Genomic DNA, 576,716 nt, shown 5'->3' on the forward strand with positions numbered 1-576,716 from the left:
GTTTCCCCGCTTAGCCAAATTATGAGATCCTAGGCAATTGGTTAATTTCACTTTCCCTCCTCTTTCATCATGACTAAATACCAGATAACCTTGAAATACAGGGCTTTAGGATGTGCTGTGCAAAACTTTTTCCATTGTTGGATATAGAAAAACGATTATGTTGTTTATGTTTAATAGGAACACAGGCCATTCAAAGAGTGCACTTCACAACTGATTTATCTCTTATTTCACTGTTGGCAATGTTGTCTGAGGGGGGTGGAGAGAGTTGAACAATGAATGTTACCAAATTCATTTCAGAACACTATGGGGGTCATTCCGACCCCGGCGGTCAAGGACCGCCGGGGTCGGCGGGAGCACCGCCAACAGGCTGGCGGTGCCCCGCAGGGCATTCTGACCGCGGCGGTTCGGCCGCGGTCAGAAGAGGAAAACCGGCGGTGTCCCGCCAGTTTTCCGCTGCCCTGGGAATCCACCATGGCGGCGCAGCTTGCTGCACCGCCATGGGGGATTCCGACCCACTCACCGCCATCCTGTTCCTGGCGGTTCCGACCGCCAGGAACAGGATGGCGGTGAGGGGTGTCGTGGGGCCCCTGGGGGCCCCTGCAGTGCAGCCAGTGGCATGGGCACTGCAGGGGCCCCCGTAAGAGGGCCCCACTTTGTATTTCAGTGTCTGCTTTGCAGACACTGAAATACGCGACGGGTGCCACTGCACCCGTCGCACATCCTCCACTCCGCCGGCTCTATTCGGAGCCGGCATCCTCATGGAGGGGTGTTTGCCACTGGGCTGGCGGGCGGCCTTTTGGCGGTCGCCCGCCAGCCCAGTGGGAAACCCAGAATACCTGCGGCGGTCTTTTGACCGCGCAGCGGTTTTCTGGCGGTTCCCTCTAGGCGGGCGGCTCCCGCCGCCCGCCGTGGTCAGAATGACCCCCTATCTCTTTTAAAAACTCCTCTGTAATGCACCAATATAATCTGATGCACTAAGGTGAAACAGTCTTGCATGTTAATGAATTTCCCTGTTAGAATATTGAAGATACGTTTTCATACTTTTGCACATATGCTGCAAGCTGTCTTTACAACTGCAGGTATTTCTAGCATTAGGCAATGCAGAACACCCGCTTACTTCTATTATTTAACCTAAATTTACCTTCAGGTACAAATGTCACATCTTTTCAGTGTCAATGTTGTGTGGAGTTAACAGCAGACCATTGCTGCTGTTGACCAGGGTGGTTACATATAAAGGTCAAGAGGGCCGCTTGTGGTCCCTGTGCCATATTTTGACTCTCACTGGCCTATACCTATGACATATACATGTAAAATGATTACCATCTTCCACTGTATTAAAATATGGATATGTATGGCACATTACAGCTGCTGTCAGGGCCTCCTTTGTGACCCAGACAATATCATCCAGGGATTTGGGAAACATCCTGGCTACAGCAGTCAGACCCACTACCATCAGTCAGTCAGGTAAGTGTGCCATACAGGCCCTCATTATGACATTGGTGGTAAAAACCGCCTACTGCCGCGGCGATGGGCGCCAAAAGACCGTAGCCGTGGCTACCAGCCATCCTCCGTATTAGAACATTGGAATGCTGGAGGCTCCATTGAAAACAATGGAGTGCTGCTGGCTTTTACTGGCCGGTAAAAGCCCGCAGTGCCAACATTCCAATGTTCGCTTTGTTCACAGCAACAGCTGTGAACAAAGCCTCACGGAGCCCGAGGGGATTTAAATCCCCTCGGGCTCCGTGAATTTTTTTTTTTTTTAATAGAACATTCTGCCCTGTGTGGCAGGGGAGCGGGCCTTTAATAGCCGGTAGAGCCCGCTACGGCGGGTTCTAAGGCTATATTATGACCACAGCTGGATTTCCGCCAGAAGGATGGCAGAAATCCGGCTGTGGCCATGCCGGTTGATGGCGGTAAGGTGGTGCTTCTGCCACCAGTAGCGCCACGCCAGTAGACCGCTGCCAGCTGTATTATGACCCATAATACTGCATGGCGGTGTTCTGCTGGCGGACGCTGCTGCGGGCAGCAGATTCCCGTCCCGTGTCCTGCCGGAGGGCCCCCTAAACACAGGTAAATGGGTGCTCCGGCAGGGGAGGGGGGTGTTGTGTGTGTGTGGAGGTGTGTGTTAATGTTTGTGCATGCATTTATGCGGGTGTGTTGCGTGTTGAATGTGTGTGCATGTATGTTGTATTCTGTGAATGCATATCTACATGTATGTATGAAAGTGTGTGCAGATGTGTGTGTGAATGGATGTATACATGCGTGGATGAATGTAGGATTCGGTTTGTGTATGCGTGTGTGCATGCATGAATGGGGGCGTAAATGTAGGGGGGGTTTGGAGAGGATTCCCTGTCACTGATAGTTCCTACCGCCATGGTTTTCATGACGGTAAGGGAGCCACAGAATCCATTATGGCAGGCGGGGGTCATAATCCCGCAGGCGGTACAGTGACGGCTGCTGGGCTGGAGACTGATATCTCCAGCCCGGCGGCCATTACCGCTGTGGCGATCGGTGTGGTACATTGGCAGTTTGGCTTCAACCAAACCGCCAATGTCACAGTATGGTGGAAAGTACTGCCAGCCTGTTGGCAGTACTTTCCACCATATTACCGCAGACCGCTAGGGTCATAATGAGGGCCATAGTGTTGTAAACTATTGATTCTCAAACTGTAGCCATAAACAAACTACTTTTGAAAGGATACTAGCACATTTTGCCACTTATTTATTATATCTGAAATTGGTGTGTAATATGTTATCAGCATAACCAGTAATGTCTGTTTTATTCTTGCATGTCCACATATCAATCATGCTGAACATTCATTTTGGTGTCACATCTTTCGGAAGCTGCTGGATTGAGGATCACATCTTCTGCAACACACTTAAGGATCCAGGTTCAGCAGCTGACATCACAGGTGATCATAATACCATAGAGAGCTGTGGCTGGAGCTGGTGAGTTTGATTTTATATTGCACATCTGCATTGAACATCTCAGTGCTACAGTATGAGCTGTCACATGTAGGTTACACAGGCAAGGTGGAACCTCAGATTGTTTGACCACGCCCTTGTATTGTAACACATGATATACTAAGGCACGTATGTATCCTGTTTCAAACTCTGTATTTCAGGTCCTGGGGATGATGAGTTGCTTAAGGAAGCTGAACCATCCACCAGTGTGGGAGGGGATTTAGGGAGGGTAATCCAAGCAGAGAACTCAATCCTCCTCCAAGTAGTTACTTCTCATAAGATGATCTGGTGCAAGTCGAGGAGGAGTCTTATGAGTGCATTTCTGACCCACAGGGCAAAACACCAAAGCCAACACCAGGTCTGGCTAGTATCGCACCTCCCACTTTGGATTGCCCATTCCCAGCAGTCAGCCAACCCCCAGCCACATCATTCACCTAATCCAACACAACCATCACTTCCTCACAACCTGCACATTCAAGCTAGACATGTTGGTTCTCCTATACACTCCTCCCATGACACTGCCTCCCTGATCTTCTCTCAAGCATCTGAGGGACCTGACGCCCCTGGTGAGGAGCAAGTATCCAATAGACACCAATCTCCTCCACACAGCCTCCCATGTTCCTCCCTCGCTGTGCTGGTAGACCTGACGGTCCGAACAGACTTCGTTCTATGCAGACGGGGCCGGCAGATGGTTTCGGTGGCCAGTGGGAGGATGAGTTTTCCCACAGCAGGCTGATGTGAGGCAGGAAGTACATGCCATAGGGGGTACTCCGTCTGGCATGAGAGACTCACTGCAGGAAATATGCCAAATCCCTCAGATGATTGACAGATAGACCTTTTTCTTGGACAGCCTTGAGAAACTTGCCATGGCAAAGAGCAAAATAACATCTTAGCAATCTATAGGGAAAAGAGTGTCAGATACCATGCCTTTACCATGAAAATGATGGAGGGTATGTTGAAATTGTTCCAAAATCATCCTTTGCTGTCAAGGCCTAGAGGGGACCCAACATACCTATCTGCACCAAACTCTGGCCACCGACCCACCAGTCCCATAACCAGCACATGCACCGCCAGAGTTCACAGGCAAACCTCCTGCACAGGCCCCTGCCCAGTCATATCCCCTAACCGTAAAGGCACCCCTACCCCCAGTACAGGCACCTCCACCACCTCTACAGGCACACTGACCACTGAACAAGCACATTTACCATGTGTACAGGCACCCTCACCCGCTGTAGAGGCACCTACACCACCTGTACAGGCAGATGCATCACACTAACCCTTCTATGTACAAGGGGTTAAAAAAAAAGTCTCCAGGTAAAACAATGTCTAGTCACTGCCCATCCTCACTGTCCTCCTTGACAATAATGATCAAATCCTCTGCTCCTGTGGACAGCTCCTGGTTGGGCTGTCCGATGCAGGACCAGACACCCAACAGGAGTGGGCAACATGATGGGTAGGAGGGGTAGCAGGGGAAACAAAGAGGGAAGATTAACTAGGAGACACGACTGCAGTGATTTTGGGGTCAATGGGCCCAATTAGATTGTATGACTGCACCCAAGGAAGTGATGGAGGCACTGAGGTGAGCGAATATATCCTGATTGTGCCTCTCGGAACCTCACAGAGTTCATCTTGGATCTCCTGTAAGAACTGAAAGGATACATTTCCTTCAGCACCACTTCCTGGGATGCAGCTACAAGAATAATAGTACGTGGAGGGTACTTGGGTAGAACAAGAGGGATGTGAGGTGTTGGAGCAGATGCCTCCCTCGGCTCTTCTGGGCAGGCACATGGAGGGGGATTAGTGACAGGGAGTGCAGCTGGAGACCCGCACGAATAGGGGCCTTAAGAGTTAGGGAGGGGTTGGTGGGAGGCACATAAGTAGATGGGGCCTGCTCTGGTCACACCACTTCAAATTCCACTTATTCTGGGCTGGGGGAGAACCACATTTCCCCTCCCCCTTGGCTGATGGTGTTCCTCTCAAGGTCCTCCATTCAATATCTGCAGTCTCCACCTGGGCTGAGGGTGTTAGTGGTGTAGGTTTGGTCTGGTTGGGCACACTACCCCTGCCATGGCCTTGCTCTCCCTACTCCTCCTCCTCACTGGTGGAATCGAGAGTACATCCCCGTCGATGAGCTGAGGTTCCACTATCCTGCCCCTGGTCCTAGGTGGATGTCCCTTGGCCAGCCGGGTCTACTGAAATAGAAGGCAAACAATTATGTAGTTGATGTACAATTCATAAACAAGTTCACAACAACATTACGCAAGTGCTGTCTTTGTACTCCTTTGATCTCACTAGGCAATTTTATGTTCTGTACTGTACTGCCTGCAGGATTATGACCCCACCTACCACGATGGATTTAGTGGCTCCCTTACTACCATGAAAACCATGGCGGTAGGCACTATCAGTGACAGTGGATACCTTCCTTGTCACTGATAGAGGTCTTTCTCACCCCTACCCCTCTCCCCAAATTCCCCCACCCCGTCAGGAATAAGGCAAGGCGCAGTCCAGGTCTCGCCCGAAATTCCGCTGCGCAACTCTGTGGTGCTTTATGCGCACCACTTGTCATCCCCGCTTTTTCCAAGAATGGCCATCAGCGTCGTCTGCCCTGTGGCAAAGCTCACATAGCTGCAGGTTCAGGGCATTGGTGGACAAGATGCACTTATCAGTGCTATCCTATGAAGGGAATACAGTTCCCATGTTTTTAGAGGCGGCAGCCATCTTGGGGTGTGACAGGCCTATAAAGCCCAGCCACACCCAAGCACGTTGCTCACTATTTTGAAGACTTCGATGCAGCCAGACCTTGTGGAGGTTTCTCTGGAGAATTCCAGAGTTTCTGAATGGCAGAGTATCGTCTAACCAAAGTCCAGGGTGCATTCTAAAACGAGTGGGTCGTACTCGTAGTGGTGATGCCTTGCTGAATCCAAGTTTGGAGAAAGTTATTACTTCCAAAAACGCGCTTTAATGCACAGTAATTCGAGGTGTTTCCGTTCACAGATGTAAAGCGCTCTTTTGGCTCAGTAATTCAAAGTGTTTCAGTTCACAGAGATAACGCGCTTTGTGCACAAGTAATTCAAGGTGTTTTCGTTCACAGGTGTAAAAAGCTCTTTTGGCTCAATAATTCAAAGCATTTCAGTTCACAGAGGTAACGTGCTTTTGTGCAAAGTAATTTAAAGTGTTTTCGTTCACAGATATAAGTGCTCTTTTGGCACAGTAACTCAAAGTGTTTCAGTTCACAGAGGTAACGCGCTTTTGTGCACAGTAATTCAAGGTGTTTCCGTTCACAAATGTAAAGCGCTCTTTTGGCACAGTAATTCAAAGCGCTCCAGTTCTCAGATGTAAAGCGATCTTGGCATGATAATTCAGGTGCTTCTGTTCTCAGATGCAAATCGCTCTTGGCATGATAACTCAGGCGCTCCAGTTCTTAGATGTAAATCACTCTTGGCATGATTATTCAGGCGCTTCCGTTCCCAGATATAAAGCACTTCAATTCACAGGAGGGAAAGGTTATTGGCACAATAATCTAAGTGATTTAGACTACTTGAGTAAAAGCGTTTCCTGGTGTTATTAAGTAAGGGGCTTTAGGTTTAATGAGTAAAACCTTTTTGGCATTATTAATATGAATGTGAAAGTATTGGAGATAAACAAATCAAAGTTTTCATTGTTCTTTGAATAACTTAAGATATGAAAAGTATATTTAAGTCTTTGAGATTTTCCAAGTCATGATCAAAGGTTAATGTTGTGAAAAACGTAAATGTTACAGGATTGATATTCTGTGCATAATCATAGTTCAACGTTCTTGCCATCTCTTAAATCTGAGGTTGTGTTTTACAAGGGGCTTCGCCCTCATTTCAGAAGAGGTCTCCACCTGATATCTCAGAGACACATTTAGTCAGGAGTCCATAAATGATTTACGTTTCTATGAATGAGTAAATGCATATTGTTCTAACCTTTCCTTTTCAGATCTCTTTCCCTGCTGTTCCCTTCCGCCGACTGGCTTCACCATAACTCTGTGCTATAATAGCTTTCTGAGTTGGTGACGCCGGGAGGTGGGCCTTTTGTCCAGCGTCGTGCAGATCCCGAGGAAAGGACCCCGTGACACCCCCTTCCTCTCCAGACACCTCCTCCCACATTCACCCCCCACACACACACACATACACATACCAACTCCCACATTAATTTACGCATGCATATATCCATTCACACACTTCCATACATACACACAGACATGCATTCACAGAACACGACATACACGCACTCACACCTCCATACATGCACACACATTCAACAGGCAACACACACCCGCATACACGCATGCACAAACATTAACACACACCCCCACACACACACACACAACCCACCACCCCTGTCGGATCATCCACTAACCTGTGTTTAGGGGGTCCTCTGGCAGGAGACGGGACAGGGCGCTGTTGTCAGCAGCAGCATCCACCAACAGAACACCGGCAGGCTGTATTATTGGTCATAATACAGTTGGTGGTGGTTTACTGGTGTGGCGCTGCTGGTGGTAGCAGCGCCACCTTACTGCCATCCGCCAGCATGGCCACAGGCACATTTCCGCCATCCTTCTGGCGGAAATCCAACTGTGGTCATAATACAGTGGATGGCTGGTAGACGCAGCGACGGTCTTTTGGCAGCCATCGCCGCGGCGCTAGGCGGTTTTTACTGGCAATGACATAATGAGGGCCACAGTCTGCATGAATATATCCACAGCTAAAAGTGTAGCCAGCAGTATGCTGTAATGTCCAGTCGCAACAGTCTCACACTTACTATTAAATGTCATCTGTTGTGCAGCATACTGAAACACTACTTATCTGGATAGTAGGGTGTAAATTTACAAACAAGGCCTTGGATATGATCTTGGCAAAGATGTGATTCTAAATATTGTAATATTCCTTGAGAACATCAGACAGTCTACATGGCAAGTGGCTCATATAACATGTCAAGACAGCTTCGTCCATGCTGTATACTGGTAATCACATGTTCATAGTTTGGACTGCTACCTAGATATTAAAAATTACATATGTGCCACTGCAGAGAAGATGTGTGTATGTCATCCCTCTTTGCTATGTTCGTATCATTTTGAATGAGACAAGTGTCAGAAGGTCAGTCATTATTCAATTATCAAAAATATAATATTCAGCCTAGAAACAAATACACACGTAAAGTATGCATGATACAGCATCCATCACCCATACCCCTAACATACCAACACCATACATTGTGCAAGCCATTCCTTAATCATTGTATACAACAAGTATAAGGTCCTTAGTTGACTAGTCATGATAATCTAAGTACATTTATTCATTAAAAGTAACAGTAATGGAAATGTATCCCAGTTGTGTTTACTGCACTACAAGTCCCATAATGCCCTCATCAAATATCATTCCATTTGCTCCAAGGAGGCTTAAACCTTATAAGTACTGTAACCATTATGCAGATAAGGTGAAAGCTGATAAAAAATGGTGTGACATCTCTCTCACCACTCACATCATACTACCAGACATATAAAGCAGTTCATGCGCTCACAAGGTCTCTGCTGCTCATACTCCTCCAGCTGAGCATGGAGGGTTGCCCAGGCTGTTCCCAGGACCCTTGTGGCAGGGAGGACAGGACCATTAGGTCCTGGGCCTTTATACAGTCCGAGAGTTGCAGGTCCTCCCAGCGCTTGTGGCACATTCCGACCCATTGATGGCAAACGCCCTCTGCACTACAGTGCGCTGTGATGTCTGGCCAGACTCTGTTGCGCACTGCAGTACTCAGCTGTTCCTTTGGGTCCCCATAAAGCTGAGGGTACATATCATGCACCCTCTTAGCTAAGATGCTCAATTCTGTTTCACTGAAAGGGGATGCCTTGTTATCAAGTCCCTCAGGAAGGTGCCTCTTCCTGCACAAATACAATCGTGCATGAAATGCAGGCACCCTTGCACCATATAGCAAGGGTGTCTCCATTGGCACTAGACACCCCATTGTGTACCATCACAGGGGGAAAGGGCATGAATGCCTTAGATATAATGCATTCATGCCATTTACTAATGACACAGTTTAGCACAACAAGGTAACGCTAGGGTTGGCATTTACTTGTACAATTTAATGTTTCACATATACCTATAGGTATCCTTCTTGTACACAGTACCAAACGTCAATGACTCTATGCATAGGCATCAATCCTTGTGACACTTGGTGAGGGCTAAGCTTCAGATGTCTATTGTCTAGGAAGATCACACAAATGCATCGGCATGTACCCTCCTTAGGCAATGGAGTCATTTGCGACACTAAACACTGACATGGGCATAAAATCTGTAGCAGGGACTTTTTTAAACATCTGCTGTTAACAAACTATATCTATGGCTTACACAGCAGTCTCAGGATGGTATCTATGGATAGAGTGTTAAATGTTGATTGTCATCATTGACAACAGACATTTGCAACCACATAAAGTCTATAGCACAACTAATGGCTCAAGAGAAAAAAGTGTCAACCAGCTGGTCACGCACCTGCAGACACTGCCCTCTGTTGGGTACATGGGCCCAGTTCCCTGGATTCAGACCTACGTGAGGGTTCAGAGGTATGTGTAAGTCCTGACATACTGCAATGTTATGTAAGACACAACAGGCTACTATCATCTTGCTCACAACTTCTGGGGAGTACAGCAGCATGTTTCCTGCACCCTGTACTGTGTAGACATCTGAATAGCAACTTTAAGGTTCCAAAAGTACTCTCTATGATGGTTCATGTCTGTATGTGTGCCCTGTTGTACTTCCACTGAGGTACAGTGATTGCATGTCTGTGTGGCGTTAGGAGATGAGGGGAGAATGCATATGCAGCATCACCTGAGGAAGAAAAAGTACTGATTTTGGTGCATGCCCATGATGAATATATTAATTTACTAAGAAATGAAATGGTACATGCAGTCGGATTTTGAAGGTTTTTTAAGTGGCTGAATTCATGTAAACTGGTAGTGTAGAGTGGGAGGAAGAGGGAACTAAGGTGTGGGGAAAAATTGAAATAGGTGGAAAAGTTGATGTGAACAAGAGGAAATTACGATTTATTTAGGAGAAGGAGCACTGCACTTTTGGTCAGAATGCATTTTCCTAGCCTGACCATTGTTTTTTTAAGGTCAGCCGATTAGCACATTTTACTGCAAAGTTTTTAAACATCTTTTTAAAATTGTATTGAATCTGTAATGAAGTTCGGTTTTTAAGGGGCAGCCATATTTACTACACTGTAGAGGCCCACGGAGGTCCGCCATCTTGGGGGGTTGGCGGTCTAGTTGACCGCCTCCCAGCTTTAATAAAACTGGTCCCGAAGTCCGCGCAGCGGACGTGTGCAGCGGGCTCGCCGTCTGCGCGCCAAAGGCAAGCCTGTCCGCGCCAGGACGGGGTTAGGGGCCACCCCCCTGTATCTATTAAGGATGGTAAGTCCTGATACCTTTACCTATTCGTCAGGTGCACTGAAGGACCTTAGGAAAAAAGTAGGAGAGGGCTGCTACATTTGTCCCAGCGATGCGAGGGAGACATGGTCCTGCCCTAGATGTGATTGGACTCTGGAAAAGCCTATGGGTCCTGACTCAGATCAGGCAGAACCCTCCAAATATAATGTGAGGATTCAGCTAATAAATTGCCGCTCTCTGCCAGCACACAAACTAGACATAAATCTCTTGCTGAGCGAGGGGGCACCAGATGCCCTCTTTTTGACAGAAACGTGGCTCCATGAGGGTTCAGGGCCGGATTTAGCTCTTGCTTTACCCAAAGGGTATGTGATAGCAAGAACCGATAGAGATAAAGGTAAAGGAGGGGGAATAGCAATTATTTTTAAAAAAGATTTTCTTTTTAACTATAGTCCCCTTGACCTCGCAGGGTGTGAGGGAATGTTTTTTTCCATTACCTTCAATCCTACATTTACATTTACAGGAGTACTACTTTACCGCCCCCAGGGACGTATGATGAATTCCTGAACCTATTACCAGAGCGGATGGCAAGTCTCATTTGCAATAGGCCGAATTTTACTTTATTAGGAGATTTTAATATCCAAGTTGATAATTTAGAACTGATGGCAACTAAGCGGTTAGTGAATGATCTGGAAGCGCTGGGATTACACCAATTGATCAGCGGCCCCACACAGGAGAAAGGGCATACTTTAGACCTGGTGTTTAGTAATCTTTCATCGTTGGTCGCACTACCCCCTACCCCTGTTGCATGGTCCGATCATTTTTTAATCACCTTAAAGGCTAATATAACTAATAGGTTTGGACACCACCATCACTCCAACAGTAAGATTAGGAAGTGGAACAAACTAAAGACAATGGAATGGGTCAATTCACTGAATAGAAATAAAAATATTTTATGAGGGACCGTCAGATAGACCCTACTTCTTTTAATGAGTGGATCTCGGATAGTCTGGACAGAGTGCTGCCCTATACACCCCTCTCTGGGCAAAAGAAGGGAGGGAAGGCTCCGTGGTTCAATAACCACTTAATGACATTAAAGAGGAACTGTAGGAAGATTGAAAGGAAATGGAGGAAATCACTAAAGGAGGAGGACAGAGAAGAGTACAGAGGTTCAATTAGGTTGTACCAGAAGGAGATCAGATTAGCCCAAGCGACCTTTTATGGAGATAAAATTGAAAAGGCGGCAGGATCTCCAAAAGAAATTTTTGGTGTGCTCAAGGAGCTATTGTATATTCCTGCATGCCCGGAAGCAATGGAAGCTTCAGAAGAACATAGTAACAATTTTGCCTCCTTCTTCTTAAAGAAGATTGAGGACATCTATGAAAACTTCTCAGGGGAAGTAGGGGGAGTCGCAGGGCATGCGATGGAGAAGAAGGAAGGTGACAATGTTTTACAGAGTTTTCTTCCCATCTCTGAGGAAGTAGCTTTGGGGCTCCTCAGCAAATTAAAATCAGGCTCTCCACTTGATCCCGCACCTCCCCATATTATTATGCAGGGTAGAGTAGCGCTAAATCCGATAATTACCGAGCTGTTAAACAGCTCACTACAAAGTGGGATGGTGCCGGACTCCTGGAAACATGCAGTGGTCAAGCCCCTTCTAAAGAAGCCTAATCTAAATGGAGCGGTCTTTAAAAACTACAGGCCTATCTCGCTCCTTCCCATGATGGCAAAACTTATTGATAAGCACGTAAATATACAACTATCGGGCTTTTTGGAGGAACATAAGATTTTGCATATAACTCAAATGGGCTTTAGACCGGGCCACAGCACTGAATCTGCCATGATTGCGGTTACGGAAGAAGCGAGGAAACAAATGGACCAAGGTCAGGCAACTGTAATAATAATGCTAGATTTGAGCGCGGCATTTGATACGGTCAATCATGATCTACTCATTCAAAGAATGGAAAATAGTGGGATTAAAGGAAGGGCGCTTAAATGGTTAAGCTCGTTCTTACAAAATAGAACCTTTCAAGTCTTGGATCGCTCTTTTTTCTCAGCCCAGTTGAAACTTTTATGCGGAGTTCCGCAGGGCTCATCTTTGAGTCCCACTCTGTTCAACATTTACATGTCCCCCCTAGCAGAAGTCATAGAACCCTTTGGGGTATCCCTGGTGTCATATGCGGACGACACACAGCTGGTGGTTTCCTTCTCCCCCAATAAGGAGGCGGACAACTTGGCCTTGCCTGCCTGTCTCCAAGCGATTGCTGCCTGGATGACAGAAAGCAGGCTGCAACTCAATGAAGAAAATACAGAAATCATGTTTTTAGGAAAACTGGCCAACCCTGCTAAAAATATAGGACCAGTAATACATTTCGATTACTTAACCCCCCCGCCCCCCAAAGCTCAGATTAAAGCTTTGGGAGTTTGGTTGGATCCCAAACTCTAATGGAACATCAAGCCAAGAGAACGTCAGCCACCTGTTTTGGGATTCGTAAGCTACAAAGGAAGATTATTGGTCTGCTTCCGCCATTGGCCAAAAGATTGGCCATACAAGCCCTGATTTTATCCAGATTAGATTATGGAAACAGCCTCTTTTTGGGATCTCCAGGTTATGTGGTTAACAAACTACAGGTGGTACAAAATGCTGCAGCACGTTTGCTCTTTAATCTGCCTAGGACCACATCAGCTAAAAAAGCTCTGATTGAACTGCACTGGCTTCCAATGGCAAAAAGGATAAAGTTTAAGGCTCTTTGCTTCTTCCACAGAGCTTTATATAAAAAGGATCCTCATTATCTAAAATCTTTAATTTCACTATACACACCCACAAGAGTTTTGAGATTGGCCTCTAAAGCCCTGGTAGTGGTACCCAAAGTGAAGAGAACATCATGGGGAGGAAGATCCCTGAAGTACCAGGGAGCCAGACTATGGAACTCTCTAACCACGAATATTCGCATGATGAATCAGGAGACTGAATTTAGGAAGGCCATTAAAACCTGGCTATTCTAAATTCTTCTAAGTTCCCCCTCTCCAGTGAAGTTTGAGATTTCTCCAGTATGTTCTAAACTTTTCAAACTGATCAGCGATACGAAGCCTCCGGGTAGCTGGCGCTATATAAGTAGCAATAACAACATAACATGTATGTTTCACAAGAAAGATTAAATTATGATGCATGTGTATTAAAACAACGTTATACATATGCAAACTTGTCTGTAGTTTGAGTACTTACCCAGAAGCCACATGTTTCCAAATTCTCCCACTGCCAACCTTCACGAAAGTGTTGACCTGCAGAATATGTAGCTGTCATGTGTACTACCTAGGAACACTGCATGCACATTCGTAAAGCAGCCACTGGCATCACACACACCCTGCACATTGTTGGAGTGCCAGAGGTGTCTATTGGGGAAGATGTAGGAAGTACCACATGAGTGTAATCCACTGAACCAACCACATGTGGAAAGTGGGATAAGATGTAAAGATCCCTGGCAACCCTTTGCCTTACTGCCAATGGATGGGGCATACGTATGTACTGATGCACTCTCCTATTTATGCAGCTCAGAACCTGATGCAAGCATCGGGACAGGCTTGCCTGAGATATGGCCACAGTGCCACTGAACACCCTCTGGAATGAGCCAGTGTCAAAGAAATTGAGAACTGCTAAAATCTTGACATAGACTGGGATACCATTGAAGTGGCAGATTGAAGATCCTGCTCCCATTTTAGAAATCATCTCCAAGATAACATCAGGGGGAAAAAGAAATCTGGACCTGCCATCTTGACTGGACATCCCAGAGAAGTTAATCCTTTGTCTGAAGATCTTCTCTGCCCTCTTCCTCCTTCTCCTCAAATCATTCTGTTGTATGACGAAGGGCAACCCAACAAACACATTCAGCAACATGTTGGAATCTCTAAAGGACTTTGTGTGTGGCAGCTCTGGATTTATGTCGGCAGCCAGCCTATGATTGGCTAACCACTTCCAGCTACAGCTGGGTGTTGGGGCGGTAAGCACAGATACAGGTGTGTGTGTACTGTGGTTGGAAGAAACTTAGGAATCTGATGTTTGTTCATAGATTTAGATTGGTATATTACATTCACAATTTTATTGTTTGTGGAAGACTTTACATGACCCATTATAGTAGGTTAAAAGTTAAACTGTAGAAAATATGTTTTATTTAATTTGTGGTGTTTTTCAACATTCTCGTAGTGGTATGTGTTTTTGACAGAGTATTTACCACTGCAATATATACCCTACATATCCACATATGTAACTGCCTAGTGCCTACATGTAGCAATTCTATATTTTCAGTGATGTATTTTATGCTATTTTTGTTGTACATCTTGAGTTTTTTGTGTTTCTGTCTAACTGCATAGATTCCACTCTGAGTGCAGAAAATCCATTCAAAGTTTGGAGATTTCACCCTGAGTGTGGAAATTCTGCCCTGAATGTGGACATAAACATGTCACTCATTACTTACCTTTGTGAATACAGAAAGCCATAACAGACTTTAGGTCCAAGTTTACCTTTGTGAATCAGGCCATTTGTTTCTAGTCCAAGAACCAGCTGCGCAGTTCCAGCAATCCAGGAAGCTATCTGGTCCAGCCAAGTATCCAACACTAAAATGCTCTGATCAATATTTCCTGTTGTTACATTAGTTTCTTATTAAGATCCATTAAGCACAACTCACCCTTATTTAAATGAGTCACTAGGCTTCCTCCTTCTCATGTGAATTTTCAGCGGGCAGCCTGGAAGTATTTTTTCTCTAGGACAAAATAATTCCTTCTTGTCTCTGGATGTTTTGTGTCTTTGCTCTTTTGGTGGCTTGGTCACTGTAAGAATTGCAGTCTCTAGTTGTCAGAGGTATACACCCTTGTCCAAGTAGGGACCACAATCCTAATCAGGGTAAGTCTCACACAATCCAAATTATCCTGTGCCCACCCTTGGGTAACTTGGCACTGAGCAGTCAGGCTTAACTTAGAAGGCAATGTGTAAAGTATTTGTGCAATAAACCATGCAATAACACAGTGAAAACACCACAAAAATACACCACATGGATTTAGAAAAATATAAGATACTTATGTGATTAAATTAAGGCAAAGAACGATCAAGATTTGATAAGCAGAAGTTGAAATTTCACTTTTGCAAAGTTAAGAAGAGTCTTATGTCTTTAAAAATCAACAATTGTCTCTTGTGTGCACAAAGTACCTGGTTTTGCTTCAAAATTACACGCATGGAGACCGCAGAGGAGGAGATGTGTGAAAAAAGGAAGGTGTGCGTCGGACTCCCCGATGTGGCACAGATGATGTGTCATTTCTTCCCATGCTGCAAGGGCTTTGCGTAGATTTCCAGCATGCAGTCTTAGATCCTCACTGCAATGCGGGGTCATTTGACGCCCAGGGACAATGCGTGGAAATCCTGGGCATGCAGGATGAAGCCACAGGGGCTGCATCAAACCAGTGGGTGATGCGTCGGAGTTTCTGTTGTATGGCAGACGCTGCATCGATTCTTCACTCAGGAAGTCGGGCTGCATTGTTCCGGCTCAGCTGTGTGTTGATCCGGTATGGCTGTGCGTCGAAGTTCCGGTCGCAACGCAGGCGCTGCATCAATCTCCGCTCGGGGAGCCAGGCCATGTCATTCCGGTCCAGCGATGCAGTGATTTTCTCATCACTGGGCAGTCTGTGTGTCATTCCCCGCAGGCGGTGCAGTGATTTGTGCTGCACAAGGAGTATACTTGAAGAGAGGAAGTCTTTTTGGCCCTGAGCTCAATCCAATCCCTTGGAGAGCACTTCTCAGCAAAGCCAGAGGCCATCAAGGCAGCAGGGCAACAGCAAGGCAGCAGTCCTTCACAACAAAGCAGTCCAGGTGAGTCTTTTGGGCAGCCAGGCAGCTCATCTTGACAGATTGCAGGATCTGGTCCAGAAGTGTCTGATTTGGTGCAGACAGGGACCACGTTTATATACCCCGAAATACCGTGGAAGTGAGGGAGACTTGAAAGAGTGGTTTTGAAGTGCACAAGGTCCCCTTTCAGTACAGGTCTGTCTGCCAGGGTCCCAGTAGGGGGTTTGGCAGTCCATTGTGAGAGGGCAGGTCACTATCCTTTGAAATGTAAGTGTCGGGCCCCTCTACCATTCCGCCCAAGAAGACCCATTCACTATGTAGATGAGTGCAGGTGTGACTGAGTATCTTGTGGTTGTCTGGGTGAAATGCACAAGGGAGCTGTGAACCAGCCCAACTCAGACATGTATTGGAGACAGGCTGTAAGGCACATATGGATTTTAAGTGCAGAGAAATGCTCACTTTCTAAAAGTGGCATTTCTAAAATGGTAATATAAAATCCAACCTCACCAATAGGCAGGATTTTCTGTTACTATTTTGGCCATACTAAACATGACTTATTTACCCCTTTCTGATCAGAATCTACCACTGTAACAGTATAGGAGGGTAGCCCTAATGTTAGCCTATGAAAGGAGCAGGCCTCACAGCAGTGGAAAATTAATTTAGAAGTTTTCCACTACCAGGCCATATAAACCACACAAGTATATGTCCTGCCTTTTGCCTACATCGCACCCTGCCCTATGGGTTACCTAGGGTCTATCTTAGGGGTGACATATGTAGAAAAAGGGGAGTTTTAAGGCTTGGCAAGTACTTTGTAAGTCGAAGTGGCAGTGAAACTGCACACACAGGTCTTGCAATGGAAGGCCTGAGACATGGTTAAGGTGCTACCTATGTGGGTGGCACAACCAGTGCTGCAGTCCCATTAGTAGTATTCAATCTACAGGCCCAGGGAACATGTAGTGCATTTTACTAGGGACTTACAAGTAGATCAAATATGACAATTGGGTATGAAACAATGTTACCATGTTTAAGGGAGAGAGCATATGCACTTTAGCATTGATTAGAAGTGGTAAAGTGGTCAGAGTCCTAAAACCAGCAAAAACTGTGTCAGAAAAGTGAAGGGAAGTGGGCAGAAAGGTGGGGGATAACCACCCTAAGGCTGTCAGGTCTAACTGTCACTAGTTTGGGCTGGGGTTCATGCGGTCTCCCTATAATCCTGTAGGTGTACGAAGGGTAATCAGTGCTATTTTACTCCCATAGAATGCATGAAAGAATTAAATAGGGTTTATTAAGTGTTACCTGTAAGACACCCTAGCGAAAACTGTACTTAGCCAAATACATAAGGCAGAGAATCTCTTAGCTAAGGACTTTGGAATATCCAATTTTGGAGTTGCTTTCGGAAACGAGTATAATTTTGAATTTGCCAAATCTATTTGGGAACATAAGCCCACATTTGAGCAGAGCGATAAGAGAAAGATCTGCCTCCTAGTCTCTAATGACTGATATTAATTGTGACTTGAAGATGTTGTGTTATAGAGCGCCAAATTCAGAAAGATTTTGTATAATACTTTATTACTGAGAAAAACTGGATCCAAATTGTTAAATGACTTATGAGTGAAACATAAGGACGTGAAACGGGTCCTTTTGAGCACTGGATACTCATGTAAATTCTTCAAGTAAGTTGTGACAGAATCATGAATAGGTGTGCTCGGAACAAGTTGAGCTGTTCATTTTAGACTACCTCTAGACTCTGAGTAAAATATGGCAGGACCCTCAAACAAAGGGAATTACCACAGTCAGTTTTAGAGGAGATAAGCAACTGGGGCCCAATTAACAGAGGTAAACTTAGACCAAAAGTCTATTACTAGTAGTAAAGTTAGACTTTTGGTCCAAGTTTAAACTTAGACCAAAAGTCTAACTTTACTACAAGTGGAAGAAGAGAGAATATTTCAAAAATAATTTGAAGCATAAGAAAGCGGGTTGCTGCTAGCCAATTAATATGCATACAAAAAAGAAAGCTGGGCATCAAAATGAATACAGAGAATTCTGTAAGCACTGATGTGTAGTGGCAGAGAATGTTTATCAAAGGGAAAAAAAACTCTCTCTGTTATCTGGCATAGATATTAACAATATAGGGCTAAACATGATCCTTGCAGTATGCCACAATACATAGTGCACCTGCAAAACTCAGCCAGGAAACCATCTTCCCCCAGAGCCTTGTTATAGGGTAAGTTCAAGATGGCCTACGTGATCTCCTCTTTGATGAATGCACCCCTGAGCAGTTCCCTTCCCTTGTCTCTAAGGCTGGGTAAGCTGATGTTGTCTAGAAAGGTGACAACCTGTTTCACCTCTGGGGTTATTTCAAGGGATTAAAGGACCCTATAGTAGGAGGCAAACACATCCACAATTTCCTGAGGTTTGGTGACCAGGACTAGTCAGTGGTAATGGTGGGTATAGACATTCCTGCTTCCTGCTGCCTTAGCTGCACTGCCAGAAGCTTGTCTGCCTTTTCCCCGCGTTTGCAATGCATGTACAGCATTTTCCGGGGCATATATTTGGCTATGGAGGTGAAGAGGGTGTTGTGATCCATATGCACCCTTTCAAGCTGCGCATAGCGATATCAGAGGGGCAGGCCATATAGGCGCTTGTGAGATGAGCTACGTTCCCTTAAAGTACGTTCTGCCACTCCTCTCTCTGCCTATTTGATAGGTCTGCATCCCTCATCAGGTGGCCACTAATGGTCGCTTTTGCCGCCTCCCACAAGATCAGGGCCAAGGCTACTGAGCCCTTATTGTGCTCACGGTAGGTGCAGACATGGAATTTGAGCAATTTCCTACTCAATGGGTGGTTATAGTGGGACAATTTAAGGTGCCAGGGTTTCTGGATCAGTCGTGTGAGACCCAGATTGACCCGCATGCCGGTTGGGGAGTGGTCCGAGAGCACACCTTCTAGGACGGAAGCTCACATATAAGGAGGAGCAATGGATAAGCCACCTGGAAGGAGTCTCACTGCAATTTCGTGCCATGGATCGGGGAGAGGTAAGTGTACTCCTGTCCATTGGGTGCAAGAGGTACCCTACGTCCTGGAGGCCATGGTCGACTCTAATTTCTCCCAGGAGAGCCCATTCCGCATTATGGATCATGCCAAAAGGGTGATTGAGGATCAAGATCGCATCCCAGGTAGGTTTCAGTCACCCCTACCATAAGATTTGCTGTGTCTATTTCCGTCAGAACATGGGTGTGCTGAAGAAAATAGAGGTGCTTTGGCCTGTCGGAGAATATACGGCACTCTCCCACCAACCTTAAGTTTAACAAACACTTAACGTCTCTCAAGGTCGATCCATGTTTTGAGCAACACGTAAGGCAGGGACCTGCTAATCAGGATTGCCACTCCGTGTTTCTGGGAGGCTGATGAGCCATCTGCCACTCATGGAGGACAGCAACTATGGATCTCAATGCCCACCCTGTCCTGTCCGAGCTTCTCTGCCTCATGCGTCTCCTCAAGTAGGGCAATCTGAGCATGCTTGGAATTGAGATACAGTAGCATGTTTTTGCTCCTAACATTTGCTCCTAACGTAGTGCGTGAGGCCATTGACATTCCAAGAGATGATATTGAGAGCAGATGGCAAGGGCATCGTGGCCTGCAGAACTCAGAGGGGGGTACAAGAGCCTGCGGGGAAGGTGGAGAGGTCAGAATGAGCTGTTAGGCACTACAGACCAACCTATTGGAAGTGAGGCAAGGGAGACTGAGGAAGGTGGTCCCACAAGTTCCTAAAAGGAGAGAGGGACTGTTAGACCTGACAGCCTTCCCTCCACTTTTTGGACACTGTTTTTGCTGGTTTTAGGACTCTGCACACTTTACCACTGTTAACCAGTGCTAAAGTCTTTCTCTCTTAAAACATGGTGACATTGGTTCATACCCAATTGGCTTATTTAATCTACTTATAAAGTAAACCAGGTACTTTGTGCTTGCAAGAGGCATTTTTGTTTTAAGAACTAAAGACTATGGGCAAGATGTACCAAAAAATGGGTTTGCGACTCGCAATTTGCGAGTCGCAGACCCATATGCAGTATGGTGTCCCTGACACCATCTGCGAATCGCAAGGGGGTCGCAAAGACCCACCTCATTAATATTAATGAGGGGGGTCACAATTTGCGATCCCCTTGCGATTCGCTGCACTCACAGGGATGGTGGCCTGCTGGAGGCAGCAGACCACCATGTCTGTGACTGCTTTTTAATAAAGCATTTTTTTTTGTATTGCAGCCCGTTTTCCTTAAAGGAAAACATGTTGCAATACACTCAAGAAAATGAAACGTTTTTGTTTCATTTTTTCCAAGCAGGCAGGACCACTGCCTGCTCTGAAAAAATGTTTTCAGAGCCATTCCCCTTCCCTTTTGCGGGTGGGTTAGCACCCATTTGAAAAGGGTGCTAACTGCAAATTGCTTTGCGACCGAGTTCGCGGTCACAAAGCAATTCTACATCGCGATGTGAACACCCCTTCCTATTTGCGAGTTGCATTCCCATTTTGCGAGTCAGTAACCACGTTAGTGACTCGCAAAATGGGAATGAGCATTGCGATGCGCGTTTTGCATGGCGCAAACAGCGAAATTCGCTGTTTGCATCATGCAAAACGCTTTGTACATCTGGCCCTATATCATTTTCTAAGTGATATTTTAACGTGTACTTATTGAATCTTGATCGTTTTGACCTGCATTTAGCCAGATAACTATTCTATATTTTTCTGAACACTGTGTGGTGTATTTTTGTGGTGTTATACTGTGTTATTGCATGATTTATTGCACAAATACTTTACACATTGCCTTTTAAGTTAAGCCTGACTGCTCAGTGCCAAGCTACCAGAGGGTGGGCACAGAATAATTTGGATTGTGTGTGACTTACCCTTACTAGAGAGAGGGTCCTTGCTTGGATAGGGGATAACCTGACTGACAACCAAAGACCCCATTTCTAACATTGGTGGCAGCGGTGGGATAGGTCTTGTATTTGTGCAGTGACATACAATTGCTAATTGTACACTACCTACCCACAGTTGAAGGTCAACCTGATTTTTATCTTTTTCTGCAATTTTATTCTCTGCCTGATTTTCAACTAAATCCTAATTCAACATGTCTCTGGCTAGGTCTCAAGCAGGAGATGAAGATTTTGACCTAGCCTAGCTGGAGGCATACACTGTCAAACAGCTGAAGGGGTACTGAAAGGGGTTGGGAGTACCCACCCTGGGTGCCTCCAAGAAGGAGGAGTACCAAAAGGCGTTGAGGGCCTGGGCAGAAGCCCTTTCAGAGGAGGAAGTTGAGGAGGAGGAGCAAGAGGATGGTCCCTCAGAGGATTTCTTGCCAGTAGTGGGGGATGTTACCCCTGGAATTGTGCCCCCTAGTAAACCAGGGAGCAGTGTATCTAGCCATGGCCAGACCGCAGAGGAAAGGAGGGAAGAGAGAGAGTTTCAACTACAAATGGCAAAGTAAAAAATTGAAGGTCAACAGGAGGACAAGAGAGCAGAAAGGGAAGCCAGACAGGCAGAAGCTGAGGACAATCAGGGATGAGGGCAGGTGAGGTTGGGGAGGTACCTAAGCGAAACAAAAGAAAGGAAGGACCACAAGAGGAAGAAGAGGAAAAACAGAGAAAGGATGAGAGAAAACAATGCCCTAGTAAACACAACAATCAAGACTAGTTCAAATAAACTTGCAAAATTCTAAGGCAACATGCCCTAAAACTGTAATCAGTGGGTCTAAACCTAAGGAGCTGCAAGGTCTGGGAGGCCCAAGGGCAAAGAGGGCAGGTGAGAGAGAGAGGGAGAGGAGTGAGCCATGAGGGAAATAGAGGATGCTAGGGAAGGTGATAGGGGTGATTGAGGAAAATTGAGAAAGCAAGGGAGGCCTGGCCACCGAAGGGAGAGGGGACTTCCCTTGGTGGGGAAGTGAGGTGGAGGGGGGGGCAAGTCCAGCCCCAAGTTCAAGGTGTAGCCAGGCAATAGGGGACCTGTAGGGCCTGCCTCCGGCCTACCATCAACAAGTCTGTGGTAGAACAATGTCACAATAGAATGGGAGGGTGAGGAATCAGGCAGGAGAGGGTGTAAGGAGGGGGACAGGAGGGGCCTCAGAGGCACACATGGAAAAGGATTAGTGGGGCATGCAGCAGGGAGGATGGGGGCTGGAGATGACCTTACTGCAGATGGGTAAGCCCCATCAACAAACATACAGGCCACACTTAGCCTTCAGGCTGGAAGATACTGAGAGCCCAATGCATAGCAGCTGGTACAGTGTCTATCAGTCAGCAGACAGCTCTGACTTTGTTGGCAAGGAGGATTTATCATACCCTCTGTCATGCGTTTGCTTTATCAGTGCTTTCAGCGCCTTCTCTCTGCCACTCAGCATACAGTGCACCGGTCCTGGAGTGGGGCCTTCGGGGCTCTGCGTCCAGGTTCACCAGTGTGGGTTGATCTGCCACTACAGCTAAGAGGTCTAGGGTCCAGAGATGCACAGGATCATGTCTATGGTCCCATCTCGTAGTCGAGCCAGATAGGCCTGCTGCACCTATGAGTCGTAGAAGTCCTTGGATTTGCCATCCACAGTGATCCACATACCTGGCAGCTCAAAGAGGCCAAATGTAATGTCCCACATGTGAAGTTGTGACCAGATGGAGAGCAAAGCCCTTCACTGGTTGTTAATCTCTCTGGAGAAGTTGCTGCTAGTTTAATCTTATGGCCTTCGAAGGCGTAGGGTCCATAGGCACGCTCCACTGTCAGGCTCTACCACTTCTGCTCATGCCGGAGGAAGCATGCTATGATGGACTTGAAACCCAGCAAGTGCTGCATCCTGGGCACCCTCTGCATTTTCAGTGAGAGTGAGAATGTGATCCCAATGAGGGTGGGCAGAAAATCATGAGTAAGCTCTCAAACATCAGTGTCCTCAGTCTTCTCCGGAATGCCAAAGTAACACATGTTGCTGAGGCAGCTCTGGTCTTCAAGGTCTACGATCCTATCACACAAGGCGAGAAGCTCCTGATCCCTGTCGGGAAGAAGCTTGAATCTGGATTCCAGGGAGGCTAGATGGTGGTCCAGAGCCTATATATTGTTATGGAAACACGAGATTTCAGCCCAGATCGATATTGCCTCCGCCGTCCGATTGGTCATCTTCACATCATGGCCTTCAGCCAGTGCCCCACTGCCGTTATCTCCTTGAGGATCAGGTCATTGTGGCCAATGAAGGGGTGCCCTGGTCTATTTTTTCCATTTCTGTACACTTTCATGTTGGTTTTAGTTCGTAAAGTGTAATTGAGCATAGCCATCAGATCATTTGATCATTTCTTACTAATTTCTGCTAAGCACAGAGGGTACTCTGGACCTGATGGACTGCTTCTTAAGGGTATTTCACTCCCTGCAGGCTGTGAACAAGATACTATAGGGGATGGCAAGCAGCACACTGGAGCTGCTCCGGACCGACACTGGTGTTTGACGGCATAATCAACACTTTCTTTATTGAGAAGTCTATGTGCCCAATGCTCATATCACACTTGAAGAAATACTGCCAGCAAGACACACACAAATTCATTTCATTCTGTAGGAGCATTGCAGCTTCTGTGGTTCAGTCTCTTTAACAAGAAGCATCTTTGTTCCTAAAAAAGGCTGCAGATCATGTGTCTTATAACCTTTGCTTGCCAGGTTGCTGGCCTCTTAATACAAAATAATCAGTTTCGCTATTCTTTAGCAGTCTTTTACAGGTGAATAGTACATTGTTTCTTCTTTTCGAATGATTTGCTGTCTCACTCTCTGATTTCCATAAAAAGTACTGCGCAGGCACCGTGGCCATTGAAACATGGGCCTTCTCCCTTGGTGGTTTTCCATTGAATGCCTCGCAAAACTATTTCATAATTCTTTCAAGTCCTGAAATCGTCCATTTGTTGACTACAGTATGCGACCACCACAGTTGATTGACACTGCTTCAAGACACCAAGGCCGATATTTATACTTGTTTTGCGCTGCATTTGTGTCATTTTTGTACGCAAATGGAGCCCAAACTTAACTCTATATATTTATATTTTGACGTTAGACATGTCTAACGTCACAACATTGGAGTTTGCACCATTTTTTAGATGCGTGAACCTACTTTGTATCAATGAGATGCAAGGTAGGCGTTCCCTTCTAAAAAATGGTGCAATCCCAATAGCCCCATATTTATCTCCCCTTGATAAAATGAAGCATGGGTGGGAGGAGGGGCTAAATAATGGTGCAAAGCTTGCTTTACGCCATAATTTAACACCTGGGTCAGCCCCAGCTTTAGGGGACTTGTGGACCCATTTCCATGGAATGGTCAGAGACCATGGAATGGGTCCACAGGTTCCTTCCCCAAGCCCCTGGAACACCCCCACCAGAGGGACACTGGAGGATGGGGGACCCTATCCCAGGTAAGTAGGTTAAGTAGCAGTAAGTATTTTTAAAACTTTATTGAAGTGCCATTGGGGGCCCTGAAATTGCCCCCCCTACATGGAACTGGGTGCAATGGCCATGCTCAGGGGACCCTTGTCCCCTGTGCTGGCCTGTTGGGGTGGTGGGCATAACTCCTTTCTTTTATGAGAAAGGAGTCTTGTGGCATGGATGGTTTTGCATCAGAAAATGACGCTAGGCTGGTTAAAGGCATTTTTTTTACTGTAACCAGCCGAGCTTAATTTTTCGGTGCAAAACCCCCTTCTCCCATACCGCCACCCTCAACCGGCTAATGTCATTATTTTTTACGCTAGCCACCCTTTGTGCCGGCTTGCAAGGTTCCATAAATTTGGGACCCAGCTGGTGCCCTGGAATGACGTAAGTTGGTGCTATACTTTTTGATACAAAACTGAGTTCGCGCAGTTTTGCATCAAAAAGTATAAATATGTGCCCAAATGCCAATGTCCTATTCAAGACACCAAGGCCCAGATTTACTAAGCTCTTATGTTGCCCTTGTGTCACACACTGCAACACAAGGCAAAACGAGGGATTAAGTGAGAATTATCAAGCGACACAGCCCTCCTGTGCCACGTTTTGGGGCTTGTGTGGTGCAAGTGCTGTGGCTGCATGACATAGTAATTGAGGTATGCTAGTTGGGTATTGCCACACAAATCCCAGCGCAGCACTAACGCAGTAGGAGTTACTAACACTTTGCTGCATGACACATTATCATGCAATATAACACAATGATGGAAATGGGTTATATTACTACACATAGTCAACGCAGGCACAAGCAAGGCCGCCAATATAATAAGACATTCTACCTAATACACTTTGGAAAGCTCATCCAAGCCATGGAGAAAGGTTTTTGCAACTGGGACAACAGTGACAGGAAGGAGAAAGGAGCAGATATTCAAACAATAGATCACCCTCATTGATCTCATGGAGGAGGAGGTGACTCAGCTATATAGACTCAAGAAGGAGAGCATCCTGGAGTTGTTAGAGAGGATAGCGTCCATTCTACAATCAGCAACTAAGTGGTCCAAATCCATCACATAACGTCAAACTGGTGGCAGTCTTACACATGTTGGTCTCTAAAGCATTCCAGAAAACTTCTGCTATGTTGGCTAGTCTCTCACAGGGTGCTTTTTCTGCTTTCGTAGCATCTGCGCTAGATGCTATCATCAAGCTCATTCCACAGTTCATGCATTTTACAGAAACCGGTCAACAAAAATTCAACAACAAGCAAGGATTTTATAACATTAAGGGGTTTCCTCATGTATTTGAAACAATTTATTGCATCCATGTCCAATTGGCGCCACCTGCATCCACTGCAAATATTTTCTACAGTCTGAAACACAACTATTCCACCAATGTGCAGGCATTTGTGAATCATAATGGAAGCTTCACCAATATGATAGACAAATATCCTGGAAGTGCCCATGAATCCTTTATATTTCAACACTGCACCACAAATGGGTGTTCTCAGAATGAAACATATGGAAATGGGTTACTGATTGGTAAGTGCAGCTACACAGTTTATTATTTGTATGTGGTTGTGAAATACAGTTGATAAAATACAAATATAGGCTCCACAAAGAGTTCCAATTACACATAGTGGGTGTAATGGATCCAAACAGACTAATTGGGTACCATTACTAATTTCACATGCAAAACAGATATGAACCATTTATAGTCTCTCCTTTCACTGGGGCACTGTGTGCAGCCTACCAACGACACAGGCACCCTTGCACCATAGCGAAAGGGTGTCTGTGTTGTGGGCTAGAAACTTTTTGACAAGGAAGGGATAACTTCCTGCTCTAAAATAATCCTTAAAGACATTTCCCTCTTTTCAAATCTGCTGCAGAATGCTGAAAGAGGAATCGAAAGGGAGTACAAAAGATGATTCATATTGGTACTCCTGCGCCAGGAAACCTCACTGTTTTCACGGATTCCCATAGTTAGTGGCTGCATGCAATTTGCCAATATTGAAAAATACTTTCGTTGATGAATGGGAATGGCCTAGATCCACCCACGGAACACCTTCCTGATTAAAATGATATGTAAGCCAAGGTGCTGGCTTGCGTAACTTTTATGTACAAAGCCACTCAAAGCTATGCAAAAGTGGCCTTGCTTGTTATTCTAAACAACACTGAAGTCTTTGTGTACACCTGTGTTTACCTTGAAAGATACAAGGACAGTGCAAAGGCCTTTTTTGTACATAGTAGACCCTCACAGTTATGGCTTTAAAATATTAACTCACGTAGCCGAATACCAATATAACATTTCCTGTGTGTCATGGCAAACCATGTTCCAACTCATGTGAAAAATGTCTGCTCACAGACATATAATGAGGGACATATTTACAAGTCCCTAGCGCCACCGGAGTGTCCGGTGGCACTGTGCACTGAGCCTTATTTACAATGCAGCGTTAACTTCTTAGCTGCTGGACCACCCCCCCCCCCAGCGCTGAGCCCTTTTTTGGCTATTTGGGGTAGTTCGTGCTTAGGCCTTCATAACTTTTTGTCCACATAAGCTATCCACAACACATTTGCGTCCTTTTTTTCCAACATCCTAGGGATTCTAAAGGTACCTAGAGTTTGTGGGTTCCCGTAGAGGAGACCAAGAAATTAGCCAAAATACAGCTAAAATTTTGTTTTTTTCAACAAAATGGGAAAAAAGGGCTGCAGAAGAAGGCTTTTGTTTTTTTCCCTGAAAATGGCATCAACAAAAGGTTTGCGGTGCTAAAATCACCATCTTCCCAGCCTTCAGGAACAGGCAGACTTGAATCAGAAAACCACACTTTTCAACACAATTTTGGCATTTTACTGAGACATACCCCATTTTTACTGTTTTTGGTGCTTTTAGTCTCCTTCCAGTTAGTGACAGGAATGGGTGTGAAAACAATACTGGATCCCAGAGAGCTAAGCATTTCTGAAAAGTAGACAAAATTCGGAATTCAGCAAGGGGTCATTTGTGTAGATCCTACAAGGTTTTCCTACAGAAAATAACAGCTGAAATAAAAAAAATATTGAAATTGAGCTGAAAAAAACAGCCATTTTTCTCCACGTTTTACTATGTAACTTTTTTCTGCAATGTCAGATTTTTTAAAATCAACATACCGTTACATTTTCTGGACTCTTGTGGTCACAGGGATATATAGGGCTTGTAGGTTCATCAAGATCCCTAGGTACCCAGAGCCAATAAATGAGCTGCACCTTGCAATGGGTTTTCATTCTATACTGGGTATACAGCAATTCATTTGGTGAAATATAAAGTGTGAAAAATAGGTATCAAGAAAACCTTTGTATTTCCAAAATGGGCATAAGATAAGGTGTTGAGAAGCAGTGGTTATTTGCACATCTCTGAATTCCGTGGTGCCCATACTAGCATGTGAATTACAGGCCATTTCTCAAATAGATGCCTTTTTTTCCACACTGTCTTACATTTGGAAGGAAAAAATGTAGAGAAAGACAAAGGGCAATAACACTTGTTGTGCTATTCTGTGTTCCCCCAAGTCTCCCGATAAAAATGGTACCTCACTTGCTCGGGTAGGCCTAATGCTCACGACAGGAAAGGCAACATGGACACATCACATTTTTACATTGAAATCTAACGTGTTTTTTGCAAAGTGGCTAGCTGTAGATTTTGGCCTCTAGCTCAGCCGGCACCTAAGTAACCTACCAAACCTGCGTGTTTTTGAAAACTAGACACCTAGGGGAATCTAGGATGGGTTGACTTGAGGCTCTCACCAGGTTCTGTTACCCAGAATCCTTTGCAAACCTCAAAATTTGACCAAAAAAACACTTTTTCCTCATATTTTGGTGACAGAAAGTTCTGGAATCTGAGAGGACCCACAAATTTCCTTTCACCCAGCGTTCCCCCAAGTCTTCCAATAAAAATGGTACCTCACTTGTGTGGGTAGGCCTAGCGCCTGCGACAGGAAATGCCACAAAACACAATGTGGACACATCAAATTTTCCTAAAGAAAACAGAGCTGTTTTTTGCAAAGTACCTAGCTGTGGATTTTGGCCTCTAGCTCAGCCGGCACCTAGGGAAACCTACCAAAACTGTGCATTTTTTAAAACTAGACACCTAGGGGAATCCATGATGGGCAGACTTGTGGGCTTTCACCAGGTTCTGTTACCCAGAATCCTTTGCAAACCTCAAAATTTGGCCCAAAAACACTTTTTCCTCACATTTCGGTGACAGAAAGTTCTGGAATCTGAGAGGAGCCACACATTTCCTTCCACTCAGCATTCCCCCAAGTCTCCCGATAAAAATGGTACCTCACTTGTGTGGGTAGGCCTACCGCCTGCTACAGGAAATGCCACAAAACACAATGTGGACACATCACATTTTCCCAAAAAACAGAGCTGTTTTTTGCAAAGTGCCTAGCTGCGGATTTTGGCCTCTAGCTCAGCCGGCACCTAGGGAAACCTACCAAAACTGTACATTTTTTAAAACTAGACACCTAGGGGAATCCATGATGGGCAGACTTGTGGGCTCTCACCAGGTTCTGTTACCCAGAATCCTTTGCAAACCTCAAAATTTGGCCAAAAAACACTTTTTCCTCACATTTCGGTGACAGAAAGTTCTGGAATCTGAGAGGAGCCACAAATTTCCTTCCACTCAGCGTTCCCCTAAGTCTCCCAATAAAAATGGTACCTCACTTGTGTGGGTAGGCCTACCACCTGCTACAGGAAATGCCACAAAACACAATGTGGACACATCACATTTTCACAAAAAACAGAGCTGTTTTTTGCAAAGTGCCTAGCTGCGGATTTTGGCCTCTAGCTCAGCCGGCACCTAGGGAAACCTACCAAACCTGTGCATTTTTTTTAAACTAGACACTTAGGGGAATCCAAGAGGGGGTGACTTGTGAGGCTCTCACCAGGTTCTGTTACCGAGAATCCTTTGCAAACCTCAATATTAGGAAACAAAAAACACACTTTTTCCTCACATTTCGGTGATAGAAAGTTCTGGAATCTGAGAGGAGCTGCAAATGTCCTTCCACCCAGCATTCCCTCAAGTCTCCCAATAAAAATGGTACCTCACTTGTGTGGGTAGGCCTAGTGCCCACGACAGGAATAGATCACACAACGGTCAATGATAGTCCTTACATGAAGCAACTGTTGACCATGGGGTGATCCATTCCTGACGCAGGCATTAGGTACAGGCACTCAAGTGGAGTAGTGTTTTTATCGGGACAGCTGTGGAATCACTGGGTGGTAGGAATTTTGTGGATCCCAGCATATTCCTGTAGTTTGTGTGACAGAAATGCAAGAAAAATAGAGTTTTTATTCAACATTTCAGCTTTGCAGGGTATTCTGGGTAAGAAAACTTTGGTGAATCCACACAAGTCACACCTCTGTGGACTTCCCCGGATGTCTAGTTTCCAGAAATGTTTGGGTTTAGTATGTTTCCCTATATGGCCGCCGAACCCAGGACCAAAAACACAGTGCCTGCCTTACAAAACCAGTTTGTTTTGTGATAGATAATTTTGATGTCTCCACAATACAATTTGGGCGGTGGAATTTTGGGCTGAACTAAATTGGGGAGCTCCCAAGAGAGCACTCTCTTTCTGTGCTTGCCGCCACATTCACCTGCTCTCTGGGTTGGGCTAACCCACTTTTTCCCCGTTGCACAGACTGTGCTTGCGAAGGGACAGCAGGACTGTCCTCATCACCTCCCTCATAATTACTGGAAGAGGAGTTATTGAATGGGACTCCTCTGACTGAAAAATTACTCCCAGAGTCTGCACCATTGTCCTATCTCTCAGATGCTGTCTCAGTATCTGCTGTCTCAGTCTCTGATCCTATGTCAGAGCTGTCCTCTATAAAACCGAGTGACTGTGTCAGCAGCAGTCATCCATCAAGATGCCATCTCTGCTACTGGCCAAACTGTTGCTCTAAATCACTAGCCTATGTAGACAGTCACAAAATTGCTGGTGTGTGTGTGATATGTGCAACAGTAGAGATCACCTTACCTGCGCTTCTTCCCTCAATCAGCACATTCTTTCAAGACACTCAAAAAACACCTTGTCACATACCATTTGTCACAGTCTTTAGCACTTCCTGCGCCCAGTCCAACAATTATTATTGGTGCTCCCACTCCCATGTCCTCCTCCTCAGATTCCCTCATTACCACCCAGCAAAAGTGCCCTTCATCTATCCATAGCTGCCCCCACCCCACACATATATTTCATTTGTATTATAGCACAGTTAATAGCTGACTTTACTAATATACTCAGCTATTTACATAAAATACAGATTTGCTCTTTGCAGTAGGCATATAAACCTTCTGCGCTTCTTTATGGCACTAAAACTGCCACTAGACAAAATTCTGATCCTTTTGTAGCAGAAGCATAATCACAAGACCTAATTGACTTTTTTATTGCTGCCTAAAAGCTACAGTTGAAATGCGTCAGTTGAAGTATGTGTATTGCTTTGAAGACGCAAGCTGCAACTGCAAGACAACTGGTGGCAAATATATCTATATATATATATACATATATATATATATATATATATGTGATTTTCCTGGGGGCCGATTGCAGCCCCCAGGGAAACCACACATGCATTGACAAAAGTGATCGATATATCTATATATAGATCTATATATATAGAAATATATATATATATATATATATATATATATATATATATATATATATATATACATATAAATCTATCAATAGATATATCTATGTAGATAGATAAATCTAGCTACACAGATAGATACATCTCTCTCTCTCTCTCTCTCTCTATATATATATATATATATATGTATATTTATATATATATAGGTCTATATATATATAGATCTATATTTTTTTTAGTAGTTGTATGGTTTCCCACGGGAGACCCCCTGTCAATTTCTTCATTTAAAAAAAAAATATGAGCCCCTGGGGATGTGCGATTGAGAGCGATCGCGCCCCCCGGGGACACCTACGTTTATGTTAAAAAATATGGCCGCCCCCCCCCCCCCCCCACGTGAAATCCCTGGTGTCTAGTGGTGTCTCCTGGCTCTCAATTGCTGCACAGCTGCGATCGAGGGCCAGGAAACACGTTCAGGAAGGAGTCTGTCCCCTTTCACACAAGGCCTTCCCGAACATCGGAGAGGCTGTTTGTGGCCGTTTTCCCCTTATGGTCGCTTCCTGCTCCAGTGGGGAAAACAACACTGTGACGTCAGCGCGCCTCACGGTGTGCTGATGTCACAAAGGGGTGGTAGGGTGGGCGTTTGGCACACGGAAGATGCACCCGAGGATTTTTTCACCCCCTCCCTGGTGTCGCCCACTGGTCGTGGCCCGCACCAGGGAGGTGGTGTGGGCATTGGGGTTAATCCACTTTTGTGGCTTAACACCACCTTGTAAATACGGCCCATTCACACGCAGCACTTTGCATGGAAGGGGTGAGCGATGGGTTTTGCTTTGAGTGTTCCACATTGGCCCATATTTAAGAAAAGTTAGCTCTGCCTTTGCGCCATTATTTTTGATGCAAAAGCGGAGCCAGCCTAGCACCATATTTATATTTTGTCACTGGACAAGTCTAGCGACAAAAATCTAGCCTTTTTTTCATTTTATGCAAGCATCACCTAACCTTGCGTCATTTAACTACAATGATATGCAAGGTAGGCGTTCCCTCCTAAAAAATTATGCTAGGTCGCTAGTGCCATATTTATGAGCCAGGCAATAAATTACGAGTGCCGAGGAAAAATGACACTAACACTGGCTTCTGTCAAAAATGTAACACCTGGTCAGACCAGGTATTAAAGTGATGTTAGGCACAGTTACATAGGGAAACACATTACAAACTCCTTGGAGTCCACCATGGTGTCACTATTTTGGGTCCCGAGAGGCCCACCCCAACCCTCAGCACCACCACCAACCACACAGGGACACTGCAAGTGGAAGGAGCCCATCCTCCATAAGTATGCATCCTTAACAGTTTTGTGTCACTGGGGGCCTCTTACATGAGGCCCCCTGGCTGGCACTAGTGCTGTTGGGGTTGGCCTGGGGACACTGGTCTCCTATGTTGGACATTGTGGTTGTTGTACTGCTGTTTCCTGTCAATTCCTGGACAGGCATCATTTTTTGGCTGCTTGTGCCGCAGGAAAGTGACGCTTGGCTGACTACAGTCATTTTTTACCCACAAGCGGCATTTTTTGTATCGCAGTCCATCACCAGCTAGCATAATTTTTTATGATGCTAGTCTTTTCTCAGCGCTATTGTGTGCCATTCAATAAATATAGCACAGGCATGCCGCTGAGAAACGTTGTTATGTGGCGGTCATTAGCTAGCGCAGTTGTCCATCATTTTTCATAAATGTGCCATTTCATTTCGACACCTCCCCAGATTTACAAGAATTCAGAAATCTGTGGCAGTGCCAAAATCTAACTACACCCCAGGAGTGGTGTTAGTATGATGCAATGAGGAGAAATGTTTTTTTTTCTCTTCGTTTTTGTCTCTTTCTATGTGTGCTGCATTCTGCAGCACACATGGAGCTAATCAAAATTGAAGATTGTTTTTGTGCTGGAAGGTATCCCTTCTGCACAAGAACAATCTCCTCCACAATGGTACCATGGTGCAATGGTGGCTACGTTGGCACTAGGCAGCTAATTTAGCACCGGGATAAACATAGGGATGCACCCTAATTTTGTAAATAAGGCGCACCCCTGCATTTCAGAACTGACGCAGCGAAGTGCTGCCAATTTTGACGCTGCGCCAGTTCTTTGTAAATAAGCCCTAAATTTCTTGGGCAAATGTCTGAACATGACTACAAGTTATTCAACCATCTAACATTTAGTTTAAAGTATGTTCTACATTGGTTTACTCATTTTGTCTACACAGTGGGGGTCATTCTGACCTCGGCGGTAAAAGGCGCCTACCGCCGGTCAGAAATCCTCCATAATCCCGCCGCGGTCGCGGAAACCCGCCACGGTCATTCTGACCCGCAGAAGGCAAACCTCCGAAAATCCGACCGCCACAACAGACCGCCAGACCAGCGGTCGGCGGAAAGGTGGAGGTGACAAAACCTCCACCGTCACGCCAACAGAAATACGCCCATGCCATTACGACCCACGAATCCACGCGGCGGTCATTCAAACGCGGTATTCCATTGGCGGGACACACCGCCGCGGTCAGAATACACACAAACGAACAAAACTCAGCCACATTGGACGATTTGAATCCCACACACCTGATACACATACACACACCACTCCCACACACACAATACAATATAAAACACACACCCACATCACCCACAAACCCCTACGCTAAAAAATTCGTAAAGAAGGCAAGAGCGAGACACCAGCATCCAAAAAATAACAGCCACAGCCATTCAACACCATCACCCACACACTATCCACACACAAAACAACACACACCACCACACTCAACTCACTTAAATACACATACTCCACCCCACACATCATACACACCACCCCATGGCACCCCAAAGACAACCCCGCTTCACAGACGAAGAACTCAGGGTTATGGTGGAGGAAATCGTTCGAGTAGAGCCCCAGCTGTTCGGCACACAGATACAATACACCAGCATTGCCCGGAGGACGGAGCTATGGCAGAGGATTGTCGACAGGGTGAACGCAGTGGGACAGCACCCCAGAAATCGGGAAGACATCAGGAAGCGATGGAACGACCTACGGGGGAAGGTGCGTTCCATGGTATCCAGGCACAACATTGCCGTGCAGAAGACTGGCGGAGGACCCCCACCTCAACCCCCACAATTCACATCATGGGAGGAGGAAGTCTTGAACATCCTGCATCCTGACGGCCTCGCAGGAGTCGGCGGAGGAATGGATACTGGTAAGTTGAAGCTTCAATACTGCTTCCCCCCCACCTGCATGCCAAATCAGACCCCAACCCTCACCCCCATCCTCGAACCCCACCCTCACCCCCACCCCCATCCTCACCCCCACCCTCACCCCCACCCTCACCCCACCACCATCCTCACCCCCACCACCATCCTCACCCCCACCCCCAGCACACCTATTCCCCGCCAATGTCTCACCATCACAACCCACACATCCCAAAACCTAGGCCTGCATGCGTCCACTAAGCATGGACACCCATCACCAAAGCATGCCCAATGCATATACACATCCCCCCCACAAGCCACCCTCACCAAAGTCCCCACACACGAATGCCAGCACTTGGGGACACGAGAACCCACAGATACACCCATATGCCACTCATTGAAACTATAACCATACCTCTATACCCCTGCAGGACCCGACCGTCAACACACCGCGGCGGAGGGGCCAGAATTCTCCACACCCCCCACCCAAGAGGCCGTCAGCGATGACAGCAGCTCTGTCGACCTGGACACCGATGACCAGCCCGGACCATCGGGGACCTCTGGACAGTCGGTTCCCCTCACACAGGCCCAGGCCACTACAGACCCTAACCCCTCTGGGAACACCAGCACAGCTCCCACCCAGCGGGCCCATGCCTCTGTCTCCAGGGCGCGTCAATCTGCGGTGTGTCTACCACTACAGGGCACCCAGGATAACCCACCACCCCAACAACAACAGGGACCTGGGGGCAGTGGTAGTGGGCACACCGGCCAGGGGGCAGAGGCCCAGGGAAACAGGGGAACTCGGAGGGCAGCTGTGCGACAGGGGGGGGAGGAGAGGCCCAGGGAACCCACTCTCCACGAGGTCCTCACCACCATCATGGGAGCATACAACCGCTCCCAGGAGACGATGGCGACGGTACTGGCCCGGTTCCAGGAGATCCAGGCACTGCAGGAGGAACACTATCGGGGGTACAGGGAGGACATCAGAGCCATCAACACCACCCTGGTTACGATGGTAGGGCTGCTGCAGGACCTCGTAAACACCAGGGCGGACACTGAACAACACCCAAGGGCCCCTGCCACTAGCCTGGACCAAGAACAGCCAACCCCCTCCGCCGGCGCTAGTGGACAGGAGGCCCCCGCACAGCAGCAGCCCACCAGACCCCCACCTCCTGCAGGAGAAGAACCACCCCGCAAGAGGGCCCTGAGATCTCGCAAGAAGACAGAGTAGGATGTCAAGACCCCCGCCAGCAATGGATACCACCTGATGTCATCCCACTGTCCCACATTGTCACCCTGTCCATCCTTGAACTGCCCATGCTCCATCTCTCCACAGGCCTCTGGACAATGCACCTGTGTGACTGTTACTCTGGACTCTGCCATGGACATTCCTTCACCATAGCCCCCACCCACTTGAAACCACCCATCCCATTTTGAGCACTTCAATAAACACCTATTTTGCACCAAAATATCTGGAGTCTGGCTGTGATTTCAATAGATTGTAATTGACATGACAGTGCAAATATGTCCTTGTACATGGTGAAGTCAACAAACAGCTGCCACAAAGCTGTAGTCCATGGGGAAACGAAGCACAGGACTCGTAGTGGGGACCCCAGATCTGAAATAGGGAGGGAAAAGCCAAAACTCAGTCATCATACACTGGGGCAAATAGACAGGCAGCAGAGATGCTGGAGAGTAGTTAACATTTACTAAATTATCTTTGAAATGTTACCTGTGTCCTATTGGAAGTACTGTTCAATGATTCTGTCCCTGTTGTCTGTTTCAGCCCCGTCGTCTTCCTCCTCGTCACTCTCCTCAGGTTCCACCGCTGCCACAACACCACCGTCTCGACCATCCTCCTGCAGGAAAGGCACCTGGCGGCGCAAAGCCAGGTTGTGAAGCATGCAGCAGGCCACGATGATGTGACACACCTTCTTAGGTGAGTACATTAGGGATCCACCTGTCATATGCAGGCACCTAAACCTGGCCTTTAGGAGGCCAAAGGTGCGTTCGATCACCCTCCTAGTACGCCCATGGGCCTCATTGTACCGTTCCTCTGCCCTGGTCCGGGGATTCCTTACTGGGGTCAGTAGCCACGACAGGTTGGGGTACCCAGAGTCCCCCACTAGCCATACACGGTGTCTCTGTAGCTGTTCCATCACGTAAGGGATGCTGCTATTCCTTAGGATGTAGGCGTCATGCACTGACCCTGGGAATTTGGCATTTACATGCGTGATGTACTGGTCAGCCAAACACAGCACCTGGATGTTCATTGAATGGTAATTTTTTCTGTTCCTGTACACCTGCTCCCTGTCTCTTGGGGGAACCAAAGCCACATGGGTCCCATCAATGGCACCAATTACGTTGGGAATATGTCCAAGGGTGTAGAAATCACCCTTCACTGTAGCCAATTCGCCCACCTCAGGGAAAATGATGTAGCTCCTCACGGATTTCATCAGGGCAGACAACACTCTGGATAACACCTTCGAAAACATGGGCTGAGACATCCCAGAAGCAATTCCCACGGTTGTCTGAAATGACCCACTTGCCAAGAAATGGAGTACTGACATGACCTGCACCAGAGGGGGAATCCCTGTGGGTTGGCGGATGGGGGACATCAGGTCGGGCTCCAGCTGGGCACACAGTTCATGGATAGTGGCACGGTTAAGACGGTAGGTCAGGATAATGTGGCGTTCTTCCATTGTCGACAGGTCCACCAGCGGTCGGTACACGGGAGGATTCATCCGTCTCCTCGCCCAACCCAGCGGACGGTGCCTAGGAAGGACAACATGGAGCACACAGTCAAGCAACCCACAGGTACGTACTCACAGCTAGCACAGTATACGATTCTCTATGCAGTGAATGGCGTGTCTGAGTGGCTATGCAAGGCCTAGGCCTGTGTGACGCAGTTGAGCCATGTGGGCCCTGGAAATGGCGGCTGCCTGACCTGTGAAGTGTGACAATGGGATGTGAGGTCAATGCGCTGGCGTGGCACACCGCGGCGGGCGGCGGGCGAAGACCGCGGCGCAAAGCCGCATTGGTTAACATTGAAGCCTATGGGTTTCAGGAGCCAATGGCGAAGGGCGCCGGCGGTGGCGGGACGCACCGCCGCGGTACGCACCGCCGCGGACGTGACCGCCATTTTCTATCTACTTATCCACTTGCGACTTGAACTTTCACAGGAGAGGACCTATACTGCAAGTGTTGCTGTGACCTCGGTCTGGAAGGGACAATGGCTGCTGCACCTGGGGAAAGGGCCCCTGCCTTCACTGGAGAGGAGTTGGAGAAACTCGTGGATGGGGTCCTCCCCCAGTATGCGCTACTCTACGGTCCTCCAGACCAACAAGTGAGTTTAATTCAATCTGGATTTGGGGCCACTGGCTGGCTTGGGGGCCTGGCGGGGGGCCTGGCGGGGATGGGGGGCATGTTGGGCCTGGCGGGGGGCCTGGCGGGGATGGGGGGCATGTTGGGCCTGGCGGGGGGCATTGCGGGGGGCCTGGCGGGGATGGGGGGCATGTTGGGCCTGGCGGGGGGCATGGCGGGGGGCCTGGCGGGGATGGGGGGCATGTTGGGCCTGGCGGGGGGCCTGGCGGGGATGGGGGGCATGTTGGGCCTGGCGGGGGGCATGGCGGGGGGCCTGGCGGGGATGGGGGGCATGTTGGGCCTGGCGGGGGGCATGGCGGGGGGCCTGGCGGGGATGGGGGGCATGTTGGGCCTGGCGGGGGGCATGGCGGGGGGCCTGGCGGGGATGGGGGGCGTTGGGCCACTGGAAAGGAAAATGCTGACAAACTTGAACGTGGTATTTCTCCCTCCCTGTACGTGTCACATAGGTCCGCGCCCATGAGAAGATCGGGATTTGGTGTGCCATCGCCAAGGAAGTCCGGACCCTGGGGGTCCACCATCGACGGGGCACCCACTGCCGCAAGAGGTGGGAGGACATCCGCCGCGGGACCAAGAAGACCGCCGAGTCTCTGCTGGGGATGGCCTCCCAACGTAGGCGGGGTGCCTGCCGTCAACTGAGCCCCCTGATGTTCCGGATCCTGGCGGTGGCCTACCCTGAATTGGATGGGCGCGTGAGGGCAGCACAGCAGACACAAGGGGGTGAGTACAAGCATTATCTACTCTGTTGTCGCGCAGTGGAGGTGTCTGGTTGGGGGAGGAGGGCTGGGGGTCCCCCTAGGCCAGGGCGATATCTGTAGGCTGGGCACCCCCGTAAGCCCCTGTGTCCCCAGCCACCACCCTCAGTAGTTTGTCAGTACAGCCATCCCTGGGCCGTGTCATCCATGGGTGCAGTTGTCAACTCTAGGCGTGTAGGGCATGTTCCACGGAATGCGTAGCGGACCCCAAGTGCGCAACTTAGTGCAGGGGGCATCTGTGTCTGTCATGTCCGCTAACTGTACCGGAGATCCATGTACTCAATATCCCTTTATTTCTCTCTCCCCCCCCCTTTTTGTTTGTCTTTCTGTGCTTGTGTGCATCAGCATCATCAGGCGGAGGAGAAGTGGCATCGGGGCAGGAGGGAGCTGCATCTCACATGGCCCAGGAGGGCCATGCCACAGAGTCAGACTGGACCAGTGAGACGGAGGGCGAGGGGAGCTCCACGACGGGGATGACTGGAGCCTGCAGCGACACGGACACGTCCTCGGAAGGGGGCTCCCTTGCGGGGGTGGCACCATCCGTGCCCCCCGCCATTACAGGTACAGCCACCACCCAGCGCACCATCTCCGCCCTCCCAGCAGCCCCTCAGCGTTCGCCCCGTGCCCGCTCTGCCAGGAAGCCGGGCATCTCCTTCGCCCCAGGCACCTCAGGCCCTGCCCCTGTTACCCCCGCTGCCCTCAGTGAGGAGGTCATTGACCTCCTCCGAACGCTCATTGTTGGGCAGACTACCCTTTTGAATGCCATCCAGGGGGTGGAGAGGGAGGTTCATCGCAGCAATGCGTACCTGGAGGGCATTCATTCGGGTCAGGCTGCCCATCAGCGATCGTTCCAGGCTCTGGCCTCAGCACTGACGGCAGCCATTGTCCCTGTCTCCTGCCTGCCTCTACTAACTCCCTCCTCCCAGTCTCCTGTTCCTCTGCCTGTCCCACCCACACCATCAGACCAGCCTGCACACACCTCAACACCCAAGAGAAGCTCATCCAAACATAAGCACCACAGATCACGCAGACATTCACACACGCAACATTCCGATGCAGACATGCCAACAGTCACTACCACCTCTGTGACCCCCACCTCCTCGTCTCCCTCCTCCCTCCCTGTGACGTCTACACTCACACCTCCATTCACCTCACCATCAGCCAGTGTTTCCATCACCAGCACACCCTCCACTCCAGTCCGCACACGTGCAGTCACCACCCCCACTGCCATTTACACGTCCCCTGTGTCCTCTCCCACTGTGTCTGTCACCCCCTCTTCCACACCACACAAACGCAGCCACCCACCCACCCAACAGCCATCCACCTCACGACAGCCTATCCCTCCTGCACCTGCACCCAAAGACAGCAAACGTGACTCACCTACAACCACATCCTCTCCCTCCGCTCCCATTCCCACTGTACCTACCACTCTCCATTGTCCCAAGAAGCTCTTCCTCGCCACTACTAACTTCTTTCCTGACCTGAGCCCCCCCCTCCTTCTCGTCGGGGTAAGAAGAGCACCTCAGCCACCACCAGCCCTGCAGCCCCCTTGACAAGGGCGCAGGGGTATTGGAGCCCGCCAGCCCGCATGTCTGGATCTTCGCCCAGCAGCAAGGGGACAGCCAGCCCACCCCCTGGGAAGAGGAGCAGAAGGCGGAAGGGGCGCCGCAGGAGCCCGCCTTCTACATCCCCCCCGGACACCACCCAGAGACAGTCACCAGCCACAGCTCCAAAGGGAGGAAAGGGCCACAGGCCCACGACTAAGGAGGGCAAGGGCAGCAAGTCGGAGAGGTCAGGCAGCAGGCCTGCTGCCCAGGAGGAGCCCACAACCCCCATAGCCGCTGCCCCGGGAGGAACCGGCACAGCTGCCCCGGGAGAGCCCACCACCCCCATAGACGCTGCCCAGGGAGGACCCAGCCCAGCTGGCCAGGAGGGCCCCACCACCCACAGCCCAGGTGGGCAGTGAAGGAGCACCATCCCCGCTGCCCAGGAGGGCACCACCAGGCAATTAGCAGTTGGCCATAGACCGTCCGCCGTCTCAAGAACCGCTGAACTGGGCCCTTCAAGGCAAGGAGCGCTGAACTGGGCCCCGCCGTCTCAAGCACCGCTGAACTGGGCCCTTCAAGGCAAGGAGCACTGAACTGGGCCCCGCCGTCTCAAGAACCGCTGAACTGGGCCCTTCAGGGCAAGGACCGCTGAACTGGGCCCCGCCGTCTCAAGCACCGCTGAACTGGTCCCTTCAAGGCAAGGACCGCTGAACTGGGCCCCGCCGTCTCAAGCACCGCTCCGCTGGGCCCCGCCGTCTCAAGAACCGCTCCGCTGGGCCCCGCCGTCTCAAGGACCGCTGAACTGGGCCCCGCCGTCTCAAGCACCGCTCCGCTGGGCCCCGCCGTCTCAAGCACCGCTGAACTGGGCCCTTCAAGGCAAGGAGCGCTGAACTGGGCCCCGCCGTCTCAAGAACCGCTGAACTGGGCCCTTCAGGGCAAGGACCGCTGAGCTGGGCCCCGCCGTCTCAAGCACCGCTCCGCTGGGCCCCGCCGTCTCAAGAACCGCTCCGCTGGGCCCCGCCGTCTCAAGAACCGCTTAACTGGGCCCTTCAGGGCAAGGACCGCTGAACTGGGCCCCGCCGTCTCAGGAACCGCTGAACTGGGCCCTTCAAGGCAAGAACCGCTGGCCCTTTGGCAGACGTGGCAGTGCAGGATCTATCTCGGGCAGGGCTGCAGGATGTCCTCTGGCCAACTTGCCTCCTCCAGTGGCAGTGGGGTCTGTTATGGACTGTATGGACTGTGGCTTTGCTCTCCCCAGGATGGCCCAGTGGGCAGGCCACCCACTGTATGGACTGTTTGGACTGTGGCTTTGCTCTCCCCAGGATGGCCCAGTGGGCAGGCCACCCACTGTATGGACTGTTTGGACTGTGGCTTTGCTCTCCCCAGGATGGCCCAGTGGGCAGGCCACCCACTGTATGGACTGTTTGGACTGTGGCTTTGCTCTCCCCAGGATGGCCCAGTGGGCAGGCCACCCACTGTATGGACTGTATGGACTGTGGCTTTGCTCTCCCCAGGATGGCCCAGTGGGCAGGCCACCCACTGTATGGACTGTATGGACTGTGGCTTTGCTCTCCCCAGGATGGCCCAGTGGGCAGGCCACCCACTGTATGGACTGTTTGGACTGTGGCTTTGCTCTCCCCAGGATGGCCCAGTGGGCAGGCCACCCACTGTATGGACTGTTTGGACTGTGGCTTTGCTCTCCCCAGGATGGCCCAGTGGGCAGGCCACCCACTGTATGGACTGTATGGACTGTGGCTTTGCTCTCCCCAGGATGGCCCAGTGGGCAGGCCACCCACTGTATGGACTGTTTGGACTGTGGCTTTGCTCTCCCCAGGATGGCCCAGTGGTCATGGAGTCCCCTCGTGGATCTGGCGTCGTGTACTCAAGTGGCTGAGGTGCCCCCCCTTCCCTTCCCCCTGAGGTGCCTGTCCTATTTTCTTTCTGATGCCCCTGCAGTGTTCTCTCCGTGGAGTTCTTGTCGTGGGACTGGGCCTTGCCCCTTTGCACAGGACCCCTGTGATCCACGGACAGTGGTTGGACTACATTTAGTAGCTGTATATATTTTGTACATAGTTTATTTATTTATTGGGATTACTGGTGTCCATATTTCAATATATCTGCCCGTTTATGATCTCTTCTTTTGGTCTTTGCATTATTTCGGAGGGGGGTGGTTTGTGGGTTGTGACAGTGATCTGTGGGAATGCATTGATGTGTGTGTTGTAGTGGGTGTGGGTGGGTGGGTGTGTGCCGGTAATCTTTTCCCTCCCCTGTGTCGTAGGTGCAGTACTCACCGATGTCTTCCGCGCCGCCGGGCGTGCTCCTGGTATATGAGCAGGAATAGGAGTGCGGGGATGACCTGCAACTCTGGTTCCATGCTGCCGGAATCTCGCGTGGAGTGCGTAGAGGTGAGCGTTTTCCCGTTCGTAGTCTGTTTCCGCCGTGTTCTTATCGGCGGTGCTCCCGCCCCGGAAAAGGTGGCAGATTGGTGGGTCGTAATAGGGTGGGCGGTACATTGTCTGCCGCCTGGCTGTTGGCGGGAACCGCCGCGCTGTTTGTTTGTACCGCTGTGGCGGGCGGAGTGTTAAGTTGGCGGGCTGTGTTGGCGGTTCCCGCCAGGGTCAGAATTGCATATTTTAGACCGCCGGCCTGTTGGCGGCTTGGCCGCCGCTTTATCACCGACCGCCAGGGTCAGAATGAGGGCCAGTATGTGTTACTTTACAAATATATCAGACATAGCAGTAGTGCTGTTGTATGAAGAAAGATAATAAAAGGAATATGCTGCAGGGATAATAATGGTCCATGTTTGAAACATGAAAATGAAGTGTGTTCACCTACGCCTCTATTGCTGGTGCCAAAAGACAGTGGGCCAGATTCACAAAGGTAAACGTAGGCCAAAAGTCCAAGGCCCCAATTTAAGAAAAATTCTGCGGCAAAAACAATATATTGTGCATCAAACAAAATACCGCTGCCTAACGACATTCCCTTGCGCCATCCATGTGCCATATTTAGAAAATGACGCACCATGGTGCAAACGAAAGGCTTGCATAAACAAAACGATGCTAACCATTGCAACACGCTGTAAAGAAAAATGGCGCTAATGCTGCAAAAGTTGCGTTAGAACGATTAGCGGCATTTTCTTTACACTAATCGTGTTTGCAACATTTGTTGCAGCATTAGCATAAAAAAAGTCTGTGAGATAGCTAAACAAGCCACAAGGACCCAAGATGGACAATGCAGGGCAGGAGAGACCCCAGAGGGACCCCATCAACAGAGTACAAGCCAGGATGGACAAACAATATCACAGGAGAAGGGGAAAAGGAAGAGGAAGTGTTGTGTCAGTGAGGAAAAAAATAACATCTTGGTCAGAGAGGTGATGGAGCACCAACACCAGCTCTTTGTCACCTCCAAATTGCCAATAGTTAGGACGGAGGCTATATGGCAGGCAATAGTAGATAAAGTCAACAGTGTGACAGAGGTGAAGAGGACTGTCACTGATTGTAAGAAGCGCTGGCATGATTGCAAGCACAGAACTAAAGAGAAACTGGACAGGAAATGGAAGGCAGCTCTGCAGACCGGAGGTGGAAGTCCAGCATCCCAGGAGGACCCGGATGACCTGGAGGAGAAGGTGGCAGCAGTCATCCAGGAGGAGCTAGTCACTGGAATCTCAGGACAGGACAGCACAGACTTCCAAAACCTACCACAAATGCACAGTAAGTTGCAGTGGGGGACAATCTGGAAACTAACAAATGGCAGAAGGGGGAGGCACATATGAAACACTGAATATATGCAAAAGGGTTGCATGGGGTCACATAATGGCCAAACAGTTCTAATGCGCCCACACCTTCCCGCTACATGCACCAACCATTTCTTAACCAGCACAGGAATCCCTTCACTGTTGTCACTGATTGACCTGCCCATGTGTACCACTCAGTGGGCAACATGTACTACGCTTGTTGCACAGGGTGGTCCAGCAAGAACTGCTGCACACCTCCATGCACTATTGGGAATGGGCACAAAGTGAACATATGCCACATATGGGACATTTCTGTGATCACCTACTGTACTGCTGTACAAGTAGCTTCCATTTCACCATGTAGCAAGGTTGCCTGTGTAGTTGGAATGGTTTGTGTCATGCACCAAAGGACATATTCATGCATAAAAACAGCTACAAGTGGGCTCACTGTTGCACTAGGGGTCCAATTTTACAAGCCTGTAATGCAACATTAGCATCATACCAATTGATGCCAATGTGGATTCAAGCTTCCCATTCCCCTTGTGCTACATTAACAAAGTCACACAATGTATGCATTGATCCACTTTGTACCTCCTTCCACCACAATATGCCTGTGCCAGATATGACATACGCAATTAAATATCCCTTACACAGGGAGAGAAGAACTAATGGGCTGACAATCCTTAAAGGTTGCACTGTGCTCTCTGATAATCCTGGCACTGAGGAAAGGGAGCTACTCAAGTCTACTTTTAAAATTTATAGAGCGGCCCGTTTTAAGGCAAAGTCGGCCTTTTATACGGTTAAGGTCCAGGAGGCTTTGAATGTCCCGAGAGAGCTATTTAAGGTGATCAAGGAATTATCCACCCCTTCTAAGCCACCTGATTTAGTAAATACACAAACGTACTGTGACAAGGTAGCAAAGCATTTTTAAAACAAGATCCTTTGCTCTTATGCTAACTTTGCCCCTCTTGATGTCAGTGGGGAGTTAATTCCCTGTATTTCTCCCGACTCGTTAGCTAGTGAAGTAACCCTGTCTGACTTTCCTTGCCCGTCTCTTGACGATCTTAGCAAACTAATTTTGAATATGAAGTCCGCCTCTCCTTTAGATCCATGTCCTCCTTCAGTGATTCATATGATCCCGGACTATATAGCTCGGATTCTCATTCCGAGTTTTCAGGAAATTTTTTAATCTGGATGTTTTCCTTCTAGATGGAAGGAGACCATAGTAGTCCCTGTAAAGAAGAAACCACTTGGAGATGTGCAGGACCTTGATAATTTACAGCCAATTGCGCTCCTTCCTTTCTTTGCCAAGATCTTAGAGAAAATCATGAATAAGGCACTAGTGGATTTTCTGGGGGAAGTGGAAGTTTTAGATCCTTCGCAGCATGGCTTCAGGAAAGCTCATAGTACGGAAACGGCCCTTATCTCCTCCACTGATTCTATTCGTAAACTTGTGGATGAGGGACAGGGTGCCATCCTAGTCCTGTTAGATTTATCTGCAGCCTTTGATACTATTTCTTCCCAGATTCTAACAGCCCGTCTCTATCAAGCAGGTGTTAGAGATAGGGCCTTGAAATTACTAGAATCTTTTCTAACTAACAGATGGATTACGGTCAGATGTGGTAACTTCGATTCCACACCTTACCTTCTTCCTTGTGGGACTCCACAGGGTTCCTCATTAAGCCCTACTTTGTTTAATATTTATGTTGCCCCGCTAGCCAACCTGGTTCGTTCTTTTGGTTTTATCCCCTCCTCATATGGAAACGATACACAGCTTATTATCCCCTTTAATAAAAACTGGGAGGAGGTGACAGACCGTTTTAACCTCTGTATGAAGGAAGTTAGCAACTGGATGGGATCTAATTGGCTGAAATTGAATGCTTCGAAGACTGAAATTCTCTGTTTTGGATCTGGTGTTAAATATTGGAATCCACGCTGGTGGCCATCAGACTGTGGTTCTCTTCCTACCCCTTCTAACGTTAGCAAAAATTTGGGTGTTATGTTTGACAATCAACTATCCTTCAAATATCAGGTCAATCACATGGTTAAAATTGGTCTATGGCTGATTAAAATGTTAAGGAAAGTCTTTCCGCCACTCTAGCCTTGGTAATATCTAAAATGGATTACTGCAATGCTTTGTTTCTCAATTTAGACAAAGGACTTCTTAATAGGCTACAGCTGATTCAGAATTCAGCTGCCAGAGCAGTTCCTAATCTTTCACGTTGGACCTCTGTGAGAAGTAGTCTCAGACAACTGCACTGGCTTCCAGTGGCTCAGCGGATTATTTTTAAATCCCTTTGCTTGTCTTTTAAAGCCGTGCATGGCCAAGGCTCTAAATATCTGTCTGCTAAATTAGGCTGGTAAAAACCAAAGAGGCATCTTAGATCATTATCAGCCTGCTATATTCATGTTCCCCGCACTTATAGAGCGAAGTGGGGTGATAAAGCTTTTACTGTGGCTGCTGCAAAATGCTGGAATTCCCTCCCTCTCAATATCAGGGCTGAAACATGTTATTTCCGGTTTAGGAAGTTGATTAAAACTTGGCTCTTTCCTAACTAATTTTTTTCTTTTTGTTTTTCTATGGGTTGGGTTTTCTTTATGAGTGTAGTGAGGTTTTTTACCTATGTTAGCGCTTCAATGCTCTTTGTGAGCCGGAATGCGCTTTATAAATATATCTACATACATACATCCATACATAACCTCGTGTGTGAGGCCTGCCAAAGGCAGATTTCAAAGTGACGCAAGTATTGTAACCAATGGACATCCCTGTGCTTTACTGCACTAGTGCCATCATTGTTTGTGCCAATACAGTAATGTAAACAATGTGCTTCCAGGGTGTCAGTGGCAGGGGCAAGGGGCCTTCACGGAAAACACCAAATACCTTGAAAGTTTGTCCTATGTGTGATGCACAATGCAACACACAACAAACAACTACAATCTGTAGAAATACAAACTTGTCACACAACCACTTGCCACTCCCACACCATCCTGAGTTCTTGGACTACACTTCCAAAACCAAATCCAGATGTGCAGATCTTTACAAAGGCATCAAAAGCTGGGTGGGCCACACGTGTTGCATGGGAAGATCACAAATATACACATAATATGCCTACTAAATGAAGTGTCAGGTTTGAAAGGGGCCCGTGAAAAATATGCCAAGATACGGTATGCAAAGTGCCTCACTTTGGCAATGTAAGGATGACTTATCACATTCACCACTGGAGTAGAAGTTAAAAAAAAAGAATATGCTTAGGTAAAGCACTATGATGTCTGTGTCTGGATATACTGGCACATATTTACCCATTTATGAAGAAACATGCACTGCAACAGCTCAGCTCGCTCTGCTGTGCAGCATCAATTCAAATGTGCAGGGATGTATACTTGTCACAGAGAGTCAATGCATCCCTCTACTAACCATGGTAATGCTTAAAGAGATGGACAGTACCAACTTTGCCACACAATTAGCATGGTGTATGGGTGACCCTCTTGCTGGCCCAAATGGACATCTGCAGGAAGGAACACATTGTGCTAACTCTTCTAACAGGAATGCTGTCTGCCACTTACAATGATTGATGATGATTGCAACACACATTGAAAGTAGTCCACAATAGTATGACAACAATGTCAGTCCTTAGTACCACAACTACACTGCCATCCCTGATGTGGTGTCCAAACTGAATACATCCACACATCAACATGCCTCAAAATGTATCAGCTCCGTATCCCACCCCACATGTGTGATGGAAGTGGGTGGGCTTTCCACATGCATCCCCCTAGCCACTCTGAGTCATGTGTTCTGCATCCTGCACCACACAACAGAACAATGAACCACCTTATGTGTATGTGGGCAAACAAGAAGGTCTACGTTCCAACAAAATATCACTCAGTCCAGCAATGCAGCTATCCTTGCAGTTATGCAACAAGTAAACCTGAGCTGCACGGATGAGTGTTGAGCTTCAGGATGGGAGAAAATCCTGTTTGTACATTTACACACAAGGTTGTTGAATCTCACAATGGGTGGTGCAGGTTGATGGGCACACCACTCAAAGTGGCCAGGAGGATGCATGTGGACAGCTCACTCCCTTCCATTACTCCAACAACACACATAGGGTGGCAGATGAGTCAGTTACTTAATCTCATATCTGTAAAACCAAATTCCAGGTTTTCCTGTAAATCTCCACAAATCCATAACAATTGCCATGCATGCATATGTAACACAGTCATGTCAATGGAAGGGGTACATATGTAGTAGACCATGATTAAACAATCAAGATGGGTGTAGCACACTGGGAACTGTCGATTGGCAGATAGTGCCAATGGTGACTCCACAGAAATGATGCTCAGTTGGCACAGTGTTCCATAGGGTCTATAAATATGTGCTTTGATGTGGGGGTCAGTACCATGTCACTGAGCCACCAGTAGCAAGTAAATGATGACCCATGCCAACAGCCACTACAGTCAAAGATTGACCTTTCACTATCCCATTTCAGAGGATGATGCCTTACCACCTACAGACCTGCCTGTCCTGGATTTTACAGATGACATGGATGACTAGCTGCCGACCATCAATGCTGACACTCTCCAGGATGTCCTGGGTTCCTTCCAGACACCATCGCCAGTCACAGGGAAGGCACACAGCATTGTGGGGTCTCCACATGATCCACCCAACTACCAACACACAGAAGCGACCAGTCCTGACACAGCCCTGGACTCTGAGGACCCAGAAATTACCTTTCAGAAGACAGCGATTGGAGTCCAGCTGGAGTTTGCACAGCAGGTATGGGTGGGGATGGAGAGCATGGTGGACAGCCTAGAGGGAGAGCAGAGGTGCCTCCATCCAATTAAGGACAACTCTGCTGCCATCAGAGGCACCCACTCTCCACTTCGTGGACTCCAGCACTCCCTGGCCAACATAGCTGCTGTCCTGAGGCAGGGGCTTGAACAAATGCCTTCCCAAAGTGGCAGCAGCATGACTGATAACAGGCTAGGGGCTATACAAAATGTCCTGGAGTCCATGCAGCGGGATCTGGCCTCCTTCGGTGAAAACATGGCTGCCTACCACCGTGATGGAGCTCCTGTGTTGCAAAACCAGCAGTTCCTCCTTGCTACAGTGATGCCATTGCATTCCCACAAATGGTAGCTGCTGGAACCTTTGATTCCACATCTCTATCCCCTGATGTGTGTGTGTGCCCCCCTCAACTTCAACAACAGCACCACTCATGGCACAGAAGGCACCACACACATCAGAGGATGAAGGAACATCTTTCACACGAAAAGCCACCCAGTAGCTACCGTCTGTGGCTCATGGACAGTACATCTTTAGTTCTGTGCTTAAGATCATGCCAGTTTTGTGACAGCTGGCAACGTGCCCTCTTCACTCCACCACTGTTGACTTATCATGCATGGACTGTTATTGTCGCAATCCCTTCCATTTGTCAATTTGGACACCTCCTGACTTCTGCCCACCTCTCCTACAAATGTCCCATGATATGTCCATCACCCTTGGACTCTGAATGGACATTCAATGGCTTGGGATCTCTCATGGGGTCAGTGAACTGTGCATTGTACTGTACATTGTACATCAATGGAAACATATCTTGCACTTGTAAATAAATCACCATAACCACATGTTCTGCTTTCGTTCAGTGATCCATCAACTGTTACAAATGTATGCATTTTGTGAAGCTGCGTCAATGACTACAGAACCAAGGGTCATGTGTGGCTCTCTGTCAGACACAAAGGCACACACTAGGACTCAAACATGATGAAGGGGACTGATAGCATTGTGAACTACAAACAACTTTAGAGTCTTCAAAGCATGTATTAAACAGGTATCCATGCAAGTTGACATATGGCATGTGTGGTTCAGAGCACAATTGTCTGGAAATTCCCTGATGATTGTACCAGTACAACACTGATGTGACCAACAAAAAGGGCATATGTAAGAATGTGTGGGGCAGCCATTAGTGTGGCAGTGTTCATTCACCAAATGAGCTGGAGTGCAATGTGCTAATCTTTTCAAGAATTATTGTTACAGACCTTAACACTAACAATTGAAGTTGAATGATTACATGTCTAAGAATGTGTATTTATACACTATCCAAGTGTAAGGAACTGCGCTGAAAAGTGTATTGAGTAGCTGATGTCATACTGCTGCCAATCAGACAGGTCCTTGTTTACAGGGCATACACATAGGCCCTCATTACAACATTGGCGGTAAATCCCGCTTACCGCCGTGCAGAAGACCGCCAACACACCGCCGCGGAAATCAACTTCAGCTATTACATCCCACAGATCAGAATCCGCCAAAATCCAGACACCCACACAAGTCCGCCACAACAAAGGTCAGTGATAAACTGGCGATAACAAAACCTCCACCGTCACGCCAACAGGAATACGCCCACACTATCACGACCCACGAATCCACGCGGCGGTCTTTCAACCGCGGTATTCCATTAGCGGTACACACCGCTGCTCTCAAAATACACACACATTTACAAAACACTACCACATTGGACTATTCAAAATACACACACCTGATACACATACACACACCACTCCCACACACCCAATACAATATAAAACACACACCCACAGTACCCACAAACCCTTACAACGAACAATTTGGCAGAAGCAGAGAGACAGCAAAGCAAAGATCACACCAGCATACAGAGGCACACAACACCATCACACATACACATCCACGCACAAAACACCACACACCCCTAAACATCACTCCACACAACACACACCACCTCACACATCACCCACACCACCCCATGGTACCGCAAAGACACCCCAGGTTTTCTGAGGTGGAGCTCAGGGTCATGGTGGAGGAAATCATCCTGGTAGAGCCACAGCTATTCGGATCACAGGTACAGCACACCACCATAGCTAGGAAGATGGAGCTATGGCGCAGAATCGTGGACAGGGTCAACGCAGTGGGACAGCACCCAAGAACACGGGATGACATCAGGAAGAGGTGGTACGACCTACGGAGGAAGGTGCGTTCTGTGGTTTCAAGACACCACATTACAGTTCAGAGAACTCGCGGCGGACCCCCACCTCCTCCCCCACAACTAACAACATGGGAGGAGCAGGTCTTGGCTATACTGCATCCTGAGTGCCTCGCAGGAGTAGCTGGAGGAATGGACTCTGGTAAGTCAAATCTTAACTACTTCATCCCCCACCCTACCTGCATGCTATCACATACCCCCACCCTCACCCTCATCTCCATCACTCCAACTCCTCACATATGTCCCACTATCACAAACCACACATCCCAACACCAAGCCGTGCATGCAACAACAAAGCATGGACACCCATCACCAATGCATGTCCAATACAGATACCCACACAGACCCCTAAACAATTATCACACAAGGTCCTACACAAGAATGTAAGCACTGGGGTACAGGGTCACCCACCCATTGCACACCATGGCACACACAGATGCAATAATCATGCCTTTACACCCCTGCAGGACCCCTACCCAACGTCACCAGACAGGAGGTTCCAGACATGTCCACTCCACCCACAGAAGAGGTCCACAGTGTTGACAGCAGCTCTGTCCAACTGGATCTAGATGACCAGCCCAGCCCATCTGGGACCTCGGGACAGTCGGTTCCCCTGACACAGTCACAGCCTCCCCCTCAGAAAACACCAGCACAGCACCCACCCAGCGGGCCCATGCCTCTGTCCCCAGGACACGTCAAGCAGCAGTGTGTCCACCACTACAGGGAACCTAGGCAAACCCACCACCCCAAGAACAACAGGGACCTGTGGGCAGTGGCAGTGGGCACACCGTTCAGGGGACAGAGGCCCAGGAAAAACGGGGAACTGGGAGGTCTGCTGTGCGACAGAGGGAGGACAGGCCCAGGGAACCCACTCTCCACAAGGCCCTCTCCAACATCATGGGAGCGTACCATCATTCCCAGGAGATGATGGCAACAGTACTGGCCAAGTTTCAGAAGACCCAGCGGCTGCAGGAGGAACAGTATTTGGGGTTCAGGGAGGAACTCAAATTCATCAATACCACCATGGGCACCATTGTAGGGGTGCTGAAGGACCTTGTGAATACCAGGAGGGACACTGTGGCACAACAAGGGGCCCCTGACACTAGCCTGGATGATGAACTGCCCACCACCTCCTCCGGCGCTAGTGGACAGGAGGCACTGCCACAGGACCACGACACCAGCATCCCACCCCCTGCAGATGGAGAACCACCCCGCAAGCGGTCCCTGAGATCCAGGACAAAGACAGAGAACAATGCCAAGACCCCCGCCAAGAAATGAGACCACCCTGAATGTCATCCTTCTGTCCCACTTTGTCGCCCCCCTGTCCATCCTTAAAGTGCCCTAGCTCCACTTCCTATGCCCCTTTGGACAATGCACCTGTGAAACAAATAGACTGGACTCTGCCATGGACATTCCTCCACCATCACCCCTGACCATTTTACAACCCCCTCCACTATTTATCACTTAAATAAACACCCTTGAACCACAAAACAATCTGGAGTCAGTCTGTGCTTTCACAAATGTGTATTTGCAATAACTGCGGGAAATAGCAATGTCCATTCTATTGTCAACATACCAATGTCAAACAGCTCTAGTCCATGAGGTAACATAGCAGAGGTCACACAGTGGGACCCACATCTGTGAAATCGAAAGGGAAAGTGACAAATTAGGGTCCATACACTGGGTGAAAGTGACAGACAGATGAGAGGTCGAACAATTTTATCAGATGTAGGAGGCAGTGATGTCTTCTTACCTGTGTCTCACTGGAAGTACTGTTGGATCACGGTGTTTCTGTTGTCTATGTCCTCTTCTTCTGCCTCCTCTTCTTCACTGTCCACAGGCTCCACATCTGTCACAACACCTCCTTCAGGACCATCCTCCTGCAGAAAAGGCACCTGTCGTCGCAAAGTCAAGTTGTGCAGCATACAGCAGGCCACGATGATCTGGCACACCTTCTTTGGTGAGTAGTAAAGGGAACCACCTGTCATATGGAGGCACCGGAACCTGGCCTTCAGGAGGACGAAGGTCCGCTCGATCACCCTTCTAGTTCGCCCATGGGCCTCATTGTAGCGTTCCTCTGCCCTTGTCCTGGGATTCCTCACTGGGGTCAGTAGCCATGACAGGTTGGGGTAACCAGAGTCACCTGCAAATGTTGAGGGACAACTGTTAGACACACACTAACCCTTAGGGACAACCCCAGACCCAGACAACTATACACACGTTATAGGGTCCTTGTCCTCACCTAATAGCCACACACGGTGCATCTGGAGTTGCCCCATCACATAAGAGATGCTGTTATTCCTCAGAATGTAAGCATCATGCACCGAGCCAGGAAACTTGGTGTTCACATGGGAGATGTAGTGGTCAGCCAAACACACCATCTGCACATTCATAGAATGGTAGCTCTTCCGCTTTCTGTACACCTGTTCACTCCTGCGGGGGAGTACCAAGGCCACATGTGTCCCATCAATGGCACCTATGATGTTGGGGATATGTCCCAGGGCATAGAAGTCACCTTTCACTGTAGGCAAATCCTCCACCTGAGGGAAAGCGATGTAGCTGCGCATGTGTTTCAGCAGGGCAGACAACACTCTGGACAACACGTTTGAGAACATAGGCTGGGACTTCCCTGATACTATGGCCACTGTAGTTTGAAAAGACCCACTTGCCAGGAAATGGAGTAGTGACAGGATCTGCACTAGAGGGGGGATTCCTGTGGGATGGCGGATAGCTGACATCAGGTCTGGCTCCAACTGGGCACACAGTTCTTGGATTGTGGCACAATCAAGTCTGTAGGTGACTATTACATTTCGCTCTTCCATTGTCGACAGGTCCACCAGCGGTCTGTACACCGGAGGATACCGCCATCTCCTCACCTGCCACAGCGGACGTGCTCTATGGATGAGAACAGCGATCAGAGGGTCAGCCAACACTGAGGTACAAAAAAAACAACTTTCTTGCACACAATTGTCAATCTGCTCTGTGCCTGTCTTAGTGTGTATGCAAGGCCTAGATATGTGTGACGCATTTAAAATTAATGCCATGTGGCCCCCTGAAATGGCAGCTGCCTGACCTGTAATGTGGGGCAAAGGGATATGAGGTAATGACGATGTACGCCGGCGGTGACGGTACCACCGCCGTGGACGTGACCGCCATTTTCTCTCTGTTCACTCACTTGATACCTGATCTTTGACAGGAGAAGACCTACACTGCAAGTGCTGCTGTGACCTCAGTCTGGAAGAGACAATGGCTCAAGTGTCTGGGGAAAGGCCCCCTGCTTTCACATCGGAGGAGTTGGAGAAACTAGTGGATGGGGTCCTCTCCCAGTACATGCTACTCTATGGTCCTCCAGACAAACAGGTGAGTACACTGTGAGCATGCTGTATGGGCAATGCCTGTTTGGAGTGGTGTGGATGGGAGATGGGGGGGGGGGATGAGGCGTCCACGATACGACGGTGAGTGTATGTGCGTCAGGGCAAGGGTGGGAACGTGGGCCAATGACTGTGACGGTCCAGACGGTTAATGTTTTTCCCTTTCCCCTGTACTATTCCTGTAGGTCAGCGCCCACCAGAAGAAGGATATTTGGTGTGCCATCGCCAAGGACATCCGTGCTCTGGGGGTTCACCACAGACTGAGCACCCACAGCTGTAAAAGATGGGAGGACCTTCGCCGCTGGAACAAGAAGACGGCCGAGGCCCAGCTGGGGATGGCCTCCCAACGTGGGAGGGGTGCCCATCGCACCATGACGCCCCTGATGTTCCGGATCCTGGCGGTGGTGTATCCGGAGTTGGATGGGCGCTTGAGGGCATCACAGCAGCCACAAGGGGGTGAGTACAGTCACATCCATCTGATTCTGTGCACATTAGGAGGTGTCTGGGTGGGGGAGGTGGTCTGTGGGTTCCCCTAGGCTAGGGCGAGCCTTGTAGGCAAGGACCCTTTGTGAGGCAGGCTAAGTGGCACCCCAACCCCACCAGTAGTAAGAGCCATCTACACCTAGTCAGGCTCCTGTGACTTCCATGTGTGCAGCAATCGGGCATAGGCCATGTACCCCATGTCCCTGTGATCAATTAGGGAACTCTAAGTGCATGGCATAGTGCAGAGGGCTGCTGTGTCTGTAGTGTCCGCCAACGGTAGCGGTATTGCATGCACTGAACATGTCTTTCTACTTTCTTTCCCCCACCCTTTTTGTGCTCTCCCTGTTCTTGTGTGCATTAGCATAATCACGCGGAGGAGCTGTGCCACCGGAGCAGGAGGGAGCTGCATCCCACATGACCCTGGAGGGTGAGACTATGGAGTCAGAATTCACCAGTGGGACGGAGGGCGAGGGGAGCTCCACGGCGGGGACTGGTGCAGAGACCAGTGACACAGACTTCTCCTCTGATGGGAGCTCCCTTGCGGTGGCGGGCCCCTCTGTGCCCCCCACATCTACAGGTATAGCCGCCACCCCCCTACAAGCACCGCCCTCCCAGTAGCCCCTCAGCGTGTGCCCCGTGGCCGCTCACCCAGGAGGGTGGGCATCTCCTTCGCCCCAGGCACCTCAGGCCCTGCCCCAGTCAGCCCTGCTGCCCTCAGTGAGGAGGCCATTGACCTCCTCAGATCCCTCACTGATGGGCAGTCTACCATTCTGAATGCCATCCAGGGTGTAGAGAGGCAGTTGCAACAGACAAATGCATACCTGGAGGGCATTCATTCTGGCCAGGCAGCCCAACAGTGAGCATTTCAGACTCTGGCCTCAGCACTAATGGCAGCCATTGTCCCTGTGTCCAACCTCCCCCCTCCAACTTCCTCCACCCAGACCCAATCCCCAGTACCTCAGCCTATCCCAAGCACACCATCAGACCAGCATGCACACACCTCAGCAAACAAGGGTAGCTCTGGCAAACATAAGCACCACACATCCCACAGGCACTCACACAAGCATCATACCCATGAACACATACCAACATCCACTGCCTCCACTGTGTCCCCCTCCTCCACGTCTCCCTCCTCCCTCCCTGTCACGTCTCCACTCACACCTGCATGCACTACATCTTCAGCCACTACCTCCATCACCAGCACGCCCATCACCACACACCACTCACGTGCAATCACCACCCCCACTACCATTCACACATCCCCTATGTCCTCTACCAGTGTGTCTGTGAGCCCTCCTCCCAAAGTACACAAACGCAGTCACACACCCACCCAACAGCCATCCACCTCACGACAGCCTCCAGCCCATGCACCTTCACCCAAAGTCAGCAAACGGACACCTCCTACAACCACTACCTCTTCCTCCACTCCCAAACCCCCTCCATCTACCCGTCCCAGTGTGTCTAAAAAACTTTTCCTGTCAAACCTTGACCTCCTCCCTTCACCTCCCCCACCCCTTACGTCCCCTAAGGCCCGCCTTTCCAGGTCCCAACCCAGCACCTCAGCCACCACATCACCGGGCACAGTGGTGCCAGCAGTAACCGGCTTTTGGAGTGCGCCAAGCAGCAGGGCTGCCAGTGTCTCAAGGACAGAGGCCAAGGACATTCCCCCACCTCCAAAACAGAAGAAGTTGCCCACATCCCAGAGGGAGAAGGCCAAAACACCTGCCACCGAGGGCTCAGCTAAGACAACAGTTGGGAGTGGCAAGACAGCTGCGCCACCATCGAAGGTGGGGAAGGGCCTGAAAAAGAAAGGCAAGTCGCCGCCAACCTGCACGGCTGACAAGACCGCCACCAGCACCGCCACATGCACCGCCGCCACCGCCGCCAGCTCCCAAGACACTGAGCCCTTCACCAGCACCACAGACACTGCCCTTCAGCAGCACCAAGGTCAGTGAGCCCGCCACCAGCACCGCCGTTCATGACACCGCCGCCAGCACCGAGGTCAGTGAGCCCACCACCAGCACCGCCGCTCATTACATCGCCGCCAACACCGAGGTCAGTGAGCCCGTCACCAGCACCACTGCCCAATGACCGCCACAAGCACCGCCGCTACTGAGCCCGCCGCCAGCACCACCAGCGGCCACACCACTTCATGAGCCAGTGGCACCACCGCAGACATGGCTGCCATCCCCTGTGGCCATTCGTACGTGGCTGGTGGTCAGTTCCAGGGGCCTGGGCAGCTTCCATGTTGCCCCACCGTCAGTGGAGGGTCACATCCACCACCTCAGTCCTTGGCAGGATGAAGCACTCTGGGCACAAAGCCCCCTCCAGAACCAGTGGAGAGATACATCCACTACCTCTGTCATTAGCAGGATGAAGCACTCTGGGCACAAAGCCCCCTCCAGAACCAGTGGAGACTGTTATCCACTTCAGAGACTGTGGCTTTGCACTACCCAGGATAAAGCAGTGAGCAAACCATCCACTGGAGAGACTTGAGAGACTGTGGCTTTGCACTACCCAGGATAAAGCAGTGGGAAAACCGCCCACTTGAGAGACATGAGAGACTGTGGCTTTGCACTCCCCAGGATAATGCAGTGGGAAACCCACCCACTGGAGAGACTTGAGAGACTGTGGCTTTCCACTCCCCAGGATGCAGCAGTGAGCAAACCACCCACTGGAGAGACTTGAGAGACTGTGGCTTTGCACTCCCCAGGATGCAGCAGTGGGCAAACCATCCACTATAGAGACTTGAGAGACTGTGGCTTTGCACTCCCCAGGATGCAGCAGTGAGCAAACCACCCACTGGAGAGACTTGAGAGACTGTGGCTTTGCACTACCCGGGATAAAGCAGTGGGCAAACCACCCACTTGAGAGACTTGAGAGACTGTGGCTTTGCACTCCCCAGGATAATGCAGTGGGAAACCCACCCACTGGAAAGACTTGAGAGACTGTGGCTTTCCACTCCCCAGGATGCAGCAGTGAGCAAACCACCCACTGGAGAGACTTGAGAGACTGTGGCTTTCCACTCCCCAGGATGCAGCAGTGAGCAAACCACCCACTGGAGAGACTTGAGAGACTGTGGCCTTGCACTCCCCAGGATGCAGCAGTGGGCAAACCATCCACTAAAGAGACTTGAGAGACTGTGGCTTTGCACTCCCAGGATGCAGCAGTGAGCAAACCACCCACTGGAGAGACTTGAGAGACTGTGGCTTTGCACTACCCAGGATAAAGCAGTGGGCAAACCACCCACTTGAGAGACTAGAGAGACTGTGGCTTTGCACTCCCCAGGATAATGCAGTGGGAAACCCACCCAATGGAGAGACTTGAGAGACTGTGGCTTTCCACTCCCCAGGATGCAGCAGTGAGCAAACCACCCACTGGAGAGACTGTGGCTTTGCACTCCCCAGGATGCAGCAGTGGGCAAACCACCCACTGGAGAGACTTGAGATACTGTGGCTTTGCACTCCCCAGGATGCAGCAGTGGGCAAACCACCCACTGGAGAGACTTGAGAGACTGTGGCTTTGCACTCCCCAGGATAAAGCAGTGGGCAACCCACCCAATGGAGAGACTTGAGAGACTGTGGCTTTTCACTCCCCAGGATACATCAATGGGCTGGAGCCCCCTCATGGAGCTGGTGTCGTGCACTCATCCGGCTGAGGAGCCCCTCTTTCTTCCCCCTGAGGTGCCTGTTTTATTTAGATCTGATGCCCCTGCAGTGTTCTCTCCATTTGGATCGGGTATCTTGTGTGGGCCTCGCCCATGCATTTTGGGCCCAGTGGTCTACGGACTATATAGGTGCAGTACCTGGACTTGAATTCTTGGTGTACATATTTGTTAATAGTGTATATACATTTTTGAGTAATGGATTTTTCTTGATTACATTCGTTCAAATCATTTCCTTTTGTCCTTGCGTTCCTCCCGGGGGGGGGGAACGTAACGTTTCAGGATGTATTTGTGTTGTTGTGGGTGAGGGTGGGGGTGGGGGTGTTCCATCTTGCGTGTGTGTGTCAATCTCTTTCCCTCTCCCCTCCCCTGTGTTGTAGGTGCAGTACTCACCGTGGTCGTCGCCGCCGTCGGTAGTGCTCCTGGTAGAGGAGCAGGAAGACAATCGAAGGGAGTATTTGGAGTTCCGGCTCCATGGCGTCCTGGTTCCTCGTGGGGTGTGTAGAGGTGAGAGTTTTTCCTTCCAAGACCTGTTTCCACCGTGTTTTTATTCGCGTTCAATCCACCCCGGAAAAGGTGGCGGATTGGCCTGTCATAATAGTGTGGGCGGTACATTGTCTTCCGCCTGTCTGTTGGAGGTGACCGCCAGGCTGTTTGTTTCTACATCCGTGGCGGTCGGAGTGTTAAAGTGGCTGTCTATGTTGGCGGTTTCTGCCACGGTCGTGATTCCATTTTTTTTTCCGCCAGCCTGTTGGCAGTCTTCCCGCCGCTTTACCACCGACCGCCAGGGTTGTAATGAGGGCCATAGTCATACACGTAAATCAATACTGAACGCATACCCAAAGACTTTTGTCTAATGTGGCCAGTGCAAACATGATAACACCCAGACAGTCAATCATCATGGACACCATATTGCAGAAAACTAACATGATTTATTAATACTAAAAACACTACCTATTATAAACCTAAACTGCACACTAAACTACATTAAGCTAACCTATACTAACTTATCCAAACTTATTCCTACAGCTATCTATCCTAATCTTAACTTATCTTATGCATGTAATGCCACACAATAAATATTGTCCCCCACCCATCTTAAGAGAAAATAGACGAGTAGAAAAACATGAACTAAAGTCACACATAGACCAACTAAGCCTATTGCCTAAACAAATATATATTTTTTTGCTATTTTTATATCTTTTCTTTTTATTTTATTAAAACATATAGGCCCTCATTACAACATTGGCGATAAAAGCCGCTTACCACCGTGCAGAAGACCGCCAACACACAGCCGCGGCCGTGGAAAACCGCCATAACTATTATGACCCAAAGCACGGAATCCGCCAAAATTCAGACACCCACACAAGTCCGCCACACCAAAGGTCAGTGATAAACTGGCGAAAACAAAACCTCCACTGTCACGCCAACAGAAATACGGCCACACTAGCACGAAACACGAATCCACGCGGCTGTCTTTCAACCGCGGTATTCCATTGGCGGTACACACCGCCGCGCTCAAAATACACACACACATACAAAACACATCCACATTGGACAATTCGAAATACACACACCTGATACACATACACACACCACTCCCACACACCCATTACAATATAAAACACACACCCACATCACCCACAAACCCCCACGACAAAACATTCAGAAAGAAGTCCAGAGAGAGACACCACCAGCAAGAGCAACAGCATCCACAGGCACACAACACCATCACCCACACAACTTCCACGCACCTCACACAACACACCACTACATATCAGCACACTTATCACCACACAATCGATCCCACACATCACTTACACCACTCCATGGCACGGCAAAGACACCCCAGGTTCTCGGAGGAGGAGCTCAGGGTCATGGTGGAGGAAATCGTCCGGGTAGAGCCACAGCTATTCGGATCATAGGTGCAGCACACCTCACTAGCAAGGAAGATGGAGCTATGGCGAAGAATAGTGGACAGGATCAACGCAGTGGGACAGCACCCAAGAAATCGGGAGGACATCAGGAAGAGGTGTAACGACCTACGGGGGAAGGTGCGTTCCGTGGTCTCAAGACACCACCAGGGGGTTCAGCGGACTGGCAGCGGACCCCCACTTCCTCACCCACAACTAACAACATGGGAGGAGCAGGTCTTGGCGATTCAGCATTCTGAGGGCCTCACAGGAGTAGGTGGAGGAATGGACTCTGGTAACTCAAATCTTAACTATTACATCCCCCACCCTACCTGCATGCTATCACATACCCCCACCCTCACCCCCAGCAACCCAGCTCCTCACATATGTCCCAATATCACAAACCACACATCCCAACACCAAGCCCTGCATGCAACTACAAAGCATGGACACCCATCACTAAAGCATGCCCACTGCACATACCCATACAACCCCCTAAACCACCATCACCCAAGCTCCCACACAGGAATGCAAGCACTGGGATACACAGTCACCCACCCATTGCACACCATGGCACATACAGATGTAATAACCATCCTTTTATACCCCTGCAGGTCCCCTACCCAACGTCACCGGACAGGAGGGTCCACACATGTCCACACCACCAACAGAAGAGGCCCACAGTGATGACAGCACCTCTGTCCAACTGGATCTAGATGACCAGCCCGGCCCATCGGGGACCTTGGTACAGTCAGTTCCCCTCACACTGGCACCCACCCAGCGGGCCCATACCTCCGTCCCCAGGACACGTCAATCAGCAGTGTGTCCACCACTAAAAGGAACCCAGGATAACCCCCCACCCCAACAACAACAGGGACCTGGGGGCAGTGGTAGTCGGCACACGGTCAAGGGGACGGAGGCCCAGGAACACAGGGGAACTAGGAGGGCTGCTGTGCGACAGGGGGCGGACAGGCCAAGGGAACCCACTCTCCACGAGGCCCTCTCCTCCATCATGAGAGCCTACCACCACACCCAGGAGACAATGGCACCAGTACTGGCCAAGATTCAGGAGGCCCAGCGCCCGCAGGAGGAACAGTATATGGGCTTCAGGGAGGAACTCAGAACCATCAGCTCCACCCTGGGCACCATCGTAGGGGTGCTGAAGGAACTACTCAACACCAGGAGGGACACTGTGGCACTACAAGGGGCCCCTGACACTAGCATGGATGATGAACTGCCCACCACCTCCACAGGCGCTAGTGGACAGGACGCCCGGCCACAGGACCACCACACCAGCACCCCACCCCCTGCAGAGGGAGAACCACCCCTCAAACGGTTCCTGAGATCCAGGACAAAGACAGAGCACGATGCCAAGACACCGCAAAGAAATGAGACCACCCTGATTGTCATCCTACTGTCCCACTTTGTCACCCTGTCCATACTTAAACTGCCCCAGCTCCACATGCTATGCCCATTTGGGCAGTGCACCTGTGAGACTAATAGACTGGAATCTGCCATGGACATTCCTCTGCCATCACCCCTCACCATTTCACTACCCCCTCCAATATTGAGCACTTAAATAAACACACTTAAAACAGAAAACAATCTGGAGTCTGTCTGTGATTTCGAAATAGTGTATTAGCAATTACAGTGACAAAATGCTCTTTCAATTGTAATGTCAACATACCTATGTCACACAGCTCAAGTCCATGAGGAATCAAAGCATATGTCACACAGTGGGACCCACATCTGTGAAATCGTAAGGGAAAGTGACAACTCAGTGACCATATACTGGGTGAAAACGACAGACAGTAGAGAGGTGGTAGTGTTTAAGTACATGTAGTAGGCAGGTCTGTACTCTTACCTGTGTCTCACTGAAAATATTGCTGGATCACTGAGTCCCTGTTGTTCATGTCTTCTTCCTCTGCTTCCTCGTCTTCACTGTCCACAGGCTCCACAGCTGCAACAACACGCCATCTGGACCATCCTCCTGCAGAAAAGGCACCTGTCGTCGCAATGCCAAGTTATGAAGCATACAGCATGCCACGATGATCTGGCACACCTTCTTGGGTGAGTAGAATAGGGATCCATCTGTCATATGGAGGCACCAGAACCTGGCCTTCAGGAGGCCGAAGGTCCGCTCAATCACCCTTCTAGTTCGCCCATGGGCCTCATTGTAGCGTTCCTCTGCCCTTGTCCTGGGATTCCTCACTGGGGTCAGTAGCCATGACAGGTTGGGGTAACCAGAGTCATCTGCAAATGGCGAGGGACAAGTATTAGACACACACTAACCTGTAGGGTAACCCCAGACCCAGACAACCATTCCCACTGACTTGCCTCCAGGTGCTCACCTAATAGCCACACACGGTGCCTCTGGAGTTGACCCATCACATAAGGGATGCTGCTATTCCGCAGGATGTAGGCGTCATGCACTGAGCCAGGGAACTTGGCATTCACATGGGAGATGTACTGGTCGGCCAAACATACCATCTGTACATTCATAGAATGATAACTCTTCCGGTTTCTGTACACCTGTTCACTCCTGTGGGGGGGGGCAAAGCCACACGGGTCCCATCAATGGCACCTATGATGTTGGGGATATGTCCCAGGGCATAGAAATCACCTTTCACTGTAGGCAAATACTCCACCTGAGGGAAAACGATTTAGCTCTGCATGTGTTTCAGAAGGGCAGACAACACTCTGGACAATACGTTGGAAAACATAGGCTGGGACATCCCTGATGGTATGGCCACTGTTGTTTGAAAAGACCCACTTGCAAGGAAATGGAGCACTGACAGTACCTGCACTTGAAGGGGGATTCCTGTGGGATGGCGGATTGCTGACATCAGGTCTGGCTCCAACTGGGTACACAGTTCCTGGATTGTGGCACGGTCAAGCCTGTATGTGATTATGACATGTCGCTCCTCCATTGTCGACAGGTCCACCAACGGTCGGTACACCGGAGGATGCCGCCATCTCCTCACATGTCCCAGCGGACGGTGCCTATGAAGGACAACAGCGAGCACAGAGTCAAACAAGTCAGAGGTACGTACCCACAATTTACCCAGAACACCAATCATACACAAAAGGTGGCCTGTATGTGTGTTGAGTCTAGGCCTAGGCATGTGTGACGCAGTTGGATATGAAGCCATGTGGGCCCCTGAAATGGCGGCTGCCTGACCTCTAAAGTGGGACAATGGGATGTGAGGTAACTGCGCTGGCGTTGTACACCGTCGCGGTAGGTGGTCGATGACCGCGGCGCAATGCTGCATTGGTTAACATTGGACCCTATGGGTGCCAGGAGCCAATGGCGATGTGCGCCGGCGGTGACGGTACGCACCGCAGCGGACGTGCCGCCATTATCTATCTGTTCAATCACTCGATACCTGATCTTCGACAGGAGAGGACCTACACTGCAAGTGCTGCTGTGACCTCGGTCTGGAAGAGACAATGGCTCGAGTGTCTGGGGAAAGGGCCCATGCCTTCACATCGGAGGAGTTGGAGAAACTCGTGGATGGGGTCCTCCCCCAGTACACGCTACTCTACGGTCCTCCAGACAAACAGGTATGTACACAGGGAGCATGTTGTATGGGCTATGCCTGTGTGGAGAGGGCTGGATGTAAGAAGGAAGGGGGGAGAGTGCTGCGTGCATGAAAGACGGTGAATGTATGTGCCACATGGCAAGGGTAGGGATGGGGGCCAATCACTTTGACGGTGCAGTTGGTAATAACTTCTCTTTTTTCCCTGTTCATTTCATGTATGTCAGCGCCCACCAGAAAAAATATATTTGGCATGCCATCGCCAAGGACGTCCGGACCCTGGGGGTCTAACACAGACGTAGCACCCACTGCCGTAAAAGATGGGAGGACATTCGCCGCTGGAGCAAGAAGACGGCGGAGGCTCAGCTGGGGATGGCCTCCCAATGTGGGACGGGTGCCCGTCGCACCATGACGCCCCTGATGTTCCGGATCCTGGCGGTGGCCTACCCAAAGTTGGATGGGCGCTTGAGGGCATCACAGCAGACACAAGGGGGTGAGTACACTCTCATTCTGCTGACTTTGCGCGCAGTGGAGGTGTCTGGGTGGGGGAGATGGGCTGTGGGTTTCCCTAGGCCAGGGCGAGTTCCGTAGGCAAGGCCCCTCCGTAAGGCAGGCCATGTGGCACCCCAGCCCACCTCTGTAGAGTGCCAAGTACACCTAGTAATGCCCACGTGTCATCTATGTGTGCAGATGTCGTCCATAACCTTGTAGGCCTTTTCCCAGGAATTGAACAGTGGAGCCCAAGAGCGCGGCGTAGTGCAGGGGGCTTCTGTGTCTGTCGTGTCCGCCAACGGTAGCGGTAATGCATGCACTCAACATGTCTCTCTTCTGTCTTTCCCCCCCTTTTTGTGGTCTCCCTGTTCTTGTGTGCATTAGAATCATCAGGCGGAGGAGCAGTGGCACCGGAGCACGATGGAGCTGCATCCCACATGGCCCTGGAGGGTGACACTACGGAGTCAGAATTCACCAGTGGGACGGAGGGCGAGGGGAGCTCCACGGCGGGGACAAGAGCTGAGACCAGCGACACAGACTCGTCCTCTGATGGGAGCTCCCTTGTGGTGGCGGCAACATCTGTGCCCCCCGCGTCTACAGGTACAGCCGCCACCCCCCCTACCAGCACCGCCCTCCCAGCAGCCTGTCAGTCTCTGCCCCGTGCCCGCTCACCCAGGAGGGTTGGCATTACCTTCGCCCCGGGCACCTTAGGCCCTGCCCCAATCACCCCTGCTGCCCTCAGTAAGGAGGCCATTGACCTCCTCAGGTCCCTCACTGTTGGGCAGTCTACCATTTTGAATGCCATCCAGGGTGTAGAGAGGCAGTTGCAACAAACTAATGCATTCCTGGAGGGCATTCATTCTGGTCAGGCGGACCTTCACCGAGCTTTTCAGACTCTGGCCTCACAACTGATGGCAGCCATTTTCCCCGTCTCTAGCCTCCCCCCTCCAACTTCCTCCACCCAGACCCAATCCCCTGTACCTCAGCCTATCCCAAGCACACCTACAGACCAACATGCACACACGTCAACACCCAAGGGTAGCTCAGGCAAAAATAAGCACCACACATCCCACAGGCACTCACGCAAGCATCACACACATGCAGACACACCAACATCCACTGCCTCCACTGTGTCCCCCTCCTCCTCGTCTCCCTCCTCCCTCCCAGTCTCGTCTACACTCACACCTGCATGCACTACATCTACAGCCACAACGTCCCTCTCCAGCACACCCACCACCACACCACGCTCACGTGCAGTCACCACCCCCACTATCATTCACACATCCCCTGTGTCCTCTCCCAGTGTGTCTATGACGCCCCCTCCCAAGATACACAAACGCAGGCACACACCCACCCAACAGCCATCCACCTCACGACAGCCTCCAGCGCATGCACCTTCACCCAAAGTCACCAAACATACACCTCCTCCACTCCCAAACCCCCTCCAGCTACCCGTCCCAGTGTATCCCAAAAACTTTTCCTGTCCACCCTTGACCTCTTTCCCACACCTCCCCCACCCTGTCCATCTCATAGGTCACCGGAATCTAGAGTGCACCGGCCACCAGGGCAGCCAGTGTGGCACGGAGCCAGAGCACAGACAGTCCCCCACCTGTGAAGCATCAGAAGTTGGCCAGTGCCCGGCGGGAGAGGGGGAAGACTCCAGCCACCAAAGCCGCTCCCAAGGGTACAGGTGGGAGTGTGGAGTCAGCTGTGACACCTTCCAAGGTGGGGAAGGGCCACAAGAAACCCGGCAAGTCTGGGAAGAGCAGCACGGCGGAGAAGACCGCCATAATCCCCGCTGCCCAGGAGGCCACCAACAGCACCAGCCCTGCTGCCCAGGAGGCCACCGCCAGCACCAGCCCAGCTGCCCAGGAGGCCACCGCCAGCACCAGCCCAGCTGCCCAGGAGGCCACCGCCAGCACCAGTCCAGCTGCCCAGGAGGCCACCGCCAGCACCAGCCCAGCTGCCCAGGAGGCCACCGCCAGCACCAGCCCCGTTGGGCCATGAGGGACCGCCAGCATCAGCCCTGTTGGGCCATGAAGGACCGCCAGCAATAGCCCCGTTGGGCCATGAAGGACCGCCAGCAAAAGCCCCATTGGGCCATGAAGGACCGCCAGAAAAAGCCCCGTTGGGACATGAAGGACCGCCAGCAAAAGCCCCGTTGGGCCATGAAGGCCCGCCAGCAAAAGCCCCGTTGGGCCATGAAGGACCACCAGCAGCTGAGACCCTGCAATGGAGACCGCTATCTCAAGCACCGCTGAACAGGGCACCGCCATCTCAAGCACCGCTGAGCAGGGCACTGCCATCTCAAGCACTGCTGAACAGGGCACCGCCATCTCAAGCACCGCTGAACAGGGCACCGCCATCTCAAGCACCGCTGGCCCATGAGCGGCAAGGGCACTGACGCAACTGAGTCCGTCACGGGGTGAATGATGCACTCTGGGCACCAAGCCCCCTCCAGAACCAGTGGAGAGATACATCCACTACCTCTGTCCTTAGCAGGATGAAGCACTCTGGGCACAAAGCCCCCTCCAGAACCAGTGGAGAGATACATCCACTACCTCTGTCATTAGCAGGATGAAGCACTCTGGGCACAAAGCCCGCTCCAGAACCAGTGGAGTAAGGCATCCACTACCTCTGTCCTTAGCAGGAAGAAGCACTCTGGGCACAAAGCCCCTTCCAGAACCAGTGGAGAGATACATCCACTACCTCTGTCCTTAGCAGGATGAAGCACTCTGGGCACAAAGCCCCCTCCAGAACCAGTGGAGTAAGGCACCTACTTGTGAGTCTGTGGCTTTGCACTACCCAGGATAAAGCAGTGAGCAAACCACCCAATGGAGAGACTTGAGAGACTGTGGCTTTGCACTACCCAGGATAAAGCAGTGGGAAAACCGCCCACTTGAGAGACTTGAGAGACTGTGGCTTTGCACTCCCCAGCATAATGCAGTGGGAAACCCACCCACTGGAGAGACTTGAGAGATTGTGGCTTTCCACTCCCCAGGATGCAGCAGTGAGCAAACCACCCACTGGAGAGACTTGAGAGACTGTGGCTTTGCACTCCCCAGGATGCAGCAGTGGGCAAACCATCCACTATAGAGACTTGAGAGACTGTGGCTTTGCACTCCCCAGGATGCAGCAGTGAGCAAACCACCCACTGGAGAGACTTGAGAGACTGTGGCTTTGCACTACCCAGGAAAAAGCAGTGGGCAAACCACCCACTTGAGAGACTAGAGAGACTGTGGCTTTGCACTCCCCAGGATAATGCAGTGGGAAACCCACCCACTGGAGAGACTGTGGCTTTCCACTCCCCAGGAGGCAGCAGTGAGCAAACCACCCACTGGAGAGACTTGAGAGACTGTGGCTTTCCACTCCCCAGGATGCAGCAGTGAGCAAACCACCCACTGGAGAGACTTGAGAGACTGTGGCCTTGCACTCCCCAGGATGCAGCAGTGGGCAAACCATCCACTAGAGAGACTTGAGAGACTGTGGCTTTGCACTCCCCAGGATGCAGCAGTGAGCAAACCACCCACTGGAGAGACTTGAGAGACTGTGGCTTTGCACTACCCAGGATAAAGCAGTGGGCAAACCCCCCACTTGAGAGACTAGAGAGACTGTGGCTTTGCACTCCCGAGGATAATGCAGTGGGAAACCACCCAATGGAGAGACTTGAGAGACTGTGGCTTTCCACTCCCCAGGATGCAGCAGTGAGCAAACCACCCACTGGAGAGACTTGAGAGACTGTGGCTTTGCACTCCCAGGATGCAGCAGTGGGCAAACCACCCACTGGAGAGACTTGAGAGACTGTGGCTTTGCACTCCCCAGGATAAAGCAGTGGGCAAACCACCCACTGGAGAGACTTGAGAGACTGTGGCTTTGCACTCCCCAGGATAAAGCAGTGGGCAACCCACCCAATGGAGAGACTTGAGAGACAGTGGCTTTTCACTCCCCAGGATACATCAATGGGCTGGAGCCCCCTCATGGAGCTGGTGTCGTGCACTCATCCGGCTGAGGAGCCCCCCTTTCTTCCCCCTGAGGTGCCTGTTTTATTTAGATCTGATGCCCCTGCAGTGTTCTCTCCATTTGGATCGGGTATCTTGTGTGGGCCTCGCCCATGCATTTTGGGCCCAGTGGTCTACGGACTATACAGGTGCAGTACCTGGACTTGAATTCTTGGTGTACATATTTGTTAATAGTGTATATAAATTTTTGAGTAATGGATTTTTCTTGATTACATTCGTTCAAATAATTTCCTTTTGTCCTTGCGTTCCTCCCGGGGGGGGGGGGAGGAACGTAACGTTTCAGCATGTATTTATGTTGTTGTGGGTGATGGTGGGGGTGGGGGTGTTGCATCTTGCGTGTGTGTGTCAATCTCTTTCCCTCCCCCCTCCCCTGTGTTGTAGGTGCAGTACTCACTGTGGTCGTCGCCGCCGTCGGTAGTGCTCCTGGTAGAGGAGCAGGAAGACAATCAAAGGGAGTATTTGGAGTTCCGGCTCCATGGCGTCCTGGTTCCTCGTGGGGTGTGTAGAGGTGAGAGTTTTTCCTTCCAAGTCCTGTTTCCACCGTGTTTTTATTTGCGTTGAATCCACCCCGGAAAAGGTGGCGGATTGGCCTGTCATAATAGTGTGGGCGGTACATTGTCTTCCGCCTGTCTGTTGGAGGTGACCGCCAGGCTGTTTGTTTCTACATCCGTGGCGGTCGGAGTGTTAAAGTGGCTGTCTATGTTGGCGGTTTCTGCCACGGTCGTGATTCCATATTTTTTTCCGTCAGCCTGTTGGCAGTCTTCCCGCCGCTTTACCACCGACCGCCAGGGTTGTAATGAGGGCCATAGTCATACACGTAAATCAATACTGAACGCATACCCAAAGGCTTTTGTCTAATGTGGCCAGTGCAAACATGATAACACCCAGACAGTCAATCATCATGGACACCATATTGCAGAAAACTAACATTATTTATTAATACTAAAAACACTACCTATTAAAAACCTAAACTGCACACTAAACTACATTAAGCTTACCTATACTAACTTATCCAAACTTATTCCTACAGCTATCTATCCTAATCTTAACTTATATTATGCATGTAATGCCACACAATAAATATTGTCCCCCACCCCTCTTTAGAGAAAATAGACGAGTAGAAAAACATGAACTAAAGTCACACATAGACCAACTAAGCCTATTGCCTAAACAAATATATATTTTTTTGGTATTTTTATATCTTTTCTTTTTATTTTATTAAAACATATAGGCCCTCATTACAACATTGGCGGTAAAAGCTGCTTACCACCGTGCAGAAGACCGCCAACACACCGCCGCGGCTGTGGATAACCGCCACAACTATTATGACCCAAAGCACGGAATCCGCCAAAATTCAGACACCCACACAAGTCCGCCACACCAAAGGTCAGTGATCAACTGGCGAAAACAAAACCTCCACTGTCACGCCAACAGAAATACGGCCACACTATCACGAAACACGAATCCACGCGGCTGTCTTTCAACCGCGGTATTCCATTGGCGGTACACACCGCCACGCTCAAAATACACACACACATACAAAACACATCCACATTGGACAATTCGAAATACACACACCTGATACACATACACACACCACTCCCACACACCCATTACAATATAAAACACACACCCACATCACCCACAAACCCCCACGACAAAACATTCAGAAAGAAGGCCAGAGAGAGACACCAATAGCAAGAGCAACAGCATCCACAGGCACACAACACCATCACCCACACAACTTCCACGCACCTCACACAACACACCACTACATATCAGCACACTTATCACCACACAATCCACCCCACACATCACTTACACCACTCCATGGCACGGCAAAGACACCCCAGGTTCTCGGAGGAGGAGCTCAGGGTCATGGTGGAGGAAATCGTCCGGGTAGAGCCACAGCTATTCGGATCACAGGTGCAGCACACCTCACTAGCAAGGAAGATGGAGCTATGGCGAAGAATAGTGGACAGGATCAACGCAGTGGGACAGCACCCAAGAAATCGGGAGGACATCAGGAAGAGGTGTAACGACCTACGGGGGAAGGTGCGTTCCGTGGTCTCAAGACACCACCAGGGGGTTCAGCGGACTGGCAGCGGACCTCCACTTCCTCACCCACAACTAACAACATGGGAGGAGCAGGTCTTGGCGATTCAGCATTCTGAGGGCCTCACAGGAGTAGGTGGAGGAATGGACTCTGGTAACTCAAATCTTAACTATTACATCCCCCACCCTACCTGCATGCTATCACATACCCCCACCCTCACCCCCAGCACCCCAGCTCCTCACATATGTCCCAATATCACAAACCACACATCCCAACACCAAGCCCTGCATGCAACTACAAAGCATGGACACCCATCACTAAAGCATGCCCACTGCACATACCCATATAACCCCCTAAACCACCATCACCCAAGCTCCCACACAGGAATGCAAGCACTGGGGTACACGGTCACCCACCCATTGCACACCATGGCACATACAGATGTAATAACCATCCTTTTATACCCCTGCAGGACCCCTACCCAACGTCACCGGACAGGAGGGTCCACACATGTCCACACCACCAACAGAAGAGGCCCACAGTGATGACAGCACCTCTGTCCAACTGGATCTAGATGACCAGCCTGGCCCATCGGTGACCTTGGGACAGTCAGTTCCCCTCACACTGGCACCCACCCAGCGGGCCCATACCTCCATCCCCAGGAGACGTCAATCAGCAGTGTGTCCACCACTAAAAGGAACCCAGGATAACCCACCACCCCAACAACAACAGGGACCTGGGGGCAGTGGTAGTCAGCACACGGTCCAGGGGACGGAGGCCCAGGAACACAGGGGAACTGGGAGGGCTGCTGTGCGACAGGGGGCGGACAGGCCAAGGGAACCCACTCTCCACGAGGCCCTCTCCTCCATCATGAGAGCCTACCACCACACCCAGGAGACAATGGCAACAGTACTGGCCAAGTTTCAGGAGACCCAGCGCCCGCAGGAGGAACAGTATATGGGCTTCAGGGAGGAACTCAGAACCATCAGCTCTACCCTGGGCACCATAGTAGGGGTGCTGAAGGAACTACTCAACACCAGGAGGGACACTGTGGCACTACAAGGGGCCCCTGACACTAGCATGGATGATGAACTGCCCACCACCTCCACAGGCGCTAGTGGACAGGACGCCCCGCCACAGGACCACCACACCAGCACCCCACCCCCTGCGGAGGGAGAACCACCCCTCAAACGGTTCCTGAGATCCAGGACAAAGACAGAGCACGATGCCAAGACCCCCGCCAACAAATGAGACCACCCTGATTGCCATCCTACTGTCCCACTTTGTCACCCTGTCCATACTTAAACTGCCCCAGCTCCACATGCTATGCCCATTTGGGCAGTGCACCTGTGAGACTAATAGACTGGAATCTTCCATGGACATTCCTCTGTCATCACCCCTCACCATTTCACTACCCCCTCCAATATTGAGCACTTAAATAAACACACTTAAAACAGAAAACAATCTGGAGTCTGTCTGTGATTTCGAAATAGTGTATTAGCAATTACAGTGACAAAATGCTCTTTCAATTGTAATGTCAACATACCTATGTCACACAGCTCAAGTCCATGAGGAATCAAAGCATATGTCACACAGTGGGACCCACATCTGTGAAATCGTAAGGGAAAGTAACAACTCAGTGACCATGTGGGTGAAAACGACAGACAGTAGAGAGGTGGTAGTGTTTAAGTACATGTAGTAGGCAGGTCTGTACTCTTACCTGTGTCTCACTGAAAATATTGCTGGATCACTGAGTCCCTGTTGTTCATGTCTTCTTCCTCTGCTTCCTCGTCTTCACTGTCCACAGGCTCCACAGCTGCAACAACACCGCCATCTGGACCATCCTCCTGCAGAAAAGGCACCTGTCGTCGCAATGCCAAGTTATGAAGCATACAGCATGCCACGATGTTCTGGCACACCTTCTTGGGTGAGTAGAATAGGGATCCATCTGTCATATGGAGGCACCAGAACCTGGCCTTCAGGAGGCCGAAGGTCCGCTCGATCACCCTTCTAGTTCGCCCATGGGCCTCATTGTAGCTTTCCTCTGCCCTTGTCCTGGGATTCCTCACTGGGGTCAGTAGCCATGACAGGTTGGGGTAACCAGAGTCATCTGCAAATGGCGAGGGACAAGTATTAGACACACACTAACCTGTAGGGTAACCCCAGACCCAGACAACCATTCCCACTGACTTGCCTGCAGTGCTCACCTAATAGCCACACACGGTGCCTCTGGAGTTGACCCATCACATAAGGGATGCTGCTATTCCGCAGGATGTAGGCGTCATGCACTGAGCCAGGGAACTTGGCATTCACATGGGAGATGTACTGGTCGGCCAAACATACCATCTGTACATTCATAGAATGATAACTCTTCCGGTTTCTGTACACCTGTTCACTCCTGTGGGGGGGGGGGGGCAAAGCCACACGGGTCCCATCAATGGCACCTATGATGTTGGGGATATGTCCCAGGGCATAGAAATCACCTTTCACTGTAGGCAAATACTCCACCTGAGGGAAAACGATTTAGCTCTGCATGTGTTTCAGAAGGGCAGACAACACTCTGGACAATACGTTGGAAAACATAGGCTGGGACATCCCTGATGGTATGGCCACTGTTGTTTGAAAAGACCCACTTGCAAGGAAATGGAGCACTGACAGTACCTGCACTTGAAGGGGGATTCCTGTGGGATGGCGGATTGCTGACATCAGGTCTGGCTCCAACTGGGTACACAGTTCCTGGATTGTGGCACGGTCAAGCCTGTATGTGATTATGACATGTCGCTCCTCCATTGTCGACAGGTCCACCAACGGTCGGTACACCGGAGGATGCCGCCATCTCCTCACATGTCCCAGCGGACGGTGCCTATGAAGGACAACAGCGAGCACAGAGTCAAACAAGTCAGAGGTACGTACCCACAGTTTACCCAGAACACCAATCATACTCAAAAGGTGGCCTGTATGTGTGTTGAGTCTAGGCCTAGGCATGTGTGACGCAGTTGGATATGAAGCCATGTGGGCCCCTGAAATGGCGGCTGCCTGACCTCTAAAGTGGGACAATGGGATGTGAGGTAACTGCGCTGGCGTTGTACACCGTCGCGGTAGGTGGTCGATGACCGCGGCGCAATGCTGCATTGGTTAACATTGGACCCTATGGGTGCCAGGAGCCAATGACGATGTGCGCCGGCGGTGACGGTACGCACCGCAGCGGACGTGACCGCCATTTTCTATCTGTTCAATCACTCGATACCTGATCTTCGACAGGAGAGGACCTACACTGCAAGTGCTGCTGTGACCTCGGTCTGGAAGAGACAATGGCTCGAGTGTCTGGGGAAAGGGCCCCTGCCTTCACATCGGAGGAGTTGGAGAAACTCGTGGATGGGGTCCTCCCCCAGTACACGCTACTCTACGGTCCTCCAGACAAACAGGTATGTACACAGGGAGCATGTTGTATGGGCTATGCCTGTGTGGAAAGGGCTGGATGTAAGAAGGAAGGGGGGAGAGTGCTGCGTGCATGAAAGACGGTGAATGTATGTGCCACATGGCAAGGATAGGGATGGGGGCCAATCACTTTGACGGTGCAGTTGGTAATAACTTCTCTTTTTTCCCTGTTCATTTCATGTATGTCAGCGCCCACCAGAAAAAAGATATTTGGCATGCCATCGCCAAGGACGTCCGGACCCTGGGGGTCTACCACAGACGGAGCACCCACTGCCGTAAAAGATGGGAGGACATTCGCCGCTGGAGCAAGAAGACGGCGGAGGCTCAGCTGGGGATGGCCTCCCAATGTGGGAGGGGTGCCCGTCGCACCATGACGCCCCTGATGTTCCGGATCCTGGCTGTGGCCTACCCAAAGTTGGATGGGCGCTTGAGGGCATCACAGCAGACACAAGGGGGTGAGTACACTCTCATTCTGCTGACTTTGCACGCAGTGGAGGTGTCTGGGTGGGGGAGATGGGCTGTGGGTTTCCCTAGGCCAGGGCGAGTTCCGTAGGCAAGGCCCCTCCGTAAGGCAGGCCATGTGGCACCCCAGCCCACCTCTGTAGAGTGCCAAGTACACCTAGTAATGCCCACGTGTCATCTGTGTGTGCAGATGTCGTCCATAACCTTGTAGGCCATTTCCCAGGAATTGAACAGTGGAGCCCAAGAGCGCGGCATAGTGCAGGGGGCTTCTGTGTCTGTCGTGTCCGCCAACGGTAGCGGTAATGCATGCACTCAACATGTCTCTCTTCTGTCTTTCCCCCCCTTTTTGTGGTCTCCCTGTTCTTGTGTGCATTAGCATCATCAGGCGGAGGAGCAGTGGCACCGGAGCACGAGGGAGCTGCATCCCACATGGCCCTGGAGGGCGACACTACGGAGTCAGAATTCACCAGTGGGACGGAGGGCGAGGGGAGCTCCACGGCGGGGAAAGGAGCTGAGACCAGCGACACAGACTCGTCCTCTGATGGGAGCTCCCTTGTGGTGGCGGCAACATCTGTGCCCCCCGCGTCTACAGGTGCAGCCGCCATCCCCCCTCCCAGCAGCCTGTCAGTCTCTGCCCCGTGCCCGCTCACCCAGGAGGGTGGGCATTACCTTCGCCCCAGGCACCTTAGGCCCTGCCCCAATCACCCCTGCTGCCCTCAGTAAGGAGGCCATTGACCTCCTCAGGTCCCTCACTGTTGGGCAGTCTACCATTTTGAATGCCATCCAGGGTGTAGAGAGGCAGTTGCAACAAACTAATGCATTCCTGGAGGGCATTCATTCTGGTCAGGCGGACCTTCACCGAGCTTTTCAGACTCTGGCCTCAGCACTGATGGCAGCCATTGTCCCCGTCTCTAGCCTCCCCCTCCAACTTCCTCCACCCAGACCCAATCCCCTGTACCTCAGCCTATCCCAAGCACACCTACAGACCAACATGCACACACGTCAACACCCAAGGGTAGCTCAGGCAAAAATAAGCACCACACATCCCACAGGCACTCACGCAAGCATCACACACATGCAGACACACCAACATCCACTGCCTCCACTGTGTCCCCCTCCTCCTCGTCTCCCTCCTCCCTCCCAGTCTCGTCTACACTCACACCTGCATGCACTACATCTACAGCCACAACGTCCCTCTCCAGGACACCCACCACCACACCCCGCTCACGTGCAGTCACCACCCCCACTATCATTCACACATTCCCCTGTGTCCTCTCCCAGTGTGTCTATGACGCCCCCTCCCAAGATACACAAACGCAGGCACACACCCACCCAACAGCCATCCACCTCACGACAGCCTCCAGCGCATGCACCTTCACCCAAAGTCACCAAACATACACCTCCTCCACTCCCAAACCCCCTCCAGCTACCAGTCCCAGTGTATCCCAAAAACTTTTCCTGTCCACCCTGACCTCTTTCCCACACCTCCCCCACCCCGTCCATCTCATAGGTCACCGGAATCTAGAGTGCACCGGCCACCAGGGCAGCCAGTGTGGCACGGAGCCAGAGCACAGACAGTCCCCCACCTGTGAAGCATCAGAAGATGGCCAGTGCCCGGCGGGAGAGGGGGAAGACTCCAGCCACCAAAGCTGCTCCCAAGGGTACAGGTGGGAGTGTGGAGTCAGCTGTAACACCTTCCAAGGTGGGGAAGGGCCACAACAAACCCGGCAAGTCTGGGAAGAGCAGCACGGCGGAGAAGACCACCATAATCCCCGCTGCCCAGGAGGCCACCGCCAGCACCAGCCCTGCTGCCCAGGAGGCCACCGCCAGCACCAGCCCAGCTGCCCAGGAGGCCACCGCCAGCACCAGCCCAGCTGCCCAGGAGGCCACCGCCAGCACCAGTCCAGCTGCCAAGGAGGCCACCGCCAGCACCAGCCCAGCAGCCCAGGAGGCCACCGCCAGCACCAGCCCCGTTGGGCCATGAAGGACCGCCAGCACCAGCCCTGTTGGGCAATGAAGGACCGCCAGCAATTGCCCCGTTGGGCCATGAAGGACTGCCAGCAAAAGCCCCATTGGGCCATGAAGGACCGCCAGCAAAAGCCCCGTTGGGACATGAAGGACCGCCAGCAAAAGCCCCGTTGGGCCATGAAGGCCAGCCAGCAAAAGCCCCGTTGGGCCATGAAGGACCACCAGCAGCTGAGACCCTGCAATGGAGACCGCTATCTCAAGCACCGCTGAACAGGGCACCGCCATCTCAAGCACCGCTGAGCAGGGCACTGCCATCTCAAGCACTGCAGAACAGGGCACCGCCATCTCAAGCACCGCTGAACAGGGCACCGCCATCTCAAGCACCGCTGGCCCATGAGCGGCAAGGGCACTGACGCAACTGAGTCCGTCACGGGGTGAATGATGCACTCTGGGCACCAAGCCCCCTCCAGAACCAGTGGAGAGATACATCCACTACCTCTGTCCTTAGCAGGATGAAGCACTCTGGGCACAAAGCCCCCTGCAGAACCAGTGGAGTAAGGCATCCACTACCTCTGTCCTTAGCAGGATGAAGCACTCTGGGCACAAAGCCCCCTCCAGAACCAGTGGAGAGATATATCCACTACATCTGTCCTTAGCAGGATGAAGCACTCTGGGCACAAAGCCCGCTCCAGAGCCAGTGGAGTAAGGCATCCACTACCTCTGTCCTTAGCAGGATGAAGCACTCTGGGCACAAAGCCCCCTCCAGAACCAGTGGAGAGATCTATCCACTACCTCTGTCCTTAGCAGGATGAAGCACTCTGGACACAAAGCCCCCTCCAGAACCAGTGGAGTAAGGCATCCACTTGTGAGTCTGTGGCTTTGCACTACCCAGGATAAAGCAGTGAGCAAACCACCCACTGGAGAGACTTGAGAGACTGTGGCTTTGCACTACCCAGGATAAAGCAGTGGGAAAACCGCCCACTTGAGAGACTTGAGAGACTGTGGCTTTGCAATCCCCAGGATAATGCAGTGGGAAACCCACCCACTGGAGAGACTTGAGAGACTGTGGCTTTCCACTCCCCAGGATGCAGCAGTGAGCAAACCACCCACTGGAGAGACTTGAGAGACTGTGGCTTTGCACTCCCCAGGATGCAGCAGTGGGCAAACCATCCACTATAGAGACTTGAGAGACTGTGGCTTTGCACTCCCCAGGATGCAGCAGTGAGCAAACCACCCACTGGAGAGACTTGAGAGACTGTGGCTTTGCACTACCCAGGATAAAGCAGTGGGCAAACCACCCACTTGAGAGACTTGAGAGACTGTGGCTTTGCACTCCCCAGGATAATGCAGTGGGAAACCCACCCACTGGAGAGACTTGAGAGACTGTGGCTTTGCACTCCCCAGGATGCAGCAGTGAGCAAACCACCCACTGGAGAGACTTGAGAGACTGTGGCTTTGCACTACCCAGGATAAAGCAGTGGGCAAACCACCCACTTGAGAGACTTGAGAGACTGTGGCTTTGCACTCCCCAGGATAATGCAGTGGGAAACCCACCCACTGGAGAGACTTGAGAGACTGTGGCTTTCCACTCCCCAGGATGCAGCAGTGAGCAAACCACCCACTGGAGAGACTTGAGAGACTGTGGCTTTGCACTCCCCAGGATGCAGCAGTGGGCAAACCATCCACTATAGAGACTTGAGAGACTGTGGCTTTGCACTCCCAGGATGCAGCAGTGAGCAAACCACCCACTGGAGAGACTTGAGAGACTGTGGCTTTGCACTACCCAGGATAAAGCAGTGGGCAAACCACCCACTTGAGAGACTTGAGAGACTGTGACTTTGCACTCCCCAGGATAATGCAGTGGGAAACCCACCCACTGGAGAGACTTGAGAGACTGTGGCTTTCCACTCCCCAGGATGCAGCAGTGAGCAAACCACCCACTGGAGAGACTTGAGAGACTGTGGCTTTCCACTCCCCAGGATGCAGCAGTGAGCAAACCACCCACTGGAGAGACTTGAGAGACTGTGGCATTGCACTCCCCAGGATGCAGCAGTGGGCAAACCATCCACTAGAGAGACTTGAGAGACTGTGGCTTTGCACTCCCCAGGATGCAGCAGTGAGCAAACCACCCACAGGAGAGACTTGAGAGACTGTGGCTTTGCACTACCCAGGATAAAGCAGTGGGCAAACCACCCACTTGAGAGACTAGAGATACTGTGGCTTTGCACTCCCCAGGATGCAGCAGTGAGCAAACCACCCACTGGAGAGACTTGAGAGACTGTGGCTTTGCACTCCCCAGGATGCAGCAGTGGGCAAACCACCCACTGGAGAGACTTGAGAGACTGTGGCTTTGCACTCCCCAGGATGCAGCAGTGGGCAAACCACCCACTGAAGAGACTTGAGAGACTGTGGCTTTGCACTCCCCAGGATAAAGCAGTGGGCAAACCACCCACTGGAGAGACTGTGGCTTTGCACTCCCCAGGATAAAGCAGTGGGCAACCCACCCAATGGAGAGACTTAAGAGACTGTGGCTTTTCACTCCCCAGGATACATCAATGGGCTGGAGCCCCCTCATGGAGCTGGTGTCGTGCACTCATCCGGCTGAGGAGCCCCCCTTTCTTCCCCCTGAGGTGCCTGTTTTATTTAGATCTGATGCCCCTGCAGTGTTCTCTCCATTTGGATCGGGTATCTTGTGTGGGCCTCGCCCATGCATTTTGGGCCCAGTGGTCTACGGACTATATAGGTGCAGTACCTGGACTTGAATTCTTGGTGTACATATTTGTTAATAGTGTATATACATTTTTGAGAAATGGATTTTTCTTGATTACATTCGTTCAAATCATTTCCTTTTGTCCTTGCGTTCCTCCCGGGGGGGGGGGGGAACGTAACGTTTCAGCATGTATTTGTGTTGTTGTGGGTGAGGGTGGGGGTGGGAGTGTTGCATCTTGCGTGTGTGTGTCAATCTCTTTCCCTCCCCCCTCCCCTGTGTTGTAGGTGCAGTACTCACCGTGGTCGTCGCCGCCGTCGGTAGTGCTCCTGGTAGAGGAGCAGGAAGACAATCGAAGGGAGTATTTGGAGTTCCGGCACCATGGCGTCCTGGTTCCTCGTGGGGTGTGTAGAGGTGAGAGTTTTTCCTTCCAAGTCCTGTTTCCACCGTGTTTTTATTCGCGTTGAATCCACCCCGGAAAAGGTGGCGGATTGGCCTGTCATAATAGTGTGGGCGGTACATTGTCTTCCGCCTGTCTGTTGGAGGTGACCGCCAGGCTGTTTGTTTCTACATCCGTGGCGGTCGGAGTGTTAAAGTGGCTGTCTATGTTGGCGATTTCTGCCACGGTCGTGATTCCATTTTTTTTTCCGCCAGCCTGTTGGCAGTCTTCCCGCCGCTTTACCACCGACCGCCAGGGTTGTAATGAGGGCCATAGTCATACACGTAAATCAATACTGAACGCATACCCAAAGGCTTTTGTCTAATGTGGCCAGTGCAAACATGATAACACCCAGACAGTCAATCATCATGGACACCATATTGCAGAAAACTAACATGATTTATTAATACTAAAAACACTACCTATTAAAAACCTAAACTGCACACTAAACTACATTAAGCTAACCTATACTAACTTATCCAAACTTATTCCTACAGCTATCTATCCTAATCTTAACTTATCTTATGCATGTAATGCCACACAATAAATATTGTCCCCCACCCCTCTTAAGAGAAAATAGACGAGTAGAAAAACATGAACTAAAGTCACACATAGACCAACTAAGCCTATTGCCTAAACAAATATATATTTTTTGGGTATTTTTATATCTTTTCTTTTTATTTTATTAAAACATATAGGCCCTCATTACAACATTGGCGGTAAAAGCCGCTTACCACCGTGCAGAAGACCGCCAACACACCGCCGCGGCCGTGGAAAACCGCCACAACTATTATGACCCAAAGCACGGAATCCGCCAAAATTCAGACATCCACACAAGTCCGCCACACCAAAGGTCAGTGATAAACTGGCGAAAACAAAACCTCCACTGTCACGCCAACAGAAATACGGCCACACTATCACGAAACACGAATCCACGCGGCTGTCTTTCAACCGCGGTATTCCATTGGCGGTACACACCGCCAAGCTCAAAATACACACACACATACAAAACACATCCACATTGGACAATTCGAAATACACACACCTGATACACATACACACACCACTCCCACACACCCATTACAATATAAAACACACACCCACATCACCCACAAACCCCCACGACAAAACATTCAGAAAGAAGGCCAGAGAGAGACACCAATAGCAAGAGCAACAGCATCCACAGGCACACAACACCATCACCCACACAACTTCCACGCACCTCACACAACACACCACTACATATCAGCACACTTGTCACCACACAATCCACCCCACACATCACTTACACCACTCCATGGCACGGCAAAGACACCCCAGGTTCTCGGAGGAGGAGCTCAGGGTCATGGTGGAGGAAATCGTCCGGGTAGAGCCACAGCTATTCGGATCACAGGTGCAGCACACCTCACTAGCAAGGAAGATGGAGCTATGGCGAAGAATAGTGGACAGGATCAACGCAGTGGGACAGCACCCAAGAAATCGGGAGGACATCAGGAAGAGGTGTAACGACCTATGGGGGAAGGTGCGTTCCGTGGTCTCAAGACACCACCAGGGGGTTCAGCGGACTGGCAGCGGACCCCCACTTCCTCACCCACAACTAACAACATGGGAGGAGCAGGTCTTGGCGATTCAGCATTCTGAGGGCCTCACAGGAGTAGGTGGAGGAATGGACTCTGGTAAGTCAAATCTTAACTATTACATCCCCCACCCTACCTGCATGCTATCACATACTCCCACCCTCACCCCCAGCACCCCAGCTCCTCACATATGTCCCAATATCACAAACCACACATCCCAACACCAAGCCTTGCATGCAACTACAAAGCATGGACACCCATCACTAAAGCATGCCCACTGCACATACCCATACAACCCCCTAAACCACCATCACCCAAGCTCCCACACAGGAATGCAAGCACTGGGGTACACGGTCACCCACCCATTGCACACCATGGCACATACAGATGTAATAACCATCCTTTTATACCCCTGCAGGACCCCTACCCAACGTCACCGGACAAGAGGGTCCACACATGTCCACACCACCAACAGAAGAGGCCCACAGTGATGACAGCACCTCTGTCCAACTGGATCTAGATGACCAGCCCGGCCCATCGGGGACCTTGGGACAGTCAGTTCCCCTCACACTGGCACCCACCCAGCGGGCCCATACCTCCGTCCCCAGGACACGTCAATCAGCAGTGTGTCCACCACTAAAAGGAACCCAGGATAACCCACCACCCCAACAACAACAGGGACCTGGGGGCAGTGGTAGTCAGCACACGGTCCAGGGGACGGAGGCCCAGGAACACAGGGGTACTGGGAGGGCTGCTGTGCGACAGGGGGCGGACAGGCCAAGGGAACCCACTCTCCACGAGGCCCTCTCCTCCATCATGAGAGCCTACCACCACACCCAGAAGACAATGGCAACAGTACTGGCCAAGTTTCAGGAGACCCAGCGCCCGCAGGAGGAACAGTATATGGGCTTCAGGGAGGAACTCAGAACCATCAGCTCCACCCTGGGCACCATCGTAGGGGTGCTGAAGGAACTACTCAACACCAGGAGGGACACTGTGGCACTACAAGGGGCCCCTGACACTAGCATGGATGATGAACTGCCCACCACCTCCACAGGCGCTAGTGGACAGGACGCCCCGCCACAGGACCACCACACCAGCACCCCACCCCCTGCAGAGGGAGAACCACCCCTCAAACGGTTCCTGAGATCCAGGACAAAGACAGAGCACGATGCCAAGACCCCCGCCAAGAAATGAGACCACCCTGATTGCCATCCTACTGTCCCACTTTATCACCCTGTCCATACTTAAACTGCCCCAGCTCCACATGCTATGCCCATTTGGGCAGTGCACCTGTGAGACTAATAGACTGGAATCTGCCATGGACATTCCTCTGCCATCACCCCTCACCATTTCACTACCCCCTCCAATATTGAGCACTTACATAAACACACTTAAAACAGAAAACAATCTGGAGTCTGTCTGTGATTTCGAAATAGTGTATTAGCAATTACAGTGACAAAATGCTCTTTCAATTGTAATGTCAACATACCTATGTCACACAGCTCAAGTCCATGAGGAATCAAAGCATATGTCACACAGTGGGACCCACATCTGTGAAATCGTAAGGGAAAGTAACAACTCAGTGACCATATACTGGGTGAAAACGACAGACAGTAGAGAGGTGGTAGTGTTTAAGTACATGTAGTAGGCAGGTCTGTACTCTTACCTGTGTCTCACTGAAAATATTGCTGGATCACTGAGTCCCTGTTGTTCATGTCTTCTTCCTCTGCTTCCTCGTCTTCACTGTCCACAGGCTCCACAGCTGCAACAACACCGCCATCTGGACCATCCTCCTGCAGAAAAGGCACCTGTCGTCGCAATGCCAAGTTATGAAGCATACAGCATGCCACGATGTTCTGGCACACCTTCTTGGGTGAGTAGAATAGGGATCCATCTGTCATATGGAGGCACCAGAACCTGGCCTTCAGGAGGCTGAAGGTCCGCTCGATCACCCTTCTAGTTCGCCCATGGGCCTCATTGTAGCATTCCTCTGCCCTTGTCCTGGGATTCCTCACTGGGGTCAGTAGCCATGACAGGTTGGGGTAACCAGAGTCATCTGCAAATGGCGAGGGACAAGTATTAGACACACACTAACCTGTAGGGTAACCCCAGACCCAGACAACCATTCCCACTGACTTGCCTGCAGTGCTCACCTAATAGCCACACACGGTGCCTCTGGAGTTGACCCATCACATAAGGGATGCTGCTATTCCGGAGGATGTAGGCGTCATGCACTGAGCCAGGGAACTTGGCATTCACATGGGAGATGTACTGGTCGGCCAAACATACCATCTGTACATTCATAGAATGATAACTCTTCCGGTTTCTGTACACCTGTTCACTCCTGTGGGGGGAGGGGCAAAGCCACACGGGTCCCATCAATGGCACCTATGATGTTGGGGATATGTCCCAGGGCATAGAAATCACCTTTCACTGTAGGCAAATACTCCACCTGAGGGAAAACGATTTAGCTCTGCATGTGTTTCAGAAGGGCAGACAACACTCTGGACAATACGTTGGAAAACATAGGCTGGGACATCCCTGATGGTATGGCCACTGTTGTTTGAAAAGACCCACTTGCAAGGAAATGGAGCACTGACAGTACCTGCACTTGAAGGGGGATTCCTGTGGGATGGCGGATTGCTGACATCAGGTCTGGCTCCAACTGGGTACACAGTTCCTGGATTGTGGCACGGTCAAGCCTGTATGTGATTATGACATGTCGCTCCTCCATTGTCGACAGGTCCACCAACGGTCGGTACACCGGAGGATGCCGCCATCTCCTCACATGTCCCAGCGGACGGTGCCTATGAAGGACAACAGCGAGCACAGAGTCAAACAAGTCAGAGGTACGTACCCACAGTTTACCCAGAACAACAATCATACACAAAAGGTGGCTTGTATGTGTGTTGAGTCTGGGCCTAGGCATGTGTGACGCAGTTGGATATGAAGCCATGTGGGCCCCTGAAATGGCGGCTGCCTGACCTCTAAAGTGGGACAATGGGATGTGAGGTAACTGCGCTGGCGTTGTACACCGTCGCGGTAGGTGGTCGATGACCGCGGCGCAATGCTGCATTGGTTAACATTGGACCCTATGGGTGCCAGGAGCCAATGACGATGTGCGCCGGCGGTGACGGTACGCACCGCAACGGACGTGACCGCCATTTTCTATCTGTTCAATCACTCGATACCTGATCTTCGACAGGAGAGGACCTACACTGCAAGTGCTGCTGTGACCTCGGTCTGGAAGAGACAATGGCTCGAGTGTCTGGGGAAAGGGCCCCTGCCTTCACATCGGAGGAGTTGGAGAAACTCGTGGATGGGGTCCTCCCCCAGTACACGCTACTCTACGGTCCTCCAGACAAACAGGTATGTACACAGGGAGCATGTTGCATGGGCTATGCCTGTGTGGAGAGGGCTGGATGTAAGAAGGAAGGGGGGAGAGTGCTGCGTGCATGAAAGACGGTGAATGTATGTGCCACATGGCAAGGATAGGGATGGGGGCCAATCACTTTGACGGTGCAGTTGGTAATAACTTCTCTTTTTTCCCTGTTCATTTCATGTATGTCAGCGCCCACCAGAAAAAAGATATTTGGCATGCCATCGCCAAGGACGTCCGGACCCTGGGGGTCTACCACAGACGGAGCACCCACTGCCGTAAAAGATGGGAGGACATTCGCCGCTGGAGCAAGAAGACGGCGGAGGCTCAGCTGGGGATGGCCTCCCAATGTGGAAGGGGTGCCCGTCGCACCATGACGCCCCTGATGTTCCGGATCCTGGCGGTGGCCTACCCAAAGTTGGATGGGCGCTTGAGGGCATCACAGCAGACACAAGGGGGTGAGTACACTCTCATTCTGCTGACTTTGCGCGCAGTGGAGGTGTCTGGGTGGGGGAGATGGGCTGTGGGTTTCCCTAGGCCAGAGCGAGTTCCGTAGGCAAGGCCCCTCCGTAAGGCAGGCCATGTGGCACCCCAGCCCACCTCTGTAGAGTGCCAAGTACACCTAGTAATGCCCACGTGTCATCTATGTGTGCAGATGTCGTCCATAACCTTGTAGGTTATTTCCCAGGAATTGAACAGTGGAGCCCAAGAGCGCGGCATAGTGCAGGGGGCTTCTGTTTCTGTCGTGTCCGCCAACGGTAGCGGTAATGCATGCACTCAACATGTCTCTCTTCTGTCTTTCCCCCCCTTTTTGTGGTCTCCCTGTTCTTGTGTGCATTAGCATCATCAGGCGGAGGAGCAGTGGCACCGGAGCACGAGGGAGCTGCATCCCACATGGCCCTGGAGGGCGACACTACAGAGTCAGAATTCACCAGTGGGACGGAGGGCGAGGGGAGCTCCACGGCGGGGACAGGAGCTGAGACCAGCGACACAGACTCGTCCTCTGATGGGAGCTCCCTTGTGGTGGCGGCAACATCTGTGCCCCCCGCGTCTACAGGTACAGCCGCCACCCCCCCTCCCAGCAGCCTGTCAGTCTCTGCCCCGTGCCCGCTCACCCAGGAGGGTGGGCATTACCTTCGCCCCAGGCACCTTAGGCCCTGCCCCAATCACCCCTGCTGCCCTCAGTAAGGAGGCCATTGACCTCCTCAGGTCCCTCACTGTTGGGCAGTCTACCATTTTGAATGCCATCCAGGGTGTAGAGAGGCAGTTGCAACAAACTAATGCATTCCTGGAGGGCATTCATTCTGGTCAGGCGGACCTTCACCGAGCTTTTCAGACTCTGGCCTCAGCACTGATGGCAGCCATTGTCCCCGTCTCTAGCCTCCCCCCTCCAACTTCCTCCACCCAGACCCAATCCCCTGTACCTCAGCCTATCCCAAGCACACCTACAGACCAACATGCACACACGTCAACACCCAAGGGTAGCTCAGGCAAAAATAAGCACCACACATCCCACAGGCACTCACGCAAGCATCACACACATGCAGACACACCAACATCCACTGCCTCCACTGTGTCCCCCTCCTCCTCGTCTCCCTCCCAGTCTCGTCTACACTCACACCTGCATGCACTACATCTACAGCCACAACGTCCCTCTCCAGCACACCCACCACCACACCCCGCTCACGTGCAGTCACCACCCCCACTATCATTCACACATTCCCCTGTGTCCTCTCCCAGTGTGTCTATGACGCCCCCTCCCAAGATACACAAACGCAGGCACACACCCACCCAACAGCCATCCACCTCACGACAGCCTCCAGCGCATGCACCTTCACCCAAAGTCACCAAACATACACCTCCTCCACTCCCAATCCCCCTCCAGCTACCCGTCCCAGTGTATCCAAAATCCTTTTCCTGTCCACCCTGACCTCTTTCCCACACCTCCCCCACCCCATCCATCTCATAGGTCACCGGAATCTAGAGTGCACCGGCCACCAGGGCTGCCAGTGTGGCACGGAGCCAGAGCACAGACAGTCCCCCACCTGTGAAGCATCAGAAGTTGGCCAGTGCCCGGCGGGAGAGGGGGAAGACTCCAGCCACCAAAGCCGCTCCCAAGGGTACAGGTGGGAGTGTGGAGTCAGCTGTAACACCTTCCAAGGTGGGGAAGGGCCACAAGAAACCCGGCAAGTCTGGGAAGAGCAGCACGGCGGAGAAGACCACCATAATCCCCGCTGCCCAGGAGGCCACCGCCAGCACCAGCCCTGCTGCCCAGGAGGCCACCGCCAGCACCAGCCCTGCTGCCCAGGAGGCCACCGCCAGCACCAGCCCAGCTGCCCAGGAGGCCACCGCCAGCACCAGTCCAGCTGCCAAGGAGGCCACCGCCAGCACCAGCCCAGCTGCCCAGGAGGCCACCGCCAGCACCAGCCCCGTTGGGCCATGAAGGACCGCCAGCACCAGCCCTGTTGGGCCATGAAGCACCGCCGGCAATAGCCCCGTTGGGCCATGAAGGACCGCCAGCAAAAGCCCCATTGGGCCATGAAGGACCGCCAGCAAAAGCCCCGTTGGGACATGAAGGACCGCCAGCAAAAGCCCCGTTGGGCCATGAAGGCCCGCCAGCAAAAGCCCCGTTGGGCCATGAAGGACCACCAGCAGCTGAGACCCTGCAATGGAGACCGCTATCTCAAGCACCGCTGAACAGGGCACCGCCATCTCAAGCACCGCTGAGCAGGGCACTGCCATCTCAAGCACTGCTGAACAGGGCACCGCCATCTCAAGCACCGCTGAACAGGGCACCGCCATCTCAAGCACCGCTGGCCCATGAGCGGCAAGGGCACTGACGCAACTGAGTCCGTCACGGGGTGAATGATGCACTCTGGGCACCAAGCCCCCTCCAGAACCAGTGGAGAGATACATCCACTACCTCTGTCCTTAGCAGGATGAAGCACTCTGGGCACAAAGCCCCCTGCAGAACCAGTGGAGTAAGGCATCCACTACCTCTGTCCTTAGCAGGATGAAGCACTCTGGGCACAAAGCCCCCTCCAGAACCAGTGGAGAGATACATCCACTACCTCTGTCCTTAGCAGGATGAAGCACTCTGGGCACAAAGCCCGCTCCAGAACCAGTGGAATAAGGCATCCACTACCTCTGTCCTTAGCAGGATGAAGCACTCTGGGCACAAAGCCCCCTCCAGAACCAGTGGAGAGATACATCCACTACCTCTGTCCTTAGCAGGATGAAGCACTCTGGGCACAAAGCCCCCTCCAGAACCAGTGGAGTAAGGCATCCACTTGTGAGTCTGTGGCTTTGCACTACCCAGGATAAAGCAGTGAGCAAACCACCCACTGGAGAGACTTGAGAGACTGTGGCTTTGCACTACCCAGGATAAAGCAGTGGGAAAACGGCCCACTTGAGAGACTTGAGAGACTGTGGCTTTGCACTCCCCAGGATAATGCAGTGGGAAACCCACCCACTGGAGAGACTTGAGAGACTGTGGCTTTCCACTCCCCAGGATGCAGCAGTGAGCAAACCACCCACTGGAGAGACTTGAGAGACTGTGGCTTTGCACTCCCCAGGATGCAGCAGTGGGCAAACCATCCACTATAGAGACTTGAGAGACTGTGGCTTTGCACTCCCCAGGATGCAGCAGTGAGCAAACCACCCACTGGAGAGACTTAAGAGACTGTGGCTTTGCACTTCCCAGGATAAAGCAGTGGGCAAACCACCCACTTGAGAGACTTGAGAGACTGTGACTTTGCACTCCCCAGGATAATGCAGTTGGAAACCCACCCACTGGAGAGTCTTGAGAGACTGTGGCTTTCCACTCCCCAGGATGCAGCAGTGAGCAAACCACCCACTGGAGAGACTTGAGAGACTGTGGCTTTCCACTCCCCAGGATGCAGCAGTGAGCAAACCACCCACTGGAGAGACTTGAGAGACTGTGGCCTTGCACTCCCCAGGATGCAGCAGTGGGCAAACCATCCACTAGAGAGACTTGAGAGACTGTGGCCCTGCACTCCCCAGGATGCAGCAGTGAGCAAACCACCCACTGGAGAGACTTGAGAGACTGTGGCTTTGCACTACCCAGGATAAAGCAGTGGGCAAACCACCCACTTGAGAGACTAGAGAGACTGTGGCTTTGCACTCCCCAGGATAATGCAGTGGGAAACCCACCCAATGGAGAGACTTGAGAGACTGTGGCTTTCCACTCCCCAGGATGCAGCAGTGAGCAAACCACCCACTGGAGAGACTTGAGAGACTGTGGCTTTGCACTCCCCAGGATGCAGCAGTGGGCAAACCACCCACTGGAGAGACTTGAGAGACTGTGGCTTTGCACTCCCCAGGATGCAGCAGTGGGCAAACCACCCACTGGAGAGACTTGAGAGACTGTGGCTTTGCACTCCCAGGATAAAGCAGTGGGCAAACCACCCACTGGAGAGACTTGAGAGACTGTGGCTTTGCACTCCCCAGGATAAAGCAGTGGGCAACCCACCCAATGGAGAGACTTGAGAGACTGTGGCTTTTCACTCCCCAGGATACATCAATGGGCTGGAGCCCCCTCATGGAGCTGGTGTTGTGCACTCATCCGGCTGAGGAGCCCCCCTTTCTTCCCCCTGAGGTGCCTGTTTTATTTAGATCTGATGCCCCTGCAGTGTTCTCTCCATTTGGATCGGGTATCTTGTGTGGGCCTCGCCCATGCATTTTGGGCCCAGTGGTCTACGGACTATATAGGTGCAGTACCTGGACTTGAATTCTTGGTGTACATATTTGTTAATAGTCTATATACATTTTTGAGAAATGGATTTTTCTTGATTACATTCGTTCAAATCATTTCCTTTTGTCCTTGCGTTCCTCCCGGGGGGGAGGGGAACGTAACGTTTCAGCATGTATTTGTGTTGTTGTGGGTGAGGGTGGGGGTGGGGGTGTTGCATCTTGCGTGTGTGTGTCAATCTCTTTCCCTCCCCCCTCCCCTGTGTTGTAGGTGCAGTACTCACCGTGGTCGTCGCCGCCGTCGGTAGTGCTCCTGGTAGAGGAGCAGGAAGACAATGAAAGGGAGTATTTGGAGTTCCGGCTCCATGGCGTCCTGGTTCCTCGTGGGGTGTGTAGAGGTGAGAGTTTTTCCTTCCAAGTCCTGTTTCCACCGTGTTTTTATTCACGTTTAATCCACCCCGGAAAAGGTGGCGGATTGGCCTGTCATAATAGTGTGGGCGGTACATTGTCTTCCGCCTGTCTGTTGGAGGTGACCGCCAGGCTGTTTGTTTCTACATCCGTGGCGGTCGGAGTGTTAAAGTGGCTGTCTATGTTGGCGGTTTCTGCCACGGTCGTGATTCCATTTTTTTTTCCGCCAGCCTGTTGGCAGTCTTCCCGCCGCTTTACCACCGACCGCCAGGGTTGTAATGAGGGCCATAGTCATACACGTAAATCAATACTGAACGCATACCCAAAGGCTTTTGTCTAATGTGGCCAGTGCAAACATGATAACACGCAGACAGTCAATCATCATGGACACCATATTGCAGAAAACTAACATGATTTATTAATACTAAAAACACTACCTATTAAAAACCTAAACTGCACACTAAACTACATTAAGCTAACCTATACTAACTTATCCAAACTTATTCCTACAGCTATCTATCCTAATCGTAACTTATCTTATGCATGTAATGCCACACAATAAATATTGTCCCCCACCCCTCTTAAGAGAAAATAGACGAGTAGAAAAACATGAACTAAAGTCACACATAGACCAACTAAGCCTATTGCCTAAACAAATATATATTTTTTTGGTATTTTTATATCTTTTCTTTTTATTTTATTAAAACATATAGGGCCAGATGTAGCAAAGTATTTGCACGTCGCAAACGGCGAAAATCGCCGTTTGCGAGGTGCAAATGCCTCTTTGCTATGCAGAAATGCATATTGCGAGTTGGTACCGACTCGCAATATGCATTTCAGAATCGCAAATAGGAAGGGGTGTTCCCTTCCTATTTGCGATTCGGAATGGAATGCAATACCATTTGCGACCGCATATGCGGTCGCAAAGGGTATCGCAGTTACCATCCACTTCAAGTGGATGGTAAGCCACTCGCAAATTGGAAGAGGTCCCCACGGGACCCCTTCCAGTTTGTGAATGGACCCAAAACATTTTTTTCAGGGCAGGTAGTGGTCCAAGGGACCACTGCCTGACCTGAAAAAAAACGAAACTAAAGGTTTCGTTTTTTTTTTTAAGTGTAGCTCGTTTTCCTTTAAGAAAAACGGGCTACACTTAAAAAAAAAAAAACTGCTTTATTTAAAAGCAGTCACGAACATGGAGGTCTGCTGACGACATAGCGACCCCATAGCGAGTCGCAGTCGGTGTCTGAGACACCGTACTGCATACCAAATTGCTAGTTGCAATTTGCGAGTCGGATGGACTCACAAATTGCAACTCGCAAATTGGTTTGTTGCTGCATCTGGCCCATAGGCCCTCATTACAACATTGGCGGTAAAAGCCGCTTACCACCGTGCAGAAGACCGCCAACACATCGCCGCGGCCGTGGAAAACCGCCACAACTATTATGACCCAAAGCACGGAATCCGCCAAAATTCAGACACCCACACAAGTCCGCCACACCAAAGTTCAGTGATAAACTGGCGAAAACAAAACCTCCACTGTCACGCCAACAGAAATACGGCCACACTATCACGAAACACGAATCCACGCGGCTGTCTTTCAACCGCTGTATTCCATTGGCGGTACACACCGCCGCGCTCAAAATACACACACACATACAAAACACATCCACATTGGACAGTTCGAAATGCACACACCTGATACACATACACACACCACTCCCACACACCCATTACAATATAAAACACACACCCACATCACCCACAAACCCCCACGACAAAACATTCAGAAAGAAGGCCAGAGAGAGACACCACCAGCAAGAGCAACAGCATCCACAGGCACACAACACCATCACCCACACAACTTCCACGCACCTCACACAACACACCACTACATATCAGCACACTTATCACCACACAATCCATCCCACACATCACTTACACCACTCCATGGCACGGCAAAGACACCCCAGGTTCTCGGAGGAGGAGCTCAGGGTCATGGTGGAGGAAATCGTCCGGGTAGAGCCACAGCTATTCGGATCACAGGTGCAGCACACCTCGCTAGCAAGGAAGATGGAGCTATGGCGAAGAATAGTGGACAGGATCAACGCAGTGGGACAGCACCCAAGAAATCGGGAGGACATCAGGAAGAGGTGTAACAACCTACGGGGGAAGGTGCGTTCCGTGGTCTCAAGACACCACCAGGGGGTTCAGCGGACTGGCAGCGGACCCCCACTTCCTCACCCACAACTAACAACATGGGAGGAGCAGGTCTTGGCGATTAAGCATTCTGAGGGCCTCACAGGAGTAGGTGGAGGAATGGACTCTGGTAAGTCAAATCTTAACTATTACATCCCCACCCTACCTGCATGCTATCACATACCCCCACCCTCACCCCCAGCACCCCAGCTCCTCACATATGTCCCAGTATCACAAACCACACATCCCAACACCAAGCCCTGCATGCAACTACAAAGCATGGACACCCATCACTAAAGCATGCCCACTGCACATACCCATACAACCCCCTAAACCACCATCACCCAAGCTCCCACACAGGAATGCAAGCACTGGGGTACACAGTCACCCACCCATTGTACACCATGGCACATACAGATGTAATAACCATCCTTTTATACCCCTGCAGGACCCCTACACAACGTCACCGGACAGGAGGGTCCACACATGTCCACACCACCAACAGAAGAGGCCCACAGTGATGACAGCACCTCTGTCCAACTGGATCTAGATGACCAGCCCGGCCCATCGGGGACCTTGGGACAGTCAGTTCCCCTCACACTGGCACCCACCCAGCGGGCCCATACCTCCGTCCCCAGGACACGTCAATCAGCAGTGTGTCCACCACTAAAAGGAACCCAGGATAACCCACCACCCCAACAACAACAGGGACCTGGGGGCAGTGGTAGTCGGCACACGGTCCAGGGGACGGAGGCCCTGGAACACAGGGGAACTGGGAGGGCTGCTGTGCGACAGGGGGCGGACAGGCCAAGGGAACCCACTCTCCACGAGGCCCTCTCCTCCATCATGAGAGCCTACCACCACACCCAGGAGACAATGGCAACAGTACTGGCCAAGTTTCAGGAGACCCAGCGCCCGCAGGAGGAACAGTATATGGGCTTCAGGGAGGAACTCAGAACCATCAGCTCCACCCTGGGCACCATCGTAGGGGTGCTGAAGGAACTACTCAACACCAGGAGGGACACTGTGGCACTACAAGGGGCCCCTGACACTAGCATGGATGATGAACTGCCCACCACCTCCACAGGCGCTAGTGGACAGGACGCCCCGCCACAGGACCACCACACCAGCACCCTACCCCCTGCAGAGGGAGAACCACCCCTCAAACGGTTCCTGAGATCCAGGACAAAGACAGAGCACGATGCCAAGACCCCCGCCAAGAAATGAGACCACCCTGATTGCCATCCTACTGTCCCACTTTGTCACCCTGTCCATACTTAAACTGCCCCAGCTCCACATGCTATGCCCATTTGGGCAGTGCACCTGTGAGACTAATAGACTGGAATCTGCCATGGACATTCCTCTGCCATCACCCCTCACCATTTCACTACCCCCTCCAATATTGAGCACTTAAATAAACACACTTAAAACAGAAAACAATCTGGAGTCTGTCTGTGATTTCGAAATAGTGTATTAGCAATTACAGTGACAAAATGCTCTTTCAATTGTAATGTCAACATACCTATGTCACACAGCTCAAGTCCATGAGGAATCAAAGCATATGTCACACAGTGGGACCCACATCTGTGAAATCGTAAGGGAAAGTGACAACTCAGTGACCATATACTGGGTGAAAACGACAGACAGTAGAGAGGTGGTAGTGTTTAAGTACATGTAGTAGGCAGGTCTGTACTCTTACCTGTGTCTCACTGAAAATATTGCTGGATCACTGAGTCCCTGTTGTTCATGTCTTCTTCCTCTGCTTCCTCGTCTTCACTGTCCACAGGCTCCACAGCTGCAACAACACCGCCATCTGGACCATCCTCCTGCAGAAAAGGCACCTGTCGTCGCAATGCCAAGTTATGAAGCATACAGCATGCCACGATGATCTGGCACACCTTCTTGGGTGAGTAGAATAGGGATCCATCTGTCATATGGAGGCACCAGAACCTGGCCTTCAGGAGGCCGAAGGTCCACTCGATCACCCTTCTAGATCGCCCATGGGCCTCATTGTAGCGTTCCTCTGCCCTTGTCCTGGGATTCCTCACTGGGGTCAGTAGCCATGACAGGTTGGGGTAACCAGAGTCATCTGCAAATGGCGAGGGACAAGTATTAGACACACACTAACCTGTAGGGTAACCCCAGACAACCATTCCCACTGACTTGCCTCCAGGTGCTCACCTAATAGCCACACACGGTGCCTCTGGAGTTGACCCATCACATAAGGGATGCTGCTATTCCGCAGGATGTAGGCGTCATGCACTGAGCCAGGGAACTTGGCATTCACATGGGAGATGTGCTGGTCGGCCAAACATACCATCTGTACATTCATAGAATGATAACTCTTCCGGTTTCTGTACACCTGTTCACTCCTGTGGGGGGGGGCAAAGCCACACGGGTCCCATCAATGGCACCTATGATGTTGGGGATATGTCCCAGGGCATAGAAATCACCTTTCACTGTAGGCAAATACTCCACCTGAGGGAAAACGATTTAGCTCTGCATGTGTTTCAGAAGGGCAGACAACACTCTGGACAATACGTTGGAAAACATAGGCTGGGACATCCCTGATGGTATGGCCACTGTTGTTTGAAAAGACCCACTTGCAAGGAAATGGAGCACTGACAGTACCTGCACTTGAAGGGGGATTCCTGTGGGATGGCGGATTGCTGACATCAGGTCTGGCTCCAACTGGGTACACAGTTCCTGGATTGTGGCACGGTCCAGCCTGTATGTGATTATGACATGTCGCTCCTCCATTGTCGACAGGTCCACCAACGGTCGGTACACCGGAGGATGCCGCCATCTCCTCACATGTCCCAGTGGACGGTGCCTATGAAGGACAACAGCGAGCACAGAGTCAAACAAGTCAGAGGTACGTACCCACAGTTTACCCAGAACACCAATCATACACAAAAGGTGGCCTGTATGTGTGTTGAGTCTAGGCCTAGGCATGTGTGACGCAGTTGGATATGAAGCCATGTGGGCCCCTGAAATGGCGGCTGCCTGACCTCTAAAGTGGGACAATGGGATGTGAGGTAACTGCGCTGGCGTTGTACACCGTCGCGGTAGGTGGTCGATGACCGCGGGGCAATGCTGCATTGGTTAACATTGGACCCTATGGGTGCCAGGAGCCAATGACGATGTGCGCCGGCGGTGACGGTACGCACCGCAGCGGACGTGACCGCCGTTTTCTATCTGTTCAATCACTCGATACCTGATCTTCGACAGGAGAGGACCTACACTGCAAGTGCTGCTGTGACCTCGGTCTGGAAGAGACAATGGCTGGAGTGTCTGGGTAAAGGGCCCCTGCCTTCACATCGGAGGAGTTGGAGAAACTTGTGGATGGGGTCCTCCCCCAGTACACGCTACTCTACGGTCCTCCAGACAAACAGGTATGTACACAGGGAGCATGTTGTATGGGCTATGCCTGTGTGGAGAGGGCTGGATGTAAGAAGGAAGGGGGGGAGAGTGCTGCGTGCATGAAAGACGGTGAATGTATGTGCCACATGGCAAGGGTAGGGATGGGGGCCAATCACTTTGACGGTGCAGTTGGTAATAACTTCTCTTTTTTCCCTGTTCATTTCATGTATGTCAGCGCCCACCAGAAAAAAGATATTTGGCATGCCATCGCCAAGGACGTCCGGACCCTGGGGGTCTACCACAGACGGAGCACCCACTGCTGTAAAAGATGGGAGGACATTCGCCGCTGGAGCAAGAAGACGGCGGAGGCTCAGCTGGGGATGGCCTCCCAATGTGGGAGGGGTGCCCGTCGCACCATGACGCCCCTGATGTTCCGGATCCTGGCGGTGGCCTACCCAAAGTTGGATGGGCGCTTGAGGGCATCACAGCAGACACAAGGGGGTGAGTACACTCTCATTCTGCTGACTTTGCGCGCAGTGGAGGTGTCTGGGTGGGGGAGATGGGCTGTGGGTTTCCCTAGGCCAGGGCGAGTTCCGTAGGCAAGGCCCCTCCGTAAGGCAGGCCATGTGGCACCCCAGCCCACCTCTGTAGAGTGCCAAGTACACCTAGTAATGCCCACGTGTCATCTATATGTGCAGATGTCGTCCATAACCTTGTAGGCCATTTCCCAGGAATTGAACAGTGGAGCCCAAGAGCGCGGCGTAGTGCAGGGGGCTTCTGTGTCTGTCGTGTCCGCCAACGGTAGCGGTAATGCATGCACTCAACATGTCTCTCTTCTGTCTTTCCCCCCCTTTTTGTGGTCTCCCTGTTCTTGTGTGCATTAGCATCATCAGGCGGAGGAGCAGTGGCACCGGAGCACAAGGGAGCTGCATCCCACATGGCCCTGGAGGGCGACACTACGGAGTCAGAATTCACCAGTGGGACGGAGGACGAGGGGAGCTCCACGGCGGGGACAGGAGCTGAGACCAGCGACACAGACTCGTCCTCTGATGGGAGCTCCCTTGTGGTGGCGGCAACATCTGTGCCCCCCGCGTCTACAGGTACAGCCGCTACCCTCCCTACCAGCACCGCCCTCCCCGCAGCCTGTCAGTCTCTGCCCCGTGCCCGCTCACCCAGGAGGGTGGGCATTACCTTCGCCCCAGGCACCTTAGGCCCTGCCCCAATCACCCTGCTGCCCTCAGTAAGGAGGCCATTGACCTCCTCAGGTCCCTCACTGTTGGGCAGTCTACCATTTTGAATGCCATCCAGGGTGTAGAGAGGCAGTTGCAACAAACTAATGCATTCCTGGAGGGCATTCATTCTGGTCAGGCGGACCTTCACCGAGCTTTTCAGACTCTGGCCTCAGCACTGATGGCAGCCATTGTCCCCGTCTCTAGCCTCCCCCCTCCAACTTCCTCCACCCAGACCCAATCCCCTGTACCTCAGCCTATCCCAAGCACACCTACAGACTAACATGCACACACGTCAACACCCAAGGGTAGCTCAGGCAAAAATAAGCACCACACATCCCACAGGCACTCACGCAAGCATCACACACATGCAGACACACCAACATCCACTGCCTCCACTGTGTCCCCCTCCTCCTCGTCTCCCTCCTCCCTTCCAGTCTCGTCTACACTCACACCTGCATGCACTACATCTACAGCCACAACGTCCCTCTCCAGCACACCCACCACCACACCCCGCTCACGTGCAGTCACCACCCCCACTATCATTCACACATCCCCTGTGTCCTCTCCCAGTGTGTCTATGACGCCCCCTCCCAAGATACACAAACGCAGGCACACACCCACCCAACAGCCATTCACCTCACAACAGCCTCCAGCGCATGCACCTTCACCCAAAGTCACCAAACATACACCTCCTCCACTCCCAAACCCCCTCCAGCAACCCGTCCCAGTGTATCCCAAAAACTTTTCCTGTCCACCCTTGACCTCTTTCCCACACCTCCCCCACCCCGTCCATCTCATAGGTCACCGGAATCTAGAGTGCACCGGCCACCAGGGCAGCCAGTGTGGCACGGAGCCAGAGCACAGACAGTCCCCCACCTGTGAGGCATCAGAAGTTGGCCAGTGCCCGGCGGGAGAGGGGGAAGACTCCAGCCACCAAAGCCGCTCCCAAGGGTACAGGTGGGAGTGTGGAGTCAACTGTGACACCTTCCAAGGTGGGGAAGGGCCACAAGAAACCCGGCAAGTCTGGGAAGAGCAGCACGGCGGAGAAGACCGCCATAATCCCCGCTGCCCAGGAGGCCACCGCCAGTACCAGCCCTGCTGCCCAGGAGGCCACCGCCAGCACCAGCCCAGCTGCCCAGGAGGCCACCGCCAGCACCAGCCCAGCTGCCCAGGAGGCCACCGCCAGCACCAGTCCAGCTGCCCAGGAGGCCACCGCCAGCACCAGCCCAGCTGCCCAGGAGGCCACCGCCAGCACCAGCCCCGTTGGGCCTTGAAGGACCGCCAGCACCAGCCCTGTTGGGCCATGAAGGACCGCCAGCACCAGCCCTGTTGGGCCATGAAGGACCGCCAGCACCAGCCCTGTTGGGCCATGAAGGACCGCCAGCAAAAGCCCCATTGGGCCATGAAGGACCGCCAGCAAAAGCCCCGTTGGGACATGAAGGACCGCCAGCAAAAGCCCCGTTGGGCCATGAAGGCCCGCCAGCAAAAGCCCCGTTGGGCCATGAAGGACCACCAGCAGCTGAGACCCTGCAATGGAGACCGCTATCTCAAGCACCGCTGAACAGGGCACCGCCATCTCAAGCACCGCTGAGCAGGGCACTGCCATCTCAAGCACTGCTGAACAGGGCACCGCCATCTCAAGCACCGATGAACAGGGCACCGCCATCTCAAGCACCGCTGGCCCATGAGCGGCAAGGGCACTGACGCAACTGAGTCCGTCACGGGGTGAATGATGCACTCTGGGCACCAAGCCCCCTCCAGAACCAGTGGAGAGATACATCCACTACCTCTGTCCTTAGCAGGATGAAGCACTCTGGGCACAAAGCCCCCTGCAGAACCAGTGGAGTAAGGCATCCACTACCTCTGTCCTTAGCAGGATGAAGCACTCTGGGCACAAAGCCCCCTTCAGAACCAGTGGAGAGATACATCCACTACCTCTGTCCTTAGCAGGATGAAGCACTCTGGGCACAAAGCCCGCTCCAGAACCAGTGGAGTAAGGCATCCACTACCTCTGTCCTTAGCAGGATGAAGCACTCTGGGCACAAAGCCCCCTCCAGAACCAGTGGAGAGATACATCCACTACCTCTGTCCTTAGCAGGATGAAGCACTCCGGGCACAAAGCCCCCTCCAGAACCAGTGGAGTAAGGCATCCACATGTGAGTCTGTGGCTTTGCACTTCCCAGGATTGAACAGTGGCAAGCCACCCACTGTAGAAACTTGAGAGACTGTGGCTTTGCACCCCCCAGGATTGAACAGTGGGCAAGCCACCCACTGTAGAGACTTGAGAGACTGTGGCTTTGCACTCCCCAGGATTGAACAGTGGGCAACCCACCCAATGTAGATACTTGTGAGACTGTGGCTTTGCACTCTCCAGGATTGAACATTTGGCAAGCCACCCACTGTAGAGACTTGAGAGACTGTGGCTTTGCACTCCCCAGGATTGAACAGTGGGCAACCCACCCACTGTAGAGACTTATAAGACTGTGGCTTTGCACTCCCCAGGATGGAACAGTGGGCATGTGGCCCCCTCGTGGATTTGGCGTCGTGCACTCAAGCGGCTGACGTTCCCCCCTTTCCCTCCCTCTGAAGTGCTGGTTTAGTTGTTCTCTGATGCCCCTGCAGTGTTCTCTCCGTCATGGTCGGGGATCTTGTGTGGGCCTCGCCCATACCGTGTGGTCCCAGTGTTCCACGGACTTTCTTAGAACACTACCTGGACTACTATGCTTGGTATATATTATGTACATGGTGTATATATATATTTCTGCCTACTTGCTTTTAATATATTACAATAGTTACACTCATTTTCTATTGTCTATGCATTCTTCCGGGGGGAGTTGGGGGTGTAATTATAATGTATAGATATGTATTAGTGTGTGTGTTGTAGTGGGTGAGGGTGGGGGGGGTGTTGCGTGTGTGTGTCCCTGTTTTTTGCCTCCCCTGTGTCATAGGTGCAGTACTCACAGTGGTCTTCGCCGCCGGCGTTCGTGCTTCTGGTAGAGGAGCAGGAAGACTATTGCAGGTAGAATTTGGAGTTCCGGGTCCATGGCGTCCTCGTTCCTCGTGGGGTGTGTAGAGGTGAGCGTTTTCCCTTCGTGATACCTGCTTCTGCCGTGTTTTTATCTGCGGTGAATCCGCCCCGGAAAAGGTGGCGGATTGGCCTGTCATAATAGTGTGGGCGGTACATTGTCTCCTGCCTGTCTGTTGGCGGTGACCGCCAAGCTGTTTGTTTGTACCGCCGTGGCGGTCGGAGTGTTAAAGTGGCTGTCTTTGTTGGCGGTTTCCACCACGTCGTGATTCCAATTTTTTTACCGCCACTTTAACACCGACCGCCAGGGTTGTAATGACCACCATAGCCCTATACATAACACCCTAACCCCCAAAACAAAACATTTTACTACATCTGACCCTCCCAACCATACTAACTATGTCCTACAACTAACCTACTCTATGCTACCTAATCTTTGCTTACACACCTAAAACCCACTAAAAGTATTTACAATGGAAAATATGGGAAGCGAATGTACTGGAAAGCGGTCAGTGTCCACACTCACGTTTTTTCAAGCTCCTTCCTAATGTATTTTAAAAGTTTGTAGTTATGGTCATTGTCCTCCTCCAGTTTGGCCAACCTTGTTTGACCTCCGCCACGTCTTTTCGCATATCTGCCTCAAAGGTAGAGCCAGTGGCAGCTGGTGGTGGCTGTTGCTGGGCTGCTGATGTTGTCTGGGCTGTGGATGTGAAGGGGGCGGGGCAGGACTTGCTAAGGCACCCCTAACCCTCGATGTTGAGGTCACACCTTTCTTGGTGCTGGTTGCAAGCGGTTTTGCTGGTACCCCATGTGGGAACACGTGTCATGACCCCAAAGCCTTCTCCCTTCGATACCTTTTGGCCAACCTGCGATAACCTATCTGAACTTTGCACATGTGCCGGAATCGTTTGGCACTCTTATCAAAGGCATGTTTCTTTGCTGGAGTCATTGTTGCTGCTAAAACATGAGGAGAACATCTAATAAAAAACTGCGATGGGTAGATGAAGAAGAAGCATGCAATGGAAACAGCATCTTTAGATGACACATGTTGAACACCAGACATACTACAACAATGTCAAGACCCAAGTCTACAAAAATCTGCCTACCAAGTACCTACGGTATTTTGTTCATGTCACAGGGATAACGGCTATCCAACGTTGCACACTAGGGAGCACTGATAATATTTGCAAATGTGCATGTGTATGAAGACTCTTTTCCACATGTGAACTGAGTGTACATATGTAATGGTACTCATATTGTGGGTCTTCAACACTGTCAAGTCCGAATTCTGACTGTACATTTCACAACACAGCATAAGATAGGATGTGTCATGTACAATACATGTTCATGCATATGATACCCTTGACTAATCTTTAGCAAAGGATGCTGTTGACTAAGATTGGGTTAAGATTCAGTACGCCATGACAATGTGAGTGCAAATATGTCTGCAGTCCGGAGTGTTGTAAGGGCCAGACTTCATGATGCAAAGCAACACGTGTAACGTATAGTTCCCCATGCATGCAAAATGTTGGAGATGGTGTGCTGACATGTGTCATTGTAGGTATGAATGTGAGATGTTTGTGTGTGAAAAGATGTGTTTCATGTAGGTCATTTTCTCACAGCTGTGTACTCATATCCGGGTTAACTATGTTTCCCAATGTGGGAACATTTGTACTGTTCATATAAGTTTGTAAATAATCATGTGACACATACACATTTTCATATGCAAATTGTTACCTTTTGTCCATAGGCAAATAGACGGCTCCAAGCCTAGTCCCCGAAGGTGGGACATGTGAGCCAAGATTTTGATTTTAAGTGTAAACAGCATATACTTGGAATGTACGACTCTAACTTTGGTTTTATTGCCAGATTTCCATATTTGCATACAATCTGTATGACAGGGCTGCTCTGAGGCAGTGATGGCACCTTAGTCATCAGTGATCCAGTGTCACTTTGGATGCCCACACTGGCCCACTTTTGCATGTATTGACACAGGTTAACTGTGGTCACCATAGCTCAGTTCACTGTGCACAAACAGCAGGCCCCTGACTGCTTCAAGAGTCAATGTAGCATCCTCTGGGGATTGGGGGAATTGGGTGGGGATCTGCCATCCTTGTGATCGATCATCAGCAGTGCGATGCACAGTCACCTGCAGACATACGACATACACCTGCACATTTGTGTTCCCATGGCCAAGTCTGTTTTGTTACCTTTTGGGGTTCTTGATGTCAGGCTTGTCCTATCATAAACTGGGGAGTGGCAGCTTGTTTGTGTAGGACAGGTCTCATACTTTGTCATGGTTTCAAAAGACTTGGTATACATAGGTGAGATTATTCCCAGAATGCTTGGTTAGGTAATTGATAGATTGTGGCACTGGGTCATGTCTTTAAACACAGGGTACAGATACTGTCATTTGTCTCTAGCTCCTGTCACGCTTGTTTGTGCTAGCTAAGACCATAATTGTAGTCTTTGCTAATGTGACTGTAATATGTACTGACTTACACATTCTCTGTGAATATGTGTCTGGTGTTACATGGAAACATTGTTGTGTTGTCAGTGAGTATTAGTCTGGGTGTGTTCCTTCACACACATTGATGGCATACAATGTCATGTATGGTTCTAGTTCAACATTGCTGGCATAAGTTCTGCTGATTGGTCTTAGTACCCATCTTCGTCATCAACATTGTCCCTTCATTCATGCACACCATACTAAGTCAGACTTGTGTAAGTTGTAGATGGGCACAGCTTCCTCTCTAGGCTAAGTAATAGTATTTCTCCCATTTCCTGTCTTTGCTAGATCACATGACTCTTCCCCACACACCACAGAACACCAGCCACAGCACTTGTGTAGTGTTTGAGTGACCTCCACATGCTGGATCTCAAAGTGACATGAGGGAGTCACTCAGCTGTCCTTCTACATAATTTATTCTACATGGGCCTGCACTCACAACCTATGTCACATTTACCATGAGTGTATTTTGTAAGTATGAGTACTCATTTTAGCTATGAGTAGAGAAGATGCCTCATTCAACCTTTCTGTCTCATTCATCACACATACAAATTAGCAAAGGGTATGTGACTTGCTTGGACATTGCTTGATTTACATGCACATTCCAAACTGGACAAGGTGTGAGACACCTAGACATTTATGTGTTTTGGTCCCTGTGTGTCGCTCTCTCTTGGCCAAACATCTGAGTGCCACTGAGAAGTATGTTTTCAGTTATTATGTGTGATTTTGTCATTTAGACTTTGCTTGGTTACCTAGCAGACACAAACCTGCCATTTTAGGAAATTGCTACCCTGTTCCTACCTAGCCCATACATCTGTACAGCAGTCTTCACGTGTATTTCCAGGATTGCTGCAGGCATATGTCAAGCCAACACACTTGTGTGATGTGTTGTGTGTGACAAGCTAAATTGTAATTGCTACAGACTATGCCTACATTCTATCCACACATCCATGTGCTAGTGCATTCTTTTAAATTGTTATTTGTTCCTGGCTCTGGGGTAGATTAAAGAAAAGTGAGCTGTCACCCTGTGCAGTGCCACTTTTCTTGCGGCCCTTAGCACCCCCCATGTGTGTGCCATATTTAAAATACAGCGCACCAATGCACAGGGTATGGGGCAATTGTGTAAAGATATTTTACGCTATTGATGTACTGCTCAGGCTTAGCGTCAAACTATTGGCCAAAACCCAGAACAGTACATATGGGCTCATTGATACCAATGGTGTGCCTCCTTGTAACGCCTGCTCTGAGCAGATGTTAAACATAGCCACAAAATATGACAGAGTTGAATCTCTTAGATTGGCACCCTCCCACAACGGGTGTACTCCCCCTTGCATTCATAATGCCTGGTGCAGGGATAATGTGGTGCAAGGTGCTACAAAGTGGAGCAATGCACCACTTTGTATTTCTGGTGCGTAGATTTTGGCCTTGTTGGGCCACATTAGCTAAACTTAGGCAAATAGTGTAACTTTGCTACAAATAAAGTAACACTTTTGGTCTAAGTTTACCTTGCAACGAGTAAAGTTACACTTTTGGTCTAAGTATAGAGTTTTTGTCTAAACTTAAACCAAAAGTGTAAATGAAGATCAAAAGTCTAACTTTACTATGAGTAAAGTTATACTTTAGGTCTAAACTTAGACTTTTGGTATAAACTTAGGGCCTGATTCACAAAGGTAAACTTAGATCATAAATCTAAGTTTACACCATAACTCTAAGTTTAGACCTAAAGACTAACTTTAATTGTAGCAAAGTTAGACTTTTGGTCTAAGTTCAGACTTTTGGTGTAAGTTTAAACCAAACGTCTAAACTTAAAACAGAAGTCTGACTTTACTACGAGTAAAGTTAGACTTTAGGTCTAAACTTAGACTTTTGGTGTAAATTTAGACTTTTGGTCTAAGTTTACTTTTGTGAACCGGGCCCTTAGACTTTTGATCTAAGTTTACCTTTGTGAATCGGGCCCGATAGTACAACATGTTATGTGCGTCAAATATAAATGACAGTACACTAAGCAAATATGTGTAAAACACAGGGTGATGATGTCCTCAATCTGTAGAGAAGCTCAACATAATTTAGGCCCATATTGGCATACAACTGTGGTAGTTCAACATAAGCAGAGTGTACATTGTAAAACAGCATTCTGTGCAGTCATAGGTGGCGAGCTTCTCTTATTCCCAACTATAATATACTACTATAACAAACACTAAAAGATAGTCTAATGGTTGGTGTACAATAGTATGCTTGGGGTTGGAGGGACAGTCAGCCAAGGCTATGGAGCCATGAATCGCTGTGTCCACTGGGAGTGTGTCAGGAAACACTTGCTCTCAGGCACAAGGGTGGACCGCCACAAGGGTGGACCGCACGATCCACTAACTTCATCACAGATGGGCGGATGTAGTAGCACGTGAAGCAGATCTGCTAGACCTACTGGGGCTGGAGCTAGCTGGCCCTGTTAGTATGAATTGTCTTTCTGACATTAGCACTTTTTGAAGTTCATACAATAGTTATTTTTTATATGACTTTTATGTGCACATCCATTAAACACGAAATGATAACTATTGCTCATCAGTGATTTACCAAGGCATTGCACTTTGCTGGTGATACAAATCCATTTAAGGACATTGTTATTATCTTGAAATCAATAGAGACCAGCTGATTTGATAGTCAGTTTATTAGCAGACTCCTTGCATAGCACCTTCACTTCTCACTGCATCTGACAACCAGTACTTTTCTTCATCAACATTCTAAGGTGCACTCCAGGATGTACCATTAGTCAACATTCCAAAGGAAGGAATGGAGTGCACCATTTTACTACTGAGACCACTACAATTTGAATTATATGGTAATGGGAAAAATGGTTTAGGAGAATAATAACAGTAGTATATATAATTAGGACAACATACTATAATACTGATGTTTGAGTTACTCCAACAATAATATTACAACACTTCCCCTTCCCCACCAATGCATAATGGAGAAAGAACATGACATAATCACATGTTACAGTAGGACGTTTTCTTTATCATATATCCAGGAAGTCCTCCACCTGCACGATGAACTTGCTACCTATTAGGATCCTTGTCGCTCCTATCCAGACCATTGTTCTGACCTACTGGGGTCGTCCTGGGTGGCAGATATACGGTCCATACTCCATACACGACCATCTTCCAAGGTTACCACATTCTTATGTACCTTAGTAATTCTTAACGGCTTGGAGAACCGGCTTCCCTCCTTCCGAGTAGATCCTGGTAGTTTTATTCTGATCCATTGGCCCACCCTCCATTGTTTACTCGTAGTGCCCATTTTGATGTTATACCAATCCTGGTATTTCCTCTGATTTTCTCTTACCTTTGCCAATACCTCTTTACGATGAACACTAACGGGCTCCCCTCCTCCCAACCAATTCGGATTTAACTTGGTGCCTGGTTGTCTACCTTTAAGGGATATAAAAGGGGATACTCCCGTGACCAAATTGGGCGTGGTGTGATATGACCATAGCATACTTTCAATTGCGCTTTCTCCTGATACTCGAGATACACTGGCTAACTGCAAACACTCCTTGATCATCCTGTTGACTCTCTCTACCAGACCGTTTGCCTTTGGGTTGTATAACGCTGTCCGGTAATGTTTGATCCCACTGACTGTCAAGAACTCAACCATGGCACTTGAAGTGAACTGTACCCCATTGTCTGTCACAATAGTGCTTGGAATACCTTCACAGGTAAAGGTTTCTTTAAGGAATTGTATTACATCATGTGTGGTTACGTTATGTACAGCCTTGGTCATCACCCAATGTGTGTGATAATCCACTAATACAAAGATGAACCTGGCTCTCGATCCTGGGCACGTGAGAGGTCCTAGTATGTCTAACCCAAGTTTGTCCCAAGGTTTGCTGAGGACCTCAACTGGTGATAAAGGAGCCTTGCGCAAACTTCTGGTTTTATCACTCAATGAGCAATGGGTACAATCACGTACAGTATCCTCAACTAACCTGTCCATTGTGGGGAGCCAGTAGGAGGCTCGCAGTCTGTTTTTAGTCAAAGTTCTTCCTAGATGTCCCTCATGCGCTAATCCTATTAGTTTTTCCCAGAGTGCTTTGGGGGGAACAATTCTCTCACCTCCCATTACTAGGTCTTTGGTTAAGTGAAGTTCAGAACGTACCTCCCAATACCCCTTTATTTCCTCATCAAGCTGTCGACAACTATCAGGCCAACCCCTCAAAATCATATCTTTCAAAGTTCGCATGATCCTATCCAATGTTGTAGCTGCGACCCATTCTTCTTTGGTAATACCTGACAGCTCTACATGAAGCACTGGATCAAGGCTCTCGTTGGTTTCCTCCTTCCCTCCCTTCCTGGGTAGTCTCGAGAGACAGTCAGCTACTATATTTCTTTTGCCAGGGACATATTGCATGTCGAAATTGAAGCCTTCCAACCCCATAATCCACTTTGCAATACGAGGGGTAGCTTGGTCTTTACCTTTAACAGTAAATAATGTAATAAGGGGTTTGTGGTCTGTTCTAACCACAAACGGCAATCCCCATAAGAAGAATTTGAAATGATTGATGGCCCAAAAACAGGCTAAAGCCTCCCTCTCTATCGTGGAATAATTTAGTTCTGCTTCCTTTAATGATTTGGATGCAAACGCTATGATCCTCTCCTGCCCATTTATACATTGGGATAAGGTGGCACCTAACCCTTTTCCACTCGCAGCTGTGGTGAGCCATGTCTTCCTTGTGGTGTCAAAGTTTCCTAACATAGGGCAATGGACAATAGCTTCTTTGACCTCTTCAAACGCACTCTGACTCTCTTCATTGCACACAAAGGGTATGTCTTTCTTTAATAATGCTTTCATAGGAGCAGTGACTGCTGCAAAATTGTGAACAAACTTTGACATAAACTCTGCTAAACCAAAAAATGATCTCAACTCATCTTTATTGGTAGGAGCTGGAGCTTCCTTCACAGCCACTACTAGATCACATTTGGGTTCAACCCCATTTTACTTATTTTGTATCCTAAGTATTCCACAGATTCGACCCCCAGTTGACACTTTTCCTTCCTGATGGTCATGCCAGCCTTATCTAAGGCTTGGAATACTTCTCTTAAGGTTGCATTGTGTTCATCTTCCGTACTTCCATAGACTAGTATGTCATCCTGAAAGCACATAACTTGCTTGATTTCCTGCAAGATCTTCTACATGATTCTTTGGAATACCGCAGCAGCTGATGCGAGGACAAATGGCATCCTGCGATATCTAAATGCCCCAAATGGAGTTATAAAGGACGTGAGCGAGCGTGATGTAGGGTGTAACTCCACCTGGTGGTATGCGGAAGATAGGTCGATTACACTGAAATGTTTCGCAGACCCCAACATGCTTACCATTTCATTTATTTTGGGTAAGGGAAATCTATCTACCCATATATTCGTGTTCAAATCCCTCAAGTCCACACACAGACGAATACCTCTACCATTGGGTTTCTTTGTGACCACAATTGGCGCCAACCATAAGGAACTTTCAATAGGTTCTATAACTCCTAATTTGACCAATTTGTCTAATTCTTCCTTCAGAGGTTCCCTCATTAGATACGGGACAGATCTCACTTTATGTACTACAGGTGTAGCGCCCTCCTTAAGTTTAATTTTGTGTTGGAAGTTTTTCAACAACCCTAATCTATCTTCAAACAGCCTTGGACATTCCTCACAAACTCTTTCACAAAATCTCTGTAAATTTACTAGTAACACTTGTTCATCACCATTGGGATCCAGTTTGATGCCAAGCTCCCTCTGGTGCCTCCATCCCAGTAAATTGGATCCCTTCTCAGTAATGTACACCTCTCCTTTCGTGTGTCTGCCCTTGAACATAATGTCTAGTTCTAGCATCCCCTTAAGAGGTATTGGGTCGTTGTTGTACCCACCCGGTTTAATGTTGGCTGAGTGCAATTTGTAACCACGCATTTGGAACTTGTCAACAAAAGTTTGATAATTCAAGAATGGATAAGGTGAACAAGAATCGGCATAGACCTTCACCACAACATCATCAAGTTTGATGTTACACACAGGATAAGTGTTGCTGGGGTCTTCCATCCCCTGCTTACCCTTGACTTGCAGAATAAACTTAGTACCTAAATCAGTAAATTCTTCTACCCTATTTATTTTTTTCTTGGTGTTCTTATCATTTTTGCACACCCTCGCATAGTGCCCTTTTGCACCACACTTCCTACACATACAACCACGTGCCGGGCACAAAGGACTATTGGCTAGATGTTTGGGGTTCCCACATCTGAAACATCTCCCTTTAGTTATGTCCTCATTAAGATTCCTCCTTACCGTGGTGGCCAACACTACTGACTCTTCATCCTTATTGTCCACCCCATCATCCTTTGTATTGCTACCTTTTATTTCTTTCACGCTATCTACCTCAGGTGTGCTTTTAATCTCTCTCATACATTCTACTGTATGCTCAATACTCCTTGCCATATCCACAGCTTCTTTCAGAGTAGGGTTGTGAGTAAGGAGTTTCTCTTGCACCCTTGGGCTATTCGTACACCTAACTAATTGATCACGGATTAACAAGTCTTCTAGGTCCCCAAAAACACATGTTTGGGCAAGCCCTCGAAAAGAAGCTATGTAGGTTCCTACCTTTTCATCTTTGGCCTGTACTCTACTGAAAAATCTATGTCGTTCTAATACAACATTAACTTTGTGCCCAAAATGACTCTCCAACTTGTACAACGTTTGTTGGAAAACATCAACATTTTCTCCATCCTCCTCTCCTTCTTCTTCATTGACTGTCAGACTCTCATATACTTTTCTACCATGTATTCCTATGTTGTGTAATAGTATATGTTGCTTCCTTAATGCTGTAAACTTTTCTCCCCCTATAGCAATTAAGTAAGACTCAAACAATTTAGACCATTCCTTCCAAGGTAATAATGGTTCACCTATTTCGTTTAAGAATGGGGGGGGTTGAGACATAACCACAGCAGCCATGTCGTTCTCTATTATTTATAGTAAAATAGGTAATAACGTTACTAAATGGTATTGTATTGAGTGATTTCTGCTTCTTCCCCAGTCCCTTTTTCCTCAGTACACTCTCTTGGCAACTGTTGTACAATGTACAGAATAAGTTAGCATTAATATTATACAACACATTCTATAATATAACACTTGCAATGTATTCACAGTCTTAATAAAGTCTGCACTCGTGTATAATATGAATTCCACACCCTACACTCTTATTTTGAAGTAGCCTAAACTCAAGAAAGGCTTTTATTTTGTAGAGCGTTCATCTGCAGGGAAGCTTGCTTCAGCCTGGAGGATTACCTCACTTCACCAGTCCGATTCCCCAAGGTTGGGGACTTCTAGAGCTTTGCCGGTAAGCTCCTGATGCCTCTCTCCTTCCTCTTCCTTCGTTCGCGTTTTATAGTGAGGGCTTTTAGTGCTGAAATCCCCTCAGTGCTTCATATATTGGCGCCGTGCTCCTCTCTAGTTAGCGCCGTACAGGAACGGCCACACGCCACGCTTCCGCGCCGCACTGCGACACCCTGGGCTTACTCAGAACGCTCGTGCACCGTGCTTCAGAGCCGTTCTGAGACGCCTGCGCTACTCGGAACCTTCCCCCACCTCAACTTGGTGTCGATCTAAGACGCCGCTTCAATGCGCCGATACCAAATTCAGGACGTGTAGTTTTAATCAGCCAGCGTGAGGCCGTGTATTCTCACACGGCCAGCGCGATTAACATGCACTGTGTTAACTGAGGTTATACTGAGCGCTTACACATCAGCACTATGATGCCATAATCTTCATCCAGCTCTGGCACCAGTTCTAGGTAAAGTTCTCTTCAGCTCTACACCTCTATGGCATTCAGTCAGGTTAAAATGTTAATTCTTCGTAGCATTAACCATATAACACTCAAGATCTAGCCACTTAACTCTTCGTACGGCATATTCCCATATAGCATGCTGAATTGCTAGACAGCCATCACCAGCGGTTGACACTTGAGAAGATCGCGTCCTCAGATGCTCTCTGCCCGCTTAAGACACACAGGCGCCACTTGACTGTACCTTCTTGGTTCCAAAACAGGAATCGTAATATTCACTGTGGTGCCGAACAAATCAGGGACAAGGAGTCTGTACCGCCCCTGCGCAGTATCCTATCCTCGTCGCCAAAAAGTTCTTCTGTTATAATCTTGAAATCAATAGAGACCAGCTGATTTGATAGTCAGTTTATTAGCAGACTCCTTGCATAGCACCTTCACTTCTCACTGCATCTGACAACCAGTACTTTTCTTCATCAACATTCTAAGGTGCACTCCAGGATGTACCATTAGTCAACATTCCAAAGGAAGGAATGGAGTGCACCATTTTACTACTGAGACCACTACAATTTGAATTATATGGTAATGGGAAAAATGGTTTAGGAGAATAATAACAGTAGTATATATAATTAGGACAACATACTATAATACTTATGTTTGAGTTACTCCAACAATAATATTACAACAGACATGTGTAAAGTGAACTATAAAAATTCAACATGAGTCACACACCAATGCTAAAATGCTTGTGCTCTCTCCTAAAATATGGTACAATTCGCTTACATCTGATTAGCACACTTAATTTACTTTTAAGACCCTAGTGAAATGGTATTGTGTGTCCCCAGGGCCTGTAAATTAAATGCTACTAGGAGACCTGCAGCAGCCATTATACAATCCACCACAGTTGTCCTTTGATATCTATTTGAGGCCTGTCACTGCAGCCTGTAGTGCAGTTTTAAACTACCATATCGACCTGGCAAAATAAACCTTGTTGCCAGGACTTAAACTTCCTTTTTAATTCATATAAGTCACACCTAATGTAGGCCCTAAAGGACCCTACGGCAGAGCTCATTGTATTTAAAAAGTAGGACAAGTGGATTTAAGTTTTACATGCCCTGGTAGTGAAAACCTCCTAGACCAAATGTACGAAGGTCAGCGTTTGCAACTCGTAAATTGCGCTTTTAACTGACTTGCAATTTGCAAACCGCAAAAGCTGATGTACAACAGTATCTTAGACACTGTTTGCAATTCACAAATGGATCACAAGGGACCTGCCTCATTATTATTCATGAGGCAGGTCGCAAGTTGCGACCCATTTGGGAATGGCCAGCACTCACTGGGATGGTGGCCTGCTGGGGTCAGCAGACCACCATATCAGTGGTTATTTTTTAAATAAAGCTTTTTTTTTTTAATGCAGCCTGTTTTCCTTAAAGGAAACCAGGATGCATTGCAAAAAAAAATGAAAAGTTTCTTTTTAATTTTTTCAGAGTAGGCAGTGGTCACTTTTGCGACTTGCAAATTTTGTTTTTAGCGACTTGCAGTTTGCAAGTCGCAAAAGCTGATGTACAACAGTGTCTCAAATGTTGTTTGTGATTCGCAAATGGGTCGCAAGGGACCTGCCTCATTAATAATCATGAAGCAAGTCGCAATTTGTGACCCATTTGGGAATGGCCAGCACTCCCAAGGATGGTGGCCTGCTGGGGTCAGCAAACCATCATGTCTGTGACTGCTTTGAAAGGAAAACGGGATGCATTACTAAAACAAAGTTTCCTTTTCATTTTTTCAGAGTAGGCAGTGGTCCCTGGGACTACTGCCTGCTCTGAAAAAATGTTGCCCCCCCATTCACATTTGCGAATGAGGTACCATCAGTTTAAAATTGGTGGTAATGGCGATTGTTTTGCAACCGCATTCCTGGTTGCAAAACAATCAAACATCCCCCTGCGACTTGCTATTAGGAAGGGGTGTCCTTGGCACACTTCTACCTAATAGCAAGTCGTAAACCCTATTTTGAAAGTCAGTAATAGGTTGGCACATAGTAGAAGGCTGTTTAGAGGTCAAAAACGGCAAATTTTGCCATTTGCGACCACTAATCAGCTTTGTACATCTGGCCCCTAAAGTTGTGTTTCCGCATTGCAAGGCCCAACTCTCCAATAGGATAACATTGGGTCACCTCATTACACTTAAACGATAGCTTAAGTTTGGGAGCAAATGGGAAAATGATGTTTACACACAAATGAATCCTCTTTAATGGTAAAGTCAGATTTTAAGTCACAATTCTGAAAATGACACTTTTGGAACATTGGCATTTGTTTGTCCTAACCATTTGCTGCCTGAGTCCTGGGTCACATGACTAGGTGTAGTTGACAGTTGGCCTTTCTGTTTTCCTCTCTGACAGTGACACAAAGGTAGACTAGGTGTTGGCAATATAGGCCATCCTGTCAAGATTGTCAGCGCTGTTCCCTGCATCTTTTACATTTCAAAGGGGTGCCCCAGCACACACACAAAGAGAATTTACACCAGCCTATTGTGATCCCAGACAACTCAGAGCCTGGAAGGGGAGGGAGGATGTTTCCAGAACAGATGTGGGGATGGTATAGAACCAGATACTCATCAGATCTCTTCTGGACCTGCTCTGCTGCCCTATTGGTGTAAAGACTGACCTGCTGCCCTACTGCAAGAATGACGCACCTGCTGCCCTGCTGCCTGAGGAAGGAAGTTTGGGACTGGCCCTTGACCACATCACCAACAGAGTGACCCCAAGGGCTAGCTGACCGGCCCCCTTCTCTGAGCTACAGAGACATAACAAGCTCCAGAGACTTGTCCTGATTCTGTCCTGACTCACCTGAACCTGCCTATGCCCTGCAGCTGGCCTCTGCTGGAGTGAATCATGAAACCCAAGAAGTCCAGGGTCTAGACTCTTAGCTGACAGAGTGTACTCCTCCTTTCCCAACTGATGGTTCCCTCAGAACCAATGCAGTGTGATGCACCTCAACGCAGCACAATGCTGGACCTCGCATTGCAGCACCTCACAGTTCCTGATTGGCAGCCTCATTTGAACACACGCAGTGTAACGCATCTCGATGCAGGACCTCTCATCGTAGAACCTCACAGTTTCTCATCTGCAGCCTCATCAAAACCAACACAGTATGGCACAAATCAACAAAGAACCTTGCAGGTTCTGATCAGCAGCCTCATCGGAACTGATGCAACTTGATATGGTGCAACGCAGGGCCTCACATCTCAGTCAAAGTACAATCAGGTACATGGTCCAGCAGGAAGAACTCGGTCCTGTATCCCGCCCATGCTCCGTCACAGTTGATTTGAACTTCTGACTTTGTCAAGGGTCCAGCAGGACCAGATAACCCCAGTCTGCTTTTTGTGCTTTTTGTCGCTATTTTCACTTAAGACTTTGAAATTGCATATTTCCAGTTCTACTAATTGCATACTTGTCATTCTGATATCATTTTATTTATTAAAATATACTAAATTTTTCTAGATTGGTGAGGGATTTTAATTGTGTTGTGTTTTCACTTTATTACTGTTGGAGTGCTGCATAAATACTTTACACATTGCCTTGAAGTTAAGCCTGACTGTTTTGGTGCCATGGTACCAGACGGGTAAGCACATTTAAATTTTTGACTTTTTGTGGTTTCCCCTGAAGAGGTTTGTGACTGTTCTTTGTGAAGGGTTTCCCCCCTCAACGGAATACCCAATTTTTCACAGTCCCACTGTGGCATATTAAAGGTAGAGGGAGGAAACCTTTCAATAAGCATGTAACAAATGGAGACTTAAAAAAAGGATCACAGAATGCGTCAATGCCATCACCCCCGCCAAGACAGCCATGTTCAAATAACAAAGAAAAAGAGCAAACTCGTTCACCGAGAAATTGCACTCCACTAAATACAACTGCTGACAAATTGAAAGTTGTGGATCAGAAAAAAACAGAATATTACACCGGCTTCGCCTACAGGACCGTTCTCAACCAGTACCATTGACTCCTGAAAGAAACCATGAAGAACGCTCTAGCAGACCACATCAATGCCAGCACAAACCACAGCAAAGAATTCTTCCCCATCATGAAGGAGTTCACCAATCCCACAGCCACAGAGAATGACATTACTCCCTGCGAGGAACTGTGCGACAACCTGGCAGACTTCTTCCATGACAAGATCTTGGACATCTACGAAAACTTCGAATGCCAACCCTCAGCCACAGACAGCATCAAACAACTCACATGCACAAACACAAATAACGAACACCTTCTCACCCACTAGAAACTCCTCACCACACAAGACACTATTTCGATCATGAACTTAGTACATTCGGGAGCACTCATGGACCCTTTCCCCCACCACATCTTCAACCTCAGAAGCAAGACAATCGGCAATAAGCTCAGGAGGGTCCTCAATACCTCATTCACCCTGGCCTCCTTACTGGATATCTGGAAAGACACTGAAGTGAGGCCCTCCTGAAAATAACATCCTCTGACCCAGTGAAATCGAAGAACTACTAGCCCATCACGCTGCTCCCCTATCCAGCAAAAACCCTTGAGAAAGCAATCAACCAGCAACTCACCTAGCACCTAGAAGACCACAACCTCCTGGACCCCTCCCAATCCACATTCTATGCTAACCACAGCACTGAGACAGCACTGATTGCAGCCACAGATGACATCAGAGTCCTCCTGAACCGTGGGGAAACAGCAGCTCTCATCCTCCTGGACCTATCCGCAGAATTTGTCACTGTCTCCCACCACATCCTGATCAACAGACTTCACCACATTGGGATTCAAGGAAATGCCCTCAAATTGATTGCCTCATCCCTCACAGCAGAACCCAAAGTATTAATCTCCCACGGTTTACCTCAGACCCCACTAAGATCATCAGTGGAGTCCCTCAAGAATCTTCCCTCAGCCCAAGCCTCTTCAACACCTACATGACTCCCCCCGGCCATCACTGTCAGATCACATGGACTCAACATCATCTCCTATGCCAATGACACACAGCTCATCCTCTCACTGTCTGAACATCCCTCCACCACAAAGCCATCTTCCACATATGCATGATCAACGTAGCGGACTGGGTGAAGGACAACTGTCTCAAACTCAACATTAAAAAAATGAGAGTCCTCATCTTTGGGAACAACACCTCCCCGTGGACTGACACATGGTGGCCCACAGAGCTGGGCACATCCCCCAACCCAATAGACCACACCTGCAACCTCATCATCATCCTGGATAGCAACCTATACATGAAGAAACAAGTTGACAGAGTCTCATTTGCCTGCTTACACACCATTCGCATTTTCAACAAGATCTTCAGGTGGCTCCCAGAAAACACCAGAAGGACTGTCACGCAGGCCTTCATCACCAGCAGACTGGACTATGGAAACACGCTCTATGTAGGAATCACAGCACTCCTCCTGAAGAGACTCCAGACAATTCAGAACTCAGTGGCAAGACTGGTACTCTGCCTCCCTAGAAGGACCCACAGCAAACCCCATCTCAAGAAACTACACTGGCTCCTGATTCAAAGAGATGCCAGTTCAAGAAGATGACCCACACCTACAAGGACCTGCAAAACTAAGGCCCAGCAGATATGAACAAAAGCCTGACCTTCCATCAAATGACCATGCACCTCGAATCAGCTTCCCTCTCCCTCAGTGACACTCCACGGAACCATCAAGGCAACAGCGGTGAATGCTCCTTCTCGCACCTGCCAGCCAAGTCAAACACAAACCTCCCCCCACACCTCAGGATTGCACAAACACTCCAGCGATACAGAAGAGAATTAAAGACCTGGATGTTCGAATGATAATACCACCAAGTAGCAGCATACAGCACCATTGCCTGGAGACCATCACGGGTGATTTGCAGTGCTCGATACATTTTTTATTGGTTTGAAAGAGTCAAAAGGTGCCTTTTAACTACGCCCAGAGCAAAACTTTGCTGGGATAGGGACAAAACAAATAACAATACATCAGATAACTTTGTCTGGGGGGGTCAATCTGCCGAGCACTGCACCAAGCCACAAATTTGTCCCAGCGACAGGTGTATACCATTTTTTTCAATGGCAGGGATTGTGAAGGCTGGGGTGCTGAACCCTGCCCTGCTGCTGTGACAGCAGATCCTTCTGGAGGGGCAGGCTGATCAAAGGACAGATGCTCAAATGCAGGAGTTCTGGATACTATATCATCCATGCCCAAACCAGGGCTAGTAGGATGACTTGGACCTAGTCAATCCTGTTCTTCTTGAGTACTCAGGGCAGGAGTGGTTTCGACAGTAAAAAAAGAAATAGAGCCCTGAATTTCACTTGAGGTGGAATGAGTCTACAAGTGAGAAATGACTAGGGAAATGTAATGCACAGAAGTGCTAACATTGTGCATTCTCGGCAGTGGGAAACAAATCAAGCCAGGTTGCAGAAGAGACCGTGCACCACTTCTGGGTGTTAATGTCACTTATGATCCACTAGGCACCAATGACTGAGCTCGCCTCCTCTGGCATTCAATGATCCTACTAGGTTGTTCAGCACCAGGAAAATTCCTTGGTGGTCCAGACATTTCCAGAGATGCATGGCCTCCTGCTGTGAGGGTCCATGAGCCACCCAACGCTGCTCTTTGCAGTACCACATTGTGGTAATGTTGTCTGTGAGCAGCTATACCAACCCCCCTTTGATGGATGGAAGACAGAATGGCTTTCAAAGGTAAGCTGATGGCACTCAGCTCCAGAGGTTGACATGGTGTCGGGAAACCACCATAGGACTCTGAGCTCAACGTCTCCAAGATTGTCACTATAACACAGATAGTCACCACTGTCAGCAATGAATGAGAAAGGGAGATAGGTCTCCTGCTTACCCAATCACAATCCGGTAACCATCAATGCAGATATTTTGCAGTCTCCTATGAAATCTGAACATGGTTGGAGATAGGTAGCCCTTAATGTTGGGCCTACTGAGTTTTCTAGTCCCACTGAAGAGCTTGCATATGATACCTGGTGTACTCAATCAGCAGGCTGCAGGAGGCCATTCGTTCATACAGTCTCAAAGTCGCTATCACTGAAATCCAGGACTAAGGCCGAGGGATCAGATCTTGGCCAGAATGTCCTATGCTTTCTTTCTAGAGAGAAAGGCACCAAACAGAAGAGAATGACTCTGATGAAGGGGAACATCTGAAAAGGAGTCAGACATGTATTTGGCACATTGCTACTGAACCTCAAAGATGACATGAGGGTCACCATAGTCTGGAGGTGGTTGACAACTTCCTAGGGTGAGCCTGCTTTTAACAGTCATCAAGATAGAGGAAGACTCTGAACCCTGATCTCCAAAGATGCACTACTACCACGACAATCACTTTTGTGAACATAGAGGTGTACTAGGGAAAACAAAAGGGACTACAGCAAACTGAAAGCGCTCATGTCCCACCACAAACCACAGATAGTGAAAATGAGCTGGCCGGACAGGTATAAGGAAGTGGGTGTCCTGCAGGTCCAAAGCCACCATCCAGTGTCCAGAGTCAAGGGCAGACAAGACCTGGGGCAGTGTGAGCATTTTGTATTTTTCATGCTGTATTGAGGCAGTATTGAGAGGGCACAGGTCTTAAAACAAATGAAGTTGTCTGTACTTCTTGAGCACCAGAAAGAAGAGGGTATAAAAGCCATGTCCTACTTGTAGTCTAGGCACTCCCTCAAAACCCCTCTGTCCTATAGAGCTTGCACTTCCTGACACAAACAGAATAGATGGTCCTCCCTCAGTTGCTGGGGAGAAAGTGAAAGGTGCAGTAGTTGGAAAAGGACAGGTAGGGTTTGGCCTTTCTGAACAATTAGCAGGATGCACTTGTCTGATATTATGGCCTGCCAAATGAGAAAGAGTTGTTGGATTCTGCCTCCTACCGGGATCGCTTGCTCTACTTACTGCACGCTTAAGGTTTTTTTGGGGGGCTGTGGACTGGGCAGCTGGTTGACCTTGACTGTGGGGGAGGTGGGCACCACAGCCTCGACTGCAAAACTGCAGGGCACCATGAGGGGATTGGATGAGGTAGCGTATGAGTTAGCTATGCCAATGTGGCAAAAGGAGCATAGGGCTCATGTGTTGGTGAGTGGGGCAGATAAACAAAGAGAGAGTACTGTTGTCCTGCTCTCCTTGAACCTCTCGAGAGCTAAATCTGCCTTGTCCCTACATAGGTGAGTCCCATCAAAGGGCATGACTATGAGGGATTGCAGCTTAGAGCAGAAGTGAATGGCAACACTGGTGCCAGTGGCCCATTCTCTGGGATTGGTAGTGTTCAAGCCACAACAAATTGTGAACTTAGCAACATCATGACGGTCCTGAACATCTTGGGCAAGAGCTGGTTGGAGATCATCAGGTAGACATGAGCTACTGAATCCCAAAGTGCATGAGAATAGCACCCCACCAGGCAGCTGGTGTTTGTTGAGCTAAGTGCCAAAATGGTGGAGGATAAACCTCTCTTCCAGAATGACTCCACCCATTTGGACTTCCTATTGGGGGAAGTAGTTAGGAATGTGTTGGTGATAGTTTTGCTTGCAGACAGCTGTGCTACCAAGCTTTCAGGTGAGGGATGCAGAGACAAAAAACTGCAGGCATGACCGGTGAAGGGCAGTGGCATCATGCAATTTGGCAGTTGTCTGGGAAGCCGTACTTGGAGGCCGGAGAATGGTTTGGCCTATGCCCCAGAAAGATATCTGTACATGCCTCTTTAAATGGTAAGAGGTGCTCAATAGATATTTACCCTAGCAGAGGAATTCCCATGAGTACATTGGGCTTGACCTCCAAGATGGAGAGGTGGAGGTCAGGGACTTTGTCACCCAATGCATAACTAACGCAAAGGGTGTTTGCCCACCCGCAGGTCTTTACACTGCCAGCTTTTATTAGAATTGCCATTTTGACCTTATGACCGATATGGCATACCTTTGTCGTGCAAGTTTCTTGACCACCTACTTCTATTTATTTTGTTCCTTCTGAGGACAATTTTCTCTCGCTATCTCCTCTATTGTTTTATACCCCTGTGCCCCTTTCTGATGCTGCGTGGTTTCCCTTACAGGATTTGATTGAATGTTTATGAATGGGCCAATAACCAATAGCCATGAGGTTATATAAATCTGTCACTGTTTAATCTTTGATTTTTTCCATTTCCAGGTACATGTGTTTTGTTTGTAAGTAAGACTTGGATTAATTATGATGGGCCAGTGAAAGAAGTATGGCACAAATATAATTATACATAATTTTGAATAATGATGGAATTCTTTTTTCATATTTTATGATTTTATAATGCCCATATTAAACAAGTAGAACCTTGGCACTTTACCTGCATTATGAATGATGCTGCATGCACCATTTCTATACCTACATGTATAAGGGATGTTTTTATGACGTATGTTTTATAGATTTTTTATTAGCAGATAAAATGTGGCTCTGATGATGATCAATATTGCACGGTTATGTTTGGGCCAACTACTGGAAAAATAAGTAATGTTTGGGCCAACTACTGGAAAAATAAGCTGTAGCAGTGGGGCAACACAGGACTTCAGTGTGTGATGTGACTGCTAGGATATGCTCTTACACTGGCCTCTGCCCTGATGCAGTACCACCTCTTGGATTATCACAAATGTATCCAGCTTTTTTGCCTTCAAACCCAGCCAGCAACAATAATGGGTGATATCGTTTAGACCATACTCACTAGCTGAACTTCACTCTTGTTGTGTAATTGCTGTATAGCTGTGGACACTTTAAATAACTTTTTGTCAATGACAGCTACCTCTTTGGAAAGAAAGTTGGGTTCCTCTCAGTTTTATCCTCAGGATTATTTTTCTGAATGTAGATCGGATGGCACAGGTGCAAGAGGAAAGAATGCTCGGGCAATTAGTGTAATTTCTACTGCACTACAATTCCATTACACAACAGAAGTGGGGCATCTGAAAAATAAGCAGAGGTTCTACCTGTAGAACAGAAACTCTGTGTATTGCCCATTGAAAGTTGAAATTTATGTTGCTAGATTTCATAAAGTGTGTGATTAAGGATTATACTCTTCAAAGCGGTGTATCGCTGTAACTTTTTTGCAGAGCAATTAGAAATGTAAAGTGATGCATTTTGAAAATGTGTAACTGGCATTGCCTTTCTAGCGTGGCATGTGCACAGGAAGAAACATCACTGGTTTTCCCATCATCTATCTGCAAAGAAAGTGACATCACTGGATTTTCTATCATCCATCAGCACAGGAGGTGACATCACAGGATTTTGCATCATCAATCCGCACAATAAGTGACATCACTTTACGCCCCCACACCAGGAGCTACTTAATGGTGGCCACAGTGTGGTTTTGCCCTCACTGTGACCCTCTGCACCTTTAACCCTGGCCATCGCTCCACAGGCTGCTGCCTCTCCGCACCACACAACTCCAAGGCAGTGTTCTCCTGCACTTCCTGCATGTTTTCAACACTCACTGCACCCACAACAGCATTCAACACCTCACTCTCACACAGTCCTGCACCCACCCATATAAAGCTCCACACTCACATAAATGCTCTTCACCACCAGTTGACTCACCAAATAAGCCACAGAGATCTGTGACCTGCTGCACAACAATGCAACAGACTAGTTTTTCTCATGAAAACCTGGCTCAACCCAGCATCAGCACCTGATATCGATACAGCCATCCCCTCCAGGTTACAAGATCACCAGGCAAGACAGACTTCACAAGCCTAGATGCTATATCTCCATTAACCACAGGTGCATCACAAACACCTCATCCTCCAACATGGAACACTTGTCATTCAAGCTCCACTTCACAGCCAACTTCACCCTTAGCATAACTATCATTTACAGATCACCAGCTGGGACTGCGCACCAATGTCATTGACACAATCACAGACTTTGTTGCACTACTCGCCTTTGACACTGACAACTGCATCCTACTCAAAGATTTGAAATTTCACCTGGGAGATCACATTGACTCCAATTCAAAAGAAATTATTGAAGACCCTTTGGATCCCATTTTCACTGCATTCAACAAAATCTGAGTCAACAAGGTCACACCAGCCTACTGGAAAAACCATGCCCTTCTCTAGTTCAGCATTCTTGGTTTGATCCAACATACACGTACCACCTCTCAACCAGCCTGCAAAAACTGAAACAGCATCACTGACAAGGGCTGGAACAATGCTCTTAACACTCATCGACCCAAACATAGCAGCAGCATCCTCAAACCCATCAAGAATTTCAACAATTGGATCACCCCTAGTGCTGACTTCCTAGCATCTCTCACAAGCACAGCTATACATCAAGATCAAGATCCCAGGCCAAGTGATATATAGAGAAACTCAGAATGATGAAACACATCTGCAAACAATTGGAACACAAATGGAGAATGAGCCAGGACAAGGCAGACAGGAGCACATTCAGGTCTGCCTGAAACACTACCATCAAGTAATCCGAACCACCAAAAGTGACATTGTAGCAGACCGTATTGATGCCAGCACCAACAGAAGTAAACAAATATTCACCACTGTAAGGATTTTACCTCGCCAGCAGCAACCTCCAACTCGATCACACCTTTGTAGGACCTGTGCAACAATCTCTCTCTCTATTCTTCAAAAACAAAATCACCAGCACTTACAGCAACTTTCACCCACAACTGGCACAACTCTCCAAAGCCCCCCCATTCTCACCCAAACAACCATTTGTAACCACATGACCCTATTTCACCCTGGAAGAAACTGTCAGCACCATGAAGTCCATCCACTCAGTGGCACCTTTGGAACCCTACCACCACCAGGCCAATTCCAGAGGACTACAACCAATCAGTCCCATGCTCACACTCCTTTTGAATGCCACTCCCTCTTCTGCGACCTTGCCAAATGCTTGAAAACATGCAACTGTCCTCCCAGTGCTGAAGAAACCCTCTGTGTTCATTCAATGATGACCAACTACAAACCTATCTCCCTGCTACAAATTATGGCAAAGGTCTTAGAGAAAATCATCAACTGATGCCTCTCCATGTACCTCATCAACCATCACCTCCTGAACACCACTGCATGGTAACTGGCATCATTGCCACAGATGATATCTGCATGACTCTGGATGGAGGAGACACAGCGGCCCTTATCCTCCTCGACTTCACCACAGTGTTTGTCATGGTCTTCCATCCCATCATTCAACGCCTACATAACATTGAAACCATGGACACAAACTCTAATGGATCTGCTCCTTACTGACTGGAAGGCCTAGTCAGTCAGCCTAGCACCGTACACCTCAAACGCCTGTGACCTCATCTAAGGACTAGAACAAGGAAGCTCCCTGAATCCAACCCTTTTCAAAACATTTGTGATAGCATTAATGTGCTCTCTTACGCCAATGACATAAAACGTACTCTCTCCTTCATAGACAAGACGTCAGGTTATCTGGATCAAATTCAATGTCAATGTCTGCATGACTGAAATCACCCACTGGATGAAGACAAGTCAGCTGAACACTGACAAGAATAAAATTGTGGTAATCAGGAAGAGCATTTAATGGTGGGACTTCACCTGAGAGTCAACAGTACAGAACCTTGGGGATCATCATCAACAGCAAACTTGAGGGATATTTTCAAATGGCTCCCAATTAGCACCCAGATAAAAGTCATGCATGCTCTTGTCGGATGAAACCTGGACTACAGATACACTTTCTTTGCCGAGATCAACAAAAAACTCACCTGAAGGCTGCAGACCATTCAGAACCAGGTGGCCGGAATCACTCTCAATGTCTGTGAGAAATTCGGTTGTTGGTTGAGTGGGGTGGTAACCCTACTCATGCAACAGTCACAATCCCTGTCAGGGTGAACAACAAAATACACTCATTTAACCTGTGCTTGACCCTTGGTAGTTTGGCACAAAAGCAGTCATGCTGAACTTAGAGGAAATCTGTACAGTATTTATGCAGCACACAAACAGTAATAAAGAGGAAACACAACACAAGAAAAATCCCCCACCAATCTAGAAAAATCGAGTACCTCGTAATAAATAAAATGGATGTTATGTTTCACAGCAGTCCCCTCTAAGTGTATGAAGACACCAGGGTCCCGCTTTAAAGCATCAGACACAACTTCGGGAGGAACAAGAACCATGACTGAGATATTTTCTAAAACCACCAGTGCAAAGATGAGGTCAAAATCTGTTGGGGTGAACCAATAGGATTTTAAGACATTCCTTACTGTGGTCCATGCTTGAGAAACACTAATGAAAACCTTGCTAGATTCCCTTACCACCAGATCAGCACTTGTAGAAAGCCTGAAAACTAGTTGTTTAGACCTGTTGATGTCCAAAGTAAGCCCCATATACATTTGTCACCTGCATAAAGTAAATGCAGTACCACACCAACCCTTATTCTTGCCCACACTAGCACCACGGATGTTCAACTCTTGCCACAGGTCCCCGCTAGTGGCTTTAATACTACGTCCGTGACCCACAATTCTACTCCAATTTTATTACCTTCAGTACAAACTAATAATAAGTAGATTGCAAGCAGAATAGATGGGCCACCAAGTGTTCTTGATTTGCCCCCAAAGCCACACCTTATGTTGTAATCCTGGCTAAAGTACAGCTACAGAGCTACAGAGTGCTGGGAACCTCTGAGAAATAAATTTTTTAATTGGGTTGGTAACAAAAAAGCCCTAAATGGGCCCTCTTTGATGACATCAGAATGGTCAGAAGCGTAATCTGGGTTGTCAGGAGCTCCAAAATGTTACCTGGAGACTGTGCAGATCTGAGTTTTAAGTCACCCAGATTAGTTGACACTATTTTACATTGAACTAGTGCCCCATCCGTCTCTCCACACCAAATTCCTGTTGTATTCCTTGGTTATTTTGACCTTTTCTTGTTTATCGCTAATCATCCACGTTTGCCTTCAAGACATACACCACGCACAAACACAGGATTTACATTTCCCATTGCAGTTCATAATCATTTTACTCCTTTAGCGAACTTAGATGGGGTAGCTTGACTCAATAGCAGGCCTGCAGCTACTGTCCTTTTTGGCCCTGGGCCAGTCCCTCTGAGTGAGGGTGCCCCACACAGCTTAGAAGTAATTTCTCCCATAACTGCATCTACAACCAGCCTGGTCAATTGCCTTATCCCCAGCCAAGGTTCTGTAGCTTCTTTTGATCAATCGATGTGTAGAGTCCTTTCCTAGAATGTGGCAGGTCTACGTGCTAAGGCAGCCAGTCCAGAATGGCTAGACTTTGTAACCAATTTTTATACTTTATGTTTTCAGGAGACTTGAGTAGTTGAGCCTGTTCACATTAGCAGCTATAGCACCCACCACTTACCTGTGACATCCATGTGATGCTGGTAGAGCAAAAGGTGTTTTGTGTATTTATGTGCCATTCCCCAACATAACAACTCAGTCCTCTACTATGTATTATCATATTATTGTTACAGAAATACTACTTCAATTTAACCTGATGTTGGTTCATTTTAAAAACAATTCAATTCCCAGTGACGTATTGACTTTCCTTGGTCAGTTGGATAATGATCTTGAGTTCACATGTTTGGGAGATAAGAAGGAGTCTACTATACTATGGGGAGGTAATTTTAATATTTACCTATGCCCTTTGCAGCTATGGTGACAAATTGAATAAGTCCCTATTTAAGTATGATCTGGACCTTTTCAATGAACTTTGTACCCTCTGATTCCTTTAACTGCACATTTAATGGTAAGGGCAACAATACTGTTTATGACTATATATTTAGTCATCATCCAGATCAAATTCTTTTTTAGCCAATTTTACCACACATCCCATCCCCTTCAGGGAGCACTATCCACAGAGTCTTGGGGCCTGATTTAGACCTTGGTGTAATCGGTCCCGCCACCGGTTTTCCGTCAGATAATCCATCCAAAGAATAGGTTCTCTGCCTGCTCTATATAGATGCTGGCAGGCCCGCAGACGAAAGTCCATCCATGAATCACCATCACTGCCAGGATTTCCCACCCGCGTCATTGGCGCCATAGCAAAAAAGAAGCTGGCGGCAGAATCTCTGCCAGTTTTTCTGCTAGGCCAATCAAGATGTGCCTTCCCACTGACGTAAATGTGGCCACTAAACCTCCGCACATTGAGTTGGCAGATTGGAAGGGATAAAAGCACAAAACTTCCTTTTTCCCCCTCTTTTCTCTTCCCTTGCTGCCATTGACCCGATCACACAAGTCCTGCCTTTGCTGCTGATATTGGAACATGATGCAAATCAACCCAGTTGTCGCCGGAACAAAAGTTAAGTGAATTAGCTCTGAGCAGATATGTGATTAAAAATACTTGTAAGCAACAATACAACGATGTGCAGTGTATATGTGTAATGTGGTATTTAAAAAACTTAAAGAAATACATCTCTATATTGACTCACTAATTCAGTTCTAAGTGCCTTCATGCCAGTGGACACCTACACAAAAAATTACATTAATTCCTCATTTGAAATGTGTCAATACAGGTGTGTGTGTAATCATTTTTCCTAAACTACCATATCAGATACATAAACAGTACAAATCATTGTAACTACATAACGTCAATATAATGTAGTATTTGCACTACACAATGCAACAAGTAAGTTTACACAAAATATACATCCAATGTCATCTCTAAACTTTAATCATGTCAGAGATATATCAAGGTCACATTTCCCCTTGCCTTGGGCAATTTCTGTTAACCATTAGATTTAATTGAACTCAAAAGTGTTAGGGCCAGATTTAAAAAGCCCTATCGCCACCGGAGCATCACATTTTGGCGCAATCCCTTGCTCTGTATTTACAAGGTGGCCTTAAGCTGCTTTTTGTGGTTTAAGGCCACCTTGTAAATACTGCCCCTTCACATGCAACACTTTGCGTCGAAGGGGCGTGCAATGGGTGTTGCTGTGGGCATGCCATTTTGACACTGCACACATAGAAAGATCAAATTGCCACTCAAGATTGTTTTTGTGCAGGAAGGTCTTCCTTCCGGCATAAAAACAATCTCCCCCTCAACACAGCCGTCTGTGGCAGTGGGTATAGCGATAGGGAGCAATGAGACACTCAGGTGGGTGATTGAATATAAGTGGTTTTATTGTAAATTACTGAAGCCTTTGTAACAGCCACTGTCTTTTCTTGTTATGTTTGGTGATCTCCTTTGTTCTCTTCTTTCTCAAGGTTCCCGGTAGCTGATGGTGGTTCCCCAGCGGTGGTGTCATCAGGTAGACCGGAAAAAAAGGAACGAAAGGTAGGTAAGTGGTATGTCTGGGTGACTGGTTTGTATGAGTTAGTGTGAGGAGAGGGTGTAGAGAGCGAGAGAGAGAGATAGATAGAGAGAGAGATGGGTGGAGTGAGTGGCGGTGAATTGGTGTAAGACTCTAATCCAAGGGAAAGGAAAAGAAAAATAGAAAAGGATGGGTATGAGTTATAGGGTCCTGTTCCTTCACCTCTGTGGATTCCAAAACCCTCTTTCCAACAATAGAACCACTCTTGCTCTGTGTTAATTGGTTAGTGCTTCCCCTCGTCCTGGTACTTTTTCCCTTCCCAAACTCCCCTCCCAACCTCCCTCTACTCGCCTCCTCCACCCTCCTCCCTTCCCACTATAGACCTTATTCTATCCCTTAGGCAGGACCGTACCTGCTGTAGCCACGCCCCTCCAGGGACGTGGTGGAGTTCCTGCCTTCTGGGACCTTCTTGTCCCTCCATGGGGTTGTCTCTGGAGGTCAACGGACCTCGGTTAGCAGGTTCTCCTTCTTCGATGTCTGTGCTGCTCTCTTTCACGTCCTCCTCGTTTTCGCTTTCCTCTGGTCTCTCGGCGTCTTTCCTTTCCGCGTCTTCCCTTGTCTGTGCGCGCCGCGCGCGTTGTCCGTCTTTTCTTTTCAGGCTTTTGGGAACCCGGATATCCAGGTTCCCGGCTTCCGCAGCATCTTACTCTGTGGGACCCCCGGGGCACTTCTCGGTCCGTGAATCGGCACAGTATGTAGCCAGGATTTCCGGCACCCGGCTACATCTCCCTTCCCAAGAACGGGACTGCTGGAGTTCCCGTGGTCCAAGGATAACGGGATAGATAGTCTGCAGTATACTGGAGATTCCCTGGGATGTGACAAACCTGAAAGGAAAAGGGTTGCAGTTCCATAAACCACCTGAGGATGCACAAGTTCGTATTCTTGTGGGAGGCCAACCAGGTGAGAGGAGCATGTTCGGTATACAGAATAAAGGGATGACCTAGAAGGTAGTACTGTAGATTCTCAATGGTCCACTTAATGGCTAGACACTCCCTCTCGATTATTGGATAATGCCGTTCCCTAGGCATCAGTTTTCTACTAATGAACACTATAGGGTGATTATGTCTGTTTTCGTCTGCTTGGGACAATACTGTTCCTAACCCCACGTCCGAGGCATCGGTTTGTAGGTAAAAGGGTTTAGTAAAGTCAGGACATCTCAAGACCGGTTCAGTCATGAGGCGGGATTTTAAATGTTGAAAACTTGATAGTTGATCTGCCGTCAAGACTGATAGTTTGGATGGTTGGCTTTTCTGTAACAGGTCGGTAAGGGGTGCTGCTAATGTAGAATAATTGGGTATGAACCGTCTGTAATAGCCTATTAACCTCAAAAAGGAACGGAGTTCTTTTTTTGTTGTTGGAACTGGGACCTGTTGGATGGCCTCCACTTTGTTTTTCTGAGGCTGCAGTTGTCCCTTCCCTATAAAGTACCCGAGGTATGCGATATGGTCATGGGCTAAGTGACACTTCTTTGGGTTAGCTGTAAGGCCTGTCGCACTGAGGACATGGAAAACACGGTTTAGATGGTCGAGATGGGCTTCCCAAGATTCGCTAAAGACTACTATATCATCTAAATAGGCGGCTGCACAATGTTGGAGGGGTCTTAGAAGGTGGTCCATTAACCTCTTGAAGGTAGCAGGAGCACCATGCAGGCCAAACGGAAGTACTGTGAACTGGTAAAGCCCTGAGGGTGTCGAGAAAGCCGTCTTTTCCCGGTCCGCTTGAGCCAGAGGTATTTGCCAATACCCCTTGGTTAGATTGAGGGTTGACATATATCGGGCCTTGCCTAATTTTTCCAGTAGATCGTCGACTCGGGGAATGGGGTATGTATCGAATTGGGATATGGCATTTAACCGGTGAAAGTCGATACAGAAACGGATCGAGCCGTCCGGTTTCGGGACTAATACGACCGGTTAACACCAGGGGCTGACAGATGGTTCTATAACTTTCATTTGTAGCACGGTTTTTATTTCCTGCTCAATTAGATGCCGTCGGGCCTCTGGGATACGGTAGGGTCAGAGACGTACGGTTTGACCCTCTGGGGTTTTGATATGATGTTGTATTAAGGTTGTCTTACTGGGCTTTCCTGAAAAGAAGCTGGTATGCTGAGCCTAGCAGGCAATTCAGCTGTCTTTGTTGGGGTTTTGGTATATCAGGATTGATCTGGGGACGTTCCGAGGATGTATCTGGGTTTGTGGGGCATAACTCAATATCTAAGGCTTTCTCTGGTGTTACCATAAAACCCGTAGTTACAGGGGGTAAGGGAATAGTGGGATCCTCCCACTTCTTCAGCAAGTTGATATGATAAATCTGTACTCTTTTTGGGTTCTGAGATAATTCTAGGAGGTATGTAACAGGGGAGACCGGTTTTACAACTGTATAGGGGCCTTGCCATTTGGCTAATAGCTTGTTGTCGGAACTGGGACGTAATATGAGGACTTTATCGTTGGGCCGGAGTTGTCTTGCTTTCGTTCCCTGATCATAAGAACTCTTTTGTTTGCTCTGGGCCCTTTTCATATGGTTGCGAACGTCTTCCCATACCGTTTGTAGTTGGGACTTGAGTTCTTGGACGTAATCTAATAAGGGTTTTTCACCTTCTTCTTCTTCTTCCCATGTCTCGGCCGCCATATCTAATAAACTACGGGGTTGTCGCCCAAAGACCAGCTCGAAAGGACTATGTCCCGCAGAGGCTTGTTCGTGGGACCTTATGGCGTAGAGGACCAGTGGGAGCTTCCTATCCCAGTCTCGCACTGATTCTGATACGGTTTTCTTCAAAAATGATTTTATGGTATGGTTATACCTTTCGACAAGGCCATCGGTTTGTGGATGATATACCGATGTTTTAAGTTGTTTGACTCCCAATGTTTTACAGATGTGTGCCATTAAGGCTGACATGAATGGGATACCTTGATCAGTTAGGATTGCGCTAGGGAACCCGACTCTGGAAAAGAAGCCAATCATGGCCTGGGCTACATTCCTGGTCGTCATACTAGTGAGAGGTATGGCCTCTGGATATCTGGTGGCGTAATCGACGAGGACTAAAATGTAGGTATGCCCTTTGGTGGATGGGAGGAGGGGGCCTATCAAGTCCATTCCAACTCTGGAAAAGGGAATGTCTATTATCGGTAAGGGTTGTAAGGGTACTTTTCTCTGGGATCATGGGTCTACTAGTTGGCATTTGGGATATTGGGTACAAAACCATCGGATATGAGCATAAACTCCCAGCCAATAAAACCGACATAACAAGTATTCCTCAGTTTTCTCTCTACCATAATGTCCCGTCCCCCCGGTTGATTGTGAGCAAGGTAGAGTACCTGTGTTCGGTAGGGCTTGGGTGCTACTAATTGTCTTTTTTCACGATTGTCATGTTTGACGATTCGGTACAGGAGGTTTTTGCATATTAAGGAAATATGGACCCACCTCGCCTGTACTTTCTGTTTTGCCTCCTTTCCAGGCATGTTGAAGGGATGGGTCTTACCGCTGACTGCAACGGAAGGAGGGTAAGGGCGTCGGGATAGTGCCCAAAACCTTCCTTAAGTTCTCATCCTTCTCCTGTGACCAATATAGCTGTTTCTCTCGCCTCTTTTCCCGTTTAGTAGGTCTGTAACGGAGAGGTTCACTCTCTATTGGGATGTCCGAAAAGGGAACCTCTGCCCACCAAGAGTCTAACTGGTTTCTTGTTTTTACCCTCTGTAATAGTTCAGGAAAATGTATGTAATCCATCCCTAAAATACACTCTTCGACCAGGCGGTCCATAATCCCCATTGGGACCTCATCCTGTTTCCCTTCCCACTCGAGAAGAACTGAGGTCAGGGGGTATTCCCTCTTATCTCCGTGTATACAGCATATGGAAACCCATTGTTGTGGCTGATGTTCTGGTAGTTCAACCAAACCGGCTCTAAGGACGGACTGACTACATCCCGAGTCTACTAGGGCTTTAATGGTTTTGCCATTGACTCTTATCTCCTGCATGTATCTAGGGTTGCCTTTCCATGTGCAAAGGACTCTTCCCCGTGTTATCCAGATCTCCATAGGTTCTGTCTTGTCCTCCTTGCGAGGGCATGCCTGTGCTATGTGTCCCCATTCGCCACAACTGTAGCATTGGGGTTGCTGCATAGGAGGTTTTTCACCTGCTCTGGGCAAAGGAGTGTCTTTGACAGTCTTTCGGAAAAAGGACCGAGTAGGTACTGTTTGAGGTCGGGTCGAAGTGCTTGTCATTTTGGAGGGTCCACTCTTAAACTCAGTCGACCGGTGGTAGGCGCAGGCCAGGTCAATTGCCATAGTGGTATCGACTTTAGGGTGCTGTCGATCCAACTATGTGTGAGCGGGGGAAGGGATTCCAAATACTGCTCCAGAAGGACTGCTTTTATGACGTCTTCTCTTTCCGTTCCTATGGGGCCTAGCCATTTCAGTCCTAGGTCCTTTACCCTATAATACAATGTCCTAGGGTCCACGGTAGGGGCCCATTTTATTTTACGGAATCTTAGGCGGTAGTACTCCGCGTCGTGTCCCACACGTTCCAGAATACTCTTCTTGATTTCGTTGTATGGGGTTGTTCCATCCGGATTGGCTGCCTGATATGCGGTTTGTAAGATGCCCGTTAATAAGGGAGCCACATACTGACCCCATCGCTCTTTGGGCCATTGGGCAGAGCAAGCCACCCTTTCAAAGTTTGTAAAGAACGCATCGGGTCCTCCCCCTCTTGAAACTTTTGGAGGACCAAACTTGGTACATTGGGGTGGACCTTACTGGCAGCAATGGTGTCCGTTAACTTTTGTAGGGCTGTCTCGTGCACCAACTGATTATTTGCCATAATAGTGGCCTGGCTTTTTAGTGCATTCTGGAGGGCCTCTCTATCTTCCGTGACTTCCCTTTGTTGGGCCTCCCATACCATTTGAAGATGACGTTGGCCTTCGGCAAGTTGTTGTATCATATCCTCTATGGTGGGCTTCACTTCCATGATGTTCTTGGTGGGCTGCCCTCTATCACTACTTCAGATCCCACTTCTGACACCACTGTGGCAGTGGGTATTGCGATAGGGAGCAATGAGACACTCAGGTGGGGGATTGAATATAAGTGGTTTTATTGTAAATTACTGAAGCCTTTGTAACAGTCACTGTCTTTTCTTGTTATGTTTGGTGATCTCCTTTGTTCTCTTCTTTCTCAGGGTTCCGGGTAGCTGATGGTGGTTCCCCGGCGGTGGTGTCGTCAGGTAGACCAGAAAATAGGAACAAAAGGTAGGTAAGTGGTATGTCTGGGTGACTGGTTTGTATGAGTTAGTGTGAGGAGAGGGTGTAGAGAGCGAGAGAGAGAAAGATAGATAGAGAGAGATGGGTGGAGTGAGTGGCATGATTTGGTGTAAGACTCCAATACAAGGGAAAGGAAAAGAAAAATAGAAAAGGATGGGTATGAGTTATAGGGTCCCGTTCCTTCACCTCTGTGGATTCCAAAACCCTCTTTCCAACAATAGAACCACTCTTGCTTTGTGTTAAGTGGTTAGTGCTTCCCCTCGTGCTGGTACTTTTTCCCTTCCCAAAGTCCCCTCCCAACCTCCCTCTACTCGCCTCCTCCACCCTCCTCTCTTCCCACTATAGACCTTATTCTATCCTTTAGGCAGGACCGTACCTGCTGTAGCCACGCGCCTCCAGGGACATGCGGAGTTCCTGCCTTCTGGGACCTTCTTGTCCCTCCATGGGGTTGTCTCTGGAGGTCAACGGACCTCGGTTAGCTGGTTCTCCTTTCTCGATGTCTGTGTTGCTCTCGTTCACGTCCTCCTCATTTTCACTTTCCTCTGGTCTCTTGGCATCTTTCCTTTCCGCGTCTTCCCTTGTCTGTGCGCGCCGCGCGCATTGTCCGTCTTTTCTTTTCAGGCTTTCGGGAACCCGGATATCTGGGTTCCCGGCTTCCGCAGAGTCTTTCTCTGTGGGACACCTGGGGCACTTCTCGGTCCGTGAATTGGCACAGTATGTAGCCGGGATTTCCGGCACCCGGCTACACCATCCTTGCACTATGGCGCAAGGGTGGCTGTATTGGCGCACAGGAGCAAATTTAGTGCCGGTGCAGGGAGAAACACAGGGGTGCGCCACATTCTAATAAATACGGTGCATCTCTGTGTTATGAAAATGGCGGTATGCGACGCTGCCAAATTTGTTGCTGCGCACCGTCATTTTCTATGAAATCTAGTCCTTAATTTCCATGTGTAATTCATATGTGTTTATGATTATTACATATCATTTTCAAATAAAAACACCTGCATTCACAAGTTACAAAAATTTTTAAATGTTTACTTTTGGTGCACTTGTCCAGTATCATGATGACTGTTTGCAGCAAAATTAACATGCCCATCACACATACCCAACACTAACGTATGCACTTTATAAACATGTAAAAAATTGATCCTTTGTTTGTCAATGTCAAAAATGAAAATAAGTTAATGTCACACATATTTGCATTAATAACATTGTCATCAGTCACTTACTAATTATTAAAAATTAATGCCAGGACGAAGTTAGTGAAAATTAATGAAAATATGTTCAAATAATGAGATACGTCTCTCTTCATGAAATTAAAAAAATAAATACAGTAATTTTCCATTGAGCCTAGGAATGAGCACGTGGGCTTCAGGTCCAGAACTTGCCTCCTAATTATACTGCCAAGTACAACCTCCTCAGTAAGGGACATCTAGTGGGCACAGCAGGCACCCCAATGATCTTTCTTGTGAGGGGTGGGTTTAGAGGTAGCGGGAGCTGGAGAGGGTGCTGTATGTCTGTTGTAGAGTTGGATGTGGGTCTGGTGTATGTGGTGAATGTTTGTGTCTGTGTCTTGGAAGGTGTGTGGTGTACAGGTATGCCTTTGCATTTGGTGGGTGTCTTTCTGTGAGTGTGTGTGTTTGGATGTGTGTGATTTTGTAGGTGCACTGTATTCCAGTGATCGTGAGTGTGTGTCTGATGTGTGTTGTCTTGCCTGTAGATGTGTGTGTGACTGTGTGTGTTTGGATGAGTGAGATTTAAAGGTGGATGTTGTGGCTTTGGTGATTGTGGGTGTGCTGGTGGTTGTGCGTTTGGTGGTGGTTAGGGGTGTTGTGGTAGATGTGGGAGTGCATGTGTCTGTGCTGGTGGGTGTTGTGATTGTGGGTGTGGTGGTTGTGTCTGTGGTGGTGAGTGTTGTGTTTATGGGAGTGGTGGCTGTGTCTGTGGTATTTGGTGTTTTGGTTGCGGTGGTTGTGCCTGTGCTGGTGGGTGTTGTGGTGCCTGTGGGTGGAGTGTCAATAGTGTGTGTCTGTTGGATGGGAGTATATTTCTGTGTCTTGCTGTGTTTTTGTGTATGTGTGGGTGTGCCACTTTTGACTGTTGGAGTGTGCATGCAAGCAAGTGATTGTGCTTGGAAGAGATTTGGGATGAGGAAGAGACAGGAATAGGGGCAGAAACTGGATCTGGTTGCAGGGCTGTAGTCAGCGCAGAGGCCATCTTTGCAAGTGATTTCTACATGCCAGATATCAAACTATAAATGGCATCCAGGAATACAACCATCTGCTGCATTTGACAACTAATTCCCTGGATGCCACTCAGAATCATGGTCTGGCTTACAGAGATGCTGCGTAAGTGGTTAATAGTTTCTTCACTGAGTGCTGCTGGGGGGACAAGGACATGGGGGAAGTGCATGCAACAAAGGAGACCCCAGCCCTTTTAAGGGTGTGGGATTGGCCAACTGGGAGGGGGAGCAAGAGATGGATATGGGAATCTGGGTTGTGGAAAACAATGCAGATGAAAGCAGGTCCTGTCAGGTCACCAACCACTAGGGACTGGTTTTTCATAATGGTTAGTTCAGGAAATTCCAGGGCAACAATGTTTGTTGTTAAAAGTTTTGACACATTGACTGCTGTGTTCATTGATATTGATTATCTCTGAATGTTCTAAGGGGATATGTTCTCATAACATGACATTTTAGTTTATTTAGTCATGTAAAACACATGTATTGTTCTTGTTTTTTAAGATCCTTCACCATTTCATCTTTATTTGGACATTTCAAAGTTGTGACATTTGCATTTATATGCTGAGGTACAAGGAACCATGGGTTGATCCCGAGGAAGATACACTATTTGGATGTACATATCCTGCACAAAGACATCTTGCACAGTGAACTTGTACAGTGATTGAACTGATGTTCTTAAGATTGCATAAGGCCTGTTTTCTATTGAATGTTGCCTCCAAGGTGAGATGTTTTGCTGAACATGCTCTAACCATAAGTGTTAGTGGACCCAAAGAATACTAATCTCCCTTCACATTGACAAAATTCTTATTTTGGGTTTAGTGTATGAAGCTGTTGATGTTACTCATCATGGTCAGCAAACGACTTAAATGTATTTGTGACATTCTACCAGATACTGCCACAGTGTATGATCATGTGGCCACAAATAATAGTAGTACCATGAGTTTTACTATTGGCGTTATTGATGTGGGTTTCCTACTGTGAGGCAGGATGTCTGGGTCCAGCTGATGACATGAATCAATAACAGGTTGCCTATTGAATCTGTTTATTAGGATTATATCCTCTTCTTCCATGGTGTCAGGGTTTGAAACAGTTAAAGTACAACTGACAAAGGCTATCTCTGTTATGAATATTTTCAGATTTTTTTCACAATTATTTCTTACAGATGCATGTAATCAATACATTGAGAGTTGCGTTTGTTTTATTTTCCTTTTTTTTTCTAAATGGGATACACATTGCATAATTGTTACATTTATTAAATTATTTTTATTTATTGATTGCTTTGCTTACATAATGATGGAAGGAAGAATTAAAGAAAGAAAATACCACAAGAAATACAGCACTAATATTTGATCTTGTGTTATGTGAATTTATTAACCAAACAGAAATAAACTTAAACATGTTGGCACCAAAGGAAAAATGAAAAAACAAAACAGTTAATCATGGTGGATTAAACTATTTTTGTACAAGCTAAATTGTTTGAAGTCCAATGCACAAAATACAACTGTCCTCAAAACAGCTAAATGTCTCCAGAAAATAGTCCACATAGTGAATGGCAGTCACACATTGGAGGAACTTATGTTCTGTGTCACTTGCTTATGGTGGCGGAGGTCTTGCCATCCTCTCTTGGTGGTCCAGCGTCTACGTATGGGGGGATTCCACAGTTGTAGGTACTGGGGTGAGTGGATCTGTTTCCTGTTGTGGCAGGGCCTCACTGTCTGTGGATGAGACTGATGTATTTTGTCCAGAGGTTGAAGGACCACTGATGGGGAAAGAAGGTACAGACAAAGCCCTGCAAATATAGTAATAAATGTAAAACATCACCCCACTCAGGGAGAACACATTGGAGTTGTGATTCTGCACCCCTAAATTGTGCTCCCTCTGCACCTGCTTAATGTCCCAGAGATCTGTTAGGACCTGGCCCATCATATCTTGGGACTGACATAGAGCTCCTAAGACTTGGTCAGTGGTGGTTTGGGTGACAGTGTACCCGGTCTCCTCACTTTGCTGTCCCACACATTCCCTCCTATGACCCCTACTCCCCCTACCCTGTTACCCTGAGGCAGTGTGCCCCATACCACTGGGTCAGGGCTGACCTAGAAGTGGTCATGGTGTTGGCTCAACAGCAGCCAGGTCTGGGGGGGGGGGGGTAAAAGATTGGTGTTGTATTCCTTTGAACACAGGAAGGGAGGTATCCTGAGGCTGATGTGTTTCTGCAGCTGGGATAGGAGATGTAGGTGTGGCTGATATGGCTCACTGGAGCTGTCTGCCTAGATAGACCAGATGGACCAGTCTGCTCCATAGCATCTGGACATGCAGGAGTGATGTCCTCACTGAAGGTTCAATCCTGGTCTGGAGTGGAGGGTCCTCAGTGCCAGACGGTGGTTTACTGGCTCAGAATGTGGGAGCTAATATGGATTACAAAGAATCAGAAATTAAAAGCCTGGATTGTACATCAAATGTCTGTTCAGCTATAATGAAGCAATCTTACAGTTCAAAAATGATCAATGGAATGATTAGACCTTTCTGTGTTTACACATACGGGTTAATTTACACACATGCAAACTTCAGAATTACTGGTGAAGAGATGTCCTGAAAAGAAAACGGTTATTTGGTATGTGTACAATACATATACCAAACATCCAACGCAACACAGTAAAGAAGAAAATTGAGAACTAAACCATCCCAAGGCCTAGCAGTCTACAAATCAGACTATCATATAACTTTGGAGAACTAATAGTCATTATATCAACATTACAAAGTAAATTGTTTATCGATACTACTTGTATTCAGCATACAACAGGACATTATAGACATTTTTTAAGTCAACATACTATGATTTCTGAAACCAATTACATCAATTCAATCAAATGACAAGAAGGCAACAACATATTGGATATACTTAAAAAATTGAATTTTCATTGATAGCATAAAAAGGTGAGTGTCAAACGCATGACACTTTAACATATGTGCGTACATGAAAGAAAAAAGAGAATGACCAACATTACATTGCAATAACATTTTCCAAGGACAAAAACAGGGCATCATGGTAGTTGTAGTCATTTCTATTCACTATTAAAACTTGTAAAAATGTGAGTTAAACATACCTAGTAAAACATCTGCAGTGAAAATGAACCTACATTTACAATATGTAGACACATATGTGAATGGTGTAAATTGGTGGAAAGGACACTTAGATGCACTATTCCTTCTTGTGGAAATAAATGGAGTTTGGAACCTGTTTTCTTCAGTACACCACCATACATTGAAACAACCCATAAACTAGGCAAATGCAAGGGGTGATCCCTGGAGAACAACACATTTATGACAACACATATTGCTTATTATTAAAAAGAAAAATGCAATCATCATAATGCTACTACTTTGTTGTTATCAATACATTTAGATACTTTAAGATTCTATCTATAAGTTTGAATGAGGGTTTGAAACATTATCAGCAGCTAACTTATGGCAAAGGCTACATTTCTGATTACTGAGATATTCAAAAGTGTAACTTCCCAGTCTTCACTCCACCAGGGGTTCCTGTCAAACCTTCAGGATGTAGGATCTGAAGACCTTCTCCTCCCATGGAAAAAGTTATAATGGGGAACAGGAGAACCATCACCAGTCTTCTGGCCTCTAGATGATGCTTGGAGGTCAGGGAATACACTCTTCCCCGCAGGTCGTGCCACTTCTTCCTGATTTCCTCCGGTGTGCACAGGTGGTGACTGCCTACTGTTGTGACCTGCTGTGTACTCCCCAAGACTGCTTTGCTGCAACTGGAAGGACTTCTTTGCTGCCTGGTGCCTGCCATGAACCCTCCGATGCCTGCCCTGCTTCTTGAGCCCTGTTCCACTTCTTGAACCCAGGACTACCAGAGTGACTCCAAGGGCTAGTTGGTTGGCTTCCTGATCTGAGAATGAAGGACAGTAAAGTTCCAAACATTTTGAACCTGCACCTGGATCCAGCATGAGTGAGTCCTGATTCCCCCAGTGGTGCCCCTCCAGTCGTAGACCCTTGGTGGTGGTACTAAACGTGCCCAGATAGCCACAATCCAAACCTTAGGTCTTAAAAAAGTTTGGATTAAAACTGCACTGAGAACCCAGAGGAGACAGGGGCCAATCTTCTCGATTATTCTGCCCAATATACATCGCCAATCGGCCTGATTTTGTGGCAGCTTCTGCAATGTTCTTTTCTACAGCAGCAAATCCTATTCAGTGGTCCTTTGTTAAAGGGTATCCGGCCTTGTGGGACTTTTCATCCACTGCAACCTCCAGCTTTGTCCCATAGCAATTTTTGACATAAAAAAAGAAACCAGGTCTGTATGTTGACATCTTCATCGCGACTTCATCCTGTGGCTCCCCGATGACGACGCCCCCTCCTTAGACATTGCTTGCAGCCTTGGCCTGCTGACCTTCTACCTTTTCTGATAATTTCGGTAGAAAATTCTTCTATGTCCAAAGGTAAGAGCCAACTGCACCCAATCTACTCTTTGTATCAGACTCATGCTTCATCGACTTTAACCCAGTTTTGCGTGACTAAATGTCCACAGTTGGCACTTTGATCTTTTAGACAATAAGGCCCATATTTATACTTTTTTAGTGCCGCATTTGCGCAGCTTTTTAACGCAAAAGCGGCTCAAACTTACAAAATCCAACTGAATTTTGTAAGTATGTGCCACTTTTGCATTAAAAAGCGGCGCAAATGCGGCGCTAAAAAGTATAAATATGGGCCTAATTTTTATCTTAAACTTTAAAAATTCATGACTTCAGTTCTGCTGATTAGATTTTTGTCATTCTGGCGTCGAGTAACTTATTAAAATGTACTCAAATCAAATCAGCTTTATTCAATTTCATGTTAAAAGTCATAAAAGCATACTAACATAAAATATTATTGCAAATTGTAATTAAGAAACAAGTTTGCGTATACAGGTTGAAAAGAAGATAGACAGCTAGCCAGACATATATTGAAACGTCATAAAAGTGCAAGTGTCAATAGAAGAGAAAATTCGGGTCAGAATAGCAAGGGCCTTTTGGGTGACCAACGTTTTCCTTCTCTGTAACATGAACACAAGTAGCTAGCAATGGAACAGCTAACTGGAAGAGACGGTAACGATTGCAGAAACAAGTAAGTGGGGCAACATTGCTTAAGTTTTAAATCACATAAAATAGACAACGTAAAACGCTTCCTCAGGTCTTTATAAAAGATGCAAAAGAGCAGGATGTGCAAAGTGCTTTGAACAGATAAGTTATCACATGGCCATTTAGGTAAGTCTTCAGACCAGTAATTTGCTATGGGAAATGTTACCAGACCATGACAAATATAAAATCTGAAATGAGTTAGAATGAACTTGTGACGACTGTTGTGAACAGACTTAAAATAAGGTTGTAGATCAAAAGTGACCAGAATCAATTGGTTCTTAACAACACTGAGTTTTATCAGTTCTGTGACCACCCTCAGTTCCTCATACGATTAAATGCACATCTTTTCTAATTCCTTCCTGATAAATGACTGTAATGTATCAGGGTGTTCAAAATGCTCGTAATGCCCCAAGTCCAAGCAAATCTTTTTCACATACTTTAACCATGGAATTCGAAAGGGTGGAAACAGTTTGAGGCAGTAGTCGATCACCTTATGATTTAAAAGGGTGTTTTCACAAGACCAAACCTTATGCCATAAAATAATTCGGTGGGTTTGGGTTATGTCAGCTATAAATGGAACCCCAAGTTCGGAACAGAAAGATAGGATTCATGAATCGAGTGCTGATATCAGGAATCCTGTGATAAAAACAACTGTTGTTCAGTATTTTTTTTATTGTAAGAGTAAGTTCCTGTGGGACAGCCCCCAGGTGGGCCAGGGGATCAGTGTAAGTTAACCTTGCCTCTCCTTTTTATATTTCCCAACAAGGTCCTCAGCTACCATGCTAGGTAATGGCAGACACAACAGCATTTTTTTTTATTGCCAGCTAATCAAGGTGTATCCGAATTGCAAATCATCAGATGGATTTGCAAATTAAAAAGGCACGACAGGAGGAAACCCTTCCTCAGCCAGTGAACCTTTTAATTTTACTTGGATTTACAAATCCTCTATGGAATTGTGCATCCGCGGTGGATCCTTCAATTATCAGTCCGGATATCACAACTGCAAATGCAACCTCCTCATGCTGACAACAGTTCAATTTTTAAGTGCTTGCTTTTCTAAAACTATTAAACTGATTTTCACCAAACCAAGTAAAGGCACTTTCATGAGTAAAGTTCTGCTTACATGACACATTTGACATAATTCCATTCATCCATTTTCTATGTATTGAGGAGCAAGGAATCATATGGGTGTAAAGATTTAAAATGCTACTTTTTGTATCTCCTGCCCCTATGTTTAAGCCCCCACTTGAAGAATCAGCACAAAACGTGCTATGAAAAACTTAATGTGAACATATATTTTTATAAGTTTCATGCAGATAAATCAACCAGCACCAAAATCATTAAGAAAATAATAAATTCCTTTTTGAGAGAAACTTTGGCGTAACCATAACTATAGAGGAGAAGCTATCACAGCCTGTGGACTTACATATGTATAATTTTTTTAAAAAGCATTTATGTTTTTCTCATATATCCCGGGGCCATAGCGGTTTCCCTGCCCACACTGGCACATGCAGGGAAACCTGTGTTTGCTCTCGCTTGGCAGGAGCATTTTTGAATTTTATGACATCACTGATGGCATCTCAAATGACATCACTAATGACATCACATGTGACATCTTGTAATGCATGTGGTAGTTTGCTTTATAGTTTACATAGTGGTGGATAAGTACCATAGTACTTTACAACCTAATTTTGTGCAGCCTGGGTCCATCTAATGGGTGTAAATGTTTACAAAACATATATGCTCCTAATGCATCATATAGGTGTCAAGGTACTGAACATAGTATGCATCTTTGCATTGAAAAGTAACCCTATGCGTAGATGACAGTTGATGATTTATGTTTATGATGGTCCACACAAGTGTTTTTAGTATGTCAGAAAAGGTTTCCAGCAGGTAAAATATTCTACTTGCTACTTTTTGTGGAATTTATGTGTTTTTTTAGTTCAAAACATTAACGTTGCCATTTAGGTAAGTCTTCAGACCAGTAATTTGCTATGGGAAATGTTACCAGATCATGACAAATATAAAATCTGAAATGAGTTAGAATGAACTTGTGACGACTGTTGTGAACAGACTTAAAATAAGGTTGTAGATCAAAAGTGACCAGAATCAATTGGTTCTTAACAACACTGAGTTTTATCAGTTCTGTGACCACCCTCAGTTCCTCATACGATTAAATGCACATCTTTTCTAATTCCTTCCTGATAAATGACTGTAATGTATCAGGGTGTTCAAAATGCTCGTAATGCCCCAAGTCCAAGCAAATCTTTTTCACATACTTTAACCATGGAATTCGAAAGGGTGGAAACAGTTTGAGGCAGTAGTCGATCACCTTATGATTTAAGAGGGTGTTTTCACAAGACCAAACCTTATGCCATAAAATAATTCGGTGGGTTTGGGTTATGTCAGCTATAAATGGAACCCCAAGTTCGGAACAGAAAGATAGGATTCATGAATCGAGTGCTGATATCAGGAATCCTGTGATAAAAACAACTGTTGTTCAGTATTTTTTTTATTGTAAGAGTAAGTTCCTGTGGGACAGCCCCCAGGTGGGCCAGGGGATCAGTGTAAGTTAACCTTGCCTCTCCTTTTTATATTTCCCAACAAGGTCCTCAGCTACCATGCTAGGTAATGGCAGACACAACAGCATTTTTTTTTTATTGCCAGCTAATCAAGGTGTAGCCGAATTGCAAATCATCAGATGGATTTGCAAATTAAAAAGGCACAACAGGAGGAAACCCTTCCTCAGCCAGTGAACCTTTTAATTTTACTTGGATTTACAAATCCTCTATGGAATTGTGCATCCGCGGTGGATCCTTCAATTATCAGTCCGGATATCACAACTGCAAATGCAACCTCCTCATGCTGACAACAGTTCAATTTTTAAGTGCTTGCTTTTCTAAAACTATTAAACTGATTTTCACCAAACCAAGTAAAGGCACTTTCATGAGTAAAGTTCTGCTTACATGACACATTTGACATAATTCCATTCATCCATTTTCTATGTATTGAGGAGCAAGGAATCATATGGGTGTAAAGATTTAAAATGCTACTTTTTGTATCTCCTGCCCCTATGTTTAAGCCCCCACTTGAAGAATCAGCACAAAACGTGCTATGAAAAACTTAATGTGAACATATATTTTTATAAGTTTCATGCAGATAAATCAACCAGCACCAAAATCATTAAGAAAATAATAAATTCCTTTTTGAGAGAAACTTTGGCGTAACCATAACTATAGAGGAGAAGCTATCACAGCCTGTGGACTTACATATGTATAATTTTTTTAAAAAGCATTTATGTTTTTCTCATATATCCCGGGGCCATAGCGGTTTCCCTGCCCACACTGGCACATGCAGGGAAACCTGTGTTTGCTCTCGCTTGGCAGGAGCATTTTTGAATTTTATGACATCACTGATGGCATCTCAAATGACATCACTAATGACATCACATGTGACATCTTGTAATGCATGTGGTAGTTTGCTTTATAGTTTACATAGTGGTGGATAAGTACCATAGTACTTTACAACCTAATTTTGTGCAGCCTGGGTCCATCTAATGGGTGTAAATGTTTACAAAACATATATGCTCCTAATGCATCATATAGGTGTCAAGGTACTGAACATAGTATGCATCTTTGCATTGAAAAGTAACCCTATGCGTAGATGACAGTTGATGATTTATGTTTATGATGGTGCACACAAGTGTTTTTAGTATGTCAGAAAAGGTTTCCAGCAGGTAAAATATTCTACTTACTACTTTTTGTGGAATTTATGTGTTTTTTTAGTTCAAAACATTAACGTTGCCAATGACAAATTTACCAATTCACTTAACTATAATGTTACTTTAACCTTTGTTTTTTTTAGCGAAAGAAACTGTGTGCAAATATATATATGTATGTACATATATTTCCTTTTATTTCAATTAAAAAAAGGTTACAGGGACGTTATAGTTAGGCTCACATATTTAATCTACAAAAAAATATATTTATCCTACGCAGTCACAATAGAATAGGCCACAGAAGAGCAGTTAATACAAAATACAACACCTCAATTAAATTGCAACCAAATAAAGACCATCGTGCACTCATACAGTATTAAAAATATACCAAGCAAGTACTACAATTAAATAAAAATAATTTTTCTGATTTGATTCATCCCCAAATACAAGAGGCAACACTAAAACATAAAACAGAGTCCTCCAAGGCACTCAGACAATTTAAGGCAACATTGTAATCCCTGAGGTTGAGCACGACAAAGATCGGTTTGACAACATATTTCCTTAAACCATTGTTGAATCAAAATAATAGTGTAAAGTTCTTGGTGCTCTCTTTCGGGGTACCGTCATAAGGGCACACTACAAAGTCCCTGTGTCACTGGTTCATAGTGGGGAAGGCAACAAGATAATATACTATACCCAACCGCAGCCTTGTTAACCGCTTCTGTGCCACAGAGGTAATGGTTACGTCCTGCGGCACAGTGCTCCTGTGCTGAGGATGTAACCATTACGTCCTCGGCCTGGAGCCTGGAGGGAGCACTAGCACACCCTCTGTGGGGTTCCCTCCCACCCCCCCAAGGCAGGGATGGAAGGGGAAGCCCTTCCCCTTCCTCCCCGACCCCTATGACCCCCCCCGTCCAGTGACGTCTGATGACGTCAGCGTGCCAATGCGCGCTGACCTCATCAGAGGCCACTTCCCCATTGCGCTGCGATCGGAAGAGAAATGCAAAGCATTTCTCTTCCGATCATGTGATGGGGGACAGAGAGGCTTCAAAATGAAGGAAAGGAATTTCCTTCCCTTTGAAGTCTCTCGGAGCATTTCAAAAGCCAGATTGTAAAGCAATCTGGCTTTTGAAATGCCCACTAGACACCAGCGATTTATTTTTCAAGGGAAACTGGCATTAGGGGAGCGACCCCTTGGGCAAGGGTTGCTCCCCAGGGGGGGCAATATTTTTCAAGGCCCTTTCTGCCCCCCCCCCCGGGAGCAGATCGGCCTATTGTTAGGCCGATGAATCCACTAGTCGCTAGGGATCATTTTTTTATTTTTTTTAGTTGGGGAGCTACCCCTTAGGCAAGGGTCGCTCCCTAGGGGGAAATTATATTTAGGCCATTTCTGCCCCCCCTTGGGTGCCGATTGGCCTATTTTTATGAGGCCAGTGAAACCTCTAGACACCAGGGAGGTTTTTTTTTACGCCAAATTCACGGAAGGGGAGCAACCCCTTAGGCAAGGGTCGCTCCCTGGGGGGGCAAATTTACTTTAGGCCATTAGACGCCAGGGCTATTATTTTTGTTTGTTTTTTTAGAGATGGGGAGCGACCCTTTAAGCAAGGGTCGCTCCCCTGGAGGACAAATTGTATTTAGACCATATCTGCCCCCCTAGGGGGCAGATCGGCCGATTTTTGTTAGGTCAATCTGCCCCCAAGGGGGGCAGAAACCACTAGGCACTGGGGATCTTTTTTTTGCGCCAATGTCACGCAAGGGGAGCGACCCCTTAGGCAAGGGTCGCTCCCCAGACGGGTGGGGGGTCATATTTATTTTATGACATTTCTGCCCCCCTGGGGGCAGATCGGCCTATTGTTACTAGGCCGATCTGCCCCCGGGGGCAGAAGCCTCTAGGCGCCAGGGATACATTTTTTGTTCTTTTTTTTTTAGAGGTGGGGAGCGACCCCTTAGCCAAGGGTTGCTCCCCAGAGGGGGGTGGAGGGACAAATTTATTTTAGGCCATTTCTGCCCCCCCGAGGGCAGACTGGTCTATTGTTATTAGGCAGATCTGCCCCCAGGTGTGGCAGAAGCCTCTAGGCGCCAGGGATAAAAAGTTTTTTTGTTTTTTTTGTTTTGTTTTTCAGAGGTGGGGAGCGACCCCTTAGTCAAGGGTTGCTCCCCTGGGGGGCAAATTGTATTTAGACCATTTCTGCCCCCCTTGGGGGCAGATCGGCCGATTTTTGTTAGGCCAATCTGCCCCCATGGGGGCAGAAGCCACTTAGGCACCAGGGATTGGTGTGTGTGTATGCATGTGTTTTCTTTAGGGGGGCAGCCCCTTGGGTAAGGGTCGCTCCCCATGGGTGCACATTACTGTTGGCCATATCTGCCCCCAAAGGGGGGCAGAAAGCCCACCAGAGGCCAGGGAAGTTTTTTTTTTTCAAAAATAAGAGGGTGGGGGTATGGCCATACCCTCACCCCAAATAAATGGGGCCAAAGTTGTTCTGCCCACCAGTAGGCAGATGGGGCAATTACCCCTGATCCACACCCCGGGGGGGCAGAAAGTCTACTAGATGCCAGGGAATTAAAAAAATATATATATATATTGGGGTGGTGGCTACCAATCAGTATAGGCCTGGTTACGCCCCCACCTCAACTGAAGGGGGTAAAAGTCTTTCAGCTCTCCCCCGCACTCTAAAACATCTTATCCCACAGCAAGCAAGAAGACCTTTGATTATTTTGGGTTTTAGTTTTACATTTGGGCCATGAGAGCTTGGCTTACTCTCAAAATCGTCCCACTTGGAATGGTGAGAGCTGCACTTTATGGACTTTGGGACGCTGTCATGTAGAAAAATCCACAAGACCTAGACACATCTGAAAACTAAACATCTGGGTGATTCCAGGGTGGTGTGTTTCACATGCCCCCGCACCATTTTTGTACCCACAATCCCCTGCAAACCTCCAACTTTGCTGGAAATCACACATTTTTCCCACGTTTTTGTGATGGAACCTTCCGGAATCTGCAGGAATCCACAAAATTCTTACCACCCAGCATTGTCTCATCTATATCGATAAAAATTCTGCTGCACTTGTCAGCCTAAAAATGTTTTTTTGCAAACTGCCCTTTTGGACCGCCTTTGGTTCCCCCTCAATATCGACATGTTTTTGGCTCTTCCCTTTCACAAGCACTTGGACCACCTACACAAATGAGGTATCATTTTTCCCGGGAGACTGAGGGGAATATTGGGTGGTATGAAATGTGTCCCAGTGCGGTAATCCCACACAGAAATCTGGGAAAAATCAGATTTTTTAGCTAAATTTGAGGTTTGCTGAGGATTCTGGGTAAGAAAACATTGGGGGATCCACGCAAGTCACACCTCACTGGACTCCCTCGGGTGTCTAGTTTTCAGAAATGTCTGGGTTTGGTAGGTTTCCCTAGAAGGCTGCTGAGCCCAGGACCAAAAACGCAGGTGCCTCCGCAAAAACAGGTAGTTTTGTATTTGATAATTTTGATGTGTCAAGATAGTGTTTTGGGGCATTTCCTTTCGCGGACAGTAGGCCCACCCACAAAAGTGAGGTACCATTTTTATCGGGAGACTTGGGGGAATGCTGGGTGGAAGGAAATATTTGGCTCCTCTCTGATTACAGAACTTTCTGTCACCGTAATGAGAGGTAAAAGTGTTTTTTTGGCCAAATTTTGAGGTTTGCAAAGGATTCTGGGTAACAGAAGCTGGTCAGAGCCCCACAAGTCACCACATCTTGGATTCCCCTAGGTGTCTAGTTTTCAAAAGTGCACAGGTTTGCTAGGTTTCCCTAGGTGCCGGCTGAGCTACCGGCCAAAATCCACAGCTAGGAGCTTTGCAAAAAACAGCTCTGTTTTCTTTGTAAAAATTTGATGTGTCCACATTGTGTTTTGGGTCTTTTCCTGTCGCGGGCGCTAGGCCTAACCCCACAAGTGAGGTACCATTTTTATCGGGAGACATGGGGGAACGATGGGTGGAAGGAAATTTGTGGCTCTTCTCTGATTCCAGAACTTTCTGTCACCGAAATGAGAGAAAAAAGTGTTTTTGGGCCAAATTTTAAAGGTTTGCATAGGATTCTGGGTAATGGAAGCTAGTCAGAGCCCCACAAGTCACCCCATCTTGGATTCCCCTAGGTGTCTAGTTTTCAAAACTGCGCAGGTTTGCTAGGTTTCCCTAGGTGCCAGCTGAGCTAGAGGCCAAAATCCACAGCTAGGCACTTTGCAAAAAACAGCTCTGTTTTCTTTATGAAAATGTTATGTGTCCACATTGTGTTTTGGAACTTTTCCTGTCGCGGGCGCTAGGCCTACCCCCACAAGTAAGGTACCATTTTTATCGGGAGACATGGGGGAACACTGAGTGGAAGGAAATTTGTGGCTCTTGTCTGATTCCGAAATAAGAGGAAAAAGGTTTTTTTTCGGCTAAATTTTGAGGTTTGCAAAGGATTCTGGGTAACAGAACCTGGTCAGGACCCCACAAGTCACCCCATCTTGGATTCCTCTAGGTGTCTAGTTTTTAAAACTGCGCAGGTTTGGTAGGTTTCCCTAGGTACAGGCTTGGCTAGAGGCTAAAATCCACAGCCAGCCACTTTGCAAAAAACAGCTCTGTTTTCTTTGTGAAAATGTGATGTGTTCATGTTGTGTTTTGGGGCAGGTCCTGTCGCGGGCGCTAGGCCTACCCAAGCAAGTGGGGTACCATTTGTATCGGCAGACAAGGGGGAACACAGAATAGCAAAACAAGTGTTATTGCCCCTTGTCTTTCTCTACATTTTTGTCCTTCAAATGTAAGACTGTGTAAAAAAGACATCTATTTGAGAAATGCCCTGTAATTCACGTGCTAGTATGGGCACCCCGGAATTCAGAGATGTGCAAATAACCACTGCTTCTCAACACCTTATCTTGTGGCAATTTCGGAAATACTAAGGTTTTCTTGATACCTATTTTTCATTTTTTATATTTCAGCAAATTAATTGCTGTATACCCGGTATAGAATGAAAACCCATTACAAGGTGCAGCTCATTTGTTGGCTCTGGGTACCTAGGGTTCTTGATGAACCTACAAGCCCTATATATCCCCGCAACCAGAAGAGTCCAGCTGATGTAACGGTATATTGCTTTAAAAAATCTAACATCACAGGAAAAAGTTACAGAGTAGAACGTGGAGAAAAATGGCTGGTTTTTTACTTCAATTTCAATATTCTTTTATTTCAGCTGTTATTTTCTGTAGGAAACACTTTTCAAGAATGCTTAGTTTTCTGGGATCCAGCATTGGTTTCTTACCCATTTCTGTCACTAACTGGAAGGAGGCTGAAAGCACAAAAAATAGTAAAAATGGTGTATGTCCCAGTAAAATGTCAAAATTATGTTAAAAACTTGGGTTTTCTAATTCAAGCCTGCCTGTTCCTGAAAGCTGGGAAGAAGGTGATTTTACAACCGCAACCCCTTTGTTGATGCCATTCTCAGGGGAAAAACCACAAGCCTTCCCCTGCAGCCCTTTATTCCATTTTTTTTTTTTTAAACTAAATTTGAGCTGTATTTTGGCTAATTTCTTGGTCTCCTTCAGGAGAACCCACAAAGTCTGGGTACCTCTAGAATCCCTAGGATGTTGGAAAAAAAGGATGTAAATTTGGCATGGGTAGCTTATGTGGAGAAAAAGTTATGAGGGCCTAAGCGTGAACTGCCCCAAATAGCCAAAAAAAGGCTCGGCACAGGAGGGGAAAAGAACTGGCAGCAAAGGGGTTAAAAAAGTGATGTTGGGTATTGTCACCACAAACAGATACGTTTAGAAGCCCTCCAGGAAGGCATTGAACAAACAGGCAACAACAGTATGTTTCTTGGCCTCAATATGGGCTCTGTATTCAAATTTACCACATTAAGGGCCAGATGTATCATTTTTTACAATAGCGATTACATAATTGTGATTTTTTGCGAATCGCAATTAAGTAATCGCTAATGGAGTGTATGAAACACCAGGCGATTCGCAAGGGCTCGCAAATGGACCTACCTCATCAATATTCATGAGGTAGGTCACAATTTTCCAGCCATTGAATGGCTACAATCACAGGGATGGTGGCCTTCTGGGCTCAGCAGACCACCATGTCTGTGTTTGTTTTTCAATAAAGCAATCTTTTTTTTTTTAAATGCACCCCGTTTTCCTTAAAGGAAAACGGGATGCATTTAAAAATAAAAAGTTTCCTTTTCATTTTTTATGAATAGGCAGTGGTACTTGGGACCACTGCCTGCTCTTAAAAAATGTTTAAGCATGCATTCACAAAGGGGATGGGGTCCTTTAGGGACCCCATCCCCTTTGCAAATGGGTTACCACCTACTTAAAGCATTCACGTTCACAAAACAATCATACATACCTCTGGAATTCGGTATTGGGAAGGGATGCCCTTGACATGTCCTTTCCTAATACCGAATCAGTTTGTATTAGCAAATCCAATTTGTGATTCGGTAACAAGTTACTGAATCGTAAAGTGGACTTGTTACACATCAAAATGCCTTTGCCGTTTGCGATCGCAAAAATGTTTGATACATTTGGCCCTAAAAGAGGCTTTGAACTCACTCTAATGAAAAGCAAGGATTCTAAAAGGATCTTGACGCAACGGGGAACCAAACAATGATTTAGTTATATCATTAATACAGGAAAGCCACAGGATATTATAGTCATGGTCAAACGCTAAACAATCTGAAATGATGGCTTTCATTAAGGCTATTTTGTTTTCAACCCAGAATGAATGACAAAGTAAAATTGGCTTATGAACAATTGCAGATTGTGTTGACGTGGGGATCCGCAAGAGACATATAAGAAAGGCCTTTTCCTTCACCTGAAGAGGATGGCAAGACATATGACCCTACAGGCCTCCACCATACATAGCAGCTGACAGTGCACTAGCCTTATATATATTAATCAGTTCCCTAATGGGGTGGCTGCCAAGTTTACGGGAGAACCTGAAAGCTCCCTTGCACACACTGCTCATTTTAGATTGATTGTCATGTATACGTTGGGATCATGAACCCATTCACCATTCTTGGTTCACAGAGGGTTATAGCTTCGTCAGCAAGATTGGGGGAAGGGTAATCTTCAAGCAGGGGATCATGAACCATGATTAGAAAAAAGGACGCCCAAATATCAAAATTAATTGACTTTCACAATAGGAGTGCCCTGGATGACAAATGTCCTACAGGTCTGGATTTGTTTCCCATAAGACATTGTGAATGTTTTGGCTTTATTAATCTTTCCTTTTCTGACCTCCATAAATTCAGCAGAGTTGCACATTCATCTCTGCAGGGGCAGTGGAATGGGAGTGAAATGCGGATTGGTAGGAGTACTAAGAAAGAAAACACAATACTTTGTAAAATAACCACTATTTTTGAGGACTTTTCAAAGCAGAAAGTGAGTGAGTGTGTGTTTTTGTCTATTTGAATGTAAAATTCCCCACAGAAATCCAACTGACATCTCACAATACCCGATTGAAAACACCTATACCCAACTATTTATCAGAAAATCCATTTATTAGGGGGGTGTAACACCCCAAACACCCCACTGAAGCTACACCCCTGGGTTCACAAATTGCCTTAAACATGTAAATACTCAGTTGCCACTTTAAATTATGATTAACATGAAGTTCCATATTAGCGATATTAGAAAAACGCGGAGAGAAGCTGAGCTGGCCTAGTAGATTTTTAAAACAGGCACGCTGTACTCATTGATTAAAGTGTTTTGAAGCAACATGCTTCAATCTTGCTTTACTGTTTCACAATATTAATATTATTATAGTTAGATTGGGGAATTACTGCCGTACAAAAAGAGAAAGTAAAGCTTTAATTCTACATAACAATTGTAAATCTATGTAAACAAATCTTTTACAAGACATGAGTGCATTCAGACTTACTTTGATTCCTTGCTCCTAGCTTTTCCCACACATTATAATATATGGATTAAAACTGGTAAAATGATATAAGAAGTGAGCTTTAACAATATGTCTGTCCCCGCTGGACAAATTAAATGTGAGACCAATTTTAAAACACAAGTACATCCCTTTATCTCCTCAGTGATATCTTACATCTGGGTTTAGTCCTGTTTTTTAAGCAAACTTTTGAAAATTAGACTTTGTGAGGCAGTCACGCTCAGGACTCCAACATTATGTGTAAAATTAGAACAGGATTGACTAAACATTGTAACATGTAATGAAGCAACATTTATGAAAACATTAAACACATTAAACCTATTCCTTCATTGTCCAGCCCATCATTCTCTCACCATAATGCTTCACACAATCTTTGCATCTTACCCCCAATAACTTCCCTCCATCCTATAGGTCTTCATCACTTCATTTTGCAAACATCGTACAAACACAAGGGAGTATGGCAACGAGTAGGTGGCTGTGGTATAGGGGTCATCACACTTCCCAGCAGTACCATGCAATCAAAGGAAACTGATCTCAACTGATAGTAACACTAAACCAACCAGCAGTGTCAAAACATAGAGGGAAATCCCCACATACACATACAACAATACAATCTATCAGGAGCAAGAACACACAAGTCCTTGAGAGTAGTCTATCGTCATGCCCTACAATAAAAATATATCCAAGTCTGGTAAGGTACCAGTTGATACAATATTCTTTATTCCAGATGCAGTAGAAGCAGTCAACACATGTTTCATTTAGGACAACTTTTTCAAGGCTGCAAGGTTAACATCATCAAGCCAAAATAAATGAACATTGTATTATGTATGCCTATATTAACTAACAAACCACTAAGGAGTAAACCAAGGTGCACAAGCATTGCAAAACACCCAAGATCAGTGACCATTGAAAAATCTAAGAGACTAGGCAACATCCCCTGTAGAGGTGAAAAACAGGCCCTGTGACCACGAGCAAGAAAAGAAAAACCAAAAGAAATTCTAAAGGTCACAACCATGTGTAGCTACAGTTCGGAAATTGCAACAACCATGTCAAATGTGAGAAAGCTGGAAACTGTAGGAAAAAGGATGTGGTAAATGCAACAACCATGTTTAGTGTGAGGAGACTGAAAAAGCTAGGATGAAGAATTCACTAAGCGATATTCACCTGTGCGTATGAGTAAAGGAGTTAATCATAGGATCAGTAATGTTTGACAAACAAATTCAGTATCAGTCCTCAAAGAAGACTGAACTTCTGGCACAAATGAAAAAATGTAATCATGAAAAGTTAAGAAAAATGTTGATGAAGGCAGGGGTCATATAAAATTGTATGACTCATGGTTGGGAATATACGAGTAAATACCTGTTTGTGGAAGAAGAAGCTCTCGAAAGCAGAGAAGTCGTAATCTGAGAGCTGGGCTGTAGCAAATTCGTAGTACAATTAGAAGGTATCAGAAGGGTGCAGAAGAGGCCATGATCTGATATGCCCTCTGACATCTGTAAGTGAACAGGAACACACGTTTAATCAATATAAGTCAAAAAGACCAGTAAAATAGTCAAAGTCAACAGGTACAGGGAAGCTTACCCCACATATATGATGAAGCAAGTGGAGTAGGTGACAGTGCTCTCGTCCTCACCATGCTGGAATTTTAAGAGATAGAGGGTCAAAAAAATGGAAATAGGACTGAAGCAGCGATCAGTGGTGTAGTCCCACAAAAAATGGTGGGCACCATGTTGGAGGTGGGTAACACAACCTCAGCTTATGTGAACACAGGGCAAAGAATAAAACCTCAAAAGAGAGAATGGTGGATAAGGGTAGTTAGAAAGAAAACCAAGAAAAACATGTACTCAGAACAGTGCATGAAAAAGAGCTGAAAAAGATAACAAAATGCTCCAGTGATAATGTGCATGTCCTCAAAGCTCACACATATGTAGAGAAGTAGAAGTGCCAAGAATTAGTCTTGCATACCAAGAATATAGGCATAAGGCATGCAGCAACCAAGAAAGAAACCTGAAAAATGAATCAAGGAATTTAATGAACGAATTATATCTAGTTTTTAAAATAAATATGTGAGAAAACAGTAATGGCAGGGGAGGAGACAATGAACACAGGTATTAAAACATAAGTATTCCTAGAAGTATCTTCAGTATCTATACAGAAATGATTCAGAAATTGGTAATAAGACATTGCACAGTTCAGTGGAAGACAAGTATACGATTATACAACCCAATAACAATAGTCATAATAAAAAATCCTAGTACGAGCAGGAAGTCTTGCAAACATTTGTGAATAAACAGGAGAAGCTGTACATTCAAGGGGAAATGTGGTACATAGTAGTATAGAAACCCTTTGTTGATGTTATAATGTAAAGAGAACCCTAAGTCAAAGGAAAGGTTCAACTAACAGGCATGAATCATCAGGAGAAAGCAATAATTCAAAATTCAGAACAGATACTAATCAGAGGCCTATGATGACTTAATCAAAAAGTGACACTAAAAAGAAGCCTAACAAAAAATGGTAAAAGCCGGCAAGTTCAAATGAATGTGGCTTTCCGTTACAACCATTAATGAAAAAAGTGGCCTCCGTGGGGCTAAAGAGTCTCACAGGTATTTATGAGTTTTCATGTAATTCCCGGTCCAAATTGAGGCCATGGTCCACAGCTCTAAGTTTTGTGATCCAACCCGTTTCCAATTTCCTGAGCACCTGGACTCTGCTGCCTCCTCTAGGATGGTCAGGAATCCCACCAATGGTGGGAAACCTTAGATGTAAAAGTTTGCCAATTCTGTGTGGAGCGCCAAAGTGTAGAAAAAGGGGAAAGCTCTTGTTTCCCATCCGGATAGCACAGATATGTTCTTGTATCCTCTCCTTAAGAGGTCTGATTGTGCTCCCTATGTAGATATAATGACAGACACATAATATACATTAGACCAAAAATTCAGTATTGCGATTGAAAAAGGACTTGATCTTGTGTGTGGTAGTGGTATTTTAACAGAAACATTTCAGTCTGTCTAGGGCAAAAGGACAAATGTTACAGTGTCCACACTTATAGAAGCCCTGAGGTAATGTATTGAGCCACTTAGTAGGAGTATGTTTGCTGTCTTTAGCCAGGAAGCTAGGGCACTGTGTGTTGTGTAAGGGTTTGCCCCTACTGTAGGTGATCAACTGGTGCCTTACCAGATGTAGATATATTTTTCTTGTACAATATCATGATGGACTACTCTCAAGGACTTGTGTGTTCTTACTCCTGATAGATTCTGTTGTTGTATCCTATAAACACAACCTCTCTCTCCTGCTTTGGGCATCTTACCAAAACATCTTACGTCACCTGTACTCCTTAATTACTCCCCCAAGGGGTGAATCTGCGTGCATCTAACTCTTCACACCCCCAACTACCGCCACACATTCAAACCCTGGAGGGTGTTTTACTGCCCCCCGATCCCCATTTTACCCCTTGACTACTGCAACACAGTCACTCACGAACACTCTTACCAGACCATACCCATTCATTCCGCAAAACCCCCAGCATGTCCCTGAGTTCCAACATATAGCAAGCATAACCCAGATTGCAAAGGTATACTCCATCAGAAGAGAAAAGTCCTCGGTCCTCTTCTTTTATGTCCTCATGTGCCACCACTTTGATGTCTTTCTGCACACAAAAACCTCTCACCGCTCTGTTGAGTTTTCTCCTGGCATTGTCAAAGGCTGCATTTTGATTGCTTTCCTCCATTTCCTACAAGGCACAAATTCTGTCCATACAAGCAAGTCCCAGACAGTTTTTGTTTAAAAGCCTCTAAATCCCTCTGCAAGTGTTGCAGTAGTGTTAGACCAGACAATTGCACCAAACCGCCCCCCCCCCCCCAAGTGTAGCACCAACATGTCTGGAAAACCCCATTTTGGCACTGTGGTGGCCAGAAATGACAGTAGACTGCCCCATCTCATCCCACTCTTCCCCACCATAGCACCTCATGCATGCTGCTACATACTGTTTCTGTCACAACATGCAATGCACTGTACATTTTGGAAATGTTGAATACTGACAAGATTCTCATTGTGTTGCCCCCTAGATTGCAACCGCTGCAGATGAATAGGAGATGGAGATATTCCCTGTGTACAGGCCCCTGGTGGACTTGGCAACAATGGAGGACAGGCACATTATCCTCACCTACAGACTTGACAGGGCCACAATCCAAGAGCTGTGTGCCCAATTGGAGCCAGACCTGATCTCTGCTATCCGTCATGCCACTGGGATCCCCCCTCTTGTGCAAATGCTATCTGTGCTCCATTTCTTGGCAACTGGTTCTTTCCAAGTGACAGTGGGCTTGGCAGCAGGAATGTCACAGCCAATGTTCTCAATAGTGCTATCAAGAGTGTTGTCGGCCCTGATGAAACACATGCACAGCTACATTGTTTTCCCCCACGTGGAGGTTTTGGCCACAGTGAAAGCTGACTTCTATACAATGGGACATATCCCCAACATCACTGGGGCAATTGATGGTACACATTTTGCCTTTGTCCCTGAGAAATGAACAGGTGTTCAGAAATCAAAAGAGCTTTCACTCTCTGAAGGTGCCCATGTCAATGCAAAGTATCCTGGCTCTGTGCATGATGCCTTTATCCTGAGGAATAGCAGCATCCCATATGTGATGGTTCTACTCCAGAGGCACCGGGTGTGGCTAATAGGTGAGCCCATGGTTCCCACCCAGTACATGTTGGTGTATGGGTATGGGGTTGGCCTTAAGGGTTAGTGTTTGGCTAACAGGTATCCCTTGATATTTGCAGGTGACTCTGGTTACCCCAACCTCTCATGGCTACTGACCCAAGTGAGGAATCCCAGGACAAGCGCAGAGGAATGTTACAATGAGCTACATGGGTGAATAAGAAGAATTATAGAGCGAACATTTGGCCTCCTGAAGGCCAGATTTTGGTGCCTCCATCTAACAGGTGGATCCCTGTGCTACTCACCCAAGAAGGTGTGCCAGATAATCATGGCATATGCATGTTGCACAACCTTGCCTTACGTCACCAGGTGCCTTTTCTGCAGGAGGATGAGGCTGGAGATGGGCGTGTGGCAGCGGTGAAGCCTGTGGACAGTGAGAAAGAGGAGGCAGAGAATGAGGATGTGGACAATGGAACATCAATCATACGACAATACTTCCAGTAACACACAGGTAAGACACTGTAACTTCGCCTTCCTTTGACAGTTTTGTATTGGATATTGTCACTGGCAGACTGATATTCCCACTACTATGGCCTCTTACTGTACTCTTTGGCATGTCTATTTACAGATATCTGTGCCCCACTCTGGCTCCTGGTGTATTGACTGCAGCAAACTACAGGTCATACCTATGTCTACATTAATGTACAGTTGAATTGCAATGTTTATAGATTGTTAAACGAATACATAGTTTGATCAATTGACAGACTCAATACTTGTATTTTTTACAAGGGTGTTTACTTATGTACTAATAATTGGATGGGGTATTGCTTTAGGCTGGGTTGGTGGTGGAGGAGAGTCCAGGGAAAAGTTCCAGTCTATTTGTATCACAGGTGCACTGTCCAAGGGGGCATAGGAAGTGGAGCAAGGCAGTTCAAGGTGGACAGGGTGACATAGCAGGACACAAGGTTGACACTCAGGAGAGTCTTATTTCCTGGCGGGGGTCTTGGCAATGTTCTCTGGCATCTGCCTAGATCACAGGGGCTGTTTGCTGGGTGTTTCTCCTTCTGCAGGGGGAGGGGTGCTGATGGCCTGTTGTTCCTGTCGCGGGGCCTCCTGTTCACTAGCATCAGCGGAGGTGGAGGGCTGTTTATAGGTGTGGCTAGTGTCAGGGTCCCGGTGGTGTGCCACTGCCTCCCTCATGGTGTTGGCCATGTCTGCCAGCACCCCTGCAATGGTGACCAGGGTGGTGTGGATGTTGCTCCGGTCCTCCCTGATCCCCAGGTACTCTCACTCCTGCAGCCTCTGGGTCTCCTGCAACTTGGCCAGTATCTGGCCCATCGTCTCCTGGGAATGTCGGTATGCTCCCAGGATTTTGGTGAGTGCCTCATGGAGAGTAGGTTCCCTGGGCCTGTCCTCCCCCTATTGCATAGCACTCCTCACAGCTTCCCTGTTGTCCTGTGCCTCTGTCCCCTGAACCGTGGGCCCACTGCCACTGACCCCAGGTCCCTGATCGTCCTGTGTTTGTGGGGTTGCCTGGGGTCCCCGTAGTGGTGGACACACTGCTGATTGACGTGTCCTGGGGACAGAGGTATGGGCCCGCTGGTTGGTGCTGTGGTGGTGTTTCCTGAGGGGGGAGGCTCTGTGGTGGTATGGGACTGTGCCTGGGTAACCAACTGTCTGGAGGTCCCTGATGGGCCAGGTTGGTCATCCTGATCCAGGCTTGCAGAGCTGCTGTCATCACTGTGGGCCTCTTCTGGAGGGGACTGGATGTTGCTGCACCTCTCTCCGGTGATGTTGTGTGGGGGACCTGTGGGGATGTAAATGCAGTGTTATTGTTTCTGCGTGTGACATCTTGTGCATGGGTGTGTTGCCCTGTATGGTTGTGATTGCCCTGGCAGCTTTGTGTGAGTGGTGATTTGGTTGGATAGGTGATTGTCTGAGGTGTGCATGCTTTGGTGATGGGTGTCCATGCAGGTCTGTGATGGGTGTCCAGGCATTGGTGTTGCATGCAGGGCTTGGTAGTGGGAGGGGTGGGTTGTGATGATGGGGTGTATGTGAGGTGGTGGAGTAATGGGAGTGAGGGTAGGGGTGGGGGTTTGTGATGGCATGCAGGTAGGGGGGGTGATAGTAATAGAGATTTGACTTACCAGAGTCCAGTCTTCCTGCTACTCCTTCCAGGCCCTCAGGTTGCAGTATTGTCAAGACTTGCTCCTCCCATGTTGTTAGTTGTGGGGGAGGAGGTGGGGTTCACCGCCAGTCCTCTGTACTGCTATCTGGTGTCTTGCTACCACGGAACATACCTTCCCCCGTAGGTCCTTCCACCTCTTCCTGATGTCATCCCTTGTTCTGGGGTGCTGTCCCACGACATTGACCCTGTCCATGATCCTCCGCCATAGCTCCATCTTCCTGGCAATGCGTGTGTGCTGCACCTGTGATCCAAATAGCTGTGGCTCTACCCAGATGATTTCCTCCACCATGGCCCTTAGCTCCTCCTCTGAGAACCTGGGGTGTCTTTGTGGTGCCATGGGTGTAGTGTGAGTGGTGTGTGTGAGGGTGTGTGGGGTGATGTCTGTGTGTGCTGTGAGGTGCGAGGATGGTGTAAAGGGGATGGTGTTCTCTGGATCTGGTTCTGTGGGTGCTCTTGGTGTGTCTCTCCTTCAGTTATCAAATTTCTTGAGTTGTAAATGGTTGTGGGTAATGTGTGTGTGTGTTTTATAATGGTGTGGGTGTGTGGGTGGGGTGTGTGTATGGGTGTCAGGTGTGTGTTATTCAAAATGTCCAATGTGGTGTTGTTTTGTTGGGTTGTGTCTATTTTGAGTGCGGCGGTATGTACTGCCAATGGTTTACCGCGGTTGAATGTCTGCCGCGGTGATTCGTGGGTCATAATGCTGTGGACGTAGTTATGTTGGCGTAACGGTGTGGGTTTTGCTACCGCCATTTTATCACTGACCTTTGGGCTGGCGGACATGTGTGTGTGTCTGTATAGTGACGGATTGCTATGTGTGTGTCATAATATTGGTAGCTGGAAACGCCGCTGCAGCGGTATGTTGGCGGCAGTCGGCAGTCGGCAGTCGGCATGGCGGTAAGCGGGACTCACTGCCAATGTCATAATGAGGGCCTAAGTCAGGCAAAGGGCAACAATCCTGCATTCCTTAACCTTCTTCTGTAATTTAGCTGTCACCACCTCTGGTATTCCCTTGGTTGACCACAAATTGTTAGGCCACCTACGACTACTTGGAGCCTGATAACCTACCCCAAAATGCTCCTGAAAATCCCATTTCAACCTCAGTGCCACCTCTGTATCCGAGTATTGTGCCAGCCAAGCAGCAAGGCTTCCAACTAAATTGGAATAGGAGCCTTTTGGACCAACAAGGTCCTGTTGTCCTCTGCCACTTCCTGCTTTCCACTGTTCAAGTGGGCTGACCAATGTGAAACATTGTGTAATGGAATTCCGGCCCCTGCATTTGGAGTACTCATGTTTAAATTTGCATGGGTTTCTGGTGCAAAATCCCCTGTTAAAGTTCCAGCATGCCCCTGAACTACCCCATGTAGCAAAATTCTTAGACACGTTACCCACTCTTCGTGAGCAGGACATGGCTGAAAGGAAAGTAATGGGCAGGCCACTTGCCACATTTCACCAGCCTCCCACTCCTCACTCTCATCCTCATAATCCAACTCTAACTCATCTATAGCGCCACTCACTTCAGGCATAGCGTGTTCTGCCATGCTACCCTCGTGAGAATTAAGCAAGGCCTCTTTGGGGGCTGAACGTGCCTTCTGCTGAGGATTGTGTGGGTGATCCTATGTTGTAGGGAGGGCAGCTGATGACCCAGGGTGCACAGAGCTAGCAGACAGCGTACCCCCACCAACATCAGAACCCCCCCTCTCTCTGCCCCCCCACTGCACCTGGCCCTACCTCTGGAACCAGCCTAGGCTTAAAACTGCTGCCCTAGTCTGCTTTCTTTTGCATCCAAAGCCAGAAGTCGGTACTCCAGCTCCTCCTGTGCCTGCGCTGTTTTAACTGAAAGGTCCAAAGGTGCCTCATCAATTGGGGCCACATGTGTCACCATGACCCCAGCACCAGGATAGAACCAGACCTGGCTTGTTCACTCATGGGCCCCACCCCACGTACCTCAGAAACCTGTAGCAGGCTCCTGCCTGAAGCTTCCCTTATTATGTTGGCAGACAGACTCTTCCTCTTCTCTGCTGCCTTAGCATGACAAGCCCTGTGTAATGGGCTTCTGCCCCTCCACGCCCTTGTCCTTTCAGTGTAGAACAAGCAACAACCGCAGCTGCTATACCACTTGATGCAGCGCGTGTGGGCTGTACCATTCCCACCCAGGCATGTTCCAGCACCCCAGGCTTGAGCAGGTCGGCACACCCAGCCTCACCTAATGTCCGCAGGGCTGCCCTCACTGTCTCTGCATCCTCACAGCCCGCAATCTCTGCATTGCAAACACAGAACATTAACACCCCTCTGACACTCTCTCAGCATAAAAAACACCTCCCTGTAGGGCCCCCTTAAAAGAGTCAGAAGAGGCCATCACTTCCTCTCCCAGCTCTCTATGTAGGTCACGATCCCACACCGCGCCACTGCCCACCACCCCACCAATCGTGTCCTCACTTTTCCTGCTTACAAAGAATCCTGGGGGTAGACCATTCTGCGACTACCTTCCGCCAGGTCCCTCCATCATCAACCAACATACTTGACTCAAGAGGAAATAAAAATTCCAAGAGAGTTCGAGCAAGCTATGTTACCTAGGCGCTGAGCCCCTAACGCATATTCTCAGAGTCTGTCCTGGGCTGCCTTTGCTGAGTCTAATATTTTGTACAATTTCTTTATAGATTTTAAGATATACAGCTATAAATGAATATGTTATTTGTATTTAACTAGAACCGCTCACAGGGTCAAGTAGTTTATGAATGCTTCAGTAAAATTATTCACACAAAATGCAACTTAGTACTAAAGTGCTATAAATAGGTTTCTAGGACATACCTATAAACATATTTGTTCTGCTGCAGTAATTAACAAGTTTTAAGATCATGGTTGAGGGACCACTGCTCAACTGTCACAAATGCATTGTTTTATATGATTAAATATTTTTTTACATATATGAAACATTTTTATCTGATGTGTTTTATGATGTGTTATATTAAACATAAGTCCATTGTTAACCTAAATGCTGAACACAATTTATTAATTCATTTTGGTCTTTATAGTTCCCTTTTTCTGTTACACATTGCCCTTCTCTCCCACTCTCCTTTCAATTCTCTTTCGCTGTTTCCTTTTTCTATGTTTCCCTCTTTCTATAATTCTATCTTTCTTATGTCTGGTAAGAAGATTTTGTGAATCCAGCCTGGCACACTTTTTCATTTTATTGGGATTGTTTTTAAGATTATGGGGGTCATTACAACCCTGGCGGTCTTTGACCGCCAGGGCTGTTTTTGAGGAGCACCGCAAACAGGCTGGCGGTGCTTCCAGGGGCATTACGACCACAGCAGGTTTCCACCCGCCGGCCCAGTGGGGATCTGATAATAGACCCCGCGTGAGTGCAGCTGCATTGGCGGCGGCCCGGCGGTTCAACCTTGGTGGGCGGCGATTGCCGCCCGCCAAGGTTATAATGAGGGCCTATATGTCACAAAATCTGTGGGGGCCTTAGTCAAATTTTATCAGATGAGTGGCGGGTTGTTTCTACTGAGATGCTGTTTAAGGGCCTGTTAGAGCCTCTTTTAGTTCAGTGGCAGCCATTTTGGATGCACCCCTCTACATAAACATGCAGCGCTCTAGTTGTTAGGGCACATGACCTCTGTCAGACCAGTAAAGCAAGCTGATGGGTGAGCGCCGACCTAGTAATGAGGTTTTGTGAACCCAGCCTGGCACACTTTTTCATTTTATTGGTAGTGTTTTTAAAGTTTTATTTCATGAAATCTGTGGGGGCCTTAGTCACATTTTATCGGTTGTGTGGTCGGTTGTTTGTACTGAGACACTGTTTAAAGGCCTGTTAGACTTTATTTCAGTGGGGGGCATTTTGGACATGCCACTCTACATAGACAGGCAGCGCTCTAATTGTTAGGTAACATGACCTCTGCCAGAACATTAAAGCATGCCGATGTGCAGATGTGCAGAAGGCATGCCTAAGGCAAGCCCCTCTGCGCCCCTCTGCGCCCGTCCATGCCTGGATGGTGCCAGGGGGCAGGGAAATGCTGCTTGATTGGCCTCAGGTAAAGCTCTTTTGGAGTACTTTAGGCAGGTTCTTCTCAAGCTGAGACTGAAATCTAATAGGGAAGGCTGCAAGTGACGGATCCAATGATGACCGGCAGAATGTGCTGCTCAATCTGTAACTGGCTAAATAGGAGAGAAAAACTCTGTCAGGAGTCTAGACCTGAAATCAAGGTTGAAGATGACAAGGTGGAGGAATGCACTGAGAAGCACAGACTCAAATGCGCTTTGATTAATGCTCATTCTATGCCTGAGCACAGCATGGAAATTAATGATTTTATTACTTACAATCAGCTAGATTGTCTCTTTATTACAGAGACTTGGGCAAGAGAAGATTCAGATCTCCACTTGTGATGGCTGCTACTTTGGGATATGCAATTTCAAGTGTTGATAGGGGTGAATGTAAGGGGGGGGGGAGTTTCACTGTCATTTTTAGATAAGAGTTGAATTGTACTCCAGAAGTTAAATGTTCCATGGACAGGGAGGGATGTTAGGTGGGATATTTTAGAATACATGAGAAGGGCACTCAGATTTTGACAGGACTTCTAGTATATCACCCTCCTTGTTCAAAAGCCCAATTCTTAAGGAACTGAAACCAGATATTAGACCTTTTTTGTTGTCTGCAGTAACTTCGTCATTTTGGGGGACTTTAATTTGCACCTCAAAGTGGATGGTGACAAAGATGTTAAGGTCTTCAATATCTTTGGATTCTAGCAAAGGGTTAATATGGCCACACATCAACCTGGACGTACGCTGGATGGAGTTTTTACTAATTGTGATACCCCACTAGTAGATGGGTGCACACCTCTTAGTCCCCTCATTATGCGGTCAAATTCAAGATAATTGGAGATACTGCAGAAAAGCCCACTCAAGATAATGTTATCAGGGTCAGGAATTGGAGCAGCATTTCACAAAGAGATCTGTCGAAAACCCTGACTAAATCACGAATGGGAGATGTGTGTATTCAGGCCTCTGCAGTGAATTTTTATATGTGAGTTCAATCAGTGATGGATGAGGTAGCCCCGATTAGAGAGACGAAAGGGGGAAGGAGGAAAAGTTCTGCCTGTTTTCTGAGAACCTGAAAAAGCTACAGTATCAATTGCTTCTCAGTTTCTTCTTGTTTCAACTTCATTTGTATTTTCACCCATTTTACGTACCCTCACCTTCCTCACAATCTGCGCTCACCCTTGTTTTTCACCTGCCCCTTTTTCTTTTAACCTATTTTCTTACACATGTACTATCACACGCTTGTTTTCTCTCTCATCCTCTCTATCTATCACCTACATCCTCTCTTTTTCCTACCTCCTACTTCCCTCATCACCACAAGTGCAAGTGTAAGGATTTTTGCCACCTAAGGAGAAGACACATTTTTCTGTAACACTCCCTCTAACAATGGTGCCACTTTTGCTGTCAATTCTATTAATAGTATATCCTCTGTTAATGGCAGCCCCATTCCTACCCTTTTCTTACTTTCTCACTTCCCTAACATGCCCTTCTCTTTCACTCTCCTACTGGAGGCTCTTCATTTGTATCCTTAACCTTTCTCTAACTATACTAAGATCAAGATGTTCCTGTCTGTCCCAATCACTGCTCTTACCATCCCACTCACAAACATGCTCACATATTCCTCTCTCCAAAAGGCTCCAATCACACACACACACACATAGTCTTACTATCAAATCCTCCTTTCCATCACAAAACCATCTTCTTTGCCACCTTTACACACTCTATCCTCTCCTATACACTGCTGACTCTCAATAATTTCCCTCTTGTGTGCACCTTCTGTTTCTACAGTCATTCTCACTTTAGCCTTTTCTCATTTTTACGGATGCACACACTCCCTATAAGCAGTCCATAAGTTGAATGATAATTTTTCCAAATTTACACTGGATGCACAATTTAGCAAGGTCATCTTAGAGGCTTTGCTGATGAGGTCTGAAGAGGAAATCTTATATGGGATTGTAAACTTAAATCAAGATGATCTGAAGATGATCTGAAGATGACATTTGGACAATTATTTTTGAAAATAAAACACAGTTAAGGCTTGAGGCCAACTACAAACTGCTGGACTGTGTATTCATTCTTTGGTTTTTCACATTTTAAGGGGCAGCTGTCACCAATTACATCGGTAATAGTTGCAGAAAATGAGACACCTTCTAATTAACTATGCTCAAGCCTAGAACACATCTGTCAAATTCTTTTAGAAGGTTTTGACTGTGCCTTCACTGGTTGCTGTGCAATCACAGCCTAGGTGGTCACCTATTCAAAACGTTGTGTGGCCCACCACGTCAAGTCCCCGAACATTGGCTTTGAAGGTGTGGTATGTGCAGTTGTACCAGGCAGATTTTGCAGGAATTGTTTTTTAGTTATTTGAAACGTCTTGTTATTGTATTTTACCTTATCTTCACAGTGCATTTCAAATAAGATTTTGCAACAAAGTCTGGAGTTTTGTGGATTGCTTTTTTACGTCTGGTACAGAAACAACTATAGTAGCCTTGCCAACCTCATGTAAAACAAATTATAAACAAATATACATAAACCTGTTTTAGGTCAGTCCTCTGCATGTTTTCGCCTGTTCACCTGTCATCCCCATTTTACTTCCACCAGCCATAGCATACAGCATTGGGCAATGGTCAGCCCAATTGGCCAGGGATTCTCTGGCACTCTGAGTGTAAGCATTTAGGCCCAGATTTATACTTTTTGATGCAAACCTACTCTAGCGCAGGTTTGCATCAAAAAGTTTACCGCCGGCTACTGCCATTCCTAGACGCCAGCCGGGCATCATATTTAAGGAATGATGCTAGCCAGCCCTAAGGCCCGGTCAGCATCAAAATAAATGACGCTAACTGGGCAGGGGAGGCGTAGGGAAGACTGGGGGTTGTGCGTCAAAGAATGTTGCTAGTCAGGTTAGTGTAAAAAATATTGACTCTAACCTAACTAGCGTAATTTTCTGATGCACAACCCCCATGGACATGACTCCTGTCCCAGCAAAGACTTCTGTCCCCTGGGCATGGCCATTGGGCACAGTGCCATGTAGGGGGGCTCAAGGTAGGCCCCCATATGGCACTTAGAAAAAAAAAATAGAAAACCTTACCTGCACCTACCTTGGATGGGTCCCCACATACTTGGGTGTCCTCCAAGGGTGGGTGGGGGTGGCAGGGGGTGTCCCTGGGTGCAGGGAAGGGCACATTCGGACTGCTTCCATGGTCTCTGACCATGGAAATGAGCCCACAGGTCGCCTAACGCCTGCCCTGACCCAGGCGTTAAATAATGGTGCTAAACAGGCTGAGCGGCAATATTTAAGGCCCTCGTGCAAAAATGACGCGCGGGAGGATAAATAAGGTGCAAATGCCTTAGAGTCATTTTTTGCCCTGGAACGCCTAGCTTGCTTCTCATTGATGCAAGGTAGGTTTCCACAGTAAAAAAATGACGCTAACACCTATATTTTGACGCTAGACGGGTCTAGCTTCAAAGTATAAATGTGGAGTTAAGTTTGCGCCAGATTTGGGTGAAAAAAATGATGCAAATCCGGTGCAAACAGAGTATAAATATGCCCCTTAATTTGATCACACATATGCATCCACCTACAAAGAAGTGCACTTCAATGCCAGTGCTTGTGGGTCTATACTTTGCTATCGCAATACATTTTTTCTCCCTTTTTTATTTTTTTACTCACCCTTATGTCTTTACAGAATGTTTTCAGTTTACACTATTTTAAAGTCAACAGCACATGCTCTTGGTGGCAATATAAATAATATGGTCCTGTGATGTACAGTAAAACTGTTCTAAGCATTCCTGCTAGACAGCTTGAGTACTGTTATCCTAAATTTATATGTGACAATTAGTTTATTTTGTGAATAGCATATTTTTATTACAAGCACATGGCAACAACATTTATGCGGAAGTATGTGTTTTTATGTTTCTTTTTGTGGATAAGGATTGCAATATAAAGACATAACCACAGCATCAGCTTGCTAAAGTCAGAGTTCTTGCTTTTACCATTGATTATTTAGCCTGCGATCCGTAGGGTCAATCTTCGCTCACAGGAGTTATTACAGGATTAAGGATTTTCTTTTTCGCTTTTAGGGACTTTAATATTTGGATATTGTTTTGGGGGGGTTAGCCATTTGTGTTGTCAGAAAATGCACTACAATCGAGTGTACACCCAGAATCATTTGGATATTTAAAAACATTTACATTAATGTCATGGCCAATTGAGTATACCACATAGCCCATTTGGCTTAATAAACATAAATAATTACAAACATACTCCCTTAGGTTCATACCTATGCTTGGAGTACTGCTGAAATCTTACTGTGAGTTCCATTTTTTCATAGAAATGTATATGAAGGCGATGGAGTACTTTTGTGTGACGTTCCTACAAAGTAATTATCCCTAAAGGCAAAGAGGCTCCATCTGCACCAAATTTGCCGGAGCTATTATTTTAATATATCCTCAAGTAATTTGGCAAGTTAAATCATTCCTGATACAGGGAAAACCGCCCTCCTTAGTATGTAGTGTGCTAATCATGATTGCTGGGAAATATTCTATTTCTCATATTTTTATTTTCATTCATTGTACAGTGCCACGACGTAGCCTAGGGCAACCAAGCACTGCATGATCAAAACAAGTACAGAGTAATTATAAGACTTTAATTCTTCATATTTTCCTGGCATGTTTTGTAGGTGGGGGTGCACATTGCTAATAGTAAAACTTGTAAGACGTCTGGGCAGCAGCAGCCTAAGTTTAATGATTTTACAGAACTACATGAAGCATAGCAAAAACTACAATCCTGCATCCTGATGGTTCTGTCCTGATCCAGTGGGTCACTAGGTGGATTATCCTGGAGCATGAAATGATAAATTGATCTATTGCACCCTCCCACTATCATCACTAGTTTCTGTCAAGGGTAGCAGGTTGGGACAGTGTAGGGTGAGGTTATGCAGGGTGTGGTAGGTCGAGGGTGCTCTATCTTTACAGCTTGTCAGAGGAAAGGTGAAGCACAGATAACCAGGCCAGCGCTGGAGCAGGGGCACATGGCCGAGGGAGGAAGGAACAGCTGCTGAGCAGTGCAGAACCACCTGTTGCCCTGAGTGGGGTCTAATGCTGAAACGGTCTCTCACTGGACAGTGTACCTTAGTTTAAAATATGCAGACTTGGCAGACTTGCAGACTTCTAACCACACAACTCTGCACACTCCTACTATTGACATACTGCGTTTTTTTCACTTCAATTAGTAGGGGTAGCAAACCAATTTGCCTTATTATTTTCCATATGCAGGTAAATCTTTCCATGTAGTCATGTATTCTATATATTTGTTACTCTACTCCTACTGTAGAATAAATACATGAAATAAATAAAATAAATAAAATGTAAACCCTTCAACTCTCCCTAATTACATACTCTGTGTCTCATGCATACCTCTTTCATTAAATCCTCTACCTCCACTCTCTGAGCTATCCTAAACCCCATGGTACTACTAAGATCTCCCTAATAACCCTTCTAGACTCTTCCCTCCTCTATCTTTCCTTTGACTCATCTGATCCAAGTTCTCATTGAACCACGATACAATCATCTCCCTAATAACCCTCTCTAGACTTTTTACTCCTCTATCCACTCTTTGACTCACCCCAAACCTCATTTTACTACTATGATCTCCAAATTAACACTTGCTAGTCTTTTTCTTCCTCTATCATTCCTTTGACTCATTTGAAACCTCAGCCCACATTTATGCTTTTTGCTGCAAAACTGTGCTAACGCAGTTTTGCTGCAAAAAGTTTAGCGCCGGCTTGCGTCATTCCACAATGCCAGCCGGGCGCCGTATTTATGAAATGGCACAAGCCGCTGCTAAGCTTGGGCTAGCATCTTCAAGAAAGACGCTAGCAGGGTGAGGGTGGCGGTAGGGAAGGAGGGGGCTGTGCGTCCGAAAATGACACGTACTTGGTTAGAGGCAAAATAACATGCCTCTAACCAGACTAGTGCCATTTCCTGGCGCACACCCACCAAAAACATGACTCCTATCTTAGGAAAGAAAGGAGTCATGCCAACCACCCCATGGGACAATTGTCCCCTGGGCATGGCTATTGTACCCTGTGCCATGTAGGGGATCCAAAGTAAGGGACCCCGATAGCACTTAAAAAAAAAAAAAAAAAGAATTACTTACCAATACTTACCCTACTTACCTGAGATAGGGTCCCCTATCCTCTGGTGTTCCTCTGGTGTGGGTGAGGGTGTTCCTAGAGCTTGGGGAGGGCACCTTTGGACCCATTCCATGGTGTTTAACCATGGAAATTGGTTCACAGGTCTCCTAACGCCTGGTCTGACCCAGGCGTTAAATAATGGTGCAAAGCAAGATTTGCACCATTATTTAGCCCCTCCTCCCAACTGTGCATTATTTTAGCATGGGGGATAAATATGGGGCTATCGGGATAGCACCATTTTTTAGATGGGAATGCCTACCTTGCATCCCATTGACACAAGGTAGGTTCACACATCCAACAAATGGTGCCCACTCCAATATTTTGACGCTGGACGTGTCCAATGTCAAAATATAAATATGGAGTTAAGTTTCCGCTGAATTTTCGTTCAAAAAAATGCTGCACATTCAGTTCAGCATATAAATATGCCCCCTCATTTAGTAGTATGATCTCCTAAATAACCTTTTATGAACTCTTTCCTCCTTTGACTCATCCCAAACCTCTTTTTTCTACTGTGATCTCCCAAATAACCCTTCGAGACTCTTCCTTCCTCTATCCATCCTTTATCTTATTCAAGACAACAGACTCACTTGCCCACCAAGCAAACTAACAACTTAGATTTCCCTGTATTAACATTTAGCAGTCCAGTTTGGGTGCCGGGGCAGGATGCTAGTTGCTAAAAGGTCCCTCACTACCTTGGCAGGGGTAGTCAGAACTAGATAAATATAATTACATGACTCACTTAAGCTTAGGGGAACCTCAATTCTGTTTGTGGGACTAAAGGCGCAGCATTAAAAAACGCTTTTTGACTTCCATTGTACTCCGTGAAAAACTGCTAAGTAGGGGGGAAATGTAGGTACTCCTTGCCAGCATTGCCTAAAGCACAAAGCTGATTTAGTCATTACGTTTAGTGTTTGTCAAGCGCTGAATTTGTTTAAACAACAGTTATCTAGGTTTTTGAAGATGGTCTTCCATCTCAATGTGACGTAATTTATGTGTTTTTTTTCTTCCATGATGTATTTAATTATGCTCCTCTTGAGGAAAAAAATGGCAATAAAACTATTTAAACTATTTAAAAAATAAATCCAATTAACAATTACAATATTAATTAGGCAGATCACAGTTTGAGACCTCATGTAACTGGCTGAGAATGCAGGGATGGAGACTGTCAAATGAAAGGAAACCTCAATCCCTACATTTTCATTTTCATTTTTTTAGGCAGGCCCCTCCATTAAAGGGACTAGTGTTGCTTTTAATTTGTTTCCTGTTTGGGAAGACACTGAGAGGAGCAGGCAGTGATCCTATGAACCAGTGCCAGCATTCCCTTAGGCCACCCACACAATTCCAAAATGAGAAGCCATTTGACTGGGGCCAGTTGGCTTTTCGCATATCAGATATCACTCCCCTTAATTGTCCACATCTGATCAACGTTTGCGAGCGCAATCGCAGTCACAAACCGTTGATGAATTTCCATTTAGAATCGCAAATAGTAGACGGGTTGCCATTATCATGCTCCCTCCTATTTGCAATTTGGAAAGGGATAGGAAAGCTCTTATACAAGTTGGAAATACTTTTTCAACTCATAAAAGAGATTTTGTAAATCGTACAAAAGGTATTTTATACTCTCGAACGAACAGCCGCATATCGGGCCATAAACTGTCTTTGTAAATCAGGCCCACAGTTCCTACACAGAACTGTCCAGTTCCTCATCTGTGTACTGTTTGTTAAATTGAATTAAAATGGACGAGTGGACATAATAAAAACCCTCCATCTGGTATGCAAACCCTCTACCGTTGACCTTCTACCTTACTTTGCAACATTGTAGGCTTCTGCATAACTCTTAAATCGCTGTTTCTGGGTCACATATTCCTCTTTTAATCCATTCCCGTGTTGCCAAGTGTGGTACTACATACAGTGCAAGTCCTTAGCCAAACACAAACATTGTGTCACTGTGATGTGCACATAAGTACGCTGTGCCCTCCTTACTGTTGTATGTGCTGCCGGCGTACTGCATGTTACCACATTAACACCCATGTCTAGTATGAAATGTGGAGATGGAGAGGGTGGTAATCAATTAACCCGTATCAGACAGAATGTGAATTCTGTGTCTACACCATTACATACACTGGGTGACACCAAAAGAGAATAATGAAGAAAGAATGTTGTTGTCATTCTTAATGTTCATTGCTGATAAATGGAAGAAATATGAGAAGCAAATTGGGCACAATGGATCTCTGTGTAAGTATCTTGGAATCCAGCATCGGGCACATGCTACATTAATGGAATGTATGATGGAACAACGAATGCGAAAACCACGCATGCCTGAACAACGCGGTCGGAACAACGACTGTGTCATTACCACAAATGCCTTTACCACGCAAACCTTTACAAAGATTTTTGGTTGCAAAAGCATGCCTAGTAAAGAGTGTGGGAATGGATTGCGAGGATGTAGCATGCCACCCCCCACCTGCCCTAAAGCACAGAAATACCCCACCCCAAATACTAAAACTACCCCGACCCACAACCCCCCGCCCCTAAAAGCAAAAGTAACCCAACACCAACCCACCCTGAGCCCTAAAACCTTCCCTAACCTCCCACCTGAGTTAAAAACAACCAACACCCCATCCCACCCCTAAAAACAGAACTACCCCGACCCCCACTCTAAAAACAAAACTACCCTGACCCTGCCCTTAAAAAACAAACTGCCCCGATCCCCCCACCCCTGCTCCTAAAAACCAAACTACCCCAGTTCCCCACACCCCCACTAAAAACCAAACTACTGCGACCCCTCCACCCCACCCCTAAATACAAAACTTCCCCAGCTGCTAAAAACAAAACTACCCTGACCCCCATATCCCAAATTAAAAGTACCCCGCCCCCCCACCCCTAAAAGCAAAAGTACTCCGACCCCCAACACCACCTTTAAAAACAGAACTACTCCAACCACTCACCCCTAAAAAAAGCTACCCCAACCTCCCACCCTGAGCCCCCTCACCCTTAAAATCAAAACTACCCCAATCCTCTCCACCCCTAAAAACAAATCTACCTCGCCCTCACTCCCAAAAACAAAATTACCCTGCTCCCATCCCCAAAAACAAAACTACCACATCCCTAAAACCAAAATTACCCGACTTCCCCACCCTGCCCCTAAAAGCCAAACTGCCCCGATCCCCTCACCCCACCCCTAAAAACCAAATTGCCCTGATCCCACACCCCACCCCTAAAAACCAAACTACCCCGATCTCCGCACCCCCCACTAAAAACAAACTACCCGACCCACTGCCCCTAAAAACAAAACTACCCCACCCCTAAAAACAAATCTACCCTGAACCCCCCAACCCTGCCCCTAAAAACAAAACTTCCCTGACCCACCCACCCCAAAAACAAAAATACCCCAACCCTCCCACCCCTAAAAACAAAAGTACCCCAACCTCCCCACCCTTAAAATTAAAACTACCCCAACCCCTCACCCCTAAAAACTAAGCTACCCCAACCCCCCTCATCCCTAAAATCATAACTATCCTGACGCCCCACCTCTCCCCCTAAAAGCAAAACTACCCCAATCATCCCCCCCCTAAAAACAAAACTACCTCTCCTCCACTCTCAAAAACAAAACTACCCCGCCCCACCCCCAAAAATAAAACTACCCCTCACCACCCCTAAAAACAAAATTACCCTTACTCCCCCATCCCACCCCTAAAAACGAAACTACCCCGATCCCCCACCCCACCTCTAAAAACAAAACTATCTGACCCCCCAGCCCTTAAAATCCAAACTACCCCAACTCCCCCACCCTGCCCCTAAAAACCAAACAACTCCGATCCCCCCACCCTGCCCCTAAAAACAAAACTACCCGGACCCCCCACCCTGCCCCAAGCCCTTAATCCACCTCTACCCCTAAAAACTAACCCCAACCCAACTTACCTGACCCCCTCCTCTCCCAATCCACTATGCCTTAACCACACATATGCGTTGTTCAGCACATGCACGGTTAAGGCAGAGAAACAGGCACTCGTAGTTCTGGCAAGCGTGGTTATGCTTGCATTGTTCACGGCATTGTTCTTTCTGAGTTGTTGTTGAGGACGTTTCCCACATTAACGCAATACTATAGTGAACCAAAAGTTTGGCCATAATTCTTATTGCAAATCTGCATTTCAGAAGCATTATCCTAACATTCCAGTGAAACAATACGTGGTAAAAAAATAGCAAAAAATTAACCAAAAAACACATTTGACTGAAATTCCTATAGGTGTTTGTTCTGACTAGAAAGGTGGATATGAAGTGGCTGCTTAATTCTTCACTGTTTGTGCATTCATTTGACAAAAAAGTTGAGGCACATTTATTAACATGGAAAGATAGGTTCACCTTGACCTTGTTTTATTATCAAAGCAGACTGAACAACTGTTGGGGAGTCGCCCAGTGTTAAATCTGCACTTCGGCCCTTATTCATTTGTTGTCTGCTGGTTCATTCGGAAGCCTTTATAGAGAACAAGTGAAATAAAATTTGGTTATCCACTGCTGTGATGTCACAACACTGGTTAAACTCAGTGGTTAGCTACCATTGTGATGTCACTTAGGGAAGCGGTCACTATCCCTTTGTACTGCTACCGCACTGTGGGGCATACTTATCATGATATAAAGCAGCACTGCACAGCCCGTCATCCTGCTACACTGTGTGATAGGGAAAGGGCAGGAATGTGCTGTACTTAACATTTTATTGTGCATTCCTGGCTTTTCCCAGTGCTGGTGCACAAAGTGGTGCCTAGAACCAACGCAGGCACCTTTCACCATGGTGCAAGGGTGCCTGTAATGTAACTAGGATTGTTTTGTGCAGGAAGGGGTCACCTTTCCAGGGCAGAGTAATGCAACACAGTGATTTGCGCTGCATTGCGTTACTCTAGATTTATCAAGCCAAGCAAGGCCATGGAAAGTGGCTTTGCCCGGCTTGATAAATCTGCCCTAAGTGGTGTGTCACTCTTGCACCTCGTTGCATGGTGCAAGAGTGACACAAATCTTTGATAATTATGGCCCTAGGTCTCAATCAATTTTATTTCATGATTTGAAACTCCAAAGAGGTCCGCATGTACATTCATCTACAATGCATAAGATAAAAAAAAAAAAATCATACCAAATATATACTGACTAACTTAAAAACTATATATAAAAACAAGGAGCAGAGGAAAATGAGGTTGTCTTTACATTACAATATAAGCAGGTCGCCACCCGTCACTTGTTACTTAAGAAATCATGACATATTTCCATAGAAAGCGGCGACCATCGGTGAAGCCTATTGTTTGATCACTTTCGTTTGCTTCCCCCTCTACCTGATTGCACATATAAAGTTCAAAGCCCAGCATTATGATACAGGACCCAGCATTAAAAGGAATGGATACAAGTCCACAAAAAGGTTTAGTACATACAACAAAACAGATAGGTCCTAGAAGAGCCCAAAACAATTTGTCCTGCAATGTAAAATCTCTTAGAGCTTTAGGATTGTAGCAACCTCAATCTCAATATGTCCAATGTGTCTCCAGAGGAGAGATAAGTTCAATAAAGATTTAAAAAAGACTGAATTTTTTTTTAAATCCTAAAACAAAATATTTCGTTCGGAGGATTATACATAAATTTCAGTATCTCATCTGGTGAACATATACTGAGATTAGCACATAACGGTCTCAACCATTTTTTCCTTAGCTCAACTAAGTATGGACAAAAAAATAAAACATGCCTAAAATGTTGTATCCCCCGCTGGCAGAAATCACAAATGTTTGAGGATCCATCCCACTTAGCAGTTACGTCTTTGAGAGGTAATCTATTGAATCTCAACAGTATGAAAAAATGTCTTACTCCATGAGGTAAATTCCACCGTAAGTAGGGTTGCGGATAATTAAAAATTGCCGAGCTAGTTAAAGTGCTTAGTCTCCATCTTTTTTGTCAAAACTCCATGTCCAAAGAGAAGCTTTTGCCCTTAGTCGCCTCTTTTAAGTTTGTTTTAAAGGACAAGGGGAGTTGAGGTAGAAATGAGTGACCATTACCGCAGTTACGCCTGTGTATAAATATTCTTGATGCCAAATTCTAGCCTTAAGGCTGACACCGAAACCGAATAATTACAGGAGACCAGTCTTCTTAAAATTCATCCTTCTATCTTGTTCAAACACTCCCATTTTGTAATTGCTATTCCTTCTATGGCATACAGAATGGTGGACGGAATTTTCGCTTGATAAACAGAGAGTAAGTAGGAAAAATGCCACCGACCCACAGCATTATAAAAGGCTAATATCCCACAGGACTGCGACAGAGCCTTGCTGATGTTATTATCTATATGGTGTTGATCAGTAAGGGAACAGGATACAATTTTTCCCAGAATCAATAGGATTTCACCCGCTCCAAGCTCTGCCGACCCACAGACCATGTAAACTTATTTTTTTCCGGGATGTACTCCCCAAGAAGCATACCACTTGAGATTTTAACACATTTAGGCCCATATTTATACTTTTTTAGCGCCGCATTTGCGCCATTTTTTGATGCAGAAACGGCCCAAACTTGCAAAATGTAATTGTATTTTGTATGGTTGTGCCGTTTTTGCATCAAAAAGTGGCGCAAAAGTGGCGCTAAAAAAGTATAAATATGGGCCTTATTTTTTAAGTGATGCTGTTTCGAGAAATCATGTAAGGTAGCCAGTCGCCTGTGAAGTCCTTTCGGAGTGAGATCCAACACCACAATGTCATCCGCATAGAGGAGGCTCGAGATTGAAACGCCTCCAATCATAGGCGGAAAACCTTGGGTGTTCCTTAATACCGAGGGAAGGTCATGAATGTATAAAGAAAAGAGCAGGGGTGCCAACAGGCAACCCTGTTTTAAACCATTCTTTGTCGTGAATTCTGAGGACAAACCCTGCTCTCCACCTAGCAGTACTTTACACCAGGTTGAAGAGTGCAGGGCAATAATTAAGGGTAGCATATTTGTAGGAACCCCCAATTTTGATAATTTCATCCATAATATTTTAGGGTCTACCCTGACAAACACTGTAGAAAAATCAATAAAAGCAGCATATACTACCCCACCTCTAACCAGGACATACTTTTAATTTATCGTTTGCATTAAAAGGATATTATCTAGGGTATTGTGCTGCTTCCTCAAGCCTGCTTGTTCAATAGGGAGAATCTCATTTTCTTCAACCCAGGTTGTTAAATGCACTAGTTTGCTTTTAGCAAAGATCTTACCAATGGCGTCCAATAGGGCGATTTGCCGATAATTTATAGGTAAAGATTTATCACCCTTTTTATACAGGGGGACTATAATACCCCCCTTCCGAGACCCCACATTTATACCATTCGAGTAACAGGAGTCAAATACTGGGTTAAGAATCTTTGCCCAGAGGAAGGGCTCTTTTATGATTACGGCCATTGGGACCCCTTCATGGCCCATTGCTCCCGAGGCCCTCATCAGCCTTATAAACCCCTCTATCTCAGAAATTGAAGGGGCACCAAAAGCTTCAAACTCCAACCAACTGCCACTCTTAAGGTCCAGTTCAACTAGCTCAACTTCCTCATTTTCCGCATACAGGGAGACAATGTAATTCCTCCATTCTGACTCGGCTATCGGAGGGGCTGAGGAGGTTTTAAGTGACCCACAGCCTTTAGAGATGAGTGACCAAAATTTATGAACATTTTTAGCCCTGGCTGCTTCCCTCAGGTCTCTCCAATGCTGATTTGCCTCCTCCTTCCTTATTCCCTCCTTCACCCATGCTCTTCTCCTCTTAAGAAAGGAAATTCTTCTACTCCTCTCTGCAGATTCCCATCTGTGCTGCAACCTAACCAATCTATTAATTTCCTTATTCAAAAGAAGAAGAGGGAGCCTACTTTCTTCTTTGGGGGTTTAGTGTAATTTGACTGGACTCTCTGAATGCAATTTCCCATAAATTCAGAAAAATATTTTAACGGATCTTCATGCCAGTCATAAAATGTTCTCAAAACCCTTTCAAGTGATTCTTTCACAGATAAATTTTTCAAAAGAGACCAATAGATTATACGTATTTTCCCATTAAGATTGACATTGAGGCCCTTAAAATTCCAAGTCTCAAGAGGCGGCATTTGGAGTTTTAGCATAAGGCTCAAAATCTTATGGTCACTAAATGAAGAATCAATAATAGTCATATCCTCCACTACTTGTGCTAAGGGGTAGGAGGCCAAGAGATAATCAATGATGGAGTTACTCAGGCAAGATTTATGAGTAAAGGCTGCAGGGGAATCCAACTGGAAACGACCATTCAGAATAATACAGTTAAGTTCCCTCATGCCATGTAATAAAATATGCCCCCTTTTGTCAATCCTAATTCTTGTAGGAAATAGGATTGGAGAAATATTGAGGAAAAATTCCCTCTCAGTATCACTAAAAGTGGAAAGGGATAGGTTAGAAATTTTACAGTTTAAATCCCTCAAGATCAATACTTCAAATGCAGTTTCATGAGAACTTAAAAAGAAAGAAATACAATTCAGTACATGCAATAACATCCTATCATACTCCTTCTCAGGGGGAATATAAGCATTTACCAGTAACAATGGCATTTATTTCCTGCCATCCTCCAATGTAGGAACAATTCTAATTATCTGATACGAATATTGTGAAACCGGAATAATTTTGATCTCCTATTTATACTTATCTTTTAAAAGTACAGCGGTACCGCCTTTTGCATGCCCCATCATGGACGGCTGTGCCTGTAGACAAAGTGCTGTGTACCCCGGGTAAGAGAAATTAGTTGCACTCCAGGTCTCTTGGATGCAACTATATCTGCTTGGAGAGAGCAGATATGATCTAATTTACCTGTGTGTTTCTCTAGTCCAGCAGCATTCCAAGAGACCACATGGAGATTATGGTTAAATGCCCTGTTGTAGTAGTTTTCCCATTCGCCCTGGTATTATTTAGAGCCCCTGCCAGCCAGCTCCAGTTATCCTTGGAGGAAGACCAGGAAGAGGACAGGACACCTTTAACGAGCTTCATCACTCTTCCTCCCTGGAAAAAAGAGACCTTAACATTTTCCCAGGAGGGAACGGGGATTCTCTCCCACACAAAAGATTACTTTTATTCATACAAGGAGCAGTAGAGAATTGCATTCTACACAGATGGGAATCTTTACTCCTGACGAAGACCACATCAATGCCTCTACGTTGCAGTTGTTCACAATTTACTAAAAATAAATTTGCAATGGTTTTTGGAATAAAACCAATCTCTTGTCTTTACAGAGTCGAGACCCTGCATCAGGAGTAAACGAGAGATGTCATAGCTTTCGATTAATTTTAACTCTGCTATATCTCTAAAACAAGATATTAAAAGAGAATGGTTTAAAAGTAAATTGGAAAAAAATAAAGCGCAAAACTCAAGGCATGATGTCATCTCAGAGAGACTGAAAGGATTCTCCATCCCGCAATTGACTTCTCCACTAGCCAAATTGTCAGGAATGAAATGCAAAGTTATTAAATTTGTTTGCGAATTACAAAATGAATCAGCGTGTGGGTTAAGAGAAGATGTAACCTTCTTTACAGTTGATAGTTCATCTGATTCATCCAAAGGTGTAGAGTGTTGTTTCAATTCTTCCAGCCTGTTATGTCATGGGGGTATTTGCAACTTAGGACGATGGGCCTATCCTTATTTGCATCTTATACAGTTTGGGGAAAGATCTGCATACGAATGACGGCCAAAGCCCTACCGTTTATGTATACTGCAGCATCAGCTACGGATCTGTGCTGCTTTAGTTTTTCTCTTTTTTCCGTTTTTTTCCACTCTGTCACTATGTTCGTAGAGAGGGAGGAGAATAGTGAATGACTACAGCTCCTGTGAACTATTTTAGTTTGTTTAAGAATGATTTTCAGATTTTAACCTGTAAACTGCAAACAAAAAATTAAACATGCAGCACTGTGGCATGAACAATAGATACATTTTACCTTGTATCTCATTAAACGCAGTTTGATAATTCTAAAAAACAAAACAGCACCAAATGAGAGAAAGGCTATGCTGAAGTATCATTTAGCGGGTTTCGCTTTGGTGGAATTCATGTCAAAACTCAAAGTGAGGAGCATTGTTTCTTTCTTAGACTTTTCGAATAATTTAATCACCCTGCTCTAAATTCGACATGCTTTCAGCTTCCAACATGAACGCCATTCCCTCCAATTTGGTGCAAATAGGTCGAGGAGAACCTACGACCTGCTTTCATGTACGTGTTTAGACCCCAAGGGAGGTCATATTGCTTAAATATGATGAAAAGGAGTAAGTGAATGTAAACGCCTGGGATAAATGCTCACCGATTTGTATCATTTTTGACTGAAAGGTGACCATAAGTTTACATTTAGATACTTTTCATAGTCTCTAAACTTTTTAACATTGCAAAGTGCTACCTCAAGTTGCTAAACTTAATACAGTAGAAGTGAGGGGCATTTGTGAATTTCCAGACACAAAAAACAAGACTATAATTTTTAAATTGAAAATGTGGAAACATGGAAGTTTATATCTAACAGTTTTGCATTTAGGACAGGCTAAAGGTTAGGTTGTTGAATGCTGTGTTAAGGGGAATTACTATGATGTGATTTTTCAAGATGTTGAGAGTGGTTACATGTTATGGAGCTGCTAATTTAAGGAGGCCACGGTTAATTCAGTATTCCAGTAGTCTACTTTCTTTAAAAATGGTAATGTATGGATTAGTCGAAGAACCGCAAACTCATGTTTGCAACCAGTAAGGCATTTGTGTTTTGCAATAGTTTTTTAAATACAAAACTACTTACCATGTTAATTGTGCCCAAGAGGGGTGGCGTTAGTTCCTATTGCACCCATGCCAGACCGGAAGTGGTAAGTGAGAACAAAGTGATGAAACACGGCTGTGCAAGCGGTGAATCTGCATATTGTGCTCTTATGTTCACTTTGGTTTTCATGACATCACATTAGGTGCATCTATTTCCCAACTGTATGTTTTTGTTTGTTCATTAGTGAATCTTTTAACACACTGATGTGACTGTACACCATGCTTAAGACTGCATTCGGTATTTAGCATATCATTTCCAGAGCTTCTGCTGCAAAACAAATCTCCAGCTGTGAAGAAAGATAGGCTGCCTACAACTTTCATATAGTAAACATAACATATTAGCACAGAGGGACCGTTTAGACAAAGCTTTTTGGTCACCTATGTTGAATTTACAAGTGGCAAAGGTTTGTGCAACGTGCAAGAACGCATTTTCTATGAATTTCGATTTGTAGTCAATTTACAGATAATTTGCATGAGCAAATTGGAACCAAGGACAGTTAATGAGTGTTTTGGACTGGAATTATTTAGAAAGGTGGTGAGTACAGGTAAACCTTTAGGTTTCTGGGAATTTCCAACCTATTGTAAGACACATGCCACTCCAGATAGGTTCAGATATTTACTTTTCCCAGGAGTGTATTACCAAATCCATATCAGTAAATCCATATCCAGTACGAGAAAAGGGAGGAGACAACTCCAAGACTGTGGGGTTTTAGGTGGATGGGTTTCTCTGTGGGCAAAGTAAACTCCCTGTTAAGAAAAATACTTTTTCAAATAAACCATGACTTGTGAGTTACACATACACAAGCGCGAATGTACAGCATACACATTTACACATGCTCACATGGTAATATGGAAATCACAAAAGAATTCCATAGCTACGTATGTCAATCTGCGACTGTTGCACATACGATGAAGTGTTGTGCAAACCTTTGTGAATTCACTGGTAGTTTCAGTTTTACACCACATGTAGGAGTAAACCGACAGGAGTAAATCTAAAACTCCTCTTTGTTAGGTGGGCCCTGAATGTGTAGAAAGCGGTCCGTTTGAGGGTCAAGGAACATTTCCAATATAATATTTGGTTAAAGTATAAACCTGGAGCACTCTGCCATGTTAGGTAAACTTTTTATTGCATGTAATATTGTCTACCAAAAGAGTAAAGTGCACATTTAAAACTGCCAATGGGAGCGGTCCGGGGCTCAGAGCTGTACTCATTTAATTGATTTGGTCCGTTCATTTTATACTTGAATATTTGCACGAGCTCGATAAGCCCTTTGCACATTCCAGTGTGCATCATGCCCAATGAAGTAAACTGCAAATGGACTTTTTCTCTCTATCTTTAAATTTGCACAAGGATTTGTTTGAGCTCCTGACCGTGTAATGTGTATAGAGAAGCAGGCCATGTAGTAAGATTGTAAATGGTTCTTTTGATAAATCTAGCCGTGCGAGAAAGTTGGAAAGTCTGTTTGTCAGAGTACCAATAACAAAAAATGTGTGGCCTAAATAATGCTTACAAAATTATTGCTAAATGGAGTGTAGATTGTCCATTATTAAATCCAGCAGGGTGATGTTATTGTCAGACAATATTTAGGCCACAATATTCCGGTACCATTCTTGTGCAGCAGGCTTCTGCTCATCCTCCTACTTGACTCATTTTCTGAGGATGGATATAACATGCTGGTCCGTATGTCATCACTATAATACAACAAGGAAATTAGCAATAAGTGGACCACGTGTGTCATGACTGATCCACATCCAATTTGATTAGCTTTGGTACACAATACACATGCAAGAATTTTTAAATCTTCAGGTAATTGGGATTCCATTTGTAGTGATAATCAGGTGCTTGCCAACAGGTGTTTGGACAAAATATTGACATTTATATATCAAATTACAGAAATATAAGGGAAAAAATATCCTGATACAGAAATATTGTGATGCACAAATATTGTTGTCAAGGACATTGTTTTTTCAGGTAAGTAATATTGTTAGCAAGAATTTTATTTTCAACAATATCGTTGCAAAGAATATAGTTTTTGAAATATTTCAATGTGTTTTAGTTCATAAAATAATTCTGTTATTATTGTTTGTATAATTGTTTTTAAACTTTTTAAATATAGTTTGTAATTTAGAGTTTTTAATTTAATTGTTTACAGTAATTTATAGTGTGGTAGTGGGTTCTTGGGTTTTTAGGTCGATAAAGTAGGAAGTTAATTAGGTAATAATTAATTATTAATGAATAATTTTAGGTTAGAATGTAAATGATAATAATTATGTATATTATTTAATACTGACTTAATTATATTTTATTTTATGTGTGGGTTGCTATGTTTGTAAGGTTATAGGGTGGGAAGGAAATTGGTTAATAACTAATTACAGTTATTTTTTAAAATGTATTATTAATTATTAACTTGATTATTCATTATGCAATAATCATTTATTTTAGTTACATTTTAGGTGTGGGATGCTAGGGGTATAGGTTGGGAAGTTATTATGTAATAATCAACAATTCATTTTCAATTATTTTATCAATTATTTAGTTTATTATTAATTATTATACATTATGCAATGATCATTTATTTTAGTTACATTTTAGGTGTGGGTTGTTGGGTTTGTAGGGGTATAGGTGGGATGTTATTTAAGTAATTATTAATTAATAATACATTATTAATTTATTATTGAATATTGGAGTGATTATTATTTACATTATGTAACACTGAATTATTTTAGATCAAATTAGTCATGGGCTGTTGTGTTTGTACTGGTATATGGTGGGAAGTTAATTAAGTCATATTTAATGAATAATCATGAATATTGTATAATTAAATATGTAATTGATTAATGAGTATTTCAATCGTATAGTATGAATATATATTGATTATGTTTTAGGTATGGGCTGCTCGGTTTATAGGGTTGTTGGTAATTATTTAAGTAATTATAAATTAATGATTAATTAACTATTTTAATTAGTTATTTAATTGTTTATCAATTATGTAAATTGTGGGGAACGCCGAACAATGGACTCAACACACCTATTCCCCATGGCAGCAGCCTTGCCACTGGACGTTGCTTCCCCGACCCCTCCCTTAGAGCACCCCAGACTGTTCCCTGAGCTGTCAGCAAGGAGATCAGCCCAGCAGCCTACCTGTGTTCTCTGCCTGGACGTATCAGGTGGCCCTTCGAGCTCCTGGGCTGTCAGCTGCTGCTGCCTGATCTGCCAGCTATTTGCATGGGGTGCAAGGGCAGGAGCAGCCCTCGTGCTGGATCTTACTGATGTTTGCTGTGGCCTCGCTGTCGCTGCCTGTGTGTGTGGACCTGGTTCGCGCACTCGCGGCACCGCATCTCTGTTGGATTGTGCGTACTCTGCGATTCTATAAGAAAATGATCTGATAGTGTGTTATACAATCACACACTTAATATTAATCGTTTTGTAGTCGATTGCGTTTGGGATACGAAATACATTAACTACTAGGATTTGGACTCGGAACAAAAGGAGTTCGGTCTACAAAATGCTTACGAGACTATTTCAATGAATAATCTAGATGACTTAAAAAGATAGTTAATCCTACTAGTCGGGAGCCCTGAAGAAGTCGTTCGGGATTTGAACAAGAATTTCCCATGACGAAACACGTGTTGGCTTGTGTTATACTTTCTTGAAGATGTTTTGGAATATTTGAAGAAAAAATTCTTCGATCTGTGAATTGAACTGGATGTTTCAACACACGTAATAAAAAATAATGGACATTTTGATTTTCTCTAGACTACTCATGTAGTTCTTTGATACAATCAATGTTGTTGTTAGGTGTGCCGCACATTGTATTCATGTATGTTTGGTTTTGTTTAAACCTGTAAGGGATGGGTGTGCTCCCTTGTGCGGGCACCCTTTTCTTTTTTCTTATTGTATTTCTCTTTTGATATTTGAATTATTTTTGCCATTTATGATCCTGAGCGCCTGCATAACCCTACCTTCTCACCCAATTAGTTTATTCCTGAGTGTGTGGACTATGCTGCCTTGGGACCCAATTAATTGCTGTGTTCGCTGTAGTTGTTGCTCCGCATGGCGGCCAGAGAAGGCTGGGTGAAGTGCTGCTGACTCGTGCTGGGCCCCCTTGGCAGGGGGCCACTTGGAGTGTACCGGTCACCGCTGGGAGCCCACCTGACGTCCCCCCACCTAAATGTGCTGGACAAGACAAATGGAGGCTGGGCCTGCACGATTCTCGATGGAGTGGTGATTGTCGCTCTTCCATTTCTTATGTTTTCCCAAGTCTTACCTGATGCAAACCGTTCACCACACCTGATATCTATCATGGACACTTACAGGCAACTTGGGCCTAGAACTGCCTCCTTCTGCTCACACCTGTGGGGCCCATCCCACCGTCTCCAAGTGGTATCTTGGGTCTACCTTGAGGACAAACACAACCTCAGGGCCCCAAAATCACTCTAATGCATCTGGTCACCTCTCCTTACATGGGAGGTTACCCAGGGCATCAAGCATGCTCATACCCCCTGAGGCTGGTGACTTTTCGGGGAGTGGATGGGCTCAGGTGACAGTACCGGATTGCTGCACACACTACCTACTCTATGCTCTACACTGCCAGATTTACATCAATGAGGCCCTGCTCTGAACCATCTAAGCTCTCTGCCCCAACTAATTTCTGGCAGGAAACTGTTTAAAAATCAAAAACCAATTTAAATAGGAAATATTTTGATCTTTAATATGGTGCCAAAACAAATAAAATTGGATAAGTGGAACCGGAGATATTAATTTTTAAACTATTAATGTTTTTTAGCGCTTAGAAACTGAAAGTGCCACTTGAGATATCTTGTTGCACTTTGACCAAGGCAAAGTCAAAGTTTAAGGCTGACCGTGATGGAGCCCTACTCGGCTACAGCAAGAGGGAGGTCTCGGTCAAAAGTTTACCTTCGGACTTAGGCCCTTATTACAAACCTGGCGGTCTTATGACCATTGCAGCGGTCCGAGCGCCATCTTACAACCTTGGCAATCATGTCGCGGTCGGACCGCCAGCACCATCATGATTAGTTGTCCCAGCGGTTTGGCGGTCTGGTGGACATGGCGGTCCTAATCTGCCAGAGCCGTGCTGCAAGCAGTGCTGCACTGTGGATTATGACTTTGTTCTCCACCAGCGATTTCATGGCAGGAGCACTGCCATGAAAAGACTGGCGGAGAATGGGTGCAGGGGGCCCCCTGGCCAGCACCATTGCAATGTTCACAGTGAACATTGCGACGGCTGCTGGTGCACCCTATGCACAACAGCATTGCTGCCGGCTCTATTATGAGCTGGAGACAATGCTGTAGGCTGTTTCCCACCAGGCCATCAGGTGGAAACTGAGGTTTCCACTCGCTGACCCAGTGGAAAACTCGTAATGGGTTTGGCAGGAAGGCAGCCACAATGGCTGCAATCCCCCTGTCGGAATTTCGGCAGACGGGCTTTTTCTTGAAGATTTCCTTCAGTGGGACAAAATCACCAATCCAATCTGACCTCCCTGTAGCCCTCTTCGGAAACGCTTCGCAGGAAACCTCGGTGAAGAGTTCTACCTTCGGACTTAGATGATTTTTCAGGAAGAAAGTCTTTGTCCCGGACAAAGCTGAATCTTGGTCTAATGTCCCTGGAGCCCTCCTCGGACACGCTGTGCAGGATGTCCCAGTCAACTTTTTACGTTTGGACTTTGGCACTATTTTGGAGCTTTTTCTCTCAAAAACATCCGACGACCCTTCACAGCAAGCCCCGGTAAAATCCTGGAAGTCTGGGGCTCCAAGGTTTTTTAGTGGGACGAACCTGCAAGGCATGCCGGGTCAACGTCGACATAAGCTGGCTTGACTCACGACGGCTGGTCTGTGCCTTTATGGAGTTTTTTACCAAACGTTCTCCAATCTTCCCCAAACTTCTGGATCTTTTTCCAGAAGCTCTTTGAAGGTTCTTTAGGAGTCCATAGCTCACCCCAAGGTTCCAGAAGCTCTGAGTTGCTCTTTGAGGGCTAGTACTCCAACGCCTAAAGTGCACCTGGCTCAAACTCCAAAATGACCACTGGACAGTGGTCAGCTGGTGAGTTTCTTCAGGATTTGATCCAGGGGCTCTGGTTAGCTATTTTTCACCTGTAGCAAGTAGGGAGCACCTTCTTAAACTAGTTAAAGCCAGGCAAGGTCTTTCTTGTGGTAAAGCCCAAGTGTGCAGCTGGTGCAGTCCTTCAGAGTGCAGTGTCCAGGTGCAAGTCAGGGGTCCAGCAGGGCAGTCCTTCTTCTTCTGATGTTGTTCCTTGTAGGGGTCTGAGGTGAGGGTGCAGCTCTGCCAAATGTATCCTTGCTCCTGGGGTGAAAAGCAACAGGGCCAATTGTCCAATCACAGGCAGGCCACTTCTCCCTTGGATGACCACTTCCTGGGAAGTGTGACAAAAATCAATCCCAGAGACCAACATTCTTTACAAATCTAAAACGTCTGAAACTGACTTTTGGCGGTTAGGTCTGGCTGAGCCCACCCTCTGGTGTGGCTAAAAATCCTTAACAAACCCCTCTCCTGCCCTCTCCTAATCTAATCAAGAGGGCACCTGGTTGTCTGGGTTTGCCAGAAATAGGGGAGGTCCTGAGCTGCTCCAAATGTTCTTCTCTCCTTTGAAGTCCAGTTTGTCTGCTCTCCCCCTCATCCTATTTTCTCCATCTGCTGAGGCAGATCTTCTCTCCCAGGCACATTCTTTGTCTTCAGCCTAGGCCATTGCACACTCATCAGAGAAGGGTACTACAGAGCTGAAATTGGCAACTTTCAGGTAGAGTTCTAAAACCCTTTCCCTGAACTAGTTATATTAAATCCAACAATGGCACATTGTGGGATTTATTGTAACAATCAGTTTGATAGCAAACTTGAAATATCTGGCTCCTATTGGGGCTCTATCAATTAAAATAAAGTCTCCCCAGTTTATCCTATAGAGTCCATTTACCTCAGTGAGGGAAAACTAATTTGGCTATGTTACCTCACCAGGGTTTATAAAACAATTTTTACAAGGTCCCTGCTTATAGTTACATAGCACCCTGCCCTTGGGGTATTTAGGGCACACCTCAGGGGTGACTTTTATGTAAAAATAAGGTAGTTTAATACTTTGGAAGAACTTTTAATTCCAAAGTTGAATTTGCATATATCTTTAATTTAAAAGCAGCAAGCAGGGCAGACCTGGCTTTAAAATAACACAGGGCACCTCAGCAGTGCACCTATGGGTGCACTACCTATGCTGGGGTCCCTAAACCTACATGGCATACCATCATACTAGGGACTTATAGGTAGGTTGACACTGCCAATTATAGTTAGCCTAATTTGCGTATCCATTTTACAAAGAGCACTGGCCCTGGGACTGGTGAGCAGTACCCAGGGCACAGCCAAGAGTCAGTAACCACCAGTATCTGTCCAAAAAGTCTGGGGTGATCAGGGCAAAAAGGAGGGCTTTCCTACAGTGCATCGCTCACCTTACATAGCCCGAACCACCAAAAGATGAGGCACCCAACGATTCTGGAGATGACATCTAAATAGATGTAGACCACAAGGCACTCCTGATAGAGGTGAAGCCAAGCCTCAAAACTGTAGATGTAAAGCTAGACATCCTCATTTCTTGCAGGACCATATGAAACAACGCATTGACAAGCATGAGGACAGACTGGCCCATTTAGAAATTCATGCCTCGAATGTTGACAATGCTCAGGCGGACTCCAAGGAACACCTGCAGCGAATGGATAATGTCCTGATATAATAAAAGCCAAAAATGAAGATTTGGAGGTGTGATTAGGACGGAACAGCCTCCAGAATCCACAGCCATCAACAAAATGGAGGATTATGTGGAGGCCCTGCTCCATGAACTCTTTCGTGAGGTCCTGTCTCTGGTCTTCCAGGTAGAGTGGGCACACTGCTCGCTGAGATCGCACTCCTGTCCTGGGGCCCCAGAGCACCCCATTGTGGTGCAACTATTAAACTACACAGAATGCGCCACTATTCTGTACCTTGCAGGGGAACAAGCTCTCCTTCTACCCGGACTTCACTCAGTCAGTGCAGACGCCTGCCTCCCAGCCAAACAGATACTCCAAAAAGTGTATGTGCCATATGCCCTTGTGTACCCGGCTAAACTCCACATTACATTTTAGAGGGAGACCCACTTTTTCAGCAACACCAAATCTGCAATAAAATTTGCTAAGCACGTCATCACAAATAGACAAAAAGAGCAGCAGATATGTGCTCCTTACTGGCACGCTCCATCGACAACTAGTAATATTCCCTGTCATCTACGGTCCCAACACTGATGACCTTTTTTGCTGAGGTATGGCCACTCATCTCAGACCCTGGACTCGGGGCTATACTATGAGGGGTGATGTCAATGTCACACTAGACGATCGGCTAGACTGATCGGGAACATCTAGACATCCGCATCCCTATGCAGCACCGACACTTAACACCATTTTACACGACAACTGCTTGCAGGATATCTAGTATCACACGCATGCCACACAGACATAAGGCACCTGCATTACTGCTTATCATTCTGTGAAGAAATCCACAAAGAGATATTGGAGTACTTCAAAGACAATGAGGGTTTCCTAGAATCCCCTTGCATACTCTGTAAAGACTTCATGGTGGTCATTCGTGGTGTGTGTACTGCGAAACAATCGGGGGCCCTCAAGGCCATATGGGGGAGACTCGCCCTGCTTGAGCGAGAAATCCAGTACCTTGAACAATACTATTTCAGTTCTCATGATTCGACCACGATGGCTGGAGGCCAAGATAATTTTTTTTCTCATGTTTATTTTATTTGTTTTTAATCTTAACAGACAAAAGCAGTTTTACTTCTCCCCCCTGCCCCACCCATTGAGAAGGAGCTAGACATATGAATTCTTGTCTCTAAGTTATTTGTTTAACTTCAAAATACATATTCATCACATTACATTATCTTTTTGAACACCAGAGGTTATTCATCCTCAGCCCCATCCAATTGTATCTCCACCTCCATCCCTACTTCATACTATAAACGTATCTTCGTCCTAGCTCAGGTCATCCTTCCTCCCTGTCCTGCATCAGAGGTAGTTAATCCGCCTCACGTCACATTCGGCATGCATTAATTTCCTTAATTCATGCAGCCACTGTTTAGGTGTTGGTAGGTGAGGTGTTATCCATCTTACCGCTATACATTTCTTCGCCACCACCAGACCAAGTTCTAGTATTTTTTCTACATGTTTAGTGTGTTTGCCCCTCTTCACTAAGCCTAGTAGGCATAGTTGGATAGTTGACCTCAGCGGGAGATCATTTAGTTCCTTGAGTGTCTGCACTGCATCCTCCCAAAATCCCCTTACCCCTGGGCATGACCACCACATATGTCCTCACATAAGGACCTGCTGGACACCATGACTGCTTTCTATATCCAGTTGTACAGCGCTACTTCGGTTTGCTCGGAGAGCGAGCTGAGAGCGTACTTCAGTGCAATACAGCTCATTTGGTTGGATCAAGCTCATAAAGAATATTTTGATTCATCTATTACAGTAGAAGAACTCATGCAGGTTATCTGTAGTCTCCCGTGCGAGAAGGCGCCTGGCCTGGGCGGTCTGGCAGCCACCTTTCTTAAAGAATTTGCATGGACCCTCATGCCACATAGGCTGCCAATGTTTGAGGATTCTATAGCGAAGGGCATTGTGCCCCCATTCCTCTGAGAGGCAGTCACAGTGACAATCCTTAAGCCAGACAAACCAGCACAGCACTGTGATTCCAATCAACCGTTATCCATGATAAATGTGGACAGTAAGATTTTTGTTAGAATTTTAGCCTACCGCCTCCTCCCCTTGCTACCTAAGATCATCAGGGCGGACCACTCCGGTTTAATCCCGGGCTGTTTCACCTCCCACAATCTATGTACCATTTTTGCAATCATGCACCACTTCGACCCCCAGGTCCCGGCAGTTGCTGCCTTACTCGACTCCACTAAAACCTTTGACTCCCTCAAGTAGCCTTATCTTTTCTCCTTGTTGGGGTGCATGGGCCTTAGCTCCCAATTTATTTGTTAGATCCAGCTTCTATTTAGTCAACCTACCGCCTGTGTGCGACTAAATGGTATGCTGTCTGAACCATTACGGATTACCCGTGGAACATGGCACGGGTGTCGACTCTCACCTATTCTTTTTGCTATGGCAATGGAGGCCCTGGCGGCTCAGCTTAGGTAGCACCATGCCGATTGCGGCATCAGTTTCACCACTGGAGGCTGGTGGTTTTGATGTGCACTGATGACATTACCTTTATTATCCACAAACCACAGGAGAACTTGGCACCATTAACCTGTGAGATTTGGTCAAAGTCCACCCTGTTTCCTGTCACGGACAGTACTCAGCCCTTCCCTATGGAATACTCCATGAAATGGTCATTTGAGCCAGTGCATTACCTGGGAATATGGCTTAGCCACGATCCTGATGAACTCTGAAGGGCAAACTATGGCTGAGCCATGTGCTGGCTTGAAGACAGGATCCCAGTTTGGTCTTGCCTGCCACTGTCTGTCATTTTTCTGAGAGCACTAGCAAAAATGGTTGTCCTGCCAAAGTTCCTCTATCATTTCTTTGACCTACCTCTTTCCCTCATGATTCAATTTTTGCATTGGTTGCACTCAAACATGGTAGAACTAACCTGGGTGAGTAAACAACCCTGCATTTCATTGGAGACTGTGACTTTGTCGTTCACACAGGGCGGCCTGGGTGCACTATCATGTCACTATACGCCTTCTGCCCCCAGGCACAACATCTACACTATTGGTTTCATCAAATGCCATTCCAGCAAATGTAGCTATTGAAGCAGACTGAGCTAGGCCATAGCCCCTCATCACTGCTCTTTATCAACCCACTAAACCACCAAGCTCAATACTAGTTAATGCGTGTAATCGGCGTGGGGCGGTCTATGGAGATGAGACAAACTTCCCTACCTTTAAGCCCCATCTGTTCTGCTCAGGCAGAATCCCGAGCTCCCACCTCTGCTTGATGCATATGCCAGAACACATGCCCATGGATGGGATCTTGTGACTTTCTCTGACCTGTACCTGGGAGACCAGTGTTTGCAACCATTCTAAGCTTCTGCCACTTCCCACCCCATGGTCCTAGAACTACTTTCATGCCATCAAATCAGGGCTGCCTGCCGTGCATTACATAAAACATTTCCAGTCGTCCCCCTGCCACATCCACCGTTAGAGCACATCCTCACAAACTCATCACCACGTAAACTGGTTACCCGATTATACTCCATCATGAAAGCCTCTGCCCTGGTCTCTATGCCTACTACTTGCACCGCGTGGGCACCAGATATTGACCCTCCTTTCACTGATGGCCAATGGTCTTACTGCTATGGACATACAGCACTCCTCTCACCCAACTACAGGCTGAGACTGTTACATTTCAAGTTCCTACACCAATTGTTTTGCACCCCCACACAAATTTTTGTCATGGGGCTCACAGCAGATGCAAATTGCCAAAGGTGTGCTTTTCCACAGGCCACCTTCATACATTTAGCATGGTGATGCCTAAGGGTGGCAAGATTCTGGGAGGAAGTTTTCTCTGCCATGCACAATATCACTAGCTACCTCTTACTTTGCACTCCAATTGTGGCACTCCTGGGCTATGTCAAAGATGCCCCGGTGAATCACCGTTCACTTATTGCAATTCTCCTCCTTCTCGCTAAGTGCAGAGTGGCCATACACTGGGATTGGTGACCCGTCCCCACTGTACCAGCTTGGCTGCAAGACACAGCCTATTGTCAGGAGCAGTAAGCTGACGCCATTACGATCATACCCCAAGGACATATGGGAACCATTTCTCACCTTCTTGCACAATAGAGGCTCCGCCGCCCCCTTGCCACTGATGTCTGACCACAGGGATAGTACCTTATCTCCCTCCCCACTTCTGCCCTTCCCCTGCAAGCTGTGAGTGACTCCGATACTTTACTATAGCAGATGCACTGGGGTCAACTGAACATCTTGTCTCTGCAATTGGTGTGTTTTCTTGGGACCTGTCTATGTGATGCAAATGGACTAGGGCATGTCTCATTAATGCTCCTTACTTGAATGAGGCCACATGTGGAAAAAAGGCCTATCTTTTGTCACTACTATTCTGATTTGTACTGTGGTGATACAGTGCTTCACTCTCCCCTACCTTCACTTCCTTTTCTTTCCCCTATCCCTCCCCACCCACCGCCCTTTCTGCACCTTCCAGCAGTGACATTTGTTTTGTATTTCTCAACTTAAATGCCAATAAATAAAAGGCAAAAAAATATGTAAATTGCAATATACTTATTTCTTTCAGGGGTTGCTAGGCTTGTACAGTTAAGGGTGGAGAAGTTAATTAAGTAATAACCATTATTTTTAGATAGAAATTTAATTATTACATTGCTTATTATGTTTGTTAATTGTTTTTTATGTTTCATTATATATATATATGTGTGTATATATATATATATATATATATTTATAGAGAGAGATTTTATGTCAAGCAATAATGTTTATATTAAGAGTTTTATATTTTTTTAAAATGGTTATGCAAACATGCATGAAGTGAAGCAGTTTACCTACTGTTGCTTAGATTGGAGTGGGAATCGTAAATCTTACCCCTCCGAAGTCAAACACTTTCCCTACTGTTACTTTGACTGGAGTGGAAATAGTAGATTTAACTCTTCCAAAGTCTAACACTTTCCCTATTTTTACCTAAACTGGATTGTGAATAGTGTATATGTAATACCCAGACTTAAATACATTTTCTAATATTGTTTAAATACATGTATTATTAATGATTGTTTACAATTTTATATTATTAATTTGTTTATTCTTGAATTTTTTCCCGAATTTTTTTCATATATATATATATATATATATATATATATATATATATATATATATATATATGTATATCTATTCACTGAACAAAGCAAAGGTTACAGGGACGTTAGAGTTAGGTCCTGAATTTACTCATGCAAAACCACAGAAATTCAGCAGTTATAGTTATAGTTCTTTTATGTAACTATAAGTTACGCCCTAAGGTGAGTGTGTAAGTCTGTGAATGGGTGTGTGAGTGGCTGTGTGGGCCTGTGAGTGAGTGTGGTATTGGTTTTGTGGGTCTGTGAGTGGGTGTGGCACCCCTTTTGTGGGTCTGTGAGAAGGTGTGTGAGTGTGTGAATGGGATTGAGAGTGGGTGTGTTAGTGGCTGTGTGTGTCTGTGAGTGGGTGCTGTAGTGGTTTTCTGGGTCTTTGAGTGGGTGCATGAGTGCATCAATTGGTGTGTGATTGGGTATGTCCTGGGTTCATTTTAGTTCCTGGCTTGGGAACACATATTTTAGCCTAGCTTAGGCTTGCGGCCTGTGCCCTTTTACCCAGATATAGGTTTTGATTTCATTTATTCATTTTATTAATTTGGTTCAGCTGGCTTATTAGCAGGAATGTTTTATTTTTCTAATCAGCTGTGATTCTGGAAAAGCGTTGTTATTATTTTTGTGCACAACACTTCATCATGTACTTCTGCCCAAGGCTGATAATCTATTTAGTATTGCCACCACAAAAGTGCGCAAACAGTATGACACTTAGGCATATGCTCATGTCAGGCCTGTCTCCCAGAAGATAAATATGCTTTCTTATAAAACATCATATAGGCCAGGAAAAATGGAGGGAGGTCACTCCGACTAGCATACCCATCCACGCTCTATGCCATTTTACTGCTGACCTCAGCCCTGTGTCTGCAACCAACCATGGAGAGGGCAGGCAGACCCCTGACCTGAGGTAATGGGGATGAGTGCTCCTATCTTGGACTAAGGCCCTCATTACAACCCTGGCAGTAAATCCCGCTGACCGCCGTGCCGACAGCCGCCAGCATACCGTGTCCATGGCAGAAATCCGCTACAGGTATTATGACCCACACTGAGAAATCCTCCACATTACAGACACCCACACAAGTCCGCCACGCCACAGGTCAGTGATAAACTGGCGATAGCAAAACCCACACCAACAGGAATACGCCCACACTATCATGACCCACGAATCAACGCGGCGGTCTTTCAACCATGGTAAACCATTGGTGGTACACACCGCAGCGCTCAAAATACACACACAGTTTCAAAACACAACCACATTGGACAATTCTAAATACACACACCTGACACACATACACCCACCACTCCCACACACTCACAACACTATTAAACACCCACCCACATTACCCACAACCCCTTACAATGAATAATTTTGAAGAAGCAGAGAGAGAGAAAAGCAAAGACCACACCAGCATCCAGAGGCACACAACACCATCACTCATACACCATCCACGCACAAAACACCACACACCCCAACACATCACACCACACATCACATCTAACATCACCTCACACATCACTCACACCACATCATGGCACCTCAAGGACACCCCAGGTTTTCTAAGGAGGAGGTGAGGGTCATGGTGGAGGAAATCATCTGGATAGAGCCACAGCTATTCGGATCACAGGTGCAGCAGACGTCCATTGCAAGGAAGATGGAACTATGGCAGAGAATAGTGGACAGGGTCAACGCTGTGGGATAGCATCCAAGAACACGGGATAACATCAGGAAGGGGTCAAACGACCTATGGGGGAAGGAGCGTTCCGTGGTATCCAGACACCAGGTAGCCGTACAGAGGACTGGCGGTGGACCCCCACCTCCTCCCCCACAACTAACAACATGGGAGGAGCAAGTCTTGGCAATTATGCATCCTGAGGGCCTCACAGGATTAGCAGGAGGACTGGACTCTGGTAAGTCAAATCTTTACTAATATATCCCCCACCCTACCTGCATGCCATCACTAACTCCTACCCCTACCCTCACCCCATCACTCCACCACCTCACATTTACCCCACTATCACAGCCCACCCATCCCAATAGCAAGCCCTGCATGCAACACCAATGCATGGACACCACTCATAGACATGCATGGACACCCATCACCAAAGCATGTCCAAGAGAGAGACTCACCTAGGGCAGACAATCTCCACTCACACAAGGGCCAAGGCGATATTGCAAGCACAGTAATAGAGGGAAACACACCCATTGCACAAGATGGCACACACAGATAAAATAACAATGCATTTACACCCGAACAGGACCCCTACTCAATGTCACCGGACACAAGGTGCCAGCCATATCCAGTCCCCCCACAGAAGAGGCCCTCAGTGATGACAGCAGCTCTGCACGCCTAAATCAAGATGACCAGCCCGGCCCGTCGGTTCCCCTGCCACAGTCCCAACCCACCACAGAACCTCCCACCTCAGGAAACACTACCACAGCACCCACCCAGCGGGCCCATTGCACTGTCCCCAGGACACGTCAATCAGCAGTGTGTCCACCACTACAGGGACCCCAGGCAAACCCACCAGCCCAAGAAAATCAGGGACCTAGGGTCAGTGGCAGTAGGCACACGGTTCAGGGGACGGAGGCACAGGACAACAGGGAAGCTGGAAGGACTGCTGTGTGACGGGGAGGACAAGCCAAGGGAAACCACTCTCCACGAGGCACTCTCAAACATCATGGGTGCCTACCTCCATTCCCAGGAGACTATGGGCACGGGTCTGGCCAAGTTTCAGTAGCCCAGCGGCTGCAGGAGGGACAGTACCTGGGGATCAGGGAGGACTCGAAGTCCATTAACACCACCCTGGTAACCATTGCAGGGGTGCTGGCAGACATGGCCAACACCATGAGGGAGACAGTGGCATACCACCGGGCCCCTGACACCAGCCCAACCGATGAACAGCCTCCCACCTCTGCCGGCGCTAGTGGACAGGAGGCCCCGCCACAGGAACAACAGGCCACCAGCACCCCACCCGCTGCAGAAGGAGAACCACCCTGCAAACGGTCCCTGCAATCCAGGCAGAAGCCAGAGAACATTGCCAAGACCCCCTCCAGGAAATAAGACTCTCCTGAATATCACCCTCGTGTCCCACTCTGTCACCCTGTCCACCTTGAACTGACATTGCTCCCCTTCCTATGCCCCCTTGGACAATGCACCTGTGATACCAAGAGACTGGACTCTACTATGGACCTTCCTCCACCATCACCCCAGCCCCTTCCACATACCCCTATACACATTAGCCCATAAATAAACACCCTTGAATTACAAACCAATCTGGAGTCAGTCTGTTCTTTCACAAATGTATAATTACAACATCATCCACAAATATCAATGTAAATGTTCATTTGCTCATACCAATATATGACAGTTGTTGGGCAGCAGGAATATAGCAGAAGGCAGAATGAGGTGCCCAGATCTGTGAAATGGAAAGCCAAAGTGAACTGTCCGTGTCCATAGACAGAGGGTAAGAGGTTGACTTATACAATGTCCTACAGTAGTCAGATATGAGAGGAGCAGTGCCAGTCTCTTACCTGTGTATCACTGGAAGTACTGCATGATGATGCTTGTTCAGTTGTAGATATCTTCTTCTCTGCCTCCTCTTCCTCACTGTCCCCAGGCTCCACCACTGCCACAAGACCATCATCAGGCCCATCCTCCTGCAGAAAAGGCACCTGGCGTCACAATGCCAGGTCGTGCAACATGCAGCATGCCACGATTATCTGGCACACCTTCTTCAGTGAGTAGTATATGGAGCCACCTGTTAGATGGAGGCACCGGAATCTGGCCATCAGGAGGCCGAACTTCCTCTCAATAATACGCCTAGTTCGCCCATGTGCCTCATTGTAGCATTCCTCTGCCCTTGTCATGGCATTCCTCACTGGGGTCAGTAGCCATGAGAGGTTGGGGTAACCAGATTCACCTGCAAATGTCGAAGGATATCTGTTAGACACACACTAACCCTTAGGGACGACCCCATACCCAGACACCTATTCATACTATGTGGGGACCTTGGGCTCACCTATTAGCCACACCCGGTGCCTCTGGAGTTGGCCCATCACATAAGGGATACTGCTATTCCTCAAAATGTAAGCGTCATGCACATAGCCAGGATACTTGGCATTCACATGAGAGATGTACTGGTCCGCCAAACACACCATCTGCACATTCATAGAATGGTAGCTTTTTCGATTTCTGTACACTTGTTCATTTCTGCGGTGGGACAAATGCCACATGTGTACTATCAATGGCACGAATGATGTTGGGGATATGTCCCAGGGCATAAAAGTCAGCTATCACTGTGGGCAAATCCTCCACCTGGGGGAAAACGATGTAGCTGCGCATGTGTTTCAGCAGGGCTGACAACACTCTGGTCAACACGTTGGAAAACATTGGCTGAGACATCCCTGATACCATGGCCATTGTAGTTTGAAAGGAGCCACTTGCCAGGAAATGGATCACTGACAGGACCTGCACTAGAGGGGGTATTCCTGTGGGATGGCGGATAACTGACATCAGGTCTGGCTCCAATTGGGCACACGGGTCTTGGATTGTGGAACGATCAAGTCTGTAGGTGATAATGATGTGTCTGTCTTCCATTGTCTTTTTTTTTATATTTCTTTTTATTGAATTTTTATCAGGATCCACCAAACTAGCAAAAACTTTACAATTCCATACTTTATCTTAAATAACTTTCCCAATGATTTCCAGAAAGAAAGCTCTAAATGAATCAAATCAGACTAGGCAGCTACGCAAATTCATTAGGTGGTTTACCTAAAACAGATTTACCCATGATTTTCTAAAAAGAATTCGCCCCAAATCCGGGAGAACTTTTTACCACTTCCCACTCTCCTAGCATATCTAATTTCCTGATTTCTGACTTGCACCATTTTACTCTTGCGGGGAGGGGGATAAATCAGATTGCCAGTTTCTTAACAGGAGAGATCTGGCAACCACAGTGGCAATAAAAATGAGTTTTTCCCACCTGGGTGGGAGCCTTGCCTCGGGGTCGAAGCCCAGACAGATCAACCAAATACTGGGAGTTACAATAACCTGAGCAATAGTTGTTAGTATCTTGAATATTCCATTCCAGTATTCCTGTATAAATCGGCATTTCCCAATGACATGTATACAACCAGCCACCCCTATTGCTTTACAGCAAAAGCAGAAATCAGGACAGCTAGGCACCACATGGGATAAGGCTGGCGGGGTTTGATATAATAGCCATTTACTAAAAAATATCATCCAATGCCAATTCGCACCTCTCAGTACTGTGAAGTTTCAATGATTAATCCTCTCCCAGCACTCCCTTGCCAGTTCGAGGCCCTCCTGGCGAACACATTTTCTTGCCGGCTTTGCCCTGAGATCGACCTTATCCTGCTCTAGGAGTAACCTTCTCCATGCACCCGCACGCCTTATCCGAGGAAGGTCGACCAATTCGGCAACTAACGCCTGAGTATTAATAATTAAATCAATATCCAAATCCTTTAAACGTCGAAGCATAGTAAAATAGGATCCCACCAAAAGAAAATCATTTTAAACAACCATCTGAATGTTTAAGAGAGTTTCCCAGTTGTCATCGATGCGAAAATCCCCAATTTTACTAAATCCTGCATGCTCCCATCTCCTTACTAAGTCTGAATTGAGCTGGGAGCCAGAGCAAAGTGTGAACTGTGTGAGAGGAGTAAAACACTTCTGAAAAAATCTGATTTTCTTTTAAAGAACCATTTAAGAATCTTGTAGTGAACTTTTTGGGGAGATTTCACCAATAGAGCTGGATTCAGAATATCGTGCTCCCTGCATATTAATTCACAAAAGTCTTGAGTAAATAAGCAGCTTATAGGTTGATTTGTTTTAAAATTAATGAAACAATGTGTGAAAAAGGCAAAGTAATAATCTTCAAAATTGAGTAGTGCTAAATCCCCCTTTTCTCTAGCAGCATATAATATACATAGGGGCATATTTATACTCTGCGCCGAATGTGTGTCCAAAATATTGACGTACATTCGGCGCAAACACTGCCCCATTTTTAAACTTTGACGCCCGACCCCGCGGACATCAAAATTCCACCATGTGCGTCATTTTTTGGAAGCAAGGAACTGCCTTGCGGTTAATGGCATGCAAGGTAGGCGTTCCCTTAAAGAAAAAGACTTTAAGGCCTGTGCGCCTTATTTATACCCCAGAGTCATTTTGACGCACAGAAGGGGGTTGGCCTTAAAAAACGTCGCACAGCCTGTTGTGCGGCTTTTTTAATGCCTGGGTCAGGGCAGGTGTTAAGGGATCTGTGGGCTTAGAAGGAGTCCAGAGGTGCCCTCCCCTGCCCCCAGGGACACCCCCTGCCACCCTCGCCCACCCCTGGAGGACACCCATGGATGGGGGACCCATCCCAGGGAAGTAAACGTAAGTTCAGGTAAGTATTTTTTATTGGTTTTTTTAAGTGGCATAGGGGGGCCTAATTTGCCCCCCCCTACATGTCACTATGCCCAATGACCATGCCCAGGGGACAGAAGTATCCTGGGCATGGCCACTGGGCAAGGGGGCATGACTCCTGTCTTTGCTAAGATAGGAGTCATGTCAATGGGGATTGTGCGTCAAAATAAGTGGCGCAAGTCCGGTTTGAGGCCTGATTTTTGCCTCAGACCTGGCTTGCACCATTTTTTGACGCACAACCCCCATTTACCCCTACGCCGGCGCTGCCTGGTGTGAGTCATTTTTTTTACTCAGACCAGTCCGCAGCGCCGGCTAACGTCATTCCATAAATAAGGCGCCCGCATGGCGCGTTGGAATGGCGTTAGCCAGCGGTAAAAGTTTTGACGCACAACTGCGTTGGCGCAGTTGTGCGTCAAAACGTATAAACATGGCCCTTAATGCGGCCCGTGCCTTCTGATTTTGCCAGATAAATGGGCGAAACATAGACTCCAGTTTCTTACAAAAATAGATGTTAATACACAAGGGATGGCCGAAAACAGAAAATTGAATAATGGTAATACTGACATTTTGATCAATGCGATTCGGCCTAGTATAGAGAGGGGGAGAGACCCCCATCGTGCAATCAGGGCCTCAGTTTTCAAAAGCAAAGGAACATAATTAAGATCATAGAGGTCTCCTATGTCGGCTGAAAAGTTAATCCCAAGGTATCTCTTTGTCCTAGTGTTCACACAATGCTTTAATTCGGGGAGCAGTCTAGTAGGAGAAGTACCACACAGAATAATATCGGTCTTACTCATATTGACCTTGTAGCCACCAATTTGCTCAAATTCGGCAAACACCTTAAAAGTCGCTTCCTGGGAGGATCGCTCTTCATCTAAAAACAAAATGATATCATCAGCATACAGTTTGATCTTCCCCATTGACTTCAATGGGGAAGGAATCCGACTATTTTGTCTGATTTTAATTGCTAAAGGCTCAGTGAAGAGAACAAAGAGAATGGGGGATAGAGGGCACCCCTGCCGAGTCCCAGGTTGTACTTGAAGTTGACCAACACAAGCGGAATTAATTATGATATTAGCTTCAGAGTTTAAATACAGTCTTTGAATTAATGCAGAGACCTGTAGGGGCACCTTATAGCTAGACAATATTGCAAACAGTGTGTCCCACACAACAAAATCGAATGCTTTTTCTGCATCTAATAAAAGAATGATGGCAGAAATTTTATTAGAAACAAAATAAACAAGAGCCTCGGCTAAATAGTGCGTATTGGTTGCAAGTTGGCGACCAGAAATAAACCCGTTCTGATCGGGGTGCACTAGTTTATTGACAACCCCATTAAGCCTGTTAGCCAGAAGTTTTGTGATAATTTTATAATATGTATTTAGCAAAGGAATTGGACGATATGCATTAGGGTCTTCTCTGTCCTTATCTTTTTTGGGAAAGCTAACCATATTCCCTGAGTGCCAAGAATTAGGAATCTGCTCGCCCTCAAGCAAGCCATTGATTAAAGACAAAAAGTCGTCGATAAGTACCTTGATGAAACCTTTATAAAATTCAGCCGGAAAGCCATCAGGTCCACAAGCCTTCCCCATGAGAAGGTTCTTGACAACCTCAAGGAGTTCTAGCTTCATGAATGGCCGTATAAGAGCGTCGCTGTCTTCTTCTGTAAGACTAGGAATATCCAGTTTCCCCAGGAAATCCTTGATGGTCCTGAGGTCATTATCCGGAGCATGGCTGTAAAATTCACCTACAATGTTCTAGCATGATTTCCTCCACAACTCCTGGGTCATTATGCCTAACCCCGGTGACAGGGCATCTTAATGCATGTATCATATTGCCCGCAATTCGATCTCAAGCTTGCCATGTCAAATATTTGCCTGTAAAATTACTCTCTTCATATATGGGTCTGATATCCTATGTCAACCTTCTTACAGAGATTGTTGGCCATAGCCTTTTTAGCTAGTTCAAAAGACTGTCTATTGCTTTCCGTGGGTGCGTGAAGTTAAATAGTTAAACACCTTTGCACTGCTTCATCCAGAGCCCTGGCTTGTTGTCTCTGAGAAGATTTATCTGCTGCCTCCTTAGCGATCACCAAGCTCCTGAAAAAAGCCTTAAATGCTCCCCAGACTATAGCTGGAGTTGAGGATCCCTGATGGCGTTTGAAAAATTCACTTATTTTGACTTTTGAGATCTGAACCCATCCCTCGTCTTGAAGGAGCTGCTAGTTAAACACCCACCTTCTAGGTTGAGGCTTGGAGAATTCTAATAAAAGACACTTCCAGCACCAGCGAGGCATGGTCAGATAAGCCAGAGTGCCTCAACGACTGGTTCTTAAAACTCAATGTTTTGGATATCAGAAAAAAATCAATGCGGGAGGCGCTTTTAAACTGGGTTGAGATGCACGTATACTCTCCCTCATTTGGAGCACTCATTCTCCAACGGTCACAAAGCATCAGCACTTTGGCATAGTCTCTAAAGATTTTGGCAACTCTAGGTTTGTGTTGTTTCTTACCCCTAACAGTGGTGTCTAAAACTGGATCCTGAAGAAAGTTAAAATCCCCACCAATAATAATTTTACCTGACAGTTGTAAAAGGGATTGAAACTGTCCCACATAAGGGGCTGGGTCATCTAGTAAGGGTACATAAAAACTAACAAAAATAAATCTTTCTTTGGCAATTAAACAGTGCACCCAACACCATCGTCCTTCGGGATCGCAAAGAAAATCAAGTGCCCGAGCATCGAGGCTTCTGGCTAAAAAGACCGCCATGCCTCTATAAGCTGCTGGGGCTGTGGCAACCACCTTGAAATCGACAAATTTTTTAAACATGTGGAAGCCCGTAACTTTTTTAGCTGGGATATGAGTTTCTTGCAATAAAATGACCGAGGGATTTAGAGCAGTTACCCTCTCTTCAATTACAGACCTTTTCCTTCGATTATTTAGCCCATTGACATTCCAGGAAATTATTCTTAATGAGGAATTCAACCTTGCCATTGGGTTCTTAAAAGAGATCGCCAAAGAAGTAAGTGATCTGAACCCACCAGAGAATTTGAGCATTGGCCTGGTCCAACTAATATCACCCATTTTACAACCTTAATCATTCTGAATTGCGCAGAGCTGCTTTTTAGTAAGGAAAACAAGGATCCTGTACCCCTTGCCACCCCTCCCCACACCCCCCCAGAATCCTCATCCCAACCCTTAGGTATGTGACACCTGGAGCCCTCCCATCTTGGCAAACCGGGGCCAGCCCCCACCCCCTGACCCCATCTTTCCCTAATCGGGTGCCTTGGCATGGCCCCCTATGCCATAGACTCCAAAGGGACTGGAATATAGTGCCATAATGACGCGTTAGGTTTACACTCTGTGAAATCCACCCTTCTCAAGCAACTTTCCCCCTCTTAGTACATAATCTATCCTCCTCTCCCCCTCTCTTATTCATATTTCCCCCCCTCTACCCACCCCCCTTTGACCTGACTGCTTTTGAATTGAATGCATCAAAGTCTTAGCAGCATCAACTGCATGAACTAAATTAGAGTGTCCCTGAAAAAACAATTTAAGTTTGGATTGCTGTACAAGTCCTGCCGGAGCACCGGCTTTTTGAAATGCCGGAATCATCCCTTTCAGTTCTCTCCTCCGATGTGCAGCTGCCACCGACATATCTGAGAAAATTTTGAAGGCAGAATCACCAGGGACCTGATGTGTTTTACTCCTAATCGCTTGTTGAAGGATAGGTTCCTTGACACGAAAGTCACCAAAATTTACAAGAATAGTTTGAGGATACTTTGGGTGGGGTGGCTGTACTGCGGGAACCCGATGGGCCCGCATGATGGTAAGATCCAAATGTTTATCCGCTGGTTCTTGAAGAACATGATGCAGGATGAGATCAGTGATTACATTTGTGACAGTCTGGCCATTTTCACGCCCTTCAGGAATTCCTGTAAATCTCAAATTAGATCTGCGTGAGAGATTCTCCGCATCATCTAACCGAATCTGTAAATCTAACAAATCTGCTTCACATTTTGCCACTGATGGTTCCAAAGTGATGTGGACATCCTCCAGATCAGATACTCGCTGTTCAACCTCCGTGATACATGAGTTAAGTTGCTGTATGTTACTAGAAATTAAATTAAATTGCGATTCCGTTCTCTGGTTTGCCTCATTTTGCGAAATTTTCAGAGTTTTTAACTCAGTTAAGATCTGAAGGAGCAAGTTTTCTGAGAGGATATCAATGCTTTCCTTGTCTCTAGGTGCATGAGAAAAAAGGCCCGCTTGTAAGTTCAACTGATCTTGGGCCAGTTCAGAGGGTCCATTGACAGAGGAGTTCAGGGGGTCCCGGCTGCAGTACTTATCACTGATGCAGAAGTTGGCTCGTGGGATACATCGAGAAGGGAGCTGTTTGCCTGAGGACCAGAGATAGAGTCAGTAGTCAGTGGGGGAGCGACATCCTTTTGACCCTTTACCAATCCACCAAACAAAGGTTACAACAGCTTGGGAGCTGCACCCATCTCCAGAACCTGGCTGTGATTAGCTTCCGAATTACAACTGCAGGTTGATTGGTTCAGAGGTGGACTAACTTTATTAACTGAATGCAAACTTAAGTCCAAGTCTGGGTCCGGGTTTCTAGCGTCTTCAAGCAGAGAGTCAGATCCAGGATTTTGACCCACCGAACCAGTCATAGAGGGCGGTAAGCTGTGAGGAGGAATAGTACTAAGAGCTAAATCAGTGGTTGGCGGAAGGGTGACAATCAAAGATTGATCCATATTCAGGTGATTGTCGGATGTGGCTGGGCACTTTATTTTAACCGCACGTGGTGCTTTCGGAGCCCTAGAGCCAGGGCATCCTTTTCCCTGAAGATAATGCAGTGATTGGGGCATTATATAGCACTGTTCCATGCCCTTGCCCTTACAAGCGACATGCAGCCCCCTTCCTCTCCCCCTCCCGTGCAGCTGGCTCTGGGTTTCTTTTCTTTTTTTTAATGAGGAATACTGGCCTCGTGCCAGGTTTGCACTAAAGTTATGCAGGGGATGGTGTCTTTTTAACCAGCAATTTTCCAGAACTCACACTGTGCTCACAATGCACTGCACCACGCTAACCAGTCCCCACAGCAGTATAACTGGTTGGAAAAGAAAAAAGACGAAACTTTCTCTACTGACAGAAATTACCATTGTATTCCATGGCCCCCACCTCACCCCTCTTTCCTTTAAGGAGACCTGTCTTCCTCTTCACCAGGGAGGATTCAAGTGAAGCACATGCCGCGCCTCTTCAGCCTCAAGCACAAGAGGCGATTTCAAGGCTGATTCCACTGGCAACAGAAGTCAAATAACGAAGAGGCAGCGTTCCAAATCCACTCTGAATGAGAAAAAGAGGGGGGGGAGCAGGAGCCTCCTTAGGTAGCTTGGTGGATTCCAAACTCTTTTTCGAGTTCAAAGACGCAGCGCGGCCATTAATGCTTCCGATCACTGAAGCGCGTCCTTCCCTCTGAGCCTGTGGCTAGCCGCAGAGCATGAGGGGAGCTCCTACGCGGCTCGTCGTATCTGTTCTCCACCTCCCTCCCAGTCTTGTCTCCACTCACACCTGCATGCACTACATCCTCAGCCACTACTTCCATCACCAGCTCGCCCATCACAGCACATCGCTCACTTGCAATCACCACCCCCACTACCATTCGCACATCCCCTGTGTCCTCTCCCAGTATGTCTGTAAGTCCTCCTCCCAAAGTACACAAACGCAGACACACACCCACTCAACAGCCATGCACCTCACAACAGCCTCCAACCCATGTACCTTCACGCAAACTCAGCAGACGTACACCTCCTACAACCACTAACTCTTCCTCCACTCCCAAACCCACTCCATCTTCCCATCCCAGTGTGTCAAAAAAACATTTCCTAGCTAACTTTGACCTCTTCCCTACACCCCTCCGTCCTTTCCCTAGGGCCAGGATGTCTAGATCCCATCCCAGCACCTCAGCCACCAAATCTGCATCCGCTGTGGTCCCTGCTACTCCAGTGTGGTCTAAGGGGGCACCCGTCAGAGCTGCCAGTGTGCCACCAACAGAAAAGAAGGACCAGCCTATTCCACCACCTGCAAAGGGCAAAAAGGGGCTGGCTTCCAGCAGGGGACAGTCACACCACCCACCCAGCAAGGCCTCGCCCAAACCCTGATTGGACAGTGCCAAGGTCCCTGCAGCGATTGTCAAGAATGGGAATGGCCACACTCTGGGCACAATGTTTCCTGGTGAGGGGCTGGTGACCACCAAATCATCAGGGATGGCAGCCACATGCACCACAGACACCACCGCCGCTCCGACCGCCACCTGCACCGCCACCTGCACAGCCGATGCCACAAAGTCAGTCTGCAGCATCCTCCCCAAGGATCAGCCATCTGAGGCTGCAGGAGACGGTATGCTGTCTCCATCCACCGCAACAGTCACTTGCACCACGGCCAGCACTGGCAGCATCTCCGCGGCAGCCACCGCTACCGCACCACCATCAGCACTGCCACGTGCACAGCCGATGGCACTCTGTCGGACGTCAGCCCCATCCCCAGTGTGCAGCCGTCAGAGTCTGCAGGTGACGTCCTGGACCCTGGACATGCCACTTGAGACACCACCTCCAGCACTGACACGAACCAGCAATTGGCAGCCTAAGTCGCCGCAGGATGGAGTGTGGGTCTGCCTCCATGGAGTATCATGCTACCTGTTCCAGGTACATCGTGTGGCTGAGACACCCAGGTGAGACGAAGTCAACTGCCACACCCCAGGTGCAGCATCACTGGGCACAAAGCCCCCTCCAGAACCAGTGGAGAAAAGCAATATACTAACCCAGTCCTTGGCAGAATGAAGCACTCTGGGCACAAAGCCCCCTCCAGAACCAGTGGAGAAAAGCATCGACTAACCCAGTCCTTGGTAGGATGAAGCACTCTGGACACAAACCCCCCTCCAGAACCAGTGGAGAAAAGCATCCACTAACCCAGTCCTTGGCAGGATGAAGCACTCTGGGCACAAAGTCCCCTCCAAAACCAGTGGAGAAGGCATCCACTAGAGAGACTGTGGCCTTGCGCTCCCCAGGACCAAGCAGTGGGCAACCCACCCACTTGAGAGACATGAGAGACTGTGGCTTTGCACTCCCCAGGACCGAGCAGTTGGCAAATCACCCACTAGAGAGACTGTGGCCTTGCACTCCCCAGGACTAACCAGTGGGCAAACAGCCCACTTGAGAGACTTGAGATACTGTGGCTTTTCACTCCTCAGGACCAAGCAGTGGGCAAACCACCCACCTGAGAGACTTGAGAGACTGTGGCTTTGCACTCCCCAGGACCAAGCAGTGGGCATGGAGCCCCCTTGAGGAACAGTGGTGTCGTACCATCATCTGGCTGAGGTGCCCCCCCTCCTCTTCACCCTGAGGTGCCTGTTTTTTTCAACCTGATGCCCCTGCAGTGTTCTCTCTGTTTTGAGGCAGGTGTCATGTGTGGGCTTCGCCTATGCTTTTTGGGACCACTGATCCACGGGCATTTAATGGGACAGTGTACAGACTTGTGTACTTGCTGTAAATATTTGTGTATACTGATTATTTGCAGTTCTCATGGGCTATCTGATTGTTCGAATATTACACTAGTTAAACTCATTTCATTTTGTCCTTGCGTTCTTCCAGGGGGTGATGGGGTGTATCTGTGATGTTATTGGATATGTGTGTGTGTTGTTGTGGGTGGGGGGTTGGGAGTGTTGCGTGTCGCGTGTGTGTGTCACTCTCTTTTCCCTCCTCCCCTTTCCTGTGTGCTAGGTGCACTACTCACCGTCATCGTCGCCTCCGCCACCTTCTTTCCACTTTGTGGTGTATTAATAGATACAGCAACATGGGTAGGATCTGCAATTCGGTCTCCATGGCATCCTAGTTCTTCATTGAGTGTTGAGAGGCAAGTGGTTTCCCTTCTGTGTACTGTTTCCGACGTGCTTTTGATGGCGTTGCTACCGCCCCGGAAAATCTGGTGGATTGGTGCCTTGTAATACTGTGGGTGGTATATTGTCTTCCACCTGTCTGTTGGCGGTTACCGCCGCGGTGTTTGTTGCTAACGCCGTGGCGGTCGGAGTGTTAAAGTGGCTATCTGTGTTGGCGGTTTCCTCCATGGTCGTGATTCTATTTTTTTAACCGTCGATCTGTTAGCGGTATTACCGCCACCTTAAAACCGACCGCCAGGGTTGTAATGAGGGCCTAAGTATGGACAGATTGGGCTATCACCATTCTGCTCTCACTAGAAGTTAGGGATTAACTAGGATTCCAATGTACATGTTATTCCAATATGCTTAGGTTGTTTCTTTTCTTTTCACTGATCGCAACAATTTTAATCTTGCTATGTCTCATTGACCTAATAATTGCAACTCATATTTTATCATAGATTGCAATTTTCTTAATAAATGTACTGAAAACCATCCTGCATCTTTTTTGGCATGCATGTGTGCGTGAGACCTTTGCTAATGAGAGAAAGGGGTTAGATTTATCGACCATGACTTCCATGAGAGGTCACCGAGTGTCATGCACTAGGCTGCCACAAATCGTCTCTGCTTACTATGTTTGGGTGAGGTGCTGCTAGCTAGCTGATAAGGTTGGGCTGACAGCTGCCAAGACAGTGTGAGACTGACTCTCACCCACAAGCAGTGGGGCTGCCACCCCGAATCGAGCAGTCTTGTTCCAATAATGACAGTCCTATGACAGGTGTGTGAGTGTGTGAATAGGTGTGTGAGTGAAAGTGTGAGTGGCTGTGTGGGTCTGTGAATGGGTGTAGTAGTGGTTTGGTGAGTCTGTGAGTGTGTGAATGTGTGTGTGTGTGATTGGGATTGCATGTGTGAGTGTCTTTGTGGGACTGTCAGTGGATGCTGTAGTAGTTTTGTGGGTCTGTAAGTGGGTGTGTGAAAGCAGGTGTGTAAGTCGTTTTGAGGGTTAGTGAGTGGGTGCCTGATTGTGTGAATGGATGTGTGAGTGGCTGTGTGGGTCTGTGAGCCTGTGTGATAATGGTTTTGTGGATCCATGGGTGGATTTCTGAATATGTGAATGTGTGTGTGAGTGGCTGTGTGGGTCTGTCAGTGGTGTGGTACTGGTTTTGTGGGTCTATGAGGGTGTGTGTGATTGTGTGAATGGGTGTGTGTGTGGGTGTATGAGTGTGAGAATGGGTGTGCTAGTGGGTAAGTGAGTATGTGAATGATTCTCACAGGGGTCACACTGAGCACTGCAGAGGGGCTGTGTATCCTCATGCACTCAAAAAAATGTTCTTCCACAATTTCTTCCCTCCATCAGTATCCTTTATCAGTTCCATGGAGTCAGGGTACCCCTACCATGAAAATTTCTATCAGTTTTAAGTTTTATTTTTCACCCCCACTGAACCGAATACTTATACCCAAAATGTCAACCGCAACTTTTCTCTCAGATTCTGGCCAGCCAATCATAGCATTGCTGTTGGTGTGAGGATCCGCCGGGGTGGATCCGAGTCTCTAGATATACATAAACATGTTTTCTTTAATAACTCCAAAACTAATTTACAGATTTCTACCAAATTACAAAAAGCACTCTTTTTAGTCCACGATCTAGCTTTCTGTCAAATTTGGTATAATTCCCTTTAGAGGTTCAGGCTGTAGTCATGTCTAAAAGCCCTATGGGACATTGGATAGGGAAAACGTGTTTTGCCCCCCCCCCCCCCTTACCTAGCCCCTGCTTGACAAATCAACCCAACACTTTCCAAACAGCAGCTGAAGTGACTGGAACACTATTTGAAAATGTTGTGAAGATTTGTGAAGGACATTTTTGAAGCTAGACTGGTCAACTATCTTTTGCTTATTGGTATATTCTGGTGTTAAACTGGTACAAATGAGGTGTAACCAATGCCCAGTCATTATTAACCAGGTTAAAATGATTTAATAACGAAGTAATACTATTACAAAATGTACCCCATTGGGCCACATAATGGGGGTTATTCTAACTTTGGAGGAGGTGTTAATCCGTCCCAAAAGTGACAGAAAAGTGACGGTTTTACCACCAGCCGTATTACGAGTCCATTATATCCTATGGAACTCGTAATACGGCTGGTGGTATATCCGTCACTTTACCGTCACTTTTGGGACGGATTAACACTCCTCCAAAGTTAGAATAACCCCCAATATGCCTTATCTTGCTACATAATTTACTTAACCCTGCCTCATAATTTGGCCCTCTCCTGCTGCATAATTCCAGTGGCCCTGCTTATAGTTACTTCAAAATAACTAAAACAACTGAATTTCTGAGGTTTTGTATGTTTAAAATGCAACCCTAACTATAATGTCCCAGTGAACTTCAATATTTTTTCTGAACTATAACTTCCCCGTAACCCCTGTTCTTTTCAGTGAATTACTAGGTTTTTTAATGTAAAGTCATTTTAAATTCTATACGTTAATTCAACCACTGCAGTGCAAGGCCTTTGGCCATGCACCATGGGGGTTGACTGCAAAGCCTGGCCTGTGGCCCGGCACTGCAGCCAACCACCCAACCGCATGCCACACACAGCGAAAGGTCATGCATGGTGGGGGTTGGCTGCAGGGCCTGCAGCAAACCTCCTATAACCACACCAACCACGTGTCACACACGGCCAAAGGCTATCAATGATGGGGGATGGCCGCAGGATCTGACCGCAGCTAACTCCCATAACCATCCAACCTTCTATGTTTTGTACATTTTTAAATGTAAGCCCAACTAAAACATCCCTGTAACCTTTGTTTTTTTTAAGTGAATTTCAATGTTTTGCTTAATTGTGTTCAGATTTATAACGTCCTTGTAACCTTTGTTTTTTTCCATGAATTTCTAGTTTTTTTAATGTAAAGAAATGTTACTTACTATGGGGGTGATTCTGACTATGGCGGACGGCGGAGGCCGTCCGCCATAGTACCGCCACCAAATGACCCCACCGCGGTCAAAAGACCGCGGCGGCCATTCAGACATTTCCTCTGGGCCGGCGGGCGCTCTCCAAAAGAGCGCCCGCCGGCCCAGAGGAAATGCCCCTGCAACGAGGACGCCGGCTCAGAATTGAGCCGGCGTAGTTGCAGGGGAGCGACGGGTGCAGTTGCACCCGTCGCGTATTTCAGTGTCTGCAAGGCAGACACTGAAATACTTTGCGGGGCCCCCAGGGGCCCCGCGGCACCCCCTACCGCCATCCTGTTCATGGCGGGTTTCCCGCCATGAACAGTATGGCGGTAGGGGCTGTCAGAATCCTCATGGCGGCGGAGCGCGCTCCGCCGCCATGAAGGATTCCCCCGAGCAGCGGTAAGTCGGCGGGAGCCCGCCGACTTGCCGCTTCTGACCGCGGCTGAACCGCCGCAGTCAGAATGCTCGTGGGAGCACCGCCAGCCTGTTGGCGGTGCTCCCGTGGTCGGTGGCCCTGGCGGCCACCGGCCGCCAGGGTCAGAATGACCCCCTTTATGTTAATCAAACCACTGCAGCACATGGCCTTTGGCCGAGCACGACGGGGGTTGGCCACAAGGCAAATAGCAGCACACAAGAGCAATAATATAATCTCTTTCCCTGCCTGCATGTCTGGTTGCAGGGAAATAGATTAAGGCCCTCATTATGACATTGGCGGTAAATGCTGCTTACTGCTACACTGACTGCCGCCAACATACCACTGCGGTGGCGGATATCCGTTTACCATTCATGGCACACACACCAATCCGACAGAATACAGCCACATGCACTAATTTGCCAGCCATAGGTCAGTGATAAAGTGGTGGTCCCAAATCCCATACCATTACGCCAACCAAAAAAACGCCCATCACATTATGACCCACGAATCACCACGGTGGACAATCAACGGCGGTAAACCATTGGCAGTACATACTGCAGCGCACAGAATGGACACCCACATAGAAAACAACACAACATTGGCCAATACAAAATACACACACCTGACACCCATACACACACCACAGCCACACACCCACACCACTATAAAACACACACCCACATTACCCACAACCCCTTACGAACAATAATTGCCACCAGGAGACCGAGAAGAAGAGCAGAGACAACCAGACACACACACCACTTACACCCATACACCTCTCACACACTCCATATCACACACCCTACCACATTACCGAATACACCCACACCAACACATATCACACAACACCCATGGCACCACAAAGGCACCCCCGTTTCACTTCACTGAGGAGGAGTTAAGGGTCATGGTGAAGGTAATTGTCAGGGTAGAGCCACAGCTCTTTGGAGCACAGGTACAGCAGATATCCATTGCAAGGAAGATGGAGCTATGGCAAAGAATTGTGGACAGGGTCAACACCTTGGGACAGCACCCAGGAACAAGGGATGACATCAGAAAGAGGTGGAACGACCTGCGGGGAAGGTACGTTCAATAGCAGCAAGGCACCAGCTTGCCATACAGAGTACTGATGGTGGATCCCCATCCCCCCCCGCAGCTCACAGCATGGGAGGAGCAGGTACTGGCAATATTGCATCCTGAGGGACTCGCTGGAGTAGCCGGAGGAGTGGACACTGGTAAGTCAAGATTTACTACATATCACCCCCCAAATACCTGCATGCCATCTCACACCTACACCCTCACTCCCATCACTCTACTACATCCCACACACTGCACCTACACATCTCACTAACCCAAATGTCAAGCCCTGCATGCCAAACCAATGCATGGACACCTCTACCAGCCCTGCATGGACATCCAACACAAGCATGCACAGCATAGTGAAACTAACATACCCTCAGTGCATCACCATACACAAGCAAAAGCTGGCAGGGCAACACCAACGATAGAGGGGAAGCTACAGAAGTACAAATGTGAAGCATAATACATTGCTTACATCCCCACAGGTACCCCAGGCAATGTCAGTGGAGAGGAGGTGCCACCACTAACCAGTCCCCCAACAGAAGAAGCCCCACTGTGATGACAGAACTCTGGTCTTCTGGATCTGAAGGACCTACCTGACCCATCAGGGACCACTGGACAGCCGGTCACCCAAGCCCACTCATAGACCACCACAGAGCCTCCCCCGTCAGGATCCAACACCACAGTACCTACCCAGTGTACCCAAACTTGTGTCCCCAGGGCACGTCAATCAGCAGTGTGCCCACCTGTGCAGGGACCCCAGGCCATACCTTGCCCCCAAGACAATCAGGGACGTGGGGTCAGTGGCAGTGGGCACACCATTCAGGGGACAGGGGCACAGGCCAACATTGAAACTGGTAGGACTGCTGTGCACCAGGGGGAGGACAGGACCAGGGAACTGACTCTCCAGGAGGCACTTTCTGAGATCCTGGGAGCCTACCAACATTCCCAGGACATGATGGGCCAGATCCTAGACAACGTGCAGTAGAACAGGCAGCTGCAGGAGGGACGGTATCAGGGGACCAGGGAGGACTTGCAGGCCATTAACAACACTCTGACCTCTATAGCAGAGGTGCTGGCAGACATGGCCAACATCATGAGGGAGGCAACAGCACACCAGCGGGCCCCTACCACTAGCCAGTCCATCGACCAGCCTTCCACTTCTGCTGCTGCTAGTGGGCAGGAGGCCCTGCCACCGGACCCACAGGCCACCAACAGCCCTCCCCCTGCAGAAGGTGAACCAGCCCGTAAACATGCCCTGCGGCCCAGACAGAAGCCAGAAACACTTGCTAAGACCACCACCAGGAAATTAGACTCTCCTGATTCTCCCCCTTGTGTCCCACTCAGTCACCTTGTACACCTTGAATTGCCATTGCTCCCTTTCCTATGGCCCCTTGGACACTGCACCTGTGCTACAAACAGACTGGAACAATACCCTGGACTTTCCTCCATCATCAACCCATTCCATTGAACTTTCCCCTCTATTTCTCAGCACTACAATAAGCACCCTTGGAAAAAACTCAACTACTAGTAGTACATATATTGAAAATTTGTATTGATGGTAATACCTACATCCATTACAAATGAACTGTACATAGTGAGAGCATAGAAAGAATGAACTATAGCTGGCTTTAGTGATCACATCAGGACATTGTTGTCATATCACCAACATCTGTAAAATGATAATGTATAGGTGACAGTAAGTAGTGGTAACAAGTGGATAATGCCTGCATGCCACTGCCACACATAATACACCAATAGTCATAGAAATGTGAAGTTGGACTGTCTCACCTGTGTGTCATTGGAAATACTGACTGTTAGAAATGGGGTTTTTGGTTGGCAGTCAGGTTACCCTCTGTCCAAGCAAAAGCCCTCACTCTAGTCAGGGTAAGTCACACACTATCCAAGATTATCCTGTGCCCACCCTCTGGTAGCTTGGCACGAGCAGTCAGGCTTAACTTAGAAGGCAATGTGTAAAGTATTTGTGCAATAAATCATACAATACCACCATATAGCACCACAAAAATACACCACACAGTGTTTAGAAAAATATATAATATTTATCAGGATAATTGTAGGTCAAAAAGGATAAAGTTGCAATGGAAAATTGTAGAAATATCACAGGGAAGTGATATAAAGTGTCTTAAGTCTTTAGAATGTAACAAAAGTCTCTTTCAAGCACAAGTACCTGGTTAGGAGTGGAAAAATCTCCTCAGAGGGCCACAAGAGAAGAGGTGCGTGGAAAAAGGGTGTGTGCGTCGATTTCTCCCCAGCACACACGGACTTGCGTCGTTATTTTCCACGCGGGGAAGTCGGGCGTCGTTTTCCGGCGCGTGGACAGTCTCTTTCTGTGGATCGCGGGGATTACCAGATGTCCCGGGTCTGTGCGTGGATTCTCCTGCTTGTTCTTCGGCTGTGCGTCGATCTGCGGGGCTGCGCGTCGAATTTACGAACTCACGGCAGGCGTCGCGTCGATTTCTCCTCTAGACTTCGATCTGCGGGGCTGCGCGTTGAAATTACGATCTCACGGCAGGCGTCGCGTCGATTTCTCCTCTAGAGGTCGGGCGGCGTTGTCCTTGCGAGGCCGTGCGTCGGATCTTCGATCGTCCCAAGAGCGTCGCGTCGATCAGCGTCGGTGTGCGGCGTTTTTCTCGCCGCGAAACAAGCTGTGCGTCGAAATTTTCGGCGCACGGAGCGTCCAAGTAAAAGAGAGAAGTCTTTTTGGTCCTGAGACTTCAGGGAACAGGAGGCAAGCTCTATCCAAGCCCTTGGAGAGCACTTTCACAGCCAGACAAGAGTTCAGCAAGGCAGCAGGGCAACAGCAAGGCAGCAGTCCTTTGTAGAAAGCAGACAGGTGAGTCCTTTGAGCAGCCAGGCAGTTCTTCTTGGCAGGATGTAGTTTCTGGTTCAGGGTTCTTCTCCAGCAAGTGTCTGATGGGGTAGGGCAGAGGCCCTGTTTTATACCCAAATGTGCCTTTGAAGTGGGGGAGACTTCAGAGAGTGGCTAAGAAGTGCACCAGGTCCCCTTTCAGTTTATTCCTGTCTGCCAGGGTCCCAGTAGGGGGTGTGGCAGTCCTTTGTGTGAGAGCAGGCCCTCCACCCTCCCAGCCCAGGAAGACCCATTCAAAATGCAGATGTATGCAAGTGAGGCTGAGTACCCTGTGTTTGGGGTGTGTCTGAGTGAATGCACAAGGAGCTGTCAACCAAGCCCAGCCAGACGTGGATTGTAAGGCACAGAAGGATTTAAGTGCAAAGAAATGCTCACTTTCTAAAAGTGGCATTTCTAGAATAGTAATATTAAATCCGACTTCACCAGTCAGTAGGACTTTGTATTACCATGCTGGCCATACTAAATATGACCTCCCTGCTCCTTTCAGATCAGCAGCTGCCACTTCAACAGTGTATGAGGGCAGCCCTAATGTTAGCCTATGAAGGGAGCAGGCCTCTATGTAGTGTGAAAACGAATTTAGGAGTTTTACACTACCAGGACATATAACTACACACGTACATGTCCTGCCTTTTACCTACACAGCACCCTGCCCTAGGGGTTACCTAGGGCACACCTTAAGGGTGACTTATATGTAGAAAAAGGGGAGTTCTAGGCTTGGCAAGTACTTTTCAATGCCAAGTCGAGGTGGCAGTGAAACTGCACACACAGGCCTTGCAATGGCAGGCCTGAGACAAGGAAAAAGGGGCTACTTAAGTGGGTGGCACAACCAGTGCTGCAGGCCCACTAGTAGCATTTAATTTACCAGCCCTATGCACATAAAGTGCACCTTACTAGGGACTTATAAGTAAATTAATAGTCCAATCAGGTATGATTCCAGGTTACCATGTTTTAAGGGAGAGAGCATATGCACTTTAGCACTGGTTAGCAGTGGTAATGTGCGCAGAGTCTATAAACCAGCAAAAACAGTGTCCAAAAAAATGGAGGGAGGCAGGCAAAAAGTTAGGGGTGACTACCCTAAGGCTGTCAGGTCTAACACTGACGGATAACTGATGTTCTGTTGTCCACATCCTCATCCTCTGCCACCTCATAATCACTGTCCTCAGGGTCCACTGTTGCCACAGGAGCATCTCCAGTTAACTCCTCCTTCAGAAAAGGTACATGGTGTCTGAGGGCCAGGTTGTGCAACATGCAGCAAATGACTACTATCTGATAGACCTTCTCGGGTGAGAAGCACAGGGATCCAACTGTCAGATGGAGACACCTGAACCTCGGCTTCGGGAGGCCGAAGGTCCTCTCAATGATCATTCTGATTCAGCCATGTGCCTCATTATGATGTTCTTCAGCCCTTGTCCTGGAATTCCTCACAGGGGTCAGCAGCCACAATAGGTTTGGGTAGCCAGAGTCACCTGCAGGCATTGAGGGACAACATTTAGCCACACACTATCCTATTAGGTTAACATCAGAGGCATACACTAACATACACCGAGTTGGGACCAAGGCTCACCTATAAGCCACACCCTGTGCCTCTGTAGTTGGCCCATCACATTTGGGATGCTACTATTCCTCAGGACAAAGGAATCATGCACCAACCCAGGATATTCAGCATTGACGTGGGAGATGTAATGGTCCGCCAGGCACACCATCTGCCCATTCATGGAGTGGAAACTCTTACGATTCATGAACAGCTGTTCATTTTGCTGGGGGGGGGACACATGCAATATGTGCTCCATCAATCACTCCAATAATATTGAGGATATGTCCCATTGCATAGAATCCGGCCTTCATTGTGGCCAAATCGTCCACCTGGGGGAAAGCAATGTAGCTGCACATGTGTTTTACCAGGGCAGACAAGACTCTTGCCAGCACGACTGAGAACATTGGCTGTTAAATTCCTGCTTCCAAGCCCACTGTCACTTGGAAATAACCAGTTGCCAAGAAATGGAGCACTGATAGCACTTGCACAAGAGGGGAGATCCCAGTGGGATAACGGATAGCTGATATCACGTCAGGCTCCAACTGGTTACACAGCTCTGTGATTGTGGCCCTGTCCAGTCTATAAGTGAGTATAATGTGCCTGTCCTCCAGTGCAGCTAAGTCCACCAGAGGTCTGTACACGGGGATATGTTTCCATCTCCTATTCATCCGTAGCGGTGGGTATCTGAGGGACACAAGGTGAGTAGGCTGTCACAATTTGAACTAAACCACAGCAGCAGTCCACATCGTGCAATTAGGTATTGGGACAGAGTAAATTTCAAAGTATGTGTCTATTTATCCTGTGACGCAGCAATTATCGATATGCCTGTTCACCCCCCCCCGAAATGGCGACTGCCTGTCCTGTGTGGAGGGACAGGTGGAAGTGAGGTAATTCCGCTGACGCTGGGCGTCGAGGCGGTAGGAGGTCGTGAACCGCTGTGCAGTTCCTTATTGGATAATATTTGGCCTTATGGAGTACAGTGGCCAATGGGGATGTACGCCAACGGTGACGTGTACACCGCCGAGGACATGACCACCATTTTCTAAATCATTCCTCACTTGTTTCCTGACCTTCAACAGGAGAAGACCTACACTGCATGTGCTGCTGTGATCTGTGTCTGGAACCTACCATGGCCAGTATGACCGGGAAAAGGGCCCCAGCCTTCACTTCGGCGGAGTTGGAGCGACTGGTGGATAGGATCCTACCCCACTATGAGCTGGTATATGGGCCGCCAGACCAACAGGTGAGTACACTGTGGGCACAGTGCATGTGGCATGGATGCATGGAGATGTGTGTGAAGGCATTGTGTAAGGGGGGATTATCTGTTGGTGGTGAACATGTCGTGCCGTTGGCAATGTGTCTGCCAATGGTAATGGAAACGGGTATGGTGGACCATGTGTGTGACAGCCTGGACTGTTAGTTTAATGGTGATCGTCTGTCTTTATTGCCTCTGCAGGTCAGCGCCCATCAAAAGAAGGGAATATGGTGTGCCATCACCAAGGAGGTGCGGACCCTGGGGGTCTATGGGAGGCGGAGCACCCACTGTCGGAAACGGTGGGTGGACTCGAGACGCTGGGCACCGAAGGGCGCAGAGGCCCCGCTGAGGATGGCCTCCCAACAAGGAAGGGGTGCCTGTTGGACCCTGACCCCCCTGATGGCCCACATACTGGTGTTGGCGTACCCTGAGCTGCATGGGCGCTTGAGGGAATCACAGCGGTGACAAGTGGGTGAGTACAGTGTGTATCATTACAAATTTTGGCTGGTGCGGTGGTATCCGGTTGGTGGTTGTGTGTTCGTGGGTGCTCCTAGGGCCAGGCCAGACATTGCAGCGTGGGTCCTCTGAAGGGTAATGGTTGCATGGCAAATACAGGTAACCTAGCTTTTTAGTAGTCACTTTCAGGCAGGGCATCGTGGGTCTCAGGTGTGCTGCAGTTGGCGGTGTGTGCTCCTCATCATGCCTTGGTGACTAGCCATATCACTGGTAGAGCAATGCATATTGCGTAGGCCTGTTCCCTGTGTGTGAAGGTGCTGTGTATGCCACTGGTGGTATTGGTATAGTCACTGACCCAGTGTATCCTTTGTCTCTCTCCTCCCCTTTCTTGTTTTGTCATCCTGTCCTTGTGTGCATTAGCATCATCTGGCGGAGAAGCAGGGGCACCGGCAACAGAGGGAGCTGCATCCCACATGACCCTGGAGGCAGAGTCCACAAACTCCGAGGGAACCAGTGGGACAGAGGGTGACGGGAGCACAACAGTGGAGACTGGAGGGGACAACACAGACTCTGATACCTCCTCCGATGGGATCTCCCTGGTGGTTGCGGCCACCTCTTTGACCACCCCAGCTGCAGGTACAGCTGCCACTCCCGTACCAGCACCGCTCTACCAGTAGCCCCTCAGCGAGTTGCTTGTGACCGCTCACCCAGGAGGGTGGGCATCTCCTTCGCCACAGGCACCTCAGGCCCTGCCCCAGTGAGCCCTGCTGCCCTCAGTGAGGAGGCCATTGACCTCCTGAGATCCATCTCTGTAGGGCAGTCAACCATTGCAAATGCCATCCAGGGGCTGGCATCCCAGATGCAGCAATACAATGCATTCCTGGAGGGCTTTCACAGTGGCATTCACAGTGGATTGGCGGCCCAACAGAGATCGATTCATGCTCTGGCCTCTTCTCTGATGGCAGCCATTGTCCCTGTTTCTACTGTCCCCCCTCCAACTTCCACTTCCCAGTCTCACTCCCCTCAACTCCAACTCATCCCAGGCACACATACAGACGAGCATGCACACAAGGAAACACACAGGCAAACACAAGCACCATAGTTCATCCCTCAGGCACTCACACAAACACCAGACAGCTGCAGACACAACCACATCCACTGCCTCCACTGTCTCCCCCTCTTCCTCCACCTCCCTCCCAGTCACATCCACACTCACACCAGCATCACCACACCACGCAGAACACACACCTCACCGGCAGACACCTCCAGAACAACCATGCACGCGTCCCCTGTGTCCTCTCCCACCGTGTCTGTCCCCCCTCCTAAGGGACACAGAAGCAAGCACTCACACACCCAACAGCCATCCACCTCACATCAGCATACAGCCCATGCACCTGCACCCAAATTCAGCAGACATACACCTCCGAAAACCACTCCCTCATCCCTCCTCCTGCCCCAACATCCCTAAAGAGCTTTTTCTTTCCCAAATTGACCTCTTCCCTAACCCTCCCCCCATCCTGCACGTATGGACAGGGTACCAAGGACACAGCCCAGCACCTCAGCCAAACAGTCCACGGGGACAGTGGTAGCACCACCTACTCGTGGTGGTAAGGATACCAGACCTACAACACAGAAGGGAAAGGAGCCAGCACCATCAGGGAAGAAGGGGAAGGGGCCTGCACCACCAGGGAAGAGTGTGAAGAGTCCTGCACCACCAGGGAAGAGTGTGAAGGGGCCTGCACCAGCTGTGAAGAAGGCGAAGGAACCTGCACCACCAGGCAGAGAGGGGACGAGCCCATCCACCTGTGCCAGGAAGGGTAAGGGATTCACGACCCATGGACAGGAGGAGATGAGGCACTCTACTGCAGCGGAAGCTGTCGGGCTAACACTGCCACCGCCACCACCACCAGCTGTCACGGGCCCCCACCGCCAGCTGTGGAAGTGCAGCCATCAGGGAGTGCAGGGTCTGCCCAGGAGGCTCCTCCAACCATCACTACAGTGCAGCCATCAGGGAGTGCAGGGTCTGCCCAGGAGGCTCTTCCAACCACCACCATAAGGCAGACATCAGGGAGTGCAGGGGCTGTCAGGAGGCTCCACCAACCACCACCACAGTGCAGCCATCACCCCCAAAGGACACCATGTAGGCCACCCTCCAGGGGCTGCTGTCCAGGCTGCCCCCTCCAGAACCAGTGGACAAGTCACCCACTTGAGAGACTGTGGCCTTGCCCTCCACAGGACAATGCAATGGGCATGTTGCCCCCTTCAGAACCAGTAAGGATGTTCCCGTATTCGGCTGAGGTGCCCCCTATCCTCCTGAGGTGCCTTCCCACTTGCAAAATAATGCCCCCGCAGTGTTCTCTCCGTCTGTGTCAGGAAACAGGTTGGGCCTTGGACTGTGCCCTGTGGCCTTGTGTGCTCTCATGATTTTGAACTGGGCATTGGCCCTTCATGGACATTTTTATATATTTGGTTTGTGTGGTGGATTTTGCTATTCTAAAATATTGTCGTTACTCCAGCATTATGGTCTGTGTTTTATTATGCCGTGTGTCGTGTGCCATTGGTTTACATGTGCAGCTGGTTGTGTGTACGGCATGTGTGTGTCGGGCGTGTGTTGTGCATGTGTGTGTCACTCTTGTTTTCCTCCTTCCCTCCCCTTTGTGCTAGGCGGCTGTACTCACCATCATCGTCTTCGTCTGCATTGGTGCTCCAGTTGGAGCATGACGTAGAAGATCATCGGGAAGACTTGCAGTTCGGGTTCCATGGCGCTGTGGTTCTTCCCTGTGTCTCCGATGGTGAGTCCTTTCACTTCTGAGCTCTATTTCTGCCAGGCTTTTGATGGGGTTGGTACTGCCCCAGTAAAGGTGGCGGTTTCCTGTGTTATAATATGGTGTGCGATACTTTGTCTCCCGCCTGGCTGTTGTTGGCTACTGCCGTGGTGACTGTTGTTTCCGCCGTGGCAGTTGGTGTGGTACATTGACTATCTATGGGAGTTATCGCCGCCGTGGTCATAATTTGGGGTAACTTACCGCCAGCCTGTTGGCGGTATTACCATCACTTCATCACTCACTGCCAGGGTCATAATGAGGGCCATAATCTCTGCTTCCAGCAAGCGGGCACATTTTTTAAAGCTCCTGCTTGCTGGAAGTGGAGTGTTTGCTTTTGCTTGGCGGGAGCTGTCATAGCTCCTGACAAGCAAAAGCAAACAGCTACCTCCCGAGGGTGGGCATCTTAGGAGACAGCAGGAGACAGCCCTAGGACGTGGTGGGCCCTATGGCCACATATGGCCAAGGAGGGGGACCGCATGGCCCCACTCTTATATTGAAAATGAACTTATTGGCCACAGGGAGGTGCTGGCCCCTGGTGCCTGACGGGTCAATGTGGTGCCCGCATCTTATTTTATATTGCAGCTCCAGGGAGGTGGTAGTCCCCGGGGCCTGGGAGTTCCACGCAGCCCTCCTGCTTTATTTTGCTATTGTGGCTGGAGAGGTGGTGATATCTAGGACCCCGGGGACGATGTGGCCTCCCTGGAATAATTTGCTTTATCCCTGGGGAGGTGGTGGTCCCCAGGGCCCGAGTGGACCACACAGTCCCTCAGTATGTGTTATGTTGCTGCCCCGGGAAGGATGTGGTCCCCTGGGGCAGAGGGGGTCCACACAGGCCATGCATATGACAAAATTTAGCCATGGGGAAGTGGTGGGGCTGGGGCCTCAATAAGCCCTAGGAGCAGGGCCCGACGCGCCCCCTCCATATCATAACAAATAAACAAAATGCTCTCAGGACCTGGCCTACCTGGTGACTAATTAAACAATAAGCACAGGGCAGGCACTCTTCTTTTTTTTAACTTTTTGGGAGAGCCGTGGCTCCAGCCACAGATTTCACTAAGAATTTAAAAAAAATGCTTTTTAGCTTGTTGGGGTCCCGTGGGGACCTGTGGACCAAGGCTAGGGTGTAAGGTTATACATGCCCTTCCGCTTATTCTTTTTATTTATTTTTATTTATTGTTTCTTTTACTCAGCTGAAGTCCCAAAATGGCTGCCAACACGTCTTGTTTGAAGTGTTGGCAGCCAATCAAATCTCAGCAGCAGATCTCCCTCGATCCTTGGCCGTAGATATACAAATTCATTTGCGTTTAAGATCTCAAAAACTATTAAACAGAAATAAAAATAGCGTGATCTGCGGGCCAATAGCTATCTTTTTGCTAAATTTGGTGTAATGCTGTCAAGCGATTCGGGCTGCAGGCGTGTCTAAAGAGTCTATTGGAGTTAACATGGGAAGCGCACTTTTATTTTACTTCCCCCTTTTTCTCAGCCCCCACTTGATGGGTCATCCCGAAACTTCCCTTGCACAACAAGACCCAAGAGGGCAAGTGTTCTGGAAGATTTCACCATGGATTGTCAAACGGTGACAAAGATATAGTCAATTCAAACAACACTTTTTCTATGGAAATGAAATCTTAACTATAACTACCACAAATTTCAAATGTCAACTAAGAATGCTCACTCAGACTCCAGGTAAAGAGACATATACTCTGTAAATGACATGTTTGGGCTGACCTTGCAGCCTTGATCACATGATTGAATACACCCATACAAAGAGTGAAATACCAGTGATGAACATAAAGAAAAGTCAAAGTCCAGCGTGTATGTAAGGGCACCATCTTATAATGAAGGAAAATAAACATACATTTCAAATAACAACCTCATAATATATGTGCATCTCCAATCCATGAGATAAGTGAGGTGAGATTGTTCATAGCATAATAGCTCAGGTAACATAAGAAGCATTGCAACGACTGTAGCATTCCTAAAGATAATTCAATGTACATAGTATGAAATACATTCAAAATGTTTAATTGTCACATACACGACAGCTAAAATGACTTTGCATATCAAAGTTTGTGTAAAACTCCCACTCACATGATGGAGACAATGCATTGCCTTCAACAGAATAAAATGTACTGTGGCAAATCCATGTGTAAACTTGGTTTGCCAGAGTGTGTGCTCTCACATATATGATAATATACAAAACTTTGTGTATCTGAGTATATTGATATCACACCATTGTGATGGAGACTGAACAATGCTTACATAGGAACACAATGTATAATAACAAATCCACATACAACATGGAAAAGAAATTGAGGAAATTAAGCACAAATGGGCTGTTTGTTCTACAGACATACATTTAAGCCCAAGTGGGCTAACACCTTTCACGAGGAAAAAGGCAGCTCAAATGCATAACCCTGTTATGTGTGTGTTCTCAGCGCGTTCCTGCGAACGCAAGCGTCTAAACATTCGGGAGTTGGCAGTTGAACCTTGTCTCTCCGGAGTGGCTGGACGCTAGGTCGCGCTGGTAATAAAGCTGTGTTTCAAGCTTGTTTATGCCGTGGACTTCATAGCCTTTATTCACCACAGTTTGGCGACGAGAGTTTTGCGCGACCTAGGTCAGCCCTGGATTCTATTTCTGACGTTCTTTTTGTTCCGGTTGTTGGTAGCGGCTGGTCGTGAGGATCCGGTTTTGCCCGGCAGCGGCTTTCAGCAGCGGTGTCTCAACGAAGCAACTTGAAGTTGTGAGAACACGGATTTGGGGCCATTCTGGCCATACTTTCGACTATTTCTGGTTGCTGGCAACTGTGGAGTGGGCTGGTTACTGCGCTCCTACTGCATTTCTTATTTATCGGCCGGCAAGTGTGTCAGCGTCTCCTAGGCAAACAGGAGCGCTTCGCACATCGGCCGGCAGCCTGTCAGAGTGTTTGTGTCTCCGTGGCAAATTTAGACGCTCTGCATATTGGCCGGTGATGTGACAGCATTCTAGCGACGAGAAATCTTAGACGCTCTTTACTTTGTTGAGCCTTAGCGTCTACTTGCCAACAAAAAGGGAAATCCTTTAATTTATTCAGGAACACAGGTTGGAGGAAAGGAGCTTGCACTACAGAGGAAGTGACTTAATATACTGTGCATTTGGAGGGCTCTATTGTAACTATTTGGTGTTAATTTTTTTTTTTTTACAGGACCCATGGCTACCCAGGCTAATATTTCTCCGCCACCATTATTTCTTCCACTTCCAGGTGTTCCAACTCTTCCTTGGGAAGATTGGATAGAAATGTTGGAGAATTATATTGTAACGTTGGATGGACAAGGTTTTTCTTCTCTAAGGAAGAAAGCTATTCTTTTAAGTACTTTGGGGTGTGAGGGTCAAAGGATTTTTAAATATCTTCCTCCTTCCATGGGACCAAATGGACAGCCTATGGATGACGTTTTTAAAGAAGCCATTAAACGCTTGGAGAATAGGTTTGCTAAGGAAACCAATTTGGTACTAGCTAGGTATAAATGTTATACGCAACCCCAGGATTTTCATGAGTCTATTGACGATTTTGTGTCCAGGCTGAGGGAATTATCAGTCAAATGTAGGTTTGGTACTATGACAGATGAACTGATACGTGATCAACTTATCGTTCAGTGCCGTGATAAAAAAAATTCAGGAGAGGTTGTGGGCGGCAAAGGATCCTACCTTGCAAGAAGCAATTGACCTTGCGAAAGTTATTGAAGAATCGAGGCGTTGTATAAAAGAAATAGAAAGGAAAGAGAAAACTGGAGAAGTTATGGTTTTATCAAGGGAGTCTACTGGATCTCAACAGGAACTTGGAACTGTACCAAAGAAAGGGGGGGGTACTAAAAGCAAAGGAAATTAGTGTTTTCGGTGTGGCAGTACTTTACACTTGGGGGATTCCAAGAAATGTTTTGCTATCAATAAGGAATGTCGCAAATGTGGTCGCAGGGGGCATTATGCTCGTGTGTGCAGGGAAGGTAACCGATTTGTTAAGGAGTTGAAACCGAGCATAAATATTGTGGAAGACTGCTGTGAATCAACTTGTGGGGACAGGATATTAGCAATTGAGGATGGAAGGATTCCGAGTGTGTGTGTGAGTGACCGTAGATGCTCTAAACCAATGGCTCAATTCTATATTGGGGATGTCCAAGTGTATCTCATGGTGGATTCTGGTTCTTTGTACACCATAATCCCTGAGAGTCTCTTTAAACGTTGGTGGGCGAAGGAAGAATTGTTGCCAAAAGATATATCCCCTGGTGGGTATCAAGGTGTGGAAATTCAACTGCTGGGATTATGTTAAAAGAAATTCAATTCAAAGATAGAAAGGTTATTGGGAAAATCTATGTGGCAGTTGAAGGTCCACCCATCCTAGGTTGGATGCATCAATTTGATCTCAACATAGTTATCAGTCCCAGGACATCCAATCAGGTTTTGTTGATAGATAACATACAGTTGGATGATATTTTAAAGGGGGCTGGTAATGTTTTTAAGAAAGAGTTGGGATGTTTAAAAGGTTATGTACATAAGATTATGTTGAAGGATGATGCTTACCCGACTCAACACAAGGTTCGTAAAATACCATTTGTTGTCAGGGATGAAGTCAAGAAAGTAATAAGCAACATGTTGGAAGAGGGTATCATCGAACCAGTGGAGGGTTCTCCATGGGTTTCTCCAGTTGTCATTACACGGAAGTCAGATGGCAAAGTGAGGTTGTGTATGGACTTGAGGTCTGTCAACCAGAATATTGTGGTGGATGTCTATCCTTTGCCAAATATTAATGAGCTGTTAACCTCGGTTAAGGATGGTAGGTTTTTCTCAAAATTAGATTTGAGAAGTGCCTATCATCAGATTAGGCTTCATTATGAATCCAAACATATTACGGCGTTTATCACTCCAGAAGGTACTTTTCAATTTATCCGCATGCCTTTTGGTTTGGCATCTGCGGCAAGTGTGTTTCAACGAATGATGGCTAAATTGTTTGGGGATGTTAAAGGAGTATTATTTTTCCAGGATGATGTGCTAGTGATGGGGGAAACAGTTGGTGAACACAACATTACACTCCGAAAAGTTCTCAAGATTATTGATGAGGCTGGTCTGAGCTTGAATAAAGAGAAGTGCAACTTTCTGGTAGAAGAAATTGACTACCTAGGGTACTCGATTTCGAATGGGAGTATCAAGCCAAAGAAAAGCTTATTAGAAGCTATTAAGTTGACACCAGCTCCGACTGATAAGGAACAGTTGAGGTCCTTTTTGGGTCTTGTGGAATATTACTCTAAATTTGTGGATAAGTTTGCAAGCAAAACTGAGGATCTTCGGAAATTGTTGAGGAAGGGAAGTAAGTTTTGTTGGTCTGATGAGCAGGCGTTGTGTTTTAATGGGATCAAAGAAGAAATTTGTGGAGCTGGTATCCTAACAGCTTTTGATATTAATATGCGCTCTATTTTGACTGTGGATGCCAGTAGCACAGGGTTGGGAGCGGTGTTGTCACAAATGCATGGTAAGTGTGAAAAGACTGTGGCGTTTTCGTCTCGAACTTTGACCCTGACAGAACGTAACTATTCTGTTATTGAACGTGAGGCCTTGGCGGCTGTCTGGGGAACGGAGTACTTTAGAACATATTTGTGGGGATTGGAGTTTACTCTAAGAAGTGATCACAAACCACTGTTAAGGATACTGTCTGCCGGTGGTGTGGGAAAGGGGTCAGCGAGGTTGGCCAGACTTTCTGCTAGGTTACAAGAATATTTGTATCGTGTGGAGTATGTCCAAGGTTGGAAAAATGTTCTAGGTTGTCTATTGATTGGGAGAGAGTTGATTCTCAATCGATAAGGTGTTGTGATACTGATGATGCTGTGGCCTCCATTGGTGATGTGGTAGAGTGGGGTTTAGGTACATTCACATTGGAAGAATGGAAGCATGAGATGGCTGTGGATGATTGTCTGAAATGTGTTTTTAAGTTAGTTTCTTTAGGGGTTCTTTAGGGGTTAGAAGAGGGAGTTCTCTTCCACTGTCTGTGAGGCCATTTTTGGATGTGTTGGACGAATTGTCGTGTTGTGGGGAGAGTGTGTTGATGCGGGGTGAGCGTTTTATTCCACCAATTGGGTTGAGGTTTAAATTATTTTCTCTGGCTCATGAGGGTCACTTGGGTCAGGGAATGACAAGTAGGAGGTTGAAGGAGTTTTTTTGGTGGCCAGGCTTAGATGGTCAGGTTAAATGTTGGGTGGAGCAGTGTAGGCTGTGTAAGGAGAGTGAAAAAAGGTTGAAAGTTGGTGTGGGCAGGGTGGAAGGGCATATTGATGATCCAGGGAAACCTTGGCACACAATTTGTTTGGATTTTATTGGTCCACTATTGGAACTTCCGCTTCAAATGCGTTTCGCAGTGGTGGTGATAGATGTGCACTCAAGATGGTTCGTGGTTAGATTTGTACGTGATATCACCACGACCACAACCATAAAGGTTTTGGAGGATATTTTTATGGAGGAAGGTATTCCCACGGTTCTTATCACAGACAATGGCACTCAATTGACTTCAAATGAGATGTGTTTATTTTTGAAGAATTGTGGAGTGCGTCATACCAGGACGTCCCTATATTATCCACAGGGTAATGGAATAGTTGAAAGAATCAACAGGTTAATCAAGGGTACTATACAACTAGCTCTGGCTAATCATTGTTGTGTGCGGAAAATGATAATTGATGTTGTACGAGCTTATCGTTCCACGATTAATAATGCTACTGGTAGCTCTCCTTTTCGAGTGATGAGGGGACGATCGGTGGGGACTAAATTGATTCCTTCTTGGCTTCAAGAGTGGGTTGCATCTGGTGGATGCAAGACTTGTGTACCCTCTCAGCACAAGCATGGATTGAGGGTTGGAGATTGGGTCAAAGTCAAGTCTGGTAGACTGAAGGGGGGTGTTTCTAAATTTAGGGGCCCGTTTTGTGTGAGGAAGGTGGGACAATTTCCTGTTGAGATCGAAGGAGGAGAGAAGTGGAATGTGAGGAATGTGGCCTTGTATCAGAGGGGTGGAGAGTGTGATTTAAGTCGGGTGGAGGAGGAATGTTCTAGCTCTTTCTTCTGGGGAGGAGAGGGAGTGTCTACTTCTGGTGTAAGGCATGGTTCTGGTCATGAAGCTGAGGGGTGTGAGTCACAAGGTACCAGTGCAAATCAAGAGAGGGAGAATCAAACAAATGTTGCTGTTTGTGAACAACCGATGAGGACTCGGAAGTGTCCTAATTATTTGAAGGACTATATAATGATGTAACAACTGGTTTGCCTTAGATGTTCTCTGTTTTTCTTATGTGTTCTCTTTTTATAATTACAATATAAGTATTCTTAGCATCCTTTATTAGTTATTTAATGTGAAGGGAAGAGGATAATGTTATGTGTGTGTTCTCAGCGCGTTCCTGCGAACGCAAGCGTCTAAACATTCAGGAGTTGGCAGTTGAACCTTGTCTCTCCGGAGTGGCTGGACGCTAGGTCGCGCTGGTAATAAAGCTGTGTTTCAAGCTTGTTTATGCCGTGGACTTCATAGCCTTTATTCACCACAGTACCCCAACAAAGAAAACAGTAATATTAAACCATCAGCCCAATGCTAAATAAATCACCTGCAAAAATTGAACTCCTGCAAAAAGATGACACCCCAAACAAAATGCAAAATCCACCACAAAAACAAAATCCAGTTGCAAAGCATTTTCAAGAGAAATACAACAAAGACTGCACCAAATTATCACTCTTTGCGGTGGAACAAATTAAACCCAACCCGAAGGGTGGTAAGCGAGCCCTGAGTTTGAGACAAAAAGAGACTTAATTATTATAGAACTTGAGACTTTGAATCCAGGAGTTCTCAATTTGGATCAGGAATTAAGTGTACATCTGCAAGGATAAACCTGCAGATGGCATTATACGTTTTGATGATAATTTATTAGATGAATCGATCTGTAATTACCATTTTGCTGTCTGCCATATATATAGGTGTTATGTTTGAAGTTGTGTACTCTGCTCTTTTTATGCTAATATTTGTAATTTTGCCATGTCGTATTTTGTTTTCCTTTTCACAGGAGGAGAAGCAAGAGGTTCCTCATTTGTTTGGACATTTTGATGGGTCCCCTACCCTTTCTTCCCCTACACGGGGTCCAGCATTCCATTCAGATAAGAACTGATTTTGATTTTGTGATGGATTTTGCATTTTGTTGGGATGTTGTCTTTTCACAGGAGTCTCAATTTTTGGAGGTTATTTATTAAGTGTTGGGTTGATGGCTAAATATTACTGTTTTCATTGTTGGGGTTATGCATTTGAGCTTCCTTTTTCATCATGAAAGGCATAAGCCCACTCAGCTTAATCGCATGTCTATACAGCAAGCAGCCTACTGGTGCTTGATTTCCCCTTTTTTTCTTTTTCCGTGTCATATGCAGATTTGTTATTATACATTGTGTTCCTCTGTAAGCATTGTTCTGTCCCCATCACGAAGGTGTGATTTCAATATACTCAGATACACAAAGTTTTGTATATTATTATCTATGTGACAGCCACACACTCTGGCACACCCAGATAACACGTGGGTTTGCCACAATGCATTTGATTCTGTTTAAGGCAATGCATTGTTTCCATCATCTGAGTGGGAGTTTTACACAAACTTTGATATCTAAAGTCATTTTAGCCGTTGTGTATGTGACAATTAAACACTTTGAAAGTATTTCATGCTGTTTACATTGGGTTATCTTTAGGAATGCTACAGTCGATGCAATGCTTCTTATGTTACCTGAGTTATTATGTTGTGAACAATCGCATCTTATTTACCTTATGAGTTGAAGATGCACATATAAAACGAGGTTATTTGTAATGTATATTTATTTTCCTCTACTATCAGATGGCTCCCTTCCATGCACGTTGCACTTTGTCTTTTCTTTAAGTCCATCGATGCTATTTCACTAGGTGTATGGTTGTACTCAATCATGTGATCAAGGCCGCGGGGTTGACCAAAACACACCATTTCCAAAGTAAATGTCTCTTCACCTGCAGCCTGAGAAAGCGTCCTTATTTAACATTTGAAATTTGTGTTGAATATTGTGCATGTGTGCTCCTCCGGCTTTACGCTCTACTCCTCACAGGTATCAGGCCTGCTTTTGGAGCATCAAGGTAGTATATATATATATATATGTATACATATGTATATATATACATATCCACCCTTCATATATCGCTAAATTTCAGCCTCTTTAATAGCGGCGAGTTGACAGCAGGGTAGTGAACCCTTTCATATCCCAACAACGTCAAATAAACACATGAGGAACCTCGGTGTTACAAAAACAACATACCGTGACTCTTCTGCACCAGCGTGTTTATTAAACTTCCAACAGAGAAAAAATACAGACGCGTTTCGGAGCCTCCGCTCCTTGTTCACAGGTCACAAGTGTACCATGCACATTCAGTGATTAAATGTCCACACGTTGCTACATTCTCGGCATAGACATGGACAACGGACTAGTACAGAGCCTTAATCTTCTATGTGAACATGTCGGCCATCTTTTAATATATTAGATTCCAATTGTTATTTACTCAGCATTAGGCATGAAACAGCGTAATTATCGTTTTATAAACTCATCACTGAAAAATTCTAATCAGAAATTGCAGAAATAAAAACCTTTTTAAATTTAAATCATGAAATTATATACTATACTGATATGACTCAATATTCCTGCTGAGGATCACGTAAACATCATGAGGTTCCTAAATGTAATGTATACTTCGACTTATATCATCTTAAATTGTATACATGAACTTTCACTTGAAGATTATTTTCAAAATCACTATATACTGCACTGACCAGTCCTTCGATATAATAGCTCTTGTGCCTTTGGCAAAATCGTCGGAATCGGACGGCGATGCTTAACTAGAAGAGGAGTTCTCTGTTCCTCGTGTGTTTATTTGACAACGCGTTGTTGGGATATGACAGGGTTCGCTACCCTGCCGGCGACTCGCTGCTATTAAAGAGGCTGGAATTTAGCGATATATGAAGATAAATTTATTTTCATAGTTCCGTCCCGCCCGCTCATTATGAGTTCTTAGGATGATATTCCTTCGGAATCGGACGGCGACGCTTAACAGGAAGAGGAGTTCTCTGTTGGTAACGGAGATGATTCTCGGAAAAAAATGCATGGGAGTTGCGGTCGCTTGTGCTCTCTTGGTGAATGTACTGCTATTATAGTTTGATCACGAATGCTGCCGATTTTAAGTACCAATGGGTTTCCTTATAAAGTATTGAATGAGATTGCAGTGCGAGGTGAGCGGAGTGGGCTCTGTGGAGAGTTTGCAGATTTAATTTGTCTTTTTTGCACAACGTGCTAGTAAAACTTTCAAAGCAGACATTTGTCATTAATAGTACAATGGCAGCGTCGAGAGAGCAAAGAAGAAAAGAAGCAGATGATAAATTGTTCATACCCTCTTGCAGGCAAACTAAGGGGGTTATTCTAACTTTGGAGGAGGTGTTAATCCGTCCCAAAAGTGACGGAAAAGTGACGGATTTACCACCAGCCGTATTATGAGTCCATTATATCCTATGGAACTCGTAATACGGCTGGTGGTATATCCGTCACTTTACCATCACTTTTGGGACGGATTAACACTCCTCCAAAGTTAGAATAACCCCCTAAGTTTCTCTGAAGTGATAAGTGGACAAAATGATGAAGTAATAAAAAAACAACTGTGTGACAATTTATGGAAATTCTCCAAACAAGCTAAATTGTGGGAGGCTACTATGTTACAAAAATATGTTGATGTTAAACGGGTTAAGGATTTTCATTTTACCAACTATATTTAATCCTGACCCGGAACTGATTGAAGAATGGGCTATGAATAACCATAACTGTTCCATAGGGATGTTAAAAATACTTATAAAATATGCTAAAAAAGATGTGGAAAAAGCAGCAGTTGAAATAGAGAAATGCATTTCAGCATTGAAAGAAAAATGCAGTGCAGAGGAGTAGAAGGAGTAAAATCTCAAATTTTAAAGGAATTCAACCTGATGGCACAAGGAAGAATAAAGGCTCAATGAGGCAGAGGTGCCCAAGGATTCAGAGGTCGTGGAAAAGGAGGAAGAGGAGGAGTCAAAGAAAGTGGACCTCGACAACGAGATATTGAAAGCTCATGGGTAGATACGTCCAAGGGGACAAACAATTCTGAACCCATGAACAGAACAGTGGTAAATTTATCTAATATTACTCTGTCTAAAGCACAAGAAAAAGTTCTATCTCTCGGACTTTCCTTTTGTGCAACAGCACTCTTTGACTATACTATGAGTAGAATTGACCTTTTTCACTTCATCAGAAAACTGAAGTTAAAATACTTGCATGCTACAAAAGTATCCAATGTTCAGAATACAAGATCTGGCAGTAGAAGTCCATCCATTCTCCAGATAGGTGATATAGAAGTACTTCAAACCATGGGGCATCTAATTGAAGACAGTGGTTGGGTGACCAACCCTATCGCAAATCTGGAAGGGGAAGGAGTAGAAACAAATTTGGACTGTGGGACAGCAAGTGTGTTTAAACCTAGATTTACGTTTTGTCCCCAAGGAATGACTGAATCGATTGATAAATTTGAAAAATGTATCATCAAGAATTTTCAAAGGATAGAAAGAAAGAAGAAATGTTGATATCAAAATGTTAATAAGATGCAATTTGAAGCTATAACAGAGTTGAAAAATAATGCAGATATAGTCATTAAACAATCTGATAAGGGTGGCAATGTTTTGATTTGGCCATTGGATAAATACCTGGAGGAAGGTTTGAGACAACTTGGAGATACAAAGCAATATGAAATAACTACCAGACAAAAATATCTTACATCCAATAAGGAGTATTTGGAGAAATTACAAAATCGGTTTGACAAAAAAATAATTGAAAAAGATGAATATTTGTTTTTGAAATGTGACTACCCTAAGCTCCTAGTATTATATCTGATGCCCAAATTACATAAAAATTCTGTTAACCCACCAAGTAGACCTATTGTTTCCTCTAGGGGTAGTATGCTTGAGAAAACGTCAAAATATGTTGATTATTTTCTTCAACCTTTTGTTGAAGCTCTACCTTCTCATATCAAAGATACCAATGATTGTTTAAGAAGAATTAATGTTGCTCCATGGGATGATCATTTTTTATTACTTAGCTTAGATGTGGAAAGCTTGTATACCCCATGATTTAGGTATGAAAGCTTGCAAACATTTCTTCAGAGCATTGAATAGTTTTATCAGCTTGCATTTTGAATTTTGAATTTTGATATGTTTTTTGAGAAAATTAGTTCCTTTGAAACTACATTTCTTAATATATTAGTGGTGTTAGTCATGCTATATATTTGATAGGGTTTACAATGTATATTAATTTTGAAGTCTGTAGTGCACATTTTGGTTATTTATGATTTTTCTTTTGTTTATTAGGATGACATTGTGGCAATGGAAGGCACAAGAGCTATTATATTGAAGGACTGATCAGTCCAATATATAGTGATTTTGAAAATAATCTTCAAGTACAAGTTAATGTATACAATTGAAGATGATATAAGTCGAAGTATGCACTACATTTAGGAGCCTCATGATGTTTTCATGATCCTCAGCAGGAATATTGAGTCATATCAGTATAGTATATTATTTCATGTTTTAAAATTAAATAGTTTAATATTTATGCAATTTATGAGCAGATAAAGTGCTCATGTATGGTCAAAAGTGCCTGTGTTTCTAAATAAGGTGCTATAGGAAGTCCCCATTAAATCTGTTCTTCATTTCATATTTTTTATTTTTCATATGGATCTTGTTTCATGACCCTTTCAAAGAAGTGCGTTATTAAATATTACCTCTATATTCATTAACATTCTCTGCAATTTGACTCCTAATATGGAAGGAGAGATTTGTGTATTGGATAACTTCATTTTTGTACTTAATACCGGCAGCAAATCAAGATCTGGTAAAGTCATAAGTGACAAGGAAAGTACTTACATAAGCTTATAGCACATCAAGCTAATGCACTTTTACGTAAACAAGTAGCTAATGTGCTCATAACCTTTGCTGATCATGGCAGCTTTTTAGGAGCAAAACGATAAATATTCAGATAAAGTGCAAAAATTGATTATTCTCATTAAAAGTAAATCTTCCCAAGAAAAGAAAAAAAATCATTTTCTTATATATCATATTTTTTATGTTTCATATGTCTTATTATTTTTCACTTTCTGAGAAATATGATGTCATTTACATCTCTTATATTCCTCAACACTCTCCATTACCTGACTCCTAATATACAAGTGCAAAACTGTTTATTTGGTTATTACATTCTTTGGCTAAATCCCCTTGACAAAGCTGAAAGTTAATCAAAGCGCAGAGTGCTAAAGAGCCAGCTTATTGCACACATGACTACTGCACTCTTACGTAGACAAGCTACTAAAGTGCTCATTATTCCTGAAAATCATAGCAGTTTCTTAGAGGTAAAGTTCTAAGGGTCTAACTTAAGAAATGAGACATTGCAAACAGTACAGCACCACTTTTCTTGCACCCCTTAGTGCCCCCCTAACGCCACCATATGTCCGGCGTATCTAAGATGCAGCACACCATGACGGTAGTTAGGGGAACTAGCGTCAAAATTCTTGATGCTAGTTCAGAGCTTTCCAGGATTATCATCAAACAAAAATTACACTAATCCTGCAGAGTGCATTGAGGTCCATTATAAATAATGATGTGCCTCCTCTGAGCAGGCATTAAAAGTGCCGAAAATAATTATGCAATTAAACCTTTTAGATTTCTTTGTGCCACTTTTTCAGCCCCCCTAACAGGGGAACACCCACTTTCCAAACATTATGCTTTGTACTGGCAAAATGGAACACAAAGGGTTACTAAGAGCACTTTATAAATTTGACGTGGTGATTTTGGCCTCGTTGAGCCACAATATCGTTAAAAAAAAAATCGCACTAATGTGGCGAAACGAGGCAGTAGGGGCTCATGAATCAGCCCCTAAGTGTTCAAATAAAGTACTAAAGTAAATAATTTTCTTTAAAAATAATCTTTATAATGAAATAGGGGGGAATTATGGGGAACCACTCAATGTTCACATTACTCTATACTCTTATCAAAATTATTTGGCAACTGAACAGACTTGCGTGTTAGTTTTAATAAATTTGTGAAGATTTGTCAAACGGCGCCACTATTATTGGCAAACCAAAAAACACTTTTCCCATGGAAACTAGGAAACTAGATCCAAACTACAACTACATACTGGTGACCAGTGGTAGGTAATATTGGTATATATATACATATATACGTTACCTAGTGGAGGTCACAATTAGGTAGTTATAGTTAGGACCTAGGGGCAGATTTAAGAATGTCGCCACTTTTCTTGCACCCCTTAGCACCCCCCTACTGCCACCATGTGAGCGCCTTATTTAAAATAGAGTGCACCATGGTGCAGGGTAGGTGGTGATAGCGTCAACATTTTTGCTGCTTTTGATGTACTGTACAGGGTTAGCAACAAACCTTTTTGCGCCAAAATGTTGGTGCTAACCCTGAACAGGACATAAGGGCCCATTACAAATAATGTTGTGCCCCCTTTTAACACCTGCTCTGAGCAGGCATTAAAAATCTAGAAGATTTCTTTATGCCAATTTTTAGCCCCCCCTAATGAAGGAATGCCCCCTTGCATACATGTTGCTGGCATTGGCACATTTTGGCACAAGGGGTTAAAAAGTTGTACAATGCATGCGTTCCGCTACTTTGTAAATTTGGTGCAGTGATTTTGGCCTCATTTGGCCACATTAGCATAAAAAAATTACGCTAATGTGGCGTCTAGTTTCTATAGAAAAAGCAGTTTTTTACTTGCCTTTATCTTTGGCGCCGCTTGCCGATTCTTCACACACTTTTCCAAAACAATATGACAGTCATGTCAGCTGGTGTCTGGAAAGGTTTGGGGTGATCCATCAAGTGGGGGCTGAAAAATGGGGGGCATAAAATAGGAGCATTTCCCATGTTAATTCCCATAGGGATTTTGAACAGTGATATCATCCGTACCACTGGATGGAAATAAACCAAATTTGGCAGAAAGGTAGCTCTTGGACCAGAAATCGCTCGTTTTGTTATTTGGTGTAAATCTGTTCAGTAGCTTTTGAGAAATTAAAGAAAATCCAAATGTATTTATGCAGGGACATGAAGGCTTTGCAAACCCTCCCGATCTCGTGCTGAGATCTGATTGGCTGCCAACACTTCAATAAGGACATGTTGGCAGCCATGTTGGGACTCAGCTTCAGGCAAGTCCCAGAAAAAAGTGTAAAAGGTAACAAAAGGGGCCAGGGTAGAGCCACCTAGGGTGGAGTTGCCCAGAGCTAAAAAGCATGTTTTTAAAATGTTTGTTGCAATTCAGGGGGGAACTGGTGAAAATAAAAAAAATAAAAACAAGCGCTGCTCACATGCTTGTTTTGTAATAAGTCCCCCAGGTGGGCCAAGTCCTGAGGGAATTCCCATTTTAATGCGGGGTCTACCAGCCCCCCAATAACGCTGGGAACTGTCACCTCCCGAGAGCAAATAAAATTATATGTGCTGAGGGCCACCTGGCCCTCGTAGCCAGGGGACCGTGACCTCCCCGGGGCTTTAAAATTAAATTATGTGTTGGGCCATGCGGACACCTTCCAGGGGTGCTAAAGAATTATGATGGGGTGGCCACCTGGCCCCCACACAGCCGCAGGAACCTCCCCGGGGCTTTAAAGTAATATGTACGGGTGCACAGCCCCCCTTGCAGCCCTAGAGACCTTCACCTCCCTGCGGCTATCAATTTATACAGTGCGGGGGACTGTGCAGGCCCCCCACAGCCCAGGGGGCACTGCTCATTCACTTGGCATGGGCAATGCAAGGGTCCTTGTGGCCAGCCCCGTCACGCTGTTCACTGTCTGCTTTGCAGACAGTGAACATCGCAATGGGTGCTTGTGCATCCTGCACACTACAGCATTGCTGCCGGCTCTATTATGAGCCGGAGAAAATGCTCTAGGCCTCTTCCCACTGGGCCAGTGGGAAACTCTTAATGGGGCCCAGGGGAAGGCAGCTGCACTGGTGGCAACCTGCCTGTCAGGTCTTCGGCGGACGGGCTTTTCCATCCACCAAAGTCATAAGGACCCCCTTAATGTCAACTACAGGCCTATCAAAATATTTTGGATTGGCATCACAATATCTTAATAATGAACAAGATTATACATTTGAAACAAGTAATATATTCAATAACACACTTTCCATAAATATTCTGGTACAATGTTTCTTTGAAAATATTCAAAATATGCATATTTATCCAAGGTTTTACAACATGATGGAACTCATGTTCTATCTGCTGTTATAATTGAATTCTGAACCAATTGTGTACTTTCTGGTATTTTCTCCACTATAGCTTTATTATGCTAACGTAAATATACACAATCAAAATGTCCTATAACACCATATGTAGTGGCTGTATTTATTCACACTTTATAACATGGTTTATATAATCTTACACGAGATCCCTTTGGGTCGAATCAACCTGATTGCGTACGTGAAACAGCATCCACTTTTGTAACAGCCTGGTCTATCACTTTTGTGCCATAACCTCTTTCAAGGAACCTTTGTTTCATCACAGTTTTCTCACACTCATATGCCTCCAACGTACTACAATTGCGTTTGACCCAGAGTAACTCTTCATATAAAATATTGAAAATAAGATTGGTAGATTGAGAGCTTGATGCACCTAATAAATTGTTCCCAGCAGTGGGTTTCCGGTAAAGCCGCGTGGCCCCCCTCCCCAAAAAATAATAATATATGAAGGCTGGGCCCTGGGAGATGGGGTCCCTGGGGCCAAATTCTGCTGGGGGAGGAGGGCTCATGGATCCCCTCCACCAAAAAAAAAATATTTAGAAGGCCGGGCCTTGGGACATGGGGTCACTGGGGCCATAATCGGCTGGTGGGGCATGGATCCCCTCCCCCCAAAAATACATGCATTAATGCTGGGCCCTGGGGAATGGGATCCCCGGGGCTAAAATCTGCCAGAGGAATATATCTTAGAACAGGGTCCCTGTGGCCAAAATTGGGCAGGAAAGAAGGACCCCATGGCCCCTCATGGAAATGTAATGGGCCCCAGTGAATCAGGTCCCTGGATCCAAAATCAGCTGGGGGGGCACGTAGACCTGTGGCCAGCTACACATCTGTGAGCAGGGTAAGGTTGGGTGGTTATAGGGGGTTGGCTGCAGGGCCTGGGCACAGGCTGTGATTGGATTAACATATAGTAATGACAATTACTTTACATTAAAAAAACCATAGAAATTCACTGAAAAAAACAAGGTTACAGGGACGTCATAGTTAGGAAATAGAATTACAAAACATAGAAATTCACTTAAAAAACCAGGCCCAGATTTAAGAGGTCCTAGCACCCCCTTGCGCCACATTAGAGTCATTTTTCTAATGCTAATGTGGCACAACAAGGCCAATATTGCTGCACCAGATCTACAAAGTGTTGCAATACATGCATGGTGCCACTTTGTAACCCCTTGCTCCACATTATGCCTGCACCAGATTATGCCTGCATTTCCCCGTTAGGGGTGCTTTCTCCTGTTAGGGGGGCTGAACAAATGGTGCAAATAAATCTAAAAGATTTCTTTGTGCCATTTTTTGCAGCATTTTTAACGCCTGTACAGAGCAGGTGTTAAAAGGAGGCACACCATTATTTATTATGAGCCTCAATGTGCTTTGCAGGATTAGCATCAACATTTTTAGGCTAATCCTGCAAAGCATCAAACTAGTGTCAACATTTTTGATGCTAGTTTTCTAACTACCGCCATGGTGCGTTGTATCCTAAATAGAGCGCACACATAGTGGCGTCAGGGAGGTGGAGGGGGCGCAAGAAATGTGCTGCTGCATTGGATGCAGCGCCACTTTTCATAAATCAGGTCCCAAAAATTAAAAATTATAGTTATAGTTTACATTTACAAAACCATAGAAATTCATCTGTTATAGTTAGAGTTATCTCAACTAACTATAACATGTGTCCTAAGGTAACTATAACCCACACCCTCGCCATGCACTGCTAATTACCCCACAAATTACGACATTCATGACATCCTTAATAACATCATTGAAAATATCAATGTAATATCTGCAGTAAAAAATGTTGACGACAAAATTTTGCATAGGGGGGCTCAACTGTTCTATGGCCCTGAGATGTTCTAAAACTCTTTTCTTCACAGCAAAGATAGTACTCCCAACATAGCATAAAGGACATGGATACTCAAGAATATATACCACATGATGTGTGCTGCATGTTAGAAATTGGCAAATAGGTCTGATGTTTCAATTGAAGGTAGTGTATTCCTTTCTGATGTGGCTATGTTTGCAAGCTTTCCATTGTCCGCATGGAAAAAAGCCTTGTAAATTGTGTTCCTTAATGCCCTTGGTGAGGGTTATGTCACTGCAGACAAATGTGTCCCTGAAAGATTTTGTTCTGCCATAGGTAATGCTGAGATTAAGGCCAACTTCATGACCAGTTATGAGGTCAGATCTTAAAATGCCCTAATTCTTGGTCAGGTGTTATTGTAAGTGAGTATGACCCTCGATGTGGATTTGTCAAATTTGCCTGCCTACAGCTCCGTTCACTTCCAGTGGTGTTGCTACCAACTGAAGTGTCTGTTTCACTGTCTGTGAAGTTGTCAGTATCTTCTGTAGATGTTGTTTTATCTTTTTGTGAGGCTGTACTAGTTAGTTTTCCCATCTCCTCACCATATTTGTAGTTGTAAGTTAGGATCCTGACACTCTCATAATCCTCATAGTCGGGTTGTAGTTTGGTCTGTTTGCATAGATTGATATCTTCCTCATACTTCACTAAACGCGTTTTCATCTCTGTGAGAAATTTCGATATGGCTACTTTTTCCTGTCTCCCATCCAGTTCTGCTTCGAGGACTGCTATTTCTTTAAGAAGAACCTCTCTGTCCAACTAAGCATATTCGATCACAATTTCCTGCATTCTTTTGGAGCTGGCTGCCAAATTCTCTGCCCATTTTTCTAGCATCTGTGGGTTTGGTGATTCATATGTTGGAGCCATATATATCCATAGGTCTTGTGCTAGCATACCTTTGTCCACATAATTTTGTAGTGAGATAGCCTCTCACCATTTCGAGGTCTCTGCTCAACTTAATTTCTCTAGCTTCCTGAGTTTGATCTGCAATTCACACACTAAGTTAGTATCTTTGGAGGGGCCGCCTCTCCTTGGGTGCACACTGGCAAAGAGAGCAAGTGCTGCTGCCCTCATCTCTGCGTCCATATTCTCAATCATGATGTGTATGTACTGTTGGCAAAAAGCTTCTAAAACCGATCAACAAGTTGCACAAATGTTCACGTCCTCCACCTGTCCCTACTGGGTAGGTTATCCTTGCTGCTTGCTAACTGAGATACTGGTATAGACTAGTGGCAAATCCGAAGATACAGTTGTTCCGGAATGCAGCAATTATGCAGAGAGTTCACTGCCGTCGAAATGTACCTGTGGACCGTCAGAGCTATGGAAATGGAAAGGGTGCCCGAGCGGAGAGGACAGAGCCTACCCAGTGTGTTTTACAACCCGCAAGGGACTTCCCCCCCAAGTCACGCCCGTCCGCTCCACTCACCTCTGAGACGCTTGCAGTCTTCGCTTATCAGTTGCTCCATGAGGATGGATCCAAATGTACACCAAAACGTATTGTGTCCGGCAAGATGGTCATGTTGCAAAGTAAATTCACAGTTCCTAGCTCGATAAAGAAGCAAGACGAGCAGCCCATTAGGAGTGAAGTGCAAAGGAGCTGGACGAATGTGAACATGTACATGTGAACAAGGCCAACACAATGCCCTTGTTCACATGTGTGAGTCAAGGAAATCATCCGGAGTAAATACAAACCAAAAGTGAAAAAAATAAACAAAAGGCTAAAAATAACCATGTAACCCTGTGGCAATCAAGACGTCATTTTAGAATGAGCAGTTCATCATCAGAATACTTTATTCAGTATTTTTTCAACCATAAAAGCACATGACATAAAACCCAATATGTGTGCAATAAATAACGTTCAAATGCAATAAAAAACATATTTTTAAATTACAACCTTCCCTTTACAAATTCGGCGCTATAATCAAATGTATAAAAATATAAATAGAAATAACTAATGTTATGACTAAGCTAGAAAAATGGTAATTCTAAATAAAGGGCTTCATGTATATAAGTGAAAATCTAATAAAAATCAGAGCTTCAGTCAGAGAAACTGTATAAAAACCCAAACAATCGCTTTATCTCTGATACACCAGCTTCAATAAAGAAATATGAGACTGCACAAAAAATCACCTGTTTAGATTCCATACGCAACAGCCGTATGACATCCTGATGTTGTCTACAGCCCAGTTGCTTACATACAGGAATGATCCAGGATGTTCTAGAGCATAGGTAAAAGGAACGGAAAAAAATAAAATATGCCACGGATTCCTCAGACTGCTGACAGTTTGGACAGATAGGCCCATATTTATACTTTTTTAGCGCAGCATTTGCGTAATTTTTTGACTCAAAAGCAGCGAAAACTTACAAAATACAACTATGGCCCATATTTATACTTTTTTTAGTGCTGCATTTGCGGCGCTGTTTGACGCAAAAGCCGTGCAAACTTACATAATACAATTGTATTTTGTAAGTTTGCGCCGCTTTTGCGTAAAAAACAGCGCAAATGCAGCGCTAAAAAAAGTATAAATATGGGCCTATATTTTGTAAGTTTGCGCCGCCTTTGCGTCAAACAGCAAAGGCCATAGTTCTCAAGAGAGGGCCGAGGTTTCATTTCGCTTGTAGCGACAATAAATGTAAGGTGCCATATCGAAATTTTAGATAAATGCTCCTAGCAGCTGACATGACAATATAATCTACACAAAAGTTCAAAACCCATCTCAATGTTGAAATCTAATAAATTATCAACAAGAGACCCCTCTCAGACATTCCTGATTTCATCAACATGCATGTGCTCCCATTAGGCTTTCTTGAGAGAGGCCCTAGATAATTGGTTTGTAGCAGAGCATGAAGACCACAATTCACCTATGCCAAGTCTGGATACAAGATTTTTAATGTAAGATAGTCATTTAATGTATCCAAAAGTGTCATAAGCAACTGCATCCTGAAAGGAACTATAACAGTCCACAAAGCCGGGTGAATATTTAAGCCTTTGCCAATATAAAAGTGTTCTAACTTGGACCTTGTGAGTCAAACGTCTAAGCCCAAATCTCGTCTAAGAGGGATTAATGGGATGTTTTTTTGGTAAAGTAGTAAAGGCTCTTATAAAAAGTATTCCCAGCCACCCCCAGCGTGTTCAAGTCAGAATTACCCCATAATTTGGCTCTGTACAAAGTGCTGCTCCTGCCTTCAGAGTGCTGCATAAGACTCAGACTGCTTCTCTCAACCTAAGAAGTCCAAGACATTGACTTAGTTAACATGATCACCAAATAAATGAGCTTGGATACTCTATCTAGCGGGCTACCTTCAAAAGTTATCGAACCCCTAAAAGACTTATGTGGGCTTATAGTCATTAATTTTGTCTTCGAGTGGTTAATAAGCAACCCTTGCTCACTACAGAAGTCAACAAACCTGTCCACTAGAACCTGAAGGCCACTCGGGTCTTAGATATCGGGAGGGTATCATCAGTTACTAGTAAAACAGGGATTTTATGGCCAGCTAGGTGTGGGGCCTCACTTTGGACAGCTTCTAAAGAGTGCACAACATCATTTAAATATAGAGAAAATAGGGTTGGGGCAAGGACAAATACCTGGCTTACTCCATTTTGAATAGGTATACGTTCAGTGAGTTCCCCATCCCTTCTCCATGGGGATATGTGTTCTCAAGCAGAGTATCCAATAGGTTGTGTGGGACCCCGTTGTCCTTAAAGACTTTCCACAGCTTGCCTCATGGGACAAGGTCGAATTCAGACTTTTGGTCTACAAAGACCAAGCATAGTTGTGCTTTTTGGAGAAAAACTGTCTCCCAGTATATCAATAAAAACCGGGTCTATTGTGCTAATTCCTTTTCAAAAACTCACCTGCGGAAGTGATAGGGCTTGATGGTTCTCGATCCAACCTTCCGAATCTCCAAAATTTTCCTTACAAAAACTTTCTGGGCAACATCGATCAAACTGATCGGACAGTAATTTAAGGGTGAGTCCTGCACTCCCTTTTTGTGTATTGGGACAATTTTGGCTGTCTTTCAACTGTGAAGAATAGAAGCCCCTTGGAGAGCACAATTAAATCATGTATTAAAATAGGATGCCTAGCCGTCAAGGTCTGCTAGTAAAAGGTCACCTGGGATGCTGTCGGGGCTGGGCACCTTAACCCTTGCTATGGCTTTTTTTGCTGAGGCACTCTCAGTGAGCTCCAGCTGAAAGAGCCAGAGGGAGCTAGTCACAATGTGGGCCCTGTTTGTAAAGATTCAGGCAGTGGGAGAACCATATCTCTGGAGTGATAGAATCAGCCATACGTTTAGCTGTTCTTTAGTTGCCATTAGCATCAGCTTCCAAAATTTCCTGCTGTCATTAAGAACAGCAGCTTCATGTAGATTCTCCCAAATACAGGTCTCCCACTCCCTATCTGCTCTCAGTTGGACCACATTACATTCCTTCCTCTTAGCACATATCATACCAGCATCCCCATAGACCCGGGCTAGGTGTCACTCATCTTACAAGCTTTATTATACCAGATGCGCGTGGTCTTCAAAAAAGGCCGGCCAGAACCATTATGGTACACAGAGCACTTCCCTAGCAGCGTAAAAAGGTCTGCATTAATTCTTACAATAGTAGACTGCCATTCTTCGTCCTTAAAGTGCACTGAGCCTAGGTTCTCCAGATCCAGAACACCAGAACAGCATCCCCTAGGACTTCAGTCATGTGATCTCTAGTACCTCTATTCCCTTCTTCTTTGTCCTGTTTGATTCTCCTCTTATTATAAGAGGGAGCCATACTTAGCTCCGAAACCGGAATATTTACCATAGTGTCCAACAAATCTTATAAAGAGCAGTGGAGGGTATTGTGATCACTGTCTTCCCTGCTCAACATCTTCAAGCCTACTAAATTGCCCCACAGATGCAAAGAAAATAAGTGAAAATCAATCCTACTTGTATGACCCAGTCAGTTAAAGGTATGGGTGGCATGCATGTCCGAGGGTGTACAGCCATTGCATTCCCTCACACCATGAGATGGAGTGAATGACATAAACTAATAGGTGGCACTTGACCAGCGTTTCATTAGGTCAACATTAAGTGTCGGAATTCTCCATGCTTCATCTTCCTCTCTGATAGGAGAGCCACAGCTTGGGGCCATAGGTTTGTGTGTCATGTTAAAGTTGCCACAGATAATAAGAGAATCATGTGGGTCAAGTGTTGCCTTGTGTAAAGATAAATTGCATAATGTCTGGATCTCTAACCCACCTCCACCCACCCAATTATAAACATTTCATATGGAAAAATTGCATGCAACAGCCTAATAATAGTTGAACTCAAAATGTTTTGTGAAATGTACATCAATACAAAAGATTTAACATCTAAGATCAATTTAACCCAAATGACGGGACCACCAGATGGGCAGCGACTCTGTGCTGGAATACCCGGTATATGATATGTTATATAGCAAAGTCTGTCCAAAGGTTCACATGACCAAGTTTGCTGCAGGAGACAAAGATCAAATTTGTCAATAAAATACCCCAGGACGGGTCACCCAGCTTAGACTTGATACCTGCTATATTCTAGGACAAAATGCCCATGAATGGGCTGATGTTAGTTGGTGGGGTGACATTTGTGGCCAAAAATGTGGCATCACGAGTATAGCAGAGGGGCAGGGATGTAATAACACTACTATGAACTGATCTCACCCCATTCAGTAATAGATCCTTAGCACTGCTAGAAAGTTACAAAGATACAGGCCCTTATTACGACCCTGGCGGTCAGTGATAAAGTGGTGGCAATTCCACCAACAGGCTGGCGGTAACTACCGCCAAATTATGACCATGGCGGAAAGATCTCCGAAAGACAGCCAATGTACCACACCGACCGCCAGGGCGGAAACAACAGGCACCGCAGCAGTAGCCGCCTACAGCAAGGCAAAAGTCAAAGTTCCGCCCACCATATTCCAACAACACAATCTGCCACCTTTTCCGGGGCGGTACCAACAACATCAAAAGCCTGGCTGAAACAGACCTCAGAAGTGAAAGGACTCACCTTTTGAGACACAGGGAAGGACCACGCCTCCATGGAACCTGAACTGCATGTTTTTTTGATGATATTCTACGTTCTGCTCCACCACGAACACCAACGCTGCGAAGACGACGACAGAGAGTACAGCCACCTAGCACACAAGGGGGGGAATGACAGTGACACACACACCATACACACAACCAGCTGCGCAAGAAAACAAGTTAATCCCCCTAAATCGGCTGAATAATGCAAAGACAAAAATAATTTCCCAAAGTGAATGTAATAAGATCAACACAGTATAAATAATAATTTAGGCAATGTAACAGATATATACAAATGTACAGAACAAGGGACACAGCCCAGTCCTCATTTTGAGTGGGCCACATGGCCACAGGCCAAAGCCCATGGCCCCACTTGTCACCTGCATCAACAGGGAGAGAACACAGCAGGGGCATCAGTTGGTAAATAGGGTGGCACCTCAGGTGGACAGAGAGGGACACCTCAACCCGGGAGCTGAAACAGGACCACTGGTTCTGGAGGGGGCAACATGCCCGTGCTTGATCCTGGGGAGTGCAAGACCACAGTCTCCGGAGTGGGTGTGTCTTGCCCACTGGTTCTGGAGGGGGCAACATGCCCTGTGCTTGGTCCTGGGAAGTGCAAGGCCACAGTCTCTGGAGTGGGTGTCTTATTCACTGGTTCAGGAGGGGGCAACATGCCCTGTGCTTTGTCCTGGGGAGTGCAAGGCCACAGTCTCTCAAGTGGGTGTCTCCCACACTGGTTCTGGAGGGGGCAACATGCCCTGTGGTTGGTCCTGGGGAGTGCAAGGCCACAGTAACTGGAGTGGGTGTCTTGCCCACTGGTTCTGGAGGGGGCAACATTCCCTGTGCTTGGTCCTGGGGAGTGCAAGGCCACAGTCTCCCAAGTGGGTGTCTTGCCCATGGGTTCTGGAGGGGGCAACATGGCCTGTGCTTGGTCCTGGGGAGTGCAAGGCCACAGTCTCTCAAGACAGTGTCTTGCCCACTGTTTCAGGAGTGGACACGCAGCACAGCAGCCCACGGATGCAGGATTACGTTTTGTCCGCCGGCGGTAACGGCTGCCCTGTGTTGGTTGTGGTTGGAGGCTCTGGCACATCCCCTGTATCCTTGGATGGATGCACTGTGGTGGTGCTGCTGGTGGGGGGAGGCTACTTCACATCCCCTGCACCCTCGGATGGATGCACTGTGCTGGTGCTGCAGGTGGGGGGAGGCTCCTGCACATCCTCTGCACCCTCGGATAGATGCACAACCATGCTTGGTGGTGGGAGCTCCGTCACGGCTGCTGACCCAGGCTCCTTTCCCTTCTTGCCTGCTGGTGCAGGCTCCTTGGCCTTCCTGCCTGGATGTTGTTGTGTCTGCAACTGGATGGTGTTTGTGTGAGTGCCTGTGGGATGAAGTGTGGTGCTTGTGTTTGCCTGTGACACTCTTGGATGTTGTCTTGTGTGCATGCTCGTCTGAATGTGTGCCTGAGATGGGTTGGGGTTGAGGAGAATGGGACTAGGCAGTGGAAGTTGGAGGGGGGACGGTAGAAACAGGGACAATGGCTGTCATCAGAGAGGAGGCCAGAGCTTGAATCAATCTCTGTTGGGCCGTCAATCCAGTGTGAATGCCCTCCAGGAATACATTAGTTTGTTGCATCTGGGCTACCAGCCCCTGGATGGCATTCACAATGGCTGACTGCCCTACAGAGATGGATCTCAGGAGGTCAATAGCCTCCTCACTCAGGGCAGCAGGGCTTACTGGGGCAGGGTCTGAGGTGCCTGGGACGAAGGAGATGCCCACCCTCCTGGGTGAGCCGGCACGGGCAACTCAATGAGGGGCTGCTGGGAGGGCGGTGCTGGTACAGAGGTGGCAGCTGTACCTGTAGCTGGGGTGGTCACAGAAGTGTCCCCCACCACCAGGGAGCTTCCATCTGGGGAGGTATCTGTGTCTGTAGTGTCCCCTCCAGGCTCCACCGTGGTGCTCCCCTCACCCTCTGTCCTACTGGTGCCCTCAGTGTCGGTGGACTTTGCCTCCTGGGTCCTATGGGATGCAGCTCCCTCCGTCACCGGTGCCTCTGCTCCTCTGTCAGATGATGCTAATGCACATAAGTACAGGATGACAAAACAAGAAAGGGGGGAGAGAGACAATGGATACACTGGGTCAGTGGCTGCACCAACACCACAGTTGGCATTCACAGCACCTTCACGCAAAGGGAACAGGCCTACGCACTATGCATTGCAGTGATTGATATTGCTAGCCACCAAGTCATGGGGAGGGGCACACACCAGCAAATGCAGCACACCGGGACCCATGCAGGCCTCACCAGTAGTGGATGCCTATGAGCTAGGTAGCAGGATTATCCCTTCAGAACCCTAGCCACCAGGGGACCTATGCTGCAATATCAGGCCTGGCCTAGGGGGACCCAATGACACACATCCACCACCCAAATACTAGCTTCCCATGCATAAGTTGTAATGATGGGCACTGTACTCAACCCCTTGTGGCTGCTGTGATGCCCTCAAGCGCCCATCCAGCTCTGGATAGGTCACCACCAGTATACAGGCCGTCAGTGGGGTCAGGGTTCCACGGGCACCCCTTCCTCATTGGGAGGCCATCCCTAGCTGGGTCTCCGCCGTCTTCCATGCCCAGCGTCTCAGGTCCTCCCACTGTTTGCAACAGTGGGTACTTCACCAGCCATAGACCCCCCCAGGGTCCGCACCTCCTTGGCGATGGCACGCCATATACCCTTCTTTTGAAGGGCTCTGATCTGCAGAGGCAATACACACAGGGAAATACCACTAGACATCCAGCCTGTTACACATATAGCCCACCATACCCATTTCCATCACCATTGACACACACATAGCCCAGCACACAACCTGTACACCGCCAAGAGGACATGCCCCTCCTTACACGAGGCCTTCACACACACCTCTCCATACATCCTTCCCACATGCATCGTGCCCACAGTGTACTCACCTGTTGGTCTGGAGGCCCATACAGCAGTCCGTACTAGGGTAGGACCCCATCCACCAGTCTCTCCAACTCCTCTGAAGTGAAGATGGGGCCCTTTCCCCGGTCACATGGGCCATGGTAGGTTCCAGACACAGGTCACAGCAGCACATGCAGTGTAGGTCCTCTCCTATGGAAGGTCAGTTAGCAAGTGAGCAATATGATAGAAAATGGTGGTCACATCCACGGCGGTGCATACCGTCACCGCCGGCATAGATCACCTTTGGCCACTATACCGCATAGGGCCCAATGTTAACCAATGAGAAGTAGCACGGCGGTTCCCGACCACCTCCCGCAACGGCGCACAACGTCAGTGGAATTACCTCACTTCCACCTGTCCCTCCACACAGGACAGGCGGACTCCATTTCAGGGGGTGGCAGGCCTCTGGAATAATGCTGTGTCACAAGAGATATTGGCACATACTGGACAAATCACACTGACCTATTACATGTGTACAGAATGCAAACTACTGTTGTAGCTCCACTGTTCAGGTTGTGACCGGCTCCTCACTCTTTTGTCCATTATATTCCTATAGCGTACAGACCCCTGGTGGACATGGCAACACTAGAGGACAGGCACATTATCCTCACCTATAGACCTGACAGGGCCACAATCACAGAGCTGTGTGCCCAATTGGAGCCTGACCTGATATTTGCTATCTGTCACCCCACTGGGATCCCCTCTCTTGGGCAAGTGCTATCAGTACTCCATTTCCTGGCAACTGGTTCTTTTCAAGTGACAACGGGCTTGGCAGCAGGAATGTCACAGCCAATGTTCTCAAACGTGCTGACAAGAGTGTTGTCTGCCCTGATAAAAAACATGTGCAGCTACATTGTTTTCCCCCAGGTTGAGAATTTGGCCACAGTGACGGCCAAGTTTTATGCAATGGTACATATCCCCAACATTATTTGGGCGACTGATGGAACACATATTGCATTTGTCCCCCCCTGGCAGGATGAACAAGTGTTCAGTAATCGTAAGAGTTTCCAGTCCATGAATGTTCAGATGGTGTGCTTGGCGGACCAGTATATCTCCCACATCAAATGCTAAGTATCCAGGGTCAGTGCATGATGCCTTTGTCCTGAGGAATAGCAGCATCCCAAATGTGAAGGGCCAACTACTGAGGCACAGGGTGTGGCTAATAGGTGAGCCCTGGTTCCCACCCAGTATATGTTGGTGTATGGGTATGGTGTGGGCCATATGGTACAGTGTGTGGTTAAATGTTGTCCCTCAATATTTGCAGGTGACTCTGGTTACCCAAACATATCATGGCTGCTGACCCCTGTGAGGAATGCGAGGACAAGGACAGATGAACTTTATAATGAGGCACAGAGGCGAACCAGAAGGATCATTGAAAGGACCTTTGGCCTCCTGAAGGCAAGGTTCCAGTGCCCCCATCTAACAGGTGGATCCCTGTGCTACTCACCCAAGAAGGTCTGCCAGATAGTAGTGGCATGCTGCATGTTGCATAACCTGGCCTTCGGACGCCATGTCCCTTTTCTACAGGAGGGGGAGACTGGAGGTGCCTGTCTGCCAGCAGGAGACCCTGTGGACAATAAGGATGAGGAGGCAGAGGATGAGGATGAAGACAACAGAACATCTGTGATCCATCAGTACTTCCAAAGACACACAGGTAGGACAGTGTAACTTTACATTTCAATGACTTTGGTTGGAATCTGTATGGCAATGTCATGCTGATATTTCCCACTTCTATGTCCAATTACTGTTCCCTCTGGCAATTCGTTTTGCAGATGTTGGTGACCTGACATATACTCCTGGTGTGATCACTACAGCCAGCTACAGGTCATTAATCTATGCTCATTCTATGTTCATTTGCAATGTTTGTACCTGTTTCATTGAATACATATTTGATATACATGACATATGCAAAATGGATTTTTTTCAAAGGGTGTTTATTGAAGTGCTAACATATAGGGGGAAAGTGCAATGGGATAGGGTGATGATGAAGGAAAGTCCAGGGTATTGTTCCAGTCTGTTTGTAGCACAGGTGCAGTGTCCATGGGGACAGAGGAAGGGGAGCAATGGCAGTTCAAGGTGGACAGGGTGACTGAGTTGGACACAAGGGTGACAATCAGGAGAGTCTCATTTCCTGGTGGGGGTCTTGGCAATTGTCTCTGGCTTCTGTCTGGATTGCAGGGAATGTTTGCGGGGTGGTTCACCTTCTGCAGGGGGAGGGGTGCTGGTGGCCTGTGAGTCCTATGGCGGGGTCTCCTGCCCACTAGTGAGGGTGGAAGGATGTTCAGATGTCTGGCTAGTGGCAGGGGCCCGCTGGTGTGAGACTGCCTCCCTCATAATGTTGGCCATGTCTGCCAGCACCCCTGCTATGGAGATTAGGGTATTGTTGATGGCCTACAAGTCCTCCCTGATCCACTGGTACTGTCCCTCCTGCAGCCGCCTGTTCTCCTGCACGTTGTCCAGAATCTAGCCCATCGTGTCCTGGGAATGTTGGTAGGCTCCCAGGACCTCGGAGAGTGCCCCCTGGAGAGTCGGTTCCCTGGGCCTGACCTTCCCTGGTGCAGCGGCAGTCCCCCTAGTGTCCCTGTTGGGCTCTGTCGCTGTCCCCTGAACCATGTGCCCACTGCCACTGACTCCAGGTCCCTGTTTGTCTTGGGGGCGAGGTGTGGCCTGGGGTCCTTGTAGAGGTGGACACACTGCTGAATGACTTGTCCTGGTGGTGTGTGACTGGGTCTGGGTAACCGGCTGTCAAGTGGTCCCTGATGGGGCAGGTAGGTCATCCAGATCCTGAAGACCAGAGTTGCTGTCATCAGTGTGGGCCTCTTCAGTTGGGGGACTGGATAGTGCTGGCACTTCCTTTCAGCTGACATTGGCTGGGGTACCTGGGGGGATGTAAATGATGTGTTTTGGTTTTTGTGTCTAACATATTGTACATCCGTGGCTTCCCCTCTATGGTTGGATTTGTACTGCCAGCTTTCACTTGTGTATGTTAGTGTATGGTGGGATTGTTAGTTCTCTATGGTGTGCATGCTTTCGTGAGGAGTGTCCATGCAAGGCTGTGAGTGATATTCATGCATTGGTAAAGCATACAGGACTTGGCATTGGGATGAGGGAGATGTGATGGGGTGGTGTGGGATGTAGTGGAGTGATGGGGGTGAGGGTGAGGGTATGTAATGGCATGCAGGTAGGGGGTGATAATAGTAGAGAGTTGACTTACCAGAGTCCATTCCTCCTCCGACTCTGGCCAGGCCCTCAGGATGCAGTATTGCCAGACTTGCTGTGAGTTGTGGGGGAGGAGGTGGGGGTCCACCGTCAGTCCTCTGGATAGCGAGCTGTGTCTTGCTGCTATGGAATGTACCTTCTCCCGTGGGTTGTTCCACCTCTTCCTGATGTTATCCCTAGTTCTGGGGTGCTGTCTTACGGCATTGACCCTGTCCACGATTCTCCACCATAGCTCCATCTTCCTGGCTATGGATATCTGCTGCACCTGTGCTCCAAATAGCTGTGGCTCTACCCTCCTCTGTGAAACCGGGGTGTCTTTCTGGTGCCATGGGTGTTCTGTGAGGTGTGTTGGTGAGGGTGTGTGGGTAATGTTTTGGGGTGTGTGATGTGGAGTGCGTGAGTGGTGTTTAGGTGTGAGTAGTGTGTGGTTCTAGTTGTGTTAGTTGTCTTGGTGTCTCTCTGGTAGCAATGGTTTGCAGTCGTAAACGGTTGTGGGTAATGTGGTAATGTGGGTGTGTGTTTTATAGTGGTGTGGGTGTAGTGTGTGTATGGGTGTCAGGTGTGTCCGCCATGGTGATTCGTGGGTCATAATGTGGTGGGCGTTGTTCTGTTGACGTAACGGTGTGGGTTTTGATACTGCCACTTTATCACTGACCTTTGGGTTGGTGGATTTGTGTGTGTGGCTGTATTCTGTCGGATTGGTGTGTGTGTGTCATAATATGGTGAACGGATTTCCGCCACCGTGGTGGTAAGTTGGCGGGCGTCAGTGTGGCAGTGTGGCAGTAAGTGGGATTTACCACCAATGTCATAACGAGGGCCACAGTGTCCAGTCAGTCAACCATAGATGTACCCAGGTCATCTAGGTGGTTGTAGGATGTGACCTTTGATTCAGCTGTTGGCTCACTGATCAGGAGAAGTGCCTCCTCATGGCCAATTAGGAGGTCAGAAGGGTAAAGGGGGGTAGGGTCAATTTAAATCGAATCAATAAGTTGGGTGGGAGATCTCTGCGCATACCTAAATTAAGTAAACCATCCTCAGGAGTTTTTGCCTTAAGCTTTAATCTAACCTGGCAGCAGGAATGTCACAGCCAATGTTCTCAAACGTGCTGACAAGAGTGTTGTCTGCCCTGATAAAAAACATGTGCAGCTACATTGTTTTCCCCCAGGTTGAGGATTTGGCCACAGTGACGGCCAAGTTTTATGGTTACCCAAACATATCATGGCTGCTGACCCCTGTGAGGAATGCCAGGACAAGGACAGATGAATGTAATAATGAGGCACATGGGCAAACCAGAAGGATCATTGAAAGGACCTTTGGCCTTTTGAAGGCAAGGTTCCAGTGCCCCCATCTAACAGGTGGATCCCTGTGCTACTCACCCAAGAAGGTCTGCCAGATAGTAGTGGCATGCTGCATGTTGCATAACCTGGCCTTCAGACGCCATGTCCCTTTTCTGCAGGAGGAGGAGACTGGAGATGTCTGTCTGCCAGCAGGAGACCCTGTGGACAGTGAGGATGAGGAGGCAGAGGATGAGGATGAAGACAGCAGAACATCTGTGATCCGTCAGTACTTCCAAAGACACACAGGCAGGACAGTGTAACTTTATATTTCAATGACTTTGGTTGGAATCTGTATGGCAATGTCATGCTGATATTTCCCACTTCTATGCTCACTTACTGTTCCCTCTGGCAATTCGTTTTGCAGATGTTGGTGATCTGACATATACTCCTGGTGTGATCACTACAGCCAGTTACAGGTCATTAATCTATGCTCATTCTATGCACAGTTCATTTGCAATGTTTGTACCTGTTTCATTGAATACATAGTTGATATACATGACATATGCAAAATGGATTTTTTTCAAAGGGTGTTTATTGAAGTGCTAACATATAGGGGGAAAGTGCAATGGGATAGGGTGATGATGAAGGAAAGTGCAGGGTATTGTTCCAGTCTGTTTGTAGCACAGGTGCAGTGTCCATGGGGACAGAGGAAGGGGAGCAATGGCAGTTCAAGGTAGACAGGGTGACTGAGTGGGACACAAGGGTGACAATCAGGAGAGTCTCATTTCCTGGTGGGGGTCTTGGCAATTGTCTCTGGCTTCTGTCTGGATCGCAGGGAATGTTTGCGGGGTGGTTCACCTTCTGCAGGGGGAGGGGTGCTGGTGGCCTGTGAGTCCTGTGGCAGGGCCTCCTGCCCACTAGTGTGGGTGGAAGGATGTTCAGATGTCTGGCTAGTGGCAGGGGCCCGCTGGTGTGAGACTGCCTCCCTCATAATGTTGGCCATGTCTGCCAGCACCCCTGCTATGGAGATCAGGGTATTGTTGATGGCCTACAAGTCCTCCCTGATCCCCCGGTACTGTCCCTCTTGCAGCCGCCTGTTCTCCTGCATGTTGTCCAGGATCTGGCCCATCGTGTCCTGGGAATGTTGGTAGGCTCCCAGGATCTCAGAGAGTGCCCCCTGGAGAGTCGGTTCCCTGGGCCTGACCTTCCCTGGTGCAGCAGCAGTCCCCCTAGTATCCCTGTTGGCCTGTGCCTCTGTCCCCTGAACCGTGTGCCCACTGCCACTGACTCCAGGTCCCTGTTTGTCTCTGGGGTGAGGTGCAGCCTGGGGTCCTTGTAGAGGTGGACACACTGCTGAATGACTTGTCCTGGGGACAGAGGTTTGGGTACGCTGGGTGGGTGCTGTGGTGGTGTTTCCTGATGGGGGAAGCTCTGTGGTGGTGTGTGACTGCGTCTGGGTAACCAGCTGTCAAGTGGTCCCTGATGGGGCAGGTAGGTCATCCAGATCATGAAGACCAGAGTTGCTGTCATCAGTGTGGGCCTCTTCAGTTGGGGGACTAGATAGTGCTGGCACCTCCTTTCAGCTGACATTGGCTGGGGTATCTGTGGGGATGTAAATGATGTGTTATGGTTTTTGTGTCTAACATATTGTACATCCGTGGCTTCCCCTCTATGGTTGGATTTGCACTGCCAGCTTTCCCTTGTGTATGTTAGTGTATGGTGGGATTGTTAGTTCTCTATGGTGTGCATGCTTTCGTGAGGAGTGTCCATGCAAGGCTGTGAGTGATATCCATGCATTGGTAAAGCATACAGGGCTTGGCATTGGGATGAGTGAGATGTGATGGTGGGGTGTGTGGGATGTAGTGGAGTGATGGGGGTGAGGGTATGTAATGGCATGCAGGTAGGGGGTGATAATAGTAGAGAGTTGACTTACCAGAGTCCATTCCTCCTCTGACTCTGGCCAGGCCCTCAGAATGCAGTATTGCCAAGACTTGATGTGAGTTGTGGTGGAGGAGGTGCGGGTCCACCGTCAGTCCTCTGGATAGTGAGCTGTGTCTTGCTGCTATGGAATGCACCTTCTCCCGTGGGTTGTTCCACCTCTTCCTGATGTTATCCCTAGTTCTGGGATGCTGTCTTACGGCGTTGACCCTGTCCACGATTCTCCACCATAGCTCCATCTTCCTGGCTATGGATATCTGCTGCACCTGTGCTCCAAATAGCTGTGGCTCTACCCTGACAATTTTCTCCTCCATGACCCTTAGCTCCTCCTCTGTGAAACAGGGGTGTCTTTCTGGTGCCATGGGTGGTCTGTGAGGTGTGTTGGTGAGGGTGTGTGGGTAATGTGTTGGGGTATGTGATGTGGAGTGCGTGAGTGGTGTTTAGGTGTGAGGAGTGTGTGGTTCTAGTTGTGTTAGTTGTCTTGGTGTCTCTCTGGTAGCAATGGTTTGCAGTCGTAAACGGTTGTGGGTAATGTGGTAATGTGGGTGTGTGTTTTATAGTGGTGTGGGTGTAGTGTGTGTATGGGTGTCAGGTGTGTGTTGTTTAAATTGTCCAATGTATTGTTGTTTTGTTTGTGGGTGTCCATTCTGAGCATGGCGTTATGTGCCATCAATGGTTTACCGCAGTTGAATGTCTGCCATGTTGATTCGTGGGTCATAATGTGGTGGGCGTTGTTCTGTTGACGTAACGGTGTGGGTTTTGATACTGCCACTTTATCACTGACCTTTGGGCTGGTGGATTTGTGTGTGTGGCTGTATTCTGTCGGATTGGTGTGTGTGTGTCATAATATGGTGAACGGATTTCCGCCACCGTGGTGGTAAGTTGGCGGACGTCAGTGTGGCAGTAAGTGGGATTTACCACCAATGTCATAATGAGGGCCACAGTGTCCAGTCATTCAACCATAGATGTACCCAGGTCATCTAGGTGGCTGTAGGATGTGACCTTTGATTCAGCTGTTGGCTCACTAATCAGGAGAAGTGCCTCCTCATGGCCAATTAGGAGGTCAGAAGGGTAAAGAGGGGTAGGGTCAATTTAAATCGAATCAATAAGTTGGGTGGGAGATCTCTGCGCATACCTAAATTAAGTAAACCATCCTCAGGAGTTTTTGCCTTAAGCTTTAATCTAACGTAACCAAAGCATCCTGATGGCTCTGGGGATACAGAACATTCTGCCTGAAGAATATCAGACTGAACAACAGGACAACATTTGTACACTGACCGTATATAATATATGTATTTATTTATCAATGACTCTTTGTTTACAAAGAATCTCCTTGGAAGTGCAGGGACTTTCATCATGTATATAAATAGAGATTTATCTAGCAGCTGAGGCATTACTGGTTTAAAGGTGAACATTTCTCGACCGCCCTGGTGATCTCTAATACACTGGGTTCTTCAAACCCTCCTATGCCATGTAGGGGATGATAAGTGTAATGTTGTATTGGAGGTCGGGCACAAAGGCCCCAAAGTAGGCATGTCTTTAGCAGGGGAGTAGAGGGATTGATAGGGTGAGCTTCACATCATTTCATAAAATTGATATTTTTTCATCATTCTTTTAATTGAATAGTGAATTATAGAGACACCTATTGACCCCTTGATCAATGCCAATCACACAGGGTGGCTTAATAGGGGTTCTAAGTTCTCCAATTTCTGTGATCAGCAGGGAAATCTTAGATCTCAAATCAACCACGTCAACCTGTACATTTTTCAAAATGTGAGCTAAATCAGAAGAGCCCAATCCCCTCCCAGCTTTATTTTCCAGAGCGACTGAGTTTGGGGAAAAATGCATGGAGGGCAGATAAAGAAATGACCTCTGTTGAATTTCTGGGAGCCTCTGGGCGAACCTGGGTCCGATTAGGTCTTTCAAGGAAAGTGAATCTGTTTACACATATCAACAAGGGGGAAAGGGGCACTGAGTGTGCTGTATTGTCAATGGGAACAGTTTATTGCAAGATGGTAATTAAGTCATACTGGCCCATTTACGAATTATGTAGCTGTATCCGAAGCAAAATTAGAACTTGCTTCAATCCAAGCAGTTGTTTGTTTAAAAAAATGAACTGTACTTTCTTTGGTAATTGCCTCGCTTGTGTATCGTTGGAGTCGCCACCTCCCAAGAAGTTTTCAGCTTCCTCCATTAAGTTGCCTATGTCCTTGGGAGTAAATTGTCAGTTGGATTATCAGACCCAGGGTCATAGCAAATCTATACTTTTTAACCCTTACTCCCTGGAGAGACTCAGTTGCTTTGCGCTTCCCCATAAAGACCCAAAGTAGACGCTCAGCTAAGTACAGATATCATGCGAAGATCACAAAAGCACTAAAAAAGATTCAAAGTTAAGTCATCAAGGGCCTCAGGGGCATGTAGGGAAGAAGTTTGCTCACAAAACATCACCCCTCCAGTGTCAATGTATAGGCTCAGGATCACACAAACAAAGATAATAACAAGTGTTAGTCCAGAGTATATAAGACAGGTAACCATTGAGATTTGCTGCAGACAGTCAAGAAAGCATCACAGGAAAAATCCAAGGGGTGCAGCCCTGTCTCCCCCTGGCACTGATGTCTGTGGGGCTGCAGCACACCTTTTATTGTAGTAAAATCAGGCACAAGTGTGTTGGAAAGGGGGATTGTGGGACTTGCAGCCCCCAACAGTGGCGGTGGCATCTCCAGCAGCTCAACCTTGTTTGTGCCGGTGTCTTGGTGGTATCAGGGCAGTACGGGTTACCTCAGCATGTCAACAATGCAGGCCAAAAGGTTCCAGCCCCAATAGTAGTGTCCACAGCAGTCAGAAACAGCCCCCAGTATAATGCACTGCAGTGAGCCTTTTATTACAGTAAAATCAGGCACAGGTGTGTTGGAAAGGGGGATTGTGGAATATGCAGTCCCCAGTGGCGGCGGTGACATCTGCAGCGGCTTACCACTGCTCATGCGGGTGTCCTTGCTGGTAGCAGGGCAGTATGGGTCACCTCAGGATGTCAATAATCCAGGCCAAAAGGTCCTAGTCCCAACAGCAGTGCACACAGCAGTCATAAACAGCCATCTTAGAATGAGCAGTTATAAGCCTCTGACTTGTACATGTGAACAAGGCCATTGTGTTGGCGAAAACATCTTGTTGAAAGTAAAAGTTGCTTCACGTCCATTTGAGTGAGTGTAGCCAGTAGGTATTTCTAGTTAGGATCAAGTTTCTATAGGAATAAAGTTTTTGTTTTGGCAATAACTTTGATGATCCTTCACAACATTTTCAAAACTAATATGACAGTCAGTTCAGCTGCTGTATTGAAAGTTTCGGGGTGATTAATCTAGCAGGGGTCTAGAAAAAGGTGGGTCCCAAAATGTGTTTCTCCATGCATTTTCCCATGGGGAATTTGAACATAACTTTGGCCTGAACAGCTAGAGTGAATTTCACCAAATATAGCAGAAAGCTAGTTCTTGGTCCGGAAAGTGTACTTTTTGTGATTTGGTGTAAATCCGTTCAGTAGTTGTAGAGATATTAAAGGAAAAAGAAGTATAGCTATCTAGAGATGTAGATCCTCCGCGAATCCAACTGTCCCATGCTGATATCAGATTGACTACCAACACTTCAACAAGGAAGTGTTGGCAGCCGTTTTCAGACTCACCTTCAGCCGAGTCCTACAAAAAACAATTAAAAAAAGAAAAGGGCCAGGGTAGGGACACTCTGCGACCAACCCCTGCCACGCACAGCTAAAGGCCGTGCATGGTTGGAGCTTGAGTGGTTATAGGGGGTTGGCCGCAGGGCTTGGCCACAAGCCAGACCCTGTGGCCAACACCCATTGTGAACGGCCAAAGGCCATGTATTGCGCTGGGTTAGGTAGTTATAGGAGGTTAACCAACCCCTGTAGGCACGTGACCTCCTAAATTAGGCTTAGATGACACGTAAATAGGGTAGTAGCATCTACTACCCTCAGAGGTGGACTCAAATCTTTTGACTCAGACATGAGTAGGAAGATCATCAAATTAAACAATATGAACCAATAGCAATAACCAATAGAGATAAGCAACAACAATAGATAATAAAGAGTCAGTAATTTACACTCACCATAACCTATGTTTTCATAAACCACTACACTAATTTAGTAAAGTTTAAACACTTACTGCCCTCATATTAACCATGCTAAAGTCACATAAATAATATGCAGAACCAGATGATAGAAATACAGAAACAATTCAGGCTGTCCAAAACGTCTGAAGAATCTTAGTCTGACAAGAGCAATCACCATTAAACACTCCAAAAGAATTATACAGAATAACAACAAAATTATTTGAGAAATAGCAACAGATTCCATTAGTTGTGCAGTTGAATCAGTCGTAATCAATTAATAAACACTTAATTCAACTATTAGGTCAGATATCCCTACTTTTACTTCTAATTCAAAAAAGATGTGTGGGGTTGGGCTTTTGGCACATGCAAAAAATTAAAATAAGGCAAAAGTTAATCAATAAAAATCTAAACTATGGTGCTAGCAAAAATGCAGTTGGATTTCTAACGAAAACCTGCAAAGAAAACAAATGAACATTGATTATACAACTCCTAAAGAGACAGCAGTTAGCAGAGACTTTGTCACCGGAAATGCAGGTTTTCAGCGATCGCATCAGGAAAATGAAAAGGCCAACAGGTCAGTAGAGTCGGGTAAAACGTATCTGAATTGTTAGAATCATAAACATATAAGTGTGAAAATAACTGAAATATAACTGGATTTAAAACAGAACTTAACTGCACTACATAACTCTCACTTAACTGCACTACATCACTTGGAACTTTGCTTAATTAAATGTCCTAAAACTTTCTAGCTAGACTCCTATTGGATAAGACTGTGGCCCTACAACTGCCACACCCGCTGTAATAGTCAGGACTGCCATCGATGGGGCGGTACCACTGCCACATAACAACCCTGGCAGTCCAACCACCAGGGAATCACCAGCACCACCAGGATCTTGGATCCAGGAGGTCTGGAAGCGGCGGAGATCCTTATCTGCCAGGGTAGCGCTGCAAGCAGCGCTGCCCTACGGATTATGACCTCATGCTTTGCCTTTTTTTACACTGCCATGAAAAGGCTGGCAGAGAACAAGGTGCAGGGGGCCACAGGGGGCCCTGCACTGCCCATGCATTTGGCATGGGCAGTGCAGGGCCTCCCTGCCCAGCACTGTCACAATGTTTGCTGTCTGGCAGACAGTGAATATTGCAAGGGTGCTGGTGCACCCTGCTCGCTACAGCATTGCCCCCGGCTTGATTACGAGCCAGAGACAATGCTGCAGCCTGTTTCCCACTGGGCGAGCGAGCAAAAACGTATCTTTTCACCCGCCAACCTAGCGGGAAACTGTTAATGACTCCGGTGGGGAGATAACCACATAGTCAGTGGCCACCCTGTTGGGAGTTTGGCGGATGGAGTTTTCCATCCGCCACACTCTCAATGAGGCCCTATGAGTTGTGACAATTGAGCAACCAATTGAATTACATTCTTTCTTCAATTTCAACTTTCTCCACATTTCCTCAAGGTAGGCTCATGTTGATATTCTTCTCTGGATGGCAGTTTCCGCAGGATATTAACATTGTAGAAAACAGCACAGAACATGGTATTTTTACTAACATTATTTCCTACCAGAAACTAAGACCTATTGTTAAAACTTTCAATAATTATCACACGGAAATACAAAATAAACACAGTGAAAAGGGTAGTAGGTTTCCACTGAGAGCGTTCAATGAGATAACTAATAGACAAAGGGGCATATTTATATTCTGTTTGCCCTGGATTTGCGTCATTTTTTTGACGCAAATCCGGCTCAAACATAACTCCATATTTATATTTTGAAACTAGACATGTCTAGTGCCATAATATTGGAGTTAAAGTTATTATTTGCCTGCGGAAAACTACTTTGCGTCAATGAGATGCAAGGTAGGCGTACCTGGGCAAAAAATGAGTCAAAAGCCCTAGCGTCTTATTTATCCTCCCGAGCAAAGATCATGCACGGGAGGAGGAGGGCCTTAAATAATGGCACTAAGCCAATATTTAACGTCTGGGTCAGGGCAGGGGCCAGGTGCCTTTCCCTGCTCCCAGGGACAACTCACCCACCCGCACCCACACCTGGAGGACACCTAAAGATGGTGGGACCCATCCCAGGTAAGTCCAGGTAAGTATTTTTATTTTTTTTGCAAAGTGCCAAAGGGGGGGCCTAACTTGGGCCCCCCTACATGGCACTGTGCCCAGTGGCCATCCCAGGGGACCCCAGGGGGCATGACTTCTGTCTTTACTTAGACAGGAGTCATGTCCTTGGGGGTTGTGCGTGGAAATAATGACGCTAATCAACCTCCAGTTTCCTCTACGCCTCCCCCACTCGGTTAGCATCAATAATTTTGACGCTAACTGGACCTTACCACCGGCTAGCATCATAGCTTAAATATGACGCCCGGCTGGCACCCAGGAATAGGTCTAGCCGGCTGTATAATTTATGACGCAAACCTGCACTAATGCAGGTTTGCGTCAAAGAGTATAAATCAGGGCTAAAGTTTGCAAAAGAATTTCAATGAAGTCAGCATAACATTGAAACGCTGTACTGTTGAAAAATATTAAAGCTTAGGCCTTTTGACTAATGCTAATACATGAAGAATAAAATAATTTCAATAATTTAACCGTATAAGTCTTATATTCAGTTTTCACTACTCTTAATTAATATGATCTCTTTCAAAACATATTTTGCACATTAAATAATCAGTCAACAATAATTTCAAATCATTAGTTTTATTCATCAATACTAAATATTTTTTGTCAGTACATATCATTAAAGTTTCATTAAAATATATTTACAAAGTTATTTATTATTTCTTGGGAACTCAGGGTGGTGGATACCAACATGTCAGCCACTTTTCAAACATGGATGCATGGTTTTCATTCCTAGCATGATTTTCTCTTATTAGGCCGTTTAGTACACATCATTCATGCAATTTGTTTACTCATATTTTACTAATAATGCTTGCTTTCTAACAATCCCTCCTCTGACAGCAATATGTACCATCATAAAAGTGCACTTCATTACTGAGACAATTTAAAGTTTAGTTTGTTTAATATAACTACACTTAGGTTTTTGCTATTCTTCAAAATGTTTCAAATCATGAAAGTATCTGCTTCTTATCTTTTCCATTTCTATTTCTTCCTTCCTCTGTCTAATTTTCATCTTTTGTATTTGTATAAATCTGTACAGTTTGTAAAATCCAATTATACAATTGAGACACACAGCCACCCTTAATAATGGTTTCAGTATCATTCCCACAAAACCCTGACAAAGTTTTCCAACCAATTTCCCATTTTTGTAAAATGTTTACCTATATTTTCCCACACACCTGGTTGTTTCAGATACTTTAAGTCAGAATTCAAATATGTCAATTTTTTAATGTAGCTTTTAATTTCTTTACTGTTACCTGGGATAAAAGTGCAACAATGTTGCACCTAAAGCTTCCGACAGACTCTGCCCTCTTTTGCTAAAAGGATGTCTAATGCAAGACAGTTCTGAAGAACCATCAAACAGACTGCAACCATTTCTGTATCCATGAGAAGCATTGCTCCAGAATAATCTGTTAACATTCTGTCTACGAGGGTTTACAATTTTCATATTTTCAGGTCATTCAGTACAACTCCTACAGAAGGACTAATTGCTCCAAATATATCTCCAATTATCTCTGAAAAGCTTGTCCTTTTAGCTCCTTGTCTTGGTTTGTCATGGGTAACATTTATGTTGTCAATCTGGCACATTGTGGGAAAACCCCTCCCACATAACAAGTCCCATACTGTCGCGTAGGTTCTCAAGATTCTAAAGAGACTACTGGATGTGGGTAGCAGAATCACTTGTATCGCGGGAGACTGAGCCTGAACCTACACCAGGTGACTCCTGTTGGCCTAATCCAGGTTTTGTTCCGGCTAACTGGCAGTGCCTCATCTCCACCCGTGAGCAGGGATGACTGGGCAACCGAGCGCATGACACAAATGACTCCTCAGGGAAATCGTGGTCACTCAGATCTCGGTTTCTCTCAGTCACATTAGTCTCACGTATGCAAGGACAATCAGAGGCATTGTGAGGTTCAATAAGTTTTTATTGAAGCAATTGCATCTTAGATAATAAAGCATGTATTGCATTAACTATGACGATGAAGCATGACAGGATTAAAGTTGTGACAAGAAGAGTGACACCTAAAAATAATGCTACCATATTGTCACTAAGATCGTTAAGAATAGCTCCTACCTAGGCTATGTTAGAGCACAGCATGTTAAGCTCTAATTCTGCCCTTCAGGTTCCCCTGGGAAGACATAATCCCTCATAGCCTGCAGTCTACATAAGCAGCTGCAGCAAAGCATTCAGCAATCAGCATATTGTCGTGGTCATCTGGCTGAAATCTCCCTCTAATGTACAAGGGTCAAAGTAGTGTTTTTATAATAAAACAGCTGATGTTCCCAGAAAGGATCCACACTTAAGAGTGTGTATGCTTCTGTGAACTTTAGAGACAAACCGTACCACTTTTGCCGGCAACCTATCTTACTGCATCCTTGAGAAAATCACAGAGTGAAAGAAATGTCTTGTTTAAGAAAGCAGTGCTAGCCTAGGCAAAGAACAGCTAGATAGAGAAAATAAAACAAGACCACAAATGTGGCTATTGTTAAAATAATAAAAGACAAGCTGAATAAAATAAGTCTAGGTTAAAGTGAACAGCGGCAGGGCTAGTTTGCTAAAATAACGTGTATAAAACTATAGCTAAAATGGCTATACATCCCCCAGGGAGATGATAATAGGCATTTTACCACAGATAAAATACACACCAGGAATAGCAGCATCTTTCCATTTAGCATAAAGTCCCATACATTCCTAAATAAAAATAGATGTCTACATTCACTCATTCCCACAAACTTGGGGGCATATTTAAGAAAAGTGGCACTGCACTGTGTGCAGCACCACTTTTCTTGCACCCTTTACCTCCCCCTATGGCCACCATGTGTGCACCGTATTTAAAATATGGTGCACCGTGGTACAGGGTAGGGGGCAATGGCATCATTTTTCATGACGCTATTGATGTACTCTGCAGGAGTAGTGCCAATATATTGGCGCTACTCCAGCAGAGTACACAAGGGCCCATTAGAAATAAAGGTAGCCCCCTTTTAACACCTACTCTGAGCAGGTGATAAAAGTGCTGTAACAAATGACGCAAGAAAATCTGTTAGATTTCCTTGCACCATTTTTTCGTTCCCCTTAACAGGGGAACGCACCCTTTGCATACATTATGCATGGCGCAGGCATAATGTAGAGCAAAGGGTTACAAAGTAGCGCAATGCATGCATTGCACCACTTTGTAAATGTGGCACGAGGATCTTAGCCTCGTTGAGCCACAATAGTGTAAAATATTTACGTTAATGTTGTGCACGGTGGCACTAGGGGCTCTCAAATATGCCCCTTAGTATCAGTTCTGGATTGAGGCCTGTATATACAAAGCTTCCCTATATGTTGCTAGTCTAAAGAAAGCTTTCCTTGCATGTTAGTTTTGCTAAATGCATGATCTTTTTTATAATTGTGCTTCATTTAGCCCTTTTCTATTTTCTCTTTAATTGCTTTTCTTCTGTTATCAGCCTGATTCAGGAAACTTTTCTCAATTGGTAAAAGTATGCATGTCAAATTATTTCTGTGAGCATAGGCCATACCGAATGTCAGTGTAGGCTCAAAGAAACCCCCTCCAATGTCTATATTTCTTGCTTTAGCAATATTACTCAGATGTTGGTTAACTGGAACAAAAGAAAAGATCAGGTCGAAATTTGAGTAAAAATACTGTATGCATTCTTGATTATAGAGCCTTGTTAATAACAGACTACAACTGACCCCATAAGTTAGTGGTAAGCTATGATGTATAATTCCTTCTTGAACCAAGGAAGGGAATTGTGTACGCACATAACATCCTCTTACATCCATATTGTTAACAAATTCATACACCAAACAATAGTCAACATTAGAAGAAAGCTCTCCTTGCAAGTTGTCTAAGTGTAAGTAACTTTCATTTTTATAGAATTTGTTTAATTCAGAAAGTGTAGTAATTTCTTGTATTAGAGAAGGTGTGTTAGTAGTTTCTGCTTCATCAGCAATACTTATGCTTACAATCAGCAAGAAACTTAACAACACACATACAACTACCAATCCAACACATACATACTTGCACCCACTGTTTCTATTGTGGTTGATATTCATGGCCTGTAAAGAATGATAAGTGTTAGAAAGAAAAATATAGCCTTAACTATGCAGCCACAACAAAAATCAAAAATAATCTTCAGTTTTCTCTGCGATTAAATGTAGCAACTTTCAGGCTCTCCAGAACTCCTCAAAAATCGGTTTAGCAGCTTTGTCAAAATCGGTTTCAAATGTCTTTTTTAGTAAATTACAATCTGATGATCAATGACCATTATTTCCAATGTATAATGTCTTTCTTGGTCAATAGATAATATAATTTCAAAACTCAGTTCAAGTACGATTTCAAGTTCTAAGCTGCTGAATTGGATTCTCGCTGTCAAAACAAAAGGACATAAACTTGTTTTCCCATTCATCGGCTGCAAGGTACGCCCATTCAGGACTTTAGTATCTTTGACTTGTAACTCTTTTCCTTTTTGACTTTCGACTTGTACTTATTTCTACGTCACTCAGATCTATTCATTCTGCTGTTTTCTCTTCCTCATTTAAGCTTGAAAACACATCACAAACCTTTTCAGCTGCAGGCAAGGAAGGACATTTATTTCTTTTCACAGTTTTTCTAGACTGTATTGATATAACTGGACACACGATTCTTCTTGGTTTAGCAGGGCCCTGACAAATCCTTCTTTGACTTCTTTCACCTGCACCACTAACTACTACAGCAGGAGTTAAATCTGTATGATTTTGATTCAACTCAACTCCACTTTCAGCAATCGTCTGTTTCTGGGAGAGTCCTCTGGCTCAGATTTGACTCTCTTGTTACATCCAATTCTGTTTCTGTTGATAGAGGAGTATCAGGATTGTCCTCAGTTTCAGCTGTCAGAGGATCTTCAACACTTTGCACTGTCTTTACCTCTGCAGTCTCTTGCTCTGTTTTTGTTACTTGCTTATCTCTTGCGATCATACAGTTTCTGCTGGTGTTCTCAGGAACACTGGATCTTCATCAGTCAAAGGATTTGGTACTGTGGCACTTTACGAGTATGGCTTGCATGAATCCAATTTGAAATTCCAGCATGCTTCACAGCAGTCGTCATCACCAGTATGGCCTGTAATGGACCTTTACACATGGGCTCCAAGCAAGTCTTCCTAACGTGCTTCTTAATCACCACCCAATCACCAGCACATAGACTGTGACACTGGTGTTGGAATGGTGGCATGGCTGTTGCTTCCACCTGGTGAGGCAAAGAGCAAACCACATCACCTAGACCCTTACAGTAATCCAGCACCAAATCATCTGTTATGCTTACAATCCCATTTGTAGGAATAGCTGGTAATCTCATGGCTCTACCCATCAGTATTTCATGATTCTAAAGAGGCTGGGGACCTAAACCTTGTGACCAGCTCCCTAAGTAACAGTTTTGACACCATGAGGCTATCATTTCTACATGTAGGAGAGGCTTTGATTCAATGACTAAATATACAATCACCAACACGTACCTCAAACCACCACCTACAGGCATCTCAATGAAAAACATCTGCATTCTATGAAATGGACCACCTGGTCTTCCAATGTGACTCAAATTGACAACAGTTCTTTTCCCCACATTCATTTACTAACATGGAATGCATCTTACAAATTGTTCCTGCAACCTGTCTGAATTTTGGATTGAACCAGGATTGCTCAAATGTTAAAAATATTGCATCTCCGCCAATGTGAGTTTGACCATGATAGTATCTAGCCATTTGTGTCAATAGACAATTTGGCAAGACTACCTGCCCTTCATTTGAAACCTAGATCTCATCAATTTCTCTTTGGTTGCAACCCAATTTTGTTCAGTTTCTTCTTTCATATTCTGGAACCTCATTTTGCAATCTTTTAATTTCTTCCCAAGTGTCAACCACTGTCAACAGAAAACTTTGACTCATCTCATTTGTGCCTGTTACATTTTTCCACTTTTCATTGAAAGTGGCACAATGAAGTACACATTATCTAGCAATTTGATCAGCATATGCATTACCCATAAAGATAAAATCATTTGCTTTGCGATGCTAGTACACTTTACAATTGCAACTTTCTCAGGTAATTGCAAAGCTTTCAGCAATTCATGAATCCTATCACCACTTCTGATTGGTGAGCCAGAAGAAGTCATGAAACCGCTTTGGGATCACAAATGCCTGAAGTCATGTATAATACCAAACCCATAATGGCTGCCTGTAAAAATCGAAATTTTTAGCTGTGATGACATACAGCATACTCTAGTAAGAGCAGCCAATTCAGCCACTTGTGCAGAAAATACTCCTTGAAACCATGAAGCTTCTAGTACACCAGATATGGTGCACACAGTATAACCAGCTCTCAATGTTCCCGCAATGTCTCTTAAACAGGAACCATCAGCAAAAATTATTAAGTCATTTTTCTCTCACGTAGGATCTTGAATATGAAGTGCACAGTTCAGTAACATCCAGGCAGTCATGTTCCACTTAATTTACAATATCAAATTCAGCAGTGTCTATAGGTAACAATGGAGCGGGGTTAAGTACTCCACACCTTTTCAAGGTAACATTTGGGGAATCCAGAATTCGCAACTCATAATGAGTCAATCGAGCATTTGTCAGGTATTGGGTCTAGGTCCTGGTAATCAAGATCTTGACTGAGTGAGGGTCAAGAACAGTTAAAGGATGTCCCATCACAATGCTCCCACTCTGGGCAAGACTAGCACCAACCACAGCCACCTGTTTCAGGCAGCCTGGTAAAGTGGCAGCAACTGGATCCAATGTAGCTGAAAAATATGCTACAAGATGATCTATGCCACCATGTCCCTGTGTCAGGACAGAAAGAGCACAAGAATAACATTCATGACAAAACACTGAAAATGGTTTTGTGTGGTCAGGCATTTCCAGAGCTGGTGCCCAGCACAGACTCTCTCTCAGCTCAGTAAAAGCTTTTATACAAGTATCATCAAAGGGTATTTGATCAGTAGTATCTTTGTGAGTCAATCTTTGCAAAGGCTTGGAATTCATAGAAAAAATGGGAATCCATTGGCCACAGTAACTCACCAAACCCAAAAAAATCCTGACATCTCTTTGAGTAACAAGAGGGTATATTTGTAATATAGCTGTAACCCTTTCTCTGGATACTTTCCTTGCACCTTTCTCTATTTGATGTCCCAAATACTTCACTTCTTTTTGACAGACCTGTAATTTCACTGGAGACACTTAGGCCCTCTTTACAACTCTGGCGGTCGTATGACCACTGCGGTGGAGTTGGCGGTCGCACCGGCAGAGCAGACCACCATATCATGACCATGGCGGTGAATCGACCAGAACACAACCAAGTCAACACCAGCCCGCCAGTGCGGGTGGTCCGCCGCGGCCAGCGGTAGGCATCTCGAGGCCGGCGGGGAGCATATTTCCACCAACCATATTACTAGGTTGCACATGCCCAGGATTTCCGCCGCAGTTGCCCCGCACGAAAAGGCTGGCGGAAACGAACCACATGAAAGGGGACACTCACCTTCAGGAGCACAGGCATGTCCGCAGCCGCCATGGAACCAAAACTGGATATCTTCCCAATGCTCCTGCTGGCCAAACAACTCCAGAACGAACAACAAAGACACCAACCATAAGTACAGCTGCCTAGCACATACTGGAGGGAAGGACATTAGTAAACACACACACACAGGCACCCACACATGCACACAACACACACACCCGGCACGGCTAGCAACGGCCACACACATACCAAACAAACACCCGTAGCAGCACACACACACTCCTACACACAAACCACACAGAACAAATCACACATATGCAACACATACATGTGGAAGGAATACGAGGACAAGTATGTTACCCTTAACACCAAGGGGTCCCTAGTGCAGATATATTAACTTGAAAATTGCAATGAATAACTAATTATATCCAATATAGGCCTACTAGCCAGTCCAACTGTATTGTGTGCCTCGGGCACACAGGGCAATGTCCACGGTCCCAACTTGACTCCTGACTGCAAAGTGGCCTCCACAAGGCAGGGACATCAAGGGGCATGCAGGCACCTCAGGGGTGAGGGAGGGTTCCAAGATGGGGGTTTGGATTTTGAGGGAGGACCATAAGTAGTGGTTTGGAAGGGGCGTCCTTTGTTTTGGGTTGGGGCTTTTGTTCTGGATTTCGATTTTTGGGGGAGGGGGCTTGGGTTTTTTCTTTGAGAGGGGTAAGCTTGGTCTTGGTGGTGGTAGATGTCTTAGGTTGGGGAGTGGCATGGCCAGTTCCAGGTGCACCATGGGAGGCTTGGGAAGTGGAAGGCAGGGGTTTTAGTAGTGGAACAGGGCGCTTGGGAAGACAGGGACTGGGTCAGTGGGAGGGAACAGGGAAATCCCATGCATGAAACATTTCTTAGGGGTACAAGATTGGTAATTGGAGTAACGTTTGAGAGTGAAGGAAGAGTGAGTGGTAGTGAGGTGTCTACAGTGAGGTGCCTTAGGTGCAGGTATGAGCGTGGATGTCATGTTTGTGCTTTGTGACTGTTGGGTGTGTGAGTGTGGGTGTTTAGGTGTAGTGGAAGGAGGGGAGCAGGTGCAGGAAGGTGGCAGGGGGATGTGTGAATGTATGTTGAGGTAGTGTCTGCAGGTAGGGGGGATGTGCTGCATGTGGGGGTGTTGACAGTTGTGCTGAGTGCGCATGTCGTGTATGATGTGCATGCATGGAGGTCTGCTATTGTGGTGACGGTAGAAATGAGTGCACTTGTGGCAGGATCCGGGAGTGACTGCAGGTATGAGTTGTGTAGTGCATGTGAGGGGAGAGGTGGTGGGGGAGCCTGTGTAGAGAGTGGATGTTTTTGTGTCTACATCTAAATGTTGTGTGGTGGCGTCTTCTGTGGTGCCTGTGTTTGACCTTGCGATCTGGGTCTGCTGATATGGATGCATGTTGGTATGAATGTGTACCTTGGTTGGGTGAGGGGAGAGGGATGTGGGATTTGGAACAGGTAGTTGGAGGGGGGACAGAAGAAGAAGGAACACTGGCTGCTGTCAATATGGAGGCCAGACCTTGAAACGATCTCTGCAGGGCAGAGAGGGCACCGTGAATGCCTTCTAGGAAGGGATTGAACTGCAGCATCTGCGATACCAGCCACTGAATGGCATTCACAATGGTTGACTGCTTCACAGAGATGGACTTCTGGAGGTCAATAGCCTCCTCATTGAGGGCAGCAGGGTTGACTGGGGCAGGGGCAGAGGTGCCTGTGGCGAAGGAGATGCCCACCCTCCAGAGTGAGCAAGCACGGGCAACTGGGTGGGGAGCTACAGGGAGGGCGCTGCTGGTAAGGGGGCTGGCAGGCAAGGTTGGTGCTGGAAGGGTCCCAGATGGGTCTACCACTGCCAGGGATCATCCATCGGAGGAGGAATCTGAAGATGTAGTCTGTAGTCGTTGATCCTGTCTTCCCTGTGGCTCTCCATCCCACTGGTCCCCTCGGCTCTGCTGGTATCAGCCTCCTGGGTCCAGTGGGCTGCAGCTTCCCCACTCGCTGGTGCCCCTTCTCCTTTGCCTGGTGATGCTGATGCACACAAAGACAGAGGTGGAGAGGGAGGGAGGGTGGCAGAGAAAGACAGGGTACAATGAGTCAATAACAACCCTACATTCAAACAGAGTAAATACATCATTATCTGCTGCTATGCCATGACAGGCCATGCCCTCACATATACATGCCACAACAGAAGGACACCATGGGGGACACTTCAGCTATGCTGATGGAAATTGCTAATGGTGGAAGAGTAGCACCCATGTATTTGATGAGGGACAACCTAGTCACACTTGCCCAGTGCTTGGCACATTCCCATGGTCGTGTGTGGAGACATTTCCTGTTCACCTTACTCAAAAGAATCCTGCATGGTTTGGTAGCATGCCAAATAACCCATTGACAAATAGCACAGTGGCATCTGGGCTCATTGTACCTATCTACACATATGGTACATGGCAGCTGATTGAGGACACACTAATTTCCTCGCTCACAGTTGTAGGCTAATACTGATGGCAATGCCCTGCCACCACACATGTACTAATGCTAGGAGCTTGGATCTGACACTTTGTTGAGGGTCACCCCTCAATTTCCAAATTGGCAGTAACTTCCCACATAAGTCACTGTCTGCATGGTATGGGCACACATCTATGAACCAATCCTGTCAGGGTGGCTGATACCCATAGTCGGTGTGCTACTAACAATGACCTACGCCACATCATTCCACTAGTAGGCAACCCAAAGCTATACAGACAGAACATCATTGAGGTGTCAGTGTGTACTTACCCCCTTGTGGCTGCTGTGCTGCCCCCAATTGCCCATCTACCTCATGGTAGGCCATCACCAAAGTGAAGACTATTAGGGGGATCAGGGCCAGATAGACACCCCTCCCTCATTAGAGGAGGACGTCCCCGGCTGGACCTCTGCGGTCTTCCGGGCCCAGTATTTCAGGTCCTCCCACCGCTTTCTGCAGTGGGCGATCCGTTGGGCATGGACCTCTAGGGTCCGCACTTGCTTTGCAATGACCCACCAAATTTCTTCTTTTGATGGGGGCGGGCCTGTACGGGTGACACAGGCAGAGGGACAAAAGTTATGTAGATTGGCATTACAGGGTCAGCAGTGGACATCACACATCAAACACATTCCATGACCAGTCATGTGTCCTCACGTCACACTCCTCACCCATCCTTGTCCCAACTTCGTTCATCTTCACACACATCACAATCACACATGACAGTGACATGAGATTCACCTGCTGCTCTGGTGCCCCATAAAACTGTCCATGCAGGCGTAGCACCCCGTCCACAAGCTTGTCCAGCTCTTCCTGGGTGAAGGCTAGAGCCTTATCACCTGCAGGATGTGGCATCTTGGCTTCCAGAGCCAGAACACAGCAGCACACGGAGAGGAGGTCTTGCTTGCACGAGTGTCAGGAGTTAAGTGAGAAATGTAACAAGAAATGGAAGTTACAGCCACTGCATACATGACCGTCACCACCTTCGGCGATCACCATTGGCCCCAGTCTCCTATAGGCAACAATATCATCCAATGAGGAGTTGTACTGTGGTTTAGACCGCCTGCCGCCATGACGTCTAACACCGGCGGAATCAGGTCACTTCCAACTGTCCTGTGCATACAGGACAGGCAGCTGCCATTTTACATGCAATAAGTGAATAGTAGATGCTTTTTATGTGCGTCATGGATGATACGTATTGACTACTGCATAGATTGACAATGTCGACCCATTGCATGCATTAACGTTTGGCTTCTCCTCTCTCCTGTTCCCAGATATGGCGCAATGGTGGTGATGGGACATGCCCCTGTGAACATGCCCTTGTCGACCTGGCTACCCTGGAAGAGAGGCACATCATTCAGACGTATTGTCTAAACCACCACACCATCATGGAGCTGTGTAGCCAGTTGGAGCCTCATTTGTTGCCTGACATACGTCATCCCAATGCCATCCCTCCCTTAGTGCAGGTGTTGTTTGTAGTCCACTTCCTTGCCTCTGGCTAGTTTCCGATGACAGTGTGCTTGGCAGCAGGGATGTCACAGCCGATGTTCAGCAATGTGTTGACGATGTACTATGTGCTTTGTTCAGACAATTGCCCTGCTACATGTTCCCTCAACGTGCGGATTTGCACTGCTAAAGCTGCCTTCTATGACCTGGCACATGTCCCTCATGTGATAGGGGCCATAGATGGCACCCACATTGCCTTGGTTTCACCCAGGATAAATAAACAAGTGTACAGAAATCGGAAAAACTTTCATTCCATTAATGTGCAGGTGGTGTGTCTTGCTGACCAATATATCTCGCAGGTTACAGCCAGGTTTCCTGGTTCTGTACATGACGTGTCATCAAGAGGACCTTTGGTCTACTGAAGGCCGATTTTGCTGCCTACATGTCTCCAGAGGTGCCTTACTCTACAAACTACTTAAATTCTGCCAGATCGTTGTTGCCTGCTGCATGCTGCACAATCTGGCCCTGAGGTGTCATATCCCATTGCTGGATGGAGAGGAGGTGGCAGCTGGACCAGTGGCTGATGAAGGGGACATAGTGAGGAGGAAGCTTACTCCAAAGCAGAGTTAATTTAACAATACTCTCAATGAGGAACAGGTATGTGTCATGTGTAATGTATGTTACCTGTACTCGTGTCTGCATTGTGCCATCGCTCCTCCTAGTGTCTGTCAGCGGTGTAGGCATTGAATGCAGCTCACCCTCTGGGTCAGTTGAGGGGGACATTTTGGCCATCAGGGGTCCTGTTTCAGTTCAAATGTGAGTGCTATTTCCACTGTGCTGTTGTGTAGCATCACTCATGGAATTTATTGTCCATGTGTTATGTTCCCTGTACCTCTTTGCCAACAGCAATTGTTGTGCCAAGGATAGTGGTGTCATCGGTATTGCTAATATTCCTCAAAGTCCACAATGGGAGAATGTGCAACCCAACTTTTACAGCCTGTGGAACATGCCTTTAGGTGAGATTTGTCAGCTGTGAGGGAAGGGCTATTGGGTATGGATGTCGTGGAAATGTCGACCTGACATGGGCATATGGTTTGTGATTCCACATGTTAACTCATACTAGGGATTGAGACATTGTTCAGCATGTGTGCTGAGTGGCCTACAGTGTCTCCTATCATGATAGTTTTCCCTGTCTTGGTCTATTTGCAGGGCATTCGTGTGATGCAACTCTGGTTCCTGCCTTGCCTGTTGGCTCCCTTGACACATGGATCCAGATAATTTCTGCTCTACCTTCTGTCTATCCCACAGACATTTGCAGGTCAATGGTTTGACTGTGATGACATATCATTACAATAAAGACACATAGGCCGTCATTAAAACCCTGGCGGTCGGTGTTAAAGCAGCTGTATTACCACAAACAGGCTGGCGGGAAAAGAAAATGGTATTACGACCGTGGTAGAAACCACCAACATAGACAGACACTTTAACACTCCGACCTCCACGGCGGTAGAAACAAACACTGCGGTGGACACCGCCAACAGACAGGCGGGAGACAAAGTACCACCCACTTTATTACAAGAGGCCTATCCGCCACCTTTTCCGGGCCGGAACCAACACTATCAAAAGCACGGCAGAAACAGTACACAGAAGGGAAAACACTCACCTCTCAACACCCAACGAGGAACCAGGACACCATGGAGCCCAAACTACACGTACTGCCCATGTTGGTTTACCTCCTCTTCTACCAGGAGTACGAACGGCGGCGGCGGCGACCAGTGTGAGTACTGCACCTACAACACAGGGGAGGGGGGAGGAAAGAGAATGACACACGCAACACCCCCACCCTCACCCACAACAACATACACACAAATACATGCAGCAACATTACATATACACCCCCCACCCCCTGGAAGAACGCAAGGACAAAAGGAAATAATTGTAACAAGTGTAATCATTAAAAATCCAAAAGTCAAAATTCAGTATATGCAAATATGTACACCAACTACACAAGTCTGGATAGTGTACTAATCATTGTCCGTGGCCCACTGGGCCCAAAATGCATGGGCGAGGCCCACACATGATACCTGACTGGAAACGGAGAGAACACTGCTGGGGCATCAGATCGAAAATATACAAGCACTTCAGGGGGAGAGGGAGGGGGGGCACCTCAGCCTGATGAACGCACAACACCACTGCTGCACGAGGGGGTCCATGCCCATTGATGTATCCTGGGGAGTGCAAAGCCACAGTCTCTCAAGTCTCTCCAGTGGGTGGGTTGCCCACTGCTTTATCCTGGGGAGTGCAAAGCCACAGTCTCTCAAGTCTCTCCACTGGGTGGGTTGCCCACTGCTTTATCCTGGGGAGTGCAAAGCCACAGTCTCTCAAGTGGATAACAGTCTCCACTGGTTCTGGAGGGGGCCTGGTGACCAGAGTGCTTTATCCTGCCAAGGACTGAGGTAGTGGATGCCTTTCTCCACTGGTTCTGGAGGGGGCCTGGTGCCCAGAGTGCTTCATCCTGCCAAGGACTGAGGTAGTGGATGCCTTTCTCCACTGGTTCTGGAGGGGGCCTGGTGCCCAGAGTGCTTCATCCTGCCAAGGACTGAGGTAGTGGATGCCTTTCTCCACTGGTTCTGGAGGGGTCCTGGTGACCAGAGTGCTTCATCCTGCCAAGGACTGAGGTAGTGGATGCCTTTCTCCACTGGTTCTGGAGGGGGCCTGGTGCCCAGAGTGCTTCATCCTGCCAAGGACTGAGGTAGTGGATGCCTTTCTCTACTGGTTCTGGAGGGGGCCTGGTGCCCAGAGTGCTTCATCCTGCCAAGGACTGAGGTAGTGGATGCCTTTCTCCACTGGTTCTGGAGGGGGCCTGGTGCCCAGAGTGCTTCATCCTGCCAAGGACTGAGGTAGTGGACGCCTTTCTCCACTGGTTCTGGAGGGGGCCTGGTGCCCAGAGTGCTTCATCCTGCCAAGGACTGATGTAATGGATGTGATTCTCCACTGGTTCTGGAGGGGGCCTGGTGCCCAGAGTGCTTCAACCTGCCAAGGACTGAGGTAGTGGATGCCTTTCTCCACTGGTTCTGGAGGGGGCCTGGTACCCAGAGTGCTTCATCCTGCCAAGAACTGAGGTAGTGGATGTGATTCTCCACTGGTTCTGGAGAGCGCATGGTGCCCAGAGTGCTTCATCCTGCCAAGGACTAAGTTAGTGGATGCCTTTCTCCACTGGTTCTGGAGGGAGCCTGGTGCCCAGAGTGCTTCATCCTGCCAAGGACTGAGGTAATGGATGTGATTCTCCACTGGTTCTGGGGGGTGGGGGGCTGGTGCCCAGAGTGCTTCATCCTGCCAGGGACTGAGGTAGTGGATGCCTTTCTCCACTGGTTCTGGGGGGGGGGGGTGCCCAGAGTGCTTCATCCTGCCAAGGACTGAGGTAGTGGATGCCTTTCTCCACTGGTTCTGAAGGGGTCCTGGTGCCCAGAGTGCTTCATCATGCCAAGGACTGAGATAGTGGATGTGATTCTCCACTGGTTCTGGAGGGAGCCTGGTGCCCAGAGTGCTTCATCCTGCCAAGGACTGAGGTAGTGGATGCCTTTCTCCACTGGTTCTGCCCAGAGTGCTTCATCCTGCCAAGGACTGAGGTAGTGGATGCCTTTCTCCACTGGTTCTGGAGGGGGCATGGGGACCAGAGTGCTTCATCCAGCCAAGGACTGAGGTAGTGGATGCCTTTCTCCACTGGTTCTGCCCAGAGTGCTTCATCCTGCCAAGGACTGAGGTAGTGGATGCCTTTCTCCACTGGTTCTGGAGGGGGCATGGTGCCCAGAGTGCTTCATCCAGCCAAGGACTGAGGTAGAGGATGCCTTTCTCCACTGGTTCTGGAGGGGGCCTGGTGCCCAGAGTGCTTCATCCTGCCAAGGACTGAGGTAGTGGATGTGATTCTCCACTGGTTCTGGAGGGGGCCTGGTGCCCAGAGTGCTTCATCCTGCCAAGGACTGAGGTAATGGATGCCTTTCTCCACTGGTTCTGGAGGGGGCATGGTGCCCACAGTGCTTCATCCTGCCAAGGACTGAGGTAGTGGATGTGATTCTCCACTGGTTCTGGAGGGGGTCTGATGCCCAGAGTGCTTCATCCGGCCAAGGACTGAGTTAGTGGATGCCTTTCTCCACTGGTTCTGGAGGGGGCCCGGTACCCAGAGTGCTCCACGTGCAGTGTGGCCGGTACAATTCCCTCACCTGGGTGTGCGTGCCACGAGATTTGCGAGGTTCAGGTAGCATGATACGCCATGGAGGCTGCGACATACCCCACACTGCTGCGGCTGCGCCTTCCACCTTCCACCTGCAGGTGTAAACAGTGATGGAAGAAATGCCTCATGGAAGCTGCCCAGGGTCCAGGAACTCTCCTCCAGCCTCAGACGACTGACCACTGGGGATGGTAGCCATGTCAGTGGTGGTGCCTGTGTCCGAGGACGCTGCGGGGCCGATGGCGGTGCTTGCGGCGGTGTCTGTTGCGGCAGTGCTTGCGGCGGTGCTGGAGGCAGTGCTGGCAGAGGTGCAGGGGTCAGCACCTGCAGAGGGACACAGCATGACGTTTCCTGCAGCCTCGGATGGCTTCCCACTGGGGAAGAGGCTGGGGACTGTCGCTGAGGCTGTAGACATGCCGGGGGCGGTGCAGGTGACGGTGCTTGCGGCAGTGTCTGTTGCGGCGGTGCTTGCGGCGGTGTCTGTTGTGGCGGCGCTTTCGGCGGTGCTGGCTGCGTTGCTGGCGACGGTGACAGGTCAGCACCTGCAGAGGGACAGAGCAGGACTTTTCCTGCAGCCTCGAATGGCTGCCCACTGGGGAAGAGGCTGGGGACGGTTGCTGAGGCTGTAGTTGTGCCGGGGGTGGTGTAGGTGGCGGTGCATGTGGCGGTTGTGGTGGCGGGGCAGCTAGTGGCGTTCGCTGCCGTAAAGGTTGGCGTGGTCATGGACAGAAAGTGTGACACTGGTCCCTCAGTTGGTGTCACCATGCCCTCTCCCGACCTGCTCTTCAGCTTTTGGCCCCTCCCCAGCTTTGATGGTGCAGCAGTTGTCTTGCCACTATCCCCTTTGGTTTTTGCTGAGCCCTTGGTGGCTGGTACTTTCGGCTTCTCCCTCTGGGATGTGGGCACCTTTTTCACCTTGTCATGTGGCGTAATGTCCTTGCCCTCGCTTTGTGGCACACTGGCAGCCCTGATGTGTGGCGCACTCAATGACCCCGCAGTTGCTGGCACCACTGTGCCTGGGGATGTGGTGGCTGAGGTGCTGGGCTGGGACCTGGAAAGCCTGGCCCTAGGGGAAGGATGGGGGGAAAGGTGTAGGGAAGAGGTCAATGTTAGCCAGGAGGAGTTTTTTAGACACACTGGGATGGGAAGATGGAGGGGGATTGGGAGTGGAGGTAGAGGTAGTGGTTGTAGGAGGTGTATGTCTGCTGAATTTGGGTGAAGGTGCATGGGCCGGAGGCTGTGGTGAGGTGGATGGCTATTGGTTGGGTGTGTGCCTGCATTTGTGTACTTTGGGAGGAGGGCTCACTGACACACTGGGAGAGGACACTGGGGATGTGTGAATGGTAGTGGGGGTGGTGAGTGCACATGAGCGGTGGGTGGTGATGGGGGTGCTGGTGATGGAGGCAGTGGCTGAAGATGTAGTGCATGCAGGTGTGAGTGGAGACGAGATAGGGAGGGAAGAGGACGTGGAGGAGGGGGACACAGTTGAGGCAATGGATGTTGCTGTGTCTGCATGGGGATGGTGCTTGTCTGAGTGCCTGTGGGATGTGTGGTGCTTATGTTTGCCTGAGCCACTCTTGTGTGTTGATGAGTGTGCATGCTGGTCTGAGGTGTACTTGGGATAGGCTGAGGTACAGGGGATTGGGTCTAGGTACAGGAAGTTGGAGGGGGGAGGCTGGACACAGGAACAATGGCTGCCATCAGTGCTGAGGCCAGAGCCTGAAATGCTCTCTTTTGGGCTGCCTGCCCAGAATGAATGCCCTCCAGGTATGCATTTGTCTGTTGCAAATGCCTCTCGACACCCTGGATGGCATTCACAATGGTAGATTGCCCAACAGTGAGGGATCTCAGGGGGTCAATAGCCTCCTCACTGAGGGCAGCAGGGCTGACTGGGGCAGGGCCTGAGGTGCCTGGTGCGAAGGAGATGCCCAACCTCCTGGGTGAGCGGGCACGGGACACACGCTGAGGGGTTGCTGGGAGGGCGGTGCTGGCAGGGGGGGTGGCGGCTGTACCTGTTCATGTGATGGGCACAGAGGTGCCTGCCACCGCAAGGGAGCTCCCATCAGAGGAGGAGTCGCTGTCACTGCTGTCTGCTCCTGTTCCCGCCGTGGAGCTCCCTTCGCCCTCCGTCCCACTGGTGGCTTCAGACTCAATTGTTTCGCCCTCCAGGGCCAAGTGGGTTGCAGCTCCCTCCTGCTCCGGTGCCAATGCTCCTCCACCTGATGACGCTATTGCACACAAGAACAGGGAGACTACAAAAAGGGGGAGAAAGACAGAAGAAAGACATGTTCAGTGCATGCAACACCACTACCGTTGGCGGACACAACACACAGGGAGCAGCCCTCTGCACTACGCCATGCACTAACAATTCCTAGAAATTTCAGCTGACCATGGGGTACGAGGCCTAAGACTAATTGCTGCACACCTGGAAGTCACAGGAGCCTGACTAGGTGTAGATGGCTCTTACCACTGGTGGGGTTGGGGTGCCACATAGCCTGCCTGACAAGGGACCTTGCCTACAAACTTCGCCCTGGCCTAGGGGAACTCACTGCCCCCCCACCCAGACACCTCTAAATGCGCGCAGACTCAGCTGAATGAGAGTGTACTCACCCCCTTGTGGCTGCTGTGATGCCCTCAAGTGCCCATCCAACTCCGGATAAGCCACCGCCAGGATCCGGAACATCAGGGGGGTCATGGTACGACGGGCACCCCTCCCACGTTGGGAGGCCATCCCCAGCTTGGCCTCCGTCACCTTCCGGCTCGAGCGGCGCAGGTCCTCCCATCTTTTACGGCAGTGGGTGCTCCGTCTGTGGTAGACCCCCAGGGACCAGACGTCCTTGGTGATGACACGCCAAATACCCTTCTTCTGGTGGGCGCTGACCTAGAGGAATGGTACAAGAGGAAAGGAAATTACTTACCCGTCCAGACCATCGTACTCATTGCCCCCAGTTCCCACCCTTGCCCTGACGCACATACACTCTCCATCCGCACATGTAGCCCTCAGCCCCCCCATGTATCTTCCATCCACACCACTCAAAACAGGCATTGCCCATGCAGCTTGCTCACAGTGTACTCACCTGTTTGTCTGGAGGACCGTACAGTTGGGTGCACTGGGGGAGGACCCCATCCACTAGTTTCTCCAACTCCTCCAATGTGAAGGCAGGGGCCCTTTCCCCAGACACATGAGCCATCGTCGCTTCCAGACTGAAGTCACAGCAGCACTTGCAGTGTCTCTGCTCACTGTTCTCCTCCATAGGTCACGTCTGCTGCGGCAGGTGATGAGACAGTGGCATCTTCCGGTGATGGTGGCAGACCCCTGCTGGACCTGTCGACAATGGAAGAGAGACACATCCTGGTCACAAACAGACTTGATCGTGCAACAATCCAGGAACTGTGTGCCTAGTTGGAGCCAGACCTGATGTCAGCTATCAGCCATCCCACAGGAATCCCCCCTCCAGTGCAGGTCCTGTCTCTACTCCATTTCCTGGCCAGAGGGGCTTTTCAAACAACAGTGGCCATGGCATTTGGGATGTCCCAGCCAATGTTCTCTAACGTGTTTTCCAGAGTCTTGTCTGCCCTGCTGAAACACATGCGCAGCTACATCGTTTTCCCTCAGGTGGAGGATTTGCCCACAGGGAAAGGTGACTTCTATGCCCTGGGACATATCCCCAACATCATTGGTGCCATTGATGGTACACATGTGGCATTTGTACCCTCCACAGAAATGGACAGGTGTACAGAAACCGGAAGACCTACTATTCTATGAATGTGCAGATGGTGTGTTTGGCAGACTAGTTCATCTCCCATGTGAATGCCAAGTATCCTGGCTCTGTGCATGACGCTTACATTTTGAGGAATAGCAGCATCCCTTATGTGATGGGCCAACTCCAGAGGCACCGTGTGTGGCTAATAGGTGAGGCCAAGGTCCCAATACAGTTGACATAGGTGTCTGGGTATGGGGCTGTCCCTAAGGGTTAGTGTGTGTCTAACAGTTGTCCCTCGACATTTGCAGGTGACTCTAGTTACCCCAACCTGTCATGGCTACTGACCCCAGTGAGGAATCCAGGACAATGGCAGAGGAACGCTACAATGAGGCACATGGGCGAACTAGGAGGGTGATCGAACGCACCTTTGGCCTCCTGAAGGCCAGATTCCGGTGCCTCCATCTGACAGGTGGCTCCCTATACTACTCACCGAAGAAGGTGTGCCAGATAATCGTGGCCTGCTGTATGCTGCACAACCTGGCTTTTCGACACCAGGTGCCTTTTCTGCAGGAGAATGGGCCAGATGTTGGTCTTGTGGCAGCTGTGGAGCCTGTGGACAGTGAAGAAGAGGAGGCAGAAGAAAAGGATATCGACAACCGAAACAACATCATCATGCAATACTTCCAGTGAGACAGAAGTAAGAAGATGCCACTGCTTCCCACATCTCATTCTATTGTTGGATCTAGCATAAGTGAGTCATTTTCATTTAGTGTATGGACCCTGACTTGTCACTTTGACTTTCCATTCCACAGATCTGGGTCCCACTTTGTGCCCTCTGCTATGTTTACTGCTGGCCTACAGCTGTGTTACATTGGTATGTGAACAAGTAAATTGACATTGCTATATTCCATAGTTATTGCAATTACACATTTATGAAAGCACAGACTGACTCCAGATTGTTTTGTGATTGAAGTGTGTTTATTCCTGTGCTAATAAGTGGAGGGGGTTGTAAAATGGGCTGGGGGATGGTGGAGGAATGTCTATGGCAGAGTCCAGTCTATTTGTTTCACAGGTGCATTGTCTAAAGGGGCATAGGAAGTGGAGCAATGGCAGTTTAAGGATGGACAGGGTGACATAGTGGAACAGAAGGGTGACATTCAGGTGGGTCTCATTTCCTGGCTGGGGCCTTGGCAATGTTCTCTGTCTTGTTCTTGGATCTCAGGGACCATTTGCGGGGTGGTTCTCCATCTGCAGGGGATGGGGTGCTGGTGTCCTGTTGTTCCTGTGGCAGTGCCTCCTGTCCACTAGCTCCGGCGGAGGTGGAGGGCTGTTCATCGTCCGGACTAGTGTCAGGGGCCCCTTGTTATGCCACTGTGTCCCTCCTGGTGTTGACAAGGTCTGCCAGCACCCCTGCAATGGTGACCAGGGTGTGTTCCCAAGGTAGTGTTCCTCCTGCAGCCGCTGGGTCTCCTGAAACTTGGCCAGTACCGTTGCCATTGTTTCCTGAGAATTATGGTAAGCTCCCATGATGTTGGAGAATCCCTTGTGGAGAGTGGGTTCCCTGGGCCTGTCCTCCCTCTGTCGCAGCAGTCCTCCCAGTTTCCCAGTTATCCTGTGCCTCTGTCCACTGAACCGTGTGCCCACTGCCACTGCCCCCAGGTCCCTGATTTTCTTGGGTTGGTGGGCTTGCCTGGGTTCCCTGTAGTGGTGGACACACTGCTGATTGACGTGTCCTGGGGACAGAGTCATGGGCCCGCTGGGTGGGTGCTGTGCTGGTGTTTCCTGAGGGGGGAGGCTCTGTGTTAGATTGTGACAGTGTCAGGGGAACCGACTGTCCCGAGGTCCCAGATGGGCCGGGCTGGTCATCTTGATCCAGGTGTGCAGAGCTGCTGTCATCACTGTGGGCCTCTTCTGTGGGGAGACTGGATATGTCTGGCACCTCCTGTCCAGTGATGTTGGGTAGAGGTCCTGTTGGGGTGTAAATGCATAATTATTGTATCTGTGTGTGCCATCGTGTGCAATGGGTGGTTGACCCTCTACTCCAGTGCTTGCATTATTGGCTTGGTCCTTGTACGATTGGTGATTTTGGGGCATGAGTGAGTCTCTGTAGTGGACATGCTTGGGTGGTGGATGTCTATGCATTGGTGTTACATGCAGGGCTTGGTTTTGGGATGTGTGGGTTGTGTTGGTGGGGTATCTGTGGGTTGTTGGGGTGATGGGTGTGAGGGTAAGGGTGGGAGTATGTGATGGCGTGCAGGTAGGGTGGGGGGGATAAGGTAGTAAAGATTTGCATTACCAAAGTCCAGTCCTCCTGCTACTCCTGCGAGGCCCTCAGGATGCAGTATTGCCAAGACTTGCTCCTCCCATGTTGTTAGTTGTGGGGGAGGAGGTGGGGTCCACCGCCAGTCCTCTGTACAGCAATCTACCTCCTTCTGATGTCATCCCTAGTTCTTGGATGCTGTCCCACTGCGTTGACCCTGTCAACAATTCTGTGTCATAGCTCCATCTTCCTTGCAATGAATGTCTGCTGCACCTGTGATCCGAATAGCTGCGGCTCTACCCGGACGATTTCCTCCACCATGACCCTGAGCTTCTCCTCAGAAGGTGTCGTTGAGGTGCCATGATGTGGTGTGGGTGATGTGTGAGGTGGTGTCTGTTGTGATGTGTGAGGGGGTGTGTTGGTGTGTGTTGTTTGAGGTGCGTGGATGTTGTGTAAGTGATGGTGTTGTGTGTCTGTAGATGCTGGTGTTGTTTTAGGTAGTGTCTCTCTCTGGCGTGCTTTCAAAATTCTGGTAGTAAGGGTTTGTGGGTGATGTGGGTGTGTGCTTTAGCTTGGATTGGGTGTGTGGGTGTGGTGTGTGTATGTGTATCAGGTGTGTGTATTTTGAATTGTCCAATGTGGTTATGTTTTGTATATGTGTGTATATTTTGAGCGCGGTGGTGTGTACCGCCAATGGATTACCGCGGATGAAAGACCGCCGTGTTGATTCGTGGGTCGTGATACTTTGGGCATATTCCTGTTGACGTGACGGTGTAGGTTTTGTTATCGCCAGTTTATCACTGACCTTTGGTGTGGCGGACTTGTGTGGGTGTCTGTATTGTGGCGGATTCCGGGCTGTGGGTCGTAATACCTGTAGCGGAATCCTGCGGGAGCAGCGGTATGTTGGCGGTCTTCTGCACGGCGGTAAGTGGGATTTACCGCCAGGGTTGTAAAAGGCGCTGACCTAGAGGAATGGTACAAGAGGAAAGGAAATTACTTACCCGTCCAGACCATCGTACTCATTGCCCCCAGTTCCCACCCTTGCCCTGACGCACATACACTCTCCATCCGCACATGTAGCCCTCAGCCCCCCCATGTATCTTCCATCCACACCACTCAAAACAGGCAATGCCCATGCAGCTTGCTCACAGTGTACTCACCTGTTTGTCTGGAGGACCGTACAGTTGGGTGTATGGGGGAAGATCCCATCCACTAGTTTCTCCAACTCCTCCAATGTGAAGGCAGGGGCCCTTTCCCCAGACACATGAGCCATCGTCGCTTCCAGACTGAAGTCACAGCAGCACTTGCAGTGTCTCTGCTCACTGTTCTCCTCCATAGGTCACGTCTGCTGCTGCAGGTGATGAGACAGTGGCATCTTCCGGTGATGGTGGCAGACCCCTGCTGGACCTGTCGACAATGGAAGAGAGACACATCCTGGTCACAAACAGACTTGATCGTGCAACAATCCAGGAACTGTGTGCCTAGTTGGAGCCAGACCTGATGTCAGCTATCAGCCATCCCACAGGAATCCCCCCTCCAGTGCAGGTCCTGTCTCTACTCCATTTCCTGGCCAGAGGGGCTTTTCAAACAACAGTGGCCATGGCATTTGGGATGTCCCAGCCAATGTTCTCTAACGTGTTTTCCAGAGTCTTGTCTGCCCTGCTGAAACACATGCGCAGCTACATCGTTTTCCCTCAGGTGGAGGATTTGCCCACAGGGAAAGGTGACTTCTATGCCCTGGGACATATCCCCAACATCATTGGTGCCATTGATGGTACACATGTGGCATTTGTACCCTCCACAGAAATGGACAGGTGTACAGAAACCGGAAGACCTACTATTCTATGAATGTGCAGATGGTGTGTTTGGCAGACTAGTTCATCTCCCATGTGAATGCCAAGTATCCTGGCTCTGTGCATGACGCTTACATTTTGAGGAATAACAGCATCCCTTATGTGATGGGCCAACTCCAGAGGCACCGTGTGTGGCTAATAGGTGAGGCCAAGGTCCCAATACAGTTGACATAGGTGTCTGGGTATGGGGCTGTCCCTAAGGGTTAGTGTGTGTCTAACAGTTGTCCCTCGACATTTGCAGGTGACTCTAGTTACCCCAACCTGTCATGGCTACTGACCCCAGTGAGGAATCCAGGACAATGGCAGAGGAACGCTACAATGAGGCACATGGGCGAACTAGGAGGGTGATCGAACGCACCTTTGGCCTCCTGAAGGCCAGATTCCGGTGCCTCCATCTGACAGGTGGCTCCCTATACTACTCACCGAAGAAGGTGTGCCAGATAATCGTGGCCTGCTGTATGCTGCACAACCTGGCTTTTCGACACCAGGTGCCTTTTCTGCAGGAGAATGGGCCAGATGTTGGTCTTGTGGCAGCTGTGGAGCCTGTGGACAGTGAAGAAGAGGAGGCAGAAGAAAAGGATATCGACAACCGAAACAACATCATCATGCAATACTTCCAGTGAGACAGAAGTAAGAAGATGCCACTGCTTCCCACATCTCATTCTATTGTTGGATCTAGCATAAGTGTGTCATTTTCATTTAGTGTATGGACCCTGACTTGTCACTTTGACTTTCCATTCCACAGATCTGGGTCCCACTTTGTGCCCTCTGCTATGTTTACTGCTGGCCTACAGCTGTGTTACATTAGTATGTGAACAAGTAAATTGACATTGCTATATTCCATAGTTATTGCAATTACACATTTATGAAAGCACAGACTGACTCCAGATTGTTTTGTGATTGAAGTGTGTTTATTCCTGTGCTGTGCTAATAAGTGGAGGGGGTTGTAAAATGGGCTGGGGGATGGTGGAGGAATGTCTATGGCAGAGTCCAGTCTATTTGTTTCACAGGTGCATTGTCTAAAGGGGCATAGGAAGTGGAGCAATGGCAGTTTAAGGATGGACAGGGTGACATAGTGGAACAGAAGGGTGACATTCAGGTGGGTCTCATTTCCTGGCTGGGGCCTTGGCAATGTTCTCTGTCTTGTTCTTGGATCTCAGGGACCATTTGCGGGGTGGTTCTCCATCTGCAGGGGATGGGGTGCTGGTGTCCTGTTGTTCCTGTGGCAGTGCCTCCTGTCCACTAGCTCCGGCGGAGGTGGAGGGCTGTTCATCGTCCGGACTAGTGTCAGGGGCCCCTTGTTATGCCACTGTGTCCCTCCTGGTGTTGACAAGGTCTGCCAGCACCCCTGCAATGGTGACCAGGGTGTGTTCCCAAGGTAGTGTTCCTCCTGCAGCCGCTGGGTCTCCTGAAACTTGGCCAGTACCGTTGCCATTGTTTCCTGAGAATTATGGTAAGCTCCCATGATGTTGGAGAATCCCTTGTGGAGAGTGGGTTCCCTGGGCCTGTCCTCCCTCTGTCGCAGCAGTCCTCCCAGTTTCCCAGTTATCCTGTGCCTCTGTCCACTGAACCGTGTGCCCACTGCCACTGCCCCCAGGTCCCTGATTTTCTTGGGTTGGTGGGCTTGCCTGGGTTCCCTGTAGTGGTGGACACACTGCTGATTGACGTGTCCTGGGGACAGAGTCATGGGCCCGCTGGGTGGGTGCTGTGCTGGTGTTTCCTGAGGGGGGAGGCTCTGTGTTAGATTGTGACAGTGTCAGGGGAACCGACTGTCCCGAGGTCCCAGATGGGCCGGGCTGGTCATCTTGATCCAGGTGTGCAGAGCTGCTGTCATCACTGTGGGCCTCTTCTGTGGGGAGACTGGATATGTCTGGCACCTCCTGTCCAGTGATGTTGGGTAGAGGTCCTGTTGGGGTGTAAATGCATAATTATTGTATCTGTGTGTGCCATCGTGCGCAATGGGTGGTTGACCCTCTACTCCAGTGCTTGCATTATTGGCTTGGTCCTTGTACGATTGGTGATTTTGGGGCATGAGTGAGTCTCTGTAGTGGACATGCTTGGGTGGTGGATGTCTATGCATTGGTGTTACATGCAGGGCTTGGTTTTGGGATGTGTGGGTTGTGTTGGTGGGGTATCTGTGGGTTGTTGGGGTGATGGGTGTGAGGGTAAGGGTGGGAGTATGTGATGACGTGCAGGTAGGGTGGGGGGGATAAGGTAGTAAAGATTTGCATTACCAAAGTCCAGTCCTCCTGCTACTCCTGCGAGGCCCTCAGGATGCAGTATTGCCAAGACTTGCTCCTCCCATGTTGTTAGTTGTGGGGGAGGAGGTGGGGTCCACCGCCAGTCCTCTGTACAGCAATCTACCTCCTTCTGATGTCATCCCTAGTTCTTGGATGCTGTCCCACTGCGTTGACCCTGTCAACAATTCTGTGTCATAGCTCCATCTTCCTTGCAATGAATGTCTGCTGCACCTGTGATCCGAATAGCTGCGGCTCTACCCGGACGATTTCCTCCACCATGACCCTGAGCTTCTCCTCAGAAGGTGTCGTTGAGGTGCCATGATGTGGTGTGGGTGATGTGTGAGGTGGTGTCTGTTGTGATGTGTGAGGGGGTGTGTTGGTGTGTGTTGTTTGAGGTGCGTGGATGTTGTGTAAGTGATGGTGTTGTGTGTCTGTGGATGTTGGTGTTGTTTTAGGTAGTGTCTCTCTCTGGCGTGCTTTCAAAATTCTGGTAGTAAGGGTTTGTGGGTGATGTGGGTGTGTGCTTTAGCTTGGATTGGGTGTGTGGGTGTGGTGTGTGTATGTGTATCAGGTGTGTGTATTTTGAATTGTCCAATGTGGTTGTGTTTTGTATATGTGTGTATATTTTGAGCGCGGTGGTGTGTACCGCCAATGGATTACCGCGGATGAAAGACCGCCGTATTGATTCGTGGGTCGTGATACTTTGGGCATATTCCTGTTGACGTGACGGTGTAGGTTTTGTTATCGCCAGTTTATCACTGACCTTTGGTGTGGCGGACTTGTGTGGGTGTCTGTATTGTGGCGGATTCCGGGCTGTGGGTCGTAATACCTGTAGCGGAATCCTGCGGGAGCAGCGGTATGTTGGCGGTCTTCTGCACAGCGGTAAGTGGGATTTACCGCCAGGGTTGTAATGAGGGCCATAGGCAATAGCTGTGCTCAAAGGTGTTTAATGTTGCTCACAAGTGCAATGTGTGATAAGTGGGGTCATGGTGGGTGTAACCATCAGAGGAGGTGCCCAGCTGTAGGCAGTCCATGTCCAGTATTAAAGGGGGCATGGGAAAATGGAGGCATGACTGTGGACAGTCAACTGGGTGTGTCAGTGCAGACAAGGCAGAATGTTCAGAAGAAGCTCATTTCTTGGCAGTGGTCTTTGTCTTGCCATCAGGTCCTGCAAGATGTCAGCTACAGGGGGAGGGGTGCTTGTGGTTTGGGGGTCCTCTAGCAGGGCCTCCATTCCACTAGCTGCCACAGAAGAGGAGGGCTCAGTTGAAATGTGGCTAGTTGAGGGGGCTTGCTGGTGGGTAGATGACTCACACAGGATGGTGGTCAGTTCCTTCAGTACCCCTGCAATGGAGGCCATGGTGGCATTGAGGGTCTGTCACTGCAGCATGGCCTCCTAGTGGTATTCCCTCTGCAGCTTCTGGTTCTCTTGGACAGTTGCGAGGATCTTGCCCATAGAGTCCTGGTACTGGTTGTATGCTCCTAGGACTTTGGAAATGGCCTCCTGGCCAGTTGTTTCTTGTGGGGGCTCCATACTTTGGGCCACAGGTGATCTCCCACAGCCCCTGGTCCCCTGTGCCTGTGCCTCTGGCACAGTGTGTCCACTCCTAGTTGCACGAGGACCTTCATTGTCTTCGGTGTGCAGCCTTGACTCTGGTCCCTGTGCTGTGGGGCACACTGCTGATTGACCTGTCCTTGGGACACAGGTGTGGGGATATAGGGTTGGCTGTGCTGAAGTAGCCACATGGGAGGGGGACTCCAAAGTGTCCAGGGTGGGGCTTTTGGTGGTGGACTGACCAGTTGTCCCAGATGACTCAGGCAAGTTGTCAAATCCAGACATCCACTGGGGCCATCATCCTGGGAGGGCTGTCTGTCTCTGGCATCGGCTGCCGGGTGGCAGTGGCAGCGGCACCTATGGATGGAAAGGGAGGGAGTTATATTGTGGAAATGTACTTGTTGGTATCATCGTCTGATGCTTTGAGTAGCTTGACTTGCTTCCCAGTGATGGCAATGACAGCTGCAGTACTGCAGACATTGCTTGTGTGTGACATGTTGTTGCATTGTTTTTATGTGGCATTTAAGGTTGGTGATTGGGGATTGCATTGCTGTCATTGCAGTGTGTTGGTACGCAGTCGGAGCATCCAGTTGGTGTGGCATGTGCTATACTTTTCCGTGCAGGTGTTCCACTGTGAAGTGGGACTGTGCATTCTTTCTATGTAGAGGGTGATGTATTGTGGGAGCGGTGGTGCTTGGCATTGTGATTGTTATCTGTGCATTATGGAGGGACTGTGTGGGAACAGTGGCAGTGCAGTGGTGTGACATGCAGGGGAGGGGCGTTGGGTTATGGGGGCAGAAGTGTGCGGTGCAGTGGATTAGGGAGTGATGGGTGGTGGGGACGCATGCTGGGCATGAGTGGTTGGTGGCTGGGGAGTGTTGTTGACTTACCAGTTTGAGTCCTCTGATGATTTCACTATGGCCTCAGGATGAATGATGTCCAAGACCTTCTCCTCCCACAATGTGAACACAGGGGGGGAGGTGGGGGCTTACCACCAGTATTCTAGATGGCAATCTGGTACCTGGATGCCATGGTACGCACCTTCCCCCATAGGTCGTTCCACCTCTTCCTGATGTCCTCCCTTGTGCGTGGATAGGTGCCCACTGAGTTGACCCTGTCAACGATTCTCTGCCATAATTCAATTTTCCTGGATATCGATGTTTGCTGGACCAGGGCTCCAAACAATTGCGGCTCTACCCTGACATTTCATCTACCATGACCCTCCACTTATCATCAGTGAAATGTGGGTGCCTCTGACAGGACTTGGTGGTTGTGTTGGGGGTGTGTGTGTTGTGTATATAGGGCGCAGTGTAGGGTGGTTGGTGGGGTGAGGGCGTTTGGATGTGTGTGCTGGTGATATCTGGTGTATGTGTGCAGTAGCAATGTGTGTACTTTGTTGGTGGTGCAGTTGTGTGGTGTGTGTTGGTGCCTATGGTTTTGACGTGACGTGTCCTCCGTTGGTGTGCTCATTGGTCTCTCTGTTAGTAGTGGTTGCAAAGGATTATGGGGGTGTGTGAGGGTGTATTATATAGTGCAGTTAGCAGGTGTGTGTGGTGTGTGTCAGGAGTGGGGTATTCAGACTATCCAATGTGATGTCAGGTTCTGGTGTAGTGATGTTTTGGCAGTGACGATTTCGCACCACCATGCTGTTTTGTGGGTCGTAACATGGAGGGCGAGGCAGTGCTGGTGGTGGGACCGTCTCTCTCCCGCCCACGGTTGGCCTGGCAGTTTAGGATTTGTAGCTGTATTTGGGCAGTCTTCAGTGTGTGTCGCGTAATACGGCGGTCACTGTACCGCCATCTCTGGCAGTCTTTTGGCAGCCGCCAGCACTGCGGTCTTCTAAAAAGACCACCAAAGTCGTAATGAGGGCCTTAATGTCCATTTTCACCTAAATGATCTAGTAAGGCAGTAGTATCTTGCCTGCATCCTTGTGTCTTTGAAGCAATCAGTAAGCCATCAATGAACTGAACCATTTAGATGGGAAAGACATTCCCAATGATTGTAAAAAACATTTCAACACCTGATTAAAAATTAATGGGGATTCTGAAAATCCTTGTGGAATTCTACACAATGAATACACACGATTGTAGAAAACAAAAGAGAAACTGGCTATCCTCATGGAGAGGCACCTAGAAAAATGCTTGTGATAAGTCCACTACTGTGAACCATTCTGCGTCACATGGAATTCAGAACAAAATCACTGCTGGATTTTGTACCACTGGACAACATCTAACCACAATGTCAATTAACTTCCTCATAAATCCTGAAGTATGCAAAATTTCCCACTAGGTTTTCGCAAACCCATAATAGGTGGATTACACGGGCAGCTTAGCACTTCTTTCAAAACCCCTTGCTCAACGAAATCTGCAATTAGAGGAGTAACTCCTTCAGTTACATCTGGTATACCATTTGATATTGGGAAGTTTTGGGGCAAACTGCATTAGGGTTAACTGTAACTTTGACTAGTTTCACTCCTTTTTTAAATACCAATATCTCATACCGAAAGATCCCACACTTTTAGAATAACTGTATCTTGTAGGTCATTTGGCAGGTCCTGTACTGTGGAAAAGAGTAATCTATGGGAATTCTTCACTAATTAGATTACAGCCAATTGGTTTGCCTGATTCCTTATCATCATTGTTTGTTTGAATGGCAGTTCCATCATTCATGCAAGTAATCGAACATCTTAATTTACACAAGTCTCTTCCCGATAGACACACTGGACTTGAGTCACAGACTACAGATTTGTGCATGCCTTGAAAAGTACCAATTTTAACAGGAATCAGTTCAGTGATCAGATTTTTCAGTTGTGATTCCCTACTCTTACAACCTGTACTGTTCTCCCAAAAGTGGCAGATTGGGAACTTCTGTATTTCTGACAGTAGAGCATGTAGCTCCTGTGTCACCCTGGAATGAAATTTCATGAGCCATAACTGTTCCATTTACATAGGGGCTACTCTGATATACCTCTAATAAAAATGTTAGCACACATTCTTCCTCATCCGAACTCTTACTTATGATTTTATCACTCAATTCATCATCGCTGTATAATGGGCACTGTGTAATTAGTTGTTGACCATTTTGACTTAACCTTTGACCCATGTTCTGCTGAGAAACCACTACCTACTTCTGGACCATTGGTGCTTGAGGGATTTGAATTTGCTGCTGCTATGGCATCATTGGCATCTGCTGTTGCATTTGCTGATGTGGTACCTGAAAACGTGGTACCTGCTGTTGAGGAGTTTACATTTGCGGAATCTGTATTGGATTATTCACATTCCGGACATTAGCATTACGATTACAATTTCTCGATCCTCTGAAATTTGGAAAAGGATTATGTCCATTCACCTGCACAACACCTTCCTGTACCATCAAAAGATGTTCCTGCTTTCAGTGTCCAAAATTCTCGCACACATGACAAGGTAACATTTTCTTCATTGCCTGCACATCATCTGGATTAACATTAGTATTCAGATCAACCCGATTTCCACGTCCGCTTCCTCTCACCTATTCCTGAACAACTTGCACATTTCTCTGTTGTTGTTGTTGTACTCCCTGGATCCCTCACTGTGCTGCTCTAATCTGCTTCACCATTGCTTTTTCTCTCAATCTTTTTTGTTTCATGTCAATTTTGTCACTGTAATAGTTAGCAAACTGTAATGCTTCATCAATCGGTTTTGCTTGCCAGCAAATCAAATAAATCATAAGCATGTTACTAACATCAGGTCTCAAACCTTGCACAAACCTGAACACAAAAGGAATTATGTATTTGGGCTTAATTGTCTCAGTACCATTGTAATGTTTGAATGCCTGCAACAACCCTTCATAATATGCATGTATTGACTCCTTTGCTTCCTGAGCTGTCCTATCAATTCTCTGCCCATCAATATATTCAGGAGAAATTATTGATTGAAAAAATTCAATCACTTTGTAAAAGCTTTTAATTACTTCAGGAGATGGCATACCTCTGACCGGATCTCGAGGAGGCTCTCTCATCGGCCAGTCAACACTCGTCTTGCATTCATTCCATAAATCATCTGGGACCACTATTTCAAAAGAGTATTTAAATCCTCCCACAAACATTTTGTAAGTTTCACAAACCTGTATGTCTGTTGAAATCATTCCACTGGCTTCTCTCTCAATCTCAGGTAATCATTTGTGAATGGCAAAATATCACTCCTGCTCCAAGGGACAAGTTTATTGATCCAGAAATTTCTCTCATTGGTAATATTTTTCTGGACTATAAGTCTGCTGAGTGTCAGTAGAGATCGAAGTTGAAGATTCTCTTTTCTTCTGCTCTGTTTTCTTTGCCCATCTGCCTTCCCATTTATCTAATGCTCCCCAGGTATAATACTTTGGATTAATCCTCTAATATGAATTTTCATTCCAGGAAATCTCATGTTTGCAATGTCTTTTGATTCAAATTCTAATCTGTAACTCCTCTTTAATGGTTTGGATTTCTCAATATTCGCTTCATAATTTTCTGCAAGCTCTGATAATTTCTGATGTCCAGTCCTACTCTGTTTGTGACATTATTACACATGGAACGAAACTCATCTTCATTATATGAGTCAATTCTATTTAATTGAAGTGTTCCCTCAATCATTTTATTTAATTCTAATTTTAACCTTGCCAGATTCATTGTCTTTTCGCCTTCAGAAACTGTTTTCATCGCTGAAGCTCCACTCACTTTCTCCAACCATTCGGTTAATTACTGGGTTTTCAAACCTTGCAAGGAAACATTTTTATTATTCCCTTTAGGCACACATTGTGGTGTATTACATGGCGGATGTATCCCTCCTTCTGGTGACACTAGAAGCAAATTTGGAGACATCAAAAGTTGTGAGATTACATGGCAAGCTATGTCTATAAGTGGACCTGTTTTGTCAAAATTCTGATTTATTGGAGACTTAACTCCTGCAGTAGCATTGAGTTTCTCCATTTCTGCATTTGAATTAAAAGGTAAAACCATTGCAGTATTAGCTGAGTTAAAAATCTGCATATTGCTCTCATTATTTCCCTGGACATACAATGGAACAACTGGACCAAATGTGACAGGAATTGGACAGGAACTGGTAATGCTTCTGGACCCTGTGAAGTATTCTGATTTTTTAAGTAAATCGTTCCAACACTCTGACCTGTAAATATTGAGGAACTCGTTAGTGATATTGTTACTGGAGTATACATTGGCATTGTCTTGGCTTGATAAACAACTTGTACGGGAATTCTTGAAGTAGGTGTAGACTTCACCTGGACCATCCTGGCTTCTGAAAAGTCTGTGGTGCCACCGGGACCAGAACTAACAACAGGAACTGTAGAGTATATTACATGTGGAGCTACAGTTTGAATCACACAAGTTTGAGCTACTGTAATAGTAGGAACATTAGTTGTGACCTGAACTTGACTGTGTGTTACGGCAACAGGAGTTGCACTTGAACTAGCACCTTGATTTGTCTCTTCTGCTGCATATGGAGGAGAACAATTTCACAATAATTATGTTATAAATTAATCATCATCTGAATCACTATCATAGGTCAGTGATTTATTTGCTCATTTGACTTTGACTCAGTTTCTTCAGGATTCTTTTTCTTTGTCTTTGGTCTGACACTGTCCCCTTTTTCTTGTGAAATTGCGGGAAACATTCCAATACCTTGAAAGGTTTCTGTTCTCCAAAACTTCAGCTCACTATCCCATTTGGCTTCTAACAATATTTCTCAGGTTTTCAAATTTGTCTCTCAAATTTTAATGTTCTTTTTGTCTGGCTACTAGCTCCCAAATAGCTAAGGCTTCAAATAGTGCAGGTTTCGGAGGGGTCTTTAATTCATAAAGTACTTGTTAGAAATGGCGTCTTTGGTTGGCAGTCAGGTTACCCTCTGTTCAAGCAAGGACCCTAATTCTAGTCAGGGCAAAGGAGAATCACACTCAGTTAACCTCCACTCACCCCCTTGTTAGCTTGGCATCAGAAGGCAGGCTTAACTCAGAAGCAATGTGTAAAGTATTTGTACCAACACACACAATAATACAGTGAAAACACTACAAAATGGACACCACACCACTTTAGAAAAATAGGCAATATTTATCTAAATCAAACAAGACCAAAACAACAAAAATCCAACATACACAAGTTAAAATATGAATTTTCAAAAGAATAAGGCCCATATTGATACTTTTTGACGCAAAACTGCGCCGACGCAGTTTTGCGTCAAAAATATTACTGTGGGCTAACGCCATTTCTGTGGCGCAAACCACAGGTGTGAGTCATTTTGTTTAACGCACACCACAGCGTCACGTCGTAAAGGAAAATGACGTTAACGTGGCGGAAATGACTGTGAGCCGATTTACGACACTGCAAACCGGATATGCGGCGTTTTTTTACACAATAGCGTCAAAACCCACCGCATACACAGCCATTTCAGCAGAGGAGAGCCAATATGGATCTCAGATGCCTGTACAGACCCCAGGAAGATGACAACAGACCAGGAACCAGCCAGGAGGACCCACACAAGACCCACGACAGGGAGAAGAAGAAAAGAAAGTGTTGCTTCAGTGCAAAGGAGCAGGAAATTCTGGTTAAAGAGGTGACGGAACACCAGCACCAACTGTTTGTCACCTCAAAGTTGCCAATCAGTAGGAGAAAGGCAATATGGCAACAAATTGTTGACAAGATTAACAGTGTGGCAGAAGTATGCAGAACAGTCATCGAGTGCAAGAAACGATGGCATGACTGCAAGCGCAGGACCAAAGAAAAGATGGCCAGGAACAGGAAGGCAGCACTTCAGGCTGGAGGTGGGAGTCCAGCACCGCAGGAGGCCCTGGACCACATGCAAGAGATGGTCGCAGCCGTCATCCCTGAGGAGATCGTCACAGGGATTCAAGGACAGGACAGCGCAGACTACCAGGAGACAACGCACATGCAGGGTAAGTCGCATGGGGAATTAAAATGCACTAATGTTAACTGCAACCGGGGGGGGGAAATACCTACTACACAATGCATGTAAGTCATCATATACTTGGAGTGGCATGGGTAAAGGGGCACGGCACGTGGCATGGCCCGTTCTGAGAAAACCTATGGCACACCATTACACAACACCATCAACCTTTCCATGGGGGCATGCTGCCATGCAAACGATGTTGCAAAGGTAAAGCCACGCCAGGAGGGAAGGGCACAACGTCAGCTACTATACTCCCTACATTAACTAGGGCCCAATTAACAACCTCTAGCCATACCAACAACTGGAATATAACATTGACAACAGTTGCCACTACCACCTCTGCTGTGTGTGCTGGTCAAGTAGCCAATGGTAGTAATGTCCACATGGATCATACACACCCAAATTGGAGGGTTTAGGATGACAACGTTAACAATGCCCTGAAACAAGACAAATGTTCCAGTCCTGTCAAATGTGAATGCCCATAGTTGCCGCAAACATCAGCCAATGGCATCAACATTAGGAGGTACACAGCACTAATGTCACACCCATGCTGCATATATCAGGGTCCATCTTGTGCCTGGGTCATAATGCAACATCTCAAATGTCATACTGCTCAGACAACAGCATTGAGGGGGAGGACACATGTAACTGGTCACTGAAATACACCTGCACAGTCCGAGGAGGAAATAGGACACTGCTACGACTATCAGGGCAATCAAATGTAGCACACATTCCCCAACATCAGCTGTACACATTACCAATGCTGAAATCCACATTGTGCCATAACAATGCTATGCATAGCATACGCTACATTACAAGAACATATAGGTGGATGTAAAAGATCAGAGACTGGGGCAGGTCCAGATTGTTAAGTGTGCTGCTAGTGTCATCAGAGCACTCACAGCCAGTGAAAGGCCTCACCATGAGAATGGGAGTAGGGGGAGGGTTGAGTAGGACAAGAAGGTGGCAATTCTCTATTTGGCCTAAACCAACACCTAGAGACGATGATGCCGACAAGTCTAATAACTCAATAACATACATGTGACATGCAGGTGGGCCATAGGCCTGGGAGAATGCCCATCTGAAGGACTGGAGCAATGAACACGAAACAAGATCACAATGTGAATTCATCACAAGGCAGGCATGTCACATCACCCATGCCACAACACAGACACACTAATTGTACCCTGTTTCATTGCAGAGGAAGATGGATCTCCTGCTGATATGCCTGTCCCAGATTACCCTGATGACATGGATGATGAGCCGATAAACATTCCCCGGGAGACTATCCAAAAGGTCCTTGAAACCCTCCAGACCCCACCTTCAGTCACAAGGAGGAGCACAGAACAAGCAGCCATCGCAGAGGATCCACTCACCACCCCAATTGTAAGACCTGCCATCTCCAATACAGCTGAGGACTCAGACAACACTGGCACCAGCTTTGAGAGAACTGTAGTTGGAGTACAGCGGGAGCTGGCCAAGGAGGTGAGGGTGGGGATGCAAACTATGGCAGCCAGCCTACAGGGGGTGCGTTCGTGCATGATGTCATCTGCAGATCAGGCAGCAGCTATGCAAGCCCTAATATCTATCTTGCAGGAACTGCAAAAAACCCAGAAGGAAATCAGCACAGCTGTAATACAGTTGACCCAACACCTACAACAGCAATCCTGTCAACGCATGTACGAATGCAACATTGAATCCCTCAGAGCCGACCTGGCTGCCTACCATCGTGATGTGGCTGCTATTCTTAAGAACCAGCAGATCCTCCTTGCAGCAGTACTGCCCTTAAGACCCCCATAGGTAGCAGCTACCAGGATGTCTGACTCCACACCTACACACACTGAGGTGTGTGTTACCCCTTCACAACCACCACCACCAAGGGCAGAGGAGGCAACACACACATCAGAAGATGAAGACCAGGAACAGTTCAACTTCACACGTAAAAGTACCCGGAAGCACTAGTCCCTGCCACATGGCCAGCAATTACCAAGGTTCTGCACTTTGTAACATGCCAGTCTTGCAACAACTGTACTCAAGCACTGTTCTGCAAACCACTGTCTATCTTGTCAGCCTGCCCAGTGATTGTCTCTCACTAACTCATTGACAAGTCCTGTCCCTCTGCACTGTCTGACACTTCACCCCAGCATGTCCAATGACATGTCCTTTTGCACTTGTGTAGGATCACAATAGAAGATGTCACTATAATGGACTCACAATCATGGACATTGTGCATATAGCACTACAGCACTTTTAAATAAATAGCACCTACACAACCACTTTGTCTCTGTGTAATGTGACACATCAACCGTGCAGCAGATCACTGAATTTTGCCTCCTGTCAAATATCATAGATTCTCAATACAACTGTCCTGAAATAATGTGGGCTGATAACTATGCACAGTGGCCTGGATTCTACCATACTCTGCCCTTCCTGAGGGTAATTGCTGATGAAAAGAGAAACTATACACCATAATGCTGTGTTGGACAGAATAACGCTTCCTCAAGGGATATCTAAACCATAAAATAGTACCTTCAAAATGTTGCTTCAGTGCAAAACTAACATATGTAACATTGCCCACAAATATAAACGAACACTCACCAAACTGCATGAATGGAGGTGTATGAGTTTACATCCAAATAAGTAATCATGCTGAACAGTGTAACAAATGATCTATGTGAGTTATGTACACTATACTACAAGAGAGCATACTACCACTCACGTTATAAGGTTTTCTTTGGACATGAGACTGCAGTCAGACATAACACAGTGTCCCCAATCCTAAAGCTGGAAGCACAGTATGTGACATTGAAAACATACATTACGAAAAAAAAACACTTTGGGATCCATAGTAACTGTGATTGGTGGTTGCAATAAATGGCCGAATCTTTGCTAAGTAGCTTTGGGGTAGCTGCCAATGTTACAGCTTAGTTGTGATTTGTTAGCAGCATAGAACACAAAATGTAATACAAAAGAAACACTGTACACTCATGCCAAGGCCCTGATCTACAAGCATGTGACACATACTGTAAATGGTTACCTACATATTTATTTAACAGTAAAACAGAAGTGAAAACTGGGGGGAAAGCCTTACCTACCCTAATCTGCTCTAACTACTCATTACCCACAACTGTACCTAACTAACCTAAGCTAAACACACTTATCACATTTAACGAAACGTTCTAAACATAAACCACCTACCCCCCTTATGACACGGGACACATGGAGGACAACAGATAATAACCTAAACACATACTATCCTATGCTAAACAAATATATATATTTTTGTAATTTTTTGTTTAAATTTTTTAATTTTTCAGTTTTTTTTTTGTAAACACACCAGAACCCCAACATTGCCAACACACACTTAAAAATAAACAGTAGAAATATTCAGGACCCCCCACCCACTAACACTAACTAAACTAACATCCTATACTAACCTAATACTAAGCCCCCTAAACCCACAAAGTATAAGAACCAGGAAAGACGAGGGAGGGGAGGGAATCATGTCTGTCTAATTATCTACAGGTTGGCCCTCCGGAGGGTCCTCTTGATCGAACGCACCCGCCGGTTGACCTGTCGCACCTCCTGTCACAGTTGGCTCATCTTCCTGAGTACACGGTCTAATTTTCGCTGCATTTGTCCAAAATCAGCAGGGTCAATGGCTGCAGCTGGGGTGGTCTGGGTGCCAGTCGAGGAAGTATGGGGCTGTTTAGTGTCCATGGCTGTGGGCTGCCCTGCAGGTGGTGCTGTGCTTGGGCCTGGAGCAGTTGCTGTGGATGTTCCTGCAACAATCACAGCTGCTGGTGGTGCCACCTGGGTGGTAGTGGTGGTGGTGCTGGTGGTGGTTGTGGTAAGCAAAGAAGGTCCGCCTTGTGGAAATGCCCTCCAGGTTCCGGAGGCTCGTTCATGGCGATATCTGCTGGCCATTTTTCAGGACCCAGACTCAACTTGAAGTATGTGTTGGTACCTCATTGCCCGCCGTTAAAACTCCCTGACCTGGATGGGTGTCATATTTGCAGCTGTTAAGACAAATAGAAAATCTAACATTAGGTACTGCATTGTGTGAAATGGCACAAGAAGTACATCTATTGTACTTGTAACAGCTCAATCATACAGATCCTTGATTGTCCCTGAGGAAGTACTTGGCAAGCCAGCCTACAAAGGTCCTAACACACATAGCACATCCAAACCCTACAAGATGGGTAACAAAAGCCATGAATTTGCCATCTATGTTCTGCCGGTTGTCAGCTAACAATCATGCTGCACATCCTTCACCACTGCCATGTCATTGTACGGGATGGAAATCTAGGGACACATGATCTGCAAGTTCTAAATGGACTTGCCAGTATAGTAATCATTTGCTAAACATGAGTGTGTATACTAGGTTCAGACAAGTGATTCAGTGATTTACATGTCTGTGTACCAAACTTGTATCATCAGTTCTAGGTACACTATTCACAAACCTATGCCTGTGTTTGAGGGGGGGAATAACAACTAATAATTTCTAACAACAAGGACACCCAGGAAGCATAGGAAAGCTGGACCTCAGCACACACACCCCAGGTAAGGAAGATATCCAAATAGGAGACAGCAAACCCTGACCAATCCCATTGCCACTCATGTTTGGACATGCAGACCTTTGTCCACATCATTTACTACCATTAAGCCATGACTTACAACAAACACAGAGATGCAAGAACACCCCTGGCCATGAGTTGTATGCACACCTAGGCCATTGGACTCAAGTGCCACATACTCTTAGCACTACATGTGGAGCTACATGCTGCTAGGAAGTTTAACCTACAGTTTAATAAGTGCATTAGTGAATTGGGAAGCAGAAGTCTGTGGGTAAGCATTTGGCAGCCCCATTCTGGGAGAATTTGGGTCTGACTGGCTGACTAATTCACTAATTTGGTCTAGTGCGACTCTTTCTGATTCAAGTTTTATCCACATGACTCATCCCTATTCACATTGCCGTGCCTACAGGACTGACCTAGAATACCTAAATAAGACAATAGGATAAGGATTGGCCAACTCAAAGATGGTGATAAAATGAAATTCCACTCATGGAACAAAACAAATGATTGGCCAGCGCATCACACCTTGCTATGTGTCCAACACACAGGAGTCCATCACACATCACCAGCAAACACAACACATAACACACACATCAACACTTTTTGGAGTTGTCTGGGTCCTCGAATCGAGCCACCTCGCCAACAGTGTAGGGTGGCGGTCCACCTGCAAGGCCTGGAAGGCAGAAATGTACTCAATGTCTGTGCATTGTACAACAATTCCAAAGACAAATACTATGTGTAAGATTACATCAAAAAGTAAAGCCTCTCAGACATGATGATACTGCATCCTACATAGCACGGCTAACATGTACATACCATGGGTCTCCAGTGAGTGATACACACATATCTGCACACATGCAGTGGCCCTAACTATCATGTGTTGGTAAACATGCTCCTTCATTAGTGAGCAGACATAATAATGGAGTGTATTCGTCTCTTTATGTGTATCCATGAGAGACATCCAAAGCCACTTTCTGTGAGGACTGCATTACCAGTCAACCAGCCGTTGTGACCATGACCCTCATGTTGTTACAGTTTCTTCATTTGATGAGGCACAGCTATGATGAGTAGTACCCACCATAGAGATATGAACTGATGTGCATACTTTTGGCCAGCCATCCCTAATCGAAATGTGGCACTACAAACTCCAAATACCAGTCTAAGATGTTAGCTGAGCGCAGCTAGAACTTGTTCCCTATGTATCCAAATCCAGATCAGACATGTATCCGAAATAAAGGAGGGACACAATAATCCCTAAGATTTTGGGAATTTCCATGATCGGTTTCCTTACACACTCACCAGACACACATGAGACATATGTTTGGGCCACATTGATATCATCAATTGACGTGAAGCCTGCACTAATTTTTTGCCTCATGTTGTGTTTCAAAAGTCAGTCTAGCTGTTACGTCAACAAATGATGGTAGTGATTTGGAAATTTCTATACCTCACAGGCAACTGTGGCCTATATCTATACATAATTGGCTCCTGATTTGTGTTGCTGTTTGACACAAAGGCGGCACTAGCTTACATAATGCAAATGTATTCAGTAAGTTTGTGGAGCTCTTGCTTCCTAACAGCTAGCAATTGTGGTCCTTAACAAAGTCAATATATGACCCTGTATGTTTCAGAAGCATTCCACACACTCAACAACATTGCCGGCAGATATCGTAAAAATCAGCTGATGTCACTACAGAGCATTTAAACGTGCATATTAACATGATTTGTACTCACCAACAGGGCCACCAATCACAATCCCCCGGTGGTCCAGCAGATCTTGCTCCCTGGAGACAAGGTCAGCCCAGCTGTGCTTCAGCTGGTTGTCGTTTCTTGGTGTCTGATAAATCCGTTGCAGATTATGCAACACCTTTGCCCACCTGAGCCTCCGTGCCTCAGTGTGATACCTCTGTATCACCCGCCCACCTGCCTCAATCATTAGGGGTAGGAAATGGCACACCAGCCATATGAATCCACCCAGCTCCTCCTCTCCCATCGTGCCAAGACGAGGCCTACCCAACATCTTTGTAGCAAAAGAGAAATAGGGGATAAAGGGGAACAAAGGAGAATAGGGGGAAAGTAGAACAGGAAAAATTCAAATAAACAACTAACACAGCCCAACTATACCCAAACTAAAACTACCCACAACAGACTCCCAACAAAACAAAGACAATACTTTACAACACAAATGAGCAGAAAAAACACTCAGACAGGATACTACAACAAGTTTTTATTCACAAAAAGACAATAAAAAGACCACACAGGAGACAAATTCACTAAATAAACAGAGACAAATTGAGACGCAGCCACACAGTCAGGAAATATCACAGACTGCAAAGTGAAAGTGTAAGTACACTCACTGTACATAATCTGTAAACAGGATATCCTATTACATCACTTCCTGCCTAAAATGGTGGGCATTTTTATCGTCATGCGTCAAAAAATGTTGACCATACAGTCTGCACGTCATTTTTTTCGACGCACAGGAGTAGATTTGAGCCCGCATCCATATGTTTGGAAATAGTTTCACACTTAAATACTTTCTGAGGTACAGTGTGGAAGATACACCTCAGGGGCAATGGTTATTTCACGGCATTATGTGTCGTTTTTTGGCCATAAGCGTAATTTTTTGACCCATTTGCGTAATTTTTTGATGCGTATGCGGCGAAATTTCCTGCATTAACTGGTTTTGGGTCATTTTACTATTTTAATGTAATATTACAGTTGTGACAATACTGAGATAGGCTGATTGCACCCACTTTGGTCATGACGGTGTATGGGCACATGTGACACATCATACTACTGAGGACCATGATCCGCTACTTCATGTACAGGATTTTCACTCTTGACTGACGCAATAGATGGCCAAACGTGTGACCTACATATCTGTATTGCACAAATTGGGCATGTTTGGCGTCAGGAGAGGATAGCAAGGTGACGCACATAAGTACAATACCTCAATGCCTATGGCTCAATGTGTGTGCATTGGCTACTAATATTGTTGTTGACCCACTGTGTGAGCATCACAAGATGCATTATTGCAAATATGCTTGTATGAATGTGGAGTCAATGTGTCCAACCCTCAGATGCAAGTCAGTGTGGAAATGAGAGAGGACATGTGTTAGTCATACATGTAGCAACATCTGCTGTGTGCACTTTCTAGTTTTTGGGTAACGTAAACACCACAAATGACAAAGCATGCACCAGATAGATAGTAGACACTTGTTCATTTCAATGGTCCAAAACTTGCCCATCACATGTCCTGGAATTTTGGATGCTCCTTCCTAGGCACTTGTTGGTGAACCCTCCATGAGTCAGGCACATGTACAGCCTAAGTGGGTACCGTGTTATTGATACGGAAAGCCAAAGGTGAACCACAATTGTAATATCACACCACAATTGTGGTCAAATGACAGAGCCACAACTCTCCTGTGGCAGTGGCGGACCAGCAGACCAAGCAACATGTGGTCACATATTTCCAGTGATCAATAGCACAGAGGTGTCTGGTTCATGTGTGTGGGCCAATGTTGATCCTGTATATTTCTAGGGGTCTATGTTGTCGCAGTTACGTCCAGGTCTAGTCATGAGTCAGTGGCAGCTATTCCTGTATCTACTGAGAATCCTTCGGAGATCAATGGAAGTAAAGCCAATGAGGATATAAGAACCCACATGGGGATGGTCCCACCCTGTCACTGCAGATGTGTAATGAGACTGTCAACAGGGCAACCTTGGTGTGCTGAGTGAGGTCATATTTTAGGAGTCTTGTACCGGCAGGTGTCATTACAACATTTGTATACAGGTTGGCCTGTGAAGTTCCCACTGCATCTGGGAACATCATAGCCTCTGTGATAATTAATCTTGCAGCTATTCACCACGCACAACCCATCAATATGTTGTGAGCAATGTGAATCAGCGTGTGAACTGTCAGGGTCCTAACATGTGTGAACTTTTCATGTACAATATCAGAGGTTGTTGGTTCTGCTGGAGGCACAATATCCAAACCCTGCATATGGCCATGTTACACTGTCACACTTTGTCGCTCATGCATACATGAGACCCCAACAAGGGATAGGCCATGATTTGGGTATTTGGAGACAAGTTTCCAACTATGGTGTGATAAATAAGCAGATTATGCTAAATAACTTATTTGAGTATGCATTGAAGAACCACCTGACAAACTACCCCCAGAGGAATGTGAGGGTTGGGAAAGCAAGTATGATACATATGAAGCCACAAGGAACCTTTAGGGTAACGCACAGACAGGTGCCAGTCAGGCTGACAGGATGCAGGGTCAATCAGGATCCAGCAATTTCACAAGCTACATACTCAGTGGTCTGACTAAGACTGGTCAGAGAAAGAACAAGACAGTTGACATGGAAAACTGTGTTTGTACTGTGTTTTGGAAGGTGACACATAAACCCAAGGGCTGTGTTACACAGCTTATTTTTCTAGCAATGCATAACAGTGTAATCGAAAAAATGTCCGCTTCTAAGCTGTTCCAAGCATCTGCAAAGGCAGTGCATGTTCAAATGGCTGGTCTGCATGGAGGTGCACACAGGTGGGTGCTGCATCAGTTTCTCATAAGTCCTGTAGGTGAGATTTGAGTTCAAATGGCCAAAAGTGCCTTTCACGTGGGAAGCAAACTAAGGTGAGAACAGGGCTTAGAGACTACTAACCAGTGCATTATTTAACCTGACGTCCATGCAGACAGATGTACAATGACTATGGCATACCATACTAAAGGGTGAAGCACACTGGAATAATATTGTTAGTCTGTGTGTGTGTAGACGAGGTAATATCTGGGTACACATATTACCATTCCAGGGACCTCTTAAGACGGGTGGGTTGAGACCAGGAACATGGGTGTGTCACGACTTAGGACATGGGCTGACATGTAGATAGAATGTCATGTACGCAATGCTTGTCATAGGTGTGGCGTTTGTGCTCTCTATGTTCTGCTTATATGGAATTCTAGTCACACATGGTCCTTGCAAAGATAGGTGATGTAACAGTTACTGCTGTCAAGGGTGTGGCCATACATTAATGTTACTGTTGCAATTGCACATCCCCTGCCTCATGTATGATGCATTTTGTTCCATCATTGACTGATGGTGTCTTAGTTGTGTGCCATATGCTGCAATGAATCATGTTGCCAACATGTATGTGTGAAATAGGTGTGGCCCTCTGCTATTGCCCTTCAAAGGTGAAATGTACAGGATATGTCATTTACAGTGTGTGTGAATGTGACTGTTGAATAATACGCATCACAATTGCTTTGGAAATTTCTGTGTCCTGATCGGTATATCAGCAATGCTCCATGAGGCTACACTCTTGTTCTGATAGTTAGAGATAAAAGTGAGCAAAAATGATTGCCCAGACCATGATATGGTGATTATTATAGGTGTTTATTTACATATGTTGATACAGTGGTGATGGTGAGTTGATTCAAAAGAAATTGTTGACAATATGTTGGCGCCTATGCAATCCTGCAGCTGTGTTTGGTTGGTCCCCCCCATGTTGCTGGCCAGCATCCTCCTCTTCCTCCTCTTCAGGCATTTGTGGCTCTGGTTATAATAGGGGAATGTTCCTTCGTACACAAATGTTGTGCAGGATGGCACATGTTAAAATGATCTTGCAGACCATTTCTGGTGAGTATAGGAGGCTGCCACCAGTGATGTCGAGGCACCTGAATCTCGACTTCAGGATGCCAAAGGTCCTCTCAACTATGGTGCGTGTCCTCCTATGTGCCTCATTGTAGGCACGCTCTGGTGCAGTGCTTGGGTTGCCAAATGGTGTCATGATCTATGGCTGGATCCCATACCCCTGATCAGCTGAAAGAGAAAATGATTGAGATCATGTTGATGTAGCTTGCCCCATTAATATCACCTTGCATGGCAGTAGTTGTATTGTGTTGTCTGTGACTCCTTTGTGTTATTGTGTTGATTCCTAGGCTTCTAGGATGTACCATCAGCATTGGGTTGTTTTCTTGGCTGAACAAGTGTTTGCCTGCTGACCGGTTGTCAGCAGTATATTTTGGGAGTTGCAGTACAGTGGGTACTCCCTAGCATTGTGACTTGTGTTACAGGTGTCCCTGTGTCTTCACTGGGGGTGAGATGATAGTTCCATACACAGATTCAAATTGACAGTGGTGGTAACATGTTAGCATCTCTGTACCCTGGACATCCCATACCTTTAGACATATACAATGGATTAATTTAAACATCAGTGAGACGCTTACATTTTGCAAGGTGACAATTAGCCAAACTTCTCCATACGTTGTGATCATTGACGTCTTAACATTTGACTGTACACTAATTTCACATGTGTGACAAGTTCACTGCAGACCTATCAAACATGCCTAGCAGTGTCACAACCTCAGTGTGTTCCTGTTCACATGTCGCTGTCGTGGTGTATGTGTTGTTTGTCCTAGATGGTTGCTGTGCAGTGTGTATATAAGTAGGTTTCTGTACTTACCAACAAGTAGTCCACTGCCATATCGTCCATCCTGGAAGTGTTGATTAATGGTAGAGTGACGGAAGATGAATGAATCATGTACACTCCCAGGATACTTTGCCACGATGTTGGTGATCAATCCCTGGTGATCCACAATGGCCTGCACATTGATAGAGTGTGTGTGCTTCCTGTTTCAGTATAGATGTTCAGTTGCAGCAGGTGGAACAAGGCATACATATGTGAAGTCAATGGCACCAAGGACATGTGGTAATCCATTAATGAGGTAAAACCCCTGTTTGGTCTCCTGCTGCTTCTGCTGTGTGTTTGGGAAGCAGATGTGGCAGGGTGTGAGTGTGATGATGGCATCCAGTACCATGGGCAGGAAGGTGGAGAATGATGGCTGTGAGATCCCAGCAACCAGGGCGCCAGTGGTTTGAATGGAGCCACTTGCCAACATGAGTAGTACAGCTAGCAGCTTGGTTTCTGGTGGGATGGTGCAGGGTGTCTGCAAGCTGGGTGCCAACTGTGGCTCAATGTTGCGCAGCAGCTGCTGAATGGCTTGCCAGTTCAACCTGTACCTCTGGATAATGTCATGTTCCCTGAGGCCATGACAGGTTGTCCTGGTGCGGAATATCCTCTCCTGCCTTCTGCGTTGCCTTTGGGGTCCCTGCTGGTGTTGTGGAAGCTGCTGTTGTTGTTGCTGTGCTCTGCGTCTGCGTGCACGCTGGATGAGAAGCACCTCCATGTCTTCCTTTTGCTGCTCTGCTGTTGCTTCTGTGTGGTTTCATTAAATACAGGTGTGTTTGCACCATTTTAACACCTACCCTGACCCAGGCGTTAATTTTTGATGCAAATCGGGCTGTGCATCATTTTCCGACTCCGCCTCCCGGCCATGCAGGACTTTTGCGCGGCAGCAAAAATACGACGCACGGGTGCTTGTGTCATTTTTTTGACGGGAACGCCTACCTTGCATATCATTAACGCAAGGCGGTTTCCCACATCCAGAAAATGACGCACACAGCGGGATTTTGGCGTCCGCGGGCTCGGGCGTCAAAGTTTAAATATGGGGCAAGGTTTGCACCGAATGTGCGTCAACATTTTTGACGCACATTCGGCGCAGACGGAGTATAAATATGCCCCTTAGAGTCTTACTCCTGGTTAGCGTCAAAAATAAAGCCAGTGATGCATCGATTCCTTCGCCGCAAGGGAGGCTGTGCATCATTTTCTTCTCCGGACAGGTCAGCGATGCATCAATTTCTAGACGGGGCACCTCAAATCTTCGCAGAGTCCAGTTGACTTTGATGTCCAGGGACGATGTGTGGAAAATCCAGTCGCACTGTGTTAGAAATCCACGCTGCATCGGGTTTGCATCCTTATCACCAGCTGCAAGCGGTTGTTGTGCATCATTTTTTCAGCCATGATGCGTAAATTTTCCAGACGCAAGTGGAGCATCAATTTCAGCTGCAAAACTGGCAGCTCGTCGTTTATCAGCTGTGTTACAGATGGTGCGTCGAAAATGTCCCCGCATGGTGTTCTCTGCTTGGGTTTTCAGCTCTTGTTCTGCCAACTTTACCTTTCAAGGGCCCAGGGACTGAACAGGGCACCACTTGGCAGGGCGGGAGTCTCAGCAGAGAGTCCAGGTGCTGGCAGAGGAAGTCTTTGGTGACCCTGAGACTTCAAAACAGGAGGCAAGCTCAGTTCAAGCCCTTGGAGATTCTTCACAAGCAGGAATATACCATAAAGTCCAGTCTTTCACATGCAGAAGCTTCAGCTGCAGGATAGCACGACAAAGCACAGTCACAGACAGGGCAGCACTTCTCCCCGGCTCTTCAGCTCTTCAACTTGGCAGAGGTTCCTCTTGAATCCAGAAGTGATCTAATTTTCAGGGGTTTTGGGTCCAATACTTATACCCCTTTCTGCCTTTGAAGTTGGTAAACTTCAAAGGGAAGTCCCTCTTGTTTGCAAGATCCTGCCTTGCCTAGACCAGGCCCCATAAACACATACCAGCGGGTTGGAAATTGTATTGTGGGAGGGCAGGCACAGCCCATTCAGGTGTAAGTGACCACTCCTCCCTCCACTTTAGCACAGATGGCTCATCAAGACATGCAGGTTACACCCCAGCTTCCTTTGTCCCACTGTTTAGAGGGGATTCACAAATAGCCCAACTGTCAACCTGGCCCAGTCAAGGAATCCACAAACAGGCAGAGTCACAGAATAGATTAAGCAAGAAAATGCCTACTTTCTAAAAGTGGCATTTTCAAACTAACAATCCAAAAAACAACTTCATTAAAATATGTATTTTTAAGTTTGTGAGTTCAAATACCCTAAACTCCAGATTTCTATCTGCTCTCAAAGGCAATCTGCACTTAAAGATATTTAAAGGCAGCCCCCATCTTAACCTATGAGAGGAATAGGCCTTGCAACAGTTAAAACTGAATTTAGCAGTATTTCACCGTTAGGACATGTAACACATATCAGTACATGTCCCACCTTTAACATACATTGCACCCTGCCTGTGGGGCTACCTAGGGCCTACCTTAGGGGTGCCTTACATGTAGAAAAAGGGAAGGGTTAGGCCTAGCAAGTGGGTACACTTGCCAAGTTGAATTAGCAGTTTAAAACTGCACCTACAGACACTGCAGTGGCAGGTCTGAGCCATGTTTACAGGGATACTAACTTAGGTGGCACAACCAGTGCTACAGGCCCACTAGTAGCATTTGATCTACAGCCCCTGAGCACCTCTAGTGAACTTTACTAGGGGCTTACTAGTAAATCAAATACACCAATCATGTATAGCCAATTACACATACATTTTATACAGGAGCACCTGCACTTTAGCACTGGTTAGCAGTGGTAAAGTGCCCAGAGTATCAAAGACATCAAAAACAGAGTCTAGCAAACATCAGCAACCAGGGAAGCAGAGGCAATAAGTTAGGGGAGACCACGCCAAGGATGCCAAGTCTAAAACGTGTCCCCCCCCAGCTGAGAGTGGGGAGAAACTACCCAACCTCATGGGAGTTCTCATCAATAAGGTGGAAGAATCTGGACAGACCATCAGCATTGGCTTGTTCTGTGGCTGGGCTGTGTTCCACCATAAAGTCCATTCCCTGTAGGGAGGTGGACCTCCTCAACAGTTTTGGGTTCTCACCCCTCATCTGCATTAACCATCTGAGGGGCCTGTGGTCTTTCTGAACCCGGAAGTGAGTCACAAATAAGTATGGTCTCAGCTTCTTCAGCGCCCAGACCACAGCAAAAGCTTCACGCTCAATTGCACTCCACCTACGTTCCCTGGGAAGTAACCTCCTGCTAAGGAAGGCTACAGATTGATCTGGGCCTTCTTCATTTAGCTGTGATAACACTGCTTCTATACCATGCTCTGAAGCATCAGTTTGCACAATAAACTCCTTGGAGAAATCAGGTGCACATGGCTGCCTTCATCAAAGGCTCTCTGGCAAAACTCCGTCCAGATCACCTTCTTTGGTTGAATTTTGGAAGTCAACTCATTAAAGGGAGCAACAATGGTGCCATACCCCTTGACAAACCTCATATAATAGCCAGTGAGGCCTAGAAAGGCCCTCATCTCTGTCTGGGCCCAGGGAGGCTCCCGAGCCACAATAGTGTAAATGTTTGGCTGTAGGGGTGCCATCTGGCCACTCCCCGCTTGGTGTCCCAAGTACACCACAGAACCCTACCCTATTTGGCACTTACTAGTCTGAATAGCGAGGCCTGCCATTTGTAAACCTTCTGTTTAGCAGGTGGACTGTCCCCAGTGTCAACATCATGTGTACACAACTGTGTGACCCCTGGAATCAAGGAGAACAGGGAGGCAAACTGACCCAACACTTGGCGACAGTCCCTCTGTTGTTCTGGGGTGAGGGCGGGGGAGCGTATACAGACCCATCTTTCTCTCCAGCACACAGGAAGTCAGGAAGAGGCTCACGTTCTTCCTCCACCCCATCATCTGTTGCTAGTAGCATATACAATTCAGCCCGCTCAAAGTGTAGCTTGAGGCGGTTCACGTGCAGGACTCTTAAGGGATTCCTCGGAGTCTGCAAGTTCTCCAGGTAGGTGACTTCATTCTTGCGCTCCACCACTTCAAATGGCCCAGTACACTTGTCCTGGAGCACCCTAGGCTCCACTTGTACCATCACCCACACTTTCTGGCCAGGCTGGTACTCAACTAGAGTGGCATTTTGGTCATTACAGTCCTTCATATCTTCCTGGCTTGCTTCCAGGTACTCTTGGGTGAGCTTTCTGAAGCGAGCTGTCTGGTTTCCAAAAGCCAGCATGTAATGAATACATCCTGGTTGGCTTACTGGAGGTTTTCTCAAAGCCTTCCCTAACCAGACTCAGAGGTCCCCAAACAGGGTGGCCATACAGTAACTCAAAAGGACTAAATCCAAGCCTTTTTTGAGGCACCTCCCTGTAGGTGAACAGAAGGTATGGCAAGAGAACGTCCCACTTACACCTCCAGGGCTCTGACAATCCCATTATCATGCCTTTTAAGATGTGGTTGAACCTTTCAACCAAACCATTGCTTTGGGGTGGTAAGGAGCGGTGAATTTATTTGTTACCCCACAATCCTGCCAAAGAGACTTCATATAAGTAGATATGAAGTTGGTGCTCCTATCAGATTCCACTTCCTTGGGGAACCCCATGCAGCTAAAAAAAAACATAAACACACGTCCCACCACAGGGAAGGTGATTGACCTCAGAGGAATGGCTTCTGGGTACTGGGTGGCATGGCCCACCAAGACCAGGATAAACCTGTTGCACATGGCTGTCTTGGGATCTTGAGGCCCCACAATGTCAATACCATCCCTTTCAAAGGCAGTACTAACCACTAGAAAAGGTTGGAGGGGAGTATTGCACCTCCTCCAATCCTGCTACTTGCCTGACAAGTTAGGCAAGACCTACAATGTGCATCTGAGTGTCTGCGCATTAGGGGCGAGTAAAAGTGGGTGACAAGCCTGTCAAAGGTCTTGTCCCCGCCAAATGTCCAGCTAAAGCCACATCATGAGCAAGACCCAGTAGGAAGGCTCTGAAGCACTGAGGTACCACCAGCACACAGGCTGTCCCAGGCTCAGCCACCTTAGGCTCACTATACAGGAGGCCATCCTCCCAATAGATGCGGTGTGATCCTGGCTTTTTGCCAGCCACCTGGTCTGCAGCCTGCTACCGCAAACCTTCCAGAGTAGGACTAGGTAGACACATACACACCCACCCAGGCAGACCCAAAATCTCCAAGTGTGACCTATGTTCCACCACCTTCCATGGGGAATCCTCCAGGTCATTGCCAAGCAAACAATCTACAGGCATGTTTGGACTCACAGCTACTTTCAAGGAACCTGAGACCCTCCATTCAAAGGGAACCTGTGCCACTCGTCACAGGCGCTCTGAGTTGTCCACTGCAACTACTTGGTGAATTACATGGGGATCTATCTGCTCCTCAGATACCAGGTGACTCCTCACTGTAGGCACACTGGATCCCTTGTCTCTTAGTGTTCCTAGGCACAAGAGTTCTCTGGATCATCTCACTGTTCCCTAGGGAGACAAGGGTCATCTCAGCTGGCACCCACCCACCTGGAACCTATTCCTCCCCAAGCGCTATACTGGCTAAACCCTGTGACTGAGCACCAGTGTGTGCTGTGTACCCTTGGGACATTTGGGATCACCCCTCACATACCCCACATGGTCACATTTAAAGCACTTGCGGGGACCCCCCTCAGCAGGTTTCACTTTAGAGAACCATGGTTTCTTCTCACTAGGGGGCTGGGAATCCTTACCCTGGGAACTAGGTTGGGGCCCTTTGGAGATCTCCCCCTGTTTATCCTTACCCCCCCTTTCTTGTGAGAGGGACCCTGCCTACCCTTGGCGTGGTCTCCTCCTTACCTCTTCTGGACCCTGGTGCTCTCCCAATGGTCCGCTTCCTGTGCAAACTTACTGGGGTCAGTCAGCTTGCTGCCAATCAGGTGCTGGTGCAGCTCTGGAAAACAAAGACTGTACAAGTGCTCCCGAGCAATCAAATTGTAAAGCTCCGTTGTTACCTTACTGCCCTTCACCCAACCACCCAATGACCTTCAAAAGGAATCTACACACTCCAACCAAGTTTGGGACTCTCTTTTTGCAGGACCTAAACTTGTCCTTATACTGCTCAGGGGTCAGCCCATATCTTATGAGTAGGGCATCCTTCATTATGGTGTAGGTGAGTCCCTGAGGATCACCTAAGGCAGTGGTTCCCAACCTGTGGTCCGGGGACCGCTGGGGGTCCGCAAAGCCTTCTCAGGGACTGCTTAGAAAATCAAAAAATGTTAACAAATATTGACAAATTAGGTACAATGCTTCCAGTAATGACCCAGTGGGGGTCCCCGGATTCCAATGACGATTCAGTGGGGGTCCCTGGATTCCATTAATGATAAAGTGGGGGTTCACAGAAGTCAAAAGGTTGGTAACCACTGCCCTAAGGTTGTCAGACCTCTACCTCAAAGTGCTTCCATAGACCTGCCCCCCAATGTGCCTTATGGACCAGGTTCATATGGAGAGCAGACTCATACCCACTGAACCACAAGTATGTCATCCTCCTTCTTAGAGTCCTTCACTAAGTCCTTAGGAATGTGTACCCTTCTCTCAGGCTGCACAGAGGTACTGCTGCCACCATCCCTACTGGACTGGCTCCTCTGATCCAGCTCTCTCAAGCTGAGCTTATGAGCCATCAGTAACATTTTCTGTTCAATGGCCAGTCTCCTTTCTTCCATCTCCCTCTTCATTTTCATTGTAAACTTCTCCAACTGGTGAACCCTCTCTGGCTGTCCGTCCTGTAACTCTTCAGGAGTCAGCCCCTTGGATGACACACTGCTACCTGCCCTGGAGACCCTGCCCCCAGGCATAACAGGTCCAATCACTACACCATTGAGTATACTCTGCACCTCCTCATCCTCATCTTCCTCCTCCTCCTCTATGTGCCCTGAGCCTCCTTGGCTCTCACCCAGGCCCTCAGTGCCTTTTGCAGCTCCTCCTTCCTGGTGGAGCTCTTAATGGGACAGGCAAGATCCTTATAGAACTGTTTTAACTGAGCAACTATGTAACTCCCCAGTTTCCCTAACTCAAAAAACATCTCCAGCTGGTGCATCTCCAGATTGAGACATGGTGGTAAATCACAAGTGCAAAAGTTCCAAGGCAGAAAAAGAGTTCCCAATGAGAAATTCAAGAATCAATAAAAAGATCACCAAACATATGGAAGCAGGAAAAAGTCCAAAAAGAGCAAAAGGAAAAACAAGTTGTATGTGGTTACGTAGTGGTCTGCACAGAAAACAGTAGTGTACACTTAATCACTGTATGTCAAGTTCAAATAGAGGTCCAATCCTCACCACTGATCACCAATGTTAGAAATGGGGTCTTTGGTTGGCAGTCAGGTTACCCCCTGTCCAAGCAAGGACCCTCACTCTGGTAAGAGCAAAGGAGAATCACACTCAGTTAACTGCCCCTCACCCCCTTAGCAGCTTGGCACGAGCAGGCAGACTCAGCCCAGAAGAAATGTGTAGCGTATTTGTACAAACACAAAGACAGTAATACAGTGAAAACACTATGAAATGGACACTACACTGTTTACAAAAATAGGCAATATTTATCTAAATCAAACAAGACCAAAGCAACAAAAATCCAACATAAAATATGAGTTTTCAAAAGAATAAGGTTTGTAATGAGGGCCTAAGATTCTTACTTCCTAGAAAACAATGGAAACATTAATTTAGCACAAAGCTAAACAATAGCTTAAAAAATAAAGCTGCACGGGCGAGCGTGCGTCAGAAAAGTCAGCGATGCAATTATTCCTTCCGTGCAAGGGAGGCCGTGCATTGTTTTCTTCTCAGATCGGGTCGGCGATGCGTCAGTTTCCAGATGGTGCACCTCGACTCCGTGCGTGGAAAATCTGGTTGCACGGTGTTAGAAGACAGTGCTCCGTGGGGTTTGCATCATTATCAGCAGCCGCAAGCAGCTGCTGCGTGTCGTTTCTCCAGCCGTGATGCGTCGATCTCCCAGCCACCAAGCAGGTGGAGCATCGATTTCAGCCACGAAGCTGGCAGTGCGTCGTTTATCAGCTGCGTTGCAGATGGTGCATCCAAAATGTCCCCTTCTGGCTTTCTGTGCGTGGATGTTCAGCTCTTTTTCTGCCAACTGCACCTTTCAAGGGCCCAGGGACTGGATAGGGCACCACTTGGCAGGGCAGGAGTCTCAGCAGAGAGTCCAGGTGCTGGCAGAGGAAGTCTTTGATGGCCCTGAGACTTCAAAACAGGAAGCAAGTTCGTTTCAAGCCCTTGGAGATTCTTCAAAAACAGGAATATACCACAAAGTCCAGTCTTTGTCCCCTTTCACAGGCAGAAGCACCAACTGCAGGATAGCCCAACAAAGCACAGTCACAGGCAGGGGCAGCACGTCTTCTCAGCTCTTCAGCTCTTCTTCTTGGCAGAGGTTCCTCTTGAATCCAGAAGTGATCTAATTTTCAGAGGTTTTGGGTCCAATACTTATACCCCTTTCTGCCTTTGAAGTTGTAAACTTCAATGGGAAGTCTCTCTTGTTTGCAAGATCCTACCTTGCCAAGGCCAGGCACCTGACACACACCAGGAGGTTGGAGACTACATTGTGGGAGGGCAGACACAGCCCATTCAGGTGTAAGTGATTACTCCTCCCTCCACTCTACCACAGATGGCTCATCAGGATATGCAGGCTACACCCCAGCTCCCTTTGGATCACTGTCTAGAGGGAATTAACAAACAGCCCAACTGTCAACCTGACCCAGACTGGGAATCCACAAACAGGCAGAGTCACAGAATGGTTTATGAAGAGAATACCTACTTTCTGAAAGTGGCATTTTCAAACTAACAATCTAAAAACCAACTTCGCTAAAATATGTGTTTTTAAATTGTGAGTTCAGAGTCCCTAAACTCCATATTTCTATCTGCACTCAAAGGGAATCTGAAGTTTAAAGATATTTAAAGGCAGCCCCATATTAACCAATGACAGAGATAGGCTTGCAACAGTGAAAACTGAATTTAGCAGTATTTCACTGTTAGGACATGTAACACACATCCGTACATGTCCCACCTTTATTATGCATTGCACCCTCCCCATGGGGCTATCTAGGGCTTACCTCAGGGGTGCCTTACATGTAGAAAAAGAGAAGGGTTAGGCCTCGCAAGTGGGTACACTTGCCAAGTCGAATTGTCAGTTGACAACTGCACCTACAGATACTGCAGTGGCAGGCCTGAGCGATGCTTACAGGGCTACTAATGTGGGTGGCACAACCAGTGCTGCAAGCCCACTAGCAGCATTTGATGTACAGCCCCTGGGCACCTCTAGTGCACTTTACTAGGGGCTTACTAGTAAATCAAATATGCCAATCAAATATAGCCAATTACCATACATTTTATACAGGAGCACCTGCACTTTAACACTGGTTAGCAGTGGTAAAGTGCTGAGAGTATCAAAGACAGCAAAATCAGAGTCCAGCACACATCAACAACAGAGCCAAAAAATTAGGGGAGACCACCCCAAGGATGCCAAGTCTAAAACGTGTCCCCCCAGCTGAAAGGGGCATACCAAGCTTATCTAAACAAGAACAAGCATTAGCAAAATCAAATACCTAAATTTCATGGATGATCTCTCTCCTATTGAGAGTAAAACAGAATGATCTCTCTCCTATTGAAACAAAACCATCCTGTGGTACCGAAATTCTGTGGGCGTGTCACCTCCAAAATTAGGCTTAGGTGACACATAAACAGGGTAGTGGCATCTACTACCCTCAGAGGTCAATTTGAATCTTTTGATTCAGACAGGAGTTGTAAGATCGTCAAATTAAATGATAAGAACCAATAGTAATAACCAATAGCGATTACCAACAATAATATATAATAAGAAGTAAGTAATTTGCACTCACCATAACCTATGTGGTCATGAATCACTACACCAATTTAGTAAAGTTTGAACGTGTATTGCCCTCATATTAACAATGCTAAAGTCATGTAAATAATACGCAAAAACAGATGATAGCAATATAGAAACAACACTTGCTGTCCAAAACATCTGAAGAATCTTAGTCTGACAAGTGCAATCACCATTAAACACTCCAAAAGAATTATACAGAATAACAACAACATTATTAGCGACATAGCAACAGATTTCATTAGTTGTGCAGTTAAATCAGTCATAATCAATTAGTAAATATTTAATTCAATTATTGGGTCAGACATCCCTACTTTTACTTCAAATTCAAAAGATGTGTGGTGCTGGGCTTTTGGCACATGCAAAAATTAAAAATAAGGCAAACATTAATTTAAAAAAAAAAAACTAACTTATGGCACTAGCAAAAATGTAGTTGGATTTCTAAAGAAAACCTGCAAAGAAAATAAATGCACATGGATTATACCTCTCCTAAAGAGACAGCAGTTAGCAGAGTCTTCGTCAGTAGAGCACAGGAACACCAGGTCTTCAGCGATCAACAGCGGGAACATGAAAAGGGCAACAGTTCAGTAGAGGTGGGCATAAAGTATCTAAACTGTTAGGATCATAGACATATAAGTCTGAACATAACTGAACTATAACTGGATTTAAAACAGAACTTAACTGCACTACATAACTCTCACTTAACTTCAATACATCATCTGGATCTTTGCCTAATAATATCTCAAAAAATTCTAGCTATACTCCTATTGGACAAAACTATAAGGTGCGACAATTGAGCAATCAATTGAATTACATTCTTTCTCTAATTTCAACTTTCTCCACATTTCTTCGAGATTGGTCCATGTTGACACTTTTCTGGATGGCATTTTCTGCAGAATATTAACATTGTAGAAAACAGCACAGAACATGACATTTTTACTAACATTATTTCCTACCTGAAACTAAGGCCCATTGTTAAAACTTTCAATAGTTATCACAAGGAAGTACAAAATGAACAGAGTGAAAAAGACAGAGGGTTTCCACTGTGAGCTTTCAATAAGATAGCTAATAGCCAAAGCAAAAGCTGTGCACACTTATCTCCATATTTATATTTTGACAATAGGCCTGTCTAACGTCAAAATATCAGAGTTAGTGTCATTTTTTAGGGAGCACCAACCCACCTTGCACCATATTGCGACAATGATATGCAAGGTAGTTGTTCCCTTCCTAAAAATGACGCTAGCCCCCCAGCACGATATTCACCTCCAGACGCAAAAACGATATACACTAAGGAGGTGGAACCAAAAAATGACGCTATGGCCGATTAGCATCAAAATGTAATGCCTGGTCAGACCATGCACTAAGGTGATGTTGGGCACAGTTTCATAGGGAAACACAGTGCAAACACCCTGGAGTCCACCATGGTGTCACTATTGTGGGCAAATAGAGGCCCACCCCAACCCCCAGCATCACCACCACCCACACCACAGGGACATTACAAGTGGAGGGAGCCCATACTCTGTAAGTATACAAGCTTGTCTGTTGTGTGCCACTGGGGACCTCTTACATGGATCCCCCTGGCTGGCACTGGTTCTGCTGGGGTTGTCCTGGGGACACTGGTCCCTTGTGTTGGACACTTTGGTGGTGCTACTCTCTCCTGTCTATTTTTAGACAATCATCATTATTTGGCTGCTTGCGTGACCGAAAAATGATGCTAGGCTGGCTAGCGGCAGATTTTTTGCCGCTAATAAGTCTAGTGTCATTTTTTGGCCCACTAGCGCCATTTTTTTTTATGCCATGCATCACCAGCTAGCATCTTTTTCTATGATGCTAACAATTCTTTAGCGCTATTGTGCGTCATTTTAAAAATATTGTGCATGCATGGTGCTAGGAAATGACGGTAGCTCACGTTAAAAAGTTTGACACACAACTGCGCTAGCGCGGTTGTGCTTCATTTTACATAAATATGGGCCAAACTTTGCAAAAGAATTTCAATGAAGTTAGCATAACATCTCAACGCTGTACTGTGGAAAAATACTAAAGCTGAGGCCTTTTGACTAATGCTAATACATGAAGAATAAAACAATTGCAATAATTAAACCATATAAGTCTTATAATTAGTTTTCATGACTCTTAATTAATATCATGTGTTTCAAAACATAATTAGTACACTATTTAATCAGCCAATAATCATTTCAAATCATTAGTTTTATTCTTCAATACTAATTAACTTTTGTCAGTACAAATGCTTATGATTTCATCAAAATATGTTTTCAAAGTTATTGTTTCTCATAGGACCTGGGGTGGTGGATACCACCATTGTCAGCCACATGTCAAACATGCATGCACAATTGTACATTTCTAGCACGATTTCCTCTAATTAGGCCCGTTAGTACACTAAGACATCAGTGATTGAATGACTGTAGAGTAATTAAAATTACTTTACTTTAAAAAAAAAACTGAAATTCACTGAAAAAACAATCCTAGAAACATTAAAAGAAGGAAATTAAGGAATTAAAATTGTCCTGCTTCCACATATTATAATTTCTCCACAATATATGTTGTGCGTTGGCCAAAATAGTAACAGAACAGTGAAAAATGATGTTCAGAACAATCTACCTCCAAGGAGGTCACTTTCTGCTAGAATTTACCTGACAGTGCTGCAAGCATTCACTGCACAGTTTTTTTGCTTTAAAGGGATTTTCTTTCTGGCCAGATATTGTGTATACTTGCTACTAAGCTGGCATCTCTCCCAAATCCATTTTCAAGAAGCAGTGCCTTTCTGTTGACTTCAATCTAATTAATTTGGGTTAGTCTACATCTGGTACAGTGCCAATCGATTTATGTAGTAGCGGCACCATTACAGGGTCTTTCTGTTGCCCGAACACATTTAATGATCTATTAAGAATGTCCCAATGTACACATTTCATGTATATTTAAATAAAACCCTCTTTGTGTTTTCAAGAATTTTCCATGTGACATCAGATGAAAATGTAACATCATTAAAAAAATATGATGAAGGTAAAATGGAACCTGCAGTACATTTTCCAGAAAACAGTTCCAGTCTGATTCGGCACTTTTGTGGCATGTCTTCAAGGCAAGACTTCACGGTCCGTGCACGCACCTTCACGTTGGTCTTACTTCTCCTGTTTTCTTTAAATATATTTTTTCTTACATAGTTTTAGGTTACATCTGACAAGTCATTCTGTAATTGAGTTCTCAGAAATAAAGTGGTGCATCTGAGTCAATGTTTGCTATTCAGAGCATTTCCTGATTTAGGGCTGTTTCGAATTTGGCTTCAAATTAAATTTTCAATATAAATTTCCCAGTTATTTCGGCACAAATCGCAGGATTCTCTAAACCTGAGCTCTGACTATACGGATTCTTACTTTATTGAATACGCAAACATTCAGAGACTCAATCCGAGCATGTGAGAGTAAGTTATTTTGCGCTACATTGGAGTCAACTTTTTAGCTGTAAACGGAAAAGGCAGCGTGATTTGCAACGTACTCCTGAGTGCAATGTGACTAACTGTATTTAAAAAACAGTCGCACCGATAAAAGTTGTTTTAAAAATGTAGACTATGAAAACCCGCAATAAAAATGTTGTGATTGAAGTATGTCCATTTTAAGGGCAAAATAGTCTAGTCAAAAATACCTTCTGTGCATCCTCGCCATGATTAGACTTGTCTGTACCCTTTCTGTAATCACAACATTAATCCTAAACCTACCACTTAATTCATATTGCATACCTCCCCCGTTCCTTAACCATAAGTCTAGTACCAACCCACATGGCAATTCTAACTTAAACCTAACTCCATTCCATACCCCTACTCTAACCTTAACCCACCTCTAGGCCTAAGCCATAACTATGTCAAAACTTCACCATAGCCTTAATTCTATGGCAGGACCGGACGCTCGGATTATGCTATCTCTTTCTTTACTGAGCCAAACACAGAAGCCAATTAAACATCAGTAAACAAAAAAACTTCACATCCCAAGATGCTCTATACCCCAGTCATGTTCTCCAATCACCTATCGTGACCTTAGTCCATATTAAACATGACCCCCAACGTCATATCCTGTTTCTTTGCTGCGTCGCAGCAGATAAGTGCCATTTACTTTTATTCTTCATACTTATTGTGCATTGTGTGTTATTTAAATCGTTTTTATTGTCAAAACTGTAGCGACGCAATTATGCTCGCTTTGCTTTACTCGTACGAGTTATTTTGATAAAGATCTGCTGGTATTTAAGGCCCGTTTTGAGCCTGTATTGTGGAGCGGGAGCGCTGCACGCGCTTAGCGCGTAGTCTTTTGTTCATTTCAACACGCTCTGCCGAGCGCACCCATGTTTTACGAGCCAATCTCTTTTCCTTTAGTTTTCCCTAGAGATCAGCTCGTATTTATACTCGCGTCTTGACAGACAAGTTGAAGCATCAAGCAAAGACTCTCAAAGTGCCCCCCTGACACCCAGATCTCTGAATTCTGGGTTGTAAAATTTATATAAGGCATTGCCTAGAGTGATAACAGGCAGCTCCCTCCACCCATTATATTAGAGGCTCTACTGTCTCTTGGTGCCTGTAAGGGGTATTTCACCCCCCCTTTACTTTTGTTTCTCTTTGTATACACTGCTTGTTGTTATGGCTCAATGGAGTGACCAGGACACAGGGTGTTACCCTGAGGATACTGACAACCAACTTGAGGTTAATTTAGTGGAAGCACTTGACAATAGAGTGCAGCAGTCAGTAAATGATGCCTTGGTGAGAGCATTAGGTCCCTTTTCTGGACAGCTATTAGAATACGCTCACTCTCAAGGTTGGATGCCTGATAAGTCACCTCCAATCCCTGAGGGGAATATCCCTAAAGGAGCCTCTAAATCCAAGGCTAAGACAAAGAACTTTGAAAATGATGATCCCTCCGACGACTTACATGCAGACGTGTCTGAGAGACTGGCAAGAAACGCATTTCGGAGCATAATTACAGCACTTTAGATAATTCCTCATCTTCAGGAGACTCTTCAGATCAGGATTCAGATGATCTAAATATTTCTAACCCTAGTAAGAAGGCGAAGAAGCATTCCACTTCCCATTTGTTAGATTTTGATCCTTCTGAGATTGTGCATCCTAGGTCTTCTAATTGGCTCCCATCTTCGGAAGTCGCACAGTATGTACATGCTAATCTAAGGAGAAGTTTTGATAAAGAGGTCCGTTCTTGTCTCAGAGCAGAATGCCCTAGACCAGATCTAGATAATAGCGTGTCTGACACTCCTGAGATTGACCCTACAATAGTCACCTTCCTGAAAATGTTTTCAAAGGATCCTAAAAAAGGATTAGATAGGTCATGGTGTTTGTGTCCGGACAAACTGCTCGATATGTCAGGCCCACTGACTAAGATTCTAGACTTGGCTGTCGTATCCAAGGAATCGGGCACCCCTGTGGATACTGATATCCTCTTAGGTTGGGCGCAGAGAGCTGTCTGCCAGTTAGGTAACACCAACTGTGCTATTTCTGCTGAACGCAGAAAGTCCATTCTAATGCGTATGGATCCTAAACTAGTTGACTTAGCCTCTTCAGAAGCGGGGCCAGCCACTGAAGGTCTTCTGTTTGGATCATCCTTTATTAAAGAACTGGCAACATTTTGCTCCACCTTTTCCACCCTCGACAAAGCGCAAATGTCCCTTAAAAAAGTTTTTAAGCGAGGCCTTTTTGTCAGGGCTGGGCGTTATGGTGGACAAATGCCCGGCCAGGGATCTTTTGGAAGTCCCCAAAACTACTATCCCAGAGGACGAGCTAATTGGTCTGGAGACCAATCCGACGCCACCTTCTACCCCACTCGTTCCAGAGGTGGTAGACCTAGATTCCGACGGGGGCATCGCAGAAGTCAGCAAGGAGCGATTCAGGACTCTACCTACTCTGGTAATTCTCATTCAACCATCTCCAGTTATTCTTGGGGGAAGAGTGGGATTGTGTATGGAAAACTTGAGAAAGATTTCTGGAGACCCTTGGATTCTTCAGACGGTGGCAGGTTGTCATCTGGAGTTTATCAACACTCCGTTTCAGCTAGCTCCCCGGTGCAACATTTTTTTTCTAAAGAAAGTCAGAGGTTTATAGATACAGAAGTGCAAGCGTTATTAGACAAAGGAGCTGTAGTTTTCTCAATCCCTCACCCCTCAGGATTTTGCAGTCCCATTTTTGTGGTGGACAAGAAAGGAGGGGGTCATTGGTTAGTTCTGATTCTAAAAGACTTCAATTCTTGGATTGTGTACAGACACTTCAAGATGGAGGGGATTCACATGTTAAGAGATATCTTTCTGGAAAGAGACTGGATGGTGAGATTGGATCTGAAGGACGCATACCTTTCAATTCCAATTTTTCCCCCTCACAGGAGGTTTCTCCAGTTTCTGTGGAAAGATCATTGTTTGGAATTCACAGCTCTCCCGTTCGGCCTGTCCTCAGCACCCTGGTATTTCACAAAATTGTTGAGACCAGTGATGGAAAGATTGAGATCGACGGGAGTACGTCTAATCATTTATTTGGACAACATTTTGTTGATGGCGCAGGATCCACAGACATTGCAGATACATTTGAACTGGGCAATCAGTCTGTTGCAGGATTTGGGTTTCCTTATCAATGTGCAGAAGTCATTGTTGAATCCGACCCAAGTGATAGAGTTTTTGGGTTTCAAGATCGACTCTCTTCAAGCTCAGTTGATTCTCTCCTCATCAAAGATCTGCAATATCAAGAGGGAATTACGTTCAGCGTTAGCCAGTCCGACCATTTCCCTAAGGAGCATTGCCCGGCTGGTGCATCTTTTAGCATCCTCCATTCAGGCAATTTTTCCTGCCCCTCTGCACTAGCGAGCGCTACAGAGATTGAAGATCAGGTACTTAAGACAGGGTCTGAGTTACTCGGCTTTGATTCCGTTATCCACAGAGGTCAAGGAAGAAATCCAGTGGTGGCTTCATCACATGGAGGCATGGAACGGCAGAGCCATATTTGGGTCCCATCCAGAGGTAGTGATAGAATCAGACGCTAGTCAGTGGGGATGGAGAGCCCGCTGCGGGTCTGTAGTGACCGGGGGTCGATGGTCAATGACGGAGCAAAATCTCCACATCAATTGCTTGGAACTCCTAGCAGGGTCTTTTGCGATAAATAGCTTGTCCCCTATCAAGACAGACTGCTGCATCCTTCTGAGAAAGGACAACATCTCAGCAGTACGATATGTCAACAAGCTGGTGGGAACAAAATCCAGGATTCTTGCAGAGATAGCCAAGGAGTTTTGGCATTATTGCCTAAGCCACAGGTTGGTAATTCTGGCCGAATATCTCCCGGGAGTTCAGAACACTCTTGCAGACTGGAACTCCAGATATCTGACGGACACCAGCGATTGGAGGCTGGATCCAATTATCTTCCAACAGATAGTCCAGGAATGGGGCCCTTGCGAGATAGATCTCTTTGCATCTCGCCTCAATACTCAGATTCTGAAATTCTTCAGCTGGAGACCGGACCCTCTAGCCTTAGCGACAGATGCCTTTCTACAGAATTGGTCCCAGTTTCAGGGTTATGCGTTCCCTCCATTTCTATTGATTCCCAGTGTCCTGTCTCAGGTCCGGAGACAGAAATCAGACCTAGTCTTGGTGTCTCCATTTTGGAGGTCCCAAACCTGGTTCCCTATTGCACTGCAGTTAGCTTGTGCTCGTCTGTTGTTCATTCCTCCGCGGCAGAATCTATTATTGAGTCCGGAGGGCCTTCAACATCCACTGATTATATCAGGGACTCTTACGTTGATGGCATGGATGGTTTCAGGGCAAAATGGAAAACCCCAGGCCTTTCGCAGCAAGCTGAGAACTTTATCAAGCAAGCCTGGGCCTCTAGCACTCACAAGAGATATGCATTGGCATGGCATAGATGGGATAGTTGGTGTAATGGAAGGAGTATCAATCCCTTGGAGTCAAATATTGAACTGATTCTTAATTTTCTGGCAGAATTAGCTTCTTCAGGGCTGGCATATAGGACTATTAATAATTTTAGATCGGCTATTTCAGCTGGACATAAACATATTGATGGTAAACCAGTGGGTGAACATCCCCTTGTTTGTAAATTATTGAGAGGTATTCGATTTTCCAAGCCTCCTCAAGCCAAATATTCAATGTTATGGGATGTGAACATTGTGTTAAAATTTTTAGATTCATGGCCTAGTAACAGGTTTTTATCCCGTAAACAGATTTCAGCGAAATTGACTATGTTGCTATGCTTAATTTCCTGTAAGCGAGTTTCAGATGTCAAGGCTTTGGATTTATCTGGTAGAGTTTACTCTTCTAATGGTGATACTTTTAATATTACCAGAAGGACTAAAACCAATTGCAGGTCAGTAACTTACCCTTGGTACCCAGATAACTCAAAATTATGTGTGGTACAATGTTTGAAAGATTATGAACTGGTTACTGAGGAGTTTAGATAGACCATGGATGGTCAATTATTGATTTCTTTGCAGAAACCATTTAAGCCAGTTTCCTCAGCCACTCTTTTGGGATGGATTAAATGGTTAATGAGTGAAGCCGGTATTGATACCAGTCAATTTGGAGCCCATACTGTTAAGGGAGCTATGGCCTCTAAATCTTATACTCTAGGCTCAAGTTTGGAGGATATTATGAAGACAGCAGACTGGTCTTCTGAATGTACTTTTTGTAAGTTTTATTTTAAACCTGTTGTTGATGTTGCCTCTGTTGTTATTGATCAGCTTTGAACTAGCATAATCTGCGCCTCCGGTCCTGCCATAGAATAAAAACATTTCTAGCTTTCGCGTCAAGAACTTTCAATTCTATTAAGGACACGGAGGCGAGGATTATCCCCCCATCTATTATTTATTGATGTTATACTTTGATGTATTCAGTTTTTCAAACATGATAACTTTTATGCCCTCCCTGTATTATCCTTAGAGAATTGTTTAAAGAACGTTATACTGAATAACCTGGCAGTTTGAGGTATTATCTTCTATTATTGTTTATCCTAGGATCCGATCAGAAAAATTAATGACTTGTTATCATAAGGATATTGATGGAGGACGACTTTTGGTTTCAGCTCACAAGATGTTGGATTCGACTTACTACTCCGGTTGAGTTATCTACAGAGGTTTGGTTTGGATGAGAAGATTTGGTGAAACAGCATCTAGAGAGAAGTTTGGAAAGAAATGTTATGGTTATCTGTTTGGACAAAGAAAGAGGATATGACGTTGGGGGTCATGTTTAATATGGACTAAGGTCAGGATAGGTGATTGGAGCACGTGACTTGGGTATAGAGCATCTTGGGATGTGAAGTTTTTTTGTTTACTGACGTTTAATTGGCTGCTGTGTTTGGCTCAGTAAAGAAAGAGATAGCATAATCCTTGCCTCCGTGTATCAATAGAATTGAAAATTCTTGATGCGAAAGCTATAACAATTTTTATCCTCATCTTAACCCTAACCCCACCCCTTGCCCTGAACATATCACTAACCCTGACCTAAACCTCTTGCTTACCCTTATCTTTAAACATGACCCCAACAAATTAAAAAATCATTTGCATTTCATTCCTTTTAATTTCCAACATGCAAACGCAGATGTTTATTAAGGACACAGCTTTGTATGTTTCTTCTCTAAAAAGTCACTATTTTGTTACATCGGAAATCGGTGACTACATTTATGATACAATGTTTTTGTTTCACTACTTTTTTCACACTATGAGCCATATTTATCAAAAGTTCATGCAGCACAATGCAGCAAGCCATTTTGCTGTGTCGATTGAATGGAAAGGGCAGGATAGAGATGTAGTTGTCATTAGAGTTATCATTATACGGCACAGTCCTGTCCTTTCCTAACATTGGAGAACGTTTGTCTGCTTAATGCCATCGTAGGTACCATGTCGCAAGGGTGCCTGCATTGCAGGCAAGATTGTTTTTGTGTAAGAAGGGGCACATTCCTGTACAAAAGCAGTATTTTTCCTCTTTCTATATGGAGCATACATAGGAAAAGGAAAAACTAGAAGAAATAAAGATATTTCTTCTTGTTACGTCTCCCGTGGGAAGGTATAGCATTTTGATGCATTTCCAGGTCTACCTCTACTGGTAAATCCAGAAATATGCCAAAATCCATTGTTGGATGCATGGGAACACCAACACTCCACCCATGGAACGTCTCACCTTCCTGGGGCAAAGTGACTCAAGGCAGCAACTCACGCTGTTTGCATTACTCTAAATTTACCAAGCGTTGCCAAAGTCACGCAAGTGATGCAAGGGCAATGCAACACCATGATCAATCTGGCCTTACATGTTTACCTAACTTTTGGTGTATACCCATCAGAGCTGCACCCTGACATACTCTTGTTGTGCCTCTAAGAGAGGAAAGTTACAAAGTAGGTTGCATGCTTTCACATCTCACAGTGGGATTCTTTGCAAGGCCCTTTTATTCTATGGGGACCAAGTAACAGATTAACTCCTGAAAGGGCAAAAGTAAACCCCTTTCCAGGGTGAGAAAATGCAAGGGAGCACCCCCAAAATTGGAGGAGGGGATTTCTCCACGGGGAAATATATTTTCTTTACTAATCTTAGTAAGCCTATTGCTTAATTTAGAATACCTTTGAAAATAAAACTACCCCTGAAGATTATTTCATGCCTAGTGTCAGGATCTCAGCGGTGCATACTCTAGGGTAACATTCAACATCTATCCGGTTCTCAGCCCATGTGGCAGACTTCATGGCATGCATATTCAAAGGAGAAAAGGGCAATGGAGGTTACAGTGTCAAAATGTATAATCAAGATGTCTGTATCTAAGACTGTGATTGGAAATACAAGACGTGGAATTGTTAAGCTGTGTATAAACTCTTTTCTTAAAATTAATCTCTAATGTGGAAATTTTCATTTCAAGGGGGAATCAGTCTTTAGTTTCCCAGGTGCTCCCCCAGACTGCTCACTGTTTGGGTGGGGCACACATCCCAGGTTCCCCGCTGCTCTCTCCAGACTGTGTGACTCTTTGGGTGGGGCACATATCCCAGATTCTCTGGTGCTGTCTCCAGTGTACTGAGCGATAGAGAAAAAAAGCCGCCACACCTATGCTCACTGTTAAGTAAGACTGGAGCAGAGACAGTATTCTGATCCTGTATTTCTTGATCTCTTGGTTCTGGAACAGTTCTAAGGCAAAGCCACCTTAGGAGTCCTTCACCGTTGGCCTCTTCTTTTGAACCTTCGGTGGCATCCATATAGATTCTGCAAGGCAGATTCAAGTGAGTCTAAGAGGCTGGTCGGGTCTCAAGTGGTAAGGGCCAAGTTGGTCATTTGAATATTTATGGAGACCGTTTTCAATGTAAACAGTGTGAAAAAATCTCTATGAAATTTTAAAAGCAATTTTTCAAGGAGTTTCAGGAATAAACCACATGTGAACTCAAATGTAAAAAGAATATTTGATTCTCTTGGCTTGTAAATTGGCATGTCTTGAACATTGGCATGAAGTGTTTGAAATTGGCAAATTTGAAGCCCTGACCAGGATTGGCTACCATCAGGCCTGTAACACGAGAATTTGAATCAGGAAATTATAACCTAGAATTGGCTGTTATTATGTTGAAATTTATACAATCCAAACTACAACGCATAATTGTAGCATCAAAGCAGTAACTTTATTGTGCGGTTTAAATATCCTCTCATGTATTAGGCGGTTGTAAATTTGTATGTATATTATTTTGTGATTTTGTTGGTTCTGTGTTATTTGTTTATTTTTGCGTATTTACTGGTATGTTATTTATGTTTTCATATATGTATGTTTCATTTAGGGTAGGGGGTTGTATTATAATTTTTTTGGTTGATTCTATGTTGATTATATTATGTGCGAACTGAATGTTTAATTAGCTATAATAAATATCTAAATTGAAATATATTGTATGTTGTATATTTGAATTTAAGATTTCCATTCCTATGTTTGCTATGTTAATGGAGAGTAAACTACGTTATACTCATAGTAAAACTAGTTTGTGTCTGCTTATTGTCTCTCTAGAACCTGGGTGACGAAACCTGTCCTGCTGCCTAATCCATGGAGAAAGACAAGAATATCTAAAGGCCTCTGTATCATGACCTGGGCTCCATGTTTTTCCAACCCTCCTGTGCCTAGTGTGTGGGCGGCCTACGGGATCGAGGGCATGTTTCCATGCCTCTCTAGTTATTCATCTGAATAATTACCATGTAGACCCTGACATCGTCTCTGACATGGTGACCATATTTACCAAGTCCCTGGGCCTCCGAATCACAAAAGACACTGAATCCGAGACAGTACTATCCCCAGTGCCTCCAGGCCACTTCATCATGGTTATACTATTATTCTGTTAACTGGTCCTGTTTATTTTCAGTAAGTAAGGCATGTGACACTCCTTATTTGATGCTGCCAAGTGTGCCCCAAAAGCTTGTGAGATTTCGGAGTGGACGTGTGTATCCAGCCATCTTGGATTTGGGAATGCTATTTATGCTGTGCCCAAACCACAAGGTGGTTCTTTGCCTACCTACTGGTCAAAGACAACAGATTCTCTTGCTCACCTAAACTGCTCCAAGATCCCAAAGAGTCTTCCTGCATTGTGACTCTTCTGCGACTCTCCGATACTGCAGACACTTCCCCACCTGCGAATCCAGCAATGCCCAAATCCATGCAGCGGTCACGTCTCCTCAATGTCGCCCCTGCAAACAAATGAGAAACATACTTAAATACAACCCTTGAGGTTATTGCACTAATAGAACCCGAATCAACCAAAAGACTTAGGGGTATATTTATACTCTGTTTGCACTGAATTAGCTTAATTTGTTTTTAGTCTAATTCGGTGCAAAACTAACTCCATATTTATACTTTGGTGCTAGACCTGTCTAGCGCCAAATTTATGGCGTTAAAGTCATTTTCTGGAAATGGAGACCTACCTTGCCTTAGTGAGATGCAAGGTAGGCGTTCCCGTGCAAAAAATATCTCTATGGCCTGGACACCATATTTAGGGGCATTTTTATACTCTGCGGCATATTTATACTCTGTTTGCACTGAATAAGTGTCATTTTTTTTACTCTAATTCGGTGAAAAACTAACTCCATTTTTATACTTTGGTGCTAGACACATCTAGCACCAAGGCCCTGATTTATACTTTTTTTGCGCCACATTAATGTCATTTTTTGGCGCAAAAGTGGTGAAAACTTACAAAATATTGGCCCTTATTAATACTTTTTTGCTGCAAAACTGCACTAACTCAGTTTTGCACCAAAACTTTTAGCACCGGCTTGCACCATTTCTGTGCACCAGCCGGGCACCATATTTATGGAATGGTGCAAGCCGGAGCAAAGTGTAGGCTAGAGTAAAAAAAAAAATGACTTTAGTCGGGTGGGGCTGGCAGTATAGAAGAAGAGGGATTAGCACCAAAAAATTACTTTAGGCAGGTTAGAGTAAAAAAAAATAACTCTAACCAGATTAGCGTCATTTTATGGTGCGAAACCTACCATGCCACATGACTCCTGCTTTAGAAAAGGCTGGAGTCACGCCCACCACCCCAATGGCCAGCACAGAGGACAAGGGTCCCCTTGGGCTTGGCCATTGCACCCTGTGCCATGTATGGGTGCCCATTTCAGGGCCCCCTATGGCACTTTCAAAAATAAAATGCAATCTCACCTGTACTTACCTGGGATGGGGTCCCCCATCTTCCGCAGTCCCTCTGGTGTGGGTGGGGGTGCCCCTGGGGCCTGGGGAGGGCACCTGTGGGCTTATTCCATGGTGTTCCACCATGGAAATAGGCCCACAGGTCCCCTAACGCCTGCTCTGACCCAGGCTTTAACAAATGGGTGCAAAGCAAGCTTTGCCCCATTTTCTGACCCCCTCCTCCCTCACTTGCACCATTTTTGCATGGGAGTATAAATATGGAGTTAAGGCCATAGAGACATTTTTTGCACGGGAACGCCCACCTTGCATCTCATTAAGGCAAGGAAGGTTTCCACTGCCAAAAAATGACTTTAACTCCATAAATTTGGCGCTAGACGGGTGTAGCACCAAAGTATAAATATGGAGTTAGTTTTGCACCGAATTAGAGTAAAAAAAAAAGATGCTAATTCAGTGCAAACAGAGTATAAAAAACTGTAAACTTTGCACTTGTATAGCGCACTACTCACCCGTTAGGGTCTCAAGGCAGTGTACTCATACCGCTATTGAACCCCTCCTGGCTTTTCCCTGTGAGGTGCCCACTCCTGGGCACCCCCAGGGTGAAGCCAGGCATCCAAGCCCTGTTGGGGCCGTTGTGGAGATTAAGCAAGCTATTGCCCAGAGTTGCAGAGTGGGACTCATTAATTAGATTAGGCACTGAGGCGAGAATTATCTGGTCCAAGGGAATTAAGCCCAAGACCTGCCGAAGCAGGACTTGAACCCTGGTCTTGAGCCAGATCTCTGCTTCAGGGTCTGCCGCTCTAACCATTGTGCCACACTTCTCTACTAAATATGCCCCTTAGCGTAAAAAAATGACGCTAATCTGGTTAGAGTCATTTATTTTGACTCTAACCTGCCTAGCGTCATTTTTTTTTAATGCTAGCCTACCCTTTGCACCGGCTTGCACCATTCCATAAATATGGTGCCCAGCTGGTGCTAAAAAAATGGTGCAAGCCGGTGCAAAACCTTTTGGTGCAAAACTGCATTAGTGCAGTTTTGCACCAAAAAGTATAAATAAGGCCCTTATTGTTAAGATTCTGTGAACTGGAAGACAGAACAAACTCTTAAACATTGAGACATTGTTATTGTTAGTCAGAGTAACATGCATAATGAGACTTTCTTATTAAGTGAGACATTGTTATTGTTGGTCCAATTAATGCGCACACTGGCTTTGGTATTAAGCACTTTGTGACTTTCCTGTGTGACATCCTTTTATTGTGTCATAGACTGTGCAGCAAAAGCATTTAGAGAGACATTGAATGTGAGCATACGCTTGTGCCCCTTGTGCCTAGCATTAAACGACCAAGGTGTACCTTAGTGTGGAAAACAAGATACAGTTCTACCCGGAGTGCGCCAACTCTGAAGATAATTGTTGAGTATTGGAAGTCAATGCAGCAATAGGTTCATTACCATGTAACTGATTGTTCATACACATGTTATAGGCAGGTGGAAATGAATCAAATTTACCCATTTGATGCACATTGTTTTTAATTGTACTTATAGTCCACCTCATTGTGCAATAAATCGCGCACTTACCACAGCAACTCTCTCCAGGACTGAGAAGAGACGTAAGTACTAATCCTAGAAGACAGTAGCTAATCTTGAAGGCATGCATGTCTCTCTGTTTGTCCCAACTGCCCCTTCCATTCTTAGACAGTGTTTGATTCATGGTTATGACTCCTTCATAAGACGTCACCCTAGGAGAGATAGTGGTATGTTCTTGTTTTAAAAGACTTAAAAACTGAAACTACTTGCTAAAAAAGAAATGCTTTGATCGAGAATAAGAATTCATATCGAACAGGTTAATAATTTGTGCTCAACTGAATTAATGACAGAGAAAGAGGGAATTTACATGCTGAAGATTTCAAATGGTTAATTCTTCACTTTCAGATCTCCCCCACAGCTATTCCTTCCCCAAACATGATTTCCATCACCTGGTCACATCAATCCTCTGTGCTAAGAAGACAGTCAGATTTGGTAGTGTCTGCAACCCAACGATTTTCATGCTCCAAGGGAATGACATCACTGAAACTCAAGGAGGTAATTTAAGCAGTAGGAATAAAATACTTCGACCTTATTCTCAAAACCATCCATGACAGTACTACTGGAAAGTTTTTGCATAGTGGCAATGCACTGCTCCATGGCTTCCCATCCTCCACACTGTTTTGACATCCTGCAACATGCCTCATTAAGGCCTTAAGCAATATTACCCACACTTAAGTGTGCTACCTTTCCAGAATAAAATACAGGACATTTGTTCACATATTAAGATTCTGCAAAGACCCGGGCATGATACTTAAATATAACATTATATAAAATCACCTGTTTTCATTTTTATCATTCCCTTTCTGTTTTTGTTTACCTTATCAGTCAGGATTCATTATACCTTTCGCTGATAGGCCTTTCCTCCCTCCCCCGTGCTGAGCCCTTTTTAGGCTATTTGGGGTAATTCGCGTTTAGGGCTTCATAACATTTTGTCCAGCTAAGCAATCCACACCTAGTTTGTGCCATCTTTTTCAAACATCCTGGGGATTACAAAGATATCCAGGTTTTGAAAATTCCCTTGGAGGGGACCGAGAAAATATTTATTTATTGTCCTAATAATGGCATCCATGAACGGTTAGTTGTACTAAAGTCACTGTTAGACCTGACAGCCTCAGGGTGGTCACCCTTAACTTTTTGCCTGCCTCCCTCCACTTTTTAGATACTGTTTTTTCTGGTTTTAAGACTCTGAGCACCTCACCACTGCTAACCAGTGCTAAACTGCATATGCTCTCTCCCTTTTAAACATGGTAACATTGAATCATACCCAATTGGACAATTTAATTTACTTGTAAGTCTGTAGAAGAGTGCACTATGTGTACCCAGGGCCTGTAGATTAAATGCTACTAGTGGGCCTGCAGCACTGATTGTGCCAGCCACTTAAGTAGCTCCTTAACCATGTCTCAGGCCTGCCATTGCAAGGCCTTTGTGTGCAGTTTCATTGCCAATTCAACTTGGCATTTAAAAGTACTTGCCAGGCCTAAAACTCCCCTTTTTCTACATATAAGTCACCCCTCAGATATGCCTTAGGTAACCCATGGGTCAGGTTGCTGTGTAGGCAAAAGGCAGGACATGTACCTGTGTAGTTTACATGTCCTGGTAGTATAAAACTCCTAAATTCGTTTTTACACTGCTGTGAGGCCTGCTCCCTTCATAGGCTAACATTGGGGCTGCCCTCATATTTTGTTTGAGTGGTAGCTGCTGATCTGAAAGGAGTAGGACGGTCATATTTAGTATGGCCAGAATGGTGATACAAATTCCTTCTGACTGGTGAAGTTGGATTTAATATTACTATTTTAGAAATGCCACTTTTAGAAAGTGAGCCTTTCTCTGCACTTGAATCCTTCTGTGCCTTATAATCGTCGTCTGGCTGGGTTTAGTTGACAGCTCCCTTGTGCATTCACTCAGACACACCCCAAACACAGGATACTCAGCCTCACTTGCATACATCTGCATTTTGAATTCCTGGGCTGGAAGTGTGGAGGGCCTGACACTTACATGTCAAAGGACTGTAGCCTGGCCTCACACAAACAACTGCCACACCCCCTACTGGGACCCTGGCAGACAGGATTGAACTGAAAGGGGACCTGGTGCACTTCTAAGCCACTCTTTGAAGTCTCTCCCACTTCAAAGGCACATTTGGGTATTTAAACAGGGCCTCTGTCCCTACCAACTCAGGCACTTCCTAGAGAAGAGATCCTGAACCAGAACTTGAATCCTGCCAAGAAGATCTACCTGGCTGCCCAAAGGAATCACCTGTCTGCTTTCTGTGAAGGACTGCTGCTTTGCTGTTGCCCTGCTGCCTTGCTGCTCTCTGACTGTGGTGAGAAGTGCTCTCCAAGGGTTTGGATAGAGCTTGCCTCCTTGTCCCTGAAGTCTCAAGACCAAAAAGACTTCATCTCTACAAGAAGGACTCCTTGTGCAGTGAAAATCGACGCACAGCTTCCAGAAATGATGCACAGCCTGCACCGTGGTGAAAAATTCACCACACGCCAAACCGGAATGACGCAGCCCAACTTTGCAACGAGAAGATCGATGCAGCTCCAGCGTAGCGACTGGAAATTCGACAGAGGGCCCACTGGATCGACGCACAGCCAAGCCAGAATGACACACCCCGACTTCCAGAGAGGAATCGACGCAGCGACTGCCGTGCGGTAGAAATTTCCACGGAACACGGATTTATTGCACAAAAACTTTACACATTGCCTTCTAAGTTAAGCCTGACTGCTCAGTGCCAAGCTACCAGAGAGTGGGCACAGGATAATTTGGATTGTGTGTGACTTATCCTGACTAGAGTGAGGGTCCTTGGACAGGGGGTAACCTGACTGCCAACCAAAGACCAATTTCTAACAGTCACCATCTTCACAGCTTTTAGGAACATGCAGCGCTGAATAAAAAAATCTAATTTGTCCCACCATTTTTCCATTTTTCTAAGAGGTGGTCTATTTTCCCTATTTTTGTGCTTTCAACCTACTTCCAGTTTGTGGTGAAAACCAGTGTAAAGCCCATGGGTGATCCAGAAATGCTATAGATTTCTGAAAAGTAGACACCATTCCAAATTTAGGCAGGAGTCATTTGTGTAGATCCTTCAAGGTTTTCATAAGGAAAATAACTGTTGAACTAAAGAAACATTGAAAATCAGTAAGAAACATTTTCATCTGTCAAGTTTTGTCACGATGGCCAATTGACAAATAAAATAAGCCATTACATCCGCTAGAGCCTTCTGGTTGTGAGGATAAATATTCTTGGTAGGAATCCAAGAATCCAAGCTACCCAGAGCAAACAAATGAGCTGCCCCACATAAAGGCTTTTCATTGAGTAATGAATATAGATCAATTCTTATAGCGAAATAGGCAGAGTGAAAAATGGGTATCAAGGAAACTTATGTATTTGTGCAGCGGGCATAAGATATTGGGACAGATTTAAGAAAAGTGGGACTGCAGCTGGTGCAGCGCCACTTTCCTTGCGCCCCTTAGAGCCCCTCTACCGCCACCATGTGTGTGCTGTACTCAAAATACGGCGCACGATGGCATAGGGTAAGTGGCAGTTGCCCCATTTTCTTTGACGCTATTGATGTACTCTACAGGAGTAGGGCCAAATTTGTGGCGCTACTCCTGCAGAGTACATAGGGGCCCATTATAAAGAATGGAAGCCCCCTTTTAACGCCTACTCTGAGCAGTCATTAAAAGTGCCAAACAAATGGCGCAAGGAATTTTTTTTTTTAATGATTCCCAGGTGTCTAGTGGGATTTCTGCCCCCCTCCTCCAGAGGGCAGACTGGGGGTAATTATCCCATCTGCAACCAAGAGGGGCAGAAGGAATTTAACCCCATTTTTTTGGGTGGAAGCATGGCCATGCCCATTGTGGGCCCTCTTTTATGAGAAAAAAAAAATCCCTGGGGTCTAGTGGGCTTTCTGCCACCCAGGTGGCATATTGTGGTAATAACACCCATCTGCCCTGTGCCTATTTATAATAGGGGGTTGGGGGATTTGGCATGTCCTTTTGGGGAAGCCCCACCATCCCTAAATATTCTAAAAAAATGTAGTCCTCAGTGCCTAGTGCACTTTCTGCCCCGCCCCCAGGGGAATAGATTGGTTTTTTTTTTACCAAATCTGTCCCCCAGGGGTGCAGGAAGACTGATTTCACCCAAGAAAATGTGGGGAGATCAAAAGCCCTTGCCCAAGGGGCTGCTCCCCCCTCCCTGGCATCTAGATGTGGATTCCTGCTTGAGGATCACCCTCCTGCAGTGATCCCCAAGCAGGAATCCACTATGGAGGGGTATCACTGGAAAGGGGAGATTCTGCATCAGTGCTCAGGGGGTTGAGATAGCCCCATGAGCACTGAGACAGAGAAACTGCAATGAGCTGATCGGCTAATCTCACTTTCATCTTCAGTGAAATGGCATCTGTGCACTATGCGCGTCATTTCACTGAAAACAAAGCAACAGCCTCAGGAGCTGGGGAAGTTCTCCCACAGCTCCGGAGGCTGTTTCTTTGTGCTGGAAATCCCTCTGGTGCCCACATCAGAGGGATTTCCAGTGCCGTGTGCATGGACGGCTGGGAGCCATCCTATGCACACGAGCACCGTGGCGCCAGATGGCTCCCGGCCATCCGTCACACAAAAGGGGTTAATGAAACTTATCATAGTGATTTTGTCTGACATACACACTCTTTTAAAGATGTAGTGATACAGCTATAGGCGGCTCGAACTACTCGAAAATACTGGTCATGCCAGTAAAGAAAAGGCCAGGTGGCAACCATAACCACAAGCTGGTGGAACTCCGCTGACTTCCCTTGCCTGTTCACACCATTTTCAAAACTATGTACATCATCCACAAAGCCATCATGATCAGAAGCCTTTTTTCTGTTTGTGCCATGGTGCAATTTTAAATACATGCATTGTGCGCAACCAGGGAAAGTGTGCACTATTACAGTGACTAAGCTTCCTTCAGGGTATCCGTGAACTTGTGCTGTCCTGGGGGTAGAGCATTGAAGTGCACTACAGAGCAGCTGCTTCAAAGCTGCTCTGTGTTGCACTCTGCACGTGGTAACATTCCCGAACTTTAAAGAGTGATTAAGGGTCCCTTTGCAGTCAAGTGTAGTGATTACTGCACCTGACTGCAAGGGGATGTTTGGGGGAGTCAATGGGGCCCCGTTTCCCTCACAGAGGACTGTCATCAGGGGGCACACTGACAGTGCAGCACCTTTTGGTGGAGCGTTTTTCAACTTATTTTCCTTTGTGCCCATGTCCATAATAAGGTGCGGGCACAGAGGCAACGAGATTCCCTCATTTACCTGAGGTCATGCCCCCATGCAAATAAAGGAATGCCGTCTTGAGATAGTGCTGGTGCTACATGTGAGCCAGCACTCTCGGTATTTCAGAAGGACCCGCACAAGTGTCTGTGGCCCCTTCTGTAATACCAAAGTGCCTTGGGGGGTGTACAAAGCACACACACATTCCAGTTGTACCCCTTGAGCACTTTCTGTAATACAGCCCCTTGTTGACAAGCTCACCATCTCTAGTGCCTCTCACTACATCTGCATCCAAGACATCGTCAGACCGGAGAGGAGGAAGAGTGAAAAAGTAAAAACAAAGCAACAGATCTTCTCAGTTAAGGCATTCAGAATCTGCAACAATATCTCAGTATTGATCAGGACTGCCTCAAAACGTGCTTCAGTTTTGGAGATGAAGACTCACTGCTTTAAAGAACACTAGATCATGATACAGAAACAGTATACAAACCTGCTATCACTAGTTGACTGTAGATTTGCCTTTGACCAGTACAACTGCCTTTCGGCCCGGTTTTTAAACAAACTTTACATCTACAGGTACTTCTGGGAATGTCACGTGACAAATCCCAAGAGGCCTTATTTCCCCGTGTGGAATTCTACATGACACCAAATTTCTCACAATGGAAAGAGAGCCTCCACTTTTTTTTCTTTTTCACAGCATGTGGCAAAAACTCCCGTTGTGGAGATTAAGCAAGCTATTGCCCAGAGTTGCAGAGTGGGACTCATTAATTAGATTAGGCACTGAGGCGAGAATTATCTGGTCCAAGGGAATTAAGCCCAAGACCTGCCGAAGCAGGACTTGAACCCTGGTCTTGAGCCAGATCTCTGCTTCAGGGTCTGCCGCTCTAACCATTGTGCCACACTTCTCTACTAAATATGCCCCTTAGCGTAAAAAAATGACGCTTATCTGGTTAGAGTCATTTATTTTGACTCTAACCTGCCTAGCGTCATTTTTTTTTAATGCTAGCCTACCCTTTGCACCGGCTTGCACCATTCCATAAATATGGTGCCCAGCTGGTGCTAAAAAAATGGTGCAAGCCGGTGCAAAACCTTTTGGTGCAAAACTGCATTAGTGCAGTTTTGCACCAAAAAGTATAAATAAGGCCCTTATTGTTAAGATTCTGTGAACTGGAAGACAGAACAAACTCTTAAACATTGAGACATTGTTATTGTTAGTCAGAGTAACATGCATAATGAGACTTTCTTATTAAGTGAGACATTGTTATTGTTGGTCCAATTAATGCGCACACTGGCTTTGGTATTAAGCACTTTGTGACTTTCCTGTGTGACATCCTTTTATTGTGTCATAGACTGTGCAGCAAAAGCATTTAGAGAGACATTGAATGTGAGCATACGCTTGTGCCCCTTGTGCCTAGCATTAAACGACCAAGGTGTACCTTAGTGTGGAAAACAAGATACAGTTCTACCCGGAGTGCGCCAACTCTGAAGATAATTGTTGAGTATTGGAAGTCAATGCAGCAATAGGTTCATTACCATGTAACTGATTGTTCATACACATGTTATAGGCAGGTGGAAATGAATCAAATTTACCCATTTGATGCACATTGTTTTTAATTGTACTTATAGTCCACCTCATTGTGCAATAAATCGCGCACTTACCACAGCAACTCTCTCCAGGACTGAGAAGAGACGTAAGTACTAATCCTAGAAGACAGTAGCTAATCTTGAAGGCATGCATGTCTCTCTGTTTGTCCCAACTGCCCCTTCCATTCTTAGACAGTGTTTGATTCATGGTTATGACTCCTTCATAAGACGTCACCCTAGGAGAGATAGTGGTATGTTCTTGTTTTAAAAGACTTAAAAACTGAAACTACTTGCTAAAAAAGAAATGCTTTGATCGAGAATAAGAATTCATATCGAACAGGTTAATAATTTGTGCTCAACTGAATTAATGACAGAGAAAGAGGGAATTTACATGCTGAAGATTTCAAATGGTTAATTCTTCACTTTCAGATCTCCCCCACAGCTATTCCTTCCCCAAACATGATTTCCATCACCTGGTCACATCAATCCTCTGTGCTAAGAAGACAGTCAGATTTGGTAGTGTCTGCAACCCAACGATTTTCATGCTCCAAGGGAATGACATCACTGAAACTCAAGGAGGTAATTTAAGCAGTAGGAATAAAATACTTCGACCTTATTCTCAAAACCATCCATGACAGTACTACTGGAAAGTTTTTGCATAGTGGCAATGCACTGCTCCATGGCTTCCCATCCTCCACACTGTTTTGACATCCTGCAACATGCCTCATTAAGGCCTTAAGCAATATTACCCACACTTAAGTGTGCTACCTTTCCAGAATAAAATACAGGACATTTGTTCACATATTAAGATTCTGCAAAGACCCGGGCATGATACTTAAATATAACATTATATAAAATCACCTGTTTTCATTTTTATCATTCCCTTTCTGTTTTTGTTTACCTTATCAGTCAGGATTCATTATACCTTTCGCTGATAGGCCTTTCCTCCCTCCCCCGTGCTGAGCCCTTTTTAGGCTATTTGGGGTAATTCGCGTTTAGGGCTTCATAACATTTTGTCCAGCTAAGCAATCCACACCTAGTTTGTGCCATCTTTTTCAAACATCCTGGGGATTACAAAGATATCCAGGTTTTGAAAATTCCCTTGGAGGGGACCGAGAAAATATTTATTTATTGTCCTAATAATGGCATCCATGAATGGTTAGTTGTACTAAAGTCACTGTTAGACCTGACAGCCTCAGGGTGGTCACCCTTAACTTTTTGCCTGCCTCCCTCCACTTTTTAGATACTGTTTTTTCTGGTTTTAAGACTCTGAGCACCTCACCACTGCTAACCAGTGCTAAACTGCATATGCTCTCTCCCTTTTAAACATGGTAACATTGAATCATACCCAATTGGACAATTTAATTTACTTGTAAGTCTGTAGAAGAGTGCACTATGTGTACCCAGGGCCTGTAGATTAAATGCTACTAGTGGGCCTGCAGCACTGATTGTGCCAGCCACTTAAGTAGCTCCTTAACCATGTCTCAGGCCTGCCATTGCAAGGCCTTTGTGTGCAGTTTCATTGCCAATTCAACTTGGCATTTAAAAGTACTTGCCAGGCCTAAAACTCCCCTTTTTCTACATATAAGTCACCCCTCAGATATGCCTTAGGTAACCCATGGGTCAGGTTGCTGTGTAGGCAAAAGGCAGGACATGTACCTGTGTAGTTTACATGTCCTGGTAGTATAAAACTCCTAAATTCGTTTTTACACTGCTGTGAGGCCTGCTCCCTTCATAGGCTAACATTGGGGCTGCCCTCATATTTTGTTTGAGTGGTAGCTGCTGATCTGAAAGGAGTAGGACGGTCATATTTAGTATGGCCAGAATGGTGATACAAATTCCTTCTGACTGGTGAAGTTGGATTTAATATTACTATTTTAGAAATGCCACTTTTAGAAAGTGAGCCTTTCTCTGCACTTGAATCCTTCTGTGCCTTATAATCGTCGTCTGGCTGGGTTTAGTTGACAGCTCCCTTGTGCATTCACTCAGACACACCCCAAACACAGGATACTCAGCCTCACTTGCATACATCTGCATTTTGAATTCCTGGGCTGGAAGTGTGGAGGGCCTGACACTTACATGTCAAAGGACTGTAGCCTGGCCTCACACAAACGACTGCCACACCCCCTACTGGGACCCTGGCAGACAGGATTGAACTGAAAGGGGACCTGGTGCACTTCTAAGCCACTCTTTGAAGTCTCTCCCACTTCAAAGGCACATTTGGGTATTTAAACAGGGCCTCTGTCCCTACCAACTCAGGCACTTCCTAGAGAAGAGATCCTGAACCAGAACTTGAATCCTGCCAAGAAGATCTACCTGGCTGCCCAAAGGAATCACCTGTCTGCTTTCTGTGAAGGACTGCTGCTTTGCTGTTGCCCTGCTGCCTTGCTGCTCTCTGACTGTGGTGAGAAGTGCTCTCCAAGGGTTTGGATAGAGCTTGCCTCCTTGTCCCTGAAGTCTCAAGACCAAAAAGACTTCATCTCTACAAGAAGGACTCCTTGTGCAGTGAAAATCGACGCACAGCTTCCAGAAATGATGCACAGCCTGCACCGTGGTGAAAAATTCACCACACGCCAAACCGGAATGACGCAGCCCAACTTTGCAACGAGAAGATCGATGCAGCTCCAGCGTAGCGACTGGAAATTCGACAGAGGGCCCACTGGATCGACGCACAGCCAAGCCAGAATGACACACCCCGACTTCCAGAGAGGAATCGACGCAGCGACTGCCGTGCGGTAGAAATTTCCACGGAACACGGATTTATTGCACAAAAACTTTACACATTGCCTTCTAAGTTAAGCCTGACTGCTCAGTGCCAAGCTACCAGAGAGTGGGCACAGGATAATTTGGATTGTGTGTGACTTATCCTGACTAGAGTGAGGGTCCTTGGACAGGGGGTAACCTGACTGCCAACCAAAGACCAATTTCTAACAGTCACCATCTTCACAGCTTTTAGGAACATGCAGCGCTGAATAAAAAAATCTAATTTGTCCCACCATTTTTCCATTTTTCTAAGAGGTGGTCTATTTTCCCTATTTTTGTGCTTTCAACCTACTTCCAGTTTGTGGTGAAAACCAGTGTAAAGCCCATGGGTGATCCAGAAATGCTATAGATTTCTGAAAAGTAGACACCATTCCAAATTTAGGCAGGAGTCATTTGTGTAGATCCTTCAAGGTTTTCATAAGGAAAATAACTGTTGAACTAAAGAAACATTGAAAATCAGTAAGAAACATTTTCATCTGTCAAGTTTTGTCACGATGGCCAATTGACAAATAAAATAAGCCATTACATCCGCTAGAGCCTTCTGGTTGTGAGGATAAATATTCTTGGTAGGAATCCAAGAATCCAAGCTACCCAGAGCAAACAAATGAGCTGCCCCACATAAAGGCTTTTCATTGAGTAATGAATATAGATCAATTCTTATAGCGAAATAGGCAGAGTGAAAAATGGGTATCAAGGAAACTTATGTATTTGTGCAGCGGGCATAAGATATTGGGACAGATTTAAGAAAAGTGGGACTGCAGCTGGTGCAGCGCCACTTTCCTTGCGCCCCTTAGAGCCCCTCTACCGCCACCATGTGTGTGCTGTACTCAAAATACGGCGCACGATGGCATAGGGTAAGTGGCAGTTGCCCCATTTTCTTTGACGCTATTGATGTACTCTACAGGAGTAGGGCCAAATTTGTGGCGCTACTCCTGCAGAGTACATAGGGGCCCATTATAAAGAATGGAAGCCCCCTTTTAACGCCTACTCTGAGCAGTCATTAAAAGTGCCAAACAAATGGCGCAAGGAAATTTTTTTTAAATGATTCCCAGGTGTCTAGTGGGATTTCTGCCCCCCTCCTCCAGAGGGCAGACTGGGGGTAATTATCCCATCTGCAACCAAGAGGGGCAGAAGGAATTTAACCCCATTTTTTTGGGTGGAAGCATGGCCATGCCCATTGTGGGCCCTCTTTTATGAGAAAAAAAAAATCCCTGGGGTCTAGTGGGCTTTCTGCCACCCAGGTGGCATATTGTGGTAATAACACCCATCTGCCCTGTGCCTATTTATAATAGGGGGTTGGGGGATTTGGCATGTCCTTTTGGGGAAGCCCCACCATCCCTAAATATTCTAAAAAAAAGTAGTCCTCAGTGCCTAGTGCACTTTCTGCCCCGCCCCCAGGGGAATAGATTGGTTTTTTTTGACCAAATCTGTCCCCCAGGGGTGCAGGAAGACTGATTTCACCCAAGAAAATGTGGGGAGATCAAAAGCCCTTGCCCAAGGGGCTGCTCCCCCCTCCCTGGCATCTAGATGTGGATTCCTGCTTGAGGATCACCCTCCTGCAGTGATCCCCAAGCAGGAATCCACTATGGAGGGGTATCACTGGAAAGGGGAGATTCTGCATCAGTGCTCAGGGGGTTGAGATAGCCCCATGAGCACTGAGACAGAGAAACTGCAATGAGCTGATCGGCTAATCTCACTTTCATCTTCAGTGAAATGGCATCTGTGCACTATGCGCGTCATTTCACTGAAAACAAAGCAACAGCCTCAGGAGCTGGGGAAGTTCTCCCACAGCTCCGGAGGCTGTTTCTTTGTGCTGGAAATCCCTCTGGTGCCCACATCAGAGGGATTTCCAGTGCCGTGTGCATGGACGGCTGGGAGCCATCCTATGCACACGAGCACCGTGGCGCCAGATGGCTCCCGGCCATCCGTCACACAAAAGGGGTTAATGAAACTTATCATAGTGATTTTGTCTGACATACACACTCTTTTAAAGATGTAGTGATACAGCTATAGGCGGCTCGAACTACTCGAAAATACTGGTCATGACAGTAAAGAAAAGGCCAGGTGGCAACCATAACCACAAGCTGGTGGAACTCCGCTGACTTCCCTTGCCTGTTCACACCATTTTCAAAACTATGTACATCATCCACAAAGCCATCATGATCAGAAGCCTTTTTTCTGTTTGTGCCATGGTGCAATTTTAAATACATGCATTGTGCGCAACCAGGGAAAGTGTGCACTATTACAGTGACTAAGCTTCCTTCAGGGTATCCGTGAACTTGTGCTGTCCTGGGGGTAGAGCATTGAAGTGCACTACAGAGCAGCTGCTTCAAAGCTGCTCTGTGTTGCACTCTGCACGTGGTAACATTCCCGAACTTTAAAGAGTGATTAAGGGTCCCTTTGCAGTCAAGTGTAGTGATTACTGCACCTGACTGCAAGGGGATGTTTGGGGGAGTCAATGGGGCCCCGTTTCCCTCACAGAGGACTGTCATCAGGGGGCACACTGACAGTGCAGCACCTTTTGGTGGAGCGTTTTTCAACTTATTTTCCTTTGTGCCCATGTCCATAATAAGGTGCGGGCACAGAGGCAACGAGATTCCCTCATTTACCTGAGGTCATGCCCCCATGCAAATAAAGGAATGCCGTCTTGAGATAGTGCTGGTGCTACATGTGAGCCAGCACTCTCGGTATTTCAGAAGGACCCGCACAAGTGTCTGTGGCCCCTTCTGTAATACCAAAGTGCCTTGGGGGGTGTACAAAGCACACACACATTCCAGTTGTACCCCTTGAGCACTTTCTGTAATACAGCCCCTTGTTGACAAGCTCACCATCTCTAGTGCCTCTCACTACATCTGCATCCAAGACATCGTCAGACCGGAGAGGAGGAAGAGTGAAAAAGTAAAAACAAAGCAACAGATCTTCTCAGTTAAGGCATTCAGAATCTGCAACAATATCTCAGTATTGATCAGGACTGCCTCAAAACGTGCTTCAGTTTTGGAGATGAAGACTCACTGCTTTAAAGAACACTAGATCATGATACAGAAACAGTATACAAACCTGCTATCACTAGTTGACTGTAGATTTGCCTTTGACCAGTACAACTGCCTTTCGGCCCGGTTTTTAAACAAACTTTACATCTACAGGTACTTCTGGGAATGTCACGTGACAAATCCCAAGAGGCCTTATTTCCCGTGTGGAATTCTACATGACACCAAATTTCTCACAATGGAAAGAGAGCCTCCACTTTTTTTTCTTTTTCACACCATGTGGCAAAAACTTTTCCTCTACATCTGCACAAAATGTGGGGGTGAAACTTTCCCCTGCTCGTCTTAAAATGAACGCTACCCTGCCCATGGCTGGAGTACAAGCATTTACGACTGAAAATAGAAATATAGCCCTTTGTTTTCTGTCCAGTCTATTTGAACACTGTGAAGGTCACATTGGCACGTACAGGAAACAGATGCTATGAATTTCCTAACTGGACTGCAGTCCTTTTAGCGCCTGCTGCTGGTGGAATCCCAGTCTGCCTCTGGTAGACCATAAGGAATGTTTCATACTGTCCCTTAAGTTGCCTCTTATTTTTCAAAGTTCGCAGTACCAAAACACTGAACAAAATACATATGGCCACAATTAGCAGCGTTGAAATGAGTGCAAGATTGAGGGGCGCAACTGGCCTAAAAATTTTATGGCTAGGTGTCGCTTGTGAAAATCAGCATAAGTGGTAGCATGCCAAGAAGGGAAACACAGCCTCTTTGACATCAATTTTAATCACAACACTTGAGCCGAGGCCAAGTTCCTAGGCAGGCGGATGTAACCACACTGGCAAGTATTCAGTGGGGCTCGCACAACATCTGCCTAGCCTTTCGAATATTTATTTATACAGTCGTTTGCAACTACGTGTTGTTACAGGAACTGGGTGGAATCCTCCCACTTCAGCTGATGTTTTGGCAAGATGTTTTCAGGCTGCAGCTTGGTCGAATGTTTCCAGATTTAACAGAGCAGCTGAAGAGTTCACAGATTTTATGGGCCTCTCCCAGAATAATTTCCACATTCCATTCATGATGCAGGAAGCAATTGATCAGCGCTCAGGCCTGAGCTCCAAATATTCAAACAGCAATAACCTTTCTAGCAGGTGCTGTGGACACACACCAAATGGATGCCGCATGTTGACTGCGGACTGGTTTGGCCAAAGTATTAAACACAGTTCAGTGGTGTTTGTATTCTTTTCTTGCACAGCTATTGTAAAGGGTGAGATCACCGAGAAGCACATTTTTACACGTTTTAACAAAGATTAAAAAAATCAGAACGCAGGCGATAAATCAAATATTGAATCTCTGTGCGACATAATACTAATGAGCCTAAAAAATGAAAAGCTAACAGTTCTTTATTTTGCTACTGTATTTTGGAATCCACTTTACCTCACAATGCTGCCCAAAAGGAAATGAAACTGCATTAGTCAAGATTTAATTTCACTATAATGAAGAATTGTTCACTTGGGGCCTGACTGACAAAGGTAAACTTAGATGTATGGCCAAATACTTAGGAAGTGCACGATGCCTACATCTTCCAGTACAGCACCATGAATGAGTGCTTCCAGAATGACCTACTTGTTGGTAAAGAAATCTGAAGTATATAAAATAATAGACTGTATTTGTCAATGGAGCTAGGGTCATATTTACAAGAGGTGTGCCTTATGCTTGCACCATCCATCGTGGTACATGTGTGATGCAGACCTCTAAATCAGATTTTTTAACACACCCATAGTCACTTTGTGTGGCTTTGAATGGTGTCAAGATCTAGACTAATGCAACTCAGCCCAAAATGCTCTGTTACATTACTTGTTCAAGGGAGGTGTTGTGTGGGTTCCGTGAAACTCCCATAGTTTATGACCCATGTCATGTATACCAAGCCAGGTAAATATGCCTCCCTAACAATGTCTAATAAATATGCCTTCCCTTCTGAGGTGTAACGAGGATACATTACTTAATTCATCTATGGTACTTACTCTTTCTATGTGTGTTTCATTCTATGGCACACTTGGAGCACACATAGAGGAATGTGCCTCTAAGGATTGTTTTGTGCAGGAAGGCGCTCCTTCCTGCACAAATAACAATCCTGCATGCAACAAAGGGATCCTTGCTTTATGATGCAATACTTGCATTCCTATCCTTTTCAGGTGATGCAGTGTAGCTCAACAAGGTGACGTGCTGTGCTGCACTGTGGCACTTTGCCAATATCTGGCCCCTTGTGCTATATGCACATAGTGGGAAGAACTTACTATATGTAGACACTGGTTTTCCATTGTGTCATTCCCTCACTAGTGCTGCAATGGCAGTAGCAACATAACATCTTTGCATAGTATTGTGTCATCTCACACTGTGTTAATGGACTTTTCCACATCATCTGCACTGGTTACCAAATCAAGACAAAAATCAAGTGGTACACAAGACAAGTCAAATTAAGTACAAATGGCACATGATGGTTAAATGTGAGATGAGTGTTGCCTCAATGGCGTACCTAGTCTCTGTATCAGTTAAAGTTCCACTACATTAATAATGTATTAACAAGTTCTGTGTTCATAAGTAAGTGTGTCATTTATGGCAGTATACTTGTATGTTGACCAAAGTTTCTGGAGCAACACTGGAAGAAGTAGTTGTAAATTCAATTTGTGTCATGCAATATAAGCGTATGTCCCATTCATGTGTAAATGTCACTTTCGTGTACCAATGTGATACCAACAGACCAAACACACATATGTCTCAGCCATACATATTTACAGTCTAGGTAGAAACACACACACATAGATATCAAGCCACACTGACATTTGTAACACATTTCCTGCATATAAATCAATCAGTGTTAAACTCACAAACTCAAACACAATGCTGTCATACATGTGAAAACCTAAAGTTTTATATCCAGGTCTGCAATAGAAAGCTACTTGTATCTACATTTGTGTATTCTACATAGAAATGGCCAACATTGCCATATCTGTATGTCAATCTAAGTTCATTAGACAACTTGTCTGACAAAACACATTAGATGAAGGTTGACAACAAAATGTATAACCATCCATGTCACATGTTGGAAATATACTACATGTACGCAGCAAATTTCCATGCTAAAGTAAGTGAACAAATCAAAGGCTGTGTCAACGTCATGTAAGCAAGCAACATCAGATGTTTCAGGAGGACATACGTGTGTGAGAGTGTCAAACAGGTTGGCACTTTCTGAACCTAGCCAGGACTGAATATATGCCAGAAAATCAGATCACTACTTTGTCACTTTGCACATGTAGTGAGTGCACATAGCATAGACCTATCACAGTAATTTACTGCCTGAACATGAAAGTCAGCATGTAAAAGTGGCCAAAGTATCAGGACATAATCAACATTTGGAATGACACAAATAAGTGGAAGAGATGTGTAAACCAATGGACAACTGTATATATATAATACTTACTGTTCAATACTGTAGGAATGTGTATGAGGTAGTCAGAATACATGACACACAGACAGGTATGTCTATGTAACAAAGTGCATAATCATTAACAGTTGTATTGTTTCTATTTTCAGCTGACCAAGGATATGGTTTGCAGCCATGGATCATGACCCCAATAGCTCATCCCCATATGGAGTCAGAAAAAACATAGAACCAGGCACTGATCAATACAAGGAATGTAGGTGAATCCACATTTATAGTACTGAAGTCGAGGTTCCAATGACTGGACATGTCAGGGGGAAGATTGTTAAACTCCTCCCCTATGGTGGGCAAAATTATACTTGTGTGTGCTATCCCCGCAATATATGTGTAAGAACTAATGTCCTGTGGAACTCAGAACCTGAAGAGACCAACCAAATGAAGGAGGAGGATGATAATGAAAGAGAGATCCAACATACAATGGCTGGTCAATGGTGACGTTGCCACATTGCAGGCAATTGTTTTCATGATTTATATGACATGATGGACAAATTGTGTGTAATTGTCTGGAATGTTCAACGTGAGAATAAATGTTCATTGTGTTGTCTTGTCAATGTAAACATAAAGTACTCACATCTTCTCAACTTGAAGTAGCCTCAACATGTAACAATTATATTGTCAGAACTGTTGAGCAACATGGGGCCATGGCTCAAAATAATTAATTAACCAATGCAGCAATTGAATGTGATGCAGTGTACTGCATTAAAGAGACAGGCCAGGCTTGCCACATATCCACATCTAAATTGTCCATTCCTCCCCTCACGCACTTGAGCAATGCAGTGTTGCACAGCTAGCAGTCTCACTGTGTTCTGCAACAGCAAAGTGTGTTTCATATGGTACTCAGTGAGTGTTGGAACACAAGTCACCCAATATATCCATACCTGAGACTTTCGTGTAGGCTCTCATTATCCTAATGAGACTACTGGATTTGGGCAGCAAAATCACTTGCACTGTGCAGGACCTAGTCTGAACCCACTACAGGTAACACCTGTTGTCCTAACCCGGGTTTTGTTCTGGCTAACTAGCAGTGCCTCATCTCCATCAAAGAGCAGGGATGATTGGGCAATTGGGCAACCAAGGGCATGACAGAATGGACTCCTCAGCGAAATCATGGTCTCTCAGTTACATTAGTCTCATATATGCAAGGACAATCAGAGGCAGAATATAGTTCAATAAGGTTTTATTAAAGTAACTGCATCTTAGATAATAAATCATGAATTGCAATAACTAGGACGATGAAGCATGACAGGATAAAAATCATGACGAGGAGAGTGAAAAATAAAAATAACGCTACCATATTGTCACTCAAATCGTTAAAAATAGCTCCTACTTAGGCTATGTTAGAGCACAGCATGTTAAGCTCTAATTCTGCCCTTCAGGTTCCCATGGGAAGACATCATGCCTCATACCTGAGCAAGAGGCCAGTAGTCTACATTAGCAGCTGCAGCGAAGCACTCAGCAATCAGCATACTGTTGTGGTCATCTGGCTGGAATCTCCTTCTAACGTACATGGGTCAAATTAGTGTTTTTATAATAAGACAGCTGATGTTCCAAGAAAGGATCCCCACGTAAGAGTGTGTATGTTTCTATGAACACTAGAGACAAAGCGTTACCACGTTTGCCGGCAACCTATCTTACCTCAGCCTTGAGAAAAGCACAAAATTAAAGAAATGTTTTGTTTAAGAAGGAAGTGCTGGCCTAGACAAAGAACAGCTAGACAGAGAAAATAAAACAAGACCGCAATTGTGGCTATTGCTAAAATAAAAAAACAAAGCTAATAAAATATGTCTAGGTAAAAGGGCACAGCGGCAGGCCTAGTTTGCTAAAATAATGTGTATGAAGCTATAACTAAAATGGCTACACAACAAGACATACCACTTATTGTAGAGTATCTCACCAATGCGGTAGCATGCTGAGTGGTAGCACTTTGCAGGAGCAAATGTTGTTGCAGATACAATCACAGATCATGATTGGCAGTTGTCATGGACAAAGGGCAAATATCATGTGTACATGTAAAAATTTAATTGGTAAAGAAGGCATATATGCATGTGTGGGGATCCTCAAAACACTACACATGTGATGCAATTCCTGGCCAGTTTGTCATATATACCTAATGAGGCCACAGTTGACAAAATACAACTTTCCATGCATTGCACAGCAATGTGATGAGGGTCAAAGTCCTGTAACACAAAACTATGAACAGATGACCCTGCAATGTGTAGCATTACCCAGAGAAGTAAGACAATGGAGATGTTCATGCAAACATCACTACACCTGAAGGTTACAGAGATGGAAAAAGTGTGAAGTGTCCAAGTCAAAAGTCATACACAAATGTATGTGTACAATTGCTATCTCAATGAACATGGTGCAATGAAGGAGTTTGTATCTGAAATTACCTCTGCATGGTAAGAGTAGTTTACCCCTGCTCTGAGTGTACAAGTGCATCGTTGAGGGGATCACAAATATTCTATCATCCCAAAGGGGAAATGGCATTGGAGTGTGTGCCATTACATAGTTCTTTGTCATGGACTGCAGTCTTCTTTGACTAGGAGGGCCACACAAAGGCTTGACCTCGGAGTACATGTACTGCTACTGCCTTTGACAGGAGTAAGAAAGAACTAAATTGGGGTTGGTAGCATGATGTTTATTGAACAGTAGTAATTTACATGGCCATGTGACCCTGGTTCACTGCATTAAGGCCTCAAGGCTCACTCATCTCTTCAAAATGTCTGTTGCTGTGTTACACACACCACTGTTGATCAAAATATGTGTAAAACAATTTGCAGAATGCATGTGCCTGTGCAAGACATACACAATACATAGGTTCACATGTGAAACAATATGCACATGGTGAATGTGTGTGTGCTGGTAATGTGTGTTCACCGTCACACACTCTAGCACAGTCCAAAGGGAGTGTAGGACCAAACAGTGTGTGGTTCCTGAGTGTGTGCATTACACGTCATGATGTTGGTGGTAGCCCAACACATGTGGATTACAGTATTGCTCCTCTATTGTCCTGTGACTGTAAACAGAGGGGCATATAACGAGCATGGCCACACACTGCAGCACAGCTATATGTGAAAGCAACAGTGCTGTATCTCATAGAATACAATCATTCCTTCCTTTTCAACTTCTTAGCACAGACATGTGAAGAGACCAGAGCCACTTACGCATATGGTTATGCTTATCATGGCATCACCCCAACATTAATCAGACAAGCAAGACGTATGCATCTTCTCACTCAGGCTTCTGATAACATAGGGCTGTATCCTTGCTTTGCTGTGGCTCTCCAGAACTTTATAGCAACACATATACGATTACTGATTCCCGGAACTCGGCCCTCCTGACAGCAGAACAGAGGAGAGGGAGAAGAATTGGAGTGGAGCAGAGTGAAGCCACCTCCTCCCGCCCCTAGTCCTGACGGGCGACCGAGTTCGCCAGCACCAGCGCCTGCCAGAGAAAGTTGGAGAAAGCCAGTCAAGCCAAGCCAGCCGAGCAAGCTACCGGCAAGTGCACTGTGTTTCGTGCTGTGCGTTGTGCTTTGCCCTGGCTGCCCTCACCCCGGACCCTTCACCCTGTACTCTTCCCACAACCCATGTGCTGGAATAAAAAAAAGGCATGCTGGTGCTGCTTTGCTGGCTGGGGGCTCTGTGGTCATTTTGGACACTTCGGACACTTTGGTTTGTATTTTCCAGCTCACCGGTTGCAGCTGAGGCACTGTGTAGGCCGGCTGCAGGACTCTGCTAGGCCGGTGAGGCTTGTTCTGTAACCAGAGGATAGGGTACCTAAACAACACCAGCACATTTATATTCATAAAACTACGGATTAACACTTGCTCCCTTCCTCACACCGCCTTGATGCCCCTAGGCAAAAGGATGCAGCAAAAAGAATTCTATAACTGTGCCTGCACCAGACATTTGGCACCTGGGGCCAGATTTACATGACCCTTGCAATCCTTAGCGCCATATTTGCGGCAACATTTTTGCAGCAAGTGTGACGCTAATGGGACACTACCATAGTGCCATATTTACAAGGTGGCGCAAACTAGGTTTATGCCACCTTGTAAACCCTTTGCACCACATCATGCACAATATATGCATGATGTTTGCAAAGGGGGCATTCCCTCATCAGATGGTTGCTAAAAATGACCCAATGGAATCTACAAGATTCCATTGTGCAACTTTTAGAGTCATTTTTAACATCTGCCTAAAGCAGGCATTAAAATGAGGCTCGCATTGATTTTAATGGGTCTCTTAACACTATACTGGATTAGCGTCATTTTTTTACGCTAATTCAGTATAGCGTTACAATAACATCAAAAAAAATACGCTATTGCTCCTAACGTGCGCCATGGTGCACCATATTGCATATATGCCTCACTTTCTTGTAAATATGGCCCCTGGTGTGCTTGTGCCCCCTGCAACGTGACCATCCGCAACGTAACCTGCGCAAGGGCATGTGACGGCTCGTGCAGCAAGGTGGCACCAGTTCTATAAAAATTCACGGCTCAAGTCCTTGAGTGGAAGGAGAGCAAAGGTTCAGGAGGACCTGGTGGAGTAAAAGCTTGACCAACAGTGCAAAATTGCTGGTGTGCTCGTGCCTTCCTCGGGCTCTATTGGATTTGAGCTTCGAAGGAGTGTGAGGAGGTGGCACCAGCTTTCAAGTAACTGTTGGTACACCATCTATACCTGCTATGCCTGCAATACTTTCAAGCTTATTCGTTCTTTAGCCTCACTTGGCCAACCTCTTATACGGGGGAAGAATAGAAGCATAGAGACAAAGTTTTAAAGAAACACAGACGACAGCAAGCCATGAAAAAGGTCCACGCCCCAGCTGGAAACAGGTGACTTGTGAAAGGGAAAAGATGCAGTCTGCGAGAACTCGAAGGCTGGTAGCAAAACAAAACTGGGGGAGAAGGGGAAAACCAATGGAGACTGAGCTAAACAAATCTGAAGTGACACCAACATCGCCAAAAACTCAGAGGAGAAGTTTTGCAGAATCTGCCGAACTCCAGATACCTAACATGGGGTCTAGTCCAACACAACCAATATTACAGAGAAATTTAAATACTTGAAAGGTGCGGGGACTTCACTATACTAAAGCAGTAGTAATATCACAGGACTCCCTCAACTTCTCAGTCCTATCGTAATAATTAAGCAGCCAAGAAAAACAATGGAGCAACCAATTAGCTCCTTAAGGGAGGAACCCCTGGAAGAGCTTGTGAAAGAGCTCCTAGTAGAGTGAGATAGAAGCAAAGTGTTAGGACTGGGAGCAGTAAAGGAGGCCCAAAGTAACTCGAAGAAGCTAATAATAACTAAGTCAATAGTACACTATATTATTCCCTCAGATGTATAGAGCAAAATTACCAAGAAGGAGTCCTTCAAAGAACGATAGAAAAGGAATGCGAACAAACCATCAAAGGGCATGCAAACATGGAGACACAGGTCTCAGCAATGCCTGAAAAGGACATCAATGCGGACTCCTTGAGCTCCTGTCTGGGTGTAGAGGAATTGACCCACTTAATAAATTGCCTGGAGGAGGAAGAAATCAAGCGTCAGACACAGAAATAGATGGATGTGTCCCTGCAGTGTAATGTGCTGACTCAGGATAAGAATCAAAATCAAAATCTGAATAAACATTACTCAAGTTGAAAAAAAAAAAAATCTCTGCAGTTCAGCTCCCCATGTGGAGTGAGGGATGAAATAGCCTGCGGCATATCGAAAATGGGAAAGGAACTCACTTATCTCGACACCAGAGAATGGGAAACCTTGTTGCATACTTACGTGAGAGATGCCCCACCAAACTCCAATAGAAGCCAAATGGAAATTTGAGGAACAGGCCTTACTTCTTAGAACATTGTAAAGGTCTGTTGAAGCCCCAAATTACCAAACCTACAAAATGGACATTCAGATTAGACTTCTGAGTATCCTAGCAATGTACACTGCAGGGATTGACGAAACAATTGCCAATTTGAACAGTCTGATCAAAAGATCATAAGCTGATACACGAGAGACACAGCAAGATTGTAACTCTTCACTGTTGCTAGAAAACTGTCCAGCCTCCCGGAGACATTGACCCAGCTTGTAGGCAAGCTCAAAACGAATTTAGCATGGTAGGGAGACCACAGCAACCTGGGTCTAGTGACAATCTTTGGATCTAGGCCCACCACTCCACAAAAGTCGGGCAAAACAGGATTAGAAACCTCTGAAACTAGGGGCCAGATGTAGGAAATTCTGGCTTTGCGACTCACAATTTGCGAGTCACAAAGCCGGATGCAGGATGGTGTCCCTGACACCATCTGTGAGTCGCAAGTGGGTCGCAAAGGCCCACCTCATTAATATTAATGAGGTGGGTCACAATTTGCGACCCCCTTGCGAGTCGCAGCACTCACAGGGATGGTGGCCTGCTGGAGACTGTCTGTGACTGCTTTTAATTAAAGGAAAACGAGATGCATTACAAACTAAAAAATGAAACGTGTTAGCAGACAGTGGTTTTCAGGGCCACTCACAAAGGGGAAGGGGTCCCATGGGGACCCCTTCCCTTTTGCGAATGGGTTACCACCAGTGTGACACTGGTGGTAAATGTGAATTGCTTTGCGACCGCGTTCGCGGTCACAAAGCAATTCTGCATCGCGATGTGACCCGCAAATAGGAAGGGGAACACCCCTTCCTATTTGCGACTTGCATTCCCATTTTGCCGACTCGCAAAATGGGAATGGGCATCGCAATGTGGCTTTTGCGCCTCGCAAACAGCGATTTTTGCTGTTTGCGAGGCGCAAAAGCCTTGCTACATCTGGCCCCTAATCCATACTTGAGGCAGAATCTAGCGACGCATGGAAGGCAGGTTTAAATACAAAATAGTGGCAGGGCGAAGACCACCTGACAGATTTAAACCACAGGAGGGACAGATAGACATCACTGGACATTATTAAAGAAAGTGTACCAAGCCCAATAGGAACTATGACAAAAACAAAAAGAGCAAAAAAAAGGAAAGGATGAAATAAAACAAATTCAATCAGCCCAGCCTTCAATTTACCCCATCTTTGGAAACCATTTAAGAGAGCAACCCACAAAGTTTTTGACAGAAAACCTGACAAATGTGAGTGCAGCCACTGACAAAGCTTTAATTAAAGCTTCCACAAAGCTTATAATAGGAGCAAAACAGGCTCAACAGCCGTCCCAAAACAACGCTCCAGAAATCGAGGAAGGAATAACAGATCAAAGTTTAGCTCCCTATAAGTGCGGGCGTCGGCCACTGGCCGACGCCCACACTCCCTCCCTGGTGCGGGTCACGACCAGTGGCCGACACCAGGGAGGGGGTTAAATGGCGGGGTCGGCCCTCAGAACACGGGCCGACTCCTGGGGGTAAAAAAAATAATCTAGTTTTCCCTGGGGGGGGGGGGGGGGCGATCGCCCCCCCAGGGTAAAAATTTTAATTAAAAAAAATCAAATTGTTGGTGGTCAGCCCTTAGGGTGACCATCTGTGGGGCCATTTTTTTTTTTTTTTTTTTATACATGAGTGCTTTGCCAAGGGCAAGCACACATGTATGAAAAAAAAGTTATGTAAAATGAGTGTCTTGTTTATTCTCTCTCTCTCTCTCTCTCTCTCTCTCTCTCTCTCTCCCTCTATATATATATATATATATATATATATATATAATTTTTTTTTTTTCAGGTCGAGCATTGCAGTGCGCATGCGCTGCTTTTCTGACGTGTTGGTGTGTATCTGGGCTTTTAACAACGCCCACCTCACGCCCATCACTACCACTCGTTCGTGGGCTTGCCCTTCAAAAATCCTTTGATTACACTGGTAAATAGTTTACCTTTGTCCCTCCTTGGGGAGGTTTTGTTACCGCCTTGGCCATTGCCCCTGGTACATGGCTAATTGCACTTTTGCTGTTACGTTTAACTGCGAGCAAACTTCTTTTCCTTTTGTGTATCTCTTCACCTGATGCTCATGGTGGCCGTGGCGCTGTGAATCGGCTCCCTTATGTGAAAGTGTTTAACTTTCAATTTTCAATTTATGTGGCAAGAAAAGTTGGGTTAGGAGTTTATAATGCTAATAGCTCTAACTCGAGCAGATGCAAGACCCATTGCATTGTAATGCTTGTTTTTCTTTTGTGTGTTGTTTTCTGGGAGCCACAATTGGCCCCCTAGGGAAACCACACATCTACATAAAAGTTATATATATATATATATAATGGCGAACAATTTCACCGCACTCCACGAGGACCGTGATCAAGACTCCTTGGTGAGTCGAAACGCGTTGGTGGTTATTGACTGCAATAAAATACACATTTATTTGTACCTCGTGGAGTGCGGTGAAATTTTTCGGCATTACATAATTTCGAGTTTGGTCTTCTGTGTCACTGGGCACCGGCAGTGGAGTACACCGCCCAGCAACCCTTCGACCACTTTGTTTCTAAACATATATATATGTATTATATATATATGCAACACAAATTGGTTAAAAGATTGTTGCGCAGCGCACTCCACTGCCGGTGCTCGGTGATGGAGGAGAGCAACCTCGAAAATATTTTGTGAACAAGAATCTCACCGCACTCCACGAGGTTCAAATTGACATGTTTTATTGCAAGTATAAAAAATGAAAGAAAAGAGGGACTCATTTACTGTGATCAAAATATATATATATATGCATGCATGTATGTCTTTTCTGTAGTGGCAGTTGCCATAAAGTAGCGCAGATGGTTTATTGTCCTGCTGCAAAGGAGATATATTTATATGTATTCAGCTGAGTGGATTAATAAAGGCAAGCGTTACCTGCGCTTTAAAACAAATGTTATGCCAGGGGGACTATGGAGATATGAGTGGCACTTTTGCTGGGTAGTACTGGGGGAATTAGAAGAGGAGGTAATGGGAGGCAGAGCACCAAAAATGACTGTTGCACTGGGTGTGTGGTAAGGTGAAGTAATACATTCTTTTTTTGTTTTTTTCATTGTTTTTCAGAGAATCTGCAGAATTGGAGAAGAAGCAAAGGTGAGGTGACGACATTTCCTATTGTACACAACAAACATAGCCACGAGCAATTTTGTGACTATCTGCCTTCTACGTAGGCTAGTAATTTAGAGGGACAGTTTAGCCAGTAGCAGAGATGGCGTCTCATTGGATGACTGCTGATCAAGCCCTAACTCGGGTTATGGAGGACAGTTCTGATGTAGGCTCAGAGACTGAGACAGCAGACACTTAGACAGCATCTGAGGGAGAGGACAATGGGGCAGAATCTGGGAGTGATTTTTCAGTCGGCGGAGTCCCATCCGACGAAACCTCTTCCAGTGAGTCTGAAGGAGACAATTACGACATCCGTGCTGTCCCTTCGCAAGCACATTCTGGGCAGCGGGACCACATTGGGTTAGCCGAACCCAGAGAGCACGTGCTTGTGGCCGCAAGCACAGAGAGAGTGCTCTCTTGGCAGCCCCCCTGTTTAGTTCAGCCCCAAATTCCACCTTTTACTGGTGACGCTGGATGTAAAGTCGATACAGCTAACTTTTTGCCAGTCGACTACATCTATCTATTTTTGGATGTTGACTTCCTTTAGAAAATTGTGCAGCAAACAAATTTGCGTGCAGACCAATTTCTGAGGGAGCGCGGAGGCCCTCTAGGGCCCCGTTCTAGGGCACGCCAGTGGACTCCCACTTCACTGGCGGAGTTTAAGATATTTTTGGGCCTCATGCTCAAAATGGGGTTAGTGCAGAAACCCACCTTGCAGTCCTACTGGACGACTCGCACGGTTTGGGTAACTTCCATCTTCGCACCATACATGAGCAGAGATCGTTTTTTGCTACTGCAGCGCATGCTGCATTTCAATGACAATTCTGCTGCATTGCCCCGGGACCATCCAGATCATGACAGGTTGTTCAAAATTCGGCCTGTCGTGGAACATTTGTCTGCCAGGTTTCCAGAGATCTATACTCCTGGAAAGAATATAGCAGTCGATGAGTCCTTGATCCTGTACAAAGGACGGCTGCTTTTCAGACAGTACATTGCGAGCAAAAGAGCTCGCTATGGCATAAAGCTGTACATGCTGTGTGAGAGCTCTTCTGGCTATGTGTACAGCTTGAGAGTGAATACAGGGAAGGATTCTACCCTAAACCCTGTAGGTTGCCCTCCCACGTTAGGGGTCACAGGTAAGATTGTGTGGGAACTTGTCCAGCCACTTCTTCACAAAGGTTATAACCTTTATGTGGACAATTTCTATACAGGAGTAGAGCTGTTCAGTGAGCTCTACAAAGCTGGCACTGTGGCCTGCGGTACAGTTCGTTGTGACCGCAAAGGATTCCCGCAGGAGCTTGTTTGCAAGAAGCTCCAGAAATCCCAGAGTACTGCATTGTGTTCTAACGAACTGCTCGCAGTCAAGTTCCTAGATAGGCGTGATGTATACGTGCTCACTACAATTCATGATGCGAGCACTTCTCCCATCACGGTTTGGGGTCAGATGGCCGAAGTCCGCAAGCCTATCTGTGTACTTGATTACAATAAGTACATGGGCGGAGTGGACAAGAACGACCAGGTTCTTCAACCATACAACGCGTGTCTTAAAACTTGCACTTGGTACAAGAAACTGTTTACCCACCTGATTCAGATGGCAACATATAATGCGTATGTTGTTTACCGTCAGACAACCACAGGAAGACTCATGACTTTCCTTGACTTCCAGTTGTCTGTAATTGAAAGCCTCACTGCTGTTACAGAAGCAGCAGCAGCCTCCACCTCATATGTTCTCGAGGATGTGGCAAGGCTGCAGGAGCGACACTTTGCTGATCGCATTCCTAAAACACCCAAAAAGGATCGTCCATGTCATCGCTGTAAAGTGTGCTCGAAGCATGGAAAGCGGCAGGAGAGTCGGTATTACTGTCCCCAGTGTCCATCACAACCAGGCCTCTGTATCCCTACTTGCTTTACGTTGTATCATACTAAAGCAAAGTTCTGGGAAATCGACTGAGGTTGAGCTGCCGTTGGGTAATCCTTTCAGTGGCAGTGCATGGATACCGAACGTCCATGGGCCACTGCTTCGTTAGGCAAGGAGCCACAGAATTTTACTTCATCATGGACTTCCTTTTGGACTGCTTGAGAGCTAAATCCACCGTCAGAATGTGGTTGGTGTTCTGTTCAATTAACATGCATTATATTCCCCCTACTGCATATACTAGTGGACAGAACATATGCCACATTGTCACGGAGTACCCTTTCTTCACCAGCATGTCTACCTTACTTTCAACGGTAGATATGCTCTCTCAGTTTGAGGAATCACTTTGTACGGCATACTTGGAAACCCCCAACTTGCATCCACAAACTAGTATAGGTTCACTTGGCAATTATACAGGATTAGCCAGGACTCTGATGAGAACAGAGACATGAATGGGTAAGGAAAGCTTATGGTAGGAGTGCCTTCACAGGGTTATTGCACAGGTAGAAGGCAGATAGAAAAGGTAGTACAGATGTACATTATCTACACCTATGGATTCAAACCCATTGGTGCCATCCCAGCACTGAAGGAGAATGACTTGTATAGGTCAGTGTTTGACCTGCTTTTCATGTTCATCCTCCATCAGAACTTAGTAGATGTTCAGTTTGCTGTATAAGTGCATTATAGTCACATCACTGCACATAATGTTGGCTGGGACATATGCTACGTTCTCATGGACTCCCCGATGTACCAAACACTACCCTTTTTCATAGCCTATGACCTTCTCTTTAGGGAACATCATGAGAAATCCCCAGCATGGCTCCCTTAGTTTCAAAGGTAGATATTCTCTCTCAGTTCGAGGAATCGCTTTGTACGGCATACTCGGACACCCCCATCTTGCATCCACAAACTGGAAGGAGTTGGATTTAGCACAGAGAGTGCGTTAAAAGCGCATGAAAAACATATCTTCCTGAGCCTCAGATGGCTGTCACAGGAGTCATTAGTAAAGGTTTGTTACGCATGCATTTGGTAATGTTGAGGAAGAAGGAGGCAGTTAGCCTATGACCTTCTCTTTAGGGAACATCATGAGAAATCCCCAGCATGTCTCCCTTAGTTTCAAAGGTAGATATGCTCACTCAGTTCGAGGAATCGCTTTGTACGGCATACTCGGACACCCCCAACTTGCATCCACAAACTGGAAGGAGTTGGATTTAGCACAGAGAGTGCGTTAAAGGCGCATGAAAAACATGTCTTCCTGAGCCTCAGGTGGCTGTCACAGGAGTCATTAGTAAAGGTTCGTTATGCATGCATTTGGTAATGTTAAGGAAGAAGGAGGCAGTTACTTGACAGGTGGTAAAATGTAGTCAAACTTATTCCGTTCTGTGGCGTGTGAATGTGATGGGCCCTTGTCTGGCAGCGGTAAGTTAATGTGAGTGCAGTGATTGGTTGGATTGGGCCCGTGGCTGGTGATATGAAAGGGATGTTTGTTGTGCGTGAATGGCGTGTGAATGGACCATAAAGAGGTTGGTGCCTGGACGCAGCTTTATGGCCCACCTTCAGAAGGCTTGGTTTCAATATTCAGATACTTTGATAAGTATTCATGCTTTGAAACCATAATTTCTGGAGATGCTAAAACCAACCAGTGTGAGTGGTGGGTTAACTTTAACAAACTAGTACCAGGGGAGTCCCTGGGTGCAGGACTTGCATGGCTCTCACCAGTTTTCCTTCACCCAGAATCCCCTTGAAGTCACAAAATGTGCTTAAAAAACACATTTGCCTTGCATTCCAATGAGCAGAACTCCAGGGATCTGCAGGGAGCCATTAAAATTACCTACCACAAAACAGCCTAGTTTTTTAAGACAGTCACCTAAGTATTTGGTCCTGGGCTCGGCAGCCATGTAGGGAAACCTACCAAACGCAGACATTTCTGAAAACTAGACACCCAAGGCAGCCCATGTAAATGTGGTGTGTTTGGATTTAAGAAAGTTTTCTTACCCAGAATACCCTGCAAAAGTGAAACGTTGATTAAAACCACTATTTTTCCTTTCTTTTTTATCACAGAAACTACAGGAATGTACAGGGAACCTCAAAATTCCTACCACCCAGTGTTTCCCCACTTGTCCTGATAAAAACACAACCCCGCTTATGTGCCTGCGCCTAGTGCCTGCTTCAGGAATGAATTACTCCAGGGTTAACAGTAGCCCTCATGCAAAGACTACCATTGACCTTTGTGTGATCCATTCCTGTCGCGGGCGCTAGGCCTAGCCACACAAGTGAGGTATCATTTCTATCGGGAGACTTGGGGGAACGCTGGGTGGAAGGAAATTTGTGGCTCCTCTCAGATTCCAGAACTTTCTGTCACTGAAATGTGAGGAAAACGTGTTTTTTTAGCCACATTTTGAGGTTTGCAAAGGATTCTGGGTAACAGAACCTGGTCAGAGCCCCACAAGTCACCCCATCTTGGATTCCCCTAGGTCTCTAGTTTTCAAAAATGCACAGGTTTGGTAGGTTTCCCTAAGTGCCGGCTGAGCTTGAGGCCAAAATCTACAGGTAGGCACTTTGCAAAAGACAGTTCTGTTTTCTGTCAAAAAATGGGTTGTGTCCACGTTGTGTTTTGGGGCATTTCCTGTCGCGGGCGCTAGGCCTACCCACACAAGTGAGGTATCATTTCTATTGGGAGACTTGGGGGAACGCTGGGTGGAAGGAAATTTGTGGTTCCTTTCCGATTCCATAACTTTCTGTCACCGAAATGTGAGGAAAACTTGTTTTTTTAGCCACATTTTGAGGTTTGCTAAGGATTCTGGGTAGCAGAACCTGGTCAGAGCCCCACAAGTCACCCCATCTTGGATTCCCCTAGGTCTCTAGTTTTAAAAAATGCACAGGTTTGGTAGGTTTCCCTAGGTGCAGGCTGAGCTAGAGGCCAAAAGCTACAGGTAGGCACTTTGCAAAATACAATTCTGTTTTCTGTCAAATAATGGGATGTGTCCACGTTGTGTTTTGGGGCATTTCCCGTCGCGGGCGCTAGGCCTACCCACACAAGTGAGGTATCATTTCTATTGGGAGACTTGGGGGAACGCTGGGTGGAAGGAAATTTGTGGTTCCTTTCCGATTCCATAACTTTCTGTCACCGAAATGTGAGGAAAACTTGTTTTTTTAGCCACATTTTGAGGTTTGCTAAGGATTCTGGGTAGCAGAACCTGGTCAGAGTCCCACAAGTCACCCCATCTTGGATTCCCCTAGGTCTCTAGTTTTAAAAAATGCACAGGTTTGGTAGGTTTCCCTAGGTGCAGGCTGAGCTAGAGGCCAAAAGCTACAGGTAGGCACTTTGCAAAATACAATTCTGTTTTCTGTCAAATAATGGGATGTGTCCACGTTGTGTTTTGGGGCATTTCCCGTCGCGGGCACTCGGCCTACCCACACAAGTGAGGTATCAGTTTTATCGGGAGACTTGGGGGAACGCTGGGTGGAAGGAAATTTGTGGCTCCTCTCAGATTCCAGAACTTTCTGTCACCGAAATGTGATGAAAACGTGTTTTTTAGCCACATTTTGAGATTTGCAAAGGATTCTGGGTAACAGAACCTGGTCAGAGCCCCACAAGTCACCCCATCTTGGATTCCCCTAGGTCTCTAGCTTTCAAAAAATGCACAGGTTTGGTAGGTTTCCCTAGGTGCCAGCTGAGCTAGAGGCCAAAATCTACAGGTAGGCACTTTGCAAAAAACAGCTCTGTTTTCTGTCAAAAAATGGGAGGTGTCCACGTTGTGTTTTGAGGCATTTCCTGTCGCGGGCGCTAGGCCTACCCACACAAGTGAGGTATCATTTTTATCGGGAGACTTGGGGGAACGCTGGGTGGAAGGAAATTTGTGGCTCCTCTCAGATTTCAGAACTTTCTGTCACCGAAATGTGAGGAAAACGTGTTTTTTTAGCCACATTTTGAGTTTTGCAAAGGATTCTGGGTAACAGAACCTGGTCAGAGCCCCACAAGTCACCCCATCTTGGATTCCCCTAGGTTCCTAGTTTAAAAAAATGCACAGGTTTGGTAGGTTTCCCTACGTGCAGGCTGAGCTAGAGGCCAAAATCTACAGGTAGGCACTTTGCAAAAAACAATTCTGTTTTCTGTCAAATAATGGGATGTGTCCACATTGTGTTTTGGGGCATTTCCCGTCGCGGGCACTCGGCCTACCCACACAAGCGAGGTATCATTTCTATCGGGAGACTTGGGGAAACGCTGGATGGAAGGAAATTTGTGGCTCCTCTTAGATTCCAGAACTTTCTGTCACCGAGATGTGAGGAAAATGTGTTTTTTTAGCCACATTTTGAGGTTTGCAAAGGATTCTGGTTAACAGAACCTGGTCAGAGCCCCACAAGTCAGCCATCTTGGATTCCCCTAGGTCTCTAGTTTTCAAAAATGCACAGGTTTGGTAGGTTCCCTAGGTGCCGGCTGAGCTAGACCCCAAAATCTACAGGTAGGCACTTTGCAAAAAACAGTTCTGTTTTCTGTCAAAAAATGGGATGTGTCCACGTTGTGTTTTGGGGCATTTCCTGTCGCGGGCGCTAGGCCTACCCACACAAGTGAGGTATCATTTTTATCGGGAGACTTGGGGGAACGCTGGGTGAAAGGAAATTTGTGGCTCCTCTCAGATTCCAGAACTTTCTGTCACCGAAATGTGAGGAAAACGTGTTTTTTTAGCCACATTTTGAGATTTGCAAAGGATTCTGGGTAACAGAACCTGGTCAGAGCCCCACAAGTCACCCCATCTTGGATTCCCCTAGGTTCCTAGTTTTCAAAAATGCACAGGTTTGGTAGGTTTTTCTAGGTTCCGGCTGAGCTAGAGGCCAAAATCTACAGGTAGGCACTTTGCAAAAAACACCTCTGTTTTCTTTGGGAAAATGTGATGTGTCCACGTTGTGTTTTGGGGCATTTCCTGTCGCAGGCGCTAGGCCTACCCACACAAGTGAGGTACCATTTTTATCGGGAGCCTTGGGGGAACATAGAATAGTAAAACAAGTGTTATTGCCCCTTATCTTTTTCTACATTTTTTTTCTTCCAAATATAAGAGAGTGTGTAAAAAAGACGTCTATTTGAGAAATGCCCTGCAATTCACATGCTAGTATGGGCACCCTGGAATTCAGGGATGTGCAAATAACCACTGCTCCTCAACACCTTATCTTGAGCCCATTTTGGAAATACAAAGGTTTTCTTGATACCTATTTTTCACTCTTCATATTTCAGCAAACGAATTGCTGTATACCCAGTATAGAATGAAAAACAACTGCAGGGTGCAGCTCATTTATTGGCTCTTGGTACCTAGGGTTCTTGATGAACCTACAAGCCCTATATATCCCCGCAACCAGAAGAGTCCAGCAGACATAACGGTATATTGCTTTAAAAAATCTGACATCGCAGGAAAAAGTTACAGAGTAAAACATAAAGAAAAATGGCTGTTGTTTTCAGCTCAATTTCAATATTTTTTTATTTCACCTGTTATTTTCTGTAGGAAAACCTTGTAGGATCTACACAAATGAACCTTTGCTGAATTCAGAATTTTGTTTATTGTTCACAAATAGTTAGCTTTCCGGGACCCAGCATTGGTTTCACATCCATTTCTGTCACTAACTGGAAGGAGGCTGAAAGCACAATTTTTTTTACAAATGGGGTATGTCTCAGAAAAATGCCAAAATTGTGTTGAAAAGTGTGGTTTTCTGATTCAAGTCTGCCTTTTCCTGAAAGCTGGGAAGCTGGTGATTTTAGCACCACAAACCCTTTGTTGATACCATTTTCAGGGGAAAAACCACAAGCCTTCTTCGGCAGCCCCTTTTTCAATTTTTTTTAAAAAAAACAAAAATTTTGCTCTATTTTGGCTAATTTCTTGGTCTCCTCCAGGGGAAACCACAAACTCTGGGTACCTTTAGAATCCCTAGGATGTTGGAAAAAAGGACGCAAATTTGGCATGCATAGCTTACGTGGACAAAAAGTTATGAAGGCCTAAGCGCGAACTACTCCAAATAGCCAAAAAAGGGCTCAGCATGGGGGAGGGGGGGGGCCAGCAGCTAAGAGGTTAAAACGTACTAACAGGTTTAAGTCAAACATTAAACAGGACAAACATAACATCAACGACTCCAGAGCAAAATCATAAGGAACAAAATCGGGCCCCTCAAGTCTTAAAAGACTGGTGGTCCATTCAGCAAAATGCAGCTAAACATACATCAAAGAATAAAGTGGAAACAGGTACACAAGTAAACCCTACGGACATTTTGGTCCAAAGTGGTCTAACAAATAGTAATAATCTCCTTTTGTGGGCTCCGAATGAGTCTCCATCTGAAACTTATGGAAACAAGTATGCATAGGGTATCACAGTGCCAGAAGAAAGGAGACTAGTTAGGGAAACCACAGAAACCAAGGTGAACATCACCATGCCTAGAAGCAGCTCAAATAATGGTGCCATAAATAAGCCAACCAGCAAAGCCAAACAGTCACACTGGAACAAGACTTTAATGTTTTGGACCAGCAGTCAGTGATCAGGAACATCACTATACCAAACAGTAGGGTAAAGTAAACATCAGACTCAGGAACAAACCAGAGAACTCCAAACCATGGGGTTCAAGGATCAGACACAGCCCAAGACTCCCAAGCCTATGAAAACCTAGTCAGGACATACATGGCCAGGGCAATGGCGTTACTCGGCCCTGATTAGATCTCAAAAGATCTGTTGATATCTTAAATAAAAGTAACATTCATAAGTTCACTCAACTGATCCCAGGACTGGAGGGTGTGACTTTAAAGGATACTTGGTGCTCTAATGGTTTAGCACAAAGGTAATGAGGGAGACAAGCACATTTAGGAACTGGGGCATAATGATCTCCGTACCTAATGCCTCAGGGTATCCATATCCACTAGAGAGGCATCACAACAAAACACCTGAAGCAAATATGAGGACACAAAGATACATTTGGTGCTAAGGAATGCAGGGAGCAAATCCATGGAAAAGTTCTCATCTCCAGCTGACGTTAAGGTACTGCCTCCCCCAGTCCCTCAACACAAAACCACTGAATAGCAATGGGGTAGGTTAGCCGAAACATTAAGCACAACCAGCAAACTACGGTGACCAAAATAAATTACTTGTCTCAAGGGGGAAAATACCCTGAGGATCTGTTCCTGGAATATGAATAGGCTGATCAGCAAACTGGACGATCTTCAGACCATGCAATATTTATGCAATTTTCAAGTGGCACTTTTGAAAGGAATCTGAAAGCAACAAGCCGTACAACTTGAAGGCTTCTTGAATTTTTACATACTGGCAACAGAAACTCTAAAGCCGGAGCACTGAAAAGGGGGCCTTGCTATCTATCTATCAACATCATTTCAAATGGAAGGCAAAGAGTGCGAGGTCAAACATGACGGTCTCCAGGTCATAGAACTCTCTGTGACAGCATCTGAAGGCTGGGTGTTCACTGTAGTCATAGTGAACATATACATACATCCTAATAAAGGGGCAAGAACAAAACTTTCTAAAGCCTTGATAGGTGAACTTATGAATTTAAAAACTGAGAGCGGACACAGCTCTTTCATAATCTCTGGAGATTTCAACATGTGCCTGATGGAAGGACCAACACCCTTAGAAGTTCTAAGAGCACAAGACCAAGTCTGGGGAATATAGTGTCAAGAAATACCACAATGGCACAGAAACAACAAGCAAGGCAGGTAGTTAATTGGAGATCTAGAACACGTGGGGTTCAGGGCTCTAAATGGCCGCTTCCCTGATGACCAACCTCTGGGGCTGTCATACAACGCTAAATCAGAGCATCCCTGATTCATTACACCTTCATAGACGTATCTTTAATGCGATATGTAGCTTCATATACTGGGGGGGGGTAATAAGATTGAGAGTGACCTCCAAATTGCCTTATGTATCATTCCATTACAACAGGAGCTAGCAATTGGCCAGGAGACAGCACCTGATATAACTATCAACAGGAGAATTAAATGGACCACCACTTCCTTGCCATCTCTCCTTCAAGGTGCAAAGGAAATTTTACACACTTTGGATAACACTCACAACCCAGTAACATGCTGGGAACATTTCACAAGTGAATATGTAGCTCATTTTGCAACAACAGTATCTACTCATCAAAAAGGCTCTGGATCTAAAGATCGCCTATTCCGCAACCTGAGGAGAACCATCATGTAAGGGAAATAATATGGTGAGTACATCAATTATGGAGACAACTGAGGAAAACCCTATGCGATCCTGATCTCTGGCGCGACCTAAGGAAATGGAAAACAGATCGCAAAAAAGAGAAAATGTGAGATTTTGACAATAAGCAAGGACATTTTTGGGGCATAATTTCTTTGCAACACAAAAAGAAAAAGCTTGGATCATTTCTGGTGGACAGTAAACAGCAGCGGCAACCCCTCACGATGGGTGCCAATTTCCAACATCTCTGAACTCACATGGGCTTATTTCCCGATCTCACACTTCAACACAAAGGGTAATACTCAGGCAAGTGAAATGGATCGCACAATTCTAGGGTCTCAGGAACTAAGCTTAAATAAAGAGCCGAAATTCACTGGTTTTGGTAACACAGCTGATAGCGAATCTAAACGGCGTCTGGAATGGAGAGATGACTTTTTCCAACTAATTAGTACAGAGGGCATTCAGAAACAAATCTATAAAGGGCAACTGGAAGGGGCTCCGGGGCCCAATGTAATTGCTCCAGCAATCGTCAAAAAAGAATCATCTCATTGAGCTGAGAAATTAGAGCCCCTTTTCAAGTTTGTCCTCTGAGTGGTAGGTTCCCCACCTCATGGAAAGGTTCAATGATCTTGCCGATTTTTAAAGGGTGGGGGACAAAATTAAGCCTGAGAATGATCCCCTGGTGGCACTAATTGACAACAAATTGAAATACTTTGCAGGGACCGGCTTAGAGGAACTGTAACTTTGGATAGAAGAACACCACATCATGCCCCAAAATCAGACAGGCTTCACTAAACAAACTGAAACCATAACAAATATCATGACTCTTGCCCTGTTATGCGATTATGCAATGTTATATAAGCAGCCTATATACTTGTGTTTTATTGACTATAAATCGGCCTTCGACAAGGTGAACAGAAATAAGCTTTGGTAAAAACTTGCAGACTGGAAACTACCAGATGGCCTATTAAAAGCATTGCAAATGCTACATGCTGACACTTGGATTGGGATAAAACTTGGCAATGGGTCTTACCTATCTAGGTGCATACCAACAACAGAAGACCTAAAGCAGGGCTGCACATTGGCTCTGACTCTTTTTAACCTTTCTTGCAGATCTTCCACACCTAGGGCCAGATGTAGCAAAGGGTTTGCGAGTCGCAAACGGCGAAAAACGCCGTTTGCGAGGCGCAAAAGCCCCTCTGCTATGCAGAAATGCATTTTGCGAGTCAGATCCGACTTGCAAAATGCATTTCCGACTCGCAAATAGGAAGGGGTGTTCCCTTCCTATTTGCGACTCGCAATGCTATGCAATTTCATTTGCGACCGCAAAAGCGGTCGCAAATGAAATCGCAGTTACCATCCACTTGAAGTGGATGGTAACCCATTCGCAAACGGGAAGGGGTCCCCATGGGACCCCTTCGCCTTTGTGAATGATCACAAAAACAATTTTTCAGAGCAGGCAGTGGTCCTATGGACCACTGCCTGCTCTGAAAAATACGGAAACAAAAGGTTTCGGTTTTTTTTCTAAGTGCAGCTCGTTTTCCTTTAAGGAAAACGGGCTGCAGATAGGAAAAAAAAAACTGCTTTATTAAAAAGCAGTCACGGACATGGTGGTCTGCTGTCTCCAGCAGGCCACCATCCCCGTGAGTGCCCATACTCGCAATGGGGTCGCAAACTGCGACCCACCTCATTAATATTAATGAGGTGGGTCTTTACGACCCCATTGCGAGTTGCAGAAGGTGTCTGAGACACCTTTCTGCATAGCAAATTGCGACTTGCAATTTGCGAGTCGCACGTACTCGCAAATTGCAAGTCGCAATTTGCTTTTTTCCTCCATCTGGCCCCTATTACATAATATAAACAGCCATGCACCAAAACTAGGGGGTTTTGTGGCATCAAAGCTCCTATACCTGGACAACTTAGTCCTCATAAGCAGGACAAAAATGGGCCTGCAATGGCTCTTGGATGCAACCACGGACTACTCAATTAAAAATGGGTTAACTATCAACATGTTAAAGACCAGAATACTCATGTTCCAAAAAAACAAGCAGAAAAATACAACTGGTGCCTGGGTACTGGAAAAGTGGTACAAACAGACTTGTGTAAATATCTGGAAGTCCTATTTAGATCCAACGGAAGTTTCGCCGCCTAAATGTAAGAAGTAAGAAGTAAAGGTAAAGTGCTTGGAGTTGGTCTGGGTTCACTTCAAAAGAAAGTGAAAGGCGCTTCTATTAACCCAATACTACAGGTGACCCGAGCAGGAACCTTGCCCATGCTAGCTTGCGGGGCTAGGACAGCACAACGCTTGACCGTGCAGTCTCAAAATTTATAAAACAGTCTTACATCTTCCGTAGTTTGTGTCCCCTAGCTCAAAGCAGACTGGAGTTTGGCCTAGTCAAACTAACCTTGAGTAGACAGGCAGCTTTTGTGAACTGATGCCAAAGTCTTAGGCTTGCGAAAGAGGGCTCCTTTAGCCATCATCTCTGGGTGGAAATAGGAGGGAGGGACAGATCACCCGTGAGGATCTACCTACAAAGAGCACTCGTCACTTTAGATCTTCTATCCATCCGGTCTAAGAAGCCAGACAGGAACTTGCACGGTGGAGGCATGGATTGTTGCTTCTCAGCAATTCAACGTCGCTATCCCCCCAAAGCTACTTAGCTACTTAGCAATGCATGCAGTCAAAGGAACAATGTCAAAAACTAAGCGTGGCGAAGAAATGAGCAAGGGGAAAAATGCAGACTGGGCTGTGAAGCACCTGAAAGTCTCATTCATGTACTGTGCCTCTGTAAAGCTCTCCTAAACGAATGTCGCAAAATCATGCTTAGTGAGTTTGTTAAGAAAGGAATAAGAACCTGTAGAGAAGCTGTGATTGTATCTTTTAATCCAGCCAACCTCACACTCAAATGTACGCTGGTAAAATTCCTCAGATGTGTGGAGAGGAAAATCATGGCCAAGGAACCAAGAAAGCAGCAGTAGGGCACAAACTGCTATTTTGATACACAGCATGATAGTTTTAAGGAAGTGAAAGATGAATTTTAAAGGAATGTCATTTAATAGTTTGCTGTGGTGAATACATTATGGGCCGTATTTATACTCCGTTTGCGCCGAATTTGCGTCGTTTTTTTCGACGCAAATTCGACGCTAAACTAACGCCATATTTATACTATGGCGTTAGAGGCGTATAGCGCCAAAGTTCCCGGAATGTGCGTCATTTTTTAGCGTGAACCCTTTCCTTGCGTTAATGATATGCAAGGGAGGCGTTCCCGTCTAAAAAATGACTCCCAGGCCTTTACGTGGTATTTATACTCCCGGGCAAAAGAGACGCCCGGGAGTGGGCGTGGCTAAAAACGGCGCATTTGCGCCGCTTTTTAACGCCTGGGTCAGGCATGGCGTTAAGGGACAAGTGGGCTCAAAATGAGCCCAGAGTGCCCTCCCCTGCCCCCAGGGACCCCCCCTGCCACCCTTGCCCACCCCAGGAGGACACCCAAGGCTGGAGGGACCCACCCCAGGGACATTCAGGTAAGTTCAGGTAAGTATTTTTTTATTTTTTTTTAATAATTTTTTTTGGCATAGGGGGGCCTGATTTGTGCCCCCCTACATGCCACTATGCCCAATGACCATGCCCAGGGGACAGAAGTCCCCTGGGCATGGCCATTGGGCAAGGGGGCATGACTCCTATCTTTACAATGATAGGAGTCATGTTGATGGGGGATGGGCGTCGTTAAAACATGGCGCAAGTCGGGTTAAGACGATTTTTTTGCCTCAACCTGACTTGCCCCATTTTAAGACGCCCTAACGTCATTTTTGCCCAACGCCGGCGCTGCCTGGTCTACGTGGTTTTTTTCCACGCACACCAGGCAGCGCCGGTCTGCTTGCACCGGCTAACGCCATTCCATAAATACGGCGCCCGCATGGCGCTTCAGAATGGCGTTAGACGGCGCAAAATTTTTTGACGCTAAACTGCGTTAGCGCAGTTTAGCGCAAAAAGTATAAATATGGGCCTATATTGCAATGGTTTTTATTAACTGAGCAAATAAACTAAACTTGAACCATGAAACATCCTGCCTTTTCCCCTGCACCAGTGCTGTTTTGGCTGCCTAGGGCCAAAGCAGGCACCCTTGCACCATGGAGCAAGGTGCTTGTGTTGCATGCAGGAATGTATTTGTGCATGAAGGTGTGCCTTCCTGCTGAGCAAAATATCCTGTGAACCATATTCTGCCATCTATGTGTGCTGCAGAATGCAGCATACAATGAAAGATGATTAACAAGGAGATTTAAATGTCTAACTCCTGGTAATGCCAGGGAAGGTTGTACTTCCTGGTGCATTGCCAGGTTTACCTGGTTTGGTAAGTCTGGGAATGTGTCTAATACCATGGGATGTGAATGAGTACCTCCATGCAATGATCATTGAACCTCTCTCTGGTGCAGAGTAGGGCAATGCAGTGATTTGCAATGCATTGTGTCACTAAAGATTAATTACACTTCTCAGGGCTACACAAGGTGACATTGAGTGGCTCAACTAATATCAGAATAGATTTGAATAGTGTGTGTACCATGTTGCACTGTGCAAATGCCACACATATTGGGGAATACATATAGCCCTGACTGCAGAAGTGTCTTTGCAATAACATTACATGGAGGACCTTGCCTAGCTCTGTGCATAAGACATGGCTGCCTGACAAACACATGTTCAATATTGGATTTACACCAGTTGGATTACAATAGTCTAGAAAAATCTGCCAGCTGGGTATCACATACACTGTAGTATGGGTGAATCAGCCTATATCTGTGCTTCCCTAAGTGTAGGTTGCATCTATGACACAATACATGGATGGATTACTTACACATTGCACGAATAAAGAGATTGGGCAGAATAGGGGATACAAAGGAGTGGGCCATAGTCCCCAGGAGCAATCTTCACCTGCACCTGTCGGTGCATGCAAGTTTGTACCCTGGTAACAGCTGTGACAACGGTTGTGTTATCATACAGCTCATGATTCCTGCCTTGCTGTGCTGCCATGCTGACTGCTGTTCCCCTGGCTAGGTGAAGAGGAATGCACATGCATTTCTTGAACACATACTGACTCCTTGGCCCATGTGCCAGGCCCACCTGTCATGAATTGACAGGGATATGAAAGACTTACAGCCACCCAGAATCAACACCTGGACACTGCCCTCTGTCACACAAACCTACCATGTGGTGCCACACCAGTCCTGCCCCAATGTACTTGGGCCCAAGATGTGTGATCCAGCATTACACAGACCTCTAGAGTTGATGTTCCACATCAGGCCAGTTGCGTGAGTCACAACCCATGCATTGCCTCCGTCACACAGCACATTGCACCACTTGCGCCGGTCAAAAGGTGTGCATCAAGGCCAGTGCATGGAACTGATTTCAGAAGTGTGAATGCATCATGCATTCATCACACTACGGCCATTCGAGTAGTGGTGCATTATAAAAAAATGACACAAATGTCAGAAATTGGTAGAATACAACCAGGAAACGAAGCAATGGGTGTGGCCGGCTGCATACTAGGAAGTGTGAAAGTTACTTTCACTTTCTCTTACTCTCTGTTAGTCTGTGCTGGGTTTAGGTGGTGTTTTTGGAGAGTGTGTGGTGTTTTGTGGCTAACATTGGAATTGCTGGTGTCTGGTCTGTCCCTGTCTTGTGCGATTTGTGTGCCTTTTGTTTCTTTTTATTGTTAATTGTATCTGTCCTGCCATTGTTTCATTGGGTGTCTGTCAATTTAGGGGGTTAATATTTTAGTGGTAAGGTTTAGGTTAAGGGTGTTTGTTTGGGGTATAGTTAGTATTGCTGCAATGGCCATGTCTGGCAAGAGTCGGACAAAGAATTTGTAAGAGGATGAGTTGTGGGGCGGCTATGGCTCCTGACCCATTACCTACCAAACATGCTGGCATCAGGGGATAGAGTCAGCCATGGATACCCTGCCAAGACGCAGAAGTGCTGGGAGAGGGTGCTTTCGCACATGTTGATGGTATTTGGGACACAGCGCATTGTCAAGCAACTGAAACATTGCAGGGCTGATGTGGTGTCCCAAGAGGGGGACCTGCTGGACCACTTGGATTGGAGATTGGGGCCACATAGGTATGTATGTACCAACTGCATGTAGCTATGTTACTATCACATTTAAAACAATGTAAACATTTAAGGGGCAGATCATTTATAGTGCTACAGTAAACGTATTTAGAGACCCAACCCAGAGGGGAAAAACTTCCACAGAAAAAAAGTTTTTTTGTTAGAAAAACCCTCACCCACCAGGGTTACCCCTTGGTGGCATGCTTCATCATTGGGTTTCTTCCCGTTCTGCTGCAGAACGAGGTGTGCTGCGACCGATGGAATATGTGGGAGCACTATTGGCATCCGCGATGTGGATGCTAGAAAATGATAGGAGTGGTGGGGTCTTGGTAAATTAAAAATACCCCCCCTCTGGAAGATATTACTAGGTTAATATGTCTCACAGTGGTGGTATGATTAAAAAGGGGTGTCAGGAGGGTGGATATATTATTTACCTGTCCTCCTTAGTGATCTACATTTTTCGGAGTTTACCCCTAAACTACTTTTCAGGACCAAGGGCCTAATAGTGCGGACGAAGCCTTAATTCTTCAAAATGACAAGGCCTTCAAAAAGGATTGGTCACTTATATTATGGCATTGCACTCGAGATTGGCTGATTTTGATTATAAAAAGAGCCACGCGTCTTGCAGAGGAGCTTGAAGGCAAAATCCTCACTATTGAGGTTCGCCTGAAAACATCTATGTCAACAGGGGCTCTCAAGAAACGCTTAGAGGAGCTCAATCAATCCATCAACGAGTATGATGTACATTTACAACAGACAAAATACCAAAAACTCAAGAAAGATGTCAGCAAATTCTCCCATGAAAAGGTGTACCCTTACATCAGAGAGGCTTACATCTCCTCAGGGAGGAACCCAGGGAACAACACTGACTCAGACTCTCTCTGACACAGGTTCCAGTAATTCTGACACCAATTCAAAATCATTCTTTTCAAACGGGGGCTGTAATAGGAGAGCAAGGAGAACAGGTTTCAGCTCTGGGAGGGGGTGGCCTATGTACCCCATATACCCCGCATGTAATTCAAGGCCCTTTAATACCGGGCCCTCTTCCACAAGGTCCCATGCCACCTCACGGGTATCCCCTTCCTTTTGAACAATGGGGCCCCCAGGGAGACCACCAGCTCCAATACCAGCCTTTTTTAGGGATGGGCTAGGGACGTCCAAGGGGCAGGACCAAAAAGCAGTCACAAGTCCATTGGGCACAGGATGCAGAGCAGGGGAGGATGCTGACCTGCAGCATGACAATGGAAACCTCACACGGTCGGGACACTCAGGTGGGCCCAAGCAACCACACATCCTAATTGTCAATCTAAGTAGCCTGACACTTACCCCTGCACACACTAGTGTCCTGGAGAAAGGTTTAGGCTTATCAATGACATCAATACTTACCTCTCTAAAGTTATTTCATAATACCACTAGGGAAGAAAAGAAAGCGCTTCAAGACCTGGCCAACAATACAAGCATAGTTATTAAGCCAGGAGACAAAAGGGGCACCCTGGTCATTCAGATCACGGTGAACTACAGAAATGAATGCTTAAGACAGCTGGGTGAGGCACGGAATGCTGAGAAACTACAAGAAGATTGCATGGGTTTCCTGCAAAAAAATTTTAGCAGTATGGTTGAGCAACCACTGACACACAACTGGATTTCCCAGAATGAGGGTGATTTCCTGATAAACAAGAACCCGGTGACCCCATACTTTTACACTATACCCAAAATCCATAAAAACCTGGAATCTCCACTAGGGAGACCCATTGTGTCGGGTATAAACTCAGTCCTGGAGACTTTGTCCCGTTTCGCTGATGCTTTCCTAAGGCCTATAGTCCAAAACACGGACACATCTCTGAAGGATACAAAAGATGTACTATGCGTCCTTAAAGACAGGCTGTTCGACCCCACTAACGAGACACTTTTGGGTTTAGATGTAGAGAGCCTATACACCAGTCTACCCCACTCTGACACTCTACATAGAAGAGGTAATTTTCGATATAGACTGGGCACTAACCAAAAATTTATTTGGTTTTGAAGACACCCTGTACGTACAGAAACATGGCACCAGCATGGGAAGCAACTTTGCTCTAAGTCTAGCAGGTCTTTACGCTCACCATCTGGAGAAAGACATAGGGGGTCATTACGAACTTGGCAGGTCAGACCACCGGGCGGCCGCCAATGCAGCCACACTCCCGCCGCATCCATCAGGAGATCCCCGCTGGGCCAGCGGGCAGAAACCTGGTTTCTGCCTACCAGCCCAGCGGGGATCTTGGCCGCAAGACAGGAGCCAGCTCCAAATGGAGCCGGCGGTGTTGCGGCCGTGCGACGGGTGCAGTTGCGCCCATCGCACTTTTCACTGTCTGCATAGAAGACAGTGAAAAGCTGCACGGGGCTGTGGCAGGGGGCCCCTGCACTGCTCATGCCCCAGGGGCCCCATGACTCCCCTTTTCACCAGCCTTTTCATGGTGGTGCAAACCGCCATGAAAAGGCTGGCGGGAGGGGGACTCGTAATCCCCTAGGCAGCGCTGCATGCAGCGCTGACCTGGAGGATTACTCTCGCCGGGACTGAAGTGGCGGGAAACCGCCGGTCCCGGTGGTGCGACCGCGGCGCTTCCGCCGCGGTCGTAATATCAGATATTTCACCGCCAGCCTGCTGGTGGTGAAATCCGCCAAAAAAACCCTGGCGGTCTTTGACTGCCAGGGTTGTAATGACCCCCATAATTCTTAAAGCCACCAACCCATATAGGGAAAATATTAATCTATGGAAGAGATACATCAACACCATCCTAGTCATTTGGACAGGGGAGGAAACACAGATAGCCCCTTTCTTGGTGTGGATGAACGCACAGGATCAGTTCCTGAAATTCACTCTAACAAAGAGCAAAGCACTGCTGGTTTTCCTTGACCTAAACATCATAGCAATGAATGGCACTCTCGAAACCACTACTCATGAGAAACCAACAGCCAAGAACTGTTTGCTACTATTTGATAGCGCACACCCTTGTCATCTGAGAGAAAAACCTCACCTTTGGCCAGTTTCTCAGACTCAGGAGAAATTGTTCCGAGGTGTCTGATTATAAGCAGCAAGCTCAGAATCTAGCATCCAAATTGGTGGCTAGGTACTACCCCCCCAAAAATCATCAGCCGTGCCATGAAACAAGCATGCAACAACAACAGGGAGGCCCTTTTGGATACGCCCCTCTGTGAAAGAGAAAGAAGAAAGGCCCATATGCATCACCACATTTAATGTAGCCTCTAATCTGGTACATAAGATTATCAATAAACATTGGCGCATTCTGAACAGCGGCGGCCGCCTGGACCTTTCGAAACCCATGTTTTCCCATAGACGTGGCAAAAGCATAAGGGACATACTGGTGCACACCTGACCATGTCAACCCAAGAGAGGGCTGAACACCACCAACTTCCTACCACCACCCACAGGACAATATCCATACGGTACCTGTAGTGTATGCCATTTGACATGTGCGACCAAGAAGGTCGCTTTCAACAACGACTATACCAACTGCAGTCCTACAGAGGCATGTGGGACTACATTGGAATGACTACCCACAAAGCAAAGATCCGCATAGGGGAACATCGCAGCAACTTAAGGTGTGGCCGCGCTACAACAAAAATGTCCTCCCATTTCACTGATAACGCCCACACAGTAGATGACTACCAGTGGGTCATCCTCAAACATCACAAGGAGGTTAAGTCTGAGTCCTTCCTTCTTGAAAGGGAACAACGCTGGGTCTTCAAATTACGCACTCATCAACTAGGTCTCAATGAAAAAATCCCATGGGGACAACTAATGCCACTTTAATTACTGTTCACCCCCCTTGAGCAAGACACCTAGAGGTCCAACACCATATGTGGACTTAACTTTTGTGGATTCCTCGATTACCATCAAGCCCCTTTTTTCCAACCTTAACGAATGACAATTTTTTCTGTTACTTGTATCAACCTCCGTCTCTCTCCTTCTCCTTTTTCCCACCTTTTCCCTTTCCTTGTTTCCTCCTTTTTCCTTTACTTCCTCCTGTCTGTCTTTCTCTCTTTTTATTTAGATTTTTTTTATATATATATTCTTTTATATATTTTTTTATATACTTTTTATTTTCCCTTTTCAATTTCCTTTTTCTATTCCATTAGACCCCCTCCCTCTTTCCTCCCTCCCTTTCCCCCTCCTTTTTCCTCCTTTTCTTCTTTTCTTCATTCCTTTTTTATCCCTCTTTATTTTTTAATTTGTTATATATTTTTTCTATATTTAGTATATATTTTCAACTACTTTTCTTTTACTTATTTTCTTTCCTATGAGTTACTATATTATATTTTTTCTTGTCTTTTTTCTTTTTCTTTTTCCGTATACCCCGTTCCCCCTTTTTCTCCTCTGTTCTTTTTCCCCTCGTTTTAGTCTCCCATATCTTCTTCCCCTGGGGAGGTGTTGCTTTGTTTCTGGTTCTGTGCTTTGTCTACTATACAGTAATATGTGTGTACTTTATACAATAGATGTCATGTGTGGTTACCCTCACACTCAAAACATGTGAGGCCTCTCGGGGGCAGAGGAACACATTTACCCTATGTATCCCAGTGTAGCTTTATAGATCAGTTGTCAGTTGACACAGAACCCCAACAATAATCCATTGCATTTCTTGCACACTGACATCAAGGTACTGGACTGCCCTACTGCATGCATTTATGGCACAAGTATGATGCAAATTCGGAATGACTTGGGCATGAGTATCTGCCTATTATCAGTGCAACCATGATAACGTATGTACTTTAGGATCTCCTCAGTGTGAACATTGAGGCTATTGTATGTGTTTGATCATGTTGTCATGCTCACTGAGCTAGATATATGTTGATGAGTGGAACAGTGTTATGGGCTCACAGACCCCATTTTTAACAGGTAGGTATTTGTTTATTAAGGGCTTTTCACTGTGTGTCAGTCAAGTAACTGAAGCTTATTATCACACTCTGACATTCCATTGGGAGACAACACATTCAGCATTATGCTGTTGCAGCACCTGTATTTGTTGTAGGTGCATATCCAAAGACAGAGGGTGCATTCACCATATATATATAGTAGTTGGTCTAGTTGTGGGGGGGGGAATGAGTAGAGCTGACAAAGACCTGGGGGGAGATAATAGTTTGATCCAGAGTATGTCATGGAATGTAAATGGGTTGCACACTAGTGGAAGAAGAGGGAGGATCCTGCAGTATTTTACGGATGCTCCAGCCCATATAATAATCTTGGAAGAAACTCATCTGTCTAGAACAGAATGTACAGAATTTTTTAAGTCTCAAAAATGGATCAAATTCTGTGTGTGTACGGATCACAATTTGTAAACTAAGGGAATTGTTATTTTGGTTAAACAGCAGATCAGAGCGGTACTGTTGGGAGCAACATCTGATAAATTACGGAGGTGGGCTATAGCTAAACTCCAAATATTGTGTTAACATTGATTGGCTTTTATGGCCCAAATTGTGATGATATTGATCCCTTGAGCATGCTTTTTTTCACTTACAAAATGGTGGGGGATTTCACTGTGATTTTGGATAATAAATTGCACAGATCAGTGTGATGTAGGTCAGTAGACTTGCCAAAATAATGGGCCTCTCTCAAAAGATGATGAAAGAATTGGGGTTGTGTGATCTGTGAAGACAGAGAGTGGGGTTGCAGCAGGTTTTTTCATTTAATAATAAAAAGTATGGTCGTGCTTCTCAGATAGATTATTTTCCCATGGGTCAAGTACTGGTGGAGGCGATCGATGATATAGTCTATTCTGCAGCTCATCTATCGGATCATGCGGTGGTGGTATTAAGAATAAAGCTGCTCTTAAAAGATGAGGTGAAGAGGTCGACTTTAGAATGCTCGCTGCTGCTGGATAGTGATGTGGTATTACAACTTCGTATGGAGACAGGACAATTCTTTAAAGCTAATCTGGGATCAGCCTCCATAAATGTGGTTTGGGATTTTTTCAAATAATTTATAAGAGGTAAAATGATCAGCCGTACAAGCTTTAGGAATAAGAAATATTGGGCAGAAGTAAGTTCTTTAGAAAAGAAATGCTTGAATGTGAGAGGCAATTAAAAGGTGGGGTGGAGGTGGCAAACAAGCCTGAGGAAAGATTGAGCAAGCTGAGGTTTCAGCTTTAGGAAGTATTGCAAGCTAGACTGAGAAGGAGATGGAAAGCAAGTAAGCTGGCTCATTTTGAATATTAAGAAAGTGCAGGGAAACTGTTGCCATGGAACTTCAAGACAGAGCAAGTTTGAAATATCATTAGAGAGATTATCTGTGGGCAATCTGGAGAGAAGTGGACAAATAGTGCCAATATAAAGAAGGCCTTCCAAAGGTTTTTTTCAGAGCTTTCTACGGAGGAGAAGATAGTAGCTTTGGAAGAGGTGAGGGATTGGTTGGGTGTAGATACTTTACCTAGTTTATTGTCTAAAGAGAAGGCTCATTTGAATAAAAAATCTCACAGGAAGAAATAAGGTCAGTATTGAAAGCAAGTAAGGGGGTAAAGCTGCAGGCCCGAATGGCATCCCGGTGGAGTTGTATAAAATATTGGTGATTCTATAGTACCGGCTGTGGCAGCTCTATTTGAAAAGATTTTTTGATGATGGGGTGCCACTGCCAGCATCTTGGAATGATGCATTTATTATTATTTATTGTTTAAACTTTGTTTATTGACATTTTTCTTGAATTATGGTATCCAAATAGGAGCAGGATATCTTGTTACATAAGACATACACTTGTGCACGCTTTGCACTGAAACACAAACATTAATAAACCATAAGTGGTGTTCTTCCATTCATAATATTGGCAGGTGCCTTGTACAGAACATGCCCATTCTGCATCATACAGTGTTGTAACCCCTGTCCCTTTTCGGTCCTTAAGATTTCACTGTCTATAATGTTAATAACACTTACACTATTAACTTTATTAACTAAAACATCTCACGGTGGGCTGGTGGGGCTATACTATACTGGTGTGGGGTTAGGGTGAGCAGAGCTGCCCAATCTACCAGGTTACGGATGTCTTTGACTCCATAGTAGCTCCTCCCTGCGGTCCCACAGTAAGGGTTTGGTCATACCAGGCAGTGTCAAGTATGCTATTATAGTAATCAGCGGGGTCGGGGCACATACAGTAGCATCAATACTGCCGCCCCATTTGGTGTAAGTGTCGGGACGGTTCTCTGCCGCCCTTGTGTGCTGTATCTCAACTCTATTCCCGCCTGCGCTGGAAGCAGCTTGATTCATGTCCGGGTCATCTCCCCCAGTTACCGGGGCAGTGTCTGTTTCCATTATCTGCTCTTCCCAGGCCTCTAGAATCTTGATCCACAATGGGGCGCAGACAGAGTCCCTGGGCATCTTCCCTTCTCAGTGCATGTAGTTCAGCCCATGCCCAGGCCAATACATCCTATCTCCAGTCAACTATACAGGGGCTCCTAGGGTACTTCCAGGTCATGGCGATCCGGCGCTTGAGTAGTACCAGGGCCGGGTCAAAAAACCTGCTGCCAACTTTCTTGGAGGAGGGTCTGGAATGTAGGCCCAGCCGGCATAAGGAGGGGTCTAGATCCAGTCTTGTGTCCAAGGTTCTCCCCAGGTCATCTAGGGCATCTCACCAGCACTGCTGTATCTCAGGGCAATGCCATAACATATGATCCAAGTCTGAGTCCAAGGCACTGCATCTGGGGCATGTCCTGGGGTGACCTCCATATATTCCTTAAGTCTGTGAGGGGTGAGATACGTTCTATGTACATAATTGTACCGGATATAACGAAGACGTGTGTTCCGTGATACCTATCAAGGGTATGCCGGTACTTTCTGCCACTCTGTATCTGTCATTTGCCTACTTAGCGTCCCCTCCCATTTTACTCTTAGGTTCTGCAGGGATTCCAGCGTGCCTTCATTATGGGCTCTGTAAGGTCTGGTAATGAGGTGGGTGTCATCCCCCATGGTCAGTAAGAGTTGGAGAATTCTATGCGTCGCCGGTTCCGCGTTCACTGTGGGCCAGAGTTCCCTTATAGCGTGAGTCAGCATTTGATACAGAAGGAATTGCTCTCCCGGGACTCCACTTTCCTCCACCATGTTAGCGAATGGTCTCAGAACCCCGTCTCAGAAGCAGTCCCCCAGGGTCTCCACTCCCGCTCGGGTCCAGGCCCCAATTGAGTTCCCGACAGGGTTTGGCCTGAGGCTCCCAGGGATAATGCCGTCAGTGGCATCGCCGGGGAGTAGGCTACCGTTGTACCCGTACTTCTCAGGCACCTCTTCCAGCAGGAAAGGGCCACCATCAGCATGACATTTCACGTCGGCAGAGCGATCTGAGAGCTAAGCATTCGCACCAATATTAAGTCACCCCCTACACCGCCGGGTCGTGACCCGGTCCAACCGCCCCCCACTCACGAACCATCGAGCCCTCCACTGGAGTTGACACAACAGGTAATATAGTTAGAAGTCTGGGATTACCAGCCCACCATCGTCTACGGGGCGGCGCAAGGTAGAGAGAGTAGTTCGCCATCGGTCCCCGTCCCAGATGAGCTCTTGGAGGAGCACGTTTAAATCTCTGAACCAGCTTGCCGGTATGTTCACTGGTAGATTGGAGAAATATTATAGGAGGCGGGGCAACATAATCATTTTGGAGAGGGACACTCGCGCCATCATGGATAGCTTAAGGGAGCACCAGAACACCACACATGGCCGTAAAGATCGAAGCGTTTTGCCTAGATTACCATCGCAGAGATCTCCCAGGTCATGGAACACTTGGATTCCCAGGTATTTAAAGGAGTGGGGAGACCATATAATGTCAGCAAGGCAGGAGAGGGGTCGCTTCAAACCCACCGTCCATGGGAAGACATATGCCTTTCTCCTGTTTAGTCTAAGGCCTGATGGACCACTAAAATCCTCTAGCAATGCAAGCACCCAGGGAACTCCGGACACACCATCGCGCAGGTAGATTAGTATGTCATCTGTGTAGAGCGATATGTTATGCTCCGTAGAGCCCCACACCACTCCCCTACCCCGCCCCTCCGATCAAAACCATGCCGCCAAGGGCTCGATGGCGTGCGCAAACAGCAGAGAAGACAGCGGTCAAACCTGCCTGGTGCCTCTAAATATGGGGTAAGCGTCCAACACTGTCCCACCTGTCCTGACCCTTGCCAAAGGGCTACAGTACAGTAGGTCGACCCATCGCGTCCATCCCTCTCCCAGACCCATCTGGAGCATCACTGCCCACAGGTAAACCCACCTCACCGAGTCAAACGCCTTCTTGAGATTCACCAAAAGGAGTACAGCCCCTGGTGGTCGCTCAGCCCTCGGCAAGTGCAGGAGGGAGAACAATCGTCGAAGGTTTAGGGAGGTTGTGCGTGCCAGTATAAAACCATTTTGGTCATTGTATATGAGGTGGGGGACATTCCGAACCAGCCGGTTAGCCAGGTGCTAACTCTTGACGTCACAGTTCAGCATTGACAGTGGTCGAAAATCAGTCACGGGGCCTCACGCGACTCGGTCTTGGGCAAGGGAACCACCAATGCCTCCCTCTGGGTCTCATGGAGTACACCCCGCTCAAGTGCTTCCGCACAGAGTTAAACTAATGTGGGCGCAAGACTATCTGAGTATGTCTTGTAGAACACCATAGGGAGTCCGTCCGTGCCTGGTGTTTTACCCGCTGCCAATTGTGAAATGGCGGGCTTGACTTCCTACAGAGTCACTGGGCCCCCCAGGTGGGTCCCTTTCCTCAGGGGTCAGAGATCTCAGTGGTAGCGATTGTAGGCGGGTGCCCAATGATTCCAGTAGGTCCACCTCTGGTAATCTATAGAGGGATGTATAGTAGTGCATAAATGCGTTATTTATTTCAGACGGCCCATGCACTCGGTCCCCCTCCGGTCCACGAACACTCACTATCGGGGCACCCGCCCCGCAGGGCTGCACTAGGCATGCCAACATCCTACCAGACCTGCCCTCTTCTGCACGTAAGGATGCCAGATGCTTCTGGTAGCTATGACAGCGCATCTGTTCCAGAGTCAGGCTGAAGGATTATTTTGCTTTGAGAAGCCTTTGTCGCACAGCCTGGTCTGTGCTCCCATCATTATCTCCATCATGGATTAGCTTTTCCAGTCTGTTGAGCTCACGCTCAAGGGTTTGTCTAATCCCCACTGATTGCCCCGTGCAGTAACCTTGGGTCACAACTTTTAGGGTTTCCCACTCCACATGGCGAGATGTGGTAGATCCCCTGTTGATACTAATGTGCTCCAAGAGGTGGGATCTAAGAGCCTCCTGGTATGGCAGGTTCTCTAGTGCCGCGGGCTGGGGTCTCCACATCGGAATGGGTGGCCTGGTTTCAGCACAACACCAGCTGATGATTAATGCGCTATGATCGGAGAGGGTGAGGCCCGGATACTCAGAGTGTGTTATTTCGCAAGTTAGATTTCCATTGCACACCACCCTGTCTATTGTAGTGTGTACCTGGTGTAGGCCTGAGTAGTAGGAATAGCCCCTATCCTCTGGGTGCTGGATCTGCCACACGTCATCTAAGCCCCAGTGCGTCATCCATTCCACCAGTCCCTTTGCTTTTTTGTGCGAGGTCGCCCCAGGCAGGGGAGGGAGAGAGCGGTCCATCTCTGTATCTAGTACACAATTAAAGTCCCCCCCAACCAGTAACTGCTCTCCCGGCTGCTTAGTTAGGCGGCCTGAGAGGCGCTGCAAGAAAGGGACCTGTTCCTGATTAGAGGCATATACACAACTCAGCACAACATGTCTTCCATAAAATCTGCCCTCTACTATCACAAACACACCGTCCTGGTCTATGTCAATAGATATAGCCTCGACTGGGACCCCCGCCCTTACCTATACAAGTGCACCCTGTGCAAATGCTGAGTAGGTGTTGGCAAACACCTGTCCCCTCCATCTACGTCGCAGTTTGTCCACTTTGCTGGAAGTAAGGTGGGTCTCCTGGAGCAGTGCCACATGTACTCCCCTCCTCTTAAAGTAAGTCAGAACCCTATGGCGTTTGATAATTGTCCCCATCCTCCGGATATTTTAGGTTAACAACTTATAGTCTGCCATTCTATGGAGATAGTATCAAAGAAGAATGTCTGCCCCCCCCACAGCAGCAGTCGCTTCTTGGTTCCATCACTCAATCCCCAAGCACCAGTGTCAATATTGGATTGGAAAATCTCATTCTCCTGTGCACAAAAAAAACATGCAACTGCAAACCCCAAGTCCCCTTCCCCAGGGCAATGCTCCAACTGTTGGTTGCCCAGTAGATATAAAACAAGCATAACCATAACATTGAGTCATTCAGTGTTCTCGCCATTCATACTGCAGCGGCAGAGAAACCAGGGGGGTCCGTGGCCGACATGGCCCCATATTCAAGTAGAGACTGTCATTGCGGGCCAGAACAGCCCAATCAAAATCAACCCAAATCATCAGCGGTCTGAGGGGTCACCCTGGGAGTTCCATCAGAATGACAGGAGTCCGCGTCCGATGAATTAGTGGCATGGTCAGAGTCCCCCTCGCTGGCCTCCACAGGTAAGTCTACGTTCTGCATTGACACCACCGCTTCCAGGGCTGCCTTTCTGTCTGATTCCTTCTGAGCCAGAGTTGGCCCAAACCCGGGGCGGAGCCTGCTTCGTTGTCTCTTTGGCCTCCTATGGCCGTTGTGCCTCAAGCGTCCCAGTTTGTTGTGCGGGTCCCCCCTCGATTTATGCAACTCCAGCCATTCCCACACCTCATCAGGAGTCTGAAGGAAGGTATTGTGCCCCGCAATGATCACCCTCAGTCTAGCTGGGAATACTAGAGAATACTGAATGCCTTCATCCCGGAGTGCTCGTTTCACCGCCACATAGAAGGCCCGCTTGCCCTGCACCTCCACCGTAAAATTCGGGAACAGAGTTACTGTTCCATTTTTGACGCGGAAGGGCCCGGCTTCCCTAGCTCACTGTAGCAGTATATCCCTGTCCCTGTAGTGCAACAGTTTAGCCATAACCCCTTGTGGGGGTCAGCCTGGGGCAAGTGCTCTCAAATGGCACCCGGTGCGCACGTTCCAGTGCAAAGAAGTGGGTAAGTTGCTCCAGAGCAAGTTCTGATTGCAGCCATTTCTCCAGGAAGGCCACCATATCTTTACCCTCTGCACCCTCGGGGAAGCCAATGATCCACACATTGTTCCTTTGGCTGCGGCCTTCCGCATCCTCGACCCGGCATTCCAGTCGTTGGACTCGGTCGTTCAGCTGGAGAACGGTGGCTTTAAGTTCCTGCTGCGCCAGTGAAAGTTCTGTGAGCGCGGTCTCGGTCACCAGGACCCTGTCTCCCAGTTTCTGGTGTTCTGCCCTCAGCAGGCCCAGTTCCACCAACACCTGACCGATTTCTCATTGGAGCGTCGTTTTGGATTCCTCTGTGGCCCCCAGGATCTTGTCCAGTGTGGCTTGTAGGGGGTGGGGTGGCACAGATTCTGCCATATCCATGTGGGCTATGTCACTCGCTCGATTTCGGCCTTCTGCCTTAATCCAGTTCCGACCCTTGGAGGTCATCTGGCATGTTTGACAGTGTCTTTGGAGGGTGCCCATTGGCAGCCCCCACACCCCTGACCAGGGTCGTGCGTTTATTCCTCTGGAGTGGGTGAGAGAACAAGGATCCAGTCCCGCAGCTCAGCCTCCCGCTGTTGGGGTCCCTCTCTGCTGCGCCACCCGCTCCAGCCCGGTGTGGCTTACCAATGTGATGAGGCGCAGTCTCGGTCCACCGCCACCCATGGCAAATAGCATCTTCTGATTTTCTGCCGGCCGATAGCCACCTTCACTCCCAGAGAGCCGCGGTGCCAATGCAAGGCCCTTAGAGGTTGGTTCCACAGGTGGAGATCAGGCGGGCCCCGTTCTGGTCAAGGGGCACCCAACCGGTGTCCTGCCGTAGTCGCAGCACCGTTCGACTCCGTCTCCCTGCTGCCAGTCAGACAATGCCCAAGGGGCACCCCCATCCATTCCTTGGAACAATCCACTGGCATTAAGTAGAGCAGCCCGGTCCCGTGGTCGGCCTATATCGCCTCCAACATCTCCATTGTTCTCCGGTCACAGTCAGGGAGGCCACCACACCCCCCCGTTGAGGCACCGCTAAGTCCGGGAAGCACCATTGTCCCCACGCCTCTTGGTCTCCCGTGGGTTCCTCTGCGTCTCAAAGGGCACCCCTCAGGCCTTCCACACCTTCTTTTGCGGCCTCAGCAGCGCCGGCAACTCCCAGGCGCACACCCTCCGCAAGTCACATCGCGGCAGGCACCGCTAGCGTCCCTGGCGCGGCAGCCTGCTCACGGTTCACCTCCGGGGGCTCCGAGTCCGCATCCGATGCCTCAAAACAGGGTCCCGACCACAGTCTCACCATCGGTGGCTGTCCCCAACGCCCGGTGGGGCTTGAAGTAACAGGATTTATGCTGGGCCCCAGCGGAGCAGTGGAATCACGTGTCCGCCATCTTTGCCGGCCAGGCCACACCCCCAGAATGATGCATTTATTACTGTGATCTTGAAGCCAGAAAAGAGCCAGTCATGTTGTGAGTCATACAGACTGATATCACTCTTGAATAGTGATTTAAAAATAAATTTGAAGGTACTGGGGACAGGTTAAGTGGGGTTGTTACAGAACTCCTGCATCAGGACTGAAAGGTGGTTCATTGTAGATATTTTCATGAATTAACTTTAAATTTAATTGGGGCTATTGATCTGGCTACAGTGTATGACTCACCTCTTGCGGTTATTACGTTGGATGCTATGAAGGCTTTTGAAAGAGTCAACTGGACTTATTTGGGCACAATAATCTGGTGAATAATTTTGTACGGTGATTGGCCAGATTTATCAAGCTCCGTTAGCAAGGGTATTGGTCAATGGGAGCCTAACTTCCCTCTTTAAAATAACTAGAGGTACAAGGCAAGGTTGTGAGATTTCACCAATATTGTTCAATCTTTATATTGAACCTTTTGCCAGGAGGACTAGGCAGGACCATACCATTTCCCCCTTCAGCTGTTGTGGATGGAAGAAAAGGTTTCCCTTTATGCAGATGACCTTATGATTTATTTGTTGGATTTACAAACAGCCCTCCCGGCAGTGTTGGACATTGTAAAAGCTTTTGGTAAAGTGTCAAGATACCATGTTAATGCAAGAAAAACAGATGTCAGGATTTGGAACAAGAGGAGAGCTAGTTCGCAAATTAAAATTGAAATTAGACATTTGATTCTCAAGATCTTACAGGATGTAGAGCAGATCCCTGTGCGAATATGAAAAAGTCTTAGCAGATTGTAATTAATGGATGCAGGGGTAGGTACACCACCCTTTGACTATACTGGGGAGAGTAAGCTTGGTAAAGATGGTGATCCTGCCTAAAGTTTGCTTTTTGTTGAACTCAATTCCACTACAAATGACTAAAATGTATATAGAGAAGATTCAACAAGCTATCAACACGTTTAAATGGGCATATAAAGGAGCCAGGATCTCATGGAAGAAGTTGCGTAGAAGGAGAGAGAAGGGGGGCCTTGCATCACCCGACCTACAATATTATGGCTGACCCTTCCAGCTTAATAATGCAAGAATATTGTTTATCTCCGCTGACTATTCAGAGGTTGGGCTCAAGTTCAAGGCTATGGTAGGAGCATTAAAAAGGGCAGCAAAACATTTCTTGATTCAATTTGGAGAACCTAAATTCTTTAAAAAAGTGATGCTGAAACTGTTGCAAGAAAAGGCAAAGGTTTTGTGTAGTATAAGGTGAGTAATCAAGGCAGAATATTAGAGTCATTGGGCCCCTAATTGGGACCCTCCGGGCACTCTAGAGTGTTTCAATGATAAACTGGCTATTCCAATCAGAAAGGCAGGTATAGAATATTGGGGGGCTCTCTTTAGAGATGGAAGTCTAGTCCTTTGGGATGAATTATATAAGGAGACTGGGAAGAAATTTTCAAGACTAAAATATATTCAGTTGAAAGGCTGGTCGAAGTCGAGTGAACCCAGGACTGATGAATCATCTAGAAGATAAGATTATGTGAAGATACTTTGTATTGGGAAATTCTGGACTCTGTGGATGGAGACTTTAAGATGGCAGAAGATCTCTGGGGAGGTTGCTTACCTAGGGAGCAAGGTCAGGATTTGTGGCAAGTTTAAATGCGTACTTTATTTACCGTGGTTAAGCCTGTCCCCTTAAGAAGAAACCACCTATTTTCTATTCACAGAGCTAACCTTTCTCCGCAAAACCTTCAAAAATGAGGAAAGGGGCAGTGGTTAAATGCTCTAAGTGTGACCTAGAAAACACAATAGATATCCACATTTTCACAGAGTCCCCACCAATACACCCATTTTGGGAAAAAGTGGATGAGACTCTTTTGAGTGTTGTGGGGGCTGACATTAAGGTAAGTTTCTCTTTAATTATCTTTAGAATAGCAAAGACGTCTGGAAAGCTGAGCAGTGATATACAGAAATTGCTTTTCTATGCTATATTGATAGCTAGAGGAGAGATATGTGTGAATTGGATAGGAGGAACACCCCCTATATATGCACAATGGATAGGAGTGCTTTGCTATGTTTTGAATATGGACACGGCTGGCTGAGTGTCCAGAGCAAAAAGATTTTGGTTACCTTTGGTGGAGTGGTTGGAAAATCACCCTAGTAAATAAGAAACAGAGATATGAGCATGTTTTTCTTGTTCAATGATTATACTTTTTTCTTGCTCTCTCAGATGCATTGGTATTGGGGCTCCCCAAATTGGGTTTGGTGAGAGAGGTATGGCCTCCCTGGTCAGGGTTTGTCGTTGCAAGCGAGAGGGTGTAAACTAAGACGGCTCAAAGAAGACCTGAAGCCTGAGGTGAATGAGGACAAAAAACAAAGACAGCAGGTGATAGTGACATTACCTCACTCTCCTGGAGATGCTAAAAAGAGGGTTCTGTTGATACACATCCACCACATCTACTTTCTGCATCAGACATACAACACTCTGGTATATAGGAGTAATTTTATTCACAAATATGGGTGGTGTTTGACATGACCCTTTTTGCAGGGTTACCCCAAACTTTTTGCCTTCTTCTTCCTATTTTTCTGACCTTGTTGTTGGCTTTAGGGCTCTGAGCACTCATTGCAAATCAGTGCTAAAGTGCATGTGCTCCCTCCTCTAAGCATGGTATAATTGATTTATACCTGTTTGGCATATTTGATTTACTTGTAAGCCCCTTGTAAAGTGGTTCATCATATACTCAGGGCCGGTGAATGAAATGCTACTAGTGGGGCTGCAGCACTGCTTATGCCACCCACAGAAGTAGCCTTTCAAACCTGTCCCAGGCCTGCCACTTCAGGGTCTGTGTGCTCAGGTTACTGCCACAATTCCCAAACCTTTAATTTCCCTTTTATTAATCGTAGACCACCCCATAACAAAGGCCCTAATTATCTGTATTGGCAAGGTGCTGTGTAAGTTAAAAGGTAGGACATGTACTTTTATGTTTTACATGACCTGGTATTGACAAACAATATATTTTGTTTTTCACTACTGTGAGACCTACTCCTCTCATTGGTTAGCATTGGGAATAACTGTATACCCTTTTAAGTGGTAATTCCTGATCAGCAAGGAGTAGTTTTGTCATGCTTGGTATGTTTTGAATGGTAATGATAAGTCCTACTTACTGGTGAAGTTGGATTTTGCATCACTATTTTAGAAATACCACTTTTAGCAAGTGGGCATTTATCTGTTCTTGTAACTCAGAGTGCTTAGCAACCTACGTCCAATACATGTCTGGCCTGGGTGACAGCTATACTTTGTGCATGCTCTCTAGACAGCAACAACACAGGAAGGGCTGGGTGTGACAGGAGATATATCTGCATTCATCTGCATAATGATAGTGTTCCTAGGCAGGGAGAGGAGGTTCACACTCAACATTTGTATAGGTTGAGGTGTGCCCTCACACAAAGGTATGCTTTACCCCAAACTGATCGCCTGGAGCCAGGGCTGGGCTGAAAGGAATTGCTGTGCACTTCTATGGGTTCCTCTGAAGTCAGCCCTTCATCAAAGACATTTTTGAGTATAAGTATGAGGTTCTGAACCTATGAAATTAGGACCTGGAAGAAACTCTGCTGGAGTAAAGGCTGCTGTGATGAAGGATTGTCAATCCTTCATCAGCTTGACTGTTCTAAGGAACTGCTTTCCGGCTTTGTTGAGCTGCCCTGCTGCCTGCTGACCTCTGCCCTGTTAGAGGACTATGGACTAAGGCCCAGAGTGACTCTAAGGGCTTGCCCTCTATTCTCCCCGAAGTCTCAGGGACATCAAAGCACTCATGTTTTCAACTCACTGCACCGTGTGACCAGCAGTAGCAGTCTGCATTACAGGAGCACGCCTGTTAGTCACTGACACATTTAAGGAGTGAGTGTAGTCCTTCATCTCAGCCCCTCACACTGTTCTTCAAAATTGAACTTTCCTTTGTTGTTTCCTGCTTGCCTGCAGGTTTAGATCTCCCTTTTCCAGAGCGCCTGAGGGGCCATGCCTCTCCGTTGCCAAATGCCTAAGGAGAGGAATGAGCGCAGTGCTTCATCTCCACCCCACTCACCATTCAACACAAGTGAGCCTGCTTTCTGTTTGTTTCATGATTGCCCAAAAGAAGAGAGCTCTCATTCTCCAAGCACCCAAGGAGGAGCCCCTCCCTCTGTTGCCAAACCCCTGAAGATCAATGCTTCTTATTACGGTCACTGCTGGGAGCTTCGAGTGGAGTGGGTGGCCCTCCTGGTTGCCCTGACTACCAAAATACACTAGGCGCACAATCTCCAGTCTTTCCTGAGCCAAACACCTGTGTGTCTCGCCTACCAGTGCAGCAGCATAACTCACCATACAGCGACACGGGACGCGTGTCCAAGGCCCGCTGACATTACCAGCATCTTGCCCCAGTTCCCCCTTCATCAATGAGCTGTGCAGCAGCACAACTCATCGCCCAGTGGCTACAACCATATACAAAGGTGCTGTGGGATCTTCATTGCTTTGTTCTGCTCTGATCAGAATAACAAGTGAGACATTTGAAAAAACATGCACTGTAATGTTTGACATTTGCATAACTGGCAGAGTATTTATGTCTCATGTTGTTTTGGTCTTGTAATATAAACAATATAGAAAGCATATTTTTGTATACCCCTGTGTGGAGTCTCTTCAGTAGTGTATTCATTGTGTTGCTTTGTGAGTGTGTTGCATATACACTTTACACATTGCCACTGATGTTAAGCCTGCCTTCTCTGCGTCAAGCTACCAGAGGGTGGGCACAGGTGATCTTTGGTGTGTAACTGACTTGCCCTGACTAGAATGGTAGGTTCTGCCAGGCTTAGGTGCATACACTAGCCACCCAGAAACCCCATTTCTAATAGTGGGTCACCATGATCATTTATGCAGTGTTTGGGGCAACAATGCCAACATTGTTTTGAGCAAAGGCTGTCCTGACAGAGTCAACTTGGGAGATATGTCATGCAACATGTAGAGATGAGGAGAATTTCAGTGAAGAGGTATACATTGTTATTAGGGAAGGTAGGCTTCTTCAACAGTCTACAAGTGGATAGGATTAACTGGTGCACAAACAAAAAGGTACAGTACTGAGTGACAATGGAGGTGGCATGATGATAGACACGGGACTTCTGGGAAACTGGCCAGGAAGCACAGATAAATGTTACCTGGCAGTTTGCCGACAGAAACAGGGGAAGTCCACATCTTCCTCCACTGATGGGTGTTGTGCCTCCCCTCCAGTTGGTGATGCTTGTGTGGGAGGGCTCTGAGGCAAAAAAGATCAGGGGCAAATATGTGGCTCCCCTATCCCCACCAGCATTTCTCTGTGCCAGCAAGGAAGGCAGCACAGTGCTGACAAGGTTCTGATGGCTTCTCAATAATGCAACATTTCTATGGAGGGCACCCACTATTGCTCTGTAGGAGTACAACTTGCGCTCCATAGATCCCATGATCTTAGTGATGGCCCACAGCTGGGTGGCAACCTCACTGGTATCAGATGTTGAGGCCTGTTGTTCTTGCCACTGTCTCATGACACCAGCAATGTCAGCTAGTGACTCATCAACACCATGGGCCCAAGGGTAGGTGCCGTTAATTGCCTCAGATGTATCATTATTAGGATTGAGGAACATACAGACTCCTTCTATGGTGCCTGCTATGGTCTCCATCTCTACCGCACCTCATAAACCATTCGCTGCTAGACACCTTCTACTCACCATGAGAAGACAACTTGAGGATCGTCAGAGTCTGCAGCTGGGCTTGGACTGGCAGATGGGGCATCTCCTGTAGGTGGTGATTCCTCTGAAGACCCTGCAATGATGTAATCTCTTGCCATGACCGGAGAGGGAGATTCTATGGATTCCAGGAGTTGTTGGAAGATGTCATCATCCTTGGGGGGCAGGATGTCAACACCAACAGGTTGGTCATCCAGGACAGACTGCTGGATGAAGGTGTTGTTTGTCCCTCTGCAATGAAATTGGGATACATTAATCACCTTCTGAGCAGCAAAATTCTCTTCACTCGGCCCCACTCACTTGTACCTGTACATAACTCCTTGTTAGGAAGCACTCATCGTGCGTTGTCTGTGTCCCTTTGTACAAAGCGCCTCATCAAAAGATGTAGGAAAATATAGGATATTGCACTGTTCTTATGGTTAGGACTTGTCCCTTCTAGTACACCCCCTAGAGTATAGAAAATACTTCTTTGCTATTGTTTTGGTGTGAGTGTTTGTGTTGCTGATTATACAAAAAGCATGCTGGTTCTTTCTCAATGCACAAACCATGCTAAATTCTTCCCTACAAACAAAGTCTTCAAACGTGATACTGGTGACTCATCATCCTTGTCACATGTATTTCCACCTGCTTGGCACCCGTCTCTAACAACATGAGTGCAACTGAGTAAAAAGCTATTTAAGCCAAATCAATCATAATTTCCTTGAATGGCTTCAAGAGTTCTGGCTCTTGTGTCAGTGTTCCTGTATAACGATCCTTGAAGTCTTTGTGTGAGTGAGCAGATTTCCTGCAAGAAAGGATTTTGGTTCATGTCTTGGAAAAGGCAAAGCCCAGCAGCTTTACTAGTAAGATTCTTGTCCTGCCCCCTGTGCCCCTGGGTGCTACAAGGTCAGTGTTAGCAGATTTCTTTTACAGAGAAAAAGAGAAAAATTAATGCTACTTTCTCAGGGAAAGACTGTTTATAAAGGTCAACATTTATTTCAAAGAAACTGCTGTCTTTTATTTTTTTTACTTTGGAACATTATGGTAAAAGTTAATCAGGACATGTTTTTGAATTGACTATGCAATGAATGGGACTTTCTCAGAGAAAGACTGTTTATAAAGGTGAACATTTATTTCAAAGAAACTGCTGTCTTTTATTTTTTGAACTTTGGAACATTATGGTAAAAGTTAATCAGAACACATTTTTGAATTGATTATGCAGTAATAGTCTCTTTTTTTTTTTTTCACTTGCTCCGTTTGTTGGTAACTCATTAAGGATCCTGGAATTCTGTTGAAAGAACAGAGAGAAATGGAAAGACAATATTGCTCACATCAATGAGAAGAAGTGAACATTAATGCAACTTTAATTTTACCTGTCAGCACTCATTGCCAGCATTGACTACAGCATTGACTACGGTGTGTGAATGTGTGTTTTGATTTATGTTACATTGTTTTCCACACACTAAAGGGCTATACTTATTTCTGTTCATTGTCTCTCACATAGGCATTGTGATAAACTATAAAAGAGGCGCGTTCCTTTGGATTGGATGTCATAGGAGCTTCTGATACCAGTTTATCTCTTCCCTCCCCCCTGGGAGTTATTCCCTCAGTAACTGTTATTCGTGGCTTTGAGAGAATAATTCATAGGGGTATGGGTTACCTCTTCGCTCCCGCAGATACCTGGATTTGAGGTGAGTGGTCCTGGCAGTGTCACTCCTATGGTAAACATCATTCAGACACAAGGACTCAGCTTACTGTCAAACACTGATGTCACCCAAATCATACATTAACTCTCAGAATACACTAACACCACTAAAATTTGTTACAATATGCAATTGACCATCCTGCCTGTATGTGAGAGCTATGGCTCATGCTGAACCTCACAAGACAGTAGTGATGATATTCTGTAACATGTACCTACCCTGGCTGCCCACATGAATAGACCAAAAAACGTCACCCTCCAACCATTCCCAAGACCTGCCCACCATCGTGGACACCTAGCTCACCCTGTCACTTCACAATTCCCTGTTTCACATCCTCCTGCTTTACCATATGTAGCGCAATCAGACTTTTCTTCTGATGGCGCACTCCTGACACCTGCTGCACCATCACCCAGGCCCACATCAAATGTAGAATGGAGTACACCAATGACCTTTTCTACGGCATCCCTTCCAGCTGCTACACATGTGTGTCAAACATAGCAGTGTGGTATTATCACTGAGGTTACCTTTTGTGGCACACACATCACCTCACCTCCTTGAGATTCAATGGCTCCACATTCAGACACACTGTCAGTTGAATGTGAACAGCCACACTTACATGCAACTACACTATAAGGGGCCTACCAAGCTCACATACCATCTATGCTTCCCACAAATACTCATGGACCTCTGGTGTGAATCACTTGCATTCACCCCTAACCCTATATTTATTTGTACAAGTCAGGAGGTAGTGTGCTCTCTAACATAGCAAGCATCTCACCCAGCACATCAGGACAGCTGCATGCAATATGATTTTGTGCTAGTACCTGTACACATGGCTCTTCACATGATCCTACTTTGAAATCCTTCACATACGTAACACCTGGATCCCCTCTCGGGTGCAAAGTTAATCCTGTGGCAACCCCATTCCATTTCATTACATTGCACTCCACTTTGGGCTGCGGAGCCCCAAGGCAAGCACACTTGCCTCATGGTGCAAGGGGTCCTGATTTGTCTAGGCCTGGGCGGAGTTCCGGGAGTTCCACTCTGCAGAATTCCGTGGAGTTGATAAAAAAAACACCATGGCATTCTGCGGAGGCGGAGTTCCGTGTGCCACGGAGTGGCACTCTCTCCCGAATGCATCTGATCTTGGAATCGCTAAGCAGGGTCAGGCCTGGTTAGCCAGGCCCGACCTTGCTTAGAGCTTCCGAGACCGGGCGCATTCAGGGGAGGGCACATTGGACAGGCTGGTGCGTAATAGGCCTGAAATGGCAGCTTTTACTGCCTACGGCCCTGGCCTGACCTCTTGTGCACTGGCCTGTCCTGTACGCTTGCGCTGTGTTGCCCATAACTGGGTGCAGTACACACGCGACAAGCTCTGCTCACCTGGTGGAGGTTTTGGGCAAACTACTTGCCCCAAGCAGAGCATAGAATGCCCCAAAAACTACATTAGCTCTGGAACAGAGCTCACCGCCCACAGCTAGCCTTGTCAATTCAAGTTAGACATGTTTCCAAGGTCCTCACATGATGTGCCGCTCCAGTCCAGGTTTTTTGCTTTATATTGTGGGACTTGTGGTCCTGGTCACTCATGTAATACATTAGACTACAAGCTACAGTATTCAAAATACAACCTGGACTGGGGCAGCACATCACACAAGGACCTGACAAACTTGGCAGGGCTGGACTGTGCTGAACAAATTGTAACTGGGCAAAAAACTTACATGTATGTGATGTATGAGTGTGAGATATTCATGCCATTTCCCCTGCACACAGCACAGTGCAGCACAGCAAAGTGTCTTGCTGCACTGCTCTGCATGACATTTTAACCCTATTGTCCCTTGTTGACACTTCCCAGTCCATAACCGCAGCACTGTCCTGTCCTGCCACTCCTGCCACCAACTCTGTTGGGATGACTGACACCATCTGCTCCTCCAAGGCATCCAAATCCTCCTGGTCTCCAGGTCCTCCTGCATTCCACATGGCTGCCCTCAGGTTCTTAGCCAGTTTCTCCTTGGTCCTGCACTTATAGTCATGCCAGCACTTCTTGCACTCCGGCACTGTCCTTTTTGTTTGGCCTACACTGTTAAGCTTATCCACTATGGACTGCCAAATGGCTTCTTTCTTCCCTAATGGCAATTTGGAGGTGTCAAAGCAAATGTGTTTTTGCCACCACAATTATTAATATTTGGTTCTCCGCCTCATTGAAATTGCTCTTCCTCTTCCCCCGGACTTCTGTCTGGACATCTTGGCTGGTGTTGGGGTTGTTGCCCTCCCTGATTGTGCTTGCTGCTCCCTCTATTTCTTGCTTTTGATGAATTACAAACTTTTTTTGTTTGTAATGCACAGCTTTTTGAGGCATTCCACCTGACGGAGTACTCCTATGTGACACAAATCAGATTTGCGGCAAGTAAAAATTGCTATACGACCTGGAAATCAGCTTTGCATCACATTGGGAGCAGATGCATTACAACATTTAGGCCCATATTTATGCTCTGTTTGCGCCAGATTTGCAGCTTTTTTTTTCCGAAAATCATACGCAAACTTAACTCCATATTTAAATGTTGACTCTAGACCCGTCTAGCGTCAAAAATATGGAGTTAACATCATTTTAAGGATGCCTGAAATGGCCTTGCTTCAATGAGATGCACAGTAGGCGTTCCCTTCCAAAAAATTACTCAAACATCCATGCGCCATATTTATCAAACAGGGCAAAAATGACGCACGAGAAGGAGGCGGACTGGAAAAATTATGCTAAACTAATTGAGCCACAACTAACAGCTAACCTGCAGACACCACACAACATACCACCGGTGACCAAGCTGCTAGCTCTCCTGAATATGTTGGCAAGTGGCTCCTTCCAGACAACGGGTGCCCTGGTCGCTGGGGTATCACAGCCCTCATTCTCGGCTTTCCTGCCGAAGGTGTTAGAAGCCATAATCTTCCTCACACCCCGCCACATCAGCTTCCCCAACACCCAGCAAAAGCAGCAGGAGATAAAACAGGGCTTCTACCAAATCCATGGCTTCCAGCATGTGCTCGGTGCAATTGACTGCACCCATGTCCAGATCGTCCCACCTGCAGCAACAGAGCACCTATTCCAGAACTGAAAGCACACGTATTCCATCAATGTGCAGGCCATAGTTGACCACCAGGGATTGTTCACTAACATCTTGGCCAAGTATTCTGGCAGTGTCCATGATTCACTCATATTCCGCCACAGCAGGATCAATCAGCACTTCTACGAAGGACAATATGGCAATGGCCTTTTTGTCGGTAAGTCAATATACCTAGCAATATCCACACAGCACAACAACCCTGTAGGACACACAAAACATACACCACTACATTGACATATGGGCAGGATGACACTGAGTTATGTTGTACACCCTGACACAATGGGATACACACCTCTGGACAAATGATGGCTGCCACAAACATTAGCTGCCACTCTAGAGCAACAAGGGACCAATGTCAAAGCCCACAGCGACAATGAAATGGCCTGCCCTGGAAGTACAACTTGGAAGATGAACCATTTACAATTACATTAGGCCACATAGGCATTCCAACACCCTCCCAAGCAGTATGTAGCGTGGAAGGGGTGTGCAATATGTGCTGCAGCAGGTCTAACACCACGAGACACATACCATGATGATGCTGACTCACATGTAGGTGACACGGAAATACTGAGTCAGTCCCAACATCATACATCACTCCTGGGGTGCCGTTGCCAGATTGCAATAAGGAAGTGGACTGTGCTATGAACACATATTGATGTGGCACAAATACAAGCTGCACACTGCTGTATACACTGAAAGAGCCAATTGTCCATCAAAATAGCATATGTAAAGGGAGATGGCCCTTCCTGCACAGATACATCTACCTCCACAAGGCAGTTAGCCCAGTCCCCTGGAGCAAGTTCGGTAGTGTAGGTGCACGGTTGCACATGAGCTACTGGCAGAGGGAACAACAAAGGTTTGCCTAGAACCAAGTCACACATGGGGCAATTGTGCATTGTCAATACTGACCACCTCAGTGCTGCTAACTTATAGAGATGTGTTTGCATTGTCACCTAGCCAAATCAAAGGGCTTCACTGTTACATTTCATCTGCAATGACATATGTCTAAATGGATGGGATGTCCAGGCCATGTAGTGCAACCATGTTACCACCACATCCGAATCTATTGTGTGTGTGGAATTATCATGTCCCTTCCAGTGAAAGCACACTAAAACATGTTGGACACTACCCAAAGCATAATACCTACAAACTGACCAACAGTTTGGAAAAAAAATCATAGATCCCAGGTCAATGAGCCAAACACAAGTTGTCAAGTCAAACAACCCGCTGCAGAAAAAAACTCACAGAAGCCCAGGATCTCACACAATACCACAAACACATATGAATCACAGACGACACAAGATATCAGCTGCCATGTTACATGACATTCCTGTTGTAAGCACTAACAAAAAACTCACTCCTATTATCTTTTGCAGCGGATCAGGGTTACGGGATCCAGCCAAGAATCATGACCCCAACCCAAGCACAGCAGCAGAGCGTGCCTATAATGAGGCAAATCGGAGGACACGCACCATTGTGGAACGGCCCTTTGGCATCCTGAAGTCCAGATTCAGGTGCCTGGACATCACAGGAGGCAGCCTCCTGTATGCCCCACACATTGTGTATAAAATTATACTTACCTATCGTATCCTGCACAATATTTTGTGAGGAGGAACATCCCTTTATATGAGCCAGAGCAAGAACTGCCTGAGGAGGAAGAGGATGAGGATATTGGCAGGGAAAATAAGGTGGAACAGAAGAACACAGCTGCAGGAATGCACAGCAGACAGCAAATTGTGCAAAACGTTTTCACTCAATATTCACTCTACACACCTTGTTAAGATATGTACATAAACACCTTAATTGATCACACAATCCTGCCCTGGTTTCTTCATTCTCCATTACATGTTCCTTAGGAATGTGAGTATTACTTCAGGGAGCATGTAACAAAGACAAATCTGACTACTTCTGATGCAACATCACATGTGATGCGTATGATTGTACAGCAAACATCACACACATATAAAAAATAGTCATCTCATGGATTTCACATATGAAGGACAAAATCAATGGACCACAGCTTATGACTCACATCCACGTTGCCAACATGGCCTACTGTAGCACATGACACACAACTATGACATCTCCAATCATAAGGTAAATAAACGCCCCATACATGAGGCAGTAAATGTGAAATATCAGTGGAAACAGGAATGTATGAACAGACCCTTGACATTAATTTGTGTGACATTTGCAGTCTCTGCAAGGAGCTTGTGCGACAAGGGGGGCATCATTTGTGACAATGGATAGCATGAGTGTCCCAGGTATGACAAGAAATGTTCATAACACTTGCCCTGAGCAGTCCATCCCTGGAAATATGTCCTGCCACTGCCATGTGTTATGTCTCTGCCCTCCCATCTCTACGGGGCACTCTAAATAGACTATCTGTACCCTCGGAACCATCATTAACACTTACCCAGAGTCCCTTTCTGACTCCTGTTTGCTTCCCCTTTCCATATGGCATGCTATAGAAGAACTACATTAGCTTGCATGGACTTCAGGTCCCATAATGCACTGCCTGGTAGTTGGTAAAACCTGTGATCGTCTGTCCATTGCTTCCTATGGGAAAAGTCTGGTTGTCCCTTTATACTGGATTCTCTCCTCCAGGACTTGTGAGAGATTGAAGCTGCACACACCTGTGACCTCTCTTGTACAGCCTAGCCATGTGACTCTGCCCTGGTCTTGCTGCTACCTGGAACTGCTTATAAGCTGCCATTCCCTGAAGCTCCTCGTAATGCATTGCAGTATAAATCCTTTGTGTTCCAGACCCCTTGTTGGATTGTGCTACAGTCCTGATTCAGCCTAAATCTGCTCTCTGTTTACCCAGTCCTGTTCCCGCTTGTTCCAGGCAGAGTCTGCGCCCTGTTTCTCAGCCTTGTTCATGTTTGTTTCTACCAGAGCCTGCTTTCTGTTTCCCAGACCTGTTCCAGCCTTTGCGTCAGCCTGAGCCTGTTCCCTGTACCTGGCTTTGCCTCCTAGCTGGTTCCTTTGCTCTCTGTTTCCTCTTGGGTTATCGTGTCTGGTAAGTGTCCTATCAGTCCTCACCTGTACAGAAGTGTTTTCCTTTGTAGTTGGGTTGGCACCTGGTTTCCAGGAGGCAAATCCAGCCCCTATCCTTTGTCTACTGCTGCATGTAGTCTTTAGTGCCGAACAGTGACAGTGTGCTATGGCTATATTTTAGGAATTGCCACTGTGTCTCCAACCGGACCCACAAGGGCTAGTCTTGTGTATGTAAGTACAATCCTTATTTATACCCTAAGGGTCCAGACACAGAATCACTTTTGCTGCCTCCTTTCTATGGGGCTTGCATGGTGACTATCTGAAAGATTAATCTGCACAGAGGCACTGAAGTTCCCTGTTGCTGTGGAAAGTTCTGAGCCCTACCCTGTGTACAACCTTAGTGATAACCCCAGAGTGTTTGTCCATTACTGACCCATTCCATATTTGTTCCCTCTAAGGTTGCTCTGCCTTCACCTTTCTGTTTTCTCTGCCTTACCATAGCTGGCCTTTCCCCTTGTATGCCTTTAGCTGCTCTTCTGCTTTGGTACACTACCTCCTTGTGAGATACTCTGTGAACTCAATGGGTGCCCCTAACAGAGTCCTGACTAGACCCGCCCAAAACCGTGGCACCATGGAGCCCAATCCTGACACAGGGTACACATGCCCACACACTTGAATTGGACACTACTGTGGAATGCACATCTGAAAATATGTGAACACATGCAGCCAGGGCAGCAGGTCCACCACAGCAACACAAGTAACAGAGGTAATTGTAATGAGTCAAACTGACATGTACCAAACATTTTATGGGTGGAATTAAGGCACAGTGTCTCAAACACAGTATGTACCAAACATGTACACATGTCAGACATTTGTGTAGTCCACACATAAGTCACCATGAAGTCGTAATCAACAATTACTGACATATGAGGGGTAACATATACTACATAGCACTCATCAGCCATCCTCACTGATACCTCAGTTTTGTTTGTCGTGTGAAATGTAATGCCCCCAAAGCCAAACAACTACACATATCACATGAGTCAACACATATTACAAACACATATCATGACTCTTGTAGATCACTGATTGCCATCAGATGTAGATACCCATTTCGAACACATTCATACATTTGCATGGCGTCCAACATATTGCATGCCGTTCCTTCAGAAACACACATTGTTGTACAGATCATTTACACCTAAAACACACAGTTGCATGCTCTACCACCACACATTGCAGGCCATACCATCCTATCTTCATGTTGATACAGGGTGCATGCATGGTAAATATTAGAAAATCACGCAATCACATATAGAGTCAAATATGTTGACGCAAATGCGTCAAAAAATCATGCAAACACAGACTGACCACACATGGGACCTTAGCGTGAATTCCACCCGTGCACCACACGCATGTGGATATCCATTGAAATTTAAGTCTACAGGTAATGCGTGGTACTTTGCCACACATGTAGGTTATGCGTCGAAAATATTCACGCAAACATCGTATGCGTCAACAAAAAATACACAGATGGAAGTTTCCTTTATTTTTCTTTTTTTTTTACACATTCTCAGTTTGGATTTGTTGTTCGGGGACATGTTGGGAAGGGCGAGGTTGACCTGCATGGGGGAGGAGGAGCTTGGGGGATTGTGTGGCTGGTGTTCCACTTCCTTCCCTTGATGCTAGAGATTGGTGGGCGTGTGATACAAGGGTATCACACAGAGGCGAGGTGGATGCGGTGGGGCAAGGTGCTCTACAAACTCAAGAGAGTCTACCAAACAATCAGGAATGAGCACCAGCTAAAGCATTGCTGAGCTGACCTGGTGGCCAGAGAGCAGGATCTGCTGGATCACCTGGGTGTGGTGAATGGTGGTCCTGTTGGTGAGTATCACATTGACAAATGTGTACAGTAGAATGCTCCTGAGTGACAGTAGCAGATGCCTTGACGTGCTGCGTACAATGTTTGTGGCCATGTTGAATGCAAGCAGAACAAAGTGTTAGTGTCCCAGTACTGAGATGGAGTCCACATGTCTATACATGTTAACAATGCAGGCCTGAGGTTTGTTGAGTCATGTACGACTATCACTTAGGGCCACATATACAAAGCTATTTTTAACTGTCACAAACGCCGTAGTTTTCAGAATTTGTGTGTTTACGTCAATAAAAAATGTTTATTCCAATGCACACACCCAATTTAATTTTGCCATTCTGCAATCACATTGCTGAATCACAAAACAGGGTATGCTAGTGACATTTAGGAAGGGGGGTTCCTTTCCTATTTGCTGGTCTGCGGATTGATTGTTTGGTGACCGCAAAAGCGGTCACAAAACAATTGTAGTTACCACCAGTTTCAAGTTGGTGCTAACCCATTCGCAAAAGGGAAGGGGGCCACATGGGATCCCTTCCCCTTTGAGAATGCATGCCAAAATATTGTCTGCTTTAAAAAAAAAATAATAGTTATAATATTTGTTTTCGACATGCTTTCTGTTTACCCTTAATGAAATAAGGCTGCATTTAAAAAAAGAAAAGCATCTTTATTTGAAAGCAGTCACAGACATGGTGGTCTTCTGAGCCCAGCAGGCCAGCATCCCTGTGAGTGCCGCCATTCCCAAGGGGTTTGCAAAATGAGACCTACCACATTAATATTCATGAGGTAGGTCATTTGCTACCCCATTTGTGATTTGCAAACAGTGTCATTGACAGTGTTGTACATCAGATTATCTTATTCGCAAATTGCAAGTTGCTAAGTCTCGCAATGTGTGACTCATAAAACCTAATGATCGTACATGTGGCCCTTAGTCACTCATTTCAGGTGCAATTACAACGGCTGTGCCCATGCATTCTGTCAATGATGATAAGACACTGTGAGCATACCACATTTTACTGTGTCAGGACAGCAAAGTGGGCAATCCATGTTTAGCGCTACATTGTCATCAACACACACACATGATCCCTGCCATTATGTTGGCAACGGGGGCATACACGGCTTAGGGGACACTGCCAATGGGGCATTTGTTACCTACATACAACTGTGCCACATCTGTCATGGACCACTGAATGCTTGATAATTGCAGACTGAAAAGTGAACCAGATGTCCATCACACAGTACCTCAGTGTCCCTTGATGCACAAGCCACAATACCTGAGGCAGTGCACCAGGAAAGTGCCATTGAAATTGTCACCACAATACAAATCATGCCATGGAGTACCATCTGAAATGGATTAGCCACAAATGGTTGTAGCAGAGTTTAGCACCACATGATTGTTAGGCCCAGTGCATGTGTGCAGATGTGTGGCTATCACTCACTGGAGTGTCAGAGTCAATGTGAGTTTGTAGTAGTATGTCTGTTGTGTTGAATACATGCAGGATGACCAGCTCACTCAGGTAAAATGTTACACACTGTGATATGTTGTCCACACGTTTGTACAGTGATCTGACATTGAGCTTATATTTCCTTTCCATGTCTTACAGGTGGACCTGCCCCCTATACCATAGGGAAAGTGGCTTGATTTCAGGACCCAGGCGTATCCAGTAAGTGTGATAATGTCTGTCCTGTGTAGTGATTGCAGCTTTTGTGTGAGTGACTCTTGTGTGTTGCACTCATTGCAAGATATGATGAGCTGGCACGTGATCTGATATCTTACTCGGCTGGATGTTGACATAGTGTTCCGTGCAAGGATTACACATTCACATGCAGAGAGTCATATCTTGTAAGTCTTGTGCTGGGCAATAGGCAGCAGCATGTGAACAAGGTGATTATCAGCCACATAGGCCCACATGTGACTTGTAAGTGCACCAGTGTCAGTAAATTGGCACAGGGTCATACCCTCTTTCTCACAAGACAGTGATGCATCAGTTTTCCACACAAAATTGTTCATCCCTGTATTGTAATGTACATGTAGGACTGTATGGGTATCTGTCTCCCAGCACCTAGTCCCATAAGTTGTACTCCATTTATGTGACACTTATGTGGTATGTAATAGGCATGCATGCATGTCAAGGCCAGATGTGTGCTGGCATCAATTTTGGTGTTTTGGGAATTGTGTTGGCAGATCAGGTGATGATGGTTGTCCACAACTGGACACATGAATGTAGATGTGAATGACATATGGATACCTTATTCCTAGATGGCAGCCCTCCTCACATGTGTTCACTAAATCGATGTACAACTGGACATGCCTTTGTGGTTGTCCAGTATTACATGCCCATCACCCCTGAGGCACAGGGGTAGGGGAACAACATATATGTAGGTAGATGTGATGGTCACAGTATAGATGACAGTTGTTAGACATGACAGCCTTAGGGTGGTCACCCCTAATTTTTTGCCTGCCTCCCTCCACTTTTTGACACTGTTTTTGCTGGTTTTAGGAATCTGCGCACTTTACCACTGCTAACCAGTGCTAAAGTGCATATGCTGTCTCCCTTTAAACATAATGACTTTGGATCATGCCCAATTGGCTTACTTAATTTACTTTACTCATAAGTCCCTAGTAAAAGGCACTATGGGCCATATTTATACTTTTTTTAGTGCCACATTTGCATCATTTTTTGATGCAAAAGTGGCGCAAACTAACAAAATACAATTGTATTTTGTAAGTTTGCACCATTTTTGTGTTAAAAAGCAGCGCAAATGAGGCGCTAAAAAAGTATAAATATGGGCCTATATGTGACCAGGACCTGTAGATTAAATGCTACTAGTGGGCCTGCAGCACTGCTTGTGCCACCCACTCAAGTAGCCCCTTAACCATGTCTCAGGCCTGGCATTGCAAAGGCTGTGTGTGCAGTTTCACTGCCAAATTTGACGTGGCATTAAAAAAATTGCTGTCTAGACAAAAGGAAGGGCATATACCTGTGTAGTTTACATGTCCTGTTAGTGTAAAACTCCTAAATTCGTTTTTCACTGCTGTGAGGCCTGCTCCTTTCATAGGCTAACATTAGAGCTACCCTCATATACTGTTTGAGTGGTAACTGCTGATCTAAAAGGAGTAGGGAGGTCATATTTAGTATGGCCAGATTGGTAATACAAAATCCTGCTGACTGATGATGTTGTATGTTGGATTTAATATTACTATTTTAGAAATGCCACTTTTAGAAAGTGAGCATTTCTCAGCACTTAAACCCTTCTGTGCCTTACAAGCCACGACTGGTTAGATGCAGTTGACAGCTCTCTTGTGCATTTACTCAGACAATCCCCCAACACATGATGCTAAGCCTCACTTGCATACATCTGCATATTGAATGGGTCTTCCTGGGCTGAGAGGGTGGAGGGCCTGACACTTACATGTCAAAGGACAGTAGCCTGCCCTCACACAAAGGACTGCCACACCTCCTTCTGGGACCCTGGCAGACAGGATTGAACTGAAGTTGGGGAGCCACTCTTTGAAGTCTCCCCAACTTCAAAGGCACATTTGGGTATTTAAACAGGGCCTCTGCCCCTATCAACTCAGACACTTCTGAGGTAGACCTGCCAAGAAGAACTGCCTGGCTGCCTAAAGGACTCACCTGACTGCTTTCTGTGAAGAACTACTGCCTTGCTGTTGCCATGCTGCCTTGTAGCTCTCTGGCTGCGCTGAGAAGTGCTCTCCAAGGGCTTGGATAGAGTTTGCCTCCTGTTCCCTGAAGTCTCAGGACCAAAAAGACTTCATTCCTTCAAGAAGAACTCCCTGTGCGGCAGAAATCGAGGGACACGCCAGCAGAAAATTATGCACAGCCTGCATTGTGGTGAAAAATGTGCGGCATGCCGAACCGTAACGACACACCTGACTTTGCAAGGAGAAGATTGATGTAGCTTCAACGTAGTGACCGGAAATTATTCAACGCACAGCCCACTGGATCGAGCCGGACAACACAACCCTACTTCCTGAGAGGAATCTACGCAGCACCTGCCGTGTGGTACAAATTTCCATGCAACGCTCACCGGATTGACGCAGACCCTGTGACTTCATCCTGCCAGCGCTGGATTTCAGCGCATCATCCCCGGGCCGTCCGAAACCCCCTAAATCTGAAGAGGATCCAAAACTAAGCACCGGAAAATGATGCAAAGCGTTCCCTGCGTGGAAAATAAATGACGCATCCCCGTTAGCGGCTCGAGAAATCAACACACACATCCCTGTTTTCCACGCATCTTCTCCTCTGCGGTTCTTTGCAGAGATTTTGAACGCAAACCAGGTACTTTGTGCTTGCAAGAGACATTTATTGCTTTTAAGAGACTAAAGACACTTTATATCATTTTTATAGTGATTTCTCAACATATACTTAATGCATCTTAATCGTTTTGACCTGCATTTATCCATAGAAATATTATATTTTTTTCTAAACGCTGTGTGGTGTATTTTTATGGTGTTCTACTATGTTATTGCATGATTTATTGCACAAATACTTCACACATTGCCTTCTAAGTTACGCCTGACTGCTCAGTGCCAAGCTACCAGAGGGTGGGCACAGGATAATTTGGATTGTGTTTGACTTACCCTGACTAGAGTGAGGGTCCTTGCTTGGACAGGGGGGTAACCTGAGAGCCAACCAAATACCCCATTTCTAACAACAGTCATCTCATTCAAGCATGCATGTGTCCCAAGCTACACTGACCCCTTATGTTTAGCAACTGCATACCATCCTGCCAATTACATCTACAAGTCACTGGTCTTGTGTGCTTTGAAGTTGACTCAGAGGATAAAGATTAGGTGGCGTGGCCCATGTGAAGCAGTTGCTGCCTTTGCATTGTGACACATTGCACTACAGCAATGCACAGATCACTTTATTTGGTCCAACTCTTGTTGTGCTTTGCTGTGGTGTAAAAGACATGATGGGTAAGCAGCGTTGCCATTACATTCATCAGGGACATTGTATTATCTGGTCTGTGATTTGGACAGCATGTGCAAATCAACGCAGAGTATTAGATTATCATCTGTACATGCATCACACAATGATGACACTGATGGTTACCTGTCTCATTTTTACAGCTGCCAACATGGATGTAGCGGCAATCAGGGCTTTCCAAAAGCGGGCAGTGCGATACCGACACATCTTCGATGTTGAGGCTGGGTACCGAAAGATGGCACAACGCTATCAAAGAGAGCAAGCACATGGGAATTGCGGGCTTTCAACCAAGGGGGATCGGCATTGGCCACAAAGGTTGTAGCCACCACCACAACTACACAGAGTACCACAGAAGCCACCGTCACATCTGCCCCACCTACTGCACCATCAACCTCTGCACCACAGACCACCACACCTGCTGCACCATCAACCTCTGCACCAACAACCACCACACCTGCTGCAATAGACATGTCCGCAATAGGGGAGCTCCAGAGGGACATGAAGAAGGTCCTAAAAAAGCTGGGCAGCATTCAGAAGGATGTGGATAAAAACACAAGGAAACTGAAGGCCATCAAAAAGACACTGAGGAGGGTCAACTTGTGAACTCTTTCCTACCCTCACCCCTAGTTAAGTCCCCTCCCTCCTCATTATTCATCCTGGTTTGCAGTGGGATTAAGGGGTTTAGTGATAGGTTAGAGTAGGGTAGTTGTTTAGATAGGATAAGTAGGTTTGGGGGCGGTTTTTCATATTATTACATGTTAGTTTGTGGGTGGGTGAGGGTTAAAGTTGAGGCTTTTGTGTATTAAAAAAATATATATATAAATATATATATATATATATATATATATATATATATATATATATATATATATATATATATATATATATATGATGTAGGTACTCCCTTCCATCCTGCATCCACATCCCTCTCTTGACATGTTAATTCCCACTTCCAACTGAGCTGTCACATTGGCAGCTACAACAAATCTAAATATCAACTCATCTGCCATCCTTTGTACCCACCACTCAACTTGACTATGGTTCACATGTATTGGACAGGTAGGTGTGCTTTTTAAGCTGTAATTGTTTTGATCCTGTGGGATGTCTGCCTGCAGCCTGACGTTCATGTCAACACTGCTAAACTGAATAGTGCCAATTTCAGATGAAGTCAAGTATACAAATTTCACGTCAATGTGTTTTACTTGTACTCCCAGCTGACGTTATTGGCAGAGGACTCTTCCACAGCCATTCCTGCTGTACGTTGTGGGTGAGGCATGTATATTTTAATGCAAATGTCACATACACAGTGACTTGCTTGTAGGGGATGTGGCCAGCATTGAAGTTCATCTTGTAGATACCTTGTGTGAAGATTTCTGACCACATTATTTCTGCACTCTGGTATTGACTCTCTGTGACCATAAACATGTTACATGCATCACAAATCTCCAGCAAAGTCGATGTGTCACATTACACAGAGACAAAGTGGGTGTGTAGGTTCTATTTATTTTAGAGTGCTGTAGTGCAATATTTACATAGTCCAGGTCTGTGACCCCATTAGTGTAAAGCATTCTATTGTGATGCAACACAAGTGCAAGGTTGAGGGACATGTCACTGGACATGCTGAGGTGAAGTGTCGTTCAGTGCAGGGGAACATGAATTGACAATTGAGTAGTGAGAGACAATTGCAGTCCATAGTGGAAAGGTTAACAATGTGTCGGTGAAGAGTGCATGTCACCAACTGTAGCAACACTGGCATGTTGTCAAGCACAGGACAAATGGAAATCACTGCACATGTGGAATGGGCTGGTGCTACCGGGTACCCTTACGGGTGAAGATGATCTGTTCCACATCTTCATCCTCTGATGTGTGTGTCGTCTCCTCTGCCCTTGATGGTGGTGGTTGTGGGTTTGAGGGTGCTACACACACTTCAGCGGTTGGAGAAGTGGACACCAAATTCCCGGCAGCTGCCATCTGTGGAACTACATATGGCATCACTGCAGCAAGGAGGAGCTGCTGATTATTGAGTATGGCAGCAACATCCCTGTGGTAGGCAGCCATGTCTGCCCTGAGGGAGGCCAGTTCCTGGTGCATGGAGTCCTGCTTGTTGTCATGCATGCAGCAGCAAATTTGGGAGGTCATGTGTTGTAGTAACTCCCTCACGGCAATGGTTAGGTCCCTCACACACTGTTGGACTCCATGCAGTAGGGCCTGTGTGACTTGTTTGGCTGCTGTCTGTTCTGCGGAATCATCATGCACATGCGCATCCCCTCAAGGCTTGCTGCCATAGTTTGCATCCCCACCCACACCTCCTTGGCCAGCTCCCGCTGTACTCCCACTACAGTCCCCTCAAAGGTGGTTCCTGTGTCATCAGAGTCCTCAGCTGTGTTTGAGCTGGCAGGTCGTACTATTGGGGTGGTGGGTGGGTCATCTGGGATGGCTGCTCCCTGAATGCTCCTCCTTGGGACTGGAGGTGGTGTCTGGAGGGTTCCCTGGACATCTTGGAGGGTTTCCTGGCTGATGGTTGTCAGCTGGTTATCCAGGTCATCAGGGTGGTCCAGGGCAGGCAGATCCACAGGAGAGCAATTGTCCTCTGCAATGAGATATTGTACAATTAGTGTGTCTGTGTTATGCCAGTTGTAATGTGACGCTACTGACTTCCTATTGATGGTACATTGTCATCTTGGTTCCCATGCACTGGTCCAGTCATCAATGTTTGCAGTCTCTCACCCCGATGCCCTCACATGTAGTGTGGGCAGTTGGGCAATTATCTGCGTCACATCTTCTAGGTGTGGGTTCTGTCCAAATTGTGGCTTGCCACCTTCTTGTCCTATTCAACCCTCCCTCTGCTTCCATTTGAATGGTGAGGCCTTGCAATGATTTTTGGTGTGCTGATGCCACAGCACCACACATAACAATATGGCCCTGTCTCAGTCTATCATTTTTCACACACACCTATGCAGTGCTGAGACCTAGCACCACACCATGCATGGCATTTCCATGAGACAATGCATGTTTTACCATTGGTAGTTTCTCATGTTGATGTTTGCGTATGTGTGCTACATTGCATTGCACTGATGGTCCTGGCAGAGTTCCATTTCCTCTTGTGACTGTGCAGATGTGTTTGCCTTCCTACACATATATGTCCTCCCACTCAATGCAGTTTTCTTAGCACTATGATACCGGAGATGTTGCATGGTGGCATTGCAGCTATTGTGACATAGGCACAGTGGTAAAACCAGGGATGGGCAGCATGGGTATGAGATTACTGCTGTGTACATCATTCTGTATGTGACAGTGCCTGATGGTTATTGAGTCTATGGACATGACCAGTTGACAGGAGTTGCACTTGGATAGGGATTGATGGGGATTGATCACGTAGTCATACTGAACCCTCATTTCGAGTGTGTTTGTTCCATGGGCACCTAACTGGCATTTCCTAATTGACCATTGCACACAGCACAGGTAGTTGTGGCAAATGTTGTCAATGGGGAATGCCGCTTGAGCCAATGGCCTGTGACTAGGCATTGTCCTCTAGTTTACATTCAGACAATACCAGCTGTCCTGTGACACCAGACCAGTTTTACTTTCTACACTACCCTCCTGGTCTGCTTCAGCATTTCCAGCATTTTCAGCAGCCTTGGCATGGCAGTGTATCCCCATGCAAAGGCTGTTGGTGTTGTGTTGTGCTATGCCCCTGGATACCCCGGAACAGCCCATGCACCTGGTATGGGCAGTGCAGGGAGCCCCGTGCTGTGCTTCTTTGCCCTTTCTACTGCCTGATTTGCAGGGCTGAAATGCATTGTGTAGTAGGTACGTGCCTCCCCCTTCTTGGACTTGACATTTTGGCATTTTGGTCCCCCATGCAACTTACTCTGGAAAATGTGTTGTTTCCTGGTAGTGTGCGGTGTCCTGTCCTGTGATACCGGTGACGATTTCTTTCGGGATGACAGCTGCAACCATCTCCTCCATCTTGTGCAAGTCCTTTTGCGGTGCTGGACTCCCACCTTCGGTCTGCAGTGCGCCTTCCTGTTCCTTGCCATTTTTTCCTTTGTCTCCGCTTGCAGTTATGCCAGCGTTTCTTGCACTCAGTGACAGTTCTCCTGACCTCTGCCACACTGTTAACATTGTCCACAATCTGTCACAAAATTGCCTCTGACCTTCCAATTGGCAATTTATAGGTGATGAAGAGGTGATGCTGGTGCTCCGTCACCTCTCTCGCCAGGATTTTATGCTCCTCTGTGATGAAGCAACACTTCCTCTTCTTCTTGTCTCTCCCCTGGGTCTTGTCCGTGTCCTCCTGGCTGGTTTCTGGATGTATGGGGTCTCCCTTGGGTATCTCCTGTCTTCTGGGATCCATATTGGGGTTCCTTTGCACTGTTTGCTCCTTTTGCGTCACTTTTTGACACTACTGCAGGGAAAATCTGGCGCTTATCCATTTTGCGATGTGTTTACATATCGTAAACTGGTTTAGAGTAAGTTTTCCTGCATTAACGTCATTTTGCCTTACGACAAGGTGCAATGGTTAGCGCCAGGAAAAATGACTCTAACATCTTCTTAGCACCACCCAGCGCCAAAGTATAAATATGATGCATTGGGGGGCGTTAAGAAATGATGCTAGACAGCGCTAAACATTTTGATGCAAAACTGCGTTAACACAGTTTCGTCAAAAAGTATAAATCTGGCCTCTAGTGCCATCCTTCCCAACAAAGCATTAATATTTTTGACACAGCTTTGGACCTAATGACATGGTGTGCCACACCATAAATACAGAGCATCCATGTCACTTTAAAGTGTCATACTGCAGTGCAACTTTCTGCATTGCTGCAGCAATGCATCAGTTCTCATAAATGTGCCCCATAGTGTCCATGAAAGTCACTAGTAGTTAGGTATGTAACCCTAACAACCACAACCACCATGTGCTGCCATGCTGTGCAAAGTTTGAGAACACCCATAAACTCAGGTGCTTATTTATGAGAGGGTTGCGCCCTGCTTCACAACTCAACGTGGTGCATGCATGGTGCAAACCTCCAACTCATTACTCTGAGCAAAGGGAGGCATTCCATGGGTGTTGCATGGGTGTTCCCATGCAACTCCCATCGTTTTGTCTCATTCCTAGATTTGCAAGACCTTATATACCTGGGAATGCGCAAAAAAGGTACACCTCCCCGGGAAGGCGCACTGAGGAGAAATATATTTATTTCTACTTGTTTTTCCTCTTTCTATGCGTGCTATGTTTCTTTCCTGCAGAGGAAAATACCCCAGGAGATTGTTTTTGTGTAGGAAAGTGTCCCTTCCTGCACAAGCACAATCCTGACTACAACACAGGCACACTTGCACCATGGTGCAAGGGTGCCAGCGTTGGCACTAGGCAGCCAAAACGGCCATCAGTGCAAGGGAAAAGGACAGTAATGCACCGTATTGGATACATAATTCTTGTGACTCAGAGCAACAAGATGACTTAATCTGAGCTATGGTTGTGCGCTTTCCGAATCGCTTAAAGACACACTTCAACCCTGGAAATATGTATAGATTTAGGGCCTGATTTAGAAGTCAGTGGAGGGAGTACTCCATCACAAACATGACGGATATCACATCTGCTGTATTACAATCCCCATAAAAGAGAATGGAATCATAATACAGAGATCAGGGTATCAGTCATGCATGTGACAGAGTATTCCCCTCCACCGACTTCAAAATCAGGTCCTTTCTCCTTTCAATGTCAAGAGTAAATCTGAAGGGCTTGGCAAGAGAAGGGGTGCCGCTATGAGAACATTTTTTTCAGTGTAGAACTAAATTTAAAAAAATTGCATTTTGCACTAATGTAAAGGCATTTTTACATGCACATTTTTACATGCACATTTGTACATGCGTATTTTTACATGTACAGTTGTACAATTAGGCATGTGCAGATACTTTCTGATACAGAAAACGGATACTGCCAACACTTTCCCGGGAGTGCTCTTGGAAGATTGTGACGGCTGTATGTTTCCTGAGCTGCTCTTCAAAAGCTCCTGTGATTTCAAAAAATGTGCACCCAGGTCAAGGTCCAAACCTAGGGGTGCAGATTTCTATTTTTTAGAATAGGGCCGAATGGCTATATTTAGATAATGATAAAGGGCTTGTAAGGAGCCCATGGACAAGCAAGACTAGATTGACCTGGCATTAATGAGCCCTGATGTTAAGCCAAACCCTGAACGCAATTTTTTTTCACTGGTATCGGTACAAACTAAGCTACAAATTACACACACAGCCAGCATCTGTCGCTAGACTTAGTTGGAAGTGAAACATGCCGATAATGGAAGCAGCAATAGAAAAGGCCAATTTTGGATTCACTAAAATGTTGTCCTTGCTTGACAATTCTGTCAAAACCTACTAAAAAACAAAAGGTGGTCAACTAAGTTTGATCTGGAAAGTTTTGTAGAGTTACATTTTATATTGTAGTACTCATAAGGAATTATTGTTCAGGTAAAAAAAAAAAATAGTGCTATAGGGTTGGATAGTGCTCAATAATAGGATTTGGCCAAAGGTTTCACCATATACACATGTGCCTACTAGGCTCAGCAATTGGTCATGAACAGTGGGCTTTGGGGTGGAGGATGGGGGCTTAGCACAGTACTTTGCCATGGGCCACCACTGTTAACAGTACACTCTTCGTTCGCCTGAAGACTCTCTCCAGTAGGGATTGGGTGCAAGGGTACTGGGGCCAGATTTGTACATTTTGACGCAAAACTGCCCTAACTCTATCCACATGGCTCTTCTGTGGATATGTCTGTGCTGGACTACCCTGATGACATGGATGACCAGCTGACAACCATCAGCCAGGAAACCCTCCAAGATGTCCTGGGAACCCTCCAGACACCACCTCCAGTCGCAAGGAGGAGCACACATGTAGCAGCCATCCCAGAGGACCTACCCCCTCCCTGATTGTACACCTTGCCAGCTCAAACACAGCTGAGGACTCTGATGACACTGGGATCACATTTGAGAGGACAGTTGTGGGAGTAAAGCGGGAGCTGGCCAAGGATGTGCGGGTGGGGATGCAAACTATGGCAGCCAGCCTAGAGGGGATGCGCAAGTGCATGATGATATCCACAGAACAGTCAGCAGCCATACAACTCACCCAATCACAACTGCAAGGAGTCCAACAGTGTGTGAGGGACCACTGGTGTGAGGGAGTTGCAACAACACCTCAATCTTGCAGCTGCATGCATGACAACAAGCTGGACTCCGTCAGGGCAGACATGACTGCCTACCACAGGGATGTTGCTGCCATACTCAATAATCAGCAGCTCCACCTTGCAGCAGTTATGCCATATCTAGTTCCACAGATGGCAGCTGCCGGGAATTTGGAGTCCACTTCTCCAACCACTGAAGTGTGCGTTGCCCCCTCAAACCCGCCACCACCACCATCAAGGGCAGAGGAAACAACACACACATCAGAGGATGAAAATGTGGAACGGATCAACTTCACCCGTAGGAGTACCCGGTAGCACAGGCCCATGTCACATGGCATTGTTGTTCCTTTGTCCTGTGCTTGGCAACATGCCATGCACTCTTCACCCACACACTGTTAACCTTACTACTATGGACTGCAATTGTCTCTTACTACCCTTTGGCAATTCATGTTCCCCTGCACTGAATGACACTTAGGGGCATATTTATACTCTGTTTGCGCCGGAATTGCGTCGTTTTTTTTACGCAATTCCGACGCAAAACTAACTCCATATTTATACTTTGGCGTTAGACGCGTCTAGCGCCAAAGTCCATGGAGTTTGCGTCATTTTTTAGCGTGGACACCTACTTTGCGTTAATGATATGCAAGGTAGGCGTTCCCGTCTAAAAAATTGACTCCGAGGCATGTGCGCCGTATTTACACTCCCGGGCAAAATTCACGCCCGGGAGTGGGAGGGTAAAAAAAAATGACGTCCAGCCGCTTTTGGGCCGTTTTTTAGCACCTGGTCAGGGCAGGCGTTAAGGGACCTGTGGGCTCGGAAGGAGCCCAGAGGTGCCCTCCCATGCCCCCAGGGACATCCACTGCCACCCTTGCCCACCCCAGGAGGACACCCAAGGCTGGAGGGACCCATCCCAGGGACATTAAGGTAAGTTCCGGTAAGTATATTTTTTTATTTTTTTTGTGGCATAGGGGGGCCTGATTTGTGCCCCCCTACATGCCACTATGCCCAATGACCATGCCCAGGGGACAGAAGTCCCCTGGGCCTGGCCATTGGGCAAGGGGGCATGACTCCTGTCTTTGCTAAGACAGGAGTCATTTCAATGGGGGTTGGGAGTCGAAAACAATGGGGCAAATCGGGTTGAGGCGAAAAATTTGCCTCAGCCTGACTTGCCCCATTTTTTGGCGCCCAAGCTCCATATCCCCCTACGCCGGCGCTGCCTGGTGTACGTAATTTTTTTTCACGCTCACCAGGCAGCGCCGGCGGCTACCGCCGGCTAACGTCATTGAATAAATACGGTGCCCGCATGGTGCTTCAGAATGGCGTTAGCCGGCGCAAATTTATGGCCCTTAATCTCAGCATGTCCAATGCATGTCCCTCATCCTTGAACTTGTGTTACGTCACAATAGAATGCTTTACACTAATGGGCTCACAAACCTGAACTATGTAAATATTGCACTACAGCACTTTAAAATAAACAGCACCTACACAACCACGTTGTCTCTGTGTAATGTGACACATCTACTTCGCAGGCATATGACACATGTTGTAAAGGAGTACCTAAAACTTTAATAACTATGTATAAAAGAGAACTTAAAACTATGGTGGTCATTACAACCCTGGCGGACGGTGTTAAAGCGGCGGTAAGACCGCAAACAGGCCGGCGTAAAAAAAAAGGGAATTATGACCGTGGCGGAAACCGCCAACAAAGACAGCCACTTTAACACTCCGACCGCCACGGCGGTACAGACAAACAGCGCGGCGGTCACCGCCGACAGACAGGCGGGAGACAAAGTACCGCCCACAGTATCACAACCTACCAATCTGCCACCTTTTCCGGGGCGGATTCACCGTGGATAAAAACACGGCGGAAACAGTCATTTCAATGGGAAAATGCTCACCTCTACACACTCCACGAGGAACGACGACACCATGGAGCCGGAACTCCAAATACTCCCTGCGACAGTCTTCCTGCTCCTGTACGATCATCAGCAACGCCGGCGCCGAACACAACGGTGAGTACTGCACCTACGACATAGGGGAGGGGGGAGGCAAAAGTCAGGGACACACACATGCAACACCCCCACCCTCACCCACTACAACACACACACCAATGCATATCCAAACATTACAGTAACAACCCCCAAATCCCCCGGAAGAATGCAAAGACAAAAGGAAATGAGTGCAACCATTGTAATATATCAAAATACAGTAACCAAATATATACATATATATATACACAATCAACAAAATATACATCACGATTAGTAGTGCAGGTAATGCGCCATTCAATGTCCGTGGACCACTGGGCCCAAAATGCATGGGCGAGTCCCACACGCGATACCTGAGCAAAACGGAGAGAACACTGCTGGGGCATCAGATAGAAAAACAACTGTCAAAGCCCAGCTCACCTGAGTTCTTGTTCAGTTCTGATGGAGGTTGAAGACAATCCGACCCCACCCTGAAACTACTTGTTCCAGCACACTAGTTTTTAAAACAGTGCACTAAGAACAGAAGCTCAAGGGAAGGGGGGAAGTGGATAAAATAAAAAAGAGAGACAACAGCGTTCTTGCGTTTCCACTGTTGAAGTGCTGCACAAATCTGCGGCCCTTTCTGACTTCTGTAGAAACTGGTGCCTAATGAAACATAAACAAAGAACAGATAAGTGCAACCTATTCCTAAATGGGTTCCTGACTATCCCTTTATTTATTAGAAATTCTCTTCTAAAAGTACCTCTTGGATCCTGGTCTCTAGTTTCCAGGTTTGGAATGTGTTACTGCTCTGGGATGTGTTTTCTATTACTGTAAAGCTTCTAAAACATTAAACAAATACCGTTATCAGAATTACCAATATCAAACATTCATCATAATATAACTAAAGCCTAAATTCCCAATAGCAGACTCACTTTTCCCATATTTCCAGAATCTTTTATAAAACAAATACTGTACTTTTACATCAAAATACAGCATGTAATTTGTGCAAGTCCTTGATTTACTGTTTGCCTTGCTGCTAATGGTTTCCACTGTTCGATTCTTAAAAGTTCCATGAGAAAAAACAATGTTTGCTTCACAAAGTTCTGCAAAATATTCTTGTATCAAAGAGTTTGAATCACAATGTTCGTGGAAGGTATTTCGTTTCAAATTGTCTATACACGAATCCAGAAATTGTTGTCAAAGTTCTTTCAGGTAATAAAAAGTTTTGCACTTACTTGTTGCTGGCAAGAGATACTGATCAGTCTAACCTTGTCTTCTTTCTCTTTTGCAGGTTACTCATAGGAGAGAGGCTGAAGCAAGGAGGAACCGGAAACCGGAAGAAGGAAGAGCCAGAAGCTGCGCCCATTGAAGTCAATGAAAGTCTGTAAAGAGCAGGAGTGCCAGCGCTGAGGGATCTGTTCTCAGGTAAGCGGGAGGTAGACGAGCACAAGCACTGGGTGAGGCTCGGGGGATGCCTTTTATAGACAGGGCTGGGTGTGGTTTGAAGGGCTGGGTGTGGTCCTCACATGCTGCACATGTTCTTGGAAGGTGTGCAGAGCTGGGTGTGGTTTGAAGAGCTGGGTGTGGTCCTCACATGCTGCACATGTTCTTGAAAGGTGTGCAGAGTTTCAGTTATTATGCAAATGAGTTGGATTAACACATGGCCTAGGGAGGAGTGTTTAAATGAAGCCTTGGTAAAAGCAAGGCCCAATGTGTAAACAAAACAGCACATTAAACAACATACACAGAAGCCTGGGGGGGGGGAAGGTGAGATAACAAGAAAGGCTTTCAATAGTAAGTTTAAAAGGGAGCTATTACAGAACCCACTAGTGCAGTGAGAGGGGACATGCTCTTTGCTGTGTACAAACCCTAACAGTTGCCCCCCTCAAAGGCCCTCCTACAGGACGGGGTTTTCCTGGATTTTTTAAATAAAACCGTCTAATCAGCTGTGGGGCATGTACATATGATGCTGGTTCCCATGAATTCTCAGATTCATCATATCCTTTCCATTCTACTAAATAAAACAGACGTCCACTAATTCTTTTTGAGTCTTTTATGCTTTTCACTTCATATTCCAGATTTCCCTTAATTGGTATGGGTGGAGGTGGTGGTTCAGGTCGGGTTTTTGAGTTGTACGGCTTAAGCAAGGACACATGGAATGTAGTATGTACTGGATATTCTTTTGGTAAATCTAATTTTCCTGTTACCGGGTTTACTATGGCAGTTATACTAAAGGGTCCAATGAAACGTGGTTGCAACTTTCGGGATCCCTCTATGTTTAGGTTCTTTGTGGAGAGCCATACCTTGTCACCAATTTTATACATTGGGGCCTCAGACCTGTGTTTGTCTGCTTGTCTTTTCATGCTTTCCTTGTACTTTAATAAATGTTTCCTGGCTTTGTCTTGTATGTCACCTAACCTCGTTAGTCTATCCGTTACTGTAGGCAACAGGGAATCTTCTAACAAAATGGGTATAGCTCTTGGATGATACCCCTGCAAGAAATAGAATGGTGAGCAAAGTAGAGCTGAATGCTCAGTATTATTATAAACAAACTCTGCTACAGGGAGAGCTTCCAACCATTCACTAGAATAATCAGCCAATAAACAACGTAGCGTTTGAAGTAAGGTTTGGTTCAGTCGTTCAGTCTGTCCATCTGTCTCTGGGTGGAAAGCAGTGGATAAGGCCACATCTATTTTCAGTTTTTCACATAATTTTTTCCAAAATCTGGAGTTGAACTGGCTCCCTCGGTCTGACACCACTTTGCTTGGCAAACCATGTAAACGCACAATTTCCCTTATAAAAATATCGGCAAATTCTGCCGCCGTGGGTAATTTCCGTAATGGTACAAAATGTGCCATTTTAGATAAAAAATCCACTATAACCAACACTGTTGTGAAGGATTTTACAGGTGGTAAACCTACAATAAAGTCTACGCTCACAGTGTGCCAAGGTTGTTTGGGTGTTGGCATTGGTATTAACAGGCCGTCAGGAGCCTTATGAGAAGATTTATGTCTTGCACAAATTGGACAGGTAGTGACAAATTGCTTAATGTCCTTTCTTATAGTGTCCCACCAAAAGTGTTTTTGCACATTTTCCAGGGTTTTTACCCAACCAGGATGACCTGCCAACGGTGAGGCGTGATGCCAAATTATCACCTGTGTTTGTAATTCAGAGGTGGGCACTAACAGCATGTTGTCGTGATACAATAAACCTTGTTGTATTGTGTTATGGGAATCCTTTAACCAATCCTGAGGTGCTATTTGCATGTGTGCATTATATAGATCTGTGATGAAATCCTTCTGTTGTACTGGTGCCAACAACTTTTGGGGAGGAATAATGGGTTCTCCTATTTTATCTTGTTTCATGTCTGAGGTATGTCCGTATCTAGATAACACATCAGATTGAATTTGTTGTGCACCTGGTCTATAGGTTATAACAAAGTCAAATGTGCTAAAAAAAATTAACCAGCGCATCTGACGTGGTGTTAGTGCTTTAAGTGATCCAAAAAACTGTAGGTTCTTATGGTCAGAAAAGATTGTAACTGGGTACTTGGCTCCCATTAAATGGTGCCTCCATTCTGAAAAGGCTACTTTGATAGCTAGTAGTTCCCTTTCAGCCACAGTGTAATTTTGTTCAGCTGGCAATAACTTTTTGGAATAGAAGGCTATAGGATGTAACTGGCCATCTACTGCATCTCGTTGAGAGAGAACTCCTCCTAAAGCTACTTGTGAAGCATCCGCTTCAACAAAAAAGGGCAAGTCAGGATCAGGATGTTTCAGAATTGGGGCTGAAGTGAACTTTTGTTTTAGGAGTTGAAAGACGTGTGCCGCCTCATCAGTCCAAAGAAATCGTTGCCCTTTCCGCAACAAGGTAGTTATTGGGGCCGCAATGTCTGCAAAATGTGCAATAAACCTCCTATAAAAATTGGCGAAACCCAGAAATTTCTGAATATCTTTTACAGAGGATGGTTCTGGCCAATCAGCAATAGCACTGATTTTCTTTACATCCATAGTTATTCCTTGAGGTGACAGGCAGTATCCTAAAAAGTCCACCTTGTTGACATTAAAAGTACACTTTTCTAACTTAGCAAAAAGATGATTTTCTTTTAACTTTGATAATACTGCACGAACATGTTGGGTATGTTCTTCTGAGTTCTTAGAGTAAATGAGGATGTCGTCTATGTATACTATGACACAAACGTCCAGGAATTCGTGTAGGACCTCATTTATAAAGAACTGAAAGGCCGCAGGGGCATTACATAACCCAAAGGGCATTACTGTGTACTCAAATAAACCAAACTTTGTCTTGAAAGCTGTCTTCCACTCATCCCCCTCTTTTACTCGGACCATGTGGTAAGCTCCCCGCAGATCTAGTTTAGTGTATACAGTAGAATGTCTTAATTGATCCAACAACACAGGTATTAGAGGAAGAGGATATTTATTCTTTATTGTAGCCTTATTTAGTCCTCTATAATCGATACACGCGCGCAGGGATTTATCCGGCTTCGGGATAAAAAAGAGTGGAGATGACACCGGAGATGTGGAATGACGGATGAACCCAGACTGTAGTAGAACATCTAGGTAGGTTCTTAAGTATTTGGTTTCTTCGTCAGTCAAAGCATATACTCTGTTATTAGGTAAAGGGGCCCCTGGGATAAGATCTATACGGCAGTCATAAGACCGATGTGGGGGCAGCACACTAGCCTTTACTGGATCAAAGACGTCTTTAAAGTCAGAATATTCAGGAGGGAGACTTGGTTCATCTTGTGTAACACTAGCACAGTGTAATACTGTGGTCTGTTCTGTACCTGCTTCTTGATAACAATTGGTTCTACAGAAAGAGGAATCCAAAGTAACAGTTCTATTCACCCAATCAATTTTTGGGTTATGAGTTGTTAACCAGGGTACCCCGAGAATCAAACCAAAATTAGGAGTATCTATCAGATCAAAGCTAATCACCTCTGTGTGCCCGTTCTGACAGACCATAACAAGTGGACTTGTTTGTTTTGTGATTAATCCAGAGGTCAATTCTGACCCATCCACTGCACATACTGCTTCTGGACAAGGCTTTAGGCACATAGGAAGTCCTAAGATTTCAGCTAACTTATTATCCACAAAATTTCCTGTCGCGTCTGAGTCCAGTAGGACAGGGAGAGAATGCCTCACTTGGGTAGTAACAATTAAAACGACCTGAATTATGAAATGTCTAGGTATGTGCGATACCCTGAAGGCTGCAGCATTAGAGGTTTGATTAAAATGTTTTCTCGAACAAGTAACCTCTCCCCTTGTCGAGCTTAATCGTTTCCCGAATCAGTTGAGGAGGTGGAGGAAACAGCACCCTTTCGTGGAGTTTTAGGCTTTACTGGACATTCTCTGGCAAAGTGACCTGCCCTGCCACAATATAAACATAATTGAAATTTTTTCCTTCTTTCTTTTTCCTCTGATGTGAGTGGACCTCTGAGTGTCCCTATTTGCATAGGCTCTGGTTCAGGGAGTTTATTATCTGTGTCTTTCTTCTCGTGTCTAATAAAAGTTAACCGTGATTCCAGTTTGTATTTATCTCCCTTTCTTTCTCCCAGTCTATGTTCTAATTTCACAACTAAATCTACAAAGCCCGAATAGTCTTTTGGCAAATCAACGATATGAGCCAGTGCGTCTTTTAACTCGTCTCTCAAACCTTTATAAAAAAGGGAGACACGCTTTTCTTCTGGCCACTGTGTCTCGGTGAGTAAACGATTAAAACTAGTGAGATAGGTCAATAAATCCTGGTTACCTTGTTTAAGATTTAAAAGCTCATTATCACTTGCCTGCATGAAAGTGTGTTTTGCAAAAAGGCTGGTCATGGTACGTTTAAATTGATTCCAATTATGGAGGATGGGATCATCTCTATCCACGAAAGGAATTGACCAATTGGCTGCTGTGCCACCCAAATAAGACAAGACGAATGCCACTTTCGTATCATCAGTAGGGAACTGTTGTGGCTTATAAAATGAAGTGTAATTGACAGGGATTGATAAAAACATGGAATTTGTTACTATCTCCATGAAAACGTTCAGGTGCTGCTAAGGGCACAACATTAGGAACATTAACAGTAACCTCAACTGGGGAAGGCAAAGTTGTATGTTTTGATGGCGGCCCTGTCTCTGAGGAGGTTTTAAACAAAGGCGTAGAAGCTGTGTTCCACTGAGATCCCCTAAATTTATACCTGCTTAAATCCTGTTTTAAAGAGGTATTCTCCATCTTTAATCTCTCTATTTCCTCTTGCATATGTTGCAAGATGCCAGACACTGATTCATTATGAGCCAAGTCCTCATTTAGGGCCTACGCCATATCCGTGACGTCAATGCCCTCTATTTCTTCCCCGGTATTCATCGTCCACCAGAACTGAAATTTTTTAAGGCTTGTGCTTCTGTCAAAGCCCAGCTCACCTGAGTTCTTGTTCAGTTCTGATGGAGGTTGAAGACAATCCGACCCCACCCTGAAACTACTTGTTCCAGCACACTAGTTTTTAAAACAGTGCACTAAGAACAGAAGCTCAAGGGAAGGGGGGAAGTGGATAAAATAAAAAAGAGAGACAACACCGTTCTTGCGTTTCCACTGTTGAAGTGCTGCACAAATCTGCGGCCCTTTCTGACTTCTGTAGAAACTGGTGCCTAATGAAACATAAACATAGAACAGATAAGTGCAACCTATTCCTAAATGGGTTCCTGACTATCCCTTTATTTATTAGAAATTATCTTCTAAAAGTACCTCTTGGATCCTGGTCTCTAGTTTCCAGGTTTGGAATGTGTTACTGCTCTGGGATGTGTTTTCTATTACTGTAAAGCTTCTAAAACATTAAACAAATACCGTTATCAGAATTACCAATATCATACATTCATCATAATATAACTAAAGCCTAAATTCCCAATAGCAGACTCACTTTTCCCATATTTCCAGAATCTTTTATAAAACAAATACTGTACTTTTACATCAAAATACAGCATGTAATTTGTGCAAGTCCTTGATTTACTGTTTGCCTTGCTGCTAATGGTTTCCACTGTTCGATTCTTAAAAGTTCCATGAGAAAAAACAATGTTTGCTTCACAAAGTTCTGCAAAATATTCTTGTATCAAAGAGTTTGAATCACAATGTTCGTGGAAGGTATTTCGTTTCAAATTGTCTATACACGAATCCAGAAATTGTTGTCAAAGTTCTTTCAGGTAATAAAAAGTTTTGCACTTACTTGTTGCTGGCAAGAGATACTGATCAGTCTAACCTTGTCTTCTTTCTCTTTTGCAGGTTACTCATAGGAGAGAGGCTGAAGCAAGGAGGAACCGGAAACCGAAGAAGGAAGAGCCAGAAGCTGCGCCCATTGAAGTCAATGAAAGTCTGTAAAGAGCAGGAGTGCCAGCGCCGAGGGATCTGTTCTCAGGTAAGCGGGAGGTAGACGAGCACAAGCACTGGGTGAGGCTCGGGGGATGCCTTTTATAGACAGGGCTGGGTGTGGTTTGAAGGGCTGGGTGTGGTCCTCACATGCTGCACATGTTCTTGGAATGTGTGCAGAGCTTGGTGTGGTTTGAAGAGCTGGGTGTGGTCCTCACATGCTGCACATGTTCTTGAAAGGTGTGCAGAGTTTCAGTTATTATGCAAATGAGTTGGATTAACACATGGCCTAGGGAGGAGTGTTTTAATGAAGCCTTGGTAAAAGCAAGGCCCAATGTGTAAACAAAACAGCACATTAAACAACATACACAGAAGCCTGGGGGGGGGGGGAAGGTGAGATAACAAGAAAGGCTTTCAATAGTAAGTTTAAAAGTGAGCTATTACAGAACCCACTAGTGCAGTGAGAGGGGACATGCTCTTTGCTGTGTACAAACCCTAACAACAACAGGCACCTCAGGGGGAAGGGAAGGGGGGGCACCTCAGCCGGATGACACACCACGCCAGATCCACGTGGGGGCTCCATGCCCATTGATGTATCCTGGGGAGTGCAAAGCCACAGTCTCTCAAGTCTCTACAGTGGGTGGCTTGCCCACTGTTCAATCCTGGGGAGTGCAAAGCCACAGTCTCTCAAGTCTCTACAGTGGGTGGGTTGCCCACTGTTCAATCCTGAGGAGTGCAAAGCCAGAGTCTCTCAAGTCTCTACAGTGGGTGGCTTGCCCACTGTTCAATCCTGGGGAGTGCAAAGCCACAGTCTCTCAAGTCGATAACAGTCTCCACTGGTTCTGGAGGGGGACTGGTGCCCAGAGTGCTTCATCCTGTTAAGGACAGACGGAGTGGATGCTGTTGTCCACTGGTTCTGGAGGGGGACTGGTGCCGAGAGTGCATCACTCTCCCCGTGACGGTCCCAGTTCCGTCACTGCCCCTGCCGCACATGGGCTAGCGGTGCTTGAGTTGCCGGTGCTTGCCCTGTTCAGCGGTGCTTGCCATGGCGGTCTTTGCCCTGTTCAGAGGTGCTTGCCCTGTGCTGCGGTGCTTGACTTTGCTGTCTCTGACCTGTTCAGCGGTGCATGCCATGGCGGTCTTTGTCCTGTTCAGCGGTCTTTGCCCTGTTCAGCGGTGATTGACTTTGCTGTCTCTGACCTGTGCAGCGGTGTTTGCCATGGCGGTCTCTCATTGCCCAGCGGGGCTGTGGCTGCCGGGGCCCTCCTGTGCACTGACTCTCGGGGGGTGGCCTCCTGGCCAGTGACGATGGGACTGCCCTCCTGGGCACTGACTCTGGCGGTCTGGGCACTGACTCTGGCGGTGGCCTCCTGGCCAGTGACGATGGGACTGCCCTCCTGGGCACTGACTCTGGCGGTGGCCTCCTGGCCAGTGACGATGGGGCTGGCAGTGGCCTCCTGGGCAGCGGAGATGATGGCGGGCTTCTCCGCCGTGCTGCTCTTCCCAGACTTTGGTGCTTTCTTCTGCCCCTTCCCGACCTTGGGAGGAGTCTCAGCTGAGTGGACAGTCCCCCCGGGACCCTTGTGAGCGGCTTTGCCGGCTGGAGTCTTCCCCCTATCCCGTCGGGCACTGTCCAACTTCTGGTGCTTCACGGGGGGGACTGGCTGTGCTGTGGCTCCGTGTCACACTGGCTGCCCTGGTGCCCGGTGCACTCCACATACCTCTAACAGGCACCACTGGTACCGGAGATTTTGTGGCTGAGGTGCTAGTACGGGACCTATGAATTGGAGGGGGGGGGTGGGAAAGAGGTCAAGGTTGCTCAGGAAAAGTTTCTGACGAACACTGGGACGGGTAGCTGGAGGGGGTCTGGGAGTGGAGGAAGAGGAGGTGGTTGTAGGAGGTGTAACTTTTGTTGATTTGGGTGCAGGTGCATGCGCTGGAGGCTGTTGTGAGGTGGATGGATGTTGGGTGGGTGTGTGCCCGCGTTTGTGTACTTTGGGAGGGGGCATCACAGACACACTGGGAGACGACACAGGGGACGTGTAAATGGTAGTGGGGGTGGTGAGTGCAGGTAAGCGGGGTGTGGGGGTGCGTGTGCTGGTGCGGACCTAGTGGCTGTAGTGGTAGTGCATGCAGGTGAGAGTCTAGACGACACAGGGAGGGAGGAGGGAGATGACGAGGAGGGGGACACAGTGGAGGCAGTGGATGTTGCTGTGTCTGTATGTGTGTGATGCTTGCGTGAGTGCCTGTGGGATGTGTGGTGCTTATGTTTGCCTGAGCTTCCCTTGTGTGTTGACGTGTGTGCAGGCTGGTCTGATGGTGTGCTTGGGATAGGCTGGGGTACAGGGGATTGGGTCTGGGTGGAGGAAGTTGGAGGGGGGAGGCTAGAGACAGGGACAATGGCTGCCATCAGTGCTGAGGCCAGAGATTGCAGGGTTCGATGAAGGGCAGCCTGACCAGAATGAATGCCCTCCAGGAATGCATTACTGTGTTGCAACTCCCTTTCTACACCCTGGATGGCATTCACAATGTTAGACTGCCCAACAATGAGTGACTTGAGGAGGTCAATGGCCTCCTCACTGAGGGCAGCAGAGGTGACAGGGGCAGGGGCTGAGGTGCCTGGGGCGAAGGTGATGCCCACCCTCCTGGGTGAGCGGGCACGGGGCGAAGGCTGAGGGGCTGCTGGGAGGGTGGTGCTGGTAGGGGGGGTGGCGGCTGTACCTGTAGAAGTGGGGGGCACAGATGTTGCCACCACCACAAGGGAGCTCCCATCGGAGAACGTGTCCGTGTTGCTGGTTGCTGATCCTGTCCCCGCCGTGAAGCTCCCCTCACCCTCCGTCCCACTGGTGTATTCAGAGTCCGTGGTGTGGCCCTCCATGGCCATGTGGGATGCAGCTTCCTCGTGCTCCGGTGCCACTGTACCTCCGCCTGATGATGCTGATGCACAAAAGAACAGGGAGAGCACAAAAAGGGGGGGACGACGACAGAAGAAAGACAGGTTGAGTGCATGGCTTACCGCTACCGTTGGCGGACAATACAGACACAGCAGCCCCCTGAACGACGCCGCGCTGTTGGGCTCTACTGATGCAGTTCCTGAGATATGGCCTACATGGCTATGGTGAACATCAGCACACATAGATGACACAGGGGCATGTATACCTGTACTTGGCACTCTACAGAGGTGGGGTGGAATGCCACATGACCTGCATTACGGAGGGGCCTAGCCTACGGAACTCGCCCTGGCCTAGGGAAACCCACAGCCCTCCTCCCCCACCCAGACACCTTCACTGCGCACAAAGTCCGCTGAATGATGTTGTACTCACCCTCTTGTGTCTGCTGTGATGCCCTCAAGCGCCCATCCAACTCAGGGTAGGCCACCGCCAGGATCCGGAACATCAGGGGTGTCATGGTGCGACGGGCACCCCTCCCACGTTGGGAGGTCATCCCCAGCTGAGCCTCCGCCGTCTTCTTGCTCCAGCGGCGAATGTACTCCCATCTTTTACGGCAGTGGGTGCTCCGTCTCTGGTGGACGCCCAGGGTCCGGACGTCCTTGGCGATGGCACGCCAAATATTCTTCTTCTGGTGGGCGCTGACCTACATGACATGTACAGGGGGAGAAGAGAAGTCATTAGCAACTGCACAGTCGAAGTGAGTGGCCCACATCCCTACCCTTGCCATGTGGCACATGCATTCACAGTCCTTCATGCTCGCAGAACTGTGCCCCCTTCCTTCTTACAACCAGCCCTCTCCACCCAGGCATAGCCCATACAACTTACTCCCTGTGTACTCACCTGTTGGTCTGGAGGACCGTAGAGTAGCGTGTACTGGGGGAGGACCCCGTCCACAAGCTTCTCCAACTCATGTGCAGTGAAGGCAGGGGCCCTTTCCCCAGACGCACAAGCCATTGTCTCTTCCAGACCGAGGTCTCAGCAGCACTTGCAGTATAGGTCCTCTCCTATCGAAGATCAGGTATTGAGAGATTCAACAGATAGAAAATGGCGGTGACGTCCGCGGCGGTGCGTATCATCACCGCCGGCGCACTTCGTCATTGGCTCCTGGGACCCATAGGGTCCAAAGTTAACCAATGCAGCATTGCGCAGAGGTCTTCGACCGCCTACCGCGCTGGTGTACAACGCCAGCACAGTTACCTCACATCCCTTTGTCCCAGTTTAGAGGTCAGGCAGCCGCCATTTCATGGGCCCACATGGCTTCATTTTCAACTGCGTCACACATACCCAGGCCTGGACTCAACACAGATACAGACAACTTTTGGGATTATGTTTCGTGTTCTGTGTAGCTGTGGGTACATAACTCTGAGTTGCTTGACTCTGTGGTCGCTGTTGTCCTTCCTAGGCACCGTCAGCTGGGACATGTGAGGAGATGGCGGAATCCTCCGGTGTACCGGCCGCTGGTGGACCTGTTGACAATGGAGGAGCGACATTTAATCATCACCTACAGGTTTGATCGTGCCACAATCCAGGAACTGTGTACCCAGTTGGAGCCTGACCTGATGTCAGCTATCCGCCATCCCACAGGGATCCCCCCTCAAGTGCAGGTGCTATCAGTGCTCCATTTCCTAGCAAGTGGGTCTTTTCAAACAACAGTGGCCATGGCATCAGGGATGTCCCAGCCTATGTTTTCCAACATGTTGTCCAGAGTGTTGTCTGCCCTGCTGAAACACATGAGGAGCTACATCGTTTTCCCTCAGGTGGAGGATTTGGCTACTGTTAAAGGTGACTTCTATGCCCTTGGACATATCCCTAACATCATAGGGGCCATTGATGGGACCCATGTGGCTTTGGTCCCCCCCCACAGGAGTAAACAGGTGTACAGGAGCCGGAAGAGTTATCATTCGATGAATGTACAGATGGTATGTTTGGCAGACCAGTACATCTCCCAGGTAAATGCTATGTTCCCTGGCTCAGTGCATGACGCCTACATCTTGCGGAATAGCAGCATCCCTTATGTGATGGGTCAACTCCAGAGGCACCGTGTGTGGCTAGTAGGGGATTCTGGTTACCCCAACCTGTCATGGCTACTGACCCCAGTGAGGAATCCCAGGACCAGGGCAGAGGAACGCTACAATGAGGCACATGGGCGGACTAGGTGGGTCATCGAACGCACCTTTGGCCTACTGAAGGCCAGGTTCAGGTGCCTCCATATGACAGGTGGTTCCCTATTCTACTCACCAAGGAAGGTGTGCCAGATCATCATCGCCTGCTGTATGCTTCACAATCTTGCTTTGCGACGCCAGGTGTCTTTTCTGCAGGAGGATGGTCCAGATGACGGTGTTGTGGCAGCTGTGGAGCCTGTGGACAGTGATGAGGAGGAAGCAGAGGAAGAAGACATTGACAACAGGGACTCAGTCATCCAGCAATATTTCCAGTGACACACAGGTGAGAACACTTTCTTGCCTACTACAAGTACTTTCACACTTCTACCTCTATCCTGTCTGTCAATTTCAAGCAGTAGAGTTGTACATTTCCATTACGGTTTCACAGGTGTGGTTACCAACGTTTGTCATCTGCTTGCATTCTTCATGGACTTGTGATGTGTGACATAGGTATGTTGACATTACATTTGAGAACGGATTTTGTCACTGTCATAGCTAATACACATTTTCAAAATCACAGACTTACTCCAGATTGTTTTGTGCTTCAAGGGTGTTTATTGAAGTGCTAAATATTGGAGGGGGTGGTAAAATGGTGAGGGGTGATGGTGGAGGAATGTCCATGGCAGAGTCCAGTCTATTAGTCTCACAGGTGCACTGCCCATATGGGCTTAGGAAGTGGAGCTGGGGCAGTTCCAATATGGACAGGGTTACAAAGTGGGACAGTGGGATGACAATCAGGGTGGTCTCATTTCTTGGCGGGGGTCTTGCCATCGTGCTCTGTCCTGTTCCTGTATCTCAGGGACCGCTTGCGGGGTGGTTCTCCGTCTGCAGGGGGTAGGGTGCTGGTGTGGTGGTCCTGTGGCGGGGCATCCTGTCCACTAGCGCCAGCGGAGGTGGTGGGCAGTTCATCGTCCATGCTAGTGTCAGGGGCCCCTTGGAGTGCCACGGTGTCCCTCATGGTGTTCTGTATGTCCTTCAGCACCCCTACAATGGTGCCCAGGGCGGACCTGATGGTTCTGAGTTCCTCCCTGAACCCCAAATACTGTTCCTCCTGCATGCACTGGGTCTCCTGAAACGTGGCCAGGACCGTAGCCATCGTCTCCTGGGAGTGGTGGTATGCTCCCATGATGGAGGAGAGGGCCTCGTGAGAGTGGGTTCCCTTGGCCTGTCCGCCCCCTGTCGCACAGCAGCCCTCCCAGTTCCCCTGTGTTCCTGGGTCTCCGTCCACTGGACCGTGTGCCCACTACCTTCGTCAATAACTTTTGGTCGTAGGGGTTTGTGGGTGATGTGGGTGTGTGTTTTATATTGTGTTTGGTGTGTGGGAGTGGTGTTTGTATGTGTATCAGGTGTGTGTATTTTGAATTGTCCAATGTGGTGGTGTTTTGGAGATGTGTGTGTATTTTGAGCGCGGCGATGTGTACCGCCAATGAAATACCGCGGTTGAAAGAACGCTGCGTGGATTCGTGGGTCGTGATAGCATGGGCGTGTTTCTGTTGGCGTGACGGTGGAGGTTTTGTTTTCGCCAGTTTATCACTGACCTTTGGTGTGGCGGACTTGTGTGGGTGTCTGAATTTCGGTGGATTCTGAGATGTGGGTCATAATAGCTGTGGCGGATTTCCGCGGTCGCGACGGTGTATTGGCGGTCTTCTGCATGGCGGTAAGCGGCTTTTACCGCCAATGTTGTAATGACCCCCTATGTCACACACCTATACTATCCTAACCTATCCTAACTATACATTACCCACAACTGGCCCTAACTACCCTATTCTGAACTTACTTACCACATTTAACTAAACACTCTAAACATTTACCCCTCACCCACTTATATGACAGGACACATGTAGGACAACAGATAATAACCTAAACAGATACTGACTAATACTAATACCAAACAAATATATATTTTTTTATGTATCTTTTTTTATTATTAGAATACACAAAAGCCCCAACATTAACCCCCATCCACCCACAAACTAACATGTAATAATATGAACCCACCCACCCCCAACCCACTTATCCTATCTAAACTACTAGCCTGCTCTAACCTATCACTAAACCCCCTAAACCCACTAAAAAACTGGATAAGGAAAAGGAGGGAGGGGATGGAATTAGGGGTGAGGTAATGTAGGAGTTCAGAGGTTTGTCTTCTTAAGATTTTTTTTTAATGACTTTAGCCTCCGGCTATTCCTGTCCACGTCCCACTGGAGAGTGTCAATCTTCTTTAGGACTTTTCTCATGTCCCTCTGTGGCTGTGTGATTGTGGCCATGTCCAAAGCAGCTGCTGTGGTGGTCTGTGTTCCTGATGTAGTTGCTCATGCAGGTGCTATGGTCGGGGTGCTGTAATTGAAGGTGCAGCAGGTGTTGTAGCTGTTGCTCTCGAGGTTGAGGGTGCAGCAGGTGGGGCTGACGTACTGGTGGCTGCACTGGCTACAGTCGTGGTGGTGGCTACACCTGTTGTGGCCAATGCCAGTCCCCCTTGGCTGAAAGCCCGCCATGCTCCTGTGGCTCTCTCCCTATGATAGCGTTTTGCCATCATTCTGAACCCAGACTCCACATCCAAGATGTGCCTGTACCTCACTTCCCGCCTCTGGAACTCCCTTATCTCAACAGCATTCATGTTGGCAGCTGTAAAAATTAGACAGGCAACCATTAGTGTCATCATTGTGTGATGCATGCACAGATGATAATCTAACACTCTCCCTCTAATTGCACAAGCAGTCCAAATCACAGTACAGATGATACATTGTCCCTGCGGAATGACATGGCAACGCAGCCTAACCATTAAGTATTTAACAGCACAGCAAAGCGCAGCAAGGTGTGTACCAATACACTGATCTCCGCATTTATGTAGTGCAATGTGTCACAATGCAAATGCAGCAACTACTTAACATGGGCCAGGCCGACTAATTTCTATCATCTGGATCAACTTCAAGACACCCAAGACCAGAGATTTGTATATGTAATTGGCAGGGTGGTATGCAGTTGCTAATCATAAGGGGTCAGTGTTGTTTGGGGCACATGCATGCTTGAATTAGATGTCTGTCATCTACACTGTGACCATCACACCTACCTATATATATATATATTTTTACCCCTGTGCCTTAGGGGGGATGGCATGCAACACATCATCACAACTGTCAAGGACAACCACAAAGCCATGTCAAGCTGTACATGGATTTAGTGAGAGGAACACATGTGAGGAGGCCTGCCAACTAGGAGTGAGGTATACATTGGTCAATCACATCTACATTCATGTTTCCATTTGATGACAACCATCAACACCTGATCTGCCAACACATTTCCAAAATCACCCACATTAATGCCAGCACACACCTGGCCTTGACCTGCATGCACGCCTATAACATACCACCTAGGTGTCCCGTAAATGGAGTACATTGTGGGCTAGATGCTGGGGGACAGTTACCCATGCAGCCATACATGTACATTAAAATACAGGGATGCACAATTTTGTGTGGAAAACTGATGCATCGCTGTCTTGTGTAAATGAGGGTATGACTTGCTGACAATATTCTGACACTGGAGCACTTCCAAATCAAATGTGGGCCTACATGTGGCTACTAATCACCTTGTTCACATGCTGCTGCCTATTGCGCAGCACAAGACTCCCAAGATATGACTGCCTGTGAATGTCTAACCCTTACATGGAACACTATGTCAACCTCCAGTCAAGTAATATATCAGATCACATGCCAGCTCATCATATCTTGCAATGAGTGCAACACACAAGAGTCACTCACAAAACAGCTGCAATCATTACACAGGACAGACATTTTCACACTTACTGGATACGTCTGGGTCCTCAAATCGAGCCACTTCCCCCGATGGTATAGTGGGCTGGTCCACCTGTAAGACATGGAAAAGAAATATATGCTCAATATCTGATCACTGTACAAATGTGTGGACAACATACCACACTGAGTGGCATTTTATATGAGTGAGCTGCTGATCCTGCATGTAGACACTCCAACAGAGCTACCACTGCAAACTTGCATTGACACTGACACTCCAGTGAGTGATAGACGCATATGTGCACACTTGCACTGGGCCTAACAACCATTTGGTGCTAAACCTGACTACAAAGTTCTGTGGCTAAACCAGTTCATATGCTACACCATGTCATGATTTGTAATTGGGTGACAATTGCAATGGCACTTCCCTGATGCACTGCAATACAAGTGACTCAGGTATTGTGGCTTGTGCATCAAGGGAAAGAATCTGGAAGTGTTAATTGGGAGTCTATGGTAATAGGATTTAGGCTTGGGATGAGTAAAGGGGGATGGAGGAGGGAAGAGTCTGTGGAAGGAGTTAGGTAGATCATAGTAGCAGGGTGAGATAAATGAGGGCGAATTTAGTAGGGTTTTTTGGGAGGCCATGGTAGTAAAGTGAGGTTTGGTGAGTTAGATGTGGAAGCGGAGGGAAGAGCTTAGGCAGAGTTATTTAGGAAATGAAAGTAGTAGAATGGATTTGGGATGAGTCAAAGTAGGAATGGAGGATAGATTGATAGAGACATGACATTTGATAATGGGTAGATAAAGTGTGATATAAGATGAGAGCAGGGATTCATAGATACCTAGTATAACACCCCACCCAGGAGCCATGCAATGACCCACTAACATGCCAATCACAGAACAACATATACACATACATACATATATATATATATGTACATATATATATATACACACACACACATACACACATGAATATACACACATATGCACACATATATGTACATACAATACATATTTAGAACCATGAGTAAATATACTTAGTTAAACAGGTTTAAAGAGTGTGTGTGTATTTTATTGTTATGACATAGTAGCGGTACATATTTTCTAAAGAACTATACATAACAAGAAATATACACATAATCAGAAAAAATATTTATCAGCATAGGCATATGCAGTCCATAGTTGTTTGAATATGGTGGTAATGAAGGAAAGGGCCAACTCTTGAGTAGTTTTCTGAAGACAAGAAAGTTATATGTGGCTCTTATAGTTGGGGTAATGAATTCCATAGTTTGGCTGCTTGAACGGAGAAGGATGTACCACCTATAGTCTTTCACATTGTGAGACTTAGCAACTAGCAATTAGCAAGTTGGATGATCTGAGGTAGAACACTCAAAATGACACTGTTTGCAATTCAGAAATGGGGTAGCAAATGACCTACCTCTTTGATAATGATGAGGTAGGTCTCATTTTGCAAACTCCTTGGGGATGGCGGCACTCAAAGGGATGCTGGCCTGCTGGGCTCAGCAGACCACCATGTCTGTGACTGCTTTCTAATAGGGATGTAAATATTCATTTAATTGCAGCCTTATTTCAGCAGGGGTAAACAGAAAGTATTTCAAAAACCTATTTTGTGACTGAAAAATATTTTTGGAAGCAATCAGTGTTCCGTGGCACAACTTCCTGCTCAGAATCAATTTTTGGCCATGCATTCACAAAGGGGAAGGGATCCCATGGGGACTCCTCCCCTTTTGCAAATGGGTTAGCACCAACATGAAACAGGTGGTAACTGCAATTGCTTAGTGCCAGCATTTGTGCCCATGAAAAAAACAATTAGCCGCCTGTGACTTGATAACAGGGTAGGAATGCCCATTCCAAATGCCACTAGCAAACCCTGTTTTGTGATTGTGCAATGTGATAACAGAATGGCAAAATTTGGGTTGTGTATTTGAATGAATAGTTGTCCTGATGTAAACATAAAAGTTCAGAAAACTAGTCCTTTTGTGAAAATTATAAATAGCTTGGTACATATGGCCCTAAGTAATAATCAGACATGGCTCAACAAAACTCTGGACTGCATTTTTAACATGTATTAACATCTGTAATACATATCAGTACTGGTACACTAACAGTTTGTTCTACTTGCATTCCACATGGCCCCACAAACATTGCATGCAGCTGGTCAAGACATCTGCTACTGTCACACAGGAGCATTCTCATGTACATGTTTGTCAATGTGATACTCACCAACAGGGCCACCAATCACCACACCCAGGTGGTCCAGCAGGTCCTGTTCTTGTGCCACCAGGTCAGGTCAGCGATGCTTCAGCTGGTGCTCGTTCCAGGAGGTGTTGAACACATGTTTCAGGTGGAAAAGCACCTTCGCCCAACGCAGCCGCATAACCTCCGTGTGATACCCCTGTATCACACGGCCCCCGCCTCCAGCATCATTGGAAGAAAGTGGCACACCAGCCACACAAAGGCCCCAAGCGCCTCCTCACCCATGTGACTCAGCCTCGCCCTTCCCGACATGTTATGGCACTAAATTACAATTAGAAAAGTGAAACATTAAGGAAAAAAAAACAGAAGAAAGGAAACTTACAACCCAAATTACAAAGCCCAACTAAGCCGACTAACTAACCCCCAAACAGACACCTGACAGTACAAATACAATTCAGACAACACTAAAATACACAAAAACACTTACACAGGTACAATATACAAACAAAATACACCACAAGATACAATATAAGCAATCGAAACAAGAGCAACACCAAGACACAGCCACACAGTCATGAAAAGGCACAGACTGTAAAGTGAAAGTCAAAGTACACCCACTGTACCATGTCTGTAAACAGGATTTTCTTTTACATCACTTCCTGTCCCCTTTGCGCCCTGTTTTCCGCCTTGCATGTATTTTTTTGATGCATACGTAGTGTGTCTGAATATATTCAATGTATAACCTACGTGTGACAAAATACAGCGCATTACCGGGAAACTACCATTTTCATGGATATCCACGTGCGTGAGATGCGCTGGTGGAATTAACGCTAGGGGCCCATTGATGTTTAGTATGCGTTTGCATGGTTTTTTGACTTTTGACACATTTGCATCAAAATTTTTGACTCAAACTGTGTTTGCATGAATTTTGAATATTGAACATGCATGCAGCCTGTATCTAGACAAAGATAGGATGGTATGGCCTGCAGTGTGTGTTATAGTGTTTGGCCACACGTGGTAGACCATGCAACTGCGGCCCACATTTATACTATATTTGCACAGCATTTCCTTCTTTTTTTATGCAGAAGCAGTGCAAAGTTAGGAAATTCTAACAGAATTTGTAAGTTTTTGCTGATTTTGCATCAATTAATGACAGCAAGGCTGCGCTACAAAAGTATAAATCATGGTCTGTGTGTGTTGTGTGTGAATTGACTGTTACAACTATATGTGTGCTTCTGATGGAACGGCATGCAGTACTTTTGGCGTAATGGTCATGTATGAATGTGTTACAAATGGGTATCAACATCATATGGCAATCAATGATGTACTACTCACATTCCTAAAGGACATGTGATGCAGAAATAAGTAACCAAAGCAGGATTGAGTGATAAAGTGAGGTGTTTAATTACACATCGTAACAATGTGTTTAGAGTGCCTATAGTTGAAAAAGGTTTTGAACTATCTGCTGTCTGCAACGCATTCCTGCAGCTGTGTTTAGATATTCCCTCTCATTTTCCCTGGCACCATCTGCCTCCTCCTCCTCCTGAGGCAGTTCTTGTTCAGGTTCATATAGGGGGATGTTCCTCCTAACACAAATGTTGTGTAGGATGGCACAGGTCAATATGGTCTTGCAGACCATTTCTCGAGAATATAAGAGGCTGCCTCCGGTGATATCCAGGCACCTGAATCTGGACTTCTGGATGCCAAAGGTCCATTCCATAATGATGGGTGTCCTCCGATGTGCCTCATTATAGGCACGCTTTGCTGCTGTGCTTGGGTTCAGGAATAGGGTCATGATCCATGGCTGGATCCCATAACCCTGATCAGCTGAAAAAGAAAATAGGAGTGAGTATTTGGTTGTAGCTTGCACCAGGAATGTCATGCAGCATGGCAGTTGATATCTTGTGTCGTCTGTGACTCATATTTGTTTGTGGCATTGTGTGAGATCTTCTGGGCTTCTGTGAGGTTCTTTCAGCACTGGGTTGTTTGACTTGATAACTTGTGTTTGGCTCAGTGACCTGACATCTATGGTTTAGTTTCCAAACTCCAGTTTAGTATGTAGATACCATGGATTGTGTAGTGGGCAACATGTTTTAGTGTGCTTTCAATGGAGGGGATATGATAGTTCCATACACACAATAGATTCCGATGTGGTGGTAACAAGGTTGCACTACGTGGCCTAGACATCACATCCATTTAGACCGATGTCTTTGCTGATGAAATCCATAAGTGAGGCCCTTTGATTAGGTTTGGTGACAATGCCCAACACATCTCCCTAAGTTGGCAGCACTGAGGTGTTCAGTATTGACAATTCACAATTGTCCCATGTGTGACTTGGTTCTATGTAGACCTTTGTGGTTCCCTGTACCAGTGGCTCATGTGCAACGTGCACCTACACTACCGAACTTGCTCCAGGTAACCTGGCTAACTGCCTTGTGGAGGTGGATGTATCTGTGTAGGAAGGGCCATGTCCCTGTACATCTGTTATTTTGATGGACAATTGGCTCTTTTAGTGTGTGCAGCAGTGTGCAGTTTGCATTAGTGGCACATCAATATGTGTTTATAGCACAGTCCACTTCCTTATTGCTACCTGGCAACATCACCCCACAAGCGATGTGTGATGTTGGGACTGTATCATTATTTCCATGTCACCTACATGTGAGTCAGCATCATCATGCTATGTGTCTCGTGGTGTTTGACCTGCAGCAACACAGATTGCACACCCCTTCCACAGTACTTATTGCTTGGGAGGGTGTGGGATTGACTATGTGGCCTAATGTAATAGTATATGGTTCATCTTCCAAATTGTACTTCCAGTGCAGGGCATGTGTCACTGTGTGCTTTGACGTTGGTTCCTTGTAGCTCTAGAGTGGCATCTATTGTTATTGGCAGCCATCATTTGTTCATAGGTGTGTATCCCATTGTGTCAGGGTGTACAACATAACTACCTGTGTCACACCTCAGTGTCTTCCTGCCCACGTGTCAATCTAGTGGAGTATGTATTGAGTGTCCTACAGGGTTGTTGTGCCCTGTGTATATTGCTAGGTTTAAGGACATACCAACAAGAAGGCCATTGCCATATTGTCCGTCCTGGAAGTGCAGATTGATGGTGCTGTGGCGGAAGATGAAGGAATCATGTACACTCCCAAGATGTTGGTAAACAATCCCTGGTGGTCAACTATGGCCTGCACATTTATGAAGTGGGTGTGCTTTCTGTTCCGGTATAGATGGTCTGTTGCAGCAGGTGGTACAATCCAGACATGGGTTCAGTCAATAGCACCAAACACATGTGGGAAGCCATGTATTTGGTAAAACCCCTGTTTGGTTTCCTGCTCCATCTGCTGTATGTTGGGGAAGCTGATGTGGTGGGTGTGAGGGAGATGATGGCATCTAGGACCTTGGGAAGGAAGGCAGAGAATGAGGGCTGTGATACCCCAGCGACCTGGGCACCCGTTGTTTGGAATGAGCCACTTGGCAACTTGTGCAGGACAGCTAGCAGCTTGGCACCGGTGGGATATTGTGTGGTGTCTGCAGGCTGGCGGTTATCTGTGGCTCAATTTGGCACAGCAGCTGCTGTATGGCTTGCCAGTTGAGTCTGTACCTCTGGATGATATCCTGTGCCCTAAGGTCCTGGTCCTGAAGATTCTCTCCTGCCTTCTGCGTTGCCTTTGGAGTCCATGTTGGGGTTGGGGTGTTGGTGGCTGCTGCTGTTGGTCCTGTGCTCTGCATCGTCTGGCATGCTGCATCGGTAGCAACTCCATGTTGTCCTTTTTGATCAATGATGTTGCTTGTGTGTGTTTTCCTGACCCAGGTGTTAAAATTTGACCCAAATCAGGCTTTGAAACATTTTTCGAGTCCGCATCTCACGCGTGCCTCATTTTTGCCCTGTTGGATAAATATGGCACTAGGGTGTTTGAGTCATTTTTTGGACTGGAACACCTACCTTGTATCTCATTGATGCAAGGTGGTTTCACACATCCTTAAAATGATGCAAACTCCAATATTTTGATGCTAGACGGGTCTAGCGTCAAAACTAAATATGGAGTTAAGTTTGCAACAGATTTGCTTTAAAAAAATGATGCAAATCCGGCGCAAACAGAGTATAAATATGCCCCTGGGTGTTAGGCATGCCCTGCAAAGATCCAAGGGTTGAACTATTTAGATATGGCTAATTGTCCTTTGAAATTGCCTTTTTAATGCACAAAAAGTGTCCTGTGTTTTGACAAATCAACATAAAATTTGGAAGACAATTAGAAGTTTCAGCTCTGTATTAATGTGTCAAGGTTCATGTAGGTTTGTCCAGAGGAGAGCCAAACTGGAGTTCTTCCCATTGTAAGCTCTATGTGAAACAAAATAACACAAACAATTGTACAAAAGAAGTGTTAGGTCAGCACACTCTACTAAACGACTCCAGATTTTCGCTGTTCAACTATGCTTAATTTTGGTGATCATCCAGCTGACAACAGGATACTGGAAAAAGCACCCAAAACTCCCAATGTCAACTGGATACTCTGAACCTTCCTGTGTCATCATGAGGCTTTGAAGCTGTGATGATAATGAGGAGGCAAGAGCATTGTCAGTGGTCCACTCCATCCTTTTCACCACAAGTTCAAGGCAGAGAAAGGAGCAGGCAGCTTTCGACTTGGCTGTTCCCAGCCAAGGCCTGGTTTTGTCTTGTGTTGTTATAGTAGAAGCAGGTAGCGCTGGGAAGACCTACGTGAGGCAGCCATGTGTGGTACAAATTAGTGTAACAAAATATTACTGTAACTGTCTCCAGCAACTGCTCTGTGGACTATCAATCAATCAATCAATCAGGAATTTGTCAAGCGCACTACTCACCAGTGAGGGTCTCAAGGCGCTGGGTGGGGGAGAGGGGGCAGGGAGCTACTGCTACTGCACGAACAGCCAGGTCTTGAGAAGTTTCCTGAAGGTAAGGAGGTCTTTGGTCAGACACAGGTGGGTGGGAAGATTGTTCCACGTCTTGGCGGCGAGATGCAAGAATGATCTGCTGCCGGCTGTAGTTCTGCAGACGTGTGGGATGGCTGCAAGGGTGAGGTTGGCGGAACAGAGATGCCGGATCGGGTGTAGAAGGAGAACCGTCTGTTGAGGTATTCTGGTCTGGTGTTGTGCAGTGCTTTGTGAGCGTGGGTGAGGAGTGTGAAGGTTATTCTCTTGTTGACTGGGAGCCAGTGCAGGTCTCTCAGATAGCCTGTGATGTGGCAGAGGCAGGGGATGTCCCAGATGAGGCGTGCAGATGCTTCTGGATGCGTTGCAGCCTCTTCTAGAGTTTGGCTGTGGTTCCTGCGTAGAGGGCATTGCAGTAGTCCAGTTTGCTGCTTTCGAGGGCTTGGGTGACATTTCTTCTGGTTTCGGTGGGGATCCATTTGTAGATCTCTCAGAACATGCAGAGGGTGTTGAAGCAGGAGGAGAAGATGGTATTGACTTGCTGGGTCATGGATAATAAGGAATCCAAGATGAATCCTAGGTTGCATACGTGGTCGGTGGGAGTTGGAGCGGCTCCGAGAGTGGCAGGCCACCAGGAGTCATCCCATGCGGAGGGGCCGAAGATGAGGACTTCCGTCTTGTTGGAATTGAGTTTGAGGCAGCTGATCTTCATCCATTCCGCAATGGCCTTCATTCCTTCGTAGCCGTTGGTCTTGTTGGAGTCCTTGGTGAGGGAGAGGATCAGCAGGGTGTTGTCGGTGTATGAGATGATGTTGAGGTTGTGGGATCGGGCAGTGTTAGCGAGCGGGGCTATGTAGACGTTGAGGGCTAGGGACAAATCCTGGGGTACGCCGCAGATGATTTTGGTGGCCTCCGAGCAGAATGGGAGGATGCGGACTCTCTGGGTTCTGCTGGTGAGAAAGGAGGTGACCCAGTCCTGGATCTGTCGCAGATTCCTGCATTGCTGAGGCGTGAGAGTAGGGTGTAATGGCAGATGGTGTCGAGCGCAGCCAAGAGGTCCAGGATGAGGGTCGCGGTTTCGTCACTGTCCAGTATGGTTCTGATGTCGGTAGCGGCGATGAGGGCAGTTTCTGTACTTTGGTTGCTGCGGAATCCGGATTGGGAAGGGTCCAGGGTGCAGTTCTCCTGAAGGAAGCTAGTTAGTTGTATGCTGACAGCCTTCTCAATGACTTTTGCCAGGAAGGGGAGCAGGAAGAAAGGCCGGAAGTTCTTGAGGTCCTTTGGTATTCCTAGACAGCCCAATTAACAGCTGTGTCATGGCATAGGGATTTCTTGGGAACAAGCCACGGATCACTGATGTTTAAAGCTGACAGAAACTATTGATCAATACTGCCAGAATTAATCTATCCTCTTTATTGTCTGCGGCAAATGAAATTGGCTAATGTCATCGGCCATTGAGGTTCACGTACATTATTCCCAGACCAGTGATGCTCTTGACTGTACGTGGCCCAAACGGTCCTGAATGGAGCAAAAATGCTCTGCTAGAAAAACAAAATCAACAGGAAATAATTAATAAAAGAATACAATGCTCTGAAAGACCTGGCATCCTTGCAAGGCAAGACAAATAAAAAGAAGTGCAGTAATGTGGGCAGGTAAAGAAAAGCTTTACGAGTCTTGCCCCTCTTGTGAAGTAAAAGGAGAGGCTGACCTTTCTGACAGAACTAAAAAAAAAAAACAAGAGAAAGCACAGCCAAGACCTAAAAATTAGTGCAGTAGTTCAGGACATTATTAACTATCTTTGTCAAGTGCAGTTGCACAGTGAGTTTCGGAGACAGGTAGAGGCACTTTGATTGTCACTCAGCAGAGACCTCTAGTCAGGGTCAATGCTGTAGCACTCTGTTGATGCTGACGACAGTACTGTACACCCTTTAACGGGGCCATGGATTCAGTAAAAGGCTGCAGCATATGTAGGTGTCACAAGAGCTCCATTTGCAGCTCCAGAAGAACCACTAACAAGGTCAAAGTCGTGTGCTACTGTACACCCTCTTTGCTCTGTGGATTGCTCTTTTTCTTCTCGGTATTGCTGTGAAACCAGTAGCCTTGTGTTTCAGTCAATAAACGGGGTAAATTACTATACACAGCACAAGTCATTTTTTAATAGAAATGTGTCCTTGGTCAAAGTGCAAGATAATGCATTTTTACATTGCTTGTTAGTGTTGAGCTACAAAGGCCCCCTGGACTCCCAGCCAGAGGTACTACAGCCTTGCTGTTGTGTCAAACGTAAACCTTAGTAGTAGCTGGTGTCACCGCACTTTTGTGCTGCTGGCTGTGGTAACATTGTGAAGTCATCGGAAGTCTACAGTAACACAGGCTGGTTAGGATTGCAAAGGTCCTCTGCATGGTATCGGACGTGCAACCCTGCCTGAGTGCCCAGCTGTACTGGTGTCTGGATTCCTAATGCTGATATTTGTTGTCATGGGCAAACATGGATCATATGTACTCCTGTGTCATTGATTGTGCTCTTGTTGGACCGTGAGGGGTGCCCAAAACGCTTCCCTCATAGTAGTAGAAGGTTACCGACTAAGCAGCACGAGGGTGGTAGTGACAGCATTCCGTGTACTTAACCTATATCACTGGAATGAGGCCTACAGGCTCACACATTACGGTTGAGCGCAAAGCGCTCTGTGCCTGGTGTAATCTCTCTATGGGCTTTTAACCACGCCCATGAGTTTGATTGGTTTGTGGGCTTGCCTTTTACAATTCGCTTCATTTCATTAGTGGAAGGGATGCATATGTCATGCCTTTTCCGGTGTTTAGCCCTCCTCAAGTGCACCGGCCAATTACTGAAAATATACGAGGCTCCATGTTTTCCATATGGTTTCTGGACTACTTTTTTCTCTTTATTACTCAGGCAGTGCAATCTCGCTGGGCAGTAGTCAAGCGCTTTGCATGATATCAACTCTGTTACATGGCTAATTGCACTTTTGTGGGTTACAGGGAAAATTACACTTTTTTTCCTGATACGCTTAACTGCAAGTGAACTTCTGTTTCTCTTTGTGTGTCTCCATCACACTTCATGGTGGCCGTGGGCTTGCTTATGTCAAACTGTTAAACTTTTCAGTTTATGTGCCAAGAAAAGTCCGGTTAGGAGTTTAAAACGCGAATAGCTTTAACTCGAGCAAACGCGCGACCCGTTGCATTGCAAATATTTGTTTTAAATTCCAATCCTGTGTGCTTAACTCACCCTTGGTCTACATCGGTTTGGTGTGTAGTGCTGTGTGTATCAGTACTGAGTTTATATGTCTCTGTGAGTGAGTTGTACCGCACATAAAGGATACAATCCTGAGAAGTTTGTGCATGTTAAATGCAACTGCTGGATGCATGTGTGCCTCTAAGTGGCACAATACATAGAGGATACAGTACTGTGCAGTGTATGTATACTGTATGCAGGCACTGGAAGTATGTGTGTCTGTTAGTGGAGAAGGGGCCCTAGGTTCCGTTTTGGGAGACCCAGGCCTGCATGGTAAAACATGAAGAGGAGGTAGAGAGATCCCCAGACAGATTTGTATGAACGAGGTCCAGTGGGAAGCCCTGTTGAGTGGAATCTGTGCCAGGGAACAACTCCTGTACTGATCGGGTATGACTAGTTTCAGGCCTCTCTGCCTGTGGGAAAGATACTGCTAGGGGCGGAGGGGAGCCCTATTGAGTGGAATCTCTGTACGAGGGATCAACAGCTGTACAGATCGGGTATGACTGGTTTCAGGCCTCTCTGCCTGTGGGAAACATTCTGCTAGCGGCACTGGTCCACTGCTCACTTCAACTTAGAGTCAAAGTGGACTTTTTTGAGGCTCAGACTTACAGTGGGGCATACCCTGGCTGATACCAATAGTAAATGGGAAATAATCACTATTGCTAATGTGAGGAGAGCGTGGGAAAGGGAATTGCCATAGAAACAACAAAGCCCAAACCTCAAGTCGAATTGTGTAATTGTTTCTGTATGTCGTATTTCTCCTTTGTGCTGGTAGTGGAAGATTTTAAAAAAGTAACTTTTAAAAAAATTAAAATGGAGTGTTTGGCTGGACAATGATTTATTGCTTGTGCAGCATCTATTGTGAATTGTGAGCCATGCTCACTATCCTGTACCCACACCTCCACCCCACCCAGAGGAAGCTTTGGACTGCTTGTGCCATGCATACCCTGAGAGTCAAATGAAGAAGGGGTACTTGGCCCATTGCTTCAGAATCCATAGTAAGTCGGGCAGTGGGACATCAGCAGTAAAAATCCTCAACCCCCACGGTTGGGTCCTGTAACCCCTGATTGCCCTCTGGCCCTCTGAAAAGATTTCTCAACACATCTTTTTCACACCTCATTCGGGTCAAGTATAGGCTAGGCTGTTGTTCGAGAGCTGATACAAATTAGTCTCCAGCAGCTTCAGGCAGGGTAAGGGTAACTTTCTAAAAGTTACATTTTAAATATATTTATTAAAAATCCGACTTCAGCATTAAACTGGATTTTTATTAAATATAAAAATAAGATAACTCTTTGAATTGAATCTCCAGCTGGTACGGGTTAAGAGTCATAGACTAAAATGTGTACTCTATACTGTTACATTTCTTATGTGGTATTTATAGCCAGTGACAATATCGTTTTGGGGTTCGTCACTGGGGGAACATGCCATTTCTAATTTTGCACATGTTCTACACTTAAAGATATGAATTTTACTTTGTGGGAAGCAAGCTGTGCTTAGGGTGACGTATTTAATATTTGAAATCAGGTTTTCCTATCTGTCAAAAGGGTGATTTTGGCAGGTTTGTTTAGCAATGTTCAAGCTGCTGCTGTCAGGATACACAGGGTAGACCTGAAGCCATGTTTTCACTTCCACTGTAGTGGATGGCACAATAGATGCTGCAATCTACAAGTAGCATTTAACTTTCCATGCCAGGGTGTATTTCTGACCTAATACTATGTCCTTATAGGAAAGTTAATTGTGCCAATCAGGTTTAAGCCAGTTTCTACATGTTGAAAGGAAGATCAAAGGCACATTATTCCTGCTAAGCAGGGATAAAGTGCACAGAGTTCAAATGCCAGCAATACTCATAGGCCAAAAAGTAAGGGGACGAAGACAAAAGATGATTATTTCCTACAGTGTGCAAACTGGGATTTTTATATTTAATGACGTGTTTTTCCTTTGATGCCCAGGTGCAATCACTGACACATTTTCATCTGTTCTTTTTCTCTAAATTTAGGCCCTCATTACAACCCTGGCCGTAAATCCTGCTTTCTGCCGTGCAGAAGACTGCCAACATACCACTGCGGCCGCAGAGTTCCGCTACAGGTATTACGACCCACAGCTCCGAATCTGCCACAATACAGACACCCACACAAGTCTGCCACACCAAAGGTCAGTGATAAACTGGTGATACCAAAACCGACACCGTCACACCAACAGGAATACGCCCACACTATCACAACCCACGAATCAATGCGGCGGTCTTTCAACCGCGGTATTCCATTTGCGGTACACACCGCCGAGCTCAAAATACACACACATTTACAAAACACAACCACATTGGGCAATTCAAAATACACACACATTATACACATACACACACCACACACACACACCCAATCCAATGTAAAGCACACAACCACATCACCCACAAACCATTACTACCAAAATTTTGAAAGAAGGCCAGAGAGAGAGACTACCTAAAACGACACCAGCATCCACAGACACACAACACCATCACTTACACAACATCCACGCACCTCAAACAACACACACCAACACATCCCTTCGCACATCACAACAAGCACCACCTTACACATCACCCACACCGCATCATGGCACCTCAAAGACACCCCAGGTTCTCTGAGGAGGAGCTCAGGGTCATGGTGGAGGAAATCGTCTGTGTAGAGCCACAGCTATTCAGATCACAGGTGCAGCAGACATCCATTGCAAGGAAGATGGAGCTATGGTGCAGAATTGTCGACAGGGTTAACGCAGTGGGAGAGCATCCAAGAACACGGGATCAGGAAGAGGTGGAACGACTTACAGGGGAAGGTACGTTCCGTGGAATCCAGACACGAGATTGCTGTACAGAGGACTGGCGGTGGACCCCCATCTCCACCCCCACAACAAACAACATGGGAGGAGCAAGTCTTGGCAATTATGTATCCTGAGGGCCTCGCAGGAGTAGCTGAAGGACTGGACTCTGGTAAGACATATCTTTACTACTTTATCCCCCACACCCCACCTGCATGCCATCACATACCGCCACCCTTACCCTCACACCCATCACCCCAACAACCCACAGATACCCCACTAACACAACCCACACATCCCAAAATCAAGCCCTGTATGTAACACCAATGCATGGACACCCATCACCAAAGCATGTCCAGTACAGATACTCACTCAGGACCCAAAATCACCAATCACACAAGGACCAAGCCAATAATGCAAGCACAGGAGTAGAGGGTCACTCACCCATTGCACAAGATAGCAGACACAGATACAATAACTATGCATTTACACCCCAACAGGACCCATACCCAACGTCACCAGACAGGAGGTACCAGACATATCCAGTTCCTCCATAGAAGAGACCCACAGTGATGACAGCAGCTCTGCACGCCTGGATCAAGATGACCAGCCTGGCCCATCAGGGACCTCGGGACAGTCGGTTCCCCTGACACAGTCACAAATCACCACTGAACCTCCCCCCTCAGGAAACACCAGCACAGCACCCACCCAGCGAGCCCATCCCTCTGTCCCCAGGACACGTCAATCTGCACTGTGTCCACCACTACAGGGAACCCAGGCAACCCCACTAACGCAGAATGATCAGGGACCTGGGGGCAGTGGCAGTGGGCACACGGTTCAGGGGACAGAGGCACAGGATGACAGGGAAGCTGGGAGGACTGCTGTGCGACAGGGGGAGGACAGGCCCAGGGAACCCACTCTCCACGAGGCACTCTCCAACATCATGGGAGCATACCACCATTCCCAGGAGACCATGGGCAGGGTACTGGCCAAGATTCAGGAGACCCAGCAGCTGCAGGAGGAACACTACCTGGGGATCAGGGAGGACTTGAAGTCCATTAACACCACCCTGGTCACTATTGCAGGGGTGCTGGCAGACCTTCTCAACACCAGGTGGGACACAGTGGCACACCAACGGGCCCCTGACACTAGCCTGGACGATGAACAGCCCTCCACCTCTGCCGGCGCTAGTGGACAGGAGGCACCGCCACAGGAACAACAGGACACCAGCACCCCACCCCCTGCAGATGGAGAACCACCCCGCATACGGTCCCTGAGATCCAGGAACAAGACAGAGAACATTGCCAAGACCCCGCCAGGAAATAAGACCCCCCTGAATGTCATCCTTCGGTCCCACTATGTCACCCTGTCCATCCTTAAACTGCCATTGCTCCACTTCCTATGCCCCTTTGGACAATGCACCTGTGAAACAAATAGACTGGACTCTGCCATGGACATACCTCCACCATCACCCCAGCGCATGTTACAACCCCCTCCACTTATTTGCACAGAAATAAAGACACTTCAATCACAAAACATTGTGGAGTGTGTCTGTGCTTTCACTAATGTGTAATTGCAAAACCTCTGGAATATAGCAATGTCAATGTACTTGTTCACATACCAATATAACACAGCTGTAGGCCAGCAGTAAACATAGCAGATGGCACAAAGTGGGAGCCAGATCTGTGAAATGGAAAGGCAAAGTAAAAAGTCAGGGTCCATACACTGAGTGAAAACGACAGACTTATGCTAGCTCCAACAATAGTATGAGATGTGGGAAACAGTGACATCTTCTTACCTGTGTCTTACTGGAAGTATTGCATGATGATGTTGTTTCCGTTGTCGATATCCTCTTCTTCTGCCTCCTCTTTTTCACTGTCCACAGGCTCCACAGCTGCCACAAGACTACCATCTGGCCCATCCTCCTGCAGAAAAGGCACCTGGCATCGCAAAGCCAGGTTGTGCAGCATACAGCAGGCCATGAATATCTGGCACACCTTCTTCGGTGAGTAGTATGGGGAACCACCTGTTGATTATCCTCCTAGTTCGCCCATGTGCCTCATTGTAGCATTCCTCTGCCCTTGTCCTGGGATTCCTTACTGGGGTCAGTAGCCATGACAGGTTGGGGTAACCAGAGTCACATGCAAATGTCGAGGGACAACTGTTAGACACACACTAACCCTTAGGGACAACCCCATACCCAGACACCTATGTCAACTGTATTGGGACCTTGGCCTCACCTATTAGCCACACATGGTGCCTCAGGAGTTGCCCCATCACATAAGGGATGCTGCTATTTCTCAAAATGTAAGTGTCATGCACAGAGCCAGGATACTTGCCATTGACATCGGAGATGTACTGGTCTGCCAAACACATCATCTGCACATTCATTGAATGGTAGCTCTTCCGGTTTCTGTACACCTGTTCATTCCCGGGGGGGGGGGGACAAATGCCACATTTGTACCATCAATGGCACCAATGATGTTGGGGATATGTCCCAGGGCATAGAAGTCACCTTTCACTGTGGGCAAATCCTCCACCTGTGGGAAAACGATGTAAATGCGCATGTGTTTCAGCAGGGCAGACAACACTCTGGACAACACGTTACAGAACATTGGCTGGGACATCCCTGATGCCATTGCCACTGTTGTTTGAAAAGACCCACTGGCCAGGAAATGGAGTACAGACAGGACCTGCACTAAAGGGGGAATCCCTGCGGGATGGCGGATAGCTGACATCAGGTCTGGCTCCAACTGGGCACACAGTTCCAAGATTGTTGCACGATCAAGTCTGTATGTGATTATGATGTGTCTCTCTTCCATTGTTGACAGGTCCACCAGGGGTCTGTACACTGGAGGATGCCACCATCTCATCACCTGCCCCAGCAGACGTGCCCAATGGAGGAGAACAGCGAGCAGAGAGTCATCCACCACTGAGGTATCACAATGTGTTATTTGCAGAAACTTCATTAATCTGCAATGTGCCGGTATCTGTCTGTATTCTCGGCCTAGATAGGTGTGACGCAGTTTTTATCCATCCCATGTGGCCCTCTGAAATGGCGGCTGCCTGACCTGTAAGGTGGGACAAGGGGACATGAGGTAACTGCACTGGCATTGTACACCGTCGTGGTGGGCGGTCAAAGAATGCGGCGCAATTCTGCATTGGTTAACATTGGGCCCTATGGGTCCCAGGAACCAATTACGATGTACGCTGGTGGTGACGGTACGCACCGCCGCAGATGTGACCGCCATTTTCTGTCTGTTCACTCACTTGATACCTGACCTTCAACAGGAGAGGAACTACACTGGAAGTGCTGCTGTGACCTGTGTCTGGAAGCGACGATGGCTACAGTGTCTGGGGAAAGGGCCACCGCCTTCACTTTGGAGGAGTTGGAGAAACTAGTGGATGGGGTCCTACCCCAGTACACGCAACTGTACGGTCCTCCAGACTAACAGGTGAGTACACTGTGAGCATGCTGCATGGGTAATGCTTGCTTTGAGTGGTGTTGATGGAAGATACATGGGGGCTGAGGCCTGCATGTGTGGATGGTGAGTGTGTGTGCGTCAGGGCATGGGTGGGAACTGGTGGGCAATGAGTATGATGGTCCGGATGGGTGAGTAATTTCCTTTTTCCCTGTACCATTCCTCTAGGTCAGCGCCCACCAGAAGAAGGGTATTTGGCATGCCATCGCCAAGGACGTCTGGACCCTCGGGGTCTACCACAGACGGAGCACCCAAAAGATGGGAGGACCTGCGCCGCTGGAGCAAGAAGACAGCGGAGGCCCAGCTGGGGATGGCCTCCCAACGTGGAAGGGGTGCCCGTCGCACCATGACCCCCCTGATGTCCCAGATCCTGGCAGTGGCGTATCCGGAGTTGGATGGGTGCTTGAAGGCATCACAGCAGCCACATTCAGCTGACTGCGTGCATAGCGAGGTGTCTGGGTGGGGGAGGTGGGCAGTGTGTTCCCCTACGCCAGGGCGAACTTGGTAGGCAAGGTCCCTTGTGAGGCAGACTATGTGGCACCCCAACCCCACTAGTGGTAAGAGCCATCTACACCTAGTCAGGCTCCTGTGACTTCCAGGTGTGCAGCAATTGGGCCTAGGCCTCGTACCCCATGGTCAGGTGAAATTTCTAGGAACTGTTAGTGCATGGCGTAGTGCAGAGGGCTGCTCCCTGTGTGGTGTGTCTGCCAACGGTAGTGGTCTTGCATGCACTGAACATGTTTTTCTTCTGTCTCCCCCCCCCTTTTTGTGGTCTCCCTGTTCTTGTGTGCAATAACATCATCAGGCGGAGGAGCATTGGCACCGGACCAGGAGGAGCTGCAACCCACTTGGCCCTGGAGGGTGAAGCAACGGAGTCCGAAGCCACCAGTGGGACGGAGGGTGACGGGAGCTCCACGGCGGGGACAGGAGCAGACACCAGTGTCAGCGACTCCTCCTCTGATGGGAGCTCCCTTGCGGTGGCGGGCACCTCTGTGCCCACCGCATCAACAGGTACAGCCGCCACCCCCCCTACCAGCACCGCCCTCCCAGCAGCCCCGCAGCGTGTGTCCCGTGCCCGCTCACCCAGGAGGGTGGGCATCTCCTTCACCCCAGGCACATCAGGCCCAACCCCAGTCAGCCCTGCTGCTCTCAGTGAGGCTACTGACCTCCTGAGATCCCTCACTGTTGGGCAATCTACCATTTTGAATGTCATCCAGGGTGTTGAGAGGCATTTGCAACAAACAAATGTATACCTGGATGGCATTCATTCTGGGCAGACGGCCCAACAGAGAGCATTTAAGGCTCTGGCCTCAGCACTGATGGCAGCCATTGTCCCTGTGTCCAGCCTCCCCCCTCCAACTTTCCCCACCCAGACCCAATCCCCTGTACCTCAGCCTATCGCAAGCACACCATCAGACCAGCATGCACACACATCAACACACAAGAGTGGCTCAGGCAAACATAAGCACCACACATCCCACAGGCACTCACACAAGCACCATCCCCATGCAGCCACACCACCATCCACTGTCTCCACTGTGTCCCCATCATCCACGTCCTCCTCCTCCCTCCCTGTCTGATCTCCACTCACACCTGCATGCACTACATCCTCAGCCACTACCTCCATCACCAGCACGCCCATCACCACACACCGCTGACGTGCAATCACCACCCCCACTACCATTCACACATCCCCTGTGTCCTCTCCCAGTGTGTCTGTGAGCCCTCCTCCAAAACTACACAAACACAGGCACACACCCACCCAACAGCCATCCATCTGACAACAGCCTCCGGCCCATGCACCTCCACCCAAATTCAGCAGACATACACCTCCTACAACCACTACCTCTTCCTCCACTCCCAAACCCCCTCCATCTTCCCGTCCCAGTGTGTCTAAAAAACTTTTCCTGGCTACCCTTTACCTCCCCCCTGTCCTTCCCCTAGGGTTAGGCTTTCCAGGTCCCAGCCCTGCACCTCAGCCACCAAATCCCCAGGCACAGTGGTGCCAGCAACTGCGGGGTCATCGATTGCGCCACCCATCAGGGCTGCCAGTGTGCCACGTAATGAGGGCAAGGACATTCCGCCACCTGCCAAGGTGAAAAAGGTGCCCACCTCCCGGAGGGAGAAGCCGAAACTACCAGCCACCAAGAGCTCAGCAAAAGTAAAAGGGGATAGTGGCAAGACAACTGCGGCACCATCAAAGGTGGGGAAGGGCCAACAGCAGAAGAGCAGGTCAGGAGAGGGCATGGTGGCGCCGACTGAGGGACCAGTGTCACACCTTCTGTCCACGACCACACCAAACTGTACGGCGGCGAACTCCGCTAGCTGCCCGCCACCACAACCGCCACCTGCACCACCACCTGCACCACCACCGGCACGTCTACAGCCTCAACGACAGTCCCCACCCTCTTCCCCAGTGGGCAGCTGTCCGAGGCTGCAGGAGACGTCCTGCTGTGTCCCTCAGCAGGTGCTGACCCATGCACCGCCGCAAGCACCGCCGGCACAGACCCCGCCGCAAGCACCGCCACCGGCCCTGCGACGTACTCGGACAGTGGCACCACCGCTGACATGTCTACCATCCCCAGTGGTCAGTTGTCCAAGGCTGGAGGAGAGTTCCTAGACCCTGGGCAGTTTCCATGAGGTCTGACTTCCATCACTGTTTGCACCTGCAGGTGGAAGATGAAGCCGCAGCAGTGTGGGGTATGTCTCTGCCTCCATGGCGTATCATGCTACCTGTACCTCGCCAATCTCGTGGCACACACACCCAGGTGAGGGAATTGTACCGGCCAAACTGCACGTGGAGCACTCTGGGCACCATGCCCCCTCCAGAACCAGTGGAGAGATACATCCACTACCTCAGTCCTTGGCAGGATGAAGCACTCTGGGCACTATGCCCCCTCCAGAACCAGTGGAAAGATACATCCACTACCTCAGTCCTTGGCAGGATGAAGCACTCTGGGCACCAGGCCCCCTCCAGAACCTGTGGAGAATGACATCCACTACCTCAGACCTTGGCAGGATGAAGCACTCTGGGCACCAGGCCCCCTCCAGAACCAGTGGAGAGATACATCCACTACCTCAGTCCTTGGTAGAATGAAGCACTCTGGGCACCAGGACCCCTCCAGAACCAGTGGAGAATCACATCCACTACCTCAGCCTTGGCAGGATGAAGCACTCTGGGCACCAGGCTCCCTCCAGAACCAGTGGAGAGTTACATCCACTACCTCAGTCATTTGCAGGATGAAGCACTCTGGGCACTAGGCCCCCTCCAGAACCAGTGGAGAATGACATCCAATACCTCAGTCCATGGCAGGATGAAGCACTCTGGGCACCAGGCCCCCTCCAGAACCAGTGGAGAGATACATCCACTACCTCAGTCCTTGGCAGGATGAAGCACTGTGGGCACCAGGCCCCCTCCAGAACCAATGGAGAATGACATCCAATACCTCAGTCCATGGCAGGATGAAGCACTCTGGGCACCAGGACCGCTCCAGAACCAGTGGAGAGATACATCCACTACCTCAGTCCTTGGCAGGATGAAGCACTCTGGGCACCAGGACCCCTCCAGAACCAGTGGAGAATGACATCCACTACCTCAGTCCTTGGCAGGATGAAGCACTCTGGGCACCAGGCCCCCTCCAGAACCATTGGAGACTATTATCCACTTGAGAGACTGTGGCTTTGCACTCCCCAGGATAAAGCAGTGGGCAAACCACTCACTGGAGAGACTTGAGAAACTGTGGCTTTGCACTCCCCAGGATTAAGCAGTGGGCATGGAGCCCCCTCGTGCAGCAGTGGCGTTGTGCGTTCATTTGGCTGAGGTGCCCCCCACGAGGTGCCTGTATATTTTCGGTCTGATGCCCCAGCAGTGTTCTCTCCGTTTCTAGTCAGGTATCTAGTATGGGCTTCGCCCATGCATTTTGGGACCAGTGTTTCACGGATAATGATTGGTATACTATCCGGACTTGTGTAGTTGGTGTACATATTTGTATATACTGAATTTTGAATTTTGACTATCTGATTTTTCATGATTACAATCGTTACAATCATTTCCTTTTGTCCTTGCGTTCTTCTAGGGGGTGGGGGGTGTATACGTAATGTTGCTGCATGTATTTGTGTGTATGTTGTTGTGGGTGAGGATGGGGGTGGCAGTATTGCGTGTTGCGTGTGTATGTCACTCTCTTCCCCCCCTGTGTTGTAGGTGCAGTACTCACCGTGATCGTCGCCGCCACCGTTCGTACTCCTGGTAGATGAGAAGATACGCCACCATTGGTAACACCTGTAGTTCGGGCTCCATGGCATCCTGGTTCCTCGTTGGGTGTCGAGAGGTGAGTGTTTTCCCTTCTGTGTACTGTTTCCGCCGTGCTTTTAATCGCGTTGGTTCTGCCCTGGAAAAGGTGGCGGAGAGGCGTCTTGAAATACAGTAGGCGTAACTTTGCCTTCTGCCTGTCTTTTGGCAGTGACCACCGCAGTGTTTGTTTCTACCGCCGTGGCGGTCAGAGTGTTAAAGTGGCTGTCTATGTTGGCGGTTTCCGCCATGGTCATGATTCCATTTTTTTTTCCGCCGGCCTGTTGGCGGTATTACCGCCGCTTTAACACCGACCGCCATGGTTGTAATGAGGGCCTTAGTCAATTATAGTCAATGACACACATATTGGGTGGGGCTCTTTCTCAAAAACACTTATTAACATAAGAAGTAGTTCTACTGCAGTACTCGTTTGTGTTCTTTAACATGCTTTTGTGAAACCACCCAGAAACATCCCAGTACTTATTTGTGAAAGTGCAAACAGTGCACCCGCTTTCTATTTATGCTAATTTTACATGAAATCTTCCTGAAAATGCCTCTGTTATTCCCATGTTAGATGTTCTGGGCCAGTTCACAAAGGCATGCCAGAGTACATAAAGTAGTACATGAATAGTAACTTCAATACTCCAAAATGTCTTTCCAAATTGTCTCCATTGTGTTAATACAGGCAATATTTTTATTAAGCTAAAACTACTCCTGAAAATTTGATTCTTAATAAGCAGTCTGTCCAGAACAGGGAATATGTGAATGTGACAGTGTTAGACCTGACAGCCTTAGGGTGGTCACCCCTAACTTTATGCCTGCCTCCCTCCACTTTTTAGATACTGTTTTTGCTGGTTTTAAGACTGCGCACTTTACCACTGCTAACCAGTGCTAAAGTGCATATGCTCTCTCCCTTTAAACATGGTAACATTGTATCTCACCTATTTGGACTATTAAATTTACTTATAAGTCCCTAGTAGAGTGTACTATGTGTGCCCATGGCCTGTAGATTAAAGGCTTCTAGTAGGCCAGCAGCACTGATTGTGCCACCCACCTAAGTAGCCCCTTAACCTTGTCTCAGGCCTGCCATTACAAGGCCTATGTGTGCAGTTTCACTGCCAATTCGACTTGGCATTTAAAAGTACTTGCCAAGCCTAAAACTCCCCTTTTCTACATATAAGACACCCCTAAGGTATGCCCTAGGTAACCCATAGGGCAGGGTGCTGCGTAGGCAAAAGGCAGGACATGTACCTATGTAGTTTACATGTCCTGGTAGTGTAAAACTTCTAAATTCGTTTTTACACTGCTGTGAGGCCTGCTCCCTTCATAGGCTAACATTGAGGCTGTCCTCATACATTGTTTGAATGGTAGCTGCTGATCTGAAAGGAGTAGGAAGGTCATATTTAGTATGGCCAGAATGGTGATATAAAATCCTGCTGACTGGTGAAGCTGAATTTAATATTACTATTTTAGAAATGCCACTTTTAGAAAGTAAGCATTTCTCTGCACTTAAATCTTTATGTGCCTTACAATCCGCATCTGGCTGGGTTTTGTTGACAGCTCCTTGTGCATTTACTCAGACACACCACAAACACAGGATACTCAGCCTCACTTGCATACATACATCTGCATTTTGAATGGGTCTTTCTGAGCTGGGAGGGTGGAGGGCCTGCCCTCACACAAAGGACTGCCAAACCCCCTACTGGGACCTTGGCAGACAGGATTGAACTGAAAGGGGACCTGGTGCACTTTTAAGCCACTCTTTGAAGTCTCCCCCACTTCAAAGGCACATTTGGGTATATAAACAGGGCATCTGGCCCTACCAACTCAGACACTTCCTGGAGAAGAAACTTGTAAACAGAACCTGCATCCTGCCAAGAAGAACTGCCTGGCTGCCCAAAGAACTCACCACGCTGCTTTCTGTGAAGTACTGCTGTCTTGCTGTTGCCCTGCTGCCTTGCTGCTCTCTGGCTGAGGTGAAGAAGTGCTCTCCAAGGGCTAGAGCTTGCCTCCTGTTCCCTGAAGTCTCAGGACCAAAAAGACTTCATCTCTTCAAGAAGGACTCCTTGTACGGCGAAATTTGATGCACAGCCTGCCAGAAACGACGCACAGCCTGCACCACGGTGAAAATGTCACCACACGCCAAACCGGAACGATGCAGCCCAACTTCGCAACCCGGGATCGATGCAGCGCCAGCGTAGCGACCGGAAATTCGACGCACGGCCCACTGGATCGACGCACAGCCGAGCCGGAACAATGCAGCCCGACTTCCAGAGAGGAATCGACATAGCGCCTGCCGTGGTGCAGAAAATTTGACCCAAAACCCACTGGATCGATGCAGCTCCTGTGACTTCATCCTGCTAGCACAGGAAAACCATGCATCATCACCGGGGCATCTAAAAAACCCTGCAACCCAAAGAGGATCCATGACCGAGCGACTGAAATTGACGCACAGCCGTCCCTGCATGAAAACTAAACGACACATCGCTGTGTGCGGCCAGAGAAATTGACACACACCCCTTTGTTTCCACGCATCTCCTCCTCTGCAGTTCTTTGTGGAGATTTTTCACGCGAACCAGGTACTTTGAGCTTGAAAGAGACTTTGTTTGCTTCAAAAAGACTTAAGACACTTTTTATCACTTTTCAGTGATATCTCTACATTTACTTATTGCATCTTTAATCGTTTTGACCTGCATTTATCCGGATAAATATTATATATTTTTCTAAGCACTGTGTGGTGTATTTTTGTTGTGCTATATGGTGTTATTATATGATTTATTGCTCAAATAATTTACACATTGCCTTCTAAGTTAAGCCTAACTGCTCAGTGCCAAGCTACCTGAGGGTGGGCACAGGATAATTTGGATTGTGTGTGGCTTACCCTGACTAGAGTGAGGGTCCTTGCTTGGACTGGGGGTAACCTGACTGCCAACCAAAGACCCCATTTCTAACATGCAGGCTACGTCAAAGTAATCACATCTCCAAGAAGCTTATTGATTTAGGTTGGATTGAATCAAAAGTAAAGATCGGAGTGTCTTAAGAAAATCAAGAGTGCTGAGCACTTTAATTTGGACCCTACGCTGATTATACGCAAAAGGAAATCCGCTTTGATAGGTGGAAAATAAATAGGAGTTACAGGGCCAAAATTATGGCATTTGAGCAAAACCAGCCCTTACCAGCTTGAAACCATAAATGATATGCCCATATTCTTCTTTAGTATATTTAATTAGTTGTGAATGTTTCGAAGTTAAAAGTCCAGTTGTCAGAGAGTTGTTAATTTGTTGGTCCAATGGGTTCAGGAGGGTAATATGCTGCCATTTCGTACATTGTTTATTGGTCTTTATTTAAAGAAGTGGTTGTTCACTGGGTGCCTTTTTGGTTTTCTTTCTAGGCTGTTTGTACTGTTATGCTACATCTTGAAGTTCTGATTTCACTGCAATGAAGGACAAAAAGTAGGTAAAAAGCTACAGACAGTGGAAGGTGTCACTTAACGCTCATTGCTGGGTGTAATGAAATAAGATTCTCTGGGCAATTAGTCTTAGAAGGATTCACCTTTTTCTTGGGTTACACAGCTATTTTCACTCCAGCAGCCAGAGACAAAAGACAGATGCTGAAAGGAGTCCATGATCTCAGATAGAGCTCTTGGGGCTCATTGCAGAGAGGATTCCAGAGGAGCGACCATTGAGCCCTTGTCATACTGTTGCGCAAACAAAGGTACAAAAGATTGTGTTTTCTACAGATCAAAGCCATTCTGGTAAGTCTCAGGCATATTCTAAGGTTTCTGCAGTATTGAACATTATTCTCTATAAATTCTCAGCTGGTGATTTTGCAGGCTTCAATTCCTGAAAATCAGACAAGAATTTACATAGACAAGTCTATCACTCCTCCTGCACATAGTCATACTCAACACTAATAGCAGTCCAGCACTAGGTTTTCAGACAGGCTTTCAGGCATTTGGGGCTCCTATATCAGGCAAGCAAAGCAGTCACTAGTTCTTTGATTGTCTTTGACCTACTTGTGTTTTTAAAATACAACGGTGAGAGAGGAGGACACCGGTGGGGAGGAGAAGCAACAGCTGAGAGAGCAGTGTGGAATGGGAAAGGAGAAGCACAAGGATGACAAAAGGCAACGTGGCGTGCAGGGAAAAAGAAGCACATGAGAGAGACAGCTGGGAAAAATACTCTCATGCAATACTCTCATTTTCTTAACCGAAAAAAAAAAAAAATGAAGTACTTGAAATGCCACCAGTGGAACCATAAAAGCTAGCCAATCAAAAGTGATGGTAAAGAGGCAATGCTTCATGTGAGGGACAACCTTAGATTGTCATGCTGAGACATGAATGTGAAGCAGGCAAAGAAGAGTGACAGGAAAGCCAGCGAATGGTAAGCAGTGGGAAGGTGCCAAGCAACTGTTTGTTCTTGGTAAGCCCACAATATGTCTTGACACAGACAGCAAATGGGCTATCTAGTTGGCAAGACCTAAAATGGTTAAGGTTCCAAAAGAGCTAAGGTTATCCTTTTGGGAAGTTAGGGCACATTTAGAAAGATTCTACTGTCCTTGGATGTGGTAGTTAGCAAAAGGAATGCCACAACCTAAGGATCATAGAAAATCCCTGAAAATGTAGGGTATGTTGAGTATAGATGTTTTTGACCTCATGCAGGATCTATGACAGCTTGTAAATATCTGAGCTTTGCTTAACTTGCTAAGGCTCTAGGGATTCAAGTTATTATGCTTAATCATTTCAAAAATAGATCTTTCTCTCAAATCATGTGTTTGGTTCATGTATGAATACAATATCTATCACATAAAGAAGCCATGCTTACTTTAGGGATAGGGGAAATTTGAGGTTTGAATGGGAAGGTGGATCAATTTGGTAAACTTCACCCTTCATGAAGGAAGGGAAACTTACCAATGTTCGCCCAACTTAGTCCAAGATGGAGTTCAGCATATCCTGCAATGATTCCCTGCTGGTGTCCCACAAAAGACAAGCAGGACATCAAGCTGTTGGGTACTGGTGGGCATATTTATACTCTGTTTGTGGTGAATTTGCATCATCTTTTTAATGAAAATTCAGCGCAAAGTTAACTCCATATTTATATTTTGACACCAGACCCGTCTAGCGTCAAAATATTGGAGTTAAAGTTTTTTTTGGGATGCGTGAAACCACTTTGCATCAATGAGATGCAAGGTAGGCGTTCCCGCACAAAAATGACTCAAAGCCCCTAGCGCCTCATTTATCCTCCTGTGCAAAAAAGGTGCAAAGGTGGGAGATGGGTCTAAATAATGGCGCTAAGCCTGCTTAGTGCCATTATTTAACGCCTGGGTCAGACCAGGTGTTAGGGGACCTGTGGACCCATTTCCATGGTTAAACACCATCGAAAGAGCCCACAGGTGCCCACCCCAAGCTCCAGGAACACCCCCACCCACACCAGAGGATGAGGGACCCCATCCCAGGAAAGTATAGGTAAGTATTTTAAAATATTTTTTTAAGTGCCATTAGGGGCCCTGAAATGGGGCCCCCTACATGGCACTGGGTGCAATGACCATGCCCAGGGGACACTTGTCCCCTGTGCTGGCCATTGGGGTGGTGGGCATGACTCCTGTCTGACATAAGACAGGAGTCATGTGTTAAGGATGGTTTTGTGTCAGGAAATGACAGTAGGCCAGTTAACTGCATTTTTCTTTCCTCTAACCAGCCTAGAGTCATTTTCTGAGGCAAAACCCCCTTCCCCATACCCCCACCCCCACCCAGATAATATAATTTTCGCTGACGCTAGCCCACCCTTAGCACCAGCTTGCGGGATTCCATAAATTTGGTGCCTGGCTTGTGCTTTGGAATGACGCAAGCCAGCGCTATACTTTTTGCCTCAAAACTGCATTCGTGCAGTTTTGAGGCAAAAAGTATAAATATGGGCCTCGATGTATTGTTTTGCCCACTAGCATTCTTGGTTGCCCTTGGCCCTGAAAGTCAGTGTAGAAATGTAAGATCCACAAAATTCTATTAATTTCCCAGCACTGAAAATGAAGAGTCAGTCTTGCAGTAAGACTGGAAAGCAGCCGCCCACTATCAATTCCCAGTTTGCTGCAAGTCCTGTTTGTGACAATTCTAACACTAGGCGTTAAAATGGATCAGGAGTAGCAGTGGGTGGGTGCAGGGTGGCATCAGACCGTCTGCAGCTCTCAGCAGAAACATATTATTAATATTACCGTTAAAAGTTGCAATTGCTTACCTTTAAGTTTTTTTAAACTTCACCAATTTCCCGAAAACAAATACACGAATTATGGTTGGGAGAAGTCAGTCTTGTTGCTCTATTAAAAATAAAAAAAATTATCAACCAACGTTTTTGTATGAGACAATGTTCTGAAAATCTTCTACTTATATGAGATATTGTTATGGTAAAGGAAGTAAACACAGATCTAGTAAACCTCTGCTTCGTTTATTTGTGTTTTATTTGTGAACATTTTCAGAATATCTATTGGGGCAGCGAAGTTTAGGGTCAGACAACTGGTACCTCTTACTGTGTTGACAGTTCCCCTATGTGGATCCCAGGAAACAGGGACCTACCTTTTTGTAACAGTTAGAATCAAACAGAATCTTCATCAAGTACGAGATAGCAAAAACCAGTCTAAACACTCTCAACTTTATTTGGACTTCAGCAATCAAGATATCTGTCTCTGAAAAATGTACTCTGTATCTGGCTTGCATTTTGAGTCCTGAATAAAGTATTTTTAAAAAGTCTGGTGCAGAAAAAAAAGGAAAACGAGAAATGTGTGCTTTCTGTATACAATGTGTCTATGTGATTAAGAGTTTAATTTGCGATGGTTTAGTATGCTTTTGAGATGTAAAAAAGTCCCTCATGCATTGAAGTTTAAGGATTACATAGAAGGCGAATGATACACCAGACATCCAATAGCATGAGGTGGGAGAAAAGTTTCTGGTTTGGGTGGAGTCAAAGACCACTCAATTTATACTTTAAAGAACTTATAATAATATTTCTGCCAGACAGGTACGCCGTCAAGCCAGAATTATAAATTAGAATTCATAGCTTATGGTGTAACCCATCAAAGTAATCAAGGTAAGATCATGGTTAGATCTAGTGCTTCCAATAGCCTCTCGATCCCAAATCAACAGCATTCAGTTCAGATCAATAATCCAATTGTTCCAAAAGGCATGTCACATTTCACCAAGTGTTATGTAGAAAGCAACATGTTTAGAAAGCAACATAAATGTGAGCATGGAGTTTCACATTACTACAGCTTATCTCCCTAGCAAAGTTCCCTGGTAAAACAAAAATACACTTAAGCATCATTTGACTACTAAAAAGACTTGTAACCCTTAAAATAATTTTCCATGGAACATACTGCATCCCGAGGTTTTGGAGAAATTGAATGTAAGTTTAAGTAACCAAAAATGAAAATGCTCTAGAACAGCTGGGGCCACCCCCCCCCAACTTTTGCCCCTCATGAAGAGTGCCTGTCAGGCTGAGCAAAGGTCAGCCTGACAGACACTCTTCCTGTTCAGGCAGCCAGGAGCGAGACATGCGCTATTTGCGCAGACTCCTGGCTCCATGAGCTGAACTTTGCTGGGCTGAAGAGGTCACAGCTCCAATGGGCGTGACCTCCTCGGCTCAGCAAAGGTGCCTCGAGGCCCTCCCCCTCGGTGATGAGGGGAAGCATCACCCATTGACTTCGACCTGGGTGCTTCAGGTTTAAGCTGTGAAGCGCCCAGGGCGAGTGTCAATCAGTGACACCTCGTCACAGAGTGGGAAGGGGTCAGAAGTCTCACTGACCCCATCCCACTCTGTGACTGAGTTGGGACTGCTGACCCAACCCTCCTAGGTTCTCTGAGCTGAAGGTAAGTGTGTGTGTTTTTTAAATGAATGTTTGGTGCGTGCGTGTATGTGTGAATGTTGATGAGTGTTGTGAATGGATGTGCATGCATGTGTGAATGAATGAGTGTGTGTGTGCTTCCCACCTGGCTCCCTCCCTCCTAAAATTACCGGCCGCCACTAGTAAGCTTGACCGACACTTTTCATTTTCAGGTCAGGCAGCCAGGTGCCAGAAAGGCATTATTTCCGCATTTTCCCGGCTGCCTGAGCTGAACTTTGCTGGGCTTAGGAAGGCACAGCCCTGTGGGCGTGACCTCTTCAGCCTAGCAAGGGTGCCTCGAGGCCCTCCCCCTCACGATAAGGAGGAATATCACTGATTGCTTCGGACCTGAGCGCTTCAGTTTTAAGCCATGAAGTGCCCAGGGCCTAGTGTCAATCAGTGGCACCTTGTCACACAGTGCGGTGGGGTCAGCAGACTCACTGACCCCATCCCACTCTGTGACCACTTGGGGACTGCTGCCTTCCCTCATTGGCTGACCTTTGGTTAGCCTGTGAGGGAAGACAGCAGTCTCAACCCTCCTGGGGCCTCTGAGGCAGAGATGAAGGTGTGTGTGGTTGTTTTATATTAAAAGAATACTTGGCGTGTGCGTGTATGTTTGAATATTTGATAATGAGTGTTGTGAATGGATTTGTGTGTGCGCGTGTGTGTGAATGAATGAGTGTGAGGGAGTGTGCTTGTGTGCCTGTGGGTCCCGCCCGACCCCCTCATTCCTAAAATTACGGGCCTGCCACTGCTCCAGAAATATCTCTATATTGCTCTTCAGAATCAAATTTACCAGCTACCACACTTTGATCCATCTTCATTGTGTACTTATTCATTAAATTGCTTCATGTTTATGCAAATCGTTTTAATTGGAAGAAATTTTGGATTGCAAGTTTTTTGTTCATTTTTCTCAGCCTTCTGAAAACACATATGCATTTGGAACGCATACTCTGGTTCTAATGGATTCTTTTTAATAGATACTTAAACTTTTGAGCTTGGTTGGTGTTCTACTTATCACGTCAATTTATTTATTTCACTTATTGCTGCTTTAATAAATAATATCATGATTTGTTTAAGGACTTGTCAATCAATTGATGTCACTCTCTCTTTCATGGCACAGAATCACAGAAGGCAATTTGAGTGGAAATATCTGAAGATGTGTATGCAAAAGCCCAGGCTGCTGCTCACAGGTAAAACACACATAGCTGACAAGATTTCTTCTGGCCCTCTTCCCTAAGACATCCACCTATTCCAGCAGCCAAGGTCAAATCCTTGGGAATTCTCCTTGATGAAGATCTCTCTTTCAAGACGCAATTCAATAGGGTCGCCTTCTAGAGATGACACTCTGTACCAGCTGGGAAAAATCTCACTTTTTGTTACCTAAAACTCACATGCGAAGCTCATGTGCACTCCTCAAAGGCTGACTACTATGACTGTTTTACCTGGGCTTTGCTGAAAGCACCCCGGTCAACCTTAAGTGAACTCACAGCTTTGCCATCATGAAGTGGCTAGACTTTTAAATAATGTAACCAAGTTTCTCTTGAAAGGCAAATGCTTCACTCACGCTATTGAAACTGCATGTGCATTTAAAGTTGCCTTCTTGTATGTACAAACTATCATGTGGACTGAACACCTCCCCTTTGAAGGACAAACTTGTTAAAACACTCTCCTTGAAGATCCCATCAAACTGACTATGCTTGTAAATTTCTATGTTATATTTTTCTGTACATGAATACTATATGCCACAATAGTTTCATATATCATAAGAAAGTATTAATTTTTACAGAGAAAATGATGTTTACAGAGACCCCAACTAACATTGCTTTGCTCCCATTCATTTTAAACTGAAGGATCCACAAAGGTGAACATGTTTTTACTAAGACAACTGTGAGAAAGTGTTTGGTTGAAGGTGGGTCTGAACCCTTCTCAAGCAACAACCACAATCTCTATCAGGGTGAACTACAAATGTCACTAAATTAACCTGTGCTGAACTGTGAGAAATTGGGATGTTGATCGACTGCTGTGTGAGCCATGGTCAAGCTATAGCCATAATCATTTGCACAGTGAACCTCACCAAATCACTAAAGTAACCTGTGCCTAAGCCTGTATAGCGTGGAACAAAAAGCAGTCAGGCTTAACTTAGAGGAAATGTATAAGGTATTTATGCAGAACATAAACAGGAAAACAGAAATAAAGTGAAAACACAACACAAGAAAAATTCCACACCAATTTAGAAAAATAAAGTATAATGTAATATATTTTCGACACCAAAAACCAAAAACAACAGAAACCTAATCAGTGGAACTGGAGTTATGATTTTTTAAAGCACCTAAAAGATCAAAGCACAAACTGTGGACTTCTGATCACGAGATGCTGGGTCAAAGTCAAAATATATGTCCTACCACAATGAAGCATGGTTCGGATACAAGAAGCCGACTGGACCTAGTCAGCGCTTCCCTTTGGATTTTAAAGAAATTTTGAGAAAACATTTCTGAGAAGGTAAAGTTCAGCAGGGCAAGGCTGAAGGTGGAGTCCGAGAAGGGAGAGTCAATGCCGGATAGCCTTGGGTCGAAGTCACAGTAAAGATTTCTAGGTTTGGCCCTAGCCTCTTTTTTGGAAGACGAAAATCTCCAGCGGGACAAAGCAGAGAGCTGTAGCCAAAGACAGTTCTACAAGGCTGGATACCGCTTTGGTGATGGCCAACTGAACAGGATTTGCATCCTGTTCAGTGGGAGAAGCCGCAAAGTCAATCCGACTGGCGATGCACCTCAGGCCGATAGGTGAGCAGGTTGGTCCTGGTCATCTCCTGGTTCTCAGAGTCGTTTTTGGCCAAAAACCTTTTGATCCCTCAGTTTTGGGATATGGCCATCTGGGCAGTTGAAGATAGACATCTGGAACTTGTTGTGTCCCTGTAACTCAGAACAGGAGATCAGCTGACTCTTGGAGTGACTGCCTGGGGTGGAAGGGAGAAGTCCAGTCTTCCTTCTCAGATAATAGGACTTGCCTCAGGCAGCAGGGCAGTTATCTGACACAAGTAGTATCCACAGGTCCACAAGTGAACTGAAGAGTGGGTCTCATTTCCAACCTGCTTTGAAGTTAAAGAAACCTCTGGAGTTTTCCCCTCACAGATGGTACTGGAATATCCTGCCTCCCTGTCCAGGCTCTACAGGGTCTAGGGTCACAAAAGACTAGTCAAGGCAAGTCAAGTCATTTGTGCATGTGCTGAAGCAGCTCCTTTGAAATGTGATCCTGTCAGGGTGTCCCAATCTGCCAACACTTAGGGCCTGATTCATACTTTTTTAGCACCGCATTTGTCTAATTTTTTGATGCAAAAGCGGCACAAACTTATAAAATGTAATTGAATTTTGTACGTTTGCATCGCTTTTGCATCAAAAAATGATGCAAACGCAGTGCTAAAAAAGTATAAACAGGCCGTTAGTGCATATTCGTGTTACTGTTTGGGAGGAATACATAAAGACCAACTAAACCTAATTATGTGACCCAGGATAGAGGCTGCAGGCACGAAATGTTAGGGCATTTTCAGAACTGTGACTTAAAATCTGACTTCAGCATTGAAGAAGATTTTTAATTACAATTCTTGTATCACTTAATAAATGTAATAATTTTATCCTGTGGGAGAGGAAGGCCTCACAGTACTGTAAAACAAATGTATGAGTTTTACACTACCAGGACATGTAAAACATAAAAGTACATTTCCACATTTTTTACATACAATGCACCCTGCCCTATGGACTGTTTGGGGCCTTTCTTAGGGGTGACTTATATGTATTAAAAAAATGTTTTAAGGCTTAACAAAAGGTCTAGAGGCAGATTTATGAAAAGTGGCCCTGCACGTAGTGCATGAAAGTATAAAAGGTCCCCCAGTAATCCCATCCACCAACGAACAGAGTATTATCACTACATTCTGACCCTAACTACGCCTCGGTGCACATGAGGTCTCTGTCTATAGTTTCACAGAGGGTTAAAAGCAATGGTCTGGAAAGCGGCCCTGCACCATCAACAGTGGCTGAGATTATATCAAGCATGCCTTCCAACACCTTGTAGTTTTTGCAATGGACATCCTCAGTGTGACGGATATGCCCAGACCAGGGTTGCATGTTTATCGTGCCACAGGACTCAAGCTAACCCTCACTAACAAAACCTAAGTTGGTTGAAACTGATTAGGAGATGCTTGAATTTCTGTCCAAAGAGAACCTAGCCTGCCAGTTTCCCATGGACTGTTCCATTTCAGAAAAGGCCAAGGCTACCCATAGCAAGTCTCTGTGTAGAGTGGAACAGTGGGTGAAAAATAAAGGGCTGTAATGCTGCCCAAGTGATCTGCAGTGGCTGAGATTACCTCAAGCATTTCTCCCGTCAGTGTGTTGTTGGTTGCAGAAGGATGTCCAAGTACAATGGGTTTGTGCAGACGTAGGCTCTGTACTGAATGCGCCACAGGACTCAAGCTTTACCTCACTGGCAATCTTTAAGTAGGTCGAAACAGACTGGGGTGCTTGTGTTGACATTTGGAGAGGACCTAGACTGGAAGTATGGCTGGGTTCAACTGTTTCTATCAGAGCAGAATCAAGAATGATTTCCATTTTGCATTTCCCTGTCCAGAGTTGCAAAACTGTGAAATAGGCAAAAAACAATGTGGTTTGGGTGTTGCCTAGACCAATTGCCAATGGCTAAGTTTATTTCAAGCATTCTTTCCATCACCCTGCTGTCTGTTGCAGTTGCCTACATGATATGCATCACTGACCACGCCTATCTCAATTATTTCTGGCAGGGCATAGGTGTGAGAAAGTAGCCTCTTTCTAGCCTTGTTACCCCCACTTTTGGCCTGCTTGTGAGTATATGTCAGGGTGTTTTCACTGTATCACTGGGATCCTGCTAGCCAGGGCCCAGTGCTCATAGTGAAGACCCTATGTTGTCAGTATGTTTGTTATGTATCACTGGGATCCTGCTAGCCAGGACCCCAGTGCTCATAAGTTTGTCACCTATATGTGTTCCCTGTGTGATGCCTAACTGTCTCACTGAGGCTCTGCTAACCAGAACCTCAGTGGTTATGCTCTCTCTGCTTTCCAAATTTGTCACTAACAGGCTAGTGACTAAATTTACCAATTCACATTGGCATACTGGTACACCCATATAGTTCCCTAGTATATGGTACTGAGGTACCCAGGGTATTGGGGTTCCAGGAGATCCCTATGGGCTGCAGCATTTCTTTTGCCACCCATAGGGAGCTCTGACAATTCTTACACAGGCCTGCCAGTGCAGCCTGCATGAAATAACGTCCACGTTATTTCACAGCCATTTACCACTGCACTTAAGTAACTTATAAGTCACCTATATGTTTAACCTTCACCTGGTGAAGGTTGGGTGCAAAGTTACTTAGTGTGTGGGCACCCTGGCACTAGCCAAGGTGCCCCCACATCGTTCAGGGCAAATTCCCCAGACTTTGTGAGTGCGGGTACACCATTACATGCGTGCACTATACATAGGTCACTACCTATGTATAGCGTCACAATCGTAACTCCGAACATGGCCATGTAACATGTCTAAGATCATGGAATTGTCACCCCAGTACCATTCTGGTATTGGGGGGACAATTCCATGATCCCCGGGGTCTCCAGCACAGTACCCGGGTACTGCCAAACTGCCTTTCCGGGGTCTCCACTGCAGCTGCTGCTGCTGCCAACCCCTCAAACAGGTTTCTGCCCTCCTGGGTTCCAGACAGCCCTGGCCCAGGAAGGCAGAACAAAGGACTTCCTCTGAGAGAGGGTGTAACACCCTCTCCCTTTGGAAATAGGTGTGAGGGCTGGGGAGGAGTAGCCTCCCCCAGCCTCTGGAAATGCTTTGATGGGCACAGAAGCCAGTCTACACCGGTTCAGGGATCCCCCAGCCGTGCTCTGGCGCGAAACTGGACAAAGGAAAGGGGAGTGACCACTCCCCTGACCTGCACCTCCACAGAGGTGTTGGGGGCACACAGGACTGCTCTGATTTGCCAGTGCCAGCAGGTGATGTCAGAGGCTCCTTCTGATAGGCTCTTACCTCTCTTGGTAGCCAATCCTCCTTCCAAGGTAGCCAAACCTCCTTTTCTGGCTATTTAGGGTCTCTGCTTTGGGGAATTCTTTAGATAACGAATGCAAGAGCTCACCAGAATTCCTCTGCATCTCCCTCTTCACCTTCTACCAAAGGATCGACCGCTGACTGCTCAGGATGCCTGCAAAACTGCAACAAAGTAGCAAGACGACTACTAGCAACATTGTAGCACCTCATCCTGCCGGCTTTCTCTGTTTCTACTGTTTCCAGGTGGTGCATGCTCTGGGGGTAGCCTGCCTTCACCCTGCACCAGAAGCTTCGAAGAAATCTCCTGTGGGTCGACGGAATCTTCCCCCTTCTAACGCAGGCACCAAAAGACTGCATCACTGGTCCTCTGGGTCCCCTCTCATCCTGACGAGCATGGTCCCTGGAACTCAGCAACTCTGTCCAAGTGACTCCCACAGTCCAGTGACTCTTCAGTCCAAGTTTGGTGGAGGTAAGTCCTTGCCTCCCCACGCTAGACTGCATTGCTGGGTACCGCGTGATTTTCAGTTGCTCCGGCTCCTGTGCACTCTTCCAGGATTTCCTTCGTGTACAGCCAAGCCTGGGTCCCCAACACTCCTTCCTGCAGTGCACAACCTTCTGAGTTGTCTCCGGCGTCGTGGGACTCCCTTTTGTGACTTCTTGTGGACTACGGTTCACTTTTCTTCCAAGTGCCTGTTCAGTTACTTTTGCATGTGCTGCCTGCTTCTGTGAGGGCTCCCTGAGTTGCTGGGCACGCCCTCTGTCTCCTCCTCCAAGTGGTGACATCCTGGTCCCTCCTGGGCCACAGCAGCACCCAAAAACCTCTACCGTGACCCTTGCAGCTAGCAAGGCTTGTTTGCGGTCTTTCTGCGTGGGAACACCTCTGCAAGCTTCATCGCAACCTGGGACATCCGTCTTCCAAAGGAGAAGTTCCTAGTCCTCTTCTTTCTTGCAGAACTCCAAGCTTCTTCCAACCAGTGGCAGCTTCCTTGCACCCTCAGCTGGCATTTCCTGGGCTCCTGCCCACTCTGGACACTGTCGCGACCATTGGACTTGGTCCCCTTATCTTACAGGTACTCAGGTCCGGAAACCAACTGTTGTTGCATTGCTGGTGTTTGTTCTTCCTGCAGAATCCCCCTATCACGTCTTCTGTGCTCTTTGGGGGTAGTAGGTTCCCTTTACACCTACCTTTCAGGGTCTTGGGGTGGGCTATTTTTCTAACCCTCACTGTTTTCTTACAGTCCCAGCAACCCTCTACAAGCTCACATAGGTTTGGGGTCCATTTGTGGTTCGCATTCCACCTTTGCAGTATATGGTTTGTGTTGCCCCTATACCTATGTGCTCCTATTGCAATCCATTGTAATTCTACACTGTTTGCATTACTTTTCTTGCTATTACTTACCTAATTTTGGTTTGTGTACATATATCTTGTGTATATATCTTATCCTCATACTGAGGGTACTCACTGAGATACTTTTGGCATATTGTCATAAAAATAAAGTACCTTTATTTTTAGTACCTCTGTCTATTGTGTTTTCTTATGATATTGTGCATATGACACCAGTGGTATAGTAGGAGCTTTACATTTCTCCCAGTTCAGCCTAAGCTGCTTTGCCATAGCTACCTTCTATCAGCCTAAGCTGCTAGAAACACCTCTTCTATTCTTCTCTTCTTAAGGGATAACTGGACCTGGCACAAGGTGTAAGTACCTCTGGTACCCACTACAAGCCAGGCCAGCCTCCTACAATAGGTCCCCAACAGAAGCAAAAGATAACAGTTTCCTGTCCATGCTCCTACCTGACATTTTTGGGCTCACCATTAATATGCCATAAAGCCATTTGCAATTGACTTCAAGATGGCCCTCAGGTGAAGTAGGGCAATTATCTGCAGCACCATGCTTGAATGATTTTACAGTCTATAATTTTGAATGAGCCAGATTAGGTGCTTGATGAGGTAGTTAATGATTAGGGGTACGACAGGGCAAGATGTGAATGGGTGGTGGATGGGGGAGGTTTATTATCGATGAGTTCTGTAGTCAGTGTCCCTCAGCGACCCATTTCATCAGTCAGGGCATTAAAGGCAGCAGTTATATGGATGTAGCATTGATGGTGTCACGTTTTTGTTGCACCTGAAGGGGCTGTGGAACAGAGAAGTGGACAAGGAACAAGGGGGGAGAAGGTGCAGAGAAGATGGAAATGATTGAAAAATAGCCTGACACACTATTTCCTTCATGGGGGCTGGTTAAAGTTGGATAGAGTTCTACTGGCCTCTGTAGAGATTCCCCTCCACTCAGTCTAACTTACCTCGAGTTCCTGCACTCGGAAATTACACTGTGAGGGAACACAAAGCACAATTTTATGGTGAGTTGAAATGCACCAGTTTAATTGCTTGTAGTTCTACATAGAGAAGGCACCTGCACAGCACGGATCTTTGCCATCACCTGCAATCTACAGGTGGAGCGTGAAATGCTCCCCACTTGCTTGCTACAGCTTTTCTCGGCCCAGGCCACCCATAGTAACTCCTTTCTAGCCCGACCTACAGCAATCCATTATCAATTACCACCAACTAAAAGCATGTCATAAAAAGGAGAGGAAATGGTCTGTTATTTGCTCCTGTATAGGGATCTTCACGCGTTTTTATGCTGACATAAATAACTTGTATTAGTCGGGTTAAGTTGTAGGGATACAAGCTAAAAAAAATAATTCCTGTGTCACAGCATCCCAGCATCAAAATTAAACCACTCATATACGATTCATGTTTGGTGTTTCGTCGTCTCTGGATTACCCCATGAGTTACCTCATCTGGTTTCATTACCAAATGTTTGTTACACAAGGAGCAACATGAATGAAAATACAGACACAGATGTATGCTAACTGCACTTTATTTTCTGAGTCCTCTCTAATACACCAAGCTTGCCATACACCATATTGGCCCTACATTGGATCTCCCTAGACAGCACTTCTAATTCCTACACTTTCTGTCCTTCTTTCTTTAATTAATGGTCACTGCTGTGCTCCTCCCACTGTGTTCCTTTGTCTAACTGATATCTAACATATCACTTCCTCCTTACCCTCCTTGCAGCTGTTGAACACTACCTTCTTCTTGTACAAAGTGTCCATTTAGATGTCCTCAATGTGTCAGTGAATGCATTGTTTCTTTTTTATTTACAATCGTCATGGTGCTAGCACAGTTGAATCTTTTTATTTCTTATTAATAGCAGCAATCGTGAAGCTTCAGTTACATGTATCATTCCTGGATTCACTTCATATGGAACCATACTACTTCTTAAAATAGGATACATTGCTTTACAGGTCACAATCTGATTGAGAGGCTGTGATTATGTTCCCTTTGATGGCTGTATGCACATATTTATGTTTGAATGTGGTATGTATATGCAAAAACAACAAGGTGATGGATGGAATGCTTGAAATAATCTCAGCCACTGACAATCAGTCGTGGCTGCGTCCTAATCCATTGTTTTTGGCCCACCCTACCACCTCAGTTTGGACCCAACCATATGCAAATCAGTCTTGTCCATTCTCCTCATGGGAACAGCCCAGCCTAAACTGCCAGGTCAGGTCCACCCCGAATCAGAAGACAAGCAGCCTAGGACCGGTTCCACCCTACTTGGGGCTCCTCAGCCAGGTATCGCTTGGATCCAGTGGCACAGTGAGCCTGGGACCCACATCTGGACATACCTAGCACACTTAGGGTGTCAAATGAAAAGCAAAAAGGTGATGGATGGAATGCTTGAATTAATTTTAGCCACTGAAATTCGCTAGGGCTGCATCCCAATCCATCTATCAACTTGTTGTTGTAGGTGATGCCCTAAGTGCAACGGGAATGCCCAGACGAGGGTCTGTGTTCACTGTGCAGTGATTTTATAATTAACAACTAGTATAAAAAGTCCACATAAGCACACAACAAAATGCTCCTAAATAAGAATTACAGCTGACAGCATCACTCTGCCAGATTGAAAACCTACCAAAGAAGACTGCAACACGTCAACAAATCAGTAAATATTAGAAAGTAAGTTTCACCGTCAATGATAGGTAAAAAATAATAAATAACTAAATGCATGTTAAGATAACAAAAAATTTAATGTATGTGTTGGAAAGTGGATTATGGGTAAGGGCAGGTAAGTACCTACACTTAGCAGTAGGCCACTAACCCCCACTAGGTTCAGTTAGTTCTCATTAAATTAACCCCAGCTCTGCCCTTGGTAGCTTGGCAATGAGTGACAAGGCATAACTTAGGAGATAAACGCCCTCATTACAACCCTGTCGGTTGGTGATAAAGCAGTGGTAATACCCCCAACAGGCCGGCGGTAAGAAAAATGGAATTACGTCCATGGCAGAAACCGCCAACACAGACAGCCACTTTAACACTCCGACCGCCACGGCGGTAGAAACATACACCGCGGTGGTAACCGCTAACAGACAGGCAGAAAACAATGTACCGCCGACACTATTACAAGGCACCAATCTGTCAGCTTTTCTGGGGTGGTACCAACGCAATCAAAAGCGCGGCGGAAACAGTCTTTGGAAGGGAAGCCACTCACCTCTCGACACTCAACGAACAACCAGGACGTCATGGAGCCCGAGTTACAGGTCCTGCCGATGCTGGTCTACCTCCTCATCTACCAGGAACATCAAAGACAGCGGCGACGATGACGGTGAGTACTGCACCTAGCACACCGGGGAGGGGGAGGAGGGAAAAGAGAGTGACACACACACACAACACCCGCACCCCCCAATCCCCACCCACAACAACACACACATATGAAATCACATCACAGATACACCCCGTCACCCCCTGGAAGAATGCAAGGGCCAAATGAAATGAGTCTAACGAGTATAAAAATCGAACAATCAGATAGGCCAAGATATCTTTAAATCATCAATATATACAAATATTAACAGCAAGTACACAAGTCAGTACACTGTCCCATTAAATGTCTGTGGACCATTGGTCCCAAAAAGCATGGGCAAAGCCCACACATGACACCTGCCTCAAAACGGAGAAAACACTCTGGTTGAAAAAAAACAGGCACCTCAGGGGAAAGGGGGGGGGCACCACAGAGGATGATGGGACAACCCCACTGCTCCTCGAGGGGGCTCCATGCCCACTGCTTGGTCCTGGGGAGTGCAAAGCCACAGTCTCTCAAGTCTCTCAAGTGGGTGGTTTGCTCACTGCTTGGCCCTGGGGAGTGCAAAGCCACAGTCTGTCAAGTCTCTCAAGTGGGTCCACTGCCCACTGCTTGGTCCTGGGGAGTGCAAAGCCACAGTCTCTCAAGTCTCTCAAGTGGGTCCACTGCCCACTGCTTGGTCCTGGGGAGTGCAAAGCCACAGTCTCCCAAGTGGGTCCACTGCCCACTGCTTGGTCCTGGGGAGTGCAAAGCCACACTCTCTCAAGTCTCTCAAGTGGGTGGTTTGCCCACATGCTCTGGAGGGGGCTTTGTGCCCAGAGTGCTTCATCCTGCCAAGGACTGGGTTAGTGGATGCTTTTCTGCACTGATTCTGGAGGGGGCTTGGTGCCCAGAGTGCTTCATCCTGCAAAGGACTGGGTTAGTGGATGCTTTTCTCCACTGGTTCTGGAGGGGGTTTGGTGCCCAGAGTGCTTCATCCTGCCAAGGACTGGGTTAGTGGATGCTTTTCTCCACTGGTTCTGGAGGGGGCTTGGTGCCCAGAGTGCTTAATCCTGGCAAGGATAAGGTGAGTGGATGCTTTTCTCCACTGGTTCTGGAGGGGGCTTGGTGCCCAGTGTTGCAGCACCAGGGGTGTGGCAGTTCCCATTCCCTCACCTGGGTGTCTGAGCCACGAGATTGTCGGGTAACAGGTAGCATGATACTCCACGGAGGCAGAGCCACACTCCACCTTGCGACGACTGAGGCTGCAAACTGCTGGTAGTGCCACTGCTGGTGGTGGTGCCTCATGTAGTGTGTGCAGGGTCCAGGACGTCAACTGGGAATGATGCTGATGTCCACTGTAGTGGCATTGGCTGGGCACGTGGCAGGTGGCGGTGGCTGCGGTAGTGTCTGCGGCAGAGATGCTGCCAGTGGTGCCCGTGGTGCAGGTGTCTGTAGTAGTGGAGGGAGACACCAGGCCGTCTCCTGCAGCCTCGGAAGGCTGCCCACTGGGGATGATGCTGGTGACTGTAGTTGTGGCAGCTGCCGTGCAGGTGCCGCTGCAGGTGGCGGTGTAGGTGGCAGTTGTTGCAGCGGTGCCCACTGCGGTAGAGGTTGCTGGCCTGTCTTGAGAAATGGGGGTCGCCAGTCCCTCACCCGGAGGCTCTGTGCCCTGAGGTGACTTTCCTTTGCTCCTGTGTTCCTTCCCCACCTTGGCAGTCGCTGCTGGGACCTTGGCACTGTCCTCTTTGGTTTTGGATGAGGCCTTGCTGGGTGGGTGGTGCGGCTTTTCTCTCCTGCATGCTGGCCCCTTCTTTACCTTGGCAGGTGGTGGAATAGGGTGGTCCTTGGCTTCAGTAGATGGCACACTGGCAGCCTGATGGGTGCCCCCTTCAATCCTCCCGGACTTGCAGGGACCACAGTAGACGACGATTTGGTGGCTGTGGTGCTGGTCTGGGCTCTAGACAACCTATCCCTAGGAGAATGACGGGGGGAGGAGGTTTAAGGAAGAGGTCAATGTTAGCCAGGAAAAGTTTTTTAGACACACTGGGATGGGAAGATGGAGAGGGTTTGGGAGTGGAGGAAGAGGTAGTGGTTGTAGGAGGTGTACGTCTGCTGAGTTTGGGTGAAGGTTCATGGGTTGGAGGCTGTTTTGAGGTGGATGGCTGTTGAGTGGGTGTGTGCCGGCGTTTGTGTACTTTGGGAGGAGAGCTCACAGACACACTGGGAGAGGACACAGGGGATGTGTGACTGGTAGTGGGGGTGGTGATTGTACGTGAGTGGTGTGTGGTGATGGGCTTGCTGGTGATGGAGGTAGTGACTGAGGATGTAGTGCATGCAGGTGTGAGTGGAGACGAGACTGGGAGGGAGGTGGAGGACGTGGAGGAGGGGACACAGTGGAGGCAGTGGATGTTGGTGTGTCTGCATGGGTATGGTGCTTGTGTGAGTGCCTGTGGGATGTGTGGTGTTTATGTTTGCCTGAGCCACTTTTGTGTGTTGATGTGTGTGAATGCTGGTCTGTAGGTGTGCTTGGGATAGGCTGAGGTAGAGGGGATTGGGTCTGGGTAGTGGAAGTTGGAGGGGGGGGGCTGGACACAGGGACAATGGCTGCCATCAGTGCTGAGGCCAGAGTCTGAAATGCTCTCTGTTGGGCTGCCACGCCAGAATGAATGCCCTCCAGGTTTGCATTTGTTTGCTGCAAATGCCTCTCGACACCCTGGATGGCATTCAAAATGGTTGACTGCCCAACAGTGAGGGATCTCAGGAGGTCAATAGCCTCCTCACTGAGGGCAGCAGGGCTGACTGGGGCAGGGCCTGAGGTGCCCACCCTCCTGGGTGAGTGGGCACAGGAAACATGCTGAGGTGCTGGTGAGAGGGCGGTGGTGATAGGGCGGGTGGCGGCTGTACCTGTTGTTGCGGTGGGCACAGAGGTGCTCGCCACCGCAAGGGAGCTCCCATCAGAGGAGGAGTCGCTGTCGCTGGTGCCCCCTCCTCTCCTCGTCGTGAAGCTCCACTCGCCCTCCGTCCAACTGGTGCCTTTAGATTCCGTACATTCACCCTCCTGGGCCATTTGATTTGCAGGTCCCTCTTTCTCTGGTGCCACTGCTCCTCCGCCAGATAATACTAATGCACACAAGGACAGGGTGACAAAACAAAAAGGGGGGAAAGACAGAGGAGACACATGGTCAATGCCAGCTACACCACTACCGTTGGCGGACACAACACACAGGGAGGAGCACTATGCACTAGGCCACGCATTAACAGTTCGTAGGAAAATCACCTGCCCATGGGGGAATATGCCTAACCCCATTTGCTGCACACCTGGAACCCACAGGAGCCTGACTAGTTGTAGATGGCCACTACCACTTTTGGGGTTGGAGTGCCACAGAGCCAGCCTAACAAGTGACCTACCCTAGCAAGTTCGCCCTGGCCTAGGGGAATCCACAGCCCACATCCCCCACCCAGACACCTCGTAAAGCGCGCAGAGTCAGCTGAATGACACTGTACTCACCCCCTTGTGGCTGCTGTGATGCCCTCAAGCGCCCATCCAACTCTGGATATGCCACCACCAGGATCCGGAACATCAGGGGGGTCATGGTGCAACGGGCACCCCTTCTACGTTAAGAGGCCATCCCCAGCTGGGCCTCCGCCATCTTCTTGCTCCAGCAGCGCAGGTCCTCCCATCTCTTGCGGCAGTGGGTGCTCCGTCTATGATAGACCCCCAGGATCCGCACTTCCTCTGCAATTGCACGCCAAATACCCTGGTGGGCGCTGACCTAGAGGAAAGGTAACGGAGGAAAGGAAATTACTCTCCCATCCGGCCCCTCATACTCATTGCCCACCAGTTCCCACCCATGCCTTGACACACATACACTCACCATCCTCACATGCAGGCCTCAGCCCCCCCAACATGTCTCTTCCATCCACACCACTCCATACATTCATGTCCCACGCATCATGCTCACAGTGTACTCACCTGTTTGTCTGGAGGACCGTAGAGTAGCATGTACTGGGGGAGGACCCCATCCACTAGTCTCTCCAACTCCTCCAAAGTGAAGGCAGGGGTCCTTTCCCCAGACACTGTAGCCATTGTCGCTTCCAGACTCAGGTCACAGCAGCACTTGCAGTGTAGGTCCTCTCCTGTTGAAGGTCAGGTATCAAGTGAGTGAGCAGAAATAAAATGGCGGTCACGTCCACGGCAGTGTGTACCGTCACCGCCGGCATACATTGTCATTGGCTCCTGGAACCCATAGGGCCCAATGATAACCAATGCTGAATTGCGCAGTGGTCTTCGACCGCCTACCGCAACGCTGCACAACACCAGCGCAGTTATCTAATTTTCCCTTGTCCCTCCTTACAGGTCAGGCAGCTGCCATTTCAGGGTGGCAGATGGCATGGCACCTAACTGCGTTATAGCACATTTGGGCAGTAATACGGACAGACAACGCCACACACGGATTTACTCACATTAGTGCAAAAACACTTGTGCAACCTATGTGGTACATGACCCTCTGCTCACCATTCTCCTCAGTACGGCACATCGGCTGGGGCAGATGATGAGATGGCATCGTCCTCCGGTGTACAGACCCCTGGTGGACCTGTTGACAATGGAAGACAGACACATCATTATCACCTACAGACTTGATCGTACCACAATCCAAGAACTGTGTGCCCAATTGGAGCCAGACCTGATGTCAGCTATCCACCATCCCACAGGTATCCCCCCTCTAGTGCAGGTCCTGTCAGTGCTCCATTTCCTGGCCAGTGGTTCCTTTCAAACAGTGGCCATGGCATCAGGGATGTCTCAGCCAATGTTCTCTAACGTGTTGTCCAGAGTGTTATCTGCCCTGCTGAAACACATGCACAGCTACATCGTTTTCCCCCAGGTGGAGGATTTTCCCACAGTGAAAGCTGACTTCTATGCCTTGGGACATATCCCCAACATCATTGGTGCCATTGATGGTGCACATGTGGCATTTGTCCCCCCCCACAGGAATGAACAGGTGTACAGAAATCGAAAAAGCTACCATTCAATGAATGTGCAGATGGTGTGTTTGGCAGACAAGTACATCTCTCATGTGAATGCCAAGTATCCTAGCTCTGTGCATGACGCTTACATTTTGAGGAATTGCAGCATCCCTTATGTGATAGGCCAACTCCAGAGGCACCGTGTGGCTAATAGGTGAGCCCAAGGTCCCCACACAGTATGAATAGGTGTCTGGGTATGGGGTAGTCCCTAAGGGTTGGTATATGTCTAACAGACATCCCTCGACATTTACAGGTGACTCTGGTCACCCCAACCTCTCATGGCTACTGACTCCAGTGAGGAATACCAGGACAAGGGCAGAGGACCGCTACAGTGAGGCGCATGGGTGAACTAAGAGGATTATTGAGTGGACTTTCAGCCTTCTGAAGGGCAGATTCCGGTGCCTCCATCTAACAGGTGGCTCCCTATACTACTCACCGAAGAAGGTGTGCCAGATAATCGTGGCATGCTGCATGTTGTACAACCTGGCATTGTGACGCCAGGTGCCTTTTCTGCAGGAGGATGGCCCTGATGTTGGTCTTGTGGCAGCTAATGAGCCTGTGGACAGTGAGGAAGAGGAGGCAGAGGAAGAAGATATTGACAACCGAAACAACATCATCATGCAGTACTTCCAGTGAGACACAGGTAGGAGACTGGCACAGCTCATCTCATATCTGACTACTGTAGGACATTGTATAAGGCAGCCTTTTTAACCTCTGTGCATGGACCCTGACAGTTCACTTTGGCTTTCCTTTTCACAGATCTGGGTACCACATTCTGCCTTCTGCTTTGTTTACTGCTGCCCCTACAACTGTCATACTTTGGTATGTGCAAATGAACATTTACATTGATATTTGTCTAAGAAGTTGTAATAATACATTGGTGAAAGTACAGACTGACTCCAGATTGTTTTGTGATTCAAGGGTGTTTATTTAAGTGCTAATAAGTAGAGGGGGATGTGCAATGGGCTGGGGTGATGGTTGAGGAATATCCATAGTAGAGTCCAGTCTCTTTGTATCACAGGTGCATTGTCCAATGGGGCATAGGAAGGGGAGCAATGACAGTTCAAGGTGGACAGGGTGACAGAGTGGGACAGAAGGGTGACAATCAAGAGAGTCTTATTTCCTGGCGGGGTCTTGGCAATGCTCTCGGTCTTGTGCCTGTATCGCAGGGACTGTTTGCAGGGTGGTTCTCCTTCTGCAGGGGGTGGGGTGCTGGTGGCCTGTTGTTCTTCTGGTGGGACATCCTGTCCACTAGCTCCGGTGGACGTGGAAGGCTGTTCATCATTTGGACTGGTGTCAGGGGCCCAGTGGTATGCCACTGTCTGCCTCATGGTGTTGGCCATGTCTCCCAGCACCCCTGCAATGGTGACCAGGGTGGCATTAATGAACTTCAAGTCTTCCCTGATCCCCAGGTTCTGTTCCACCTGCAGCCACTGTGTCTCCTGAAACTTGGCCAGTAGTGCCCATGGTCTCCTGGGAATGGTGGTATGCTCCCATGATGTTGGAGAGTGCCTTGTGGAGAGTGGGTTCCCTGGGCCTGTCCTCCCCTGTCGCACAGCAGTCCTCCCAGTTTCCCTGTTATCCTGTGCCTATGTCCCCAGAACCGCGTGCCCACTGCCACTGACCCCAGGTCCCTGATCGTCCTGGGTTTGTGGGGTTGCCTGGGGTCCCTGTAGTGGTGGACACACTGCTGATTGACGTGTCCTGGGGACAGTGGCATGGGCCCGCTGGGTGGGTGCTGTGGTGGTGTTTCCTGAGGGTTGAGGTTCTGTAGTGATTTGGGACTGTGGCAGGGGAAACGACTGTCCAGAGGTCCCTGATGGGCCCGGCTGGTCCTCTTGATCCAGGAGTGCAGAGCTGCTGTCGTCACTATGGGCCTCTTCTGGGGGGGGGGGGCTGGATATGGATGGCACCTCCTGTCAGGTGACGTTGGATAGGGGTCCTGTTGGGGTGTAAATGCATTGTTATTGTATCTGTGTGTGCCATCTTGTGCAATGGGTGTGTTTCCCTCTACTACTGTGCTTGCATTATTGCCTTGGCCCTTGAGTGAGTGGTGATTGTGTGCCCTGGGTGAGTCTCTCCCTTGGACGTGCTGTGGTGATGGGTGTCCATGCATGTTCTGTTATGGGTGTCCATGCATTGGTGTTGCATGCAGGGCTTGGTATTGGGATGTGTGGGTTGTGATAGTGGGGTATATGTGAGCTGGTGGAGTGATGGGGGTGAGGGAAGGTGTAGGAGTTTGTGATGGCATGCAGGTAGTGTGGGGGATATAGTAGTAAAGATTTGCCTTACAAGAGTCCAGTCCTCCTGCTACTCCTCCAAGGCCCTCAGGATGCATGATTGCCAAGACTTGCTCCTCCCATGGTGTTAGTTGTGGGGGAGGGGGGCTGGTCCACCGCCAGTCCTCTGTATGGCTACCTGGTGTCTGGATACCACAGAATGTATCTTCCCCCGTAGGTCGTTCCACCTCTTCCTGATTTCACCCCGTGTTCTTGGATGCTGTCCCACTGCGTTGACCCTGTCGACAATTCTCCACCATAGCTCCATCGTCCTAGCAATGGACGTCTGCTGCACTTGTGATCCGAATAGCTGTGGCTCTACCCGGATGATTTCCTCCACCATGACCCTGAGCTCCTCCTCAGAAAACCTGGGGTGTCTTTGAGGTGCCATGATGTGGTGTGGGTGATGTGTGAGGTGATGGTTGATGTGATGTGTGGGGTGATGTTTTGGGGTGTGTTCTTTGAGGTGCATGGATGGTGTATGAGTGATGGTGTTGTGTGCCTCTGGATGCTGGTGTTGTCTTTGCTTTTCTGTCTCTCTGCTTCTTCCAAAAATCTTGTTGTAAGGTGTTGTGGGTAATGTGGGTGTGTGTTTTATAGTGGTGTGAGCGTGTGGGTGTGGTGTGGTGTGTGTATGTGTGTCAGGTGTGTCTAGTTTGAATTGTCCAATGTGATTGTGTTTTGTAAGTGTGTGTGTATTTTGAGCGCAGCGGTGTGTACCGCAAATGGATTACCGCAGTTGAAAGACCGCCGTGTTGATTGGTGGGTCATGATAGTGTGGGCATATTCCTGTTGGTGTGGGTGTTGGTACCGCCAGTTTATCACTGACCTTTAGTGTGGCGGACTTGTGTGGGTGTCTGTATAGTGGAGGATTTCTAACTGTGGGTCATAATACCAGTAGCGGATTTCCACCGTGCACACTGTATATTGGTGGCCGTCGGCACGGCGGTCAGCGGGATTTGCCACCAGGGTTGTAATGAGGGCCAAAGTGTAAAGCATTCAAGTATCACAAAACAGTAATTAAATAAAAAACAACAAACAGTTTAAAAATCCAAAACCAATTTATAACAATAGGAAATATTTTTAGCTTTAAGATGACAACAAAATGAATAAATTCGGATGGGGGAACCGGAGATATGATTTTTTTAAGAATTAGGCCCTCATTATGACATTGGCGGTCAGGTGATCGCCACTCCGGCGATGGCGTAGTACCGTCGCCAGGCTGGCGGTAATGACCGCCAAATTATGACCATGTCGGTGATCTCTCCCATAGACAGCCAATGTACCACCCAAACCGCCAGTGCGGTACGGCCACTGACCACGGCAGTAGCCACCTACAGGCTGGCGGAAGACAAGGATCCGCCCACCATATTATGATATAGCAGACCGCCAGGATTTCTGGGGTGTTTGCATTGCCACCAGAAGCCTGGCAGAAACACATCATATAAAAGGAGACACTCACCTCCAGTGACACAGAGGAGTCCACGGCCGGCATGTAACCCAAACTGGAAGTCTTCCAGATGCTGTACCATGGGATGGTTGTCCAGGAGCACTAACACCGATGAAGATGACGACGGTGAGTACAGCCACCTAGCACACAAGAGAGGGAGGGGAGAGTGACACCCACCCATACACAACACACACCAAACACACATGCCACACACCCAGAACAATCTGCAGAGTAAATCAACAGCAACATAACCCAAGAGCAAAGAAATTCAGGACACATACCTGTTGTCCAACCATTGTAATTAGGTGGGAACAGCGACTTCAATTGTAAAAACAGATAAATATAAATATATATGTACCGAAAGGGCCATTGGCCAGTCCAAAGTTATTAATGGTGACAAGATAACAACCAAGGCCGAACTTGACTCCTGACAGCCTAGGCACTCCACTGGGCAGGGGCATCATGGAAATGGCAGGCAGGCACCTCAGGGGGTGAGGGGCTGGGGGGCTTTCTTGGGAGGGGGATCCTTGGGCTTGGGTTTGCGAAGGGGCGGGTCCTTGCCTTTCTGGGTAGGGGGCAGAGGAGTGGCCTTGGGACAGGGGGCTGGAGTGTCACTCTTGTTCCCCTTATTGGTGGGGGAACTCTTAGGGAGAGGAACATGAGTTGAATGGGAGCTGGAGGTACTGCTCTGGGGGTGACTTTCCTCTTAAGGGCAGGATGGGGTGGGGTAGGGAAGAGGTCAAGGCAGGAAAGGAAAAGCTTTTAGGACCAGTGGGTTGGGGTATGGGAATGTTTGTAGGAGGAGGAGGTGTGCTGGACTTGGATGCTGGTACATAGACAGTGTGCGTGTGTGAGGTGGCTGGCTGTTGGGGGTCTGAGTGGGAGCGTTTATGTGTCTTTGGAGGGGGCAGACAGGGTGGGGGAGGAAAAACAGGATGTGTGGATGTATGTTGTGGTGGTGTCTGCAAGGGAGGTGGGTGTGCTGCATGAGACGTTGATGGTGGTGGTGGGGACTGCGCATGTGGTGTGTGGTGTGCATGTCTGCGTCTGCTGTTGTGGTGACTGTGGGAAAGGCTGTCCAGGTGGCAGGATCTGGGACTGATGATATAGGGCCGCCAAGCCAATGTGAATCCCCTCCAGGAAGGCATTGCATTGCTGCTTCTGGGATGCCATCCCCTGGTTGGCATTCACTATGGTTGATTGCCCTGCAGAGATGGATCTCAGGTGGTCAATAGCCTCCTCACTGAGGGCAGCAGGTCTGACTGGGGCAGGGCCTGAGGTGCCTGGGGAGAAGGAGACGCCCACCCTCCTGGGTGAGCAGGCACGGGCAACTGGGTGGAGAGCTACTAGGATGGTGGTGCTGGTATGGGGGTGGCAGTCGATGAAGTAGCTGGGTTCGTCCCAGAGGGGTCTGCCACCACCAGGGAGCTTCCATCTGAGGAGGAATCAGAGTCTGTAGTTGTTGCTCCAGTCTCCCCCGTGGTGCTCCCCTTGCCCTCCAACCCACTGGTCCCCTCGGCGTTGGTGGACTCTGCCGCCTGGGTCCCGCGGGTTGAAGCTCCCTGACTTGCCGGTGCCCCTGAACCTTTGCCAGATGATGCTAATGCACACATGGACAGGATGACAAAAGGAGAGAGGGTGGGGGAGAAAGAAAGGGAGCACAGGGTCAATCACAGCACCAACAGCACAGATGGCATACACATCACAATCACTCCCTGGGACTTACATTGGGCAGGATGGACCACAGTGACAAACTATTGCCTAGGTACTACAGCAGGAAGGAACCCAAACACTACCATCTGCACACCTACTGGGACCAACTAAGCCCTGTTTGCCATGGTATGCTAGCTACCTAGCAATGCCATAAATGCATACCACCCTACATAGCTAAGCAGGACCACCCAGGAATGGCTAAACCAAAGTCATATTGGGGCATCCACTGACTAGAACCTTGCACCCAAACCCCATGGCAGGCAACATATACAAAATATCACACAGTCTGTACTCACCCCCTTGTGGTTGCTGTGCTGCCCTCAAACGCCCATCCAACTCAGGATTGGCCACTGCCAGTATGCGGGCCATTAGGGGTGTCAGGTTCCGACAGGCACCCCTCCCTCATTGGGAGTCCATCCCCAGCTGGGTCTATGCAGTCTTCCGGGCCCAGCGTCTCAGGTCCTCCCACAGTTTCCTGCAGTGGGTGCTGCTCCACCTGGCTATGGACCCCCAGGTACGCACGTCCTTGGTGACCCCTTTTTCTGCTGGACGCTGACCTGCAGAGGAATCACAGACAGAAGGACACCATGAACTATACAATCCAGCCTGTCACACAAATGGCCTACATACTGCATTTGCCCCTCATCAAGCACACACATGACCCATACCTCTGCTTTCATTTTGCCTGCAGCATTACCCCCCAAATGACACATTATTAGCACACACACACATCTACATGCAGCCATGTCGCATGCAACATACACATGATGTACTCACCTGTTTGTCTGGAGGCCCATGCAACTGCCTATACAGTGGTAGGACCCCATCCACGAGCTTCTCCAACTTCTCCGACGTGAAGGCTGGGGCCCTTTCCCCTGTAGCACAGGCCATGGCAATATATAGACACAGGTCACAGAAGCACACGCAGTGGAGATGTAGTTGAGTGGAAAGTCAGGAATCAAGTTAAGTCGTAGAAAGAAAATGGCAGTCACATCCACGGCAGTGAACACCGTCACCGCCAGCGTTGATCATCATTGGTTCCTGTACTCAATAGAGCCCCATGTTAGCCAATGGGAAATAGCACAGTGGTGCAAACCGCCTTCTGCCACGACGCCTAACGCTGGTGGAGTAAGATCACGTCCACCTGTCCCTGCATAAAGGACAGGGGGTTGCCATTTCCTACTGCTAGTACTCATGTTTTGAATTTATATGTGTGTGATTGGTGTTGACGGTACACACCTGGACAATTCTAGTATCCTACACACATACATACTCTGTGTACTATGATGTTGTGTATCCATAGGTACTGCTGTCACACCCATTTTTCTTTTGGCTCACTAAGATACCAACCACTGCAGAGGAATAGGAGGAGGAGGCAAGCACCTGTGTACAGACCCTTTGTGGACTTGGCTACACTGGAGGACCAACACATCAAACTCACCTATCGTCTGGACAGGGCCACAGTCACAGAGCTGTGTGCACAATTGGAGCCTGATCTGATACCTGCTATCCGTAGCACCACAGCAATTCCCCCTCTTGTGAGGGTACTGTCAGTGCTACATTTCCTGGCAACTGGTTCTTTCCACGTGACTGTGGGCTTGGCTGCAGGAATGTCACAGCCAATGTTCTTGATTGTGCGTGGAAGAGATTTGGCTGCCTTGCTCAAACACATAAGCAGCTACATCGCATTCCCCCAAGTTGCTGATTTGCCCACTGTGAAGGCTGGATTCTACGTAATGGGACACATACCGCATGTAATAGGGACCACTGACGGGACCCATATTGCCTTAGTCCCTTCCAGGGCAAATGAGCAGGTGTACAGGAATAGGGAGAGTTTCCACTCTCTCAATGTCCAGATGGTGTGTCTTGCTGACCAGTACATCTCCAATGTCACTGCCAAGTATCCTAGATCTGTGCATGATGCCTATGTCTTGAGGAATAGCTGTGTACCACAGGTGATGGCACGACTACAGAGGCACAGAGTGTGGCTTATAGGTGAGCTTGAGTCCCCCCAATGTATGTCAGTGTATGCCTACTGGAGTCATACCCCATGCCATTGTGCATGGCTAGTGTGTGTCCCTCACTTCTTCCAGGTGACTTTGGGTACCCAAACCTGTCCTGGCTGTTGAGCCCGTTAGGTATCCAAGAACTGGGGCTGAAAATCGGTATAATGATGCACATGGGTGTACCAGGAGGATTGTGGAAAGCACTTTCGGTCACCTGAAAGCCAGGTTCAGGTGCCTCCATTTAACAGGTGGATCCCTATGCCACTCCCCTGAGAAGGTCTGCCAGATTGTGGTGGCCTGCTGCATGCTGCACAATTTGGCCCTCAGATGCCATGTGCACTCTCTGCAGGAGGGGGGTGACAATACACCTGTGGCAGCAGTGGACACTGAGGACAGTGAGGAGAATGAAGAGGAGGAGGATGTGGACAACAGGACACATATCATTCAGCAGTACTTCCAATGACACTCAGGTGAGACTGTTGATATATACATGTCTCCATTTTAGTAAAGGTCTGTGTGGCTGTTTTGTTGTGCCAGTCACTACCTTTGCATCACAATTGACTGTCACCTATGCCTTCCCTTATTGCAGATGATGGTGTAGTTCCAACAGTGTACTGATGTGATGACTACAGACTGCTGAGACACATTTGTTGGATGGATTCACCCATTACAGGACATTTGCACAGGTTAATGTAGTTCAATACAGTTCAATACATTGCACATTTTTTTCTGAAAAGCACTATTTCTCAAGTTGTGTTCAAGGGTGTTTAATTTAATAACAAAATTAACAATGGAAAGTGCAATAGAGTACGGTGATGGTTGGGAAAAGTCCAGTGTAGTGGCTCAATCTGTTTGTAGCACAGGTCATGTGTCCATGGGGCCACAGGAAGAGGAGCAATGGCAGTCCAAAGTGAACAAGGTGAATCAGTGGAACACAAGGGGGACATTCTGGAGGGGCTTGTTTCCTGGTGGTGGTCTTGGTCTTGGCAACTGTCTCTGGTGTCTGTCTGGATCTCAGGGATCATTTGCGAGGTGGTTCACCATCTTCAGGGGGAGGAGTGCTGGTGGCCTGTGAGTCCTGTGGCAGGGCCTCCTGTCCACTAGCTGTAGCAGATGTGGAGGGCTGGTCAGTACACTGGCTAGTGGAAGGGGCCCACTGGTATGTGGTGTACTCATGCATAATGTTCGCCATGTCACTCAGCACCCCTGCAATGGCCATGGTGGTATTCAAGGCCTGCAATTGTTGTATGACCTCCTGGTGGTGTTCCCCCTGCAGCCACTGGTTCTCCTGCATGATGCTGATCACCTGACGCATCCTGTCCTGGGATTGTTGATATGCCCCAGGACATTTGTGAGTGCCTCCTGGGCAGTTGGTTCTGTGGGCCTGGCCACCCCCTGGTGCATAGCTGTCCTCCGACTGTCCCTGGCTCACTGTGCCTTGTCCCCTGAATTGTGTGCCCACTCACACTACACCAGGACCTTCATCGTCGTGCATGTGTGGTGTCGACTCAGGTCCCTGTACAGGTGGGCACACTACTGACTGACGTGTCCTGGGGATAGTGGTTTGGGAGCAGTCCTGTCCTCCGGCTACTCCAGTGATGCCCTCAGGATCACTGGCTCCCCGTCAACAAAAGGATAACCTTCAAGCTCCTCACCCACGCACACACTACACTGGTCTAGCCTACCTCAACAGACGACTCACCTTCTACACCCCGTCCCGCCAACTCCGCTCAGCCGACCTCGCCCTCGCCACCGTCGCCTGCATCCGAAGAGCGACTACCGGAGGCAGATCCTTCTCCCACCTCGCCGCCAAGACCTGGAACACCCTTCCCTTGCCCCTACGACAGACTGAAGACCTGCTGACTTTCAGGAAGTGGCTCAAAACCTGGCTATCTGAGGTATTATTAAACCTTTCCCCAAGACCATTGGTCTGAGGATGATAGGGGGTGCTGAACTTGTAAGTAACACCATATTCATCCCACATGGCTTTCAGATAGGCTGATATAAAATGTGTGTCCCTATCTGAGACCACCTCCTTTGGAAATTCCACTCTGGTGAACACACCAAGTAGGGCCCTAGCCACTTTTGGTAGCAGTGAATGTCCTGAGGAGTATTGCCTCAGGGTGGCATGGTCTACAACCAACCAAAATATACCTGTTGCCTGAGGCAGTTGGTGAGTCTAGGGGACCAACAATGTCAATCCCCACCCTCTCAAAGAGAGACCCAATCACTGGCAGTGATATCAAGGGAGCCTTTGACTTGCCCCCTGCCTTGCCACTGGCCTGGAAGGTGACACAGGAGTTCCAAAACTCCTTGAATTTCTCTGATAATTGGGGCCAATAAAAATGGTTGACCAGCCTGTTCCAGGTCTTGGTCTGTCCCAAATGTCCAGCTAAGAGAATATCCTGACTGAATGTAAGGAGGAATTCTGTATTCTTCTAGGGGACCACCACTCTCCTGGTTGCCCCTGGTCTGGGGTCCCTTGCCTTGGTGTAGAGAACTCTATCCTCCCATAAACCTTGTGGATCCCACTGGTATCCCCTTGTTCTTCCCTGGCAGCAGTCTGCCTTAGGCTCTCGAGGGTGGGACACTCTCTTTGTCCCTGGCACAATTCTTCTCCGTTGGGCCCACCTGCCTCTTGCAGCTCTGCCAAGTCAGGCAGAGTTTGCAGGGGAAGGGGTCCTCCCTCAGAGGTCAGATCCTCCCCCTTGGGTTTGGATTCCTCCTGACTCTCTGTACTTTTCTGGCTGGCACGCCAAATCCAGTGCCATTTTCTTGGAGGCTTGGCCCAATATTCCAGGGTCTAAGTGTCCAGCACTTCCCCGTTGTGCTGCCTGTGACCTGCTCACAGCATACACCCATTCAGGGAGGTCCAGCATCTATGTATGGACCCTTCTTTCTACCTCTGACCATTCAGATGCTTCCAGATCATTTCGCAGCAGACATTCTACTGGGAGGGCAGGAGCTACAGATACATTCTTAAGACCAGTCACACCTCCCCATTCCAGGCTCACCATGACCATGAGATGGAGTTTGGTTCTGCTGTCTGCGTATGTTACTTGGTGGAAGACACCAGGAAAGACCTGCTCTGGAGAAACCAGCTTCTCTGTGACCATTGTCACACTGGCTCCTGTATCTCTCAAAGCTTCCACCTCAGTCCCATTGACTTTAGGCCTCTGCCTATACCTCTCCATCCTGGGAGGTAAGGTGGCCATAGTTGCAATGTCTACCCTACCTACGGACACTAAGGTGACCTCTGTGTACCCTGATCCCACCTCTGGGCCAACTTCCACCCCTACACTAGCAAACCCATGGGACTGCCCACCACTATGGGGCTTCTTGAAGCAGATAGCAACCCCTCTTTTGTGTCCAGGTTGATGACACTCAAAACACTTGCCGGTCTTAGCAAGCTCCTGAAACTTTCCTACCTTAACAGGATCATAATGCTTCCCCTGATACCCTTTTCTCCTTAGAAGTGGCATGGCTCAGGGCTCCCCCACCCTGAGACATTCTTGGACACTCTTGTGAGGACTCTTTAGACTTTTTGTCATCCTTCCCTTGGTTCTTCCCCTGATAAGAACCATGCCCTCCCCTTTTCTGGTCACCCCTAGGGGTTTCTGGTTAACACTAGTTCTTAACCAGTCATCTGTTGCCTCCCAGAGATCTCTGGGGCTGATCAACTAAGAGTCAACTAGACACTGGTGGAGTTTCTCTTGGGCACAATTACAAAGAAGGTGCTCCCTCATGATCAAATTGTAAAGCCCTCTAGTGCCTTAACTGAGATGTCCACAAAATCGACCCAGGACTGGGTGCTTGTCTTCTGGGTGTCCCTAAACTTGAGCCTATATTGTTATGGGGTCAGACCAAACTTTTTAGTTAAGCACCTCTTCATACTGGGGTATGAATCTGCCTCCTCCCCACTTAAGGTTAGAAGCCTATCTCTCCCAGAGTTGGGGACCAACTCCCATAGAAGTGAACTCAGTATTGAGACTTAACTCTCCCCATCAGGAGGGCCCTCTCAAACGTCCCCAGTCATTTGCCTATATCATCCCCCTCTGCATAGGCTGGAATTACCACCTTGGGTAATCTGGGGCAAAAAAAACCACCCATGGACATCTTAGCTTCTCTGTACTGCCAATATCTCTTTCTCTTTCTTTGACCACTTTTTCTTTTCCAGGGCCAGCTTCTCTGCCTCCAAAGCTATATATGCTAGCTGGGCCTCCAGCTCTCTTTCCCTAAGGGACAGGTTCACTCCTTCTGAAGGGACCCCCTTCCCCCAACTAGCTATGGGTATGGCCCTAGTAACTGTGTTTAGTGAGGACCAGTCTTCCTTCTCCTTACCAAGGCTCAGATGCCCCCCTCCCCTGAATGGTTGGAGCTAGCATCCTCCCCTGCTTCTTCCTCTTCTAGAGCTTCCTCTGGGCCTACTTCTTGGGCCTCAGCCCAGGCTGTCAGGCATTTAAACAGATCATTTTTCCTGAGGTTAGTGGCTGCAGGCAATTCCCTCTCAGTACACAATGCCCTAATCTGGACTACTGTAATTGTGGGTATGCTAGCCAGATCAATCTCCATGGTTCCCTAGTTTTGTGTCAATGAAAGGTTTTGGCAAAAACTGGAATCAAGAATTTAGAAAAATGAAAAAAAATCAATGATTGAAATCAATCCAAATTAAAAATCAAAAACAAGTTTTTCACTAGGACAATTTAAAGGATTTTTCATTTGCTTTACTTAAAACTGTAGTGTGATACTGAACGCAAGTACTGGATCCCACCACTGCGCACCAAAAATGTTGGTAAGCGGATTATTGGTAAGGGCAGGTAAGTACCTACACTTAGCAATAGGCCACTAACCTCCACTAGGTTCAGTTAGGTCTCTACAAATTAACCCTAGCTCAACCACTGGTGGCTTGGCAATGAGCGACAAGGCTTAATTTAGGAGACAAAGTGTAAAGCATTCAAGTACCACAAAACAGTAATTAAATAAAACACAGGAAACTGTTTAAAAATCCAAAACCAATTAATGAAAATAGGAAATAGTTTCAGCTTTAAAATGACACCAAAAAGAATAAAATCAGATAAGGGAACCGAAGATATGAATTTTTAAAGAATGAATGTTTTTTAGCACTTAAAAATGAATAGCGCCAATCTGATCATCTGGTCGCACCTCGACCGGGGCAAAGTCAAAGTTTAAGACCGACCGCGATGGAGACCTGCTCGGCTACAGCAAGCTGGAGGCCTCAGTCAATAGTTTACCTTCGAATTTAGACCCATATTTATACTTCTTTAGTGCTGCATTTGCACCGCTTTTTGGCGCAAAAGTGATGCAAACTTACAAAATACAGTTGTATTTTGTAACTTTGCGACGCTTTTGCATAAAAAAATTACGTAAATGCGGCCCTGAAAAAGTATAAATATGGGCCTTAGTCGTTTTCTTGAAGATTTTCTTCAGCGGGACAAAGACGCCAGTCTGATCCAACCTCCCTGGAGCCCTTCCTCGGATAAGCATTGCGGGAGCCCTCAGTGAAGGTTTCTACGTTTGGACTTACACAAATTTTCAAGACGAAAATCCTTCGACGGAGCAAACCTGAATCTTGATCTGACGTCCCTGGAGCCTTCTTTGGATACACTGTGCGGGAGGTCCCGGTCAAATTTCTATATTCGTACTTAGTCACTTTTTCAGAGATTTTCTTCAGGAGGACGAACCTGCAAGTCAGGCCAGGTCGTGGTTGAGGCAGAGTGGCGGGTTAATCCCTTTAAGGATCTTTTTCCAAAAAGTTCTCCAATCTTCTCCAAACTTCTGGATCTTCTTCCAGAAGGTCTTTTAAGGTTCTTTTGGAGTCCACAGCTCACCTGAAGGTTAGGGAAGCTCTGAGTGGCTCTTTGAGGGTGTGGACTACAACTCCCAGAATGTACCTGCCTTAAACTCCAAATTGGCCACTGGACAGTGGTCAGCTGGTCAGTTTCTTCAGGATCTGAGACAGCTGATGCTGGTTAGCAATTTTTCACCTGTAGCAAACAGGGTGTCCCTCCATGAACCAGTTGAAGCCAGGCAAAGTCCTTCTTGTGGTGAAGCCCAAGTGTGCAGCTGGTGCAGTCCTTCAAAGTGCAGTGTCCAGGTGCAGGGCAGAGGTCCAGCAGGGCAGTCCTTCTTCTCCTGATGTTCTTCCTTGTAGGGATCTGAGGTGTGGGTGCAGCTCTGCCATATTTATCCTTGCTCCTGGGTGAAAAACAGGGGGGCCTGGTTCTCCAATCAGATGCAGGGCCCTTCCTCCTGTGATGACCACTTCCTGGGAAGTGTGGCAGAAATCAATCCCAAGAAGCAGTTTTCTTCAGAAACCCATCATGGCTGAAACTGATTTTTGGTGGATATATCTGGCTGAGCCCACCCACTGGTGTGGCTAAAAATCCTAACCACAACCCTCTCCTGCCCTCTCCTAATCTAATCAAGAGGGCACCTAATTGTCTGGGGTCGCAGGATGTGAGGGAGGTGCTGGGTTGTTCGAAATGTCCTTCCCTGCCTTTGAAGACCAGTTTGGCAGCCCTTCCCTTTCCTGCTTCCCCATCTGCTAAGGTCGTTCTCCTCCCCCAGGCACATCCCTTGTATTCAGCCCAGGACGCTTCACACCTCATCAAGGCAGCCTGGCCAGGCTGCCAGAGGCTGGCCAATCAGAGAAGGACACTACAGAGCTGAAGTTGGCAACTTTTCAGGCAGAGTTTAAAACTCTTTACCTGAACTAGTTACATTAAATCCAGCAATTGTAAGTTATGGGATTTATCATAACAATTAATTTGATACCAAGCTTGAGGTATCTGACACTTAAGGGGATATTGTTAATTAAAATAAAGTCTCCCCATTTTAGCCTATGGAGACCATTCACTACAGTGAGGGAAAAATGAAGTTGGATATTTTACCCCACCATGGCTTATAAAACAATTTTTATAAGGTCCCTGCTTATAGTTACATGGCACCCAACCCTAGGGACACAGAGGGCACACTTTAGGGGTGACTTATATGTAAAAATAAAATAGTTTTAGACTTTGGAAATACTTTTAATTCCAAAGTCGAATTTGCATATAACTTTAGCACCCTATAGGTGCCCTACCTATGCTGGGGTCCCTAAACCTACATGCCCTACCATATACTAGGGACTTATAGGTAGGTTAATACTGCCAATTATAATTAGCCTAATTTGCATATCCACTTTACACAGAGCACTCCCCCTGGGACTGGTAGGCAGTACCCAGGGCACAGCCCAGAGTCAGTAACCATCAGTATTTGTCCAAAGATTTTGTGGGTGACCATGGCAAAAAGGAGGACTTTCCTACAGTATGCTACATGTTTATTTTACTAATAGGAAAGAAACATTGAAATTAAAGACACAGACACCAAATTACTAGAAATTCACAAAGGACCATCTAGACAGTAAGCTTAGCACCCAAAGCAATCAAATAAAAAGAAAGGAAGCCTAAATAGACACAGCTAATAAATTATTAAATACAAAAACGGTGCTAAATACAATGCCAAGCAGACCTGCAAAGCAAACTTCAACTAAAATGAAGTAAAGACAACATCCACAATGTAAGATAAAATGGGAAACTGCTAGAATTTGGCTTTCTTGTTCACAGGGGCATGTATTCTGATCAAGCAGGAACCACATCCTAGTCAGGGTAAGTAACAAAAACACCCTAAATTAGTCTATTCTCACCCTCCGGTAGCTTGGCACAGAGCAGTCAGGCTTAACTTAAAAGGCAATGTGTAAAGTATTTGAAAAACACTTCAAACAGTAAAACAGTGAAAACACCACACAAAAAGATACCACACATGGTTGGAAAAATATAACTTAAGTTAATAAATAAAACAAAACCAAAACAACAAACAAAAGCCCAATAAGGAAAACTTGAGTTCTGAATTTTTAGAGAATGGCCTTTAAGATAGCGCTTAGAACAAAAAAGTGCCAACTGGGGATATCTGGTCATGCTGGATCAGGACAAAGTCTAAGGTTCAGGTTGACCGCGATGGAGCATGGGCCGGCTTTAGGGATCTCGTTGGGTCTGCTGAACCAAGGTACCTTAAACTCCTAGTGCAGGAGCTTTGAGGTGGGACTGAACCATACTATTGATGAAATGCGTGGATTTTCGCCATGCAGTCGAGGAGATGCCTAGTAGTTCACAGCTTAATGGTGGTGATGTTTCGTTCCGAGATGTGATGGAGTTTTGGTGCAGGTGCCGGCCATATAGATGTTCAGGCAATGCGCTGATTCTGATGAGTGCAGTGGCTGTGATTATGAGTTCGGCATCATCATTGAGGCTGTTGTCGATGGGGATGCAGGGACCTTGTGCCAAAGAAAGCACAGTTGTGCAGGTTCCGAAAGTAATGCACCAAATTTCTCCACGCAATGGTACCTTATATCACCTACTGTTTTTTATAAAATGACTGCCTGTTTTCTATACTGTGAAGCCCACAGATAAAATGTTGGAAACAACAAAAACAATCAATTCTAAAAAAAGGGAAGCTGTTTTGAAAATACAGAGGATATACTTAGTAAGGAGAGCACTATCAGTAACAAAGCACACTGAAAATCCACCAAATATTTTTCAAATGCTTTCTATTTTAGGGCTACGCCTAAACATGAAATAGTTAAAAGCATTAGGGAACATTAACATTGCCTCTTATACTACTGAAATAGAAGTCAAAAATACTTTACAGGACCTAAAAAAGGTCATTGCGTTGTCACAAGAGCTAACAGGAACAATACGTTAAAATATTATACCAAACTTTAAGAAAGTGAATTAGTTATTGGGGTGGGTGTTAGTCCACCACAATACACAACCAAAACGAGTAACAAGTAACAACTAAGACTGGTAATAAGTAGTTAGGTGCAGACAAAGCTTGCAATAAGGTTTTAATAATTTAAACCTGAGCTCAGCCCCTCATTGCTATGACAGACAGTAGACAGGCTTCACTGTGGTAAAATGTGTAATGCATTGAGAGGTACACAACTGCTAAATAGTAAAAAACACAACACAATAAAAGTCTCGCTCCAATTTCATAAAAATAAAGAAAAGTGTAATAAGGAAAATTATGTGAAAACAACAAAAATGACCAGGACCTAGGTGCAATTCAAGGTGAACCGCGATGGAGTGCAGGTCAGATACACCAAGTGGTTCCATCCCATTAAAAGGTTTTACCATCTAACTAGGGGCCAGATTTAGAGCTTGGCGTATGGGGCTACTCTATCACAAATGTGATAGATACCCTACCCGCCGTATTACGATTCCATTATGTCTTATGGCCATTGTAATATGAGGACAAAATATACACCATGGTTGTGACCGAGTAACCCGTCCCCCAAATTCTAAATCAGGCCCTTAGTCTTTGAAATGGAAATTGAAATCCTGCAGCTGGACAAGACTCAAGAATGTATCAGAGGAAGTCCTCTGTAGCCGCTGGACAAAATCCTGCTGAAGCTGTTAGCTTTGATAGAAAAAGCCCAGAGTGAGAAAAGTTGACATTTCATGCCCAGGACACGTCTCTTGTTGGTCAGAAATTTTTGGCACCTTCACCATGTCAAAACATTTACATTCAGGCTTAGTTTCTGTGCTTATTGAAGCCTAGAGTCCTCCACTGGGGCAAGGTAGCATGTTTTACTACAGCAAAGAACACCAGTAGGGTCCAGTCTTCTTCCACTTGTAAGTGGTCATTTAAGGAAAAAATCCTTTTGCAGCTTGTGTGCCTGTAGCCACACAGAAGGTCAGAGGCTGACCATTGGACACCACTTCCTTGTCCTGGTTACAAGTGGGAGTAGGTCCAGCTTCTCATGCCCCCTCACAGGCCTCAAAGAGCAGGTGCAGTCCTTCTTTTGTACCCCAACAAGTCCAGAAAGTGTTATGAGCGGCTAGTAGTGAGGTCCATTTTTGTACAGTGGGTGGGTCGCTTTGGACACTTTGTAAAGAATGGAGAAAAATTCCCTGGGTTAATCCTACCTACTTTTAAAGCACATCCTTTTTGCCTTACTGAAACTATCCCAAAGTGCTCTATTCTAAGAGAAATCCAATATGGTACAGGATTTATGCACTTGAAGGAAGCTTGTATGCCAGGGAAGGGTGTGTTTAAGAAAATGGGAAGTCCTCTTCTCCTAAGCTACACCAAACTGGTTCTGGGACCAGCTCTCCCTTCCACTGGGACATAGTCAAATTGGCAACCCTGGTCTAAGGAAAACAGGATTCCCCTACCTTATGTCTCATCTTAAAGTAAACTACCAAGAGGCATGCTTCAGCTCTATGTCTTTAAAGTTATTGATGTTCCTGGAACCTCCCCAGCAGCCCCTCTTGAGCTGATATGGTTTGTGTGTTCCACACTGTCACTAGGCCTAAACCATTATCCTGCCCTGGTAGCAGTTGGCCCATCTCATTAAGGGCAACTGCTGGTATGCTAATGCAAATTGGCCTCCAAGACCTTCGGGCAGGGAAATAGTGAAGTGTTACTTTTCCCAAAAACGGATACAAAATCTAACCATTGAATTCGATTTTAATAAATATTAAAATAGGGGATGAACTATTTTCCTAGCTTATCCCAAATCGTAGATAGCAGTATTCATATTTTAACCTATACTGTAGTTTTCCTTGTAGGACAGCCAGAGCCTTCTACAATGAAAATAGCTGTTGGGGGCATGTCACTTCAGGGACATGGTAACATTAAATTTCTGCGTGTGCCACTTTCAGAATTCATGCACCATGACATGTTGGCTATTAGGTCTACTTAGAGTTTACTTTTTAACATTTAAAGGGATTGTTTTCCCCCTGTCAAAAGGGTTCTTTTGACAGGCCGGGCTAATGCTTTAAACTGCAGCAGTCAGGATACAATGGTAGGCCTGAACCCATGTTTTCATTGATACACTAGTGGCTAGCACAGCAATGTGGCAATCCACAGGTGACATTTAACATTCCATTCCATGGGTGTAGTTTCTACACCATATAGTATGGCCTAATAGGAGAATTAAATATGCTAGTCACGGTCTAGCAAATTGTTACATGTTTTAGGGTTCAGAGCATTTAAACTGGACACTGGCTAGTTGCACACCAATGTGCAGACTCCAAAAACAAGGGAGAAAATGGCACAACATGGCAGTGACCACACAAAAGGGACATTTTCTCACACCAATGTTCCTGAACAAACAACAGGCCAACTCCCTGGCATGCCAACCCTAAAAAGAATAATTGCCAGAACACGTGGAACAGCCAAGGAAATACCAGAAGGATCTACAAATTGAAGATATACTCATACCCCAATGCTTACTAAACACATGTGGCACCTTTTTACAATATCACAACATCTAATAATGATAAAAAATTATATTTACACTACCAATAAAAAATGAATAACCTTAAATCATTGTAGCATGTGGATAATGGATGGCATTTTAAGCTCTGCCCTCCATCATTTAGTGAAATATACATTATACAGCATCAAAATGAATACTGAAACATCCCATTAGTGTATACAGTTTTACCTAACAAATTGCTGCTTACAATGAAATGTTAACACATATTAAACAACAAAATTACAACTATATCCCACAAAACATCATCATAGATTTTGATCAGGCAATGATTTTGACCAGGCTTAAAATCTACCTACACACTGCATTTCAGGAGGGCTACTATCCCTTTAACCAGAGCATATGAAGGCATCTCCAAAAATCCACCCTGAACATAGAATAAGCAAATAACAGAGAATGTGCACACAAAAAAAAAAGTTAATTGTTTTAGCAAATGTCCTTTTGCCAGACATCACTAATTATTATGACATTCTACTTGAATTTCCCTATCACCAACAACATGAAACAAAACTAGCTCCAGTAATGGATTATTTTGGTATACATCTTAGAAATTATCAAAAAAAGAACAGAGATACCAGGAGTTTAGGATGCAACAATCCTTAATCCAACTCAAACCAAAAGTCTCTAAACAAAGTAAATAAGTGCATTAACTCATACCATTCAAAATAAGACTCTAGCAAGAATAGTACTTTGAAACAACACAATAAACTTCCTAAAACAGAAGCACTCATGCTTTATGAATATTTATGTCTAAATATTGTTAAACCAGATTTAACCCTTCGTCGCAATGGACGTAATGGTTACGTCCATGGCAGCGCCCGTGTGGCACTGCTGCCATGGACGTAACCATTACGTCCTGGGACCGGCCCTCGGGGGAAGCGCTAGCGCTCCCCCCCTGGGACCCCCACCCCCCAGGCCAGGGCTGAAAGGGGAATCCCTTCCCCTTCCACCCCCCCCCCCCATGAAAGGGTGAAAGACGCGCTGGAAGCCATTTGCTTCCAGCGCGTCCAAGGAGAAGGTGAGTTTTTCACCTCCGTGCCGGGGGGATGCCTCTGAAAGAGGCATCGAGGGAAAGGAAATGGTTTTCCTTTCCCTCTATGCCTCTTAAAAAAAGATGCGATCGGGCAGCAGGAATGGCCACTAGACACCAGGGATTTGTGTATGTGTGTGTGTGTGTGTGTGTTTTTAGTGTGGGGGAGCGACCCCTTGGGCAAGGGTCGCTCCCCTTAGGGGGGGCAATGTAGTTATCACCGTTTCTGCCCCCCTTGGGGACAGATTGGCCTTATTTTTAGGAAAGCCACTAGACACCAGGGATTTTATTGTTGTTGTTTTTTTTTGTGTTGGGGGGTGGCCCCTTGGGCAAGGGTCGGCCCCATGGGCACAAATGCATTATTGGGCAGTTCTGCACCCCAAGGGGGGCAGAATCTCCATAGCACCAGGGATAATGTATGTGTGTGTGTGTGCTTTGTGTGGGGGGTGGCCCCTTGGGCAAGGGTCGCCCCCCAAAGGGGGCAATGTAATCAGGGTGATTTCTGCCCCCCCTTGGGGGCAGATTGGCCTATTTTTTGTCGGCCCTTCTGTCCCGGGGGGGGGGCAGAAACTATGAAGATGCCAGGGATTTTTTTTCTTTCTTTTGTTTTTTTTGGTGTTGGGGGGTGCCCCCTGGGGCAAGGGTCGCCCCCAAGGGCCAAAAAGCACTATTGGGCAGTTCTGCCCCCCCCCCTTGCGGGCAGATCGGCATATTTTCTTTTTTTTTAGGCCCATCTGCCCCCAAGGGGGACAGAATCCACTTAGCGGAAGGGATCATGTGTGTGCTTTGTGTGGGGGGGTTGGCCCCTTGGGTAAGGGTCACCCCCAAAGGGGGCAATATATTCTATGGCATTTCTGCCCCCCTTGGGGGTAGATTGGCCTATTTTTTTAGGCTCATCTTCCCCCAAGCAGAGAACACTAGACAAAAGGGAAAACTTAAAAATGGTTGGTGGCGGGGTGTTTGTCAACTGGTGAAGTATTTGCTTTTATGATAATAACAGTTTTTATCCTTTTTGTTCTAGTTCAAAGCTTTTGCTTACTTTGCTGTGGCTTGTTGCAGTTTTGGCAGTAGTTGTCCTGCGGTTTGCCTAGTTGCATGTTTTAGGTAAGTAAATAAATTTACTCCAAGTGAGTATTGTTGCCATGCATGAATGACATGTTTGTAGGTGGTGTACTGAATGCAGGATTGTGTGTGAAATTGTCCTTAGATTTATGCACAATGATTGTGTTGTCTTATGTCTAATTTCCTTTTTTTTTTCTCTTTTTAGTGGGATATCATTGGTGATTGCTGTGGCTGTGCAGAGTAGTTGCTGGTGAGTCAAGCTTTTTCAGGCAAGTGAGCAGTATAGTTTTTGAGTTTATAACTCTTAGTGATAAAGCTACACTTTGTTACTTATCTTACACAGTGCTGGATGTTGGTGGTGTATTTGTCCAGTTAATTTTTGTCGGAAGGATCATGGCTAGCCGTAGGATGACCGCTCAGCAGGTTGTTAGTGTGCTTTTTGAGTCATCTTCTGACCATGAATATGAGACTGACTCTGCATCTGAAGCAGAGGAGGAAGTGCAAGATTCTGGAAGTGAATTTTCTGTCAGAGAGGAATTGTAGGAAGTTGGCTCTGTATGTGCTATTTCAAAGTAAGGAATAGCATGCACAGAGTCCAAGGGTTCCCCTTAGAGGTAAAATAGTGGTAAAAATAGATAATACTAATGCTCTATTTTGTGGTAGTGTGGTCGAGCAGTAGGCTTATCCAAGGAGTAGTGTTAAGCATTTGTTGTACATACACATAGACAATAAATGAGGTACACACACTCAGAGACAAATCCAGCCAATAGGTTTTTGTATAGAAAAATATCTTTTCTTAGTTTATTTTAAGAACCACAGGTTCAAATTCTACATGTAATAGCTCATTCGAAAGGTATTGCAGGTAAGTACTTTAGGAACTTCAAATCATCAAAATTGCATGTATACTTTTCAAGTTATTCACAAATAGCTGTTTTAAAAGTGGACACTTAGTGCAATTTTCACAGTTCCTAGGGGAGGTAAGTATTTGTTAGTTTTACCAGGTAAGTAAGACACTTACAGGGTTCAGTTCTTGGTCCAAGGTAGCCCACCGTTGGGGGTTCAGAGCAACCCCAAAGTCACCACACCAGCAGCTCAGGGCCGGTCAGGTGCAGAGTTCAAAGTGGTGCCCAAAACACATAGGCTAGAATGGAGAGAAGGGGGTGCCCCGGTTCCGGTCTGCTTGCAGGTAAGTACCCGCGTCTTCGGAGGGCAGACCAGGGGGGTTTTGTAGGGCACCGGGGGGGACACAAGTCCACACAGAAATTTCACCCTCAGCAGCGCGGGGGCGGCCGGGTGCAGTGTAGAAACAAGCGTCGGGTTTGTAATGGAAGTCAATGGGAGATCTAGGGATCTCTTCAGCGCTGCAGGCAGGCAAGGGGGGGGTTCCTCGGGGAAACCTCCACTTGGGCAAGGGAGAGGGACTCCTGGGGGTCACTCCTCCAGTGAAAGTCCGGTCCTTCAGGTCCTGGGGGCTGCGGGTGCAGGGTCTCTCCCAGGTGTCGGGACTTAGGATTCAAAGAGTCGCGGTCAGGGGAAGCCTCGGGATTCCCTCTGCAGGCGGCGCTGTGGGGGCTCAGGGGGGACAGGTTTTTGTACTCACAGTCTTAGAGTAGTCCTGGGGTCCCTCCTGAGGTGTTGGATCGCCACCAGCCGAGTCGGGGTCGCCGGGTGCAGTGTTGCAAGTCTCACGCCTTTTGCGGGGAGCTTGCAAGGTTCTTTAAAGCTGCTGGAAACAAAGTTGCAGCCTTTCTTGGAGCAGGTCCGCTGTCCTCGGGAGTTTCTTGTCTTTTCGAAGCAGGGGCAGTCCTCAGAGGATGTCGAGGTCGCTGGTCCCTTTGGAAGGCGTCGCTGGAGCAGGATCTTTGGAAGGCAGGAGACAGGCCGGTGAGTTTCTGGAGCCAAGGCAGTTGTCGTCTTCTGGTCTTCCTCTGCAGGGGTTTTTCAGCTAGGCAGTCCTTCTTCTTGTAGTTGCAGGAATCTAATCTTCTAGGGTTCAGGGTAGCCCTTAAATACTAAATTTAAGGGCGTGTTTAGGTCTGGGGGGTTAGTAGCCAATGGCTACTAGCCCTGAGGGTGGGTACACCCTCTTTGTGCCTCCTCCCAAGGGGAGGGGGTCACAATCCTAACCCTATTGGGGGAATCCTCCATCTGCAAGATGGAGGATTTCTAAAAGTCAGAGTCACCTCAGCTCAGGACACCTTAGGGGCTGTCCTGACTGGCCAGTGACTCCTCCTTGTTGCTTTCTTTGTTCCCTCCAGCCTTGCCGCCAAAAGTGGGGGCCGTGGCCGGAGGGGGCGGGCAACTCCACTAAGCTGGAGTGCCCTGCTGGGCTGTGACAAAGGGGTGAGCCTTTGAGGCTCACCGCCAGGTGTCACAGCTCCTGCCTGGGGGAGGTGTTAGCATCTCCACCCAGTGCAGGCTTTGTTACTGGCCTCAGAGTGACAAAGGCACTCTCCCCATGGGGCCAGCAACATGTCTCTGGTGTGGCAGGCTGCTGGAACTAGTCAGCCTACACAGACAGTCGGTTAAGTTTCAGGGGGCACCTCTAAGGTGCCCTCTGTGGTGTATTTTACAATAAAATGTACACTGGCATCAGTGTGCATTTATTGTGCTGAGAAGTTTGATACCAAACTTCCCAGTTTTCAGTGCAGCCATTATGGTGCTGTGGAGTTCGTGTTTGACAGACTCCCAGACCATATACTCTTATGGCTACCCTGCACTTACAATGTCTAAGGTTTTGTTTAGACACTGTAGGGGTACCATGCTCATGCACTGGTACCCTCACCTATGGTATAGTGCACCCTGCCTTAGGGCTGTAAGGCCTGCTAGAGGGGTGTCTTACCTATACTGCATAGGCAGTGAGAGGCTGGCATGGCACCCTGAGGGGAGTGCCATGTCGACTTACTCGTTTGGTCCTCACTAGCACACACAAGCTGGCAAGCAGTGTGTCTGTGCTGAGTGAGAGGTCTCCAGGGTGGCATAAGACATGCTGCATCCCTTAGAGACCTTCCTTGGCATCAGGGCCCTTGGTACTAGAAGTACCAGTTACAAGGGACTTATCTGGAGGCCAGGGTCTGCCAATTGTGGATACAAAAGTACAGGTTAGGGAAAGAACACTGGTGCTGGGGCCTGGTTAGCAGGCCTCAGCACACTTTCAATTGTAAACATAGCATCAGCAAAGGCAAAAAGTCAGGGGGCAACCATGCCAAGGAGGCATTTCCTTACACAACCCCCCCCCAAACGAAAGAGGATGAGACTAACCTTTCCCAAGAGAGTCTTCATTTTCTAAGTGGAAGAACCTGGAAAGGCCATCTGCATTGGCATGGGCAGTCCCAGGTCTGTGTTCCACTATAAAGTCCATTCCCTGTAGGGAGATGGACCACCTCAACAGTTTAGGATTTTCACCTTTCATTTGCATCAGCCATTTGAGAGGTCTGTGGTCAGTTTGAACTAGGAAGTGAGTCCCAAAGAGGTATGGTCTCAGCTTCTTCAGGGACCAAACCACAGCAAAGGCCTCCCTCTCAATGGCACTCCAACGCTGCTCCCTGGGGAGTAACCTCCTGCTAATGAAAGCAACAGGCTGGTCAAGGCCATCATCATTTGTTTGGGACAAAACTGCCCCTATCCCATGTTCAGAGGCATCAGTCTGCACAATGAACTGCTTAGAATAATCTGGAGCTTTGAGAACTGGTGCTGAGCACATTGCTTGTTTCAGGGTGTCAAAGGCCTGTTGGCAGTCCACAGTCCAGTTCACTTTCTTGGGCATTTTCTTGGAGGTGAGCTCAGTGAGGGCTGTCACAATGGATCCATATCCCTTCACAAACCTCCTGTAGTACCCAGTCAAGCCAAGGAATGCCCTGACTTGAGTCTGGGTTTTTGGAGCTACCCAGTCCAGAATGGTCTGGATCTTGGGTTGGAGTGGCTGAACTTGGCCTCCACCTACAAGGTGGCCCAAGTAAACCACAGTTCCCTGCCCTATCTGGCATTTGGATGCCTTGATAGAGAGGCCTGCAGATTGCAGAGCCTTCAAAACCTTCTTCAGGTGGACCAGGTGATCCTGCCAGGTGGAGCTAAAGACAGCAATATCATCAAGATAAGCTGTGCTAAAGGACTCCAAGCCAGCAAGGACTTGATTCACCAACCTTTGGAAGGTGGCAGGGGCATTCTTTAAACCAAAGGGCATAACAGTAAACTGATAATGCCCATCAGGTGTGGAGAATGCTGTCTTTTCTTTTGCTCCAGGCGCCATTTTTATTTGCCAGTACCCTGCTGTCAAGTCAAAGGTACTTAGAAATTTGGCAGCACCTAACTTATCAATGAGCTCATCAGCTCTTGGAATTGGATGGGCATCTGTCTTGGTGACAGAGTTGAGCCCTCTGTAGTCCACACAAAACCTCATCTCTTTCTTTCCATCTTTGGTGTGAGGTTTGGGGACTAAGACCACTGGGCTAGCCCAGGGGCTGTCAGAGCGCTCAATCACTCCCAATTCCAGCATCTTGTGGACTTCCATCTTGATGCTTTCCTTAACATGGTCAGACTGTCTGAAGATTTTGTTCTTGACAGGCATGCTGTCTCCTGTGTCCACATCATGGGTACACAGGTGTGTCTGACCAGGGGTTAGGGAGAAAAGCTCAGGAAACTGTTGTAGGACTCTCCTACAATCAGCCTGCTGTTGGCCAGAGAGGGTGTCTGAGTAGATCACTCCATCTACTGTGCCATCTTTTGGGTCTGATGACAGAAGATCAGGGAGAGGTTCACTCTCTGCCTCCTGATCCTCATCTGTTACCATTAACAGATTCACATCAGCCCTGTCATGGAAGAGCTTAAGGCGGTTCACATGGATCACCCTCTTGGGGCTCCTGCTTGTGCCCAGGTCCACCAGGTAGGTGACCTGACTCTTCCTCTCTAGCACTGGGTAAGGGCCACTCCATTTGTCCTGGAGTGCCCTGGGAGCCACAGGCTCCAGAACCCAGACTTTCTGCCCTGGTTGGAACTCAACCAGTGCAGCCTTTTGGTCATACCAAAACTTCTGGAGTTGTTGGCTGGCCTCAAGGTTTTTGGTTGCCTTTTCCATGTACTCTGCCATTCTAGAGCGAAGGCCAAGTACATAGTCCACTATGTCCTGTTTAGGCTCATGGAGAGGTCTCTCCCAGCCTTCTTTAACAAGGGCAAGTGGTCCCCTTACAGGATGACCAAACAGAAGTTCAAAGGGTGAGAACCCTACTCCCTTCTGTGGTACCTCCCTGTAAGCGAAAAGCAGACATGGCAGGAGGACATCCCATCTCCTTTTGAGTTTTTCTGGGAGCCCCATGATCATGCCCTTTAATGTCTTGTTGAATCTCTCAACTAAGCCATTAGTTTGTGGATGGTAAGGTGTAGTGAATTTATAAGTCACTCCACACTCATTCCACATGTGCTTTAGGTATGCTGACATGAAGTTGGTACCTCTGTCAGACACCACCTCCTTAGGGAAACCCACTCTGGTAAAGATACCAATGAGGGCCTTGGCTACTGCAGGGGCAGTAGTCGACCTAAGGGGAATAGCTTCAGGATACCTGGTAGCATGATCCACTACTACCAGGATATACATATTTCCTGAGGCTGTGGGAGGTTCCAGTGGACCAACTATGTCCACACCCACTCTTTCAAAGGGCACCCCCACCACAGGAAGTGGAATGAGGGGGGCCTTTGGATGCCCACCTGTCTTACCACTGGCTTGACAGGTGGGGCAGGAGAGGCAAAACTCCTTAACCATGTTGGACATATTGGGCCAGTAGAAGTGGTTGACTAACCTCTCCCACGTCTTGGTTTGTCCCAAATGTCCAGCAAGGGGAATGTCATGGGCCAATGTTAGGATGAACTCTCTGAACAGCTGAGGCACTACCACTCTCCTAGTGGCACCAGGTTTGGGGTCTCTGGCCTCAGTGTACAGGAGCCCATCTTCCCAATAGACCCTATGTGTTCCATTTTTCTTGCCTTTGGACTCTTCAGCAGCTTGCTGCCTAAGGCCTTCAAGAGAGGGACAGGTTTCTTGTCCCTTACACAGCTCCTCCCTTGAGGGTCCCCCTGGGCCTAAGAGCTCAACCTGATAAGGTTCAAGCTCCAAAGGCTCAGTTCCCTCAGAGGGCAGAACTTCTTCCTGAGAAGAGAGGTTCCCTTTCTTTTGCTGTGTTGCAGTTGGTTTCCCAACTGACTTTCCTGTTCTCTTGGTAGGCTGGGCCATTTTTCCAGACTCCAGCTCTACTTTTTCACCCTGTGCCTTGCATTGTGCTCTTGTTTTCACACACACCAGTTCAGGGATACCCAGCATTGCTGCATGGGTTTTTAGCTCTACCTCAGCCCATGCTGAGGACTCCAGGTCATTTCCAAGCAGACAGTCCACTGGGATATTTGAGGAGACCACCACCTGCTTCAGGCCATTGACCCCTCCCCATTCTAAAGTAACCATTGCCATGGGATGTACTTTTCTCTGATTGTCAGCGTTGGTGACTGTGTAAGTTTTTCCAGTCAGGTATTGGCCAGGGGAAACCAGTTTCTCTGTCACCATGGTGACACTGGCACCTGTATCCCTCAGGCCCTCTATTCTAGTCCCATTAATTAAGAGTTGCTGTCTGTATTTTTGCATGTTAGGCGGCCAGACAGCTAGTGTGGCTAAATCCACCCCACCCTCAGAAACTAGAGTAGCTTCAGTGTGGACCCTGATTTGCTCTGGGCACACTGTTGATCCCACTTGGAGACTAGCCATACCAGTGTTACCTGGATGGGAGTTTGGAGTGGAACCTTTCTTGGGACAGGCCTTGTCTCCAGTTTGGTGTCCATGCTGTTTACAGCTATGACACCAGGCCTTTTTGGGATCAAAGTTTTTACCCTTGTACCCATTGTTTTGTGAAGAGGCTCTGGGCCCACCCTCCTGTGCAGGTTTTTGGGGGCCTGTGGAAGACTCTTTACTATTTTTAGTTTTGGTTGTCTCATCACCCTTCTGCTGGGGAGTCTTCGTGACCCCTTTCTTTTGGTCACCCCCTGTTGAAGTCTTGGACACCCTTGTCTTGACCCAATGGTCCGCCTTCTTTCCCAATTCTTGGGGAGAAATTGGTCCTAGGTCTACCAGATGCTGATGCAGTTTATCATTGAAACAATTACTTAACAGGTGTTCTTTCACAAATAAATTGTACAGCCCATCATAATTACTTACACCACTGCCTTGAATCCAACCATCTAGTGTTTTCACTGAGTAGTCAACAAAGTCAACCCAGGTCTGGCTCGAGGATTTTTGAGCCCCCCTGAACCTAATCCTGTACTCCTCAGTGGAGAATCCAAAGCCCTCAATCAGGGTACCCTTCATGAGGTCATAAGATTCTGCATCTTGTCCAGAGAGTGTGAGGAGTCTATCCCTACACTTTCCTGTGAACATTTCCCAAAGGAGAGCACCCCAGTGAGATCTGTTCACTTTTCTGGTTACACAAGCCCTCTCAAAAGCTGTGAACCATTTGGTGATGTCATCACCATCTTCATATTTAGTTACAATCCCTTTGGGGATTTTCAACATGTCAGGAGAATCTCTGACCCTATTTATGTTGCTGCCACCATTGATGGGTCCTAGGCCCATCTCTTGTCTTTCCCTCTCTATGGCTAGGATCTGTCTTTCCAAAGCCAATCTTTTGGCCATCCTGGCTAACTGGATGTCCTCTTCACTGGAGTTATCCTCAGTGATTTCAGAGTTGTTGGTCCCTCCTGTGAGGGAACCAGCATCTCTGACTATTATTTGTGGAGTCAGGGCTTGAGAAGCCCTGCTCTCCCTAAGTAGGACTGGAGGGGGGGAATTTCCCTCCAAGTCACTATCTTCATCCTCTGAGTTGCCATCCTCAGAGGGGTTGGCCTTTTCAAACTCTGCCAAAAGCTCCTGGAGCTGTACTTTGGTAGGTTTGGGGCCCATTGCTATTTTCTTTAGTTTACAGAGTGACCTTAGCTCTCTCATCTGTAGATGGAGGTAAGGTGTGGTGTCGAGTTCCACCACATTCACATCTGTGTTAGACATTATGCTTCTAAAAGTTGGAATACTTTTTAAGAAACTAAAACTGGTTCTAGAATCTAATTCAAACTTTTACAAACTTTTAAACTCTAAAAGAAATGCTAAACAGGATCTAACACAAGGCCCTAGCAGGTCTTTTAAGAATTTAGAAAACTTTTCAAATTGCAAAAATCAATTTCTAATGACAATTTTGGAATTTGTCGTGTGATCAGGTATTGGCTGAGTAGTCCAGCAAATGCAAAGTCTTGTACCCCACCGCTGATCCACCAATGTAGGAAGTTGGCTCTGTATGTGCTATTTCAAAGTAAGGAATAGCATGCACAGAGTCCAAGGGTTCCCCTTAGAGGTAAAATAGTGGTAAAAATAGATAATACTAATGCTCTATTTTGTGGTAGTGTGGTCGAGCAGTAGGCTTATCCAAGGAGTAGTGTTAAGCATTTGTTGTACATACACATAGACAATAAATGAGGTACACACACTCAGAGACAAATCCAGCCAATAGGTTTTTGTATAGAAAAATATCTTTTCTTAGTTTATTTTAAGAACCACAGGTTCAAATTCTACATGTAATAGCTCATTCGAAAGGTATTGCAGGTAAGTACTTTAGGAACTTCAAATCATCAAAATTGCATGTATACTTTTCAAGTTATTCACAAATAGCTGTTTTAAAAGTGGACACTTAGTGCAATTTTCACAGTTCCTAGGGGAGGTAAGTATTTGTTAGTTTTACCAGGTAAGTAAGACACTTACAGGGTTCAGTTCTTGGTCCAAGGTAGCCCACCGTTGGGGGTTCAGAGCAACCCCAAAGTCACCACACCAGCAGCTCAGGGCCGGTCAGGTGCAGAGTTCAAAGTGGTGCCCAAAACACATAGGCTAGAATGGAGAGAAGGGGGTGCCCCGGTTCCGGTCTGCTTGCAGGTAAGTACCCGCGTCTTCGGAGGGCAGACCAGGGGGGTTTTGTAGGGCACCGGGGGGGACACAAGTCCACACAGAAATTTCACCCTCAGCAGCGCGGGGGCGGCCGGGTGCAGTGTAGAAACAAGCGTCGGGTTTGTAATGGAAGTCAATGGGAGATCTAGGGATCTCTTCAGCGCTGCAGGCAGGCAAGGGGGGGGTTCCTCGGGGAAACCTCCACTTGGGCAAGGGAGAGGGACTCCTGGGGGTCACTCCTCCAGTGAAAGTCCGGTCCTTCAGGTCCTGGGGGCTGCGGGTGCAGGGTCTCTCCCAGGTGTCGGGACTTAGGATTCAAAGAGTCGCGGTCAGGGGAAGCCTCGGGATTCCCTCTGCAGGCGGCGCTGTGGGGGCTCAGGGGGGACAGGTTTTTGTACTCACAGTCTTAGAGTAGTCCTGGGGTCCCTCCTGAGGTGTTGGATCGCCACCAGCCGAGTCGGGGTCGCCGGGTGCAGTGTTGCAAGTCTCACGCCTTTTGCGGGGAGCTTGCAAGGTTCTTTAAAGCTGCTGGAAACAAAGTTGCAGCCTTTCTTGGAGCAGGTCCGCTGTCCTCGGGAGTTTCTTGTCTTTTCGAAGCAGGGGCAGTCCTCAGAGGATGTCGAGGTCGCTGGTCCCTTTGGAAGGCGTCGCTGGAGCAGGATCTTTGGAAGGCAGGAGACAGGCCGGTGAGTTTCTGGAGCCAAGGCAGTTGTCGTCTTCTGGTCTTCCTCTGCAGGGGTTTTTCAGCTAGGCAGTCCTTCTTCTTGTAGTTGCAGGAATCTAATCTTCTAGGGTTCAGGGTAGCCCTTAAATACTAAATTTAAGGGCGTGTTTAGGTCTGGGGGGTTAGTAGCCAATGGCTACTAGCCCTGAGGGTGGGTACACCCTCTTTGTGCCTCCTCCCAAGGGGAGGGGGTCACAATCCTAACCCTATTGGGGGAATCCTCCATCTGCAAGATGGAGGATTTCTAAAAGTCAGAGTCACCTCAGCTCAGGACACCTTAGGGGCTGTCCTGACTGGCCAGTGACTCCTCCTTGTTGCTTTCTTTGTTCCCTCCAGCCTTGCCGCCAAAAGTGGGGGCCGTGGCCGGAGGGGGCGGGCAACTCCACTAAGCTGGAGTGCCCTGCTGGGCTGTGACAAAGGGGTGAGCCTTTGAGGCTCACCGCCAGGTGTCACAGCTCCTGCCTGGGGGAGGTGTTAGCATCTCCACCCAGTGCAGGCTTTGTTACTGGCCTCAGAGTGACAAAGGCACTCTCCCCATGGGGCCAGCAACATGTCTCTGGTGTGGCAGGCTGCTGGAACTAGTCAGCCTACACAGACAGTCGGTTAAGTTTCAGGGGGCACCTCTAAGGTGCCCTCTGTGGTGTATTTTACAATAAAATGTACACTGGCATCAGTGTGCATTTATTGTGCTGAGAAGTTTGATACCAAACTTCCCAGTTTTCAGTGCAGCCATTATGGTGCTGTGGAGTTCGTGTTTGACAGACTCCCAGACCATATACTCTTATGGCTACCCTGCACTTACAATGTCTAAGGTTTTGTTTAGACACTGTAGGGGTACCATGCTCATGCACTGGTACCCTCACCTATGGTATAGTGCACCCTGCCTTAGGGCTGTAAGGCCTGCTAGAGGGGTGTCTTACCTATACTGCATAGGCAGTGAGAGGCTGGCATGGCACCCTGAGGGGAGTGCCATGTCGACTTACTCGTTTGGTCCTCACTAGCACACACAAGCTGGCAAGCAGTGTGTCTGTGCTGAGTGAGAGGTCTCCAGGGTGGCATAAGACATGCTGCATCCCTTAGAGACCTTCCTTGGCATCAGGGCCCTTGGTACTAGAAGTACCAGTTACAAGGGACTTATCTGGAGGCCAGGGTCTGCCAATTGTGGATACAAAAGTACAGGTTAGGGAAAGAACACTGGTGCTGGGGCCTGGTTAGCAGGCCTCAGCACACTTTCAATTGTAAACATAGCATCAGCAAAGGCAAAAAGTCAGGGGGCAACCATGCCAAGGAGGCATTTCCTTACAGGAATCATCTGATGATGAAGCCACTCTCAGTGCTGATGAAAGGCCTGTTTTAGAGGACACTGATGTGCCGATGGTGCAGGAGCCAGTGACTGAAAGGCTTCCCATTGGAAGACCTGACACGTGGGTTGCACCAAACATGGAGCAGCCACAGTTGCCTGCGTTTACTGGTTTTCCAGGGTGTCGAGTTAATATGGAAAACTTTTTGCCCGTCAATTTTTTTGAGTTGTTTATGGACAATATATGTTTGGAAGAGATTGTTGAGCAGACTAATTTGTATGCAGAGCAGTTTTTGAGGGACAACGCTGCCAGACTTAGGCCACACTCTAGAGCTAGCCGGTGGATTCCCACAAATCTGGAAGAGTTGAAAAAGTTCTTGGGTTTAACTTTTTTGATGGGCCTGATAAGGAAGCCATCGCTGTCTTCATATTGGTCTACTAGTCCCTTGATGGCAACTGCTATATTTCCTGCTATCATGAGTCGTAACCGGTATGAGCTTCTTCTTCGGATGTTGCGTTTTTTCGATAATGCTTTAGCCTTGCCACAAGATCATCCTGATTCTGACCGTCTTTTTAAGATTAGACCTGTCCTTGATCATTTGGTAGATCGGTTTTCAGAGATCTATGTTCCAGGCAAAGAAATATCTGTAGATGAGTCTTTGGTCCTGTTGAAGGATCGTTTGGTTTTTAGGCAAAACATTCCTAGCAAGAGGGCACGGTATGGAATTAAATTGTATATGCTGTCTGAAAGTAGTACAGGATATGTTGATAATATCCGGGTCTAAACTGGTAGGGATTCCAATATTGACCCCCCTGGTTGTCCACCCACTTTTGGAGTTAGTTAGAAAATTGTGTGGGAACTTGGTAGACGACTGTTTAACAAAGGTCACCATTTATTTGTAGATAACTTCTACACTGGAGTTCAGTTGTTCAAGGAGTTGTTCAGAGTGGACACTGTTGCTTGTGGCACAATCCGCTCTAATCGGAAAGGCTATCCAAGAGAGCTTGTCTGTAAAAAAACTTGAGAAGGGACAGTGCAGTGCCTTGCGGAATGATGAGCTCCTAGCTCTGAAATTTGTAGACAAGAGGGATGTATACATGCTAAGTACCATCCATGATGAGAGTACTTCACCTGTGGCTGTTTGGGGTCAGGTTGCCGAAGTGCGCAAACCTGTGTGCATCTTATACTATAATAAGCACATGGGTGGTGTTGATAGAGTAGATCAGAGGTTGGAACCTTACACTGCTGCTCGTAAGTCTTATGTTTGGTATAAGAAATTAGCGGTTCACTTGTTCCACTTGGCAACTTTTAATGCTTTTGTTGTGTTCAAGGATAGTTCTCCAGAGTAAAGGATGACATTTGTGAAATTTCAGGAGTCTATCATAGCTAGCCTTGTTGTGCTGGAACAGGCAAGAGTTCCCCAAGAAGCAGTGGTGGAGGATGTGGCTAGATTTAAAGATCGTCACTTTGCTGAGCACATTCCTCCCACGGCCAAAAAAAACTTTCCTGCTAAGAGATGTAGAGTCTGTGCTCGAAGAGGTATCAGGAAGGAGACTAGGATGTACTGCCCTGATTGTCCTTCAAAGCCTGGGCTGTGTGTGGGTGGCTGTTTCAGGAGCTACCACACACAGAAGAATTATTGGGAAATTCCGTGAGCGTAAACTGCTGTTTTATATTTTTATATGTTCAGTTTCACGGTTGGCATTAGTCATGTATTCAGTTAGAGCTTTTGTGTTTGTAGTTTTGTACTTATTTATGATTAGTGGTTTCTTTGTTGTTTAAAAACAAAACAAAAAAGGGATGGTATGTGTGGGGTGGCGCTTGGCTGGCAGTGTGCGTGGGGTGGCGCTTGGCTGGCGGTGTGTGTGGGGTGGCGCTTGGCTGGTGGTGCGTGTGGGGTGGCGCTTGGCTGGCGGTGTGTGTGGGGTGGCGCTTGGCTGGCGGTGCCAGCCAAACGCCAGTCCACACACATCAGTTGGTCTGATTGCTGTATCAGGCATGTGGGCGTATGAAAGTGATGGGCCCTTGAGTGGCGCTGTCTGTCGATGCGAGTGTTGTAATGTGCTGGGCCCGTGGCTGGCGGCGTGAATGGTCTTGTGCATGTCATGTATGAAAGGTGTGTGAATGGACTGGAAAGCGGATGGTGCCTTGCCGTGGCTTAACAGCTCACGAGCTGTGAGTCATTGGTTCAGTTTTTTGACGTTTCAGTTATTAACAGTACATTTCACTTTTGTGAAATCTCTTGTTAATAAATTTGATCTGCTGAACCACCCTTGTGCCAAATCCAACCAGTATGTGTGGTTAAAAATGACAAAACCTGCTTCGCTGTAATCAGGCGTCGCAGCACACTTGTGACACGCTAGGTGCCTCAGGTGGGACCCCAATGATGAAGCATGCCACCAACTTAATTGGTGGGTGAGGGGTCTTTTTCACATAACCTAAGTGCGTTTCTTTTCACGATTTTAGTGTTTGGCACATCACAGACTTATGTGGACACATCAAAATGATATATTACAAAACTACCTGTGTTTGGGGGGGAGGGGGCACCTATGTTTTTGGTCCTGGATGTGGCCTTCATCTAGGGAAACCTACCAAACCCAGACATTTTTTAAAACTAGACACCCCAAGGAGTCCAGAGAGGTGTGACTTGTGTGGATCCCCCAACATTTCTTACCCAGACTCCTCTGCAAACCTCAAAATGTGCTAAAAAAAAGCATATTTTCCTGACTTTTCTTTGTACGATCACCGCTCCAGCACAAAATTCCTACTCCCCAGTATTCCCCTCAGTCTCCCAAGTAAAATGACACCTCACTTGTGTGGGTCCCCAAAGCAGAGTCAGCCTAAAGATGTATAAAAGAAGAATATGTGCTTATCAACTCGCTGTGCTATCCCCTCAATCTCTACAAGTTTTTGGCCTTTTTCTGTTGCAGGCACCTGGCCCACCCAAACAAGTGAGGTACTATTTTTATCTGGAGACTTGGGGGAACGCTGGGTGGAAGGAAATTTGTGGCTCCTCTCAGATGCCAGAACTTTCTGTCACCGAAATGACAGGAAAAAGTGTTTTTTGGGCCAAATTTTGAGGTTTGCAAAGGATTCTGGGTAACAGAACCTGGTCAGAGCCCCACACGTCACCCCATCTTGGATTCCCCTAGGTGTCTAGTTTTCAAAAATGCGCAGGTTTGCTAGGTTTCCCCAGGTGCCGGCTGAGCTAGAGGCCAAAATCCACAGCTAGGCACTTTGTAAAAAACAGCTCTGTTTTCTTTCTGAAAATGTAATGTGTCCACGTCGTGTTTTGGGGCATATCCTGTCGCGGGCTCTAGGCCTACCCACACAAGTGAGGTACCATTTTTATCGGGAGACTTGGGGGAACGCTGGGTGGAAGGAAATTTGTGGCTCCTCTCAGATTCCAGAACTTTCTGTCACCGAAATGACAGGAAAAAAGTGTTTTTTTGGCCAAATTTTGAGGTTTGCAAAGGATTCTGGGTAACAGAACCTGGTCAGAGCCCCACACGTCACCCCATCTTGGATTCCCCTAGGTGTCTAGTTTTCAAAAATGTGCAGGTTTGCTAGGTTTCCCCAGGTGCTGGCTGAGCTAGAGGCCAAAATCCACAGCTAGGCACTTTGTAAAAAACAGCTCTGTTTTCTTTCTGAAAATGTGATGTGTCCATGTCGTGTTTTGGGGCATATCCTGTCGCGGGCACTAGGCCTACCCACACAAGTGAGGTATCATTTTTATTGCGAGACTTGGGGGAACGCTGGGTGGAAGGACATTTGTGGCTCCTCTCAGTTTCCAGAACTTTCTCTCACCGAAATGTGAGGAAAAAGTGTTTTTTAGCCAAATTTTGAGGTTTGCAAAGGCTTCTGGGTAACAGAACCTGGTGAGAGCCCCACAAGTCACCCCATCTTGGATTCCCCTAGGTGTCTAGTTTTCAAAAATGCGCAGGTTTGCTAGGTTTCCCCAGGTGCTGGCTGAGCTAGAGGCCAAAATCCACAGCTAGGCACTTTGTAAAAAACAGCTCTGTTTTCTTTCTGAAAATGTGATGTGTCCACGTTGTGTTTTGGGGTATATCCTGTCGCGGGCGCTAGGCCTACCCACACAAGTGAGGTACCATTTTTATCGGAAGACTTGGGGGAACGCTGGGTGGAAGGAAATTTGTGGCTCCTCTCAGATTCCAGAACTTTCTGTCACCGAAATGACAGGAAAAAGTGTTTATTTGGCCAAATTTTGAGGTTTGCAAAGGATTCTGGGTAACAGAACCTGGTCAGAGCCCCAAAAGTCACCCCATCTTGGATTCCCCCAGGCGTCTAGTTTTCAAAAATGCACAGGTTTGCTAGGTGTCCCCAGGTGCCGGCTGAGCTAGAGGCCAAAATCCACAGCTAGGCACTTTGTAAAAAACAGCTCTGTTTTCTTTCTGAAAATGTGATGTGTGCACGTCGTGTTTTTGGGGCATATTCTGTCGCGGGCGCTAGGCCTACCCACACAAGTGAGGTACCATTTTTATCAGGAGACTTGGCGGAACGCTGGGTGGAAGGAAATTTGTGGCTCCTCTCAGATTCCAGAACTTTCTGTCACCGAAATGACAGGAAAAAGTGTTTTTTTGGCCAAATTTTGAGGTTTGCAAAGGATTCTGGGTAACAGAGCCTGGTCAGAACCCCACACGTCACCCCATCTTGGATTCCCCTAGGTGTCTAGTTTTCAAAAATGCGCAGGTTTGCTAGGTTTCCCCAGGTGCTGGCTGAGCTAGAGGCCAAAATCCACAGCTAGGCACTTTGTAAAAAACAGCTCTGTTTTCTTTCTGAAAATGTGATGTGTTTACGTCGTGTTTTGGGGTATATCCTGTCGCGGGCGCTAGGCCTACCCAAACAAGTGAGGTACCATTTTTATCTGGAGACTTGGGGGAACGCTGGGTGGAAGGAAATTTGTGGCTCCTCTCAGATCCCAGAACTTTCTGTCACCGAAATGACAGGAAAAAGTGTTTTTTGGGCCACATTTTGAGGTTTGCAAAGGATTCTGGGTAACAGAACCTGGTCAGAGCCCCACACGTCACCCCATCTTGGATTCCCCTAGGTGTCTAGTTTTCAAAAATACGCAGGTTTGCTAGGTTTCTCCAGGTGCTGGCTGAGCTAGAGGCCAAAATCCACAGCTAGGCACTTTGTAAAAAACAGCTCTGTTTTCTTTATGAAAATGTGATGTGTCCACGTCGTGTTTTGGGGCATATCCTGTCGCGGGCACTAGGCCTATCCACACAAGTGAGGTACCATTTTTATCGGGAGACTTGGGGGAATGCTGGGTGGAAGGAAATTTGTGGCTCCTCTCAGATTCCAGAACTTTCTGTCACCGAAATGACAGTAAAAAGTGTTTTTTTGGCCAAATTATGAGGTTTGCAAAGGATTCTGTGTAACAGAATCTGGTCAGTGCCCCACAAGTCACCCCATCTTGGGTTCCCCAAGGTGTCTAGTTTTCAAAAATGCGCAGGTTTGCTAGGTTTCCCCACGTGCCGGCTGAGCTAGAGGCCAAAATCCACAGCTAGGCACTTTGTAAAAAACAGCTCTGTTTTCTTTCTGAAAATGTGATGTGTCCACGTCGTGTTTTGGGGCATATCCTGTCGCAGGCGCTAGGCCTACCCACACAAGTGAGGTACCATTTTTATCGGGAGACTTGGGGAAACGCTGGGTGGAAGGAAATTTGAGGCTCCTCTCAGATCCCAGAACTTTCTGTCACCGAAATGACAGGAAAAAGTGTTTTTTTGGCCAAATTTTAAGGTTTGCAAAGGATTCTGGGTAACAGAACCTGGTCAGAGCCCCACAAGCCACCCCATCTTGGATTCACCTAGGTGTCTAGTTTTTACAAATGCGCAGGTTTGCTACGTTTCCCCAGGTGCTGGTTGAACTAGAGGCCAAAATCCACAGCTAGGCACTTTGTAAAAAACAGCTCTGTTTTCTTTCTGAAAATGTGATGTGTCCACGTCGTCTTTTGGGGCATATCCTGTCGCGGGTGCTAGGCCTACCCACACAAGTGAGGTACCATTTTTATCGGGAGACTTGGGGGAACGCTGGGTGGAAGGAAATTTGTGGCTCCTCTCAGATTCCAGAACTTTCTGTCACTGAAATGACAGGAAAAAGTGTTTTTTTGGCCAAATTGTGAGGTTTGCAAAGGATTCTGGGTAACAGAACCTGGTCAGAGCCCCACAAATCACCCCATCTTGGATTCCCCTAGGTGTCTAGTTTTCAAAAATGCGCAGGTTTGATAGGTTTCCCCAGGTGCTGGCTGAGCTAGAGGCCAAAATCCACAGCTAGGCACTTTGTAAAAAACAGCTCTGTTTTCTTTCTGAAAATGTGATGTGTCCACTTCGTCTTTTGGGGCATATCCTGTCGCGGGTGCTAGGCCTACCCACACAAGTGAGGTACCATTTTTATCGGGAGACTTGGGGGAACGCTGGGTGGAAGGAAATTTGTGGCTCCTCTCAAATTCCAGAACTTTCTGTCACCGAAATGACAGGAAAAAGTGTTTTTTTGGCCACATTTTGAGGTTTGCAAAGGATTCTGGGTAACAGAACCTGGTCAGAGCCCCACACGTCACCCCATCTTGCATTCCCCTAGGTGTCTAGTTTTCAAAAATGCGCAGGTTTGCTAGGTTTCCCCAGGTGCTGGCTGAGCTAGAGGCCAAAATCCACAGCTAGGCACTTTGTAAAAAACAGCTCTGTTTTCTTTCTGAAAATGTGATGTGTCCACGTCGTGTTTTGGGGCATATCCTGTCGCGGGCACTAGGCCTACCCACACAAGTGAGGTACCATTTTTATCGGGAGACTTGGGGGAACGCTGGGTGGAAGGAAATTTGTGGCTCCTCTCAGATTCCAGAACTTTCTGTCACCGAAATGACAGGAAAAAGTGTTTTTTTGGCCAAATTTTGAGGTTTGCAAAGGATTCTGGGTAATAGAACCTGGTCAGAGCCCCACAAGTCACCCCATCTTGGATTCCCCTAGGTGTCTAGTTTTCAAAAATGCGCAGGTTTGCTAGGTTTCCCCAGGTGCCGGCTGAGGTAGAGTCCAAAATCCACAGCTAGGCACTTTGTAAAAAACAGCTCTGTTTTCTTTCTGAAAATGTAATGTGTCCACGTTGTGTTTTGGGGCATATCCTGTCGCGGGCGCTAGGCCTACCCACACAAGTGAGGTACCATTTTTATCGGGAGACTTGGGGGAACGCTGGGTGGAAGGAAATTTGTGGCTCCTCTCAGATTCCAAAACTTTCTGTCACCGAAATGACAGGAAAAAGTGTTTTTTTGGCCAAATTTTGAGGTTTGCAAAGGATTCTGGGTAACAGAACCTGGTCAGAGCCCCACACGTCACCCCATCTTGGATTCCCCTAGGTGTCTAGTGTTCAAAAATGCGCAGGATTGCTAGGTTTCCCCAGGTGCTGGCTGGGCTAGAGGCCAAAATCCACAGCTAGGCACTTTGTAAAAAACAGCTCTGTTTTCTTTCTGAAAATGTGATGTGTTTACGTCGTGTTTTGGGGTATATCCTGTCGCGGGCGCTAGGCCTACCCAAACAAGTGAGGTACCATTTTTATCTGGAGACTTGGGGGAACGCTGGGTGGAAGGAAATTTGTGGCTCCTCTCAGATCCCAGAACTTTCTGTCACCGAAATGACAGGAAAAAGTGTTTTTTGGGCCAAATTTTGAGGTTTGCAAAGGATTCTGGGTAACAGAACCTGGTCAGAGCCCCACAAGTCACCCCATCTTAGATTCCCCTAGGTGTCTAGTTTTTAAAAATGCGCAGGTTTGCTAGGTTTCCCCAGGTGCCGGCTGAGCTAGAGTCCAAAATCCACAGCTAGGCACTTTGAAAAAACAGCTCTGTTTTCTTTCTGAAAATGTAATGTGTCCACGTCGTGTTTTGGGGCATGTCCTGTCACGGGCGCTAGGCCTACCCACACAAGTGAGGTACCATTTTTATCGGGAGACTTGGGGGAACGCTGGGTGGAAGGAAATTTGTGGCTCCTCTTAAATTCCAGAACTTTCTGTCACCGAAATGACAGGAAAAAGTGTTTTTTGGGCCACATTTTGAGGTTTGCAAAGGATTCTGGGTAACAGAACCTGGTCAGAGCCCCACACGTCACCCCATCTTGGATTCCCCTAGGTGTCTAGTTTTAAAAAATGCGCAGGTTTGCTAGGTTTCCCCAGGTGCTGGCTGAGCTAGAGGCCAAAATCCACAGCTAGGCACTTTGTAAAAAACAGCTCTGTTTTCTTTCTGAAAATGTGATGTGTCCACGTCGTGTTTTGGGGCATATCCTGTCGCGGGCACTAGGCCTATCCACACAAGTGAGGTACCATTTTTATCGGGAGACTTGGGGGAATGCTGGGTGGAAGGAAATTGGTGGCTCCTCTCAGATTCCAGAACTTTCTGTCACCGAAATGACAGTAAAAAGTGTTTTTTTGGCCAAATTATGAGGTTTGCAAAGGATTCTGTGTAACAGAATCTGGTCAGTGCCCCACAAGTCACCCCATCTTGGATTCCCCAAGGTGTCTAGTTTTTAAAAATGCGCAGGTTTGCTAGGTTTCCCCACGTGCCGGCTGAGCTAGAGGCCAAAATCCACAGCTAGGCACTTTGTAAAAAACAGCTCTGTTTTCTTTCTGAAAATGTGATGTGTCCACGTCGTGTTTTGGGGCATATCCTGTCGCAGGCGCTAGGCCTACCCACACAAGTGAGGTACCATTTTTATCGGGAGACTTGGGGAAATGCTGGGTGGAAGGAAATTTGAGGCTCCTCTCAGATCCCAGAACTTTCTGTCACCGAAATGACAGGAAAAAGTGTTTTTTTTGGCCAAATTTTGAGGTTTGCAAAGGATTCTGGGTAACAGAACCTGGTCAGAGCCCCACAAGCCACCCCATCTTGGATTCACCTAGGTGTCTAGTTTTTACAAATGCGCAGGTTTGCTACGTTTCCCCAGGTGCTGGTTGAGCTAGAGGCCAAAATCCACAGCTAGGCACTTTGTAAAAAACAGCTCTGTTTTCTTTCTGAAAATGTGATGTGTCCACGTCGTCTTTTGGGGCATATCCTGTCGCGGGTGCTAGGCCTACCCACACAAGTGAGGTACCATTTTTATCGGGAGACTTGGGGGAACGCTGGGTGGAAGGAAATTTGTGGCTCCTCTCAGATTCCAGAACTTTCTGTCACTGAAATGACAGGAAAAAGTGTTTTTTTGGCCAAATTTTGAGGTTTGCAAAGGATTCTGGGTAACAGAACCTGGTCAGAGCCCCACAAATCAACCCATCTTGGATTCCCCTAGGTGTCTAGTTTTTAAAAATGCGCAGGTTTGCTAGGTTTCCCCAGGTGCTGGCTGAGCTAGAGGCCAAAATCCACAGCTAGGCACTTTGTAAAAAACAGCTCTGTTTTCTTTCTGAAAATGTGATGTGTCCACGTCGTCTTTTGGGGCATATCCTGTCGCGGGTGCTAGGCCTACCCACACAAGTGAGGTACCATTTTTATCGGGAGACTTGGGGGAACGCTGGGTGGAAGGAAATTTGTGGCTCCTCTCAAATTCCAGAACTTTCTGTCACCGAAATGACAGGAAAAAGTGTTTTTTTGGCCACATTTTGAGGTTTGCAAAGGATTCTGGGTAACAGAACCTGGTCAGAGCCCCACACGTCACCCCATCTTGGATTCCCCTAGGTGTCTAGTTTTCAAAAATGCGCAGGTTTGCTAGGTTTCCCCAGGTGCTGGCTGAGCTAGAGGCCAAAATCCACAGCTAGGCACTTTGTAAAAAACAGCTCTGTTTTCTTTCTGAAAATTTGATGTGTCCACGTTGTGTTTTGGGGCATATCCTGTCGCGGGCACTAGGCCTACCCACACAAGTGAGGTACCATTTTTATCGGGAGACTTGGGGGAATGCTGGGTGGAAGGAAATTTGTGGCTCCTCTCAGATCCCAGAACTTTCTGTTACCGAAATGACAGGAAAAAGTGTTTTTTTGGCCAAAGTTTGAGGTTTGCAAAGGATTCTGGGTAACAGAACCTGGTCAGAGCCCCACAAGCCACCCCATCTTGGATTCCCCTAGGTGTCTAGTTTTCAAAAATGCGCAGGTTTGCTAGGTTTCCCCAGGTGCTGGCTGAGCTAGAGGCCAAAATCCACAGCTAGGCACTTTGTAAAAAACAGCTCTGTTTTCTTTCTGAAAATGTGATGTGTCCACGTCGTGTTTTGGGGCATATCCTGTTGCGAGCACTAGGCCTATCCACACAAGTGAGGTACCATTTTTATCGGGAGACTTGGGGGAATGCTGGGTGGAAGGAAATTTGTGGCTCCTCTCAGATTCCAGAACTTTCTGTCACCGAAATGACAGTAAAAAGTGTTTTTTTGGCCAAATTATGAGGTTTGCAAAGGATTCTGTGTAACAGAATCTGGTCAGTGCCCCACAAGTCACCCCATCTTGGATTCCCCAAGGTGTCTAGTTTTCAAAAATGCGCAGGTTTGCTAGGTTTCCCCACGTGCCGGCTGAGCTAGAGGCCAAAATCCACAGCTAGGCACTTTGTAAAAAACAGCTCTGTTTTCTTTCTGAAAATGTGATGTGTCCACGTCGTGTTTTGGGGCATATCCTGTCGCAGGCGCTAGGCCTACCCACACAAGTGAGGTACCATTTTTATCGGGAGACTTGGGGATCGCTGGGTGGAAGGAAATTTGAGGCTCCTCTCAGATCCCAGAACTTTCTGTCACCGAAATGACAGGAAAAAGTGTTTTTTTGGCCAAATTTTGAGGTTTGCAAAGGATTCTGGGTAACAGAACCTGGTCAGAGCCCCACAAGCCACCCCATCTTGGATTCACCTAGGTGTCTAGTTTTTACAAATGCGCAGGTTTGCTACGTTTCCCCAGGTGCTGGTTGAGCTAGAGGCCAAAATCCACAGCTAGGCACTTTGTAAAAAACAGCTCTGTTTTCTTTCTGAAAATGTGATGTGTCCACGTCGTCTTTTGGGGCATATCCTGTCGCGGGTGCTAGGCCTACCCACACAAGTGAGGTACCATTTTTATCGGGAGACTTGGGGGAACGCTGGGTGGAAGGAAATTTGTGGCTCCTCTCAGATTCCAGAACTTTCTGTCACTGAAATGACAGGAAAAAGTGTTTTTTTTGGCCAAATTTTGAGGTTTGCAAAGGATTCTGGGTAACAGAACCTGGTCAGAGCCCCACAAATCACCCCATCTTGGATTCCCCTAGGTGTCTAGTTTTCAAAAATGCGCAGGTTTGCTAGGTTTCCCCAGGTGCTGGCTGAGCTAGAGGCCAAAATCCACAGCTAGGCACTTTGTAAAAAACAGCTCTGTTTTCTTTCTGAAAATGTGATGTGTCCACGTCGTGTTTTGGGGCATATCCTGTTGCGAGCACTAGGCCTATCCACACAAGTGAGGTACCATTTTTATCGGGAGACTTGGGGGAATGCTGGGTGGAAGGAAATTTGTGGCTCCTCTCAGATTCCAGAACTTTCTGTCACCGAAATGACAGTAAAAAGTGTTTTTTTGGCCAAATTATGAGGTTTGCAAAGGATTCTGTGTAACAGAATCTGGTCAGTGCCCCACAAGTCACCCCATCTTGGATTCCCCAAGGTGTCTAGTTTTCAAAAATGCGCAGGTTTGCTAGGTTTCCCCACGTGCCGGCTGAGCTAGAGGCCAAAATCCACAGCTAGGCACTTTGTAAAAAACAGCTCTGTTTTCTTTCTGAAAATGTGATGTGTCCACGTCGTGTTTTGGGGCATATCCTGTCGCAGGCGCTAGGCCTACCCACACAAGTGAGGTACCATTTTTATCGGGAGACTTGGGGATCGCTGGGTGGAAGGAAATTTGAGGCTCCTCTCAGATCCCAGAACTTTCTGTCACCGAAATGACAGGAAAAAGTGTTTTTTTGGCCAAATTTTGAGGTTTGCAAAGGATTCTGGGTAACAGAACCTGGTCAGAGCCCCACAAGCCACCCCATCTTGGATTCACCTAGGTGTCTAGTTTTTACAAATGCGCAGGTTTGCTACGTTTCCCCAGGTGCTGGTTGAGCTAGAGGCCAAAATCCACAGCTAGGCACTTTGTAAAAAACAGCTCTGTTTTCTTTCTGAAAATGTGATGTGTCCACGTCGTCTTTTGGGGCATATCCTGTCGCGGGTGCTAGGCCTACCCACACAAGTGAGGTACCATTTTTATCGGGAGACTTGGGGGAACGCTGGGTGGAAGGAAATTTGTGGCTCCTCTCAGATTCCAGAACTTTCTGTCACTGAAATGACAGGAAAAAGTGTTTTTTTTGGCCAAATTTTGAGGTTTGCAAAGGATTCTGGGTAACAGAACCTGGTCAGAGCCCCACAAATCACCCCATCTTGGATTCCCCTAGGTGTCTAGTTTTCAAAAATGCGCAGGTTTGCTAGGTTTCCCCAGGTGCTGGCTGAGCTAGAGGCCAAAATCCACAGCTAGGCACTTTGTAAAAAACAGCTCTGTTTTCTTTCTGAAAATGTGATGTGTCCACGTCGTGTTTTGGGGCATATCCTGTTGCGAGCACTAGGCCTATCCACACAAGTGAGGTACCATTTTTATCGGGAGACTTGGGGGAATGCTGGGTGGAAGGAAATTTGTGGCTCCTCTCAGATTCCAGAACTTTCTGTCACCGAAATGACAGTAAAAAGTGTTTTTTTGGCCAAATTATGAGGTTTGCAAAGGATTCTGTGTAACAGAATCTGGTCAGTGCCCCACAAGTCACCCCATCTTGGATTCCCCAAGGTGTCTAGTTTTCAAAAATGCGCAGGTTTGCTAGGTTTCCCCACGTGCCGGCTGAGCTAGAGGCCAAAATCCACAGCTAGGCACTTTGTAAAAAACAGCTCTGTTTTCTTTCTGAAAATGTGATGTGTCCACGTCGTGTTTTGGGGCATATCCTGTCGCAGGCGCTAGGCCTACCCACACAAGTGAGGTACCATTTTTATCGGGAGACTTGGGGATCGCTGGGTGGAAGGAAATTTGAGGCTCCTCTCAGATCCCAGAACTTTCTGTCACCGAAATGACAGGAAAAAGTGTTTTTTTGGCCAAATTTTGAGGTTTGCAAAGGATTCTGGGTAACAGAACCTGGTCAGAGCCCCACAAGCCACCCCATCTTGGATTCACCTAGGTGTCTAGTTTTTACAAATGCGCAGGTTTGCTACGTTTCCCCAGGTGCTGGTTGAGCTAGAGGCCAAAATCCACAGCTAGGCACTTTGTAAAAAACAGCTCTGTTTTCTTTCTGAAAATGTGATGTGTCCACGTCGTCTTTTGGGGCATATCCTGTCGCGGGTGCTAGGCCTACCCACACAAGTGAGGTACCATTTTTATCGGGAGACTTGGGGGAACGCTGGGTGGAAGGAAATTTGTGGCTCCTCTCAGATTCCAGAACTTTCTGTCACTGAAATGACAGGAAAAAGTGTTTTTTTTGGCCAAATTTTGAGGTTTGCAAAGGATTCTGGGTAACAGAACCTGGTCAGAGCCCCACAAATCACCCCATCTTGGATTCCCCTAGGTGTCTAGTTTTCAAAAATGCGCAGGTTTGCTAGGTTTCCCCAGGTGCTGGCTGAGCTAGAGGCCAAAATCCACAGCTAGGCACTTTGTAAAAAACAGCTCTGTTTTCTTTCTGAAAATGTGATGTGTCCACGTCGTCTTTTGGGGCATATCCTGTCGCGGTTGCTAGGCCTACCCACACAAGTGAGGTACCATTTTTATCGGGAGACTTGGGGGAACGCTGGGTGGAAGGAAATTTGTGGCTCCTCTCAAATTCCAGAACTTTCTGTCACCGAAATGACAGGAAAAAGTGTTTTTTTGGCCACATTTTGAGGTTTGCAAAGGATTCTGGGTAACAGAACCTGGTCAGAGCCCCACACGTCACCCCATCTTGGATTCCCCTAGGTGTCTAGTTTTGCAAAAATGCGCAGGTTTGCTAGGTTTCCCCAGGTGCTGGCTGAGCTAGAGGCCAAAATCCACAGCTAGGCACTTTGTAAAAAACAGCTCTGTTTTCTTTCTGAAAATGTGATGTGTCCACGTCGTCTTTTGGTGCATATCCTGTCGCGGGTGCTAGGCCTATCCACACAAGTGAGGTACCATTTTTATCGGGAGACTTGGGGGAACGCTGGGTGGAAGGAAATTTGTGGCTCCTCTCAGATTCCAGAACTTTCTGTCACTGAAATGACAGGAAAAAGTGTTTTTTTGGCCAAATTTTGAGGTTTGCAAAGGATTCTGGGTAACAGAACCTGGTCAGAGCCCCACAAATCACCCCATCTTGGATTCCCCTAGGTGTCTAGTTTTAAAAAATGCGCAAGTTTGCTTGGTTTCCCCAGGTGCCGGCTGAGCTACAGGCCAAAATCCACAGCTAGGCACTTTGTAAAAAACAGCTCTGTTTCCTTTCTGAAAATGTGATGTGTCCACGTCGTGTTTTGGGGCATATCCTGTCGCGGGCGCTAGGCCTACCCACACAAGTGAGGTACCATTTTTATCGGGAGACTTGGGGGAACGCTGGGTGGAAGGAAATTTGTGGCTCCTCTCAGATTAAAGAACTTTCTGTCACCGAAATGACAGGAAAAAGTGTTTTTTTGGCCACATTTTGAGGTTTGCAAAGGATTCTGGGTAACAGAACCTGGTCAGAGCCCCACAAGTCACCCCATCTTGGATTCCACTAGGTGTCTAGTTTTCAGAAATGCGCAGGTTTGCTAGGTTTCCCCAGGTGCTGGCTGAGCTAAAGGCCAAAATCCACAGCTAGGCACTTTGTAAAAAACAGCTCTGTTTTCTTTCTGAAAATGTGATGTGTCCACGTAGTGTTTTGGGGCATATCCTGTCGCGCGCGCTAGGCCTACCCACACAAGTGAGGTACCATTTTTATCGGGAGACTTGGAGGAACACAGAATAGCAAAACAAGTGTTATTGTCCTTTGTCTTTCTCTACATTTTTTCCTTCCAAATGTAAGACAGTGTGTAAAAAACTTCTATTTGAGAAATGCCCTGTAATTCACATGCTAGTATGGGGACCCCAGAATTCAGAGATGTGCAAATAACCACTGCTCCTCAACACCTTATCTTGTAGCCTTTTTAGAAATACAAAGGTTTTCTTGATACCTATTTTTCACTTTTTATATTTCAGCAAATGAATTGCTGTATACCCGGCATAGAATGAAAACCCAGTGCAAGGTGCAGCTCATTTATTGGCTCTGGGTACCTAGGGTTCTTGATTAACCTACAAGCCCTATATATCCCTGCAACCAGAAGAGTCCAGCTGACGTAATGGTATATTGCTTTCAAAAATATGACATCACAGGAAAAAGTTACAGAGTAAAACGTGGAGAAAAATGGCTGTTTTTTTCACCTCAATTTCAATTTTTTTTATTTCAGCTGTTGTTTTCTGTAGGAAACCCTTGTAGGATCTACACAAATGACCCCTTGCTGAATTCAGAATTTTGTCTACTTTTCAGAAATGTTTAGCTTTCTGGGATCAAGCATTGGTTTCACAACCATTTCTGTCACTAACTGGAAGGAGGCTGAAAGCGCAAAAAATAGTAAAAATGGGGTATGTCCCAGTAAAATGCCAAAATTGTGTGGCGAAAAGTGGGGTTTTCTGATTCACGTCTGCTTGTTCCTGAAATCTGGGAAGATGGTGATTTTAGCACCGCAAACCCTTTGTTGATGCCATTTTCAGGGGAAAAACCACAAGCCTTCTTTTGCAGCCCTTTTTTCCCATTTTTTTTTAAAAAAACGAAATTTTCACTGTATTTTGGCTAATTTCTTGGTCTCCTTCAGGGGAACCCACAAAGTCTGGGTACCTCTAGAATCCCTAGGATGTTGGAAAAAAAGGACGCACATTTGGCGTGGGTAGCTTATGTGAACAAAAAGTTACGAGGGCCTAAGCGCAAACTGCCCCAACTAGCCAAAAAAAGGCTTGGCACCTGAGGGGGAAAAGGCATGGCAGCGAAGGGGTTAAAATACCAATCTGGATAAAAGAAAAATCAAAAGACAAACATTCAGATTGATAGTTAAAAATTACTATAGTAAAAATTTTAAAATATATAAATATACAATGCAAAATAGCCAATGTTATTTTAATTAAACTAACACCCATAAAAATATTTTAACCTATAACAGAAAATGAAGAAATGTAAGATCATAGAACTAACAATGCCCACTCAATAACATAGATAGATAGAGAGATAAATAAAATAAGATAACATTTTGCAGCAGACATCCTGCTAAGTGAAATGCTGGCGTAAAACCTACAATTCCCAAAAAATCAATAAAAACAGCCCAAAAATGAAAAATGAAACCAAACAAAAATAGAACATCTAATTTGAGTCTCATAATCGTAGGAAGCCATCTAAAACCAGAAAATTTACAAAACAAAGCTATAGGAAAACTGAAAAATCAAGGGAAAAGTAAAAGATTATTTTGCGTAAACAATAACCAATTATTTTTCCATGACAAAAACTGAAAACACATCAACACGAAAATAAAATCTGATATGTCAAAATAAAAATCATTAAAGGAAAACCCATATAAACCCCTCAAAAATGCTTACAGCCCTGGTACAACCAAAAGCACAATAAAAAAGTATATAAATCTCACAAAGAACACACATCTAAAATATAATTAAACATTACACTTCACATTAAGGCCTTACACAATACCATAAGCCAACTCCCACTTACTACACTAAAACAAAATGGATTAAAATACAGTTACAAAAAGTAGCCTAAGTCTAAACAACCCCCCACCACTAAACCATTATGAAATAGGTTTATGTCATGGCTCAAATAGTGGCCCTTGGAGCACTTCTTGGAAACCTAGAGATTTGGGTGCTTTCCTAGCAGGTGCTCATTATGGAAGCCCCTGTGGAAAGATTCGTGAAGAATATGATAAGACCAAGCCTTGGCTCCGCTGTTACATTGTGTCTTGCCAGCGGAACGGATAGACATCAAAGGGGGTCATTCCGACCCCGGCAGTCAAGGACCGCCGGGGCCGGGGATGCGGGAGCACCGCCAACAGGCTGGCAGCCACAGCTAGGCACTTTGTAAAAAACAGCTCTGTTTTCTTTCTGAAAATGTGATGTGTCCACGTCGTGTTTTGGGGCATATCCTGTCGCAGGCGCTAGGCCTACCCACACAAGTGAGGTACCATTTTTATCGGGAGACTTGGGGAAACGCTGGGTGGAAGGAAATTTGAGGCTCCTCTCAGATCCCAGAACTTTCTGTCACCGAAATGTCAGGAAAAAGTGTTTTTTTGGCCAAATTTTGAGGTTTGCAAAGGATTCTGGGTAACAGAACCTGGTCAGAGCCCCACAAGCCACCCCATCTTGGATTCACCTAGGTGTCTAGTTTTTACAAATGCGCAGGTTTGCTACGTTTCCCCAGGTGCTGGTTGAGCTAGAGGCCAAAATCCACAGCTAGGCACTTTGTAAAAAACAGCTCTGTTTTCTTTCTGAAAATGTGATGTGTCCACGTCGTCTTTTGGGGCATATCCTGTCGCGGGTGCTAGGCCTACCCACACAAGTGAGGTACCATTTTTATCGGGAGACTTGGGGGAACGCTGGGTGGAAGGAAATTTGTGGCTCCTCTCAGATTCCAGAACTTTCTGTCACTGAAATGACAGGAAAAAGTGTTTTTTTGGCCAAATTGTGAGGTTTGCAAAGGATTCTGGGTAACAGAACCGGGTCAGAGCCCCACAAATCACCCCATCTTGGATTCCCCTAGGTGTCTAGTTTTCAAAAATGCGCAGGTTTGCTAGGTTTCCCCAGGTGCTGGCTGAGCTAGAGGCCAAAATCCACAGCTAGGCACTTTGTAAAAAACAGCTCTGTTTTCTTTCTGAAAATGTGATGTGTCCACGTCGTCTTTTGGGGCATATCCTGTCGCGGGTGCTAGGCCTACCCACACAAGTGAGGTACCATTTTTATCGGGAGACTTGGGGGAACGCTGGGTGGAAGGAAATTTGTGGCTCCTCTCAGATTCCAGAACTTTCTGTCACTGAAATGACAGGAAAAAGTGTTTTTTTGGCCAAATTGTGAGGTTTGCAAAGGATTCTGGGTAACAGAACCTGGTCAGAGCCCCACAAATCACCCCATCTTGGATTCCCCTAGGTGTCTAGTTTTAAAAAATGCGCAAGTTTGCTTGGTTTCCCCAGGTGCCGGCTGAGCTACAGGCCAAAATCCACAGCTAGGCACTTTGTAAAAAACAGCTCTGTTTCCTTTCTGAAAATGTGATGTGTCCACGTCGTGTTTTGGGGCATATCCTGTCGCGGGCGCTAGGCCTACCCACACAAGTGAGGTACCATTTTTATCGGGAGACTTGGGGGAACGCTGGGTGGAAGGAAATTTGTGGCTCCTCTCAGATTAAAGAACTTTCTGTCACCGAAATGACAGGAAAAAGTGTTTTTTTGGCCACATTTTGAGGTTTGCAAAGGATTCTGGGTAACAGAACCTGGTCAGAGCCCCACAAGTCACCCCATCTTGGATTCCACTAGGTGTCTAGTTTTCAGAAATGCGCAGGTTTGCTAGGTTTCCCCAGGTGCTGGCTGAGCTAAAGGCCAAAATCCACAGCTAGGCACTTTGTAAAAAACAGCTCTGTTTTCTTTCTGAAAATGTGATGTGTCCACGTAGTGTTTTGGGGCATATCCTGTCGCGGGCGCTAGGCCTACCCACACAAGTGAGGTACCATTTTTATCGGGAGACTTGGAGGAACACAGAATAGCAAAACAAGTGTTATTGTCCTTTGTCTTTCTCTACATTTGTTCCTTCCAAATGTAAGACAGTGTGTAAAAAACGTCTATTTGAGAAATGCCCTGTAATTCACATGCTAGTATGGGGACCCCAGAATTCAGAGATGTGCAAATAACCACTGCTCCTCAACACCTTATCTTGTAGCCTTTTTAGAAATACAAAGGTTTTCTTGATACCTATTTTTCACTTTTTATATTTCAGCAAATGAATTGCTGTATACCCGGCATAGAATGAAAACCCAGTGCAAGGTGCAGCTCATTTATTGGCTCTGGGTACCTAGGGTTCTTGATTAACCTACAAGCCCTATATATCCCCGCAACCAGAAGAGTCCAGCTGACGTAATGGTATATTGCTTTCAAAAATATGACATCACAGGAAAAAGTTACAGAGTAAAACGTGGAGAAAAATGGCTGTTTTTTTCACCTCAATTTCAATTTTTTTTATTTCAGCTGTTGTTTTCTGTAGGAAACCCTTGTAGGATCTACACAAATGACCCCTTGCTGAATTCAGAATTTTGTCTACTTTTCAGAAATGTTTAGCTTTCTGGGATCAAGCATTGGTTTCACAACCATTTCTGTCACTAACTGGAAGGAGGCTGAAAGCGCAAAAAATAGTAAAAATGGGGTATGTCCCAGTAAAATGCCAAAATTGTGTGGCGAAAAGTGGGGTTTTCTGATTCACGTCTGCTTGTTCCTGAAATCTGGGAAGATGGTGATTTTAGCACCGCAAACCCTTTGTTGATGCCATTTTCAGGGGAAAAACCAGAAGCCTTCTTTTGCAGCCCTTTTTTCCCATTTTTTTTTAAAAAAACGAAATTTTCACTGTATTTTGGCTAATTTCTTGGTCTCCTTCAGGGGAACCCACAAAGTCTGGGTACCTCTAGAATCCCTAGGATGTTGGAAAAAAAGGACGCACATTTGGCATGGGTAGCTTATGTGAACAAAAAGTTATGAGGGCCTAAGCGCAAACTGCCCCAACTAGCCAAAAAAAGGCTTGGCACCTGAGGGGGAAAAGGCATGGCAGCGAAGGGGTTAAAATACCAATCTGGATAAAAGAAAAATCAAAAGACAAACATTCAGATTGATAGTTAAAAATTACTATAGTAAAAATTTTAAAATATATAAATATACAATGCAAAATAGCCAATGTTATTTTAATTAAACTAACACCCATAAAAATATTTTAACCTATAACAGAAAATGAAGAAATGTAAGATCATAGAACTAACAATGCCCACTCAATAACATAGATAGATAGAGAGATAAATAAAATAAGATAACATTTTGCAGCAGACATCCTGCTAAGTGAAATGCTGGCGTAAAACCTACAATTCCCAAAAAATCTATAAAAACAGCCCAAAAATGAAAAATGAAACCAAACAAAAATAGAACATCTAATTTGAGTCTCATAATCGTAGGAAGCCATCTAAAACCAGAAAATTTACCAAACAAAGCTATAGGAAAACTGAAAAATCAAGGGAAAAGTAAAAGATTATTTTGCGTAAACAATAACCAATTATTTTTCCATGACAAAAACTGAAAACACATCAACACGAAAATAAAATCTGATATGTCAAAATAAAAATCATTAAAGGAAAAACCATATAAACCCCTCAAAAATGCTTACAGCCCTGGTACAACCAAAAGCACAATAAAAAAGTATATAAATCTCACAAAGAACACACATCTAAAATATAATTAAACATTACACTTCACATTAAGGCCTTACACAATACCATAAGCCAACTCCCACTTACTACACTAAAACAAAATGGATTAAAATACAGTTACAAAAAGTAGCCTAAGTCTAAACAACCCCCCACCACTAAACCATTATGAAATAGGTTTATGTCATGGCTCAAATAGTGGCCCTTGGAGCACTTCTTGGAAACCTAGAGATTTGGGCGCTTTCCTAGCAGGTGCTCATTATGGAAGCCCCTGTGGAAAGATTCGTGAAGAATATGATAAGACCAAGCCTTGGCTCCGCTGTTACATTGTGTCTTGCCAGCGGAAAGGATAGACATCAAAGGGGGTCATTCCGACCCCGGCAGTCAAGGACCGCCGGGGCCGGGGATGCGGGAGCACCGCCAACAGGCTGGCAGCCACAGCTAGGCACTTTGTAAAAAACAGCTCTGTTTTCTTTCTGAAAATGTGATGTGTCCACGTCGTGTTTTGGGGCATATCCTGTCGCAGGCGCTAGGCCTACCCACACAAGTGAGGTACCATTTTTATCGGGAGACTTGGGGAAACGCTGGGTGGAAGGAAATTTGAGGCTCCTCTCAGATCCCAGAACTTTCTGTCACCGAAATGTCAGGAAAAAGTGTTTTTTTGGCCAAATTTTAAGGTTTGCAAAGGATTCTGGGTAACAGAACCTGGTCAGAGCCCCACAAGCCACCCCATCTTGGATTCCCCTAGGTGTCTAGTTTTCAAAAATGCGCAGGTTTGCTAGGTTTCCCCAGGTGCTGGCTGAGCTAGAGGCCAAAATCCACAGCTAGGCACTTTGTAAAAAACAGCTCTGTTTTCTTTCTGAAAATGTGATGTGTCCACGTCGTCTTTTGGGGCATATCCTGTCGCGGGTGCTAGGCCTACCCACACAAGTGAGGTACCATTTTTATCGGGAGACTTGGGGGAACGCTGGGTGGAAGGAAATTTGTGGCTCCTCTCAAATTCCAGAACTTTCTGTCACCGAAATGACAGGAAAAAGTGTTTTTTTGGCCACATTTTGAGGTTTGCAAAGGATTCTGGGTAACAGAACCTGGTCAGAGCCCCACACGTCACCCCATCTTGCATTCCCCTAGGTGTCTAGTTTTCAAAAATGCGCAGGTTTGCTAGGTTTCCCCAGGTGCTGGCTGAGCTAGAGGCCAAAATCCACAGCTAGGCACTTTGTAAAAAACAGCTCTGTTTTCTTTCTGAAAATGTGATGTGTCCACGTCGTGTTTTGGGGCATATCCTGTCGCGGGCACTAGGCCTACCCACACAAGTGAGGTACCATTTTTATCGGGAGACTTGGGGGAACGCTGGGTGGAAGGAAATTTGTGGCTCCTCTCAGATTCCAGAACTTTCTGTCACCGAAATGACAGGAAAAAGTGTTTTTTTGGCCAAATTTTGAGGTTTGCAAAGGATTCTGGGTAACAGAACCTGGTCAGAGCCCCACACGTCACCCCATCTTGGATTCCCCTAGGTGTCTAGTGTTCAAAAATGCACAGGATTGCTAGGTTTCCCCAGGTGCTGGCTGAGCTAGAGGCCAAAATCCACAGCTAGGCACTTTGTAAAAAACAGCTCTGTTTTCTTTCTGAAAATGTGATGTGTTTACGTCGTGTTTTGGGGTATATCCTGTTGCGGGCGCTAGGCCTACCCAAACAAGTGAGGTACCATTTTCATCTGGAGACTTGGGGTAACGCTGGGTGGAAGGAAATTTGTGGCTCCTCTCAGATCCCAGAACTTTCTGTCACCGAAATGACAGGAAAAAGTGTTTTTTGGGCCAAATTTTGAGGTTTGCAAAGGATTCTGGGTAACAGAACCTGGTCAGAGCCCCACAAGTCACCCCATCTTAGATTCCCCTAGGTGTCTAGTTTTTAAAAATGCGCATGTTTGCTAGGTTTCCCCAGGTGCCGGCTGAGCTAGAGTCCAAAATCCACAGCTAGGCACTTTGAAAAAACAGCTCTGTTTTCTTTCTGAAAATGTAATGTGTCCACGTCGTGTTTTGGGGCATGTCCTGTCACGGGCGCTAGGCCTACCCACACAAGTGAGGTACCATTTTTATCGGGAGACTTGGGGGAACGCTGGGTGGAAGGAAATTTGTGGCTCCTCTCAAATTCCAGAACTTTCTGTCACCGAAATGACAGGAAAAAGTGTTTTGTGGGCCACATTTTGAGGTTTGCAAAGGATTCTGGGTAACAGAACCTGGTCAGAGCCCCACACGACACCCCATCTTGGATTCCCCTAGGTGTCTAGTTTTCAAAAATGCGCAGGTTTGCTAGGTTTCCCCAGGTGCTGGCTGAGCTAGAGGCCAAAATCCACAGCTAGGCACTTTGTAAAAAACAGCTCTGTTTTCTTTCTGAAAATGTGATGTGTCCACGTCGTGTTTTGGGGCATATCCTGTCGCGGGCACTAGGCCTATCCACACAAGTGAGGTACCATTTTTATCGGGAGACTTGGGGGAATGCTGGGTGGAAGGAAATTTGTGGCTCCTCTCAGATTCCAGAACTTTCTGTCACCGAAATGACAGTAAAAAGTGTTTTTTTGGCCAAATTATGAGGTTTGCAAAGGATTCTGTGTAACAGAATCTGGTCAGTGCCCCACAAGTCACCCCATCTTGGATTCCCCAAGGTGTCTAGTTTTCAAAAATGCGCAGGTTTGCTAGGTTTCCCCACGTGCCGGCTGAGCTAGAGGCCAAAATACACAGCTAGGCACTTTGTAAAAAACAGCTCTGTTTTCTTTCTGAAAATGTGATGTGTCCACGTCGTGTTTTGGGGCATATCCTGTCGCAGGCGCTAGGCCTACCCACACAAGTGAGGTACCATTTTTATCGGGAGACTTGGGGAAACGCTGGGTGGAAGGAAATTTGAGGCTCCTCTCAGATCCCAGAACTTTCTGTCACCGAAATGACAGGAAAAAGTGTTTTTTTTGGCCAAATTTTGAGGTTTGCAAAGGATTCTGGGTAACAGAACCTGGTCAGAGCCCCACAAGCCACCCCATCTTGGATTCAACTAGGTGTCTAGTTTTTACAAATGCGCAGGTTTGCTACGTTTCCCCAGGTGCTGGTTGAGCTAGAGGCCAAAATCCACAGCTAGGCACTTTGTAAAAAACAGCTCTGTTTTCTTTCTGAAAATGTGATGTGTCCACGTCGTCTTTTGGGGCATATCCTGTCGCGGGTGCCAAGCCTACCCACACAAGTGAGATACCATTTTTATTGGGAGACTTGGGGGAACGCTGGGTGGAAGGAAATTTGTGGCTCCTCTCAAATTCCAGAACTTTCTGTCACCGAAATGACAGGAAAAGGTGTTTTTTTGGCCACATTTTGAGGTTTGCAAAGGATTCTGGGTAACAGAACCTGGTCAGAGCCCCACACGTCACCCCATCTTGGATTCCCCTAGGTGTCTAGTTTTCAAAAATGCGCAGGTTTGCTAGGTTTCCCCAGATGCTGGCTGAGCTAGAGGCCAAAATCCACAGCTAGGCACTTTGTAAAAAACAGCTCTGTTTTCTTTCTGAAAATGTGATGTGTCCACGTTGTGTTTTGGGGCATATCCTGTCGCGGGCACTAGGCCTACCCACACAAGTGAGGTACCATTTTTATCGGGAGACTTGTGGGAATGCTGGGTGGAAGGAAATTTGTGGCTCCTCTCAGATCCCAGAACTTTCTGTCACCGAAATGACAGGAAAAAGTGTTTTTTTGGCCAAAGTTTGAGGTTTGAAAAGGATTCTGGGTAACAGAACCTGGTCAGAGCCCCACAAGCCACCCCATCTTGGATTCCCCTAGGTGTCTAGTTTTCAAAAATGCGCAGGTTTGCTAGGTTTCCCCAGGTGCTGGCTGAGCTACAGGCCAAAATCCACAGCTAGGCACTTTGTAAAAAACAGCTCTGTTTTCTTTCTGAAAATGTGATGTGTCCACGTCGTGTTTTGGGGCATATCCTGTCGCGGGCACTAGGCCTATCCACACAAGTGAGGTACCATTTTTATCGGGAGACTTGGGGGAATGCTGGGTGGAAGGAAATTTGTGGCTCCTCTCAGATTCCAGAACTTTCTGTCACCGAAATGACAGTAAAAAGTGTTTTTTTGGCCAAATTATGAGGTTTGCAAAGGATTCTGTGTAACAGAATCTGGTCAGTGCCCCACAAGTCACCCCATCTTGGATTCCCCAAGGTGTCTAGTTTTCAAAAATGCGCAGGTTTGCTAGGTTTCCCCACGTGCCGGCTGAGCTAGAGGCCAAAATCCACAGCTAGGCACTTTGTAAAAAACAGCTCTGTTTTCTTTCTGAAAATGTGATGTGTCCACGTCGTGTTTTGGGGCATATCCTGTCGCAGGCGCTAGGCCTACCCACACAAGTGAGGTACCATTTTTATCGGGAGACTTGGGGAAACGCTGGGTGGAAGGAAATTTGAGGCTCCTCTCAGATCCCAGAACTTTCTGTCACCGAAATGACAGGAAAAAGTGTTTTTTTGGCCAAATTTTGAGGTTTGCAAAGGATTCTGGGTAACAGAACCTGGTCAGAGCCCCACAAGCCACCCCATCTTGGATTCACCTAGGTGTCTAGTTTTTACAAATGCGCAGGTTTGCTACGTTTCCCCAGGTGCTGGTTGAGCTAGAGGCCAAAATCCACAGCTAGGCACTTTGTAAAAAACAGCTCTGTTTTCTTTCTGAAAATGTGATGTGTCCACGTCGTCTTTTGGGGCATATCCTCTCGCGGGTGCTAGGCCCACCCACACAAGTGAGGTACCATTTTTATCGGGAGACTTGGGGGAACGCTGGGTGGAAGGAAATTTGTGGCTCCTCTCAGATTCCAGAACTTTCTGTCACTGAAATGACAGGAAAAAGTGTTTTTTTGGCCAAATTTTGAGGTTTGCAAAGGATTCTGGGTAACAGAACCTGGTCAGAGCCCCACAAATCACCCCATCTTGGATTCCCCTAGGTGTCTAGTTTTCAAAAATGCGCAGGTTTGCTAGGTTTCCCCAGGTGCTGGCTGAGCTAGAGGCCAAAATCCACAGCTAGGCACTTTGTAAAAAACAGCTCTGTTTTCTTTCTGAAAATGTGATGTGTCCACGTCGTCTTTTGGGGCATATTCTGTCGCGGTTGCTAGGCCTACCCACACAAGTGAGGTACCATTTTTATCGGGAGACTTGGGGGAACGCTGGGTGGAAGGAAATTTGTGGCTCCTCTCAAATTCCAGAACTTTCTGTCACCGAAATGACAGGAAAAAGTGTTTTTTTGGCCACATTTTGAGGTTTGCAAAGGATTCTGGGTAACAGAACCTGGTCAGAGCCCCACACGTCACCCCATCTTGGATTCCCCTAGGTGTCTAGTTTTCAAAAATGCGCAGGTTTGCTAGGTTTCCCCAGGTGCTGGCTGAGCTAGAGGCCAAAATCCACAGCTAGGCACTTTGTAAAAAACAGCTCTGTTTTCTTTCTGAAAATGTGATGTGTCCACGTCGTCTTTTGGGGCATATCCTCTCGCGGGTGCTAGGCCTACCCACACAAGTGAGGTACCATTTTTATCGGGAGACTTGGGGGAACGCTGGGTGGAAGGAAATTTGTGGCTCCTCTCAGATTCCAGAACTTTCTGTCACTGAAATGACAGGAAAAAGTGTTTTTTTGGCCAAATTTTGAGGTTTGCAAAGGATTCTGGGTAACAGAACCTGGTCAGAGCCCCACAAATCACCCCATCTTGGATTCCCCTAGGTGTCTAGTTTTCAAAAATGCGCAGGTTTGCTAGGTTTCCCCAGGTGCTGGCTGAGCTAGAGGCCAAAATCCACAGCTAGGCACTTTGTAAAAAACAGCTCTGTTTTCTTTCTGAAAATGTGATGTGTCCACGTCGTCTTTTGGGGCATATTCTGTCGCGGTTGCTAGGCCTACCCACACAAGTGAGGTACCATTTTTATCGGGAGACTTGGGGGAACGCTGGGTGGAAGGAAATTTGTGGCTCCTCTCAAATTCCAGAATTTTCTGTCACCGAAATGACAGGAAAAAGTGTTTTTTTGGCCACATTTTGAGGTTTGCAAAGGATTCTGGGTAACAGAATCTGGTCAGAGCCCCACACGTCACCCCATCTTGGATTCCCCTAGGTGTCTAGTTTTCAAAAATGCGCAGGTTTGCTAGGTTTCCCCAGGTGCTGGCTGAGCTAGAGGCCAAAATCCACAGCTAGGCACTTTGTAAAAAACAGCTCTGTTTTCTTTCTGAAAATGTGATGTGTCCACGTTGTGTTTTGGGGCATATCCTGTCGCGGGCACTAGGCCTACCCACACAAGTGAGGTACCATTTTTATCGGGAGACTTGGGGGAATGCTGGGTGGAAGGAAATTTGTGGCTCCTCTCAGATCCCAGAACTTTCTGTCACCGAAATGACAGGAAAAAGTGTTTTTTTGGCCAAAGTTTGAGGTTTGCAAAGGATTCTGGGTAACAGAACCTGGTCAGAGCCCCACAAGCCACCCCATCTTGGATTCACCTAGGTGTCTAGTTTTCAAAAATGCGCAGGTTTGCTACGTTTCCCCAGGTGCTGGTTGAGCTAGAGGCCAAAATCCACAGCTAGGCACTTTGTAAAAAACAGCTCTGTTTTCTTTCTGAAAATGTGATGTGTCCACGTCGTCTTTTGGGGCATATCCTGTCGCGGGTGCTAGGCCTACCCAGACAAGTGAGGTACCATTTTTATCGGGAGACTTGGGGGAACGCTGGGTGGAAGGAAATTTGTGGCTCCTCTCAGATTCCAGAACTTTCTGTCACTGAAATGACAGGAAAAAGTGTTTTTTTGGCCAAATTTTGAGGTTTGCAAAGGATTCTGGGTAACAGAACCTGGTCAGAGCCCCACAAATCACCCCATCTTGGATTCCCCTAGGTGTCTAGTTTTAAAAAATGCGCAAGTTTGCTTGGTTTCCCCAGGTGCCGGCTGAGCTACAGGCCAAAATCCACAGCTAGGCACTTTGTAAAAAACAGCTCTGTTTCCTTTCTGAAAATGTGATGTGTCCACGTCGTGTTTTGGGGCATATCCTGTCGCGGGCGCTAGGCCTACCCACACAAGTGAGGTACCATTTTTATCGGGAGACTTGGGGGAACGCTGGGTGGAAGGACATTTGTGGCTCCTCTCAGATTAAAGAACTTTCTGTCACCGAAATGACAGGAAAAAGTGTTTTTTTGGCCACATTTTGAGGTTTGCAAAGGATTCTGGGTAACAGAACCTGGTCAGAGCCCCACAAGTCACCCCATCTTGGATTCCACTAGGTGTCTAGTTTTCAGAAATGCGCAGGTTTGCTAGGTTTCCCCAGGTGCTGGCTGAGCTAAAGGCCAAAATCCACAGCTAGGCACTTTGAAAAAAACAGCTCTGTTTTCTTTCTGAAAATGTGATGTGTCCACGTAGTGTTTTGGGGCATATCCTGTCGTGGGCGCTAGGCCTACCCACACAAGTGAGGTACCATTTTTATCGGGAGACTTGGAGGAACACAGAATAGCAAAACAAGTGTTATTGTCCTTTGTCTTTCTCTACATTTTTTCCTTCCAAATGTAAGACAGTGTGTAAAAAACGTCTATTTGAGAAATGCCCTGTAATTCACATGCTAGTATGGGGACCCCAGAATTCAGAGATGTGCAAATAACCACTGCTCCTCAACACCTTATCTTGTAGCCTTTTTAGAAATACAAAGGTTTTCTTGATACCTATTTTTCACTTTTTATATTTCAGCAAATGAATTGCTGTATACCCGGCATAGAATGAAAACCCAGTGCAAGGTGCAGCTCATTTATTGGCTCTGGGTACCTAGGGTTCTTGATTAACCTACAAGCCCTATATATCCCCGCAACCAGAAGAGTCCAGCTGACGTAATGGTATATTGCTTTCAAAAATATGACATCACAGGAAAAAGTTACAGAGTAAAACGTGGAGAAAAATGGCTGTTTTTTTCACCTCAATTTCAATTTTTTTTATTTCAGCTGTTGTTTTCTGTAGGAAACCCTTGTAGGATCTACACAAATGACCCCTTGCTGAATTCAGAATTTTGTCTACTTTTCAGAAATGTTTAGCTTTCTGGGATCAAGCATTGGTTTCACAACCATTTCTGTCACTAACTGGAAGGAGGCTGAAAGCGCAAAAAATAGTAAAAATGGGGTATGTCCCAGTAAAATGCCAAAATTGTGTTGAAAAGTGGGGTTTTCTGATTCACGTCTGCTTGTTCCTGAAATCTGGGAAGATGGTGATTTTAGCACCGCAAACCCTTTGTTGATGCCATTTTCAGGGGAAAAACCACAAGCCTTCTTTTGCAGCCCTTTTTTCCCATTTTTTTTTTAAAAAACGAAATTTTCACTGTATTTTGGCTAATTTCTTGGTCTCCTTCAGGGGAACCCACCAAGTCTGGGTACCTCTAGAATCCCTAGGATGTTGGAAAAAAAGGACGCACATTTGGCGTGGGTAGCTTATGTGAACAAAAAGTTATGAGGGCCTAAGCTCAAACTGCCCCAACTAGCCAAAAAAAGGCTTGGCACCTGAGGGGGAAAAGGCATGGCAGCGAAGGGGTTAAAATACCAATCTGGATAAAAGAAAAATCAAAAGACAAACATTCAGATTGATAGTTAAAAATTACTATAGTAAAAATTTTAAAATATATAAATATACAATGCAAAATAGCCAATGTTATTTTAATTAAACTAACACCCATAAAAATATTTTAACCTATAACAGAAAATGAAGAAATGTAAGATCATAGAACTAACAATGCCCACTCAATAACATAGATAGATAGAGAGATAAATAAAATAAGATAACATTTTGCAGCAGACATCCTGCTAAGTGAAATGCTGGCGTAAAACCTACAATTCCCAAAAAATCAATAAAAACAGCCCAAAAATGAAAAATGAAACCAAACAAAAATAGAACATCTAATTTGAGTCTCATAATCGTAGGAAGCCATCTAAAACCAGAAAATTTACAAAACAAAGCTATAGGAAAACTGAAAAATCAAGGGAAAAGTAAAAGATTATTTTGCGTAAACAATAACCAATTATTTTTCCATGACAAAAACTGAAAACACATCAACACGAAAATAAAATCTGATATGTCAAAATAAAAATCATTAAAGGAAAAACCATATAAACCCCTCAAAAATGCTTACAGCCCTGGTACAACCAAAAGCACAATAAAAAAGTATATAAATCTCACAAAGAACACACATCTAAAATATAATTAAACATTACACTTCACATTAAGGCCTTACACAATACCATAAGCCAACTCCCACTTACTACACTAAAACAAAATGGATTAAAATACAGTTACAAAAAGTAGCCTAAGTCTAAACAACCCCCCACCACTAAACCATTATGAAATAGGTTTATGTCATGGCTCAAATAGTGGCCCTTGGAGCACTTCTTGGAAACCTAGAGATTTGGGCGCTTTCCTAGCAGGTGCTCATTATGGAAGCCCCTGTGGAAAGATTCGTGAAGAATATGATAAGACCAAGCCTTGGCTCCGCTGTTACATTGTGTCTTGCCAGCGGAACGGATAGACATCAAAGGGGGTCATTCCGACCCCGGCAGTAAAGGACCGCCGGGGCCGGGGATGCGGGAGCACCGCCAACAGGCTGGCAGTGCCCCGCAGGGCATTCTGACCGCAGCGGTTTGGCCGCGGTCAGACAAGGAAAACCGGCGGTCTCCTGCCGGTTTTCCGCTGCCCTGGGAATCCCCCATGGCGGCGCAGCTTGCTGCGCCGCCATGGGGGATTCCGACCCCCTCACCGCCATCCTGTTCCTGGCGGCTCGGACCGCCAGGAACAGGATGGCGGTGATGGGTGTCGTGGGGCCCCTGGGGGCCCCTGCAGTGCCCATGCCAATGGCAATGGCATGGGCACTGCAGGGGCCCCCGTAAGAGGGCCCCACTTTGTATTTCAGTGTCTGCTTTGCAGACACTGAAATACGCGACGGGTGCCACTGCACCCGTTGCACATACCCACTCCGCCGGCTCCATTCGGAGCCGGCTTCCTCGTGGGGAGGGGTTTCCCGCTGGGCTGGCGGGCGGCCCTCTGGCGGTCGACCGCCAGCCCAGCGGGAAAGCCAGAATGGCCTCCACAGTCTTTCGACCGCGGAGCGGCCATTTGGCGGCTCCCTCCAGGCGGGCGGCTCCCGCCGCCCGCCGGGCTCAGAATGAGCCCCAAAGACCGCTCCCGTGGTCCTGAGGCTATGTCCCCTCATGTCCTCTTGAGAGTATATATCTTTGCCCCTATTGTTTTGATGCCAGTTCATGCCCCTTTTTTTGACGTATGCCTTATTTTCTATGTTCTGGCCCTGTTTCATCAAGGGGACTACGTGTCCGACCAGGATTTGAGAGGTGGCCATATCGGGTGGGGCTCAGGGAAATAAAAAAGAGCCCTGTACTCAACCGTTCACTTGCTATTCTCCCTGATGATCCTGCAGCAGTCTCTGTGAGTTCTCTGTGTTCTGCGTTTCGGCAAGAGAGCGTTTATGGTCACATTGTTAGGCTCACTCTGATGCGTAGAGATGTAGCACAGCAATTGTTGACTCAGAACATTTGCTGAATACCCATGTAAGAGGTCGAGCAGGCCTTCCGGGTAAGAACGCCAAGACACTGCTTTGTTTGTGAGCACCTGGTTGGTGCTAATTATTGGAAACACAAACTCAAGTGTTGCTACCCTTAATGTTATCGTGCTGAGCGCATTCCTGCATAAAGATTATTTTAAAAAAACTACATAAGAACTATTGACTGGTGCTCAGAGCGAAGCTGGCCCCACTATGCCGTTTATAAAGAGGTACTGTTCTTAACACGAGAAAGAAAGCTTACGTTGATTGTGGATAAACTCAAGCACTTCTCAGCTTTGTTTGCAATTGTGAATAACCTCAAGCCAGTCTCACCTTTGTTACAGACAATGAAGCTAACAGACATAAAAAGAAAGAGGTGTGGTTTAGTAGGTTCAGTTTATACTTAACATTATATACGATAAACCTTGTGTGTGCGTGTATATCCTCAGGCATAGAAATTCACAGAATTAATTTAAATGTATTTTTCCTCCCAAAGTGAAATACCACACAGTCGCAGCTAACGAGCAGCAAGAGCTTAAGACATGTGATGATTCTCATACTCAGGTCACAGTAAGAGGGTGGGGAATTAGGAGGGGAGTGTTGAATTACTTACAAATCCTTGTCCTTTCTTTACAGATCTCCCTCCCTGCTGTTTCTTACCCCAACCCTTTCCCTAGCCAGACCACTCCAATAGTCAGCACCATTACGGCATTCTGACTAGGCGGAGCCTAGATGTGGACCCTTATAATCATCGAGCAAGCTCAGAGCAAGGCAACAAACACCACTGAGAGTTCAAATACTCTTACCTCAACTAGAGACCAGCAATGGGAAACTGAGACCACATGCTTTCAGGAACGGCTCAGAATTTTGAAGAAAGAATAGAAAATAAAAGAAACTAGAAAGAAAATGTTGGAAAAAATAAAATTGAAACAGGCATTTGCAATGTAATGGGTCTCGCTTATGCTTGAGTTGGAGTTATTAGCTTGGTAAACTTCTAAGCGAACTTTTCTTGCCACATAAACTGAAAATGAAAAGTAATACAATTTAATATAAGGGAGCCGATTTGTTGTGCCACGCCATGAGTGTAAAGGTGACTAATCAGAACAAAAAGTCTGGTCCGGTTTCCCCTTTGCATAGTAATTTTTATTTTAAGAGCGCGATCGCACTGTGTAAATACGTGAATTCATGAAGGAGCACTAGGATAAATAATAGAATTAAACTTGTAGTCATGAAAAGCACTCGATTACTGCCCAGCGAGAACACACCGCCTACGAAATAAAGAGAAAAAGTAGTCCAGAAACCATACGGAAAACATAGAGCCTCGTATGTTTTCAGTAGTTGGCTGGTGCTCTCGAGGAGGGCTAATTACCAGAAAAGGCATGCCTTTCGCTAATGAAAACAAGTGAATTTTAAAAGGCAAGCCCACAAACCAATGAAAGTGATGTGTGTGACATGGGCATGGTTAAAAGCCCACAGAGGGATTACATCAGGGACAGAGCGCTTGGTCGCTCAACCCCAAAGAGATTTCCATCCTATAGAAATCTGGTTTAAAAACCTTTTTTTGTTTGTTAAATACTTAAACAACATGTTAAAAATTGGTAAAACCATGTTCCTATGTTTTAAACTATATACAAAAATGCTTTATGTACGAATATTTATTAACAATACTGATAAAAATATATATATATTTTTAGTTCTTTTATATATAACTATGTTTAAAAAATATGAAGAATTACGTCTTTGTTAAAACTTACTGTACAACATGTTTAAAAATGCAATGACTAAAAAAATGCATGTTCGCTAGAACTATATCATATGCATAATTTCAATTAAACTGAATCAAAAAAAATTTTTTATTGGAAATAAAAATATATTCTAAAAAACGTGTTGTATTCAGTGAAAAATAATAGACAGTCAAATATGGTATTTAGTACAACATATGTTCAGAAAAAGTATATTTGTAAACTTAATACAATATGTATCTGTGTATTTTTGGGTATGATTAATGTCCAAAAGGAAGTAAATGACCCAATCCTATTCATCTAAATGTAGTTTATCTTAATCAAGGTCTTTGCTGCAGAAAAAATTAAACTATTTACAATGAGTGCTCAGTATGTTAAGTGAACACACATTGTTAAAAAAAAGAGTGAAGACAGCGAAAAAGATGATCACAAACAGAGAAATGGTGAAAAGACAACAGAACACTTTATTTTTTAAATAGAGAGAGACGAGTACCAACTGCATCATATGGCAAACAATCTAACCTGAAATTTGCTTTAAGATCTAGCTTTTCCAAAGTTAATGAACCCAAATCATTCTCATTATTGAGTTCTATATAAGACTAGTAACCCCTGCACTGAGAGCCAGACTGCATGTGACACTGACTTTTATTTTTTGTCCCTGAGATCAGGTTAATCTAATGTGCAAAAAGGCCTAGGCCTTTCCCTGACAATGCAAGGTTCTGGACCTCTCCTGGGACCTGGAGAGGCACCCAAAGCTTCACAGAGAACAGAATACTATTGTCTCTGTCCTAGGTTTAGCACTTAAAACTGTGGTGGCAGTGTACTATGATTTGTTTTCCTAAGTGGTCCTGAACTATTTATATGTGTCAGAGAGAGTGAAGCCTACTTACCACCTTTGTGTAAAGTTTTGCTGTTACATGAAACCCAGAATCTTGCACTGACAACCTCTGTATATGTCAATGATGTCTGCATATAAAGAATGTGTGTAATAGAAGTGAGGAAGAAAAACTCTGTGTGTGTATGAATCAGAGTACTGAGCCCAGTGGGGTCTATTTTTCATGGCCCTTGTGTAACATGGGACAAGATGGGGGATGAGGACTGCTTCTCAAGACAGACAAAGTTCATTCCCTGCATTCCTCTTCATGGACAGTGGAAATCCAGGAAGAAGGATGAAAACAGTACTACCTTTAAATATTCCATGAAGATTGAAGGCCTTATTTAGAGTTTGTAAAGCAGACACTGGAGTAAAAAAAAAAGCGATAGTATTACAGAGAGACCTTTGGTGGCTACCCAAATTAGACACAAATTAGACTAGGGGGGCAATTAGGATCATGGCGGGAAGAGTCCCTCCATTGTGTTTTCTGTGGTCTTCCCACCCGCTTGCCTGGCAGGCTTACCACACGATCAGGAATGGAGTGAAAAGACTGCCACAAGACCGCTGCCTCGGCTGACATTTCTGCTCCCGGGGAGAGGCAGCTCATGGAGGGGTTTCCACTAAGTTTCCCTCGGGGCCAATCATCACCTGCCTTTCTGCTGACCTTCTCCTGGCAGGGACACCGCCATGCCCAACTCGGCAGAAAGGCAGTGAATGAGCCCACAAATGTGCACTATGTTACATGGAACCTTTGTGCACACGTGGTAGCAGTATCCCTTCTGTGTATGTAGCTACCTGATGGTGAAAGACCAAGGAACTCACAGAATATAATGTTTTTTGTTTTGGCCACACCATTGGGCCCAAACCCATGATCAATGACACCCCCCTCATAGCATGGCGCATCACAGTTCCCACCGCTGCTTTGGGCTCGTCCACAACGGGTAACATTATTGCCATCATGACTCTGCCACTGTGAAACTGCCAGCCCTGTGGGAAACTCTGAATACGGCTGGCAGGGAGGACAGCAGCTTGGCGGAGTGCTCAGCCCTACCACCACAGCGTACACCATAGAGAAACAAAGCAATCTATGTTAAATTTCTAAATAGAAAGAATTCTACATTTACTATTCTTGAAAGAAAGATTAGTGGCAAAACTCAACATCAAGTGAGAAGTTGTAATGACAACAAAATGTAATTTAGCACTCTGGCATTCCTCAAGTGACATAAAACAATATACAATAATGAAGTCACAATTGTTAGGTACCCATGCTCATGTCAAAACAATGAATAATAAAGAAAATTAGTCAGGCTATGTAGGAAGATGGCTCCCGGTTGCAGTTCCCCCCTGCCATCCCCCCCCCACACTTTTTGCCTGATATTGAAGCTGACTTGCCTGAGAAGCGTGCTCGGATCCTGCTAACCAGGCCCCAGCACCAGTGTTCTTTCACTACAAATGTACTATTGGCACACCCCTGGCACACAGATAAGTCCCTTGTAAAAGGTACCAGTGGTACCAAGGGCCCTGTGTCCAGGGAAGGTCCCTAAGGGCTGTAGCATGTGTTGTGCCACCCTAAGAGGCCCCACACCACCACATGCACACTGCAATTGCAGATTGTGTGTGTTGGTGGGGAGAAAAAGGCAAAGTCGACATGGCATCCCCCTCAGGATGCCATGCACACAAAATACTGCCTGTGGCATAGGTAAGTCACCCCTCTAGCAGGCCTTACAGCCCTAAGGCAGGGTGCACTATACCACAGGTGAGAGCATAGCTGCATGAACAATATGCCCCTACAGTGTCTAAGTCTATTCTTAGACATTATAAGTACAGTGTGGCCATATTAAGTATATGGTCTGGGAGTTTGTCAAAACGAACTCCACAGCTCCATAATGGCTACGCTGAATACTGGGAAGTGTGATAATAAGCCCACACTGATGCCAGTGCTGGATTTATTAACAAATGCACACAGAGGTCATCTTAGAAGATGCCCCCTGTATTTTACCCAATCCTTCATTGCAGGACTGACTGGTCTGTGCCAGCCTGCCACTGAGACGAGTTTCTGACCCCCTGGGGTGAGAGCCTTTGTGCTCTCTGAGGCCAGAAACAAAGCCTGCACTGGGTGGAGGTGCTTAACACCTCCCCCTGTGGGAACTGTAACACCTAGCAGTGAGCCTCAAAGGCTCAGGCTTCATGTTACAATGCCCTAGGGCACTCCAGCTAGGGGAGGTGCCCACCCCCGGGACACAGCCCCCACTTTTGGCAGCAAGTCCAGAGGAAATAATGAGAAAAACAAGGAGGAGTCACCTACCAGTCAGGACAGCCCCTAAGGTGCCCTGAGCTGAAGTGACCCCTACCTTTACAGTTCCTCCATAATGGTTTTGGGGGATTCCCCCAATGGAATAGGCATGTACTCCCCCTCCCCTCAAGGAGGAGGCACAAGGAAGGTGTAGCCACCCTCAAGAACAGTAGCCATTGGCTACTGCCCCCAAGACCTAAACACACCCCTAAATTTAGTATTTAAGGGTGACCCTGAACCCAGGAAATCAGATTCCTGCTACCTACAACAAGAAGAAGGACTGCTGACCTGAAAGCCCTGCAGAGACGACGGAGACGACAACTGACTTGGCCCCAGCCCTACCGGCCTGTCTCCAGACTCAAAGAACCTGCACAGCAACACATCCAACAGGGACCAGTGACCTCTGAGGACTCAGAGGACTGTCCTGAACCTAAAGGACCAAGAAACTCCAGAGAACAGTGGCACTTTTCAAAACCTGCAACAACTTTGCAACTTTAAAGCAACTTTTAAAGAACTCTGGGGGTTATTCCAACTTTGGAGGAGGTGGTAATCCGTCCCAAATGTGACAGATTTACCACCAGCCGTATTACGAGTTCCATAGGATATAATGGACTCGTAATACGGCTGGTGGTATATCCGTCACTTTACCGTCACTTTTGGGACGGATTACCACTTCCTCCAAAGTTGGAATAACCCCCATAGGCTCCTATGAAGAACAGGGGTGCTCCGGTCCTAGTCTGCTTACTGGTAAGTACCTGCGTCCTCGGGGAGCAGACCAAGGGGGTTTTGTAGAGCACTGGGGGGGGGACACACAAGCGGCACAGGGGTGGCCGGGTGCAGTAGGCAAGTAAGAGGGAAAAGAGAGTGGCACACACACGCAACACCCCCACCCCCACCCTCACACACAACAACACATACACCAATACGTGCTGAAACTTTAAATTTCTTCCCCCCTACCCCCCGGAAGAACGCAAGGACAAAAGGAAATGAGTTGAACGTTTGTAATCATGAAAAATCCATTACTCAAAAATATATATACACTATTAACAAATATGTACACCAAGAATTCAAGTCCATGTACTGCACTCACATAGTCCGTGGACCACTGGGCCCAAAATGCATGGGCGAGGCCCACACAAGATACCCGATCCAAACGGAGAGAACACTGCAGGGGCATCAGATCGAAATAAAACAGGCACCTCAGGGGGAAGGGAAGGGGGGACACCTCAGCCGGATGAGTGCACGACGCCAGCTCCACGAGGGGGCTCCATGCCCATTGATGTATCCTGGGGAGTGCAAAGCCACAGTCTCTCAAGTCTTTCCAGTGGGTGGTTTGCACACTGCTTTATCCTGGAGAGTGCAAAGTCACAGTCGCACAAGTCTCTCCAGTGGGTGGTTTGCCCACTGCTTTATCCTGGGGAGTGCAAAGCCACAGTCTCACAAGTCTCTCCAGTGGGTGGTTTGCCCACTGCTTTATCCTGGGGAGTGCAAAGCCACAGTCTCACAAGTCACTCCAGTGGGTGGTTTGCCCACTGCTTTATCCTGGGGAGTGCAAAGCCACAGTCTCTCAAGTGGATAAACAGTCTCCACTGGTTCTGGAGGGGGCTTTGTACCCAGAGTGCTTCATCCTGCCAAGGACTGAGGTAGTGGATGTCTTTCTCCACTGGTTCTGGAGGGGGCTTTGTGCCCAGAGTGCTTCATCCTGCCAAGGACTGAAGTAGTGGACGCCTTTCTCCACTGGTTCTGGAGGGGGCTTTATGCCCAGAGTGCTTCATCCTGCCAAGGACTGAGGTAGTGGACGCCTTTCTCCACTGGTTCTGGAGGGGGCTTTGTGCCCAGAGTGCTTCATCCTTCCAAGGACTGAGGTAGTGGATCTGACACTCCACTGACGGTGGGGCAACATGGAAGCTGTCCAGGCCCCTGGAACTGACCACCAGCCTCGTACGAATGACCACTGGGGATGGCAGCCATGTCTGCGGTGGTGCCACTGGCACAGGATGTGGCGTGGGTGCTGGCGGTGCTGGCGCGGGCTCAGTAGCAGCGGTGCTTTCAACACTCATTGGGCAGCGGTGCTGGTGGGGGGCTCACTGAGTGTGCTGCTGGCGGCGGTGCCCTGAGCAGCGGTGCTGGTGGGGGGCTCACTGAGCTTGCTGCTGGTGGCAGTGTCCTGAGCGGCGGTGCTGGTGGGGGGCTCACTGAGCTTGCTGCTGGCGGCGGTGTCCTGAGCGGCGGTGCTGGTGGGGGGCTCACTGAGCTTGCTGCTGGCGGCAGTGTCCTCAGCAGCGGTGCAGGTGGCAGCCTCACTGAGCTTGCTGCTGCTGAAGGGCACAGTGTCTGCGTGCAGGTGAAGGGCACAGTATCCTGGGTGCTGGCGGCGGTGCCCGTGGCGGCGGTGCATGTGGCAGTGCCGGTGGCGGTCTTGTCCGGCATGCAGGTTGGCGGCGACTTCCCTTTCTTTCTCTGGCCCTTCCCCACCTTGGATGGTGGTGCAGCTGTCTTGCCACTCCCAACTGTTGTCCTGGCTGAGCCCTTGGTGGCAGGTAATTCCAGAAGCCGGTTACTGCTGGCACCACTGTTCCCGGTAATGTGGTGGCTGAGGTGCTGGGTTGGGACCTGGAAAGGCGGGCCCTAGGGGACAGAAGGGGTGGGAGAGGTGAAGGGAAGAGGTCAAGGTTTGACAGGAAAAGTTTTTTAGAAACACTGGGATGGGTAGATGGAGGGGGTTTGGGAGTGGAGGAAGAGGTAGTGGTTGTAGGAGGTGTTTGTTTGCTGACTTTGGGTGAAGGTGCATGGGCTGGAGGCGGTCGTGAGGTGGATGGCTGCTGGGTGGGTGTGTGACTGCGTTTGTGTACTTTGGGAGGAGGGCTCACAAACACACTGGGAGAGGACACAGGGGATGTGTGAATGGTAGTGGGGGTGGTGAGTGCATGTAAGCGGTGTGTGGTGATGGGCGTGCTGGTGATGGAGGTAGTGACTGAAGATGTAGTGCATGCAGGTGTGAGTGGAGACGTGACAGGGAGGGAGGAGGGAGACGTGGAGGAGGGGGACACAGTGGATGTTGGTATGTGTGCATGGGTATGATGCTTGTGTGAGTACCTGTGGGATGTGTGGTGCTTATGTTTGCCAGAGCTACCCTTGTGTGTTGAGGTGTGTGCATGCTCATCTGATGGTGTGCTTGGGATAGGCTGAGGCACTGGGGATTGGGACTGGGTGGAGGAAGTTGGAGGGGGGAGGTTGGACGCAGAGACAATGGCTGCCATCAGTGCTGAGGCCAGAGTCTGAAATGCTCGCTGTTGGGCTGCCTGGCCAGAATGAATGCCCTCCAGGTATGCATTTGTCTGTTGCAACTGCCTCTCTACACCCTGGATGACATTTAGAATGGTAGACTGCCCAACAGTGAGGGATCTGAGGAGGTCAATGGCCTCCTCACTGAGGGCAGCAGGGCTGACTGGGGCAGGGTCTGAGGTGCCTGGGGCTAAGGATATGCCCACCCTCCTGGGTGAGCGGCCACAGGGCACACGCTGAGGGGCTGCTGGGAGGGCGGTGCTGGTAGCGGGGGTGGCGGCTGTACCTGTAGATGCGGTGGGCACAGAGGGGCCCACCACCGCAAGGGAGCACCCATCAGAGGAGGAGTCGCTGGTCTCAGCTCCTGTCCCTGCTGTGGAGCTCCCCTCGCCCTCCGTCCCACTGGTGAATTCTGAGTCCGTAGTCTCGCCATCCAGGGCCATGTGGGATGCAGCTCCTTCCTGCTCCGGTGGCACAGCTCCTCCGCCTGATGATGCTAATGCACACAAGAACAGGGAGACCACAAAGAGGGGGGGGGAGAAAGTAGAAAGATATGTTCAGTGCATGCAATACCGCTACCGTTGGCGGACACTACAGACACAGCAGCCCTCTGCACTACGCCATGCACTTTGAGTTCCCTAATTGATCACAGGGACATGGGGTACAAGGCCTATGCCCGATTGCTGCACACATGCAAGTCACAGGAGACTGACTAGGTGTAGATGGCTCTTACCACTGGTGGGGATGGGGTGCCATTGAGCCTGCCTCACAAAGGGTCCTTGCCTACAAGGCTCACCCTAGCCTAAGGGAACCCACAGCCCACCTCCCCCACCTAGACACCTCCAATGCACCCTGAATCAGATGGATGTGAGTGTACTCACCCCCTTGAGGCTGCTGTGATGCCCTCAAGCGCCCATCCAACTCTGGATAGGCCACCACCAGGATCATCAGGGGGGTCATGGTGCGACAGACACCCCTCCCACGTTGGGAGGCCATCCCCAGCTGGGCCTCCGCCGTCTTCTTGCTCCAGCGGCGAATGTCCTCCCATCTTTTACGGCAGTGGGTGCTCCGTCTGTGGTGGACCCCCAGGGCCCGGACATCCTTGGTGATGGCACGCCAAATATCCTTCTTCTGGTGGGCGCTGACCTACAGGAATAGTACAGGGGAAAATTAAAAACAAAAACCGTCCGGACCGTCAGTCATTGGCCCACCTTCCCACCCTTGCCCTAACGCACATCCACTCACCGTCGTTTCATGCACGCCTCATTGCCCCCCCATCTCCCATCCACACCACTCCAAACAGGCATTGCCCATACAGCATGCTCACAGTGTACTCACCTGTTTGTCTGGAGGACCGTAGAGTAGCGTGTACTGGGGGAGGACCCCATCCACTAGTTTCTCCAACTCCTCCGATGTGAAGGCAGGAGCCCTTTCCCCAGACACTTGAGCCATTGTCGCTTCCAGACTGATGTCACAGCAGCACTTGCAGTGTAGGTCCTCTCCTGTCGAAGATCAGGTATCAAGTGAGTGAACAGACAGAAAATGACGGTCACATCCACGACGGTGTGTACCGTCACCGCCGGCGTACATCGTCATTGGCTCCTGGGACCCATAGGGTCCAATGTTAACCAATACAGGATTGCGCCGCGGTCTTCGACCGCCTACCGCGACGGTGAACAACGCCAGCGCAGTTACCTCATATCTCCTTGTCCCACATGACAGGTCAGGCAGCCGCCATTTCAGGGGGCCACATGGCATTAATTTTAAATGCGTCACACATATATAGGCCTTGCATACACACTAAGACAGGCACATAGCGGATTGACAAATGTGTGCAATAAAGTTGTTTATTTCGTACCTCAGTGTTGGCTGACCCTCTGATCACTGTTCTCATTTATAGAGCATGTCCGCTGGTGCAGTTGAGGAGATGGCGGCATCCTCCAGTGTACAGACCGCTGGTGGACTTGTCGACAATGGAGGAGCGACATGTAATAGTCACCTACAGACTTGATCGTGCCACAATCCAGGAACAGTGTGCCTAGTTGGAGCCAGACCTGATGTCAGCTATCCGCCATCCCACAGGAATCTCCACTCCAGTGCAGGTCCTGTCAGTACTCCATTTCCTGGCAAGTGGGTCCTTTCAAACAACAGTGGCCATTGCATCTGGCATGTCCCAGCCAATGTTCTCTAACGTGTTGTCCAGAGTGTTGTCTGCCCTGCTGAAACACATGCAGAGCTACATCGTTTTCCCTCAGGTGGAGGATTTGCCTCTAGTGAAAGGTGACTTCTATGCCCTGGGACATATTCCCAACATCATAGGTGCCATTGATGGGACACATGTGGCCTTGGTCCCCCCGCAGGAGTGAACAGGTGTACAGAAACCGGAAGAGTTACCATTCAATGAATGTGCAGATGGTGTGTTTGGCCGACCAGTACATCTCCCATGTGAACGCCAAGTTTCCTGGCTCAGTGCATGACGCTTACATTTTGAGGAATAGCAGCATCCCTTATGTGATGGGGCAACTCCAGATGCACCGTGTGTGGCTATTAGGTGAGGACATGGACCCTATACAGTGTGTATAGTTGTCTGGGTCTGGAGTTGTCCCTAAGAGTTAGTGTGTGTCTGCAAGTAGTCCCTCGACATTTGCAGGTGACTCTGGGTACCCCAACCTGTCATGGCTACTGACCCCAGTGAGGAATCCCAGGACAAGGGCTGAGGAACGCTACAATGAGGCACATGGGCGAACTAGGAGGGTTATGGAGAGGACCTTCGGCCTCCTGAAGGCCAGGTTCAGGTGCCTCCATATGACAGGTGGTTCCCTATACTACTCACCAAAGAAGGTGTGCCAGATCATCATGGCATGCAGTATGCTGCACAACTTGGCTTTGCGATGACAGTTGCCTTTTCTGCAGGAGGATGGTCCTGAAGGAGGTGTTGTGGCAGCTGTGGAGCCTGTGTACAGTGAAGAAGAGGAGGCAGAAGAAGAGGACATAGACAACAGAAACACCGTGATCCATCAATACTTCCAGTGAGACACAGGTAAGAAGACATCACTGCCTCCTACATCTGATACAATTGTTCGACCTCTCATCTGTCTGTCACTTTCACCCAGTGTATGGACCCTGATTTGTCACTTTCCCTTTCGATTTCACAGATGTGGGTCCCACTGTGTGACCTCTGCTATGTTACCTCATGGGCTAGTGCTGTGTGACATAGGTATGTGGACAATACAAAGGACATTGCTATTTCCCTCAGTTATTGCAAATACACAATTGTGAAAGCACAGACTGACTCCAGATTGTTTTGTGATTTAAGGGTGTTTATTTAAGTGCTAAATAGTGGAGGGGGTTGCAAAATGGTCAGGGGTGATGTTGGAGGAATGTCCCTGGCAGAGTCCAGTCTATTAGTCTCACAGGTGCATTGTCCAAAGGGGCATAGGAAGTGGAGCTAGGGCAGTTTAAAGATGGACAGGGTGACAAAGTGGGACAGAAGGATGACATTCAGGGTGGTCTCATTTCTTGGCGGGGGTCTTGGCATTGTTCTCTGTCTTTGTCCTGGATCTCAAGGACCGCTTGCGGGTGGTTCTCCATCTGCAGGGTTTGGGGTGCTGGTGTTGTGGTCCTGTGGCGGTGCCTCCTGTCCACTAGCGCCGGCGGAGGTGGTGGGCAGTTCATCGTCCAGGCTAGTGTCAGGGGCCCCTTGTTGTGCCACAGTATCCCTCCTGGTGTTCATGAGGTCCTTCAGCACCCCTACAATGGTGCCCAGGGTGGTATTGATGGATTTGAGTTCCTCCCTGAACCCCAAATACTGTTCCTCCTGCAGCCGCTGGGTCTCCTGAAACTTGGCCAGTACCTTTGCCATCGTCTCCTGGGAATGATGGTAGGCTCCTATGATGTTGGAGAGGGCCTCGTGGAGAGTGGGTTCCCTGGGCCTGTCCTCCCACTGTTGCACAGCAGCCCTCCCAGTTCCCCGGTTTTCCTAGGCCTCTGTCCCCTGAACCGTGTGCCCACTACCACTGCCCCCAGGTCCCTGCTGTTGTTGGGGTGGGGGGTTAGCCTGGGTTCCCTGTAGTGGTTGACACACTGCTGCTTGACGTGTCCTGGGGACAGAGGTAGGGGCCGGCTGGGTGGGTGCTGTGCTGGTGTTTCCTGAGGGGGGAGGCTCTGTGGTGGCCTGTGACTATGTCAGGGGAACCGACTGTCCCGAGGACCCAGATGGGCCGGGCTGGTCATCTAGATCCATTTGGACAGAGCTGCTGTCATCACTGTGGGCCTCTTCTGTGTGTGGAGTGGACATGTCTGGAACCTCCTGCCGGTGACGTTGGGTAGGGGTCCTGCAGGGGTGTAAAGGCATGATTATTGCATCTGTCCTGTATGTGCCTTGGTGTGCAATGGGTGGGTGGCCCTGTACTCCAGTGCTTCCATTCCTGTGTAGGACCTTGTGTGATAATTGTTTAGGGGTCTGTGTGGGTATGTGTAGTGGACATGCATTGGTGATGGGTGTCCATGCTTTGTTGTTGTACGCAGGGCTTGGTGTTGGGATGTGTGGTTTGTGATAGTGGGACATATGTGAGGAGTTGGAGTGATGGGGTTAGGGCGAGGGTGGGGGTATGTGATAGCATGCAAGTAGGGTGGGGGGTGAAGTACTTAAGATTTGACTTACCAGAGTCCATTCCTCCAGCTACTCCTGCGAGGCCTTCAGGATGCAGTATAGACAAGACCTGCTCCTCCCATGTTGTTAGTTGTGGGAGAGGAGGTGGGGGTCCGTCACCAGTCCTCTGAACCGCAAGGTGGTGTCTTGAGACCACGGAACGCACCTTCCCCCGTAGGTCGTTCCACCTCTTCCTGATGTCATCCCGTGTTCTTGGGTGCTGTCCCACTGCGTTGACCCTGTCCACGATTCTGCGCCATAGCTCCATCTTCCTAGCTATGGTGGTGTGCTGCACCTGTGATCTGAATAGCTGTGGCTCTACCCGGATGATTTCCTCCACCATAACCCTGAGCTCCTCCTCAGAAAACCTGGGGTGTCTTTGCGGTGCCATGGGGTGGTGTGGGTGATGTGTGAGGTGGTGTGTGTTGTGATGTGTGGGGTGATGTTTAGGGGTGTGTGGTATTTTGTCGGTGGATGTGTTTGTGTGATGGTGTTGTGTGCCTCTGTATGCTGGTGTTGTCTTTGCTTTGCTGTCTCTCTGGCCTTCTTCAAAATGTTTGGTAGTAAGGGTTTGTGGGTAATGTGGGTGTGTGTTTTATATTGTATTGGGTGTGTGGGTGTGGTGTGTGTATGTGCATCAGGTGTGTGTATTTCGATTTGTCCAATGTGGTAGTGTTTTGTAAATGTGTGTGTATTTTGAGCGTGGCAGTGTGTACCGCTAATGGAATACCGCGGTTAAAAGACCGCTGCGTGGATTCATGGGTCGTGATAGTGTGGGCGTATTCCTGTTGGCGTGACGGTGGAGGTTTTGTTATCGCCAGTTTATCACTGACCTTTGGTGTAGCGGACTTGTGTGGGTGTCTAGATTTTGGCGGATTCTGAGCAGTGGGTCGTAATAGCTGTGGTGGAATTTCGCTGCCGCGGCAGTGTGTGGGCGGTCTTCTGCACGGCGGTAAGCGGCATTTACCGCCAATGTTGTAATGAGGGCCACACTGTTGATTCTTTGGGTAATGTAATTTATGAGTTATGGTTTTTTGTTTTGTGTACATAGGTTTAATTTATTGTATGTCTTCTTTTCCCTCATAATTTTCCTTCCCAATAATTTTCTTTAAGGCTTGCTTTGCATACATGCACACTATGCCCTCATTACAACAGTGGCAGTATTGACGGCCTACCGCCAATGCAACAGCAGCCAACATACCGTCGCCGTGACTACCAGCCGCCCACCCGCATTATGACCGTAGATGGAATTCTGCCGGCGGCGGACGGCAGTAAGGTGACACTGCTGTCAGCAGCAGCGCCATGCCAGCAAAACACCGCCAACTGTATCATGAGCAATGATACGGCCTGGCGGTGTTCTGCTGGTGGATGCTGCTGCTGGCATCAGGGTTGCGTCCCGTCTCCTGCTGGAGGACCCAATGCAAGCAGGTAAGTTGGGTTCTCCAACAGGAGAGGGGGGTGGGGGATGGGGTGTGCATGTGTGGGGGTGTTGTGTGTGTGGGGGGGTGTGTGTGTCTGTTTTTGTTGGGGGGGTGTGTGTCTGTTTTTGTATGCGTGCATGCAGGTGTGAGTCGTGTTGAATGAGTCCGTGAATGACTGAATGGGAGTGTACATGTATCTTGTGTGTTGTGAATGCGTGTGTGCGACAAAGTATGTGTGTGTTGCGGTGTGTGGGTATGTATGTGTGCATGCATGGGTTAATGTGGGTATGCTTGTGTGTATGAGTGTGTATGTGTGCCAGTGTGGGTGTGTAAATGTGCGGGGGCAGGAGACGGAGGGAGAGAGGGGAGGCTTATCTGGAGGGGGAGGGGTGGGGGGAGACCCCTATCAGTGCCAGGGAAGGAATTCTGATAGAACTTATTGAGCCAAACCGCCAATGTCATAATTTGGGAAAAGGTGCCACCAGCCTGTTGGCAGTACCTTTCCCCAAATTACTGCCGACCGCCAGGGTTGTAATGAGGGCCTATGTATGGTAACACGAGTATCGCTCATTTTTTCTCCCTTACCATGTAGATTTGCATTGGGTGTTGATGTTGTAATCAGGTATTGTGCTTCCTTCAATTTAAAATTACGTTTTTTAATTAACAACAGTGAGGCACTCAAGCAAACTGGGAGGCTCGGAAACAATGTTAATTGCACTTGAAATTCTCAACCTTATTTGCTCGTTTACTATGGTGTCGTTGGCGCACGCGCATCTGCCTGGTTAACTTGAGCACGGATTACTGTACCTGGTGCTCATTGTTTGGAACGCCGGCATGCTGCATTCTGTTCCGGGCATCTCATCAATTGATTCCAACCACGGTTGTCAATTTATAGTGGTGCCAAATTGTGGATTATCTTGAACACTAGTACTTTGGATTTTGTTCAGAGCATCAACCATTCAGGTATATTCATAGTGCATCACCAACACTTGGGCTCACACCTTTTATGCACAGTGATTTTACAGTATTGCATTAGTTTTGTTTTTCAGGCCATATACATATTGGTCTACAAGAAGTAATATACTGTTTTTGCATTACTCACACTTTTCTATGTGGCGTGTCTCTCTGTGATTTCTCAGGCTAGTGTTGTCACATGGCTCTGTTTCCCTTACTTTGACCTTGGTGTGATCTCTGATTACCTTTCCTTCTGAGTATTGTTATTAGGAGACAGATTCTAGTTTTGTCCAGCATCTGATCTCTATCGTGCCCAATAAAAACCCTTCCTGCATGATTTTAAGAGGGCTGCATATTGGTTCCTTGCAGGTTAGTCTTACTGCAGTTATTAGGAGCACCTTGTGTCCATCTTGCATGCCTTCAGTGGCCCTTTAGTGAATCCTTTGTTGTTTATTTGCTACTTACTTGCTAATGGACTTTCTCTATTAATGACCACTGTTGTTTTTCACTAATTCACTTATTGGCAATTACTTATGTGCCAGGTTCACATGTTATCACAGCTGCACCCCCTTTGCAGTGAGTGTTGATCTGTAGGATTGAATACTTGGTACCTACCGCGAGTCCATATTAATTATTTATTTATTATTTTCTTCCTCTTCTCCTTTCCTTCCTTTTCTTTCTCTTTTTTATTTTGGATAGGTAACTGGTTACTCTTGAAGTAACCTCCCCACCTCAGGCACAATTGATGTCCTGATGATGATCCCGGCATTGGTTTAAGGGATCACATCTCTCTCAACTGAAGTACCCTGACACATTTTCTTTATTATTCATTGTATTGACATGACCATGGGTACCTAACAAATGTGACTTCCTTATTGTATATTGTTTTATGTCACTTGAGAAATGTCTGAGTGCTGAATTAAAAATTGTTGTCATTATTACTTCTCACTTGATGTTGAATATTCCCACTAATCTCTGTTTCAAGTTTAATAAATGCAGAATATTATCCTTTTAGAAATTCAAAATAGATTCTCTTGTATCTCTATGGTGTATTGGATCATAGAATTTTCCACTAGAGGGACCAGAGTTCCTTTTACAAGTATCTTATAGATATGGCCCATTTCTGCCCTTTTCCGAAGGAGCAGAGGCTGCCCTGCGACATGGACCTTGTAAATATGGCCGTAAGTATTGGCACATGGAGACATGACTTAGATTCTGTGACTTCAAATCAGTTTCAGAATTTGTCAAACCTCAAAACACTTTAATATTAGAGTGAATCAAAATTGACCATATTCAGTTTGCCCTGAACGGAATGTGGCCAACAAATACATTACTTTATTTTGACTTCTCATTCGGAGGATTCTTTACTTTGGTTTCTGTGGTCGATATGAGAGATCACTGTGGTACTGACAACAATGGTGACTGTAGACTTGTTTGCAGACCAATTACCAATTGGTTTTTCAAGAACTCCATTCACAAAGAGTTTGCTGTAACGTTCTCTTTTATTACTCATTCTTTGCTCCTAAATTCTAGGGACAAGCCAGGAATATTCTTGGCTTATTTTTTAAAGTCAGGAGTAAGCTAGGAGTACTACAAGAGTAAGACATGCCTACTCGCATAAAAATATTTGTGAATCGGGCACAAAAGACTTTACATATTACTGATCTTGCATGACCAACCCAAATCACACTAAGGCCCATATTTATACTTTTTGACGCAAACCAGTGGCGGCCCTGGTTGGAGTCAAAACTGTTACTGCCGGCTAACGCCATTCCTACGCGCCATGCGGGTGCCTTATTTAAGGAATGACGTCAGCCGGCGTAGGGGAAAATGGGGGTTGTGCGTCAAAAAATGGTGCAAGTCAGGTTTGAGGCAAAAATCATGCCTCAAACCGGACTTGCGTCATTTTTTGACGCACAACCCCCATTGAATGACTCCTGTCTTAGCAAAGACAAGAGTCATGCCCCCTTGCCCAATGGCCATGCCCAGGGGTCTTCTGTCCCCTGGGCATGGTCATTGGGCACAGTGGCATGTAGGGGGGCCCAAATTAGGCCCCCTATGCCACTTTAAAAAAATGTAAAAAAATACTTACCTCAACTTACCTGTACTTACCTGGGATGGGTCACCCCATCCATGGGTGTCCTCCAGGGGTGGGCGAGGGTAGCAGGGGGTGTCCCTGGGGGCAGGGAAGGGCACCTCTGGACTCCTTCCATGGTCAGAGACCATGGAAGTGAGCCCACAGGTCCCTTAACGCCTGCCCTGACCCAGGCGTTAAAAAACGGTGCACATTTGGCTGGGCGCCGTTTTTTAAGGCCCGCCCTCTCCTATGCGTCAAAATGACACAGGAGAATAAATAAGGCGCACAGGCCTTAAAGTCATTTTTTGGGCGGAAACGCCTACCTTGCATGTAATTAACGCAAGGCAGTTTCCTGCATCCAAAAAATGACTCACACAAAGGAATTTTGACGTCCGCTGGCTCTGGCATCAAAGTTTAAATATGGTGCACGGTTTGCACTGAATGTGCGTCAAAAATTTTGACACACATTCGTCACAAACAGATTATAAATATGCCCCTAAGGCCCTTATTTATACTTCTTTAGCGCCGCAATTGCGTCATGTTTTGATGCAAAAGCGGTGCAAACTTCCAAAATACAATTATATTTTGGAAGTTTGTGCCGCTTTTGCGTCAAAAAGCGGCACAAATGCGGCGCTAAAAAAGTATAAATATGGGCCTAAGAGAGTTGACCTAAGTATCTTCGCTTCATATAGAGCAGACATTTACCCAGGTCTCCAGAGACTTTTAACTCTCTGAGAGAAACATCACAAATGAGCAAACCTTTTGCATGAACTCATCACAAGACCTCAGTAGAAAATGGAAGTCCTACTAAGATATGCATTATAATGTGTTCTGCAGCCCCCCATCAACTTCAACATGTGACAACGGTCACGACTCAGTAAAATAAGAAATACTTGTCATTGATACATTATAATTCGGAACAAAGGGCCATATGTATGAAAACTGGAGCTTGCGAATCGCAAATAGCGATTTTTAAGAAATCGCTATTTCCGAGTCACAATTGGCCATGGAACAAAATTGCGATTCGGAAATAGCGATTTCTTAAAAATCGCTATTTGTGGTTTGCGAGGCCCATTTACCGAATCGCACTTTGCATTATCGCAAATTGCGATTTTTTGGCGATTCGGTAAAAAAATTGCAAAATGCGAGAAAGTTCGAGAATGCACACCTGGAGGAGCCTTATGACATCACCAGCAGGAAATGAGTCATCCCAGGCAGTTTCAGGTGCCACACCCAAACCAGCATCCTGAGAGAGAGCAGCCTAGCCACACAGAGCAGCACTCAGAAGGAGCAAGAACACCTGAGCCAGGATGGACACCCCAGGCCAAGCACAGGAGAAGGCTGAAAGGAAGCGCAAGCTGAAATTCAGCGAACAGGAGCTTGAGGTTCCAACTGAGGAGGGGGTGAGAAGCCATGACCGCCTGTTTGGAAAAAGCTCACTCCAGGTGCCTGAGAGTGAAAAGAGGAGATTATGGCTGGACATACAGTCCAAAATCTGCGCCATTGGAGTGGCACAGCGCTCCATCGAAGAGATCAAAAAAAGGTGGTACGACCTGCGCTCCCGTGCAAAGGAGAGGGTGGCAAGGAGACTTGCGGAGGGCAGGGGTACAGGTGGCGGACCACTAACAGAGGCACCATCAACACCATTGGAGGACCTAGTGGAGTCCACACTCCTCCCTGAAGCTGTGACTGGGGTCACAGACATCGACACCTCCGGCACACCGAGTACCAGCCAAGGTAGGCGCAATATTGTATATGTATATGTACAAAAGCCTCTTAGGAATTAGCATGTAATGTGAAACAGTGTGTGAAGTAGCCCAGTCCACATCTTAGAAGCAGCACAACAATGCATTATGGGAGTGGCAGTCCACAAACTAGTACTGAAAGTAGCACAACAATGTACTTAAGTATAATGATACCGAAAGTAACACAACACACACAACACCGTGTAGAGCAGTACCTGTACCTTTATTGCCATTGTCTGACAGATAATGTAACATACAGAACTGACATGCTGCATATTGTTGTTGCAGGTGGGCCAGGCCCAGCAGGCACACCATCTACATGTGTAGGAGAGACAGACACCCATCAGCCCTCAGATTCCAACACCAGTGGGTCCCTCCACATGTCCACTGTCCGATGCAGGCCCAGGGCACTGCCACTGCCAGAGCTCAGCAACGACTCTGATGAGCAGCAGGAAGGGCCAAGCACACCATCAGCACCAGACAGGCGCAGCCAGATTCCAGAGGGCAGGGGTCAGCCAACCACAGCACCACGCAGGATTGCGACGGAGTCCCGGGCACAACATCATGAGGCAGGTGAGGGTCCCTCCTTATTCAGGGGCCTTGAAGCTGCTATGTTGCAGCAGCAGCGTCTGCAAAATAAGCGGATCCTTAGTTTAGACCGAAACCTGCGCAAACACAACCCCAACATGATGGGCCTGCATCGGCAACTGGACACACTCAATGGCAATATTGTACAGCTGCGTGAGGGACAGGCGCAGGCTTCACAGGACACCAGGGACCTTACAAGTGCTGTCCGTGACCTCTGCCAGGAGCTGCGCCATGAGAGGGTGAGCCGGCGCAGACAGGAGCACAGATTCCGGACAATGTTTGGCAGCTACTGCAGGTCCTCTAACAGGATGGCAAATTCCACTGCGTTGATCGCCCATCACGCAGTGGCTGCGCAAGTGGAGGCTGCACATAGCAGCAGGGACGTTGTCCAGGGACTTGTTCAGATCACGAATGTGATAGAACACATAATGGGACAAAGATCAGCCACTCCAAGTGAGGTAGCACTGGGGGACCCTGAGGACAGTTCCAGCCTCAGCAGTGTTGCCGTCCCAGCAGCAGACACCAGACGGCGCAGTGCCAGGCACACCACTGCCACTGAAGGTGACAATAGAGGTGCCAGTGACGTAACTGGGCACCCGAGTGGTGTGCGTGGGAGAAAAAAATGACTCTTGCTGCCATTAGACTGCTGTTGCCACTATGAGGAAATAGTGCATTACTCTGGTCATTAGTTGTTTTGCGTTTGTCACATCACCTGTTTCATTTATAACTCACTCATACATTACCTGACGTAAGGTAATACATTTATATCACTACAGGTACAGTTGTCAGTGGATTTGTGTCATTCATATTCACGTCTGAAATGGTTGTGTGTGATGTCGGCACGACTCTGCCTTCCCTCTGCTGCACTGGTCCTGTCTGCTGGCTGTAGAGGTGGTATGGGATCGTCATCCTCATCAGATTCAGTGTCACTGATTTCTACAGGTATGCCCCTGGTTGTAGCTATGTTGTGCAAGATTGCACAAGTAGCCACTATTCTGCATGTTGTCTCTGGACTGTACTGTACTGCCACTCCACTTTTGTGGAGGCACCGGAAGCGACTCTTCAGCAGTCCAATTGTGCGCTCCACCACGTTGCGGGTTGCCCTGTGTGCTGCATTGTATCTCCGTTCAGCTGGTGTTGTAGGATTGAGGTAGGGCGTCATCATGTAGGTGCGCACTGTGTAGGCACTGTCTCCTGGAAGGAACAGAGGTTATAATGAGTAAGTGAGCCATCTGACGTCACAACGGCATCAATGCGCCAGTGTACAGAGGGACAATACCTAGTAGATATCCTTCACCAAACTCTCAGCTAGCAGTCTTGTGTGAATGCCGCTGTGGCGAAAGATGTACGAATCATGTGTGCTCCCTGGGTACCTGGCCACGAAATCAGTTATGATATAGGAGGCATTGCATATCACCTGAATATTCATAGAATGTTGGTATTTACGGTTTCGGTACACATACTCTGTGGCTGATGGTGGACATATTGTCACATGTGGGCCATCTACGGCACCTAGGACGTGGGGGAACTGTGCTATCTGGTAAAACTCTATTTTTGTCTGCTGTATTTCCTGTGGGGTGTGGGGAATCTGATGTACTGTTGTAGTTTGCTCAGCATGGCGTTGATGAAAGAAGTAAAAAATCTGGAGAGGGTACTCTGTGAGACCCCTCCAGCTGCTGCTATGACCCCTTGATAGCTCCCTGAGGAGAGTAGGTGTAGGGAGCATAATACCTGCACATGGGTGGGTATGCTATGACTCCTATGTGTTGTGCGCTGCAGTATGAGTTGTAGCTCAGCTATCAGGTCAAGTATCATGGTTGAGTTCAACCTATACCTCTCATATATTTCCTCCTCTGTCAGGGCAAAAAGTGTAATGCGCACTCTGAAAATGCGCTCCTGTCTCCTCCTCCCTCTCCTCAAACCTGCCATGATCATCATCCTCCTCGCCATGACGTAGAGTGCAGCCATTGTGGAAAAGAGTCTGAGGCATTCTGGGCCTCTTTATATAGGTTGCACCTGGTTACCACCTGGTTTCAGTTCATGGTATTTTGCATGTGCAAAATGCCATTCTGCAAAAAATCGCAATTTGTGATTTTTTTATGCATCTCTTTGCGATTTGGATTTTGCGAATGACATTTTGCGCCTCGCTATTTCCTACTGGAAATACCGAATCGCAAAATGCGACTCGCAAAACCAGCTCGCAACGCAAAAAATCGCAAAAATTGCGATTTCTTATTTTTGGTCTGCGAATGCCTTTCATGCATTGCAGACCACGTTTTTGCACTCGCAAACGGATGATTTTTGCGATTCGCACCGTTTGCGAGTGCAAACACTTTTCATACATCTGGCCCAAAATCACCAACTGTAAATCGTTGGCTTCGTTTTTGCGATGATAGTTCCATTTTGGCATCCTATTTATTAACTAGTTAGAGTAACTAAAAAAGCATTTAAAATTGCAACTATATAACATTGTCAGCATATAGAAGGTCGCGGAAATGTTGCCATGCCATGAACTACTTTAGCTCTCACGAAGACTACCTTGGCATTATGGAAAAATATATATAGTTGAAGGATTTTATGTTGTAATTTTCGATAGTATCCACTAGATGGCGGTAACAACTCATGGTTAGGTTTAAGAAATGTTGAAAGACAATTCAATATTATTTGAGTCATCTGAACATTGGTTGCATTACATTTTCTTGTTTTTTAACCAACATTTTCCGAGTGGAAATTTTCTCTGAGCTAATGGAACACCTGAAGAATAAATTATTGCATACAAAATAATAGTCCGAAAAGCGTGCCTTGGTGGAAATACGCAGGGAAATATAATTGAAGTTGCTCCGAAATTACCTTACCAGCCCGCCAACTACTGTTTACCCTTTCTAAACTCAAAACATTCCCCAAGGGTTTCATTTAAGGAATGATAAAAACTCAGAAACCCAGCCATTTAAGGTTAGCCCCCATGAATAATCAGCGTTCTTACTTTTTTGCGGACGGTTTTATAAAAATGACGAAAAACATTATTGGAAACATGTTCTGCTCATCTTCCATTGTTCTTACTTTAGGAAAAATGCCGAGAAGTCACTTTAGCGGAAATGTACATTATCAAGTTTGTAATTGTTTTTCACACGGAAAACAGTTTTTTCCTGGTGGAGAAATACTTCCACGTACACCCTCGTAAAAACATAGGAGGGTATGACGAACTTGTCATCACATTTGTATTCCGGCGCACATTTTTGGAGTAAATTCAAAATATGCAAGTGAAGCTGATCAAACTAATCACAAAGGACACAAACACCTCTAGGGCCAGATGTAGGAAACGTTTTGAATGGCGCAAATTGCGAAATTCGCAGTTTGCGCCATGCAAAACGCGCTTCGCAATGCACTTTCCCATTTTGCGAGTCAGTACTGACTAGCAAAATGGGAATGCGACTCGCAAATAGGAAGGGGTGTTTCCCTTCCGATTTGCGATTCGCACCGCGATGCAGAATTGCTTTGTGACCGCGAACGTGGTCGCAAAGCAATTCGCAGTTAGCACCCATGTGAAGTGGGTGCTAACCCATTTGCAAAAGGGAAGGGGTCCCCATGGGACCCCTTCCCCTTTGTGAATGGCTCTCAAAATATTTTTTCAGAGCAGGCAGGCAAAATATTTTTTCAGAGCAGGCAAATGGTTTAATTTTCCCGAGTGTATTGCAGCTCGTTTTCCTTTAAGGAAAAAGGGCTGCAATACAAAAAAAAAAAAAAACAGCTTTATTAAAAAAGCAGTCACAGACATGGTGGTCTGCTGTCTCCAGCAGGCCACCATCCCTGTGAGTGCAGGGAATCACAAGGGGGTCTCAAATTGCGACCCACATCATTAATATTAATGAGGTGGGTCTTTGCGACCCCCTTGCGATTCGCAGATGGTGTCAGGGACCCCTTCCCTTTTGCGAATGAGTTAGCACCCACTTCACATGGGCACCCACTTTGCATGGTGCAAACTGTGAATTTCGCAGTTTGCGCCATGCACAACGTTTCCTACATCTGGCCCTTATTTACTAAAGTGTTGAACTGGCCCTCGTAACATGGCACAAGAACAAAGATAGCTTCAATGAACTTACAATTTGTACGGCCCTTGCGTACGCTGCTAAATTATGTTATGCTGCGCAAGTGCCCCTGCTCAGTTAGTAAACGATGGTCCAATTAGATGGCCAATTACCTTTGCAAATACTTAATACTATCTAATTCACCCTAGTGTTAATGCGCATTTGTGTAGCTAAATGTTCACAAAACTTTGGAATTACAACCGCCTGATGCTTGAACTACGTGGATATAGAACGTTGTGTGTTTACCGACTAATTTATCAACTGCTAACGTTCCCCAATGTCCTTTTAAGTTAGAATATTAGTAGGTGGTGCTGCTCCCATATAACGTCTTTACCAACGTTCCCCATTATTAATCCTTTCACTACTAGGATGTCAGTACACCAGGGTGCCAGCGTTTTTTTTTTCAAGATTATTGGTTTTAGTTTGATGAAATAAAGTTTGCATATGACCATACATAGAACTACAAATCATTGAATATGAAGCATTGTTAATTTAATGAAAGACATGAAACGCCAGGCCATAGGGATACTACGCAAAGTCAATGTTCCCATATTTCTCATTCTGTGTAAAAAGGCTTTAGGACAGATTTACTAATATTTGCACTGGGCAGCACTGCATGAAAAACATATTTAGGGTGTATATTTATGCAAGGCTTGCGCTGCAGTTGCGTCCCCTTTAATGATGCAGCAGTGGTGCAAATTTCTCAGCTAAATCACTGTGTGTGGCTTTGAATGGCCTCATAGATATGGAGTAAGGCAAGGCAGAGCAAATTGCTGTGTTGCCTTACTCCTTGCCAGGGAGGCGTTTCATGGACAATGCAGTGGCTTTTCACACACACCAATGGGTTATGACACAACATCAGATTTACGAGAGCCTGTAAACCTGGTGATACATCAACACCTTATGCCTCCTCATGAGAGGCACGACAAGGAGAAATATCGTTATTTCTCCTTGTTTGTTTCTCTCTCTAAGAAAGGGGTAAAAGCCTCCTGGGATTGTTTTTGTGCAAGAAGGCGCCGCTTCCTGCACATTAACAATCCTGCTGACAATGCAGACACCATTGCACCGTGGTCCAAGAGGGCCTGTGTTGGCGCTCGGCAGCCAAAATGGCGCCAGCACAGTTGGAAGGGACAGGAATGCGCCGTATCGCACTCCTGTCACTAGTATGTGTCCCATTCCTTTTTAGTTCATTCTATGTTTTAGACTTCACAATTTTCAGAGAAATTGCTACAGGCATTTACTGCCCTGACAAAGATGCTCTAATTTCACACCTTTTCTCTCCCCTATTCAGTTTCATTATGACATCAACTTCTAGAATTGAAAATACTTGTCTCATGAACAGTTAATCACCCTATATAGTTTTATGGTCTCTTTGCTATGCCTCCTTACATGTGTTAACGGAAAAGTATGCATGTTATCAGGGATATTCACTTTGTGGGAAAATTAACAAAAAATCTTCAATATGTAACTGTATGCTTACTCTGGAAATGAAATATAGCTTGATCTTCAGCTCAGTAAAAAAATTAGGCCACACTGGGCAGAAATTATTTGGGTATTCTGGATCAATATTTTTTTTTGATTTAGTAGTGTGTAACTTGGCCCACTTTTAGGGCATCTGAGATGATTACCTGTGCCAGAAACAAATTTATGATGCTCATCCAGATGGGATGGGGCTCCCAGTTGTGGGTTGGTAGTTTGGTTTTGAAAATGATGTTGATACCATGTGTGCGTAGGTCAGTTTCTGAGAAGGTGCTCCAGTTGTTCATTGTTTTTTAGGAAAGCTTTGTGTGGATTTCTTTGTTCGATGAAGAAAACTGAAAGAGTTCTACTGATCTGATTTTGACTGAGGAAATTGAGAATTCTTCGCACTTGTCTTTGAATGGGACTATGGTAGAGTTTGTTTTGAGGTATTTTTTTACATCAAATAATTTAGTCAAACAATTCTTTGATTGAACTAGATCTTTTCTGACAAACTAAGCTTTCGATTCAAATATGTATTTTTTTTTCCTTGCTAAACTAAATAAGTACAGGATTCTGGTTGAAGGGTTTTGCCTCCAATTATGTTCTGGATTTCCGAGAACTCTACTATCTTCATTCAGTCCCTCTGAGAACAAGGAGACTGAATGTTTTTATTTTTCCTTTGTTCAGCCTCTTAGAAGGCAAGGTCTTTGTGATCCTGGTTGTTGATTCTGTGTATTGCTTAACATTGTAGTTAACCCCAGGTAAGATAGGGAAGTCATGAAATTCTAGACTTATTTCTCCAAGAGACAGTCATTGTCTTTGATCTTTTTGGTTGTCACCAGTTTTTGTTCCAGAAATTTGGAATATGGTCCATGAGTGATCAGACCAGACAACAGGAAGAATGGATGAGATCTTGACTTTTTCCTTTTTAGCTTTGAAAAGATGTAAGGTGGCTTCCTGTGAGGGAGTCAGTTCAGAGCAAAATTGATGGAGATTGATGTTTTCAAAATAGCAGGAACTTGTGACTACACCTGGGTCCTTAAGACCACCACCAGGAACATTGAAGTCTTTGAAAAATATTTTATTAAGTGAGTTGATCTAGTTCTCAATGAGAAAATTGAGTAGCTGATCAACAAAGATTGAGAGACTTCCTCGAGGGTGATATATAAGGGCAAGGTCAATCGTTTGTGGAGGGACATTTGAAGGATGGGGAATGTTTTCTGTTGGTGTTTTCTATGTTTGATAGCATCTTTTAGGATGACCTCCACTCCTCCTCCTGCTCTATCCACTCTGTCCATTTGAATAATCAAGTATCTTTTAAGGATCAGTAATACTATGGCTGGCTGTGATGTTTCATTAAGCCATACTTCTGTTAGAAAAGTTATTTTGAAACAATGTTTCTACAATCAAATCTGCTATTTCCAGGTTATGTTTCACATCAGACCTGCAGTTAAACAAGAGGCAGTTAAGTGTTGATTAAGTCTAGTAGTTTTGGGGGTACTGGATTGGAATACAATGAGGTTATTTGTAGTTTGTGCCTTTTTTTAGGGTGGCCTGTTTCTTTCTCTGTTGTTTATGGAAAGCATTGGAGCACTTGTCTGAGTGTCCCTAACCTAATTGCATCCATAGTATTCAGGATATGATTCTTCACTGTCATTTTTAGTATGGGGAGTGGTGCATATGTGAAGGTCTCTGCCAGAATTCCAGATATAAGGGGCATATGTATACTCTGCACCAAATTTGCGTAATTTGTTTACACAAACTTGGCGCAAACTTAACTCCATATTTATATTTTGACGCTAGACACGTCTAGCATCAACATATTGGAGTTTGTACCATTTTTTGAATGTGTGAAGCTAACTTGTGTCAATGGGATGCAAGGTAGGTGTTCCCTTTGAAAAAATGGTGCTATCCCCATAGCGCCATATTTATCCCCATGTTAAAATGATGCACGGGTGGGAGGCGGGGCTAAAAATTGGTTTAAATAAGACATTATTTAACACCTGGGTCAGACCTGGCGTTTGGTGACCTGTGGACACATTTCCATGGTTAGTCACCATGGAATGGATCCACAGGTGCCCTCCCCAATCCCCAGGAACACCCCCACCAGAGGGACACCAAAGGATGGGGTATCCCATCCCAGGTAAGTCTAGGTAAGTATTTTTAATTATTTATTTTTTGCCATCAGGGGCCCAAACTTGGAGTCCCCTGCATGGCACAGGGTGCAATGGCAAAGACCAGGGTACACTTGTCCCCTGTGCTGGCCATTGGGATGGTGGGCATGACTCCTGTCTTTCCCAAGACAGGAGTCATGTTTTTGGTGGTTGTGCACCAGGAAATGGCGCTAGTCTGGTTAGGGATTTTTTTTTGCCTCTAGCCAGGCTAGCTTGATTTTTTGAGGCACAACCTCCTCCTTCCCTACTGCCACCCAGCTAGCATCATTTTTCAGGATGCTAGCCGGGCCTTACCGCCGACTTGTGCTATTTAATAAATATGATGCCCGGCATGCGTCTGAGAATGACGCAAGCCGGCGGTAAAGTTATTGATTCAAAACTGCGCTAGTGCAGTTTTGCACCAAAAACTATAAATATGGACCTAAGTACCTTCTATTGTAGTCAGCTAGTACGTCTTTGATGTTTTTAAAGACAAGGAAGGGGCAGTTCTCCTTGTGCACAGGTCCTTGTTGTATTGAGGACATGTTTTGAGGGATGATTCGTCTGTTTGGGGGGACGGACGGTAGCTCTTGAAAAAGGAGTCCTTTGTGGTTTGGGAGTGTTGTGGAATTTACTAAGTAATTTTCTGAGTTCCTCATCCACCAATTGCCTTCTGTTACCATTTTTGGCAACAATAGAAGTCAGGTTGTCAGGCAGTAGCGAGTTTGCTGAAGGGAATACATACTTGTTTAAAGATGGTGGCTGAGGTAGGGTGCTGGTGTTGGCTAAAGACTTTTGCCCAGATTTAAGAGGGCCTAGCACCATCCTAACAACACATTTGCATTATTATTTTATGCTAATGTGGCGTTAGATGGCCAAAAACGCATTCATTTTTATCGGCACTTTTAACACCTGGTCAGAGCAGGTGTTAAAAGGAGGCTCCCATTGTTTTCTACGGGCTTCTGGATGCTTTGCAGGATTAGCATCAATATTTTGACGCTAATCCTGCAAAGCGCTGAACTAGCGTAAAAAATTACGATGCTAGTTCTCTAACTTCTGCCATGGTGCACCATATCTCAAATACGACGCACACATGGTGGCATTGGGTGGGCACTAAGGGGTGCAAGAAAAGTGGCTCTGCACTTGGTGCAGCAACACTTTTGATAAATCTGCCCCTTTCGATTTTCAGGAGGGATGTGGGGTAAAGAGGGTAGTGTTGGAGAGAGCCTAGGAGAGCCTATGCAAGGAACTCTTATGCACATATATGTTCCTTCTGGTCATCTGTCTCTCTCTACAGTTACAGGTTCTATGTTAGACAGCTAGTGTCCTTTGCCTTAAATATGGATAAGGAATAATTAATATCACAATTACAGATTGAACTGGTTTAGGTTCTATTACTTCCTATTGAGAGACACCCATTTCAATGCAAATATAGCTCCAACGGGTATAACATTTTTAGGACTTTAATATTCAATAAGTGTAAGATGTTTATTCAATTAAAATAGGTAGCTGGATGTTCCTTCCCAACTGCTTTAATTCACTGGAACGAAGTACCTTAAAGACCTTCATTATTCATGATATACCTCTTGAACAGAGGAAGACTCCACAAATGACTACTTTAGCCCAACTTGAAGACACAGTATCTTACAAAATGTGATCCACAATTCCGATAGAAGTCCATTTGGAGATCAAGGTCTCAAAATTTCTCCCCTTTTATCTGCTGATTCTATGAAGATGTATGTATTTCACAGTCAGCCTTGGAAGTGAATAATCTTGTGTCACACAAGAGTTCTGCCTAGATGACTGCATCAATGAATTTTTCTCGGACAGAGGACTGTGACAAATTGAGCCCCAGTCTCTGCGGAGCCAAACTGTAAAGGAAATATGCAGCATTGCCATATGATTGTTAGTAGTTAAAAAAACTATCCTTTATTACTGCTTTGCACTTTCCCCTGACAGCCATGTCATCCACACCAAATTGTAACAGACACATGTTCCAGCTGCAATGTACACTTGACTCAATGGATAAAGATCTGGGGCATCTGCTCTCAAGAATTATGAGTCTCTCATGCAGACCATTTCTTCTCCAAACGACCTTGAGATGCAAATGTGTGAATCGCCAGGAGGAAGGTGAGTGCTACAGCCTGGTCTTGACCCACTATGCTAACTTGAAAACCTAAACAGTGAAACAAAAATTCCTAAGGTAAAGTGGTAAGAGTTTACTTGACTCACGATACAGCCTAAAGATTGGTTTGTGACTGTGTTTTGAATTTGGACTTAGTTTTTCTTGTTACTGCCGGTTACTCTTTTTTATGCATCCAGTGACCAGGGCTGTGGCCACTCCAGGTGACCAGGTAACTGGGTTGTCCCCATCCCTTCCTATCAGTCCTGTTTGACATTCAATTCCCTTTTTTCATGTTGTCTCTAAAAGTGTGATTGGCAGAACCATGAACATGACAGCCAGGCTTTGACCCATTCAGCAACCTTAAGACAAAATCTTGAAGTGGCAAAATCTTACTTTAATTGCAGCACTGCTTACACCATGGATTTGTGCTTAGGGGCACATTTAGAAGCACTTAGTGCCATCGCAGAATCACTTTTAGTGGCCCTCTGGTGGCACTATGCACTGCTCTGTATTTATATGGTGGGGTTAAGCCACTTTTTGTGCCTTAGCACCACCTTGTAAATATGGCCCCTTCACACGCAGTACTTTGCATGGAAGGGGCATGCAAAGGGTGTTGCTGTGGGTGTGTCACAGCAGCACCCACTGCATTTTGATGCTGCCCCAGATTTATGGGTTTTCATAAACCTGAGGTAGCGGCAAAATCTAACACCACCCCAGTGGTGGCATTAGAGTGGCACAACAAGGAGAAATGCTTTCATTTCTCCTCGTTTTTTGGTCTTTCTAAGTGTGCTGCAATTTGCAGCACACATAGAAGGAGCAAATCCCCATTCAGGATTGTTTTTGTGGAGGAAGGTGTCCCTTCTTGCACAAAAACAATCTCTCCCTCAACGCAGCCATCCTTACACAATGGTGCAAGGGTGGTTGCGTTGACGTGCAGCAGCATAATTTGTGTCGGTGCAGGGGGAAACACAGGGGGGGCACTAAATCCTATTAAATACAGCGCATCCCTGCGTTGTGAAAATGACGGTGTGCGACGTTGCCAAATTTGGCGCAGCGAAGCACACCATCATTTTAACTTAAATCTGGCTCTTAGTGTTTCTTTCTAACTCAGTCTGTTGTTTGTGCTCAATGACCAAGTTTGCGTATGATCTCATTCGTTCATATAAGAACCCTACTTCATCCACCATTTCACTCTCACCAACCTATTTAGCCTCTTGCCTTAGCACGTCTAGCTCGAATATCCTGGTAAAGTGCACAAAAGACAAAAACACCTTCCTGGCACACCTTGACTGTTACCATCAGTTTGCATCTGAAGATCTCAAAAATATCAGAAACACCCGCATTGACAATTCGAGTAATTGAACAATGACTATAACAACATGTCACACTCGAAAAGTCTAATATACTTACATGAAATCCATTTATTACATCAAAAATACCTGTGCTCTACACAGAAAAAAATCGATGCTTCATATTATCAATTTATATCATATGAGATAGAAGTGATAGAGGCTTATTTCAGACTAGGATTGGGTTTTGTTGAATTTCATGAGTGGGCAGAACCGCAGGCGACAGGTGTTGCACAGGTGCATTCTCACTTTGCCAAGACTTCATTGATCCTATTTTGAACACCTTTAATTTTATGAACTATGATTCATAATATCTCCTCGACTGGATAGTTTGGAGGGAGTGTGCTTCAGTGGCAACCAACTGGCCTCTATAATCCCATCCCATTCAAGCTGCACTCATTCATACAAAACCACTGAAAAGCCAGTTGGCTAATTACTGACTAAAATTAATTACAAAAGCTTCTACTGCCACAACATCCCTGAATATATAAAGGCATTCCCTTGAGGAAAAATAATTAAACTCAGTACCTGCTTGCCTATCTAAGGAAGTGCACAAAATAATTCCTGAATTCCTGAAATATGAATACACCACCTCCGGAATCATCTGCTGTTTTATGAGTTTCTCGTGCAGAACATTTCATCACCAAACAACCTTGAAAGCCATTGTCAGAACCTAAGCATATTTATACTTTGTTTAGCGCCGCATTTGCGTCGTTTGTTGACGCAAAATCGGCGCAAACTCATAAAATACAATTGTATTTTGTTAGTTTGCGCCGATTTTGCGTCAAAAAACGACACAAATGCGGCGCTAAAAAAGTATAAATAAGGGAAGTCCGCTAACATGGGGGTCTTGACGCTGGTAGGAGTGATAAAGCATTGGTTACCTACAGTTCTACTTCAGCTTATGACAATAGTTCATTGTTCTATTCAACTCTGCAACCCTGGTAATTACTCTTACCAGAATTCACCTCTGTAATTGGCCAGTGAAACCAGATGTTTATATCTCTAATTAGGTTGCCTTAGTGAATAATTCTCATGAGCAGGTTTGTTCATCACGATCACAAAATAGAGTCATCATATTTAGTTTATCTACATGCTTACACACTATGATTCTAAGCATTACACTAAACATTCCATTTTTATAGATTCCTCTGTCAGTTTACCAAAGACTTTCAAAACATGAGTAAGAAACACATTTTGGGTTGTCACTTAACAGATGTCAAATGAATATCTTTACTTTCTTTTCTCGACTGGAAAAATCGCTGTTTCTAACCTGAAAGGTGATTCTTTTGTAATTGTTTTCTTTGTATTTTTTCTCCACAGATACCTCGCTTTTGCTGTGCTACGACGTTCGATGTGGGATCTTTAAGACCAGAAGACTGTACCCTAACTAGAATACAAGACTTACAGCAAGGTGTAGGATGTTATGTCTTCCTCCTCACAGGTGTTCTGGATCGAATACCAATGATGTGATGCTCCTACATTGGGTTTCCTGAAGAACTGACAGTCGACTGTTCAGGCGTGTTCTTTATTAGGGGTGGGTAGAATTGGTGGAGTTTCATTTTATGGAATTCTGCAAAGGGGCTTGGAGGGGGCACACAGACACCCAAGTTCACTGTAACCTAATTATGGCGAGACATATATTTCCCAAAACTCACCACAAGCCTGGTCCGTCATCCGCAGGGTGTCCTGGATCTGCAGGTACTCCATCTCCTGCTTACACTGGTGCGAGCTCTTCAACAGAACACTTCGGCTACATCAGTGGCTAGCACTGCAGCTGGACAGCGCTAACTCGGGTCACCTCAGCCACCGTCACCAGGAAGAGGACACTGTGTGAAGCAAAGTAATAGGATGTCTTTGAGAAAATAAGCTGCAGTCATCAGCTTTTCTTTGAATCACAAGAATCAGTCTAACTGTATGTATTTGTTTCTACCCCATATTATCAGGTAAATTGCAATTAATTGCATGCTTTGCTCCTCATTAGACTGTTTAGTTTCACTGCCATTTGTCCAAATCATTCCCATTCTGCAAGGTACAGTCCGAGTTTCCCCACAGCTGATCCTGTAGTCTTCCTCAAACAACCACTAGCATGTGACAGCCTGGACACCCACTGAACTTTTAGGATTGTCATAGCAACATTTTGGAGATAATAGGGTTCATTACACACAGAGGTGATAAAATAGTGCACTCACAAAGCAAGATGTCTGTGAGGTTAGATTTCCAGTGGGTTTGACCGCATACATTGGTATCTAATTAACCCCTTCGCTGCCAGGCCTTTTCCCCCTCCTGTGCCGAGCCTTTTTTGGGCCACTTGGGGCAGTTTGCGCTTAGGCCCTCATAACTTTTTGTTCACATAAGCTACCCAAGCCAAATTTGCGTCCTTTTTTTCCCAACATCCTAGAGATTTCAGAGGTGCCCAGACTTTGTGGGTTCCCCTAAAGGAGACCAAGAAATTTGCCAAAATACAGTGAAAATTTTGTTTTTTTCAAACAAATGGGAAAAAAGGGCTGCAGAAAGCAGCTCATGGTTTTTTCCCTGAAAATGGCCTCAACAAAGGGTTTACGGTGGCAAGATCACCACCTTCCCAGCTTTCAGGAACAGGCAGACTTGAACTGTAAAACATAATTTTTTAATACAATTTTGACATTTTTCTGAGACATACCCCATTTTTACTATTTTTTGTGCTTTCAGTCGCCTTCCAGTTAGTGACCAAAATGGGTGAGAAAACAATGCTGGATCCCGGAAAGCTAAACATTTCTGAAAAGTAGACAAAATTCTGAATTCAGCAAGGGGGCATTTGTGTAGATCCTACAAGTGTTTCCTACAGAAAATAAAAGCTGAAATAAAAAAATATTGAAATTGAGTTGAAAAAAACAGCCATTTTTCTCCACGTTTTACTCTGTAACTTTTTCCTGCAATGTCAGATTTTTTAAAGCAATATACTGCTACGTCAGCTGGACTCTTCTGGTTGCGGGGATATATAGGGTCTGTAGGTTCATCAAAAACTCTAGGGACCCAGAGCCAATAAATGAGCTGCACATTGCAATGGGTTTTTATTCAATAGCGGGTACGCAGCAATTCATTTGCTGAAATATAAAAAGTGAAAAATAGGTATCAAGAAAACCTTTGTATTTCCAAAATGGCCACAAGATAAGGTATTGAGAAGCAGTGGTTATTTGCACATCTCTGAATTCCGGTGTGCCCATACTGACATGTGAATTACAGGGCTTTCTCAAATAGACGTCTTTTTTACACACTGCCTTACATTTGGAAGGAAACAATTTAGAGAAAGACAAGGGGCAATAACACTTGTTTTGCTATTGATTTGCTATTCTCCTGACAAAAATGGTACCTCACTTGCGTGGGTAGGCCTAGCGCTCACGAAAGGAAATGGCCCAAAACACAACATGGACACATCACATTTTTTCACAGAAAACAGAGGTGTTTTTTACAAAGTGCCAACCTGTGGATTTTGGCCTCTAGCTCAGCCGGCACCTGGGGAAACCTACCAAACCAGTGCGTTTTTGAAAACTAGACACCTAGGGGTATCCAAGATGGGGTGACTTGTGGGGCTTTGACCAGGTTCTGTTACCCAGAATCCTTTGCAAACCTCAAAATGTGGCCAAAAAAACACTTTTTCCTCACATTTCGGCGACAGAAAGTTCTGGAATCTGACAGGAGCCACAAATTTCCTTCCACCCAGGGTTCCCCCAAGTCTCCCGATAAAAATGATACCTCACTTGTGCGGGTAGGCCTAGCGCCCACAAAAGGAAATGGCCCAAAACACAACGTGGACACCACATTTTTTCACAGAAAACAGAGGTATTTTTTACAAATTGCCTACCTGTGGATTTTGGCCTCTACCTCAACCGGCACCTGGGGAAACCTAGCAAACCAGCACTTTTTTGAAAACTAGACACCTGGGGGAATCCAAGATGGGGTTACTTGTGGGGCTCTGACCAGGTTCTGTTACCCAGAATCCTTTGCAAACCTCAAAATGTGGTCAAAAAACACTTTTTCCTCACATTTTGGCGACAGAAAGTTCTGGAATCTGAGAGGAGCCACAAATTTCCTTCCCCCCAGCGTTCCCCCAGGTCTCCCGATAAAAATGGTACCTCACTTGTGTGGGCAGGCCTAGCGCCCAAGAAAGGAAATGGCCCAAAACACAACATGGACACATTACATTTTTTCACAGAAAACAGAGGTGTTTTTTACAAAGTGCCTACCTGTGGATTTTGGCCTCTAGCTCAACCGGCACCTGGGGAAACCTAGCAAACCAGCGTATTTTTAAAAAGTAGACACCTAGGGGAATCCAACATGGGGTGACTTGTGGGGCTCTGACCAGGTTCTGTTACCCAGAATCCTTTTCAAACCTCAAAATTTGGCCAATAAAACACCTTTTCCTCACATTTCGGCAACAGAAAGTTCTGGAATCTGACAGGAGCCATGAATTTCCTTCCACCCAGCGTTCCCCCAAGTCTCCCGAGAAAAATGGTACCTCACTTGTGCAGGTGGGCCAGGTGCCTGCAACAGAAAAAGGCCAAAAACTTGTAGAGATTGAGGGGATAGCACAGCGAGTTGATAAGCACATATTTTTCTTTTATACATCTTTTAGGCTGACTCTGCTTTGGGTTCCCATGCAAGTGAGGTATCATTTTACTTGGGGGACTGAGGGGAATGCTGGGTGGTAGGAAATTTGTGCGACAGCAGTGATCCTACAAAGAAAAGTGAGGAAAATATGATTTTGTTATGCAAATTTTGAGGTTTGCCGAGGAGTCTGGGTAAGAAAATGTTGGAGGATCCAGGCAAGCCACAACTCCTTGGACTCCTTGGGGTGTCTATTTTTAAAACATGTCTGGGTTTGGTAGGTTTCCCTAGATGAAGGCCGCATCCAGGACCAAAACCATAGGTGCCACCCCCCCCCCCCCCAAATACAGGTAGATTTACAATAGATAATTTTGGTGTGTCCACATACTTATGTGATATTCCAAACACTAAAATTGTGAAAAGAAATGCACTTAGATTATGTTAAAAAGACCCCTCACCCACCAATCAAGTTGGTGGCCTGCTTCATCATCGGGGTCCCACCCGAGGCACCTAGCGTGTCACAGGTGCGCTGCGACGCCTGATTACAACGGAGCAGGTTTTGTCATTTTTACCACACATACTGGTTGGATTTGGCACGAGGGTGAGTGATGGTTCAGTGGATCAAATTTTATTAACAAGAGATTTCACAAAAATGAAATGCACTGTTAATAACTGAAAGGCCAAAAAACTGAACCAATGACTCACAGCTCGTGAGCCTTAAAGCCACGGCAAGGCACCAACCGCTTTACAGTCCATTCACACACCTTTCATACATGACATGCACAAGACCATTCACGCCGCCAGCCACGGGCCCAGCACATTACAACACTCGCATCGACAGACAGCGCCACTCAAGGGCCCATCACTTACATACGCCCACATGCCTGATACAACAATCACACCAGCTGATGGGAGTGTGTGGACTGGTGTTTGGCTGGCAGTGTGTTGCAGTAGCCAACAGCAAGTCAATATGTACACTATGTACACCCTCAGCCAAGCCCCACTCCACACACAATGGCATCATTTTTGTTTTTTAAACAAAGAAACCACTAACTAATTAGAAGTAATTACAAAACTACAAACACAAAAGCTCTAAGTACATGACAGAAATGCTAACCATGAAACTGAAAACATGAAAATACAAAACAGACAGTTTACACTCATGGTTGTGCCCAGTAATTCTTCTGGGTGTGGTAATTCTTAAAACAACCACCCACACACAGCCCAGGCTTTGAAGGACAATCTGGGTAGTACATTCGAGTCTCCTTCCGGATACCGCTTCGAAAACGCACTGTACATTTCTTAGCTGGAAAGTCTTTTTTGGGTGTGGGAGGAATGTGCTCAGCAAAGTGGCGATCTTTCAATCTAGCCACATCCTCCACCACTGCTTCTCTAGGAACTCTGGCCTGTTCCACCACAATAAGGCTCTCTATCACTGACTCCTGAAATTTCACAAATGTCATCTTTGACTCTGGAGACCTGTCCTTAAACACAATAAAAGCATTAAAAGTTGCTAAGTGGAAGAGGTGAATTGCTAACTTCTTATACCAAACGTAAGACTTACGAATAGCAGTATAAGGTTCCAACCTTTGATCAACTCTATCTACACCCCCCATGTGCTTATTATAATCTAAAATGCACACAGGTTTGCGCACTTCAGCAACCTGGCCCCAAACAGTCATGGGGGAAGTACTCTCATCATGGATGGTACTTAGCATGTAGACATCCCTCCTGTCTGAAAACTTCAAAGCTAGCAGCTCATCATTCCGCAAGGCACTGCACTGTCCCCTCTGAAGTTTTTTTACAGACAAGCTCCTTTGGATAGCCTTTCCGGTTACAACAAATTGTGCCACAAGCAACAGTGTCCTTGAACAACTGCACTCCAGTGGAAAAGTTATGTACATACAAATGGTGACCTTTGTTGAACAGTCGTCTACCAAGTTTCCACACAATTTTCTCAGTAACTCCAAAAGTGGGAGGACAACCAGGGGGGTCAATACTGAAATCGCTACCAGTGTAGACACAGAAATTTTACACATATCCTGTACTACTTTCAGACAGCATATACAATTTAATTCCACATCGTGCCCTCTTGCTAGGAATGTACTGCCTAAAAACCAAACGACCCTTGAAGAGGACCAAAGACTCGTCCACAGCTATTTCTTTGCCTCGAACATAGACCTCTGAAAACCGATCTACAAAATGATCAAGGACAGGCCTAATCTTAAAAAGACGGTCAGAATCAGGGTGATCTTGTGGCAAGGCTAATGCATTGTCAATATAATGCAGCATCCTAAGAAGAAGCAAATACCAATTACGACTCATTGTTGCAGGAAATATAGCAGTTGCCATCAAGGGACTAGTAGACCGATAAGAAGCCAGTGACAGATTTCTAATCAACCCCATAAAAAGAGTCAAACCTAAAAACCTTTTCATCTCCTCCAAATTTGTGGGAAACCACTGGGCAGCTCTAGAGTGCGGCCTAAGTCTAGCAGCGTTGTCCCTCAAATACTGCTCCGCATACAAATTAGTCTGCTCAACAATCTCTTCCAAAAACACATCATCCACAAATAACTCAAAGAAACTGACAGGCAAAAAGTTCTCTGTATTGACTCTACACCCTGGGAGACCAGTAAAGGCAGGGAACTCTGGCTGCTACATGTTTGGGGCAAACCAGAGTTCAGGTCTTCTAACGGGAAACCTTTCAGCCCCAGGTTGCTGCACTAATGGCACATCAGTGTCATCCTCTGAAACAGGCCTTTCATCTGCACTGAGTGTGGCCTCCTCATCAGAAGATTCCTCTCCGACAGAAACTTCACTGCCAGAATCTCTCACTTCCTCCTCTGCCTCAGATGCAGAGTCCGTCTCATAATCATGATCAGACATTGACTCAAAAAGCATACCAACCACCTGCTGAGCAGCCATCCTGCGGCTAGCCATGATCTTTTCTACGACAATTAACTGGACAAATGCCCCACCAACAACCAGCACTGTGTAAGATAAGTAATAAAGTGTAGCTTTATTAGTAAGAGTTATAAACTCAAAAACTATACCGCTCACTTGCCTGAAAAAGCTTGAATCACCAGCAACTACTCTGCACAGACACAGCAATCACCAATGATATCCCACTAAAAAGAAAGAAAGAAAAGCAAATTAGAAATAAGACAACACAAATATCATTGTGCACAAATCTAAGGACAATTTCACACAAACCTGCATTTAGTACACCACCTACAAACATGTCATTCATGCGTGGCAACAATACTCCTTTGGAGTAAATTGTTTTTACTTACCTAAAACATGCAACTATGCAAACCGCAGGTCAACCACTGCCAAAACTGGAAGGAGCCACAGCAAAGAAAGCAAAAGCTTTGAACTAGAACAAAAAGGAGGAAAAGAATTATCACAAATGCAAATACTTCGTCAGTTGACAAACATCCCTCCATCAAGCATTTAGAAATTGGTGCCTAAGTTGATTCTGCCATAGGGGCAGATGGGCCTACTAAAAAATAGGCCTATATGCCCCAAGGAGGGCAGAAAATACCTTTAGTAGTGTGTCCCCAGGGGGAGCGACCCTTGCCCAAGGGGCCACCCCAAACAAAAAAAAACACACATACACTATCCCTGGTGCCTACGTGGCTTCTGCCCCCCTTGGGGGAAGATGGGCCTAAAAAAAATAGGCCCATCTGCCCCCAAGGGGGGCAGAAATGGCCAACAGTTCAATGCCCCCCTTGGTGGGGTGCCCCTTGCCTAAGGGGACGCCCCCCACATAAATAAACATATACAAAAAAATCCCTGGCGTTCTAGTGGTTTCTGCCCTCCTTGGGGGCAGATCAGCCCAAAAATAATAGGCTGATCTGTCCCCAAGGGTACACGTGCCCCCGAAGGGGGGGCGACCCTTGCCCAAGGGGCCTCCCCCTCTCCACTAACACATACACACACACACACACACACACACACTATCCCGGGTGGATGCCCCCCCCACATAAATAAACATTTAAAAAATAAATCCCTGGCCTTCTAAGGGGCCACCCCCTCCACTAACACACACACACACTATATCTGGTGTCTAAGTGGCTTCTGCCCCCCCATGGGGGCAGATGGGCCTAAAACAAAATGGCACATCTGCCCCCAAGGGGACTTCCCCCCCACATAAATAAACATTTAAAAAATAAATCCCTGGCGTTCTAATGGTTTCTGCCCCCCTTGGGGGCAGATGAGCCTAAAAATATTAGGCCGATCTGCCCCAAGGGGGGCAGAAATGGCCACACAAACATGCCTCCCAAATGGGAGCGACCCTTGCCCAAGGGGCCACTCCCAAACATGAAAACATTTTACAACAAATAATTTCAAAAAATCCCTGGCGTCTAGTGGGCATTCCTTCTGCCCGATCGCAATGCGATTGGGCAGCAGGAGTGCTCAATGAGACACAGGGGGAAAGGAAAAGCCTTTCCTTTCCCCCAGTGCCTCTTTGTTCCAAACCCCCCACCCGCCGGAGGAGAAACTCACCTATTTCTCCGTTCGCAATCTGGAAGCAAATGGCTTCC

The sequence above is a fragment of the Pleurodeles waltl genome, chromosome 2_1 (genome assembly GCF_031143425.1).
Source record: "Pleurodeles waltl isolate 20211129_DDA chromosome 2_1, aPleWal1.hap1.20221129, whole genome shotgun sequence".
Classification (NCBI taxonomy): domain Eukaryota; kingdom Metazoa; phylum Chordata; class Amphibia; order Caudata; family Salamandridae; genus Pleurodeles; species Pleurodeles waltl.